General features: G+C 40.6%; 12 protein-coding genes, 1 long non-coding RNA gene and 3 other non-coding genes across 38 annotated transcripts; 4 read left to right on the top strand and 12 right to left on the bottom strand.

Annotated features, from left to right (window-relative positions):
- Window positions 1-118,599: 118,599 nt before the first annotated feature.
- On the top strand, window positions 118,600-188,186 carry ATP11B (ATPase phospholipid transporting 11B (putative)). Of its 6 annotated transcripts, none has more exons than XM_074912531.1 (32): window positions 118,600-118,665; window positions 133,534-133,650; window positions 134,474-134,563; window positions 137,539-137,619; window positions 141,928-142,035; window positions 142,180-142,308; window positions 142,433-142,536; window positions 143,766-143,813; window positions 146,588-146,652; window positions 147,193-147,274; window positions 148,513-148,663; window positions 151,337-151,534; window positions 151,808-151,966; window positions 152,272-152,444; window positions 152,830-152,898; window positions 153,964-154,037; window positions 154,124-154,227; window positions 154,374-154,555; window positions 155,262-155,465; window positions 155,732-155,885; window positions 158,290-158,392; window positions 160,046-160,191; window positions 161,216-161,275; window positions 161,575-161,702; window positions 162,517-162,655; window positions 164,653-164,676; window positions 166,091-166,156; window positions 166,448-166,551; window positions 167,197-167,362; window positions 178,922-179,055; window positions 185,710-185,783; window positions 187,111-188,186. In XM_074912531.1, the coding sequence occupies exons 1-31, from the start codon at window positions 118,600-118,602 to the stop codon at window positions 185,741-185,743; spliced, it is 3,462 nt and encodes a 1,153-aa protein (XP_074768632.1). In that variant the 3' UTR covers window positions 185,744-185,783; window positions 187,111-188,186. The 6 variants fall into 6 exon arrangements, with proteins under 6 accessions (XP_074768632.1, XP_074768630.1, XP_074768629.1 ...); XM_074912529.1 differs by adding an exon at window positions 171,277-171,362 and having other exon boundaries at window positions 185,710-188,186; XM_074912528.1 differs by adding an exon at window positions 171,277-171,362 and having other exon boundaries at window positions 182,733-188,186.
- Window positions 188,187-189,248: 1,062 nt separating this feature from the next.
- On the bottom strand, window positions 189,249-203,535 carry DCUN1D1 (defective in cullin neddylation 1 domain containing 1). 2 transcript variants are annotated; one of them, XM_074912191.1, is made up of 7 exons: window positions 203,525-203,535; window positions 201,114-201,330; window positions 199,670-199,838; window positions 198,941-199,071; window positions 194,340-194,422; window positions 193,998-194,094; window positions 189,249-192,462 (listed from the first exon to the last, which is right to left on the bottom strand). In XM_074912191.1, the coding sequence occupies exons 2-7, from the start codon at window positions 201,286-201,288 to the stop codon at window positions 192,383-192,385; spliced, it is 735 nt and encodes a 244-aa protein (XP_074768292.1). In that variant the 5' UTR covers window positions 201,289-201,330; window positions 203,525-203,535; the 3' UTR covers window positions 189,249-192,382. The 2 variants fall into 2 exon arrangements, with proteins under 2 accessions (XP_074768292.1, XP_074768291.1); XM_074912190.1 differs by lacking the exon at window positions 203,525-203,535 and adding an exon at window positions 201,878-201,931.
- Window positions 203,536-218,152: 14,617 nt separating this feature from the next.
- On the bottom strand, window positions 218,153-239,985 carry MCCC1 (methylcrotonyl-CoA carboxylase subunit 1). The gene is made up of 19 exons (XM_074912023.1): window positions 239,900-239,985; window positions 238,593-238,639; window positions 237,464-237,603; window positions 236,955-237,050; window positions 236,667-236,788; window positions 235,534-235,681; window positions 234,728-234,849; window positions 233,514-233,625; window positions 233,117-233,198; window positions 232,177-232,304; window positions 230,523-230,706; window positions 229,939-230,048; window positions 228,481-228,697; window positions 227,297-227,383; window positions 226,679-226,728; window positions 224,287-224,424; window positions 222,839-222,946; window positions 221,768-221,839; window positions 218,153-219,692 (listed from the first exon to the last, which is right to left on the bottom strand). Exons 1-19 carry the CDS (start codon window positions 239,956-239,958, stop codon window positions 219,573-219,575), a joined length of 2,142 nt encoding a protein of 713 aa, XP_074768124.1. The 5' UTR covers window positions 239,959-239,985; the 3' UTR covers window positions 218,153-219,572.
- Window positions 239,986-243,844: 3,859 nt separating this feature from the next.
- On the bottom strand, window positions 243,845-264,847 carry LAMP3 (lysosomal associated membrane protein 3). 2 transcript variants are annotated; one of them, XM_074912587.1, is made up of 6 exons: window positions 264,734-264,847; window positions 259,493-260,253; window positions 258,057-258,179; window positions 254,738-254,789; window positions 252,674-252,841; window positions 243,845-249,006 (listed from the first exon to the last, which is right to left on the bottom strand). In XM_074912587.1, exons 1-6 carry the CDS (start codon window positions 264,777-264,779, stop codon window positions 248,867-248,869), a joined length of 1,290 nt encoding a protein of 429 aa, XP_074768688.1. In that variant the 5' UTR covers window positions 264,780-264,847; the 3' UTR covers window positions 243,845-248,866. The 2 variants fall into 2 exon arrangements, with proteins under 2 accessions (XP_074768688.1, XP_074768690.1); XM_074912589.1 differs by lacking the exon at window positions 252,674-252,841.
- Window positions 264,848-265,581: 734 nt separating this feature from the next.
- Window positions 265,582-451,181, bottom strand: MCF2L2 (MCF.2 cell line derived transforming sequence-like 2). 14 transcript variants are annotated; one of them, XM_074912636.1, is made up of 34 exons: window positions 450,755-451,181; window positions 408,402-408,485; window positions 396,750-396,864; window positions 388,189-388,279; window positions 386,848-386,967; window positions 382,146-382,262; window positions 379,819-379,968; window positions 376,928-377,052; window positions 375,259-375,373; window positions 374,483-374,602; window positions 372,354-372,545; window positions 371,348-371,539; window positions 370,788-370,965; window positions 360,846-360,949; window positions 357,420-357,508; window positions 314,527-314,593; window positions 313,246-313,361; window positions 311,917-311,986; window positions 306,063-306,155; window positions 305,477-305,569; window positions 301,663-301,788; window positions 296,222-296,443; window positions 294,759-294,851; window positions 294,253-294,331; window positions 291,047-291,119; window positions 287,850-287,959; window positions 283,851-283,946; window positions 279,821-279,910; window positions 277,607-277,678; window positions 275,762-275,848; window positions 273,457-273,575; window positions 272,786-272,898; window positions 271,714-271,817; window positions 265,582-270,562 (listed from the first exon to the last, which is right to left on the bottom strand). In XM_074912636.1, the coding sequence occupies exons 1-34, from the start codon at window positions 450,855-450,857 to the stop codon at window positions 270,462-270,464; spliced, it is 3,819 nt and encodes a 1,272-aa protein (XP_074768737.1). In that variant the 5' UTR covers window positions 450,858-451,181; the 3' UTR covers window positions 265,582-270,461. The 14 variants fall into 14 exon arrangements, with proteins under 14 accessions (XP_074768737.1, XP_074768742.1, XP_074768734.1 ...); XM_074912641.1 differs by lacking the exon at window positions 450,755-451,181 and adding an exon at window positions 437,650-437,700; XM_074912633.1 differs by lacking the exon at window positions 450,755-451,181 and adding an exon at window positions 428,276-428,516.
- B3GNT5 (UDP-GlcNAc:betaGal beta-1,3-N-acetylglucosaminyltransferase 5) lies at window positions 335,687-353,275 on the top strand. 2 transcript variants are annotated; one of them, XM_074912649.1, is made up of 2 exons: window positions 335,687-335,751; window positions 351,720-353,275. In XM_074912649.1, exon 2 carries the CDS (start codon window positions 352,051-352,053, stop codon window positions 353,185-353,187), a length of 1,137 nt encoding a protein of 378 aa, XP_074768750.1. In that variant the 5' UTR covers window positions 335,687-335,751; window positions 351,720-352,050; the 3' UTR covers window positions 353,188-353,275. The 2 variants fall into 2 exon arrangements, with proteins under 2 accessions (XP_074768750.1, XP_074768751.1); XM_074912650.1 differs by lacking the exon at window positions 335,687-335,751 and adding an exon at window positions 337,255-337,351.
- A 7,530-nt stretch (window positions 451,182-458,711) lies between the features above and the next one.
- RFC4 (replication factor C subunit 4) lies at window positions 458,712-472,219 on the top strand. Its single transcript, XM_074912212.1, has 10 exons — window positions 458,712-459,082; window positions 459,692-459,770; window positions 464,373-464,452; window positions 465,623-465,742; window positions 466,611-466,754; window positions 467,039-467,159; window positions 467,615-467,740; window positions 469,343-469,423; window positions 471,170-471,286; window positions 472,030-472,219. Exons 1-10 carry the CDS (start codon window positions 458,949-458,951, stop codon window positions 472,123-472,125), a joined length of 1,098 nt encoding a protein of 365 aa, XP_074768313.1. The 5' UTR covers window positions 458,712-458,948; the 3' UTR covers window positions 472,126-472,219.
- A 765-nt stretch (window positions 472,220-472,984) lies between these two features.
- On the bottom strand, window positions 472,985-480,301 carry EIF4A2 (eukaryotic translation initiation factor 4A2). 2 transcript variants are annotated; one of them, XM_074911840.1, is made up of 11 exons: window positions 480,219-480,301; window positions 479,034-479,079; window positions 478,813-478,945; window positions 478,410-478,549; window positions 477,067-477,235; window positions 476,787-476,896; window positions 476,513-476,656; window positions 475,961-476,098; window positions 475,603-475,692; window positions 475,288-475,367; window positions 472,985-473,791 (listed from the first exon to the last, which is right to left on the bottom strand). In XM_074911840.1, exons 1-11 carry the CDS (start codon window positions 480,245-480,247, stop codon window positions 473,647-473,649), a joined length of 1,224 nt encoding a protein of 407 aa, XP_074767941.1. In that variant the 5' UTR covers window positions 480,248-480,301; the 3' UTR covers window positions 472,985-473,646. The 2 variants fall into 2 exon arrangements, with proteins under 2 accessions (XP_074767941.1, XP_074767942.1); XM_074911841.1 differs by having other exon boundaries at window positions 479,034-479,077; window positions 480,214-480,247.
- Window positions 475,762-475,888, bottom strand: LOC141963460 (small nucleolar RNA SNORA63). Its single transcript, XR_012634118.1, has one exon. It is a non-coding gene; the product is annotated as a small nucleolar RNA SNORA63 (small nucleolar RNA).
- LOC141963468 (small nucleolar RNA SNORA81) lies at window positions 476,279-476,459 on the bottom strand. The gene has a single exon (XR_012634126.1). It is a non-coding gene; the product is annotated as a small nucleolar RNA SNORA81 (small nucleolar RNA).
- LOC141963470 (small nucleolar RNA SNORD2) lies at window positions 478,629-478,699 on the bottom strand. Its single transcript, XR_012634128.1, has one exon. It is a non-coding gene; the product is annotated as a small nucleolar RNA SNORD2 (small nucleolar RNA).
- A 7,684-nt stretch (window positions 480,302-487,985) lies between the features above and the next one.
- LOC141963192 (uncharacterized) lies at window positions 487,986-511,763 on the top strand. The gene is made up of 3 exons (XR_012634060.1): window positions 487,986-488,093; window positions 489,023-489,163; window positions 511,682-511,763. It is a non-coding gene; the product is annotated as an uncharacterized LOC141963192 (long non-coding RNA).
- Window positions 496,884-514,939, bottom strand: KNG1 (kininogen 1). The gene is made up of 10 exons (XM_074912295.1): window positions 514,745-514,939; window positions 511,753-511,863; window positions 510,680-510,764; window positions 508,089-508,261; window positions 506,265-506,372; window positions 503,385-503,466; window positions 502,086-502,252; window positions 500,526-500,633; window positions 499,466-499,555; window positions 496,884-497,982 (listed from the first exon to the last, which is right to left on the bottom strand). Exons 1-10 carry the CDS (start codon window positions 514,937-514,939, stop codon window positions 497,275-497,277), a joined length of 1,827 nt encoding a protein of 608 aa, XP_074768396.1. The 3' UTR covers window positions 496,884-497,274.
- A 3,700-nt stretch (window positions 514,940-518,639) lies between these two features.
- On the bottom strand, window positions 518,640-529,717 carry HRG (histidine rich glycoprotein). The gene is made up of 7 exons (XM_074912493.1): window positions 529,520-529,717; window positions 525,415-525,522; window positions 524,357-524,444; window positions 523,668-523,834; window positions 521,793-521,909; window positions 520,229-520,315; window positions 518,640-519,602 (listed from the first exon to the last, which is right to left on the bottom strand). The coding sequence occupies exons 1-7, from the start codon at window positions 529,715-529,717 to the stop codon at window positions 518,640-518,642; spliced, it is 1,728 nt and encodes a 575-aa protein (XP_074768594.1).
- An 8,809-nt stretch (window positions 529,718-538,526) lies between these two features.
- On the bottom strand, window positions 538,527-548,400 carry FETUB (fetuin B). The gene is given in 9 exon segments (XM_074912672.1): window positions 538,527-538,943; window positions 539,428-539,517; window positions 540,439-540,486; window positions 540,488-540,553; window positions 541,473-541,639; window positions 542,181-542,268; window positions 543,681-543,725; window positions 543,727-543,789; window positions 548,179-548,400. Coding segments are annotated over 9 exon segments (1,206 nt in total).
- A 5,536-nt stretch (window positions 548,401-553,936) lies between these two features.
- Window positions 553,937-560,699, bottom strand: AHSG (alpha 2-HS glycoprotein). The gene is made up of 7 exons (XM_074912358.1): window positions 560,496-560,699; window positions 558,976-559,086; window positions 557,649-557,733; window positions 556,593-556,756; window positions 556,186-556,299; window positions 555,340-555,420; window positions 553,937-554,495 (listed from the first exon to the last, which is right to left on the bottom strand). Exons 1-7 carry the CDS (start codon window positions 560,697-560,699, stop codon window positions 554,217-554,219), a joined length of 1,038 nt encoding a protein of 345 aa, XP_074768459.1. The 3' UTR covers window positions 553,937-554,216.
- Between the last annotated feature and the right edge of the window lie 16,017 nt (window positions 560,700-576,716).

The raw sequence follows: 576,716 nt of genomic DNA, 5'->3' as shown, positions 1-576,716 counted from the left end.
ATTTCTAATTAAGAGTGACAGTGATTCAGCTATTTAACATACACAGTCACAGTCCATATGGACGTGTCTTCGATATCCACTAACCACAATGCTCACTTAAAATGAAGTAAAAAATAAAGTTGAATTTTGTATCAGGAGGTTTACTTTTACACTGTTCACAGGGAGGAATGAGGTAAGCCTTAGCATTCCTGCAATGTTTTTGTACTGAATGTATGGAGGTAAAGAACATTTACTTATACAAATCCCTCAGCATTCCTCAGGTCACATCTGCATCCAGGCTCATGCCAGCTAAAACGTTCAGGCACGCCTGGTGCAGCACCTTGGATTGGAGTGTTATGGAGATAAAGAGTAGCTCAAACTTTTTTTCTGGAGAACAGAAGTCAAACTCCACCCAAGCACTGGGGTGTCTTTGGAGGAGCAGCAGCACTACCGTGCATTTCAGTGCCTGGCATTGCAGTTCTGATCTAAGTTTAGACCTGCCATAATCTCAGCCTGCCACACTCTGCAGAAAATCTACGATTTTCTTCATACCTGTCTCAAATTCAACTGCTAGTGAGTTACGAAGAGAACCACAGTCCAGAGAATATAACAATCTCTCAAACTAGTCTCCTGATGAGCAATGGAAGCATCAAAAGTGAGAAATTACAGTAGTGCTCATTTTCACTAGTCCTCGTTTATCTTTTTGCTGCTTTCTCTCCCTTACACCATGAGTCATCCAACTTTTAATGCTTGGGGACACCATGTGTTATTTTGTCTCCCAGTCACTTTTGTCCCTTTCTCATGCAATGCATTCACACAAGCCCTGTGATCACAGTGGAGCCCTGGCCAAAATGGCTCAGCTTCCTTCCCAGGGTGTCAGCCAGGAAGAAAGGTTTGTTCAAGGTCTTGGCTCCCTCTCCTGGCTGGCTTTGCAGCAATTTAACATAAGATTTTAGCCCTTCAAAAATTAGTGCTTGCTTACTGCCAACACACACTTGAAACAAGAGAGAACACTCTAGTCATGAGACTCTGGTTTTAAAAGAAAAATAAATTAGAAAGTTGGAAGCTAATCTCACTAAAAGTACAGTTATTTAAAGTAAACTCATCATGGTTTTGATATAGATTATTTGAAAATGTTTTCTTCCTGCCAAGACTTCTTGAATGCCACATACATATGAGAAACGGTCTTTTTAAAAATGTGTTTGGTTTTCTGGATACCTGTGTTTTCCTTCTGATCTGCAAGCTCTAGACTTCTACTTAGTAAAGGTCCCAGTAAAAGCTGTATGTTATCCTTAAACAGTGGTAGCATTCCTCCTACCTGCTAATTGCTTTATTTGTCCTTACTGCTTCCGTCCCCTCATCAACAAAGGCTTTAGCATAAAGGGCAATGAGGTAGAACATGACAAGGAGAGTGGGAGCCAGAAGAGTGAATACTTCTGTAATTACACAGTAGCCTGGAGTAGCTCTTCTCAAATCAATTATGTAGCCTGGATTGCCCAAAACTCTGAGGACAGAGCCCTTGTTTTAATTTGCCTATGGAGCTATGTGCTCCAATAATGGGCAAAATTCTTGCCTTGTTACCAGTTCCCTTTTATTAGAATCCACATAATTCCTTCCTTATTTATTTGTATCTAATTACTTTATTAATAATACATTGTACTTAGCACAGCTCCAAACCAATCATTGCAAATTGCTTTGAAAACATTAAGAAATGAAGTTTCACCTTATCTTGTTGAGAAGGTAGTGGCATGACCATTTTTCAGTGGGGAAAACTGAGAGTATTGTAACAAAAAGTGATTAGAAAAAGCAACTGGGAAACCACCCACAAAATCCTGATAAACTTTAGTTGCAAAGCAAATTGTCAGATAAACCAAGAATTTTACCCAGAAATCAAAACATTCAGCCCAAACTCTACAGTTACTGTGCACTCCTCAGCATTATCCTTTTTAGGAGTTTATATGGGCATGAACCTGGATGGAATAGAAGCAAAGTATTGCCGGTGTCAAGAGGATTTCAGACATTTTGGAGACTGATTTTTGTTCTTGCTCAAGAGTTTAATAAATAGCATACTGCATGTAACATGGGCTGTAACAGGATTAAGGAGAATGAGCATCTTTACTATTAACTCATTTCACAACTCCGTGAAGGTCTCTTGTCTTTCAAAGCTTCTAGCTCTTGTTGTTACAGAAGTTAGTGTCAGAACTTCCCTGGCATCAGTGCCTAGGATTTGGCCCACATGGTGGTCACTGCCCTCATGTGTTTCTTATTTCTTCCTTCCCTGTGGGACACCAAACAGAAGCTGTGTCCAAATGCCTGGGAAAGTTTGGAATCAGGCAAAAATTTGCTTTTGATCCCTATTCTCGTCCTAAATGAACTACCGATATGTAATGAGCAGCCGGAGTACCAGTTGTTTTATTTAAGAAACGACTTCAGCGATGCTGTAGAGAAGGGGAGAAAATATTTTTGAAGATATGTTTAAAAGGCATTACAGCCACTGCCTGAAAAGAGAAGTTTACAGCAGGCAGAAGGGTGTCTAGTGAAGCTGTTCAGGTAACTGGTTGTTCAGTGACTGAGGTATGTATACAATAGCAGAGGTAAAGGCCTGAAGTCAAATATTGTGCAGAATTTTGGTGAACTAAAACACTGAAAAAATATTTAATATTTCACTGAAAAGCAGTTTCAAGCTTCCTAGACTTTTTAATTAACTGCAAATAAATTTAGAATGAAAACATTTTCAGACTCTTAGTTAAAAAAAATCAACTCAACACCCATTAATGAAAAGTTTGTGATCATAACGTCTATTTCTCAGTGAAAAAGGTTTATCTGGAAAAAACATGTCTGGCTCTAGCAGTAACATTATCTGCATAACCTGTAATAGAATAACTATAGCTATAGAAAGACTTTTGTTCTTTTGGCATAGCTGATCAATTAGATGCGTAGGATGGAGTTACAGAAGCTCTTACAGTTTGCAGGAGTTGCTTTGCTGCTCGTGGCTTTATGAAGAGCACAGTGCTAGAAATGATGTTACAAGGAGTGAATGCTATTTTGAAAACTGAGTTGTTCTCTATGTCGTGTAGCTAAAATCCTCAGTTGCCACTGGTTTCCCATAGGATTTTGATGCCACAGAAATGTACATGAAGAGTCAGTCCTTGCTTCAGTCTGCCTTGATGGGGGAAAATAAAGTCAACGGTGTTAATGCCTGTTTAATACAAAGGGAGCTGAGGCACAGAAGGGCAGGCTTATTTTTATTCTGGTTTTGGTTTGGGTTTTTGGTTTGGTTTTGGTGTTTTTTTTGTTTATGCCTGGCCAAATTTTCAGTAAGCTTTTTATATTAATTTCTAATCTTGGTGCTTTCACCATCACTATACCATCAGCAACTCTCATTGGCCCTAAATAACTTGTCCAAACTCTCTGAGGAGGTTGCTGGGAGAGCTGGGAACTGAACCTTTCTTATCTGTAATGACAGTCAATGCACACCTCTAGACAGGGAGTAGATATAAACCTTCATCCAAAATCCATGTCAGGTTCAAAAACACCTTTTAAAAGACAGCTGACCTACTGCAGGATTACAGTTTCAGGTGAAGTAAGCCGGAGCCAGAGCAGGTCCTTACTGAATAACCTGCTGTGTGCAAGGTGAAAGCAGCACAATTTCAAGGCTGCGTACCCTTAGAAAGTCCAATGAGCCCATGGAGAGCAACTAATCGACTGGGAATGACCCAGTACATCTTGCAAGATTTTTTTCTAGGCAAGTTGGGTGCCAGTAAAATAGTATAAAGAAGCAAAAGTGAAAAGTTTAGTAATTTATTTATGCACAGAAGTCCAGTAGCTGGAGAGCAGGAGTGTTGTGGAGTGTTACCTCCTGTGCCTGGGCTCCCAGACATCTCAAAAGGCAGCACCTTTTTTACAACTCATTAAATTTCACTAGGGAAATCCAAATGCATTATCATCCTGATATTATTTTGCCATGTTAGCCACTGCTGTAATGCCCAGACAGTCAGGAGAGCAGGGAATAATTGTCATTTGGGAGGAGACAGTATTACACCGTTAGATAGAAATCACCCCTTTAAGGATTTATAGGAAAACAATTGGTGCAGTATGGTGTCCAGCTACCTCCCCAACTACTGGTAATGCATTTGTGAAGGCACTAACACATTAACGTTTGAGCTAGGCTCCCCCTTATCTTAGAACAGCCACCAAATGGCATTCTTGCAGTATTAACTTTCTGTCACTTCCAGCTCAAGATGTGACCTAGAGTAAAAGGCTTCCTATCTCCCCATCAGCTCCCTTAACTAATCCCTCTCAATGCATGTTAATTTTGTGCCTTTGTTTTGCAGTGCACAACTGGAAAAAATGATGGACTTGTAGCAATATTTTTCCAATTAAAAGAAAACATTCATATTGTCAAAGCTAATAAAGCCATCTTACAGTTTTCAGAAACTTCAGATATCAGGGAGCACACAGCCTTACCACGCAGGTTGCAGGCAGGTGCGCTGCAGTTTTTTCTTGCCCATATATCACTACATTTGCTAAGTTAACAACGCAAAATAAAAGTTCTCTGTTTCTTTAAACACTTGGCTCTTTTTTGAAGCCATGTGCTGCATGCACACCGATATAACACCCCCCCTCATCCTTAAAAGGCCCCCTCCTGCCAAAAAGCAAGATCGATTTCTAAAACTTACAAATTGTTGTCGTCACCCAGAGCCCATACTGACAGACAGGGTCTGTGACATGATGATCAGAGGCTCAGGCAGCAGCTGGCAGTCCGGGCAGCTCTGCCTGTGCCCGGGCCACAGCTGGACAGGGCAAACTCCCCTCCCCGCTTTCCCAGACCCAGAGGCAGAAAGCAGAGATCACCTCCGCTTCACGCTGCCAGATGAAAAGAGTTACAAACTGCAGCCAAATAAACTGCCCAAAGCAGCATATTATACTTGGTGTTTATGCTGAAGGTCACTTTTTATACATCCAAAATTAAGAATAATAAATATGACTAAAGTACTGATGAGGATAATATATAAATACATTTCTGTGTGGCTGGTCTGACCTGTGGAGATGTGCATTTGGCTTTTGAACTGATATACGTGACTTTTTTGCTTTGCCAGCACAAGCATCACTCCACTTCTGTGCTCTTTCATTTCTCTTCAGTATGGGAGGCGGCAAGTAGGGTTTGATGGGGAGCGACTGTTGCAGCCCATGTTGTTCTTCCCTTATTGCATAGCTGGCTCAGGAGGACTCGAAACCCAAGGGGGAGGAAGGGGCCGTGAGCAGCCTGAACACACTGGGAAAAAGCATCTTTATCACTGGGAAAGCAGAGAAAGCCAAAAGAGCTAAGCCTCCCTTCGTCCAAATCTTTCACCTTTGAGGGCTGTTTTTTGTTGGTTTTTTTTAAGGGGAAAAGGCTGGGGGGGGGGGGGGGGGGGGGGGGGGAGCAAAAATGCTGACCTTAATTAATGGAAGGCCCACTAGACCCGAAGGAAAAGGTTTGGCTCTCAAGGCCCGGGCCTCCCCCTGAGCCTCTCCTGGGTGTAATGAGAGAGCTCAGCTTCATTACTGGCAGCTGAGGGGAAGGGTCACTGGGGCTGGATTTGCAGGGCCCTCATTGAGGGATCACTCCATGCTGAGAGGAGCTGGCCATGCTCTTGGACACCTGGTCATTAACATTGCTAATTAGCGGCCATTAATCAGGGCCCTGGGTTTTTTGTTGTGTGTCACCGGCTCAGAGGAACCAAGTGAATAAGAAGATTGTTTCATTACCTCCACAAGAGGTGGAATGAAAGCAGTTCCCATCAGCTCAAGATGAGCTGAATTAAGGGAAAGGTTAGACAACAATTTAAGATGAGCTGCCAAGGGGGAGCTGCGGGACCTGAGCTGTCCTCTGAGAGGAAAACCAGTCACCTATAATTAATGAAATCTTCCACAACCTCACTCTAATCACCGTGTGAGCTTTTCACCAAAAAACCCTATCTTTTACATCGGAAGGACCCTAATTTATCTGTTTATGAAGTTCTGATCTTGGCAAGCTTTAATTCCATGGGACTTTAGCTACATATATATATATATAAATGCAAGTGTCTATATAAGTATATATGTTTATATAAGTGTCTATATAAGTTACATAATGCAAGTGTGTCTATGCATTCAATATATTTACCTGAGTCATCAAGGATGCTTTTTACACAAACACCACTGGGAGAGGGAAAGGGGGGCACAGAAATCTGTATTAAAAAGTATCTAGATTGTATTTAAAGATATTTTTTTTTCTGAATTGTATATAAAATATTCAGCTATATATTTGTATTTTCTATGCTATGGCTATGACAGCATAGAAGAAATCTGCTGTTTTTCAGAGGCAGAATAATTGATAACAAGTTCTAGTTTGGTAGGTTAAAAATGACATGGGAAAAATGATAGTTATTGGTGTACATCGGAAAAAGTAAAGAATTTAATTAGCAACCAGATTGTTAAAATGCAGTGTTCTCCTCCCATGCTCTATTGTCTAACTTTTGTGGAACAGGTGCCTAATTTTCCTAATGGGATACATTTTAATTGACAAAGTAGTTTGATTGCTTTACACCAATTTTCAGTTTCTTCCTTACCTTTAATATAATAAACTCTTTATTTCTACAAACTCAGATGCCCTCAAGAAAGTAATTAGAAGCAGGTTTTATCTGCCTGTCTTTTTTTATAAACCACTTTTTGATTTCTAAAACCAACTAACCAAAAGCTTGATTTGTTCTGCTGATGTGTGAGAGCCAGTAACTTTTAGTCATATGCACTGAGCATTTCAATCAAGTTGTTTGCATATCTATTCATTTCGGAAAGACTCTCAAAATGGATTACAAACATTTAATTGTAAGAGGAATAAAATAATTAAGGAAGGACAAGTGGAAGTTAAAAATATGCCTAAGGATTCACAACAGTTATTGGATCATTCTCATCATGGGGCATAAATTCCTTCTTGTAGTTTCAAAGGACTTTATTCATCTAAGGCAGATTGCCTTTCGTAACAACAGAAACTAAAACCGTGTTTCTTATGTATGTGATTCTCTTTGTAGAGCTGTGAGGTTGGTTAAAAATGTCCATAAAACTAATCTTTGGAGCATTTCAGCTGGTCTGGAATTCTATAATATGATTTCTGGGACTTCATGGGAAAGTTGAAGGCTCAAGGGGAAATTACACAATGAACAGCTGAGAAAAAGTTGCATTCTGGCACAGAATCATGCAAATGGGGCACATTCTTCAGTTTTCTCATGACGGATTGTCTCTGAAACTACTGAGCCAAGTTGCTGAAATGCTAATGAAGGAGAAGCATCAATGAGCGGTGTCATCCTGGGGGCTTCTGAAGGGGACAGAGTAGGAGACAGAGGGAGGGGGCGAGGGGGAAGGAAGGAAGGAAGAAAGAGAGAATGAAAAGAAATGGAGCAGGAGAAGTTTCAAATATTGGGGCTGGCCCACTCTTAAAATTAAATGGAAGAGGAAAAAAATAGAGCTGTGATGAACTCTGATGCATAGGTCCCTCTTGGCTTATAAAAATGAATAAAAGCATTTACAAGCCAAAGAGTCTGGCTTTGGACTGATGGGAAGTGAGTGTGGGCACTGCTAATGTTGGGGGCCACCCTTCTGTTTGGAGATGGGTGTAGCTCACCCAGGCTCACTAGAGATAAGCCTGGGGGCAGCATGCCAAAGTTTGGGGGGTGGTATGCTAGCAAGGTCCTTCGGTCTGCCATTTCAGTAGAGGAATGGAGATCTATGTGGCAGCAAAAACACAAGGGCTACTGATGTGTTAGAAAGCGTTGAAGTGCCTGGGAATGGTCACATAGGAATTAGGACTTATCCGCCCAAAAAGGCGGTGGGATCAATAGCCCAGCTGAAGTGCATCTTCACCGATGTGTGCAGCATGGGCAACAAACAGGTGGAGCTGGAAGCCTTTGTGCAGCAGAAAAACTATCATATAGTTGCCATTGCAGAAATATGGTGGGATGACTCACACAACTGGAGTGCTGCAATGGATGGCTATAAACTCTTCAGAAGGGCTAGGCAACAAAGGCGAGGCGGTGGGGTAGCCCTGTATGTTAGGGAGTGTTTTGATTGTCTAGAGCCTAATGATGGTGATGATAGGGTTGAGTGTTTATGGGTAAGAATCAGGAGGAAGGTCAACAAGGCAGGTATCATGGTGGAAGTCTGTTATAAACCACCCAACCAGGATGAAAAGAAGATGAAATATTCTATAAGCAGCTGGGAGAAATCTCACAATTGCTAGCCATTGTTCTCATGGGGGACTTCAACCTACCAGATGTCTGCTGGAAATATAATACAGCAGAGAGGAGACAGTCTTGGAGGTTCCTGGCATGTGTGGAAGATCACTTTCTGACACAGCTGGTGAGTGAGCCAACTAGGGAAGGTGCCCCTCTGGATCTGTTGTCTGCAAACAGAGAAGGACTTGTGGGTGATGTAATAGTTGGAGGTCATCTTGGGCATAACGATCATGAAATGATAGAACTTTTGATTCTTGGACAAGTAAGGAGGGCGGTCAGCAGAACTGCTACCTTGGGTTTCCAGAGGGCAGACTTTGGCCTGTTTAGGAGACTGGTTGACAGGGTCCCTTGGGAGGCAGTCCTGAAGAAAAAATGAGTCCAGGAAGGCTGGACATTCTTCAGGAAGGAAATCTTAAAGGCACAGGAGCAGGCCATCCCCATGTGCTGAAAGACAAGCCGGCAGGGAAGAAGACTGGCCTGGTTGAACAGAGAGCTTTGGCTGGAATTCAGGTAAAAAAGGAGTGTTTATGACCTTTGGAAGAAGGGGCAGGCAACTCAGAAGGACTACAAGGATGTTGTGAAGTTATGCAGGGAGAAAATTAGAAGGGCCAGAGCCCAACAAGAGCTTCATCTGGCTACTGCCATAAGCCAATAAAAAATATTTTTATAAATACATTAGCAACAAAAGGAGGGCTAAGGAGAATCCTTCATTGGATACAGGGAGAAACATAGTGACAAAGGATGAGGAAAAGGCTGAGGTAGTTAATACCTTCTTGGCCTCAGTCTTTAAGAGTAAGACCAGTTTTTTTTCTGGATACCCAGCACCCTGAGCTGGAAGACAAGGACAGGGAGCAGAATGAAGCCTCCATAATCCAAGGGGAAATGGTTAGTGACCTGCTACACTGCTTAGACACAGACAAGTCTATGGGGCTGGATGGGATCCACCCAAGAGTACTGAGGGAGCTGGCGGAAGCACTCACTGAGCCACTTTCGATCATTTATGAGCAGTCCTGGCTATCCAGGGATGTCCCAGTTGACTGGAATTTAGAAAATGTGACACCCATCTACCTCCTGGAAGGAGGATTGAGGGAACTACAGGCCTGTCAGCCTGACCTCAGTGCCAGGGAGGGTTGCGGAGCAGATCATCTTGAGCGCTATCATGCGGCACATACAGGACAACCAGGTGATCAAGCCCAGTCAACATGGGTTTATGAAAACCAGGTCCTGCTTGACTAACCTGATCTCCTTCTGTGACAAGGTGACCTGCTTAGTGGGTGAGGGACAGGTTGTGGATGTTGTCTGCCTAGACTTTAGTAAAGCCTTTGACATCGTTCCCCACAGCATTCTCCTGGAGAAAGTGGCTGCACATGGATGGGCGTACTTTTGACTGGGTAAAAAACTGGCCCCAAAGAGTTGTGGTGAATGGAGTTAAGTCTAGCTGGTCACAAGTGGGATTCCCCAGGGCTCAGTATTGGGGCCAGTTCTAGTTAATATCATTATGAACAATCTGGATGAGGGGATCAAGTGCACACCAAATTGGGTGGCAGTGTTGATCTGCTCGAGGGTAGGAAGGAATTACAGAGGGATCTGGACAGGCTGGATTGATGGGCCAAGGCCAACTGTATGAAGTTCAACAAGGCCCAGTACCAGGCCCTCCACTTGGGTCACAACAACCCCATGAAATGCTACAGGCTTGGGGAAGAGCGGCTGGAAAGCTGCCCAGTGGAAAAGGAGCAGGGAATATTGGTCAACACCTGGCGGAATATGAGCTGGTAGTGTGTCCAGGTGGTCAAGAAGGCCAGTAGCATCCTGGCTTGTATCAGAAACGGCGTGGCCAGCAGGACTAGGGAAGTGATTTCCCCCCTGTACTTGGCACTGGTGAAGCCTCATCTCAAATACTGTGTTCAGCTGGGCTCCTCACTACAAGAAAGAACTGAGGTGCTAGAGTGTGTCCAGAGAAGGGCAGTGAAGCTGGTGAAGGGTCTAGAGCACAAGTCATGAGGAACAGCTGAGGGAACTGGGGTTGTTTAGCCTGGAGAGAAGGAGGAGGAGACCTTATCGTGCTCTACAGCTACCTGAAAGGAGGTTGTAGCGAGGTGGGTGTTGGTCTTTTCTTTCATATAACAAGCAATAAGACAAGAGGAAATGGCCTCAAGTTGTGTCAGGGGCGGTTTAGATTGGATATTAGGAAAAATTTCTTCACCAGAAGGGCTGTCAAGCATTGGAACAGAATGCCCAGGGAAGCGGCTGAGTCACCATCCCTGGAGGTATTCAAAAGACCGTGTAGATGTGGTGTTTAGGGACATGGTTTAGTGGTGGGATTGGCAGTGCTAGGTTAACAGTTGGACTCAATGATCTTAAAGTTCTTTTCCAACCTAAATGATTCTTTGATTCTAAAGAGAATAGGATCCCATTGCAAAAATGGGGGGGAATAGGGCTTAATAATAGGTTTTTGCTTGGCTCTAAAAGTTGTTACTATTTACAATTTTTTAAAAAGCATTTTCCTTATGACACAGACTTTGTGCCCTTCTATTTGTAAAGAAAAACAGTCACTGTACCCCCAATAGATAGCTGAGCTTTATAACCAGATACCCCAAAGCTCAGCTATGAATGCTGCTTAAAACATTTGGCTTACAAGTATTAGATCTTGAAACACATTTATATTAAAAATACCCAGCAGGCTCTGTGTCACAGACTTGCAAAATTGTTCTGTTCTCACTCAGGCTCCAGCATCAACGGCCAAAGATCTCAGCAAATTGGTACTATGCTATTTTGAACATCTGTCTGGAGGTTGCTTCCAGTTAGCATTCCTAGAGGCACTGCTGGGTGCTAGGCGCTTTAAAATATGGCCTTCAGCACTCCAGATGCAACATGTGCTATTCAAGCTTGCAGAAGGGCTGCCAAAAGCTGCCAGCCACAGAGGAACAAAATCCAGTCATCTTCCCTTTGTCCTCATTGCTGGAATAAAAGATTAGTAGGTGTCATAAGTGTGTGTGTAGACAGGGAAGGAAACCAAACTCCCAGTTTGGGTCAGCATGAGACAGAGCTGTGCAGTGGATGTGTCACGAGACCAGCAGTCTAAAGCCCTCATTTATAACCTCTGGCAAGTCCCTTCACCCATTTTTATTCCCTCTCCCACATTTTGCCTTACTGTGTCTATTTAAATTTGTTGAAATGGAGATAAATAGCTTTTCCTATGGCTTTTTATGTTGTCTACCAGGATAGGGCACCAGCTTACCCGTGGTTTTCTGATGCAGCTCTAGTACAAGCAGAGATAAAAATGGTATAGCACAAAAATCTGAAACCTGAAATCTTTCAGAACAGTTTGGGAATGGCTGTGCTGTGTTGGGCCCACAGCAGTTAGGTATGTTATGTTGTACGTAATTGTGCTTTAATGGACTTCTTTAATGGTGTTTTTTTACTGCTTTCAAACCTCAGCAATACTTAGAGCCTTAGTTTCACAAGCAGATTTTAAATGTGGTACTTGTATTTGCACATGCAAATCACTGGGTGGTGTTTGCCTGCCTACATACTGCTTTTTTTTTAAGTTTATGTTACAACTTGTATCATTATTAGAGCATCTAAGGGCTCTAGGCAGAGAGCAGGACCTGTGCAAGCACCAGTTTCTCTGATGCTACAGTAATATCAGGAGACAGCAGAGAGGCAGGCAGATGTGGGAACACCAGAGCTCTCCTGCCTGCAGTCCTGTGGGCAGCAGGTTGAGGCTGGTGTCAGTGCACCAGTGACCTAGGTATTGCCCTGTCTTTTGGGTTGTTTGGTAGGAGAGTTTGTGCAGATGGTACCCTCCCAAGTGAAAGGCACAGCCCAAAAGTATTTCTGTTTGAAATCATCATGTCTAGACCACAAGGATCAGACTTGATCTGGAGCTGGGTTGGCCATTTTATATTTCATGAGAGAATGATACAGGGAGAAGGGACCAGCTATGAAGGAGCACTTGAAACACAACCAGCATATGAGGAAATCTCTTTGGGTAACTGGACCTGACCTCCCTGGGTAGGAGTTAAAGGAGAGAAGAGAGCAACTCCTCCCTCACATAGTCTACATAGGCACACAACCCATATTGCTGCTAACCTCCAGGGAAAGGGCTGACAGCAACACAGAGGTGTACACATTGGAATACACAGCCTTTCTTATTCCCAAATTATATTGAAATGACTGTAATTAATGTGATTATAGATGTCATCCCAGCCATCCAAGATTTATGCCACCTTGGCTGAATCCAGCCTCTCCTCATGAAGCCCTGTCCTCCTATGCAGTGGTGTCCCAAAATGAGACAGGACATGCTCCTATCCCCGAGGACCTCTACACCCTCCCCACCACTGCAGACATCTCCCAGTAGTTAGTGCATCCCACCCTGCTCCCTGCCAGAGCACACTGCCTCTCACAGACCCTTGGTAGCAAGCTAGGACTGTGCCAAACTAGACATTTACTCCTCCTTCATTGCTGGCATTTCTGAAATATTTTATGCACCCCTACAGGTGATGCAGGATTTCTCACCTTCTGAAAATCCTGCTTGTGCAGTTGCTTCATTTCACTGGATTCCCAGGTCTGTGCCATAACTTCCTGATTTGTTGTGGAAGGATTGCTCTCTCAGCCCATCTGCACTGTTTAAAAGGCTGGTAAGTGCCGAGATGAAAATATGAACCCTTTTCTGTAGGGTGGTTATATAGTTGTGTAACTGCTGGAAAATATGTGTGCATTGGGGGAGGGAAGAGAAAAAAAGCTGTTCAGATTTTATTGCTTTGATTAAAATAAAAAAGAGGTTCTTCTATAAGAGCTGGAAGTTCTTTGATATTTAAGAAGGTTTTATGATGTTCCACCCAAGCAGCACTGAAACAATAAATGAATGAATTACACCAAAGTAACCAGAATGCAGGGTAGGTGATCACGGCATAAAGCAGGCCAGTATAAAAACATGAAAAGTCCATACATAAATAAACATGGATGATCAAGAGGAGCCTGAAAACGCAACTAAGGTCGCAGTTGGTCCAATGAGAAAGCACATATATTGGTAACCCAAGTTTTGATAGTATCTCATCAAATAAGTTAAATAACGTTATTTGTCTCTCAAACTAAACTTTTCCAAATTCTAGAGATGTCTGAAAGCAGGATTTTTTCTCAAAGGGTCATCTCAAATGCTATATTGTACACAGCAGCATGATTACAGTGTACAAGAATTAGGAGATCCTAAAACACACTGACAGCCCCTAATATGCCTTATTGTGCTTCAGTGCTTCAGCTCATATAGTACAGTCAGGAGGACCACCCACAGTTCATAACAGCCATAATGGAAAATTGTACGGGCTGGTCTAGCTAGGCATAATTGGATGGGCAAGAAATTGAGTTTTCCAGCTTTTAGAGCTGTTTACTTGACCTGTTTTAATTTTAGTTGAGATGGAATAATATGTTTCTCAAGGAAATATTCAGGCGTTGTCACTTTTTAGCCTAATAAATCTCATCTTTAGGAGAGTCTCTAAGACATTCACATTTCTAACAGCAAAGAATACAAACTCTTTTGACATTATAGATTAAATTCATGGTAGTTGTACAGCTAACAGCACTTACACTGAACCAACTGAACTGCTTGAAAGTTTTATAGGAACCAATATGGGATTTTTTCATCATATCATTTAACCTGCTCTCTCCCACTCTGCTAGCCTGCAATTTACTACTTCTGATGTATCCTTAATTCAAGTCCTGGTGTGCCAGTGTCACCCTGAATTATGTTTATTTTGAAAGCTTGTGGACATCCCTGGTGCTTTTGGACTGACTGCTGAGAATTGGTATTGGAGTGTGTTTACTCTGCCTCAAGTCCAGCATCTCTTTGGGCTGAAACTTGAAAAGAGGCTACCAAGACATTTTAAAAAACAAATGGATCTTAAGCCATGTGACTGTCTAGGCAACATACCAGAGGCTGCAGAGCTCAGAGTTGTTATGTTCATTCAGGCAAGTATCCATTTATGGCACAATGCAATAATAAGGAAGGTTTGCACCAGCACAGGTTTTTTTTGATGGATTATTGTCCATGGTGCCATTGGGTTCTCACAACACTCTAACACTGCAGTTGGCCTACATATTTCAGCTGAAAGTTTATGCTGTACCAATTTTGGAGTAATTGAAAAAGCCATAAAAAGGTGTGAAACTCAACATCCTGACATACGGGCCATAGCCCATGACAAGCAAGTGTCCCCAGAGTCCACCAATGCTCTGAGTGTTCCTCATTGCCAGAATGAGCTTTTCACATCCTAGATAGCATGGCACAGATTAAATCAGCCTTAGACTGTTCTCATTTACACCTCAGTCATCATTCACTTATCCAGTCCCCAAAATAGGGTATCTTTCTAGTTCTGTGTCTATCTGGCTTGAGGTTCTTTGAAGCCACTAAAATCAAGCACCATTTTCCTAGCATCACTCTTACAGTAAGGTTATTGAAGCTGTTGAGTCCTTCAAATAATTTCATTGCAATGGGCAGTGTAGCAATACTTTTATTTATCAAAACTTGGGACTGCAGCGTGAAAGAAAGATCTTGGTAACTTAAAGTTTTGCAAAAATTACACAGCTTTCATAAATCAGGAAAACAATATGTTTCAAGACAAACTGAAAACATTTCTAGAAATTGAATCAGCATCAGAATCTTCTTTCCACTCCACTCCCCTCCTCTCTGCCTAGAGCCACACTTGCCCGTTTGGATCCGAGGTGTGTTACCAGGACACTCTGTAAGAAACTTGTCTGGTCTTCCACACTGACAGGAGTTTCTCTGACTCAGTGGGAAATTGGCCTTGACTTCATGGCAACTGGATCAAGCTTTCTACAGTAAATAAAGGTTCCCATTTTCCATGCTTTTGCATAGTGTCTTTCAGCACTGCAACATCTGTGCAGGTTATTAAAAATAATAATGTCATCAAACTGACTTTTATTCCTTTATATTCTGTCATGAAAAATCAAACTGAAAAAAAGCACATCAGTTCATTAGGCCTTAATCTAAAACAAAAGTTTGGAGCCAAATGTCCATGTTCAGTCTTTTCATTCTGTAAACAGTGTCCTATTAGACAGAGATAACACATAAGGGGTACAGATGACAAACAAGACGTTCATAGGATCTGTATTCACTCTGAACAGAAGGAGAAAAGAAGTGTGTATTTACCAGTAATTAACATTTTAACTAGTGTTTGGTGAAATCCATAATGTGATTAAAAAAATAAGAATTCCTGGATTACAGGGAAGAGCAATTACCTAAACAAAAGCTACTGAGAAGTTGTCCAGAGGTATATAATAATAATAATAAAAAAGATCCCCCTCCCCAGTGGGAAATGATTACACAGTAATCCATGCCACTTAGTCAAATATCAGAAAAGGATCCCATAGACCCATAATTAGCAATGTAACAAGCAGAGCCTTGAGAAAACAAGCTGGTCCTCAAGACAATAATCTTCATTGCTAGCACCCATCCAACAGGCTTCATCTCAAGGAGTGAATGAGGCAGGCAAGATAATAAAAGGACCTACAGAGCCAGCAGGAAAGTTCCCCATGTGCTACTTTGAGTGGCCTTCAAGGGGGTAAAAGATGGAGAGGTAGGAGGGGGCAAAGCAGTTGTGCCCTCCCTGCCTGAAAACGAATGAAAAAGAAAGGAAAAGAATCCCACTTGCTTCTGCAGAAGCTGCCTAGCGACACACAACTAATTACTATGACCGGTCCCCTGTTTGCAGATCTTGTTATCAGTAAAAATAATAATAAAATGAGCCCTAGCAGTCTGGATATCTGCAATTACAGTGTGAATTGCATGAGAGGATTATATGAAGTGCTCTTGGCGTGGAGGGTGGGGGACCAAGGCGCTTCAACTTGAGAGCAGTAAGCAGCTGCTTTGGGGCTTTGCACCTGCTGCTCACCAGGCTGTTTTCACCTCTAGACGAAAACAGGCTTCTCTCTCTTCCTCTGTCTCGTTTCTTTTCACACAGCGCACAAATGTAAAAACAGAGAAGGATTTTTATTTTAAAAAAAAAAAAAAAAAAGAAAGAAAGAAAATGAAATCATCTTCTTAAAGAAGTTTCACTGAAGCAACATGAGAGGCGTCTTATGGCAGCGAAGGGGAATCTGAAGATGGAGTGCGGGGCCAAAGAAACAGGCAAGCCGGCTCCATTTTAATGCAGAGGCAGCAGACAGAGTGCGATCTGAGATTGGCAAAGTTTCAATGTAAATCCAGGGGGGCAAGGGGGATGGGGCTGGGATGAGAAGAAAGGACTCTTTTACTGTTTCATGCTTCTAAGTCCTGCCGATCAGCATAAGCTCAGCTCGACATTCTGGGAATAGCAATGAGGCACACACAACAATCAAAACACCCTAAATCTGTTTGATGATTCAGACACTTCGTGCATCTGCACCGACAAAATGGGACTTCAATTAAATAACTTGCAGATTTCCACAGAGGGGGGAAAAAGTCGGGGGAACATGAGGATTTTTAATTAGTAACTCCGAATACAAGCCGTTTTTTTAATTAGGTGTTTGCACTACCACTTTATTCTTAAAGGGAGATTTGTAAGCGCGTGGGATTGTTGTGAAAGAAGATCCTGGACAGTTTGTTCCTAACATTTTGTTGCAACCTGCATTTGCTCCTAAACAGCTTTTCTTTAGCGAATGAAACTCAGCTACAATTCCAAGCAAGTTGTTCAAATTAAGGCCGAGATTTTTTTGAAATCTTTAAGTGCATACACACATCCATAAATATGTACACACATATGTGTAGTGTCCAGGATATATTTCAAGGCCCTGCAACAGTTTTCCTGTGTTTCTATGGTTCAGATTACTCTCTGTGGCTAATCCGGGTATATGTATAACTGTACTGTAGACATTATATACATAACTGTACCATACACAGGGTTAAAAGAGAGATAGTAGAAGTTTGTTACAGAGTTGAATGAAATTCCCGTATGAGTTTATTGCACTGCAACCACCACTTTTAGAGCAAACCACTAATGACTGCAAGCTTCAGAGTCTGAAAAATGATGGGTGAAATCCCGGACCCTTTGAAGTCATTGAGTGCTTTTCATTGACTACTGGGGTCAGGATTCACGCTTAAAATCTCTCGAATGTGCTCTGGCATGGCACAGTGATGTACATGTCCCTCACACACATGCACATGAACTGTGAATCTGCAAAATCTCCCCTTGAAAAGGCATCCTCTCTGTGGCAGGCCATGATTTTGGAGCCTTAGAAAACAGATCTGATCTTTTCAGTAGACTAGCCACCTAGTGACACTAGAATGAGGACACTGTATTAATTTTTAAAATATGACCAGAGAGGAAGCTGTGGCATTAACATATTTTTGAATTGTTATCTCTAGGTTCTTGGGCAGTTTTTGTTTTGGCAAAACATTTACAATGATGTGGAAGAGATTAAAAGTTTGATTTCTTTTTTCCTCCTTCCTTTTCCTAATAGGAGTACAGCAAGGAGATCATATAAAGAGGGACCATGATCATTTATCCAAATGCAAACAAACCTAAGTATGAGGATTTACCACAGACTGACTTTCTTTTTTAAAAATTTATTTCATGTGTTAATACAAAGACTATTTAGCAAAAGTAGAATGCCAGGATTTGCATATGAATAGGTACCTAAAGATCAACGAGATCAACTCATTAGGGCCTGAACATCTAAACATACGAAAGTCAAAGAGGCCAGAGCTCAAGAGCCTGGCTGCTGAGATTCCCAGCGACTAATCCAAGAAAAGCTGATAGTTTTAAATTTATTACTATTTTTCCTGCCTTAACAAAAAAATCCTTTACCTGAAGTCAAAGCTCAGTCCAAGGAAAATAGCCTAGTGATTGTGTCTGGGACTCAATTTCTTCCTTTGCCACAGCCTTTCTCCATGGCATTGGGCAAGTCATTTAGGAGGGGATTCGTCTCACCTAGCAGTAGCTGTCTCAAAGGGAGGGATTTTAACTACCTTGTCATCTGGGCTCCCTTTGCAGCCAGAGTGAAAAAAGGCCCTTTCCAAAGGGCTGTTCATTCTTGCTGTCATATCCGTCCTAAAACAGTGTCTAAATCTCTGGCTGCAGGTGCTTATCTCATCCTCTTGCCTATGCCAGGAGTGTCTCAGAGTAGCTCAGACTGAAATGAGTATGGAGTCTGATGTGCCTCAGTTCATCATCTGTAAAATGGGATTAAGTGATTAATGCTACCCCTGTATCTCATGGGTGAGTTAGGAAATGGAATATGTTATAAACCATGAGATGTTCAGATATTAAAATAGTGGGAATGATATGGATGCCATAAAAAGATAAGGTCCTGATCCAGTATCTGTGGCAACCAAGGGAATCTCTCCTCTGGCCTTTTGTGGGTATTAGATCAATCAATCCCCAGTGACATTATCCATTCACTGCAGAGTAAGTGAAGGTATGGCCAGAATTTTTCCACCGGCAGAGAAGGGAGAGGGTATGGGAAAGCCCTGACCTTACTCTATGCTTGAATAGTAGGAAGAGGGAAAGCACAAACAGGCTTTCAAAGCTGCCTACAGGATTTGGACACATCAGCTTATTAATGTTAGCGGAAATTGGGCATCCACATCTCTGGAAATTTCAGCCTCTGCATTTACAACACAAAAAGAGCCCAACCACAGAGGAGATATTTCCCTAATCTTGGCACCACTGCAGATTTTTGTTTGAACTTCCTTGGATTAGACCTTTAGCAAACGGCACTGCTCGGATGTTACGGGAAGGACACATTTACTCCTCATCCACCCTGAGGTGTAGCAGCCCAGTGTCAGGGCAGTATATTCTCATGGCTAGATCCTGAGCCTGTCATTAAATCCGTCTTTTGACCTTGGGCAAGTCACTTAACCTCAGTTTCCTCTGACTGTAAAATGTAGATAAAATATTCCCTGCCTCACGGCAGTGTTGGAAAGATTAACAGTTAGACATTGTTCTGAGAGCCTTGAATAAGAGCTGTGAGTGCATGCAGAGTACTGTTTCTATTGGATACTGCTTTCTCTTTCTACATACAGAAGGGCTGACTTTTAAACTGGCAAGAAGCCCAGGCCCGTGACTAGTGGTGTGCCCCATTTGAATGCACAATAACTACAGTTGCATGCACAAATTGGGTATCCGTGCATGGAAACTGGACACACAGTTGTTTACAGAACAGAAGAGTTTCTCTCTCACACTTGCTTGGAAAACTCAAGGACTCCATTTATTAAGTAGAAAAAGCAATGCCACCACCCGTGCAATATCAAACAGTTTCTAGGCAGCATTTTAAACAGGTTAGTAAGGTATAGTATCATTCCCTCCAGAGACTGTAAGGTGGGTGATTTATGTTGACCTGAGTTAAAATTTCACAGTCATTTTACAAATCTTGCAGGTTGTCTTGGTTTAAATGTGCCAGACAAGATCCTTCTGGGGAAGTTGAGAAGGGAAAAGACCTGCAGGTGTTTTGTTTGCCGTGTGTAAATCAGGACTGAAATAAATGGCATAAGTGCAGTTTACTCTGAGATAAACTGAACTTGGCTGAGGATCTGGCATTCTTTATATATGCACCCATAAACAAACCCCAATCAGGACAGCATTCATGTGTGAAGCCTTGGGAGGGCTGCTTTGCCAGGTCTTGAGCTCTGCTACCCTCACTGCAGAGCCCTGGGAGGGTCGGGTGGGCCGGGAAAACGCTCTGGGCTGGGCTGCACTGGGTGGTGATGTGCCGGTGAGCTGTGGGAATCCCAGCAGCAGCGAGCTGTGATGGGAGGAAGGGAGGCTGCATGCTCCCTCTGTGCACAGTCTGATCTCCAGGCATTTTCCCAGATCATAACTCTGGAAGCAAAAAAAAAAAAAAACTCACAAATAACGTGGTGGTGAGAAGAGAAGGAGGAGAGATTGAGGACAGAGAGCTGCTGGCTAGGACAGTGTTTTCTCAGTCACACAGAATTCATTTTGCTACAAAAGCTAGACCTTTAACTAAGAATATCTCTTATACCTGTACTCTGCTTTCTGCCTGGCTGTCTTTGGAGGTAGCTAGAAGAGACGGCAGCAAGCTTTTCCAACTGCTTTCCTGTGCCGGACGGTTTCAGGGCCAACCTTGTTCCAAGAGCATCCTGCTTACAGGTGCCCTCCCACGCCCCAGGCTCGGTCTGTGCGGTCCCCCGTTAGCAGCAGGAGCCAATGTTCCTCTCACACCTCAGCGCACTAAAAGGAGATGATATTCTGGGATGGCATCAGGCCTTGTTGCCTTATTTATGGGGAAGAAACAGGCTGCATAGGTCTCTCTTCAGGGTGGGTGAGCAGCATCAGCTTAGGATGTCCCCATCACTACAGCTTATCTGCTTTAAGCAGTAATACACTAATTTACTACTGTGGTAGGAATGATTGAAATCTTTAGACATAATGGAGGAAGTTTAATAGGGTCTACTGAGAAACCCAGGTGTTTAGATCAGCTTAAAAATAATAACCTTCTCCCCTGCTGAGCACTTTCTTTTCACAAAAAGCTCAGCTTTTATTCTTAACCATAAAGACTACCTCAGACAGGAAATTATTCACGTGATTGGTCTTTACAAGTAGCGGAGGGTTTAAACTCGGGGCTGGAGAGGTCATTAGTGGACAGCCATGTGATTAACCTTTGCTTGCCCGTTTCTTTTCACACTTTGTTAACAGCTCCCATTATTGCCCTTCTGTGTCTCAAGGAAGTAGTTTATTGACAGTATTAAAAATACATAGCTACAAATTCCAAAGAGCCCATCCCTGTGTAAAACCTCCAGTAATTTCTTGCCAGATGATATACATGGGACAGAGCCCCTCAACTTCTGGTGAAAGGGAATCCAGAAATGAATTCACACATTAACACGGGATTTGAGTTAACATCTGTTTGTTTTACCTATCACAGGACCTGCTCCCCAGCCTGTCTCAGAAAGTTTTATACCACAAAAAAAGCACCAAGGTTTAGTTTAACAGTAGTGTTAGTGCTTGTCTTAACACACCACAGCTTAAGAGGAGTCACACCAGACAGCCCAGTATCTTTTTGAGTAGAGAAGGGCATCCAAAGGACTTTGAAATCTTGATCAAAATGATGCAGTCTTTCTGTGCTGTCTTGATTTGGAGACAATTCATGTGTTCCTTATTTGTTTTCAAACCAAAAGAGCAACGTTGCGTTTCTTTTCTGAACTGCACTGACTGTGGCCCTGGAGCTCGCAGTGTGCTGGACGAGGGATGGCTGGAGAGCAGCGTGTGTTACTCTGCCCTTGTCCCCGCGTGTGACATGGTCCCCTCCCTCTAACACACACAGACCCAGAGGGTCTCCTGCACAGTAGGATCCCTTCCCACAGCCAAAGAAACCAAGCCACGGAAAAAACGTCGAGGCAGAAGCGAAAAGTCATGAAAGAGGAATAGAAGTTCTGTGAATATAATGCCAAGTGGCAGCATTTTACACTCGTCTGGACTTTGCAAGTGTCTGGCATAAAATTAATAGTGGATACTGCAACAACAAAAAAATACCGCAGCAAAGTCTCAGGGGCAGGGAAAAGAGGTGCCTCTTTTACTTATTTATTTTGCATTGTTGTTGCAGGGTAAGTTCAAGAGGGAGGTGAAAGGGGGGAGGTCTTCAATAGGGGCCTTTCCAAAGCAAAAGGGTCTTTTGGACAGAAAGGAGAGTGTCAAGGCATTTTGACAGAAAGTGGCTCAATGTGTCTTTTCTAGTTAACTTCTGTGAACTGTTGGGCATTTCCGCACACAAAGGGGCACTTTCTTGGCAGCTGAGGAGAGAGGGCAGAAGTCAGAGAGGGCAAAAGAGGAAGGCAAAGGGGAATATCAGTTTATGAATGCAAAACTTACAGTAGAAATTTTTTTTTAAGTAGAACATGTACACTGAAGAAAGCCCCAGGCGGCCATAACTTCCTTGGCTGGCATTTATTTGGCAGAAAATCCAAGCCTCAGTGAATTTACCAGTGCTTCAGGAAGCATCCACCCACGACATTGCTCAGCCTGAGCTCAACCCAGCACAATGCTGAGCCCAGCCCAGCACGATGCTGAGCCCCTTCAATTCCTCTTGAAGTTGCCCAGTGTTGTGGTGCTCAGCACATTGCAGGGATGAGCCCTTAGCTCAGGATGGCTACAGTCCTAGTTTGGAACTGCAGATCTCAGTGTCTGTTGTTGGACAAGGTAAAGGCATGAAGCATGGAGATGAAAATTCAGATAAGATGTGTACATGATCCTAGAGGGAGCTCAAATACCAGCGGCTCTGGTGTCTACATCATTTGTGGTACTCAGCCTAGATTATATAATGCTGGTTCAGATATCTCTGCACTGCATTAAAAGTCAGATATATCCTAAGAATTCAGCACTCCCCCTCTCCATCTGTTACTCTGTCTAGACTTTCGGGTTTTAAGTAAAATGGGGAAATTAAAGTACTTGACAGAATTGGAAACAGAAGACATCTTTAGGGATTATGAAAGCTTCCATAAACATCAAGGAAAGCATCTTTTTTTTCTTTAATTTTACCTACATCTGACTGTTTCTTAATTTATAACCCAAACCAGCCTAGGCTTTCCTTTATGATGGCTATAGATCAGAAATGAGGCAAGATTTCAAATTTACTATGAAAGAATTAAATTAAAAACTATTCTGGGGAAAAGGTGAGATTAATCAGAAAGGTTTGTGAAGGTCTCTAGAAACAGCTGAGGTGGAGCAGTGAGGTATTAAAAAGCTGTTCAAGAGCAGCAATGACAGGAACCTCAGCAGCAGCTTCTAATTGCAGAGTACATAATTTTATTTATTCAGAGGGGGAAACTCAAAGTAAGGCCTCAAGGCAAATGTGGCTTGCAGTTTAATTAGATCCACAGACCCTTCTGACATTGGCCATTTATGTTTAAACTGGTCAAGAAGTAGTTCTGTGAGGAGTCACAACTGCAGTTTGTGTTTTGACTTTCCCCTTGGAAGGAAGAACTATGGTTTAACCAAACTTAATTAACTTACATTACTACTTAAGAGTAAAGGGGAATGGAGGTACAAAAGCCAGATAAGAACTCGTTAGGATGTTCTTACATTTGAACTCTGTATTAGGAAGATGTATTTGTTCAGCAGCATCAAAGCATTTTATCAACAACATAGCAGAGGTGTTAGTGATTCTTTAACAGTGAAGAGCCTCTAACCAGTATGTTTTAATAATTTACCTGTACCTGGTTACAACCCTCTAATTAAAGCTGTGTCAGAGCTTCTATGTATTCTCAGCATTCTGGAGTTTATCACTTGACTTTAGAAATTAGCTGCTAGCTAAAATTTGTCATACAAGGACTTACATAGAAGTATGTTTTTAAATAATAATAATAAAACCTGACTTTGACAGCTTTATAAGTTATTACAGTGTTTCAAAAAAATGAAATCTGTCAATTCAGGTTTTCTTAGGACCCCCTAGAAATGGTGCTGTCTGTTAAACAGCAGTCCCTGCCATTTGGGGATTGTTTATAAGTGTTGGGAGTGGAGCCAGGTACCTCAGCTGAGGCATGTTTCCAAAAGAAGTTATTGCAGGTGTGTTTTATTAACTCACCTCCCTGTGTATTTATTCTGCATTTTAGGTCAGAAACTTCAAGGACTGGGTCTCCCTGGTCTACTTTTGTTGTTTTATTCTGACTGCAATACAAAGGCAGGGTCATATTAGGACTAGGTCTTGTTGTGCTGTTGATTTGTTTGGGGTTGTTGTTTTATTGGGGTGTTTTTTTTACAGCATAAAAAAATGAAACTTGGCTGAACTTGAAGTTCTTGAGAGCTCTCAGCTGGAGTTGTTTTGCTGTGTGCTGCTCCTTCTTCTTCCACAGCAGAGGTGTTAAGGTAGGTTTATAGGTTGTGCTTCCTTGTTCTAGTGCTGTAGGTTAAAGTTATTCTGAATTTGACTTATCTTAGAGCAGGACTGAGAAGACATATAGCATCCTGGTTTCTGTCTGTTCTGTGCTGGGTGCAAACCATCTTCTGGCCATCAGTCAATGGCAGTGGAAAAGTAAGAATTCATTCTCTGCACTATGCTTGGAGCATACTTTTTCTATGTGGCTGAATACAGGACTCTTTGGTAGACCTAACTCTTCTGTGATAACTCCCAACTGTGCTCTTCCTGTGGGTGAGCCTATAGAGCTCACTGGGAATTGAGTGCATTTTGGGGAAGCCTTGAGCATGCTATGAAGGAATAGATTTTGTCACTAGGTGAGACAAGTGGTTTTTTTTTAGTCATACAATTGTTTCTACCCATAAGCTACTGTACTTCAAACATTGTTTACCCTACTGCCCTATGTCCTTTCCCTGTAGCTGTCATTTGCTCACTTAGTAAGGAGACATCCGTGTGTTTTTAGCAACAGAATTTGGTTGCTCACCATCCTGAGACCATAGGCTTATCCTGACTACAACACCCTGAAGGCAACAACACCTCGTGTTCTGAACCCTGAGGCTGCTCAGCGTTTCTGGCAGGTTTGGCATTTTCTTGTGTGTGTTTTCTGTATTTTCACAGTCAGAAATCAGCAGGGGTCTCAGTTACTGACAGTATTCACTTTTTGAGTATGTTTTAGTTGATTTATGTAGCCAGAGCATGTCTAAGCAGGTGTAAAAAGCTGTTCTTTTTCATCATGTTGGCTGGTGTGACTTGAAATAGTCTGAGCAAATGTACTAAGTGTACTAACTGGGGGAAGGGAAAGTCTCTTCAGACTGCCATCAGGGCACACCTTGGTGTTTTAAATACACAGAAACCTCATTTAATACCTTAGCAGTAAGCTGACAGCTGTACAAATCTGACCAGAGCAACCACACCAGATGCTTTTCTCACACAATCTTGTGACTAAACTTTCCCATTGTAAAGGTTAGCTTTGTTGCTGTTTATTGTTTTTAAGTTCTGGTTTCTGTTACATTTGATACACCTGTTGTTATTTGGAAGGGTGGCTCAGGCTGTGGGAGTTCAAGTTGGGATTTGAGCTTTGCCACAAGCTGGTGTGATAGAGGAAGTCACTTCAGCCACCTGCATCTCCCTTATTCTTGCTGCAAAAGTGGACTGACAATACTTCCTCCCTCCCCATTTAATTGAAAGCTTTTAGAAGGATGCTGGTCTTACTGCTTTGGTGAGGTGTCTTGCTTGTTTGTTTTTTTGACTGATAACTCTAGTTTTTGCTATCATGCCAACATCAAGTAATGAGCAATGAGTGAGACAACACTTCTTCCCACCCTTTATAGGGTACATCATATCAGAGTGCTGAGTATTTTTGGTGAAAGAGATAAGCCCCTACACTTCTGCATGGGGAATGGTCACAAAGGAGGGAGGAAGGACAAGAATATTGTTTTGGCAGTGTTTTACTTTGAAATCACAAGCTGTATTGTTTGCACTAACTCACTAGCAAAGGAGAGAAGAGGTGCCAGTGAAGTTTTCATATTGCAATTCTAACACAGTTTTAGTCCTTTTTTCCCCTCTGTATCCATTTCTGTCCTGGAAGTCATATTCACAAGGATATTCTGTGGCATCACTGATGTGTACATGAAATCTTCATGTGTTTCTATCTAATGAAGAATTTTAATTGCATTTTTAATATCTTCAGAAAAAACTTTTCTGTAATTGGAATGTCAAAATATCAAATCAAGCTGGGTAGGACCTCTGTATTTCATCCTGTGAGGGACATGCTTTGGGTTCAATGGGCCATCTCTTCTCCAAGCATCGCCTACACCAGTTGGCACTGTCAGATGCTTGGCTGCCTTTTCCACAGTGCTTTCTTAAGGTGCTTGGTACTCAGACTGTCAGGACAAAAGCTGATTCAGACCAGCTTGATGCTCAGGTATACTGAGAACTAAACCACGAGCAGATACCATCAGAACACATTTCACTTGTGACCTTTCACAGCCAATGAATTGGAGGGATTTTCCTTTGCTGTGGATCAAATTTAAAACTACTTCCCAGGAGTGAAAGGTCATCGTGTGGAGTCATGATATCCAGTTAAATACAGCTAAATAGAACTCGTTAGCATCACAATGAATGGAGTTATATATTACCTGGTCTGGAGGACGACTGAGTAGAGTAGAAGGAGGGGGAGAGCAAAGGAATAGATCACACATGACCCTTAATAAAGCATTGTAATAGCAGAGGAAAAGCACAAAGAGCAGAATTTGACTAAATCTGCCCTTTAAATCTGTTTCTTCTGGCCAGAAGTATGAGTGGTCAGAAAAACATAGGAAGTGTTACATAAAGGATGTATTCTCCTCTTGCCATGTTTGCATTCACAGGAGTTACAGATCCATCAAAGTGAGAATATACTATTTACTAGCTCCCGGCAGGGCTTTGATCTCCAGATAGTCTGCACTGAGGAAAAAGGAAATCCAGTGATCTCGTGTCTGAAATCAGATTCCCCAAGAGGGGCAAATTGCACCTCTAGACACTATCTGATTGGCAGAAGGACCTCATATATAAGTGGATCCATGACATCTCTTATCTTTCCAAGCCATCTCCCTTCTGGGTAGTATTCTTGCTCTCTAGACCTTTCCTAATGATTGCTATTTTAGCCTTTCTGGTTTTGGTTATGCTTCAGGAAGGTTATTTTTTTTGAGACTGAGTGTGAAGATCCACGGCTCTTTCTCCAGCATTGGCAGCAGGTGGGGGATGGGAAGTGAGTCGAGGAGGCTTTGGAGAGTGCTTTGGGATCTTTGGTGAAGAGACTGTCTGCAAATGGGGAGGATCTACACACAAAACAGCATGGTTGTCCTGTGAAGTAAATATCTCATAGTCGGTCATTTACCTGGTGATCTCCCCTACTTAGCATGGTTGGGTCTTTGTATTCTGTTTTTCTGTTTTCTTGCAGAGGGATGGGTGGATGATCAGTTGCCCCTTTGTTTATTTTAAATGAAGCACTATTTGAATTCTCCCAACAAGTGGTTTCTTTACTTATATACATATATTGTTTTGACTTTTCTGTGCAGATTTCAAGCCATGGATGAGCTGCCATTTTGCTACCATAGGTGGTATTAGCTTTCTTCTCTGGCTTGTTAAGCAGGACCCAAGCTGTGGAAAATGTTAAAGAAATAAATCAGATTTTTAGTATCTTGTGGCTACAATGCCCCATTCCCAATCTTCCCAGACTCCTACTTCAGGTCATGCTCTCCTGCTCCCTCTCAATACCAGATCCAGCCATCTGCTGCAATTAAGGAACTGGGACAAACATTGCTCTAAACAAAACCAGTTTTTCCCAAGTCAGCTGAGTGTGTCAGTAAGTTAGCAACAGTTTTACTCCCTGCTGAAACTACTGGAGATGCCATGGGTGTGATCCAACACTCAGCAGCGCCTCTGCTGGCTGTTCAGGCAATGTGGCAGCATTTGGAGCACCAGACTCAAACCATGCAGTTCCCAAGCTATAAAGTTGAGAAGTTGTGGACCCTCACCCTCTGCCATAGGAAACTTTTTATTTCTTGTCCCAGGTATGAAATACCAGTCATAACTGCAAGCAGTATGTTCTGGCAGCCAAAAGCAAGCATGTAGGGCAAATGAGAAGGAGTAATACAGAAAGGGGATCAGTAATGAAAGTTCACATTTATACATGCAAAACCAGGGATTAGTCTGGGTGAGTGTAAATTATTTTGTTAATGTACCCAAATAAACCAACACTCAGTGCTAGCAGGCCCTATGTAAGCATTTACAGTGATTCACTGAAGAGATCTTGATGGAGGATGGTCCTGGGAGAAGTCTGGAGTATTTACTTTTTTTTTTTTAGAATAAAACTTATGTTTTAATGACTTCCAATAAACCTGCCATCTATGTACTGGAAATACGTCAAAATTTCCACCCCTGCCTGAGGCAAGCTCCACTGAAGTTAGGCAGTGCTGATTTACACCAGCTGAGGTGCCTGATTTTATTTTATTTTTATTAGGGTTTTTTTGTCCTTGGTTATAAAACTTTTACTAGCTGGAGGAGATCGCATTCCATTCAGGAGCTTGCTTTATGTTCTTCAGATAGGAAATCATCACCTTGGTGCAGACAAGTTTCAGCATTTTGACATTGAGAAAAGGGGGGCAGGGGAGGGGAGCAGATTTATACTTCCTAAATTAAGTACTTCACATGGATGGGGAAATGCCTCCAGCAGAAGCAGGCAAAGGGAGCCTGTTCTATAAGGAACATCTGGAAATAGAGGCATACATATTGCTTTGCTTCATCCTTCCAGAGTGCAGGGAAATTCTGACCCAGAAGACCATAGTCTGCTCTGACTCTGAGCTCTCCCCATCATCTACATCATCCTCCTTTCCCTCAGGCTTAACCTGCTGAACATGGGCATTTCCCAGGCTAAGGCTACCTGAACGCATAACACGATACAGTCATCTGTCACCTGGGGTAACCAGCCACCTTTCTCTACCCTGTATTTTAATGAGGAAATGGTCTTCCTCCCCTGCTTTTAATGCAATGTATCTTTTGGGATTTATAGAAATCCTGTGTCCATTTTAGCCACTGCTGAGCGATTCTATCAGATGGGTTTATCATAGAACTATTCTGCACTTTTGTGGTTTCTAAGGCAACCATACTTTTTGAATGAACTGCAGAGTAAATGAAGGTATCCAAAATATGTGACAGTTCAACCTACATGATGTGCCTCTGCTATATTAAGTACATGCATGTAGCAGTTCAGCTCTTAAAACATTTAAGGCTAAATGGTATCTTGAGCTCTTGCAGAACCTAATTTCCATCAATCACAGGTCTGATTCTTGCTCATATAGGACATGGTGCTTGGAATGTCCAAGCAGGTGAGGCCTGTGGAAGACAAAGCAGAGCCTTGAGGATAACAAGCTGCTCCTTAAGTGCCTGAAACTGTGGAACTCTTTACCACATGAAGAGAAGTGATAGGACAAATCCTGAGATTTTTATCATGAGCATTGCTATAAGTGTGATTAAGGGGATGAGTGCTTCTTTCTCTGTTTTCTAAATGTTTAAACTCATCAGGAATCAAGGTACTGGAATTCTCAACTCTTCAGTCTCCTTTTTTCCATTTTTCTAAGGGTTTACTCTCTCTGCAGAAACAGGACTTCTTGTGTGTTTTAAAGACAGATGATTTTTCCAGTGCAGATCAGTTTGGAACTGCAGAAATTTTATTTATTCTGAGGATAATATCACCACGAACACAACTGGAAGTGTTACATCAGCAAGAGGATTTCCCCTGTATCTGGAAATATGTGAACATGAAATAGCAGCCTGTGAGCCTGAAGAGGGATGGCTCTTTGTGTCAAGCTGCAGCTCAAGCTCACTTCTGCAAGAGGAAAGCCTGGGCACAATTTACTTAATGTGTGGTAGGCTGGATGGTTTGGGGGATTTCTGAAATTACTCCTCTGAAACTGCTACCCATTGCACACTTCAGTCATACATACCTGGATGAATTGATTGGACCTTCTAGGAAGAGGGCAACGGAGAGTGATTGACAGCTCCCAGGATAATTTATAGGAAATGGGTTGAGTGAAATGTAGCTTTCAGTTTTCTGTCTTATTTTTTTTCCCCAGCCTCCCCTCAGCTTTGGACTATGTGTGTGGGTATTTTGACATTTCCCTCTTAGCACAAACCTGTGCATTTTCTTTTGGACCAGATAGTTAAAGGAGACTTTTTATAATGCCAGATCTACAGTGCAACAATGCAGCATAATATGTACATTCAACTATTGTGCACACCTCTTTGGCAAGGAAAACTTCTGATGCAGGCTTTCATCTTGCTTCATTTTTATGTGGTTCAGCCCTGGCGCTTCTAGATTCCTGCCCCTCCCCCCAAAAAATATTTGTTTAATAGATTTTGCATTGCTCTTGCATTTCCATTTTTAGCACATGCAGATGTGCTCGCTCTGATGGAACCTTTCATTTTGCTAAATGGGGAGAAGGATTTTTGCACACACCAACTGAGCTGCAATTAGGATTATTACAAGAAATAGATCCAAGGAAGGTTCCTGTGTAGGATAGGTCCAAGGTTCCTTGGCAACAGACATGGGGGGGGGGGGGGGGGAAAAAGAAAAACATAAAATTTAAGACATTTCCTTTATAATATTCTCTCATATGTAATCTCCTGTTGGGCCTTTTCTTCCCTGAAGCCTTCCCCACCCCTCAATTTCTCTTCCCAGGAAGGCAGGTGTGACTGTAGGTATCCCCCAAAGCCTTCTCTTCATGCCATGATAGCAGAATGGGACTCTTCAAAGATGTGCTTGAAATATGCAACCACCAGTTCTCCTCTGAGAAGTCAAACATTGTTCTGCCTTTGTTCTTGATTTCAGGTAAGCAGGAATCAAGGCTATGCCCACCAAAACTTCGGCATTTAAGCTGTCTACACTCTGCCTTTGCCACTGAGAGTTAAAACATAGAAAAGCATTTCAGTTGCCAAACCCAAGCATGTGAAACATTCACTTTCCTTAATCTGAAGAAGTGAATTCAACAGCAATTTATGAGTGTATTCTGTGACATCCTTGCAGTGTTTTCATGAAATGCCAGGTAACCCTTGCTGAATGAGCCAGCCTGTAAAGTTGCAGCAACTTCCTGATGCACTGGTATGGTGCACACAGTCACCGGGCTGAACGCAGCTTGGTGCCTTCCACTGACGGGAACTTTTAGGTATGCAAAATGCCACAGCCTTGGAAATGGATGTGTAGAGAGTGATCTGCTGAATTCTGTCAGGCAGTCATGGGAGTGAGAGTGGGCTTGGACCTCAAGTCTAGGCTAGCAAAACCTGTGTTCCAGGGAGCCTGGGAGGATTTGCCATTAGGGGATTTGCTCTGAGACATCGGTGCTGCACCTCATGCATGCTATGAAAATAATCCTTAATGAGTGGGCAGGCAAAGATCCCTTTAACTCCTAGAACTTGAGGGAAAACATTTTTAGGTGGGAGATTTATTTTGAAAGCCTCTGGTCTGTTTTTCTAAGGGAGCCGTCACCAGCTTTCCTAAAATGTTTGGACAGCCTAAGGACTGAAAGGTCTGAACAGCTTCTCTCTGCCGAGCAAACTCAAGAGATGGTATTTCTTTACGCAAGTTTAACAGTGGGTGGTAAACATGGAAAAATGTCTCTTCCCTCACATTGCAACATGATGTGTCATGTATGGCTTGTCAGGAAACAATGTCTGGCTTATGTTTGCTGCCAGGTATTACTGCAGGAAGAACACCTGACCTGGGATTTTTTTTCCAGGTAATTAGTGGGTGGGGTTATCCACACCAGTGCAAGTATTTGGGGATTAGCTGCAAATCATTCAGCAAAATTAGGAGCATCACTTAGCAGTAACTATTTTGAGTTTCTGCTATGTGCAGTACATGCTTCTGAGGCTTTTTTTGAGGTAGCCATGCAAACTATCCCAAACTTCCCCTGAACCACTGTGACTTCTCTAGAAAGGAAAGTAGATCCTCACATAGAGGGTTAGAAAAAAGAGTTAACTCAGTATCTTGTTATAAACCAGGGTAATTTCTGAATTTAAAGCTAGGGTTTCTGTTCATTGAGATAGTTGAGAGGGGGAAGAAACACAGCAGCACTGTCTTCACAGCCTATTTTCATGTTGGAACATCAATGGAATATCCACACACACCACCCATATGTGCAGGTCTAGGACTATTATAAAGAGATTTGCACCATTAAAATAATTTCCCAGACAAAATTCCCTTTAGCTTATACATGTTACTGTATTTACATATAGTTATACATACACATCTAACTAAGGACAGACTGGTGCAGTTGGGATAAAAGGAATGATAATAAAAAATTGAATATAAAATTAATAATACTAAAAAGCCTTCATTCTTCCACAGCTGAGAGTACTCAGTATTTTGCAGACCTGACTGCCTTAGCAGTCAATACAAGACTAGATGATAAAAGTTTGAGTATGATGGTGTGGTAGTCTCTTTTGACAATCTTTCTCTGCAGTGAAATAAATTATCCTACTGTTATGTGGAGCCCAAGTAAAACTGATAGCATGTGCTGGTGTCTATTTTAATGAGGTGTAGCACCTTCCCAGGAGGTGCTGGTAGCACTGTCTTCCCAGGAAACCCAGAAGGTTCTGTTGTGCTTGTGTGGAAACGTATTGCCAAAATGAATTCTGGGGGCAGAAATTGCTTGTTCCCTCTGAGAACCTCTTCATTCAACATCTGTAAAGACCACATCTCCTCTCAAACACCTCCTCAAACACCTGAATGTAGTGAGGTCCTTAGAGCTTCCCCCATAAGTCTAGTACTCTCCTGTATTATTTGTGTGGTTCCCATCTGAGCTCTTTCCAATGTTTCCAGATACACAAGCAGACCTCCAAACTAGATGTAGTTTTGCTGTCATGATCTCAGCTTAGCTCCCTACTGAGGCAGGATCGCTTCCCCACCTCTAACTTGATACCTCCCTTTTTACACACTAAGAAGACACACTTGCCCTTTTAGCTGCAGCTTTGCATTGAGAGCTCATGTGGAAGCTGTTATCTTCACTGACTTTTTCAGTCTTTCTCAGGGTCACTTTTTTCCAAGACAGAATCTTCCATCTTATAGCTGTAACCTGCCCTCTGGGTTCCCAGATGTATCACCTTGCATTTGGCTGTATTAAATGCAGCCAAACTGAATCACAATCATTTGACCAGGAGATTCGGCTCACTCTGTAATAGTAACCAATCTTGGTCATGTCTGCTGAAACTTTATCAGCAAGAATTGTATATCATCACCTAGGTTGTTGGTAAAAATCTTTAAATACTGCTGGACCATAGGGGAATACTTTCTCATTTTTTTTCCATGCTTTTCTCTAAAGATATCCTGCTAATTAGTATTTCACCATTAAATATTGCACCCATCACAAAGACAGTTTCAAGATATAGAATGTATATACTGTGTGATTCCTTTTAACTGAAGTTTTAACATTTCACTTAGTCAAAAAGTTCAAGAACCCGATGTTAACAAACTGTCTTCGTGAGCCTGCCCCATAATTCTTCTACCCTCCCCTTCCACCTCCAAAAATATTTCCCAGATAGATTCGCTAATTCCGAACCTCTGTCAAAAGTACACTAATACATACACTAGTATGAATTATGTCCTTGGCACTAATTATCTGTTATTAAAATACTGAACAAACCGTTCCATTATTTTTCTGGGATTGCTCTTGAGCTAGCCTCTGTAGAATGCCACATATAATTTAAAGTCTGGTTTCCTAAGGAAATTTTATTTAGTCAGATGTGGACATCACTCATTCCTCTCCAGTAACAATTGAAGCTATTAGCCAATTTGAACTAAATTTCCTGGCAAGACTAACATTCCAGAGATACTAATTATTAGTGAGTTTTGTAAACAGGTTCCAAAAAAAAGAGTGGAAGAAGGAGGCTCAACTTAATGCCCGCTGCTCAGCCAAGCCTACTGGATCCTGGAGGCTTCATCTAGGAGAAGACCTTGGGAAAGCTGGCTTCGTAAGTTCAGTGTCATGGCACTGATGAAAGGATATCTCGGTGGGTTCCTTCTCTCTTTGCCCCCACTGTTTTCTAATGTTAGACTAAATTTGTCATAGCACCTCTCAGCTAGTTCCTGCAGTATGGTTCAGTGTGCTGCATACAAGTCTTGTTTCAAAAATGTCTATTTTTGATAGGTACTGTGTCCCGTTCTTATTTCTAGTCCAATGCCAGCATCCTATTGAGAAAGTGGCATCTTCCTCCTGTGTTCCACACACAGAACAGACGTAGCTGCAGAGGGTTCCTGCCTTTTTCTACATATCTATTTTTTATCACTTCTCTGTCTCAGGCTAGCAGTGATCATATGTGTGACCTATAGTTTGTGTGTTCCTAATAAGCTTTTCTTAAAAGGCTTGTGTTCAGCTCTTTAGACCACAGATATTTCAGGAATTCCATTGGCTTCACTGAGTAGTTGGCTACATATTTTAGCTTACAGCTTTTATTTTACCTTATCTTGTTTCCATCTGTTGTAGACAAGCTTTATATCACTGATTATGCATCTACTTGCAGTATGTACAGCTGCAATACTGACATTAATGAGGGCTCCAAGATAGCATCTTTATTATAATAAACTGTTAATATGGGCCTGAAATGTTGCTGCTTGTTGTGCTGCTTCAGTATGAAGCAGCTGGAAGCTATGTTAATTGTCATTCTGAATATATTAATATACAAGAAAATACAAAGTTATTAATATGAAGCAATACATAGAGACTGAACCAGGCAAATGGGCCTAGAACTGCAGTCAACCAGGGCAGTAGCTTGCACAGAGTAGCAGCTCACATACGCTTGGTGAAACAAGTGTAAGAGTTTTCCATTGTGATTTGGACGAAGATTGAGGACATGAATTTTGCCTGGAATCTGCAGTTGTCTCCACCATGGCACCCTACTCCTCAAATTCTGTTTTGTTGTGATGTTCCTGAAGATCTCAGTGTCTTTTACAAAAGTCACTAAAACTGCATAGTAGTCTAAAGAATATCACAGGAAAATATTAGCCCCATTTTGCAAGAAGAGATTAAAGAAAAGTAGTAGCAGCCAAGCATCTTGACTTCCAGGCCCTTATTGTCATTGCTAGATAACTTTGGCCTCTCCAAAATGTGCTTATCTGAGTGTGGCATCCCACTGTAGATATGTCTGTGTCTGAAGGCCACAGATTCAGTACTAATAATGTGTACTGCATTATTAAAATGCTGACCTCTGATCTTAAGTTGCTATCAGGTAGAAAGCACTGAAATTGAAGGTGTCTGTGCGATGTTTGTTGTATGTTTGTTGTGTTCTCTACAACCTGGTAGTGGTGAGAGGCTATCAATAGTGTAACTCATTCAGCCACAAATTTGCAGTCCATGAATTGCAGTAGTATATGTTCCACAGAAATGCCATTTTTTTGAGGGGGACCCATCTTCCCATCTCAGCCTAACAACCACTGTCCACTTGGTGACAGTTTGGAAGAAAAATGAACGTCAGAAATCAGAGCAAGAGGAACAGAGAGGGGTAATGCTGATGATGATTTGGGAGGGGAAAGCAGCCCCTCTGTAGATTGCATTTGCTCTCACTAGCCTTGTGAATGGTGACTAAGTCGAGGTTACACAGAGATGTTAAAAAGATGAGACACAACGCAAGAGGAAGCAGTGACAGAATGAAAGGTTTGTTGAGATCAAATGAGAGAAATGAGGACTAGAACGGTCAGTCCTCCCTCTTACGCTTGCAAGTTCAGGCATTGGCTGGGCAAGGAACCACAGTTGACAAGGCAGGATCTGCTGAACGACGCAGGAATGAAGGGCCTGATTCTTCACTCTCACACCAGCTTTGTTGCATGATACCCCCAGTGTTTTCAGTGGATAAAGCTGGGAGCAAAGGTGCAGCAAGTCCTCTGAATGAACTGTGTAGGACCACTTAACCCCCACTGGGTGGGTTACAAACTTGTCATTACATTAAAGCTCCCCAAGGCCTAGGAACACTTTGGGAAGATTTTAAGAGCTCAGCATTTAACCATTTATTTAGCTGCAAAGAAAAGAAAGAGAAGGTTCTATCTTTGCAAGCATTTCCCAATAAAATGGGAACGTTCATGGGTGAGTTTCTGTTCACCTGCAAGCCCCATGAAGTTCCAAATGTCTTTCACTATCTGATGAAAGCTAGGAAAACCAGCAAAGCCATAACAGCCAAAAATATCCCAGGAAATATTTGGAAGCTGTGCAAAACTCCCACAGCAATAAGGTATGTAACCAATCCTGCAAGATCATATGAAAAGCTGCATAGTCATTATGTATAACCAGTGTGGGATTAAATCCATATCCTCCAGTAAATTCTTCTTTATACAGACCCTGGTCTAAAGTGATTATGGACAACAACTAATGCCTCTCAACAGTGTATCCACAACTTGGACTGGTAAGATTTTGAGGTTAAATGCCATACTGAATTTAATGTGACTATTCTGCTCAGCTCTGCACTCCATGTACGTATTAGCCACAGAGTTGGCCCATTAGCAGTATTCCAACCATTGCAGCAGTTAGGGAAGATGAATGTGTAAATATAAGTAATATTATCACTAAGTAACTTCACTATTAGCTGGATATTTTTTCCTGGCCCAATAATATCTATAGCCTTTCTGCCCACTAAAAATAGAGAAATAAATTCATTATTTGCTTACACTGTGCAGTACAACATGGTACAGAAACTTTAGAGGTGGTGCTAATGAAAACCAGAAGCACAAGTCAGCACAGTGATGCAACTGGACTGATTAGCCTTACCAAGAGCCTGGGCTCATTCACACAACATAATGCTGCACTGACATGGTCATATTGTTTCTGGGCTCCGAACTGGTGTCTCTGCATGCTGAGAGGAAATGGCTGTTGATGGCACTCTGAGCAAACTGGAGGACATCTAAGAAAGCACAGGTTTGCACTGTGTGGGCAGAGCCTTTGTAGCTGATTCTGTAGGGTCTTGCTCCCATTGGTCATGGCAGTTAAAGACCTCTGTGGTCATGAAAACTCCTCGTGTTCAGTGGGAAGGGAAGAGGAGGTATCTTGTAAGAAAAAGATGATCTTTCAGCAAATCTATTTTTTTGCAAATGTGCTGATGAAAGTTATTTAGTTTCATGAAAATATATAGTATAAAATATAGTGTGTATATATATGTCCACTGTGACTTCAAACAGATCTAGCAAAGGTGATCTGCTCTGCTAAAGAGGCTGTTTTTTTCATCAACATTATTTTCATTTGAAATGAAATGTTCTTAAGAGTAGATTTTGAGATTCAGTATTGATCCTGTTATCCACCATGCAGAAAGTGTATATAAACACAATCTGTACCAGAATGACATACTGTAAAAGAAGAAATTGTTTTAATTGGTTTTCATGGGGGTTTAAGTTGAAACCACACCCCTGTTGTCCAAAAACTCTGTCTGAGAACACCTCCAAAGCAACACTTAACGTGTGTGTATGTGCATTAATGAATTTCTGTTCTCAGTGAAAGAGGACTGCACGTCTCAGCACTCTGAATAAGAACAGAGCATTCAATCCCTCTCCATAGCAAATTCAGCCTTCAACAAGTTAGTTCTTCCAGGGATGGCAGTGATGCAAAACTGCTTTGCAAATGTTTTTCTGGGTTTTGTTGCTAGGTGATGACTTGGAAAACTTCGCTATTCCTGCTGAGAGGTTTAAAAAAAACAGGCCTCACATTAAAGAGTATAAAAAATAGGCCATCTTGCTCCGTAACTCCCATTTCCTAACTCCTGGAGTCTGCACCCTGTGTGCCTTCTACACTCTCACATGCCCCTCTTTCCCCCCTGCCTCGGATCTGCTTGCCAGAAATTGGAGGCCCAAAAAACCCACTTCTATTACAGTGTAAAAAAGGGAGAGAACATTAATCTTTCTATCCCAGACCAAAATAAGCAATTCTGCAACTGCGTGTTGATTTATACTGGCCTTTCCTTTCTATTTAAATTTTATGGGTTTTTAATTTTATTAATCCAAACCCAAATGAACAGATTAATTACTGATTAAATGGTTGCAATCACTTTCATATAGCAACAAGAAAGCTTTGGGGATAACCCCGCTGCATTTTATTGAATCATGTACCTGGGCTGGATGCAAAATTCCTTAACTGGTAGCGTGTTGGTAATTGATGAGGAAAAGATCTAGAGGTGACACTGTGAAATTAGGTCAATCAAAGAGTTATTCCTTGGGCTATTTCCAAACTAGGCCTGTTAGTGGGGTGGAAATAAGTTATATTTATTCAATCCATTGTTGATTTTTGTGTCTGTTGGGGCATTTTTGATAACTTGTTATCTGAGTTTCCAGAGATGTAACCTTGAATTAGTACATGACTAAACACAGTACAGTCAGAAGCAATGCTGTTCTCCTAGAAAACTATTTCTAAAATCAGGGATTAAGGTTTTGTACTATAAACTGAATATAGGAACAAACATCTTTTATATATTGTGTCTGGACTAAAATATTGATAATGGTTAAAAATTACCATGCCCAGAAGCTAAAGTCAGAAGAGTAAACATCTGTTTTCACCAGCCAGAAAATAAGGATCACTGACCTTTATAGCCTCAATTTGCAATCTGGCTCATTTGGAGCTTAATCCTGTTTCATCAGATTGGCCAAGTAAGAAGACCCCAGATCTCATCTCCAGTGAAGTTCTTGGCATTTGACAATATTCGGTCTCTTAAAATGATAGCATTTCTTGAGTGTAACTGGCACCATACAACTCCATTGAAAGACATAAAGCCAAGAATTTCAGGCCCTAATCCTGTAAATCCTTGCATTTTCTTTTAAAATCTATTCACGTGAAAAGCTCCCTTGGCCTCAGAGACACCATTTGTATTCATGACTTTACACGTGTGAGAGTTTTTGTATGATCAGGGTCTAAAACCGGGAGAACCAACAAGCCTCGGTGTCTGAGACGAGTTTCCACCACCCGGCTTTTGGCGGTTGTGGGTTTGGCTCTGCCGCAGGACTTGTTTTCTCTCGCTGTGAAGCCTCCACAGCAGACAAGTGCTAGAAGTTGCTTTAACATTTTGTTAGTTATGGTGCAACGGCAGAAGTTATATTCTCTCACGTCAGTAAGCAGTAAGTTGGATGAGAGGTGTGAAAGAGGCACTTGCTGCAGGTCTCAGAATGGGCAATACTTTCACAGGAGAAAATGGCACAGACATTGTCCTAAGAGATTGCTGGATTTCTGGCTGCTTTTTTTTTTTTTTTTAACAAACTTAAGTAAGCGAAAATGTAGTCAGTGACAGGTGAATTAGCTCCTCTCCAGCCTTCATTATACAGAGTGGATGGCAACTCTACTCTCAAAGATTCAGGGATGCATTTATTATCTAATTATGTATTCATCGCTGTGAGAAAAATTATTCATTGCAGCTTTCCTGTTCTGTGCAAAATACTCCAAGAGAAGGGAGGGAGCTGGATACCACGTAAAGAGAGGGCTTTGAGTGGTTGGTGGTGTTTAATATCTACTCACTGGTGAGCTTTACATGTGGTTTATAGATCTTTCAGCTAAGGCTAAACTTTTCCAAAAGTACCAATTCAAAATTAACTGTTTATTGTCAGAACAGCTTAGAGTGGGTTTACTCCACCTTGTGAGTCTTCTGGTCCTTGGCTGTGTGTATCTCAAGGCAACTTCTCACCAGCAGTTGAACTTTTGCTTTCCTCTTGTCACCTGTGTAGAAGCAAAATGTTGTGGATCAGTCAGTGTTTTTGTTATAGCACTGAAATATTCTTAGAAGTTTGCTCCAGTCTACTCGGTACATACTAATGCATTTTGAATGTGTTTTTAAAAATATATGTTTGTTTAACGGTCTGGAATCATTTGGGAAGGGTAATGTTAATGTTTGGGGTGCAAAAATCCAGTAGTTTAAAAGAAAGGCAAAACCAACAAACAGCTTCTTACTGAACATCGTTCAATCTCTAGTACAAGAATTTAGAGGAATCAACCACTGTGGAAGATGACTACCAAGAACACAGCAAGTGAATCTGTGTCAAGTAGGAGAGAGGGGAAAGGGGATTCTAGTCTGCTTTCAGGCATTTTAAAACAATGGTGAAAAATACAGGATAATGTAGTCAAATGACATTGCAGTTGGCAATAGTGCAATACCTAGTGAGGAGTTCACTTAAACACCAGCACTGTGAAAGATGCCATATAAAGGATTGTTAGAGATGGATCGGGGAGGACTGTCACCAGTGTCTATGAGCATCCGTCTCCAGGTCTGGTGGAGAGTTTCTGCCAGGGTGAGGTGGCACAGTGGGAGTTGCAGTGCTCAGCACCGCGGTCTCTGCTCATCTGTTTTCCTGCGGGACCAAAGGCTTACAAAGGAGTGCTGTCCGCATCCATTTGTGTGTCCCCTGCTAATGACTTTTGAACACATTTGATGATTTCATCTGAACTTGACAAGAACATAAAGGTCTCAAAGATCAGTAAGTTCCTACAGGTTTCAAGAGGTTTCCAATTAGTCTTGAGGCAGGGACCCAAACAGTAGAAAATCAATATAGGAGAAAAAAAAACCCCACATATAAATGACCAATTATGTCAAACACTTCTGCTGGAACTTCATCCTCAGACACCAAAGGCAATGATGAGAGGTAAATGTGTAGGAAATCAGGCTTCATTAGCTTCGTTAGTTTGCAGAACTGCTTGTTCCATTTTGGGTTGTTAAACAACCATAGGAGAAGTTTGGTTGCTGAAAGGGCAGTAGCATGTGGGAAGTGCGTGGGGACAGCGAATGCCGGCTCCAGCAGAACTGTTACTAGACCAGACACATTCAGATGTCTTTGCAGTGAAGTGTTCAAACCCAAATGACCTAATTGCCCTCAAATGGAGACAGTTATGGAGGAAGGTGCAATTGTCCAAATACTTGGAAATTTGGACCCTTGGAGCAAAAAAAAAGAGCCTGGATAGCTGAGATAGCAGATGAGCTAATGATTGGTTTGGATTTCAGTATGACTGGTAACTTTGTATTAAATGCCAGGAACAGTCTGTGGAAACTCCCTTTAAAGATGTGTCTTGGATCAAACAAATGATTTTTTTGAATTAGTTCGCTGTGAACAAATTGTCCAGGGACAGATAGTGGAATAACAGCTACAGGCTGCAGGAGTTTTCCAGAAAAAAAAAAAAAAAAAAAAAAAAAAAAAAGAATGACTGAAACCTGTTTAAAGATCAAGTGTTTTGCCAGGGATTTTAGCTGTGCAAGCTCATGTTGGTCTGCAGCAGAAACAGGTCCTGTCCGTTTTCCAAATTCACATTTCTGACAAGCAGCCAGTAGCAGATAGGAGCCCCATAGTAGCATGAGTGAACCAGAGAATTAAGGAAACAGCAGTACAGGTGGAGGAGACAGTGATTTGCCAAGTTTTCCATCAGAAGGATCTGCTGCAGAGCTGTACCCATAACTGGGGAGTGGCAAAGTCGTCTTGGGAGGCCTCAGCAGAGATTCCCCCACGCTCTGTGCCAGCCAGATCCAGGTGAGAAACTTCATTAGAAAGCAGCAAGCTGTGGTGGGGAGCAAGGTGAATTACTTCAAGCCATGATAGTGTGGGTGAGCAGCTGCTGGCTGCGCTCTGGGCAGCCTGGAGCAGGGGCAGAGCAGGACCCAAAACATAAATAACATCAGAGAAATCAGCCCTATAGTAAAATGCCTCTCAGTGCTACTGGACAAGGCAAGAGCACAAATATTAGACAACGTCTTGAAAGGGTGATGCCTGACTGCAGAAAAGCCTCCATTTCCTTTACAGGAATTGGATCGTTGCTGAGAAGGTGCCACTGGAAGTGGTCTCTGAGCAGTGTCACTCTCGCTCTCAGGGAGTGTTGTCACTGATACTCCTATTTGCAGTCAGGATGCACTCTGGACCTATTTTCTTTTAGTAAATAGTTTGCGCATTCAGAAAATGAGGTTTCCATCACACTGAAGGTAATCACAGGTGGAAATCAAATTTTTCAAGTAATTTTTTCAAATAGTTTCAGCAGAGGAAGGAATTGGAGTGAAATTACCGTTGCCTTTGGTGTGGGCTCTGTCACTGAGCTGGTAATTGAAGGAAGGGACCATTGACAAGGTATTTCAAGGCTTACCCTTCATCCTTTGTTTTTCTTACAGCTACTCAAACAGAATTTTATTTTTATTTCATTTCAGGACAGAAGGAGCCAAATCGATCATATCCCTCTACATAAAGCACAAGTGTCTTTTTCCTTTTTTTTTTTTATTTTTATTTTTTTTCCCCCATTCTTTCAAGAAAGGAGGAATACACTGTTTTTGTTCTGCCCTTTTCTAAGCAGGTTTTGGTTCAGCAGCCAAAACAGTTAATACTTGCCCAGCCCTAGCCAGGAGAAAACATGCCTCCATCCCGTGGCTCTCCAGACTTGTGTATGCAGAGAGGGAGCTTGCCAGGGGGCTGGAGCAAGTGTGGTGCTCCCCCCGCCCGTGGGCCCTGGCAGGCCTGAGCATGTGCATGCCAGTGGTGTGGCCCTGTGCAGACTGGTTTGTTGGGAGACTAATTGCAAACCTGCCCTAACTGAGTGAGCAAAGAAATAGTTGCTCAGGGGAATATACATGTCCAAAGGAGATGGGGGTTTCCTGTTGCCCTGAGTTGTTATATGTGCAAGCATGTCTGGGTTTGCTGCTGAAGGACTGGGTGTGTTGTCACCTAAATGGCCTCTAGACCTGCTTAGGGATTCCCAAAGGGGAGACCCTGCTATCTTCATAACATGTAGTTAGAAATGGATTGGTCACAGTGGGAAAAAATGTATGTTTAAAGGTGATCTGTGTTTAGGTGATGGGGATAAATCAAAGGATCCCAAGGGCAGCTATCAGTGGGTGGAAAAAGATGTTGATTAAAGGAAAAAGAAAATTATTTCTTGCTGTGGACATAGTGAAAGGGGTCCCTGCCATGTGACTGAGAGGAGACGGGAAATGAGAAAAAAATTGGGAGATATTTACATGGCACTAAAATTGCTTTGCTTATTCACGTGACTGGCTAGAATGTGCCGCAGATCATGGCACTGACTTCGGTTCCACGGAGGTGATGAGTAAGGACGAGGTGGAAGTTTTGCGAGGGTTTGATCTACCCACAGCTCCAAGTTCATTTTCTCACAATGCTCTGAGCCCAAACAGTTCCCACCCACCAGCTTGTACTGGCTGCTCCTTCCTGTCCCCTTCCTGACTGGCGAAACAGCCGTCTGTGGGGCCATGTTGTGAGCTGGCTGAGGCATCTGATCTTCCTGGAAAATAACCTGGCACAAATAGAAAAATTTTTTTCGGCTGCATCAGCTCTGTGATCCACTTCACAGTGTTGTGGCAACACATCCAAGGAGGGGGGTGGAGGCCAGAACAAGCAGCAGGGCGTGAGAATATTTTAGTCTGATATTGCCATCAAAGGTAGGAGCCTGCCCTTAAATGTCACTGAAATTTAGAGAAAGTGAGCACCACTTTTCTTACAGGGCCACTGGGAGAAACAGTGTAAACTTCTTTCAGAAATCACGTTAAACCAATCATGGCTCCCAACTCAAACACGCCAGCACCGAAAATGTAGTATCTACAAGGCCCACGGGAAGGGGGTGCAGTGGGTGTCTTTTGGTGGAATCTGGGATACTGTAGGTAGCGCCAAAGCAAAAGTTTTCAAATAGGCTTCAAAAAATAAGTAATTTGTCTGTTTTTCTCCCGTCTTCTGACTCATCAGGGATCACATTTTCTACCTAAACAAGAATCCTTTTTAAATGTAATCAACATGACTCCAGAAGTTAGGACTTTAAGCAAAATAGAAATGTATTGAGACTGACACTAGAAGTGTGGGAGTTGATAACTCCAACACATTTACTTGCAACTACTGTCAGGATTTTGAAATTCAGTTGAGCTAGTTTAGAAACATTTGAAGTTGGGTGGTTGTGCCTAAGCCCTAATTGCAAGCAGAAAGAAAAGCATGTTTAAAACAACAATCTACTCTTTTCTCTAGGTCCCAGAGAGCGAACGGGAGGCTTTAAAGAAGATTTTGTTGCAGAATTTCCACTCCCAGCACTGAAGGATTATAGCCCCACATTTTCTTTTTTTCTTTTTTTTCTTTCCACTGCGAGAGAAAGGCAAGTTCACTGTAAGTTGAAAAGTGAACAACCAGGCTAGGAATTTCTATGTACAAAGCAGATGGGCGCACATGGCCCTTTTTGGGATACTTGGGTAGGTCTCCTTAACCACAGCTTGTTTTGCACGGTGTATCACTCCACATGGGCCATTGTTGCCACACACCTGTCTGTAATTTTGGAGGTTCATCTACCTCCAGCAAACTATATTTAAAAACTCAGTGCTGATTAGAGGGGAAAAAAAAAGTTCAGGGGAAGGGATTTCCTAGTTCACAAATAAGAATGTGCAGTGGAGCACTCACTAAGTAAACAGAAAACATGGGCAGCTGAGAGAAATCAATTTAGCTGAACAAACAATGTTCCATGTAATGAACTACTAATTATCCTTTTATGCCATGTCAGTCTGAGTGATTACAGAGCTGTGCAGTTTAATTTGACGTTTGAGCATTGCCTTGCTCCATTAGCCTCATATAAAGCTACGACACGTTGAGAGGAATTAAAAAAAAATGGTGGTGGGTTGGGGGGGAAGTGGGCTGTATTTATCCAGAACTAAGTAAGCACCTGTAGCAGTCATGGGGAAAAGAGCTTCTTCATTTTTTCTTCTTTCGGCTTTTTAAATTCTTGATTGTGGTGAAAGGGGCAGCACTTGGGAGATGTGAAGGAGTATGTCTGATGCTCATAGAAAACTCTTTCAGTGTGTTGATTATGTCCCAGATCTTTAGATGCTGCACTGAACTATCATCAAGGGCAAGAATAAATAAATTGCGTAGATCAGACACACATACAGATCAAGGGGGAAGTGGATGGTAAACAATACAGCGTGGGAGCAAATCTCTTTTCCTGGATACTTTCTTTTTACTGGCGATTTGCACACAGTAGGTAAATCAAATCCCTAGGTGCTTGGGAAATCTTGTGGTTAATCTAGGACTGAAGGACATGTATTATAAATACTGCTTTATTATCATACTGTTTGTCCAACTACCTGTACTGATAACAGGATTAGAGGGAATTAACATATGGAGAAAGCTAAAGACAGTTTGTTGGGATATATATTGTGGCTGTTAACTCTTGGATCACCAGTGGAGTATCTGTAGTCTGATGTAGAGCTACATATTTTGGATTAGATTTTTGTTTCACAAAAGGTAAGTCAGGCCCAATAGCACCAAAGTTCTAGGGGAGATTTCCATTGGTAAAGGTGCAAATGCAGGGAGGACCATGCCCTGTGTCTAGGTAATACACCAACATGTGAAACAGCATCATGAGGGATAAATATGGCCACAGTGTCCAATGATAATATTTATGGGGTTGCATTAATTTAAGCACAGATTGAAAAGCAAATGTTTAAAAATCATTTGTTGTAACTACCTGACATTTATGATATGCACACCACAGAAATATGTGCCATGACACCCTCCAGGCTCACTCTTCTCACAGTGTGAACACAGATGAGAACGCTGAAGTTGGGATAATATTTAAAGAAATGCCTTTTCAAAATATCTGTTTAAATTTTATTTTAAATCTCAAGGAAATTAAGTAGCAACTTGAATGGAAAAACAAAGAAACTCAAAAATCCAGTTGACTATTTTGGCTCAGATGTGACTCATACAAGGCCAGATCCTTGGCAGAGGCAAGCTGATTTCAAGTAAGAATCCCTCTTTTGTCAGCTAAGGATGGGGCCTGAACATGTGCAGAGGATGCAATGGCCCCTCTCTTGCATTTGCTGTTAACACACAGCCTGCTCATTTTGGCCATCCCCTAGGCTGTCCTCAGCATCTCCATCCTGTCTCCCTTTATTTATTTGTTTATTTTAGTTCTACTGAGAAATATCACTTTGACAACCCTAGAAGTAGAAATTGTCCTGACGCTGCCTTGCCAAAAGGCTGCAGCCCCCACAATGTTCAGCATGGGCACCCGTGGCTGGAGCATGCTGGTGTCTGGACACCTGGCTGCTGCACATGCCATGGCCTTCAGCCTGCTTCTTTGGGGGTTTACATAGGATGCAGGTGATACTGGTTTTTTGTTTGGGTTTTTTTTTTGCTTTTGGTGATTATCTGGTTGGGTTGGATTGACGCTGAGTTGAATTTCAGCTCTGCTGCAAGGCATGACGGACCTGCAGGCTCTTACCCCAGGGCTGAACTGGCCCCTCTGTTTCTTCCTAATGTGCGTTAGACACATTGGGGCCTTTCTCCGCTGTGCATTTGTAACTCCCATTGACGCTAATGGGTGTGACATGTGTCTATCCAGCGGAGAATAGACCCCATTGACTACAGCAGTTCCCCGGCCTTGAGCAATGCTCGTCACTTGATTAAGCCAAACTAATGAGGCACGACCAGGGCCAATGGGAATGTGTGGGACTCAGGCATTGCAAAAGCTGGTGGAAACCTGCAGCTTTTACTGGGGGCTGGGTTTTGTTTCACCAGGCAAAGATGCAGGATGCCATGGGATGGGGTGCTTGGTAACGGGTGGTATCATGGAAATGAGCAGCATGGAGAGGGGTCACCATCGCCGGTGACAGCACCCTGAATTGCTCTCTTCTGTTGGTAATTACATGAGCGTGTCTTGTGTCCTCAGCAGGGTTTAAAACTAGGTTTCATCTTCTCTCTTGCTCGGTGTCCTTCTACACTGGATCCTGAATCTGTCCCTGTGACTCTTTCTTTGGGGCAGATGTATGGGTGGATTTTTGGCTCTTTAGCAGACAGCCCACAGGTAGCTAAGGCAGGCAGCATCCTTTTCACCACAGCATCAGTTTGGGAATTGGGAAAGGTGAGAAAGTGAGTGTTTCTTGCAGGTTGCCCACTCTGCAATAAGAAGAGCCACTGGACGCACAGCTCCTCTGCTGTGAGCTCGCCCTCCAGTGCATTGCTGGCTACTGCCTCCAAGTGCAGAGCACCCGCTGTACACAGGAGGAGCTGGAGGAGCGTGCAGGACTGGAGCCTCTTTTGTTTTGCCTGGGCCCAAATCATCCAAACTGGGCCAGATGCAAGAACACAAACTTAAGGTACGTGAGAAACAGGTTGGGAGGAAAATCAGGATTTAGGAAGAGGCTGACACCTAACAAACTGAGAGCATGGACATGTCTTCTGTGAACAGGCATATACCCCGTACAGACAGGAGATGCTGCTTGCTGAAGTGAGGCCAGGAACCCTGGCCTTCCTGCAAAACACAGCATCATCCAGTACCACTGTGTTAATGCAAGGACACAACCTAGTAGTCCAGGGCCAGACTACAAAGACAGGTAGGTCAGGTGTAGATCTTGAGAGAAAACAGCATTAAAAACCCCTAAGTTCTATTTTAAGACATGCTGTTTTGGAGAGCCTGGTTGAGAAGTTGCCTGTTCTTTCCCCTGTACTTTAGCTGCTGGTACATTCCAGGTCAGAGGAGGTTTGTATTTTTGTCATATTGCAATACTTGCCTTTATGTAAGTGCTGCTAAGAATAAAATTAGCAGTGGGAGAAAAACATCAGTTTGATGTCTAAATTTGGAAAACTTGATGAATAAATCTATTAACTTCATTGTGGGGAGAGAAAAGAATAGCAACCCTTTGTTTAAAGAAAAGCTAAAATAAATATAAAATAAGAGCTGATTGCCCCCTCTGGTTTTCTGAGGTGGGTTTTTAAATGTTCTCTTGTCCCCTTCAGAGGATAAATATTAATTGACTGTTTGATTTGCACAACTCTGGCTTGAGGAGATATGGTCAGTCAGATCTGAGAGGCTTTGTCATGATTATCAAACCCTTTCACCATTTGTGAAGGGAGAGAGCAAAGGGGGAAGGAGGGTTCGTCTGCTTGAGTAGGCATCCTCCCAGAAAGCAAGCTCCTGCCTGGTGTTCGGCACCACCGCTGTCCTCGCTGGCACACTCACAGTGGCAGACCCTGTCCCAGGACACTGATTAATCAGCAGGGAGGCTGTGATGGGAAGCAGCACAGGGCTCTCCAAGGTTTGGCAGAGACACTCCAAGCTTAAAACTGCCCCAAGCACCTCCAGTCTTCTCCCATCCCTGCATCCTAGGCTGTGCGCTCCAGTCAAACCCCATGGTGCTCAGAGTACACATGAGAGTCTTCTGGCTTTGTCCAGAGTTGTAGAGGACACTGCCACCTGCACGGCAGGTGCCGCCTTCTTCCTGACTTAAAGTTGAGCACAAGATAGTAAAGTCCCCATCACAGACTGTAGCATTTTATGGCAAGCACTATTTCACTTTGCCCAGCATCTCTGGCAGCTGTATCCACCACTTTTCTTAGCATATCTAGTACAAGTCACTTTTACCTTTATTGGTAAATTAAAGATTATTTATTAAGCAATTGAGGTTGAAAGCAAGACATTAGACATGAAAAAAAGTATTAGTCAGATACTAGGCTAGTACAGCTCTGGTCTCTCTTAAGAGGTGGATAACTTCCTAGTCATCTCATCAGTTTTTCTCTGAGGTCCCTTATTTTTATTCCAGCTGTTCAAGCTCTGTGTTCAGCATTCAAGTTCTGCAGAAATTCTGCCTTCAACCTATTCCTTCTTTCCTCTAATCCTTATTCTCCCCTCTAAATATTTTGGAATAAGAAGCTGGCATACGAATGCGAGTGTCCTGTTTAGTTCTTCCCAAGTGGCAGCCTTGGGTGCTTAATGACCGTTTCCCTCTCCTGTTTCGAACTAAATTGGCTGGGCATGGAGGAGAGGCAGTGCATAAACTAAGCAAATACTGTTTATGTTCTTCCTGTAGCTGCTCTTTGGACACCTACGGGTCATTAATTCCTTTGTTCCCAGCCAACCTGCCAGCTGGCAGCTCTCCTGCCCAGTTTGAGCCGTTCCCTTCATGTGGGCTCCTGACCCATTCCCACTGAGCTACATTACAGGACCTGTTCAGGAGGGATCAGGGCTCTTGGGATGGTACTAGCTTTCTGCTGAGACTAGAAACGATATAAGTGATACAGTCATAATACAGCTAACCAGGAGCTTTTTCTGTTTTCCCACCTTACTCTCCACATATTGGCAGTGTTAAATGAAAGAGCAGCATTATTACTTTGGTGGGGGCATTGGGCCATGCTAGCAGGTGGATGCCACTGCTGAAGAGGGGCTAAGAGCTCCACTGTGACTATAGATCCATCACACAAAAGCCCAAAGGTGTTACTGCAACCTCCAAGAAACAGCCTCTGATGATGGAAAGAAAATCAGCGTCATTGCATGACACTGCTGTTCCTGTACGTTGTGAATTTAAAAGAAGTCAGGCTGAGGAGTGGAGCATGGAAATCCCTGCTGATCAGGAGCGAGACTATTTTTCTCCTTTAAGAACATTTGCTCAGCTTTTTGATTTCCAGCGTTTCCAGTTGCCATATCAACCTGAGAAATTTGCCTGGCAATTGACAGCGTATTTTTCAACAGAAGATTTTAAAATTTATTTGCATCAGCTCCAGCATCTGATTGCTGGGATTTCAATTTATCTCATTTTATTCCCAGTATTTGCTTTCAAAGCCATGTTAGCAGATGACCAAGGATCCCCACCCTCCCTTTGACCAGGTGCATCTCAGGTTCAGCAGTCCATCTGTAGAAGTTAGGCACCAGGTCAAAATGCAGCAGACATCAGTAGCAGGGATAAAGCCTGCGTGACGCATCCTTCTTGGGTGGCAGGCTCAGAAAGGCCACAAGCTTCAACAGAAACACTCTGGCTTAAGCTAAGTGGCAATTTCATCTTTTATGTTGATCTGAAGAACAGGAGCAGGAGGCACAGTGGAGGGCAGGGAGGTTGCTCCTGGCTTTGCATTGGACGGTGTGGTTGCTTTTTTTGGAGACTGCATCTGCCCCCTTCTTCTTCCCAGCACCACTGGGGTGGGGAGGGAGCCTGCACCAATTCCCAGTGGCAGTCCAGGACCTTCGGTGTTCCCCCATCCGTCCACCCATGTCCTCTCTCCAGCCTGTCCCTGGCCGTTCATAGTCAGTGGTGTAAATGGTGACTGAATCTGCCGCAGTGCAGATGAATCTGTAGGGATTTTTCCGTGGTGAATATATTGTTTGGTTTGTGGTGGGGTTTTTTTTTAAAAAAAAAAAAAAAAAAAGAACGGAAGACAAGAAAGTCAAAAAGCCCTGAATCTTTACCTTTTTTAAGTGGAGACACTACCACAGCAGGACATAATGGCTTACTGTGGTGGTGGTGGTTTGCCTGAGAGCCTGGAGATTTATGTAATGAGAAACACAATTCCTGCAAAGAACATTGTTAAATCTTTTCAAAATTTCAGCTATAAGCCATTTTATTGCTAATAATATGGCTAGATTCTCCTTTTGAAGAATCTGGGAATGTTTGACAAGAGGGGAAAATGGAGAGGACTTGAGGCACCATAATCTGTATTTTCCATTTACCTTGCTTGAAACTCAAACAACACATGTGCCACAAATGATTTGTTTATTCCTAAGCACCCCTAAGGAGCCCAGTCTCTATTCTCAGGCATATAATGGCTATTCAAATGAAAGCTTTAATAGATTGTTGCAGATCTGATATCAATGCAGGGAGAGAAAGAGATATGCAGATATTCAAAATTAAACAAACTAGCTCCTGCCCTTTGCCGTTGGAGGTGCAGTCTCAAATCTGGATGGTGTTACCAATGCAATGAGTTTGTTAGACTCAGCTCTCTGGAGAGCTAGTTCCTTTTTCTCTTCTTTTTTTTTTTTTTTTTGTTCCCCCCCCACTTTGCCTCACAAAGCTTTCACATTGTTTGAAATATTTTCTGTCTGTAGCACTCATGAGTAAGGAGAGCCCCAGCTGGGGCTGAAATACATGATGTGTTCTGATTTGAGACTGAGGAACATTGCTGGGGGAAGCTCCTGCTGTGCTGGTTTGCTCCATGTCTTCTCAAAGCAAGGCCCTTAGCCTAAATGCATTCTCCTGGGCATTTTCTCATATTGTAGAAACTATTCTGGAAGAGTGACACAATCAAAAGCTTGCAGAGAGTAGCACTAGTCCAATTTGGGGCTACAGTCTAAACAAAATTTGGTTCTGTCCACACTGCAAGACAAATTAGGGTCTTCACTGGTTCTTAACACAGCCTCTGTTCATCTTTCTCTCCCTGTAACGTGTGTGGGAGCTGGGCCCAAAACCCACTTCAAAAATGTAAAAATAACATGTCATCCACCTAACCATTGAAACCGTGCCAGCAGCTACTGTGTGCCTTGAACAGCAGGGAAAAATAATAATTTTACATCAAAAACACCATAAAAGTTTTCAGTGTCTTCTAGGCTCTTGTAAAACTGCTATTATCTTGTCCAACCCCCAAGGCTTTTCACACAATTATCAATTATACTGTGTGGATTTCAAAAAAGGCAGTGTCTGAAACACGGGCCACGTGGTGGATCACACAAACAGCAGTGGTAGCATGGCTGTGCCTGGTCGGCAGGAGGTCTACAGGCACCTCGGCATTGCTGCAGGCTCCCAGCTCAGGGCCAGAAGGTCCCAGAGCATCCCTGTACCTCTGTTGCCCTCCTATCTTCTGTGCTCTGATCACAAGAGCTTTGCAGCTCCATCATTACTGTTGGTGAACCAAATGTTGCCAGCAATGATGAGTGGGACTCAACCTAATATACCTCCAGATATCTGCAAACATCTAGAAAACTCCTGAGCTACAGTATGAGCAATTAGAAAAGAAGATAGAGCCTAATGCTCAGCAGGGAACATGAGGAGGACCTTGCTTTGGTTGGGGTATGTGGACAGTCTTCTGGCTATAATAGGGACTGGAGTATCCTGGAAGTAGTGTGGGATGGTGGGTCTGCATCTCAGAGACTTGATACTCTGCTTCATTAATGTTAGCCAAGGCTGGACACCTGAGGCTTTGAGGGGCAGAGGATCTGATGAGGACGGATGAGGAAGAGGGCTTTAGAAAATGAACTCTCAACTTTAATATAGCTAGTCATTTATTTCAGAACCAAGGAGGGAAATGCCTAAAAGCCCAAATGATAGGAAAAAGATCTTCCCATACAAGTGTGAAGAGTATCATACAGAAAAGTTCCTCTAAACTGTGTTTTGTGGCAGTGCTTGGAGTCATAGGCAAATCCCTTATTTTGAATGTGGCTAGACAGTTTGTTTCTACCTGGAATTAAAAGAGATCTCTGAAAACCATAGCCATGTTTAAACACGAACTGGGCTGTAAGCTTCTTATGGGCTGTGGTTACCCAAAAAAATGGCTGACTCACAGTGGGAGAGGACTGGGCTGGAACATCCCCATGCAATCCTCCCCACTCTCTCTGGAGGTGCCCAGTCTGTTCCTCGAGGTCCTGGACACCCAGCGCTCCCATATACTTCCCTTGACACTTGCAGATTGTTAATATTTCTGAAAGACCGACTTAAGGGCTTCAGTTAAGAGATGTTTCTTTTGGCTTGTCAGTAGCACAAATGAGAAGAAAGAAAATGGACTTCTCTAAAGTTTTCCAAAATGCATGCCTAATTCAAACAGATCTGTCTAGTTTCTTTGCAAGTGTGAGTCCCTGATCCCAGCTAAGTCTAGCACAGACTTCCCTAATACCATCACCAACTACCACCATTTCTGCATTGAGCTAAGCAGTGTACAGAAGTGGATTTGTATAGGAATTTTCCAATTAGGCATTTTTCTAATTCAAAAATATTAATTAAAAAGTGATACATCTTTTGGGAAGCTCTTGGTTTTGGCATATCTCATTTTCAGTTTAAAACATTTTGACTTGGTCAGCATTTTAGAATGAAAAATATTCTTTTTCAAATAGAAACACATGATTCTGTAGGAAAAAATAATATTTAAGCATGAAATGATGCCAAAATGTTTCATTAAGATCCAAGCACCATCTAGGCAGTTTTTGTTTCTTTCAGATTAGCAGTTTTCAGATATTAAGATCACCATTTCTGGTCCTATTTAAGACTGGGGAGAAAATACAAAATTCTGAAATCTTTTCAAGGTTGGAAAATAGTTTCCCACCAAGCTCTCCTCAGATGAGTTTGCAGAAATTCTTCTGTTTTCACCTTCCTCCCTGGCTCTGTTACCATGCAGTTCTGTTCACGCTGTTCTCCAAGACAAAATCTGAGCCAAGCTGAGATTTGTGCTGATGGTGAGTGCCTGCCTTTCTTTTTTTTCTTTCTTTAAATAAAACAGTTTCCTAAGGCATTGGAATGGGGCTGATAAAAAGCAGCTTTTAAAATTCATTTTAGTAAATAGTTTGAAACCAGACCATAAAGTCTTATAACTGTAGGTTTGCCCTTAATTGTACCTCACTGACAGCCCATTTTCCTTCTCCTCTGCAACCAGTCTCCTTTTTCTTTAAGAGCAAAACATATTGTATTCTACTTCTGAAAGATTTGTGGGGTTTCGCATAAATTGAACAAGATCTGTAGGTAAACAGTGTCACCTAGTGGATAAATGGCATCAATTTTCCCAAACTGTGGAAGAAGTTTGGCCGTGTGGTTTTTCCATTTTGTCCTAGCAAAATATTTCGAATTGGAAAGAGCCCTGTACTGAGAAATATGATTATTTCCAAATCGCTGCAAAACCAAAGATGCATAATGCAGTGGCCAGCACTGAGCTTGAATATATTTCATGTGCATGGGCACAGATCCTGTCACATCAGCAGATGCAAAAGGGGAGAACCAATTCTCCAGCTCAGTGCCTGAATAGCAAAAGGTTAAAGCAGCACATTGTGAAATACTTATTTCTGGATGTGTAAAGGTGTACTGGGCTCCACATCATCTCCTGCACCATCAGCTGCCCCTCCCCAGGCACAGAAAACAAGAGAATGTTAGTAGGTGCCTTTGCTGTGTGATCACCTGAGGCTTCTGAGCAGTAAAAGTAAAAAAAAAAAAAAATCGTTGAGTACTTGAGGTGAGAGATTTGACAGAGAACAGCTGAATACTGGAGAAAGAGTATAAACTCCGTGGAAAAATCTCTCATCCTGAGAGGGTGGGAGGATGACTTCGGAGATGTGGTGGTAGGGATGTATGAAAAAAGCTACTTAGAGAAAAGCAGGAGATATAATGCTTGAAGAACATTCTGAGTTGGAAGTAACAGGTTGGCATTTCAGGGCATGATAGCCTCAATCAAGGGTAAAATGCTGTAAAAGGAAGGATATGCTCCTGAAAACTAGACTGAGACTGGATATCCTGGAGACCACTTGCAGTACTTCACTTTCTGCTTTCTAACTATTTTGCTGTTAGGATCCCTTGGAGTCAAGCTGAATTTGAACCAAAACACTGGAGGAAGAAATTAATATAAACAGAATTGAGCCAAGAATTATGTGGAGGTGAGTTCTCCAGGCTCCTAGAAACTCTTTGGGAAAACAGAAAAAAAATGTAAAATTCAAGCAACGAAGGTGAGAACTCAGGTAATTCAGTTTCTAAACAAAACATATATGGGCATTCCGCTGACTCTGTGTAGTGGGGGTGGAAAAGTGGAGGTTTTATGATCCCCTCTCACAACCCCTCCTTCTTCCTCCTCCTGCAAGGGCATCACTGCAGTTTGTGAGCATATCCTGGGGGTAGCGTTGGACATCGCAACTCTACTTAAAATTGCATTTGTTTTTTCTGGAAACCCCTCTAATATCCCTACTCCTTTTCTGACACCTTAATGTAACTGCTTCCCTTACAGCTCTTCTTGACGGGGTAGCAAGGGCACAGCACTGAGGGGCAGGGTTTGGAGAGGTTTCCAGTACAACCTCCTGCTCAAAACAGGGTCATCTGAGACCAGGGCAGGTGGTTCAGCACAAACCTCAGAGGGTGGAGAAAGACAGCACAACCTCTCTGGGCAACCTCTTCCAAAGCTTGTCTGTCCTTGTGGTGATACAGTTTTTTTCTTATACCTAGTCAGGACCACTCTTCTTCCAGTTTATATCTGTTGTCTCTTATCCATGTCCACCATATGCATATCTACCATGCACCCCTGGGCTGGTTCCTCTTGCTCAAATTCGTGAGTTTGCTATGTCAGTCAGCTACTCTGCCCGTAATTAAAGGAAGCCCTGCCAAGAGCTCTGTCATTGGTTACATGGTCCTGACACAAGCAAAGCCACAATTTCACTGGTTTAATTCATGACGTGTGAAACAGTGGCTGAGAGCAGAATGTGGGTGCTGCATGTTCCTCACAGAAAATTCTTCCCAGCGTGCTGGATCTAACTGGAAAATGCACTTGTGACTTGTGCAGTGGTAGAGCATGGAGGTTTCAGTCATGGTCCTGCTGTGCTCTGCAAAACCAGGCTCTGGTATGCTTCCTCTTCAGGGGTTTGACAGGAGAAAACACAGGACACAGGGGCAGGAGCACAAGCCATTGAGATCTTGGAGGCACACTGGAAAAGAATGTGAAGGACAGTGAAAGCATGGTTCCAGAGGTGACTCTTCCAAGAGGCAGCAGGTGGGAAAATGTGAAAGTGCCTGTCTGAAAGCTTGATAGTTTGCCTGCAGGATATTATCGGCTTCTCCTTAATGTAGAGCCCAGTCATAAAAAAGAGGAGGATTATGTGAGGTGGTGAGGAAGAGAAGATGAAAGGGGCTGTGACCCGCCTGACCTGCAGGCCCTGGATCATAGACCTCCAGCATGCTGGCTGTGAGAGCACTCTCAGACTGAAGGTTTAGACCCAAGTCTTACACTGACACTGACATGGATTTGGTCAAAGGGATAAGCCAGAACATTTTGAAGAATGTATGAATGAATGTTAGAATTATAGTCAAAATGATAAATAGGTAATTTTCATAGTTCAGGAAACCTGAACTCTAGTACTTAATTCCCTTCCAAATAAAAGGAAAATACTGATTGATTTTTATGGCAGGTTGTTCTGCTAAGTTTGTGTTTGGCCTCTGTTTTCTTAATTTTTGTCATGTATCAAATGGATGGTGTGTCATTCTTCTCCAAAAGGGTGGAAGTGATTATCATGAAAAGCCCAAGGAACTCTGTATACAAGCAAGCTAAAATATGCTGCAAGTCAGGACTTTTTCTCACCTGAGTATACATTCTGTTTCCAAAACAAACACTAGCATAGCTGTGTTTGCTCTGTTTGGTGCAGACCTCCTTCAAACTATTTCATTTTTCTTTTTTGTATTAGTCTTCTTTGGACCAGTTTCCACTGATCGAATCAGTGGAAGGCCCAATCTTCTACTGGTCCTCATCATGGACATCAGCTGGCACGGACTTAGTCACATCACTTTGATTACTGTGACTCAGTTTACTCCTCCATTAATGTAAGTTCTACACTGGCTTTCCACAGCACTTTTATTCTTGGGATCTCAGAGCTCTTTTCTTAGCTATCCTCTCTCAGATAGTCAAACCATTACTAAATCAGACACTTTTCATTTTTCCCTTCTCAAAGAGAGGTGATACTATTTCCTTTGCTTGTTAAAGTGTAAATGGGGAGGAATTCTGCTGAGTTCAGTTACACTATGAGATGTAAAAGCGGTGTATGAGGTCAGAATCCTCCCATGTGAGTTACAGGTGCAAAAAACAGTGATCAAAAAAGGCTAAATGGATCAAGAATCCCACTCCTGGGAACAACAGAAGGAAGAAATAAAAGTAGCACCTGAAAATGCTGCTCTCATCAAGAGAGGCCTCCTCTACTGTAAATATGTGCTAACTCCAATATTAAACAAATAGAGATTTACCTATTCTGTGGAATCCTCTTTTGCTTCTTTACAGAGACACTTGTAGTAAAGCCTGGTCTTAATTTTTAACAATAATTTTTAAAAAGTAACTCTTGTTCCACCAGGAAATCATAATTTCTTCAGCCAAGAATACCTAGTCTGAAGTTTGAGGAGGGCTGGCATATCTCCGTAATGATGTATAATGACAGCCCAGACATCTTAACATTCCCAGCCTGGATCCATCCCTGCTGTCAGCAAACCCGTTGGATGCTCTTGCTTGGCCTCCTGGCTGCACGTGCTCCAGTATCTGTGTGCTCTAATGGCACCACGCCGAGCCCAGGGTGGGCTGCCAGGTCCCCCCGGGACACAGGTACTGTGTAAAGAGGGGTTTTGCCAGGCAGCCTGCCTAAAGCAGAGAGTGCTGTTGCTTGTGTACAAAATTCCCTTCGCTCTGAGACTGCAGCACGCACAAGTGCTCCTAAGCCCCATTTGGACCCATTTAGACACATATATGCCAAATTGTGGGAGAAGAAGCTGCGTGGGCAAACACCATTGCCAAAAAGGCAAATTGCATCGCTCAGGTAGACGGGGAACCTCTGGCAGCCAGGAAAGGATATAAAAATATAATCACATTAACATCCATCCCTCAGGCTGTCTGGGCAAGCAAAGATCCAGAGCAAGCTGAGGAAATGGGCTGGTCATGAAACACTCTCGTGTGTGTGTGTATGTGTGTACATATGTATACACAAAAACGTAACCACTGGTTTGGAAACTCCATTCCTGTTCTCTTTTAATGTTAAATCAGACTTCAGAGTTAACAAAAGTATTGTCTGGAATGGTCTTTTTTATTTATAAAACAATATTTATAGACAACATATTGTGTTTCTGAGTTGCAAAGAAAAGTCAGAAAATCTTTGCTTCGCTTGCTTTTAAGCACATCCTTGCTTTAAAAGGTTAAACTCTTTCAGTTTGTTGATTTGCTGTTTTTGGTATCCATCAGCTGTTTCCAATAGTTCTGATCTGATATTCTGAGGGAAGATAAACCTTTTCTGACCAGCTCTGTCAGTGTGGTCCGTGGAGGACATCTGTTGACCCCAGCTCCAGTAACATGGTCCATGATATAGTGGGAAGGTAAAGCCACAACACAACAATATATCAGCTTTAAGAAGAAAGGGTAGAAGGAACTGTTCTGTGTATCCTCTGCCTGATTATTGAAAATGCAGCAGGTAGTGCTCTAGTAAGGGAGGCCATCTTATATCTATTTAAATGATCAGCATACAAGAAAAGTGAAGCAAGGCTTTACAAGCTGCCTGCATCCCATCCTTCAAGGTGGCCTCATCTGCTAAGTAGTCACATTCCTGAGTACTGGGGAAATTTGAGGAGTTAATCATTTCCTCTGACTCAAAAGAAAACAGCAGAGCAAAAACAAAACAAAAAACACCCAGCATGTTTCTGAAGCTCCCTGTTTAAATCTGCTTCTCAGCATGCATAGGATTATTTCACATTATAAACTGTTTCTCAGGGCGATTCAGTTTAGGGCTTTGGGTAGTGTGAGGCTTGAGGACTTCAAGAAATTTGAAGGGAAAGTCTGGAGCATATATGAAAGTCTCCACTTTCCTCAGCTTCCCTCCCAGCTGCCCATTCAGATTTTCCAGGAGTGCTACAGAACAAGCTTAAATCTCCATCACCAGTTCACATCCAGTCCCAAAGCAGGTTACGCCTTTCCATGAGAAAACATCGCGGAGCTTTGGGAACTGGTGTATTAGGTTTGCGTGGCAAGGTTTTGGTAGTGGGGGGGCTACAGGGGTGGCTTCTGTGAGAAGCTGCTAGAAGCCTCCCCTGTGTCTAACAGAACCACTGCCAGCTAGCTCCAAGACGGACCCACCGCTGGCCAAGGCCAAGCCCATCAGTGACGGTGGTAGCACCTCTCCTGTAGGATATTTAAGAAGAGAGGGGAAAAAAGCTGTGCAGCAGCAATTTCAGCTGGGAGAGAAGAATGAGAATGTGTGAGAGAAACAACTCTGCAGACCCCAAGGTCAGTGAAGGAGGGGGAGGAGGTGCTCCAGGCCCGGAGCAGAGGTTCCCCTGCAGGCCGTGGGGCAGCCCACGGTGAGGCAGCTGTGCCCCACACCCAGGGAGGCCACGGGGGAGCAGAGACCCACCTGCAGCCCAGGGAGGACCCCACACCACAGCAGGTGAGTGCCCGAAGGAGGCTGTGACCCCGTGGGAAGCCGACACTGGAGCAGGCTCCTGGCAGGGCCTGTGGCCCCGTGGAGAGAGGAGCCCACGCTGGAGCAGGTTTGCTGGCAGGACTTGGGACCCCGCAGGGGACCCACGCTGGAGAAATTCATATAGGACTGTAGCCTGTGGGAAGGACTCATGTTGGAGAATTTTGTGGAGGACTGTCTGTCATGGGAGGGACCCCATGCTGGAGCAGGGGAAGAGTGTGAGGAGTCCTCCCCCAAGAAGGAAGGAGAGGCAGAGACGTTGGGTGATGAACTGACTGCAGCCCCCATTCCCCATCCCCCTGCACCACCGGCAGGGAGGAGGTAGAGAAATTGGGAGTAAAGTTAAGCCCAGAAAGAAGGGAGAGGTGGGGGGAAGGTGTTAAGATTTAGTTTTTATTTCTCATTATCCTACTCTGATTTGATTGATAATAAATTAATTTGGGTTTTTTTCCCAAGTCAAGTCTGTTTTGCCCATGACAGTAATTGCTGAGTGATCTCTCCCTGTCCTTATCTTGACCAACGAGCCTTTTGTTATATTTTCTCTCCCCTGTCCTGCTGAGGAGGGGAGTGATAGAACAGCTTTGGTGGGCACCTGGCACCCAGTCAGGGTCAACTCACCCCACTCTGAAACAGGAGTTTCTTCAGTGGCATCTACATAATGTTAGCAGATCTCAGGTTCATTTTCACATGCAATAACCATGTGAAACCCATCACTGCTGCTGGCATTACTGGTTTAAGGTTGGCTGGGTGTAGACACTAATTTGCTCTCTTGCTCATTGGGGGTGGGCTACCAGGATGGGATATTAATCAGGAGGAGGTGGCACCACTTCTGTATTTGTGGGACTTCAGTCTCCAGTGTTTTCATTCCATCACCTTGTAGTGCTGTGGTGGAGATTCTTGTTCATTTTCTAAAGGCAATATTAAATGGGATGTTTTAAGCTGAGAATATTTTCCCAGCTCCTGGAAAGGGTTAGACACACAGCCCTGAGGTGGGCAAAGTGTGTGATTGCCATCAGACTAAGCAGCCGTTTTCAGCTTGTCTTGGATTTCTTTATGAGACAGGCAATGATTCATAAAAAGAAATGCTGAGGCCACACAGGTTGTCAAGTCTCTAGTGTAACCAGGTGTAATGACTGAGGTTTTGCAGGCAAGCTGCAGTTAAGGGAAAAAATAACAGATCATGGGTCAAATCCATCCCTGATGCATCTCCACCATCTTCAGTAAGAGTTACCCCCATGTGAATCTGGCCCCGTGTTCCTCACTCATAAAATAAAGCAAGATCCCTCCTGCAGCAGAATCAACTGGAAAAGGGAGAAGGGAAAAAATGCTTCTTTCTAACCCACATTAAAAATAATCACTTTTTGTTGCACAATGGGGCAGGGAAAACCAGTCCTACTAGACACCAGAGTACAATTTCCTCAGCATGTCATAGGGGAAAAAAAATTGGCACAACCAAGAGGTGTCTTTCATCTCTGCTCAGTTCTAAACAATATAGCTATCTATAATCTATATATAGATATATAATAGATATATTTGTGCTTCCTAGGTTATGTCACCAGTGAGAGATTTGGAGGTATTTAGGAGGAATTTTGCACAAACATAGAGTGATTTAGAAAAAAAGGATTATATTCCTTCTGTTGATTAGACCTGTTGTTTAAAAATAGTAAAATATATCTGTTTTAAATGCCTGCTAGAGTTTTCACTGCTGCGTGGTGTTTTCTGTCTCAGCTTTTTCTTTCCATTTGGCAGGTCTGTTGTGTATGTGAGCTCTACGGGAATGCAGAAAAGCCACCTGAGGGAGAAAATTGCTAATCACTAAAAATTACTAATCATTCTTTCACACTAAACAAATCCCACTGAGAGGTTTTTAGTTACACAAAGGTGGATTTTTTTTTTCTTTCCCCTTTTCCCTCTTTCCTCCAGCTAATGATACAGAAGTGCAAAATGCAGGATATCACATCCTACTATGCATTAGCTGCGGCGTTTTCATATGATAAGATCTAAGTCTGAGTCCAAAATAAAAGCACAATAGCCTGAAAATCTTCTAATGCATGCCACTAGCACTTCGCAACCAAAACGGCAGGAAAAGCAATTCAGACAGTCATAGAATAATCTTTCCGAGGTTATTTGTATTCCAGCAGCAGTGAGGTCCCCTTGCTGAGACTGTGGCCCCCATGCAGTTGCCCCCTAAAAGTTTACAGCCAAAACAGATGAGGCAGAAGGTTGGAAGCAAGATACAATTTGATCTGCAGTTCTTACAGCTAGGAAACTCAAGAGTAAGTGCTTTTCTCAAGGTCACTTGGGACCTCTCTAGTGGAAGTAGAGGCTAGACCCACTTCTGATTCCCAGAGTCCTCACCAGAGGAGCCTACTACCTCCCAAGTCCCCTCTCCCAGCATCACTCCCTTGCTTTTAGAAAGGCCTTCACATCTTGGGAATGCAGAGCCTTTCTTCTTCCCATTATACGTCCAACAAATCCATTCACACCTAAAACTGCTCATTTGTGTTCCCTATCCTCCTGTGTTGTCATGGGACAGCAGGCAGCAGCGGGTGCGTGGCAGGCGAGGAACTCGGGTGCTGGTGTGTGGCTCCTTCTGCACAAGGGCACCCTGCTCCTGCAGCCCTCAGGCTCAGCCACTATGCCACAGCCCTGCAGGTGCCATCTACCAGCACTGTAGCGTTCCTGTTTCTCACTTGAGCAGAAAGAAAATGAAGGTGACAAAATTACCTTGTTTTCAGTTTGTCATCAATAATTTTATTGTGCTGTGGTTCTGAATGCTTCACCAGTGAAGAGAGCCTGTTTAATTTATGTTGATATATTGTGGTTTGATTCTCTGGACCAAATTTAGGCCTGCTGTAAGCAAGCTGATCCCAGATATATAATACTTGGAATAGATTTTTATTTCCATCCTGTTCCCCTCTGATTTTTCCTGGTGGACACACCAGACATCATCTAAACTGAACCAAACAGAAGTGCAATATATTTTTTATCACCGCTCTAAACTAGTCTGAAATTTACCTTTTTGTGTCAGCTGTGCCTATTCAAGTTGCAAAACATGAGATCCTCTCCAGAGTATTTTTGCCACACTCATAAAGAAATAATGGAAAACCAAGAACAGTTCCTTGAGGAAGGATACCATGAGGCATGAGTGATGTCTGGCTACAGGTCTACTCCTAGTCTCTTCCCCGGACAGAACAAAGTAGGACAGTGACCTTAAAATACATCTATTTTGTAACCAGACTAGCGGCTGCTTTGCTGTGGTGATGAGCAGTGATACTAAAATGCTGTCGCTGAGCTTTCGGATTAACACCTGATGGGAAGCATCCGTAAGGAGCTGGAAACGCTCAGCCCTGTGGCTGTTCTGGGAGCGCTGCCCCATGGGGACTGTGGGAGTGGGCACTGACAATCTATGTCCCTGAAGATTGCCTTAGTTTGTGGTTTCTAAAACACTAAGTATTTTGCCTTGAAATATTTTGTCTCTACAGAAGACAGTCTGGAATTTTCTGAAGCAGAACATGGCATTACGTAAATTTAATGTTTTGACACACTGATATTTTTAAGCTTGCAGAATTCACTGAATTCCCGTCAAGTTTGTAGTTTCAATACCTCAGAAACGTCATTTGTCGGTCAGTTTTAGACTTCCTCAGAAAGATTTATTTTTTCCATTGCTCCATTTGCCAGAGGAGCCTCCACGGAGCACCCTTTTGCATGAGAGGCCAGTGATGACAATAGGCTTTCTCAAAAGTGAATATAAGGACTGTGCTGTAAAGCTGCTGCTTTGTGACCAAAATGTGCCCCTGCCAATATCAACCAGCAATAGCTACTGCCAGAGAACACAGGATTGCAATGAGGTAGGTTAGTACTAATTACAAGGTGTTTATTCAGTCTAAGTAAAACACACTGCAGTTTACTCATTAGCACCCAAAATGGCACATTTAATTGGAGCAATATATTAATACAAACAGGGGATTACAGCTAAGCAGGGTGCTTAACTGTCTACAGTTAATTTATAGTTAACTAAGGTGCTCATTTACCCTGGTAAGAGTATACATCCACACAGCAGCTTTGTGAGAGAAGGATTTCATCACTCTTTAGAGAAGTATAGGTACTGGGTCTTCTCTCATGTTACCTGACCTTATTGGCATTAATGTGTTTGCAATAGGAAAAGACACTTTTCCTTTGCCCAGGTAAGGTTAAAATGGCCTTTCTCAACTCAGCTTTTCTTCAGCTGACTATCTAATAACTAAGGCACAGTAAAAAATAGTCTATTTTCTCATGTCTTGTATTTTCTGAATCTTCCCTGTGTCCATAATCAGGGCTGATCCTCAACCAGTTTATAAGAGATTTATGATGAGATCATAGGTTGATTTCATAAAACTCACACAAAAGTCTATATGGGCACCTTTATGACTGATAAACCTTAAAATAATCAGGAAAAAGTCTCAGATCAACCCAAATAATTATCATAAACCAAGGTAAAAATGTTTTCTTAGGGATTTGTGCTGAGTGAAGTTCAGCTGTCCCTTCATCTGCTAACTTCTTGTTGTGTATTCACTACACTACCTGCAAATCAGATGGAGAACACCTTAGGCTGGTTGAGCCTTTTAATTGTTCCATTGAAAATGACTGAGGAAGATGCAGACCAATAGAAAAAGAGGATTTGGTGCTTATTAACCCACAGGTGGGGTAACTTTCTGACTGTCAGGGTGATGGAAAGTCTGTAAAAGCAGGAAAAAAGAATGCATTTTTGTCAGGAGCATGTAGGAGTAACTTTAGACAAAAAAAGAATTTAGGTAAGAGTTATTGTATAGGATGATTTAACTCACTTGCTTTGCAGTTAAAAAAAAAAAAAAGTAGTTGCTATTTGAATTCTAATCTGTTCTTTCTTTTTTTGGTAATAGATTTACTTCTCTTGGTCTGAGGCATATTTCTGGAGCAAATGCTGATTTCTAGAGAACTGTGGAACTTTGATTTGTTCTTTATCAGGTAGGAGACAATACTATTCTGATGTGATAACCCTGGCTGTCTACTAGATGCCCACTAAGCTGCTCTCTTGCTACCCATCCCCAACGTGGTAGGGGGAGAAAATGAGATGTAAAAGCTCATGGGTTGAGATAGACATGGAGTTCACTTACCAATTAGCATCACTACTAAAGCAGAAATAATTAATTTTTGGGGAAAAGGCACCTGATGCAGTGTGAATATCTGCTCCAATGTGGCCCTTCAGGGGCTGCAGGGAGACAACCTGCTTCACCATGGTTGTCTCTACAGACTGCAGGGGAATCTCTGCTCCAGTGCCTGGACCACCTCCTCCCACTTCTCCTTCACTGATACTGATGCCTGCAGGGCTATTTCTCTTGTGCTTTTTCCTCACTCCTCTTCATTGTAGCTGTTGTGCAGTGTTTGTTATCCCTTCTTAAAAGTGTTTTCACAGAGGTGCCACCAGCATCGCTGATGGGCTCAGCTTTGGCCAGTGGTGGGTTCATTTTGGAGCTGGCTGGAATGGGCTCTGGCCTCTTTTTACAGGGGCCACCCCTGCCGTCCCCCACCCACTACCAAAACCTTGCCACATAAACACAATACAACTGTCTTAATTGATATGCTTTGGTTTTGTGAAGGGGGCAGGAACTCCTGAAACCATGTACATATATGTTCTGTATTTCTGCTTGACTATGTTTATTGTGTGCTCTCTGTAAGCTCATTTTATCGGCTGCTTTTACCTATTAGGTGCTCATACTAACAGGTACTGCTGTGCAGTGAAACCTTATCACAGTGTTCTGGGCTTTTTATATCACTGGTCACTCTGCCCTAACCCTAGATGTATGTGTTGAATAACCACATTGTTCATTTATAATGTCCTTGGCTTTTCTATAGCCTTGTCCCTATGATATTACTTGTGGACACAGTGGGCTGGATTGAAGACAGTGAAGTTAAAAGTGGTGATGTATGCAGCTATGTAACTGTGAGAAGAAATGTATTGATTCCACATACTTCCTTTTCTAACCTGCTGTAAGGTGTTTCATCATGTAGGACATCATGGAGATCTTATATTTGTTACTTAACATACATTGAAAGGTCTGACTTCTCTTTCTTGCTGGCTTTCTGAATGGAAAAAGCTGTTGTTAACATGTCTTGCGTGTCAGAGATCAGGCTGTTCATGACAGCTTACGAAGCTTTGAACGTATATAGTAATAGAGAGGAATGGCAAACGGTTATATTAATGTAGCTGAAGCAAAAAACTTCACAAAAAGTGAAACTATTGACCTTGCTAGCTCTGCATTTGGGGCAAATGTTACTGCAGTGAATAGAGTAACATTAACTAGCGTTAAACAGAAGTTGTTTTGAATTTTGTTTTGCGTGTTTTGCTCTGGTATAGCTAAATGTGAATGCCTGAGAAGGGCTGGGCAAAATGCTGAAGATAGTCACAATTTTGCAAATGTCAGGAATTTTTCTGGTGAAAACTTTTACTTTTGGACAAAGAGGCCAATAATGAAATAGGAGCAAAAAATATTTCCATGAGTTCTCAATTCACTGATAAATCCTCTGTTACTCAACTTCTTTTTCTGAAATAATGCCCTTTTGAAACAACCAATCAAACAAAAAGCCTTTACTATTGCTTTTGCCTGGCATGGCATTGGTATTCCCTGAACGGAACCAGCAGGTATCTAGTATGTGATTCAGGACAGCACAGCTCTTGACCTCCCTCAGACAAAAGATCCTATGAGGTACAGTGGCTGATTCCTGGAGTATACAAAAGACACTGAAAAAACATATGGCAAGAGACATTAATAAGATTGTGTTGAGAGGTGTGTATGAGCTACAGGGAGAAGCAAAGTGTTTAGCTGCTTTCTTTTCACCCAAACCCAGTACCAAAATCAGCCTTGCAAGGCAGCGTATGGCTTATCAACGGGCTGTTTCCAGGCTCAGTGATGCTATGTGCCTACCCAGAGGCCCTTATTCCATGGAAGCAATTCCTGCACTACAGTTGATTTACATGGTCTTTCCACTGCATGCACCATCACATTTGCTTACACAGCTGCTGCTCCAGCAGGGGATAAAGAAGTTGGGGTCAGAGGCACCAACCCAGCCCTGTTGGCTGGCCAGCCGTGGGTCTGCATGGCTCGCATCACTCTGTGCAGCCCAGAAAAAGTGTTCTCTGTCTTTGCCCCAAAGGAGAGCCCATGCTCTTGAGCCTGGTGCTATTTCCCAGTCCCATGCCAAGTCTCTGGAAGCAGCCTCCCTTCACCCCGCCGGCGTGTGGCTTCCTCGGGGCACTGCAGCACGGGGAACGTTCTGGGGAAGCCCATGCCATGGCCATTAGCGCTGCGCCGGCAGCAGCCTCTGTGGATAACGAGAAGCCCTTCTGCCTCGCTGCTATTAAACTGCTGCCTTTTCACGAGAGGAATCCTGAATTCTTCCTCAAACCTAAACAAAAAAGTCAGCCTTTTATTCGTTTCATCATTATCTAGGGCTGCCACATTCAAATGATTCTCCAGCAGTCCCTTCATTTCCGAGTGCACACGTCGAGAAGGGATTGGAAGCCTTTTGATTAAGAATAAGAGGTGATGACACTACAACCAGTGCAGGGTTGTCATCATTACCGTGTACCTGCACTTCCACAGAGCTCTCGCTCTGGGTTGCCTCTGATACAAAGCTGCTGTACTCTGTGCCCTAATTGAATGGAACTATTTTATAAACACGCATTCCCTGAATCCCAGAAAAGATCCTTTTAGAGGGGAAGATATGGGGAGGGTGGTGGGGAGGTGAGGAGCTAGATGGGCTCAGTTCCTGGCAGACCAATTTTGTCTGTGAGAGAGATTTCTTTGTTCCCTGCAAAACTGCTTGTCGTCTACGAGCGGATATCGTGGGGTTTTTTTCCCCTACAAGTCAAATGAATGATCTGACCACCCACTTTTAATCCTGTGATTTTCTGCTTTTGGCCTGGATTACAAGTCACCTATGGCCACCTTTAGTGTGTAGCAGGCTGCAAGTTTACACAAGGCACCTAAGGGAAAACATCCGTTCCTCCCTGGCCCTGTTTGTTAACTGTTCATGTCTGATAATTTAACTGTCTGACTTGGTCACAGTAACGACCTTTGGGTAGCAACACAGGGAAGAAACCTGCCGTTTACCCACCAGGATGCTCTCATCTGTCTCACGAGATTGTATTCATGTGTACATCCTAAACCCACACTGCTTATCGCAGGAGCAACACTCTGCAGATGGCTTGTTAAGCAGCGTCCCTCTTTTCAAGCACTCTGTGCTTATGCTCTGGAATCTCCACTGGTGATTTACTGTTTTCCAGGTTAACTTTTAAGTGCTGATTTTGACCCATATTCCTGTCCTGGTTATTTCTCTGTTCCCGTGCAATATAACTGCAGCTGTAGTGGAAAGTAGTGCTGTGCCTAAGCCTTGAAGGATGCAGGATCTGTGCTGGGCCAGTGCCTTCTTGGAAACTGGCCCCCAGTTGCAGTTCAATAGTTAAACTAATCCTCTGCTATGTGTGTGTTTAAAGGTGAAAGGCTTTTATTGTTAAACAAGCTTTCCCTGGAGTCTACATTTTAGTAAGAATACTCTAAATCTGCTATATGAAATTATATTAATAGACAACAAAATTACAGCCAATTCCTGGTACTATTTCAATAGCTATGTATGAAATTTACTGCATAAGGGATGTTGAGTTAAAAGTGGTCAGAGGAGTTACTTTTATCTTGGCTTACATATAGCATTACATTTACACCTGAACACAGGGTGAATTATCATCCAGAGGAGTTGAGAAGGAATCTCTTTTCTCCAGGAATGGCAATTATATTTGATTAGGTACATGGGAGCTTTTTCCTCTCCTGGCCAAGGAGCTGAGGGCAGTGCTTTGAAGATACCCAGCCTCATGATCAAGGTGTAAAGCATAATGACAAATGTGAAGTTCCTGCAGGGTCAGAGTCAGCTACAATAGTTCAGGGGAGAGGGCATCGGACTGGGACTTAAGAGGCTTGACTTGACTGCCCTGTTCTTCCACTGGGCTGCAGGACAAATCACTTCCTTTCTGTGCCACAGTTTCCTTATCTGTGAAATGGCGGTAATGAGCCTTTCTTCTTTATTTCTCTTTGTAATCGCTCCAAGAGCTGCAGGTAAAACATGCTATACAAGCACTTGGTATTACTGTGTTTGATTTGTGGGATTTTTCTGTGTGATATCCTAACGCAAGGAGGTGTTTCAGATTTGCACACATAAGCTCAAGGACTGTGGTGTTTGTCGTCCTGCTGTTAACAGCTCTTCCCTGAAATCATTTGGATGTACAGGCAGTACTCTGGTTTTGTTTTTGTTAGGATATCTGCAGCCTGCAATCTTAGTGCAACAGGATTTGTTAGTCAAGCATAGCCCGTAAACAAAAGCACCCGGAGGATGTGACTTTTTAGATGCTCTCCTTTGCATAACGACCCCCCTGTCCTTTTGCCTCTGGTCTCTGCTGGTTCCCTGTTGAGAGGCCTCCATGCCTGTGGTCATCAACAGTTTGCCAACATGAGGGGGAGGAGGTAGAAAAATCCCCTTGACATGTGTAGTAACCTAAGCCTCATTCCAAATGTGTTTGCTTAAGCATTGCTGAGGGTTCCCTCCTTCCCGTCCCCATCACTTCTTCCCTCAACCTGTCTTTGTTTCAAGATAGGAGAAGGCTGCTGGAGGGGTGAGGGGTTTCTGTGGCTGGGCCTGCTGTGATCTGGGCACTCTTTGTTTGACAACTTGTTCAGAGTCCTTGCCACTGTCTCCTCTTGCTAATGAAATACATTGGGATGAGGAGTCCTAATTGTGAGGTGATACCCCACTGAGTGTCAGAGCAGGCGGGGTGTGCATGATGCTCTTTAGTTTGGGTCACTGGAAGTGATAGACGCAGGAGGATGGTAGATTAGTTCCTGCTGAAACCCGAGAAGCTGCCTGTGTTGGTGAATGTCACCCAGTGCTCGGCAAATGCATTCAGATGAAATCGCTGAAATCTTGGGTTTCAGGCCTAAGTGACCACTACAGGCACTAGCAGTTCCTGCCTGTGGAATAAACATTTGCTGAACACACTTCAGAATAATAACACTTTGTGCCGCAAGCAATTGCTCACCACCCTCCGCCTCTTCTCGCTATTGTGACAATCCTAAATGCTACCCAGACCACAACTATGTCAATCTCCCCTAGAAGTGTTTTACTAATAAATTGCTTGACTTCAATTCCCTTGACCAGAAGTCAGGGTGCAATATTTGCTTGTTGAATGTATTTGAGTTTCCTGTGCTGTTTTTTCCCGATCTGTTCCCTGGAGCTGCAGAGCAGGGCACTAATGGGAGATGCAGGATGTGCAGCCTCTCCACTAGCATAATATGCAGATAGTGCTTGGTGCTATCGGTGACCTGTAATATAAAATTACTTGTCCAAGGCTATATGTTTCCTCCCCTTCTCCACCTCTCCAGCTCATCTGCTAAACACCATTAGCATTCTGGAGTAGGTGCTGTACAATGCTGATCGTTTATCCAGTGCTGTGGGATATGAGCTCTCACTCTGACACAATGAAGTTTTTTTAGTGATAAATCAGTTTTTGGGAGGTCCAATGTACCTTTTCTTGACAGAAAGCGTCACTTGCAGAGTGAGGACTGGAGCCAAGTCTCTTGACTTCTGGCCCAGTATGTCATCTCCAATGGGATCTTGTTCTGGGGTTGGAGCTCCATGATGCTACGATGCATTTATGCAAGAGGACCGCTCGCAGCAAGTGATGAAGGGGTCTGCTCTGTAAAAATGAAACTGTACCTGTAAAACCATTATAACAAAGTGTGGACAATGGAGAATATTATGACTTCAAGATTATGAAGATTATAAAAATGGAGAAGTGCTTCTCTTGCATTTCATCAGGCCTTTCTGCAGCATTTAAATGAAATTTCTTCTCCTGTTTTCAAAATTTATAGAGCCAACCATGAAATTAGGGACATGTCAACTGGAAATAAGGAAGCATTTGACTTTGACACTAAAATTAATTAAACTGTTATTACATCGATCTCTACAGCATCTGTTCCACTTGTATGCAGAAATGCTAGTGTGCGCTATGGGGCCATTTCATACTGGTGGAATTGGATGCTGCGATCAGCCATATGCTGATAAAATTATTCTTTTGTCAGCATGTCTGCCTGGAATTGCTTCAGGAGCTGGAAATATTCAAAGCAACAATGCTCAGTGCTGAGTGCTTAAGATTGCTGATGTGAAAGGAACTTTTGGTCTAGTTCCCTACTCCACATACACTTCATACCTCACACACGGGTTGGCAAGTCTGTTCCTGTGTAAGCATCTAAAAATGGGCTTTTAGCGCACTTGGGTTTTGAGACCAAACTTTGTTTACTGAATAGGGTATCACTTGTTTGCAAAGTTCCATCCAACTCCAGTCCAGTTCTGGTAGTTCTATTGCACTTTGAGGGGATTGGGTCAGACTCCAAGTCAGAGTAGAAGAATCCTGACATAAAAACCGTGATGACTGTGTCAGGTGGAACGTATAGGTAATCAGGTTGGTTTGTTGGATGGTCCTTGGTGACCTGTGTTATGCTTGTGCAGCTTAAAGATAGATCAGTCACAGGCACCAACTTCCATCAGAATATAAAAGGTTTGGGTGGCAAACGACAGAGCTGCATTCATGCTTTGCCTTCCTCTGTGGTTTGCATCCAGAATTTGCAATGAGTCCCTATTTCACTGCGCACGAAGCATGTGGGAGTTGTCAGGTGCTAGGAGGGGAACTGGAGAGAAGAAAAATGAACCAGCCATTGCCGTGGTTTGTAGAAAAACGATAGGGGAACTGTCTCTATCCTGAGGTTACCCGCACTCTTCCCAGTGTGGTCAGTGTTGTGTATGGAGCCCTGTAGGGATTTTTTTTAAAAAATGATGATGACATGGGAGAAATCCATCCATGGGTAAAGATACCCTGATGATGACCAGAGCCTCATCTGATTATCTGGGTACTGTCTATATCTGTAATTAGTCCCTAAATATGCACCTGAAACACAGCTGTTACAAGCTTTTTTTTTTAAGGAAAATTGGCCATTTAAAAGTGGGTATTGTTTTGAAGAATTTTCTTTTTGTAGTTTCTGTTTACCATTGAAAGCAATTCTCTTCAAGCCTTGAAAAGGATGTAATTATTTGCTTTTACAATTAAAGCCATAAAAGCAGCTAGCTATTGTTGCATGCTCCTTGAAAACATGCTATTGCTTTTGATGACTGTGATATTATTAATCAGTTAATTATCATCACTGGATTAAAATTAAAATGCCCAAGTAAACACAAATGCCTTCTCTTTAAAGAATTCATCTGAACACTTCTGAATTTGCATGTGTGTTGCTGAGCACTTGTTAGGGCTGTGCTGTACCCTGTGCACAGCCGCCGTGCTCTCACACGCAGCGTGCGCAGGCACAACCTGCAGCTCGGACAGCGCGCAAGCCCCTGAAAGGTTGGTGCTTTGTAACAACTCCATCAGGTGTCACCACAAGGTATTTGTCTGTCAGCAGTGGCCAGCTAAGTGATTAGCTGACATAGCTACTCATTGTATGGGTCACTGGCAAAACAGACAGGTTCAAAAATTTAAGACATTTGTTCCAACTCCTCCCGAATGTCTTGCCTGCTTCGTTCAGCTATCAGTTCCATTGTCTTGTGCAGGCAAAATAGCACATGTTGGCACTTAGGCTGTTTAAAAATAGCCGGTCAGTCCACAGTGGACAGAAATACTGAATTTTGTTTGTCTGGAGAGGAATTTTTTTGGCCTTCCTAGGGCTGTTTGCTGCCTCTGATAGAGTGGAAAGGAAAGGCAGCCCAATCTTCCATTCTGAGCACTGCATGTGTCTGCACGTGCACCAGTGCCACCTGATAACTATATTAAGTTTCCTAACTCTGGCCTCAATTTTGTGTCCCGTTTTCACAGTCATAAGAAAACCCACATCAGCAGATGAAACTGGTTTTAAAAGACAGATAAAGCTTTTCTGTCTCCAGAAGTGCAACTATCTGAATCCACACTGAAATGAGAAATTTGCTTTCATCAAGTTACATTTCAGGCTTGTCCCTCCCATCATCTTTACTCAAGCAAGATTTGTGTGAACTATAACCAAGTAATAGTTTGGTGGTTTAAAAAAAAAAAAAATAGTGTTAATGTCCTAGCCCTGTAGATAAGTGTAAATGAGTGTTATGATTGTGAGCTATAACAGCCATAAGAACTAATACCCAAAGACAGTAATAAGAAATACCAAAGGTCTATGGTAGAGCTGATGGCTTAGGAAATGGTCAGCCCATTCTTGTTACAGCACAAGGAAAAAGCTGATCTACTTTTCTTAATTAAAGCTGCATTTGGCACTTAGTTGGGAGGGTTAAAAGTTGCTTTCCATTTAATATTTCATTTTTTTGAGAATTACCCTAATGATATGCTACATCAAAGTTTCATAAGGGCCTGGTTTCTTGAATTGCCTCCCCCGCACTCAATGCATATCATTCTCTCTTGAAGTGGTAATGGCTGGTGGTGAAAGCTAAGGGATGGGTGCAAGGTGATCCTGCTGGCCAAAAAAGTTTCATAGATGGAGGAAGCTAAAGAGCGGTGTTCATGAAATATAAAAGAGGCAAGTGTGATTGAAAGTCAGGGGATATATTTAGATAGAACAGGATCATGTCCTGTGTCTAGTTTCCATGGTGTCAAAGTCTTAACTAAATTCTCATATCATAAAAATAAAAGTAGACAGAAAGGTACTGTTTTAAATTTTGATTGTGTCAGAGGGGCAGTAGGATTTGAAGATCCTGTCAACAGACAAAACAGAGAAGTATTATTCTTTTGTAGGATTCAGCACACAAAAGATACTACTCAGTTGACCACAAATACAAATGTTGAGATACACAAACCAAAGAACATTTTGTACCATGTGTGTAAAGGACTTCACATAACTTACACTGGGCTTAAAGCACTCCAAAAAGGCCCACGTTTTCCTAATATTAAGGGTTTGACTTCAGGCTGAGAGAGCAAAGCTATTCAAATCCTGAAAGCACAATGTTCTGCTGTGTTGGTTGTCTGAAAAAGACATGCAGCATCCCACTGAGAGGTATGGTGGAGGAAAATATATCTACCACTCCTCCATCAATCCCTCTAGCCCTCAATTTAACACCCTTTTTTCACAAAAAATCTTAGCAAAAATCAGTGGCTGTATTTCAACACACCTATCTCTTTTCTTTGCACAAAAAAAGGAAAACCATGAAACCCATGAATACTTTCTTCCTTTTTTATAAAACCTGAAGAAGAGGAGAAAATTTCTCAGAGAACACATCACTGCTTACTTCCATGTGTTTGTGAGCATGGTTAAAAGCAAAGATGACCTTATTTTGATGAAGATCATGTATGCTCCACTGCAGTATTTTAGCAGTCCTCTCCTCAAGACTACTGGGACTCCTTGAAGTTACACAAGTCTATGGATGCCAGCAAGTCTGCAATAGCAAGCCATGGCTCTGCACTCGGGCTAATTACTGCTGAAGTCAAAGGGGGAGGGATTATTTCCTGCCAGAAAGTGCTTGAGCTGCAGCAGAATGAATTCTGCGTGCAGAACCATTTGCGTGAGTTTTACTGTTTTCCATCCTGAATGCTGAAATTGAGGCAGAGCAGAAATTAAGCGATTTGCCAGAGGCTGAACAGAGAGGCACAGACTACAAGGGAAAAGAGGTGGGGCTGGTGACTCCCAAGATATATTCATCAATTGGCAGATTGCTCTGTCCTACCAGCATGCATTGCTAGGAAAATTAACTACCTAAATGAGATGATTTTGAAAGGACTTTTTTTAGCATCTCCCTCAGCTGTTTTTTTGGTGGAGGAAAATATGGGATGTAAGCCAAAACTATGTCTTCCTGTAATGGTCAAATGTTATTCAAGCACCGTTACTAACAAGAGTAGGACTTGGCCCTCTATGTCCTGTGTTCTTCTCTCTGCTCTATACTACTTGATGCTGGATCAGGTGTTACTCCTCACTGTTCAGAAAACAGGAGAGGCATAGTCACATGAAAATCTCAAAACTCATTGAATGAGTTGTTAATTAGGAAGGGGTAGAGGTGAGAACCCTGTGTCTAATTCTTTTGCTGAATTCTTGCAAGAAAAAGTCCACCCTCAAGTATATTTAAATTTTTACTGCCAAGTTAAACTGTTGGACAAAAAAAAATCTTACAATGAAAATGCTGACAGGTCCTTAACTATAGTGGCAGTAGCAGTCTGCCACAATAAAGATGTTGCATGTTATCAATAATCCTCTTTTTGCCTGAATCCCTGTACTTCTAAAGAGAAAGGGCTTACTGACTGGGCAAATCTATTTATAAATTTTGTCTTGGCACAAGAGGAACATATCGACAATGCAGTGGAGATCTGGGGAGGCAGCTGCTCTGACTGCACGCAAGCAGCAAGCCGAGTGTCAAAGCAGGGCACTTAAATTTTCCCTCATTCCTCTAAAAGAGGGAGTGGAGGGAATTAGGAAGAAAAATATCTTTCCTTTGAGCAAGGCAGGGTCAGAGGAGTTACAAAAGATTGAGTAAACTGTCACACTCGGCTCACTGAAGGGCTCTGAAGGGCTTTCACGTACTACTCACCTTTGGACAGAGTCATCTGAACTGGGAACCGGGGGTGTGTATTTATACCCCACAGAGGCACACACACTACAACAGCCCGAGGTAATAAGGATAGCTCTTCCCGGAGTTTAATGATACTTTCCTTTGAATAAAACAATGGAGGAGGAAAGCTGGAAGGAAAAGAGATAAGATCTCAAGAAGGACACTCACTTTTTTCCCCCCTCTGTGTCATTCTGAAAGGATGGGGGTTTTTTGAATATGCTGTGGTAGATTTCACGTGTGCTCACTTCTAAGCAAAATCTTACAGAGAAGATGATGGATTTATTTCATCAACAGCATGAACTGGCAAAAAAAAAGTTGAAGTCCTATCATTTACCATCTTTTCACATTAGTGATATTCTAGTAGAAATTGGGCTTGTTCCTTTCAATGGTAAGAAATAGAGATGACCTGCTCCATTCCTGTACACCTGCAGCTGAGCAGTACCAAAGAACTGTCTTCTCTCCCCAGATCCTTGGCCCATTTCTAACCAGTGTGATAGAGTAAAGCCACATAGATATTTATTAAGTGACCATGTTCCTGTGAGAATCAAGGCTTTGCGAATTTTTTCTTTCTCCTTTCTGCCGTTACTTTTCACAATTCATTGTATGCACATGTACAAACACTGAGCTGCTGTGCGCGATGAGTTACCACCTTCACTCTGCCTGCAGACTTCCATTACAATTCGTCACAACCCTTTCTGTATGTAGTCTCCTTCTGGAAACACTGGGCAAGAAAAACATTTCCCTTATTGATGGGGTTGATGACATCATGTGGTAATAGAGTGTGTGTAGAACAAGAAAGGGTACATTGACATGGTGTGTAGTCTGAGTGATACAGCTCTGGTATTGGAAAGATGGGTGTTTGGGTGGAGGTGAGGATGTGTGCCCTTAGTGTTGCTTGTCGTCTTCTGGCAGCTGTGTTGCTTCACAAATCCCATGAATGCTTTACAACAAAGTACTTTATGTATTAGTATACCTTGGGCAGGATACTTATTTTAAGAGCTCACTGTTGTCCTAGCAATGTTTGATTTCAGGCTGGGGATGAATGGTTTTGAAAATCCCACTCTGAACATATATGGCTGTCCGCTATTACATGGATGTCAAAATTTCCTCTTCTTATACCCAAAGGCTAAAGTTTACTCAAAGCAGAACAGCAAGGATCACATTGCTCTCATCAAAATAGCTTACAACGTGCAACCAGTAAGTAGGTCACTTATCTGAATGGGATACTGTATAAGTAGCATGTTTGCCACAAGAGACTTATGAGCGAGTCCCCTATGGTGTATATATAATAGTCTGTCGGTCTGATTCAATTCCCACAGATGTTTAAACTAGACCTTGGTTTAAATAGAGATGGATCAAGGGGTATGCATCATGTATGAACTGTGGATGTGTCTTTTTCCACAAGGGCTTACTGAAGTAACTGGGGATGTCACAAAAGGCCAAAACTGATTGTGTAAGTTCACTTTCAGTCTTCACAAGCCATTTGAATGATCCAGACATATTCCTCCAGAAAATGCAGGGTATGCAGGGGAGGAGAATAATGCATGTGGCAGCATTAGCTCGGGACATCGATGAACTGTTCAAATCTTGCAGGTGACCTCACTCTGACCCTTTTAGCAACTATAGAGACATGAGTGTTTCTTTTACATTTCTGTCTTCATTCTTGGCTGGGTTTGGCAGAGCAGTTCAAAGTTATGGGGAAGATGATAAAGACAAAATTCCCAACTAAAGCAAAGAAATACTGAAAATCTTGCTGGAAAGCCTGTAATTTGGGCAATTGTCTGCTGACTGCTTTTGTTAATGAAGCAGATTACATCCAACAGCCTCAGCTTGGGAAAGGAGTCGTGATTCAGGGCCCAGGAGCTGTTAAGCTTCTCTTCTAGTGTGTGTGTTTCAGCAGCACTGGAGAAAATCTCTCTTCCTATGCAGTGAAATTCCATCTAGGGTAGAGCATGACCCAACATGTTTAAGTTTAAACTTTGACACGGCTTACGTGAAAGATAACCTTTGACTGCAAGGACACAGGAAAGCGCTCACCACAGGAGTCATCCAGCTGAAATCCCAGCACCGAGTTTACATCCCTCTGAGTTTTGAAGACTGTGACTATAATTAGGAGGTGCCTTTGATGGATTCCACCAACACCTCTTCTCCCAGAGGACAGAAGTCAGGCTTGTAGCTAGTGGGAGATCAACTGTGAAAGCCAAGACTCCGACTGTATTGCACTGAAAAACCATAAAGAAGGGGACAGTGTCATCATTAATTTAAAACTATTTACAGTGCTGATAACATGACACAGAGAAAGGATTGGCACTGAGAAAGGATTGTTCTGCAGAGACAAGTTAGTTCTACAGTTCTCATTACAGGAATTGCCTTGCTCTGTACTCAGTAAAGTACAACACTTTCAAATTATTTAAAAAAACCCAACCCAAACACCAGAAAAAAACCAGCCCTCTTTGCCCTTTGTATAATTTCATATGTTCAAAATCTGGTTGGTCAGTCTAGGGTAGAAGAGTTGAGCACTGAACAAGACCAGACTGCCTGGCTGTGCCCTCTCTGCAGCTATCCATTTTTCTTAAGGGACAGGAGATGCCTGTGGATTTATTCCCCTGAGTATCCAGGGTTATCTGATTTCAACCAACATGAAAAGGAAGAAAAATTATGTGCCTTATTAGATGCTCTGTATATGCCTCCCTGACTAGATCCTCACTTCTCACCTTGTCGTAGCTCTCCCTACTAGCAGCACAGGTTTTATACAGGTCTACCTTTTGCCCTTGATCTTTGTGCAAAATTTCAGTGCTGAAAAATGAGCTTAAACCAACTTTTCTGCTTAAGGTGTAAAATTAACTGTGATTTTCTTTCTCTTGCCTGTACTAAGATATCTCCCTTCAGGAAGCAACCTTTAAATATGTACAGGAACCCTGGATGCCATCACCACAAATACCGTGTACGTGGTATGTTACAGAGCAGGAACGGGTGACCAGGACCTTCATTAGATGGCAGATTTCCACATTAAAATGAACATTAGCAATTTCAGCCTCAAAAACACTTCTTCTGAAAACAGTTAAAAGGCACTGAGACCAATAAAATATTAATCATTGGCAGTTTTAAGAAGGTAAAAGCATTTCCCAAGGGGTGTCTTGTGGTGCTACAGCCTTGCCTTATGCACAGTTTCCTACCTCTCACTTCCTTCCTCATTAGGTTGGCATTGGGATAAAAGAGCAGAATGGGTCAGGAGGTCCTGTTCCAAGTAATTAGAGAGTTGCTTCTTTTATCTAAGTGTACCTTGTTAAAGTATATCAGTGTCAGCCAGGTTAATTGGAACTTTAATACATAATTGATGCTAATTTATGGCCCTTTTTGTTCCAGGATGCTCATGCAGACCCCAAAGTCAGGATACAGTTTTCTTGTTATTAATTATATACTGAAAACCAATATCCCGTTGGGAGGAGACCCACAACTTATTACAGTTGCATAGCTTTGTTGCCCCTAAAACCCTTGGTTCACTAGCGTTTCATGTTTTTTTAAAAAGCTCCTACTTAGCCTCAGCATAAAATAAATGTAAATGTTTATTTCTGCTTTCACCGGTCAACTCACTCAGCTCAACAGAAATGTTCCTCAGTTGTACTGCTCTGACAAGGGTAGCTGGCACTATTATGCCCATAAAATGCTTTTCCTCCCCAAATCGATAAAAAATCCATGAAGAGAGAAGTAAATGCTATCACTGCCTTTTAATGAATTTTAAGGGTGAAGTCAGGGCTTTTCCGGGTGGATATTACTGAGAAGGAAGCACCTAGAAAGGCAAATGAGGGCTGAGTAGTGTGCACCTTTGAGGCACGTTGCTTTCACTGTCTGAGGTCTGGGCTGCCCTGGGAAGTAGCGGCTTTCCCTGAACAGGAGTATTTAGCGTAGATGGAGAACTGAGATTCTCATGGTGACATTTCATCCGAGACACCCAGGAGCCAGCATCCCACAATGACCAGGAAGGGCAGCAGAGGCATGGGTCAGTCTGCAGTTCCCATGTGAGATAGATAGGGAGCTGCTTCAGAAAATCATGGGATGTATGGGGTGGCCAGTTCATTCATTTTCCTTATGGTCTGCACATTTTGGATTCAATGTCTATTGGTTTTCAGTGCTTCTGCAGGCAAAATGTGAGGAATACTTTTCCCTCTTGTCAGCTTAGCTGAGATTTTAGTCATATTTTTTCTTAAAATTGTTGTTCTAGCACCTAAGTATAGCAGGAGTTGCACAGATAATATGGTGTTATCAGATGCCCCTGCTTAGACACATCCAAAAATAATGCTATTTCTGGAGTTAGTGATCATCCTACAAGTACACTGGAAGTTCACCTACTCCTATGCGTTGACAGATATTTGAACTGGTTAGATCCGATACGTGTACAACTGTTTCCGCCTTTAATTTGCTGCTCGGTTCATTTTGTTCTCTGGAAACCAGATGTGGCACAACATGATAACATACCTGTAGTGGCTTATGCTGGAACATGACACAACATGTGTCAAGTTTCTTTTGAACCTTTCTGAGATCAGGTATCAGTCAAAAGAAGGTCATTTTAATTATCAATGATTAATTAATTAGATGATTGTTGGACAGATGAATCCAAAGATTATATAGCACCGCTGATCAGTGTCTGTAACACAGAAGAAAAATGAAGATTTTTTTTTAAGTTAAATGAATGGAAAGATTGCTGCTCAAAATTTCAGTTGCTTGTATGACATTTGTGTAGCATTTCAGAGGGTTGAAAGTGATGAGGTGAAGTAGCATCTCTCAGTATAACCTCATGAACAGTAGCAAATAATTAGGCATCACTCTGCATTTGAGAAATTAGCTCTTGATTTAAATATGTTCCTACCCCTCTTTGATTTTGGTTTCCAGGTATCCAAACCAAACTATTTTTATTCATGCTATTTAGGGCCAGCAGTACTTGCCCAGTTATCCCATGTGGATTCTCCTGCTGTTGCTGCCGGCCAGTTTGGCTTAGGACCTGTAGGACAGGCTGATCCTGATCGAATTGAAGGCAGCACTGATCACGGAAGGCAAGGCACAGACATTGGAATTGGGATATTTTGGCGGTAGAAAAATACCTTTGGTCAGATCTGCTGTTTTTAATGATGCCCCCTGTGTTCTGCAGCTCTGTATATGCCAGGGCACTGAGAGTGCTAATGGTCCATGCTGGCCCTGAGCAGGCCAGTGACCCCATTTCAGCCCAATAGTGTGTACACAAGCGCTCGTGCACCCAATATTGTACACAACCTGTAGCATGATGAAACTTTGATATATAAGATCAGTGCCTTTGATAGGATAGCTTTTTGGAGACCAGTTTAACCCGGGGGGAGCTAAGGAGTTATTAACTCTTTGCTTTCTTCAGTATTTCAGCTAATGCACTGTTTGCTTTTGCAGCATGTGAAATGTTAATGTTAGACAAAGGTCCACTACTGCCCCAGGTGTGGTGCAGGTCACAGTGAGAGGGAGTGTGAGGAAACCCTGGAGGTCAGTCCATGGCTCCCATTAGGAGCAGAGAAATACAGAGGTACCAGTGAGCTCCAGCTCTGCAAAGTGATGAGGAGTTTGGGCCTTTCAGTAACAAAACCGCATTTGTGAGTGCCCACTGAACAGAAATTGTGTTGGCAACTGTGGCGAAGAAGAAAGAGGGCTTGGCAAGTTGATTAGGCTTGTTGTTGCCTGGATGGCTCCATGGGCCAGTGTTTAACGCCAGTCTCCATGTGGCTATAACCACCTGAACTAGCTTCTTTGCACTCAATGCTTTTTGGGTGCCAGGCTATACAAGGTAAATCTCCTCACGGAGTTTGGGGAGCTCTAGCATCTCAAGGAGTTCTGATAACTGACATGATGTTGCACTGTACCTTGCTATATAGTTTCAAATGTGACACAGACTGGGTGCTCTTGGCAAATTAAAAGTGCAGCTCAGCATTCAGGGGTCTTTATTTAAGGGATAATATGAGCATCTAGAAGCATACTTCTGGACTGAGACAAATGCCATTAAAAATTGAAGCAATCTAAAGGCTATATGGATTGCATGAAAATCTCCCTTGGCTTTTTCTCTTCTTATTCTTTCCTGTCCGAGGATTTCACAAGCGAGGACTGAGTGGAATCGATTAACCTCACAGAAACTCCAGCAAGACTTAATATTCTCAAAGGAAGGTCACCAGGTTTCAGTTTGTGCCAGCACTCACTGTCCTGAGGTATTGAAGGCTGGGGAGCTGGAAGTGAACCTTGGTCTCCAGCAAAGGAACTAGAGAAATCTGCCAAGAGATTTGAATAGAAATTGATGTGGCAGTAATTTTTTCTTTTTTTTGGAAGTTGCTCCTGTTTTCAGGACCATGCTCACCTCAGAAAGGAGGCTGGGGAATAATGCTTCACGCAGCTGATTGTTACCGCTTTGGTGGCACAAAATAAACAGAATGGGGAAGGCAGCAAGTGCAGTAGGGCAGGGGAAATAAAGAAGCATTTCTAACCTCTCACAGCAATAGGCAGCAGGGCACATAATGAGCTCTGCCACACTAGTGTGAACTAAGGGAGTTTTTTCTTTCCCCACCTCCCTCCTGATGCTGCATCTACTTGTGCCCCGTGGAGAGCAGTCAGCCAGGGTTAGCAGCAGATAACGCTGTCTTATTAAGTGCAGGGTCTGATTTTAGGGGTTTTTTTTATTGGATTTGATTGGAGGATTTTGTTCTCCCTAAAGGGTGGCGGAGAAACCTGCAGGCCATCAACTTGGATGGAGTTGGCTGGGGTTTTTTCAAAGCTGGGTCAGAAACTGTCCCTTATCTCCACTGTAGCTGCAGCAACGCTCCAGCAGGTGAAGAACCGGTGCTGGAGTAAATAGCCCTTAAGAAAAACAAAGCCCCTGTTTTTCTGTAAATGTCTACAGTAATTAAAAACAAGTGAATCATGAGTTGTCTGGCATACCCACAGCTTTGTGTCTATACAGGCACAGGCTTGGCATAACAGACAGGCTGGTGGTGGGAATTTCCTTCCTCTCAGACATTTCTCAGCTCTTGCTGAGAGTGCCTCCTTGCCCCTACTGCTTTCTGCACCATATGTACTGCTTTGCATCAAATGAATAATGGTAATGAGAATACTACCAACTCATGAGTCTCTTTAAGACAAAGAACAGGTAAAAAATACTGCAAGGTCGCCTGTTTCTAACCAGCCCCCCAGAGAAGCCCAAGGATTTTTATTTTTACTTTTTTAGGAAGAGAATGTAGAAAACAGGGGATTTCACTTATTATTAAACAGTTGACTCCAGCAGTGACTGAACAAAACTGGCTAATCACAGCTCCCTCAGGAGGGCCAGCAAAATTGGGAAAGGCACCACTGCTCTTACCAGGAGACTAGCTCCTTCTATAGCTCCATCACCCACTAGAAACACTTAAAACAAAATGAGAAATACTCTCCTGCCTGGTCCCCAGCCCCAGGAGCAGCCCTTCCCAACTGTCACTCCACCTATGGAGGTCCTTTCTGGCTGTTATACATGTTTTGATTTTTTAACCTCAGGAACACTTAAATTATGAGGCTGTGCTTGCCACACATAGCAGATGCTGCTCCCTGGGGTTTTTAGCTGCTTGGTTTTTAAATCACGCTGCTGTTGCAAACCAATTAGGGTTGGGGGGGGGTTTTGTTGTTGTTTTCCTGACCACAAGAGTGCAGTGCATGTTTCTGCTTGAACTGTCCTGTTTACCTGTTGCAATGTATTTGCACTAAGGGACGCTGATGCTACAGGTATCCGAAGGTGCCTTGTGCTTTAGTGTGAAAGGGTAATGTGCGACTTAGCAGACACTGGCTTTGTAACTCTAAAATATTCAGGTGTTATACATCACCCCTTCAAAGCTGTTCACATTAAATCAGTAGAGATGCACTTTGTTTCAGACTCACATATTTTTGTTGTAAGCATCACTGTATGTGTTGCATAGCAGTATATTTAAAATCTTAGCTTTCAAAAAGAGATGAATGCAGTGGGGTTTATTGAGTCTATATTGACAAGCTTAGGCTATAAGTACTTGGTAACACCTACAACTGTGTTCACCTCCAAAATAAAATGTATCTTGAAGACACTGCCAGGAAATACCTAGTGAAACTCTGTATAAGCCTCCCGCTTCCTCAAGGTCCTCAGTTCCCATAAGAGTTTGTAGCTGCTGTATTGCAAACCCAAAGTTAAGGAGCAGATTTACATTTCACAAACGCAAACGCACCGTTAATTCTATGTACCTAGTTACTGCAAGAGGAAAGAAAACGGGTTTGGTGACGTTTGCTCAAATGGGAGCCAGGGCTGAGCTCTGAGCTTGGAGCTCCCTTCAGCGGACCGAGGTGTGTAGTGCACTGCACCTCGGGCTTTGGCTCCTGGTGACTTCAACTCGCAGCGGCTCAGAGAGTATGAAATGCCCTTATCCAGCCCATTTCCCTACCAGTGTAGAACTGTTAACATAAATCCCGTTTTTCGGCAGTGTTGACACAAATCTAAAAATTAAGCCTCTGTTAAAGATGGGGACAGGTGCCAGCTCTCCCAACTTCCTCCTGGTAACCAAAAGAGCAGCCTCTCCTTCACTTGCAAGAGTCTGCTGAGCAAAAAGCAGGACTCCTTTGGTGGTTCCAAGTCTGGATTTGAACACACACACCCCACCCCCCACCCCCAGCTGAGCTGGTTCTCCTGCTTGATTTGGAAAGCAAGTGCCTATTTAATGCTAAATTCATAGATTGGGATTGCTGGGACTTGAAACTGCTCTTTCCTTCCTTGGTCAAGTGAGTTACAAAAACAAATGTGCTCTGTTGCTGTATGCCTCCAGCCCAGGATAATGGAAGACCTCAAGACCCAAGTATTTATCTGTGGAGAGTAAAAGACGCCACTGGAGGAAGTGATGGGTGGAAGGGAAGGAATTGTCTCCTCTCTCCACTGGGCATGAATTACCCTGTCACTACAAGGACACACCATAGGCTCTTACATCTCAAGTGCTGAGCATGTGACTTGCTTGTTTCACCTTTCTTCCTGTTCACCACACCTCCGGCATTTGGAGCACTGTATCATGGTCTCCCTCCCCCTTCTTGACCCCATGGGCAGACTGTGCTGACTTGTCTGGAAAAGTAGGACAGGATGTAGGACAGTAATGTCAGTGATGAGTCCTTGGAAATAGGTGGGCTATCTCTGGCATGTGACCTCTGCCTACCTGAGCCCGTACTTTGGGAGTAGATGCTACTCAAGCCTCTCCTGCATGCCACAGCTGTCTATATGGTGAAGTAGGGCAGATAGCAAGTTTGTACTCCAGCCTATTCCCAGCAACTTGTCATTATCAAGTCCTTGAGTGATGATGTAGAGTCCTTTTGTTTATGCGTCTGAATATTAGTGGAAAATTGTTTCAAGCCTGATCCTTTGTAACTTACCCTGCCTCCTGAGGGCACTTAGCAGCTCCCAAGGAGTTACCTGCTGCTGCAAAGCCTTGACATACAACTTGGAAACCATGATAGAATTCTAGAATTTAAAATGCTCATTAAGAGCTATGTGAATGACCAGAGCAACCATGAATGGAAATAATGACAACAAAAACCTGACTGAGTTATGTTTCTGCAGATAAAAAGCTTGAATTTCAAAATCTTGTATTGACTTTTACAGATTATCACAAAAAAAGTCCTTCCAGGGTTTCTTTTTCCCTATATATCCCATATAAATTTTAGATTTGCATCCATTATTCATGGGAACTGTTTTATTTTTATTGGGTTTTGCTATGTGAGTGATGTCATCTTCATATAAAAGCTAATATTTGGCCTGAACTGCTGGCTGAAGAGTGTTACTTACATGTCTGTCTTGCATTTGTTTCTTTGACAAGTACGTTATTCCTATTTTTACACACCCCTTTCCAACCTCTTACCTTAAGACTAGCATGCAAAAGTACTTGCCTTGCTGAAGTTCAGATCTCCCATTAACCACTAAAATTCACCCTGCAATGTACGGCATCATAGATTTTTAAGGAAGTAATCTATACCGCTGATAATAAATATTCAAAGGGCACTGATAAGTTTCTCTTCCCTGAAAGTTTGCCTTGATAAGGAGAATGTAAATCTAGTCTCCATATCCACTCAGTAGAGATAAATGAAACCCAGTGGTTTGAGCTGATGGCAGCCTGTACCGAGTTTGGACTCATTGTCTATGTGCAAAATGTTTTATTTCAGTATCAACTGCTTCGGCTGTCTGGTCCCCAAAAGTTTTTCTTTGACATTCTTCACTGTGATGTGATGGAGAAATACTGATAATATCCAGGCATATTAGAATAAATATGTGAATTTGAACTCCCCATATTACAGAATTTGTTGTGTTTTAGAAGAAGATAAAGAATGAATGGCTTCTTTGGGAGCAGGAGCCGGTGTCTGGCTTTGGAGGAGAATCTAAGTTTCCTATGCCCCAGGAGTGGTCAGGTCTCGTGTCAGAACTCTTGTCTTCCACAACATTTCAGGGAAGACTAGTTGCATGTGGTAGCACATTCAACAAACGTGCAGAAAATCAGTAGCAAGTCTAATTGGTGACTTTGAAGGATGAGGGAGCCAGCAGGATAGAGCAGGAGATAATATCTTGACAACATTGCAACTTTCCATAAACTTGTTTTGTTTAATTCCATGGTTTTGAACATATGGTCTATCGACTCCTCACAAGCATTTAAATTACATTTCCTAGTGACACGGAGGGATACGTTATTAATGCAGGATGGTGGGAGGTGTGTTCACAAATCCGTTTATCAGATAATGGGATTAATACGCATACCTCCTGAGTGCTGCTTTAAAATACTTCTAAATCTACATATTCAGCGACTACAGCAGCCACATTACAGCACAACAAATGAAAGTGCTGGACAAGCGTTTTGAAGGCCTTCTCTCAGGGTGCTGATAATAAGGCAGCTGCCCGAAAAGGTGGTACAAGTTCTGGTGTTACTGAGTCGGTTAGAGGATGCAAGCTCCTGAACTTGATAGTGAAACAAAGGCAGAGGAGATTGCAGCTCTGTTTGAAGCAGAAAACAGCAGCACCTAAACACTGAAGGACACTGTCCTGGCTGTACCAGCATCTCCTTTACTTCTGATTTCAGCAGTAGACAGGATGGGGCCAGTCAGAGAAGGGGAAAGATACAGATGAATTACAGAGATATGCTTAGACCTAAACTTCAGTTAACTTCTGCTGTGTCCTACGTGGGTCTGGCCATGCCACAGCCTATGTCTGTTCATGTGCACTGGTGTATTATGTCTTTCTGTGGTTTCATTTCTTATCCCACCAAATTCCATATCTTTTTTTCTTTCTCCTACATTCTTTATTGTTAACTGCTTTTTTAATATGTCAGTTGTGGTTTAATGTGTTCCTTTTCTAAAAAGTCTCAGCTCTAGAAGCAGTTCTTTTGAGTTTAGAATATAATCAACCACTGCATTTTTACTGTTACAAGCATTTTACTTTTACCATAAACTAAAAGTACAGGAAAATAAATTAGAGACAAGTTCTCTATGCGAATTAGCAGAACAATGTTCTATTTCTACAGTCATGTACCTCACTTAGCATGAACTTCTGGTTTGTATGTGGCCAATTACAAAGCTTATCAAAAAATTATTTCCATAGGCAAATACAGTTTAATTCAAGCTTTATTATTTTTCCATCTCTTTAAAAAATTCCTAGAAGTGAAAAGAGTATGTTTTTCTCAGGAAAAGATCTGCAAGTTTCTCTTTATCTTTGCTGATAGAGACATGAACAAAACTCAGGGTGACAGTGCTGAACCTGTAAATCTTGTAAACACAACCTGCGGCTTTGTAGCACCAGCCTTTATGTTACTCTCTTTGCTTGTTTCATTCTTGCAAAGCAGAGATGAAGGAGCAGTTTCAATATGCAAAGAACATCCCACCATTTGTAGAATGAGCTGGTTTCTAAGAGATGCTGGTCTCTGCATCCGTAACACCCTGGCTTTGGCAGGAAAGCCCTGCTAAAAATTCCCATCACCTATACAACCTGTTGTGTCTTCTTACTCCCTGCTGCAGTTCCTACCCCAGCCCCATGGTACTGACAGTGTTGGCAGGGTAGATATGGGTGGAGGAGGCATGTCCTACCCTGACATTGCTGTTGAAACAAACACATCCAGCATACTCTAAGTTTAATGCTCTCACAGTGCATGTGTTAATGTCCACCTACTGAAAAACATGCACAAATTTAGAGATTAGCAATAACACAGCAAAGTATATTGTGAGATAGCATATGGAATTTTATGGAGGAAAAGGATTAGTAGATATTGTAAAAAGCCACTGCAGTAACAGAAGTGCTGAGATTTTAATAACCTAAGGTATTAAGTTTTTATCTCCATTTTTCTAAAGCTCTGCATCAAGGTTTTTTTGGAGCCATAGGGAGGATTTACACACACACACATCATCTATTAATGGAATCTGGATGCTGAGCAGAAACTCCAGCTATCTTGAGACAAGCCAGGCCCAAACTCAGTGGTTGTTCTTGTTGTACAAGTCCAGGGTACAGGCTGAGCCATGGCCCTATGAGGAGTCACTGTTCTGGTTTGGCTCCTAACCTTCAAATGCCAAGGTAGTGCAAGTCCAACACACACATTTCTCCCTTTGGATGAAGTAGAATATAGAAGAATAGACACTGTTTACTCTTCTTTTGATACTGCAAGGCCAAAATTGGAAAGGATCAGCCTGGCATCAGCATGGGATCCAGAAGAAAACATCTTTATTGCAAGCACTCACCTTAGCTGTGGCACTTGTAGTGTGTGACTGTGTTTCCCTTCCATAACTCTTCAGGGATCTCTACCTTTAAAAAAATTTCTGGCAATGGCACTAAAAATGTGTAACTACTAGAGTACACTGAGCTGCTGCCTGTCCTCAGGAATGCAAAGTGAGAGGAATGTGTTAGAAGGCTCTACTGTTTCATGACAGTGCTGGAGAGAACTACTCTGACTTCAGGAGTAAAAGATATGTAGCATTTTGTGAAGCTCAAGTACAATATCTACAGATTGATTTTGTATTAAATCATTGGTTTATATCCTGGTGCACGTGCATTCTGTATCCAAAGGAACCAATAAGAAAAATTTCTAGGGGAAAATCCTTGTTTGGTTGGATTTTTTAATTGAAGGTAGACTTTTTGAAGTATGACATATAATTGAAGTTCTCAGCTGAGTGTCTGGGCCCAGTGAGATAAATAACGCAGCAGTAAGTAGAGGTGGCAATAGATGAATAAACAGGGACAGGAATATTGGCCATGACTCTGCTGGGTTGGCTCTCCACATCCCTCTAGGCCAGCATAGACGGGTGCTCCTAATGCCATCTGGCAGCAGTCTCTGAGGTCTCGATGTAAGAGCTCTCTGTCGTGCCAGCTGAGCAAGGTGCTAGCTGCCATCATGACTGTGCCTATTGGAAAACCCAATCTTTTTACAGACCTTTGTACCACCCTCAGAGGAGCAGGACTGCTCAGTTCATGTTGTCCTTGCTGGGAGAGCCCTGGCTATAAAGGGATACATTCAAACAGCCAGCAGGACCCCTGTGCTGCTGGACCCTGCATGTACTGGAAGAATAAGGCCTGCAGAGACTGTGTCACTGCGTGTGAAAGGGTGGTTTAACCACCCCGTTCTGATACGGTAGCACGGAGCCAAATGAACAAAAGCTTTTCTTTAAATCCCCTTGGTCCTGCTTGTGTGGTCAGCCCATGCCAGCCAGCACATGGCTTCTGACAAGGGAGGACTGTAAACAGCAGCGAGAGCACATGAGAAGCTCAAGGTGGATATGACAGGAGCAATAGAGAGTAAAATATATGTGCGGGGAGCTTAAATCCTTAAATCCCAGTAGATAGTCGCCTTTTTCCTTTTTTTCTAGCCCCAACTCACACCTTGAGTATTGTGTTCAGTTTGTGTCCAGTTTTGGGCACCTCAATACAAGAAGGATATCGAGGTGCTGGAGCGAGGGCAGAGGAGGGCAACAAAGCTGGTGAAGGTCCTGGAGAACAAATCCTATGAGGAGAGATTGAGGAAGCTGGGACTGCTCAGTTTGAGGAAGAGAAGGCTGAGGGGAGGCCCATCACTCTCTACAGCGACCTGAGAGCACATTGTAGAGATGCTGGTGCTGGTCTCCTCTCACAGGTAATTAGTGACAGAACAAGAGGGAACAGCTTAAAACTCCAACAGTGGACGTTCAGACTGGACATTAGGAAAAACTAATTTACAGAAAGATTGGTCAGACAGTGGAACAGGCTGCCCAGGGAGGTGGTGGAGTCACCATTCCTGGGTGTGTTTAAGGGTTCAGGGTGATGGATGAGATGTTGGGGGGTATGGTGTAGGGGAGAACTCTTTAGAATAGGGCTGATAGTTGGACTCGATGATCCCAAGGGTCTTTTCCCACCTGAATGATTCTGTGATTCAGGATTCTATGAACTTGTTTTCTCAGTTATGATTATACCCTAACTCCCTCCCAAAGAGGAAAGAGAACATTTACTCCCAGGGAAGCAAGCCCATACCCAGGTTTGTTTCTTTTTGCTTGGTGCATATCGCTCCCAGCAATCCGTGTCTCCGTGTAAATCCGACCTTACACAGATTTTTTTCCCACTAGATGGTGCTTGAACATCTCCTGAGCACCCGGCCCTGCGGCTGCAGCCCAGCTGCCCGACAGCCCAGCTCCGCTCAGGGTTTGGGAAGCAGGAGCAGGCACCAGTGCAGGTTTGGCACTGGGCCTGCACCATTGGCATCGTGCTTGACATGTTTTATCATTAATAATACATGTCTTTTCATCTGTTGAAAACAGTCGCAGCAACAAAATATTGCTTAGTGGAAAGCCAGAGACCCCAAGCTAATGCCTCGTGAGAGGATTCCTGAAGTCACACACTTGTTTGCAGAGCACCATCATGTCATCTATATAATGAAGCAACTTGCATGTCTTTGAGTGTTTTTATTTTGGAAGCCTGCAGCGTAGCTGTGTGCCTGTGGGCTGTATGGTTTGGGAAAGTAACTTCTGAAATATGGCTGGACTCTGCTCTGGTACAATGCCGTTTGGTGGCAAACTGAGCCCGCAGGCCTCTAGCTGTGAGAGACGAAGGCCTGCAAGAAACTAAGAAAACAGCCTGGAAAAGCAAAAGTTAAGGCTGATCGAAGAAATGCTTCAAACACTCATTTTAAACACACTTTAAACTATGAGTCACAGAGTGCATTCTGTGGGGCTCGAAGGTGATAATGCTGCCTGAATAACACCAGATGCAGCTGGAGGAGGAAGCTTGTGAAGACAGGGCGGCCCTGCTCTGGGGCACCTGGGCAAATTTCAAGGGCCATGTGTCCAGCGAATGAACTTTGCTTCATTATCCACAAAATGCATATTAAAGTTAACACCCCTCAATATGCTAACGAAGGCTAACATGATCATGCTAATTACATCATCCCATGAAACACCTTACCCCTCCCCGTCCATGGGATACGTAGGTATGTGGGTCAACCTAGGGGACGGACCCAAGAAAAGTGGGTATAAATCAAGGGGGGGGGGAGAAAGGGGGTGGGGGGGGTGGCTGGCCAGCCCTGGAGAGAGCACTGAAGCAAAGACAAATGCCAGCGAAGAAGACGGCCGCCTCCTGGAACCCTTGCCAGAGGGATCAGCTCAGGAACCCAGACTGGTGATCTGTATTTCCCCATTCCCTCTATCTCCCTCTTTTCCTTTTTCCATTAAGAAATGCAAGGCATATTGTACTGCTCACCACAACTTGCTATATACTTAGCCAATTATCGTGTGTTCAATTAGTACATTGTGGGTAGTTAATAAATGTTTGGACTTGGAGACTTGTTTGTCCGCTCCAGTTGGGGATTTGTGAATCTGAGTCACTTGTCCCCCTCATCTGAGTGGGACGTGACATTAAATTGGCGATGATAGCGCTGGGAGAAGGAGCAATGCTTGCCAGCCAGGCTGTGGTGCGTGTTAGCTCTGAAGCTTAGTTGCAGTGTGGTTCATGTCAGTACTAAAGTTCACTGCAAATGGCTCTAGACACATGAAAACTGCTCTTCTGAGGGGATCTGTGAAGACCACTCATTGGTATTTGACTGGAGCCTGATGGGAATGAGAAGTTTAACTGCATCTCCCGAAATGAAAAAATCTGATCTTACTGTCCCCAAAGAAAAATAGAAAAACATGCCTTTCCTCGTATCTTCTGAAAACTGGCAATAAGCCTACGGTCTATTTTTCTGAGTTTTTAGTACAGTGCCCTTCTCAACTTTGGCTAATTTCAACTACTTTTATGCTGTGCATTTGGACTTCCATGAGTGAAATCTTAAAGCTCTCTGAAAGGGAAAGGAGTTTCTGTTAGAGAGGGAGGAGGGAATGACCAGCTGCAGAAGGAATTCAGTGCTCAGGGAAGTAAAGGTTAAAGTGAAGCTGCTGATTTCTCCCAGACCTGGGCCTCTCTACATCGCTGAGGGAATAATGAACCAATCTTTTAACAAGCTCACACAGGCAAAAAAATGTGACTGTTTCCTTCCTATATAGGTAAAAGCTGAGAACTTGTTTATTTAACTGAAATGGTCCTCTCCTAAGCATTGTTTCCCCCATACAGTTAGGAAAAAAATGTGTTATTAATCTGTATCTGTATTAAATCTGTAACATAACACTAAGGGAGTGCATGCTTCCTGTAATTTTCAACAATTCTGACTACAGGATTGAACACCTGCAGCAGGACTGAGCCCACCTGGCTGGTTCCTGTGAGTCCATACAGCATCTAGCTCAGCCTGAAGAGCATGAAACATCTTGTAAATCACAGTAATACCAATGGGAAGCATGCATAACTGCAGGGTGCACTGAGCAAGCACAATTCCTCAGGGAAGCATCAGATAGTACGTATTATTTCTAGGTTATTTTGTTCTAAATTGAAGCTTTATCTGCCAGACAATTTATCAGCTTAAAAATTTAAGATGCCTCTTAAGTGGAATTTTAGCGATCATCATTAAACTCTGTAGAAGAGGCGTTTTCCCTTCTCCTGAATAAGAGATTTGGAAATTTGATGTTGACATAGCAGTCGTTCTGCTTCAAGTGAGGATTTCTGCCAAAACTGCATCAGACATCCCTGAAGGCCCAGGCACGTCTGCGAGCCTGACAAGCAGCTCACCTCTGAGCTTTGGTAGCACCAGCGTAGCAACACCTGGGTGTCAGTTTTCTGACTCCACTTGCAAAGTGCTTAATTGTGATTGAGCCCGAAATGTTCAGACTATTGTGCACTGTCCTCCCCAGCGAAGGGTGCCCTGAATGGCTCCTATTACGTTAGCTCCACCAATGTACTGATTGCAGGGATAAATAATGTATGTTGGGAACTACCCAAAGTGATGGGTGAGCTTTTTAGAGCCTGCCTCTGTCACAGGCTTCAGTCACAAAAGGCATTGCCTTTTTTCTCCTCTTGTTCTCTGGTTATTTTGAAAGTGTGTTTGGTTTCCAAAGCTAATGGTGACATTGTTTGCTTGCCAGTCAGCTGATTGGCTATTGTTATTTTAAATCAGAGGGATTTAAACTAATGCTCTTTAACTGTTCTGGAAAAAATATAACTTTACAGCTGGACTCAATCAGATAATGGCAGTGAGAATTGCCACTCAGTATTGCAGGAGGGCTGCTTTTAAAATGGTCTGTGGCTGCAGTGGAAAAAAAAGGTTGACTGGCAGCTGGTAATGCAATGATCCACCTGATGTTTTGATTATGCTGTTACAGCTGGTTTGTCAAGGGCACCTGAAGTCAGCTATTGCACTGGAAAAGCAAGGGAAAAGTGAATGCTAGGAAACAAATATATCACCATTTCAGGGTCATTCCCCCAGTGTTGCTTTGCATCTTCAAGATTCATTTCTGAAGGGAAAAGTACTTGGATGATTTTGCTGGACTTGATGTTTTCCAAAGGCATCTCAGTGGGTTAGATGCCAGATCAGTAAGACTGAGGCTGGCCGTATGAGTCGAGCATCTGTAAGTCCTGTCTGAAAGTTGGGGAGACAAGTACATTTAGGACTGAAGTCAGAAAAAGTCCAAGATTTGTTCAAAGGGAGGTAAGAAGTCTATCACATACCCAGAACACATCCTCCCCACAGAGCGCAGGAACTGTCAGACAGACATCTCCGATCTGACTATTTCAAGCATTCTCTTCCTCCTGTTTTTTTCCTATTTGTATGCACAGGACGGACAGAGAAGGGTGCTTCTGTTTTCAAATTAGGCTGGAGCAAGAGAGTAGAAGAGCGTGCCCAGTGCTCCCAAACCCTTTTTATCTTCCACTTTTCTATCTGCCTGCCTGCAGTAATGTTAATACCCACAGGATTTGCACCTCTCAGCTGGAGCAGGGAAGTCCTCCAAGCATAGAGAGGAGGGGGAGGCACGCAGTTTCAGAAAATACCATAAATATAACTGCCAGGCTCAGGGGAGCACAGATCGGAGACGTTGATTTGAAGAGTTAGAAGGTGGGGAGCAATTCACCCTTAGGGATAAGGGACCAGCTAAAGGGCAACAGCAGTGCTAGGGGTGAATGTGGAAGTCAGAGTCAGTGCAAAACTCTTAGCCAAAGCCGTGTAGCAGGTTCTTGGGCACTGGGCTGTGTTTCTTCAGAGACAGCCATCTCCTCCGGCGGGGAGCGCTTTATCTCACAATCGGTGCATTAGTGTCAGCCGCCCTCACACCCTGCTCTCCCACACTCAGATGTGACTTTCTGAACCCTCTGATGCTCCTGTTTTCAAATGTATTTCCTTATTATTTTCCCCAGAGATTAATCTCTCTTGTCACTTCACTTCAGGCTATGCTCTAAGTTGTTTTTTTGTTCTGTTATTCTCTGTCAGTGCTGGTGTGTAACTGAGCTGTCACAAGAACAAATCGGCAAAATAATTGTCTCTGACAGGGTATTCACATCATGTAACTTCCTGTGTCTGGCACAGATATTTAAACTAGCCAGAAAAACTTCTCTGAATCACAGAAAGGCTTTGATTTTTGAATGTGTCCTAGGTCTGTTACCTCCCCACCTTGTCTCACCCTCAAGGTCTCACTCCTACCCCTGCAGTTTGGAGGCAGCCTTTGCATTGCCACCATGTCCAACCTGGAATATTACTTCAAGCTGTGAAACATGGAGAAGCAACCATGACAACTGTCTCAAAACAAGCCTCCACCTGCTCACTACCCATAGCTCTGCTTAGTGACTACAATTCCCACCCAGGTTAAGGATCTGATTTAGAGGTGGGGCTGGCTTAGTCCAAGACGGCTGGTGGGGTTATTGCTGCCCGCTCTGGCCCACCTGTGTTTCTTGGAAGCTGAGATGGGTTGTGGGTGAGCTCCAACCCAGCTGCAGCCTCCAGCTCAGCACTGCAAAGCCAGGCACAACTGGTAATACTGGGGAAGATGTGAGAAACTGCACTTCTCACATGGGCATCTTATCTAGGCACACAAAATTAGGCTGATTACATGCTGGCTTGTAATTTGTCTTGTTCTCCCCTCACTTTGATCCTGGAAGGAAAAAAGACTAAATTTTATGAAGTGTGTTCAAGTACTTAGCTATGCAATTAGGAAATGCAATTTGAAAGTCCCACTAATTGCCTGGCTGCACCATTAGCCACTTAAATAGTTTAAAAATCTATACCCCCAGTACCTGACCCTGTTTCACAGAGCAACTTCCTCCACTTGGGCACCCAGCCAGTACTCTGGGTGTGAAGGCAAGAGAATAACAAGGTGCAGGGGATTCTGCCTTTAAGAAAGCAGAGCTTCTCCTTCAGCCACGGGGTATCTTTCTCCTCCCATTGCATCTGCAGCCACTGCATCCTCACTCTTCCCGTTGCAGACAGGCTGACTCTAGCCATGAATGAGGGAAAAATACATGGCAGTGACACAGGGAGTATATCTGTACTGGAAGGGATGGTTAGGAAATAGAAAGCCCTGAGGTTCCTTTCACCCCCGCCTAGCGAAGATCAGTTTCAAAACTACTTCCCTGTAGGATACTCAAGATTGAGGACAACTACAATGTTCAAATATACTGCCTAAAACCACCATCAGATTACAAGAAGGGCTCCCCCACTGTGTCCCTTGTTCTTAGTCTCCTTCCCTAATCTGATGCTGACTATTTTGGAAGACTGATTCAGGCCAGCTGTTCGTATGTATGTATTTAAATACATAAATATTTTCATATGTGATTGTTTTATGGCTATCCCAAATAGATTCAAGAAAATTGTCAACCTCAGACAAGGTTTATTAAAGGTTTTAAATTAGCAATTTTGTTTACATAACATAACTTGTTAATAGTATATATTAATGAGGAGAGAATTATACTCAAGATTCATGTATGAAGACACGTAATTTCAGAGTAGCTCAAAATTTTTGGTTAATATCGTGTATACAGAGAAGTGAAGATTTGTGATGTTCTCAGGTAGACTTTAGTACTAGAAAACTGCAAGCTACTAGCTAATTATCACCGTTAATAAATGTCTGTCAGTGCAGAATACAGCTTATAAGCTTTAAAGCTTACACTAATCAAGAAGCAAGATCAACCGCTGATGTAGGTCACTTACAGCTCAGCTGATACGTAGCTGCGCCTCACTGATGTTACCGCTTAATCATTTATATTGATTAAATAAAAATTTACAGTTCTATGATCTGAAGTAGGGGAATAATTACATTTTGACTGTTAGGAAGTCAGCCACCAGTCCCTTTTGCACAAACACTCAAGCAGATGAAAGGACAGAAAACTAAATGTATTCAGTGATCCGTCACCTGAATTTTGTTGCTTATGAAAAGTACTGGAGCCTCCATGTAAAAGTCTTAATTGCTGTAATATTGTTATTTTAACCACAATTATTGATTTATATTGCTGAAGTACTTAGGGGCATGTAGTCCCTGGGCTGCAGGCTATTGAGAGGGAACCCTTCTAAGCCTCTCCTTTGTTTATGCAATGCAGAGATGGTCCAACACTTTTATGGAACAAGGACCTCGTATCTCAAGTGAGTGTCCTAACCACCATGTGATGTAAACCAGACTCTCTTTCTGTCCCAATGATTACTTTTTTCATTTGCTGAAAAACTGTTTCAGTAGGCAGGCTGCTTCTCACAGCTTCGTAGTCAGAGCTTTTTCCTAGAACAGAAGTCATGCAGATTCAGGTCTGCATTTCACTCCTGGCTCAGGCTCTTCACTTGGTTTCTAAGGATATCCCCTGTGTAGTGCTTAACATGCTTAGAAGAGAGACCTTGGATTGAGGCATGGAAAAGAGTAAGAAAGAAATTGAAGTATGTCAAGTAACTCTGCATCCTTCTGTGAGCTACTAATTCCTACTTATATTGGTTCCCAGGCAAGCAGCTGCATTATTTTAATGTATTCTTCATATTATAAAAACAGTTGCCTTAGAAGTTTACAAACTTTTGTACATGTTAGTTATCATTAAGAGTTGATATTTGTATCCTGGTTCTCCTTTCGCTTGTGCTGCTGTAACTGAGGGGTGGTTTGGTGAGAGCAGATGGAGTGGATGTAGCTCAGCACGGCACTACTGATTGTAACAGCGGTTCACAGTTCATAATAACAGTGGCTCTTCTCCAGTAAAGTTATACCAAAGGATTACATTTCAGTTCTTGATTTCACTACCATGATTGACATCTAAATGCTTAAAAATGGACGCAAGTACTCCATAGCTGTGTGGTCTAGGACTACTTATCGCAAGTACAGAAGGAGAATATAGCAGGAAGATTATAAAAGGATTGAGAGTTCATTAAAGCTTAGGAAGTCATTCACACTCTCTCCTTGGATTACTCAAACATGTATTTTAATACTCTCTCCTTTCTAGTTTAAGTAACACTGAGGTCATGAACCAAAGTATCAAAAGCAAGAAAGTTCACAGTTAATGGAGACATTGTCTTTAACTTGCCCTGAGCTGGAAAGGTGCCTTCATGACACAGCAGAGTACTCTAAGGACACAGTCGCAAAATTAACTCACGTTTCACCACTGGCAGTGTACAGCACAAGTGTAAAATAACTTAAATATCTTGGTTTCCTTTGAGAAGTAGGACTAGTGAGTAAATGTCTGAAATGGGCTGCTAGAGATAGCGACAGCTTCTGATCCTCAGTTCTTTACCTAGTGGTGCTATCCTGGATTTGCATTTATGTAGCAATTTAGCCAGGGTTAAAGAGTCACACGAAGGCTTGCTCTGCCATTCCTTGCTCTTACCAGTTATGGCTTTCCATGGAGTGCAGTGAGTACTGGGTTAGACCCCAAACTAATTAATTTTCCAATAACTTGTTCTAGAAGTTATTTTTAGTTTATCCTGACCTGGCTGCATTGTCATTTTGTTAAGAGCACTTTGATAATTCGATCAGATGTACTACTACACAGCAGAATCCATGAAGCCACATCTTGTTTAACAAGAGAAATATAACAAGAGTTATCAGGTAGGAGCTAGCGTTTCCATCTGCGGTATTCAGCTTGCGTATGAGATTCTGGGTAACGTTAAACAGTCATGTTTTATGAGTTGAAACAATCTATCGATGCAAAACTAAACACTCACCAAGGATGATAAACCTTAACTCTTGCTTTTAGCTGTATCTGGTCTAAGGGCACACCTCTGTCTTGAAGAACCCATTTTCTAAGCCTCTGCACCAGAAGGTTTGCAAAGCAGTGGCTGCCTGAAGTTCTTACCATGTGGCAAACAGCCTTTTCTTTTTCCCAGCTCCATTCTTGGAACTGGCTGCAGTTGTTTAGATAGCGTGTTTTTTATGTGGGTTTTTTTTTTTTTTTTTTTCATGGAACTTGGCCTGTTGCTGATCCCAATATGGAAAGTCACAGCACAAGTTTTAAGGTGGAAAATTTTCCCTTACTTCTTCTAACAATTTGTTTAGGCCACAATTTTCAAATAAGACTGCCTAGACGTAGCTCTCTAACATGCGTCCTTTGAATTCATCTGCAAGGATTTAAGAAGGAATTGTCCACATTCCGACAGGAGATACCACACATGTCAAGGAGGGCACAAGCCCCTAATTCAGGGGCTCCAGTTCATGCTGTGGTACCAACGTAGGTAATCTAAATTGATGATTTCTGTTGGATCAGCAGAGGGAATAACAGAGCTTGAAGTTAAGCATCTACCTGAAGTTATGCATGATACCAAATTGGCACCTTAAATCTGCACTGAGGCCTCTTAACATAAAGCTGAGTGACTTGGCAAGCTTATGTCCACATTAATAATAGATCCTGGTGACACAGCCCCTTTTAAGAAGAGCATTAAGAGCTGAAGACTCCTTAGGGGAAACAATCTGCTTTGTTTTGTTTCAGTGCAGTCAGAAGACTTGGAAAAAGCTTTCTATTTTATTCTGTGCTTTCTCTAATTATCAGAGTTTCTAAAACCAGTATGGTTCAGTCAATATTCTTTTAACTAGCTTGTTACTTTATCTGTTTAGTAATTTTAAGAGCTATCCACTTGCCTAGGGAAGTCTGTGTCGTTTTTATTTTTATTCTGAATGACTGCAGTCATCTGGCTGTTTATGTGAATGATTAGAGCCTTTAAAAGCCCTGATGGGTTTTTTTACTCCCTCGCTTCCATTACATTCCAGATTTCTGCAAATGCAGACAAATGCATTGTCACTTTGTTAAAACAAAGGCTATTATTAAACAGTGAATAAACTATACTCAACTGGACTTCTATTATAATGGCAGACTAATGAGCTGAGTAATTTGAGTGGTATAAATAAGGAATGGCCAGAAAGCAAGAGAGGCTGTAAAAGTGTCCATTGTAATAAGAGACTGAGTTTACCGAAGCGTCTCAGCAGAGTGATGATTTTATAAAAACCTTATAAGCAAAGGTCCTGGCCTTGAGCCTGCTTGTACCTCTGTACTGCCCATAACAGGAGAACCCTGTGTTAGTGGGATCTGGTTCTCTTGAGTTCCAGTAGAACCAGAGGGGAATCCAGTCTCATGGCTGATGTTGCTCATTGGTGGTGCCTTTCGACCTGAAGTGCAAAATGAGGCTGGATTTCATGTGGAAAGAACCATTTACATAAGTTACCTGGCTCAGACACGGCCCTGGCAGGGGAAGTAGCATGGGAAAGGGCCCCCCAGCTTGAAGCTGCACAGCAGGACAAAAGCACCACTTCCATAGGAGAAGGTAATACAGGAGTCCGGGGAGTGGCGAGAGGTGACTTGAAGTGGAAGGCTTGGTGGAAAGACTGTATTAAACTGCCTTGCCTCTGAGATGATGCAGTATGATGCATTCATGATACGTATGTATACATCAGTTTTACAGAGCTTGCTAATAGATTTTGGATCATCAGAGTATGGGAAATAAATGAGCATACATACTGGGAATGACACTGAGGGTGTAGTAACAGATGAGCAGGACACCTCAGGGATTATCATCTATTATTTGAAGAAATGAGTGGATCTCAATCCACAGGGCCAAGCCCTTTACAAACATATTCCCAGGCAGAGAAATGTTTCTATTACATCAGCTTTCATAACAAACATCTAGAATTGGTTTACAGCTATCTTTAAAATAGTGTCTTCCTTGCAGAATAGTGTGATACTGTGTGAGACACAGGACCAGATGAGAAAAAGGAAATCCTGCCAAGTTGTGGTATATCCAGGATTTTTATTTGTATAGGCTGAGCTGAAGACATGCTGATAAATAGTAATGCCTGGTATCCCAACATGACCTCTTCCTTAGCCAATGTTAAACATTTTTCCTAGAGTATTGGCTGCCAACAAGTAGCACAGGACACTATAACTACTTTTCACCCCTGTCTCATACTTTTCTGACGATTTTTGACTGTGCTTATTCGTGTCTGTGTTAAAATAAGATGGTGTAAATCAGAGAGTTTTAGCTTGTTCCGTTGTTCAGTTCTGTATTCAGGTTTTAAATGATTATAAGCTCATGCCTATAAAAGTGTCCTTGTTTCCATCACCTGTGTTTGGCTTCCAAGCTACATACCATCAATGAAATTAATAGAGATTGTGCGGCTTACAGATGCTTTGCAGAAATTTTTGAGGAACTGTGTTCTCCATAGTCTTTGAAACTGAGACTGCATTTGAGTCGAAGGGGTGTTCAGGGACCAGAAACAAAGAACAGACAGAGTAAAAGCAGTTTCTTGTGAGCATAATGGTTGGAAGTTTAAAGACATTTACAAATGGCTGGAAGAGTCTCCTGATTTATTTCAGGCATTGGGGTGTAAACGATCACACCCCATTTGTACAGTCTATGACATGATAAGAACAGAGATTCATCACCTCAGTCCCAAAATGCCCTTGAGCAGGCTGATGCCATTAAGATTCATATTAGCTTTTCTGTGTGACACTGACTGCCACGAACCACGCAGTGCTACTGAGAATGGTCCACACAGAGCAACCAGTGAATGTCAAAATTAGAGCCAATGTCTCTTTGGGTTTTGCTTTCCCCCAAATCTGAGTATTTAGATGCTGAATCCCACCAAGCAACGGTCTCTACTGCATGCGAGAAGTGGTCTGTCCTCCCATGGCATTTCTGAGTTGTCACAAATGACCAGACAGAGCTTGGGATCTTGCTGGGGCAAGCAAATAGACATCAATTCTTTTACAAAAATATATATGATGTGTTTGTTTTGTTTGTTTTTTCCTGATTCTTCATTGTCCTTTAAACTGAAAAAAAAAAATCTTCATGTAATTTACTTCAGATATTTGTAGCAAATATCTGAAAATGTAGCTTGAGAAATCTTGATAATGCTGATTAGTCAAGTTTATAGTACAGGAATATTTGTGATTTACAAATGCTGACCACTGTTCCCTGGGATGGTTCAGCTTGCTTTTGATTACATTTTCCAGCCATACTGAATTTTCCCTTGTAGCAGGTGCAGATGAGTACAAGAACTGAGATAGAGTAGCAGTGTGCTTCTTGGGGAAATGGCAAGCAACTGTGTAATTTACTCAGTAGTGTATTTCTACTTATAATTATTGCTAATTCAAAAAAAATCAGCGCAAATTGCATGACAGCACTGTGTAAGATGGGTGTAGAGATAAAACATGACTACAACCCTGCCTTGTAGGCTGACAAATGAAGTGTAAAACGCTATTGTTTGTTTACTGACTGCCTAAGCATGTGATGAACGATTATCTCTGCCTCAAGAGGTACCCAAGGTTTCCAGTGGTATCAATCTTCCCGTTTGTGATTCATTTGTGCAAACAGTGGAAAGCTGAGCATGTAACCGTGAAGGCAATTACCTGATTACTTCTCTGCCCCTTAAAAATGGTGTTGCTTCTCCATTCCCTTTCAAAACTCAGGGCTGCACTGGAGCGAGCCGGGGAGGGTGGGCCCCCTCCAGCCTGGCCGCAGTGGGGCAGGTCCGGAGTCCCAGTGGAGCCTGCGAACCTCTCCGCTGTGAACCGCCGCTTCCCAGGAGCGGTATTTCTCTGATGAGCTCACAGGGAGTGGGAGGAGCAGCCGGATTCACCACAGTGCGTCCAGCGCTGCTGAGCCGTGGGAGTGACCCGTCACGCTCCCTGGTGCAGGTTGAATTTATGTGCGCGTCAGGAGACTGTTGAACAGGGTTGGTTTGAGGGTGTGACATCGTTCCTCTGCTTCCTGCGCAGAGGCCTGAGGAAGCCGCAGGGGGAAGGTTGTGCCCCAGCTCGCGCCGCAGCTGCGGCAGCAAGCTGTGCCTCTGAAAAACGGAAAGTCCCAGGCCTGCTCCAGGCTCTCCACGCTGGCCCAGTCCATGGCAAACTCAGTGAGGAAGCTGGCCTGGGCAGCAAAAGATAGATAAATAAATAAGGAAGTCAGGAGTGAGCCTGATGGGTGTCTGAGTCCTCTTCCACCCACCGTGTGATTGCGGAGCGGGAGCGGGTCAGGGCAGCTCCTGCCATCGTAACCCAGCTGCAAAACCACCCCACTGCCCTCACCCCCAGGGGCTCAGCTCACAGCACCTCGACCAGGCCTTTGGGGAAGAGTCTCTCTCCCTCCCTATACCATGCAGCACCCTGAAGAGTATTTCACCTCTGAAGTGCCATGGTGCAAAGTCTCTGCAAAACCCCCTCGGCAGCGTGCGCCGCACAGGGGCTGGGCCTCAGCGGCATGAAAGCCAGGACGTGCCAGGTAGCATTTCGTTTTCCCGCATCAAGCAATTATGATCAAGCCTTGTTTTGCCTTCACAGGTGCTTCTTTCTTTCTGATTACGATCTGTAATATTGTATTCATTCTGCTTCTGGCCACCCGATTCCCCACAAAGTACTGCCTGTCTGCAGACCAAGCTCGAGGAGTAAACTGAGCTCTGGAAAATAAACAAAGCTCCCAGTGAAAACTGTGGAAAGCTTAATCCGTTTAGTGGATTATTGCAAAGGTGAAGTGGTGACTAGACAGTAGTTTGTAATGTTTACATAAATAAGATATCTGATATCTGATAGTATTAGACGCTCTAGATTTTAAAGTACATGGGACTCCTAAATCCAGTGGATATCTTAAATCAGACTCAGGGTAGAGTTTTGCCTCCAGTTTTAACAATGAAGTGATTGCACACTGCAAAAGCTTCATAAGCCAAATGCTGGGCTCCTCCTCATTTGAAGCCATTAAGTAAATAATTGGTTCTTTTTTCCTGTTAAGGTCTAACAATACCCAGTTTCATCAAAAAGTAGGGTCTGCATATGGGACATAGTGAGTGAAACCGCTTGGCCTGTGGAATGATGACGTCAGACCAGAAAAGGTCTGACCAGCCTGTGGATCTACACTATCATTAACTACTAAAATAACTGCTTTGAAATTAATTTAGCAATTCTCCAGCAGTTCTTGAAGAGAGTGTTAAACAGTGAACTGTGAAAATGTAATGAAAACAACGCTATGACAAGACACAAATCTCTAATCTCCGAACTCACCAGGCCGTTGAGGTCCCCAAGGAGAAAACAAACAGATAATAACGTTACTACAATCTGCAAAATGATCAGTTGCTTCTTCGTGTGTGGGCAGTACCTCAGAAAGGCACCTCTGTGTGGCAGATATGCTCACCAGGGCAAATAAAACATGAATTATTTAAAAATGTATTCTGTATGGTCTATGTCAAGTGTTGTTAATTTTTGTCAGAACCAGAGAAATTAAATTTCACCTGCTATTTGAATAAAATGGAAAGCCATAAGCAAACAGGTGACAATAAAATAATAGAATATTTTGAAGCCAGGTCATGACATTTATAGGAACATCTTGCCTTTCCTTTAATCACAGCATTGGAAGGATGGGGACTAGCTGTCCCTCAGTAAACACACTGTTGGTGTGGCCAGCTCACAGCCCTATGGACTAAACATGAACAAAAAATGCAAAAATACAAATAATTATTTGACCATACTAGCTTTCTTCTGGAACTCAGTTTGGGTGCTAACATGATGTGCACTCCATTAACTTTGGTCCTGGATGCTCCTGGTTTGCCCAGCCCTAGTTTGCATAGCTGAGTTCCTGCAGAAGCATCACTGGAGCCCAAGGATGATGGAAGAAGGTTCATTTCCATGGACATGTTACAACTGGTCTCCCAGGAGATTGACCCTCCCTATCCATACATCATTTCCTTCCCTTTCTCTCTCCAATTAAAACACTGTTGTTCTACCTTTATTAAAACTGGAAAAAATGATGAATTATCCTCCAGGAAATAAAGATCTCTTGTGGGACTTTTTTTTTTTTTTTTTTTTTAATATTACCCTTAACCTAGCAGCATCATTACATTACTACCAGAGTAGAAATGTATACAGCACAGGCTACAGCCTCAGCTATCTGATCTTATATAGTACAGTCTATTCGTGTACCAATTTGTAACACGTCCAAAGTCTTGTGAAAGCATCCCCACGTGTAGAATTACATTTGTGTCATATTTATTTAATGATAGATTTGCTAATACTGAGCCTGCTAACAGAATTGCAGACTACACTGAAATCAATCACCGTATGCAAACTGCTTCTAGCAAATAGGATAGGATATCTGCCCTGCTTACTGCTAGTCAGACAGCTGAGTATAGTTTTAACTATGCATATCTCTGTGTGTTAGTAATCTTTTTTTAACATAGCTAGTAAACTTGGCTGTTAGACTTTTTGGACACATGTTAAATGTTTTTCCATTTCTACTGTGTTTAACTAAATTGAAACTTGTGCCCTCTCTATACTTGGAACCAAACTGCTGGGAAGTCAGTGGGTGTCAGGAATCGGGGCCTCTACATAATTAGGGAGAAAATTCAGCTTCTAGCTAGAGCTCTACCTAAAGTTAGATTCTTCTCAGTCTTCGTGGGCATATCCTTGGAGATGGATTTAGAGAGGTTTGACCTTGAAAAGGCCGTATTGGGATTACCACTTTGTGGTGATGCCTTTCTGGGATGCTTGTGGCTGCAATTAAGTATCTTGGGCTCTGACCTGTTGTCAAACTGAGGTGTGTTCTGCTCGCCCTCCATATCAGATATGCCTTTGGGCACATGCCTAAAAGAGAGAAAAACAGCCCCTGGGGAGGGAAGCATGTCTGGGAATGCAAGGGCATCATTCTCATCCCATTTACATCCCTGTTGTAATTCCACCAGTTTACCTAGGCTTCTTCCTGGATGAATACCACTCCTAAACACCTCCAAAATACATCAATTAACCTTTGTCTCTATAAAATTCAACCGAGTATCATTGCTTTGGGAAACTGTTTTATTTAATTTGTGTTTTTAATACACAGTTGGAAGCTGGAAGTACTTGAGCTATAAAAGGAGCTTTGTGCACTTGATGCAGCTGACAATTTCCATCATGAAAAATATATTAATCATCAGCTGCAGGAGTATGTCTTGAATGTTTCTGATTATTGTGTCCCCCAGAAAGATGTTCTAAAAGTTGAGGTAACCAAAAGAAATGTTTTTTTTTTTTTAAGGCACTGTTATGAATTATAACATTGATGATAATTAATTAATGATTACTTATTAATTCATTAAATAATTTAATGATTCTGTATACTATCAAAGACTCACATAGGGTTAATTCTGGCCATCGATGGAGGGAGAGCCAGAATCCTGCCATGATTAATGTTAATGTATTTTCTTCATGGTTTTGGATGAAAAATAAATTGGGTATAAAACCTGACAGTTTCTTTAGCTTTAGAGGTAACTTTCATATTGGTGTTAAAGGCCCTTGCCATCATAAATCAAACAAGATGGTAGAAGGGTTCCTTTCTGTATACACTTCTTGCATTTTGGTTAAAAGACTATTTTTCAGACCTGCCAAGACAGAAAGCTTTAGCTACTCAAATATTGGAGAGCTTTTCTGTAACAGGAGATACCAAGAGAAAAACTGTTGCTCAGCTGTATGCCATCATTGTCACTATAAAGGGCACTGGCAACTGAAAAATATCTGACAAATTGACAACTTGACAGGGACACGAGATGGTGAATTAATCTACCTTGGCAGAAGGCTGTTGGTGAATATTTAAATAGGTTAATAGTCAACATTAGAACCCTGAAACCAAATACAGGCTGGCAGTAGAAGAGAACAGGTAAATTTGATATCTAAATTATACTGTTAATAGCGTGCTTCAATCTCAGAACGAAAATCAGATTCTCAAATCTGAAATAAAAGAGTTCATAATCTTTTCTTACAGATTCTTTTCTGAGCAACAGCCTTTTCTATCAAAAGAAGGTGGTTTTTTTCCCTTTAATTTATGTGTGCCTTTACACAGGCAAATCCCCAGTTCCTTATTTAGCTCAAAGATACATGCATTCAAAGAGCAAGATAGGTAAGTCCAAGAAAGACAAATCTATTAAAAATAAATAAACCCTAAGTGGATTGGTTTTGATAAATTTTGAACATGTCTATGAGTCCCTCAATTTCTCTGGTCTTTCTCCCAAAACATCATGAGAAATGCCTGCTGTTCTGACCATGTATGACAGACAGAAATAACACAACTTCATGGGGTGGCGTTCATGGTGGTTTTACAGCCAAGATTTGTATTCAGGAGGGTAGCATCCATCCCACACCAGAGCTGGAAATGTAATCAAATAAGAAGTGAAAAAGGAAGATAAGGAAGCTTAGTAATTGTGTAGATGATCTAACCAGAGCTGTAGACTGCTGTACTTTCTGGGTCAGGTGCAGTATCTTTTTTGGCAGTATGCAGAAGGGCTAACTCACCTGGCACTGCATACATTTACCTTGCAGAATACCAATAAAAATGCACAAGTTGGACAATGCACGTTGTCCATCTCACCTTCAGGTATTTTCAGATGGCATTTCTCCAACGGGCTAACACAGTTCAATAACAATTCTTTTAGCCATCTGTGTGCACTGTAATGAATTTTTTGACTAACCCAGAATCCTGTTTATCTCAAGAAAGGCTCCAGGGTAGCCTTGCAAGTTGGGTGCACTGGAAACTATCTATTTTCTAAGGATAGCTCAAATCCAGGTTAATAATAAGAGCTAGTGCTGGTCAAATCCATTTTCATTGTGAAAACGGAAGGATGGTTCTTGTGAGAATCTATTCTGGATCCAATATTAATCAGTATTTTGATTAAGCATTCAGATTAGGGAATACTGTGTTATTATATCTGCAGATGATACCGAGATGGGAAGCACTTTGAAGGCAAGAACCCAAATTCAAAATAATCTTGGTAAACTAGATAAATAGCCTGGGTGGTGCTAAAAAATCATCAATGGAAAAATAGGAATTACTTAAGAATAATAAATTGCATGAATATTAGATATATTATTAATAGATGTAATATTAGATATAAATGACTGATTTTGCCTGCAGGACAAAAAGTTTAAAATGTTATAGCAGAACATATATTGACCAGTAGTCAACAGTGTGATAGCTATGGGGTGAACAAACACCATATCTTGTTATGAGTTATACAAATGTATGCAAGATAAGTGAAATGATTTTTCCACTCTATGCAGCACAGATAAGGCCTCAGTTAAAGTACTGGCCCTGTTTGGTACTTGGCAATTTGGAAAGGAAGTGGCCAGCTGGTAAATGTCCAGATGAGAGCAACAAAAAGAACCACAGATTTTATGAGCAAAATTTGGGTAAACTGGGTGTTCTCCAGGTTAAGTAAGAAGGACTATTTTCAGATAGTACAAAGCTATTGCTCATGATTGTTCCTCATATTTGGGCCAGGATAAGAAGCAAAAAAATTACCTTCTGATGAAGATCTAGGTTAGAGGTTCAGAAAAACTTACTGCTTTGTAATTAATTTTTAAGAGCAGCTGGATGACCAGGATTGGCTGGTGCAGCAGGTCCTGCCTTGGGCAGGAGTGTGGGGCTGGAAAAGTGCTGCCCATTTTATTTTCTAGAAGACAGTTGCTTAACTCACAACTGATGTCAGTGATATTGAAGCATCAGAATATAATTCTGTGGAATGAGCAAAACTGGGGATGAAAAAAACAAAAGGAGATACAGTTATTTAAAAAATATGAAATATTACTGGTTTGCTTCCTATTGCTCGTCATCTACTAACATATGCTTGAGCACTATATGCTAAGCTGTTGCCTTATATTTTAGCATGGGATTGTAGTACCTGCCATGAAATCTGTAAGTTATCAAGTGGCTAATAAATTCATCATTCAAGAAGCTTTACTGTTAACTATAATCTCAAATTTGAAGTCTTCATATAATCAATACAAGCAATTACGTCACCATCATTGTCATTGTGATCCTATAGTCCTAGTTGTGAAAGAAGCATGATTTGTGTAGAAGTGCAATAGCCGTAATTAAACCAATTGATATAACTGAAAAAGAAGATAGACACCTGAACTCTATTTCCATTGACAAGCACTAAGTTTTTGACTGCCTATGTTCCTTTGGCCTCTGACCAGGTAATATTATATATCACATCACCAAATCTCAGTTATGCAAGGCAAAATTTAGTTCATCTGTGTGGATTCCACAGAAAGAACAATTATAAGTTTCAATTTGTAAATACATTTATAGTGATTGTGTCGGGTTTCTTCTACATATATTTTAGCAAACAGATTTATGGGCAGGCATATTAAAAAAAAAAATTGGAGAATAGGTGCAGGACTCACCAATTTATGAATGTGATTATTCTCTGCTTACGAATTATTTCTGTTTTAGCAAGCAAGAAATAGAAGGAATAATATGTCAAATGTGAAACAGCTCATTCCTTCAGTAATTCCAAAGAATAAATTTGGTAACATTTACAGAATAGAGATAAATCTCCAGTGGCCTAGCACTGTTCCCACTCAAGTCAATGAAAAGCCGCCTATTTATTTCAGCTGGATGATCTCACAGCTATTTTAGCAATTAGATTCATGTAATGAATTAATTACATAAAATTATAAGCAATTTGTAGACAAATACAAAGAAATTAAATTAACTGGATAAATTATATGCTGTGAACCACTCAGCTGTAATACTTATCTTTTACTATTGTGCATCCTTAGAAATATTCCAAATAAAAGACACAGTTCAATAAAAGGGACATTTTCTTAAAAATTAATAATAATAATTGTAATAATTTAATTGATATGTGGATTATTTTATAAAGCTTTTGGTGAATTTTATGAATCTGGTAAATCCCAAAACATCTCCTGGAAATATATCACAAAACACAATCAGTAGCGCTCACTCTCTTGTTTTTGTGAGTCCAGCATTTAAATGTGTACAGGATCCTGTCTCTCCTGGCCGTTTTTCATTGAGCCAGTGAAATAATTTATTATACCACTGCCACAAATCCTAGGGTAAAATCAGAAACAGGGTCAGGTTGCCCATAGAGAATTCAGTGCTCCAAAGCTAGAACTTATTACCAACTAGTTTGTTTATAGCTATCTTTGATATCTTCTGGCCGCTTTGAATTATGCATTGTTGACGTACCTTCAGCCAACCTCTATAGACATTAATAGAACACTGAAAACAATAGATACACAACTAAGGACAGAGTAAAAAGTGTTTAAAGAGCTCTAGATTTGTTCCGATAGGTGCTTCAACAGGGTGAGGCTTAACATTTTATAGGATTGGGCACCAGTATAGCAATAGCATCAGTAAAGTACCTTTGCTGTGATCAAACATAGAGTACAATAAGAAAACTGGCAGAAGGTTAAAAGCCAGACCTCTCATTCCTTTAGAACCATTATCAACTAAAAATTTATGCTTTCAGAAAAAGTCAGGAAATTGGGAAACAAAAATAAAAATATGCAGGGAAATAATGAAATATGGAAGATTAATAGATTTACAGCTGCAGCAGGCCTAGATGGAGAAAGTGAGACAGCAGAAAAGGGATTAGGATTAGGATTGCTTATGCACTTATATAACGTTTGTTCTAAATTTGATTACAGTACTCAGTAAAATGAGACCTCAGTATTCATCACGCACAGCAAAAAACTTCACATCAGCATCATTTACATTTGCAAAAATAATTAGGAATAATTTGTAAAGTGCTTTAATTATGTTTATCAGCCAATGTTTTGCTACACTTTGAAGACATAAAGCATTGTAGGAACTTCAGGCAGAGCAGCCATATGTTTCTTTGTCTCATATGGCTACAGTAACATCATCTGTCATGTTCACAGCTATTTTTTTTTTGTCTGCAGAGACCACAGACATCCCTCTATGGTAGATTATTGCACCCTACTTCTAGAATACTAGGCCACAAATCGATTTTTCAAATTAATTAATTAATCAAATAAATAAACACCCACTCAAATTTTGAGTATCCAGTCTCAGATTTATAAAGTTTGAGTTTAAGAACTGCTAAACATTCCTGTGATTTTATTCATTACTGTAGTTAGTTCTGAAGCTTGACTCTGAAATTATAGACAGGTTTTTGAAACTATGAACCTGTGTGACTTTTCTTGAAGTTTAGCTGGAAGTGAAATGCCGAGGTGTTGTGGTATCAGTAGTACCATGATCTGTCATTAGACTATACACATACTCTTGCTATGTGATACACAACTTGTGCTAAAAATAATCTTTTAGTTATGGTACTCCACACTAAAGGCCAGTAAAGTGCTATTGCCCAAGAGTAGGATATATAACCCCACTTTACTATGTTTACCTCAAAATAAAGAAGGTAAAAAAACCCCAGCCAAACCCCTTTTTGTGATTGCTATTCAAATATCAAATATAAAATGTCAGTGTACATCAGCATCAGTGCTAATCTAAACTACAACGTGCTGTGTCTGGGGGTGAGGAAAGCCTGACTGACATGCACAAACCAGGACAGGGCACAGCACGGGACACTGGCTCCAGGAGCAGTGGGGGATCCCCAGACTGAGAGGCCAGGCTCTATCCTACCACCCTAGCAAGGGAGCAGGGCCAGCCTGGACATGGTGGCCACATTCAGAAAGAGAACAGATCGTCAGTTTATGGTGACAGAGGTAAAATGAGGTTATGGTCCGGATCAACAGGTCCATGACTGGGCAGGGCTGGAGATTGGCACCCCATAATATTGTTGGGACAGGATGGGCAGCCCCAGGCCCATGGGCAGGATGGGGAGAGGGCCTAGGTGAGGCTGCTGAGGTCCACGAAGGTCCATTAGCACCCTCAAAGCACTGACAGGGTGAGGGAGTTGAGCAGCTGTTTGGAGACAGCTTGGCATTGCTGGTGGACACACCTACACTACAGGAGATATGCCTGGAGATACGGAGTCTGTTATTAGCACACATTAGCACTTGGTCTAGGTAGGAAGGATGGTGGTTCTTAAGAGACTGAAGATACTTATTCTGAGATGCAGATAGGTCCCACAGTAAATATCAACTGGAGATGTGATTAATTTACAATTTCTGAAGTGCCAAAAATGTTACTGTAAACACTGTATTGGAAGGAAGAAGTGTTTTTGCCAGCTTATTCTGGTTGGCAAATGCTTTTGCTAAACCCTTTTGCTGTATAAAATGCGTCTCTGTTTTAAAAAATTGCTTTTACAGCTGTACTAATGAACAGCCTCAACAGTGTTGAGTGCAAGCTAGTCATTTTGTCTTGATCTGTGAGGCCTGCTCATACCTGCTGATGTATCTGAAACCTGTGTTCATGGCCAACATTGGCAAAGCGCTTTTATTTTGTCCTTTACAGCCCAAGGTGGCTGTATCAGTTTTAGATGAGACACTGAAATTTTCTTTACCTCGCCAAGGTGTCTGTCTTGCCCCTCCAAGCTGTCTCTGCCTTGTTTGCTGAGGCATTTGTGCAACCCAGACACACTGGAGCCCTGTGCTTTGTCATGGAGATGCCTGAGGAGGGAGCAACTATTACTCTTTTTAAGACACCTGTTCAAAACAGGCACACAGTTAAGAGTCACGATCTGCCAGTTTAATCTCTCAGACTCTTGAGAAAGGGAGGAATTCACCGATACTGGGTAATATCCTGTCACTTACCACTGATGCACATTTTTAAATGTCGGGCTGAATTAAGGCACTCCTAAATTGTTTTGCCTTTATCCCTCGATGAGTTGAGAGAAGGGAAGATCCCTGAAGGGGTGCTTTTGTAATCACAGCTCACTGCTGCTGGAAGAGGTAAAATCCATAAGGACCCAAGTTGGGTTTTCAGCGTTCAAGCTGGCTACAACCCAGCCAACAGCACAGCAAGGAACACCTTGAGGAATATCTGCTTTGTAATTTGATTGCAGTATAGGGACATCTAAGCGAGCTTTATATAAACCAGCTCAAATACTAGAAAAGCTGAGCCTTGGAAACATAAATAATATATAATATAGATATACCCTTAGTTATAACAAGCTTACTTCATATCTAAATCATTGAGATTTAATAACAAAGCTTTTTCCAGCTTACATGACTGTAAAGTCTTAACCAGAAGGTGTTCTGAGAAAAACTCTTATCAAATTCAGTATGGCCTCCAAGACATGGGAAACAGAGGTTCTGCATGAGGGTGTTTGAACCTCCCACTACCCCGAGAATGTCCCATATAGTAGATGTTACACTATTTTGAAATAAGCTATTAAGCCAAGACAGAGTGTGTACATCCATGAACAGATTCCAACTCAAAAACCAAGTGCAGAGTGTGTAGGTAGGTGTCCCAAAGCAAGGTACACATGCTGGGAGGATCTGGCACCTTTCTCCTGCTACTGGCAGTGTTGTACTAAACTGCTGTTTGGTTCAAACTGGGTGCTGAAATGTATTGATGTCAGGAGGTGATCTCTCTGAAATCTTCCATTTTGCTCTGAAAACAGCTACTACTTACAAAAACAAAAGAGTGTTCAGCTTCAAACATGCACACCAAGTCTGCAGCTTCTGGGCCTGTGTGGATAAGAACTAAAGGAGATTATTTTAAGCAGTAAAGACCTGGCTATTTGTGACCGAACACTGTTGTCAGTGAAGTCAATGACAACTTTGACACTGACTTAAAGAGAAGTCTTTTTGCATGTGAAGATCAGAGTACTATTCCTGTCATTCCCATTTGTTCCCAGGTAATCTGTCATAGAGCTAACGTTGTTTTTACTGTTCAGTTAGAAATTTAGACCATAATTCAAGATTTAAGACCAATTATATAATGCCTGGACAACTGAATCTTGTGGTGAATGCTGATAGTTTAAGCATCTGCATTTAATTAGAAAAATAACCTTAAAACAGTGGGGAATGGAACTATTTTTATCAGGCACTTTGGAAAGCTAATGTTAGCAAAACTCTGTATTAAATGCTAGGCATTATTTCAAAACAGTTAAATACATCAAAGCTGAGTTTCGAACAGCTTGCACTACCCTATTCATCTAATGTGAAGTCTAAAGTAACAGTGATTTCATAGTTATGGCACATTGCCTGGAGAGTGGACTTAAGCCAGAAGCTTAAGGGATACACTCAGTATTCTTGTGCTGCTCCTTTACCATCAGACGTAGAACAGGGTCCTGACCACTACATGCTAAAGTCATATGCCATTTCTCCAAAGTGCAGGTATATTTGTCGCTATGTCCCTGCCAAATTCAAGCATGAGTTGCATTTTCTGCAAGCCTCTATTTCCATGGCTTGCAGTTGTGTTACATAAAGCTACTTTGCACTTCCTGTTCCACATTGCTGTAATGATACTATTGCACCAGACAAAACCTGGGAGCTATTTACAAGTGATTTGAACCCTGCAGTTTATGTTTTTCACTTTAAAAAGTATATATTTTAGTGGATGAAATTACTTTGATGTGTGCAGCAGAAGGGTCCGACCACATTTGTTTTCTACTGTGCAGCAAAATTCCAACAGAATGACATCTTTGCCTAATGGCTTGGCTAGTAAAACTTTGCACCTTTTAAATTGTTCAAAAGCCCATACTAGACATTTCTGGAGTTTCATCTCACCCTTGCGAGGTAAATAGTTTTCAGAAAACAAAAATTGAAGCAGAGCAGCCAAGCCAGATATTGATTAGCCAGTTAACAGTCCAGCACTTCTGAAATCAAAGGTCAACTGTATTAAGAATGAAGATTCCCATATTGGGATGGAGTGTGCCCTCATCAGGTTCACTGACGACACCGAGCTGTGTGGTGCAGTCAACACGCTGGAGGGAAGGGATCCATCCAGTGGGACCTGGACAGGCTGGAGAGGGGGGCCCGTGCGAACCTCATGGAGTTCAACAAGGCCAAGTGCAAGGCAAGGGGGGTTGGAACTAGGTGATCTTTAAGGTATCTTCCAACCCAAACCATTCTATGATGTCAGAGATCCCACTTTAAAATATTGCCCTGAAACCTCACCTGAATTTGCACAGCTGGCTTATACAGAAAAAAAAGCAACTGCTGAAGAAAAAAGTCACTTTCTGATACGAAGATTAGGTTTAACCTATTGCCTAGGCCTTCGTGATGACTTTCTTGATGGCTTTCCAGTTAAGTATGAGAACAGTGATTTCAGATGTTTGCTTAGCAAGATGAGGAATAATGCTCCCCCCCATAATGCTCTGCCCCCCAAAGCACCCCCCCACGCTCTGTCCCCCATAATACTCCACCCCCAACACTCCTCCCCCAGCGCTCTGCCCCCATAATGCTCTGCCCCCATAACGCTCCCCCATAACGCTAGGCACTTGGTTTGAACACAAAACAGAAATGATCTCTCCAAAAGGAGATGGAAGTCAAACACTGCCGTTCCTGGATGTGTAATACTAGGAGTGCTCCACACCAGACACAAATAACCAAACAGCTGAAAAGTTGCAATATCTCACTGGGCCAGCACAGGAGCAGGGTCAGCAGTAAATGTGCCTGCACTTAATGGACCTTTTTGCAGCCTCACTCAGCTTCAAGGGGAAAAAAAACAGCACCACATTTCTTCAGGAGACATACAATATTTGTTACGTCTTTATTCAGGGAACTTTTGAGGATGACTCTTCAGGTAGCTTTTCTCTTCCCCTCTCATGCTTACCCATACTGCTTATCCACCACACCAGGAGTGAGCAGCACTGTGTACAATTCCATGGGGGCCAGACACAGAGAAGCAGCACGTTAGACACACTCCATCTGTTCATGGCAACCACATTTAACCTCCCTTGTAAAAGTAAACCTTTCAGATCTCTTCTTCTAACATTTATTTATGTATCTGAAACAACAGAAAGGGAAAGATATATCTGGCGAAATAACCAAAGCTTCAGAATCACATGTGATTTAAAATTCAACTTCTCCCCAAAAGGATGCAGCAGTAATACACATAGTCTCTGCTACAGCTGATGGCAACCTCGTCCTTTAAGCTGCAGTTCAGTTCAGCCACTGTCCCTCTGCCCAGACAACAGTGCAAGCCCTTATGGAAGTGAGCATGACTGGACGGGGACAGTATCTTAGCAATCCTACAGGCAAGTTAGAGCCTTCCCACTTCAACACCCAGAAGCATCAGTGGTCAGTCTCAGCAGGTTCCAACATCTCTGCTTTCAGCTTTTTGATGAATTGGGCACACGGATCTTTCCAGGATGGCTTTATCCACTCATACACATAAATACCTAGTTTGCTCAACTATTATGTTAGCTCCTAACGCAGGTGAAGTTTCATGTACATAAGCAGCTTAAAAATATCTTTAGAAAATCTGATTCAAAGACCACTGAAGTCACTAGGAACTTTCCATTTACTTGCTTTTTGGATTGTGTCCCAAGTACTTATCAGTTCCTTCAGCCCCTGTGCTTCAGTAGAGTTGAACGCAGCTTGCTAAAGATGACACTCTGTTTTTTTTCTTATTACTGGTTAAAATTCATATTCATAGCACAGCACTTTGAATCAGAGGTTTTCCCCAGATGCTTCTGATGCTTATCCTCCTGTGTTAAAGAGAATGCTAGTTCATATAACAGAGCTGGTAGACTCTATTCAGAATCTACCATGCTGCAAAGAATGATGTTGTCAGACAGACTGATCTTTCTCCAATAGCTTTTGCAGCACTTTATAAAGATGTTAAAGATAACATGGAAGAGAAAAGGAACAGGTTTAGAGTCTTGGGATAACAAAACACAAAGCATGAGAAAAATCATAATACTGATACTTGTAATTGAAAGAGCTACTGAGAAACTATATTCTGGGCATTGGGGAAGAATGAAGGAAACAACAGTAGTATAGGCTGCTCAAAAAATAAATAGATTTTTGTGAAAAAGGATAACAGTATTTTTTTAAGGATTGTTAATTGTTTTGTTTCATTGTTGTAACTGAGATTTAATTGTGGTAACTGGAAAGAGCATCAGCCCAAGACAGCACACCTTCAGGAGTCTGAGCCCCCAACTCACAATTACATTAATCCAGGGAACTATTAAGTACAATAAAAGACTGGGAATAGCATGTATATCATGGGAACAGAGATTCACAGTAGTTATTCTAGCTCTGTGAAATAGAAATGATAATGAACAGAATTTAAAATGCATTGATATTGAGAGTCATTACTAACATTACATGAACAGCATTATGGTGCAATCTTTAAGGCCAAATTCTGCTTGCATGGTCAAGGTTTTTATGTAGACTTGTTAGGTGGCATTTTCCAAAGCAACAACAACAGAAAAAGAAAAGATCTCAGTCTCGCACCATTAAGCTCTAACTGATAACTATGGGTAGCAGATTTATGCTAATGCTAAATACTTTGCAAAATTTCAAATACTGAAGAGTAGAAAGTCACATAAAAAAGAGATAGTTAAACATACAGGGGACAAAGTACAAGATTTATTATGCAAACTACACATGTCCAAAGACAGCTCATGCAAGAGTGTAAGGGATTCTTCTAATACGAGTCGTCATCCTTCATGAAAATTGTTCTATGCTCCAACTAAACAGGAAGTACAGATTGCCCTTAATTCATCTTATTTTGGTTAAATTTCATATTCCTTGGAGTGGGCATTTTTTCTATTAGAAAGACAAAAAACAACCAAACAAGAAGCCCCAGGACAGTACCTACCATTAAATAAAACCTGCATTTCCTCACTGACGAGTAACTGCCACATTCTTCAGTGTGTACCAAGCTGCAATACCCAGGGAAGGGTTCTTGGAGCATGGTGATGGACCGTTTAATGACTGGATGCATTACGGTGTGCAACCAGGCTCTCTCATGTTCACTCCTGCAATGTTTCTCTCTCTTTGCTACACCTAAAGAATAAGTTTAAAAGGATCAAACCACCGAGTGGATAGTGTACCTGGTGGGCTCCCCCCAAGTTTCTTTTTCTTGCTTTCTACCTTTGTAAACAAGTTAAAAATGCAGCAGAGAGGAAAATTGCTAGTGACACTTCAGACCTTGCTGGCTTTCCTACAGTTCCACAACTTGTAAAAAGCCACTCTGAACGGCACAGAAAAGTAGTTATATGAATTAAAAGGGCTGGAGTAATAATTTTGACGTAACAGATGTCTAACTTGTCATTTTTAAGTGAAGTCTTCTAACAATTTCTGTATTTTCTGGATTTTTTGCACAAAGTATTGTAGCCTGCAGAAGCCTTATAATTAAAGACCTATCACAGTGAATAGCATGTACCAGAGTTGAGGATTAGGTGATCTTATTCCTGTAATAGAATTTACCTGCTAATTGTCACTGAAATGACAGCAGCCTCTGTTAATAGGAACATAGGAATTGCTGTGGTGGCTCGGATCAGCAGCCCATCTATCCATTATCCAATCTTTAGCAATGGACAGGATGATATGATTAAGAGGAAATGTAGGGCAGTCTGCTATGGAATAAACTACTATCGGGTTAAGTTTCTTCAATATTCTCATTAGTAAAAGTCAGGTTATGCCCTAACCCAGCAGCACTCATATTTCTTACGGAGTTCCTTCTACTTTGGCAAAGAAGCCCAATTTTTAAAATTTCTCTTCATAAAATTCTGTGACTCTCAAACAATCTCATAATTCAGAAGACATACAGCATAATGCCTCTTGCTGTTCTTAATTTGATTTTTTTTTTTTTTTAAATTTTGTGGCATCACTGTCAAGCTGCAATCATTTCATGATTTGGGATTCTTGTTTGTTTACACTCACAAAAGCAAGTGATCCTTCAGAAAACTTACAGGGTGACTTCTGCATTATTGTTTCCACTGCAAGAATAAGACAAAAACAAGCTCTGAAAGCAGTATGCTGCAATATCAAGTAATTATATCACAATACACTCAAGCTCTTTCAAATAATCAGTCAAACATCTGCTGCAAATTAATATTGGTCCAAACTTGTCTCTTGGGTAATTCAATGGACTTCAGTACCGTTAGGCAAGGGATGATCCGTTCCAACGCATGTACTGTCTGTGGATAATTTGCTCTGGTTTAGAGCTTCTTCCTTGCGTTGCTCTAGCTTGAAATCCTCTTGCAGTGCAGTTGCTATTTACTAGCTTGTGCTGATGCATTCACTTTTTCTGGCTTAACTCAAGAAAATTCAAAAAGCACACACCGCCAAGGAAATGAATTTATTCAATAAGCCCTGCAATGTCAACTCTTACTAATTTTGTAATGCTGGAATAAACAAAGTCAGAAATTATGCATGGCTTTCTAGCCATTAATAAAACCTTATAAATCTGTAAGGACCCATAAATTTCACTGTACCAAAACTGATATTAAGGCAACTCTTGGAAAATTCAAATTGCATTTTAACCAAACCACAAACAAAGCTAATATGTATTGACCGCAGTAACAATTCATCAATGTGCAGAAAGGAAAGAAACTGTATGGGGTTACCATGTCTTTGAGGCATTGATTAAACTCTGTAGATGCCAGCCCATCACTCTAGCAGCTATTCACTAAGTCCAGTGTTTGTCCGTCAGTGAGTTTTGTCATTGGTCTGACTGTCCTGCTCAGGTCGGCAGCTACTGCAAAAAATGAACCGTCACCACGGGATCATCAACTACTCGAGCACGCACTTGGGCTCCGGGCCCCCGGGCCCGCGCACGGCCCTTGCGAGCCAGAAGCCGCGCCTGGGCGGCGGAGAACCGAGCGGCAGCGGCGGCCCGCGCAGGACGAGGCGCTGCCCCGCGGCGCCTTCCTCCGCCCCTCCCCGCCTGCCCGCCCTCCGCCGTCACTTCCCGGGGCCGGGCCACAGCGCTGCGGGTGTCCGCGGCGGCCCTGTGATGGCGGCGGCGGGGCGCCGGCAGCCGCGGCGGCTGGGGGCGCCGGGGGGGCTGTGCCGCTCCTAACTCGGCGTCGGGCCCCTGCGCCATGGCGAGGAGCCGCGGCGGGCGGCTGGCCTGAGGCGGCGGCGACAGCGGAGGGCGCGGCACCGTCGAGGGGGGCCCCGCCGCGGGGGCCGCGACCCGCGCCGCCGGGGATGTTGCGGTGGGTCCGGCAGCAGCTGGTAGGTGCCTCCCGCCTCCGCGGGGCGGGGCGCGGCCGGGGCCTTCCCCTGCACCCCGCGCACCCCCGGCCCGGGCGGCCCCTCGCCTCGGCCCGGCCCCCCGGGGCGGCCCCGTCCCGACGCCTCTGCCCGGGCCGCTGCCGCCGCGGGGTCCCGGAGGAAGCGGGGGTGCGGGCGGGAGGGCGTCAGGGAGAGGCGTGCTTCCCCCCGCAGGGAACGCAGGGGTGTCGGGGCTGGGGAGACCTGCCGGCTTCACTGGGATCGTTGTTGTCGGTTTTTTAAATTTTATTTTTAAGACGTATTGGGTTTGGGGTGTTCAGGGCTTTTCGCGGGTTTTCTGGGTTCTTGGTTTTGGGTCTTTTCTTTTCTTGAAACCACGTTGACACAGAGGAAAGCACGTTCCCTTACCTGCGGCCCCTTTGGGAAGGGCTCCCCAAACTTCTTTTCACGGAGGCATGACGGTGCCTTTTTCTGTGGAGCAGCACTTCAGAGATTTACTGGCCTCTCTTCCTCCTTCACGTTGCGAAATCTTCTAAGGCTCTTTCAGCCGATGTGCGTCTGTCTCCTGTATTTCCCCGTACCTGAGAGTTTTGCAGCAGTTGTTTCTGCGTGCGTGTTAAGGCTTTGAAAGTAACGAGAAATGAAAGAAAAACATCCGTGAGATGCTTTTGAAAAAGGCTGCGGTTAGACGGTGCCTTCCTCTAGACAGGAGCTACTTGCTGTGCTTGTGTTAGAGCGTGCGAGGGAAATAAGGCGGCCGTGCCTGTAGTGTCTGTGGCAGGGAAGGACACTGAGTTTGACTATTTTGATCTGAAATGTTGCCCGGCTTCCTGTCCCCTCCAGCGTTATTTCTCTTGCGTTTTCTCAAAGGGAGAAATTCTAAATGATGTATTCACAAAGTTACTTTTTCCGTTCATTGGCATTACCTTGCATCAGACATGTTGTACAGGTTAGTACGAGAACTTACATTAGTTAGGTTCCTATATTTTAATGGTTAAAGCTTCTGTCTCACTAATAATTTGTTACATCACTTTTAAAAAAAAAAAAATTTTTTTTTCCGTTTTTTTCTTCCCCTACCTCCTTTCCCATGGCCCGTAGATTTACCCATACCTGTGTCTGAATCACAGAGCTCGTGGTGATGGTCTCTATCAGCTTGACAATAACTCCCTGATTTGGGCTGACCCCAAGAGTTCTTGACCTGGAAATGAATCGCTCTGAGCTCTGACGGCACTCTTGTGTTACACTCATACATGTGCTTTTTAGAATAAATCCTATTTGTCACAACGTAGCTATCAGTTATTTTTCCCTTTGAAGGTGGCTTGAGGTTTGTGTGTGTGGTTTTTAAAGCAGCATTATGTTGTCTTCTGTAGAGTTTAGATTAGACTGTATCAGTGCTAGGAATTCATGTATCAAACATGATTGCTTTTCCCCCAGTGAGTACACTGACTAGCTTTCCGGAAATATGTTTGCTCTTAATAGAAAGTAAAAGCTTAGTGTAACAAGGTGAGCAATAAACCTAGCACTTACAGGTTTTTGTTCTTCTAAAAGAAACTGATGGGAAAATAAAACTTGCACTAGTTTTGACAGAGAAAGACTAGTTTAGTAGAAGAAAGGGATAATAAAAAGTCAAGATGCTTGGACAGATGTTTATATATGGCACTCAGGAAAAAAATTTTTGCAAGGATACATGTTTTATGTTTTCTTCAAGCCTCACTGTTTGATGTTACTGGCTTGTTTGTTTCACAGCTCATAAAGATGAAAAATGGGCTAAGATAGGTATCACACTGCATGTTTCTTCCAAGAGACACTCTGACAGTTCACTCCTGTGTGTAATTGTTGGTTTAACAGAGATCCCACCGTGTTTGCTGCTTCCTGTGTCGATGATGTTTAGGTTCTGAAAGAATGTCAGAGGGCCAAGAACCTGAGGAAGGACGCTGAGAAAATAATCAGAGTGAATAGCAGAGTGAGTGGGGTAGCAGAAATATTTGAATCAAAGGATGATGAAATCTGTGTCTGATTTATTTCTGATAGAAGAAGAGAAGAATGTGTGGGTTTGGATGCCTTTAGAGCATGTATTTGTACCTGTGCTTGATGTGACAATAGGTTTTGAAAAAAGTGTTTCTTCCATACAGGAAGGTTGGAACCAGGCAAATACGTAGGAGTGATTTAAGTGGGATGTTGTAGTAGTACAAAAGAAAAACGTTGGTGTACAGAAATGTTGGAAAGTAGGAAGGATTTGGGGAAAGGAGGAGGGACTGGTACTTTGCTGAAGGTGCTTTTAGGTAGTTATTAAGTACACCCTGTATGAAACCAATGAATGTTTTGCGACTTCTTGTTTCTTTAAGAGGACAGTATTTCATACACTAATTAATGAGATTATACTGAGTGTATATGGTCTTGAGAGCTTGTGTCCTCAAGTGTTGTAAAAGGGATAGGGAAAATGAAGCAGGTGGTCTTAGAAGTAATGAGAGGACCTGGATTGAAATTCAGATTATTTAAGTTCTTTGAGTGGTGACTTTGCTGTGCTTTAGCCTGTGAAGATGCGTGCCTTTAGAGATGCATAAAGGATGACTATGAGAACAGGAAACATGCTGAGAATGTAAGAGTTTACATAAAGACCATCTTTATTATGGTCTTACAAATCCAAACCAGTTTTGTAACTGATGAGTTATTTGTCTTTTCAGTGATTTGTTGTATAATAGAAACTGGTGACAGTAATACTGTTGCTCAGTCTTCAGTGCCTATGTAGAACTCTTACAGATCATCAGTTTGTTTTGGTATCTTGGCCTTCAGTCTGCTTTGTTTGCTCAGAAGCAGTTGACACCACCCTGCACAAACAGTTTATCCGTTTTTCTTCATCTAACGATGTCCCATACTAAATAAACTGCATAGTAAGTCATTAACAGCATGCAGCTTGCTAGTTAATATTATTGTAATATCATTCTCTAGTTAATACTTGGAGGTATTGGAGTTTAACAAAAAAAAAAAAATAGAGATAGTTGGAGTTACAATTCATTGCTTTGAGTAAAATGCCCTGATGTATTTCAAAGATAGGCTTTGAGCGGGAAAGATGCCTGAATTCTGGCTCTGTTACCTTGAGATCTCAGAAAGACAGTAGGCATGTGGATTTGCTGAGGGTTGCATAACACCACAGGCACAGCCAGCTCTGCTTGAAAAAAGCAACTGGGTAAACAACAGTTGATAGGAGGCATCGTTAATATTCAGTGATAGTACAATACATTTTATTTGCATTTCCAAATACGATGGGTTAGACTACAGAGCTAATCTGTGTACAGCAGAGCGCTCCTGTGGCTCTCCTGGTCAAGTTTGTGCAGTACTGACACAAAACAAGAGTAGAAAGTGGCATTTGTAATGCTCAGTGATTTTGTGTACCACTTCTGGTTTGATAGATTTATGACAGTGTTTGGACTGTGCTGATGTCCCAGTGGTGTACATGGAGCGTAGGAGCTGTTGCAGTGGTATTAACAGAAAGTAACGACTACTTCTGATGTCTGGCAAGGACTTCTCCAAAAATTGTGATAGAATACCCTCGTATGTATGACCTTAGCTGCATAATTTTGAACTGTTAGTCCTGTCAAGTGAAGAAGGGTCTCTGGATTTCCCTTCTAGTTGCTGTTATGTGGAGTTTGAGCCTTTTGATCTGCTATCTAGCAGTGCAGTTATGTACAAAGAATACTGTGTGGAGAAAACGTAAGAGCTGCCTGCCTGGTTCCTCTTATACGTGACAGTTCAAGAGAAGGAGAATTATTGTTGTATTTGGTATTTTCCTACAATCTAAGAACCCAGATGCACTGTGCATTGACAGCTTTTATACTATGCAGACCAAAGTATTAAGACCAATGCAACGTTGATATTTAACTGGAAGTCAGAAAATGTATAGATTAATTCCTTGGAATCGGTGTCTTTTAACTGGAAAACCTTGTTACCAGACTATTTTATTTTGTGGTTATAGGAAGGTTCAGATTAGGTGGGACATCAGGAGTTTATCTAGTCCTAAAGTTCTGCATAGGAAGGTGATCACAGGGAATGTTTTTGACTGTCTTGTGTTCGTTGTCCCTGTTGCACACCACACCTCCCCAGGATGAACACATGTTCTTGTTCATCTTTTGGATATGTTCTAATGAAAAGTTTCTTCTACTGATAAGGGAAATGTCCTTGAATAGATTAGCACTAAAGGGCTGTATGTTTGGGATGTTCCTCCCTTTCCTTCCAGGTGTTGGTATCTGCTGAGATGTTCTGAGAAGGGCAGATGTCATTCTGTGATAACTTGTGGTTATTTGTATTCTAAACAAGGTGGACAACATTGTCACTGATGTGTGTGTAGTATTTTCACGTAATCGTTTCATAGAATTGAACCAATGTAGTTACATCTTTCCTCCCCGCCCCCAAATTCCCTCTATATTTTTTGAATACTGAAACTGCTTTGAACTAATCCATTGACTGAGAGCTTCTGAAATCATGTTGCTGTTCTAAAGCACAGTTTCCCCCTTCTTTTCTTACTTGTCATTGAAGCCTGTTCCCCGTTTGGTTAAAATTAAGTGGGTGTTATTGTATACTAGAAAAATAAATGTGTATTTGCTTAAAAGAGTTCCTCTGTTTCAGACTGCCTGGCTAATACCTTCTGTATTGTCACTGAAGGATCAGTGAGATGCATGTTGGAGCAGCCCAAAGGTTGCACTGCTTTGGTTAGAGTAGCTTCAGAACTGGGGGTTAATGACTCCCCTCCTGTAACTTCACACAGGAGAAAATGTGGCCCAGTTTTTTGCTAGAGATATTCTGTGATCTGCTGGACTAGTCCTCCCATTGTGTTTGGGTCTTTTTAACCTTATTTTCTTTTTATATTCTGCGACTGCTGAAGGCTAATATATTTGCAGCACAGTGTGTTCCAGAGTGTGCAGAACCTGGCCCTGTCTTCAGCCAGCTGTCTGTTCCAAACGGAGACATCCGTTGTGCCCTGTGTGTAATTTTAAAATCTTATCTCATAAAAATTAGCTCTAAATTTAAAAATTGCCTGCCAGAACTTAATCAAACCAGTCTTGACACTGTTTCTTTCAAACACCATTTTAAAAATGGGAAAATCAGGCTTGTCTAATATGCTGTCTTTCTGTGAGACTTGGATTTTTGACCTGTATCTTGTCCCACCTTTTTTTTTTTTTTTAATTTCCCCTAGCCATGAGCATTTTAAGCAGCAAATTTTTATTGTGCCAGACTTCCACTTGTCACACAATAATATGACCATTTCATTGACAGTATGATATTCCTGCACTAATAGGGTCCTGCTCCCTTAATAGCTACTGTCTATTTGTCTTTTATATGACTGAGGAAGAAAAGTGTTATTTTGTTGACAAAGAGCTTTTTGTGTTCAGTAGATGGCATCTGGGGGTATGGTCAGGGTGATGCCTCTTTGTTTATTGCTAAGAGATTGCCTCTGAGCTCTCATCAGAAGGTAAAATTAATAATCTACGGCGAGTAAAACTGTGATGAATTCAGTAACATTCAACATGTGTTTTGGATATCATTGGTATTAATTTTTCTAGTTTTGGATGGGTTGGCTGAATTCATTCAAACTTTTGTTTGCTTTCTTCTGGAGTGGAGAGATAGAATTTGCAAGAGAAAAATATAATAATGTGTTTAAATTTATTTAAAAGCATCATAACTTGTGCCTTTCACTAGTGCTCTGCCATCTCTTTATTGTGCTGTGGTGTCCTCAGTAGTTATAACTGTTTTTGTAACTATTTTGCAGGGAAAAAGGTATCTACAGCATTCCACTAAAAAAATCCTTTAATTTCTAGCACGAAATCTGTTTGTAAGCCAGCAGATCAGAACTGCAGCAAAACAGATCTGACAAAGCGCCTCTGTAAACGCAAGGTCATATCTTCCAGCAAAACCCAGGTGACATATTTGCAGCTAGACTTTTTTTATACAAACCTCTTTTCAACTACTGTTGAAAAAACCCCACTTGGCAATAGTACAGACCATGGTAGAAAAGACAGAAAGTAGGACCAGCAGCTACATGATTTAAAAAACAAAACTCTGCAATTCCTTGGTCTCCCACATACTGTGACTTAGGAGGATTTTTTTCTTGTTTAGTTTGAGTGAAAAGGAGAATTTTGCTGTAATGGGAAGGAGAGATAATAATGTGTAAGAAAGCAAACTGTTTGTTTTCATCCTGAAATATTTTACCAGGGAAAGAAGTTTTATATGGTTTATACCAAAAAGTATATTTTGTTATATGTTGTTATATTTTGTTAGTCTTTCACTATCCTCTTTGCACATTTTTGTTCTAGTTTTATGGGTGGCTGTGCTAATTTTTGCAGATATTTACATACATGTCTGGAAAAAGAATTGCAGCAACTTAGAAAGGAAGCTTAAGATTTAGTAATCTTTAAGGATAAACTAGTTTGTAGATATGTCTGAAAGCAGGACATTAAACTGATGCTTAGGTCATAAATCATGTTTGAAATGGATTTAAAACAAAGTGATATTTGATGAATGTGGTAGACTCAAAACTGTAATGTTAAGTTTTCCAGAGCAGGCTTTATCAAAGCATGTTAAAAGGAAGAGCTAGAGCTAAATTATCTTCCTGTGAGATTTGTTGAGCAACAACTGTCAGAGCAATTGTCAGTATAATTTTGGCACACATTTTGAAAAAGCCTTAAGATTTATTTTCTAGGGGTGGTTTCGGGGGAAGAGCTTGTGAAAAATTTTTCATATTAGAAGGAAAATGTGAATTAGACTTGCACTGCAGGAACTGATTGGCACAAGTAGCTGTTGCATCCTAGAAACAATCTACATATTGAAAATGGTGGTTTTCAATATTCATATGGGATAATAGTCATAGTCATAGAAGAGACCCAGAACAGGAGCCCTCATGCTTGTGTGAAACAGTTTTATAAATAACTCTTCAGAGCAGTGGGTAAACAGCATTTCATTTTCAGACAATAGTGCACATAATATGCAAGCAGGTGAAGGAGTATGTGATTCTTCTCTATTTGTCCTGTCATGGACTTGACAAGTGTAGTTTTTGTATATGGTGAAATGCTAACTACAAAATGGGAACTGCTTTCTAATTTTAAGTGAAAACAAAAGTTCATAACCTGTCACAGATTTGAATGTCTTTATTTTATATTGGAAATCAGATAAAAATATTTTTGCTATAAAGTAAATGAAAGTAATCCAGGGACTGTGCAGAAAGGATACAATTAGAATTTTGGTTTTTTGAGATACTACGGTTATTCAAGGTATATGAAAGATTTGTGTGTTGAATGTTTCATTTACTGTATTGGTCCTGTATTTCTTAGTGTGACTTTCTTTAGTAACTGCTATTCCCATGTGATTGATTGTTGCAGAATTGTAGCACTTTCCATGTTCAAAGTACTTTTATCTATTTTGATCAGCATTCTTAAAAATGGCTGTTCATTTTTGAGATCTCAAATCTTATTTTATAAAATATGATGCCCTATAGTGTCTTCTGATGGGTGTCTAAAGTCACCCATCAGCTTTGAAAATCTTGCCTACTCTCCATTTGTACGTGTCCCAGAGGGAGATAATATTGCAGAAAACTGCTGGAGACCACAGAGGAAAACTGTTAGTTCTGAAATTAAAACCGTGTAGTTGGAACTTCAGAGGCGTCTTCATTCCTACTTCAGAGCAATAGGCTGCTTTGGGAATCACAGCAAATGACCAGAGATTTTTGGACCACAGATACTGTCAAGCCTCTATTTCTCTTAGACCTCTTGAACTTCATCTTAATGCATTTGTTTAGGGAAAAAAGTTAGCACTGAATGGCTTTACACAGTAGTTTGGGAGCCACTAGCCATGTCTTTGAGACTGAGACTTGCTTCTTAGAATCTGAATGTTAACTAAATTTCTTTCTCTGTTAGCATTGAATACAAATTTATTGTAATGTCTGTTTTCTGTCAAAAAGCACCTGAGCAAAAGTATCACTGGATCTGTTCATTACTGATAATTTTCATAGTCTGTGTGTCTGAGTATGAAAGGGAGCATCCTAAAATAAAGCAACAAATGAGGAATATATTATAGTCATTTGGTTAATTAAATGCATTGACTGCAAGAGGATAAGTATTCTAATAATCCTTTAGAAAAAATGTGAAGCTTGGAATTTTGTTGAAGACAGTCACAAAAGAGTAGCTGTTATAGTGTATAGGGTTGTTTTATCATATGAAGTCCAAAATGAATTATGCTTTGTAAATACTATGATTTGAATTGTAGGGAAGGATAAGAAAGCTGGTTCCTTAATTCATGCAAAGTCAGATTTTAAAATTAAACAGTGTACCTAAATCTCTGTTAAAATTCTTTGTTACTAGGGGAAACTGGACATGTCATAAGTCTTTGAGAGTGTGGTGTTAGAAAGCCTACCTTGCCTGCTTGGTTCACTTTTTCTTTCTGTTTTTATTGATGTTACAAGACCGGTATGTTTGGCATCAGTCACCTGAGTAGAGAAACTGGCACAGGGAAGTACGTTAGCAATGAATGAGGGCAGTTTAGCTTGCTTGTTTTTGCAGATAAATAAAGGCAAGATAGATGGGGTTTTAAATTTTAAGTAGGGAATTTTCCAAGTTATTTTTGTGGGCATTTTGACAAAATAAGGTAAAATAAGAACAACTTGAACTGTACTGTAACCAGGACTGTGTTCCAAGCACCAGTATGACTTTTCTAACTTTGTGAAAGGAAGGAATATTGCTTTGTGGTTTCTCAGGCCTTGTTTCCTAGAGTGTTTGTAGTTTGGTTAGGACTTATAGGAGGTTACAGTATGATTTGTTTTCAGATATTTTAAACAACTGCAGGTATGATAAGTGGGAAGAGGAAGTTGCATGAATAGTGCATGACTTTTAATACTGTTCTATTTCTTTACTGCATTTATATTTAAATCAGGAGGAACAAATTGCATGGCACTATGTAAACCTCAGGGTGCTTCAGCTGATTCACTACTTTAGTTGTTAGAGCAGGGTTTAAAATTGCTGTGAGAGGCTGTTTCTTCCTTCATGCTAACCTTTGATATGACAAATTCAGTTTGACTACTGCCCAGTTACATGACTAAAAGAATTATTGCCTGACTGTTTTGAGTACAAATTCACACAGACTTCTGAAAATGTGCATGAATAGATCCTCTTATCTGACAAAGGGAAAAGTATTCCATGTATATTCAGAAAAAAAATCCAAAGCAAAAAAATCCATTTCCTCGAAACACCTTTAATCAAAATATATCTTGGCAGCAGTGTAGTAGCAGGCTTTGACTCTATATGCCAGGAAATATGGTGTTCTGTTTCTGTGGCCTCAGTCACCTCCCTAGGAAAAAGGCTTCCTGAGGCAGAGTTTTCTTCTGTTTATTAGTTTTATTACCAAGTATGTGGTGTCTGAAGGCTTTTGGGGGAACTACTGCTTTCCTTAGCAGTGTTCAGTGCGGTTTTTGAAAGGAGGAAGAGGCTCTAATTGAGACTTCCTTATTTCAAACCCCTTTCACTAAAAACTGGTCACATAGCAGAAGTTCGTTTAGCAAATACAATTTAGCTTCCCCCCCGTAAAAACTGTGAATGATAAATAAGAAACGCTGGGACATCATATTAAAGTATACTAGCTTTATTCAGATCATAATAAAATATTGCTTGCCAAATTATTTGTAATTATCGATGTGTGTATTGCAAGGCTTGAAACAGCAGTTGATTTGCTGTGTGCTGGTCTCATGTTGCTAATCCTAGCTGAAAGATCTGCAGATTTCTGCTGTCTCACTTAACAGTGCCATAGAGTACACGGGGAGGGTGTACGTGCCATAAGTTAACAGTGACATTGAAAAAGTAAGAGTCTGCAGTAGATAGGGTATATTATATCAACAAGTTGACTGAGGAAGCATTTCTTTTCTTTGTTTATGCTTGCAGGGTGTTGGGAGGGCAGTCTCATCAATTGCAGAGTTACTTTTCATAGTGCTGCTTCTCGTTTGCTTACTCTGTTTCTCCAGTTGTGTACTTTGTTGTTCATGCTAATACTGCTTCCTAAGCATCAATATAAAACTCTTCTTCCACAGTGAAACCTTTTGTTACATCACCAGGCTATTGGCATGACCAGGCAATTGTTCTAGGGAACTGAGAGTTTAAAAAAACATAAAAAACAACTGGGGAAGATGGTGGGGCTTCGGTTGGATCAGTTTTCCACTCCACTTTATCATATTGCTACATGGGCAGTTCTCCTGGAACAATGGTGGAGATAGAGACAAAATGTAGAACAGGATTGTTTGAAGGAGTGGCTGTTGAAGCCCATTTCTTTCATGAAAGAAATAGCATAAAATCGCAGTTAAAAATTTCTCCTCAGTTCCCCAGGATATGTTTTCTGTGCTGTTTTAAAGGACCCTAATTATTACATAGAGGATGTCTTTGTGTAACTTTTCGAACACTAACAAAGGTAAAGGTGGGGACTGGGAGAATGAAGAACTGCCCATTGTAGGAGAAGATCAAGTTTGAGACCATCTAAGGAACTTGAAGGTGCACAAGTCTATGGGAACTGATGAGATGCATCCGTGAGTCCTGAGGGAACTGGTAGATGAAGCGGCTAAGCCGCAGTCTGGTGAAGTTTTCACTGACTGGAAAAAGGGAAACACAACCCCCATTTTTAAAAAGGGAAATAAAGGAGACTGGGGGAACTACAGGCCAGTCACTCACCTCTGTGCCTGGTAAGATCATAGAGTGGATCCTCCTGGAAAATATGCTAGGTCACATGGAAAATGAGGAGGTGATTGGTGACAGCCAGCATGGCTTCACTGAGGGCAAATCATGCCTGACAGATTTGGTGAACTTCTACAACAGGGTTACAGTGCTGGTGGACAAGGGGAAGGCAACTGACGTCATCTACCTGGACTTGTGCAAAGCTTTTGTCACTGTCCCGCACAACGTCCTTGTCTCTAAATTGGAGAGACATGGGTTTGATGGATGGGTCAGAGCTATGGACATTGGCTTGATGTCAAATTGGAGAGCAGTGATGAGTGGCGTTCCTCAGGAGTCAGTGCTGGGACCAGTGCTGTTCAACATCTTTGGGAATATGGACAGTGGGATCGAGTGCACCCTCAGCAAGTTTGCTGATGACACCGAGCTGTGTAGTGCAGTTGATATGTTGGAGGGAAGAGATCCATCCACCTGGACAGGCTGGAGAGGGGGGCCTGTGCAAACCTCGTGGAGTTCACCAAGGCCAAGTGCAAGGTCCTGCACATGGGTCAGGGCAATCCCAAGCACAGATCCAGGCTGGGTGAGGAGTGGATTGAGAGCAGCCCAGCGGGGAAGGACTTGAGGGTGTTAGTGGGTGGAAAACTGACTGTGAGCCAGCAATGTGTGCTCACAGCCCAGAAAGCCAACTATGTCCTGGGCTGCATCAGCAGAAGTGTGGCCAACAGAGTGAGGGAGGGGATTCTCCCCCTCTATTCTGCTCTCCTGAGACCCCCCCTGCAGTGCTGTGTCCAGCTCTGGGGGCACCAACATCAGAAGGACATGGACCTGCTCAAGTGAGTCCAGAGGAGGCCACAAAGATGGTCGAGGGCCTGGAGCACCTCCCTTACGAGGACAGGCTGAGAGAGTTGGGGTTGTTCAGCCTGGAGAAGGCTCCACAGAGACCTTCTAGCAGCCTTCCAGTACTTAAAGGGGCTACAGGAAAGCTGGGGAGGGACTCTTTATCAGGGGGTGTAGGGATAGAACAAGGGGTAACCGTTTTAAATTGAAAGAGGGTAGATTTAGAATAGACATACGGAAGCAATTCTTCCCTGTGAGGGTGGTGAGGCCCTGGCACAGGTTGCCCAGAGCAGCTGTGGCTGCCCCCTCCCTGGAAGGGTTCAAGGCCAGGTTGGACAGGGCTTGGAGTAACCTGGGCTAGTGGAAGGTGTCTGCCCATGGCAGGGGGATTGGAACCCAACCCAACCCATTCTATGATCTGTGCACTAGGGTAGAAATTACTTCACTAGATAACTGCAGGAAAACTAAGTTTTGTTAGAAGACATTGGTGACAACTGAATATTTTTGCAAGATTTGAAATTTAATTTAGGGATTCTCTGCTCATACTGTTTAGCCGTAGAAATCCTTTGACAAAGTCATGTTACCCTAGTTTTGCAGCTGAGTTTGATAATGACGTTAGAAGGAGAAAGAACTGTCTAATAATTGAAATTAGGAAACAGTGCTTTCTGCACTTCTTTGTTGGCTTGCATATAGATACTATGCAAAATCCCTTTGCTTGGCAGAAATTTGGACTACAGATTTGTGTCAGGAGCAGGATTTGTGACCAGCCCCGTAGTTATAGAAAAGTTAAAGACATTTAAGTTCTTGAACAATTAAGTTCAGAGTCTGTGCAGAATTTTCCTTGGAGAGATGTGTAATTAAAATTTCTCTGGAAGATCTTCTTGGTTGTGGTCTCACCAGTTTATTATGTGATGACAGGGTTGCTGGGTAATTTCAAATGACCTTTCGTAGTTAGATATGAAACTTAGGAAATCTGGGTTCTGTTCCCAGCTCAGAGACTTATTTTCTGCTGTGACTCAAGTCACTAAGGTTGTCAAGGATGTGTCCTTTTTCCAACCAGAGCTCTGACAAGAGGTTCTTCAGCCTGCCTTACTTGTGGATTGCCATCTCCATAGATCTGCTTACTGCACAGCTTCTGCACGTGGTAAATTTCAACAAGATTGTTAAATGTGTATAGACTGCAATTTTAAGCTGTTTTAGCTGCACAACAGCACCTGTCATATGGCCTGAGATTCTGATTTGGAAAATAGATTCTTTGCTTTCAGACTTGAGTCTGCTTCAGCAGAGGTATTCTCCTCTAGTAGAAGTGCTAGTGCAGTTAGGCTTGAGTTGTATGGAGGTCTTTACTTTCCATAATAAAAATGTCATTAAACTCATGAACTTTCAGGTGCTCAGATAGTGGCCTGAAAAGGGCATATAAATAGTTTGGAAAAAATGCAGTGATACCCTAGTCTCTCTGAAATTTTTCATTTATCTTTTAATAACTTTCAGTGAGTGGCATGGAGATTAGCATTTATCACCATCAGAAGACTGCCAGTTGCTTTCTTTGCTTTTTCTGTTTTTTCCCTGCTTTACATCTGTTTGGTTTAGAGTGGAATTTTTTCAGGCTGTAGAATATGACTTTCCAACGTGAGGATGTCTGGCATTTTGTGATTGCCAGACATTTTCTGAGCTAGAAAAGAGCTGTGTACCTAGTCTTACTAATTAAGCACATTTTTTTTTTCTTGCTTGCAAAACACTTTTTATTGTGGCATCTTCTGTATTGATGTAGAAATAATGTGTCACTAATGTCAGATACCCAAAATGCTTCTGCTACAAACATTGTTCTTATTTTAAATTTTGTGTCAGCATTTAACAGGTACATTTTTTCATCTTACTTTCATGCTTCTATTTCTTAAAGTTGTTAACAGTTCCTTTCTTTTTGCTTTTGGCATCCTATATATTTTTTTTTGCCGTCCTTTCCCCTATCTACATTTTGTCTCTTTGCTCCATTCTTATCTTTCAACAAGCTTTCACACTGGCACATGTGACTAGAACGGCCTTCCACTGCTTGTTATCTAAAGCTTATTCTCCTTCAAATCTCTTTGAAAAATCCCCCTTCATTTCTTTCTCCCTTCTTTATTCTGGACCTCCTTCTTTCTGAATCAGAATGTTTCCGTAGTAATGATGCCAAATACAAAAATGCATACGTTTGAGAGGTTTTTTTTTTTTATGTGAACATACATAATGTCCTGTATTACAGATATTCATGGATTAAAGAAAACTCTTGGTTGGTAATACCAACCATTTTTTATGTAGCTCATTGTGCTCACTCTTCACCATCCTCTGTAGTTAGCTGGTACAGAGGTATCTTTTCTTGGAGTTCTGTGGAATGTTAATTTTTATTTGATGCAAATGAAGTTCTGAGCTTGGTTTCACAAGTGGAGCAACACAACTGCAAAGGTAGTTTCCTCACCTCCCGTAGTGAAGTTGGTAATGCCCTTTCTAGCTTTTTCATTGGTTGTCCTTTCACTTGGCATCAGAGAACAAGGAGACTGTTTATACAGTGCAAAATCAGTTCTAAGATTAAGAATGTGTGGAGCTTGGGCTGAAATTTACCACTTCTTGGGCAATCATTGATTCCCTGTTGACCAACTTAACGGTTCCAAATTTAATTTCACTACTTTGTTCCGTGTCTTAAAGCTCTTTTGGTTTTTATTTTAGTAATTTTCTTGTCCTGTTACGTGAATTATTACTGTTTTACTATTGTGCGTGTTGTTGTTTGCCATCACCTGCTTCTCCAGGTTAGAATATTAAAGCTAGAAAGGGTTCTGGTGAGTCACATAGCCCCAGGAAAGGCTCAAAGATAGACTTGAATGACCTAGATATAAGCCCTTGTGTTACAGAGACATTGTAACCTTCCCATGTGATTTATTTTGGTTTTTAATTATGCCTTCTCATAAGAAAGGAATTTTTGTTTGTTTTTCCAATATTCAAACACAGTTTTCCTAGCTGCAATTTAAGCTTACTTTTGTTCTGCTTTGCCCTTCAGATTACCCCTTTTCTTGGTGGAATAGTCTATATATTGGAAGATGTCCTAGTCTATCCCAAGTTTCCTCTAGGCTAAATGACTCTAATTTGTTTAATCTTTGCTTTTTAGATTGTTGAGCCTTGTGCTGTATGTCATATTTTCAGGATCTCTTGTGGCTCATGTTCCACTGGATTCTGTCCAGTTGGTTCACAGTGCTTCAGCTGTGGCTCCCACTTCTCCTCCAGCCTCCTTAGTACTGAAGGCCTTTTTCTCAATGGGATGGCATTTACTGACTTATACTCAATCTGTGATGAGCCTTTTGATCTTTTTATACAAAACTCCTATATGGGCTTTTACTCACTTCTTGTAGATGCAGTTAACTGTGTCTAAGGGCTGTATCTTTTAGTCTTCCATGCATCTGGTTGGTCAAGATGCTTTTGAATTTTTTCTTGTAATTCGGTGTTCTTGCAGTCATGAGGTGGCGAGGTGGTGTCATCTGCGAATTTAACAGCTGTACTCCCTTCCCCTCACAGAGGTAATTGATGAAAATACTGACCATTAGACCTGCAACAGGGCTTTGGTTCCAAGGGACCTCACTCGGATCTTCTCTTTTGGGAGGAAACTGTTGATAAGTATTTCTGAGTATACTTTTTTTTGAATGAGTTTGCTTTCAGTGTTGCTACAGCTCATGTGTAAATTGGTGGTAATGCCAGGAAATTGTGTTTGAGGTTAGACAAAATGTTAGTTCTTAGAGACAGAACTTGTTTGGAAAAATGCTGTTGTCCAGTCAGATGCATATGCTTTCGTTTTTGAGCTGGTGAGAATCTTTTCAAAATCCAGTTATCACAGCATATTATTGTGACTTGGTTTGACCTTCTACTTTTCTCATAATCTATTTTATTAGTCATCGTGAGCGTTGCTGTGAGGTTTTGTAAATTAGATATGTTTTCATCTCAATTTATTTCTTCGAGTTTGCTTGATACTAAGTATTCTCTTGTCCTTTTTGAGATTTAGGATTTTTTCTTTCGTTTTCCAGGTTGAGTAGAGAACCTCATAATTGGGATTTCCCCCTCCACCCCTCATTTTTGAAAATTCTTTGAACACAACAGACTTTAATTTGCACATTAATTTTGTTTCCCATTCAAAAGCCACTATTCTGAAACAGCTGCTTGATATCCAGATATCACTTTTCAGCACAGAGGTAACAATTTTACAAAACTACAGTTAATAAAATAGTTGTTCTTGATGATTTTTTTTTTTTAATTTTGTGTTTTAGGGTTTTGACCCACCGCATCAAAGCGATACAAGAACTATTTATATAGCAAATCGTTTTCCCCAGCATGGCCATTACGTTCCTCAGAAATTTGCAGATAACAGAATCATATCATCCAAGGTAAGGAATCAGTTTGTCATGGGAAAACCACTTGATACATTACTGAAGTTGTGTAGCGAATGTGCATGTGTGTATTATGTCTAATGGTGCATATAGGATATTCAAAACAAAACAAGTCCTCACATTTTTTGGTGAAAAAGTTAGGTTGTTTCCCATATAGTTTTCTTGCTTCTCTCATCTCTATTTGCTCAGAACCTGACTAAGTACAGAACAATTAAGCCTGTTGGTCAGAATTTCTAAAGAAAAGCAGGTTTTAAACAAGCGTTGCCCATGTCTGGATGTGATGCACAGAACCACTTAAAGGGAAGAATGAAGCTTGTTGTGAGGGTTTATAAAATAGCCAAGTTGTAAGCTAGTACTCTGCATAAAATAAATCAGCAGTGGACTGCAATTGCAGATTCCCTCCTACTGTGACCTTGGATTGGAATCAATAGAACTGATGGTGGGGATGTGTCTTGCTGCTCTAGCGTAGGAGAGAAAGTTACAGCTGCAAGAATTAATTTCTTTGCTACCCAGGATACAAGCAGCCAAATGACTCCAGCTGCTCCTAGCCCAGTTGGTAGGAGAACATTTAAAACTTTGACTGTAAAAACAATGCAGTTGCCACCACTGCTTCCCTGCTAGCTGTACTTAAAAACTACTAAAATTGGATACAGCAGTTCTGTGTGGGAATAGGGCAAGACCAGAAGAAGATTTGGGGAATGAAGATGGAAAATGAAAAGATTTAGGTTAAGAGAGTTTAACAGGAGCAGAACTGAATTTTACTGAAAAATTGTTCAGTATGTCATAATGGTTCTTCTCTCTTTTCCTTTTTTCCCTTCAGTATACAGTGTGGAATTTTGTTCCAAAAAACTTGTTTGAGCAGTTCAGAAGAGTAGCCAACTTTTATTTTCTGATTATATTTTTGGTTCAGGTAAGTTGAATAATACTGAGGACATTGCCATTTGTGTTGTAAATTCTGCCACTGATTTTTTTCTATTAATTTAACTTCACATATTCTGTAAATAAAAACAATGCATTTCAGGTTTCCCTGGGAAAAGAACATAACTTTTAATTATGTTCAGATTTAAGTACTGTCCCTGACATTCATGAAGATAAAACCTAATATATTTAAGTGTGCAGCTTCAGAGTCCATTGCGGACTCAGTTACCTGCCTCAAAATTCAATTTTAAATCTCTTAAGTTAGTAATAAATTTCCAGATACGGTTTTTAATTTTTGTGTACATTGGTGGTGTTTGAATAAACCAGTTGCTTGAGCGATTTTAGACATTTCTTGGACATTAGTGTGGAGAAATGTAGATACTCAAGTTCACTTGTGTCAAATTGGGCAGTATACTTGCTCTTCAGCTGAGCATATATCAGTGTATATTCTCATTGTAGCTGGAGTCTTGCTTTTGTAATCAATACACTATTTTCACACAATTCTAAGATCTTCAAATTCAGTTTGTTCAGATAAAGTGAACACATAAAAATTTACAGCTAGGATTGAAAGTTTGTCAGTTTTGAAGACATCAGTGCTGTTCTAGATGAAGGATAAGTGGAAGAAAGATTGTAAGGAAAGATAATAACTTTTGAGAGACCAGTTAATATCTAAAACAGAGACAAGATTTTGGGGTACACAAACTTTTATTTAATTATAAAATAGAATGCTTTGAACATGCACAGCCCTCCACAGTCATTAACCAACATTCACAGCATGCATTTGAAAAAGATGGTGCCTCGTGACAAAAAATGGGAATAGTGGAGAGTTCATAAGGTTTGTTTATGATTGATTGTGCAAGATATCAGTAGCAGGGCCAATTCTGCGGTTTGAATCCGTTGTCTCCTGTGTCCCTTGCACTTGTTCGTTCACATTTAGAAAGAATTAACTTTCTAATAGGCTGAAAATTCCAGTGTTGGGAGTTAAGTCATACAGTTCTACCTTAGTCTAACAGAATGCGGTGCCCATCTCATCTTCCTAGTTAAGAATATTGACTTTGTCATTCCTCTTACAATGTTTCATCCTGTTTAGCATATTGTAGCATGAGGAAGATGGGGGCATGCTAGAGATGGAACAGAAGTGTTACTGAAAGTAACCACAGTGTTGCATTTTTAAAGCTTTTGTTTCTTTTTTAATGCAAATTTACCTCTTTAGTTCAATTTTGAGTCACATTCCTTTCAAACTGTTAGGCTTCAGTAATTCACATCTAAATGTGATGTCCATGAACAAATATGGATCTAAAGGCAGAGCGTGATCCTGTTCTCTCAGTTCGTGACTCAAGTGGATGTCCTAATTTGTATGGGAAATGTCTTGTTTCTGTGTCTTTATTCCTGGAAACTGAAGAGAAGAAAAGCTGCAGTCATTTTTGTTCATTTGCTAGAATGTAATTCTGTTTTTATTCAAATCCCATTTGGGAGTTCATTAATATCTAGTATTTACTGTCTTTTTATAAGGCAAAGGTGCCTTTAAAAGTTGATCACCATGGTATCTTCTCTGTCACATGAATCTCATGTGACCAGGATGCAGTGTCTGTCATTACCACCATATTCCACTGGGGATGACAGAGCTGGGGCAAGTTCTCATTGTGTGACTTAAACGTGCAGCACAATCCAGTCCATATTGTTCACCAGCCATATGCATGCCAAAAACATGGTGACAGACTGCATTTTGGTCACATGGGGCTCCACACCAGTTGTGTGATGGATGCGTGTCCAGCTGTCTAGCAGGCAAAGGGCCGTGGTGTTCCAGTGGAAGAGGCAAAAGAAGCAGGTTGCCATGACAATTCCACCAGCATAAAACTTGCTCCATTTTCACATATGACTCTCTTGAGAACGGAGAGAGTGTAGATGGCAGAAATGTCATGGCTTGCCCTAACTGGCCAAAAATCAGATGCTTTTGGCATGGGTTTTCTTGGATAACATAGTTCCAGACTAAAATTTCAGTGCTACAATTGAAGAACAGACAATATTGCAGGCTAGATCTGATTTTTGTGGTGTTCTATACATTGTGTTTGGGGGGAGGGGGGTGGTAAAAAAAACCCACAAAGCTCATGCATGTGTTGTAAAGTGGCATAATCTGTTTTCTCTATGAGGTTCTTGGCTCTTTAACAGAGTAAACTTCATGTATGATTTTTTTTTTTTTCTTCTTTAATGGTTTCCTAAAGCAATGCCATAAGTCTCAGGTAAAGTGGATCAAATCAACATCTGTGGTTTTGAATAGTTCTTGTGTGTATTTTCTTTACAGCACTTGACCATGTTGGTTTTTTTCCTGCAGCAGAGGAGAACCACTAACATGCCCCCCACACACAGAATTTTAGTGTATACACTGCACTTTTGGCATGCCAGAAATAATAGCACAAATTGTAAAACCTGCATGTTGACTTGGGGAAATCAGAAAGGAGCAGTCTAAGAATGAATGTCTTCTAATATCTAAACTGTTGGAAATTAAATTTTTGTACTTAATTTCCACTTCTGAAGTGGATGTTCTTATATTCTACATTGCTTTTAAGCAGTAGATTGTATAGAGTATTGAACAGCTTTACAAAATGCATATTTCTTCCTTTGTAATATACTTTTGAATTAATCTTTGCAGGATGAAAACATATCTTCCTTTTGCTAAGGACTCTTGAAATTGGCATATGTATTACAAATATGATTAAGTCTGTTCTGTGCCCTAGGATGTTTGTTTACATTATTATTGACATGTATTATTTAGGTGTCAGGAACTGAGTTTTGCTTCAGAAGTATAGCAGAAAGTGCAATAAAAATAATCACAGGTTATAATGCGTTTGGAAAATAATTGTCATCTTGCTTCATTGGGGTTTTGGATTTTTTTGTTTGTTTGGTTTTTTTAAGGTACAATCGTAAAAATAAAATTTGGCCTAATTTTCATATTTTCTTCTCTTTTAGCTCATGATAGATACCCCTACTAGTCCTATTACCAGTGGATTGCCATTATTCTTCGTCATAACTGTGACAGCCATAAAACAGGTAAAGGGGAAAAAAATGTTGTAACATCAAGTCTTTCTAAGGTAAAGTTACTTACAGTCTGACCAAGATAATGTTTAGATACAAAAAAAAAAAAAAAAAAAAAAAGTTATTTTAAAATAAGGATTTTGTATTAGTGTTTCCTGTTAGATGCTTGAATTTGAGCATTTTGGTTAGTTGTCAAGCTCTCAGTGACTCACTGCGGTACCCTTAAATGGACAGCGAATGACTGTCAGACAGCATTTTTGTCTAAATGTTACCTGTCACTTGTTATAAGACCTTTTCTGAAAGCTCCTCACTTATTCCTTTGGCACACCTTGCTGCATATTAAAACCAATCCTCCAACACGACACACTGAGAAAGGAGTTGAGGTAGATGAAGCAGTGGTGCAATCCATGTTTGTCAGTGGTTAGAAGCAGTATGTTTCATGCCACAAAATACATATAAACTGTAATCCTGTACCCGGTAGAAGGCCCAGTTTAGAAAGCTTCTTGGTTTGTTTTCCTTTTCTTTGGTTGAATAAAACGTTTTGGAGTACTTTATAGCATTTAAAATAAGAAAAATCTTGTAAGTATGAGTTTAATAGAAATCTTGTTCAAGCACCGTGCTACATCTTACTAAGACCTAGAGCCACTGGAAGAAGAATGTTTGAAAAAGAAAAAATAAAAAATCTTCCGTTATCTTTAAACCCTTAAAGCAAGAGAAGAAAAAAACCAAGAACATAAATAAAGAGGTGATGTGGATGGAAACTATAATCTCTTCTGCAGGGAAGTAATTTTCAGGAACTATCCCCTTCAAAGGGTTTGACAGTGCTGTCTGGGGAAGAGATGCAGTCATAGCAACTGAAAAGTAAGCAGGAGACATACGGAGCTACAACTGGAATTTCAATTTGCCTTCTGTGCCAGTAAGACCCAAAGCCACCCTGAAATAGGGCAAAAGTAAAAATAGCTCGAGCTTTCAAGCAGATAGAATGGTGTTTGGGGCACAGGGAATCTTAATACTGGAGTAATATTTGAACTAATATTTTTATCTTGTTGCTGTGGAATGTGTGTATATAGAGTGCCCTAATCCTATTCAATTGCAGTTGTTATCACCCTCAAAAAAAATCACCCGTTCAAGAGTTATAGTCATAAGTAGGCAATGGAAAATATCCTTTAAAGATGTGTGAACTGAAAGAGGTTGTACATCTTAGTAATAAATACTAGATTTTTTTTTCCACAAAGAAGTTGGACTTTTATAAGTCTAAAATTGTCCAAAATAATCTATTAACACCTTGTTTCCAGATGTTCAGTCTTTTATTGGGAAATACAAGTATCTTACCATCAATTGCAAAGGATAGATTCTGGCATTCCTTCTAGAACTTTCAAATCGTTCATGACTTGCTAAGCATGAAGAGTTCTTCTGACTGTCTCAGTATCTCTGCAAGGACTATTGGAACCATCTAAACTGATCTAAAGGACTCTCATGTTTATCCTACCTGCTGCAAAGTAGGCAAATAGTAGTCACAGTCTTGGAAAGACAATTCAGTGTGCTATTTCCAACAGGCTGCCCTCAGACAAGGAAGAAAGATAAATCTTCTGTTGAAATGCAGAGGGGAAAATAGCCAGTATGGTCTCAAAACCAGCTTCCATTTTTTCTCAAACCAGCATTGGAAGAGGAAGCAGATTTTAGGGGGAAAAAAACCCTTTTGAAAGCTCAGGGGCACTGGTTTTAAACAAAGTTTATTAGGATAAATGTTAAACTATAACTTAGTAGTCTCTCAAAAGATGAAGGGGAAAAATAGAAGCATTAACCATATACAGGTTTGAGAAGCTTAGTGGGTGGAAAAACACCCCTGTTTCCAGAAGGCCAGTTAACAAGGCACCTCTACCAAACCTAAAAATTCAGCTTTATTTTCATCTCCTTCAAGGAGATAGAACTTTTTCTTCTTAGAAGTGTAATTGCACCTAGGTCAGAAGAAGGACATGCAAGACTGCAAAGTGATGCAACTCATGCTGTGTCATTTTGTCTGTCTTGTTAGCCAGAGCACTTTTATCCTTATGCCTGTGAAGATGCGAATGCAGTCTTCAGAGGACTCCAGAATTAGAAAATAAATAAAAATAAAACAAACCAAAAAAATCCAACAAAACAAAATACAACAAAATAAAGGTATTTCCTAAGGAACTTCAGAGAACTGAGTCAATTTCAGTAAGTTCATAGGTATTTAGCAAACAAGCTGATTGAATGCAGATGTTTACATGACTGTAAATTAGAAACAACTACTTTGCAGGTTTTGATTAAATATAAACCTGAACTGAGAATGAAAACTCTGGTAATATAATATGTAGGCCTGTTTTAATTTTGTCATTTTCTCAAGTGCATTGATGCAGTTATTTAAGCAGGACCGAAGAATGTAATTTGAGGGATTTAAATCTTTAGGTTGTTTTCGTGCAATTAAGCAGCATTCCCAGTGTTCCTATTGCATCTTTCTTTTCAACAGTATTTTTGCAGTATTTGCAAGTGAGGATAAGGAACTGTCTCAAAAATGCTGCAGTAGGTAAATTTTGGGGGAATTTAACCTGAACACTGTAGGTTGGCTCTTAAGAATTCCCTGGTGTGAGGTGTCACCCTTGAGTTGTAGGCAATAGGTGTCAGATGGAGAAAGCGCTGAAATCTGTACTTTCTAAAGAAGGTAAATTTCAGTTCTTTGCCAAATGTCCATATTGCTCAGCTGTTCAGGTTTATGAGACAAATGCCCCAAGGTTACTGGACGTTAGTTATATCCTTGTTTTCTTCTGTCAGTCACCTTTAACAAGGAGCTGTAGGTACTGACTCTTGCTTTTTCATACTGCTTAGGAAGGACTCTTTAAGAGTCTTACTTAGGGGTTTTAGGGTTCCGATTTCCCTTGTATCTCTCTGTATGGCTGCTATTACTAGACACTTCCTAATTATTTCTTTTATAAGCAGTTGGCATATAAAGCTTCCCTCTATTTCCTTTTTCTGTTTCCTTTTTTCTATTTCCGGTAGCACAGTTCTGCTGTCCTTACTCATTTCTGCTAGTAACAGGGGAGGTGCATGAAGGTAGAACTGCAAAACTATACTTGTAACACGGCTAAATTCGTCATACAACTTTCCTCCAAACTCCAGTCGACCGCAGAATTCTCCAAACTGCACCTGCATTAGTACTGTTTGTATAATGACATTCATACATAATGTTCATAGTGTTCTAGGATGTGTTGGGATATGCCTGCTGTTTCAGAAGGCCCCCTTCCTTTGTCTGCAAATTTCCAAGGAAGTGGTTTTAATTCTTTCACATTTGTTATACCTACAGAAGACCATTTTAGGAAATGTCTCTATTATTGTGTATCAGCTGTAGGAGTCTTGCCAGGATGCAAAAGGCAGTTGAGCTTCCTGTGTAGACTAATCCATTTCTTGTGCTTGTTTGTGGGCTTTCCAAACAGTACCTAGACTTAGGGATCAGAGAGATCATGCTACTGACAATCATGCTATTGGATTAAATAAGCAATGTATTAATAGCTTGCTAAAATAGGAGGAGAATAATATACCTGGATTCATACTCATAAATGTTTGTACGTGTGTGTGCGTGGGTGTGTTTATGGGATAAAGGGTGCTTAAAGAGGCACCAAATATCCAATAAAGGAAAACTGCTTAATGTATCCATGCAAAACTCAGTTGCTGTGAACTGTTGCATTAGGATTCAGAAAGAACTAAAACCTTCTCAGTGATCTCTACTATACAGAGGTGATGTGTGACAGCATATTGTACAAAATCAAGAACTCTTAAGATTTCATGCATATGCTGTGGCAGTAACTATAAGAAGTGCTGTACGGTATGACACGAGGAAGTAATTTCAGTCTGTTACTTCTCTCAAAAAAAAAAAAAAACAAAAAACCCCCCCCCCCAAAAAAAACAAACCCCAAAACAAACAACACTCCCCCCCCCCCCCCAAATGAAAACCACCCATAAGAGAGATTGTTCCCAGGTTTGTGGTATGTTAATCTGTATAGATAAAAGATTTAATGGGTTCCTGTTCATCTCATGTTCAGAAAATGTCACTGCCTGTTTGTTTTAACAAAATATGGGACTGTTGAGTTTCCTCACCACTTTTGCTACTTTATTTGCCTTTACTTATTTGTGTACAGTGAAAATTAAGAGGTTTACCAGGTGCTTGAGTAACATCTGTAGTAGAAACTCAAGAGAAATTAGTAAATGTATTCAGACTATGCAGGAAGTAATTTGAAGTACGTTTGCTTAGAAGATATTTGTTGTGCTTTATAGGTTAAAAATTAAATTTTTATGTGTTTTCTACAGGGTTATGAAGACTGGCTACGACATAAAGCAGACAATGAAGTAAATGGTGCTCCGGTTTATGTTGTTCGAAGTGGTGGCCTTGTAAAAACTAGATCTAAAAACATTCGGGTATGTGCCTAAGGACAAATTGAAAATTGTGTTTATTGCATAGCTAAAGCTCTTGTTTCATCATGATTCAGTAACAATGCTGAAATGAATTATTATCTTTTAAAACTCTATTTGTACACTTCTCATTTGTGTTCACTTTATTAGGTGGGGGACATTGTCAGAGTAGCCAAAGATGAGACTTTTCCTGTTGATCTGGTGCTTCTGTCATCTGATCGAGTCGACGGTTCATGCCATGTTACTACTGCAAGTTTGGATGGAGAGACCAATCTTAAGGTCTGGGTTACTGATGTGAAATAGAATGGAGTTCATTCACGATACCATTTTTATTTCAGCCCATTGGGATGCCCTCTCTGCCCAGTAGTCCTATATCATTAACTTCATGGACACTGTTTTACAGACACATGTTGCAGTTCCAGAAACAGCCGTGCTACAGTCCGTTGCCAACCTGGACAAACTTGTAGCTGTTATAGAATGTCAGCAGCCAGAAGCAGATCTATACAGGTATCATGTCATTAGTAAATATTTTGAGATTAAATAAAAATGAGGTGTTTAATATTAGGAATGTTATGGATCTTGCTGGGATTAAAATAGCTTCAAACATCTGTTTAAATTTTAATAGTGCAAGTGTTTATGCGTATGTAATTGCTGAAAGTTGCAAGTGACAAGTTTTGTATTTTAATCGTGACACTTACATTTCTGTTCTAACCTGTAAACTTGTTAGCAGATTTTAAAAAATTAAATGACCTGTGATTCTGAACAGGTTGGAGAAAGAGTTGTATAAGGTTCTGTCAGGAGATTGGAGTACTATATAGTATATATATTTTAAATGGAGTTAGCTCAAACCATAGCAAATTGTTGTAAGCTTATGTTAATTCTAAGGGTACATGTTGGTCACGTTTATTTTGCTTCTGTTCAGGAGGAGATTCAAACTCCGTTTAGCAGCAAAAGTTTAGTATAAAAGCAGTTGTATCTTAGTGTGCTTCATTTCAGTTTTTAACATTGGCAAGCAGTGCCCTATACTCTAACAAACAGCTTCATAGGTAACAAAAATTCTGTCCCCATCCAAGTTTCTCTTGAATTGTATAATGGAAAATGGTAGCTGTCAAGTAGTAGTTTTCAAAATCCAACTATATCACAGCAGCTATTACTAAGTAACCTTTGGATTTTTGAGAAATATTAAATTCTTAAAAACTAAGATACTTAATTTGAACAGCTGTTCAAATATTTGATCTTTAGTTCAGTTTGTAGAGAACATCAAGTTAAGGTACAATTCCTATAGAGGTTTATGTCCCTATTAGTAGCTAGGGTCATGTTAAATATGCAAGCGTCAGATTTTAAAAGCAGTTTAATAAAGCAAAAGGCTTTATTAAATGGAAAATTACTATTCCTGATGGATAATATGCTAACATATTTGTTAAGGAATTATTTCTTACTGAAACATGAAATCACAGTCTGTTTTAACTGAACAAGAAATACGATCCTTTGTGGGTTTATTAATGAAACCTAATAATAGGCTTTCTCAGATGACTGTTCTTTGGAAGGATAAATGTTTCTGTTAAACATCTCTTGTAAAATGATTGCCTGTGTTGCCATATTGTTTTAGTTTGTTAATGAAAGTTGATTCTTTTGTACTTGTGAAACATTAATGGCTTTTTTGGTAATTATAGAGGAGTTTTTTAAATTTTTCAGTCTTTATGTAGATATTTCTAACATGTGGCTATCTTTTATAGATTTGTTGGAAGAATAACTATAAGTCAACAAACTGAAGAAATTGTACGGTAAGTAAAATTTTATAAGATCCGTGTTCAGAACTCATGAATATGGTTAAAATCATGACCGGCACAAAAAAGAGTTACTGTTGAATGTACAGAAGGAAGAGGTATTTTTACCGAAAATATCAATTGTAGCTGCATACTTCAGATGGAGATGAGAAAAAAATTAGTGAAAGAAAGTTCATTGCTACCCATTTTTTCAGAATTAATAGGACAGTTCTGGAAAGCTTGACTGTTCTGACAGGGGTATTTTTTAGGCACTGGTAATCAGCTGGTACTTTGTTGCTATTTGTATTTTAAAACATTTCTTGATCTTAAACATCTTCCAGTGGCATATTATGTAGACTACAATAGATCCCATCATCTGTTTATCAGAGGTGCTAAGCAGGTGTATTTGCAGTTGGAATTCCTAGCAATTATTTGTCTGTTTTAATAAAGCCTTTGCCTACATATTTGTAGCTTTTAGTGTATATTTCAAACTGCTGTACTACCTGGACTGTAAAGTTAAGTGCTTACATCTGTAATAGTCAACATGTAATGGCGTGCACATAAAGCTCTGGGCACATAACCACGTGCTCACAATGTTTCCCTGTGCAGTTGTAGCAAGTAACGTACACCTAAACACATGTGAAAATACAAAAGTAAAGATGTGAAGCCACTTACAGACCTACACATTACTTCCTCAAAAGGTTTCTAATTGAGGTGGGTTGGCCCCAGCTAGCAGGCAAGCATCCACACAGCTGCTTGTTCACTTCCCCCCACCACAACAGTACAGGAGAGAAAATAGGAAGAACAGGAGTGAGAAAAAAGGTCATTATTTGAAATAGACAGTGAAATCATTCACAAGAAATGGCCAGGTTTTCAGGAATATTTAGCATAGCATGCAAGTTATTTAATTGGTTTGTCTTGAAAGTTGTTGATAATCTAGCTTTCAAAATGTGAAGTGCTGTGTTATGATGTATAAATGTGTCACAGAAACAAGTAAATCTGTTATGATTTTTTCACTCCTCTAATGCTCAAGATGCCATCCTTCACACATTTCTTTTAGTGGAATTTCTACCTAAATCAATCCGAAGAACTTAAAAGACTCAATCTAAGAGCCTCCTCTGAGGCTGGCAAACATCTGCCAGTTGTAGATAGGAATAAGATGGAGTTCAGAGTGAATCGATGATTTGTCGATGGTTTTGCAAGTAGTACAGGAATGTAGAAGGCAGATCACCTGGCTCTTAAGTCTAATGCCATAGTGATGCACCCCCCTTGCCCCCTGCCCCCCAGCTGTTTTCTAAGGTTGCTTTAATGTACTACTTCACTTAGAGCTTTTCCAAATTCATTACTGCCAAGCTTGACTGGTTCAGCTTTGGGATAATCTCATCAAAATAATCTAGTTGACAACATATAACAGAGCCAGTTTAAAAGGAGTGTGAAAAACAGTGGCAAGTTCTGGCTGCCGGTGGAGTTGTATTTTCTGACTGTCAAAGATAAGCTTGTCTAGTCTGTGTTGCACTGATTGAGGTTATGTATTTTGGGTTTCTCAGACTGGTTTTACGAACTGCAAAAACCACCTGAATCCAGAAATATATATTAGGTTTCTTATATGTAAAGGTTAAATGCTTGGGCATTTAGTCCCTTCTAGTTCCATTTTTCAGTTAAAGTTTGAGTCTAGCCTAAAATAATAACATATGTATGTGAAATTTAAAGAACCTGTCATTGTGTGTATAATTGGTGTGCACAGTATTTGTGATGGTAACTGTCACATTTGCAGTAACATTTAAGTTAAAAGCTTAACTGTAGGAGGTGGGGTTTGAGTTTGGGGTGATTTTTTTTTTTTTTGAGTAACTCCACGATATGCTTTCAAAGGAACTTCAAATGGCAGAACTTTGTTTCTATAGTATTGATCATGGTGGTACAGCTAATGGAAAAGACAAACCCAAGGGCTTGTATGCCTGTAGCATTTAGTATATGATCTTCAGTTCCTTTGCTTATACCCAGTATGTCAACCTGGCCACTGCAGTTGTTCAGTTTGCTTTCATTGAAACACTGCCAAAATAGTGAATGCACCTTTCTTCTTTTCCAAACCTTCAGACAGTTTCTAAGAATGATACAGCTATTGACCCTAACCTTATATCAGCCTTGATTCCAACTGGACCTTTATTTTCACAGCACTGTTTATGGTTAACTTCACCTATGAAATTAATGTATTATTGTGGTGTGATAGATGTGAGGAAAAAAAAATTATAAAATTCTAGTCTTGTGTTAGGAAGCAGAACTTGCACTATTGTGGTGACATGTCCATGTAGTTGTCTGTCTTTGTTTCTCTGGTATGATTAGCTTTTGAACTTGTGAGATCATTTCAGTTTGACAGAGGGGTAGGAGTAAGATAGGGAAAATAATCAAACTTAAAATAGCCCTCTTGTTGCACTATGAGCTCTACAAGTTTTTTTGCCTGCTAGCTTCTCAAGTAACGTGCAGGTCTTTCTGAAGCAGCCATTTGGTATATTTAGCTCAATCACTAATTATGGGATATTGAACAGTGTTGGGAGACTGTGGCAGTGACCAGGGGAGACATGAAAGGCAACTGAGAGCTCTGGAGATGTGTGGGTGAGGCATGGTACAAGGGGTAAGAGGATCAAAGATGGACCTAAATGAAGGTGGAGTTGGAGTTGTTGTGGTGGGAATTCATAGGGGATACAGGACAACTTTGATAGGAAACTGGATTTCATTAGTCCTGTAGAATACAGAACAGCTAACTTTTAAATGCTGATGTGTCTATTTCTTTTTAGACCTCTTGGACCTGAAAGTCTCTTACTTCGAGGAGCAAGATTAAAAAACACTAAAGAAATATTTGGTTTGTAGACATCTAAATATTTAAAGAGTATTATTTTCTTAAAACATGTTGATGAACTGTGGTTTAATTCTACTTGCACTGAAGAAATTGTAATAATCTTGTTGACTGTTACCTGAGGGGATATGATTATAGATGAAAGTAATGATAATCTCTAAGGGTATAAAGTTCCAGCTCCTCTCTGAAAATATTTGAAGTGGTTTGACAGAGGAATAGCTTAACTTCAATGAATAAATGACTGTTGTTACTGTTACCCATTGTTTAAGACTTTCTCCAGAGGTTTATCATTCTGATTTCCGTAAAATACGTACTGAAGAGCAGTACAGTCATAATAATGAACAGTGTTTTAGCTGGTGTTAAATTACCTCAGTAATACTGTTTTAATGTAGCAGAATATTGTAAATACAAAATGCTGTCTCACCATTGTACTGAGGTAAACACAGAACTAATATCACCTGTGTCTTAAAATCAAAAATGCTGCAAATAGTGTATATGCAGAAAATAAAGTATATCTCTTTCTCCCACCCTCCCCTTCCTTCCCAGGTGTTGCAGTGTATACAGGTATGGAGACAAAGATGGCATTAAATTACAAGAGTAAATCTCAGAAACGGTCAGCAGTAGAAAAGTATGTTTATTTTCTAATATCTTTCTTATTTGTAGAGTTTTAACTTAGTTTTTCCTTGGTAACTTTAAGACCCTGATGATCTTGTCATTGGGTTGTAGACAAGGGAAGAGAGTGTAATTCCTTTGCCTTCAGTAGGAAGCTATAAAGACAAAATTCTGGGTTTTTTGGTGTTTCATTCTTTTTCATCCTTTATTTATTCTTTCAGTGGTGTACAAAGCTGAAATACCCGATCTTAAAAAGGACTAAAGCAGAAAAAGTTAGTTTGGGAGGTTTGTTTTTTGAGATGTGGAGATCATTTAATGATAGGTGAAATGCTGCTTGAACCAGATGGTCAGAGATAATTTTCACAACAGTTCCAGCCTCTGCTGTTCTCTGCATCTTCTACTGAAAAGCTGCATCACACCTTTAAAGAGGACAGATTGAAATGAAGACTTAATGGCTTACAAGTCTTATCCTGAATTGTAGTATTTGATAGAATGGACAAGAGCTTTGTTTCACACAGTCTAAAGGAAATAGCCTATCCAGATATGCTTTGCAGTGAATCTTGCTTCTAGCACAAGTCACGGGCTCGGTTTTAAAAATCTTTGCTCATAGTTACAGGATAGATGCTGCTATAATAGAGACTTGTATATAGAACCTCATGAATTATTTTTTAATGGAAAAGAAGTTCTGATGTGTTGCTTTTATTCTAGTTACTAAAAATCTGAGGTAGCCTCCCAGCATTCTTTTGCAAACATAGGATTGATTATTCTTCTATAGCCAGATGCAAGTAGAACTGTAGAGTGCACAAGAAAAGTTCAGCTGTATCCTGGTATATTGTGGCCTGAGTTAAATCAGATGCACATGGTAGTGCTCTTCTAACTTAAGGAAAAGGTGCAGTCTTGGATTTCCACTGTGGTTGCTTGTACTGCCTTCACAGCCTTGCTAGATACTCAGGGAAGAAGAGAAGGGTAAGTCAGCCCCCAAAATCTTCGACAAGTGTGACACAAGCCAGCTGTTGGGTATTCTTGCACCTTAATCTAGTCTTCATATTGCTATATGTAGAGTATATCTTAGTCAGATGTAGGATTTCTTTTCACTTCTGTTTCTTGCTTGTCACATAGAAACTTCATATCCATATCAAACATGGGATACATTGAAAAAAAATTTGTCCGCTAAGTTTTTGATCAGTTCATGTAATCACAGTGTATCAACAGACTACATAAAATAAACTGAAATTGCTTTTTTTGCCTCTGTAGGTCCATGAATTCCTTTTTGATTATTTATCTAATAATCCTCCTATTTGAAGCCATTCTGAGCACTATTTTAAAGTATGCGTGGCAAGCTGAAGAAAAATGGGATGAGCCTTGGTATAATGAAAAGACAGAGCATGAAAGAAACAGCAGTAAGGTAATGTAGTTCTATGCAGTTGTGTGTATGAGGAACCCATAACCACTGGATACTGAATGTGATATTTCTTATGTCTCTACTCTTGAATATAGGTGTAACTACCACATGATCCACTTGCAAGTCTGTGTGCTGTTGTCTCAGTATTTTTGAGAGAGTTAGTCCTATGTAGCCTCACCCTTGTGTAGAAATATCTTACCCGTTACTGGTTGGACTTTTTTCTTCCTTTATGAAGAGACTAAGCTGTTTGAAAATTTTGGGGTTTGTTAGAACATGTCCCTCATGTTTTGTGTTCTTATTATAGTTATTGTTGGTTTGGGTGTCTTTTGTCATTCCTTAAATGAAAAGAGGAGGAAGATGGCTGTTCTTGTGCACGTTCCATTGCAGTGATTTCACAGCTCAGGCCCTTTGGATATTCTGTGATGTTTAAAATTGTTCACACAATTTTGTAAGGCTGTAATTTTGCTCAAGCTCCTGCTTGCCTTCTCAATTTTCTCTAGAGATTGGAGGTATATTTCAAAGTGTTCCTTAAGTCTTCAGTTCCAAGTAGTCTCTTTTTTTTAATCATTCTCTGTTTTTCTGTGTTCTAATTTTTGATTTCTCTACGAGTCTGCCTTCTTCCAAAGCAGTTCAGGAATGGCTGGAGCTGATTTCTAAGGTGTAGGGGGGATTTTCAAAGCACAGAAGAATTGGAAATCCAGTTGCCACCTGTGATGTGGTGTCAAATGTTTAACAGCCACAGCCCCCCACACCCTCCCCATCTCCCAGAGGCTTGAGACTTGAATGTGCTCACCAGGTGCCGTGTGTGCAAGAAGTTCCAAATCCTGAATCAGGAGAGTTCTGTTCTGCTTCACAAATAGAGTGAAATTTCCACTCAGTACATAGTGGTTCAGGAAGGAAAAAAGTAATTTCAGTATGTCTTTGATTCAAGGAGAGTTAAGAGTTTACTGGCACTTCCGTAGAACATGCAGCTTTCTCAGAACCTTGTCATGCAAAGTGTTTTTGTGGTTTAACTGGAAAAATATCTCCATGCTGTGTTCTGTTTAAAATTACTAATTCAGGTTGTCACTACAGTTACCAAAAACTTCAATGTATTCTAAAATATTCTTACCTAAAAGTGTCACTGTTGAAAAGTACTAAATTTAGTAAAGTTCTCAAATTGTTTAATGACTTTTATTTTTAGTACCTGCACCCACTTAATGCGCTTTCAACTGCTTGAAGTGGTCAGTCAAGTAAATTCTTGGCTCCTCTTAATTTGAAGTAGTTGCTATGTAACTTAGACTAGCCTGTGGAGCCTTTTCTGTTCTGAATAGAATTGGAATAAGTATTTACTCAATCTTTCCATTCCTTTACCTTTGCCTTCAGGAGCATACAGAGCCTTCTGTGTTTCTGCATGTGACTCTCCTTCTATCATGTCTTTGTTTTTCTCTTTCCTTTGTTTACTTGCACAATCTGCTTTGCATTTCTTGATATGCTGACGTCCTTATTTGGAGTTCATCTATCCTGTGTTCTGCAGATTGTTATTTAATAGACAGACTTGAAGAAACTCTCTAACCTTAGTAATTGTCACGTCTTCTCAGTGTATCTTCTCTTCCATGAATTACTGCTCTCAGTCTTTATCTGTCTTTTCTTGTTTAGTTTGGAAGATGTCTTAAGGCACAGAACTTCCTGAGTTTTTGTTAGACACCTTAATTATTGGTACTAACTTCTAAGTAATTATAGCAACACTCCCTAATTAGAAAGAACAGACATTGTTTAGCTTTGTAAACTGTTGACTACTTTTATGCTCCCTTTCTTCAAAAGGTTCTCTTATACCAATAGTGTTGAAAGAGATGTCCCAGTTTTTCTCATCTCTAATCTCCCTTGCTCAATAATCAGGTGTTGGTAAGAGTCTTCCCAAAGTGCAATTTAGGTAGTGAGTTTGTTGTACAAAGGAAGAAGAAACTTCAAAGGGACTGTAATGTTGCATTTCGGAATTTGTTAAAATTGTCATACCTAATAAAGAGAAATTTCTATCCTATTACCTAGCTGTTTACCTGAAATGTATGTGTCGAACAGTGATTTTGAAGAGGCATAAAAGAAGTCTGTGCCATTGAAATCCACGTAGTCTCTTTCTTGTCATGTAGTGTGGATCACCCATGTCACTTGGGAATGCCAGTAGACTGAAACCCTCTTGTCGCTCTGCTGTCCTAAACCAATACAGAATACTTGCAGATTCCTCTGACAACATGGAATACCAGTTGTTTGCCTTCACCATTTATGGTTCCTTAAAAAAGCTTGTAAATGGTGCTGGTTGATGGCATGGGGAACACGTTAGTTTTTCTAGACCTAACTCTTTCAAGAGACCTGTTTGAAAATAGAATCACCATGACAGTTAATTGGCAGCCCTCCTGACAAATTCGGCAGAAAGGACAAAAATTAATGAACTTGAGAACTGAAAAACCCAGTCGTAGCTTAAGGCAGTCTTTTTGCATCTGTCTGAAGGCGCATTACTGGGACAACCTGGAAGTACCTGCATTGTCACTTTGCACGTTGCCTGTCTCATGTGTATGTGAGACTTGGTCTCCTCCGGCTCTGTCAATTTGTCATTTTTCATGCATATTGAAACATAACTAAGTAACCATGTTTCGCCTGTTCACTACAGTAATCTTTACATTTTCTCTTTTTCTCTTGTAGATTCTGAGATTTATTTCAGATTTTCTTGCTTTTCTGGTACTTTACAATTTTATAATACCTATTTCACTTTACGTGACTGTTGAGATGCAGAAATTTCTTGGATCTTTTTTTATTGGCTGGGATCTTGACCTCTATCACAAAGAAACAAACCAGAGAGCACAAGTAAATACTTCAGATCTCAATGAAGAATTGGGACAGGTAGAGTAAAAAATACATGGTTTCTTTTTTTTTATGTTCTACTTTTGACTTTTTTAATATTAAAATTCATTACTGTGGACTTTTTATTGGTTGAACTTTGCTTTCTGATTAATTTAAAAATAAGATATAAATATCTGATAGCAGAAACTAACATTTTTACATGATCAAAAAAAGGTGTACAGAGAAGAGTGTGAGTGGAGATTATTTTGTTTTTTTCTTCTTCTAACAAATACATGTAACTCCAAGGCTCTTTTTTGTTTTATTTTACAAAAGGTAGAGTATGTGTTTACAGACAAAACTGGTACATTAACTGAAAATGAGATGCAGTTTCGGGAGTGCTCCATTAATGGTGTAAAGTACCAAGAAGTCAATGGTAAATTAACTCCAGAGGGGTTTTCTGAAGATTCTCCAGATGGAAATAGGCACAGTTTGGTAAGACTTCCCCCCTATTAGGCATCCTAGATAGAAAATGTTTTATTTCAGAGAAATTAACATGAGTGATTTTTAAAAAAAATTACAGTTCCTGAATCGTTTGAAGCTATTAAGTGTTACTGAACAAATAAGATTTATTAAACATGTTGAGATATGATTATTTAATGTGTAATACTTTTTAAATATTTTAAAGTAAAAACATATACTTTTGTGTATTACAAAGTAATAACATATATTTTTATGAAGTATGTTCAAAACTTGGTTGATATGGAAATGTTACAGATGAAGTTTTTTCTTTCTTACAGATGAAAGAGGAAGAACTCTTCTTGAAAGCAGTTTGTCTTTGTCATACAGTGCAGATCAATGCAGATCAAACAGATGGTGCTGATGGTCCCTGGCATGCCAGTGGAGTAACATCCCCATTGGAGTATTATGCTTCCTCACCAGATGAGAAAGCTTTAGTTGAAGCTGCAAGCCGGTGAGCTGTGCTGCAAAAACTATCTCATGTAAAAATTGCCTACTAGGGCAGGCAATTCACAGTGAAGGCAACCTTAAAAATAGCTCAGACAGATTGTAAAGCCAAGGGCCTGGCACTATCAGTTTACTATGAACATATAAAATACACAAAACCCTTGATATATTATGAAGTGATGATTTAAAATATTTATGGTAATCCTTGAGAAATTAGAGTGGACAGAGTATGTTGCTATTAAAATATTGTAGAAAGTGGGCATTCTTCATTTTCTTTAGAAAGAGATCAGAGCCTCTTGTGTCCCGTCGTCCTGTGTTCCCCCCTGTCCCCCCCAATCAAGAGGCATTATGTCTGAAGTGATGATTAGACATATATTTTCTTTTCCTTTTAGGGTTGGAGTAGTATTTACTGGAACTAGTGGGGACAGTATGGAAGTAAAAAGTCTCGGAAAACCAGAAAGGTATTTGGTTTTAGTCCTTGTTTCTTTTGAAGGACAGAACAGTAGTGATCTTCTCTTAATCCTCTGTGTTCATAAGAAAACCTTGCCTTTCCACAGCGTGCTCTTTTTAATGCTTTTCCCTTGATGTCTTCAAGAAAGCTTGCATCTTCCTTACCAATCAAAACTGAGATGCAAGAATTTTGTGTCAGTCACTCTGTATCTGTATACAGATAATACCTATAGGTGTGTATTAATATGGTTTGTATCTTTGCCCGTTTCTCAAAGGTTGAGACTGTAGTAGAGTTGGAAAACTGGATTGCTTATTCAGCTCTTACAGGTTGTGCTTTCAGCTCTAGAAGTTCCCAGAATCATTGTGCTTTCAGATCTAGAAGTTCCCAGAATCATTGTGCTTTCAGATCTAGAAGTTCCCAGAATCATTGTGCTTTCAGATCTAGAAGTTCCCAGAATCAGTCTCATGTATGCATAATCTAATTATATATTTTAAACTTGTCCCAAAATGAGTAGAAATATTATTGATAACTGTATATCTGTGGTATGTCATAACACCTTTTATCGATTAGATCTGTGTCAGTTAGTTGGTAGTACTTTAAACCTCTGTCTAAAATTAATTTTCTAAACTAGTAGTAATATAAAAAATAGTCCAGTTATCAGGGAACTTACTCTCTTTTTTGACTGTGTAGATTGTTTACAAGTGTTAGAAACAAAAAGTAGTTTTCAAATTAACACCTGAAATAATGGTAGAAGGATAAAGGAATAGGTAAGAGCTGATTGTAGTCTCCATATGTAAAACTAGTGTTCAGAAAACTATTCCTGTCGGTAGAAGAACCTTTTATTCTTACAGGATGGAACTAAGTATATGTAAAGTGGTGAAAAAGTAATCAATTGCACAAACACTGATAAGAGTGGTTATTGCTTAACAGTGGTAGCATTACTTTTAAAGTTTCTATATAAAAATGACACTTTGAGGAAAGCTCTGTGGGTTAAGAGTGTATTTATAAGTAATTTTCTTTGGAAATTTATTTCTAAAAATTTTTTTCCCCCTTTCTATCAAAACACAAAATACAGGTATAAATTGCTTCATGTTTTGGAGTTTGATTCAAATCGCAGACGAATGAGTGTCATTGTAGAGAGCCCCTCAGGTAAGTGATCAGAAGTTGCACAAGCTGCAGTTGAGAACTTCTTAAATCATATGTATTCTTAATTTCTGTTCTATTTTACTTTTTAGGGGAAAAGCTTTTATTCACAAAGGGAGCAGAATCTTCCATTCTTCCACGTAGTAAGAGTGGAGAAATAGACAAAACAAGGATACATGTGGATGAATTTGCTTTGGTAAGCATATATGCTTGCCCAGCTGATTGGAAGAAAATTCTTCCAGTAGAAATTCTGTGACTTGAAAGTGAGCGAATTGCAGGTGACACCTTCTTGTTAGATCAGAATCTTGTCTACTCTGAATGTAGTCTTTTATTTTCTCACAGAAAGGACTAAGAACTTTGTGCGTAGCCTACAGAAGATTCACACCTGAGGAGTATCAAGAAATTGGCAAACGCCTTCATGAGGCCAGGACTGCCTTACAACAGCGGGAAGAAAGATTAGCAGATGTATTCAACTTCATAGAAAGGGATCTGGAATTACTTGGGGCTACAGGAGTAGAAGACAAGTATGCAATGGAATTTCTGCTAACTACACCCAAAAACATAGCAAGTTTAGGATTTATAACTGAAATACGATGTATGCCATGAAAAACTCTTCTCTCACAACCAGAAGTTCTGTGCCATTTTTGTTTAGTATGTTTACCACTCTTTGGATTGAGGAGCATTCAAAACACATGTTGTACCACATGATTGTGGCTTAATAGTGATGACGTACAGTGTGCTTCATCAGGGGAGATTTAATGTATGTGAAACAGAATAATTGCAGTAAATATTGACGGTAATGGCTAATTCCTTGGGAAGGCTTCTATACATAACTACTCCACAAAGCATTCTGCTTGTATAGTGTGTATTCTGTAAATCAGGGGATGTATTGTACGCTGAAGTGTACAGATGGAGCACTTAGAAGCTTTTCAAGCACCACACTAGATAGTCGTTGTTGTGGACTGTTTTAAAGCTTCTGAAATGCAGCAGCAATGCCTAATTTAAATCGATATGCTTATTACAAATTTTTGATGACTTAATAGGATTGAAGTTCAGTGTTTTGTTTAGAGGTCTTTGTTTTATTGCTGGTAACAGAATGTCATGTGCCAGATTTATAATTCTCTGGAAATACATGCAGTCTTAAATCATGATTAGTAACATGGCGTTACAGTGTGAGCTCTTTTTTTGTAAAGTGTTTGACTGGTTATTTAAGATTTTTCTTGTTTCTAGACTGCAGGAGAAAGTCCAAGAAACTATAGAAGCACTCAGGTTGGCTGGTATCAAAGTGTGGGTACTCACGGGAGATAAGCACGAAACGGCTGTTAGCGTCAGTTTGTCCTGTGGACACTTTCATAGAACCATGAACATCCTTGAGCTTGTGCAACACAAGTCAGACAGTACATGTGCAGAACAACTGAGGCAGCTAGCCAAGAGGTAAAATACTGGAGATGTCATTATCTCAGTGATGATCTTAGCTTGGTTTTCTTTTATTTTCAAATTTTATAACAATCTCTTTGATGTATGTGCCAAACACATGAAGTTGCCTTTTTAAAAACATGTATTTATTAATATAGTAACAGACATGAAGAAGCAGTCTAACAGGCTAACTAGTTTATTGTATGGGCAACCACATAGTTCATAGCAAAATTTAAATTTTTTCATCACACCGATACAAAGACAACATTTTTGTCCCTGAATAGAATAAAGGAAGACCATGTTATCCAGCATGGACTCGTTGTGGATGGGACCAGCCTCTCTCTTGCACTCAGGGAACATGAAAAACTGTTCATGGAGGTTTGCAAAAACTGTTCTGCAGTGTTGTGCTGTCGCATGGCTCCCCTTCAGAAAGCAAAGGTAAGTGAGAATGTAATCAGGGTTCTTTTGTATTTTTATCATGCTTTGAGGAGGCAGGGATTTCTGGAACTGTTTGCTTTGTTTGCTTGACAAATAAATATACAATAAATATACAATATTTAATTGTATACCTCTTTTGGAGTATTTTTTAATTATACTTTCAGCTTATCTATATACTTTAAAGGCTTTTTGCATCTATTTCCAGTAATAGTAAACCTTTGAAAGGACACTGCCCACTCTTATTTTTATACTTTGTCAAAAAGAGAAGGAAAAAAGACCTCTTTTTTTGCCTTAAAGCACTAGGAAACCCTTACGTGAGGTACTAGATGTGCAAAAGAGGGCAGGCTGGTTTATTATAGCGTGAGTGACCTGTTTTGATGTCATTCTTCCTGCTTGCAACATTTAGCCAGACTTCTAATGCCGTCTTTAGAATGGCTTCATTATAAAATTGTTCAGCTGTATATAAAACTTGGTATAATATTAGTTTTGATAAAATGTTAAGAGGAAGTTGTTTGTAACTACTATGAGAGTAGTACAATTTGTTGAATGTGTCCACTTTACTCTTTAAGATGTAAATACCCTATGTTGTGTCCTTGTTCTTATTTTGTCGTTTAACTTTATTTATAATGCGTTTTGTACTGCCAGATTTGACATATAGCAGACAATAATGCTTTTCTTAATTCTTACCCTGTTGAGCAGATAATCTCCATTATTTCCTGTGTTTTGTCATGAAGTACAGTAAAACCTAATTTTGATGGCAGTGACTTTTTAATTTTAAATGCTAAAGTATATAAATCACTGAGACAAATGCCATACACCACGGGAGGGAAGGGTGGGGAAGGAAGTGTACGGCAGTTTAGTCTAGCCTTGCATTTGATTTTCTGCTGTAGGCATCCTTTTTGTGAGGTTTATTCCAAGGTTAAGCTGGAACTCTGTTTAATATTTCCTGAATCTTTTCCCTTAATTTTAGTGCTTGTTAATATATGGCTAATGGTCTCACTACTTATTTTTGTATATTTTATGGCTTGGAAACCTTTTAAAAGATCTTTCATGTGAGCTATTCAGAGCTGCTGCTGATTGCTGCTGTTAAAATTTGCCAGAGGATTTGTCTGGACCTTTTAGTGCAGATGTTTGTCTAAATTACCAACCACAGTCTTCGGTATCTCATGAGGACTGATCTGAGGGACACACTGCAGCCTTGCTACCTCTTTAAGGCTCCTTACTAGGATATAATGTGAAATGTATCTGAAATAATTACCCCTTAGGAATGGGGAACCTTTAAACTTGACTATTAATACCTGCATTAGGGAAGGTATTCCCACAATCAGGTGGACTTCTCTGAACTGTGGATTTCATCACTGTTGTATTCTTTGGGTGAAGTGAGTTACTACTCCTATAAGTCAATGCACTGACACTGCCAACTGGAACTCAGTCGTTGGAATACAGTTGTTTGTGTCTACTTACCTCATGTAGTTGTTGCTCTGTTGGTATTCCTACTTTGGGTGTTCTGAAACTTCAGGGGAAAATGCAGTATTTTTTTCATAGATAAATATGTTTTGTTTTTAGAAAGCCTTCTGGATCTGCATTCACACCTTTACCTCTGCAGTCCTTTTACCTCTGCAGTCCATTTCCAACTGAATTAGTGAAGCTTCTAAGTTTAGTTAAGGCTCTATGAATTACTAAATCTCCTTCACCAAAAGCCTCATCTAACTCCTCTCTATTTAGAATATTGTTGGCACTTACCTTAAAGATCTGTTTAGTTTCTGTGAAGAATATCGCTGCTGGTCTTTTGAATATTTTAGAGCCTTGTATGTAAACAATTCTTTTCCTCTTTTCAGTCATGTCGTCTTCTGTGACTTTCCCAGCTGAGAATACCCATTGGTGATAATAAAGTTGCTTTAAAAAGAAACTATTTACCTCAGTAACAGCATGTATTGATCTTTGAGCTAATAACATTGTTTTTTTCAGATTCCTCTTTTATACTGATTAGTTCTGTTAGTTGAAAATGTGAAGAATCTGGGCACGTTTAGTAAGGGGCATTAAATCTGGATTACTTCCTCAGTAAATTTTCAGTTCTAACTTTTACTTCACTATTCTGTATGATTAAAGTACCAAATTTAGAGTTGTAGAAGACCATCTAAATAAGAACAGCAAAAGAAGCTCAAGGCAGACATAACATTTAAATAAGGCTTGTGCCCCAAAGTGAGCAGCTTTTCTAAAGGAGCTATGAATTTGCTCATGTGATAGGCCAAAGATGTTTTTTACCCAAGAAGCCACATACATAAAACATATAAATTATATTTACAGGTAGATAACTAAGAAAGATACTTGGGAATTAGTAGCATGGTTTGTAAGTAGACTGTCTCTCTAATCTGAAAAATTTCTGCCCTTCTTTTTGTTCCAGGTAGTGCGACTGTTAAAAACATCTCCAGAGAAACCTATAACATTAGCAATTGGTGATGGTGCTAATGATGTGAGCATGATACAAGAAGCACATGTTGGCATAGGTAACTTTCTTTTGTCAGAGGAAATAAAGACAAATAAAATGCAAATTTTAGTAGAGGAATTGATCATGAACAGTGTTCATAAACAGCTAAGCTTCTAATGGTTTTGCACCTGTGAATGACAGGGTGTTAATCTGAGTCATCTGTTGTAGCAGAGTTTTAGTGAAATTTAACATTTAAGGCTGTCTGCTTTTAGAAGTCTTAGGTTTATTGTGTAGTCTACCAATAATTAGAGGTCCTGCTTAATGATGCCTTAAGAACAGCGAAGATTTTCTGTAAGTAGAATCTCAGCAGTACTCTGCTTTATATATTGGAAGTGGCTATCTCTGACTTCACACATTGTCAGGTTCTGAGTTCCTGTGTAAACTTGACCTTTAAACCTTTCTTTGCACTAAACAGCCCCTGTTTGCACCGAGTCTGAGTCACTGTTGAAATGCCATCTGTGTCTAGTTTGTCTTTGAGGAGAAGGCTTTCATTGTATCTCTTGAGAGGCTGTTACTGATTTTCAGCTAAGCTTGGTATTTCTCTCTGTTTATATTGTTTTCTGTTATCTAGCCAGGACCTTCTTTAAACTTTTTTCTTGCTGTGTTTTATAACCGAGTACAAAACAAAATGTACATATAACTGAATTGGTACCCATCGTGTAATGGTTTTGTATTTCCTTTACTGACTTTGGATGGTGTTTATTAGAATAGGGAATCTTGAAGGTTCTTCTGTAAGGTATTGGTACATCAACATATTCTATCTGTCATACTTTGTGATTAAAAAGGTGTATGTAATGTTTATCACCTAAATCATGTGTCCATGATTTTTAAAGACCATGGGAGTAGCCTGCTTGAGGAGGTTACAGGCCAATAGCAAATGATGCTTTATTCTACATCTAGTTTGTCAACTAACTGAAGCTTATTAAAAATAAAATTATCCAAGTTTTTATTGTAATCTGTGACATATTAGATATTACATGTACACTGGTCAGAGCTAGCAAGTCTTTGCCATTTGAGGGTGACAGGACCTTCAGACTATTTTTTTTCAAAAGCAACCAGCACTTTTTAGGTGTTGTGTTATCAGGAATTCTGGGCCACTTTTCTTCTGTAAAAGAGCATTTTGTGTTCTGTGTGTATGCTTATCCTCATCTGAACAATAGTTTTTAGAAATGATTTTGTGTTCAGCTGTGACAAGCGTTGTCAGCCCATCAGATTAAGTAAACTGATATCGTAAGAACTACATTTCTTTAATTGTGCTGTTGAGTATAGGTCATATATTATTTCCAGAAAGTAGTGTAAGAAAAAACCTCTCTGAAGTAAAGCACACTAAGTAAATTGATGATGGATTGATAATGATTTGCTTGGTTTGGGAATCTTGGTTTTCTATGAGTGTTGTTATTCCTAGGTCTTGCCATAAATCTTAACTATAGTTTACGGAAATAGTGGGGTGTTGGTTGGTTGGTTTTTAATTAAACCAGTATCAAATGAGCTCTTTCCCTTAGTTGTGTCAGGAATAATGCCTTCTTTTGGAATTGAAAGTTGCTGAAGTCGTTATAACATTGAAGAGCAGGTAAACAGAGCTGTAGCTTCAGGTGTATGTTGTTTGGTTTTTTTAAACTTTAATTTTCATAACGTTTAATCTGTTTTCTGTTTTGTTTCCCAAATATTACAGGAATCATGGGCAAGGAAGGAAGGCAAGCTGTAAGAAACAGTGACTATGCAATAGCACGGTTTAAATTCCTCTCCAAGTTGCTTTTTGTTCACGGGCACTTTTACTATATTAGAATAGCAACCCTTGTACAGTACTTTTTTTATAAGGTAAGTCTTCAAAGAGTGCTAGTGAAGTTCACAGAAAAATGTGTAACTGTTTCTCAGCAAGAAATTTATTCCAGGTCTAAGATTTTTGTTGGGAACAGGTTAAATATATGTTCAAACATGTTTTCTGGGCTTTTTTATATATTTTACAACCAAATGCAGTAGTTCTAACTATGCAGTTGTTGAGCACTTCAATCTGGAAACAGGTTTTAAATACCACAATAAGTTTGCCTAGGCTGACAGGCAGACATGTTTGCTCTGTGAAAGCAGTATTAGTAGCTTGAAATTAAATGCATTCTTTAGCAAGATGTAAAAGTACAACCTGTTTTGTTTATTGATTTAATACAAACCAAATCCATTCATCTTCGTTAAAAGGGAAAAAGAGCACAGGAAGTAGTTGAGGGAGGGAAGGGCCCACAGAATGTGTGTTGGGGAGAGAGCGTGCTTTTTTGCCAGTAGGCTGACCTTTGAAAAAACTTGACAGTCCCAGCCCTGACTGAAGAAATTCTGAGGTGAAAACTGCAAGGGAAGTAAGCACCAGGGACTGAGTTATCTTTGGATACCTATCAGGGAGCTGTGGGCATGGAGCAGCCACTTCTTATTTTCTATTGTCTACTTCTGTTTAGAGGTACCAGCATAGTGTTAGGATTTGGTTTCTGTTTTGTCTACTCCCATGCGAAAAGCTCACATGAGCAGGGCACAGGCTTCTTTGAATGAAATGTGGAAACTGTTGCAAAGAAATTTTTAAAAGGAAACTTCTTCTCCTTTAATACTACTTGTACTCCCATAATGAGATGTGTTCATTAAGCACATACATGAGTTTATATTTTTCAGGGTCGTTGTCCCAAAGGACAAACAAAATATGCTCTCAAGCAAAGCATATTACTTCACTTTGTCAAGTAAAATGCTGAAATGCTTCATGCTCTCTCTGTGTATTTTTACCAGTGTGTAAGTGTTAGCACTTTTCTTTTAGGGTTGTGAGGCATGTATTGAGGATTAACTATTACTTCCACTTTTCTTTTTTCAGAATGTGTGCTTTATTACACCACAATTTTTATATCAGTTCTTCTGTTTGTTTTCACAACAAGTAAGTATTGGGTGCCTTACATCTTGATAAATGTGTGTGAAACACTCAAGGTAAATAACTAAAAAAATTGGAAATAACTACACAGGAGCAGCACAGATTTTCCACTTAAGAAATATTCAGCTTCATTTTCTGTATTTGATAGTTTGATGTTACTAGATGGTTATGTGAGTATAGCTTTTTCTAACTAGGAAATTCACATAATCAATGATTTGTTGCTGCTATTAGTGTGCTAATAAATTTTAACATAAACAACTCTTTTTCCTTACAAGACTCAAAATAATTTTTGTTTCCATTTTCAGACGCTCTATGACAGTGTATACCTGACTTTGTACAATATTTGTTTCACTTCCTTGCCTGTCCTCATATACAGTCTTTTTGAACAGCATGTGCATCCGCATGTATTACAAAGTAAACCTGTGCTCTATCGGTATGTATATCTTACGTATATTGTCACGGTAGCACGTAATTTAGAACAACAGTGGCATCTGCAGAAGTGTGAACTTGCTATTATGTATTCCGACGGTATTTTGATCTGTAGTTTATCCAGTTTTTAGTAACTATCTTGATGAGGAAGAACTGCAGCCCCATAGTTTCCATCCTAAATGAGTGAGTATTTTCAGAGAAGCGTCATTTTGTCTGTCATGTTAAGACTGGAAGAGAATTGAGCTCTTGGTCAGCTTACATGATTGGCAGCCTTCTCCATTACACACAAATCAAAACCTGGGACACTGTGATTAGGGGAATTGCCACCAAAAAATGCTTTACTAAAAGGGGAGGTGATATTCTGTAGAATTGGATGTCCTCCCAGTGGTAGCATGTTGCACTGCATACTGTTTTTTGGAGGGGAAAAAGTATGTATTTATGTAAAAAAGAGACGTCTCTTAGATGTTTCTCTTTTCCTAAAGGTCTTTTAAGCAGAACAAGGGGCAAGTATCAGGAGATCTGATGTTTTCTTCCTCTTGCAATTCCACTTCCAGGGACAAGAATTCTAGTTTGCGCTATTCTGAATTTGCTCTTTGCCATTGGTGATCCTTGTGTAAAGCAGAGGCAAATCATGAGAGCTCAGAGTTCTTTTTTTGCCCATGTTTTATGTATTTTTTTCATATGTCAGCATTCGTTAAATGTATCTTGGTACAGCTGAAAGTTACATATATTCAAAGCAGTAGCAGTCATGCAATGTGAATAGCTGATGGATTATATAAAGACAACCTGAAATCCAAAATTTGTTTTTATTTTTGCAGAGACATCAGTAAAAATGCCCATCTGGGATTTAAACCGTTTCTTTACTGGACCATCTTGGGCTTCTTTCATGCATTTGTTTTTTTTTATGGCTCGTATCTTCTAATGGGAGAAGACACTTCTCTGCTGGGAAATGGCCAGGTACAGTATCATAAGAATTATTCTACCACTTTATTTTTGGTGATATTTTTTAGGGTTTTTTTAAAAGTCCTCTTGTGTCAGAAAAATCTAAGCTATTTTTATGAACAACGCAATTACCGAATATACTTTGCCAATATTTATTTGTGCTCTTGAGTAATAATTCTTACCGTGGAAAACGTAAGATGTGTTGTCAGAAAGTGTATGTCCATGAAGAACATATCGTTCAAGATAGTAAATGTATTATGGTTGTCTTCAACTTCTTTTAAATTTTGTATACTGTTTTTGTCAAAATCATGTTATAACTTCAGTAAATGAGAATTCATTCAAAACTGATTTTGAGTTGGACTTAATTGCAATGTCAAACATTGGCTTCTCTTTAGCATCTCTTATAAAATTAGTTTTAAATCTGAAAGTTGCCAAAAGTCTTAAAGCGTCTCCTGAAAATGTATTATTTTAATTACTCGGGATTTTTAAAAATTTAGTGGTGCAAGCTGCTTCTAAATTATACTTTTCATTCCATGATCTTTTTAAGACAATAACTTAATGAATAATCAAATACTAATTTGACACTTTTTATTTTAAAGATGTTAAAGTTCACAGGAAAATCATACACAAAAAACTCTAAAGCTTGGATGAAACCATTACAAGTCTGTTTCCTCATTTTCCCCAGTTCTGAGTTAGTTAACACAACTTAGAGCGATTAGATACTGATTTTTCTGTCATAAAACACTCTCGTGGGTAGCAATGCAGAAATACATTTGCTTCTCTCATTATGCCATTCTTATCCCTGACATGAAGTGCTTGCTGATTCTTCTGTTGTGTTTGGTAGAGTTGCAAGTTAGGGCACAAGGTATGAAAATACCATCATGCTATATTCACAGTGGTCACCTGGTGATAGGGAGTGGACATGAGCTCAGGAAGTTTAGCCAGAAAAAGGGTTTCCATATAATGATGTACAGACAATGGCCAGAATTGTCTTGAGTGACTAAAATCAGAGAGCGTTTGAACTGGTGGTCAGCATCCCTGCAGAGAAAGGAGCAATAAAGGGGGAGTGGTGCAGCTGGCTGGAATATCTATTTCATTGTGGGGTGTTTGGTAAAAATACAGCTATTTTAACATTCTTTAGACTAAATTGTCTCTTGCAACTGAGGTATGAGTGTGTCCTCTCTTGTCATTTGTTACAAGCTGTGTGACTTTGAAATTCCTGTGAACTGGTAAAGGACCTTCAGTACTCTTCTAATGAAGTAATTTTACACTATGAATCTGTGTTTCTGTGCATCTCTCTTAGGTGTCAAAGCACCTCACTTCAGAATTGATTAGTAAACGTCCAAAAGGCAGGAACAGACTTTTTTCATTGAATTTAATAACAAACGTTAGTTTGGGGAACAAATTATATTCTGTTAGGTCTAGACTGGTGTGTTTAATGTAGACTTTATGGAGAAGGTTCTTTTAATGGTTTCTTGTATAAATTGACATTAGGGTTTTTTAAATATACTTGGTGAATGAGTATATTGGAAATAAAGCTTTCAAATGCCCTTTGGCTTCTCATGTTTTCTGTGATGTGACTTTAAAAAAAAAAAGTATTAGATTTTAGAGCTAGCTTCTACCTCTCTGTGCTAAAAGATGGTTGTTGAAACTGGTAGAACTGTGTGTGGCAGTAAAATATCTGTGGTGCATAAAGTGTGTTGCAGATTTAATGTGTGCCTGAAAAGGCCAAAGTTAAGGGCAAGAGAAGCTAATGTACTGCTGAAGGGATGTCTTGTAAGAAGCCCTCAAGAAGTGATCCCTCTTGTGAATGTGTGATACAGGGTAGTGTTAGTGCAAAGCCTCACATCTTCATTCCAAGCTCTCAGTTTGGAGCAAAGCAGAATAGAAGAGATGGTAAATAATTTGTTAATGCTGGTGATATATTAGGCTTACCTCAACACATTGTGCAACAACTTGATCTTTTAGTTCTTTTTTTCTCCCCCCCTTTTTCATGCTGTGCATGTCGTCAGATATTGAAACCTAACAGGCAAATGGTAAGAGTTTAGAATAGGAGAAGATACAAAATATTGTATCTGTTACTTCACAAGATTAAAGGATGCAGCATCTACAGTGTAAATGTGTTCAAAAATAAAATGGTGGCAAGAACCTGTTCGTGTTTTGCATTCTAACTCTGTGACCATTGAGAGCAGTGTGAGCAAAGACACTTTCTTTCACAGGTCACTCAGGAGCAGTGGTCTAATTTTACTTAAAGATTGTTATTGCAGCAGTTAACAGCAAGCATGCTGCTTGTTAAACATTACTCTAAATATGAAAAGTAAATCGAAGGCTTCAGAAGGCGCATTAACAAAGATATTTAAAATTATCAGTGAATCTAGACTTATGGCTGCCTCAATGAGAAAAGCAGTTGTGAGTTCTATCATTAGGCTGTTGGGATTTTTTTTGTCAGAGCTCTGTAACAAGGAATACAACTGTGTGAATCCCAGTTCTGTGCCTCTGTGCTGTACTAACAAATCAACTCTAGGATGACTTTGCCTGTCTGCATGTGGTACCTTTCTCCTTGCTTGCTTAGTTTGCTACCAGTAAATAGGAAGTTTAGGGTCTGGTCGTTGTTCAGTATGTCAGTGGCAAAAGTAGCTATGAAACAGCAACATCTTCAGTTTCAGCACCCAGACTGCTTACAAGAGCAGAGCAGTTGGACCTGTTGTAGAATTGCAGCGTGTGTCTGAGTAGCATGTGTGTTAGATTACAAACTCACCATCCCTGCTTGGTTGTCAGAGCTGAGATTTTATTGTTGTACAACTTGTTCAGAGTTTTGATAATTTAATTTACACGGGCAAGAGAATCCAAAAGCAACAGATAGAGCGTTCTAGAATTGAAGTCTAATTCTATGTTTATTAGCCTTGAAACAAAGTGTCTTTTCCATAGAATTTTCTTTGAAAAATACAATGGCACCATTATTTTTGAATTGTGAAATTGTGCTTGGGGTAAAAGTGAACTTTCAGGTGATGCTGCACGTTGAAAATACATCTGGAAATGTTTAAACTCCAAGTGTTTTGCACTTATGTTAAAGTGAATACCTTCCACCCAATGTTTGCTTTCTACTGGATGCTTATATTTAATTGATCAAATTGATATCTTCATTTTGCTATCATTTCATGTTACTGTTTTGGACTTCCTTCATATTTCCTGTATCCTTCGTGGTGATTTGTTTTGAACTAAGAAGAAAGATGGCTTGTGGGTTATTAATTGTGCTCCTATCATAATCTGTATTTTTTTCTAGTAGTCTGTGTTGTATCCTTGCTTTTTCATGATGATTAGTGGTCACAAGCTTATGTCTACAGACTTGTTTTATTAGTGTAGCTGATTTGAGAAGAATCTAAGTTACCGTGAATACTTGTGATTTTTTATTTTTTTTCTTCCATGATTTTTGCCTTGCTGTTTTCTTAGATGTTTGGAAACTGGACATTTGGTACTTTGGTCTTCACCGTTATGGTTATAACTGTTACGATGAAGGTATGTGACTATACTAATTCCTCTCTGTTTGGACATATAGGCAAATATGTAATAGAGCAGTAATTTAAAATTGATTCAAAAGTTACACAGAAGTAATTGATTCTTGAGGATACCAGATAAGTGATTTTTTTATGTTTGGCTTCAGTGGTGGTTAAAATTTTTCTTTGTAGGTTTTGCATGCTATAACAATATTTAGTGTTTGAGCTGGAAGTTCATAAACATGTTCAGACTGGTATTTTATAATTTTCTGTGAAGTAGGGGAAAAAGGAAATTCATTTATCTTTGTTTTAGATGGCACTAGAAACTCACTTCTGGACATGGATAAACCATTTTGTTACTTGGGGATCCATTGTATTTTATTTCATATTCTCCTTGTTTTACGGGGGAATTATCTGGTGAGTGATTCTTTTTTTTTTTTTCCCTCCCCTCTCCTTTCTACAGCACAGATGATAGATGAAGCTATGAAAAAACAGTGAAGTGTTATGTTCTACCATCTTGCTCTGAATTTTGTGACAGGTGTCAGAAAACAAATTTTTAAACCTAGAGTAGCCACTTGCTTTTAGTGTTTCTTTTAGAAATTTGAGCCATGCTGCTAAGCTGTCCTGTGCTCAAGGACAGGCATTAATTGTGTCTGACAGCCTGTGACTATAAAGGAATTTTTGGTTTTTGAAAAGTAGATAGGTGCCCAAAGGTGCTGTGTAATAGGTAAATGTTTGTAACAAATTAAAATGCTGGGGCTTCCAGCAGTGATGTATTTTTGCTTGTATTTTGGGATCTTAGAGGGATAGGATGGTGTTTGCTTTCCTGCAACACAGTCAGAACGTTTCCCTCCAATGTTTGGTACCCTTCTTCCCGAGAGTTTCTTTGCAGGTCAGGTCCAACAGATTGCTAGACTTCTTCTTGAATACCATGCAGTTGTGACTCTGCATCCTGAGAGACATACTACTTGATGTAAAATAAGATACACTTGATCCTGCCTGTGCTGTACTTTTGTTTCTAGAAATTCCTTTTAGTAATTGCCCCTTCTTTCAACTTTTCAGGCCATTTTTACATACCCAGGACATGTACTTTGTATTTGTTCAGCTGTTGTCAAGTGGTTCCGCTTGGTTTGCCATAATCCTCATAGTAGTTGCTTGTTTGTTTATTGATGTTGTGAAGAAAGTGCTGTACAGACATCTACAACCAACAAGTACCGAAAAAGCTCAGGTAATGTTATGTTTTGTATCCAACTCGATCAATAGTTAAAACAACATGTTTATTAAAATCTGTCTTGTAAACTAATTACTTTCCTGTGATACTTAATTATCTTCTTATATAGTTGTCATGTTTAACATATAAAAGTGTTCTCATTTCAAAAGACAATTGTTAATTTAAAATTAGAAAATGAGGACACCATTTTACAAGGAAATAACATTTATATTTAAGTAACCTGTATTAACAATAGTACAATTACTTATAAAGGGGTCGGTGTTTTGCATCTCAGCTTGCAGCTGTATTGAGAGGATTATACTATACATTTTTGTACTGCTTTAAAGATGGTAGCTTATTCTCATTTTTGTCTAGGTATTAGAAGCTCTTTCTTCAACTGTAATTGGCACTGAATGGTTCTTAAAATGTGATGAAAACAGTAATTAAAAAAATTACCTTAGTAGGACTTGTTTTAATTAGTATTTCTTAAATCTTGATCATATCATATGCCACGTATTTGATTATGTCATTAAAGATAATTGCCTGTGTGGCATTTTCATGAATTCATAGAAGAGGTCTAAAGATATGCTGTGATAATTGAATCTCCCTTTTGCCTGACACAGGCTACAAAAACTCCGTGGAATTGTTCTGTTGAAATTAGTCTGTCTTTTAAGTAAATATCTCTTCTATGTTTGAGCGTGTTCTTTTTAGTGACAGTTATGGAGAAGTCATCCTCACCCATTGTTCTGAGAGTTACTGTCTCTGGTTTCAGTTTGCAGCATTTTATCTTTCTATACTTCTGCTAAACTGAAAAGCCTTCTGTTAACAGTTCTTTGTTTTATTCATGGTTAGGTTTGCGATCAAGTTGATTTTCTCACTGATAAATAGATTGGACTTGCATCTTTTGTCAAAAAAGTTATTTTCCAGTCTTTGAATCATTCTTGTGTTTCTCCTGTAATCTTCATCATTCCTCAACCCCATCATGAATTTTGGATTTCCCCCATGGACACAGTATTCCAGCACAGCATACATCAGTGCAAATACAGAAATCGTGAATCCCGCAGCTGTATTCAGTTTACAAAATAACATACATCAGTAACCCGTTATCTTCTGCATCATTTTCTCATTGGCAAGCGATTATGTTGGTTTTTTCCAGGTCATTGATGTCAAATAGCATAGGGCCAAAAAAACATGAAAGTGAATGAAGAATCCAGTTGACAAAGATATCCCATATACAATTATGTTCTGAAACCTGTTATCAGTTTTTAGTGCATTTGTGTGCCATATTAATGTTGTGGCATCCTAGTTGCTTAATGCAAATTACACTGAGCTATGTGCCATACAGAATTCTTAACTGCATTATATCAATAGTTACCTTTAGCATCTAACCTTGTAATTATTTCGATGTAAGTGCATGCTGACTGACTTAAATTACCCTTCTAATTTGTGTGTTAAAAAAAGTCCATGTGAGACATTATCTTAATTTCCCTGGGATCAACATCATGCTGACAAACCTATTGTTAGCCCAAATATCCCGTCAGTCCCCTTTCAAAACTGGAATATCAGCTGCTTTTTCCAGTCTTGGAATTTAGTAGCTAAAAGCCAAAGTAAATAATCACTAGCTTTCAAAAACTCTTCAGCTAGACCTGATAAGACTCTTGATTGCATGTTATTGGACTTTTTGGAATAAGGAGTCTTGATTTAGGAAAAATTCTAGAGGTAATGATACTTACTGTTCTTTTTTCCTTCAAAAACTAGTGGCAATATTTATTGAACGCTTCCCTTTCCTTCCTTCACATCAGCTGTTTTTGTCTGGCAGTGTATTAGTATGGTTGTTGAGGTTTCTCATGTTCCTGAAGTGCTTTTATTAAAAAACAAAAAGTTCCTAGCTTTATCCATATACTTCTTGTTGCATTCTTTTGATTTCTTTATCACTTCTCAGGAATTTCTGGGCTCAGTTTGCTTCCATTACAGTTGTGTCATCAAGGTCACAGTCGGATTTCTTATTTTGAAGAAGGTATCTTGATGAATGTCTTAACACCTTTCCTGTGGCTATAGCTTGATTCATAGCCATGGGAATTTTGCTTTGTGCATCTCTATTAGTCTTTTTTTTTAATCTTCTTTCTCCTTATTCCCATTCTGCTTTGCCATTTGACAGCATCAGCATTAGAGTCTATGTTTACCAGAATACTGTCTTTTTTTTGGAAAAAACTTAATTCCTGATATTGCAAAGCCAAGGTATGTAAAATCTGATTTGACCAGGAATGCTTCAGCCATCATTCAGTGATTTCTCTTTGTGTGTCTGATAGTGAAATCATAGTTAAAAACATATTTTCGAAAAGGCACCTGTTTGTTCCTTTCTTGAGGTGTAATTTCTTGAGATTTTCCCACTCTTACTTTTAATGGGACAATCAGCCGCACTGAATTTCATCAGCTGTCCTTGTGAAGGAGATGTAAGTGCAGATGAACAGATGACCACCTTAGCACATTTATTGTCAAGAAGTGACAGAATGCTTCATTCATTATTACACCTCATTAGATTTGTTTAAAATTTCTAGTAAATCTTTTTCTTTCTGTTTCAAAGCAGAGGAAAGGACTCTTGACTTTCAGACAGAATGAATTTGGAGAATGTCTTTATCCTAAACGCTAAGGAATATTCTGTAGAAGTCATCGAAAGAATGAATATGGAACTTTGTATATTGCCCTCCCAAATGCATTCTTCATAGTGTAGGTGTACCCTCTCCATAACTGAATATTTTTAATTATTAATTTTTAATTGTAGGACTGAATTAGTATATTTGCTTATTGGGGGAAATAGTCACTGTAAACTAAACTTTTTAAATTCTTACCTGGACAAGATAAATTATTACTTGAACTAATCACTGATTTCTAAATCACAGCTGTTTAAATGTATTTGTTTCTGTCTGCTATCATTTAAATTCTAAAATATTCCCAGGAACAGTGAGCAAAACACAGGTTTCTTAACAGAAAATGCTTGCCCGTATTGTTTTAATTTTTCAGAAACTAAGAGAACAATAGTTGTGCAAGTTACCCAACTTAGTGCTCTAGAATTCACTTTATCTGCAGGCATCTCTCTTACTCTACTTAGTATATAAGGAATTTTATTTCACATCTTTTATTTAGTATAAGGTCATAGCATTAATAGTCAATCTTTCTCTCAGTTAGATGTTACATGTAGCTAAGTTATTCATGAGAGTGCAAAGAAATTTAACTGGTATGAGAGAGGAACACTTCAGAAATTCTGGTAAAGACAAACTTTTAAATGTAAATACTATTCTGTCACAACAACTTAAAAAAAAAATCTGTGCCATTTTGGGAAGCCAGTATGTTAAAAATTTGGCAGGTAAGCATGAGTTGACTTGTATAGAGGGATGAATTTGGTTAACTTTACCTTCCTTAATGTACTTAAGGTGCACCTGTGTAATTTTTTTTTTTTTTTTCCCTGTGTTCCAAGTTTTCTTGCTGGCCTTACATCCATCTTACTGTAGGTCTGTTGCCCTGAAGTAGCTTCTGGGTAATAGCTGACTATAGGTCTGTTACAGACTCTTATAGGAGGAAGTGGACAGCAAGGTAAATCCGAATGAAAATACAGATCTTCGGGTAAATATAAATCACAGCTCTATTGAATGGAGAAAGTAATACTGTATAAAGATGTCTGGTAAAGTATAGATGTAAAAGTGTATAGGCCTTTTTTCTCAGTATGAAAGCTAAGGTATACTTACGAATGGTGCTACCAAACAATAACTGGCTGTGATGATCCCAGGAGCTGTCCTCAAGGTACTAGGCTTGTGTTCTGTATATGATGTGTATTCCACTTAAATAACAATGTCTTGTCCTGTGTCTTTCTCTTAGAAAATTACTGCTGCTACTTACTGACATGTATGTTCCATCCCTTCTCTGTCCAATTGTAGATGTACTCCAACAGAGTTGCTTTAAGTGACGAGTTCATCGCACTGCAGCCATTGTCCAGGGCAAGGAATCAGCTGAGCAAAATTAGGTAGAGTAGGAGGGACAGTTCCTCATCAACTCTTATGCATGCTGAAGGTGAACTAACCAGTGCTGAGAGAGATGGGAAAAGGCATGAATATTAGTGGGTCGAGAGGGCGATATCTGTAGTGCAGATAAATTCAGTTTGGTTATTTCTTGGCTTTGCTCTGTGTTTTTGAGCCAAATGCTTCTCCTAAGTAGCATGTGTTGGACGTGCTTTTTTTAGGAAAAAACATCCCTAGCATGATGCTCAATTTTCAGAATACAGATCTAGTTCTTCCTGCATCCATTTTAAAATAATCACAGTTCCTAGCATGGTTATAATGCTTTTAATTTCTTTATGATGAAAATTAACAGTGCTTTTTGCATGTTGAATAATTTCAGCTTCATAAGGCCGTGACAGGAAGGTCCATGTATTTCAGGCAGCAATTTCTTGTGAGTTGTTTGCCCATTTAATTTGCTTTCAGTTGTGTTTTGAAAGAGCAGAAAATGTTTTGAGTGCGTACATACACTTGTGCAGCTAAGGCTTTTTTGTATTTGTTTTGTGCATCTATAAAGTGAGTGTTGTTTGTTTTCAATGTATATAGATACATATTCCTAAAGGCATTTGGCTACAAAGTCCTAGAAAATTGCTCAAAAAAGATCAAAGCATACGTGTGTCTACGCAGGGTTCTGAAACCCTTCAAATGCACTGAGTTCAGTACATTAAATGCTATCAAATGCTGATTCTATTTTAAGACTAAAACATTCATGTATATCAATAATTACTCAACCTGTTTGTTTTATCCCACCCTTACCTACTTCTATATTTTATAGCAAGAATTAATACAAAAAAATGGTTCTTTTAAAATATATTTTTTAAGGTGACCGTATTGTTTAAAAATGTGTAGATAGGTGCTAGGAGAATCAACCAACCTACATTTGTGGGACTTAATCGCTGTTTGGTTAACTGAGGGAAAGTAGGAAACAGAAAGCTGACCTTGTAAACAGTTAGAGAATTTTTAGTGGTGAATTGAAATAGATGATAAAAGTCCTTTGATGGGGTGTGGGAAGAAACGCTCTGTATTTCCTCAGAGTGCTACACCTTTGCAAGGCAAAATTTGAAATGACTATTGTGTTTAGCTGTTAGTTGTCTCACTGTGAGACATACCACCTTAGATTTCCAAACACCTCAGGGGAGGCAGTGGTGAGATGGTTTGGTTTTGTTGTTTTTTAAATTCAGTACTTACTAACTTTTAAAACAGGCAAACTGCAATATAGGTCTCTGAATTTTAGTAAACTTAGCAACATATTGGGGAGATTCCTCTGCAAAACTTGTTCAAGTTAGCTTTTAAAATTCTTGGTTTATCAGTGTCATGTAAATAAGTTACCTTTTTAATACTTTGGATAAATATATTTCCAGTAAATGTGTTTTCTCACTGAAGTATTAAAGTGAATTACATGTTGCATCATATCTACACGAAAGGTTTTAGAACAAAATACTCTGTTAAACCTTTCCAAAACTAAGCATATTTTAAGGGTTATGCAACTGGATGGTGAAAGAAGAATAAAGCTGTCTAGAAATACAGCACTGTATTTATTAAAATACTAAAAGCAGGAGAATGCGTGCTAACTTGAGGGGATTTACTTCATATTGCACTTAGGGAAGGAGTGGAAAAAAAGGGGAAATTTGTTTTGTTCGTGAGTGACAAGTGATTATGCAAATCCAATTGTCTTGTATGTCAGAATTTTTACACTTGCATACCTAGTGGTAAGGTACCAGAAACACAAGCATCGAGTGCCTTACGCTGTGCAGTTGAAGTTGTAAACTGCAACAAGAAAGAAAAAAGGATTCAGGTTTCTCTAGGTCTTCATTTATAGTCTTTGGATGAAGTTCAGAAGCTCTCCTGTGGATCCTTATCTAAAACAGTAAAAAGGAAAATGAGTTAATAGATGGAAACTAGTCACTTCACTATACTAAATAAAAACTAATCTGGAGCGAAGACCATGGGTTAGTTTCTGTGGTGCCCAGGGCAGCTGTTTCCAAAAGCACTAGAGCAGAGAAAGCAAGTAAAACTGTAGGGACAGGAAACGAAACAGCTGCTTTGGTGAATGTAAGCAGCTAATTCTGTCACACCTCATTTGTACATGCCCACCCAGTGATCGCATCCTTTGTGACTGCAGAATGCATGCAGATTGATGAACAGACTCTCGCAGTTTTTCGTTGTTTGTTAAATATGTATTAAAAATCTCAAAAGGAGTATAGCACCAGGTTAAACTTGAGTTTCGCCTTGTTGTGCAAGTGTGCTTACTGTTCTGTTGATATACAAAAGGAGAATACCTTTATGAATGCAAATTAAAATACAAGTATGATGTTATGATCGATTTTTATGTCTATAGGTTTAGTGTGCAAAAAATGTCCAAGTTACCTTTGAGGGAGGTCTTTTAAGTGTCCATGTGATTTCTGTAAGTCAGAAATGCAGTCTTGTGAATGCCTGTGAAACTCTTACCTCTGAACTTTACTGTCACTTCTGTAACTTGGGGTGAAGAGGCAATCAGGCAGCACAGGTCAGGTGCAGGCCTAACTGGAGATGGGCTGAGTTCTTCTTTCCTCTGTAGCTGTCTCTCCTGTTCTTGGAACATGTGAAATGTTTATCTTAGGGTACTAACAGGGGCCCGTTGTATCTCATTTAAGTTTTTTCTTTGTAAACAGTTTTGTGTGTGTATGTATATATACATGTCTTTGTGCTTTATAAGAACTGTCAGAAATCTTAAGCCACATGTGAGAAGTGTTGCTCGGACAGATGTTTTAATTCTAATAACTGATCGGATTAACTATGTTTATACAATTTTTACCTTTGGAGAGGATGTTACGATTGTATGTAGTACTAGGGAAATGCAAAACACAAAAAAGGTTTTTATTTACAGGGAAGGCTCTCGGTGCATATTGTTATATCTGGGACTCTCAAACTGTACCATTTGCCTTAGCACAGCCAACATCCCATTCTTACCCCATCTACAGGCCCATGAGTCTATTGTTGCCCTCTGCTCCCTTCATCTCTGTGCAGGTCTGCTTTCTTTAGCTGTCTCCAGAACTCCAGGCTCCTGGTCTTGGCTTTACAGCCTTCATTACCTGTCTGTATTTTTCCCTCTAGTTACTATTTGATAGGATTCCCCTCCGAATAGCTTTCATATCTGATCCAGCCCAGCTGTTGGGGACAGGTTTCTGTTGCTTTTACAGCATATGTTTTCTGTAAGGAATGTATAATTTCCAAGAAGAGTATTCAAGTGCAAACTTGCATTCGCACTAGTGAAGTGTACCAGAACATCTTAATATGCTAAACTTTGGATAAGGGTAATCTCGTCTTTTACAGGTTTGTATACTGTGTTAGCAGAGTGGTGTTGATATGTTAGCTAATCCGTAGAATTTATTGCAGGAAGAGGGAATAAATAAGAGAAGAACAGACTATTTACTATTTATCTTAAGTCATAAAAGTGTACATATTTATTTACCTGAAGATACTCTTGTCTAATGACTTTGAAATAATGAAATAATTTGGCACTTGTAGGTTTGAGTCAAAGAGTTGAAGAGTAGAAAAGCTAGAAAAATGTTGAAAACATAAGTGCCAGTGAAGTTGTTAGATGTCAACATTCTGTCAACATTCATTTAAAAAAAAAAAAAAAGAAATCTAAATGTTTGGGATTTTGGTATACAGTATATTAGGGGGTAAGGTGAGCTTTACAGGAGGGAGCACGTTTTAACTTAGTTGTGGAACAGTAATAACCATCTCGTATATATTTTCTGAAATGTCCGTGTGGCATCAGACACGTTGGCAGCTAGGACCTGGGCTCATGAAGATATGCTGCAGGGCTCTTCACTTGACGTACAGGACTAAACACGTTTCCTGTTGAACAAAGTCACAACTGTGTATTTCAGTGTGATTAAATGTTTAGTCGAAATGTCTGTCTTGTGGTGTATAAAATACCCTGTAGTAAGACAAACAAACTGAAATCGTCCCTTTCGTTAGAAGGGGGGGAAACAAATAAAACTCAAAAATCTGAAACCAACATCTGAAAATTTGAAGTAGATTTCAAATCTGTTGGGTTTTCCCCTTTTGTAGTCTGTGGTGCACAGAAAGATGGAAAACTTCTGATACTTTTGCACTGATAAGCTGTGTTTGATCCACCGACTAACTTGAAAAAAATTGCCTTTTTACCTTGTAAATATGCCTTGTTCTCTCAGGAACAGATCTGTAAAATGAAAATTCGTATAAAAATGGTAACAGTTAAAGCAATGCAAGCATGGTGCTTTATAAGATTTGTTGCTTTTCTGTCCTTCTAGATGGAAGAAGATAAGGGTTCAGTCAGCTCAGCATGTGACTTTGCTGAAAGCAGGCACAGAGGGGAGGACAATAGGCAACTGCTAGATCCATCTAGCCTACCCGACAGTTCTTACGTTCACTAGGTAGTACTCCCACTCTACCTAATGTGTGTGTATATACATATATATTTATATATATCATATATAGACAGTCATGGCACCATCTCCAAAATACTCATGTTTTTGGTATCTACGAGAAAATTTGCATCATGGTGTGTGGGTTTGATTTTTTTCTTTATCAAGCTGAATCATTCTTCTGCACTTCAGTTGCTTTTTGATTTATTACATGAAATGGGCCATTATCATATAAAGTATTATGTTTATTGTGATACTGGATCTTGCCTTATGAAAATCCTTTATTTGCAGACCAAATAGGAATAATAACAAATATTTCTCTATACTTACTGATTATTTTTATTTTTTTTAAAAAGCATTGTCTCTCCTGCCTTTTGTTCCTGAGGGTTTGGTTTAGATCATCAGAGACCATTATGCTCTACTGCCTTACCATGCCAGGTTTTACTTTGATAAAAAAACTATGATCATAATTGTCTGCCACTGAGAGAAAAGTAAGAAAAGGGACTCTTTAGCATAATATAAGCATTTTCCTTCCAGGTAGTAGATACAATATAAAAATCCACATTCAACAGGCAGTGATACACAATATATCTGCACATAAAATTGAATTTATTTTTATGTTGTCCTTAATGGTTTCCCAGGGTTACTCTACACTTAATTGTGAGTTTGATAAAACATAAGTGTTGTTTCCAGGCTTATGTAAGGTCACATTTTCTGTTTTTTAAAAGAGGGTAGTATTAACTTTTCCATAAATTGTGGTTCAAGCATGATCCTAGCTTTTTGTGAGTATCTAACTTAAGAACAAAGGAGATTCTCATGAAGGAAGAGACACCAGCTCTCCAAAATCCAGAGCTGAGAGTTCACCCCTTGGGAGCTTGCTTAGGTTGCTCTTGCTTCCTCTTTCTGCCACCTAGGACTCAGGCTAGCTCTCAGGTCAGCAGATTCTAGGGGAAAAAAATGTCTGGTCCATCTGATACTACATACAACCACTGTAATATGACCTTTCACAATAACTTCAAAGGTATTACTTGGTCTGCTTCAAGGTAATGGATGGACTAAATATTCTTTTTGATATCCTAAATGTAGGAATGTTGAGAGTTTTTGTATTGCTGTGAACGCAACCGTGAAGATCACTGCATGTGCAGCAGGGAGTTTGCTTTCTGACCTCCTAATAGGAATTCCTATTTCTGTTCTGTAGTTTCTGTTCTTATACACTGTGAGCGCAGAGTGAAGTGACTCTGAAGGTCATATGTGCTAGTATGGCAATGCTGCAGGTTGTGCTGTTCCTAGTTATGGCATCTTCTGGGACAGTACAATCATGACTTGATGTCGTCATCAAATAAGGGCGTTCAGGCTCCGAAGCTCTGTTAAGGCTTGTTTTGGTTTGGTTTAATCAGAAACCCCTTTTAGACCTGTCGGTTGCAGTGCTTCTGCTCCTGCCTCTCAGATATTTACAGAAGTTCATTGTCATAGTAAACGTTCATTTTGCGTCCAGAAGAGCTCCCAAATGAGTGCGAGTTAATCAGAAGTGTGTGTGCTGCCTGCACTCATTCATGGCCTCCGAGTGTAGCAACCAAATCAAGGGTTTCTGTTTGTCAGGCTTTGCTAACTGGCAATCCTGCAAGCATCATGTGAGGCAGTGTGATGGGAAGATCTGGAGGCACCATGGGGAATGCAGACCAGAGCTGAGGGAAGCAGCGGACATAGGAAATGATGCATGGAAACACCAGTTCAGGGATTTTTCTCTTGTATTTCCAAATGCCTCTTGTTTCTGTTAGCTATCTCTTCTTTGTAGTATAGGAATTGTTCTGTTAGGAAGCTGTAATCTGTGTGCTTGCCTGTTTCAGGGCGATTAGAAAGGAACATGTCCAATCACAGTAAAGTGTTCCCACAGGAAATAGGTTCTTTGCTTTCCTTGCAGGGTTGGGCAAGTGTGGGTGGCGTGAAAGAAACTGGGATTGGAAACCAAAGTTTTTGGACAAATGTCAGCCACCTTTGGTCACATGGTGAAAAACTGGGGGGAGCTCGTAAGTGAGCCGTGTTCTGTCATAGATTATGATGCCTCCTCCCAGATGTCTTCATTCATGGTGTCTGAGAGTGAGGTGAAGATAATGGATGCTTAAATTTATCCAGTGTGTTTGGCATTTGTCTGACAGGATGCTCTCATGGAGAGTTTCAGATTAAAGTAAAACATGAAATTAAATTAAAACTCCACATTTCTAGTTCCTTTTGGAAAAGATACTGAAGTCAGTTTTGCTTATTCTCTCTCCAGCAGTACTAGATTTCAGTTAGATTATAGTTATGCTGCAGTTAACTAGTGTGCAATAATAATAGAGGAGCACACTGATAGATGGCACTTGACTTAAACACATCCATCTCTGTATTACTGCTTTCATTTTGTTTGGGTCTTTTTCCTGTCTATAGAGAATGAACAATAGAAAGTCTGTTATGCTAATGTGGAATTATTCTTCATGCTGACATGAACATGACTGAACCTTTCTAACATCAGCCTTGTTTGCATTTAGGTAAAAGACAGTCACAAAATCAGGAATGTGCTTTTGTTCCTTACCGAGCCAAGGGTATCTATGGTAGTGATATAATTTAAATTACTATAGGAAGTTGCATTCTGCACTTCTTAAGGAAAAATTACTACTTACGATCAGGTTGCTGCATTGTTTTCTGCAGCCCTGATTTGAAGCTTCCTCTTGATAGATTTCCCTTAAAAAAGGGCAGACCTGCAGCTTGTATAAATTGTTGTACCTGCGCTGAGGGTAATCAAGGCATCACAGCTTAAACTGCATGACACTGCTCCAAACATTCATTATAGCTGTAATGCAGAGAATTTCTAACCAGTGTATTTCCAAGATTAAGCAGAGATGGTGCTAAACGATTTCCATATGCTCACCAAGGCTGCATTCAAACCTTGGGAGAAGATCAAATATTTTTTTTTTTTAGTAAAGGAAATGGTAATGTTAGCCATCATTGTAGTTCTCCTGTAAAATTGAAAAATATTCAACACTCTAACTTTAAGAAAACCTGCTTTTCCTAAGTGTTTTCTGGTAACATCTTCATTGCTAGAATCTGTAAGTACTGATTTTTTTTTTTAATTTTTTTTTTTTTTTTTCTCCTTCCAGCTTACTGAGGCAGGTTCAGGTATCAACTGCTTGGACTCCATGTGCTGCTTCTCAGATGGGGAAACAGCATGCACATCTGTTAGAAGAATGCTGGAACGACTAATGGGCAGATGTAGTCCAACCCGGGTCAACAGGTGTGGCATTTCTCTCAATAGCCTTTGCTGCAGACGATTCTCCTATAAACTGGAACCTGATGAGCCTGCAGCAATAGATGTCTAGCAAACCAGCTGCAGGTTTTGCTTATTTAAGTAGGAAATACAACTCTTTATTGTACTTTTTCATCCTAAAAGAATAGTTTCTTGTTTCTTTTTGAGTGCTTTCTTTTGGGATGGGGAGGGGGAAAAACAGTTTTCAAAAGATCTCTGTTAAAACGTTTAGTTCGGCTTACTGCAAGTTCTTGTGTTGTATCTGTCGTAATCTCTCTTAATTTGTACATTCTTCTCTTTAGAAAATCAAGCCTTGCGCTGATTTTGTTCTCTTTTTTTAATATTTTTTTTTCATTCACAAATCAGGAGTTGTTTGTAAAGTCAAAAGACTTTTCCCTTTGGTTCTTGATGTACAACCTCCAAATATTTGCCTTGGAGCTTGCGTTACTCCTGAAGATATACAAAAGGCTCACACTCCCCCCCTTAAATATAACCTCATTGTTAGAAGGAGAGTATTTAAATCTTTCAGCCATTGATTGATATGAAGATGAAATATTTTTGTAGTATAACTTTTATAATCTATTTCTAAAATCAGAGTAATTGACAGAACAGAGCCTTCAGGTTCTAAGAATTTTAAACTTTTTTTTTTTTTTTTTTTTTTTGTTCTGGAAGGTATATTGTCAAATTCATGTGTGCCATTCCAAAGTATGTGCTAAATGAATCTTGCTTCCTTCACCAACCCCATGTGGAACAAACCTCAATGGGTTAAAAGCACGTTAGAGTGATCAAATACATCTAAGGAGCAGTACTGCTCTTGCAATCAGCATAACTGTGAGAAAAGCTCTTATTAAATCTGCTAATGTGCCACCTCCCCTTTTCCAAATAAAGAGGGATAGCTAACAAACATGGAAATATTTGGGGGTAGAAATAAAAATAGTCCTTTGTACATCGTAATCTCTCAGTCCCTGAATGATATCATGGTCCTTCACTGGTCAAAAGGTAAACCTGAAAAAGTTGCACTTCACACATTTTCAAGGAAACTTATTTTCTATTTGAACAACTTTCTCCTTTGGTTAAAGGTTGTGATATCATTCACTGAGTATAAAATCTTGTGTGGGTAATTTTCACTGACAAGCTTTGTCAGTTCTGATTCTGCCTTTAGGTATTGACATGGTGTGTAGTACATCTGATTTGAACTCTTGTGTTGAACAACACAGTGTCTCTGGTTTCAGTTTCTCTCTTCTGGCTTGCTTATGAAATTTATTCAACATTTCTACAAATCTAGGGTATGATTATGCAAAATGTTTCATTCCATATGAAAAATGAACTGTTATGATTTAATACATTTTTTAATTCAAACTCTTGCTGTATAGAAAGTGGGCATGATGTATAAAATAAACAATTTAATAGAATTTTTAATCTACAAGGTGAGCATTTAATTGGTCTAAAAATCAACATTTTTGTAGCAGTCGCTCTACATTTTTTTGTATTGTTTTCCACTTCTGTGTAAAACTGTGCTTTTCAAATGAGGAACTACTCATGTTACTTTTTTCATTTATTAATATCAAATTAGGGCAGATTTTTAGTTAACATTTGCCTTAGTAATATATGTAGTCTTACAAGGTAGGTATTCTGTGTTTATTTTCTGCAGTGTGTTTACATTTTTACAATTTCCTCTTGTTTTCCACTCAATTTTTCTTTCTTTAAAAACTTACAAATATTTATTGAAGATAATTCATATTTGACAGAATATTAAACACTTTTTTAAGGCTGCTTTTTCTTATGTTTCTTGTCTGCTTACTTCATGTAATTTTCTGACAAAGTTCCATCTAGCTGAATAAGCCTAGAATTGTTAGAACACAGAAGTTAGTATTATGTTTAATGAATATGCAAAACTGTCGGTGCTACACTAAGAGCTTGAAGTTCTGTAGTTTTTACTTCTGCCTCTGTTTGAAATTACTCTGAACCATCTTCTAATTTTACTTAGATTTATGTACAGTACAACTAGAAAAGACTTGGTTTTTTAAATTTCAGTCTTACTTGCTCTCTTAATGACTTCAGGTCCTTCCACTCAGTACTGACACTTGAACACTAGTCTAAAAGTCAAGGTACTAAGATTATTTTTTTTGCTTACACATTCCTGGTAATATGTGAAAGTATTTGTTTATTTTTAATGTACTAGTTGCTTAAATCACTTGAGGCAGTTACAGGTTGTGAAAGGTTAAGAAATCTCTTTGATGATTTAAAAAATGCTTTTGAAATTGTTTACCCTTCGTTCATGAGCTTGGTCTGCTTTGATTTTTACCTAAAGCTGGTATCCTCAGAAGATTGTGCAGTCCCAGGCAGGATGGTCTTTTGAGCACTTGTGCTTTATAAAACAGCTGCTTATTCAACCAGGAGGTAGCTGCAAATTACTTTTGTCAAATGAAGTGATGCTGATAAATATATTGTCTGTGAGAGTGCTGTAGAATGAAGAGCACTATTTTAATTAACGTTGCTGTAGGTAGCTTGTGTTGTATTCTGCGCTCCTGATATTCTGTCAAATATGATAACTGAAATCAAACGTGGTATCAAATACTGATAGAAACTTTGAATCAAAGTTGTACAAATGCTTGGAGTAGTGGGCCACAGGAATATAGTCTCTTGTACTTAATTTACTGCTTGTTAAATGTATTTGAGAAGTATTTTCTATATAGCTTCATTTACCAGTTAGCATATAAATGTGTGGTGTGGTATGATAAAATGCATTTTTGTCTGTCTGTTCCATCAAATTGTCTGTCAACTTGTCAGTCACTCAAATACTAAGAATGCTGGGTCACATACACTTCCTGTACAGTAGGATTCATTACTGAATTGTTCAGAACTCCCATTAGTGGTACTTGTGTCAAGGCACCGCATGTAAAAGTTCTAAAGAAACAGCAGATTTCTGACAGAGGCAAATTTGAAGGATAAGTTTGTCACATTTTGATTTCCTGCCTTCCAACCTCTATTTTTAGCTTTTCACATACAGTAATTCTTTCTAAGCAGCAATTTGTCCTTAAGAGAAGGACGTTGCAAGATCCCATCTGAATCAAAAGCTGTGATGTGTCAGGTAGTTTTTCCTGATGCCTTAAAATTCAACCGTAAAGAATGCAATAGATTCATGGCTGTAGATGAGTTTTGCCTACCCACAACTTTAGGCAGCGTGGATGTTTGACATTAGAACACCGGTTTACTGGGTTACCACAGGTAGCTGCACATACCACAAGGCTTTCCTAGAATGACCTCAGGCTGTATCAGATCCTAGCAGGCACAGCGCCTCAACCTACACATGAAACATTCAGATTTTCCTTGAGGCACAGTACTAACATTTTAGCTGTAAAACTGGCATATAAACCTCTGGTCATTTTTGTTGATAGTGATGAAAATATCTGTCGCTGTGAGTAAACTTTGCCAGAAAGGTAAACATAGAGTTATTAATTACATAGTTGGCATGATTAATTGCAGTCTGTTTTCAAAGGTTTGAATGTATTGCAGGTGCCTACATGAAATTAATAGATCGATCTTTTTAAGAGTTACATTTGCCAAATCTCGTAACACTTTTATCTCAGTTTCATAGACTTTTCTCCTCACCTTTAGATTCTAAGTTCCCAGTCAGCCAAATTTTTCTTTTATTGTTACTTTAGATCATGGAGTTCATCGGATCCCTTCTATGCCAACGACAGAAGCATCTTGACTCTCTCCACAATGGACTCACCCACTTGTTAACAGGGACATTTGTAAATGCCTTGTGGAAGCCATGTGGTGCTCACACACCTGTAGTAGGTTCTGAAGTGAGTTCATCCCTGCCCTAGAAAAGACTAGCATGACTTCTAAATGCAAACTGTGGCTTGTCTTGTGGCCTAGCATAAGTCATCTGGACAGTAATCACTTCCAGTATTTTTTTTCTAATTATATCCACAAATTGCTAAAAAAAAATTTTCTTTTGTAAGGGAATGTTTTTACCTCTGACCATCTAATCTTTTTTGTTACCATGTGAGCAGTTGGGAATCCTGCATTCGATACTTGAGATGTCATTGTAGCACAGTGACAAAATCTTTCTCCTCCCAAATTCGAATGATCCAACAGAACTGAATTTGCACACAGAACTTTTAAAAAGATGCATTTTTCATAATGACCCTTCACTTTGAACATACACATTAATTTTGAGCTGTCTCTTACAGATGCTGTCTTAGCAGTCTGCAAATCAATTTTGTTATTTCCATGGACGGTTACTGTATTCTGTAAGCAATCACTTTAGTAATTTTTGAGAATTAAATACAATTCAAATATTTATGCTGGTGTATGAATGGCAAAATATTAGTCATTGCTTTGGAAAACACTGTTAACTTTGACAAATCGATAATCTGCAATAATAAGGGCTATAACAATTATTGTTCCCTTAAGGTATAATCGAGAAGCCAGTCATCTTTTATTATGCTCTGTGTGTTTTGTTAACAGTTCTTGATCCTGACATGGAAAAATATGTAAGAATTGGTGGATTGTGCTGAAGTATCACTAGCATAAATTTTTTGAATTACTAATCCTTTTAAAGTTGGGGAGTTTTTGCATGTTTTATTCTTTTTCATGTATTTATATTTGGTCATGTTGTACTTTGAAGATACAGTTAATGCTTAATTATCTTCATATGTCTGAAGGATCTGAGACATTGATGGCAATGTTTTGATACCTGAGTATGCCAATAAAAACAAATTGCACAGATGGAGCTTTGAATGGTACATCTTGCAGGTACATCTGTTCTCCCAGTATAAACGTGTCTGCATGTTTGGGGCTGACATTTGCCTGCGCGTTCAGCCGGGATGACTAAACCTATTGGTTGCCTTTAGATGTAGGAGATGAATTGGAGGTGCTGTCATAGAGATTGCCTTGGGTACGGCAGTTTTTATGACTGGAGAGTGGTAAAAATGCTGCTGCTTCTGACCCATGTTTGGATATCCAATTTTATGTCAGTCACTGACACTGAAGTCCCATCAGTAACTGGAAGAATCTTCCTGCCAGACAGTAAAAGCTGAATATTAAAATTATCTCTGGGTAGAATAAACTTCAAATCAATCAGACTGTAAATAACACCTACAAGAATTTCTGTAATAAAGATGTGGTTAAGTGTAGGATTTGGACAAAACCAGGATTAGCAGCTTTCACCCTGCCTGCACAAGTTTCCACTGTTGACTTAAGTGCTGTCTCCCAAGCAAATTCTGTGGCAAATACTTTGTATTTCATAATCAAGGCAGACACATCTTAACCACCCCGGTATGACATCTCAGTGGGGCCTAGGCTGCTGCCAGAGGAGTGTCTCCCTCTTGTTACAGTTATCCCAAATTCTCCCAAGTTCAGTGAGCTGCAGGAGAGGAAATGTTCAAGAGGTCTGACTTTCCTCGTATCAAATGCTTCAGATGTTTCTTACCGCTAAACAACTCTGCTCTTCATTATTCTTGTTCATGACTTCAAGTGCTATTCTTTCTCCTCATGGAACTTTATTTTTGCATTAATGACTGGAAGCTTCACTCTAAAGTGAAAGCTGCAGATACTGCTGTATTTTCAAGATCTCATTATTCAAGGTAATGTTTGTGTAGTAAAGAAACTGTCATTGCAACCTTGTTTTGAAACTCATAGTGACTTGAACATGTAGTACATGAGGTTTCTATCCCACTGGTATAGATGAAGACAAGTTCCCAAATTGGTTAAGAAGCTCTAAAAATTAATTATGGAACAGAAGAAACAATCAAAATATAGCAAATTTCCCTTCAAATAAGTGTTTAATTTGGTGTTCATAGTTCATGTCTGTATCATGCCTTCAGATGTGTAAGTGCAGTGAAGCTTAAGCTTGAAAATGTCAGTTGTACGCTAGATCCCCACAGTGAGTGTCCAGATGATGAAGAATCGCTGAAAATTGAGTCTTGCTTACTCCGTGTAATAGGTATTAACATGGGACATGTCTGACTGCATATAGTTTGAAACCCAATTCCTATGTGGAGATTCAGTAAGCTGATTGTCATGTCCCCAGTCCCCAAGAAACCTTTTCTCCAGATAGGCAGTAGCAACAAAATACATTTGGATTTCATGTACACCTGTAACTCTTTATATATCATACATATATAATTAAATCTGTTTTTAAAATAATTGCTTTCTTCTTAGTAGCTTCTCATTCTAGAAGTCTTCATACTGCCATGGGTACCTAGGAAATAAATAATTTTTTAAAAATTCTCTAATCAGATATCTGCTGTTTAGTATCGTTTGTCTAAATCACAGTGTTTCAGTTTTCAGAAGTATTTGTCTGTCCATGTCAACCATAGCATTCTAATCATCCAGTCAGTTTGTGTGACCGTGTAACCTCATTAGTCTGCGTGGTTAGTGTATCGTGTATTGGAATAGAAACTGGGTATAGTAGAAGGCAGAGGCTTTGATATACAACCCCGCTCCAAGCATTTAGATTGGCTCAGCTCTGTACATAAATGTATTTTGGCTTTTACCACACAAATATGTTAATTTTATTTGCACAAAGCAGCACAGTCCTATATTGAAGAATAATTTACGTTCATTATGTGTTTCTTTAAAACCTTCCATCTCCCCTTCTCCCTTTCCCCTTACTTTCCCTTTTCCCAGTGTTTGTAAGGTTACCGAAGAAACATGCATTTAAACAATTCAGGAAGAACTTAAGAATCCATCTGTCTGCCAAGGTATATTTTTCTATTTGCAGTAAATCTAAATCAGTAACTTCTCATTTAGTAAGAACATAGAATTGGTTTGCATAAGACCAGATTTTTTGGTCTGACAAATATTTTGGATGGAAAAAGTGACTGTTTTTGTACTGATGTCACAAATCTTTTAAAATTGCTTCTATTCAAGGAAGAAAGATTTTTGTGTATTTCTTTGGCTGCTGAAGTGTATGAAACCATTCACTGTGCTTTGGGTACAGTGTAGAATTCTTCATGAAGAAGACTGAACAAAATACGTCTAATTCAGTGTAACGCTGGCATTCATCTCTCCGGGTTAGAGTATGAATGGCTGAGGGAGGGTTTGCTATAGAGAGGAAACGTTTTAGAATTACCTCTGAAATCCATAGCATGTGGTAAAGAGCCTATAGTAGTTAAAAGCAAGAGTGGTGTATAGTCACTTCACTATGCAGTGTCTCTGAAGAAGCACCTTCTCCATAGCCACCTTGAGAACAGGACTGAGTTCTCAGCAGATTTTAGTTCTTGTTCTGTGAAAATAGGGTTTTGCTTCTGTTACTTAGGAAAACATAGTTGCCAAACTTACACTTTTTGAAGGGTACTGTGGAAAAGATTAAGTGGGAAGATGTTCTGAATTGCTTCACAAACTGAAATGTAAATATTCTGCTTAAAATATTCTGTATATTTTTTAAGCTTATGGGGAGGGAGGGGGAACAAAATGCAAAGGAAGGAATGCTGAAAACTTTGGCTTTACATTTTCAGAATGATTTCTTGTTTTCTAGTGAAAAGGTTGATTTGAGACGAGATTATGCAACTTAGAATGCATATTAGGCAACTATAATTTCTTACTGGAAACCTTTGGTAATACTTTCAAACATGGTTTTTTATGACAGTATAACTTCTATATTGGGGAAAAAAATATCTCATTTTCTAGTGTTAGAAATGCCTCAAAGCTGTAGTCTACATTATTTTTTAATAGCTTTATCTGATACTTCTGTACTTCTAAATATTAGTGATTTTGGTGAAATTCAGTGTTCAATCATACTGTGCTTCTGAACCATTTATTTTGAGAGTCTTGTTTCCTTGGTGTACAATACCTGGGACCTCTCACACCATCGTCACTGCACTCGCCACTGCCATGTGACACAGACAGCATTGTTTTAAAGGGGTTATTCCTAGAGCTGGGCGAACTGTTCCTTATGGACTAATTTTAGCCTTTTTTCTGTTCCTAAATGATTTCCCATGAAGACTTCTTTGCAGATCTGTTTCCTTTCTGTGAATGTTTGATTGTTGGTTGTTTTGTATGTTCTTTGCTTCTGTTGTTTGCTTCCAGTGGCATGATTTGTCTGGTTTCTGCTCTCTATGGGAATGACTCAATTTATAACAGGAGGAGGAAAGATTGGATGCTCATGGCTGCATCAACTCTTGCCGTCAATCATCTTAGAAGCATTCGCACGGGTATTTGCAAGGCTTCTGCTTTCCATAGATCTTTCCCTTCAGCTAAATACTGCTCGTAGAGGCTTCAGAAAAATAACGCAGTAGAGAGACCGTGTGTGCTGCCTGAGCTTCTGTGGCTTTTGTTAAAAGGAATGTTCTCACCACATTGAAGTATTCGCCTTGCTCTAGCTGTCGCCATGCTATGATGTTGTATTACAATAAGTACATACAATTGTCATCACTGTAGATACGACTTTTTTTGTTGTTTCCAGTTTGTATAAATGCATAGACATGAATAAAACTTGAGGGGCCATGGGCTGAAGACCTCTATCTGTAACAAGAAGTGGAAAGCAATGAAATACACTGTTATGACACCAAGTGTGATCTGTGTGTGCACCTAAAGGGCCTGTGGGGTAATTTTTCATGAGCCATTTATAAGGAAATTATTTCTGTCATCAGCAGGTTCTCAACCTTTTGGCAATGAGATGGAATGATAACCCACAGGACAATAGTTTAGAAAGGGGAAAATGGTTAAAAATGAGACTCATGTTCAGGTATAAATAAGATATCATAGCTACAGCAAAGAATATATTTTTACAATTCCTAGTTCGGGTCCTATGAGAGCTTGTAGGTCCTGTGCACGTAAAAATAAATCAACTAGACTCCTGTTTCTTCACTAAATCACTAAAGTGTGATCGAGTTCTGCCACTTTTTTGAAGAAAAAAATTTTGACTGATAGTATCTCTGTAAGAAATACCTTTCTTAAGATGTTAATTTTAGGCAATTAAGGGGCATTGACAACTGGAAACTAGCAATAATAGTATAAAGAATTTTGGACCTCTGACACTGTGGCTGCCTCATGTTCTTTTTGGTTCTTTGACAGCGAGTCTGCTTGCTCATTGTACAGCTTGGTCAGTAGAAGTTGTTTTAAAAATGGTTGATGAAAATTATATTTATTAAATAAAACTTTCACTTCTAGCCGAGTCATTGTCTTAATTATGTAAGTGCGAGAGAAAAACATGCAAGAGTACAGTAGGGGTCGATGCTCCATAGGCCCAGGGTCATTATCAGCACCTTTGCAGCAGGCACCCCCCCCAGTACCTCTGCACATGTGCATGGCCACTGCCACAGGGACTCAGAAGCACTGACAGGAGCAGGGCAGCACCTATGGCCTCACCTTGCTGCCTTCTCTGGCTGGAGAGGAGTCCACCAGGAAGGGGGAAAAACAAGTAAGAGAACACCCATAACAACTTTAATCACACACACCTGTACCTGTATGCGTGGGGTCCCTGCAGCAGCTGAGCTCAGTCACTCAGCCCAGTAGCTCCAGCTCACCCTGGAGCCTAGCATGAGGTTTGCTTAGTGGGGAATTCCAGCGTGAGCATCGTTCCCAGGACTTCCAACAGCAGATGTAACTGAGCAGTCCCGTGGCCTCTCCTCAGACGTTCACAGCTCCATCATCTCTCAGAGCCTTCCTGGGCAGCTTCCTGCTCCTCTGATTTACAGGGTTATTCTGACTCCTGGCCACTGCCCTTCATACGCTTCAAGGCTTGAAATTTGGGCTTCTGAAGACATAGAATCGAGTTGTAATTTAATGTAAAACATTCAAATTACAGTTGGCAACTTCTATTAAATTGAGAACTTGAAGACAAGTTAGTGGAAGAACTTCCAGAAGCAAGGTGTTGAATTTTGTACCCGCTTAAATGTCCAGACTTGGGTTTCAGTTGCAGGCGGCTGTTTCAGCTGTCAGGAGCAAAACTCTTGAGTGTTCACTCATGCAGATACTTCTACAGGCAACTAAGTCTTACAAAGCTAAGGCCTATTTCTGATCAGTAAGGGCATATTTCATCAAGCTTATAATGGTTTGGTCTACTCACTGAGAGCTCAGAGCACTGGGCATCATGGGTTTAAAAACCAAAACCAGGCAGCGTACCCTACTCAAATAAAATCTACAGAGACTTGTGGCAACATTATTTAAATAAAGTGTGAATGACAAAAGTTTATTAAATGCATTCTTAAAAAATTATAGCTTTCTTAAATAAGGATTTCTCAGTACGAATTTCATTGTAAAACAGTTCTGAAGCAAGTCATAAGTTACTTATTAACAGGTTGATTTAAAAAAAAAAAGTCATGTCTTCAACCATAGTTAAACAAATGCACTGTGTGTGGTGGCTTCCTTCACCTGCGTCACTGCAGCCCAGCTGGAAAGGATCAGCTCCATTTTGTACTTGTAAACATTCAGAACAAGCAGTAGGCAAGGTGTTAGAGCAGTTCTTAGATTTACTCCGCCCCCCCGCCCCCCAAAAAAAGACTTGCCGATAAAGTGTATTTTATGCAGAAGACAAGTTTTTTCCCGGCTTAAAAGGACATTCTAGAAATAACTCTTACAAATAATACACTCAAACAATGCATGAGAAGACTTAGTCATGGCAATTTCACTGGAGCTTTATTGCCTCTGTTGGTAATGAGAGGGATTGTAAGAAGTTACATTTGAACTTACAGAGATATGTAAATGATGGGGTTTTTTTTTTTACTAAATATAATCTTGAGATTAAGTGTTTTATATCAGGGCACTTCTAATTTTGTACATATTTAATGTATAAAAACAGGTTACAAACTTGATGTTCGCTCTTTTTTTTTCCCTTGACATTTGGCAAAATGAAATTGATCTGTTTAAGGGGAGATCATCAAATTGAAGACATAAGCACTTACGAATTAAAGCAATCCAAGTAAGCAACTGTCTGCATTCTTTAAAAAAAAAAAAAAAGAAAAAAACCCACACAAATATATAAAGGAAAAAACCCACATGGCCACATCTGAGCGCATTTCAATACAAAATATTCCCTGTAACCAGGCATTTTGTCCTTAGAACAACACCCTGTTAAATCAATGTTTCTTTCAACTTCAGTCACTCATTTTTGAAAAAAATTTAAGATGCCATCATAGCACAAATAACCCTTTTCTGCAACATAATTAGTCTAAGTTTTATGTATTTCTTTATAATTACACAGTAATTATAAGCGTGTAGTACCAAACTGATGACAACACTATTTTGTTGAAAAGATCTTGCATTCAAAAGGAATATTCTTTAAAACACCACGGCATTACGCCACTACCCAATCTCAGACTTGTTTGAGGGACAAGTCTGTACTGGGATAAAAAGCAAGTCAGTTCTCCTCTCCAAACACAGCATACTTGAACTAATCAATCCAAAACTGTACCAAAACCCTCAAGACAGAAAACAGCACGCATAGATACTTCGTAGAGCTTTTTTTCCATCCCCACCCCACCCCATAATTTCAAATCCCCATTTATATTTACACAAAATTGAGAAAGGAAATACTGAAAGCAGCAAAACACACATTTTTTTGGCATAGCCAATTCCAGTAGCTGGAGGAAGTTTGCAAATGTTTCTGTGGAACTGTATTCTTGGAATAAATGCATAACTGGATTTTCTTAAAAGGGCACTGCTATAAGGGGAGCTAGCCTTATCATCAACTTCAGGGAGTACAAATAAAAATGCTTTAGCAGTTTAATGGTCAATTTTTTCCTAAAATACTTTTAGCATCTGCCTAAAAGTATTCTGCTGTTTAGTGCAAGTACCAATTGCTCATGTCAAAAATAATTCTGCCCTTGTCATGGGACTATTTAGAGCATGGATTTTAACCTCTATCCTTACTTGTAACTATAGTCTTTCTTTTCACCTGGAGCTTGGTATTTTCCAGCTGGTTTTACACAGTCTTTACCAAATTTCTTCACAAGTAACTAAGTGAGGAGTAAAAGACCGTGTTTAGCACAAAAGCAGCTCAAAAGCTCTTGTAATATTAAAAATAAAGAACTGCATCTGATAAAAACCTGTTTTGAACAAAGTTAATTTGATTTAGTTAAATGCAGTAAGACGATAAGAAGTAGTGATGATCAACACAATAATTTAAACAAACAAAGCCAGTGTAGTATTTTATATCTGGTCTGTGCTTGTTTGGGAAAGCTTTACTCTTAATTTCTATATTTGGCAACCACAGTGATATGTCAATTTAAGAAAAACTCAACAAAATAATTAAAAAATGGGTGTCATCCACAATGTACCTCTATGTTATAAAGATTTAACTTACTTCTGAAGGTAATGTTTTCAAAACCTAGATTCACATCAAACTCACCAGCTTCTTGTACAACAGGGCCATTTGTTTCATCATACCTCAACCATAAAAATTACATGTCTCGATTTAAAATACTGTATTGTGTAGCAAACATTTAAGACACAAATTCAGTATATTCAAGTTTGAGATTTCCACAGAAATGAAAAACCTTTCTTTGACAGACAGATAAGCATTTCAAAACTGTAATGAAATCTGATTTCTTACGTAATAACCTAGAGAATATTAGATTCTATCATGACTCACACAGCTTATCTCAATGACGCTCACTGAAGGCTGACTATAACATTAAACACGGGTGCTTTAAGTGCACAGTAGTTGTGTCGTACTTCAACTGCTCTCACAGTCAGCTGATGTACAATCAAACCATTCAGATAGGCACCTAGATACCCCAGTATCAACAACCTTGGGTTTTCTTACTTATTTCTGTAATTGTTTTTACCAGATACTCAAACTCACTTAGACGATACCTGTACTTTTCCAGAAAAGAAAAAAAAATATCGGACCCAGTACACTTAAATATATCACTCTCACAGGAAGTGCTATCAATACAGTCTTTGCAACTAGCCCCAAGTGTATATTTAAGGATTCTGTTAAAAATTGTTTTGATGTTGATTGGTATAATTCAGATGCCATACAACAGTTGTCTGATGATGACCAGCATTGTGCTTTATGTGAAACCAGAAACCTCAAAATAATTATAAAGCTTCTAGGACTTATGGGAGATGAAACTAGGGTGGTCCACCAAAAAAAATAAAAAATATCCATGATGAAATCCACAATGTTGGAATTTTAACGGGCAAGAGTGGTCCAGACTAGAAGAAAAGCCCAAACCACCAGTAGAAGAATGAAATATGATATGGTCCAAGATGTATCCTTAAAGGTTTGTCTCAACCCTCAGCCATATTGTGAGGATTGATCTTCAGTTCAGTCCAGCCAGCAGAAATTGACTGTGCAATTTTCCATTTCAGGTATTTGTACAGACTATGTACACTCTAGAAGGGTCCTTTAGTGCTACACTGTCGTACTTTTTGTCCCAGCAATTTGAGGGCGTGCAAATTCCACAAAGTCATCAATAAGAACTGGCCATGCCCCTAAAAGGAAAAGAAAAAAAAAAAAAAAAGGACCATAACGTAAGAATTCAGTTATTCAGTTCAACAAGGCATTATTTTTAAAGCTTCAGATCTGAGTAAGTTATTTATTTTCCAGTCTTTAATTAGGCATACTTTCAAGCAAAAAATTGTAATTTGATTTTCCTGCTTGAAATTTAAGAGCTGGTTAAAGATTTCTACATCATTTAAACCCAGTTGATACATATCCCTTTCAAGGGTCATACTTCCTTCATCTTCCTGACAAAAAAAAAAAAAAAAAAAAAAAAAAAAAAGCCAACAAAAATTCTAGCTTAAAACTGTCCCGTTTCTGGCACTAGAACTTGATCTCCAGGATGGCAATAGCTGCTTAAAAAACATTTTGAACATTGGATGAAGCAGTCTAAGCTGTAAGCAGCAGCATATCTTAACATACTACAGCATTTACTGCTCACAATTTGATTTTTCCAGGTGAATGCAGTGCTCATCTGTTAGAATCAGCATATTTAGTCATACCTGAAAACAGAAAAATGCACTCTGATAACCAGCAATATAGTATGAATAGAAGCTGGTATTACACTTTATGTACTCTTCCATATTCCTTATCAAGAGGTAGTTAAAATGCATATCAATATTTTACATATTATGAGCAGCCATATCCAAAGAGGTCCCCAGTCATGTGCACGATGCTCATGTGAAAGTTAAAAATATCTGTGGGCTGTTGGGTTTCTTTCCCCCCCACTTAAAAATTTTTTATTCCATATCATTAAAACATGTTTTCTGCCCTTAATCTTTCTAAACTACCTTGATTTATTGTGGGCAGCGGCCCATTTGCTCAATGATAAAGGAATGATAACTGTCCATAATTATTTAATAAAGTTGTAGAAGTTTGCTCCCCTCTGCTCTGGAAGTATCAGAAGTTTACAGTTTCCTCCACTCACTCAACTGATCTGCTGCCAATGATTGAAGCTGTTCTTGGCTACAGATGGACTGGAAGAGGAAAGATCAATACAAAAGTTTACAAGAAACACGCTTGGTAGGGTATAACTTATCGTTAGCAATCCTTGTAAGCTGCCAGCTTTGCTTTCATATCACTACATGTCCAATCTTCACATAAAGCAAAGCAACCAAACTCAAAAAAATATTCTCAGCTAAGAAATGCAATAACCAAAAAGCCCTACGAAGAAATGCACAGGCCGCGGAACTGGTCAGTTAGTTGAAAATGCCAAGAACTGTGCTGACAGAAAATCTGTGGTTTTATATGGACAGGTTTCAGGGTTTGTCTCAAAAAGGAAGAATTAGTATTTGAGCTCGGATAGAAGGAAAAAAGAAAATGGATTTAAGAAAGTTTCAGCATATTTTTTAAACCTGCCATAAGAAATAGATGATAATATGCACTGAAGTAGCTATAACTGAACTCTAGATCACCGGTGATATTTTAACTATGCTGCCCTTCGACAGCTGTGCCAAAGCAGGTACACAGTAGTAAGTGTAACATAAAACACCGCTAGAAGTTAATGAAAGAAAATGGAAATGTTTACCTTCCTCATCATAGTTAGACATATCATCTGCTATCATTGTACTAAAGTCTAGAAGAAGGTTCCAGGTATCCTTAGGAATTGATCTTTTATGATGTTCCTGTTTGAAGGGGTGGAAAATTTATGTTTAAAAATATAAATTAACACACCCTTATACACATTCATTTTTACAGTCTTGGACACATCCATATCCCCAAAAAAATATTTCTCTTGTACACACCATGAAGTGCAGTATCTGGGGTTGGGGCCAAAATAGTCTATTTCATCTACTCAATAATTTAAACATATTTATCTTACAAGTTTTGAAAATAGTGCAGTCCCGTTTATGTAAAGATTTAAACTTACCAACAAAAATTTGTTCCACAAGTCTAGAAATTTAAATCTTCCATTAAGTACTAAATTCCAGTAGGCAATGGCCATTTCTAAATCTGTAACATTAAAATACATTACTTTTAGAGATAGAAATTTCAAACATACAATCTCCACAGGTATCTTAACACTAAGATGAACTATATATGCATAAAGGTGAAAAGATTAATCTAATACAAAAATACACGTGGATCCTTTACAAAAAAAGCAACCATAAAGTGTTACACAAAAATTTTACAGATTTTGATACTATCACTTGAATATAGAACTGAAAATTGCTAATATTAGTATCTAAAATATCCAACCACACAAGGATATTTCATGCCTTTTCCTACCTAACAATACTTTAGTTAAAATTCAGTGAAATATTTTTTGTCTTAGAAATGCTTTCGACTTGAAAATCTGCAGCATTTTGTAGTAAGATCTGCTTTAATTTTAATATATAAAATACAATTTACGTAAAACTAGAATTTTATTATCTCATTTTTAGGGCAACCTTGTTAGAGGTGCTGGCATTGTAACACAGTTTTTGTCAAGTGTTCATTTCTGCCATCAGGCTTCCTTTTGGGGAAAAAAAAAAAATCTTTTAAGTACAGTATAAGCAGATGGTTGATAGCCAGTTTGTTAGTTGCTGGTCTTTTTTTTGGTTGGGTTGGGTTTGGGGGGAGAGGGTTTGTCGGTTTGGGGTGTTTTGTTGTTGTTTTCGGGTTTTTTTCCAAACACTCCTGTTAAGGTCTCGCTTGTTCTGAAACTGTTTCTCAGGAGGACTCAGGAACAAGAACCTCCTTACTGCCTGTCGGGCAACTGCGTGCTGCTGTCAGCAGTGGGTGCTGTTACAGCGTAGCAGTTAGAAAAAGAGACTGGTTAGTCTAACGTGTAAGGAATAAAAACCAAACCTCACCTCCCTGGTATTTGCCGAAGGCTAAACTGACATGCATTTACTGTTTATTAGTGGCATACAGTAACATGTTAGCTGATAAGAGAAAGTTACATATCCGAGTTATAAATCTCTACCTGAGGTGATGTCTATCACCAGGAATTAACAAGGACCTCTGTAACAAAATGCTACTGACCTTGATCTTACTGAATTCAGTATCTGTCACCAAGTACATACAGTAACCCCAAAAGGCTACCTAGTTAAGTGACCTCTTTCTTAACAAAAGTTCTTATGTATTTTGCAGTCTAGCAAATTTCTTCTGTAAACAATCCTCTTGCAAGAACAGAGAGATGAGGCAACAAGATCAACTGCACCTCGGGGAAAAAAAAAAGAAAAAACCCAAGAAAACCATTCCCTTCCCCCCAGATGCCCAAACTATTTAAAACAACAGGGAGGTACAGATGCCCAAACTATTTAAAACAACAGGGAGGTAGATCTTAAGAAGTGAAATCAATAGTAAACAAAACAAAGCATGAAGTCTGCATCGCTGAAGGGAAAACGGGAGGTGATGGGGGGAGTTTCTGAATTGTTTAGTGTCTTTAACATTAAAAGTTCTTCTCAAACAGCATATTCACATTATGCTGCTTCCTGACCAAAGTAAAGAATAAAATTTGTGGAGGGTTTTCCAGCAGCTGAAAAGGGGTGTGATTTCAGACAAAAGCATAAATTTGACTTTGGAGAAGCAGAGACAAATTAAACAGAAGTCACAAATCCTCAGTAAACAAGCCATATGTGAAAATAACAACTTATTAAGGAGTATAAAGGCTAGGTATCTCTCTTTAACAGAAGATTCAGATACAAAAATATGCACTTCAGCTTTCAACTAAAACTACTGTCTTTCTAAAAATGAAGAGATACAAACTTCAGATTAAGCTGACCAATTCCTCAAGGAAAGTGATGAGAAAATTAAATTTTATTCACTTGTGATGCATTAATAGCAGGCATACAAAAATGCAAGGACATCAAATCACAGCATAGTTACAGTGGTTTATAAACAAACACTATAAAATGCGCATTTCAACATGCTTATACAATTTTGAGATTATTCTTGTGGGTAAGCAAATGCCTTTGAAAAAACAGATCTCAGGATGCTGCAACCTCAAACTCATTATATGAGTCCAAACACGTAAAGCACAAAGACATAATGCCTTAGGACAAACTACATGTTTTAAAAGAAATTTCACGAAATCACAAAATTAGAAAGCAAAAATGTAATTTTAGGTTTTCATAAGAAAGTGAAAAAATGCTCAGGAAAGTCCTCGTGGATCAAATGTGAGAGTCTCAAAATATATGATTCCAGTTTTATCCAGCGAGATGCAAGAGAAGCAAACAATGTTTGAGACAAACATCAGCTAAAAGGTATTCTCAAATGGTATGCAAATATCGCAAGAACTTTCAAGACATCCACATTACTTACATGGTAGTAAGGAATTATGCTGAGGAAATGCATTTCCAGAACTGTACCTGAGCTACTACACAAGGTTTGGAAGATTAGAGACCAATATACATTAAAATCAATTTGCAAGTTCCTACAAGCAGTTATTTAGACACTCCAAAATTAATTGCCTAACTAGGAGCACTTACTTTTCAGTACTGTACTTCTCCCAATATTCTTTTGCTTCAGGGTTTCCAGAATTATTCTGCCCCACTGTAAATTCATGCCTAGAACTGTGTGTTTATTGGCACCAAAAGGGCTAGTTAGCATCCACATTTTAAGCTCAGTTCTACAGCACTTCCAGACCCAGACTTAAAAAACCCAAACACACACAAAAAAGCCCACCTTATACTATGTATATGCTACATGGATCTGAGAAAATTATACTTGTCTTGGTCACTGTTAGAGCTTAACCTGCATAAAGAAGCTTTAAGATGAGTGCGAAATAAAGCGAAGTACTTAGTTTTGCAAATGACTGAGTTTTCCTGGTAAATAATTTTTACTGAAGTCTGTTTCATCTGGGATACTCAAAAGATTGATTTCTATATGGGACTAGGGAAAAAAACAAAAATTAAGAAAAATAATTTAATTCTTCCTTATACCTCAGAAATATGGAGAAGAAAATGAGAGGTAAGTACTACATCTGACAGTTCTGTTATTCTGAAGCTTTGAGAAAATTAATTAAAATGATCATGTAATTATGATATAATTGTAATTATTATATCATTGTAATTTGTCATTTCACTTTTACCACGTTATAGGGATTCTGCAAAACAATCCTTGTTGCGTAAAGCTGTTTAAAGACTAAAAACAACATACAAATGTTACAATGGCAACCATAAAAAAAACCCCACACCCAAAACCCTGCAACCATTGACATTGCAGAACTGATTCCACAGACACTCTCCATAACCTAACTTCTGTCTTCTCACAATTGAGTTACTGCCCACATTATTCTTGTTGTAGCAGCCTAAAAAAATTAATATGACTACAAGAAATAAGAATCAGTCCATTCATTAATTTGAAGGATTGAGGTCTAACTACATGCATGCACAAGTATTTTCAAACAGTTCAGCGGTGCTCCTTTAGCTTCTTCAAAGACAATGAAACTCACAATCCAATTGAAAACAAAAAACAGGATACAGAACGATGTTAATGATACAGAGTTGAAATAAAGACACGGAGCTCTTGCTTACTTATTTTTCATTATTCATTTTAAAGCCAGAAGTTGGTCCACATATAAAAGACAATACAATCAAAGCAGAATGCTCATCTTTTCATAGCACGTGAATACAAAGCTGGTCAGTGGCAGTCAGTTTAAAGCACTGAGAAAAATAAATTCATAAGCTGCCAAGAAGAATCTACTGGCAAATCAGTATTTTACTTCTCAAAAATAAGACAGTTAACAGTCATGAAATACTGGTTATGGCTAATATCTCAACTATACTGTAGATAAATGTGCACTCTAGCTGGTTAACACTGCTGCTTGAAAGAAATTTTTGTTCCCTCATTTTTGAATAGACAAGTTCTACAGTTTGTTCATTTAGTTCCATCAGAGCTGTGGTGTTCTGTCATTATTTTTAATAAGTGATTCTTCCACTTCACCTGTTACACTAATCAAAAGCACAATCAGCAGAAGAGCTCTGAAATAATAAAAAAACCATTCAGTGAGCTGAGGGGAGAAGAAGGTTGTAGATAGGCACCTATTACCAATGGCACAATAACAACAGGCATCAAGCCCAGGATATAGAAATCTATTTGTACTATTCCAGTTCTATTTTGCCAAGACACTTGCAAGCATTTTCAGTGTTACAAGAGACTGTACAAGTGTACTTGAGAGTTTTACAGCTTAAATGCATCCTAAAAAGGAAAATTCAATTAATCTGTTCAGTGCTGCAAATTCTAAGTGATACAATTATGACTTTAATGTAAGGCCATAATCCATCGTGCTTACTGAGAACTGCACACACTCTTAGTGAAAGAATAAACCTCTGTCATAAAACTCTGTAGTCTATATTAATGATGCAGATATTTCTATCAATTTGAACACCTTAAATTGACACCTGTCTTCCACAAGAGATATGTATTTTATCCTAAGGATGATTATCTTTCACACTCATTGGATCACAATACAACTTTCACTTACTGCTTTAATCAGCCATTTCCCATATTTACAAATAAATGTTTATAATTAAGAATACATACCTAAACCTTTCTGTCCTGGATTCTTTGCAAAGTTGAAAGTAAACTGATAAAAATCCTTAAATCTTCCTGGCTCTTTTAATTCTTGTTCCATTTTAGGAATCTGGGCCTTGAGTTTTTCTATGCTGTCACATCTGCATTTTAAAAAGCATGTTTGTTTATATATTATTCATTTTGCCATAAAATAGAGGACTTATAACAAATTTATAAGCTTTTTGTGGGATACAATACAATTATCAAAACAAAATTCAGGAAGCCTTATTTAGTCTGCACCCATGCAGCAATTTCACTTCTTTGTTGTTATTTCTTCACATTGCTGTTTGCACATACTAGCTGATACATCAGATTCTATAACCCACAAGATTCTTCTAAAAATGTGATAAAGATTACTACATTCCCATAAGCAGAGAGAACCCAGGTATGCTAGACTGCAGACTGATATCCTTGCTTTACCTATCTGAGAAGCTCTATGGCAACTAACTGAAACACTCACGCAACCAAGGCAAGTAGCACTCACAGCTGCCTCCCTTTTCTTGGTCACTAATCATCTAGCACACTGACAGCAGATGCGTTTTTACAGAGGCAGACAAGTGATGCTAGACCTCGAAAAGTCTCTTTAGTCTGAAAGTACAATGTGACTGTGAATTCCCCCAAACAGGGCTGTTTCACCATACATTCCAGCTTCTAATACCGAATTACACGGTCAGTGTCCAATACTTACTGCACACTTACCCTAGCTCAGTCATTCCATCCATGAATTCCAGCTTTGAAAATTCACACTGCGTTGCAGCTCGGAATTTCCATGCAATGATGAGTACAGTGATGCTGGCTGGGTCAAGAGCTAGATCATCACAAAACTGCTGTATACCATCTATACCAATTTTATTTTCATCTTGAGGATCTTTGGGATATAAAAGTTAAGTACATCAAGAAAAACAGATTTTGGAAAAAGCCAATTTGTTTAACAGCTGAACTTAGGATAAGCAAACACTTGCAAGAAGTCATTTTTGGGATCAGCCCTTCCAAGTGAACATTTTAAAGACAAAATTAAATTAGTATTTTCAATGGTTAAGCTTTAACAATTGAGGCAGTTACTACAATAAAGCCTCCTGTACAATGAAGCTTGTGCTATTTCCACTGAGAGACAAAAGCACCACAAACATTTGTTTCTGCCTAATAATATGCATGATACTCTGACTCATTCCATACAGAGAACAGTGGTCCTTTCCCACCAGCACACTTAATTATTAGCATCTTTGGTAACATTGCCAATCTGTGTACCATTATAAGAAATTCTGCAGTGTCCGTGTGCAAGCTGTACTGATACAGTAATAAAATCTGCCCATAAACTACTAAGTCGACATTAGTTTTATGCATTTTCTGGCATCACCAGCATGCATGAGACTGAACGCGGTAACCTCCAGGAGAAAAGTTATGCTGCCCCATTACCGGGTATTCCAAGTCAGCCAGGCACACTCCTCTTTCCACCAAGGAATCAACATCTGGTCTGGAAGTGAGATGCTCACATTTCAAGTGCACTAATAAAGATCTACTAATGCAAGCCAACAAAGACTTCAGGAAAATGGTATTTGGATTATGCACGCATATGAAAACTGACAGAAAATGTAGCACTCATTTGTAGACTTTTTTGAAGTGCTAAAACACGGAATTTGTTCTACTGTATTGAATCCACTTTACTATTTGTGGCAGGATATCATCAGTTGAACACTGGCTATATAACAAAGAGACTTTGTTTCTTCTTCCACTCTGTAACTATCTGATAATAAGCACAAGATGAATAAAAATTAAGGTAGAATCCATCCTTAGTATGCAACCTTTCACTCTGTCAGGATGGAGTCCTGAGTGATGTGCTTTCCCCAATAGAATCACCTAAAAATCCATGTTAACCATTACAGTTACCCAATGTACATGCAATTCCAGTCCCAGACCCTAATCTTGTATAAAGGTACATATATTTAGAGCACATAAAGTAACTGCATGTAATCCTTGTGAAGTGGAAGCCTACGTATATTCCCCTTCTAACTTGTATTATTAATAATACAAAAAATTAGTCATTTAATATTTCCAAGCATAAGAGCACAGCTGCAATAATACACTGTAATGAAAAATACATACATACAGCTAGGAAATAAACCTTAAAATTCAGTGTACTCACCTTTGTATCTGTTATATAGTTGTTCTAACTTCTTTCTGTCCAATGATCCTTTAACACTCTCTCGTATATAAAGTTCAGGATTTTGGAAAAAGTTGTCTGTTGCAACATCTAACTTCCAGTCATTTTGAGACAGACAACTCACTGCTGTCTTTTCACTAGATTGCGTGAAGACCATAAATTGACGCACTTTATCCTTCTGTGATGATTTCAACTTGTTCTAGTAAAAACAGACAATACTCTAATTAGAAATGTTTTACCGGACAAAAAGAAAAACTGAACCAAACAAAACATCAGTAATGTTAATTTTTTTTTAAATCAGTACCTTTTATAATTTTTCCAAGCAGTCAGACTTCCTCTAACTGATAGGGCAATTAGACACTCAAACCACTTATTTCCTTTTTTTTTTTTTTTTTTTTTAAAATTTAAATTTACCTTCATTCTAGGTACTTTATATTTTAACAAAACTGAATTAAATCATCACAAAAATAATTCTGGCAATCACAGAAATAAAAAATGGGTATTTTTACTGCATATTTGTAGAGAGTGCTGAAGGGCATAGCAAATTCATACACAGCTGTAAACTGGGATGCCTTTCTATTTAAAGCAATTTTTGGTTTTTAAAAATAAAAAAACCATTCTCCTCTTCATAGAAGAATGCTACACATACTAAAAAAAGGCAATTGAGATACCTAAATAAATGGCTATCAAAATATTTGATAAATTGCCTCAACAGATGCAGCAGAACAGGCTGTTTAATCGCTTACCATCGAGGCTGGCATTCATTTAGTCCCAGCTGACCCAACTAACAGACACACCAGCTAGTGCAGGACGAGGAGTGAGACCACGCTGCCAGGAACAGGATCTCCTGATGTGCCTCTTGATAGCAGCAAGGCACTAGGCTAGGTCATCCCCTTCAGGGAGCTACACCAAAACAGCTTAAAAGACTTCTTTTTTAAAAAGGAGATATTTCACTTTGAAGGTGCTCAACTCCACCTACATAATTTGCAAAACACTCCTGTGAGGAGGCATTGTCTCCATTTCACAGGTGCAGCAACTGAAGCTAAAAAAAAGGGTAAGTAATTTTGCCGGGGGCAGGCGGCAGAGCAGTAGCCAAGGTGAGAGCTCTGGAATTTCAGGCCTCCTGCCCAGACCAAGAGACATCCCTCTGCTCTAGCACAAAACTGAACGGAGAACTTGCTGCCAGTAATTTATCAGTATAGAGGGAGGGATTCCCAAGGATATTTTTTGATAAGGGAAAGCACACTCTATCTCGAGGGTATTAGTTACGCAAAATTAACTACTGATCAGGAGAAAGCAATCATACAGCTCTTGCACTAGATACAAATTCAGTACTAAAGTTCACTCAATATATTCAAAGCAAAAAGACTCCTAACATTACAGCTTGGTAAATAAAAGTTCTGACTTCTAAGTCAGGATTAGATTTCTTACATGGCATGAATATTTAATTTATAGTTTCTATTGCATTGTAACCAAAACTTGTATATTCTGTTCATTATTGCAAATTCCAAATGCATGGCTCCTTCTCAGGGAGTAGGAAAAAAGGCCAAAAAATCTCTAGACGTGATAAACTATCCCCAGCCAAAGAACAAACGGTTTAGGAGCAGTATGAGCTCACGCTCTTCATTCCAAAGCATAATTAGTGTCCAGTCACATTATCATTAGAAAAAAGAATTAATGCTTCAGAACACAAATTCATCTGCCCTAAAAGTCAAAATCACTTTTCTGCTGCTTGAGGACAGTGAACATGAACACTATTATTTGTAAGAGTAGTTAAGTTACCAGCTTCGGAGTCACACCTTTAAAAAAAAATACAAGAGCATCACACTTGACTTAAACTGATACCCACATAATATACTAAACAGGTCGATACCCCTTAATTTAAGAATCCTTAAAAAAAAAAAAAAATCCTCCCCAAACCAAAACAACCCCATATCTACAACACTTAGCTGAATTCAGAATTTTAGCACACACTGCAGACTTTAACACAGTGATATTAGTTAGGCTATAATACTTTTAAAGGTGCAATGTGTTGCTGCTTTATTTCAGTCTTACTAATTTTCTCACGTTTCTGAAACTCAGATTTTCAGAAGTTTTTCCAGGTAAAGGTCAAGCCCTCAGAGCAGGTCCTGCAAAGACCCACTGCTGACAATTTGTGCACGCTTTTGAGTTTCACAACAGACATTCATCACTTTACAATATTGAGCTCAAACTTCCACAAAAATCACTTCTGCTGACAAAGCCATGTGGAATGACTTCCTGAGAGGACTAATGGATTTTTAGATGCAGTTTTAAAAAATACATTGTAAACTCAAATATATTAAAACAAACCACTGAATGAAATCTCAGATGAAGACAAAACAATCTCAAGGCTAATTTTCTATATCAATTACCAGCTTCTTCAAATCAGTTCCACACTGCCAGACTGCTGCATCGCCAGACTCAGCTGCACTACAGGGCAGTCGCGCTTATGACCGTAGCTTTTCTTTTCCCTTTTTTTTGACAAAGCTGGTGCCTTTAATCACTAGGTTTTCTGTTTGTTTGTTTGTTTTAACATGTAAACATAAGTATGCATATCCCTTTTAATACCGAGTATTCCATAAAACCTCAAGAGGCTTTGTTCTGCCCTACTCCTGCAAATGTAACCTCTAAAAGCAACGACATACAATAAAAAGTCAAGGAACAGGTTTAAAAGGGCTTCGCTGTGGATGCCCAAGACCACAAAAGGCAGGGTGTTTTGCTCATTGTCACATAAAAGGAGAAAGCAATTTATTAGATAAAAAAATTGCAGCTTAAATCACTTTTTCTGATAAAATTTAAATCCTATATATGTACATGAGATCCTCCTGTGTTTGGGGCTCCCTAAGTGATAGCAGCAATATAAAACCTTTTTCAAAAGAACACTGAGTTTGCCAAAAGTCAAGCAGCTAATGACACTAATCAGTACAGCATTCAGTAATCTATTAAGATGCAATAAATCACACTGTTCAGCCATAATCTTCTTCCGCAATAACTATATTTTTACTGGTCAAATATAAGATTATTTTTAATGAAGAACTGCTAAAGACCTTTCTTTATATCCGATGAATGTTTCCACAGAAGCTTGCCAACATGGATGAGACACTCCACATCTTAAGTGACTGGACAACTCTTTGAAGGCCTACTACAGGACAGCAAGAGATGAAATTACTGCTGAGTTTTATTATCCTATTATAGCTCTTCTTTCATCACATTAAAAACCCACACTTCAAGCAGGAACAAGTTCCAAGCCTTCTGCACTTTTAAGGGCTATTTCTAGAAACTGAGCTCTAACAGTCTATTATTTTTGAAGTGTGTAATACAGAAGCCAGAGCAACCTATAACCTTTAGTCCTGTAGTCATCAGGCAACAAATACCTTACACTGCAATTGTATGTACTGTAATGCAATGTAATCCATTTAAAATAGCTCAGCTTTAACACTAGTTAAAAAGGAAGATAGAATTTTATTTAACAGATTATCTGTCTTGCTAAAATATACAAGTGAAAAACAGATGCAACAAACTTTCTAGTAAGTCTTTCCACTTGGGGTAAGGGGAAGAGGAAAAATTCAGATTGGCAAGTCTCTGAACAAGTTTGTGTGGTATCAAAGCTATCTTTCACAATGAGGATGTCATAAGAGACAGAAAATGAACTTACTTTTAAAACACAGAATAACTTCTCCAAATGAAAAGCTACTTATGTAGATTCATAAAACTACAATAATGACATCATTCTAATGAATGCCTAATAATGCTATAACATTGATTTTAAGATGAAAATTTGCCCCTCCCCATGAAGTACCAAATTTGATAATTCTAATTCAGTAGCCCATTCTTGATCAGACACTTCAGTGAAAGATTAAAAATAAATACTTGGGCTTTTTTTCCACAAGTATTTTTTTTTCTGGACTCAGACTGAAACTCCCCCCAGTCTAGGAGGAAAAAAAAAAAAGCTAGAACCGATCTGCCAACTCTGACTACATGTTTCCTCATCTTCTACACTCAATTTTCAGTCACCTCAGAAGCAAAGATCAGCTCTGCACGCTGGTCATCCACGTTTTCTGGATAGCTAAGAGCTGTATGAGGGCTCCACTCTCCTGGATAATGTCCATGGGAAACAGTAACAACCTTCGTCCCACACTGCCTGGACTGGAGAACTGAGGATTCCTACCAAAACCGTGTTCTTGGACTTTGCTCAAAGGTTTATACGCGGCCGCCAGCTAGACAAGCAGTGCACGATCAGCTTGAAGTATCACTGTCCAAAATTCCTTACAGCCCCCAAAGAAGGCATTCACGTAGTTACTCCTGAATGAGTAAACTGCTTTTCACTGTTCCCTTCCCAGCCACTGCTTACAGACGATCCGATTCCTGCTAACGAAAGGAATTTGAACGATGTGACATCTGTGCTTTTGTTTCAGTGAGGACTCAAAGAAAAGCCTGTTAAGTTCTCCTGCACGTGACAGGTAAAAAAGCCTTTTCTAAAACAGTATCAACCTCCACAATGTCTAGGCTTTTACACTATCTGCACTTAAACTCTAGCAAGAGACCTGGCTGCGGGAAGCATCCTTGCACTTTCAACAGACCCTTAGTGACATCAGTTCAAGCCCAGCATAACTTCAGCCCGCAAACAGAAGAGAGGGCTTGTGCATGGAGTAACCTTACAGACCATGACTGCCAGTTTTGTTGCATCTTCATGTGATACTAACGGTCTAGAGAATATTGCTCTCTTACAACGTCTGAATCATTCCACATTGGGCTGCATCCATTAAAGGAACGTAGAAGGCACCTGCAAATAATCTGGTTTACTGCTTGTATTCAACAAATAAATGGCTAAATCTTAAAAGGCAAAATCATGAATATTTTTCTGTGTTTGTTAAGAAAATAAAAGTTAATCAGAACAAAAGTCCGTGAATATACCGAATTACATTTTAATCAACCAACTGTGATGGCATGCATGTATACTACCAAAAAAACCCCATCAAATCCAAGTTGAAGTCAAGAACAATTAAAGAAAATAGCCATAGTTTCTGTATAATGTAAACAAACATGCCCTTCAACTACATTTTATTTTCTACAGCAGTTTCTCAAAAAGAGAGCACACAAAGTAAGATTATCAGGACATTTTTAAGCTTCTTCTTCAAACTGGTGTGAAATCCGTTTGTCTGCAGTGAAACAGAACAAAACTTAAAAATTTACAAGGTTTGCCGAGATACAAAATCCAAGGAAAAAAATCAGAAGCAACATAAAGTAGCTTTTTTACACCCTCTGATGTTCTTTTAGTGCATACAATCATTTTAGTACTTGCATATGGGCAGAAAGTCTTTCATAGAAGATATATATAGCTACCCAGAACAGAGTAGTTGTAAGAGTGTTTTAAGATAACTCACATTAACCTGAGAGGTGAAGCAAACACCAAATATCAGGGCTTTTTCAATTAAAAAAGGACAAAAGATCTGTCAGTTGTTTAGCATTCTTTATCTGATCTGGGGCATAAGCTGTATTCAGCCATTAGAAGCTGCATTCAGGCCTTATATTTGCATTGGCATCATAAAACATGAGTAAAATATCAAGAAATACATAATAAATTTCACACCTTGTTCTCAGAGTAGTTAATATTCCTGAATAATTTTTTCACGGCCCTAGTTAAAAGTGATTTTACAGTATAAGTTTAAAGGGTTCTCTGGTAAGCTGGAAGAGGAAACAAGATCATGCACCATATTGTCTAGCACTCCGACTACTCCATCCTAACCATAATGCCAAGAACCTACAAGTTTTACCATGGGAGAAACAAAACAAAAAATTAATATCAACAAACTGCTACAGACATGAATATGCACCATACAAAACAGCCTTGCAGAATAGCTTGTTGAGTGAAACACTACATAACAATGTCATGAAGTACAGTAACATTACAAGAGACACCGTCAGACATGAAATTCTTGCAATACTAAATTTTTACAACTTCCTGTCACCTGAGGTTTGCAGTACGAAATTATGTATATATCAGCATAAAAATATTTTTCAGAGAACACAAACTGAACAATATAATAGACAGTGTAAATAGAGATAAGGTTAGTATCTGGCTCTGATAAAAATATGGAGACTCACACACTTGCCTTGATTATCACACATAGTCCTAAATTCATGAAATCGTTCAGAATAGTATAGGTAGTAGCTCTTCTCAGAGAAGATGGTTTGGAATAAAATGGACCAGTGTGCTACTTTGTCTTGATCTGCAGGCACATTACTTGTCCTCATGATGAGATGAAGCAATAACATACTAACAGATAAGGTGAAGCAGACCACTTCTACAGATGCGGCTCTGCTCAAATGAAAATGTGGGTAAGACAGGCAGATTGCTATCAGAAATCCAAGGATTGTTGCCAGGCTGCTGTACTTAAGCACTGGACACAAAACACTTTTCAAGTAATCTAAATAGCCAGAGCAAGCCTAACAGGCTGCTGTAATGGTTCCCCCTTCCAGATACCGGACAAAGATACTGGACAAAGACAGTTCGAAGCCAGGAAGCCGTTGTCCTGAAAGCAGGGGCTGTATGAACACTGGGGAGCCTAAATTAGAGCCAGAAGTGCTCTAACTGGAGGTGCTGCATGGGCGAGTAGGAGCCAGGCCACAGCTGCATCTGCTGTGCTGGACAAGAAACCCAGCCCCAGGAACCTGCCACTGCCACTGGAAGGACTAGCCAGAGCAGCAGTGCATAGAGGGAGAAAAATAGGATGTGGAATCCAACATTTCTGGATGGAGATCTTCAGATCTCTGCGAAAAAGTTTGCCTACTCCTTCGCCTAACTACATAGAGGATTTTGACATACCACAAATATAGGTAAAGAATCCTATACCTGGGCACTCGAAACAATTCACAGCTGTATTTACTACTTTATAAAAGCTGCAGCCTGTCATTTAGTCCCACTTCAGTGTCTATGTCATCCTTTCACCTGAGTGTTGGAGTCAAGAGGCACAACCTGGAAAACAGCTGTTTGCACAGGGGCTAACAAGGACGCTCGGGGCCACGACCAGAGTATTCAGATAGCCCCTCCAATCTGATCAACACCAACCTATCAGTATAGTATTGATCCACTGCATATATCTGCTAGTTCTTCGGTTAAGCATTTCCAAGAAGATTAAGCAGATAGGATTCTGCTGTTTCTCACAAAAAGCTATTCTCAGAACAACATGCCTCACTATTTCTGTTACGCTGTCACTTACTACAGTATTGTTCAGTTTAAATTTCTAACCACCTAGCCAGCCAGTAATATATGTATGCACAAGACATCAACCGTGTATATATTTGCATACCTATGCTGAATATACTGTAAGACAGCTCTAGGTGAGTTTTATGGAAAAAAGTCTTGTCTTTTGACTGACTGAGATGGTCCCAGAACTGCAGAAATAAAGACACCTCTACAGTCTGAACTTTACCCACACTTTAGTTTTAAGCTCCCATAAAAAACTCAAGTGAAGATCTACACAAAACTATTCAATTAAAAGTTATACTAGTAACATAGTGACAAGTTTATTAGAGCTCCATATACTACACCACTAATTTAAATGCTGGCCAACCAAATTTTTATGCCATCATAACTCATCAGCTAAAGGTGACATTTTAATTTTTTAAATATGATTTTAACACTGCTTGCCAGAATAATATTAACTGCAGGTATAAGATACCTTTCTATCAGTAAGTGTACACCAGTAGATCTCAGACTCCCTCCTACACCCTTCCTAAGACAATACAGCTGCTAAAGAAAAGTACTACTTTAAACTGTGCAGGTGTAGCTAAAGTTGTACAACTCTTGTATAGAGAGAAGGCCTAGAAGCATGACTATAAACATGTTCCCTCGGGTGTGGAAGACACTGTGCAAGAGACCAATAAGGACTCCCCCCTATTTAAAGCTAGGGAATGTCTTTTTCTTTTGTTTAGGTGAACAAAAATAGCAAAATAGTGTTCCAAACACTGCGGTTTCCCTCTAGCAGAGGGAAGGGAGAAAGCGAGTCGATTTGAGTCCACAGCAAATTCTCAGCTATAAGGAAAAAAATCTTACGGAGAAAATGCAAGATGGGTAAGCCCTCCTTTACAGCACTTACATGAATAGGAGCCTCACCAAAACCGCAAAACAATTATCCAGAAATTCTCCAACAAAATCCCAGTTCAAGAAGGATCAACATGTGCAAGTTTCCCAGGGAACTGACAGTGCTTAATGGGCCCTGAGCCCCATGAAATCCTGAGGAAAAACTCCAAGTATCCCCTGGTTTCTGGCAGCCCCCTGCACTGGCTCCGGTCACCGCTGCTCAGCACCCCACACCGGGCACGGACCGGGCTGCCCACAGGACACCTCTATTGCTCCTGGCCCGTACAAAGGTGCCTGAACCCTCTATACAAAGTGCAAGCGAGAACCTCCTCGCCGTGAGGAGGCCTGGCAGAGCCCCGCCGGCCGAAGGCCTCCGCGGGATCCCGGCGCCCCCCCAGCAGGCCCCGACGCTCGCCCCTGCCCAGGAGCAGCCTCCCGCCCGCCAGCCCCGCAGCCAGCGGCCCCGGCCCGCCGCACCGCCCTCCCGGTCCCACATGCCCTCCGCACCCTGCTTGGTAGGGAGGCCGAGGAGCCCACGGCCCCAGGTCATCCCGCCCCGGCTGCGGGGCCCCCGCGACCGGCCCTCGAGCCGCTCCCGTCGAGCCGCTCCCGGACACCCCAGCCCGCCACGACTAGGCCCCAGCTGCCCCTGCGGCGCCGCCGCGGCGGGCCGGCCCCGAGGCGCCGGGCCGGGCCGAGGGGCGACCCGGGAGGACGCTCACCATGTTGAGGGCTGTGCAGGCCTCTTCCCTCCCGGCTCAGGCGGAGACTGAGGGCGGCGGCGGCAACGGCTTCCTCCGGCGGCGGCAGCTCCCGGCTCCTCTCGGGCCCTTCCGCCGCCTCCCGCTCATGCGCAGTGCGGCGCATCCCCCGCGCCGGGAGCCGGCGCTGCGCGGCCGCGGCGCAGCGGGCGGGAGCCTTCAGCGGGGGGCGGCCCGGCAGCCTCCCCTGCCTGCGGGGGGCGGCTCCGGCCCCGGCCGGGTTCCTCCGGGAGCGGCGGTGACCGGCTGGCGTCCTCCCTCCCTCCCTCCCTCAGCGCGGCGGTTGAGGCTGCGGCGCGAATGGCGGTGGGTCGTCGCACCGGGGGAGGGGGTCGTCCCGAGGAAGGGAGGGGAAAGGCTTCGCGCTCGTCTGGGTGTTATGGCGGGGTCGGGAGCGGGGGTGAGCCCCCGGCGGGGTTGGGGGAGGAGAGGCCGCGGAGCGGAGCGGGGGGGCTGTTGTGGTGGCGTCGGGTCGGTGGGGTCCCGCCGGCCTCCGAGGGGCGCGGGCCGCCCGGCCGTCCCGCCCGGCTCCTTCAAGCACCCCCCGGCTCCTTACCCTGGGATGTGCGGTCACTCGGCGGCCGCTCTTCTGTCGGGAAAGCTCCTTATGCTCTTACTTCTTAAAAATCAAAAATGGAAACGTTTTGCGAGGGCTCGGTGCGAGCGCGTGGGGTGTGACTGCCCGTCCCTGCCGCGCCGTGCTCGCAGAGGCGTTTCGGTTCTTTGTGGCGAGCAGGCAGGTGCACAGCCCCGACGCGTGAACTTAGAAAGAGGTGAGGTGGAAAAAACCTGTTCAGGATGGATTCGCAAAGGAGGCAGAAGACACTTGCTGAGCAGCCACGGAGACCTGGGGAAGGCGAAGTCTCAGGGCAGAACCTTTAGAGGCGTTTTCTTAGGGGACCACCTCCACGTTTGTAAGATTTTCCTGCTCGAGGTTGTGATCCTCTCTGGGGAGCGGTTGCTTCCAAGTGGCTGTCGACAGATGCAGCCTTTTCTGCAATAACATCGATGTACCAGCAAAAGAGTTTGTAAGGGTTAAATCACGGTTTGTACCAGTATCCCAGACAGTTGTTTTTTCCCAGGAAAGCTTACTCTGCCTACTGCAGACTTCTGGCAGCTGAGGACGTTTGGGGAAGCAGAATATTTGCTGATAAAACTCACAGTGGTGGCAAACTGCTAGCTGTGAAGGACAAAAGTTCAAGATCTGATTCTTGTTCTCTCATCTCCTGCTGATCTGGGAGCTATCAAAGTAAGCTTCTGTATTACTATTACATGACCGGCATGATTGCACACACCACAGAGAAAGTAAGACTTCAGAAAGCCATTCATCATGATGGATGTCCAGGTTTTATATATATATATGTGTTTTTATAGATAAGGGTCTGAATTGCTTCTCACTTCACTGAAAGTCGGAGCTAAGCTTAGACAGAGTGTGAAGAGTTAAAGTAGCATTTGGAGAGGAGAATCAGGACTGTCCTGTGAAGTGTCCCAATTGTGCTGGTGTCCTGAAACAGTAAATGTAGTTGTCTTGATAATAAATGTATGAAAGTATGTGTGAATTCAGCCATCCTGAGAGACACTAGTTTCCTGGATACCTTGAATCCTACTGAAAAGCGTGGTTTTGAAATCGAGATTGGCTGCAAACTGGCCAGTGTAAACAGCTGTGAACAGCGTGAACCAGGCTAGGGGAGACAAAGCCAAACCTGAAAATCTGTTTCATCAGATTAACTAATTGCCATCACTATAATGTGCTGTGATGGCCCTCCCGCAATCTGAAGATACAATTTAGACCTCCTTGAGAATTATTGCTACATGTAGCAATAATCTGAAAGATGGACTGTGATTGCATTGGATTCCTCAGGACAGAGACAGGATTTTTAAATGGCTTGTTTTTCCATAATGTCTGTGAATCTTGATGCTTTTCTGTAGTGTAGGGTGTGTTGCTGGGTTTTCTGAGTGTGTGTTTGGGGACACATTGTATTTGTGTTTAGTTTTACCTATTCTTTTAACAAGTTGTATGTGAGATTCTTTTAATGTTGAAAAAGTATTTATCTTTTTCATTTTGCTTATATTGTCCACTGAATGAAATACGAAACATAAATTAGTTTTAATTTTTTCTTGTTTAGGTCCTAATTAAAAAGGTACTGAAATGAACATGGTCCTTTGCTTTATTTTCAAATGAGTTTAATCTAAAACTCATAATAAATTAAGGCCTGATGTTACAAATATTTAAGAGCACAAAGAACCTCACATGTAAGAGTGTTCATAAGCTCTAATAAGGTGCTACTTAAATCAGTAGACTCACAGGTGTTATCTAGAAGACCTGATTTTATACATGCAAATTATGTTTACTTTAAAAACATTCCTTGAAAAATTAACCATTGCTACAACTTGCAGTTCAATCCATTATTTTCATCTTCTGCCTGGGTTACAAATTAGCAATTTTTAAATTAGCTGCAGATCTGGTAGAAGTTGTTCTCAGTACTTAAATGTTTAGAAAACGTGCCTGCTGTACCATCTTTTTTTTTCCTGGAAGTTTTGGACTCTGCTTCCAACTTTGACTGACTTGATCCCTCTAACTTACTAAATGCTTCTACATTACAAACTCCCATTGTATGAGGCATGGAAAATCATACTTTAGTGCTTTGTAGGGGCTTCTTAGCAGGGCAGATAAAAATGGATGATTCAATGAAATATAAAAAAATAAGTGAAATGCAGATTAATGCTGTTTGGATGCACATGCTACTGTTCCGTGGTTTTTTCAGTTTGAGTGAAATTGTCTGTGAGAAAAGGAGTGACTTTCTACTGCCATTGAAGTTGTAAGTCTGGTGTTACTGATTTTAGTGGGAGCTACAGTATGCACTTCTGTCTTTGATTTCCAGAGTCCTTCCATAGGTATGTCTGAATTGCCAAATCTAATGTAAGTCACCCTCCCCAGAGCTCCTGGCTACCACAGCCAGGCTATCTGGTGCCTCAGCCTGAGCCTGTTTGATTAGACTGTCCGAGTTATCTTCTCTGTAGGTGGCACGCTGCAGTAGGCGTTTCCTGCCCAGCACACGCGTCGGGCCAGTCAGATTGCCCCAGTTCCACGCGTGCCCGCAGGCCTGCTGGCTGGCTGTGCAGCTGCAGATGGAGATCTGCACTTTAGTGACGCGTGTGCTGTCTGAATCTCACCCTTGCCATTTCTGAGCGAAAATAGATGCTTTGTAAAGCAAGAGGCACCATGAGCCTGCCAAAACCCATGTTTGTACATATTCAGAGTAAGTTCTCTAAACTGGGCTTGTTACATGTTAAATTCTGTAGAACTCTGTCCAGGATGGCACACCATGTCAGAGCAGTGATAAACAGCTCTGCTATTTGTAAACATGATGCATCCATTCAGCGATACAGACTAGAAGGAAATATTATTCATTGTGCAATTTGCATGCAGTATAATCACTGTGACCACAGTAACATGATGACTTGTTTAATTTATGGTAAGTCTGACACGCTTGCCTTGTTTTGTTGTGAGATCCAGTTATGGTTTATCATCTCATGTGAACCCTAGGAGAACCAGTCAGTGATTTATTTTAAAAATCCACGTGTGTCAAGTGGATAGTTCTGATTATAACATTGATCTGTTTTACAGTGACTTGAGCTCTCCTCTTTGAACAGATGATAGAGAAGCAAGTCTCACATGAAGTCAATGCCGAATCCATTCAGTGTAATCCCCTTGGTGAGAACTTCCACTTAGGGCACTTTCTGAGGAAGGGGCCCAAAGCTTTATGAAAGATAACAAGAACATGGAACAGCTTGTCCTAGAAATGTCTTTTTAACCTCCACATCTCTTTGTCAGCTACTTTATTCTCTAGAAAGTGAAACCACCCATTCATCTTACACTGACAGAGTAGCCATAAAGTGGTTGCCACTATGGCCCTTTGCCTGCCAACGCTGACAACATATAACTAAGAGAACAAAGTCCCATGAACTATCCTGCACAAGGAGATTCAGCACCACTCTGAAGGCATGAAGTTCCTTAGCATCCACAGGTATGGACCCAAGGGTCTGCTCCTATCCCACTGTTCAGCTGATACAGCTGGAATGTCTATATCAGCCCATAATAATTTTTTCTGCATTGAAAGAAACACAGAGGAAGTAAACAGTCTGAGTCCTCCTGTAGGTGTCCAAACAATTTAACCTGTAAACTGGCACATTGCCAGTAGCTGAAGATTGTTGTTAATAGGTCGCAGGGAAGGGTGTTCACCTTCTATTATGTTTTTAATCCTTCCTGCATTACACAAGAGGTTAACAAGTTACTACACCCAGTCCAAGACACTGTTAGGAGCTGGTTTACACGTGATAGTATCTCTGGGAGGGAGCAGGACAGGTTTATGTGTCAAAGAAAGAAAAGTCAGATAAGTGAGCATAAAGTCTGAAAATTTCTCATGTACCTAACTATACCCTGGCAGGCCTGAATAAACTGAGACCTTCCAGGACCCTTAATGGGCATACTGTAAGACTTACATATTTTTTTGGAACTCATGACAAGTACTGAGATACATATACTAAAATAAAGGCATTTTAAGTACCATGAATTAAGAAATGAGAGGGCAATAAGAATTGCAATAGATAGCTGATTTTTATGTGGTATGAACATTTCCTTAGTTCAGAACTTCTGTAAACAAGGTATGATCTTTGCAAACCCAATGATTTGAACTTTTGCAAGCTGTAAACCAGACAGTGCCATCACAGCTATGACTTCATGATTAAAACCTACACCTCTGAACTGCAAGCAGCTTCCCATTCTCACTGTAAAGAATTACAGGTGGTTTCAAGAATCTAGGAGACTGAGACACTATTATTTCCATATCACAGTGATTTTCTGTGTGTGCATTAATTGTTCAACTTAATAAAAATAAACCATCCCAATTCAGAGCACGTATTTTGCTTTTAATACACGCAACAGCAATTGAAGTTACATGTATGGGAGGCAGAGCCTTTTGCTTTGAGGTAAGCAGTCTGCAAGAGTAACAGAGACATACAAAGCAAGGGAAATAAGATGACTCTTACCTCCTGCCATACATGTCACACACATTTAGCCTTTTCCACTCCTCACACTGTCATAACAGCAAACTGGTTTTCAGGAACATGTCTGTCTACGCAACCCAGATAATACTGACTTGCTGATATCTAAGTGACAAATTGTAACCTTCATGCCAATGACGAGTACAATAGGGCAAACTTCAAGGAAAAACATGCATTATCCACATCCGTATATAAAAGTTCTGGTTTTAAATTGATTTATTCTAGTTCATCTTTTATCTCATTTTACAACTCTAGAGCAGGAGCTGTGTCTTGTTTCTGGGATGCTTAGCAGAGAACACTGAACATACTTGGGGTCTTTGGCTGCAATTATTGTACCAGCATTTATCACTATTTCAATGTGTGCCAGTGCACACTGATGAGTGACCAGAACAGTACAGCCCCAAGTAAGAGAGGCAAGAGAAGGATGCAGCTCTCAGCAGCAGTCTTTTACATCAGGCACTCTGGAACTTTGCTGCCTCTAGTACATTAACATTTCCTGCTTTCCCTACTTTTTAAGTGAGTAGATTAGCTGCCACTCACAGACATCAATTACCATTTCAAGAGAAGCTTTTTGGCACCAGAACTGTTTATATGGAAAACAGATTAAAGCTAAACTCCAGCTACCATTGTCATTTCAAACACCCAGTAGGACTCTAGACATGCATTTTACTTGCTTATTAGTGTTAGAATAAAAAATATGGGATATTCAACCAGAACATGCATGTTTATTTTAACACGGATTCATTGTATAATCAACAGGTTTTAAGCTAACATCACATGTCTCAAAATATATTGCATTGTTTTTAGAACCCAGGCTCTCATCTTTCAAGAAATACAATCAGTCCACATAAAAATAAATGCCAAGATTTCAATTATGAATTTCTGCAATACTGATTTTTTATTATGACATCCAGTAGTGTATATTACTTTCCAAATGGAATTCTTATGCAGAAGGCTATGCTCCAGTATCATAAAGATATTAAGTGATATTTACATATGAAGCATTCATGTGTAAAAGTCTATCATTTTGAACATAACTGTACAAGCAGTTAAATTATCTGTTGAGAACATATTTGTGTAAAAGCTGTAAGTTTAGACCTTTATCCACTGCTGTTGACTGTTCAGTAAACACATTCTACACAGCATTGTTGAGCTTTTTACAAATAGAACAGATAGAATGCAGTCAAAATAATTCCTGATTAGACCAAACAGAATAATCAACAGAAATAAATGTAACTGTGTACTGGTTGATACACCCTCTTTAAAATAGGTACCTGTTGTTTTAATAATTAGTGTGCTCAGATCAACTTTTTTTTTTCCCCACCACTGCCTTTTAAAAGTCCTGCCAAAACACTTGAGTGTTCATTTTTTAATCACCATGAAGAGAGAAGTTAGGATTTTCTGGTAACTAGGCAGTACAACCATTACAAGCAAGGATTCAACACACATTGGAAACTTTATTTTTACAATTCACTGGTATAGATATTTACTGTATAAAAGGTAAAAAAAAAAGTAGTAATGGTTTACCTACATCTGAAATTAGTTTTCCCAGCAAGCATGGAAAATAATTATTTATAAATCACTGTATCTATGAAGTTTGCAGTGTTTCTATTACCATCAACCTCTTTAAATAGGAGGAAATACAGGCAAGTATCTACTAAGTGACTTGCCTGAAGTTGCAGTGAGTCAGTGGCTGAGTCCTGCTCTCCTGCTTTCTCCTCCTTGTGTCCTAATCCCTGATTCAGCATGAATTCAGGCTCTGCTCCACACCACAGATCTTCGCTGGGTATAAGCTACAGTAACCGACAGCAACTGGAGTGCAAAAGAGGCGGAGATCCCCACAGGTGGGTAACTAAGGTTCACGAAGGGCTCTCATTTTGGAATGGTAACATTCACACCACCAAGTAGGAAGTTACACACCTGACATAACAAAATGACCCATATAAGCTGGGAGTGTTAGTCTCTGCTCCTGTCTCACAGAAGCCATAGTCTGAAACACTGACCCCCTCGTTCTTTCCTGTGGACTATCAACTGTGGCTGAATTGCATCTCCTATGACCCAGTGCCCCTCTCCTCTGCCAGAAAAGTACCTCATTACAATCAGAATCAGCTCAGATTTATTGTTTCTGTAATATCTATGCCTCTCGTATCAGAGCTACAGTACTATTTTAAAAAGGTACATTGATAACAGATAACTGGAAGAAATTATCCTTTTAGCTCAAATACTGAAGTACTTACTGCATTTTCAACAATTACCAATTTTTTTCTTTCTTACTAAGTGTTCTACAGACAACAGTTTAGTTACAGCTATGTTACTATCATATGGCTCTTACCAATTCACGCTTATAACAGGGATTTGTAATAAACAGAAAATTTCTGAATATTTTGTAAATTAAAATTCTGGGTTACAGGAACAACCTACCTTTAATAATTCTTTACACATCTCTAAGTTCAATTAAATCACACTGCAGCAACACATTTCACGTGTGAAAATTCTGACACTGACTTCTGCAAGAGATTTTATTCTGAAATAAACAAAAACTTCATTATTTGAAAAATCAATCTCAGTGGAAATCCACAGAGAAAAAAACCTAACAGCTAATTTTCAGAGGTGAGGGGAAATTAAAACTGGTAAAATTGTTTGTCTCCATTCCAAAGAGAAGACATTTTGTCAGCTTCCAAGGAACATCATCTTGTTTCACTGACTGGATGAAGCAAGCAGCACAGACTTTGTGGACACAGAACCTCATGCTGCGAGTTTTAATGTTTTGCTACAGATTGAGTGTAACAAAGTAAGTCTAGAAACACAGCAATGTCACATAAAAAGAAAAAAATAAAAGCCAAGCTGAAGTGTCTCTTTGTGTCTTGAGTTCATGTTTCTATATGTAGATTCAATTTTTAGATAAAAGTCGTGAAACTTACCTGCAGTGAAACCCATTACAACTGTCTGAATTACAGTCTCCTAAATGTGATCTGCAGATTGTGGTCTGTCAAATATCAGATGAAGATACACAAACAGCTGCTTAAAACCCTCTAATGCATAAACATAAGCAACCAAGAAAAGAACAGAACAAGGAAAAATGAAAACAAACATTCAAAGTTAAACTTAATTTTTATTTGACAGTAAATAAAAATCACTGTGGCAATATTATACAAGATGATCACTGGAGTGTGATTTTTGGTTAGGTGGCCATTGGATTACAGGGAAAATTGAAAAGTATTACTGTATGCTCTTAACGTACAGACCATCCGGAGCCATTCCTTTTTTACAGTTTCTGTCTGCATTGCAGGCAAGGCTGCGCAGTTACAGAATCAGATCAGAGAATTCCCCACAATGTTGTATATTGATTTGGAAACAATATTTCAGCTAAGTGTAAGGATCCATTTGCACAGATGTAGCTGCAGTATCTGTGTTTGTTCCGTTCTGCAGTATAAATGATACTATTGTCTTAAATTAGTATATCAAAAGTTCATATGACAAGCAGAACTTCACATTAACTAAAAGGTGAAAAGATTTTGCAAGCTTGCAATAATTAAAATGTATTCTTTTTCTTTTCCTGTTTCTCTGGTGTGCTTTTTAAACAAGTTAAAATAAATTTATAGCAATTTATGCTGCTTCTGAGAAATATTTTCTTTGCATATCAAAAAAAAAAAATCATTTTTCCCTTCTGCAACACTACAGATACAAAATAAAAAATCTATTATTCTTAGAAATATTTCATGTTGTTATAAAGATTTTGGTATACTTCATTCCAGCCAATAACATACTAGAACATGAACAATATGGGAAAAGTAATGAGAATTTTGATGTCTGTACTTTATCACACTTTCTAAGTATTAAATAAGTGTATCATCTTTCAATGCCACTGCTTCATGTTTAAAAATCAAATTATATTTTTGGAAAGCAGTTATGTTCCAACTTTGATTAGTGCAGCAAATGCTAATATATCACTAGTCATTGAGGTAAATGGGAAAAAAAGGTGCACCAAAAAATGACTGAGAGGGCCCTCGGGCTAACGAACAACCCTGAATTCCCCATTCGGGCAAAACCTGAAGCCACTAATGGGAACTGTGCTAGAGAAATGAATTCACAAAACAATTGGCACCTTTCAGATTTCCTTCAAATCAGTGCTCTTACATCTCAAGGAAAAAAGGCAGCTGTAAATGAAAAAGTAGGCAGAACCACCCTAAGCTGTCTGTAACTTACTGTCCTTACTAACTTCTCCCATCCTTTAAGAGTTCCACTTCTTCTTCCAGTCTAATGCTTTTTCACAAGCAAACATAACCACTGAACAACAATCACATAGGTCCACGAATTACATATACAATTACAGTATAGCGAGATCCAAATTTCAGTGAAGTCAGCATAATTTACAGTTCAACTATGCAGGAAGTGCAGAGGAAACCTATTCCCCAAACTATTATACAAAAAATTTGCTGAAAATATGAAGAAGTCTTCTCCTGAGAGAAAAATCAACAAAGTAGAAAAGTTAAAATGCACCTTCCTTGAATTTTATTTTGACTCAGCCTCTTCATCCATGAATTCAACTAGTGGAGCGTGTCTGTTGGCCTGGGCACCTTCTTGGAAATTAACCTTTTTTATCACTCCTGCCTTTGGAGCCCTTATGGTATGCTGCATAGAAACAGATCAATAGTGAACAAGCAGAATACTACTTTTTTCACCTCTCTCTCTCCAGCAAATGCTAATATTACTCTTTGGTGCAATTAGAACAGGACACACTTAATTACCTCCTCTGACACATGTATATTTATTTTAAACCTTCTTTAAAAACGTTACACTAGTCCTTTCTAAAGTTTTATTTTCTCATCAGTATTTATTTTTATAGGTATACAGGGGACAAAAATGCTTTATAATGTTGTATCGTGAAGTATGAACAGCTGAATGTTATTTTACTTCACTATTACTTTTTGTTATTTTAATAAATACCAGGCAGAAATAATACAGTTTTAGTCCAAAAAGTTAATCATATAGCAAATTTGTTCCCTTAAGAGGAATCTGCAGATTTACTAGAGATATTTTTGTTTGCTAGCCAGGATATTTGGCAAAATCCAGATGAAATACAAATACAGTTACTAGTGACAGTAAAGAAATAGCATGTTTACATACCAGTCCCCCAAGCTGGTCTACTTGTTATTGTATCAGGTTAGTTTTCCACTGAAGTTTTGTAGTTTTCTACATAGGGTTAGTCTAATATCAAAACATTCAATATCAGATATTGAATCCCCACAACTAAGCAAGGACTTAAGTAATAATTTACTTTTTAAATTTTACATTTTATATTTCAATACCACTGGGAAAAAAAAAAATAACTCAGATAATGTCAGTCTGAGATATCAGCTAGAGGCACAAATATTTAGCATCAAATTGCAAATAATTTGGGGTATAATTATTTTTTAGTACACAGTAGTTGTATTTCATGTAATTCTAGTGTAATTTATAAAGGGGCATGATAAGGGAAAGGCAAATTTTCTCAAATGTTAATTCTGCTATCACAAACTGAAGTTTAAAATAAACTAGTAACCAAACCAATTCAGGCTACAAAAACTATAGCTCAAGTAATCTGAACCATGGTCAAGCAACATGACAAGATTTAATGACCAAAATGCTAGTCCACTGAATGCCACCTGGACAATTACAAAGAAACTTTAGTGTACTCTTGGTAAAGATTTATGTAAATAATAATAAAAATATTATCATAAAAAAAAGGTCCTGGGCATATTTACAAAGCCACCATTAGCTAAATTTCTGCATGAAGTAACTGCAGACATTATATATGCTTTTATCACAAACACTGAGCAAGAGATAGACAGTTTTCTCCTACAAAAATGAAAGGAGGGGAGGGGAGAGAAGGTCTGAGAAAGCTAACCAAAGGAATGTTAAAACATCTGCAGAATACCATGGATTACATAATCGTTTGTTAATAACATAACAACAAGTAAAATCCTCTAAAATCTAGTCAGACACAACACTTGTTTTATGGCATATGAAGTGATATTGACATCTGTGACCTACACTCTGCACCATACTTCAATAATGCAACCAATAATTATTAAATTCTGACTAGATTTTTATTTTCCAAGTTGTTCTGGTTTTGGCTGGGATAGAGTTAATTTTCTTTCTAGTACCTGGTACTGTGCTGTGTTTTGGATTTAGTGTGAGATTAATGTTAATAACACACTGATGTTTTAGCTGTTGATAAGTAGCGCTTATCCCAAGTTAAGGATTTTTCGTTTCCCATGCCCTGCCAGCGAGCAGGTGCACAAGGAGCTGGGAGGGAGCATGGCCAGGAGAGCTGACCCCAACTAGCCAAAGGGATTTTTCACACCATAGAACGTCACGCCCAGTATATAAACTGGAGGGGGGTTGGCTTGGGGGGCATCGCTGCTCTGGCATCGCTCAGCAGGTGGTAACTGCATTGTATGTCACTTGTCTTTTCCTGGGTTTTCTTTCTCTTTTTTATTATATTCCTTTCCATTACAAGTATTATATTTTATTATTGTTATTATTACATTTCAGTTTAGTTATTAAACTGTTCTTAACCCACAAGTTTTACACTTGTTCCTTTCAATTCTACTCCCCATCCCACTGGGAAGGGGGAGGAGTGAGGGAGAAGCTGTTTGGTGCTTAATTGCTGGCTGGGGTTAAACCACAACATCAGTAATTAAAACCTTTTATATGTCACTTACCTCCATTTTCATAGCTATCATAACCATTAGAGGGTCTCCAATCTGAACCTGATCCCCTGCTTTCACAAATACCTACAATTCAAGAAAAAATCATGTATGTCTGTACCATTAAAAATCATCAGCTGGATCTTGGCTAGCACAATTCACTGAGCAGCTGTGGTTTTGCAAAACAGCCTCATATCATCTTTACTACTGTTGAATTGGGTATCTGAGTTCTCCTCATAATACTCAAGAGAAGTCTGAGGCTATAGGAGGAGGTTCAGTAACAGTAGCAAGATGACCAGGAAGCTTTTCATACATCAAAGAAGAAATACCAGAAGAGACAATGTATATTCTACCCTTTCTGGGCTTAAGAGCTGCTATTCTGAGAGAGAATGCCAAACATCTTCCTGGAGCCAGTCCCAAAAGCTGTTTTTGAAACAAAATCCTGAAAGAAGATTGCAGGGGCCACCCCGTTTTTCTACAATAACTCTGATTTAGGGTGTTCAGTAAGAGATCCACACTCAACGTACTCCACCTTCTGAGAGGGTTCATGCCTTTTTATTTCTAGCAGAATCTTTTAACTAGTAACTCTCCTGGAAATCTCTCTTCTGTTGAAACTATCACTGTACAGAGAAATACCCAAAACTTGTTGAACTAAAGAAAAAAACCCAAACCAATAAAACCAGAAACAGAGAAACACACAGCTTAACAAAAAAGGCATTTCTGAATATTTCTTTTTTGCCATCTAGCATCCCACTCTTTAGGTTAGATGAAATGGATCAAGCAGCCTTCAGGAAACTTCAACTTAGAAAGTAATAAACATGAAGAAAAAGTTATTTAAGCACTAAGATTAGTTAAATATTCAAATCTTCTAGAGTGCTAGAAAAAGTTGACTAGAAGCCTGACAAACTCTTGGGTGGCTGCTGAAAATTCAGTAAACAGGGCTTTTTCCTGTTGGGAGATGTCACACAGCACTGACATCTCTGGCCCTGGTTCTTTCCTGGCAGCACAGAAGCAAGCACCATTTCTGGAAGAGTGAACTTGGATATATATTGGAGAACTTATTTCCTGCCATATTATTATAATTACCTTTTCAACTGTGCCTGTCATGGGCGCTACAGCACCACTTTGTATTCCCACGGAACTTACTGAAGATAAGTACTTGGGTACAGGAAGGCCAATCTGAGCTCTACCTTCCTACAGAAAGAAAATCAAAGACATGAGTTCACAGCATAAAATGATACCACTAATACATGTGCTGACATACAAGGAAACAGATCCAGCTTTAGGCAAACCAGTCAGCTGTTTAGGGTGCAGACTACTGGGGTCAGGGCAGCAAAAGGGCTGTTGGCATGCTTATTACTTTGCCAATGTCCAAGTCCTTAAAAGCCATGCCTGCTGTGGCTAAGGATCAGGAAGGAAGGAACTACCCCTGTGAAAAAGAGGCTTCACAGGGACCTTTGTACTAAACCCGCACCTTTCCCGTTCACGCAGCAATAGCAGAAAATGTTTTAGAAAATGCATAAAAGCTGTTTGCACAATGGGTAGGCAGGTTGCTGCAACAAGATATACAGACAGACATTGTCAATATGAGTGTTTTGCAATTTACAATTAAATGGATTCAGTGCTAAGTTTAGTAAAAAACTCTCACCATTATTCAAAATCCCCTAATTCCTCTCAGACTTGCTACCTAGAGTTTCCCAAAGACTTGTTCTCCCCCACATCCCACCCATACCCTGAAACTCCTTCAGGGAGTGATTTCTTCTAGATCCCTCACCCAATACTCCACTCTGATACCACAGAAATACTGAGCTTGGCCCTTCTAGCAGAAGTTATTTTCTCCTCATCATTGGAACAGCGAAGTTTTCACTGCATTCTGCTGGAAGTCGTAAGGGACTCAGAGCTAGAGGTTAATTATGGAAACTAGTACGTAATAATGTACTTGAGATCACATTTTTATTCAGTTACTTTAAGGCTCTGTAATCTTTTTAATTGCAAATAAAAAAAATTACTAGCCTAACAATGCAAATTAGGGCACCTCTTCTTTCAAATGCCATTATTCATGCAATGCCATGGTAACTCATAATTCCAATTTTTTAATATTAGCTGAAGTTACCCCTCCTCAGACTAATACATATTTTTTTCTTATAATTTTTAAAATGTAACAAATAGAAAATACCAGTTACAAGCATTTTCAAATATTTGTCAGTTTGAAGTAATTGCTACTGTTCTGTGACAAACTTAGATATTTGACCATTTAATATTTTGTGTTCCCCCTCCCAAACCATCATTTGCAACTCTGATTCACCTAACTGTATTTTATCTTTTTTGAAAATAATGAATCTTCTCACTCACTGGCCATAAGCAACTAACTTCTAATTATAGCTATAAATCCAACAAGTATCAAAACATTATGGGCCAATGTAAGAACTTGAAATTATGATTTTCTTTCACATTCTCTTGCAATTTATATTGTTCATTTACATGGATAAAACTCTGAAATTTTATACTTGTGATAATAAAAAAAGGAACTTTACCGGAAAGAAGAGATAAATGGTGTTGTCCAAAATGACCAATTTGGACTTACATACTGTTCCATTTACTGAAGACCTCAAGTAAACTGAATCACCTTCATTGAAGATCTCTCCAGAAATATGGAATGTTTTATCTTGAATCTGAAAGTTAAATGCTTTTATAAGGACAAAGGCTAACCCTTCATGAACAATAAACCAAAAGTTAGTATTTGTAGTATACACTCATAACCTGTGATTCTTCATAGATAATTCTGGAATTTAATAAAAATAATTTAAAAATTCTTAAATCTTATGTATCCTTTATTTTTCAGTTAACACACTGTATTCTGTATCCAGTGCAATCAGTTCAGAAGACTAGCTAATATGCTCTGCCAGGACAATTTTTATCATAAACTGTGCAACAGCACTCAGCAAAATATGAAGGTATATTATTTTTCAAGAAAAAATCAGAATATTCAGTTTAATGATGCTACTGGAATCCAGTATTTTTAATTTGTCCTGGTTTCTTGACTTTCTTCAAACTGAAAAATCCATACTATTCAGCTGACATCGTAAGATTCCACAATGCTTTCCAAAACACAGGTAACTTCCTCAGTCTTGGAAGCTTTTAATATAAAATCTACAATATATTCAGTAAACCTACAAAGGAGTAGAGGAGAGTGTTAATAGAGACAGTGTCAATTAGACAACAAAACTGCAAAAGAAAAACCAAACAGAAAGTTTATTTATTTGCAGGTAACCCTTTCCTCTAAATCAATGGAAAGTGCACCTCTGCCACCAGCTTCAGAATACAAAGACAGCAAGTTTATGAACATAACTGCACTACATTTAACTGATATTTTAGTTCTAAATCTAACATCACTGAAGAAAGAATCAGAGACTCACTGGTTTTTCAGGATGTTATGAGTAGAGACAAAATTCAGTCTTCATTTATCTAGTCGCATACTATTTTTCCACTGAATGAAGACCTTATAACATGCATTGAAAGGATTATGTTGATCTGATACTGATCCCTGAGAAAAAAAATCGTTTGCTTGATCAGTATCCTGAGCGGGAGCACAAATCAGGGCAGCACTGTGAGTGCCTGCCAGTTCCATGGCCCAGCAGTCTGCTCTAGCTGATTGGCCTCAGGACAGGTTCTGTAGCACTCCAGAGGCACTGTCTTCCTCACCTTCAGCTCCCAATTCTGTTTCTCCATCTCTTTATCTCCAGCTTCTCTCCATTTTCATCTCAAACTCCATTCTTCCTTCTTCCCTGGGAAGAGGGCTTCCTACTTCCCCCAGTTTCACTTCCCCTCCCCTAAAGGCCCCACTCTATGTTCCTTCCAGCTTCTTTTCATTTATTGCTCACATTGCTTATATGAGATAAGCCTGAAGTGTAAAAGTTCTCCTGCATTACATATGTAATCAATACACTCAAAATAACCTGGGTATTAGTTGAGGGATGTGGGTTATCTCAGTATTTGTATCAGGAGAAATAAGGGCTTGAGTTACACAACATGTGGTTATACACATGAATGCACAACAATTTTCTCACTATTCTTCTCATATGCTCATCTCCATACAGTCTAACAGTTCATAAGTACTGACTTATTCTCATAACTTACGAATATTGAAAACAAGAAGCTGAACTACAGAGAGACTGCATTCTTGAGCATGCAATCATTCTGGGTGCCAGATTTGAGAGGAAACCCATTAGAATCCAGGTGATGCAAGGAGATTCAACACTCAGCAAAACACAACCCCCATAAACCACACAACTGGACACTATCAGACACGTGCACACAAAAATATCTATGTTTAAAGCATCTTGAGTTGTATCTTACAGGTGCTCTATAACATACACAAAAAGCCAATTTCATGCGGCATCATTCAATTATTTAGTCAGAAGATTTACTAATCTCATCGTTCCTCATCTCATTTGGTAATCACTTTCCAATTTCCATCTTCAAAATAAAAAGTGTTATCTTACAGATAATGCTTTAGAAAGCTTTTATTTATCCCACAAGAGATCCATCTCATGCATAGAATAAAGCAGGGGTCCTGTGGAAAAAGAGTCTTTTTAAACGCAGATTTAAATCTAACTTCCAATGTTTTAGAAAGACAAATTTAAGAGGAAAATAAAGAGTAAGATCTTTAAGCACTGGAAAAATAAATGCTTTTCTTAGCTTTATTTTCAGAAGCATATTAGTAGCTCTTCCATGCCAATCCAGCATCTAACAAAGATAACTTCAGGCCAAAATAATATTCTACAACAACAGCTGCAAGCAAACCAAAAATAGAATCCTGTATCAGAAATAACCAAGCAACTTTAGTAACAGTTAATACCAAGTGAAGTCTACAAGAAATTATTCTTCTTCTATCTAGTGCAATATCTGAAAAAAATGGATTTGTACCTGCATGCTGTATGACCCATCTTGATTGTAAGTTACAGCTACATCCACAACTGTTCAATAAAACAAAATATGTGTGAGTAGATTTAATTATAGGATCTAGAAAATAATGGCATATAAACAATATTTAGTCTATCTTTCTTGATAAAAAGAGACTAACAATACTAAGAACAACTATTTTCAGATTAGTTTAGTACGCACTGCAGATTGTATAGAATACTGAATTCTAGACAATTTTTTTTTTTCAAAAATGAACACCTGAAGTTATGCTCTGAAATCTGTATTAAGGTATCTGAACAGAAAAAGTTTTTGATGGGAAAAAGTGCTAAGCACTTTCACATCAAAATAAATTACAAAAAAGTCAATGGCAGTCAGCTCTTTTAAAAATTTCAACCTTTTTCATTTAAATTGTGAACATTAGAACCATCATTTGAATTTGGTTTACATCTCCTCAAGATCTAACAGCGTGGATTAAACATACAATTCTGTGAATTTCCAGCTTGAATTGCATAAAATTCATATTGCTTCTATTTGCTGTTTCTCAGCCTGAATTTTCAAGCACCAGTTGAAATAATTTTATCCATCAAGTATCTCCCTCCACACACTTTTCTATTAACTTACTGTTTTCCCCATCCAGTAGAGACAGTTTTCTAGTATAACATATATTTATTCTTCTACCAGTGCTGGATGCAAATGGTGAGAATTTATCTAAAACACAAAACATACTGATACGTTACTTTCATTTTATTTTGGCAGAACACAATACCTAGAATTTACACCATAAAATCACTGTTACAATCTTTATTACAACCATTGTATATTTATACTGCACATAAAAGACTAGAGAACTACCATAATAGCTAGTGATAATCCCTCACTCAGGCTTCAACACTGAATAAACTGATGTTGTGTAACCTGCAGAAAACATGACACTAGCAACAGCACTTCCTAAGAAGCATATTGACTGTTCTCCATGAACACATCCTTGAACAGGACAAGCATGGGAATTCAACTGAAACATAGCAGATTCAGATTAAATGTTAGGTGAAGGTTCCAACTCTAAGAGTAGTCAAACATGGCAGAAAATTGCCTGTGACAATTGAGGAGTTTTCTGTTACTTTGTGGTTTTGAGAATGGATCAGATACACAGCTATCATATATTGCCTGACTAGTTCTTGAAACAAGGGAATAGTGTTATGGGAATCTTTCCAATCCTGCTCTCCCATGTTTCCAGGATATTTAAAGTGGAGGAGGAAAGAAAATTAACGAGGTGTTGACAGTATGTATTAGATTTATTTGAAAGTTTTGTTAACAGCCATCACATGCCACATTGGTATAGCCATTAACAGTGTCAGAACTCCAGAACGTTCAGATCCTGGAGTCCTGTTCATTCCATTAAACCCTACTGCCTCTCCCACCCCTAGCAGAGTCAATTTTATCTCTGAAGACCATGGGCCAACTGTAGGAATAATAGTGACAGATACCCACTGATTATTCTTGTAAAGAGCAAAGAGTACACGGTGACACTGATTATGAACCCCAAGGTCTTTCAGATAGTGCCTATCTGAAATGCTGTGGGAAGCAGTCTGTACATTACAGTGGTGATATATTCAATATCTGTCCCTTAACAAAAGTTATAGTCTGCTCTGTGTGTAAATATCTGACAGATGATAGAATGCAGAACCTTGAGCAGGCACAAAGGCAAAAGGGAAGGACACAAATTAAATAGTTGCACATGAGTTTACAGCACTGTCTCATCCAGTCACAAGTAAAATAAAACAAAACAAAAGAATAATGATCCTTACCATCTGACTGATCTCTAAAAGCATCTGTTAGCATTTTCTCTTTCAGTATGAGTCCTAGAGCTGCCTGACACATAACTTCATGTGGGGTTGCCTTTCTGGTTGGAAATAGTTCATCGTAGTGTTGAGGAATGAAATTAGTGTGCACATTTCCAGCCTCAAACTGTGAGTGTCCTGACAGGCTCAGTAAGAAATCAATATTAGTGCTTAATCCTACAATCTGAAAAAAAAAAAAAAAAGCAGCATATTGCAAAATTGAAATGAAGTTATGAATAAATATCCAGCTGTATGCTCAACATGCATAGATGATAGATGAATTTTTCTTCAGATGGCACCATCAATAAAATGTAATTAATTCAACTGGTCAGTTTTATTACCAATGAAACCATTGCTTTTAAAAAGAAAAAAAAAAAAAAAAAGAAGAGTAGCTTTCTCAAAAGCATTCTGTTCTCAAAATACTACCTTTGTCCACTGTGAAGTCAAAGCAAGTTTCCCAGCAATAGAAATGGGAGGTGATTTAGGAAAAAAACCCACTGTTTTGGAAAATCATGCTCTGAGTAATTAAAAGAACATTCCTATTATGAAAAATGTCTCTTATTAAAAATTAGTTACAACAGTTTCAGATATTACATATTTGATCTTTTAATAGTAACAAATGGGAACAGTGACTTTTACAAATTTACTAGATACTATCAATTTCCTGTACTGCAAAATACCTAAGCAAACAACATGAAAATAGAAATAAAAATCAGTGAAACTGGCAACTATATTGTGCTGTCACCATTAATTGGCAGAACTACTAAGGAAATTCTGAAAAAAAAACCCAGGGGTTCTTTTTTCTCTTTTTATCTCTTTCACTGGCAGTAATCTTCACTTTTAGCTAAAACAATAGTGGGCCAAAAATTTTCAGTACCTCAATCACGTTTACGTTGCTGATTTAAAAGTGTAAATTAACTCTGCACAAATAATATTCAGTCTCAGTTCAAATCATACCTTCTGAATACTGCTTTTGAAAATGATATAATAACTGTAGTTTTTATAGAGGAAAAAAGGACTAATTCTTAAAAAGAACTGATACAGAAAAAATTCTCCATATTTCTTTACTACATGTATAGAGTCTAAAATTTTTTTATAAATTAGAAACTACAAGCAAACATCCAACTGAAAATGCTGTTTAGCCTTACTTTTCTACAAAGTCCCAGCTGCATCATCCAACTGAAAATACTGGAAATTTAAGAAAAATCTAGGTGTGAAACTGGACTTCTATGAAAACAGTTTGCAGATTAGAAAACAAACACAGCTTCTGCAAGCAAATAATGAATCTGAAATGGTAGTGGCAACAGGCTCCATCTTAGAAACCATTTTTTGTTTTACTGTAGTATTTTATCCAGATTTTGTTAGCTCAAGATGTTCACAAAGTTAGCTCAAGATCTGAAATCATACTGGGTTCCTTCTACTTACATTATAGTGATGCAAACTGTATCGCAACTTTCTCAGTGCTGCTTGGCGATCCTCAGCCCAAACAACCAGCTTTGCAATCATTGGATCATAATGAACAGAAACCTCATCACCTAAAATACATTTTAAAAATGATGTAACACTAAATCAAGTATTTCTGAAATTGGTAATGTATACTACTGGACACCATACAGCATTAAACTCTGATAACTGATGGCCACATTTCTCTACGTCCTTAAGGAACATCAATGACATGACGTGGCATTTCAATTCCAAGGACAACTTCAGTACAGACTTTTGTAGAGGTAACATTACTCGAATTGAGTTTTCTCTGTTGCAATCAGAATGCAGGATTGATAAATTGAGATTAAAATAATCAGCATGATCCCATGGACAATAATTTGGTAAATAAAATATTCTGTGATGGACCAAAAGTACATGGACAATCACAAGGAAGAATAAATCTGTAGAGATTTGTCTTTATAACAACATTCTGTCAGACAAACTTATTTAAGCCAAAGAGGGAAATGCTTACAAAGAAAAGATTTTGATGTTAAACATTTCTGATTACACCACTTCAGTTTTACCTTGTCTAACTCCAGTTTCTATCCTGATGAAATTATCAGGTGGTGGGGTGGATAAGTGCAACAATGGCCCAGCCCCTGGCATAAAGTTATTATTAGGGTCCTCAGCATATATTCTAGCTTCAAATGCATGGCCCCGGAGCAGAATCTCTTCCTGCATTAGGGGAATCTTCTCTCCTGCTGCAACCTGTAAACAATATTTATTTTCTTTAATGCAGGATCAATATTCTGGAATGCCAATGTATTAAATATTAAATATCTTTCTTCTAAAACAACAAGAAAGCACATTTAAAAAAGCACAAGGAGAAAAAAGCAGTAGGTCATAAAAGGCTAATTCTGAAGTACTCCTTCCTTTTCTCTGGAAGTCAACGGCATATGATGTTGATTCTTCTGTATACTGTGGGACCTGTACATTGAAGGGAATGTTTCTCTAAGGGAATTTCTAACAATTTAAGAACCTTTAATGGGGAAGGAAACATTGTTTTATTCCTCAAAGGAATTCACATTACAAATACAGGAATACCAAACACCAGCAACACACCAGTTTGAGACCAAAAAACCAGGATTTTCAAGGACAAAATAGTAACAAGAAGTTAAGCACAGGGAAGACCCTTTACCAGGAAACTACACAATTTCCATCTACATGGGAAAATACAAGTTCCTATTAAAAAATAGTGTCAGGGGTTTTCCATTGTCCACCTTCTGCCTCCAAACTGGGGATTCCAGCAGAGACAACAGAATATTACTTAGTCTTCAAAGAACGAGTAGTACTGTATAGATTCACAAAAATAATCTCCAAAAACTGACAGACTTTTTTATCTATTGACTCATTAAGCTGCATGCCAAGACCACTGAACCCTTCCACCTTATCTCTTTCTCTTTCTTCCAATATTGTTTGATCCCTACTCTAACTCAGCACTCAATGCTCAATTTCCATTCCCAGATCAGGAAGCCGAAAATTCTTCTTTTGCATCAGCATTTTTCATTTTAGTTTTCTTTCTGGTTACACTAAACATGCCCCCGTCCTATCTACTTAAGATCAAGGTGTGCTACTGTCTTCACTTTTGGATTTATCTAACCAGAACTGTTTTTCATTTGCAGTTCTCTAAGGTCCAAAACTTCCTGTTATCATTCAGACATGTGAGTAATCTCTCTGCAAATTGGGTGTGTGAGGAAATAGCCTGTTTCCAGTCCACGCAACTATACATTTATTTTAGAATGTGACTATACTGGTATAACACCAGACCCATGTTTTTGTGAAGAGTTTTCCTCCTACGGCCTGATCCAAGAATGATTTTTGGGACAGAGATATATTTGAACTAGAGTTTTGAAAAATTTTCAGTATTGCAAGCGAAAGATCAGGACCCTACTCCTCCCACTCTCCACATTCCCTATAACCTCTCTAAAAATACTTTAAGAAATCATTTTTCTCTACACAACTGGAAGATGACTTTGCTGGAATTCATAGTACCTACACAATGCCCTACAATCAAATACAGTAATACAAGATGTTCCTTTGGAGCAAAGGAAACTCTACCCTATTAGCTGAATAGGAGATGAGGATCTGAAAACCTATCTGGTGTCTCATAGGCAATATCAGAGAGCACTAAGTCACCAGACAAGAGGAACTCTACACGTAAAATCAATTAACACTTACCCTAAGCTGCCATTCCACCAAGTCTGTTCCAGTGATCATCTCTGTAACTGGGTGCTCTACTTGCAGTCTGGTATTCATCTCCATGAAGTAAAAATTATGTTGGGAGTCCATAATAAATTCCACTGTTCCTGAAATATTCAATAAAAGGGCACTTCACCAAAATAAGACTTTTTCAGAATGGACACCCAAGACACTTAATTCATTTATGCCAGGACAACACGATTATTTCTAAATCAGATAGAGTGAATTTCATTAAATTCTATACACATGATCTTACAGGGTCACACAATTGAGGTCTGAGAACAGAGGGCTGTTGCCTTGCATATTACGTATCCTGTGCTATTTAGTAGCCATTCTCCTCTACAGTAAGAGCTGCATTTCATTAGAGCTGTAAAAAGTGCATCAAGACTTATTAAATACTGTGTATATGTACAGGGGGTGTAATTAATTTTTAAAATAAGTACCCAAAAGATAGCAGTGAGAGAAGAAAGTCACAAATCATTTTAGTAGGTTATTTTTAACCTGTAAAATACTGTGGACTTTACACAGTCAATTGTGTTTTTCTTTTAAAGGCTTTACTGTTTGAATATAAAGTATTATTCCTTGTATGCTGAAAGAAAAAGTTTTTCCCTTGCTCTACTCAAACTTACTAACATTCATAATGCTCACTTTCCAACACCAAACTAGTTGATTGAATTATCTGCTCTGAAATTTTTTCCTTCTATTCTCCAGTTGCCACTGGTCTTGAACTCAGGCCAGGTATGCTAATTTAAATATGTAATTACATCAGAATTAGCTATGTGATCACTTGCTTAAACCTCAAAAAAGTTGGAGGATGTGTGTCATACTCTAAAACAATCAGATGCCATTTGCCTTGAGGCTTAAATTCTTACTAAGTTAAAAGCATACCTGTGGAGCAGCCATACCTCCACAGACTTACCTGCTCCCACATAATTCACTGCTTTAGCTGCTTTGACAGCAGCTTCTCCAAGTCTCTTTCGAACTTCAGGATTAATTCCTGGCTATAAATAATAATAATCCAAAAGATTAGAAATTATTATAAATTTTGGTGATATTAAGCCTACTATGCATTTTGTGGTATTTAGCAACTGTAGTGAAACCCTCATCAATGTTCTACTTGAAATCTACATGTTTCCCTGAGAATCATTTTCCTAGAGAAAAACATTTTTTCAATTAGAACTTTTTCTGCAGCAAAATTAAAACAGGTACTGAGAATTACAAATAAATTACTACCCCTAAATAAATTTGATGGGGGTTAGCAATTACTTAAAAATATGTCAGTTCATAAAAAATACTGTAATAATTTTCTTGCTCACCCCTGGTGCCTCTTCAATGATCTTCTGATGTCTCCTTTGCACACTGCAGTCTCTTTCAAACAAATAAACTGCATTGCCATGCTGGTCACCAAATACTTGGACTTCAACATGCCTGTTCCATAATAATAAACGTTTCAACGTATTTCAATAAAGCTCCAATCCTGTGACTGACTTCACCCAGACAGACTCTGAACTTGTACACAGTGCTGTACACTTCAGTAAGATTTCTTGTCTGCCTCAAATAGCCAAAAATGTAGAAATGAGGCTGCTATTATACAAAATTTCAACTGGTAAATGCCAGCTACTGCAGTGAAACCTCAGAGGTCGTAGGATAAAAAAGATATGTATCTAAAGGCTGCTATCTCTTTATTAGTTATTTTATTACAATAAAAGTAAAACCACCTCATTATTTGATAATGATGATTTCCCTCATAATTTACTGTGTATCAATTCACAAAAGGCAGCAGCCCTGGCTCAGCAATAACACTGTTTATTTCAACATGCCATATCAGAGGACAACTATTAGGTGGCAGAACTTTGTTCTACATATAAAACTAATAAAAATCTGTCACCTTTCTGATAATCCTCTGATGCTGGCAAAAGAAATTCCCGAGGAATTTAATGAGATTTCTCTCATGTCCATCTGACAGCAGAAGCAGGCCCTCAGTTTCTTTAGAATAAATGCTTTCTTTATAGTGATGCTTCAAGAAAAACAGATGTAAAATACAAGAGTATCAAATAGGTCTCTGAGAAGTTCTTTATAAAAAATAAATTAGCTCAGTTTCACAGGTCAGGCATGAGCTAAAGACTATCACTTCTGTTTTAAATATCAAAATAGAGAAAGATTAAATAACTAGTTTAGGACACCTGAGGGCAGCAGAAACACCATGACATCTTCACTCAGGTCTATGGTTTAAGTATTATAAAGTGACTTTTTTTTCTAGATGAATTGAGTTTAGAAATCTCACTTAAGGAGGAATATCAATGTCATTAAGTGTCACTGCCATGTCTCCCAAACAGCAGTATTTTAATTCTTATCATTCAAAACAAAGTCACTACAAGAAATTCAATACATTATAGATAGTTTTGACTAAATTGACACCTCCCATAGTGCAAATAAAATGAGAGACCAATTTTCATCCCACTACTAAAACAGTTCTGTTTAACAGTAGAATAAACATTGCAGTGTTTACATTAAAGCATCTATTTCTCACCTTGGATTATCTACAAATTTCTCAATCAGCATTGCATCATCATTGAAAGACTTCTTTGCTTCTCTCCTAGCTGATTCTAGTTGGTCCAAAAACTCCTTTTCTGAGTGAGCAATTCTCATGCCCTGAAACACAGAAAAAAAGCATATCTAAATGTCTAAAAATATGGTACACAATAAAAATCCTTTCTGGACACAGACAGCAAGAAATGAGCTTACCAATAACACTTTTCCCTTCTTCCTTAAAGTTTAGCAAAATTGTGTTATCAACTTTATTAAGATAATTCTACTAAGTCCCACTGAAAGTGCCATAAAAAGTGTAAAAAATAGATATTATCATTCCACTCATATGGATGAGTACAAAATCTAATCTTAAGTATCACAGAAATTTTCCCAAGGTTGGCAGAGAAAACCTGATTTAATTAGAAAACAAATATAGCTATTTTGGAAATAATTAGAATTCTCTATCATGTCATTTTTATAGAAATTTATTTCAGAGTAAAATTAGTGTTAGACATGGAATTCACTATACATCAGAAAGTGTCTGGACACCAAATACTTAAATGGTATTTCTAATCACTTCTAATGCAACCCTTGAAACTGTTAGCAAAACAAATCACACAATCTAATCACAAAGTAACAATTCATGGTCCTCTAATTTCACACAAACAAATCCACAGGACAATTAATAATAAATTTTAACAAAAAGTAGTTTTCCAGTTTGTTTTCAGATTTCTTTCAGAATATTCAGTTACAGATACCAAGATATGACAACTTTACACCATGTCACGAACAGATTAGCTCATTTACCTTTCCTCCACCTCCACGAACAGCTTTAATCATTACTGGATATCCTATTCTCTTGGCATGTTCCTTTAGACACTCATCTGATTGATCTTCGCCATGATAACCTTCAACAACAGGAACGCCAGCAGCAGACATTATAGCTTTGGAAGTGCTTTGACAGAATAGTTTTATGTTTAGAATGATAATAATATTTTTTTCCTACTTTAAGCTCCAAACCTGTACATGTTCCCAATGTCAATTCTCCTCACAAAAGTAGTTCCACTGACCTCAACAGGACTACTTACATAAGTAGGTGACATATGACTGGATTGTAATTAATCAAATGCTTCAAACAGAGATGTTTTTTCTTCAATCCCTCCACATAAAAGCAGTAGTTAGTTTCAGGCTTACTGTTCTTTCCTATCTTTTGACCCACATTATAGAGGCCAAAACCTAACATTTTCAAATTACAACACTGTATCCTGCCAGAACTATATTTGAAGCTGTACAAAGGCGAAACTCTTTTCATGATACAAGCTGGATTCTCACCACACATAAAGCACTCATGCATAACAACTATAACTTCAAATATGCATGCAAAACTAGTTAAATTACAGACATAATTTACTCTCACATTAGGGAGTGATAACAAATTAATTCTCTGAAATTACACAGTTCATGTGTTAGTAATAACCTTATTTCCATAGTCTTGATTTATACTTCATACCCTGGAAACATTTCTTTGATCTAAGTATAACTAAGATTAAGATCCTCTATGATAAACAGAACTTATCATCCCCATTTACATGAACCACAATAACCCCTGATGATACAGGGTTTCTTCTGACCAATATACAAGACACCCAGTCTGAATGTTGAACACTTAACTATATAACACTGTAAGGCCCCAATTCTGGAAAACTAGAATCAGTTAGGTATTTAATTACCAAAACCCCAACTGAACAATCTTGATTGTTTCTGTATCTATAGGAATCCCACACCTATAAAACTAGAGCTTATTCCTTTGAAGAAAGCCATAAAAATAAAAGGCAATGAAAACTGACAAAACAATTATGGAGCAATTGGTCATTTGTTAACAAAATTAGCTTTGCCAAACTGTAAACTGCATAACCAAGTAACAAATCAGAAAGAGATACCTCTTAATACCCATATCTCTGATAGCAGATGAAGGTGGACCTATGAAGATGATTCCCTCTTGCTTGCACAACTCCGCAAACTCTGTGTTTTCTGAGAGGAAACCATAACCTGGATGAATAGCCTAAAATAGAACAATGTTACCAGCCTATTTTCATATCAGTTTAGCTTAGAAAACCCTGAAACTTCAGTAGAGTGCTAAGGAAACACAAGATGGAAACACCATGGGTAAAAATAAGGAACTAAAGAGCATGGAAGTAACAGAAGAGTTAAGGTCATGATCTCCTTACCTGTGCTGCTGAGACCTTGGCCACCTGCATTATTTTCTCCATGGCCAAGTAACTCTGCTGTGAGGGTGCTGGACCAATGCAATATGCTTCATCTGCCTGTTACAGAAAAAATACATACCACACAGGTGGTTTATTACATAATAAAAAGCAAATTTAACCGGATTTCTGAGCTAATTATCAGAATCCTAGCATGCAACAGTTTAAATCACTGCCTCTCTTCATGGAGACACTCAACTGGGTGAAACAAATTCTGACTTTGTTCCCCATTCTCTAAACCCCCAGTGGCTACTCTGGACTAGAGCGCCAAACTTTAAGGCACTTGCTGTAAAGTTGTCAGGTGCTGAGACAGACTTAGCAAACTTTTCACCAATTCAAGGAAAACTTGGAAGTAACTCTGGAGAGGTGAAAACCAACTGCATTAGCACAAGTAACTACTTTCACAGTGAATTATTAATGAGAAATACCATTGCGAATGAACGTTAATCACAAAATTAATAAATATACTTCACCATTGCGACATGCATGGAATTTCTGTCTGCTTCACTATAAACTGCTACAGACTTCACACCCATTCTCTTTGCTGTTCGCATCACTCTGCATGCAATTTCTCCTCGGTTTGCGATAAGGATCTTCCCTATGTTGTGACCACCTGTTAAAAGGGATGAAGAACAGTAAGCCATTATTAAAACAAATATATCCTTAGAAGCATTCCTGGAAATAAAGCAATTTTAAAATACAGATTTCTTTTTCATCATTTATAGTGTTTATGCATTTCTTCCAATAATGAAAAAACATACTTCATCCAAAAATATTTCCATGATAGTCTTGGATTCTTTCCTTAGAGTCCTTATGCAGAAGTATGCTTAATTTAAATCTTTTCTATTTTTAGAATCCAAGAAACATATTCAAACCCTAAAACAACACTTAAACATAAATGTTGCTGCTTGTATTTTTACTGTGTACTTTCTGGACCAAAACAAAACACTTGTCATGCCCCCCCATTAAAAGTGATTCACATTTCTTTGAAGAGCACTATCCCTCACTGATACACAGTCACAAAGAAATAACAAGGTATGAATTTATTTTTTTTTTTAACAGTCACATAGAATCTTCTATTAAGCCTCACGACAGCAGTTAAAACATGATAGAAATAAGGCCAGCACAGCCAGAGACCTCACAGACAGAACTAAATAGCTGAAAACTAATAAAATGAAAATATATCTCCAAATTCTAAACAATATCTTTTTAGAAAATCTGACATGGTCAGTTTAAATCATCTTGCTTAATATTATTTACTTTCCTTCATATATTGTTTAAATACTATTATGCCTAAAAAACAATTCTCAGAGTTTGCAACATTTGTATCAGAAAAGGACTCTGGGGAAAACATCACAAAGGTATATAGTTTTCATGGAGTATACCTAAATATGATATATAAAATTATTCAAAATATTGTTTACACATTAAAGATTATTTGTTAGATAAACTACAGACTACTGTTTCCAGAAACTATACAAATATCGAATAATTATTTAAAAAGCCCTACAGTTTTTCAGCAACTAATGGTCTAAAACTAATTGTAAAACTATCCACATTACACAAGCAATTAAACCTAGTAGCTAAAGCTAAATTTCATACCTATCGTTGAAGCCCATTTCACAAATCTTTGTACTTGGTTCCATTGCCTGTACAATTATAAACATAGAAGCGTTACAAAGGTATATGGAAAAATGGCAACTGAGCTACTTTTATTTTCAGGTGAGAGGAGGACAGCACTAACACAGCTCTGAAGATTTTGATCCAACTATTTATACAGAAGACATTCAAGTACAACAAGGAAGGTTGTACAAACTTCACCAGATCTCTCCTTAAGTGTGTTCCACAACAGAAATTATCCACATATTTTTAGCAGCATTCAAATTAAAACAGTTACTATTTTTTTTAAAAAAACCAACCAAACCCACTCTTTTAATGGACAGAACAGCCAGCGTCTGGCATTTATTAGAGAGAAGGCAACTCGAAGTATTTGGGAAAGAAGACATGAACCACCACAAAACAGAAAGGCTTGTTTGTACAAGGAAAAGGTGCAAGAGAAAAGAATGTGAAAGATAGCAAGAGCTATGAAGAATTTCAGAAACGAAAACTTCAAACAACTAATATTTTTAAAAGCAGAAAGCAGAGGCTAAGTGGCTGGAAGAATTAAACTCTTGGAACGGTTTCAATTAACATATAACTCAACTTTGGAATCTTGGATCAAGTCCAGCAATTCTTAAACAGTCTCAGACAAAAAGACTCAAGACACCCTTGACACAACACAACCAAAAGCTCGGTTTCAACAACGAGAGGGGAAATAAGTGCATTTCCTAAACTTCTAGTAAACAGCTGTCACGGTCACCAATTCCTTCTGCACAGGATGGCAGAGAGCGGAGGGGTGGCCACAGCGGGCAGTCAGCGATGGTTCTCAGACTCCGAGCACCAAGGGCACTTTCACGGAAACTGTTACCAGCTGCTAAAACTATGCCTGACACTCTGCGTGGGGTTTTTTGCTCTTTCTTTCCACAGAGGAGCCCAAAATACCTGTACCCCCCACCCCCCCCACGCGTCGCCCGCGGCACCGAGCAGCGGCCCAGCTCCCTTGCTGCATCCGAGGTGCAGAGCCCCTTCCCCAGCCAGCCAGCCACCCCTCCCTCCCTCCCTCCCTCGAGCAGGCTCCAGGCTCGGCTTTGCGAAGCCTCCCCCCGCGCCAGGCCCGCCCGCCCGCCAGCCGCCGGCGGCTCCCTCCCGGGCGCGGTCCCTGCCGCAGCCCCGGCCAGCCCCCGGTTAACGGCCCCACGGCGCGTCCCGCCCCAGCGGGGAGAGGGGAAGGAGGCGAGGGCGGCGCCGGCCACCCCCCGGGCAAAGCGAGGGGACGCAGAGGCAGCGCCCGCCGCCCGCCGCGCACTCACTGCCGCCGCAGCGCCCAGAGGCAGCGGCGGCCCCGCCCGGCCGCCAGCACCAGCGCCATGTTGGCGCGCGCGGGGGCCGGCGGGACGGCGGGTGTGCGCGGCGGGGCGGGCCGAGGCGGGGGAGAGCGCTCGGGGGCGGGCGGCTGTGCGCTCCCCCCGGGGGAGCCGCGAGAGGCGGGGAGAGGGCTCTCCAGTGGCGGCAGCGGCCGGATGGCACGGAGGAGCTGGGCAGGAAACGGCAGATCAAGTAAAATTCACATGAACGTGGAGTGATGCGTGCTCCTGACTACATTTGTGGAAGCGTGGCCTCGGAGCTGACCGTGTTCCTTCGGGAATGACGTCTGGGATGGAAATAGAGCAGCAACACGGAACGTGAGGGCAGTGGGGAAGAGCGCGGGGATCCCCAGATACCCCAACATCCCTGTGCCCGGGTAGCACATCCCACCCTCTCGAGAATAGAAAATGGGCACCACCCGGACCGTTCCCTTCGGCATCGCGGGTTTGCTGGTCGCCCTGGTGCCTGGCCCTGCTAAACCCCGGCTGAGGGCACAGGGCCCGGGGAGCTGGGCTTTGGGTCAGGCCTCATCTGCCCGCTTTCATTTTTCCGAGTCGAGCTGGATCGTTATGAGCAAGAAAAGCGGCAAAAAAAAAAAAAAAAAAAAAGGGGGGGAGTGAATCCCCAAGGTCACGTCGTTGGCTTCAGTCACACTGATTTGCTGAACCTAGGTTCAAGTAAACTGTGATACCGATAGACTACAGTAAAGCCTTTCCAAGGTCGTATTTCACATGACCATGTTTTTAATATTAATTCTACAGAGAAATTAAAAAAAAAAAACAAAACCAAAAAACAGTAGCACTTAGTCAAAAAAAGTATTTCTAGTTGCTGTTTATATGTTTCACGGAAGGAATACACCACAAGCTATCAATTGTAATTGTGGTAGTATTTAACATGTCTTACATGTTCTCCATACTCTGAAGCATTAACACAGTTTCTTACCTAAGGAGCATTATTGGTACGCAGGCAATATCTACTTGTTCCACTGATGCTTTTTTTAACTTGGCCTGATGACCTCTCACACCAGGGGCTGTGTGGTTGTGGTAGATTGGACACCAGGTCCCTTGAACCTGACTGCAAGAGGCAGTGGGCTCAGCACTTTCTCTAAAGATAAGATTTAGACACTAAACTATTAAGTGAAGCTACAACTTTTCCATAATTCATTCACTTTGTTCCTCAACATAACATGCTGACAGCATTAATCCTTCTGTCTTTTGAAATCCAGATTTTTTTTAAACTTTCTGCATGCTTAATTTTTCTCTGAACACAAGATGGCAGTATTTTATGTAGTTTACCATTGAACATTGCAAAGAGCTGCAGATATTTTACAATAGATAAATCAGAGGTAGTGGAGGAGCTTAAGCTTTGAACAGTAGAACTAATGGAACTTGCAAACTTGTTTATATTCCAAATCTGCTCTTGATGAAGGGATCCTGCAAGCATGGCTTTTAGGGCCTGCAAAGTCAAGCGGGATCACCAGATTGTATATGCAGATGTTTGAAAGTGCAACATAATAAAACTGAAATGCAGAAAATAATAATTTTCTCACTGACACCGGTAATACACTTAATGTGCATGTACTTGAAGGCATGGTGATGAACCTAGTTATATACTGGATAGGTTGGACTGGCAACATTTTAAATTTTATTGTGGAAGCTTGGCATATTTTGAAAGCCACTTTACATTAATGAGTACTTTCCTCATTGTTTTTTCCATTAAATTGTAAACATCATAATTTGTTTGAAATATGAATCTGTTTTCCCTGAGGAGATGAAAGGTTAAACATTGGCTGGACTCATGAATCACATTCTTCAGAAATCTCTGGGGTATAGGAAAGCCCCAGCAAGGCTGAGGTTCAAAACCAAGATCTGTGTCTCTAATCTGCACAGATTTTCTGACTCAGATTGAACACTTCCATTTTTCTCAACTGCCATTTATTTTGTTTCTGCATTCTGCACCAGGGAAATGCAACCTACTCCTTTTTAAAATTCAGAAGAAAGAGTTAAGTAAGAAACTGAGCCAATTAAATTATAATTTAATAAAATACTTGCAATCTACCAACTTCATAGGCAATAGGGCTGGCAGAAAAAGGGAAATGCAGGTTTTGTTACATTTTGTGGCTAGCTGAGAAAGCCCAGACACTGATGAAAGCCCATGAGTGTGAGTGTTGCTGTGACTGATACGCCTCAGACATGCATACCCCCGCATTACTGGCATGCAGTGGCCACAGTCATAGATGTGAGAAAGAAAGTGTAGTCTCCCAGTGTCACTTTATTAGTGAGGGTTAACTTCATAGAAATCTTTCTCTCCTCACTCTTGTTATTTTTCTTCAAATTGATGCTTTAAAAAAATGCTTCTTTTTTCTTCTAGACACTCTGATGCAAAAATGTTTCCCTGGTGGATTTGAAACCTTTGTGTTTCTGGGACAGTCCATGGTGTGACTTACACATGGAAAGGTTTTTTGCCTTAAAAGGAAAAATGGTGGACTATTCCTCCATCTGCCATTGAACTTTTTAAAGAAAGAGAGAATTTGAGACATCCAGCAGCCTTCGAGGGTCCACTTCAGACCACCCCCCACCCCAAGGCAATGAACATGCAGAAGGCCCCATCTAAATTCTAATTCATCAGCTGAAATGTATATCCCAAGTGTGCATTTACTGGACAAGCTTCTAAAACTAACATAAACAAGCCAGGAGCCTTGTCTACTAAATAGGTGTATCACTTAGGTGAGTGTGGCACCAAATCTAATAATGTACCAAGCCAAGCAAGTGCAAAAGAGCAGAGCAAACTGACCCTGCTCTCCTGGCAGCCCCGCTTTTCTGCTGAAAGGCAAATTGAGGGGCTTGTAATGTTTTCACCTTGTCACCTGTAGCCCTTAAATTATCTATCATGTAGGGATGTGCACTGACACAAGAAATGGTATAGCAAGTGAAGCGTAATTCTGGTATTTTATCCCTGAGGGAAGTTACTTTCTCTCTGCTGCCCTCTATCAGGGCAATTCTCTATCAGGTAAAATTCCTGAATCAGCTGCTGGCACCAGAGAGGTTTTTCAACCGCATCTTTACCGTGTCTCTGCTTTCCTGCAATCCACCTAACAAACTCCGCTTCTGTAGCCATGAAGAGCATGACATGTGAGACTCGTTCAGCCATTTGAGACCCTTATCTCGCTCATCACAGAGAAGGTAATGTCCGGTTCCCCCATCTGTGTGCCCACCCCTCTCTCCTGACCAGCCCAGCTCTGTCATGCAACATCCCAACAACGGCCTTAGAGGCAAATCCAGGAGCCTGCACCCAAAACAGGGTCTGGCTGCAGTTATTAGCCAAACTAGATCTAGGCAGATTTGGTTTCAAGTTTCTCTGGAAAACCTTTAAAGATGAAGCTGCAGAATTTTTGAGTGATCCCTTTTATTAAGAAGTTTTACCTTATGCAGTTGTCCCACAATTATATTTTAAGCTGGCTGTTGATGTCACAAAAGCAAAACCACAGCAAAGTCACAGAGAATTGTAGAGTGGTTTGGGCTGCAAAGGACCTTTAAAGATCATCTAGGGCAGCCCCCATCCTTTGGGAAATTCCTTTGACCAACATAGAAGCTACTGAATTCTCAAGTTTATGTGTGGTGTTTTCCAAGTTATTTATTTCCTCTAGTTTCTATACCTGCACACTGAAAGGATGCCTTCTCCTCAAAAGACTTGTATCATAATTCCTAAGATTATTATCCGTGAAAGCAGTTTAAACATGAAGTATCAAGCATCTATCACATCTACTGTGAGTTATAGTCTGTGTTTATTGGACCAATACGAAACAAAAAGAGATCTAGTCATATAAAGAAACATACATAGTGAATTCAGACACTCTGGAAGTTGTGTGGAGATTAACAGAAAAATCACATAATATTTTCAATACCTTTTTTTTGTTTTAATGCCGATGAAGCAAAGACAGAAATGTCAGATAAGCTGCCTAAGAAGAAATAATCATCAAAGTTACAGTTAGGATATAAGCATATCTGTGTCTGTGGCTTACGCCCGGAGCCCATAGGACCCTGCCTGTTTGATAGATGTACTTGCATTTTAAACAGTTTAGGTAAAACAGCACTCGAGAGAGAAAATAATAGCACAGCAATGCACATTTTAATGACTAAATACAACCTTTATTATAGAAACACTAATAACAGAAAAATAAAGAGCATATCTTCTCATAGCAAATTAATTTTTAGCAAAAATATATTGTAGCAAGCTAGAAGTGATCAACCAAATCATCTTCATACACTCAAAATGCTAATCTACATCTCCCTTCCTCTTTCAACCAGAATTAACAGCTGTTTATTAATTTGAACTTTGTCAACCAGAGAGCAAAAAGGACTGAAAGAAATTAAATCTTGCTGGCGATTTGGCTAAGTATGACATCATCATGCACATGGGATGCCTGTGTCTGCCTGGAGTGTGCAAGGGCCCATAGTGAATGGTCTGGGGTGAGAGCTGCAGCAGTGTCAGGGAGCTACAGGGATGTGCTCACCTCCTAATTTCTGAGTGGCCGCACTCTATCCTGACCAGCACATGCTTGCAGGCAAGTTAAGCATAGCTTCCCTGATGGGATGCATCATGTCACCATGATCAATAGCTTCTGGCTCAGGGGTGGGTTGATCCGAGTCTGGAACTGGGGAAAAGGGTGAGCTGGGGGCTCAACATCACTGGTCACTCGGACCCAGCTGCAACCTTGCCCCTCCACAGCAGACGCCGCTCTTCTCTCCACTCTCTGCGTACGTGGGCTCATGCTGACCATATAAAGATTTTTAGCATGCAGAATTTTAGGGCAGGTTGGTTGGTAAACCCCTGTCCCAAGCACTGAGCAAGTTGCTGAACACAGGTCTGACTATGGCAAAGAGCAGCCCTGGAAGGGAAGCAATCTGCCAGGCTTAGAAAATACTGTTTTCATTTGATATCCATATTGACAGGAAGCAAAAAACTGTGCACTGCTGTGCGTGGTATAACTGTTATGGCCCACCTAGTGTACAACTAGTTTATCATAAGAGCTGCTTCTTTGTATTGTGCTCTTTTGGTGACTTTTTGCTCAAAATGTTTCCTCAGGCAACATGTTCAAAAAAGAAAGTCAGGCAACCAAGAGCAGTTACACCTATGGAGTCTTCCCGCTGGGAGGAGGACCTGAAAGCAACTCCATCAGATAAAAAAGTGCCAGTCAAATATCTACATAAATTCTGGCAGAAAATATATACAGGCTTCAGCTTTAAAAGTTACACATGGCAACTCAGGGAGCAGCTGGGCTGTCTAATTCTAATTCAGCGATAAATTCAGAAAGACAACACTCCCTGCTATGCTGCCATGCTGACACCAATCCCTGCTCCAGGCTGTTTGTGTGTTTTGTGGCCAGGGGAGGAGGTGACAGCCCGAAGGCTGGGCTGCAGGTGGGAGGAAGGTTGTGCTTTGGGGCTGGGATCTCCTGATGCAGTAAGGAATTCTCCAATGGATCCTTTACTGCTGTAAAGCACTAACTTCATTGGATTAATTTTGCTGCATGTTGGCAACATTTCACAAGAGCATCCAATTGGTTCATCGGTTTATACCACATGCACTTCACCTGTGCCATTTAGAGCAAGCCCAGAGTATTATTCATCTAGAAAGGGCAGTATGCAACTTCATAAAAATAACAAACAAATAATAGCAATAAAAAGCATAAGAACAAATTGGGTAAACCCGCATCCAAACGTTGTTCAATACCAACAGTTTGATTCACTGTAGAAAGAATAAAGTGTGGGCAAAAAAACATTAACCTTGCATCATTGGTAAAAATGCCAGAGGGTGTCACAAGATCAAACACAGAATTATCAGTCATTAAGAACAGTTTTCTCTCCTCATTATTATATCAGACGTTAAAGGACTGAATATTAACATAAAGAGATTTTTCAGAACATAACAAAAAAATGCTATATCCATACCAGTAGGAGTAACAAACTATACAGATCATGCAACCCAACAATCCAAACAACATGTGAAATAGGACTTAGTTTTCAATGGGAAAGATGTCTTATTGATCAGTAATCAGAACATCTTAGGGACACATCATGTGTGGTGCTGAGCTTTTTAGGCAGTGTATGTTGTTAAAATGTCCACATGTAATGGTTTGGGACAGTAACACCACTACTGCATACACAGGCTCATTTTCAAATGGAAGCTCTTCCATATATTTACCTTTCCTGTTGGGCATCTCATCAATTTTCTTGTGTTAAAAAATTTAATGTTTTAATCGAGTATAAAAATCTGCTTTCTAAACAACAGATTGATAATATTAACTAACCCTGAGAACTAGAGGGATTTTACAAAGCCAAGGGCCTGGTCAATGCCACTGAGTTCTGACTTGGGGGGGGAAGGAAGAAGGGCAAAAATAAGCTAGCTAAAGTTCATTAAGCAATACTAACTGTGCTGCAACCTTTCACAAAGCAATAATTGAAATACTCGGATTGCAGTCTGAGTATTCAACTGAATCTGTATCAAAGGTTTGAAACTTTTGTATTCTGTTATTTGTGCCACTTTACCTCACAACCATTTTCAACTGCCTCCCTTGCTCGCAGCTGGTTCTGACTTCTGTCTTATGTTTCTCAAGTGCAGAAGTGCTTCAAGCCCGTCTTTACCTTATTTACTCGGTCATCCAGACTTAATGGGAACATTTCTGGAGACTGTTAATGACTTGAACAGCTACATATTATGTTGATTATGGAACAGTATGACCATGCTTCCTGCTTGACACAGGCCAGCATCTTCTAGTAATTAGTGGAACAAAAGGATTTATTTTCTTTCTTAATTTAAATAAGTAAACTTTCAATGGTTAAATACTGCTAAAATATCAAAACTATTTTAAAAATGCTTAAGGGAAATTGAACTCACAAGATATTATCATCAGTTTTACCTGGTGAAAATTACCTAGTGAGGTTCCATCACCACTAATAATTGCTCAGGATCTGGGCCATAATTAACAGAAATTAAATTAGCTCCCAGAATTTCTATTTTGTTTAGATCCAGATTAAACTAACAAGGAATTTTTGCAGATTACTTCAGTCTTTCTTTTGTTTAATGGATGCTATTCCACAGTCCTTTTCCAGACAAAACTTTTATTGGCAAAATGTAAGCCATTACCCTCACTCCTAAGGGGGAACTGTGCTCTCATTTAATATTATTTTCTCTTTTGTAAATGTTTTTATACATAAATTCTCATCATTTTGATGTCATTTACTGCAGTGAACAGATTGTGTGGTGTGTGGGGGCGTGTGTGCACATTTGTGCATATGTTTAGCTTTGCAAATCTTTTGTGACGAGATTTTCCTTGTTACAGTAAAGAACATGAACTGAACTTAATCTCAAAAGCAGTTACTACTTTCATGCCTTCATCATTGGCTTAGAGGAAGCAGACTACAGAGTATATGAATTAGTGTGCTTTAAAGCAACTCCAAATTATTTCCATATGAAAATCCAGCTGCTCAGCTGGGAGCACACCGGATAGCATTCACTTTTGGGCAGAGAGTTTGTCCAAGGCCTGTGCAAGCTTTTATTTCCCATAGAAGCCTCGACCACACAGTGTCAGTGGATCTCCATTTGCTCATGGACCTTGTGCAGGTCTGCCACAATTGTGGCCACTTAATCCCAGGCATGTGCAGTGAGCGTGGTATCTTCCCGGATTAAGAGAGGTCGCAGTGCTGCCATCTCAGTAGAAGGGCAGTTACTGAGTTCAGCGGCAGTTGCTGTAACAGGTTCATGTCTGAATAGGAAGTGGGTGATTCATGAGCTCTCACAAGATCGTGAAATATTAAGCTCCTTGAATTTATCAATCTAATTCACCCCAGTGCCCATCTATTGCTCTGGCAACCTTAGCACCGGCCCGTGTGTCAGAGTGCTTTCAGAATCCTCATGTTAGCTTTCTCCATGTTGTGTTACAAACATGTGGCAAAGGGATGCTGTGCCTTGAGCACCGGTTGCCAAGTGGGGTGGCTTGGCCTGGTGTGGCAGATGGATGGAGTTACCGCCTCCTAACGCCTGCCCAGTTCTGCACAGACATCTCAGCTGCCTGTCAATCAGCTCCTGAACTGTGCAGTTTGCAGCGTAACACTTCAGGATAAATTTACCAGTGTCAGATTGCTCTAATGTGCTGTGCTTTATGAGGCTGCAGTTCAAGAATTCTTGGCAAGAGGTTCAGACATCTTTGCAGCAGGGCTGAGACAAGAAATGACAAGTTATAATTTTGGCACAGTGGTCAGACAGACCGTGTATGACCTCAGCTGGGTAATCTCTTACTTGCATACACAATCACTGGAAACTAGAAAATTTTCTAAAAATACTGTCTGCCAAGTAAGAGTCACATTACCACTGCGTCTTTGCAAAGGGCTTAGTAGGAAAAACCCAAGAACTTACGCAGTGTAACCCTGTTACAGCACTGGTGAGAACTTGCTTGTCACCCTTACACTTGCCCTGAGACTTCAGCGTACACTGAGTTCCTGCGAGGCTTTCACTGAGCTCTGATTTAACAGCGTTGTCTGTAGCTGTGGACCTCTGTTTTATTCACTTGAAGGTCATTTAATAAATCTAAATGCTATCTTTACCAAACCTGATAGATTTTTCCGTGGAATATCAATACTGCTTGCTTTAAGCTGTCTTCAGGCATTTGATTTAGGTGGTCTGAATTGCTTCTCACTTTGGGCCTCCGGACTCCATCTAAACTAGATGCCAAGAATAGCCTAAAGTAGATGGTGTGAGTTCTCTCCTTCCAGACTTAAAGAAATCACTTCCAGAAATATTCATTAGATTTAAACATATACTGTCATCCCACAGTACAGTGAGATTACCAGGTAGAAGCTAAAACTCCCGTGACTTCTCTACTTGCTACACACATTTGAAAGTATAAGGGCACCTCAGATACGTTGGTATCCTTGATGCGATTTTCTTCTGGAAATCAGGAAAATGGCAAACACAATGACAAACAATCCCAGGATACTCAGGCCCACTGCGATGGGAGCTGCTTTGCTGTTTTTATCCGCAAAACATTCTTCTTCTGAAATAAAAAGATCAGAGATGTGTTATAGCAGAACACTGCCTCCTAGACTATACATGTATATTCCAGAAAAGTTAGCAAATACAAGCCAGAAGTCTCAAAACCATTTTTTTTTTTTTCCTCCTTTTTCCTGAGCTATACTTACCACATTTTTACCTGTGGTGAACCTTATCTCAGGGAAACAATATTTGTCCCTTTCAAAATAGCTACATGCTTCACTGGAGAATGACTCTGCTCTTTCATGTCTGCAGTTTTACCATCAAGATCAGTACATACACAGGAGGAGACTTTCTTACTGATAGCAGATGTGGAGCATCACACTATGAAGTGCAAGTCTAAAAATAAAGAGCATGGACAAAAACTACTCCTATGTGGCATCTAATTGCTTCTGCCCAGTAAAAACAATGAGGCCAGAGAAGGGACCCCATAGTCCAGCACACCATTAGCACAGCAAGAATCCTAGTTAAGTCAGTGTTTCCTAAGAAAAATCAAATTCTAATTGTGCTCTGTGTTTACATCAGAATATTTGTGGATAATTGTGACTAACTCAGAACATCAAGAGATTAGGAAGGCAGAAGCCTTGGACTTAGTCCAGGGGGATGCTTTAGCAGTACCACTATAATTTTATTGTACATATGATGATACCAGAAAAGGTTTTGACACAAATAATCTCTTTTAAGAACCATCTAAAGATTCTTTCACTCCAATATACCTCTTAGCTACAGAGGGGGCAAATCCTGACTTCTTCAGACAGTCCCTACCCAAATGAATATTCAAGTCATCTTTTGATTAAATGGAAGCTCAGTTCTTAAAAATAAACTTCCAAACTGGGGTAAAGCAGTGGCTTTCCTGTGGAGAGACTGCACTATCTGGGTCACTGACATAAATGGAATATTTACCCAAGTAACAATGGCAGGATCAGTCTCAAATTCACAATACAAGTGTGAAGTGAACTGAGAGTGAAGGCAAGGTCTGGGAATGATCACTAATGTGTTATTCCGGAACTGGATCAGACCTACATCTTCCATCTGATCTATAGGAATGGTCCTTCCTTGGGCTCCAGGGAAAAAAAGGCCTCCAGCATGATGCTCTGAGTGGCACCTGAGTAGCAAACTATCCTCTAAGTAGGGTAGTTTGATCAACTAAACCCCACAGTATATCCCAGCCCCGCAGTGCATCCAGGTTATACCCAGGTTATGAGGGACATCCAACACCCTCTGCCCCTTTCACTCCCTGTGACTGTTCCAAGGCAGATTTCAACCACACTCTGAGACAAAAGCCTCTGTTGTTATTGTCTAATTCTGATGACTGTGCTGGCCCAGATTGTAGCTTACCTTGGGCTTTTGCCCAGTGGGAATCTTTACGCCAATGGCGGGCAGTTAGCCCAGGGAGCATGTGGAGTACATGACATCATGTCACAGCTCCAGAGCCTCCACATGGCTCTCCCCAAAACCTGATCCTCTTCTCCTCTGATCCAGATGGTGATTTCATGTGATGCCACAAAGCCAAATGCATCAGCATTCTACTAGATGCTGCCTTTTAAAAGCTTTGGTTAATGTAACCTGCTGTTAAGGAAGTGAGCTGGAAAGTATTTGCATTTGAGTATTGCAAAAGCCAGAGATGTTTGAATTGGCCGTTTTGATTTGATGAAACCTTGGGCTATGAACTCTAGGGAACTGATTCTGAAATACTGAAGTGCAGTTCAGAAGACACTTTTACAGCTTTCTGGCCTCAAACAGGCCAAGATACTAAAGTAACATTGCTGCAGTCTGTATAAAATTGTAAGGAACTTGAAACCAATAATCATTAGTGTTTTCTTTTTCTTCCCCTTTTAAAGATAAGCAAATCAGGAGCAGCAGAAGTGAAACTACCAGTCTTGAAACACTTGAGGGGAGGAGACTGGTGATGTGTATAGAGTCATTCCTTCACTGGGGATTTTGTCTTTCAAAATCTGCATATACAGCAGAGGTACATAGCAGTTTCATAATTATTTCATGGCCACTGGGGAAATATTTCAGAGGTAGTGGCTGCTTTCTCAGCCCTTTGATTAAGAGCAAAAGTAATTTAATTTTGTATTTGGTATTGCTTAGCAGAATTAGTCTGACCTTTGAGGGGGTGGGGGAGAGAGAGAGAGAGTGTGTTTCTAAGCTCTGTCTCTGCTAGAGGTGAGGCTATACCAAAAGCCATAACGGAACTGACTCGTTGTACAAATTTGAATGGAAATGTGTGGACCAGATGGGATCCCATGAGTTGTTCCAGCTCAATGTTACCCCATGAAAAAAATCTTCATGAGAATGAAAGCATAGATTGGATTCTCAGTGTGGCTTTTACAAACTTAAGGTATGCAAAAAAAAAGTCCATGTCTTAAAAAAGACACAAATGTTGTTTCTGATTATATTCCTTTTAAAATAATAAAGGCAGCCAAAATGGTGAACTAACAAAAGAAGAATTATTCAAAGAGAGCCAAACTGAGTTAAAAGACAGATCTAAAGTAAAAAGAAGAATACAGGGGCTGTATTTTGTAAGCATGCGGAAAGTCAAATGTCAGAAGAAGGGAATGTTTTCTTAAGTGCATCTGAAGCTGAAGAGCTGATAAGCCTATCTGCCCACTTGAGTTCCTCTATGTAAACACCCTGAGAGGAAATCACAGAAATGTGAAGCACAATTTGAAAGAGACCACAGGGTCCCATCTAAATCCATTTCTCTGCTTTTTGTAGTATCTTTCATGCACCTCATAAGATGTAAGGCGATAGACCATGAGAGTGTCCATACTGTGGGACACAGGAGTTTCCTGATGCACCCAGCAGTCCTGGACCTCACCGACTGGCCAGGTCCTGGCTGCATTGCTGGATAAGAAACAAGGATGACAGCATCTAATTTTCCTGGGGAAGGAACCCCAGATGAGGGTGTAGGGAAGTTGTGATGTGCCCAAATACATTCTCCCAATGTGGGTAATCCAGAGACCAGGGGAGTCATACTGGTCTGTCTCTGTCTTTTACCAAGCTAATGGTTGCCTCTTTGTAGCTGTACTCAAGAAAAGACAAATTGCAGAGATGAGCATCACATTTAGTTCTGAAACTGGGAGCATGACAATCGTGCTCCTTCTCAAGAGCACATTTCATCACATCTAGACACACCTGCTCTGAAAGTATCAGCCTGCATGCGCAAGTGCTCCTTATCAGTGGGAAGTTTTGCTGCTGCAGCTGTGGGACATCATGAGCGTCAAAAGCCTTTCAAAATATCTAAAATATGACTATATCGGAAACAGTGACCTTGAACTGAACTGTACATATTAGGGGCTTGGGCAATGCAATGGTGATGAATACACCTCCACTTACTCTGGGAGAAAATGGGTGAAGAGTAAAATTGTGGTGTTGAACATTTTTAATGAGAAGATGAAAAAGAAGGTACTGAATGCAGGAGGGAAAGATACTTTTCCATCTTCCACAGGTATTAGCACTGTGTTGAAAATGGCTCAGAAAGCGGTGAGAATACAGCAGCGGGCAGGTTACACTATTTGGGAGCAATTAGAAAGCTGTGACTGTCCTGTAGGTGTAACAGGATCACTGCATGTGTATGGTTATAACCTAGCAGATTATATCTGTCAGACTACCAGAGTGCTGACATGTAGATCTGGGAAAGGTGGAAAGCGTATCCTTCTACTTACCTTTACCAAACTGGTTACCAACAATATCAAACGCCTGCAGCTGCATATTAACAAAGAGTAGCTGAAAGTTCTTCTCCAAGTGGAAAGTTTGCTTGCTGGCACACTTAAAGGAATTCCCCAGCTTTGTTGTAAACAGCTTCTCATGTATGGCAGCATAGTAAAGCATACCTGGACGCCATAAAGAGAGACAAATGAGAATCCACGCTAACTCTGTTGGAACCAACATTTTTCTGAGATAAAATGGAGGATCCCTGATGCTTTAGCAGAGCAGCAGCCACAGATGTGACTAAAACATGGACATTTTCCTCATAATCTATCAATTACATTTCTTCCATGTTTTAATGAGAGCTGAGCTGGGCAACTCAGCTCATCTTGGGTCTGAAAAAGTGTCTAAAATTTCAGATGCTTCTTCAAACAAAACCTGAGTTTGAAAGAGGTGGTTAGGACTCTCGCAGGAGCAGACAACTATCTTGGGTCTTCAGCATGGCTGTTACCAGACAAAACAGAGATACCATCTCTAGCATGGGAATTTGACCTATCCAGTGTCTATTGCTTCAGGTATTAAATATGTTTTTAAGCATATTTCAGTGTCACAGTACTTTATGGATAATATGGCTCTAGTTCAAAGCACAGAAAGATCTTGTAACGTTTATGCATATCCTCCTTGGAAAGCAGATATATAAGTTTAAGACAACATCATTCACGTTGCCAGTTCAGCATCACTGTATCTCAACCACATCTGCTAGCATAATAGTATGCAGCATACTCCTGGTCCTCTTTGGTCATAATCAGTACACCAATGTGTACTGATACAGTTCATTCAGGAAGTTTTATCTTAGAAAAGGTACAGGCTTGCTCATTGCAAAAATACTGCTGGTGGACTGTGAAATGGCAAGGATGACTGTGAATCTAGCAGAGACACAAACAGCCAGGGATAGCCAGGTCTCTTGCCAGCATCACTGTGGAGGACTCAAAGTATATTTGAGGATTTAAAAATTTATGATTAAGCTCATTAGTTTGTATTTGCTGCAGTTTGCACTTAGCAATGCACAGGAAAACTCCGGTCATTTAGACTAAGAACATCCCTAGGACACTGTCTTCTGGATCGGCTTTTCTTTTACTTTAATTGCTGTAGATCAGAATAGGCTCCACTTGAGTTAATAAAAGTGCTCATCAGTGAGAAGAAAAATAGGCACTGGGCTTCCAAAAAGCTCAGTGCTATTAGGACACGCCTAGTCGAGCTCCTGATTTGTTTTTCTTCATTCAGGGACAAAAGTCAATCCAAATATGATGAGTAACAAATGGAGAAGTGACATAATACAGTTGTTAAACTGTCACAGATTTGATATATTGGGAAGAATTTGTGCAAAATTAATGTCAGAGAAAATCTGGAGCGATGACTCAGAATTTTTCTCTCTGACCTAGATGATGTTCTCTTAGCATTTCTTGGGACATAGGATCTGGGACAGTTCCTGACTGTTCAAATGGGGAGAATCAGGGCTATATAACAAAAAGAAATTCCTATCGCCTGAGAAGAGCACAGACAAGGTCTAGGATTTCAGGATGGTTTGAAGAACCTCAGCCTGAGTCCAGTTCTTATTTTTGCCAACCCAAAATGTCAGATATGCCACCTCTCCATACCGGTGCATTTGAAATCTGTATATAGCTCTGCATTTCTGTGATCCAGATGCCATATTCATTTAGTTTGCTTATTAGATTGGAAAGACACATGCAACTGAACCAGAGTCAAAGCATTTTTGTGTGTTTGCAGATAAAAACTTTGAGGGCTCTTTTGCATCTTAAATTTAGGTTTGAAGTAATCTCTATTCTGAGAGAGGTGGGGCAGGGAAAGATTTTGAGGACAAAAGGAAAACTGAACAATTATGATGAAACTGTAGCCTGGTCCCTTCTCTTCCATTCTCATACCATAAGAATCAGGTGAATGACATGTTGAAAGCCTGATAAAACACAAAATTTGCAAAATCCAGTGTTTTAAAGACATGCTAGCCTATCCCATACCCAGAAGAGTTTGATATGAAATTAAGACAGTGTAAAGTCACTGACCTTCAGACTGTAATCTGGTCTCGATTTTACTGACATAGTATGTTGGAGCTTGCTGCAAAAGAAGATAATTCTTTATTTGCAATACATCCTCATATTTGTGAAAAAAACCCACAGTTCACCACAGCAAAATGATTACAAAGAATTTCCCAAAGAAACACATTTTAAAACATGACCTTCAAGACCCAAGAACCAACTTGCTTGGATGTATCGCTTTTTCTTTTCCAAATCACTCCATCTAATAGCTGAGAAGCTGGCGTAATGCAGCAGTCTCGGCTACATCATGAATCTTGCTCAGTTCAGTGAAACTGGACCATGCAGGTGTCATTTTACAGACACTGCTCAAGCTACAGCGTGAGACTTGTGGTAACCAAAAGTAGGAGGGAATTAAGCAAACAGTGCACAAATTAAGATGCATGTGATAAGGCCATTTTATTGTTATTCACCTGTTCTGCTTTCACCGAGAGTCCCTACCGTGCTCTCCCGAGTAAGCCTGCCCTGAACGAGCCCAAGCTGACCTGCAGCCTGATTGCCTGCAGGACCTAAGCGCACACCTTTAGAAGCATCCATGACTCTCAGTGCTGCAGTGCACTTTATGCATAGATGCCCTTCGTGTGAGCACAGCGGCAGTAGAAAGCAGCAGTGCCTCTATGCTGATCGTTGTTTTGAACTGGGAGAAGCCAGCAGCAGGCTGAGCTCTGGGAGCTCCTCTCAGGGTAGCACCACTCATTTCCTAGTTTGTCTGCCAACAGCAGTCACTACAAATGAGGAAACAGCAGCCTGGATGTGTAGGGGAGAAATAACTGCTCTTTCCACCCTGCTGACACTGTTGGTTCTGGCTGGCTTTTTTTCATATGCCTACACACTGCTGACATGGAAAGCACCTCGTACAACAAGAGAGCAACACTTCCAGCAAAGTGTCCTGTCTGTATGTGCCCTGAAACCCTGGTGCAACCTGAACGCTGTCTTCCCCTGGACTGTCACAAAGTGAGAGCCAGCCCAAGGAGCTTTTCCCTGGTAGCAGTGTTGCAGTATGAGTCTTTATGTAGCGGCCCTACTATTCATTTTACTTCCAGCTGTGAGCACACTGGGACTGGTGAGTGTAGCTGGTGGATAAATGGCAGCAGACATGAATGTCTCCTGTGTGGCCAGATTGAACATTATGCAGTTTAAAAGCTGGTAAGATGGATTGGGAAAGTTTAAGAAAGAAATAAACCAGAGAAGAGGTTCTCAGCATTATTCCCACTTAAAGACATAAACAGGTCAAATATTATCAATTTTTGGCAGCAGCACTCTGTTCTGTTTGGCCACAGTTAATAACTTTGCTTGGGGAAAACATCTGCTCCTACTTCACGTCTTGTGGGTTGGTTACAGAACTTCCTTTTTTCAAGTTCTTTGCAAAAGGCAGCTGGCAGTGGTGAGTACTGAGCCAGCCACTCACCTGCCGCTACCCCGCACCAGCACCGCAGCCCCAGGGCCTGATCCATCTCCTCTTTCACCAATGAAAATCAGCGGTGCCACTGCTGGAGCACTCCTGGTTCAAAGCGGTTAGAGAGGGTGTGGGGGCCAAACACATAAAAAACAGCAGCAGAATGATTTCTTATTAACTTGAATTTCAAAGAAGCCTAAGCCGAGCCCTGCTTTTCTCTTCAGGCTTATCTTTAAGAGAAGGGTGGATTGTCTAATGCTGTGCCAATAACCACCTTTTTCAGGGCAAGACAGGTCAAGTACCTCTTAAAGGTTCACATCACTCTCCTTAGCACTGCCACAAGCTGGGGCTTTCATGGGTGCTTGAATCACCAGCCTTTTTCTAAGGATCCTTGTAACACAGAAAATGCTCCCTCTGTTGCAGGAAGCATACATTTACAAGCAAACACTCGAGGTCTGAACTGATCCTTTGTTTTAAAACAGCTCCTTTATTTTTTACCTCATTTTTCCTCTGTAGCTTTTAGAAAACTTTCTGCCATAAACTAAAATCAAGATGATTATTAATTGAAATCTTTTCTCTGCTCAAGCAGTATTGAATCAGGTGTGGTATAATTTGCTGTTGCCATCTTGGACTTTCTATGGAAGTGACTGATTAGCCATTTGTACTTTTCTTAATTGTCACTAATTTGAGCTTGAGACCAGGTTGTAAGATTGATATTTGGCTCAGTTAACTGAAGGACACAGAGCAGCGATGGGCAGATGCAGCTCTGAGCTGCTATGGAGCTCCAGGACATGGCCTCAATGCACATTACACTCAAGAGTTTGATGGGATCCAACCTGATCCATATTCCTCGCTGTCCATTAATGACTTTCTACACAGTATTGTCTTTAGCCCTGCTAGCATCACCATCCAGCCCTCACTGGCTTTCAGATAAACAGTACTGCATGCTGCCTCCCAAAATGTGTAAACCATGTAGATGTCTCTGAAGCAAGAGGATGGCTGCATGCAGCAATTTTCTGCTGTGGTTGTAATAGCAGCAACGCTCTGGGTAGCTTATGTTAAAGCCCCGTCCACATATGATGCAGTCCCAGTGGGGAATGTTAGTATCAATAGACACAATGTAGAAAAGAAAGCTCATTTTCCCACTATGTAAGCAGGGCTGCTCTCTTGCCCAAGTTTCTGTGTACTTGTTAAGTCTCCATGGTGTGGTGCATTTTAAGGGCACTTACCTACAATTTTGTTGTCGTAGCTCACTTGTTTGGAATTTTCCACTCAAAAATCAGATGAAATTAGGCCCCTTCAGCTGCAGATGGACTGTAGCTCCAGGGCACTTACAACTGCCCAGGCTGCCCTTTGGATTTAACCACCACAGCTGGCTTTTGGCTGGGCAGTTGTCATACTTGGCATTTATGGAAGGCAAATAATTGACCTCACCTCCATTCAGGTGGTCCCTGAGACACCATTTCGTAAGAGGAACTTGGCAGTGAGTCAGAGCTTCTGGCACACACACCTTGTTCCTGCACAGGGCCTCCAGTCCCAAACCCATTCCCTCTGTCCCAGTGCAAACAGCAGACCCAGCCTTCCCACCCACTAGATTTTTACCTATGTAAAAATGAGTCTCAGATTTTGCTTGAGGCTATTTCTAGACTTTGTGTTGCTAGATGGGAGCCTTTAACAGGTGGCCTTCAAAGGTCTTTTCCAACCTGAATTAATCCATGGTTCTATGATTCTAGACTCTTGGGAAGGACAGGAGTCATCGTGCCTTATACACAGGTGGAAAACTAGCATAGAGATGGATGAAATGCCTTTTCCCACAGCACAGCCGGGTCAAAGGCAGGCTAAATTCCAGCTCCCCAGTCCTAAACATTCCTCCCCTCTAAATGAAACAATTACCTTTACAAAGGTGAAGTTTATAAACCCTCCACTGAAAGTTATGTTCAGCTCGGACTGCTCCATCCCACAGCTTCCAGACGTCTGTGTGGCATTGGGGTTGACAGCCATGTATTCCATCCGCTTCTGTGGAGAGAAGAGACATTGCAGGGCTGCTGAAGAGGAGGGGGGGAGCTTAATAAGAAACACACAGAGATATATAGCTGCTTTTTTTTAAGCCCAGACAGGCTCTGTGTGGCTGAATGAACAGGCCAGTGGTGGTGGCAGCTTAATTGTTGTCTGCCGGGGCCGTTTCCCACTCATAAACCAACACTAGTGCTTCTCTGACACGTCCCCGAGCTGCTCCACTGCATTAAGCTGGCAGAAAATAATAGTTTTCTGCTCATTTGGTGAACTGATATGATTCAGAGCAGGGTCAGATGAGCACCAGTGGTAATTTAAAAAGAGAGAGCCGTGGGAACTTGTGCCTGAAGGCAGAAGAAAGATCAAGACAGAAGCAGGCAGGAGTTAGATTGGCTTCGACATATGTTGCTCCTTGTATCACCCCGGCCTCCTCACTATGTCCTGCACAGTTCATCTCAAGCATCTGCCAACCCACGTTTTAGTCTGAAAGGAGAGCTCTGCAGCCCTGAATAGAGTTTGGCTCCTTCCGTCTTACCTCAAACACACCTTACTTTTGTAATAAACATCTCAGTGTGATCTGGTGAGGTTGGGAATCATGATCCCTTCCTGGCTTTTGCCAGGAGGAGGGATGAAAACTACTTTTACCAACATGAGATACTCACCCCATGTTAGAAATATTCAGACCCCATCAAGAATATTTAGATTTGTAATGGGGATGGCTCAATGCATATGAACTCCAGAGCCTGAGGATGTAACCACACATACTGTATTCATGGAGGCTACAAAACAGTAAGTCTGAGGCACATAATCACCATTTTGGGTTTTATGACATCTTTTGCTGAATCATTCACAGTGGATCACTGCTAGGAGAGGGTACCAGCTCCCCAGGCCCTCCACTCTGATCCAGTCTGGCAATTCCTGTGATCCTAAAATCTCCATGTGTCATCATCAAGACAACCCACCTCTGAAGCCAAGTCTGAATTGACAGTTTCTTGCCTTCATTGCAACTCGCATTGTCAAGCCATTCTGGGAAACACAAATAATGCTGAAGGCTGATTTACCCCCCCCCAGTATTGCTACCACATGTACATCACTGAAATAAGAAAGCACCCATATATCCCACTGACATCATCACGCAAGCCAAAGTAGAGCAGCTGAGATGCTGTGGCACAGAAAAAGCCTTAGACTGGTAGCAAACCACTTGTTTTTATCATACAAGCTAACTTCTGAAAACTGCTTTGAAAGAAGTAGAATAAATTCCAGCTAATGAAGACACAGTCACTACAAAACTCAGCCTTGTAGTGCTTCCACCTCACCGTCTGTGTATTTTGAGCCATCAGCTGCAAACCCATGACCGCTTTGACGCAGGTCCTGTTCCCAGTGGAAACGGTGTATGTGCCGGTGGGGATGAGGGAAGGCTGTGGTGTGAGAGTGGGTCTCTCTGTCCTCGTAGTAGGTGGGATGGTTGTTTGAGTCCCTGGATGAATGGTTGTTGTGTTGGTCGCGACTGTGGCTGTTGGGCTTGTATGGGCTGTTGTTTGATTTCCTGACCCTGTGGTGGGCTTTACAGTTCGCGTGGTGGTGGCTGTAGTGGTCAGATGTGTAGCTGGCGTTGTATGATCTACGGTTGTGTTTGTGGCTGCCATTATCACCTCTGTGCTCACATGCGTTCTGGCTTGCCTGGCTGAGGACGTTGGTTGTATGGTTGTGTTCTTCACTGCAGGTGTAACCGTTTCCATTGCCTGGGTTGTAGTTGTGTTGTCTGCTGATGTTGTGGATACCACTGGGGGAGATTTCTGGCTGGTCACTTGTATGGTGGTTGTTCCTGCCTGGGCTGTTGTGTGATGGCCTGGAGCTGTTGTTACCTGGTGCTGGTCTGTTGTCTGCACAGTTGTTCTATGGCTTAAGGGTGTTGTTTTAAGAGAGTCTGTGCTGTTAAAATGAACTGTGGTGCCTTGATGGGGTGAAGAATGGTAAAGGGAAAGTGGCTGAGCAGAAGTAGCTGTATGGTGGAAGGATGTGGTTTCTGGAGACAGTTCAACCCTGAGGGCCACTTCAGCAAAGCAGGAGGAAAATGCTGCAAGGAAACAAGTACGTCAGCAGTCTAGAAACATTTACACTTAACATTTCTGTTGATACCCACAATGTAACTGCACTGATTTTGTTATCAAATGGGTGATATGATTTTATTCTTCATTTGGCTTCAGTCATGAGGAGACAGTGAAAGCTGAAAGACATGCTGTAGGACTATCCATAACTTTCCACCACTCCCCCAATCTTCACACCTCTGAATATACCCATCACAGTGGAAGCACATTGGCTCCCAGCTTCCCACACGCTGCTTTTACACTGCTGAAAAAGCCAGAGGATGTCAGAGGTGTGAGTAGACCTTTCACAAACCCCAGGCAGCAAAAGAATTCCTCTGCCGGCAGTAGTACAGCAAAATTTGCTAGAAGCAAATTATCAAGGTCTAAGGAATATGAAGTGGGTGCAACAGGTGACAGGGTGGCTGGTTACTTACCAACAAAGCATGGGGAAAGGGAACATTTTTCGTGTGTGTGAAGGAAGTGAGGCAGCTTAATGGTCTTATGGTGATTCACAGTAGTCTGGGAAACAGGGAAATTCCAGATACTTATATATGGTTTTATTGTAGCTACGCCAGCTTGAACCCTGAAGTTCTTCCTCCTGGGAGGTACCCAAGGGGATGCTCCAAAGAAGGAGAGACCAGCCCTCTTAGTGAGGGGCTTTCAGCAATGAGAAACAAGTTTCAGGGTATAGCATCCAGGGCCATTTTGGACCACATCTGAAAATAGTCACAGCACCAAAATTACACTTCTATAACATTTACAGAAACCTGTCCTTTGAACTGAAAAGACAATAACTGGCTCCTAAATAGCAAAGTGAAGAAAATGTGGTAAAAGTACACTGTAGAATAGATGAAGGTCACAACTTTTCTGCTTGAGTCTTTGCGAATATGCAACAAGACTCTGTAAAGACAAGGTCAAGGTAAAAGAAATCATAAATTGCTGATAGATACGAATTCCTTGATGTGCATGAAGCTTCAGGTATAATTAAATGCTTTACTGCCTAAATTAGGTGGAGAACAGAGATTAATTCTCCAGTTTGGAGACAGAAGGGACCCAAAGTCCAAGATAGTTCATATTTCTAGCAGTACAGCTCCACAGAGGATGCCACATCATGTTGTCTGAGAAGTCTGTTGTATGCTGGTTCTTCCAAAGAAATTCCTTATGAACCGTGTCAAAGGTTTGTGGCAGGCAGGTTGCTGAGATTTGGATTTAGGATCGATTAAAGCCAGAGGCACATTCAGAGTGGACTTGGCTGACATGTCACAAGCTCTTCTTCCTTTTATTCATTTATTTTCACTCAATGTGAACAGAGATCTGCAATAATAGTTGAATTCATAAAATCCCACCATTTTACGATACATATAAACTAAAAATAATAAACCTACTGGGTTTTGAATCAAATTAAGGATCAAAACCAAAGAAATGAGAACAGATGTATAGATCTGAAACCACACCACAATTTTCCCTTAAAAATGGCTATGCTAGAGAAGAGCAGAAGTGTAGATGTATACTCTATATTCCTAAAATTGCCTCAGGTTTCATCTCTGTGCAGTACAGACTGCCAGTGTAGCTGTTATTATCAAATAAGTGCAACAGTTGAAAAGCCACACAAATGACTGGACAGATCCCTCAGACTGTGAGTTTTATTGGAAGGAACCTAAAGATGCCATAATTAATATGATACTTTAGTTAATTTTCTCACTTGCCCCTAGACTTTACCACACAGGCTGGCAGAGCTGAAAAGCAGGTAACAACTCCTTCTCTGTGTGCCAGTGAAAAATCAGAGCAGTTGCCACATACCAGCTATAGGCAGCTGCACCTAAGTGTATTGGCATGGTAAAAACAGAAAAGAAGAAGTCGCAATTTTCACTCTCCTTTCCCCTGTAAGACTGCAAAACAACCCACATTTAAATTTACACAAGTCTTAAATAGTCAGTACTTCTTAGTTTTTATTTAACAGACTAGTTCCAATTACTGATCATCTTACAGTCATGGAGAGAAACATCATTTCACTGACACAGCTTTTCATGACATGACACTTCACCCATAGCTTTTAAATGAAACTTCCTTTTCTCCAAAAGGTCATTTCAACCTAACTATTTTTCATTACAGAAGCATTCAGCTTGACCGGGTCACTGAGGGGTAAAGTCAGAAATGTTTCTGGGGTGGCCTATGGCTCATGCTCACCAGGTGACCTCCCTGACCTCTCCTCTAGCCTCCCACAGCTCTCCCAAGCATTTTGGAGCTTCTGTCAGGGCACGGCCACGCTGCTAAACCTGTTGGCTTGGGTCATCTTCTCAAAAGGCATTTGCACACACGAGCTCCTAGGGATGAGTAAGGATTGCTCTCTGGTTGCACCTAGTGGTCCTGGCTCTTCTAGGGAGGCTGCTGGAGGTAGCTCAGTAGCTCTGCTGCGTGAAGGGGCAGGTGGGCCCATGGGCAGCCTGACCTACCCTCCAAGGAGGGCCTGGAAGGCTTCCCCACGGCTCCCTCCGCATTGCAGCTCCGCCGCGCAGGGAGCCTGGTGCAGCTCAGCCAAGGAGCCCAGGGGGGGCCACCGCAGCCCTTGTCACAGCTCTGCCCGCAAAAGGGGCCACAGAACAGCAAGGAATTGCAGCTCTGCATTCCCCTGATAGTCTCCTTTTTTTTTTTTTTTAAATTTTTCCCATGAAACCAGCTCAAAACTTCATATAACCAATGCTTTGCTTGAGGAATGTGTGTTCCCTGCAGTGTATCCTCCTGGAGCAAGCAGCTGCACTCCCCTCATCTCACCTCAGCTTCAAAGGTGTGTGTTACAAATACCAAGGGCTGCGTTTCTGCCCAGTAAACCTCCATGCACACAACATTACAGAACAAAACTCTCAGAAAAGGATCAGAACAGCTCTCAGAAATTCGCTGTTCCCAGTCTGGGCCTGAAGGCCCCATTTCCATGCTTTGGTGACAAGTTTCAGTCAATGCCAGCAAAGGAATGTCACCACTCTGCTCCCAGGCGTTACAGTGGGAAGTGGAGTGCTCAGTGCCATGATCTGGTTGTGACATTCCCCAGCCTCCTGTCCTGCAATAGGGTGGGTGAAAAAACCTCTTGCTGAGCATTTTTTCCTCTTCTTGTCTAACCACACACTCATGCTGCTCAGCCACCCAGCAGGTTTGTTCTGCTTTTTATGCTGCCCAGAAGGAACGCTCATGTTTATCTGGCTGATTTTGTGTGGACACAAAAACCTGACCCAGCTCCTACAGTCACTGAAAACACTCTCGCCAGCTCCTGCTCCTTCGGTTTGAGATCTTGAGGAACTAGAAAAGTACCAAGATTTCCTGAGAAGTTTCAGTACTGTCATAGTTTCCCTCCAACACAGGAGCAGTTTCTTTATCTCATTATGTTTAATTCCCTGTCTGCACAGAAAGACTTGACTTAATGACATTAATAAAACATCACAACAAATTATTACAGGAATGATCAAAAATGGATAAGGAGCTGAGAAAACAAGTTCTTTCTGGTCAAAAAGATGCTTGCTGACCACTGAGTTATTAGTGTTACTTATAATAATAATATATATTAAAAAGTGTTACTTATTTCAGTCTGATCTTGCTCTCCTTTTGTGTATACATTTTGGGGCTACTTCAGCAGACTGGCTGCGAAGCAGGTGTGGGAAAGCAGAGCAGATACCGCAGGAGCTGCGTGTGGTCAGCTCCCTGGGTCGTTTCCCTGCTCACTGTGCTGGGAGGAGGACGGGGGTTGTTATCAGTGTGATCCCTGATCCGATGGCAAAACACAGAAATCCAGCCCCCCATCAGCGAGCTCAAACCTTCAGCCATTACACAGACTAAATCACGCTCCGTCCTCCTTCACCCAGCAGATGTTGAACTGCTGCGGGTCTTGAGGGATGATTTAACGTGCTGGGACACATCCTTGACCAGGCTAGCTCCACAGATTGTCACAGAGCAGCATTAAGGATTGAACGGTGACTCTGATGCAGTTTGTCATTGAGACAAGCCCCAACCTGCCTTCTCCGAGCTCCCTGCCTCACTCTTGCTTTCCTGATCATGCTCTGCATCTTGCAATGCAGACAAATGACTTGAGCAATGAATGCTTCCTTACTTCTTCTTCTGCTTTTCCCACTCAGGACTTTGTCAGTTCTAGTGGTCTGGAAATTATTTTTAATTAAGAAAGGCAAACTCCAAAAAGTCTGTTTCTAATGCTGTTTTGAGCTGACTCCATCACACAGAGTTTATGTCACCACAGAGCACAAGGGAAAATACACAGGAAAACAACAGACTAAGCCTATACCACCCGCAATTAAAGGAATTTACAGTTATTTCTTAGCAGTAGAACTTTACTAAAAGCACCCTTTGTGCTAGCAACAAAACTATTTAAACTTTTTGACCTGTTAGGTGCTGTCCTGACTGCAAGGAAACAAAACTAGCATAGTCTATCTCATTTTTCTGATAGAAATGATGGTGAATATTACTCACCGCAGGCGAAGGTGAGCAGGATGAACTGGCGTGTGCTCCTCCCCATGGCCAGCACAGCTGCAGGTTTGAGAGATGTTGCTTCTCACCGTGGAGCGGGTGGAAAGGAAATCAAGGTTTTCTGGGGACTGAAAAGTTTCACTTTATGCAGGGAGTGCTCAGTCACATGGCTAGAAAGGAGGTGGAGAGAGAGCAGGAGACTGATGTTTCTCCTCTGTACAGTACCAGAGGAGGAAATAAATGATAGTTAGGAAATAAAGTGAAAACAGAAAGGACTGCTGGGCTAACTGGGGAGAGGAGAGGCTCTCACTCTGCAGCTGAGACCAGGGCCTCTGCTAGGCCATGTAAAGCTTCAGGCATCTCCCCCCAGTTTTGATAAGCTGGGCAGACTGCAGCTGTACCCTAGTGGAGGGTTACAACCCCCAGTACTTTCCCTGTGTTCTTTAGAAAAGTACTTTCTTTAGGGCCAAACTTTCTTTTGTGTTAAGGCACAGAAGGGAGAGGTGTGACCTTGAGTCATCTCCACAGAGCACCTGCTAAAACTGAGACAGGGCTGAGCAAAGCCCCACGCGGGCTCTGGTCCCAGCTGGGACTGTTACCAGCCTTTGGGGCTGGTTCAGTCCTGCTCCAGGGACTGAGCTTGTTGAAGGTGGATCAGCTGGGGCAGCTCACCGTTAGCGTGGCATCCAAACACAAACCCCACCCCTGGGACCTGGTGTGGTCCTAATTCTTCATTTTCTCATACCAATATTGCACTGCAGTAACATTCTAAGGCAAATTACTTGAAAACTCAACTGAGGTGTAGTTTGCCCCCAGAAATCTGGCTACCAGCTGGTATTAGTTCCAATTTATTTTGCTCTCTCTATTTGCATTGTGTTTCTACATTCTCATTTTTACCTGCTTGCCCTTCCACATGATCCACAACATGCATTTGGGTCAATTAGTGCTCCCTAATAAACCACTGGTAGCCAAAGGTATGCATATATCTTGGGGGTTAACTATAATCAAGTTATCCTACAACTTCCTCGCCTTATGGCTGCAGCATTAACATATGCAACTCTGAACTGTCCATGTGAATATTTGCACTCCCCAAAAAGTCCCAGAGATTCAGGAACATGACTAAGGTAGATGGGTAAAGATAAAAAAAACACTCTCTGGCTTTTCTGACACATGTGCTGGACAAATAAAGTTATGTTGGACAGATATGTGCATTTTTTTTAGCTGTGCTGATGTGTCTTTACTGATCCCCGTTTATTTTGAATAGAAAGAAAGCTCACTTGACTTGTTACTTCATATAGAGACATCAACCACAATGGTTTGTACTAGTTATAATTTTTATAAATTTCAAACGAAGTGTGGTTCTACACAGGTCAGAATGGCCTAATTACAGAAAGTTCATTTGCACACTTTTCTCTTGTAATAAATTCATACATTCTGTCTTGACTGGAAAAAAAGGACAGATAATTCTGTCCTCTTTCCCTGTCTGATTATCTCTCATCAGTCACAATATACAAATACATCATTATCAACACCATGGAAAATATGTAAGAAAAACAAACTGTACCAATTCTCAGCTGGGGAGAAGAAATCTTAGCAGCTATTTCAGCTCCAGCTGCAAGAAGAAATACACAATTTGGCTTTTTTTTTTCTTATTATTCTTATATAATTCTAATCATACATATATTTGAAGTCAGGCTTTGAGTATTTTTTGGAAAGTAAGCACATGGCCTTTCTCACACACAATCCTGTTTGAAATCTCAGAGTCTAAGAAAATTACAAATTATAAAATGGCTTTTCATCACATACACAACCAGAATATAAGACACACACACACACACAGAGAGCTTCGTTGTCACTGGCAAGAAAAGCCAGTGTTCAGACATGGTTTGGCCGCAGCCATTTCAAGACAACAACCATTGGTCTGATTCTCCACCTGGGGGTTAGAGTGTGAGAGGGGAGGATCAGGCCTGATTACAATTTAGCCTGCTTTACTAAAAGCAAGATGTGAGTATCATGACAACTGCCCATCTAACTGTTTGTCATTCCCACCAGTAAGGAAGGATTCTGTTGCCCAGCTACACCCCACTGAGCAGAGGGCAGAGATTTGAGGATAGGAAGTTTCTGCAAGTTTCACAGAAGATGCCAGCAGAGCAGTGGAAGGAGATCCAAGAGAAAACCTCAGCCTGGAGGGCAGGTCTCACTAATCCAGACCCAGAGAGAACAGCCAGGCATCTGGCACAGACTCACTGGTCAAGCGCCACGGCCACAATGCTCAACCAGAGTGCTGCTACAGCCTAGATCCACCTCGGACCTTGTCTCTTCTACAGATGAAACTTAGTAGCAACCATCACTTTTAAATGACTTTCTGGTCACTATATCATCTCCAAACAACACTGAAATGAAATCCATATTTGAAAACTATGATTTTTAGGTCCACTACCTGAAAATGATTGTGTCAATGACCTACACAGAGAATAAGTATACCTTAACATAGATATTAGCCTTCCTGGATATTACCAAATCATATTCTAGACTGTACATGGAGAGTCATTCCCTTAATTATCACCTTGCTTGACAGAAACACACTAATTAAAAGACTATCTATTCTAGTATTAAAAAAAAGTCATCAAACCCCAGTTTGTCTCATCAGCAAAGCCAGAAGGTTACTTCTTGTTGGCTGCTCTCAGACTTGTCCCATCTGTGACTGAACTCTTCATTCTTTAAGAACGAAACCCAGCAGCGTGGCACTGTCTCACTGACATTTGCACCGCAGGCATGGACCAGGCAAAGTGCCCAGTTACTCCCCAGCAGCAGCTCCAGTGGTTGCAGAAGGGTCTGAGTTTGGAACGTGGAGTCAGAAACAGGCAGGTGCCTTTGGCTCTATGGCACTGCGGGAAGATTAAAGACACAATTAATGGTTGTGGGCTGCCTGCTCAGGTTCAGCAGTGTCCAAGGATAGCTGTGATACAATCAGCTCCCAAAGACCACTGAGACCAGGGTGCTGTGCCACTGCTGCACACAGCCACGGGGCAGTGAGTCACTTGTCATCCTCAGGACATTCACGGTGCAGGAGTGATTCCAATCTTGCTCCAACAGGGTAAAACATGAGATTTGAGAAAATGAAACAAAAATCATTTTCAAAAGCAATGTAGGGAGGATAATTGTTATAATCCAGCCCATACCTTTGCAGTTGTCATGATAAGATGGTGAGTTGGGAGAGAGGAGACACTTCTGCAGCAATTCTCTTCCCTGCTCCAGCTCTAGGCTATCCCACTGACACTCAGGGAGGTCACAGCAGGGTTGAATGCTTTGCTGTCCCCTGGAGGGTCCCCGAGTGTTGCACACATGCTAAAATTTAGCATCAGAATTTGACACGTAGGAAATCCAATAGCTCTCATTTTACAGGAAGATACTGAGGCACCAGGGGATACAGGACTAGCACACTGTCACCCTGCATACAGCAGAGGTAGGAAATGGACTGACAATACCCGATTTTCCATCTTCAGTTCAAAGATATCCCATTGGCAGTTCACCATTAGAATGAGATTCCTCCAAAGAAACTCCAAAGTGCAGGTTTGCATCTTTCCATCTGTCAGCAATGCCACAAATCCTAGTTTTGGCAGTTTCATATACTCAGGATATCCCTACCACATCTCTCTTACACACACACACAAGCTTACTATATTTATTAATGTGCAATCAAAGCTCCCTACCCTTTTCCTCTCCTATGCTTAGGGCAGGGGTAGACAGAAGCTCTGTTAAGAGGTTGTGCAAAAATTACTGAAAGTAATACAGAAACCAAAATGAACTCGTTTTAGGGGGAGAATAAAATAAGTGCACTACAAGAAAACATCACTGCATATTTCCTTAGGGGACTGAAAGGAATCAATTCTTCCCTCAAGATGTGCACAACTACAGTAGACTACCAGGATTCATATTCCTGAGAGTCTACATGTCATTTTTAAGATAAATGACCAGCAAAAAACAGAAAAGCTCTATGCCTGTACAACAAAATTAGCTTCCAAAAAGGTACAGAACTCTCAGGTCTTTTAGTCATGAATGGAAACATCAGAAATCACAGAGTTTAGATACTGAGGGTTAAAAGAACCATGGGAATTAACCACCACAGCGCAACTCATAATTAACAAATAAGCCTTCGCAGGAAAACAAAATCTGAATAAGCCTTCAACTCCTCTAAGGCTTGTTCTTGAATGGGATTATCTACCTGCTTCATAGCTATCCTGACTCACACATTAAGATATCTGCAATGCCAGCCTCCACTGAGACACAAAGAGAAACATTTAGGTCCCTGCAAAGACGATAGCAGAAATGATAAGGACTCCTACTATCTTGCTTGGAGGCTCAATGACTAAAGAGCAGAGTTTGGTTTTGTTTCATCTACATTTTTAGTGCTTTCGTCCCCTTTTTTATTTACATAGAGCACCACTAGTCACGGGGTTAAACAAAAAAATCCCTAATAGTGAGAGCCAATCACTCTTGAGCTTCTAGAGACATTTTTACCAGGCTGATCTTTGCCTGTTTGCAACCCTTAGTCCATACTTACCTCTTCTAAAGTATTAGCAGCTTTTGTGGGACCTAAGACCCAATTACCATCAAAATGCCTTAACAGCTGCTCTAAATGAGCTAATGGCTTGTATAGGAATAATAACATCTGTAATCACTTTATATTATACATTACATCCTTACGTGGCAGAGATTTGGTACAGTCCTTTAATCACATGTCCTGGAAAGAAGTATTTAACAACAACAGTTTATCCACTCACTGGAGCATCTAATGCTCACTGCCTATTTGCAATGCTTCAGTATATTCCAAATGGGGGTGTGAAATGTATCTACTCCATAGCCCAGCACACAAAGAAAGCATGCAGTCTACTCAAACATATGACATTAAATGGCATTCAATTGAATTCTCGGCACCAAACGCAAAGGATTGTGATCCAGCAACCACAGACTGCAGAGGGAGCAGAGGAATGACTTATAGTGTAAAAAGAGTTCAAAATGTTCTTTGTCACAGTAGCTGTCACACGTCTTTGCTTCCCTGCTAAGCCCTGCACCTCCACCTCATAGCCAGGAGTTGCCATCTGGTCGTTCCAACGGGATGCTGTACGCAGCAGTTCACTGTGCCATTGCAAAAGCAGTCACATCACTGCTGCACGAAGCCTCTTTGATGGTCCAAGTCAGAAGTTTCCTTTCCACAGCCACCCTAAAATGGGATGGTTTTGATGTTGACCATCAGCAAAAAGGGCACATTTGTGATGTATCAGCTGGAATTAAGGAGGATGGGGAAGGCACAGCCAGAGGAAGCAAATGGAAAAACCTCCAGGTGACCCCATGGTAGAGCAAGAACTCGTAACCATGCATGTGTCCCTCTGCAGTAACTCGGTGTTCAAGCAAAGTTGCCAAAAGGTGCGTGCATAGTAACTCTTCAGCTCCGCTGTCGACCTAATTTAGGCCACATCTTCTGGAACAGTTTGATAATCAATGCAAGAAGCATTTTTCTCCTCAAATACTGAAGGTGGGGTTTGATGCTTTCTGGATGTTTAATGCTCCCTTCAAGTTTGTTTTTCGCAGCTTGCCAGGTGGACAGCACAGTTCTCATGTGTTCACGCTGATAAAAGTTTTAGTGAATTATGAACCTCAGAGCTTGTGAGAAAGGCAACTTTGATCCAGTGTCCACCCAAAATAAACAGAGGAAGGCTGGTCCTGCTGTTCAGCTTCCAGCCCTCTGTTCTGCTGGGAAGCTTTTGGCCACCTCGGTCTCCTTGGTGTCTGACTCTACTGAGGCCGTACTACAGGAATCGTTGTATGTGTCTGAAAAGGAGGACATGGGCATGGTCACTACAACATGTCTAAAGGATTTCCCATCTACAGTCTTGAGGTTCATTGTTAAAAGCCTGAAATAAAATAAAAAATAGATAATCATAATTCTACTGCTCTCCTAATTCCTTCACTAAAGGCAAGGGAGGCTTTTCTGACATGTAACTAACTGTAATATGTCTGGCATTATTCTTCTTTTGAAGTATTAGACATGCCAAAGAAATGCGAGCCATAGATAGGCACCAAGGGTGAAGACAGAACTGACCTTCTGTGGAGGTGAAGGAGCAGCAATTACCAAACTCACTTTAAACCACAGCAAAGAATCTTGGTTAACTTTCAGAAAGGTTTTTCTCCACTTTAACAAACTGACCAAAAAAAAAAAAAAAATCAAAAGAAACCAGTAACTCAGAATAAAATGCTGGTAGCTCTCTATCACAGGTCCCCAGGGAATGGCTGTGCCAGACTTCTGCTTTCTTCTGTTACCAGAAGGAAAGCAGGATACGTTTTGGTAAATAATATTTAAGGATGGGCAAAAATTAATCTAAAATTGTAAACCTTTGATCTGCAGAGTTGCTGAGATTCAGCTTTTCCAGTGTGACCTGTTTGGGTGTTAGGTCAGAACCAAAGCTGAAAAAAGGATGAGGATGACTTTTAGTGCTGATTTGGCTGAAATCTTGCCAGAGCAGCCCTTCCTCCAGCCTTTGGAGACAGCAGTGAAATATGATGAAAGCAGTAATGCCTCATGAGATTTTAATGTTTTAAAACCTAGACCAGAATCACTGATGCTGATCTAAATTGAAATGCTACCCATGTCAGGATGAAAGCTATCCTGCAGTTACAACACACCCCGTGACATGACACAGCTGTAAAGTAGCCAGCGTGGGTATTGGTAGCCACAGGAGTCTGGTGGGAGATTCAAGTTCTGTCCAGGAAGGGGAAAACAATTAAATCATGCCAAGGTAAGCTGCTGTACCTAACTAGCTGACACCCGCAGCACCAAATTTCAGGCTAGCTTAGCTATGTCACCAGGGCCTGCGGCACAGACTCAGGCCGAGTACTGTAATACAGAAAGTGCACTGTTAATCACATCCTTTTTTTGGTATGAAAAAAAAGAATAAATGCCAGTAACACATTTTCTCTATTACCTGCATTGCTATTCTTAATTATGTTGTTACTGTCTCCCTCTGCTGGCTGCAGTATACTGGAAGGGACCCAGTCGCTTTTCTCAGAGACCAGTTTCTTCACTAACCTGAAATTCAGAGAACAGTCAGTGAATTTCCCTACACTCCCTTTCCCTAGGTTCTGTTTCTTAAAGGAGCATGTTGGGCAGCTATTTCCTAAACTAAGGAAGAAGGCAGAGGACCCAGGGCAGTCCTAGAGGTGACTAAGTTTCGGCAGTCTCAGGTGGTGACCCAGTATCCCAGAGCAAGCTCATTTGCAAGCAGACTGTGTGACACAGAAGCAGTGGCCTTGGCCTGTGTTTGAAACCCTGGGCCAAATTCAGAGCTGAAGAAAATGAATCTTACATATCATCCAACCCCCTTGCTGTGAATACCATCCAGGGTAGATAGGTTTAGTTCACTTCCCACCTACTTCACCCTCTGGGACTTGCTCTCATTTCAGCTGCATGTCAGTTCTGAGTGAAGGGTCTGACTGCATGGGCACTTCAAGGAGATCAGATCTTCTTCCTCCAAATTGCTCACAGAAGGAGAATTTAAGTGTCCAAACAGGTCTGTACCTAACACTCACTTGTCAGCAACAGAGAATAAATACACCAAAATGTATGGGATCTCAAGGGGGGTCAGATTCATTCCACTTTGTCAGCCTCATCTTTGGGGCTAAAAATGCTCTCTGGTTCACTGCTGCAGGTCGGTGGAAGGCATGGGGATTTTACAGATGTATCCTATGGGAGGGTACTGCCTTTGACAGCTGTCCTGATGGCTAGAAGGTATTAAAAGCCCAAATATTCCCCTCCATTTCCTTTATGCAGACTTCTGTTCTCTTAAGGCTCATGCCACAAGCATTTGGGATGAAAGCCAACCAGGTGGAATTAACCTGCTGCTTGTATATTCATGCCCCTTTCACATTGTCATCAGTGGGGTGAGTGGATTTGGATTGCTTTTGAAGAGGCTTTGACATTCTTCTGAATATTTTCCATCTTTTCCAGGAGGTTATGGCTGTTTTACCTATCAAATTCTGTCTCTCTGCTGTACTTACCACTGACCGTTCTCGCCTTCCTGCACAAACTGCACTAAGTCTCCATCCTCAAGCATAAGAGAATCCGGGAAACAGCTGTCAAAACTGCCTTCTACCCGAAAAAGATTGGTCCCCTAGAATGAATGAAACAATGCACCAGAAATAGTCACTGTGGATGAAAGAAAACTGCAAGAGAGCTAGTTTAGTTAAATACTGAATTAGGCATTTCAAGCTGGTAGAGATTTCTTCTGTAGGGAAATGTGTCACTTTTTATTCCTTGTATCATGCTCAGATTAAATATTATTCAAATTTAGGACAGAACTCTGCTACACAATCTTTAGAATTAACTGGCCAGACATCATTCTGATACAGAAATTGGGTTTGTGGCACCAGGTTGTTATCTGGAAAAGTCTGAAATTAGTTTTTTAAAGGCTCAGAGTTTTCCCTCACTTTCACAACAGGTAAAGCTACAGCTTACAAGTAAGAATGACTTTTTATAGTCCTGATCCTGATCAACAGAATGGTCTTGTAATAATCTCCCAACACCCCAGATCAAATTCCCATCTCCTATATTCCCATGCATCCATGAATTTAAGGCTTGTACAAACCCAAACTTTGCAGGTTAAACCATGATCTTTAGAGAAGAGGAGGTTGCACCAGGAAAGGGCAGTGTAATTTGAAAAAGGAATTACATTGTTAGGGTTGGTCTCCTCCTCCAAGTCAGAAGAGTTGGAGAGTTCATCTGTGCTGGAGGGGATGGCTTCAAAATCTTCAAATGTGTCTAAAGATGGCATTTGCCTGCTGGGCCAACCTTTTCAAATGAGATAAACCAGAAAGAGTTAGCTGTCAGTTATTAACCTCTTTCAGACTCAGTCTTTTAAAAATCAGTGTCACAGGTTCACTTCCCACTATTCCACTTACTGAATTGCTTTTACCTTTTTACAGCTTGTTCCCTGATTTTGCTATAAAAATTATGTTGCAGCCATTATTCTGTCTCTAAAATCCTGTACCACTTGCTGTCATCTGTAGGAGGGCAGATTGTGTGGCCACAGTGTCCATGCCCATCAATACCTCGAACGTTTAGCATTGCTAAATCTCTTCAGTTCAGGAAGTACAAAAAGCAATGACCAGGAGTATTTCTGTGGAGTAAGTGCTGTAGCAAATGATAACTTTTGCTGACGTAATTTTCAGAAGGCCATGCTCACTCAGTTTCCAGCTACCTCCACATGTTTATCTACAAATTAAACTCCAAAGCCACTGAATTTTATTGACTTCTTACCTTCATCTCCCCCCCAGGTGATATTACCACCTGAGCAACTTAAACGACTATGCCCTGGAGCAGGCTGGAAGTGCAGGGTTAAGGACAGTGTAAACAAGGCACAAGGACAACCAGACCTTGGTGTTAGCAGTCTTATTACATGATTTGCACCCAAAACCACCCCAGCCCAGTAGGAGGAACTTAATGAGAAATTTGCAGCCCAAGCACAACAGCCAGTCTCTTTACCTATAAAGGCATGCCCAGAAAATGTGTCCTGAGGGAAATTCAGGAGGAGCCTTATAAAACCTGCCTGCCTGAGGCTCCCATGATGGAAGAGTAATTCAGCCTCTTCTGTACAGATGGCAGTCATGATCTACACTTTCCTTCACACTAGATGCCTGTCCGTTTTCTGACGGGGATGGCTACAGTCCAGCTAGGAGGAAACAGACCTTGTGTCTACCAAGGGATTCTGCAGCCCAGACACATACGAGCCAAATGGAGTCAGTCAAATCACCATGTGCCTTCCTACTTAATGTACCTGATGGGCATTAGCAGAATCACTGTGACTTGGGCTGAGCAGATGATGAATCAAGTTCTCTACAGCCTGTGGGCCATCGCTCTCAGCAAGGCAAAGCACTGCTCTGACAAGGCACAGAGACAGCTGCTCATGCAGTGGGATTATGCATAACAGCACTCACAACCCACAGCAAAACCTGGCCTGGAACAATACAAAACCCAGGAGAGGCAGTAAAGAGAAAAGCAATCTGATCTGGGAGAAACAGGTTTATTAACTGATTTAATTAGTGCCTCCCCACGCACATCCTCCTGCTACAGGCACTGATTGGTGCAGTATGTGGTCATGTAGCTCTGCAGCCCCTTCTCCTCCCTCCTGTTACACAAGGCCTGTGACCGCCCCGACTGCTACAATTTGGCTACAAGAGAGACAGGGACCTCCTGGCACCAGAGCAGCATCCCCAGTTAGAACCCTACAGGTATGGTGAGCTCATCCATACTTTTCAAGGTGTAAACCAGTCTCTGAGGCTGTGTTCATGTGCTGGGTTGTGAGTGTCCCTGCCAAGATCTATACCAGCAGAGTTCTGAGATGGAAGAGACAATTTCAATTACAGACCATGCAGCATACAGAACTGGACCCCATATTCTGTATCACACAGCAAAATATTAGCAACTGTCTAAATCTACAAGAATACATCGATACTAATTAGCTTTAAACTGCTACAGCAATTTTAGTTCGAAATCATAGGCTGGGCTACAAACGCCAAAAGAAAAAGATATCCCTCTCCCCCTTAGACAAAGTTTTGGTAATCTTTTGCCACTGTCATTTGTAGAAAGCATCCAAGGCAGAAACCTAACCAGGAACAATTCCTTAGAAATACATGCATCAGTCTTCCTCTTCCATACCAATTGCCATTCTAGTTTCAGAGACTAAGCCTAAGTTTTACATACTGAATTCAAGCTTTAAAATAACACAGATCAAATTCTGAGCTCTCTGACATCAGTTAAAAGCTGTGCTTTTAATTTCAGCTGTGCTTGACCTACAGAAAAGCAGAATCTGGGACATTGTTTCTATACCTGCTATTGACCAAAGCTTGTTCTTTCATTGCTTTCATGAACATACTGTTCATTAAAAGAGGAACTCTTTAAGCTGAAGAGAGGAAATATTACCATAAATTTATATTACACTCTCAAATTGAGATGATAATTGTTTTAATTTTGTTTACCTGTCTGTGAAGCAGATCTAGGTACGGGCCTCGTGGTGGAACCGGTATTACATTTAGTCTGGGCCAATATGGTGTTCTCAAAAGCATCTGTGACGGGAAGTACAAATTGTGTCTTCAAGGTGAAATAGTGACCAGACAACTAGTACAAAGTGAATTCCTGCATCACCTCTGCAACTGGTAGTCTCTTTAACAAACACATGGACTGGGGTCCAACAGTTATAAAAGAGGAGACACGTGACCAGCACAAATGAGTGAAATGACAGCAGCATTCCACAGAAAAACTGTAAGAACAGCCAAACGACTCAAACAGAAATATTGATGTTAATTAAGGAAAACAATTGCTGGGTGAACAGTGCAGTGTTCTATTTCACTACAGCTTCCTTACATGTTTTTAATATCATTTCCTTGCAGCATTTCAAATCATTCTGTAGGTGATGGTATATGGTTTTGATGCCCATCCATACAGCAATGCAAGGGGATCAGGGAGGCTCTTCTTTCCAGCCAGAAATGAATTATTCTCAAGAGTTTCACTCTTGAGAAATGCAATGCAATTTTGTGCAGGAAGTTTTTATCTAAGTACATCAAATCCTTTGCATTATTAACTCTGCCAGAGCCCTGGCAATAACAGCAATGTCTTCAGGTAAAGGGATGATAACGTTCATTGTTCCCTACTTAAAGAAACTCAGTCTGGTGAGGGATGTTGTGCAGTAGGACCATGTTTTTAACCAGCGAGGATCAACTCAGCTGTGTCCTACAGACAGTACTTGTACCTCAAAATACACCCTACCTCTGCAGCCACATGGCATCCTGAGATCAGCAGTATATGTCAATGAGGAAAGTGAGGTTTAAACTCCACAGTTTGAGAAACTCTGGTGCTGGGTGCCAGGATGATTCCCAATGTAGTGCCAGGGATCACTGGCAAAAGGAAATATTCTGCAAACAGCAAAACTGCTATTTCCTCTACTCTCTCTGAACTGTTTCTTTCAGCCTCTCTGTTCCAGTCTCATCTTCTGCTGGGAGTGACATATGAGATAACTCTGATATGTCACTGATTTCATCCCTGACCTGGCCACCTGCCCTTTCTACCAAAGCTTTGTGCAGAGCAACACAATCCTAAGAAAGGACTCCGCAGCCTACATCTCTCTCCTCCCCGTCCTGCAGCAGGGGTACCTGACTGCTTGTGCCCCACAAGGCAGCATGCTCTGGAAAATGCTCGCGTAAAGGAGAAAGCTGACAATGGAAGATGATGATCTTCTAGTGGCTAGGGACTAACTTCCCAGTTTAACTCTTTGGTACTGTTTATTAAACAGTAATTGACGAATATGCTGCAACAAATAGGTGGAAATTCTGCTTGGCTGAAATGAAACACTGCACCGTAAATGGATATTGATGCACAGCCTAGCCTCTTTTGTAGTCTTCATGCACATGGCTCCTGCTCCACTTATTAGGTATAAACACTAACAAGGGAAGAGGGATGCAAGCAGCCAGACTGCAGGTGAAGGTGAGAAGCAGTCCCTTGGCTCCCTGCTGCTGCACTCTGCGGTGTGAGGCAGAAGCCAGGCAGAAAATCCAGATCCAGACGGCAGTCTGGAACATTACTTCCCAAAACAGGCAGAGATTTGGGGTTTTAATTCAGGCCCATCCCTAGGTGAAAGTTGGTAAATATGAGTGCAGGGGACAGACAAGAGGGTGACAAGCTGTGTTTATCACAGTTAGACAGATAAACTGACATCAAACCCCTAATGGACTCCAGTGTTGTCTGCCAGCAGTGATGAGATATGAATTCAGTAAATAATATCAAGAGATTGCCAAAAAGGTTTTCATGCAGGATGGAAATACTCATACCTTCAAACCCCAGGGGAGTTGGGTCACTCTTTATTTCATGTCTCTTGACTTTAACTGCAGGAACAAGGGGACCTGTGTGAAGTTTGCAGAGTCACAAGGCTGTAAACATTGTTAAAGGAGAAACTTGCTTTCCCATTACCCGGAAACACTACCTGCCTAATACTTTCCATTTCACCCAGGAAAAAGACCAGCCCCTAAATTCTAGGTGGTGAAGATAAACACTTCTGTGATGTAGATAGGAAACAGACCCTTTTTGCAGAAGACATTAAGACACAGTAAATATATCTGCTTCCATTTAGGTTTCACAGAAGTTGTCTCTCATTCTGGTCCAGGAGATGGCATAACACAGGCAGGCTCACAATCTCCACTTTCTACCCACGAGGCTGGCAGAGAAGAGCCCACAAAAGCCACCACTTATGCCCACTGAAGTGGAGGGCATCCATCACAGGTCCACATACAATGTTTCTCCTGTGTCCTGACTCCACGTGTGAAGGACTGGTGATGTGACAGAGCTGAACTGTTAGCAGTGAGGATCAGCACACAGCAGTACGCAGTAGCCTCCAACGTGATGATCCAAACACCCTGGCTAGACCTGCATTTGACTGATGCTGAGACAAGACTCAGGCTTCAGTTCTTTTCTCATATGAAATATTTTCTAAAAGCAGATGCTATAAATAAAACACTTAATTGAAAAGCACTGATTTTGTTTTCTAGCTTTTAAAATCATTACAAAAGTAGTTTTCTCAGCATCCCAAGAAATTGCCAACAATCTTGTGGCAGACAGGATCCCAGGTCAGGATTTTTTGATATGAAACTGTAACAAAGTTTGAATTTCATTGTAATTCACACATGCTCTCTTTGAAAAACAACACTAAAGACCAGCCCTTGTTGTGCATCCTCTTGGTACATATGTGCTTCTTCCTGTTCCCCAGCTTTGGAAATAAATCCTAGGAAGTAATTCAATCTTCCCATAACTTAATAACTGATTATGTGTTTCTGAAGTTGTTGCCAAGGACAAAAAGCTATAAGAACTTCTCCTGTCCTATGCCCATCATTTCCATGTGGTAATGTTTTAATGTTACTGCCTAAAAACACTGGAAAAAAACACCCGTAGGTAGCGGTACTACCACATCCTTCCTCTGCCAGTGAACCCCACCACGCTCTCATTTCATGACAGCTCATGGCACAGTCAAGAATATGGTTCATATCCTTCACAACTATTTAGAATGTACTAAATACTGTGCAACCTTCTTCCTGGCAAATCGATAGGAAAGATTTTAATACAAATGAATTCAGCTGGGTTTCCTTCTATTTTGGTTTATGAATTGCCCTGCAAATCTTAAACTTGCCAATCAGCTCCTCCATTCCAGGAACTGCCAAAAGACAGTCTATTCAGAATTTGGTGTGAGACCATATGTTCTGTTCTGAAAAGTAACTCTGACATCTAGGCATAGGTGCCTACAATCCTACTGACTTTCAACACAGCCAGCTTGCCCAAACGCATGGGCTGCTTTTGAGTTTAAATGTAGGCACTAGTGCAGTAACTTCAAGTAAATTTTGAAAAGTGCCTTTTCTCAAAATAATTACAGCTCAGAAATAAAACTTTCATCAGTTCCCACACAAACTGCATACAGTTCAGTACATTCTGGGCACCTAGCTCCTTTACACATCTGAAAATTTCCTTGCAGACATAATTTCTAATCATAACAGTGATTATGCTAACTATGCCTAAAACTGGCATCTACTGCTACTCATTTTTGGCTTGATTTCAGGCTTTCTTACCATCTGATGTCTGCTACACAAGAAGAAGATGCTTTCCTTCTTGAGAGCAAAAATCCTGAACAGCTTTAAGGAAATGGAGAAATAATTTCTACTGAATTTCAGTTAATCCAAAATTGGGAGAAATTGGAAACCTAACCACACATCAGCCAAAAATTAATCCAGTTTCCATGGAAACCAGAACCACTCTTTGAATCCTACCATAGAGCAACTGAGAAGAGTCACTATACATACTAGCAGCACATCTTGATATACATTCAGAATGCCTTAGCCTGTCTGCCTACAGGTGTTATACTGGTCCTGACTCTTCTGCTGGAACCTCCTGCATTTATAAAAATTGAGCCTGATGTACTCACTCTGTGAACAGCATTTGGCAGTAAATGTATCGGTCAGCAGGAAGGGAGAAGGGTAGCTAAGCAAGCGGCATGACAGTACCTTTGGTCACAGCAGAAGCATTAACTGTGGTGCTGATGGAGGAGGCTAGGGAAAAGCGACGGGTAACTTCTCTTTCCTTAGATTCTGGATCTGGGAGAACAGACAGATGCAATGCAGGGCAGGATTAGAGGTTAATAAGCACTGAGGGTAAAAGATGTCCAAAGCAAAGCAGCAGCTGGAAAAGGGTAAATGAAAGGTAGGTTGCTCCTCTAAAACAGCCAGGAAAAATATCCTGAACAAACTGAAAAGCACAGAAGAGAGTTTATATGAATTCAAAGCAATTTTCAAAGCAATTCCAATTGCACCAATTTTGATATTTCAGAAAGGAGACTTATGCTAATTAATATTTTAGCAACCAATTAGTGTCTAAGTAGAGCTACAAAACACAGAGAGATGAGCATGATGGTTAGAGTGGAGTGTGTGTCTACAGATGAGACTTAGATTATTTTAGACACTGAACTGCTTGTTCTGTGATGACTGACCTGAAATACACTGGAAAACAAACATGAATGGTTTGGAGTTCACATTTATCATTTCTAGAAATTAACAGTGCAGAATGCCTGAAAATGTTCTCTGAGCCTCCATCCTTACTGGTCCGAATCAGCTCAGAGAAAGTGAAGGCAAAAGAGCTTTTTTTTGTTTACTCCAAATCGGATCCTACCTTGTCTTAAAGTCCACTCAGGAGTGAAGACACAACTTCTCCACATTTCACTATGAGATGTGAGTAGCATTTTTTACTCAAATTACTTCATAAACAGATCAGAGGTATAAATGGACTGTCAGCTAGCTTCAGAGCACATGATGTTTTGAAACACACTGAGGTCATTACGCAGCTCTTAAGAGATTGTCTCTACGCATCTACAAGCACATCAGTACACTTCTTGCACCTACCGACTACAGCAGCTCCATTTGGGAGAAAAAGCTGCTTGCTTACAAATATTTCAGGATTAACTATTTAGTCTCTTCTGCTGAAAACACTCTAAGCACATGTGCTGCATTACTCAAGTGAGTGTTTCCACTGCACTGAGGCATGAGTGAAGCTATTCATACGCTTTATATCTCAGCTTCAGTAAGATACCTGAATACTTAACTCTACCAGGACACAACCTCAGCTGAAAATAGAAGTGGCTTTAAATATTCTGTTGAAGGTTTTCAGACTTGTCAAAAACTATTTGTGATTTTCATGTTTTGATTTTTTAAAATATCAAAGAAATATTTATGTAAAAATTAAAGTCGTTTCCATTTTCATTGAAAAATTTTCTGGGATAGGTGAAAAGTTATTTCCCTTTGTAGCACATGCTTGTATGCTTTGCTGAATCTTAGACCAGATGTTCCTAGATGGTGCCTGTGATTCAGAGGGATTCTTCTATTCCAATTGTCTCCTTTCTCTTATCATGTCCTACTTTTCTCTCTCTTTTTCTTTCTTTTTTTTTGTTCCCCCCCCCCCCCCCCCCCCCAGTCAACTGGCATGCAGCACTGGAGTAAAATATGTTTCAGCTGATTTTATATTTCAGGCTTAAATACCCTGTGCACAATTATATTACTGTAAAGACTTCCTTGCCAGGGATCTTAAATGTTCAGTCACACAACTTTTCTCTTTTTTTTCCATATTTCTGCCTAGTAAATGTCACATTCCCTATATGTTTCCAGTGGAGCAGAAATTAGGGTGACTGGTTGAACTGCAATTCCTATAATGTTTTATTATGCCAAAACATCAGGAAACCATATTAGCTCCTTAAAATCTCAGTGCAATTTTAACTGCAGATTGGCTACTGTAAAAAGACTGTAAATTTTGTACTTGCTAATGCACTTCCTTATCAATTTACTCATAAAAGCACATATATTCAAGTACATCCTTATTCACACCTCCTGAAAATGCTGAAGAAAAATGAGAGGTTAAACTCTGCTCTCAGTGATAATTACAGTGGAATGACTCCACATTTAGGCTGCTGTAACTGCTCTTACGGAAACACAAAGAAAATTTCACTTTATAATTATGGTGTTGGGCTACATTTGCACCACATCATGCAGCTCTTAGAGACCCTGTGACAACCCCAAGGAATATGAGCTTGGGTCTGCAAACCAGGACAGCTAATGCTGACCCAAGGGTGGGGGAGCTGCAGAGTGCTACAAGTGTGGGCTTTCACACACCTTGGTGCCAGTTCTGGTACGGCTGCCTTGGGGGTCTCTGCACTAATGGAGTGCTGGATGGTAAAGTTTCTCCTCCAGACACAGCATTTCTTTGGCCAAAACACCAAGGTGCTTATATACAATGTTTTCTACACCATCATATCCAGCCTGGGCAGACAATTCAGCAGTGCTTTGAGCATCCATGCTCCACTGCCAGATGATATCCATCAGGCAATCTTGTTTTCCCCCTAATGAGCCTTGTAATTTTACTGTTTAAACCTTCCCTTTTACATGTTTTGGACATGAACAGACACAGTGGGTCTGAACCAAAGTATACTCAGCTCAGTATGCCATCTCCTGCCACTGCCAGTAACAAATCCTTAGACAAAGGGGTCAAGAGCAGGACAAGCGTAATTATTGCAGTAACCTCCCTGTTACCTTCTTACAGCTTCTGATCCGCCTTAACAGCCAGTCCATACAGTGGTAACACAGCTTTGCATTGTCACTGCCTGCAGAAATGACCACTCTGCAAATCATCCATCCAATTTGTCAACCGGTTTCCTCTAGGCCAGGACCAGATTAGTAACTGAACAACACAACAAAGTGAAAGGGGACATTGTGTAATGGAGGTGTTTCACAGGAATCTCAAGTAACCAGACCCAGCAAGTCTTTGAGCTGAGAGTGCCTACAGTTTAGGGGGTATGAACTCTTCTGAATTGTGCTTTGCTGTCTGGAACACTGAATGCAAGACATTTCACATGACAAGAAAAACTCAGATAAAAGAGCAAAAGAGACCCAAACCAAAATTGCAGATCCAAACTTGCCTGAATGACAGCATTATCCTGAATTTCTGAAATCTGTATTTTGCAACTGATCTCCCTAAAGCATAGGATCTGAAAACCACTCCTTTTTTTTGTATTCACAACACTGAACTCATTTGTCCATCCTGCATCTTACTACCAAGTGCAGCCTTAACCTTGCAGCCAGAATCTTATGGCTGTACTGACTCTTGGTGTATTCTCATCTACTTTGTAACACTGTAGTTTAATGTTTCTGTATTTCTCTTTTTATGCTTTCCTCTTGCTTCTTCCTCCTTTGATGCTCACCCTCTCCACTGCACACTAACCTTTTTCTCACAGAAGAAATATAATTTATCAGAACAGGAGAAAAGCCAGATAATAACAATAAAAAGAGTAATTACATTATCTTTTCAGAAAGTTCCTGCAAATAGTAATTCAATTTAATTTCTATTCATATTTCTTTCTTTCCTCTAAAGTCTCTTCCTTGTACACACATCACAGGAACATGCAATGCTCTCTACTCATGGATATTAAGCATCTTCTAAACATTTATGCACAAAGACTCAGAACACACCATTTTAATGTGTCATATAACGTAATCAAGTAGAAATGAAAATAAACCCCAGATCTTCTGAATTCCGGTTCCTTAGTGTAACGGCTAAGCTACAGCTGAACAACATTTGAAAAAGCAGAGAGGTCCAACCAATGAACAATTTAACACATGAAAACCTCATGTAGCATAACACAGAGATGATGCTTTTCCCTTCAGGCCAGCAAATTGCTGAAAGAAGTTGCTGGTTTAAAACAAGTTCACACTTTAGCCCTTGAGAGAAACTAGAAATAAATGTTATTTGCACTGTACACCAGTAAAAGACACAACCAGTCAGCTCAAAGGTTGCCTGCCAACACTGCTACGGGAGCAATTTCTGGTAACAGCGTCTGAGAAGAGGAGCCACATTTGTGCATCAGACAAGCATTTTGGTGAGACGCAGCAGCACTTTAGGAAATAGTGATGGATGACACTATGGGATGGAGAGAACCATTGTGGGAGTGCAGGAGACACATGGCCAGCAACCAAATGCTGCATGGGGTGATTTTACCTTTGGGTGGAGCTCTGCGGTTGGAAAGACCTTGCAATGTGAATCGCTTTCTAGCAAGCGCTGTGCGCTCAAGGTTAAGGCTGGTGGAAGCATCAACTAGGAGAGAGAGGGAGAGGGAAGAGAAATAAGGAAGGAAGGGTCAGCTGTTCAGCTTATGGGAAAGGAAAGGTTAGCACTGGATGACAACTAAAAATAAATAAATAAATTTTGATTCAGTTCAAGCCTGAGCAAGAGCTAATCAATCAGAAAGGTGACATGAGGTCAGGGTGGTTAAACCAGCTGAGCCAAACAGAGCCCCTGGGTTGAGTTTGGTTCACTGAGTTTTAATGGAGAACTACAACAACAAAACAAAACCAAAGAAAAACAGGCGAAGGGATGTAGCTCTCATCAAAGGAAAATACAGTTTAGCAGCAGGCTCATTAAAAAGGATCTAACACCTTTTACTATGAAACCGTATTGTGGTTGGAACAGCAAGGTTGTAGAGAGAAGGGAAGCAGCCTTGCAGTGCAGGACATGTACAGACAGCAAGTGTTGCGAGCAGTCCCACTTCTGCTATCCAGTATTAGCACAGAAGGGTCTGCCACCATCAGCCCCATGGCTGATACACTCTCAGCCTTACCTGCTGAAGTCTTTCTAACAGCCTCCAAAACTGGCATATAGTCATGCATTTGATCTCATGATTTGCTGGGATGTAAGGAGTGCCATGCCAGCAAAGCTTACGTGCCAGGCTCCTACATGAACAAGCCAGCCATGCTGCCTGACAGCTGCCTTTATAGAGATGTCACAGATGGATCTAGGTCCTGAGACTCTGGGTTTGAAAGATACTGAGTTACTTGCAATCCAAGAAACAGGCGGACCTAGATCAAACCCCCAGATCCATGCATTCCTGCCAAATTCTGCATCTGTCCCTTTCTTTGTGTGGGCAGGTAACAAAGGAGGAGAAAAGCCATGTGTTGGCTGCCTGGTTCTTTGCTTTAGGATTTAACCAATAGCTTTTTTCTTCTCTTTTTTTCCTACACTGCCAAGTGAAAATCATTAGAGGGACAAACGAAGACCAGAAGTACAAAGGGAACATGTAGAGACAGTGAATCCACACCGACAGACAAGCAACAGACAGACAAGCTGTGCTTCCAAAGGAAAGCGCATCACATCACTTCCTGATCTGCAGCCAAGATAATCCAGGATCCGAGATGCCTGCACACATAGGTGGGTGAGAGATGAACAGATTTTAACAATACAGAAGTATTACATCCGTGTAGTTCAGCTCCTTCTACCTGGTGGCCTGCTGCCAGCTCTAGGCCAGGCAGGTGCCTCTGGTGGGAACTGCTACCGAGCGGCAGTTTCAGATGTGGGGCTGCCCACAGGCGCACTGGGAAGCGTTTGGCTTTCAGACGGCCTGTGCTGGCCTGAGAGCCATTCCCTGCCATGGCTGCTCCCACTGCGAGGCAATCTTTGTAAAGATATTGTAGCTTATAAAGAATCCAGAAACAGGTATATAAAATATATTTACTTCCTGTTTGCACAAAGCAAGAAAACGCGTACTATCTCATTAACACAGAGTCATGTGGCAAGTACAACAGTGCATGTGTGTATGGGGTGGGTTTATATGTTAGTTCTTCAGCTATGCAATTATATCATTTCACTGAGGGACCCCTTAGGATTTCACAAGTCCCCACAGCTTCTCAGCACCAGTCAGTCATTAGACATTGGTCTCTAAAGACGTCTTGTCTCCACCTGAGTTATTTCAAACCTTTTCCTTCATTCTGTAGATATACCAAATAATCTCGGAAAGCATTTCCAAGCATAATAAGCACTAGGTCCTGATGGGCAACATAAGCCTGCAAAGTGTACTTGTGGCCAAAACCACATCCTGGCCTGCATTAGGCAGAGCCTTGCCAGCAGGGCCAGGGAGGTGATGCTTCCCCTCTACTCAGCACAAGTGAGGCACGCCCGGAGTGCTGGGTCCTGTCCTGCGCTCCCCGCCATGACAGACATGGACACACTCGAGTGAATCCAGTGAAAGGCCATGAAGACGATCAAGGTATTGCATTAGCTGACACGAGGAGAGACTGAGAGAGCTGGGACTGTTCAGCCTGGAGAAGAAAAGGCTCAGGGGGATCTTGTCAAGTAAAGAAGATGGAGGCAGACGCCTCTCAGTGGAGCCCAGTGACAGGATGAGAAAAGCAACGGGCACAAATTGAAATACAGAAAATTCCATTTAAAAATACGAAAAATCTTCTTTACTGTGAAGGTGGTTAAAGCCTGGGACAGTGTCCCCAAGATAGTTGTGGAGAAGCCAGCTGGACACAGCCCTTTGGAGCTTGCTCCCTCTGACCCCACTGTGAGCAGCACAGTCAGACGAGGTGGTCTCCAGAGATTCCTGCAGGACTCAGCTCCCATACAGCTTCAAGGTGGTGAAGCTACCAGTCAGGTCCACACAAAACACTGCTTTTTATGTAGATAACTCAATTACAGGTGCTTATCCGTAAAAATAATGAGACTGAAATAGTTTCCCAATAGTGCCCTCCCCCTCTCTACTATAGAAAGAAAACAATATTTTAAAATACTCTGTAATTGCATAGATAGTGGGAGTATTACAGTCAGTAGGTGGCACAGAAGAGGCAGTTTTGGCAGAGCACCAGCCCCACGCTGGTGTGCAGTGCAGACCATGCCCTCCCAGCACCATTCCACGCACCCTGGAAGCAGGACCTCACTGTACAGTTTTAAGACAAGTTCAGCCCCTTCAGGGTCCCAGCCAGAGGTGCCTCACAGGGACACAAGGTTCGGTGAGACATCTAGAGCTGGACAGTTCTTCCGCCGTCTCTCTGGGTGGGTTTGGCAGCCCAGGGTGCACAGGCACACCCGGAGCCCCCCCGCCAAGGGCCTGGGCGCTCAGCTCCGCAGGGCTGCCCCATACCAGAGGATGGGGAGGCCCCGGGCTGGGCTGGCAGGAGTGGCAGCAAGCGATCCCAGTCCCCACCCTCTTGGGTAAGCTGGATCAGGGCAAAAACATTAATAATTTTCCTGGAAATTTTTTAAAAAGGGGGCTTATGAATTTCGAATTCAAGACTGCTTTTCAAATTTTTTTAATTTAAAAAATAAAGCTCATATTTTTTAAAATGAAATTTTTACTGAAACAGGTTTTTAACATTGGATTTTTTAATGATGAATCCATAACTTTCTCCCCAGAATGAAAACTTACTACAGTGAAAAAATCTTTTGGTGACTAACCTATTTTTCAACGAAAAAAATATTCCAATTTTTTTTTTTTTTTACCATCTCCACTTATAAAAGGACCTGCTGTCCCGCTGTTACCTTAAACCTCATTTGGACATTAATCTCTCAAGACCTTGCAATTTTCTTTTTTATATTACTAGAACAGTCTTTGCTCTGACATTTCAAATGCTACCTAAAAGAGAAGCTCCTGTTGAAAGATTTTCTGTTCCTGTTACTGCCAGATGAGATCCAGTTTCATTTTAGCATTCATTTTAATCTATATTGTATAGAACATACCTATTGTGTTTATGCCCTCAAATAACGGAGGGACTTTCTGTGACCACATGTGCATTTATTCACTATACACTAGAGGGGGACCTATACACAGAGAAGGCAAAAAAAATCTCTGACATAAAAGCAAGGAAATTAATTAGCAAAGTCCACAGACAATCTTAAAATTAAATATGGCTAGAAGCCAATTTAGCCAGGATATAGAAGGTTAAAATATGCATACTACTCCCCTCACAATTCTATTTTTAAATAACAGAAGTTGCATAAAGAGCGCTGTAATGCATCAAAACTCAGACTTAAAAAATCCTGAACTGGTAACACTTTCTGGCCTTCAGGAAGTTTCATGGTACAGTCATTCAGCTTTGTAGCACTGGTTTTTTGATGTTGGGTTTAAACAACATTTAAAATATCCTCATCAAACTCCAGAAATGAGTGTGCAGAAATAAAAATATTACCCTTTGGAAGCAAAAAGGTCTGTCTCAGAATTCCTACCTCTCTTTTGTCTGGCGCTGGGACTGGAATTCCTGTTTTTATTGTTAGATGTTTCCACGTTTGATGTCTCAGATTTGTTTTCATATATACTTGATGACTTCCTGCTATACCTTTGGACAAAAGAAATACAAAAATAGTTACATTCCTGCTTAATACCTAATGGAGCACTGAGCACTAAACATTCTTTTTCACCGTCAGATATGGAAGCCTAAGGAATAAAGGGCAGGTTTTAAAATTCTGTGTGCTATGAAAGTCTGCATCTGTGCAGACATGTATGGTGGAAAAAGCTATTCTAGCCCCTGTCTCCTTTCCACACCACACAGTAAAGGATGTGCTAAGTGAGAGTTGGGAAGGGAAAAATGGAGGAACAAGGTGGTTGTCTGCACAAGCTCTTTTTGCAAGTCCAACAGATTTGGAAGGAAGGAGTGGAAAACTAGGTTAGAAAAGAGGACCCCAGTTTTCCAAGAGAGAAGTGGGTACTGGATGGTCACACAGGAGGTCATACCATGTGTAGAGGAACATATGGATTCCACTGGCTCCAGAATCTCCCAACTTCTGTTTCTTTTGCTCTTTGAAAACATGAATCCAAGTGGGATATCCCTGTCTACAGATGGACCATAGAAGAGAGGACCCATCTTGCCAGATTCGCACAGGTATCAGCCCTGTCATCTGTAGTAGGAAGGAAGCCCTTGCCCCAGGTTTGTAGGGCATTGGAGCTGCAAGGTTATCTCATGGTTCTTATATTCATTATTTTGCAAATGTCTGGCAGCTTAGTTTGGGTGTTTGACTGTTACCTTTGGCAGACTGCTCCACACATTTCATTGTATCTGCACACTTGAAATACTCTTTTCCAAAATGCTTGTTATTAACATGCATCAGCAATTACATTGCTGTTTACAATTAACATGAACTGTTATACTTGACATTCATAGGGTTTGTCTTGCTGTAAGGGAAGGTCCAAGATATCATGAAAAACTTAAAAGCATTTGGAATACTAAAGATCTGTGAATACCTTTTATAACTACAAGGCAGCCTGGGACTCACTGCTTTGTATTTGAACCTCTGACCTGTTTCTGATGGAACCTTAACAGAGGTCTCTGTTACCTCCTGTACTAAATCAAAACGTGATTTTGCAGCCTGATGTCAGGTACAAAATGGGGCTCAAAATAAATATTGGAACAAATCCAAAGTACACTCACATTTCCTTAGTCTTTTTTCTCTGTTCCTTCCCCTCAAGACTGAGATAACTGTGAAACATGCAGCTGACAGTTAAAAGATTTACAGCTGTGAGAAAGACACCAAGAAAATGCACAAGCTTCTCTGAAACAGCATCTGCAGTAAAACTCCAAGTGTATATCTATGTGCACATGGGATATTTTTACATGGGTGTATGGCTGAATCCGTCATTTCCAATAAAGCAGATAGTTAAGCAGTTAGAACGATAGTCTATTTAAGTTTCATATGTTTAAATAGATTAGAGAACAATACAAAGGGATCATTTCATTATCACTGAAATGCAGCAGCCTTCTTTTGAGAGAGATTCAGCAGCAATAGATACCACAGGGCATCTCATTTTAGGATTAAACAGTGAAACTTTGGGAAAGAATTTACAGAGAATTTAAATAGATTGAACAGGATTTAGGGACCTTCAATAACCAACTGTATTAAGGGCACTGGATCTCAGTGTCCCTTTGCCAACACCTCAGCTCCAATCCCAAATCAGCCCAGCCCTGCCTTATCTCATGGAATTGCAGCCCCAAGTGCTGTGGCGGCGTGTAAACAAGTAAAGGGATAGTCTTTGTCATTGAACAGATATGGCTCAAGGAGGGGAGAGTGTCCTACCAACAGATTTCCCCAGTGTCACAGTACAGGTTTGACAATTCCCAATAAACAGTAGGAGTCACTGTTACACATGGGCAACCCAGGTGAGGGTGTCTATTGGTTAGATAAAATCTCAGTAATTAACTACCCTCCAACCACTAGCAGAGCACTGATGATGCTGGTTGCTCTTTAGCTAATCCTGTCTACCACTGGCCTGCTTATAGCGCCTTGCACAACTGGGGCTGCTTTAGTCATGGCAGTCGTAAACACAGGCTATGCCTGTGTGGGTGGCTATCTCAACGCCTAGTTTCTTCCTTCCTCTCCGTGCCTCCACCCAGCATCCAAAAACAGGCTGCAGAAGGGGCTCCAGTCTGAGGAATTCTGGATCCACTATTTCATATCAGCTAGCGCAAAGCCACCTTGTGCTGCCATTCCCCTGTCCTTGCCTCTCTCTGAGACACATGTTACAGAGGATCAAGGCAGCCTCTGCTTACAATAGCCAATAGGACACTGTTCCACTCATGAAAGCCCAAAGCATTGTTCTTTTATGAAGACTTACCATATTCTTCCTGTACCTACAATAACCCAGCATTTGGAGCAGAAGCATCTGAGCTCTCCTTCTCTGATCACATGGCCTTTCTTCCTGGAGTTAATTAATTTTCTGTTGACATATTTTGTCTATAATTTCTGCTCTGAATATTCTCACTTTAAGAGCCTTATAAGAGGGACATACATCTGGATTGATTTGAAACATTTTTGTGATTGCATTTCATATATTACTGGAATACTTTTCTCCTATCTAAGGTTTTGCTGAAAGATTTTCACCCTTAAACCTTTTCAGCTTAAACCTTAAACAATGCAAATGTAACCAAGCCTAGAGAAAATATGGTACAGGACAAACAGCACTGCATCAGTTCTGCTTAAAATTTCTTGCATCAAGTTGTACAACTCTCAAAGGCTGGCTGTGTTACATGGGATTTCTTGGTTTGGTTGATCCTGCTAAAATTTTACAGGGATATCCCATGCCAACTTACATTAAGCTTGCCCAGCAATTGGGTCATTACAAAAATTTGATGACAGCTCCATTCAACATCCTGGAAATGTTCCAACACATTTTGTCTAAACTTGAGTTAATCCAGAGCATATGGTTCTTTCGCAAAAGTAAATGATCATCTTTGAAATGAATTCTGCATTGTGATTTTAGTTTCCCCGTGAGCAAAACGTTTAGCTACATGTCTTCAAAAAGTTTGAAGACAATTGAGTAAGTTCATACCCAGGAAGCTTAAACACAGAAAATGAAGAATTTATGTACTGCAAAACCACAAAGGCAAGACAAAACATGGCGTTATAGCATGATATGCTATAACTGCAGTTACCTGCTCGCATTGGAGGAATCCATGGGTGCATGGTATACACTCTCGGTGATTCTTTGGTGCAGTTGGCTTGCTTCTGTTAAAGAAAAAGTAAAAAGAAATTGCTCCAAATTGTATAAATTGCTTTGTTTGCATAGAAGGTGAGAAAGAGGGAGAGAGAAGTAGGAGAGGAGAGATTTTGACTGCTGCTGCTGCAAGAAGAGAAAGGCATTGTGGTGATCTTAAATGAGAGCTGAAAACTTAGCTCACCCAAACATCTCTTCTACCCATATTTTTTCAGTGAAGAAGAAACTTCTTCCCCTACTACCTTTTCTTTCCTTTGTACCTGTTCCTAGCTCACTGCACAATATGGATCTAGAGAATGGACATATTGGCATTTTTTCCAGAATACAAGTTTTGTGGCTCACAGCTTTTTCTGGATTTAGCAATACACATCCATCGGTCCTACACATCCATACGCAGCCATCTAGTAGAGTATATCCCCATCCCTCTGAAGAATGCTTTTGCTCAACATCCTGGACAAACAGCAAAAAGAAAATGTCACTTGTTCGCTCCTTTTGCACAGCTGCATTTGTACCTATGTCCAGTAACTGCTGAGTGGAAAAACATGATAAGACAGACGCTGACAACCTGGTTTTCAGGACCAGGAGAGTCAAGACACTGAGAAGTGAGGAAGCAATGGAAGTTGCTGCTGAGATCCTAGGGCTATTTCACTCTGGAAGAAGATGAAGCTCCTGTCAATGAAAGGAGAACAAAGGGACAGGGACAGCACTGAAAGATTAAACTTAAGGCCTTTTGTGGGTGGGAATGTTGGAAGAAAGGAGCACTCTGCATGAGCAGTCAGAAGTAGCTCCATTCCTGGTTTTGGCAACTGATTCACAGGCTGGCACAAATCCCTTAAGGCGCATCTGTAATTCCTTTGCCTTCAAGAGACAATTATGCTCTTTGGGATCAATGGATCAAGGTGTTACCCAAAGCCTTGTTGGTATTCCGTGCTCACTGCTGTATACAATTGGGGGTATATATACACTAAGTGTTTGGATGCTAACGACCTATATGTTAAACTATTTATCACATACCTTTGGCCACCTTCTTTGCCCTTTACTCACTCAGTCATCTCAGCTGGTTTCTTCCAACATTCCAACCCCCTCTGCAATTCCTAACAACAGTCATTAGAAACAGCCCAGACAAACAAATGTATCCCTCTTCCTTCTCTCATTACAGTGCACAGTTGGGGAAATATCCAGGCTTGGTTTAAGCATGAATTAAGGCCTCTTCTTTGATTAGTCATTGGAAACAGAAACAACTATTTAAAACCACAGGACAAAGCATTTTCCTCCTGCCATCAGTACCTGTAATAAGGGCTTTAGTTCATGTGATCAGTTGGGAAAAGGCAATAGGAAGAGTTGCAATAGACTGTAAGATACAATTTTTACCCTCTGACTGCTGTTCTGCTGGATTCACTTTGCTCATAGACTAGGATGAAAATCATCCTTGTATGTTCTCAAGACCAGAATGGAGGAAGTCTTGAGTTCGACCAGTAACTGACTCTGCTTTGACAAGATGTTGGACTATGATGTCCCAAGGTCCCTTGAAACCTAAAATACTCTAGGATCCTATGATCTTAAGACAAAACTACAAAGAAAATCAAAATAGAAATGTTTTCAAAAACTTTCAGTCTTGATTCCTACAAATTTTTCTCTGGAAAATGCATAGTAACTCTAGCATATAGGTCTTGTATGCTATGAAGATTTCACAAATACTCATCTGTGTGATATACAAGCTTCATTTTCTTTGCCTAGAAACACACATGGAGGATTAGCACTCTAACCTATTAAAGACATACATTTTCTCCATAAGCTACTCTTCTGTGGTAGCTTAAGTAAAGCCAGCTTTTACATTTCAGAAGTAAATATTACAAACCATAGGGTCCCTAGATCAAGTCCTGACACTGCACTGATAAAAATCTTGAGTTCTTTCCTCAGCAGTTCCTGAACTGACCACAGTGAAATTCAGAATAGAAAGGAAAAAGGATGAAGACAAGAATAGTAGTAACAAAAGACCTGAGTAATAAGCACTGTAAGTAAGTATATTGTTATGGGTTGGATTAAATTGCTGAGACTAATGTGCATAGTCGTTTCCCTCCACTTAAGGAGGTTGTAAGAACTCATTGTCTTTGTGAAACAGACAATTGAAATAAAGGTGACATCTAAAGCTGAAGCTCAGGAACATGTTTCCATCTAGGACAAAGTCTGCTTAGGAATCTGAAGGATGTGGGTGGAGAGGCTTTGCTGGCATTGCTTTAAAGAGAGGTGTGTGTATGAGAGAAGCAGAAAATGACAGGTCAAGGTGAGAAGCAATGCCAGGGTCCAGCAAAAGTCTATATTGGATGGAGCTATGGTTTGTTTTTTTTTTCCTGAGAGAGCCTGAAAAATGGCTTTTAGAACTCTGTACATTATTTTTCATAAATAGAACAGTATCTCAGATAGCTTTCATCAGTATGTTCTCTTACTGTCTGGAATAACCTGACTGAATTTTGTCTGTCTTGGGTTCAATATCTTACATGAAAAAAGTGTTATTATTTTAGGTACTTATGAGGCTTCAATCATTCATGTGTTGGGCATGTCACAAATCATCTTCATAGTGACATCTCTGTGAGAGAGGAAAATGTCATTAATCGTGTTTTACAAGGAGGTCACCAAGATAAAAAGATGGGATAACTGACTGACATTTAAAACCTAGGGTGGGTGACTAGATTTAAAATAAAAACACACAAAAAAAACCAACAAAGCAAAACAAACAATAGGACAGAGAGAAACAGTTGCTGTGTCAGGTCATGTATGTGGAAGGAGATCTTTTGTGTCAGGTCTAGTGACATTACACAGAGTGAACACTGAACCCCATCTCCTCACATGCTGATATAAATGGATGTTTCCATGGTCGTGGCTTGAGAGGGAGAACTCCTTGGGCTAACTGTGAATGGAATAATTATTCATACCATTTCAAAAGTTCTAAGAAATTTTCTTTGATCAGGACAATGGTTTAAATCCCAGCAATGCTGCAGCCACCTAGCTCATCCTCGCATAGATCTGTTCTTACTGATCTCACTGGTGGTACTGGACAGGACTGTAACTCATCCCAGCTCCAAGCTGTCACACACAGCTACAGAAAGCAAGCAACATTACCAGATCTCACTTTGTGTCCCCTACCTCTACACGCTTCCAGTTGTCCTGTCAGGACTTTGCGAATCTCTGAAATCCAGGTGTTTTTCAGCTCAACAGAAGATGCCTGAGAACACAAGAGGAAAAAGCAAAGCAGATCTAGTCAAAGTATGCTGCCCATCACTTGGCTGCCCTGACCTACATTTGCTCTCAATTTTCCCAAGGAATGGAGCACTGTGGCCAGCTTTGCTCAAAGAGGATGCTCTTCAAGATGGAAAAGTTACCATCAGTCTAAGGTCCTGTCCTTGCTTTTCTGTCCAGCATTCCAAGTAATTTTCCACTACTTTGTTTCCACTTTTACCCCAAATCATAACCATTTTCACAATGATATATTAGTAATTTCAGTGTCAATACAACAATGAAGCTTCCAATGGCTGTTGTTTCTTGAGTGTACAGGACAGTGAAAGTCATGAAACTGAAAACTTTCTCAAAAACAAGTCAATTGAAAGGAATTATAGTCCTTGGGGGAAAAAAAAAAAAAAGATTGTTTTTACCTGAATGATGTAGACCTCTTCTCTGCCATTATACCAGATCTCAAATTTCTTGTTATCCCCTTTTACATTTTCTGTAATGCCCACAGTGCTCATCTGTTTCAAAATAGAAAAGAAGATGTAATCTGGAAAATGTCAATAGTTTTTAAACTCTTTATCCTCTGAGAACTATTTTAAAAGGCTGCATTTAGTTCTGTACCTTAGGGTGTCATTAAAAGTAAAATTTGGAACATGTTATTTCTCAACATCCAATTTATCATTCATCTTTTTGACTGTTATAGGAAAAAATTTTTTTTAAAATTTAAGTGCTCAAAAGTAACACAAGCTAATGGCTGATCATGAGTTTATCCTCTTTGCTTTTTTTTTCCTGAATTGTGGGTCAGTTTTCAACACTATCCTGGCTCTTGTCCACCTATACAAATTTTCACTTTGAGGAAGATGGTATTTTCAACTTGCCATCATTGACCTTTTGAGGTGAGAGAGGAAGAGGGATGGAACAGGGCTTTGTGAGATTTAATGACTCATCTGCAAATCCAGACAACACAAAAAGTTTGATAGAGTTTCAGGAAAACTAAAAAAATTGGTGAGCAAGGAGCCAAGTGCCTAACTAGGCAAGACAAACAAGGAACTGAGGAAAAAATAATTCTAGATTTCTTAAATGATTGATTCTTAACCACAATTTTGAGGTCCAACTGCTGCTATACTTACAAGCTTCCCATCTTTTTCCTGTATTTGTTCATCCCCCTTGTTCTGATTTGCCTCAGCATTAGATTTGAAGATTTAAACAGCTTTGATTATGTCATCATTCCTGCTATCTCCACAGAAAGAAATTTAAAACATTCATATGAATTGGTTTGCTCCTTGAACCAGGTTCTATTACAGTTCCTGTCTGGTTACTCTGTAATAAATTGGCAGCATGATGACCCATGTTAGTTGTCTGAAATCACAAGTGTCACACCAATGTGCTTAAAGGAAAAATTTGGCCTACCTATGAATGTCATCTTAACAGAAAATGTCCTGACTCATATCTGGAAATGTCACTCTTGCAAATAAAAGGACGCTTCTGCTTCACTGTGATTCATCTGTAGCTACGGTTGTCACAGAATATATCTGCTCAACTGGTGTCAATAGTAAAACCCGCAATATGACTGAACTTGGAGGATGCTTATAGGCAGAACAATGAGAGATCTGGGTCCATTCAGTCTTGCTTCTCTTTATGGGACACTGGGCAAAAACACACAAGGTGCCCATTTGTATTGAGTTGCAAAACCAAGGCTCACATCTGGAGTTGCAGGACATGTGGCTGGGTCTGTTTCTAGATCAAAATCAGTAGGAGCTTTCATTTACTCAGGAGTGCAAGATAGTCCCAGGTGCATGTACTTTCTTCAAGTCTCCACATGGAAACATTCCCGTGTTGTGAGAACACCAGGTTTATTTCTCTCCCCCACCATTACCACATTTATTACCTTTAATGAATTTTTAAAGCTGTATGAAGCTGTCTTCTCATGGCCATCTGTGTTCTCCTCCCGTTTCTTGCAGAAAAGCAGCATCTTTGTATAGAGGAAGAGGTGTCTCTGCATTGGTTTGAATCTAGCCAAGTCCTTCACTTTGTTGTGTCCCTTCTTGTGGTCAGTCCACACATTGAAGGAACCTTGCATCAACAGTTTGCCAAGCTCACTGACATCCCCCTAGCAAGCAAGGAAAAGAGAGAGCCTACATCACATTCAGACTAGGGTAATCTCAGGCACCGTTCTTTCCCCTAGTGGTGTTTAAACTTTCAGGCAGAGGCATGTGCCTCAGTATCTCTTCTGTTGGAGAGTGACCACTGGAATCCCATCTGCACATGTCTCCTTGCTAAACCTGTGTGGTTTCTTCATATAACCATTAACCCATTGTTTTCCATGTCCATAATTCTCACTTTGTCTCCCCATCCACAGTTAGTGTGTAAGGTGTGTCTCGGGACCTCTTTGGATCTGACACACTGGCTCTCCCCCTTGATAGCTTCAGGGGAAGCATCTTCTGACAAGAACTGAGTTTCAAGACTCCTGACTCCAAGGCAGTATGAAAGCCCAGTGCAGTCCAGATATCCAAGCAAAGGCCTCGGCTCTGAAAGATCTGGGTTCAGTTCTGCTCTGCTACCAGCTTCTTCTATCCCTGTGCAAAACCCTGAAAGATGCTTAGATGTCTGAAGACACAGATTGGTGTCTAAAGGTATGTAGGTGTGTAATTCCCTCCCATTGCAAAATAGTCCTTAAAAGATTTGTCAGTAGTTTCTCAGCTCACCATCTGCAAACTTGCAGTGCTGCAAAGCCTTGGGCAAAGAGGGAGTAAGTGCACCAAGGAGCCATAAAAGTACCTGAGGGAGAATGAAACTAAGCAAAAACCAGACTTTACTAACTTAAAGCCCTTGTCTGAAGACCGTTGATGGGTAAATACTTCAACTGATATAAGTATTTGGCTCAGATGCCACCAGCACAAGTATTTATATCACAGTTCAGTACTAAAGAGTGTAGCAATGTGTGGATAGAAAACATGGCAACATCTATATGGTAATGGGTTTCAACAAATAATGATAAACATAATTATCCCAGCAGCAAGTTTTTCTTTGAGTGGTTTGAGGGAATAAGCTCAGTGCATTATTAAAGTACTTATTTTCAGCATTTGTAGTTCTGTTGATTATAAGGTGAAGATGATGTCTCCAAGTGGGAATGTCTCATACCTTAAACTACAGATTGCAAACTGTTGTCCCTCTCACTCCCCATCCTCTACCCTCAATACAACTGCAGAATCAGGGTTTGATTAGGTACCTTTTCACTCCATATCAGGGTATTATTAGACTCTCCAGAGCATTCAAAAAACCTCAGTAATTTCTATAACAGTCTCTCATCTCTAATATATAGAGTTAGATTTTTTATTTGTGCACATAGGACTGTGTGTGTTTGTATTTTTATGTGCATGTGGGTATAAACTGCAAGCCTGTGGAAAGCATATTGATGAGATGTACAGCTAAATAAAACAAACATATTTTCTACATAGTTCTGACAATGGTGAGAGGCTCCTGTCACTCCAGGCACTGAGATCCAGAAGCTCAGTTCAACTTTTGTGATAGGTCCATCTCTTCAATCTTGGATCTAGGATTGGGATTATAGCAAGAAACAGGAGGCTACCACTGCAGAGAGAAAGAGAATGGACAGGGATGGCAGTCTGCAGCAGTCTCACAAAAGATTCTGGATATTCATCCACAAACCCTGGACTCTTTTCAGTGTGGGCAGCAAAGAGAGAGGAGGACACTCTGGTAACTTGTGCTAGTGGACAGCAATATTTTGTCCTAAAGCAAGTTTATTTAAAAGGGAGGATTTGATCGCTATCCCACATATAATTATTCCCTGTTAGAACAATACACTGTATCTCATGTTTATGGAAGCTGAGAGATACATATGAATAGCTTAAGTGCTGCTTAACTCATGGACAAACTACCCAGGCCAGGTTGTATACAAATGGTAGGATGATAGTAGGAAACGTCTCTAAAGCTTCTGCTCTCCAAGGTTTACTTTTTTTGTGCCTTTGCCCAAAAATAAAAACAAAACAAAACCAACTCCAAACTTACATGTTAGCAATTTCTAACACAAGAGTTCAGCTCCTCAAATCTGCTTGCACACAGGTCCAAGAAGCAGCATATCCTGTGCAATTAGGAGTGTTCACCAGCTGCCACAAAACCTGCTTTTCTGCTGGCATAATACCCTTCTCTGAAAGGTGTCCTAGGCAAATATTTCTATCATACCTGTGTGGGAAAGACTCCACAAGATGAACTATGGGAGGTGTTTATTTGGCATCACAGCTGAGCACCTGGGACAGGTGGAACAGGGAGAAGAAATTATTGGCTTTATCTTCTTTCACCCCATTTAATAATCATGTAACAGACCATCTCAGGAATACTGTAAGCATCAGGCTACACAGCAGCCATGTTCCACTTTGTCATATCTTTTGGTTCAGCTAACAAAGCAGAGACAAGAATCTAGTCCTTGGAGCTATATCTGGCATTTCATGGAAGGCTGACAAATTCAAAAGTAGAAGCTGAAAAGGAGCAGGAATGGTCCATTGAGTTCCCCAAGTACAAAACTACTCTGAGATTTGAAAGTAAGGAATAGGCAAAAGAATGATCTCAACATTTATATGGATAGGAATCTGGACAGATCTCCTCTGTTCAGGATAATATGTTACCTCTCTTGGAGAAGCTCTTTCTGCTCATCCCTTACAGAAGTGTTTAAAAACAAACTTTTGTAAAATTTCTGTAACTACATACATTTAAACTGGGAAACAGAAAGCAAGCTAACTTTCTCTTCAGGGGTGAATCAGAAACAATGGAAACTGGGGATGTAAAAGACATGCTGTATCCATGAGCTTCCCATGCCCATATTAACCAGTTCAAGTCTGCAATAGTAATATCCAGGCTTTAAAGAGTCTTTCTAAAATAAATCTCTGAGACACTCAGAATTAGTCATAACCAGAATGGTTTAGAGAAGCTTTCACAAGCCTTTGCTCCTAAAACCAAGGAGGCTGTAAAAGACTCACTACTGAAACCAAATGGACTGGAACCGAAAAAAAAAAAAAAACATGCAGGAAAAGCCTTATCTTTCCTGCAAATACAAATGAAGACCTGATTATTTCAAATGAGAAACTGTTGAACAAGGCAACATGTTCAGCAATGTACAAGTTAACAGTTTGTGCACCAGTCGCTGGAAACCCCAAGGGGAGCCAGCAGGCTGTCATAGTAACCAGTAATTCAAAAAGTCACATCAAACAAAACCACCCTGAGTACTGAGAACAGTGGCACCACGACAAAGACACCTGTCTCCAGAAAGTCCATAAAAGAAAGTGTGGAGAAACCTGAATAAAGCAGAGGTGTCTGGATGTTCATTTATACTGCTGCAGGAAAAAGTTTTCACAAAACAAAAGTGCTAGAAGGGAAAGTTTGTCTACTGTGATGGAAAAGTGAACACAAGTTTTGCTGCTGGCTTTAAGTGAAACAAAAGAGCTTCCCAAGAGTAGAAAAACTAAAAGGAAAACTGACTACTAAAGTGAACCAGGTTTGGTTTCATTCTCAAGAAATACAAAAAGGAATAAACCATACAGAGTTAAAATTATTTTACCATTGAGTTTTAGAGGTCTCAGTGGTTTTAGCAGTATTTGGACAAATCATCATCTGTAGGGAGTCACTTTAAGCTATTGGCTTGTCTCTCTATACTTAAATAAAATGTATAGCTGACAATACTTTTAACATCCAATTACACCAGTATAAAATATATCATTTTAAGACTAGTGTTTTCCTTTGTGTTACTGAAGTTAAGATTTGTTCAGTGAAGATTCAAAAATATACAGCATTTCTGCTCCAGCAGGAGAGATATTACTAAATAATTCTTTAAGAACTTTCAGTGGTTGAAACAGATGCTGAATTTCACCTTCTATGTTTGAGAAATTAAAAAACATGAACTATTCCTGTTCAGCCAACAAATCAGAAAATAGTAGGCTTCTCCTACCTTGAGAAAACTTGGAAAAACTGAAAATTAGATGGAAATCATATCAGAAAGATACTGCTAATCTAAACTAAGCAGGAAAACTTCATGCTAGATTCTTAGTCTAAAGCCAGATCTTGGTGCAAAGACATAGAGCACAAGACCCCACTGATGAATTCATGATGGGCGTAGCTCATAGCTGTGCAGGCCAGGGTAAAGTATATGCTTTACTTAAGTTTGACAGGTTTGACAAGTTATGCTCAGGACCTGTGGCATTTCTCTGATCCACAGGCACTACAGCTCATCTGTGTGTTTACTACTAGAACAAAGTGGCCACTGCTTCACATTCAACCCAGTACAGCTACTGCGGGGTAACAACTCATATTCTCATTTCAGATGCAATGCACAATCCACAGGAGCACCTCCAACTGTGTACAGCAGTGATCTATGACATACAGCCAAGCAAGCAGTTAAATTCATTTATAAAATAATGCTGACAGAGGGCATGGCTTCCTCAGCTACCAGATGTAGATGTGCTTGCACAGAAAACTATAGAAATTAAAACTCCTGAAGCCACTCCATCCTACAAAACACAGAATAACTCTTCCCACCCAGACACAGTCAATATAGACCCCAGCACTCTCTTTGGAAGTCACATTCTGCATAAAATACTGTTTTTCTGGTGTCCAGACTAAACCCTGTTACTCTGATCTAATAATTATTTGAACGCAGCTTCTCAGTATATTGTTTTTTCTTGACACTTTTATCCTGCAACTATTTCAAAATGGGCAACCACATGACCCTCAGGCCTCATTTCACCAGGGTGTTTCTCCTTTATGTGTCAATCACTTCCACTTCTCACTTAAGGGCTCATTTTATGTAGGCAACACTAGCTCTTGAAAGTCATATGACTTCAATGGAGTTTCAGCAGAGATACATACATTTGTGGCCTTTGATTTGCACTGTGGTTGTTATTTCATGTTTCAGATAGTGAGTTTACCAGTCTCTGGGATGGATTCTATTACCCACTTCAAATGGAAGCCAAATTTTCCTCCCCAAGTGCCAAAGATTTGGAAACACTTGAGTTGCATAGTGCAAATTTCTTAAGTTGTGTCTGTCACACTTGCTGCCTCTCGCCTGCAAAATGAGCTTTGGGTGTGATTACTCAGAAGGACCGCATTTGTCCCACTTCCCCCCCACATTCACACTCCCACCTCCACGTGACAGGTAGGCTGACGTGTATTTTTAGTCACCACAACATGCTACTGAGTAGCATCCTTCAAGAACACAGCACAGGCTCCTGCAAAGCATAGCAGCTATGGGCACAGCATGATCAGTGATGAGAGGAACATTGGCTGGGTCAAGACCAGAGTAAGAGCAACAGCAAATAATACCTCATATCCTGTGATTGCTATCTGGTGCATGGAGTCATTTACTGATTTGATGATATCCAGCACTGTGGCCAGGGCTTCTTCTAATTCAGCGGTACCCTCTGAGTTCTTGCTGCACTTCAGCATTTCCTGATTAAAAAAAAAAAAAAAAAAGATACGGAAACAACTTGAAAATGTCTTATACCAGAAGCCACTATAAGACAATCCTCCCTGAAATTTGCACTGCATAGACAAAGTAGCAAAACTATAGGAAAAAAAAAAAAGAAACAAACCAAACCAACCAACCAAGATGTTCACCAGGAATGTTACTGAGGATGTAAATTTTGACCTTTTGGATATTTTCAAGTTTTATGGGTTCATTTAAGATGAGACAGGACCATTCTGACATATTTACAATGAACTTTTTGCATGTCACAGAATTATATCCAGGGTTTTTTTACTCCACATCTGCTAGAAAAGAAACTCAATCTTAATATAACGATTTCAGGTGTTAGAAAAATCACCATTTCCGTTTGCTATTTGTTCCACAAGGTACTTATTACCACTGTTAAAAATAAAAATTATTTTCTAGTCTGAATTTAGCAGGTTTGATGTTCTCATGTTTTAGCAAGCTCTGGTCAGATAAAGAAATTTTGCATGGGAAGAAGTCACTTCCTGTGTAAATGCTTGTAGACTTATGGTCAAATCATCTCACAAATGTCTCTTCCTTAAACTAAATGAGACTTCTTTAATCTATAAAACAGTTTTTTCAGCTGTTAATTTTTTGGGCATTGAAAGAGACCAGATTACTATAAATCTTCCTCACCTCTTATTCTCTACCTCTCCACTACAATCTACAGATCTACATCTGTAAATTTGAAAACTTTTTTTGAGAGATAGTAATTTTGAAGACCATTGCTGACACCTAACAAAAATTCATCAAACCTTATATTCTGCTTGAAATAAGGGAAGTTATTCCATCCTCCAATCTTTGCACAAGGGAAAAAAGAAAAAGTTCTGGACAAGTTAAGAAGCATGTGCCCAAAGCAAATAAACAAACAAAACCTTTTGAGGGCTCAGTTTCTGTAATCACATTCAGAGATCCTGTTTAGAGTTGAAAATATTTAGGGCCTACTACTTACGTAGCCCAGTACAGTTCCTTACAAGGATGAGTTTTCTTATTTCTATATATGTCTTTTGCTTGAAAAGTTCTAGTTAATAGCTCAGGACTTAATTCTCTTCTTGTAACCAATGATTATAATCTATACAAATCCTGAAAGACACTAAAATCTTCATTTTAAATTAAATTAACTGCCTTGCCTCTTGCTCTTCTGCCTACAGAGTAGCCCTGAACCTGATTCACATGCAGATTGTTTTTCCTCACTGTATTGTATATAAAGCAGTTACTGCCAATGAGTATACACCTGAGATCAGAATCAGACTCTGTATCTCTGCTAAAAGGATCTAGGGAAGAAAATCTTAACAGATACAAGCCCACGTATGGTTGGTACAGTCTTGAGAAGACAGGAATCTCAAAGCAGCTGGAAGATCCCAAGACTACACCATAGAATTTGAAACCAAAGCCAATCAGGATTCCTACCATTAAACAGAAAAAGATGACTGTAACTAGAAGTAGTAAGATAACTGATCACGTATAGTGACTTGTGATAAATGATGCAGATTCCAAGCACCAAAAATCAGCTGAAAGAATGTTTATTGGTTGCTAATTAGACAATATTTCCAGTGACAGAATTCATAATCAAATAACCATTTTTTTTCATCATTATTGACTTGTTCCTGCCTTATATATTGACCAGTAGAATTAAGGAAGCATTTGTCTGGATGCAATTTTCATTTCAGAAATGCAAGCTGTGAAGAAACTAAGAGATAACTTCTTATAATAATAGCACCTCACTAAGAACTGTACTGTAAGTGAGTTTAATTTTGTTTCTTCATGCTGACTACAATATCAACAGAAACTATGCTCCAGAAATATACCTAGGAATGAATCGAGACTCTACTAACTTTACTATTCTTTATTGTAGTAAGAATTAGACCCCTTCAGCAGGGGTGGCCATTGACATAGTTTTCATTCAGGTATATAATTTTGAGCCAAATTTTGAGTTTGTAAATCATTTAATACAAACGCTGAGGCACTTGTGTTCCCGTAAAACAGGGCTGCAAAGAGGTAGTTCTTGCAAACCCTAAACAGCAACAGTCTCTCCCCAAGTGCCTGGGTGACCAGGTCTTAGAAGATAAAAGCAAGATGCATTCCTATAGTACCTATTACACAATTTCTAGGATGAGGATGGATTCCTGCTCTCTGTGTAGTGGTCATGGTGCTTTATAATATTAGCTAAAATGATTGAAACCAGAGGGTTGCAATAATTGTGATCCATAATTTAAAACGAATCTGCCCATCATTCAAGGCACACAGCTTCTTAGGCACATGTTTGTTACCAATTTTTCACTGACTCCCCTTTTCCTACACTTTAAATGCTCCTACTGCCAGGGAAAGAGTGCACCATCTTCACAGGTCTCATAATCCCTGACAAAGGAAATGTCGTGCCAATGTGTTGTTGCTGAGTACAAAACTGGTCTGACCAGCTTCAACCCCAATGGCTGCAACCTGTTTTGCCTGAGAATTTTACTCCTTGATCTAATCTTGGTTTTATTTACAGTCATATTTCAAATTAAAAGTAGAATCTGGTTTATCCTTGCTCTTCTGAAGACCTTGACATTTTCTCCCTTGTCACAGAATAGTTTCAAGAAATAGAGCCAAATTTACTTCTGGATTATGTTGATGTAAATCTACTGGAATCAGTGAAGTTGCATCCTTGTTAATATCCCCCTTCAAAATTTGGATGCTACAGTTTTGTGTAAAGTCCATAAACAGGTCACAGAAATACTGCACAAGTGAATGGCCAGCCAGATCCTCATGGTTTAAACTGGAACAATTTGACCAGTGCCATGGTAGCTATCAGCAAATAAAGTTACAGCCTAAAATCTTAATTGCAAATTTCATGCTAAATTTCATGACAGTACACAACACGACATTATGTCCAGAAGCTTGAGAACGGCATGTAATTCACCTTCATGACTTTCCCATAAGGAAAGTCAGTAAATATTGTTTTTAAGAACTGAGGAGATGAAGACAGAAATTTAAGCCACTGTCTTAAAAAAATGCCATTGTTTTAAGAGCATATATTTCCTGTTTCCCAGTTCAGACCGAAATTTCAAGCACGGACCAATCACAGTTCCAACCAAATCAAGAGGGAAGTTCACGTATTCATCCCATGAAAGAGTTACAACTTGTTGTTAGCTGGGTCTTTAAAACGGAAGCACCAAAGGGGAGTGGCTCGTTCTGAAAGGTTTGAGTCACAACCACGGGAAAACATCAGGTTCAGAGAGCTGAAAGGGTTTTGTTAAACAGGGACAGATGTCAGAGACAGGATTTAAAGCATCAGTTCCTGTTTTCAAACCCTAATACCACATACTGATCCAACAAAGCCAAATTCAATATCTGTTTAAAGGTAAATAAAAAATAAATAAGACAATGAAGTACTTACTATATAAAATATATTACTTTATATATGTAACAGTATATATAGTTAATATACTGCTACAGCTTAGTATACAAGTATGTACTTATTCTGAAAGAGAAGTCCTTTCTTTGACAGTTTGTTACCATTTTACAACTTAGCATTACAAAGTACTTGCTGAAGAACCAAGAGAGGATTTATTTCCAGGTAATCCTCAACAAATAATGTTGATATGTAATTCTGTAAGTAAAACAAGCTATATATTGGAATTCTTTGCATTGTCACGGAGAACTTACCTTTAACAGCAACTGGTACTTTGTGATTCTCTGGACTGGCTTTAAGAGATAAGCATCTAGTGAGAGTTTATGATCCAGTTTACGTTGACATTCCTGTAAGAGACAAAGGAAAGAAAAATACAATTGTTTCTTGAAACACAGGGAAGACATCAATGTAATTTTCATTTGTTAATCTTAAGATTGTATGTCTGTGAACTAATTGAGAGTGAAATTTGTTCCATCTGCACAGGAGTTTCTAGGTTGCTTATAGTGAAAATATAACTAAACAAGAGCTAACGTTTAGGTTCAACTTAGTGTTGAAATCTGGCATGCCCTGCTGATGAGATCGCAATCACCTGGGGTTTGCATGGAAGCCAGTACTTCTTTGCTTTGGGTATAGCCTGAAGAGTCAGGCTCCTGTCCAGGAAATCTACCTGCTACTCTACCTAGGAGTGGTAGGCAGTCTCCAGTGGAGAGCACCTGCCATCAGCATAAGAAGCATGCAGAAAAGTCTGTATATTGCTCTAGGTTTTCTAAAGAAAGAAGAAATACAGAAGAAAAACGAGCTTTGATGGCCTAGCACTGCTAGTCTGCAATGGAATTCCACCTGAAAAAAGATGCTGTCTCCACACTGTCTCCAGAGAGCTTCAGACCTTGGCTTGTTCTGACAGTACTTTTCATATATTTGGAGGTCCTCTTTCTGCAAGAAAAAGAGAGTTTAAGTAAGGTAAGAAAAAAAGAATTCACAGAGAATCTGCCTTGAGTCACACTTTTTCTTACCTTTCATCCAAACACATGAAGTAAGTAATACACAGGGATAGCTCTGTATATATAAAAAAATAGGAAGCCACTAAACTTGCTTTTTACTCCTGTAAAGTTATATACACCTGAAAATGAGATTTTTTTTCCTCACTTTTTGCACAGAGCAAGGAGACTGCAGACTGGAAGACACATCATTTAATTTCAAAACAGTTATCTTCCAGGGAGGAGAATACGTGGTTTGAAAACATTAGAAATGTAAACTTTGTTAACAGTGTCAGCACAGACTGATAACTGCTACAATGCTCACCACTTACCTAAGGTCTGCATGTTCAAAACACTGCAAAATTAGCATTTGGTCTCAATAGTACAAGGATGAATTAAAAAGCATCAAGTTTTTCTTGATGATGTCTCAGGCCTGGCAAGGGGAAGTATTTAAACTCTGTTTATCCCAATTAGAAGTGGGTGGATTCACTTGACCTTTATTTACCTTTGACTACGCTCCAGGTGCTCTCACTGAAGTCTATGGCAAAAATCTCACTGACTTCAGTGAAAAGAAAAGCAATCTCTATAAAAGCCCAGAGGGGTGTATTTTGAGCTCCCTAGGCTCTGTGGGTGGATACAGACAGACATTTATCTGCCAGGTTCTCAGCTCACTAACTGTGCGCTGCGTTGGCACAGAAGCCCTACAGCCACGCGACCATGGAGCAGTGCCATCCAGGCTCCTGAGCAGGGCTGGCCGTGTCTGACCAGCTGGGAGCTTCCCATCTCTGTCTGCACCTATCCTGGTGGATGTGACTTCAGTGAATCAAAGACAGTGCCAAAAATAAATCTTGGGAACTCCTGGCTCTTGCCTCTGTGCTTTCAGCACAGTAAGCAGTGCCTATACACTCTTGGTGCAGGAAAGCATTTTCTTTTGTATAGAATTACTAGAAGAAATCAGTATTGTTGCTATCTTCCTCTATAGAGACCTATACTAGTGTCACCCTGGAGAATCAGGTGTGAAAGCAGAACTATGCTGTGTAACACCTTACTGCCTGAAGGGTTACACAATACTGAAAGCTCCATTGCAACTCAATAGAGTATTAATGGTGCTGTTTCAAAACAAGCACAGTGTTTTCTTCACACAAATAGAATTGTTTGTACATGTTGCCTTGGGAAGTTAGCAGGAGGTATATAATAAAGTGTAACCAAACTTTACAATTTGTTCCTGGCCCACAGAACCCTAATTGGACTGTGCAAGAAGAGCAGAGACAGCAACAGTCAAGAGCACTATTAGGGGTAAGAGAAAAGTACCAACCTAAATTTAACAAAAGGTACAATAATCAACAATTTACCAGTAATTTGTCACAGTGCATCTACTACTGCCTAAATCTGTGACACCTGCTTAGGCAGGTACATTTTTAAATACAACTTTAAGTTTTGTAATAGTGTAAAGAATAGGAAATTCCTGGTGAAGTTACCACGATCAGGCTCTAAAATGCCAAGAAATAATTAATTGTCTAATTACTCAAATCCCAGTCTTAAATGTTCCACACATCTCTATTTTCCTATCTAGAAGTTCTGACTTCTTGCTGGTACTTTTACACCATGTTCATCCCTCCTGTAATGCTTTTCCTTTCCACGGTGGTTTGCATGGCAAGGTTTTGGTAGTGGGGGGGCTACAGGGGTGGCTTCTGGGAGAAACTGCTAGAAGCCTCCCCTGTGTCTAACAGAACCACTGCCAGCCGGCTCCACGTTGGACCCACTGCTGGCCAAGGCCATCGGTGATGGTGGTAGTGCCTCTCCTATATTTGAGAGGGGAGGGAAAAAAAAACCTGTGCAGCAGCAATTGCAGCTGGGAGAGAAGAATGAGAATGTGTGAGAGAAACAACTCTGCAGACCCCAAGGTCAGTGAAGGAGGGGGAGGAGGTGCTCCAGGCCTGGAGCAGAGGTTCCCCTGCAGGCCGTGGGGCAGCCCACGGTGAGGCAGCTGTGCCCCGCACCCAGGGAGGCCACGGGGGAGCAGAGACCCACCTGCAGCCCAGGGAGGACCCCACACCACAGCAGGTGGGTGCCCGAAGGAGGCTGTGACCCCGTGGGAAGCCGACACTGGAGCAGGCTCCTGGCAGGGCCTGTGGCCCCGTGGAGAGAGGAGCCCACGCTGGAGCAGAACGTGAAGCGCTGCAGACCGTGTAAGGGACCCCAGGCTGGAGCAGGGGAAGGGTGTGAGGGTCCTCCTTCTGAGGAGGAAAGAGTGGCAGAAATAATGTGTGATGAACTGACCACAAACCCCATTCCCCATCCCCCTGCACCAATGGGGAGGAGGAGGTAGAGAATCAGGAGTAAAGTTAAGCCCAAGGAGAACGGAGGGGTGGGAGAAAGGTGTTTTTAAGATTTAGTGTTTATTTCTCATTATCCTACTCTGGTTTGGTTGGTAATAAATTAAGTTAATTTCTGCAGGTTGAGCCTGTTTTGCCCATGATGGTAATTGCTGAGTGATCTCTCCCTGTCCTTATCTTGACCCATGAGCCTTTCATTACCTTTTCTCTCCCCTGTCCAGCTGAGGAGGGCAGGGATAGAGCAGCGGTGGGCACCTGTCATCCAGACAGGGTCAACCCACCACACCCATATATCCACAGTTCTTTGTTCACTGCTGATTTATGAATAAATTTTGCTTCAGATTAGAATTTAGCCCTTTGAATTCAACTCACAGGTTTCTGGTCAACTGCTACAGTCTTTTCAAAGATAGCTTCCTTTTCTAAATGTTTTTTTCTCCCTGAATGACCAAGTGCCCCAACTGCTCGCTCCTATTAAATTATTCTTTTTTTCCAAGGTTAGCAATATGAGTAAGTAAACACTGGTAATCCACAGTGAGTCACTCCTGTCAGGCACCTCACCTGGCACATACTGGTAAGCAGTCTGACACACCTTTTGTTTCTCCCTGGGCATTCTTACCTTGGTTTGGTAAGCTATCCTTCCCAGCCACACATTTAGCAGATCAGCCCGGAGTGTCCTGCGTGTTGCTGATAAAGCACTAGAAGACCCATCCTGCAAGACCCATTCAGTACAGACCTTGCTACACAGAGCTTTAAGCAAGGTCAGGCATCTTGGTGATAGTAAAATAGCTGCTATGTGGGCAAAGTTGAGCTGGCTTACTTGTAATTTAGTTCATATGAAGATCATGCCCTGACAAGGCCAGGCAAAGTGGGAGGGAGGACAAGAGGGGCATTACTGTCTCATCTTCCAACTGATTCTGATACTGTGTTCCAGGAGAGAAGCCAGAGAAGACAAATAGGCTGGGATGCCACAGACTGTTTCTGCCATCACCTGAGAAAAAGGGGTTACATCCACGCTCACCAGGTGACACTGGTGGAGGTGGGAGAGTGTGTGGGGACACGGCAGCGGGATGACTGGCAGGGGATGGAGGAGGCACCAGGGTGTCTCACTGCAGCTCTCAGGACACTTTCAAGCAGCTTTGGAATCAGGGCTGAAAAGTCCCAGTGTGATCAGACAGGGCAATATTCTTCAAGTACGAATCTAAAATTCAGCCTGTTTCTAATCACAGGCCCACCACAATGTTGTGGCAGGACGGTTACACCCATAAAAGAAGGAGAAAGAGAAAAGCGAATCTGCAACAATGTGAGTTTCCTCCAGAATTCGGCATCACCTTGAACAGCAGCCGTTTCGGTTCCCCTCACACCAAAGCAGGCACAGTCATAACTCACAGGGCAAGCCAGAAGCCTCTGCTCAGCAGGAAGATGCAAAAAGCTGCCAAATCATGGGGAACGCAAACACACAACCAGGCTTTTGTTTGTGCCTCCTAAAGGCTGTCCAACAGAAACAACAAATTTCTGGACTTCATGTGGCTTCTTCTAAAAACAGAACATAAGGGTAAGTTCTTGAATCAAAGGTGCTACTGTGTGAGCAGAGACATCTCAAGAGAGAGGCTTTTACTTTCTTAGCGCGAAATTTGAAATAGGGAGAAAGCAAATGCATGATTTAACCTCTTATTCACAATAGATTTACTGTTGTTTGACTAGGCCATAGAAACTGATAAGGAAGTGTGACAGAGGGACTGATTTTCTTTCACTTCACACCTGAACCATAGCTTTAGTGCTGCTGATTTCATATTGGTAGAATAGTGAGGAGAATTGGGCTCAACAGTTGTTTTTACAGAAAGACATAAGCTACAACATTTAAACATGGAATTTGAACTTTCTGAAGACTTACAGGATCAATTCTGTATCAAGAATTTATCTTTATCTCCAAATCCAGGGATATTTGCAACATATAGACTATTTGTTCCTTCTTGGATTTCAAAGATCTGCATTCTTCAAAGACTGTTTATCCCGTTTTGCATAATGGTTTCACCACATTTTCCTGCTCAGCATTTGAATCTTAGGATAACAACATATTCCTTAGTAGTGTCATTTACTCAAGCTCTAAATGCTTCACCATTAAACAGAAAATATTTCAGTAGACTCATAATCACATTTACACTCATATGATGCTCTTCTGCCTGACCTGTTTGTAAATTGGGGGCATACCCTTTGGAAGTATCACATGTTCATAATTATCATTGAAACCTTAGAGATGTGGCAGGGGTCAACACCTCTGACAACTGTATGTTTCATCCAAATCTGTCTGTATTTCATACAACACCCTGTTAAAAAAAAAGGTTCACCATATATCCTGGAAAAGCAGCAAATGCTAGATGTACACAGTAGAAGCAGGAGGTACCTTTGACTATGGTGAAGAGGATGGATTTTCCTATTTCTCATGCCTCTTCCTTTCCCATCCAAAACACAGAGTCTTATTCAAGCAGTGTTTATAGACTATGAAAACTGTAACAACCCACCAAACCAGGTTTTTTCTTATTAGTAGGGCCTCTGAATGAGTGCTATACAAACAAGCACCTTTTGTTATGTTACAGGAAACAGAGCTAATTCATGCTAACGGGAGGGGGTGGTGGGGGAGGGACAGACTGGGAGCTTTTGGAGGAGAGAGTTGTGGAACTTAGGCACTGAAAGTCACAGGAAGCAAAGACACGTGCATCTGACCAAAGCCACCACTGCCTGTTGGCTTTGGGCTTTCTCATGAACTAAGTTCACTCTACTTTTAAACAAATACCACTTCATACAAGTGGGGAGAAACCCACTGGTTTGCTGAATGATGTGAACAAGTAAAGGAATCAACCTCACAGAGCTTTATGGAGCTGGTGGGGTTTGACCATGCAAGGAAGGTGGTAGACTCTGCTGGACCAGTTCTAGGGGAGTAAGTCTCCGGAATGGTGCAGAGAAAAGAGAGAGAAGATAAGGCAGGAACAGGATGTACTGTCTGCACTCAGAGCAATCTGCTGTGATACTGTTCTCTGCTTATTTACAGTAGGGTGGTGTCTGGGATACATCAGACTGCTGGTATAGATTGGTCTGATATGAAAAGCATGTTAAACATTTGAATCACTGGAGGTTTTTTGTTAACCAGGTCTTAAAATACATAGGTAAAACACTAGTAATAGATCCCTTCCTATCAGTAAACCAGATAAAAGTTCAGATTTCAGAATACACACTTGTTAACTGCGGCTTGATTTGGGAATATCTGCTTATGAGGGTTTCTCTCATTCACAAAAGCAATCAGAGTGAAAGGATAGAAGTAAATCTCCAAGTACTGTACAATAAGACCATAGATATTCATATAGACCTGCAAAAGGATTTACTTACTCTTTTCAAAAAGCATCGGGCAAGAAGGTCGGGGTTTTCAATGCAATTTTCTATCTCCTTAAGGAAAATCCTGAGAGGGAGAAAGGAAAGCAAACAGTAATGTAACATCCCAGTCACACGGTGTGTTAGCTTCTGTGTAAATCCAGCTTAGAGCCTATGTGTTTGTAGTAAGAGGATTCAATGGGGAGGTAACAGTTCTGACACACAAAGAAATATATATTTTAGGAAACTGTGATGTGGTTCACAGCTGATTGCCTGATTCATCAATATTATCATGTTTTCATCTGCTCACAAGCATCTCATACATCTGGTTCCTCTGGCTGTTGAGATTTGTTTCAAATATATAGCCCAAACACCTGCTTCCCATTTGGTTATGAGGATTTTTCAGAACAGCTAGAAAAGACAGAAAAGCTCTGTCAGATGCAGTTGCTTAATCAGCAAGCAGTGAAAATATGGGATGTAGTCCAAAGGCTTCTGCAGTGGCAGTCAACGCACTAAGCCTTTAGGGAAAGAAAGACCAGGCTTACAAAAGGAGGGGAATGTCGTTCAAATGAAAGACACATTCTTTCAAAATAATATGTAAATTGGAAAATAATTTTTCTACTATGTATCAACTACTCTAGCATAATATTTAAACTCGCAAAAGAGGGATTTTTATTTTGTTTAAATGTTTTTTATATCTAATGGGCAATTACTATCCAAAAGAATTCCTAAATTCTCACTTTGGCTACAGACAGTTTTACTTAATCAAGACTAGGAAAAGGAGGAAATTTACAGAAGTAGCCCTAAGCTTTGCTTTGTGAAAGAGGATCAAAAAGAGGTTAATCTCGTGCATAATTGGTATTCTGTAGTTATGGACACTAGAACACCTTATCCACAGTGTGGACAAGGCTTCTGGAAAGGTTTATGATCATGTGAAGGATAAAATTCCTTCAGAAAAGTGCTATCAAATATATCATGTCTTCTGATGTGATAACAGAAATATAGAACAAATAAGCTGAACACTAAGAACACTTCCTCTCAGAGGAGTTTTGCCAGAGAAGGAACATCAGGATTTAGTCCTGTGACAACTACCAGTGTACCAAGAGAAGTGGTAAAATACTTGCCATGAGGGACATTCGAAATGGGTAACAACAGGGGAAATCACTCGTAATGCACAAAAGAGTATAATTTTTCACAAAAAATGATTAAACATGATCTGAGATAGGACACACAAAGTGAGGATGACTCTTCCTGCCTGTGTATGTGTGTGACAAACCACCCCACATAAAGGGAGTAGAAATTCCAGTAGCACCCGAGAGTGTGGGACAACCGCCAGTTCCCACGTGCCTGTTGTGGAATTCGTAGATTTCTGGGAGGTTCCCAAACAGAATTTCCTTCTTGTTCTGGAGTGCAGATGGAATCAGGTGTACTAAATTGGGATTGTCCATTTCTGAAGCATACCCCTGCAGAGAAGAGTGGAAAATAAAACCAGCCTGTTTTTACCAAGGAACAAGTACTGTGTCTGACACACTGAAAAGCCCCAGTCTATGTGCTTTTTGTTCTCAGCCAAGCATACAAAGCCTTCTCCCTTGCCTGCTTTTTTTCTCATGCTTCTAATTTTCCCCAGAGCTTTTACCCCAATAGCTGTGAAAACACATTTTTAACCACAAATGGACAGACTACTGGATTAACAAAAAAAATATGAAATGATTCAAAAAGATGATTCAAAAGCCATTTTGGTCATGTAGGGATGGAAACTGCTAAGTTTGATAGACACATATCTTTCTGCTACATTGCTTCACTGGAAAAGGATTTGTTGGCTTTATTTGTTGAACTGTGGTATTTGGCTTGATTGTTTGATTGTTCTTGTAGAAACTGGATTGTGTTTCTTCAATAAAAATTTTGAGAGAACATTCTGAGTGCAGATTTTAAACTCAAGAGTAATAGATCAATTATCAGAGCTGTCAGCGCCCACAGATCAAATCCAATAAAGACGCAACCATATGGTTGTAAAAGAAACTACCCAGTCCTTCAAGTTCCACCCAAATAAAAGCATGACCGAGCTCTACTCAGCCTCCATCATCCCACAGACTAGAGACCTCAGATTCCACACACACAAAGTATGCTGGTATCCTATGAGTTTCAAAAGCTCAAGAGTTATATTCACAATGTAAGCTGCTCTTTTCCATGTTCAGACACTACATGGGACAATAAACAAGAGGGGGAAGAGGGCCTTCTTTTTTTCCCAATCATTTTCCAAACTTATATTCACAGAAATTTAGGGTCTGGCCCCATGGAAATCAAGGGTGCTGTTTCTGAAGCCAACTGATGATATTTTGAAAAGGCACATTATTAACTATTTATCAGACCATAATTTTGAGAACCATGCAACTTTTATCATTCCGTGGACTGGGGTCAGAAAAGGTGCCTCTTCCTTTAAGCCCTGAGAAAAGTTGTTCAAAACATGCTTTTCATTTTCCATCTCCAAGGCTGAGCTATCTTGCTAACAGAGCCTGTGTACTCTAAACACAAGGTGGGAGGTGAGAGTGCTCAACCCATGAAAGATGTGCACCCGCAGTGATTACTTAGAGGTTAAGCACCAGAAGTCATTACAGAAGAATTTCTTACCTCTATTATACTTTGAAGTTCTTCTACGTAAACCCGTTCTGTTTCTATCAGCTCATTGATTATGTGGCTAAAAAGAAGAAAGATGGAAAGTTATGGTGTTTACCAACAGTTCAACAAAGCACACATGAAAGAAAAAATGGTTTTCCTTGTAAATTCTTTTTTATGCCTCTGACTATACAAAAAAACCCCCTTCCTGTGAAATCTCTGACGGACATTTCTCCATACATCAATATTGTGCCTTGTTGATAAGGTTAGAAGTCCTAAACATCCCTTGGACTATAATTTTTTCAGCTCATTTTAAACTCCATCTTGGTTGCTTCTGTTATTTTTATACCTACAAATCCGAAGAAAAAGATTAAAAATGCCCAAGAAAGCAAACAATAAAGGTTTCCTTCTCTAATCATAACTAACAATACTCAATAAAAGGGGATTATATTTCCCAAGACTGTTAAATTTCTGGTTTGCTTTCTTTTATTAAAAAAAAAATAAAAAACAGAATTGGTCATTAGGCTTCCTTTCTTTAATACCTTGTGAAAACAGGCAGCAGGATGATATCAGAAGTCTGAAAACATGAAAGTAAATTAGAGCAAAATATTTATACTATATTTTGGACTTTTCTACTATTAGTTCAATGCTTCTAAGTAACTTGGAGACATATATCTTGAAGATGCCTGATTTATTTCACAAAAATATGGATGTAACCGATTCACTTTTGGACAAATAACTAATTAGATTTTAAAATAGAATTGCATTAAATCCCTCAATTTTTTTTTATGCATCAGTTGTCCCATATTCTCAAGAAAATGTTCTCTTTAATAGTCTTATGAACAAAACTTTCAGGATAGCTTTTCCAGAGGTTTAAGCAGTTTGTCCAAGTAGAAGAGGACCAATGCCTAGTATTCCTTTCCTGGTTCATGCTTCCTAACAATCTGTAACCCACAGCTACATGAAGCAAAAACGCATCACCAGGAGGACATTAGGGAGTAACGTCTAGAGGAACTGCAGTACATAAAGTGCATATACTTACAGTCATAAGCAGCACACAACCTGAGGCTAGTAAAGTGTAGGCAACTATTGGCATCAATACCAGCACAAACATTTGTCTCCCTGTACCTACATTAGGGTAAAGATGATATCACTGATGGCTAGAAGGAATAAAAATATCTTATGCTTGGAGACCCCTCTACCTCAGGAGCTGTCTGCAACCTTACACATAAAATCAGTACCATTAATCCCAGGTTTGCCCCTGGAAATGTACTTGCTCAGCTTGCTACTAGCCAGCCAAAGACATCATGGTGTATCTGGAGGGTAACTTCTAGAGTAAATGCTACAGGAACTATGGGTTTTGGCAAAAATACAGATTTCTGACATTTTGGTAAAAAGCTCTCCAAGAGACTGGAGGACATAGCAATCTGCTCCTCTGCTGTCTAGTACCAGAAGTTTGAAGCATCTCAGGGCTGCTTTCCAGAGGAAAATATAAAGACAGGAAAGTGACTTCTACCACTCCTGCTGGGAAGCTCACTCTGACTGTATCTGGTTACCTGGTTTTTATAAATCAAGCAACAGTCATGTAATCAGCTAGACCCCATCAGCCCTTTGTATCATGAACAACCTTTACACTGTTGCATCCACTGTAAGAGGATTTTGTCATCCTCAGCAGTTTTTAGGATGTCCTTTTTGAGATTAATAAATCAATCCCACTTCTGATAAAGACTTCTTCAAGTGGTATAGTCAGGCATTTGGAAGAAAAATACTCACATTTCAGGCAGTCTGAAATGCAAAAGCAATGAACGAAACCTTACTTACTAGGTTACTAAAATAGATTAATTGATTTTCTTCACATTTACCTAGTTTTTTTCTAGGCAATACAGTTTTGCAGGCTAGGTGGGGACCACTTACTCTGGTCTCATAGATGATTACTGCTTTATAGACCTCTACTTGATAAACATTATAAATACTGAGAAAACTAGACCTTACCTTCAACTGACCCATAATGTTTCAATTTTTGTTATAAAATAACTAGGATTTCATAGGTATCTTGCCTTAACACTTTAAGTAAAGACAAAATTGCAGAGTGTCTACCACAAGGTAGGGAAATGGGTCAGGGCTGTACCCTTGCACATTCCAGGAGTACTGACTCCAGTTAGTTAACCTCCACATTGACCTCAAATTGAGATATTTATGCACAGGAAAGCCTCATGTAGCAACAGGGAAAAAATGGTATCACCCTTCATGACTAAGCAATACTGTTGAACAAACACGGGTGCAAAAGGTTCTGCAGTACTATGCATGATCTCATAAAGCCAGGCTGTATTGGACTCTAACCCATGTAAGAGCTCTGCCCATCTTTCTCTGAATTTGCACACCTTTGAACTAGAAAATATGTTTGGGGTATGCTCAGAGTACTAGATTACCCCTCATGAGATAGATATGTCACTTCAGTGAATGCACAGTCAATGTTCTAAGGGGCCATTTGTCAAAAAAACTATTTTACAAACATTACCACTTGCTTTTACTGACTGGAACAAATAGAACTTTTATGGTTACATATGCCTTTCCTTTTTAACAGCTATGAAGTTACTGCACAGACCAGATGCAAAGGGAGACAAGCAGATTGCTACTGTTCTAGCATCACTACCACTTGGCAGCGCTGAAAAGAAGTCATGAGGACAATGCACAACTTGTTTCTGGTGTCACAAACTTAGGTTGGCTATCAAACTGAGCTAACATCCCTCAGCAAGCTCAAGCCACCAATGGTTATCAAACTACAACACAAACTCCAGTGGCAGAAACTTGTTGAATCAGACAGATGTTTGGTTGTCACTATCTACTTCAAACTAAGTAGTTCAAATTACATTTGTCATTCTGGCTATCAGCTTCAGCAGAGAAAACTGGAGATGGAGTTGTCCAGGTAGGCAGCTAATAGTAGGTACAATAAAACAGACACATGAGAGTATAATTTCCTATGCAAACTTCATATTTGCATTGGCACAACAGTAGGGCCATAGAAACTGTGCATATATCCTACCTGTGTACACGCAGCTATGGTCTTTGCAATGACACACAGAAATATTTTAACTTTTAGTACTCTTCAGAGCCAAAGGATACTTATATTCTTGGCTCCCTTGGTAGACATAAGAACTACTGCTCCACACTTATTTCATGAATTGGAGAACTGGTTTGACGCTGTTTGAAAAGGTTGTTACATCAGTTAATAAATTTTGAAAGGTCATCTTTAATTTCAGCTCTACCCTAAATTTATTTTTAAAATGTGTTTATTATTTCTGTTCTCCAGATCCAGAAGGCTTAAAATTTCATGTTGCAGCAATTAGAACTTCATGAGGTTTCTTTAATGCTCATGATTCACATTTCTAAAGATCCATTGCATTGTTTAAAAAAAAAGGTAACAAGGCAGGTGTGACAAAGTCATCAGAGAAACTTAATATTTTTAAGTTTTAATTTAATCTTTAAATACATCTTACTGTTGAAAGATGCTTATTTACCTGCAAACAAGACATAGATCTTCCAGATGTTATTTAGTCTGTTACCTAATGGATTACATCAGGACTGACTCTAAAGCAAACCCAACACTTAGCTGACAATTATACCCGAAAAGCAAATTATTAGTCCATAGGTTTCCTAGTAACTGTCATAAACAAACACCAGTGTGATGCCTGTCAAAAGCACAACTCAGAGTAATGCAGTAAGTAGAACAGAGGTCTTTAGGATATTTTACTATCCAGCTCTCTATGAAAGATGAAGCACAAATGAATTATTTTAAACTTTTCTGAATCCTAGTCGAACATAGAGTACCAGCTCTTGAATCCCCATTGTAAGAAATCTGGAGGTTTTTTAATTGATTTACTAACCCTAATTTTGATTGGAAACACTGTCCATTTAGGGCATTAAAAAAAAAAAAAAATCACATATGAGAAATGTTTTACTAGAGGAGGTTCTGTGGGACTCCTAAAATACAGCCACTGTAGTTATGGGGTTATCGTAAAATCAAACACAGTTCTGTAAGATGATTTAGTTTTATTATTTAATCTAATTGTATATGCTGATTTATAGTAAAAGAAAATGCTTTACCTTTCTCAGTGTGATGAAAAACTTGTCTAACTAACCCTTTCACTCCCTGTAAAGGTGGTGTTAGCCATTTTATCATATTGGTTTCAATGACAGTGAAACAGAGACAAAATCATGGTGGTAATCCTTCAACTCATGGTTAGAGTTCAAGAGCTTCACGTGTCTAAACCATGAGTCTGTACATGAAATGTCATCATTTTCCAATACTTCTCCACAGTGAGATAGAAGGATTTGCTGCCTAAATAAGACTTTCACTGCTCAGTTTTTTTGGTGGTTTTTTTGGTCATAGTTTTTTTGTTTTTAACTGAGTCTTCTTCCAACCACAAATTGTGTCCACATGAAAAAAGAAGAATTTGACCAAACATCCAGCATTCTGTCAGACTCGGCACACATGCTTTACAGCTGTTTCTACACTTGCCTCTTAGTGCCCATGGCCAAGTACATCTCTGGGATTTCCTACTTGGAACACAGGAGCTGTATGCTTCAGCCTCCCACTGTCCCCAGAGCAGAACACCCCTCACGCTTCTCCAAAGTGCTGGTGGGTGAAAATTCTATTCCCAAGGCTTCCACTGGTTGAAGATGTTGCATGACATAATCCATCCATCTATCCATCTATCTACCTGTGCCCATCCCACAGTCTCCATATCTTATATATATGGTTACAACACTATTCTTCTGAAAGTGTTATTCTGTATTTCTCTCTCTAACAGGGTCGGTGCTACAGCAGCCACCAGGAACACTCAGTACAAAGCCATGAGAAAAGTGCTCCCAGAGTAACTGACCTAAATTGCTCTCCAAATAATAACCACAGCAGCAAAATCTCAAACACTAAAGGTTGTTGCACATGAATCGCTCTCTCGTCAAGCTGTTAACAATACAAAGCTGTGCACTTGGTCAAGGGCCTTCCGCAGACCTTAGAATTGCCCTGACAAAGATGCAATTTAAGAACAGTAAATTAAAGAGCTACTAAGTGTGTCTTGCTGCTATGGGGGAAAGCATTGAGAGAGTATAAAGGAAATACTTTCACACCAACTGTGTGAGCATGTTAGGTTGGTAAATGATGAAGCAGAATGCTCACTATATGGCACAAGGGATTTAATGGCATTTGAGATAGTCTAATGGCCTAGAAAACTAGTAGTGACATCATCTGATGCCATGAGGGGTGAAATGTTCATCCCATCCAGGATGCCATGGGGCAGTGAGGGTAGCATGCACCTGCTGCGAGTATCATGTTTAAGGAAAATATGATGCAGCAATTGATAGGACTATTGTCACAGGCAGTTCTTCCAATTCCCTTTTTTCCTTGTAGGGTCTCAACAAGCATGACTAGGTTAGTAGTAATTTCTGGCGATCAGCTACATCGTAAGTCCTCTTTACATTGTCCATCATTTGAACAAAGCTAATATTGCAAAAGAAAACATACACTGTTTCTAAAAAGAAAGGACACTGGACTGTAGATAAGGAATTAAGACAAATGCAGTTAATCCATTGTCTGTCTAACTGCTAAGAAGAAAGGACAGGCACCACAGTCCACCCTAATGTTTATGTCAATAGTATCACAAATTAGACAAAAAGTGAAACAGTGAAGGAATGAAAAAGCGTATCAGAAAAATGAAGAATACAAGCTAATCAACGGCAGACCAGAGATACAGGCCCTTACTATATTTAGAGTTTTAAACACAGCTCACAGTTCATTCAGTCTCTCTCTTTTTTTCTGTGCCCATGTCTAAACTACACAGCAAAGTTTAATGCAGATTTCTACCAGCTTTCGAGGGCTTTTCTCCAGCCTCCAGTGCTGCCACACTGCTCACTAGCCCAAATAAGCAGACTGCTCCCTTGGAGGCAGCAGCAGATGCAGCAGTGATGTATCTGCCACCCCACCTGCTTTTGTATTTGCTTCTCCCTTCAGAGAAACATGAAAACAGGAGCTGGAGCTGGGAGGGACAGCTTGAAATCTTGCCCTTGGTGCCAAGGGACTGCTCATGGTTTGGCCAGTAAGTATGAGAAATTGTGTCCCATAAACAGGCTCGTTGCAGTTCTCTGTGTCTGAGAGGATTTACAGGTAATTTCAGAAGAGAAGCAGCTTGCAGCCTCGACTTTGAACTCAGCATTGTGAATACAGGAGTGACCCAAACACTCCACTTGGTGACTGGAAAGTGAGAAAAAAACAGGTCCAATTGGGATGTGTGAAGTAAAGGGGGGAAATCTTCTGCATTCCATTGTTCCTTCATTTCAGACATTTTACAAGAATATGAGGTTTGGATGGCAGTAGTCCAAAGACAACAAAACTCTGAGTTGACGGAAGTTTATGGGCAACTCTCACAAGGATAGCTCCTCACGAGGATCGTTCCCAAGTAGTTGGTCATCTCAGCATGGATAGTGAAGGATCAGGCATCTGACCTAAAGGTCTCTGGTTTCCATGGAGTCTGAGAAATCCCTAAGGTACAATTTGTAGGCATACTTGTTGCCAGTAAACCTTCATTCCACTGGAGTATACTTACTCCTTCCACAAAGACACAAAGAGATTCACCAAATTAGAAGAGTTCCAAAGGTGAAATATTCTGGTCCCATTAATACCTGACCCACTAGCTTTTCTGGTGTGGAAATAATGTCATGAAACACTGCTCAGGAGAGCAAGGCCAACTTTCCATCTGTGGAGGGAGTCTACTATGTGTCCTAGCAGAGAGGGCTCAGCCAGCACTAACCTGGCAAAGCACTCTAAATGGCAGGGCCTTTGCCTTTGGTGCTACCATAACTTGGCAGAATCAGGATGTGGCTGTGGCAGGGAGAGATCACATACGAGCCTACTGATGTGATGTTGTCAGATGTTCCTCCAGCAAAGGAAACTTCTTATTATGGGAAACAGTTAAAATGCATGAACTAGTTCACATTTCTTTGAATTATTGGTCTGGGTTTCTAATTAAACATCATGGCCTTGGTTACACAAAGACCACATTTCCCACAGATATGATTTCACATCAGTTTCCTCTGGGCAGATTATTCTTGCTTTGGCACCATGACATCCCGTGGCCCTGCAGTACTACTAAGATCTCCCACATTGAGCCAGTTTCCACCTGAAATGACTCCTAGCTTTGAGAGGCACTGCAGTGCCACCACAATAAGGATGATAAGAAAGGAGAAAGTAATAGGAAAACTCTTTCTACTTTGTCATTAGTGCTCTCTCTGACATCTGGCAAGTTAGTCATGCTATGCTGAAATTACAAAAACAAACAAACAAAAAAAAGAGTATAAAGGATTCTCTGCAACAGGAGTGAGAATGTAGGAGCTGCAAAGCACAGCAAAGCATCGGGAAGAGACTTGTTTTTAGCCAAGGTCGTAAGTGAAACCTTGAAACTGAAGTAAATGCTGGTGTTAATTAGCACCCTTCACTTGTACTGGTGCATTTCTCTGTCACTGCCTGTGCTGACATTTAGACCAAATGTAGCTATTTATATTGCTTTGGACTGTGCAAATAGCAACTAGCAGTGTTGTTAACCAAGTACAAACTAATGCTGTGCTGCATGAACATGTTGCAACAAAACTTATGAGTCAATAATACGAGATGGCTGCTTCTGGCAACTGAGAGCGCACTACTAGGAAGGTCCTCACCACAGTGACCATAAACAAGACATGTACCAGGCCATCATATATTAATAACTCTTCCTCCTTTCTTCTTCCTTAATAACAGAAGAAAAAGGAAACATAACTGAATAGCTGGCCAACTTCCCCAGGTGTGTCAGGTGATTATGCAGGTCTGTATCACAATAATTCTGGTACGAGCAGTGCCAGATGGTTTCTCTGTTGTGATATGTGCTACCTTAAAAATCTATATCAAGTAAAACAAAACACTAAGCAGAAATAATATTCAGAGACTACCACAAGTTATTAATATCTCCTCTGGCTAAATCTCAATGGCTTTCTGGTCATACAGTTACTACTTGTGCATCCTGCTCAGATGGCAACACAAAACTAATTCAGGATTTTTGTTTCCATAGCTGTGCTTCTCTTCTAACAAACTCACTGGCTCACTTCCATCAAAAGATCTTGTTTCCATGCCAGGATTTGCTATCACAGGTGCCTGTCTTGATAAGGAGTCTTTTCCCCAAAGAAGAATTAGAGCCATCAGATAGAATTAAACCAGTGAGCTTTTCTGAAAAAAAAAACCAACAAACCAACACCCATAAAACATAACTGGTGCTCCAAAATTATTATGCTGCACACATCCTGTCTGCATGACTGTTGTGGAGCCAGCAAAAGTGGCACTTGTGCATGGGTACTCCATATCTATCTTGCAAAAACACAGAGTCTGGAAGATAAAAAGTTAATATTTTCAACAGCTGAAACAGTAGAATACCAGTGTGCAAGAGCAAAATACTCCGTGGAATTTATTAAATTAATAAAAATAAAATAAACATCACATATATATATATCTACTTAAGATAGAGACCTACTTAAATTGAAAATACTGGCTCTTTTAATACGTGAGGCTTCTAAAACAAGAGAAAGGACTGAACAGAACTGTGTGCAGTGCAATGGACACATACACTTAGAATTAACATCAATGTTGGACATAAGAGAAGTAAGAGTGAAAAATCTACTGGTTTGCAAAATTGAGCACAGTGGTAAAGCCCTTATTGCCCCAGCACCATGGTTAGTCTTAAGTGTTGTCAGATTTCTGTTTCTGAATGTAAATAAAATATAATGAAATTATATTTTTTGCAATGGTATCTCCTTTGTAGGTTGTAGATAGTGAAAATCTCACTGTCCCAGTGGAAATATAATCAGCAATAAATAGCACATCCAGTTTTGAATTAGAAATTGCTACAAGAAATTCTACAACTGGTTCAATCTTAAAATCTCAAAATTATCTCTGTGCTATGGAATCAAAAGAAATGACAGCACGTCACCTGCTGCGTAGAGGAAACTTCCATTCCACTTACATAATTGCTTTTAAGAGGAATTTTTTTTCATTTCTCACAGTGCTAAAAGTGCCTTTTCCAGTTGAAAAGTATTTTCAACTGAAATGATTGTGCAACAGCTCAAGTGAAATTTAAGTAATGAGTCAGTCACTGTACTTTACATCCTAAAGTGGAATAAAAGATCATTCTGGACGTAAGAACATTAGTTTGAATGGAACTTTATATTTGTTAGTTGATACAGAAAACCCTTCTGATTTCTCTGACACATATTCCTCTTTTATTTTTCTCCAAATGAAAGAGCAATGCTTTTAAAGAACAGTGATTGTTCTTAAAGCCCATTTCATGGCTGCAGATGAACCCCAGCTAACTAACTTTAAGAAGCATAAGGAATTTAGGTAGTACATTCCATCTCATCTGAAAATTAGTGCCCCTACTGAAGAGATTGTAATTGGCTGCCTAGGTGATCCTACTCTGCTACAATGCCAAATGGATTTGTTCATTATTATGGAAGTTCTTTTGAGCACAAGGACTGTATCTTTATTAGAAATATATTTCTGTGACTGAAGTCACCATTTATAGTATTTTGCTTCTTCTGAAATGATCTGATCTCTTCACATATAAGGAATTGTCCCACATTCATTGTTCCCAAAACAAATTAACTTGGGGAAATATTTTTATATATCTTAATTAGTTGACCTACATTATAGGAACCAGAACAGAGTTGTTAATGGAGAGGCAAATTAATTAAATCACCTACAGAAAGGAATAATATGAATAGAGGACTAAAAGTCAAATGAGTTGTTTCTCATCTCAGCCGTGCATCTACATTGAAATGACGCAGCTCTCTACACAGACCTGAGCTAGCTTTAAACCATGTGGGTGCTGCAGACTGGTCCTTACTGTAGGTCAAAATTAGGTGCCAATTAGCAGGGTAAATATTTGTCAGCTACCCCTATTTGTGAACCCCCTATTTGTGAACCATCAGGCCCACCTTGTGAATTCAGTCCTTTAACCCTGCAGCTGCACCATTTCTATTTGATGATAAAGTTATATTCAGGCTGGTGATATCTCAGCATTGAGTAATCAATTAGCTAAAAGCAGGTGAATAATTTATAGATCAAATTTGCCACTAATGTAACTGATAAGTGGTATTAGTACTAGGCCATATTTTAGTAGATTGCAATAGGTTGCTAGCAGATCGTTATCCGTACAAGCTACTTGACACACATATGCTTGTAAAATATCTGCATGTAACTGTGACATTGCAGGTTAACCAGTTGCTCCTATACCATGGAGACTTCCATGTAATTTCTTAGCATTGTTTGCTTGCTTGAGGTTATGAGTATTTACATATAGGCCACAGAATTAAATTAATGCCTCACATTTCAGTATTCTTCCTTAGAAATACTATCCAATCAAAAGGAAACCTAATTTTTAGGGCCAGGCAGATCTAGTACAGCTGGATCTTTCATTTACTACAGCAAAGTATATTGCATAAAGGACATAAAATGAAGACAGGGAAAAAGAAATAATTCTTCACTATACTTGCCTAAGAATGGATTTAATCTGCTAAACTGAAATCATTATGGACACTCAAGTTTACCAGCCAGCAAAGGAAGCTCACTGCTTTTTAAAATACAAAAACATAAAAATATAAATATATACATATAAGTATCAAAATTAAATAAAGGTTACTAATATATTCATGTTGAGATTTACCCTTTTACTTGTTTCTAACCAGTAAGGACTAGAACATACAGTCACAGATTATAACCAAAAGATAAGACCTCTAAAATAAAGCACTCTAGATTTTGCATGTCCTATCATTGTGGAAAATTCCCAGGGTTCCTGTGTCCTGGAAGCCATTTCTTTCCTAGATGCTTTTTTTCTTAAAAGTTGAAAATAGACCAGGTAAAAGATCTCTAGATATGTAACAGTTTCTCACTTTTGCAACAGTTTTTTTCTAGGCTCAACTTGACTTTTAAGACAGAAACCACTTTCAGTTTACATGCAGTGTACTTTTTCCATTCGCTTGTAGACACGATACAATAATATCCAAATACCAGTTGACCTCATTGAGCAAGAAATCTGATAAAGGCTGACAGTGCTGTGGATTTTCCCACACAGAATGGTAAAGCATGGCATTTGAAAAAGAGCTTTTTTAATAAAAGCAAAAGTTACAGTGGTAAAAACTGAAAATTTTTGGACAAGACCAAAAAAAATAAACCCAAAAAGTACGTTAAAGGAAGCTTAATGGGGACTATTTATACTGAGAATTCATGTTGACTACTAGAGCTCGGGCTCTAAGTAAACCCCAAACATGCCCACAGCCTCTCTCCAAAATTCTGTGTACTCTCAGGTGGGTATCCTTGCTGAGCTGGTATGACAAAGGATTTAGGCAGATGTGACTCTGCTAGGTACAGATTCCTACACCACCCTAATCTCTTACTCCAGAGCACCTCCGTTAGGTGGTACAACTAGCATCTCTCACGCCTGTGGTACTCACTCATCCTCATCCTGGCCCTGCAAGGACCTTTTGTGCTGGGCAGAGCCATTCTGGATTGGGACACAAAATTATGGTTTACTTCATGCAAATGGCAACACAAATACTATCCTGAAGGGCCCACTGCTGGAGGTAGAGAAAAGCTACAGTGGTTTTGATTCTCACAGCAGACCTGCCTTTGATAGCTTTATTCTGCGAGACTTTGGAAGGCCATTTGGGTAGAATGAGGAATTAGTTTTATTATTAAAATTAATAAGAACTGACTTTACAGCCAGCCCTGAGTTTATATTGGAGAGCGCAGACCAGGGAAGTGCATGTTGCACTTGGAAGAGAGGGATTAGATTTGATGAAGAAGCCTAGAGCCTATGAACAGGCTGCCCAGGGCGGTGGTGGAGTCACCATCCCGGGAGGAGTTCAAAAAACGTGCAGATGTGGCACTTAGGGACATGGTTTAGTGGTGGGATTGGCAGTGCTAGGTTAACAGTTGGACTCAATGAACTTAAAGGTCCTTTCCAACCTAAATGATTCTATGATTTCAGTCTGAGATACGACCTTAAGGAGACTCCAACCTGCAAAATCTGCTTCTCCCTGTAATAGGACACAGCATTGTCCCAGACTTAAAATCTACGGTACTTCTGCCCGAGCTTTGGTAGATCTTTGGATATACGCTGCTTTTAAACATCCTCAAGAATCACTATTCTGTGGGACTTGGGGTAAATCAACCAGGTATTAGTCACATGAAAATGGGAACAGAACAGGGAAAGAAAATCCTCACAAGCTAAAATGGAGTTTATGGGAGCAGCTGGAACACATATTCTGCTTTAGTTAATCTCTTCTTGGCACGTTTACATCAGTAAGTTGTGAACTGCCATGGCTGAGGAGCAAACACATCCTTTTTTTGTGTGTCATGCTTTCTCCTCAGCAGTAATCTGGGTCAGAGGTAAGAGCACACCATGCCAGGCAGAGCTATTAGAGAGGCTGGAGCTCTTGGTGTGCTCTACTCACACAGTAAGTCTGGCCTGAGCATACAAGTGGGGCACCCAGCACAGACAAACAGAACCTATGCATTTTTACCAAGAATAACACACTCACTGCCACGTTATTTAGCTCTAATTCAGGTCAGATGACATAAAGGCAATATTGTCCATACTAGTATGTCCAACATGACTATTAACTAGGGAACAGCATTTGAAGACAAGTTTGCAATAACTAGAAATGCAAATAAAGCATCAGTGCCTTCAAACTAGAGGCTACAAAGACCAACAGTGTATTGAATAATCTGGATACGCACAGGAACTTTGCAGAGGATCTGCCTGACAGACAAGTGATACTATATAGAACAGAATTCCTGTTAAGACCCGTGTGAGGAAAGAATGGATGAAAAAACCTAAGTGAATTTTCAGAAGTAAACACAGCATTCTAAACATGAATATGTCACAAATTTTCCAAGCCTGGCTGTTATATTCCTGGTTAGTGAGCAGCTTGTTAAATGCAGGAAATAAAGTCAGTTGGTGATTTACTGAACAGTGCAGATGATAAATCACTGCTCCATTGCATCAGTAGCTACAAAGGACTGAACGATCTCCCATCTGCTATGTCCTGTCTGCTACTGTCCTGCAAACCACACAATTATTTAGATCAGCGCACCCTCGGTGCAAGCCACTGACATTCTGATGGGGCAACAGGACACGCTCTTTGTGCTGCTGTAAATGAGAGGATGTGAGGTGCTCAGCACTCCCTTAACTGACCTACAGAGCAGTTTCAAACCAAATTGTATTGGAACTGGTGCGAACGTGTATAGGGAAGACAGGTATACTTTGGGAGCTGTGTCTGAAGTATTTTACACCCTGAGAGGTGTGATTGCTCCTAGTTTGTTTCAGTGGTTTCTTAGCCTGGAGACTGTCACTGTGAAGCCCTTTAAAAAGAAAGTGGCACCATCTGAACTGAGGTGTTATAAAACCATACCAGTGCCTCTCCTTCTCTTTCCCCGTCCATCAGCTTGGCAGTGATAAGAGAGCTGAGTAACATCCTCTGCTCCTTGGCTTCTGCCTACATGACCTGAGATTTCTAGGTGTCCTTCACACAAATACAGAAAGGCCAAGGACTGTTGTCAACCTGCTATGTCAGAGCAAAGTGAGGTTTTTATGGAGAGGTGATAGAGCTACACTTAGGGGAGAAACAAACAGAAGCCTTCAGGGCCCACACGTGCTTCTTCAGACTAGATATATCCAGTTCTAGGCCAACACAAAGCAGCCTTTATTTGCATATGCTCTATAAACCGTGTGATGGATCAGGGAGTGGGAGAGAACAGGACTTTATTACTAAAGTCCTGGATAAGCATAGCAAGTAGCCATCCAATAGATGATACGGATTGCCCCCCCATTGACTAGGTGCTTCCTGAAGTTTCCAGTGCTTTTCAAGTGGAGCACACATATTCCTGTGACACAGGACAAGACAGAAGATACCTCTGATCCTAATGTCCCCATGTGCCTAAAACAAACCAACCATCCAGGATGTGCATGTGGCCAGCTGCATTCCAGGAGCCTGTCCAGAGCCAGCAGGCAGCAGAACAACTGCACAGAAAAAAAATTTGAGGAATTCCTGGAATTTCTGAACAGTATTAAAATAACCTTAGTATCCAATAGCAAGCAGGTATGAGAGATAATAGCAGAAGTGGCTGCTTACCCCTCTTTGATACTTGATTAAGTGCAAATTTTGTAAGAAAGAATGTCAATGTTGAAAGTGTTTATTTCAGCTTTCTCTACCTCCCAGATTCTTTGGAAGCAAGGACACAAGGACTTCAGGAAGCCTCCAGAACATTCAATAAACCACTGTAATCTAACAATGAGATTTTTTTTTTCTCCCGTTCATAATAATTTTCTCAGTTCCCAGAACTATTTGGATCCATAGTAGGAATATGTCTCCTCTTGCTATTCTACACACATTTCTATCAGCAGCAAGATCTTCCGACATGGCAGCATATATTTCACTTCACTTCAAAGATCTTCCCAACCCTTTAGGCTGTAATTATTGTTGTAAGTGCTGGAGCCAATCTGCCCAACAGGGAAACTTCTCTGAAAACAAAGATTTTGTAAAGGTTGAAAGAGATGATGGCAGACAAGAAATGGCTAGTGGCTTCTTGAAAATTCTCCTTCTGACTGCTCTTTCATTAAGTCTGGTGAAAGAAAACAGTCCTCTGTGCCTAACAATAAAGTTAAGAACACAGTTTCTCTTTTAAAATGTAGGCTCCAAGTTCCTCCCCTCTAGCAGCTGAAAGTTTTGATGAGTCTGGAAATCAGACTGGAAATACATGCTGTTGGGGTTCTACTGTAACACATAGGTCTCAACCACTCACCAAAGCCACCTTATCTCAATTTGTAAGAGAAGGCTCTGTTATGTTATATTATATTATAATGTGACATTTGTTACATCTTGCATTTACACACTGTAGGGAAATCTTTGAAATGGATCTTATATAAAAGGGGAAACTCACTTCCCCTTTTGCGGTTGTTCAGTCTGGAAAAGCAAAGGGTCCAGGGAGACCTTATTACAGCCTTTCAAAATACAAAGGGGGCTTATAAGAAAGAGACATTTACCAGGGCCTGTAGTGACAGGACAAGGGGCAATGGTCTTAAACTGAAAGAGGGTAGATTTAGATAGGACACGAGGAATAAATTTTTTATGATGAGGGTCCTGAGACACTGTAACAGCTTGCCCAGAGAAGTTGTGGATGCCCCACCACTGGAAGGGTTCAAAGTCAGCTTGGACAGCAACCTGATCTACTGAAAGATTTCCCAACCCATGGTGGAAGGGTTGGACTAGATGGTCTTTGGGTCCATTCCAACGCAAACTATTCAGTGATTCTACGATTTATCTCTGCCTTCTGTAAAGGCTCTGCATCTTTGGCCAAGAGCAAATAAAATCAGGGATCTTAGTCCCTCCCTCCTGCCATATGCAGCTCTGGTGATTACAACCAGCACTTGGACAGCAAAGCTTTTAGTTGCAGTCCCTGAGCTACTAGTATTTTTGACACCAGTCCATACCTAAATTTAGCAATTCCCAGAACTAATGTCAGTGCAACTTTGCTATTGCTGATTTAGAATAGGGCTCTGGCACAATATTCTCATTCTGAAAATAGCTTCTAATTCTTCACCCAGGGCAGAAGCGCTATCCTGTTCTACCCACACAACCTGATGATTCAGTGATGTACTTAGTTATTCTGCCTGATTTACGAAGCTCCCCAGTCCTTGTTAGATCAATAACACTGAGGGTAGGCCCGACCCAGATCTTAATATCTTAATATACACTGAACTTAAAGTACTCTTAAATTTGAATCATATCCAAATCTGCTTTTGGAACCTGGATTTAGGGGTACAGGCACCTTCAGGCATAGACCTGCAAGTTGCATACTCCAGGATGTGACTGCAAAGTGACAGCTCGCTGCTGGTGTGCAGAAGTAGTGATGCCAGGTGCTCTACAGATGTCCTCAGCATGTAAAGCAAGCTTAATGTGCATGTTCAGAGGACAAACAATGAGTTTGGACTGTGTACATGATTGGAGGCTGTTTTACATGTATACAGAAGTGCTCCGCGCACATGTGATAGGTAGGGCCATCCCATATTCTTAAACTTGACTCGCTTTTATTTAAGTCACATGATACCTCTGACTCTAAACCCTAGAGATGGTCATTCATTAAGTTAATTCTATCTGAATATAAGCTCTAGGAGAGTTTACAGTCTCATGAGAAGTTAATTTAGAAAGCAGAGATTATGCCACTTACATGACATCCCACATCTGAGCACCAAACCAGAAATGCCTTGCAGTTTTCCAGCTTATTATTCAGCAGTAATAGACATGAATGAAGATCAGACACAAGTAACATTACTGCAACTCCTGCCACTGCCACTGCACACCTACAGCTTCAAGATACATGTTGCTGTGCTCATAAGTGATCACTGTCAAGGCCACATTGATGACCCACTGATATCACCAACACCATGTGCAAGATCTGGAGGCATCTCATGAAAAGTGTTAAGCTGTGGTCAGAAAGTCCAGCAACATGTCATACTTTTGTGTTTTCAGTGGGAAGCACTAACATTGACTAACAAGGTCTCCCAGCCCTTGTTGCAAGACGGACTAGAAAAATGATGGGTGAATCTGATCCAATACCAAACAACCAGAAAATATTCTGATTTACAGGAAATTCCATTTCATATCTGCTGGGGATCAATATAAACTCGTTGGATGCATTTTTTTGATCAGTTTATCCACTCCACAACTGTGAAGGAATAAATATGCACCTTTGCATGCTCCCAGCCACTCCAACCTGCCCCCTCCCTTGCATTTGACAGCAACTGTACACCAGCATGGACACTCAGATAAACCAGTGAGCAAGATGAGTTGTCCCAACTCAAAACTAACTTCACAAAAAGAAAAGAAGTCATACTAGCTGCACAGTTGCAGCTGCACAAGGAACACAAATGGACTACATCTGGTGGGCATGCGGAAAGAGAAAGACAGGAGAGCAGCAGCAGCCCTGAATGAGCTTAGTCTGATTGTGAAACTATAATCAGAATAGACCTATGAATCAGATTTCCTTTCATAAAATGATACCAAATCAGCTCCCCATAATAACAGTTGGAAACAAATTGCAAAATATCACACTATTCTAGTTAATGTGTATAAGATACTAAGGAGTGCAGTAATAAGGACCCCATGAACTTCGGTCAGTTTGCTACAGTAACATCTATACAAGCTGCCTACAGCCACTTGTGTAAATGAACTAGAAAGGGTCGCCCTCCTTGTGATTTTATCAAAAATGCCCAACCATCTAATACTTACAGTCTAAGTTCAGAGTCATGTGATTATGAAAGACCATTGGATTTCTCATACGGAAACATCTCATGGATACACAGAAAGATTTGAAAATGCAAGCCAAAAGGCTCTCACTTAGAATATGATGTAACAAGAGTTACAAAGGCCACCTGATTGTAAAGGCAATGAGAGTCCAGAATTATGATTTTGGAATGGAGGGTGCCGGTTTGGCTTATCAAACAGAACTGCGCTTCTGGATTTAAAATTCCTCTTTACATCAATCAAATACCTCCTCTCCTGAATCTTAAACTCAGGCTCTGTATACTGGGTTGCACTGGATGCAACAGCTGGGCACACAACTGCTGTTTGATCATGCAGGTCATCCTGTTGGAATGGATCTATGTGATGAAGAAGGCAGCAGCTGGGCCAGAGGCACTCCACAACCCCTCTGAGAGCACTGTGTGACTTTGTCAGGGCTCCACGTAGATGAAAAGGCTCAGAACCATTAAATGACAGATCTCTGATCCCAACCTCCTTATAAAAATACTTAACTGGTAAGCAGGCTTCTGTATTACGTTTTCTTTTCTAGAAACAAATGACTCCTACCATTCTGTCCCACTGGGCAAGAATAGCTAAATGACATTGCTCACACCAAGAGCAGGAAACACAAATAGCAGAGCAGCCTAACACAAACCTGCAGGACTTGCAATTCACTCTACAAAATTGTAACATCTAGGTATTGTATTTCTCCCCTGTTGAATCTTCCCAACTCATTATCTAAGCTGAAATAGGGCCTGAAGTCTCCAGCCAGAGGTGAGGCCAACTGTGCCAGATGGCTGTATGCATACAAGGGAGCAGCCTGTCTAAAATCCCATTGCTGCAAGCATACGACTGTACCCTCCTGCATCACTTCTCAAGTATCAGCCCTTACACCAATATACTCTGCTCTCTGAACACCTCTGGAGACCTGTGTGTGCTGTAGCTGAGCATGACAGAGTGTGATTCACACGCTGGGTAGGCGTTTCCCAGAGAAAAAGATGTCGAAAGGGCTTTTTAGAATAGCGTGTTTGAATAGCGCTGTTTCCTTTTCTGTTGGTTTAGATATGCAGCCTGCTATGCATGCTGTCAGGGCTGGGGCCAAAGTGAACAAGATATGGCTGGGATGGGGTGTTAAAGATTTAATTTATAAACAAATAAGGGTAATGTTCTAAAAGAACATTAACAACATTACTGGCGCAAGAGAAGACGTGAAGCTTTATTTCTAAATAAGTTTTTACCTCAACAGAGGATATGACGCTAACAGGATTTTGGATTTTTTTTTAAAAAAAAAAGGACAGAAAGAGAGAGAAGACAATAAGTCCATTTTTTTTTATTACTGCAAAATAAAATCCCTGAAGTGATACAAATAGAAACTCTCCCATTGTAATTTCAGGTCAGAAGCAGGATGAAGCCTGCTTGCTTCACTGACAGAGATGCTTCTTTTAAATTGGGGAAAAATTAGATCAACCAAGATGGGGAATTAGTGAGCATAAATGAAAGGCTGTTCATCCTTTGAGCGGATGTCACTTTTCAGGAGAAAAGTGGACCCAACTGTAAGACAAACTGAGTCACACTTAACCAAGTCTATTTGTCGTGTTGATTAGAAGCAGTCACTTTTGTTCAATAATTTAAAGACTTCTGACTTTGCTTTCTATGGACCTAGTTCTTGGAATTTTGTAATTATGTCTGAATCATGTTTCCTCATACACATACCTTAAATTTTAAAGATATGTCCTGATTTGGCAAATGTGACTCCTTGAAGCTGTATTTTCTGGAAACTGTATTATCAAGACACAGATAACATAGAAATGTTTTAATTTTTAAATGCCTTTGGAGCATTTTACTTTGGAAGGCTCCAAGTTGAGATTTTTTCATGCTTGTGTTTGGCAAGTTGGCCTCCTACACATTAAAAATACTAAGTTAAAATTGCATGCTTATAGTCGTATTTGGTTGAAGCATAAATGAATCATGGCTAGGTTTTTATTTTTTTACAGTTAGTTGTGGAAGGAAGAATCCAGCTGCTATTTTTTTTTTTTTCTTACTTGGTTTACCAATATCAACTGAAAACGAAAACAGGAAAAACTGGTATCACCTGCCAAGAAATCGGTGCTCTAAAGTTTTTTTAAATATCTATCCTTGAGAATTTCACATTCTGAAAGGGACCATTTTATCACTGATAAAATGCTTGAATGGGATGGCACCTAAAAGAATGAAGAATAAACTTAGAAAAAAAACCATTCATGAACTGGGGAAGGAATCAGCAATTGCTGTGTTGGTGATAAAAATGAATGATGCTTTGTTTATAAGGTTATTTCTACTGTTATTTAAACATTGCTTAGATAACATGCCAAATTTGCACATGATCTACAAGCTTTTCCTGCTAGGATGAACTGCCAATCATAAAGAATTATATTTTGTCTTACTGAAGAATCAAACAGACGAAGAGAAATCTGGGAAGGCTGCTGTAAAGTGTTTAGTCATACTAACACATACAACAGGAGAAAGAAGAGATCAAGCGAAGGAATCCTTAGGCCTTGAAGTTTCCCTAAACAAAACCAGTATTACAAAGCAACACATCCTTCCGTGGGATTTTAACTGCTCAGGTTTTACCCTTGCTCTACTCTTGCTGGGTGCCCTTGACAACAGTATTCCTATCTCTGATTTTCTCTCTTGTGTGTGAAAAGAAAACAAGTCCTCACCTCACAAAGATGTTGTCAGATTTATGGTTGTTAAAGTGACAAACAGACACTAATTGTCATGACATTCAACAGTTACGTTTCTATGAAGTCAGTGATGAGGTCAGGAATGATTCAGATCAATCACACACATGTGAAAGAATGGAAGATACACAACGGGCTTGTGTTTGATACTTATGTTCAGTGAGAAATCTCAGATTTCCAATAAACCATAGAGGCACAGCGTTACAGTGGCTTTTCAACTTCATTTGAACGAGCTTTTTTTTTTTTTTTTTAAACCTCGTTTTTATCTTTACAAAAGTATTGCAAAAGTGTATTTAATGAAGGGCATGTTTATAGTGCTTACCTTGGTTTGTTTTTTAAATACTTCCACCTCAGTGTACTGACCACGGAGATTGACTTACTGATGTACTTCAACGAATCTGGCATTCCCCTCAAGATGATGCAAAAAAGTCACCAAGGTTTGTGGGGAGGGCGGAAGAGAAAAACCCCCTAAAACCCACTCTTCCTTCCGTCTCTGAAGATTTCCAACAAGAAAGGGAAATAAACGTTTCATTGTGACCTACAAACTAACTAGCCACAATATGTTATTTAGCACCTCGGAGACGTAGAGCAGCAATTAGCTGAAGTTTTATCGTGTCTCCTAAAATATTTTAAAGATATAAGTAACTTTGAACTTCTAAGAAACATTAGTTTTAGCACTTTGAGTGTCACTGCAAGACACTGTTTCCCCACACAGCAGCCTCACCCTCACCACCTCCTCGGCAGAGAGGAAGAGGAAAAAAAAAATATCGCACCCATCTGGTACACCGGGAGTATGGATAATCCCAAAGGCACCCAGTGCCGCAGGCGGGCAGGGTGTCTATAAACAGTGGGACATCTGAGAAGAGCAGCGGGAATCCACGGCCAAGCCCGGAGCGCCTCTAAGGTTCGGCGGGGGGGGAGGGGAGGAGGGAGAGCAGGAGGAGGAGGAGGAGGAGGAGGAGGAGAAGGAGGAGGAGGAGGAGGAAGAGGAAGAGGAGCCCATTGGCTCCCGGGACCGAGGGATCCTATATGCTGCTGGTGAATGAGGCGGCCCCGAGTGCGGGCTGGGTGCCGGCTGCGGCGGGGCGAGTCCTCTTCCCGCGGAGGGAGCGGAGCAGAGAGCGGTCCCTGCCCACGGCTCTCGGTGAGGTACGGGGATCCGCGGGGCTCCTCCCGTCCCCCCGCTCGCGAAGTTTGTTCGCTTGCAAAGAGTAGTCGGGTCGTTCGTTCCTCACGTGTGAAGCGAGTAGCTGGGTAATTAAAATTAGCGAAAACATCTTGTTTTCCTAAACGCTTTTTTTTCCTCTGTCTGACTTCGGGGATCGCTGGTTTATGCAGGGGAGGAGGGTGTCTCACTTATCCGCCTTTCTGGAATTGCGGTTCCATGCTTTGGACAAACAAGTTTTCCATCTGCTTTGTTTAAAAGGTTTTTGCTACAGACCGTATCCACGAACTCCGTACGCGATCGCCTCGCTCCTCTCTTAAAGAAGGGTTTTGTCGGGGTTTGGGATTTCAAACTTCTGTGATAAACAAAACCCAAACCTCACCGCCGTTTTAAGGTCTCTTGTGTAGCCGCCTAGCAGATTCCCCCTCAGACTCTGATTATTGCCTGGCAGTCGGTTATATTCTTTAAAAAAAGAAGAAAAAAACTCAGAATTTTTTGGTGTTTTTTTCAGGTCTTTCTCATCCCCCGAGCCGTGGAGGTACAACTCGCAGCTACTCAAGCACTGCGATGAAATAACCCATTCAAAGCAGTGCTGGGTCCTCCCGCCCCTTGTTCCGGCAGCCCCTCCCGGGTTCCTATTTCTCCATATTTTTGGGGTTGCTTTTTTTTTTACTTCTACAGGAAAAGCGCGGGGGTTTTGTGGTGTGGTTTTCTTTTCTTTGTTCTTGTTATTTTTGGGGGTTTTTTCCTCAACTGTTCCCACCCAAGAAACTGGCAAATCCGGCTGGGACTTTCTCTGCTCAGCCCTTGGTTGCAACACGGGAGCCGCCGGCGGGCGCGCTGGGGCAGCCCCCCCGCCCCGGCCCGACGAGCGGCGGGAGCCCCTCTCCCCCCTCCCTCTCCCCCCTCTCTCTCCCCCCTCTCCCCGGTGGCTCAGGCAGGGCGGCTGCCGGCCGCTCGGCGGGAGAAGCACTCGCCCAAACTCTGAGGACGCCAGAGGAAAAAAGTCGGCTGGAGAAAACGCGTTGGGCGAAAGGGGGAGATACCGAACGTTTTCAAAAAGCGCCTTTGCGCTAAGCACAGCTGAAAAAAAAAAAAAAAGCAAGCTTTTTTGGGGGGGGGGTTGGGTTTTCTGGGGGTTGGTTTTGGGTTTTTTTTGGTTTCTTGGGCAGGCTGCCGACGTTGAAGCTGTGTAGGCTGGAGGCGGCGGCCGGGCGTGCCCGGCGGGAGGTGTGCGAGGGGAAGGGCCGCGCCGGCTCCCTCCTTTGTTCCCCCGAAGGGGCGCCCCAGCCGCATGGCCGAAAGCTGTTTCGCTCTCCCCTCCGTCTCTGCCCCTTCCCCGCCTCCCAGGCTGCTCGCGGGGCTCCGCGGATGCCCCCGGGGGGTGGGGGCGAAGCCATCCATGGCTTTGGCGCTGAATTTGGGGCTTGGCGGGGGTGCCGGCAGGCCGCTCCGCAGCCGCTGGGTGAGGCGCGGCGGCAACAACAATCGGCGGAAACACGCCGGAGGCGGCGGGGGGCACCGCCACCCCGCACGGCTGCGCGCTTCCGAGAATTATCGATCCTCCTGGGCTTTAGAGGTTCTGGGAAAGGGCTTGGGATGCTCTGGGGGCGGGGGTGGCTGCCCGGGGCTGCGGCGGGCACGGGGCGAGCGGCCTGGGCCGCCCTCGGTGTCGGGGCGCGGGGAACACCCGAGCTGCTCGGGAGGAGCAGCGCTGTCAACGCTTGGAGCGAGATCGGGGAGTAGCTAGAGATGGGAGACTGGCTTTACTCCAGTGTAAGCAACTAAATGAAGTGCAAGGCAGTGATTAGAAAAAGCCTGTAATTCTGTCCTGGCTACGCAAAGCAGTGGGGAGCTCGGTACGTGCTGCCCCATCTGCTGCAGCGAGTGCCGAGGCTTGTGCCCGAGGAGCTCCCGGCAGCAGGGCTGAAACTACTACTGCAGCTGGTGGAATCTGTTTTGTATGATGCTGTCCTCACTTCTCCCCGGTTCTTGCATTTCTCCTAGCAGTTCGAAAGGGAAAAAGATGGGGTTGGCAAAGCCATTATTTTAAAAAAGGGAAAATAGTTGTAATCTAAGTGAGGATAAATGCCTACCCCCCCTACCCCCTTGTAGAGCAGGGCAGGAGACACTAAATCACTGTTGATAGCAACAGCCATGGAATATTCTAGCAGTATTCCAGAAGGCTGGATCATCGCATAGAGCTGGGTGGTCCTTTGGTATTATGAATATTACTGTTTGTTCTGCACAGAACTAATTTCATAGAAGCCCACTGTCTCTTACATACAGAAATGTAGTGCCTCAGGGAAAACGCAGACTTTTTCATTCGTAAGGTTTTGGGGGTTGGGGTGTCTGTGTTCTGCTTAGAAACGTAATCTGCTTACTAATTCTCTTCCTTGAGTGAATCAAAACTGTACCACTTCTGCTTTCTCTAAGATCCTAAATTATTAAGAAGCAAACTGGTTGCTCATGCTGCCCAGAGCAGTAGTTGGGACAGTCTTTCTGACATCTGGCCAAACTGGAGTAGTGAGTACTGAAGCTAGGAATGGTAATTCACCTACAGATTAGGGAGAAGCATGTGGAAAACCCTGCGAGTCATCGTTTATCTTCTGAAATGCCAGTGGCTCATGTGTTTGGTGTTACTCTGTACCTGTTAAGGCATCTAGGATGTACTTAGTGTTGCCTCATCTCCCATGGTTATCAGTCTGTGCCTGAAGAATTGTCTGGGTAATTCTTGAACTTGAACGTGTCACTTACTAAAAGTACAGAAGTACTGAGGGGGTTTTTTGTTGTTTGGAAAACTGAGTGTGGTTTTGCTGTTACAGCAGTAGGTCTGCTGGGCCGTGGAAGTGGTAGAAAGTGGTGGAAGGAACGAGGCAGTGATGGATTAGCATTGCACTACTAGCTCTTCCTTCCATATGGCTTGCGGAGTTTAGTAAAGTACCTTCCTCACCTTCCTGGGATATGCGCATCTTGAGTAAGGCTGTCTGAATATTCAGCAGACCTCAGTAATAACTAATATTTAAATGCCAGTGGAAAGCAGCATATGATCCACCTAGTGACAGCAGGATTTTTCACTGATACCAGAGACATTGAATATTTGGAATTTTTGCAACATTTGGGAAATTGTGGTCCAGATCCTGAACTGAGGCTTTCGAAGACTAAAATAATAGTCATGGACACTTGAGAGGTGGTATCCCCTCTTTTATGAGTTTTGTGACTAGGACATTTGTTCTTGGCAGCAGAGTGGGGAATGCTGTAGAAGGATTTTTGAAAGACAACCCTTGACTTAAATTCTGTGGTCAGTGAGGAAAGCACCACAACATATGGAAACAGGATGATGAAACAACCCCTTCAGTTTGGAATTGCAACTTTTTAGAATGAACCTGGACCAGTCCTGAAGTTTACCTGTTGTTTGGGTGGCTGCATAGTCTGATCTTCAGCTTAGATGGAACTGCATCTTGGAGATGCTGCTGCTACATGCCCAAATAACTCAGAAACTATCGGATCCCAAGAGTACTTAAACAACCTGTGGACAAATTACCTCAAAAGAAGGGAATGTTGTAAGCAAAAGCAACTTAGTTTGAAGGACTGTTGAAGAGGGATCTGTGTCTACACACTGCTAAGACCATAGACTGTAGGAGTTTGTGCTTTGTAGCGCAGAGCAAGTTTGCTTGCTGAAAACCAGTTTCCTGAGGTCAAGATTGATTCTCTGGTGCCATCTCCAGATTGTAGTAGTCTTAAACTTGAATAAAAAGTGATCACTCAGAACTCTCAGGAATGCTGCCATGCTCTGAAGGTACACTGACACCTTTCAGGTGCAGTAACTTAACCTCACCAACTGAGGTGCAACGACTTTGAAATACAGAACTCCTTTTGTCAGCGTGGCTTATGTTGTTGGAGGTGCTTTGGGGCATACTGGTGAAGGAAGGGATTTTAGCTAGTCCTCTGTGTTTAGAGCTGAGGCAACTTGCTTCACATTTAAGTTACTGTTGGCCCAGTAAGTTACTTTCTGCTCACATTTATTTTCCTGCTTCATCCTGCAACTTTTTCTTCCAGTTTCATGCCTGCTAAGACCTCAAGAGGCTTGTGCCAATTGAATTAAACTGGCCTTTTGTTTTAGGCAGGAAATTTATAGTTTCTCTTGTTCTTTAAACTGCTACTTATCATACATCACCCCAGCCCCCCCCCCCCCTTAGTTGTGTGTTTCCATGGAATACGAAACAGGATGGATAGATTTTCTTCTACTTGACTTGGTTAACTAAAATAAGATTAGTCTTTCACTTCACACTGTATACTGGGGTTGTAATCATGTGTTCTATTGTTAAGACTAGATGAAGTGGATGAAGTGTTTTTGTGACTCTTCCTTGTAACTTTCCAGTAAAATATTTATTGGCTACATTTTTAGTAGGAAACCCTTATAGTGGCTAATAGGGGTGGCAAATATATTTATGACTGACTCTTTTCTGAGATTCTGGCCGCTTTGTGCAAAAGACCTGCGTAAAGACCTGTGGTAATTACAAGTACTGACTTTCTATTGCATTGTTCTCAAGGCTCAACCTTCTAGAATGATCAAGATTCTTTAATGGATGTCTTTGTTTTTCCTTCTGCCTTAAGTCATCCCTGTCTGCTCCCACCATTGTAGCTTCCTTCTAGAGTCTGCAGACTGGTGTTTTGTGGTCTGTCTCCCAGTGAATTCCATTTGTAGTGTCTACTTAACTGTTTCACTAAACTGTCCTCACAGCAGTTCTTAATCTGGTGCTGCATGTATGCTGATGCTGTATGTAGTCCAGTTACGTTCTTGGCCTTATATTAGTCTTGCATAAAAGTGTGTGTGTATATTTATACACACATATATACAACAGTTAGATATTTTATATATTAATATATTATTTTTCACTGGCTCTTCATGTTGTTAAATTGTGTGGCCTACTATCTATTTCCCCTAAGCAGAGACAAATACTTCTGGCAAATGCACAAGTTCATTTAATTTACAAAGACTGTAGCCTTAGAGAAATCTCACTGCTGATTAAAAATGTTGGGAGTGTTTTGCAGTTCCTCTGTTTGACTTTTATTGGAACTAGGCCTAAGGAATTTCAGTCCTCTGTTCTGTGGCTTCTTATGGCCAGTGACTTGTTGGCAGCTGTCAGTGAGGGTACGTCAACTGTGGTAAGCTAGAAACTGCAGGATGCTGTGCTTAAGTTGTTACAGTTTACTGTATTGTCATGTTTTTCATAAGTGTATGTGGGGGATGTTGGTCCTTTTTGCTTTTCTGCCATGAGCCTTTGCTGTTACTGCTCCCCATATTTCATAACAACAAAAAGCAGATGAGTGTCTCCTGTTCAATCCTCCGCCTTCTTGCGCTGCAGAAAAGGCTGTATAAGAGGCCAAAATTCTCCTTGGTTCCCACAGATGTAGGAGAGGATTAATAGCATTCATCCCACCCAGTTTGCAGACAGGCTTAAACAAAGCCTTGCACTGCTATTATTATGGCCAATCTGCAGCTCCTTTGTGTATGTTGAGATGGTTCTCCATCCACTTTATCAGAAAATCTGAGATGTTTGTGTCTTTCTGGTTTGCTTGAAACAAACATGGAGACCCCCAACATGTATGTAGGAGCCTTCTGTATTGAATTTTTTTTTTAAATTTACAAAGAACCAACATCTTTGATGTGAAATATTTGACTGTATTTAACTGTTGAAAATGTGAAAATGACATTAAAGCCTTGAAACTTAACGTAGTCATATAAAGTAATTAAAATAAAACTTAGCTTAATACTTCACTGTTGAACTAAAGGAAAAGGTTAGCTAGCCATATGAGTCCAGATCTCATGGAAGAGCTAGAACTAAAACAACGGTGACTATTGTTAGGAGCTGTTGCAAATGCAGAAAACATTCTTCTCTGGTGGCCAACTCTTCCAGCTTGCTTAGCTTTAGCAAAACTTTCTTTGCTGTTTCTTTAACCCTCTCTTCAAACTGATAATAACCCCAAGAATGGGTATCTTTTGATATATTGGAGAGCATGAACCTAACAGGTTTGGATGGTGTCTGTTTGACAGGAGTTTTTTACTCAGACTACATGTACCTCTTAACACAATGCTTCTACCATCTTTATTCAGTTTCAACTTTAAAACTATTTAGGGCTTTCTTATGACAGTGAAGACTGAATGCTTTCAGAATTGCAGTCTGGAAGCAAGGATTTAGGAGAAATGGACAGTGATTCATTTGCTATTTCTAGATAATGATTTGCCTAAATCTAGGGTGACTAACTGAATTCGAGGTGCTGTTTATGTAACTTTAAATTAATTAAAGTTCTTTAACTTCTGTTGGTGTATCTTGCATGACTAATACTTCATGCTTCTACAGAAAATACATATATGTAGAGTATATATATAGACTTCACTTTTTGCTGTATTTGCATGCGTTGAAACAGTTTTAGCAAATTAGTGCTGAACTACCCCAAATGGGAATTGATCTCTTAAGAAAATAACTCAAGTACAGATGCTAAACAGGAAGTGAATACATGGTCAGATAGGTTGCTTGCTTGATTCAAATAGATTAATTTGCCATTAATAAAAGACATCCCACTAGATGAGATTATCCAAAAAGCAGACAGGGTCATTAATAAGTCTCCTTCTCTTCCCTGAGCCTGAGTAGTATATAACATTTCTCTTTCTGCTTAAGAGTTGCTGGCAGCTATGCACAGCAGTGAACAGGAGAGGGTGAGAATGAACAAGGCATGACTTTTCTTAAGGGCCAAGGGAACAGTGTGCAATGACTATCTGTTCTTAAGTGCTTGTAAATCTGTGGGTGTTAGGAAAGAGAAAGTGGCTGAAGCAATATTTGCTGTTGGTGATCTCAAGAGGAGGGCTTTGAAGTGTTGTGGCAATGGCAGCTCTCCTACATTTGTGGGGGTGATGAGCCATTAGGGGGTCATCTTAAAGAGGTTCTCTTCCTCACGATTTTTTCACTCATCAGAACGCTCATCTTTTAAATCTAATTACATATTCAGATGCTTTCTTAGATATTGATACAAGTATTGTTTTTCTCCGTAAAACTGCTTCTTTTCTAGGCTGATCCTATACTTGCTTTGAGACAAATTACTAGGAGACTTCTGTGTAGGTGTGCTTTGCTTGAGGTGATCTCTGCATGGTGGATTCAGTCTAGTGTTAGACCTTGTGCTTGCAGGGTGTGTGTATGTGTTGGGGAAAGCACAGCCTTGAAACTGAAGACCTGGATACTTCCCCAGCAACAGAGAAAATTAGTCTGTACTGTCTAGTATCCCTATGCATAGGATTTGGACCCAATTTGCTCCTTAATTTATACAATGTGTATAAAGAACTGAAAGCCAGGCTGTGTTCCTGACGACATGACTTAGGTCACTGAAGTTGGAAGAGTTTTTAACAAAAGTGACATTGGTTCTTGCTGACCCAGGTGTTGTTAGGATGGGAACCAGCACTAGTGTTCTTCAGCTCTTGAACTCTTGTGTATGTGGTTTGCTGGCAGACAAACCTGCAGACTTGTCTCCCAGGGCTCTACTTGTAGGTTTGGGAACATAAACTAGTGGAGGAAAAGATCTGATGTGTAAAGGAGTGATCCAGGAATTCTGTCATTCTCAATTATGTATAGATTATAAATGGTGTCTGGATGGTAAGTCAGCATGATGTTGGCTAAGGTTAATAAGCTATGTTTAAGAGAGAGAGGCAAGTTTATGCAGCTGAGCTGATTGGGGAAGTTTAGATGGGATGATACTCTGCTATGTGGACTCATGAATTCACATCTCTGATCTGTGCTAACTTAAATCTGAAAAGGAAAGAATGAGTCTAATAGAACACTAAAAGACTCCACCAGTTCCTGTACCCTGTAGGTTAACTAGTATTTGACTTGACTTTTAAATCTCAACATGTTTGGTCTAACTGAAAGAAAATAATGCTTTGGCACAAAACCCCCTGCATACTAATCTACATATTGAACTTTTCATTTGTCTGTCTTCCTGCCTTAGTGCCCACATGCTATTGATGTGTAACATCCAAGTTTTTACTATAAACTCTTTCTGAAATATGGAAGATCCATCTGGAGTTTGATGCAGAATTGGTATTATAGGCTAGAGTGTGGTCTGAGGAAGAGGGATAAACTGGAGAGCAGGTTAGAGAATATTTACTCTGGAATGAAAAACTTCAAACATGGAACTAGGATAGCAAAGTCTAGCCTGGTTTAGAAATGGCCATGGTACAACTGTGTTAGCCATCTGTTTGAGTCCTTCATATGCTTTTGAACTCATTGTATTTTTTATTTTTTTTTAAAGTATTCTTACCAGGCAAAAGAAAGTTTCAAAGTGAGGTCCATAGGAAGGCAGCTTAAACTAAGTCTTCTTGCAATTAGTTGTCAGTCTTAAATTTTACTTCCTCTTTTAGTTTGACAGCTAGCATGGAAAAAGTCTGCTTCAGATACCTGAAGATCAGGCTGTACAGCTACAGCACATGGACTAGAACAGAAATCACTTTAGGTTTGTGGGGGAAATAGATAGGAAATAACATCTAGATCTAGCTGCAAATATTTGAATCAGTTTACTTAAAACAGGCAGCAGAAAGAATTACTGATGAGGTGGGGCTGTGATGTTGCAGTTCTTTAACATGCTATGATACAGGGATTCATCCTTAATGTACGGAACAAGGGAATTTGCATTCTCTTGTCTTCCAGTGTTGAGCTTTGGACTGGATCCTTCACTGCTTGATATTTCACAGCTGCTTTCTCTAGTATGGGAAAACCAGTTTTCTTCAACCTTCAGCTCAAAGCTTGCCATGTGTAATGGGATGTCCTTCTTGCAAGGTTGCCTGAAATGTCTTTTTTGTAAAGAGGTGAATACGCTAATGTGGGTTGGAAAGCAGTGGCAAGCTAGCCCTTTTTGTAATGCCTTTTGTGGTCCTCGCCCACTTTTGCAGGCAAGGTGGATTTATAATCCTCTCCTTACTGAGAGTAAGTGATATATAGTCACTAGAAAATTCTTTACACCACTCATACAGAAGGTTCCAAATACAAACAGCAATGTCTTTAAATATGAACTTACATAAATGCAGATTGCTCTTCGGTGTAGTATTAGAGCTCACCACTGTCATCTGCCAAAACAGATGTGATGGGCTGTACAGTAGGTACCATTATGGCCTCTGTAGCTGGGTCTTAGAGCTCTGACTTGCCTTACTGGAAGTACTTCATTTTCTGAGAAGTGTGACAAAATTAGGTCATGTGGCCTCAATCATGTCACTGCCGGACTGAAACTTCAGAATATTATCCTTATTCTTACTACAAAGAACTGGCTCTTTTCACTCAGTCTGCACAAAGCAAATAATTTCTTGTTGGTGCTTGTGTGTTTTGTGCAAAATCCCTTGAACAAAATGACTCATTTTGGAGGCTTTCATTCTGGAAAACACAGTCCTCCTTTATAGCTTGTATGGGGAGAGTCTGCAGCAGATATGGCAGGTTAAAGCAACTGAAAGTTGCAGTCTGAATATAGACTTGAAATATACGGTCCTGCTCCTGTCCTGCTATCTGCACAGTAGCTGTTTCAGGGAACTGATCCTGATGAAGGCAACTTAAGAAGGCAAGTTTGTCCATTCTGGCAGATGTCTCCATTTAGATTTGCTTGTAGCAGCTGGGAAGCTTGCTGCTCATCTTAAGGGAAACAAGAAATCACACTCTTCCTTTCTACCGGGGCAAGTTCAAAACCTCTGTAGAAGGTAAATCTCTACTGGCAGTTAGCTGTTTCCTGGCAGTATTAAGCATTTACAACCTGTTTCTGCTTTCAGCCCTGAAGGAGTTGAAATGCTTTACTCAGTTGCCATCTAATGCTTTGCCATCCTTTGAATTTCTCTGCCAACGAACACTTCAGAGATTGCCCCAGCACTTGTAAGTGTTACACATCAATGAGAAGCAGGAAGTGGTAACAGCTTTCAATGTCTCATTTTTCTGCATGCTGCTGTAGATAGTTCTGATACAAAGCTCCCCTGGAGGAAGTACTGTACTTTTGCCCATTTTTTTTAATGAGGGGATTGCTCTTGATTGAGCAACTTCAGAATCATTTAAGGAGTTCATATTTTGGAACGTGATGGATGTTCACCTTCTCAGATTGAACAGACACTTGATTTTCAGAAGTCCTCAAGCCGTGCACCAAAAGCATCTAAGAATGCTGATTCTACCATCCCAGGAAACTATACCCTGACTGCAATTTGCAAGCAAATTAAAGAATTTACAGGCAATGCCTGCATATGAGATTGCAGAAGATGGGTTAAACGTTCTTGAAACAAAATATTCAAAGCTACTGTCAGTCATCCCTGCATTAGTATTCCTTACTGATGTAACTTCCATGACCTCACTCTAAACTTTTCATAAACCTTTATAGCACAAGACTGTTTCTTTTTGTTAATCCCACTGTCATTGTGACCATATTTTCCTACAGGATACCTGTTCAACTTCCATTTCTCACCAGTTTTGTATGGAACAAGGTATAACAGTGGAAGCTTTGACATTACTTGAAATTATTTTCTTTGCAGGCTGTGTGCATGTGCTTTCTTTCCATCTCAGTGCTCACAAACTATGTAGGAAGGAAGGTTTAGCTAAGTACCTTACTGCATCTTTTTTTCATAAAATGACTTCTGTCACTGTGGCAGTAACTCGCTCAGTGTTTCTGTTCAGTTTTCTTTTGTGATACAGCTCATATATAAGAGGAACTTGAACATTAGTTTCAAAGCAACTTCTTAATGCGTAACAAGTTCTTCAAACACTGATGAGGGAAGGAGGAGGCCATAGGCCAGAGCAGAGATAATAAGATAGCATGACTTGTGAAGAGATGTCAGCAACAGAAAAATAGTAAGAGGAACCTGGGCTACATAATCTTGTAGATAAATCTGTAAGCAGCAATGTCCATTTAGGCTGTGCTCCCATTAAGCTAGGGACATGCCTTCTTGCCCTTTAATTAGTCAGAAGGGAAAATCTTGATAAACATGTAACTTTGTTTTGATGGCTTATTTGATGTGTGAACTCGACTAGATTTCCTTTGGTCTTTTGGTATAAGCAGTACATAAATCAGTATTGCTGGAGATGGAAGAGTTCAATTTCATAGGAGTTACAACTGTTTAAATTGCTTAGAAACCGTATGTTGTAAAAAGTTTTAAATTCTGCTTAACAAACAAAACTCTCAGATGTGCCAAAATGGATTCTTTGAACCCTGTAGCTTCTTTCTAAACAGATTTTTGAAAGCTTCAAGGAAATCCAAGCCACTCTTTTCAGGATGGTCTCACTGCTACACTAGGCTTCACAAATCTGAATTTAAATCCAGGCAGTGGTATTCTTAGTCTCTGCAGCTTTAACTGCAGCTTGTCTGCTTTTGTCACCTCTGTGGTTGGGCACATTCACTTATTGCTCTAGAAGTGGTGTGGCAGTTTAGGTCTATAACATCTGAAGTCTTCCAGCAGGAATGGAGCATCTCTGCAATGTGCCTTCTAACCTGGACATCCCACTCCACTATCAAACAAGCTGATATGGAGAAGCTCATGTGACAGGACTATCCTGAGTTTAGACCAAAAGCCAACCCTAGGGCTTCAAGTTTTCTGTAGTAACATAGAGCCTGGTAAGTAGCCTTAGAACTGAAAAGACCGAAATCTTTAAAAACAATATTACATCTGGTTCTACAAAAGCAACCCTTGAGTCCTGCTGTGAACTTAGGTTAGGCTCTAGATAAAGCTTGACTACTTTCTGATACTTTATTCTTCAGGGTTTCAGCAGGTGGTTTTTGAAGGCAAGAGGTTGGGAGGAGATGAACTGGGCTTGTTGAGCCAACTACATAAGCTCCAGAGCTGTTGCAATATGTGGAAGGTCTGTGTAGTGAGGATGAGAGGGCAGAGTGAAAGGCTGTCCTCAGACGGCAGCAGTAAGCTTTTGATTGAGCTCAACCATTTCATGGAACTGCAACCTTAAACTAAGTGGCTCTTTGGCAGAGCCAAGGACAAGATGTGGACTTAAGTTTGGGCAGCTCTTCAGATGACTTCTGTTTGAAACTAGGTAATGTTTGAGGTGTTCTTTCTTGTAGATTTCTGAACTTTTTCAAAGAGTTGTTGATGTGAAAGGGAGAGTTGCTGCAAGCTGATAGTAAAAAAATGGTTCTATTTAAAATGGTGTTTCCTGGAATATCCGGTGTGGCCTAGAAAAGCCACTTGTGGTCTAAACATCTTCTGTCCTAGGCAGAAGGTGCAAAAAATAACTATATGTTACGATTTTGGTTTTTGTCCTAAAATATGTTATGCAGGGATGTGGTATACTGAATGTATTACAGATTAATTGAAGCCCAGTGTATTGTAATACATGACAAAATTTGTAGCTGGGAGTTGTGAGGTTTTCTCTCAGGGCAGTCTTAGTTGGTCTCTCTTGGGTTTAGGTTTTTATCAGGGTGGTGGTAGTTGGAAAAAAATCTCCATGTTGGAGTGTCTTTTGTGTGAATGTCGTCTCTTCATGGCTCCTCCTTTGAGGGTCTGTCTCTGGTGTTTCATGTCTGAGGCGTCTGTGTTTCTTCAGACAGCACTTGTCTGTCTCTTGACAGTGGACTTTCCAAAACTGTTCTATCCTGAAATTAACTTCATACTGACTTTTTTCAAATTGACGTTCTGTGAACATTTAATGTAGCTCCCCAGGGATCTGCTGTTCCACAGTGGTCACTCTACAAACTATTGAGTTTGCATAACAAACTATGCTAGTTCTACTTCCATTCCATAATATATACTGAATGGAAAACACAGAATTGTAAACAGTTGCTATGTTCTGATGACAGTCATGCATGTTGTAACACTGAAAGCTTAAATAACAAGCCCCTTTAGAAAGGGTAGGATTGCTACAGGGTGAAAAAAGCTTGCAGTACTTGCAACTGAGGGAAGACCACATGAAGCTGTGAATCTTCAATCTACCAAAAAGGCAGCTAGCTACAGGCACTGTGGGTGCTTGGATCTCCCAGTCTCTCTCAAGTCTCAGAGTAGATCTAAAAGCTTCCAAGAAAATGTACACCAAGAGGCAAAACACCTGATGTTCAGAAAAATGGCTGTCAAGCATGGTTTTATCTCTGTTCTGCAATGTTTCCTCTGGCTAGGGAGAACATACTGGTGTGTTTTGGGTTTTTTAATGAGAATCAGTTGTCAGTGTATATAGCTCCTGTGGTGACCCAACCTGTTCTGTTAAGGGGAGTAAGCCCAAAGGATGGGTGTTGTAAATGGGCTATAGGAAGTTCTGACAATGAAAGAGACTCCACTTGTGCGTTGTCACCTTCAATGGGAATCTCCAGGCTTTTGGAGGGAGATGGGGGGAAAGGTATAGGCCTCCTTAAATTTCACCAGTATTGCTCACCTGTAACTGCATTTTGAAGTTTTACCTGAGAGGTATGTTTCTGAGGATTCTGAACAGTGTTGGTCTGCTGAAGGCTGATCTGATTCCTGTGACCCTAGATCAAGGAAATGACAGACCAGACTGTTCCAGCCTTTAGTCAACTGATTTTTATGGCTTGTTTCTTCTTCAAGGAGCAGCTTAAGCTTTCTTTTCAGCATCCCTGACTTCCAGGAGGGGAGTGCTAGGGAGCAGAAAACTTAGTCTGTGCACGTCTTGTCCCCTGCTATCTGCTCCATAATTAAAGCTGTTTCCATGATGTGATGGATTTTTGGATTTTTTTTTTTTTTTTTCTGGGGGCTTTTATTCTTCCCTAGTGGCAGTAATTGTCATGTAGGTTAGTTTCACTGCTAGTCTTCAGTGACTTCTGTCACTTTGTGGTGTTGACTATTGTCTCATTTTACCAGGTGACATGGGCAGTTGCAGACTTTTGCCAAAACATGTTATCTAAGTGTAATCTAAAAAGAATTGTATTTGGTGACTAGGATTCTTGTGTTTACCAAGGCAAACTTTGCTTCAAATGGTTAAATAGATTGTCTTGTGCTCCCTTTACTTTCAGAAGAGTCATTCAGCTGCTTTTAAGCTATTATGATGGCAGGAGGCAACCTTTTTGGGTTTTTTAGACTTTGTGAACTTAGCTGGGGGAGATGCTGCTGCAGCATTTGTCAAACTGGTCAGCTTCATGCAGAGTACAGATATTTTGGAAAAAAGCACAAATAGGTATCTAGGTCAGAGGGGAAAACCAGAATTTATCTTCATTCTCTGGAAGTAGTGGGTATCTTCAGACCCACTCCGCCAAAAGGAGCTATCTGATGTCTGGATTTCTGTAACACTCCAGCTTGTCTGCATCTCTGTGCTTCATCTGAAACAAGAGTAAGCTTTGCAGTAGCGTTCTATTGTAAAGTTGCTGAGTTTATAACTCTGAGGTGCATTGTTTAACTTCATGTTTCCAAAATAAAAAGGGTTTAAACTGATACTATAAAAAATGCTGACTGACTTCTATTCACCAAACTGCCCATACAGCTTTTCTGTTATGCACTACAATCTGCAAGCCTCAACTGCACCGATGGGCTGTTTCCAGTTTGAGCAGCCAGTCCCCTTCCTGTGGTAGATAACTACACCATGACATTGCTCCAGGTTTTCTTATCTCTCTATAGTCTGTTTCATTCTTATCATGCTACCTAGTTGCAGGACCTAAAATGGGTAGAAAACTCTCAAAACATTTGTGTTGCATGTAACTTCTAACGTAATAGTGATTGTGCTCTCTTTCTTCAGGGGTGTGTTTCTGTGCGACAAGCTTGTGGGGTGCCATTCCTTACGGTGCTGGTCCTACACTTCTTGGTTGACACTGTAGTCTCAGGTTTTTACAGGATGAACAAGTAGCTGCTACTTCAGGCTGTTCTTGTTTGTTAGATAGCAGAGACAACTCTGGCTATGAGAACTGAATTTTACAAACTGCAGGGTGAGGAGGCTGGACTCGTGTGTTTTTTGTGTGCTTTGGATTCTTCACTAAACCCCAGTTGGTAGTAGAGATGGTAGCACCGCGGTGTTAGCTGTCTGGTCTTAGTAGCTGTGTCTGACAGGGGTGTCTCACTGACTGTGCTTCTTGCTGGTAACCCGCCTCTTAACCGCAGCTCGGGTTCCAAACAATTTCGATCTGCACCATCGCCAAAAACCAGAGGCCCTAAGCTCGTACGTGGGACGTTCGATAATGAGAACCACTGCCGCTGGACTGGCGGCACTTTTTGGCCAGTCTCAGGCTGCCTGTGGAAGTCAAACGCCTGCTTCCTCTCGGCAGTCCTGCCCGGGGGGTCGAGGGAGTGCGCTGGGGCCCGGCCGGGCCGAGGGGGAGGAGTGCCAGGGCCCAGGGGATGACATGGAGGCGGCGGCGGCCCCGTGCGGAGCTGGGGGACCGCGCTGCGGCGCGGCCGGCCCTGCGTCGCTTGCACCCCCGCGGCCCTCAGCCCGGCGGCAGCCTTGCCCGCCGGCCTCCCCCTCGGCCCGGGCGCTCCTGGTGGAGGGGCGGTGGCAGCGCGGGGACCTGCGGTGGCCGGGGGGCTCTGGCCGTTGTGGCCCGGCGCTCCCACATCCGGGCGCGGGCTCAGCCTGGGCCTGCTCGTCAATAGGCCGCAGAGACAACGTGTAAACTCGGCCACTTGTAGGGTGTGGCTTCCCTCCTATCTTAGAGAATTTAAACAGCGTGTTGTAAGCGTCGGTTAACGACAGTGGGTTTTTCTAAAAGAGTTTCTTGTGTCTGAATTGAAGCCTCTGTGTCTGGTTCCCCTTCTTCACTTGCCTCCCTCGAGCTTGCTCAGGGCCACTGACAACCTCTGACTTGCTGCCAGGTGGTTTTTGGGTTGTTTTTTTTCTTTTTTTTGGGGGGGTGGTGGTGGTGTGTGTGATGTAGGTGGATGCTAATGGGGAGTATCTGAGCAGTCAGCTCATTTCCGTGACCAAACCTACAACCAGACATGTTAATAACAGCTCACTAAAACTTCTCTCCTCTCTCCCCCCCCTTACAACTGGTAGGTATTCATCTTCGTGAAGGAAACACACGCGAGAAGATCTGATTGAGAGCTGTGGCGTTCGCTTCAAGATGTCCCAGAAGGAAAATAATCATCTGAAAATCTCACCTTTCAAAACTGTCTGCATTCTTTCAAACAAAGGAAAACGTTTTTTGAGAAAGATGACTTGTGAAATCTGTGAACAAAGCTGAGTGAAAGGATACTGAATGGAAGACAGCATGCCTTACAACGGACACTTGTCTTGAAGGGGTGACACTGTGCTCTTAAACTAAAACACAGGCACTGTAAAAACACTGATCCTGAACAAGAGTAAGGATTATAGAAACTGCATCAGAATGTTTGTTAGTTCCAGAAGAGTCAGAAAATGCCATTTTTTGCAGATATTTGCCACTTGCTTCATACTGTGTCTCATGATTTTTTGGGGACCATTTGATAATCACATTGTGAGCCATATGAAATCTTATTCATACAGATACCTCATAAATAGCTATCATTTTGTGAATGACAGCCTGTCTGTCAACAGGGATAACTTGGACAGAGTATCAAGCTACCAGTACTTGATCAACCACAGAGAGAAATGTCAGCAGCAGGATGTCCTTCTTCTGTTGTTTGTGAAAACTTCTCCTGAAAACCGTCATCGAAGGGATGCAATTAGACAAACTTGGGGTAATGAGAAATATGTTCGTTCTCAACTTGATGCCAACATTAAAACTCTTTTTGCTTTAGGACGACCAACAGATCATCTGCAGCAACAACAGATGCAAAAAGAACTTCAGCTGGAAGACCAGAAATACAATGATTTGATTCAGCAAGACTTCTCGGATACTTTTCACAATCTTACTCTTAAATTGCTTTTGCAGTTTAGCTGGGTGAATGCCTACTGTCCTCATGCCAGGTTCATTATGTCTGCAGATGATGATATATTTATCCATATGCCAAATCTTGTTGCTTATCTCCAAAGTCTAGCACAAATGGGTGTTCAAGATCTCTGGATTGGTCGTGTCCATCGTGGATCCCCTCCCGTTAGAGACAAGAGTAGCAAATACTATGTTCCATATGAAATGTACCAGTGGCCCTCTTACCCTGACTACACAGCAGGAGCTGCATATGTAATATCAAATGATGTAGCAGCAAAAGTATATGAAGCCTCACTGACTCTCAATACAAGTCTTTATATAGATGACGTTTTCATGGGTCTTTGTGCCAATAAAATGGGAATTGTACCACAATATCATGTATTCTTTTCTGGGGAAGGAAAAGCTCCATATCATCCCTGCATTTATAACAAAATGATGACATCTCATGGACATGTAGATGATCTTCACCAGCTCTGGAAACAGGCTACAGATCCCAAAGTTAAAAAGTTTTCTTCAGGGATTTGGGGTAGAATATACTGCAGATTAGTCAATATTGTGCTTCTCTGTAAACTATACTATGAAGACACATACCCTTGTTCAGCTGCATTTTCTTAATACTTGAATATCTGCGTTGAAGATCCACTGAGCCAAAACAGAGCAACAACTTTTTAGCTGTTTATTCAAAAATATATGTAAACATGGAAAGAGGTAAAACTTAAATGTGAATAGCTGGGGAGGGGAGGGTGTGGGGTGGGGCAGGAGAGATGGTCCCAAATTCTGTTCAGAAACTTATTGGAATAGCTCTCCTATTGTACTGCAACTTTTTACATTGTAGCCTGGTTTTTTTACACTCTTCAAGGGGTGCAAGTCTGGATTAAATGAACAATAATGGACTTGACTTCTAGACTTTGAAATGCTTGGTGAAAATGTCTGTTCATTTGAACTTGTCAGCAAGTCTTAAGGTTTTTTTAAAAAAAGCTATGTGAACTATGGCACATGATGATAAAAAAATCTGCTATATCAAAATGGAGTAGACCTTTCAAAATACAAGGAAAATACAACTTTTGACTTCATGAATGAGACTATTGCAGTAGTTTAAGGCAATGTGAATTGATTACATATATTCACCATTTCTCAGTGCTTCATAGATAGTAAGTCTGGACCTGCACAATTGACACAGTGCTAGAAGTGAAGACCTGCTACAATCTTTTTCTCAAAGCTCCCTAAATCTTTGAAACAGGGAGACTGTTTGAGTGCCCTCTGACTTGGTTGTTTTAAATAAACTAGGTCCTTTTAGATCAGGACTGAACCTGAAGGGATAAAAATCAGATATTACTCATGTAACGGGTTTTGCTAATCTTTCTCTGCCTTCTGAAAACTGAAGCAGTATATATAAACTGTCCAGTCTTTAATAAGCAAATAAGCTAAATGAGTTTTAACAATGCTTCTGCTTTCCAGTATTCATGGTTCTAAAGGTTAAAAGCAAGCAAAAGTCCCTGAGAAGGTTACTTATAGCTAATTTGAAGCTGTTAAGAGTTTTAAAAGCAAAATTTCATGCTTCTACTAACAGAGAGGGTATTTTCTGCACAAAGTTTGACTTCACAGTGAAGGGATAGGGTGATGTTGATCCACAGAAAGTCAGTACACAAATGAAAATCACTATATCTCTTCTGAAGTCTTAAGCACAAGATTGTCTTTAAAATTTCAAGGTAGTTTGTGTCCACAAAGCCCTGTATCTTGAATATATTTCAATATTAATACCACCTGCAGGAAGAACAGAACACCTGTGCATTGTAAATCAGGATAAAAGTGATGTTCAAACTCCAGCCATTACGAGTTGTGGTGCCATATAAATATCATAGAGAACCAAAGTTCTAGTATGTCTGCAGTCTTTTCTTGTATAGCTCACTAATGGTGTTTTCACAGACTCTCAGGACATATATTTTAGTTGCTAATTGCCAAACCTGTGGTAGCTCTTCTGGAGTGGACACAGAGCCCACACAAGGTATGGTCAGATATTGCTTGTGAACTGATTTGATGCTGGATTAAGTTCCAATGTGGACAGTGTCAGAAAAATACTTCTGAAAGCTTAAATAGGCCAGATTTATCAGCAGAGCAGTAATAATGCTCACAAATTATTGAGAATCTGTTGAAAGTGGGCTAATTGCAGGAGCAATACTACTTGTTTTCTGCCTAAGACTAGCCTTTTTCTTCTGTCTGAAGCATCTCACTGTGTGGAGCAGTGAGGTACTTGGTCTGCATCATCTGACTTTACTGTAGAACAGCTATACAGGACTTGACAGTTTTAAGCTGCAAGTAGTAAACTTTGTTTAAATAATTGCTACAGCTCTTGGAGCTGTGCTGCACGTTTTAATCATTTGAAAGGCTAATGGTGTATGTTAGCATAGACAGAATCCAGGAGTGAGCTTGCTGACTGTTCTCTAAGCTGCCATTTCAGATGGATGGTAGGTAGCTACTGGAATTAAGTGAAATACATAACTTTCTATAATTGGTTTTCCAGAAGGAAAAATAAAGAAGAATCCTAACTGGACCCAAATGTTGGGTATATAGAGAGTCCACAAATAAATAATTTATCAGTGTTGGAATGATTGAAGAATGTAACAGCTATACTTTAGAAAGAACAAATCCAGTTCCTGTTCTTGCCTAAACAGATTGATTACAGTACTGAGGATGTGTGTGGGGTTTTTTTTTAAAAAAAAAAACAAACAAAACAACCAAACACAAGACAATCCTAGATCTATATAACCCGTTGGCTTGCAGGGACATAAATGCACATATAGAGAAAGTAGTATTCTGTACTGAAGGAAAGCTGCTTTATCAGGTCTCTGACCTGTTGTGAGCCATTTAAACCAACAAGCTGCACAGCAAAACTGCGCTACTAGAAAAAGCCACGGTGTTCACTGTAGGGAAAGAGGGTCTTTGTATGCAGTATGCAACCAGAATGTACTATTAAGACTACAATTTTTACCAGCTTAACTATGTTGGGATTTATTGTTTTCACTTATACAAGCCAAGGTAAATTTAGTTTTAAGTATCTTAAACTTCTATAGGGTAATGACCTAGCTAACATCTAAAACACTGCTTAAATGTAATTTGCCATTATTTGAAAGTCACTTTTGGCCACTGAAATACTTTGTTTTACAGCTGGTTTGAGTTTTGTTTGGATTGTTTCTTAATCTTAAAAGGGCCTTGATGTTTGTAGTATGCATTTTCTTTTGCTGCAGTGAAAATAAGTTGCTTGTTAAATAAAAAGGAAAGCATGAAGGCACTCCTTTCAAAAATGGAGACGCTAGAAAACATATTATTTTCTGGTTCTAAACACAGACTTAAGATTTGTACACCTTTATCTGGAACCTTTTTTAACAATAGTCTCGGTGCTCCAATGCAGGGCTGTCAGGTTTTACTTTTACAAATAAAACTGTTGCTAGCCTGAATGGTCACTCCTCATTGAGTTTGACATTGTTGCACAGCATATTTAATGCTAAAATTGTTTTTACCTGTTTGTTTGGTTTGCATCAGTTTCCCTTTGATATTACTAATTTTTATACAAGTGTTCAATATTTATTCTTAAACTTTGCTCTGTACCACAAAAAGACAATTGTTTTGTAAAATTTGTTTTGAATAAACAGACTTATTTCTTTTAAAAAAACCCAAAACAACACTGCAAAGGTAATACCTTTTGTTGCTTTCTTTGTAACGGACAGGCTCATCTCATGCTTTTAAATGCTATTCAGAGTTCCCACTGAGGAGAGGTCTTCAAATTTCCTCTCCCCCCTTCTGCCTTGAACCAAACATTTTGTAGAACAAAAGGCTAAATTGGTGTTACCAAGAAATACCAAGCTTCTAGGTCTAAAGTGGCGTAAAACTACCAAATATTAGAAGTTTAGCGTGTTAATATTAACTCCAATTTACGTTCCCTTTAGGCAATCATTCCTCAAGAGATGTATATCTATCTAAAGAAGTTCTATTTCAGATCACACTTTGCAACTTGAAAACTAGCTGATGGAGAGCAGTCATAGTATTTTCATAGGGTATAATTAAATCCAAATAGTAATAAGTTGCATTTTTGTATGTCTCCAATTTCTCTAGCATAATATCAAGCTAGTGTGTTTAGAATGTACTCTTTTGCATCTAGTTACTTCAGTGTATACCTCTGAGATAAAGGCGTAACGTAAGTATAAATTATCTAAATCATACTGAAGAGGAGAACAAAGGAAATTAACTCAGTGAGGATTGTGGGGCTTGGCTTGTTTCAGGGTAGATTTTGTTGTGGTTTTTTTGTTTTGTTTTTCTTATTTTAATTGCTCCCTTTGGTCTAGAAACAGTGCAGTTCAACTAAATTAAACTGGGTTTGCTTGGTACTTTTGTTAAACTAAATGACTCAATTTAGTGTTTTAGAGTACCTCATTGATCTCTTTCTAAAGACTTTGTAGAAAGGGAGAAAAGATTATTGCTTGCATATAAAAAACCAGAAGCTTCTCAGAGGCATATAGTCAAATACAAATATCCTGAACACAATGAGATGACCTTTAATACTGCTTTCTTGTAAATACATGCAAGGCCTGTTGTAATCACTTACTTTCTTATGTCATGTAATTAGTGCTAAGAAAAAAAATTGGAAAAAAAAGTAACTGCAAGCTCCCAAACAAAAAGATACATCCTGCTTGTTTTTCCAGCTGATAGTGTGTATAAATGCATGGCTACGAGCATTTCAGTGACTTGATTATATCTGGTTATTTATTAATCTCGGCAAACTTCAGTGAAGTGGTAGAGAATGTACTATAAATGCAGTTATTTGCATTCTAAGAACAAAAAAATGGCCTTACCTCCTCCTTGTTGACAAGTTCTCATCACTTTCACTCATCACCAGGACTCTGCTAGATCCTCCTTGACTAGCTTCATGCATCACTTCAATCTGAATAAAAAGGACCCATTAAAAGTGAAAATATTTAATTGCTGATGCTCTTATTTAGAGAATTTTAACTCTTTAATAAAAATTGGATCCTCCCTAGACTAGTAAATCACTGGGCAAGTTAAAATAATTGAATTCTATATATGCAGGTTGTAAATCAGGAAAGTATTTGCTCCATATTGGCATGGGAGGCATTCTTGACTCCAGGCAAAGTCTTCATGATCTTTTACCATTGAAGGTGAATTATCTCCTTATGTAAATAATTACAGGCATAACAGTTTGTTCCCTAGACTCCAAAATACAATTTTTTGTTTGTTTCCAGTCTGAAGCCAACCCAAAAACTTAACATTTTCATTGTTCTTTGTACAGTGCCATATGGAGAAGTCTAGGGAATCTATCTCATGCCCCTGAGAAGTGTCCTTGCACTAGTAGCAGTATATACGAGACAGCGCATACCCTCAATTCCTGAGAACAGTATATATGTGCAAGGGCTGTCCCCAGGTTGAAATGGACTGGGGCTTTTTATAATATTTTGATAACATTAACCTACTTCCTTGTCCAGTCTTGCAGAGTTGGATCACTTTAAGTGTGCTCCAGGCAAGTTTTAAGCAGGCTTTTACTCCTTTTTGCCTGCAGCCTTGAAAGTATCAAGCACTATTTGGGTTTACTCAAAGGCAATCTCTTCAAATTCGGTGGAACAACTCAGCTGCTGAGTCTGCAGTTAATCCAGTCAATATCTAAACTCTGGTAGAGTCTTTTAAATTCTTGACAACTTTAGTTCTTAAGGGCTGATTCTGAGGAAAAAGCAGTAGCCTGTTCTATATGCTATATAGCTAAATTATTTAGCTGGTTGGTGATGATGGTGGACTCCATTAATATTAAAACTATCCTCACTTGAACTATTATCAGAACAAATAAAATACAAATAAACTTTATAGCAACAATGGGAAGGAAGGAGAGGGAGAGACAACTTGCACTGTAGTCTTCAAAGCAGATTTAAAAATGAATGAATGGATTATAAAGCCTGAACCACATTGTTGCATATACCTATGTGGGAGGAATGCAACTGATTACCTGCACTGCTGATGAGAATAATTCCAAAGTGACTTTCTGTGAAATTAGACAAAGGTGAGACCAGCTCTATGTTCCTTCTGATAACTAGATTTTATTCTGTGTTTATTGCTGAAGTTATAGGCTGTTTTGGCCATTTCAGAAAACGGACTGAATTTAAATTTTGTTTTTCAGCTTTAGGGAAATAAAGGTCAAATGAATGAGCAAGTCAGGGGTATGGATAGCAGAAGAGTTGGGTTGAAGTAGTTTGCATTATACGAAAAGTTAAATAATAGAGTTGTGTCAGGTAGACACGATGCATTTTTTGTGCCTCAGGGTAACACTATTCCTCCTCTTCTCCCCCCTAACTATTCCCATCTCCTCCAGAAAAAAAAAAAAAACCACAATGAAACAAACTAAACCCCAAAACAACTAGTTCTGATCTGTGTGGAATTTATGTACTAACAGGATTTAGGCCAAAGTAGCACATCATGTGTGGCTGTTAATGGTGTAAGAAGTGCTAATGTAAGAGTTTCATTCTGTGAATTAATCATTAAAAATCAGAAAGCCCAAAATGCTTCTTTTAAAAATACTTTCATTAATAATGGACTAAACTGGAAAAGACCCAGAGAACTTTAATCATAAAATCTGATCTGTGTTATTGGCTATGTTCTCATAGAGCTCACCTTTAAAATAACGAACTATGAAAAAGTTAACAATCGCAACTCCAGGGGCTCGTGTGTCATCTCCTTTCCCTGGTAAATAACCTAATATAGGTTGGGGTATTTCTTTCCCCCAGAGATGTACTGAGAAAGCTTATTCTCTTCTTCCTTTTCTGCCCCAAAGTGCTGAACAGTGTGAAATAGGCTACTTGCTGTTTTCATCACACTTCCATGAGGCAGCCAAATCAAGATAATACCTCTCCCACATTACCCAACTTCTTTTGCTATTTTTTTCTGAATATTAGTTGTATTATTTCCTTCAACACAGTCAGAGCCCTCTCATTTTTTTCTTTCTCAAAACATAAATTGTGGGGTTTTTTTACCATTCTAATAATATGCTAAAGAGCTAATATTATGAATATTAATTCAGGGAACATGCAAGAAAATTATGGCAAAGGGATGTTATTATTTTAAAGGTTGTGGGCAAATGGCACTGTATCTTTTGATTTTTCTTATTTTTGATAGAATTGTAACTAAAGGGGGTGCTGACAAAGTTATGAAACATTTGTGCATAGACCATTCAGAATACAGCTTAAGTGGTGGTACTCCTGTCTTTTCACAGGGATATTTTACATGGTCTAAACCCAAACATTTTAAAGCCAAATGAGGCATTACTTGAATTTGACAGGGAGAAAAAACATCATCTGGGCTCTGAAAGCAGCTATTTCAGCTAGCCTGGGCAAATTAAAAGTTTCAGGATGTAGCTGCACTTCATCTGAGCTACAGGAATTGCAGATGAATGAAGTTTCTGGATCCTTCTGTTTCCAGTCTTAAAATACTGAAGGAAGGCCAAACGCCTGTCTTGAGAGCTTGTTATCCCAGTCAGTTTCTACAGCTGAAACAAAAGACTTTGTGGTAAGGGCTGGGTTTTTAAAATGCTGGCAGGCTTGGGAATAGGGAAGAAAGGATAAGGGTGGCTAAAGAACCCTAAACAGAATCTTGCTGCAGAAACAATAATGCAACAAATCTCATCATAGAGATGCAAAAGCAAAATACATTTCTCTGAACATTACTTGCCCATGCAGTGACAGGTAACAGTGGAATTTTTCTTTTTTTTTTTTATGGTTGGTTGGTTTATTTTTAAGTATTAAATGTCTAGTCTTTCTTCCTTTACATAGAAACTACTCTTAGAAAATATTTAAATGAGAAAAAAACCATATAACTTTGTAAAATCGTGAACATAACACAACTTCAGAGGAGCTGGAGTAAGATTCTAGTTTTAGAAACAAAAGAGTTCATATGCTGTAAGGAAGGATAGGTGTTTTGGATGCACTTTAATGTATTATTGTTGGACATTCCCTCCACATTTCCCCTTTTGACCTTTGAAAATTATTTCTACTTTAGCATAACTTGGTTTTCCATGCATATGAACATAAATCTTTCTTAACACTGTCATCTGAGTAACTTTGAAACTGCAACATGAAGTGTAAAAAAAAAAAAATAAAATCACTCAGCAGAAAGTTAACTTAAAAAATTTAACATTTACAATATATATATGTGAACCCTTATTTATATTGTCTTGAGTTCTCTCACAGTATGGGATGGCCCCCAAACACAGATACTCCTACCTTAATTCCACCTTTAGTCTTCTTAATGTTTTTCTTTTTTGATAACTCTACTTCAGAAATGGACTTCGGAGGACAGGAAATTTCTGTGGACCTCCTGTTGGTAGCTGAAGGAGTCAAAAAGAATATCACGTTAGGAAATGTGTGCTAAAAGTTGAAATTGTACTTCCTAATAACAATAATGAGCAAAGTTCCTGTCACATCAGTGGTGAGATGTGGCTTAGAGAACTGAATTGTGGCTAGAGCGGTGAAGGACCGGCTGGCACAGGGGATGGGCCATGTGTTTGGTGCTGCACTGTGTCTTGAATTGGCACTTATGGCTCCATGCTGTAAGTAATTTGGTTTGGCTTCTTCCCTGGCAAACATCTTCAGGGTAGCAGAGGTAAGTGTTAGCCAGCTGTATCAACAGTTGGGTAATTTTCATGTGCATAGGTTTTCAGCTCAGGTGGTGTTACATGTGTGGGTTCTGAAAGAAAGGAAATTTTGGTTCTGGTAATAGTTTGTTAATATCAGACTATAAGGTTTCATCACCATGTATGTAATGACATACATTTCAATTATTTCAGGATATGCTCTGTTGTATCAGGTTTGTTGGGCATTGCAGGCTCTGTAAACCACAGCTGACCGTGAGCTCTTCGATGCTACTAGAACATCATTCTTAGCAACTTAACCACTTATCCTGAGACTGCTGTCGAAACAAAAGATTTAGAATGAACTTAGGGAGTCATACATTTGACTTGAGTATAAATCATCTCATTGTTGCAGCTTAGATCTTTGTTTTAAATTCATAATAAGTTCACAGTGTATGTTATGTAAGTACGAGACAAACAGTGCTCTCCTTTTTCTTAGTTGCTGAATTGATACAGGCAACCATGCATGTCATGGTAAAAACAACTATGAATACTAGATAAAATGATGAAAGAATTTGGGTCAGGCAACAGAGAACAGAACTTTTATAATTCTGAGATTAGGTCCTTTTTGGTTTTATTCAGGAAAACTTTCTAATTGAGCAAGAACTTTTCCAAAAATAAAAGGCGGTGTTTTTAAGTTTCAAATGTTCTGTTTAAAGTGGTTTCACCAAGTTTCATGTTTTGATGTGTTGAGACTCTTGGTTGTCAGTAATAACTTTTTCTTCTTCTCTGGGAGAAGCTGAGTGATGTAATAAAAAAGGTGCAGACATCTTTGAATGGGGAGGATATTGACAGATTTTCCAATGCCCTTGTCCTTAAATTCTTTTGATGTAGAAAAAAAAAAAAAAGGCATAAAAACACCCCAAATTATATGCTGTTAAAAAAAGTGTATCAGTTTCATAGACAGTAATAACATAAGCTGACACTTCTACCCTGTGTCTTTTCAACTACCTTATCATACAGCTGGGAAGATAATTAATTAAAGCAGCTGCTCTCCAACTCTTTCCTAAATCTTCCTGGTTTTATTCCGTGCTGAATGACACAAGGACTTGGCAATGTCCATTTCATGCCTATTATTTTCTCACAATAACTCCATATTAGAAAGTTTCTTCAATGGAACAGCAAAGTCTGGCAACCACCAGCAGCTATAATCAACGGGTAGAAGATTCTTGTGGTTCCCAGGACTGAGCTGAAATACAAATGTCAAGACCATTTGGTTCTTCCATCACACTCTTTTAGAATATACAGCAGGGGATTTGTTTTGGTTTTGGGTACTACTTTCAACAGATGCCTTTTTCCCATCTCCAAGAAAGCTCTCCATAGTAATTGTTCTCTCACCCCTGAAGTGGTGTACTGACATTTTGAAACCAAGGGGGGAAAAAAAGGCAAGACGCAGCAAATACAAGCTATTTGTCCTTATTTAAGTCAAAGTTATTCATACCTTTCTGATCTACAGAGGCGATGATATCTACCATTGGCAAAACTAGAATACCAACCTTCATCACCTATTTTACGAATTTTCAAACAGGTTCTTTTATGTTTTTCCCCATGAATCCCTGAGTAAAGAGCTTGCAAACATCAACGAATTCACTCTTGTCCATTGTAATACATCCTGAAGATTCTGTTTAGCTTTAAATTCTCATCTACCACCATCTTGACATGATGGCAGCTGTAATCACACCGAACAATATTCTTTCCTGCAGTTACTCCCAGCTATATACTATTTATAACTTGAAAAATCAGCATTAAGAAAAATAAGATTTGATTACAAAAATTCTGATTCAATGAAAGGAAACCAAGACATTGTTTCATACTCTTCCCCACACACTTACCAGGCACTCCTAAGTACCTTAGATATGCTGCCAGTGTCCAGTTATGCTATCTAAATCTGAGTTCAATCCATTAGATTGCTCTACAAAGCTAATCCCCAAGTTTTATATCTACTGGATATGTTATTAAAAGGAATGGAAGCAAAGCATGTAACTTCAGGTAACATGAGAACTTTTACTTCGAACGGCATAGTCAGCAATACCAAGTTGTTTGACCTATCCATTAATTAGAAAACTTTCTGGCTTGAAGGTATGGTTGATACTGGTATGAAATCCTGGTTGAAATCAGTCAGCAGAAAACTAAACCACTTATGACTTTGATGTCTGGATCACAGCTTACAGACAGCTCCAGGTGATCCAGGAAAGAGAGCACTGGATAGTTTAAGTGAAAGGTGACACATTCACAAAAAGCCCAAGTGCAGATGCTCCTTCGTCTAGCAGCTAATTGCTCAGGTCAGTTTACTAGCTTAGTCTCGGCTTCATCTGTATGACCTGTCTCAGAAAGAAGGAGGCAGATACAAGATAAGAAAGCAGTCAAATCTAGCTGCTTATATTTTAGGGGTGAATTTGTTTCAGATTGACACAGCAAACTTTCCCCTTCCAATCTGACCCAGAAATGAATTGAAAACAGGAAGCAATCTGTTTTCGGTTATGTTCCAGAGTATTTTTGAATTATTGACTGGCCCATGTTCAGAGACTGCTGCATGTCACACTACATTGAAGTAGTTTCTGGAGCAATTTGGAAAGAAACAGCCCAAATACCTGCCAATTATTATTGCACTAATTACTGTGGAACTGGAAATATTTTATAAGGGGAACTCCCATATAAAATTCAGTACAGTCGGCTGTTTCAAGGTCATTACTGTACCACTGAGGAAGCTGAAACTAGCAGTGTTCAACTGCCTACTGAAAGAACAAAGGCACAGGAACAAAGGAAAATGATACCTATCCATAAACATTCTAAGGTCTCAATGCTTTCAAGGTTGGTTTCATCCTATTGTTTCACAGTGCTCCCCTGGATAACGAGTAATGAAGATTTCATTTTGAACTCATTAATATTTTAAATTGCTTGATGCTCCTTTTAAAGCAAGTATTGTTAAAGGGCATTCTATGCAGAGGTAAACATTTTATTGCAAGAATATTTACAGTAGAGCAGGGTTTGGGTCTATCACTTGCATTCACCTGGAGCACCACTGTGCTTTTTCTATGGGGCTTTAGTACTGCTTAGTTTTTTATGATAAATATGGAGTTGCTGTTTTATTACCTAGCCTACAGCAAATGGCAATGTGGGCTGTACTGTCCCTAAAGCCGCCAGGAAAGGACACAGATTCGTGTGCTCAGTGTTGTTTTGCAGTCTCTCCACCACTTCAGGACTGAAATAAATTCAGTGAGGACAACTTGCTCTGCTGCTTGTGAGGAAAGGCTGTGGTTTCACCCATTTCCCCATCCTGCTCCTGTGTGGCAGGGTACAAGTACCATCTGTCAGGCATTCATCTCTCATGGGGTGGGGGTGATGATCACATCACAGAATGAGGCACAACCACAACTGTGTGCAGCTTCCAGGTGCTCAGAGACAGGTGGATTAGTCCACTTGGGTAACTGGCCTCAAGTTTGCTCCTGCTAGAGTAAATGTAACTCATTAGCTAGCAAGAGACACAGACTCTAGTCGAGGGTTAAGACACACACCCAGCACTTGTAAGACATTCAAAGCCCCCCTCAAATAACTACCACGCCTTACCTTCGGGTCTTGTGTGAATTTCCCAACCACATCCTTCCCTACCTGTTTTCTGTGGAAGAGTCTGTGTGCTCACTAATCACCCACAGCAGAATCAAAGTCCTTTGGCAAGAACAGGCATGGAAACTAGTCTGCTAAACTGTTTATTGGGGCTTGCAACTCATGCTGTCCCACAGGAACATGAATTTGAAGATAATTAATTACTTAGTATTTGTTTTAAATGCTGGTGATGACAAAACAGCATGCTTAGGCAGCTAAAGAAACAGCTAAGCATCTAAGGTTTATCATTTCATGGCTTAATACCGAAAGTATTTTCCATTCTTAGGCAATATAATCTATACTACTTTGCTCTAGCAAAATTGCCATCAAGCCCCCTGAAAATCTGCCTGTATACAAAGCATAAAGCAAGACCCTTGTACATGGAATATTATTCTACAGACACACTGCTTGGTTTCCTCAGACTTGCCCAAGTGTGACAGCAGCCCTACTGCCACAAAATTGAAAGCATCTTTTCCTTTTCTCTACTTCGTTTATAGAAATATCTTGAACTATAGAAACTGGTGGTTTCCCAAAACCATTAATGAAAATCATATGCATCATCTTTTCTGAGTCAGCTAATCTCTCTGCAGCCTCACTTCTCCTGCACACATCCCCAGACTTTTGCAAGACATTCTTCTTTTATCCTCTATCCAGATGTTACTAGTTAGTGAGTGTTATGCATTAGTGACTGTGACTGGAATGGATCCAATGAGCAGTTGTACACTTTTAACTGAGATGGAACCAGTTTTAGTATTTAAAGAACTGAAAAGGCTCCAGCTGTGTTCCCCCATATGAATTTCATGTTCCAAGTTGGCCTTCTAAGATGCTTGTAGGGCAAGTCATGGATTTTGTATGTGCAATGTGCTGTTAAACATGTTATTTGCTTAACGAGCTCACAGAAATTTTGATATTTCTGCGCCTGTATTTCACATTTATGTTGCACACCAAGAAATCCCTAGGTGAACATCTTATAGCATTTAGAAGACAGGAGATGCCAGAAGCAAAGCTACATTTGCAACCCTATTTTGCCCCTTTGCTGCTGAGGCATCTTGGTCCACCCCCCTCTTAGAGTCCTTGCCTCATTGAGTGCATGGAATCAAACCCACTTAATTCTTGAGCAGCTATTCATTATTCTGATTTATCTGTATTTCTCAGTGGGGGCCCAGAGCCTTACTATCCATATGCTATTTCAATCCCTGCTCTGAAAAGAATTGTGTTTTGGCTAATGGTCGTTTTTACAATTCAAGTGCTTCATAAATATTTACTGAGCTGTTTTCACAACTCTTCTCAGAGGTAACAGGCTGTTATCAACCACACTGAGATCTCTGAGTTCCATAGATAAAGATCAAAAGAGAATACACTACTTTGGGAGACCAACTTGACATTTTTAGAACTGAATTTTCAGGTTACCAAGTATTATATGCCATTTCACACATTCAGTAGCACATGCCCTGCCCAGTAGTTCTGATTTCAGTCTTCCACCGCTCTTTCAGTGTAGATGTCTTCATGTAGTTGCACAAGTTATTAAAAACAAACCTCCCAAATTGCACTAAATTGAATTACATTAACACCCGTATGGGTTTTTAACAGGGTTGAAACCTTTACACCTACAGCACCAGATTCTCTTTCCAATGTCAGCAGGAGTAAGCAGCAGTAAGTAGTCACAGTTTCAGGGGTGACTCCAGAACAGTTGAAGCCCAACTGGTAGAGTTCTCCCTTTCCTCCCAACTTCTGGCCACACACTTCTGTCTCCTCTTTTGGCAGCGTTGCTGTTCATGGGACTGGATAATGATGAGCTGAACTAGCCAAAACAAAACAAAAAAACCCTCCACAGTGACAGTTCCCTCCTTTGTTCCCACTAGTTATGGGACCAGAAGTACTGAGGGAAAGCAGAGTCACCAACTGCTGTGCAGGGCAAAGAGAAGAGGAGAAGGGGACACTGTGGCAGTCCTGCATTAAGAAGGGCTTAAGCTGCTGCAAGATCACACTGCAAGGAAACAAGCAGTGCGGGGGTAAGGAACATATTTTGTCTCAGGGTTCCACAGATTTTTGCTGACAACAAAGGAAATGAGACTATAGGAGCCAAACTGTAGCAAGTTCATACATAATGAACGTGTATGTACTGAGATTTTTTTTTTCTCCCAAGTGTTTATAATTCTGCCAAATCTGGACACTTTAGGAAGGGACGAAACTCTTTTGTATTGTCCTGTTGAAGCTCTTGCCATGAAGGTAACTAGAGCAAGACAGTTTTCCTAGCCTTGTTCACTGAGATGGCCAAATCATTTTTAACTGAAATTTTCCAAGAAAGTGTCAGGCTAAAGAAGATAGCCTTCGGGAATGTTTCATTTCAAAGAGCCAGAGTTTGGGAGAATTACAAGCAAATTAAAATAGAGAAATGCTAACTACAGTCATCTCTAATAGTTTATACTATCCTTTACAGTTCTGTGGCTTTATACTATCCTTTACAGTTCTGTGGCATAGCCCTGTGTGCCTGACAGCATATAGGCAATGCTAGCCCACACAGTTTGACTTTGTGGACCTATCCCGGTTCAGTTAAGGAGTTTTGTACAGAAACACAGACCACAAATATGTAGTCAAATCACCAAAAATTATGCCCTCAGAAGTGAACTAGAGCAAAGGAATTTCCCCATTAAGTGCCACTACTTTCCTCCCAACACATACAGGGACAAGTTTAGCCATTAGCAGTATTCAAGCAGCTTCCATTGGGAGTAAACAGTTCTCCTTGAAATAGTGTTATATATACACTACTTAAATATTTTCAATGCATTTATTATAAAAGGGACAGCAGAGGGTTTTCTGCCTTTTCTGAGTTGATCTGTGAATTATATTTAAACAGATTTCCACAGCTAAAATGTGCACCAAGTCCAGCTGGCATAGACTTTTGAGCATCATAATTCCAGTACTAGTTTTTCAATGCTGAACAGGCCTGTCCCTGAAAAATTTACAGGTTCGGTTGTGAAACTAAAAGTTTCAAGCAAAAATGGTATGAATTTAAAATTTTGTTTCAGAATTTCCAGACCCTCAGAAAAGCATTGGGTGAGGTAGAGTTTACAGTGCAGCTCTGAGCTGCCTTTCTGGCACTTCACTAAGCTAAAACCTTGCCTAGGGTCACCAGAGACCATAAGGACATAGACATAAGGAACTGTCACAGGTGTTTCCCTGATAGAAATCCCTTTCTCTCATACATGGTGTCAGCTCTCTGCCTGTACACACCTATGTGTATGTCCATGTAAAATGAAGAGTCTCACAGGTAACATTCATGCCTGAGCCTTCACATCTGTTAAGATTTTTACATTAGCACCCTGAATTGGATTGAATTTTCCCTACCACTCCTTGTTAGGGAAATGAATAGTCAGCAAATAAAACCAAAATGTATTCTGGAACAAACGTAACTTTTTTCCTTTCACAGACAACTATTGCAATGCTGCCATGGTATTGTTACATCTGCTATCGGGGAACAAAAGCCTTTCTTTCTGGTCTTCTGTTTACCACATTTTATTGCCTTTGTCTGCCTTTGTATTTTACACAGACTAGGAATGTGTTTTTTCCCTGTTTCCATATTCTATTTTGCAAGCTTTCAGAAATATTCAGGTGTGTCCTGGGTGACAAATAACAATGAGTTACAATATCTGTTTCAAGAAGGTGCTCTTTTAGACTCTCTCATTTTTCCAAGACGGTGCTCAGTAAATTCTCCCCAAAGATAAATGCTGATACTGCCAGATCCTGTGAAGTAGAAGAAAGGGCAGAGGAAAGTCCAAAAGAGGGTAGCTTCAAGATGAGCAGAATTTCAGAGTCTCATTTTCAAGGCTTGGATTAGGACTCAGTATCCCTCTCTCTAGTCTCAGCCACATTTCAGACTCAGACTGTGAAAGCCCTTGGTGAATCACTCAGTTTATCTGTGCTTTGGTTTTCTTTCGGGAAAAAAAAGAGGTTAAAATACTTAACAGTACTTGCCAAGTGCTTTGGCATTCTGAGGGAAAAGGCACAGGGGAAATTCAAAGTATAACTCTTTGTAGTGGACAGTATGATAATACCCAAAGTATGCTATTACACAGTATATGTAAATACAGATGTACTGTTCAGGGCAGTTACAAGAACTGTTTTTCAGCCCCAGAATAAGCTGTAGATAGTCAGGGACTTCTGTTTGTTTGTACAGAGGTACTTTAGGTCAATCATTTTCAGGCATACAGAATCAGAATAAGATGCTACAGTCTGCTTCTTAACCTCTGAACAGGACTGGGTTGTGCTTTGCATCTCCTCACAGAATAACTAGAGTAACATTTTAAAATAAATTTCATCTACCTATTAATTTGCAACAGCACATCAGAGGTGTGACCCTTATCACACAGCTAACCTGTATTGCGTTGCATAACATGGAACTGCAGTACAAGAGTCAGAGCAAGGGAGCATCTCATGATTTTCTGTGAAGAAGCTGACAGTATTGAATTGGCTGTATGAACAAGAATCAAAACTTAAAGCATTGTCATGATGATGACTAATAGGGACTAACTAGCTCTGTCCCGCTGACCCCATAACCTCATTTTTCCACAACTTCCTTTGCTTCAGCACTAGTGGCCGTGCAATGAACAATCTGATCAACTTTGAAGTTAGTGCTGCTTTGAGCAGCTGATGGGGATATGTGATGTCCAGAGCTCCCTGCAATTTTGTAACTCATGCAATGGAAAACTAGCTACTACATTTTTGCAGTCAGTTCATTGAATTGTCAAGGTAGATCACAATTCATACAGCTATTTGACTGCCAGCAACAGTGCAAGAGGAGAATACATTGGCTAGAGGATGTGTGGGGAGCAGAGCAGAATCTCTTCAAAGGCATTGTGGTCTCAGCTTGCCTTAAGCCAATAGTGAAGCTGAAACTTGAGGTTGCAACTGTATTGTTAAGAGCATAGCTAGCATGATTTGGGGGAAAAAAAGTAGAGATGTCAAACCAACATGGTAACTGGAAGATGATGATCTTCCTTGTAAGAAAGGATAAGTGTTGGGGAGCAGTGGAGAACAACAGGGACATTTGTGTGACCTCATAATAGTATGCCTAGAAAGCAAAACAGTCAGGCTGCTGGCCATCCTAATCTTCCTGCTGAGAAAGCAAAGTTTACTGTATGTGCTTCATGCAAATTAGATTTTCTCAAGGCTTTTTGCTAAAGCTTCCCCTTTTAAAATACCCTAAGGTTCCATTTTTAAATTTCTGATAAGCATCTCTGCTGTAAAGGGACAACCCCTTCCTGCCACCAAGTACAGGGTAGCGGTCTCCAAGATGTGCTGTTTACAATTAGCTTCACCCATGTTCTTTCATCAGAAAATAGCTGTCTTGGTTAAAGGCACATGCTAACCTCAGATCGGGACCTTTCAGTAAATTCCAAACAAAAGTAATGTTCAACTTTCATAGTAGAGAACAACAATAGAAAGTGAATATACAGTTATGTGGAGGGAAAAAACAAAAATTGCACAAATGAGTCAGTGTCGCTAATGAACACTTAGCCTTTGCAAGGATCTGACTGAAACTTGAGGAATTGAGACCTTTTAAATTCGAACACTCATATTACAGTATATGCAATGTGAAAGAGGTTCTCATTCTTACTTTGCACACTTGCAGTAATTAGCCTGGTCTGGGTGTTCAAGAATCATGTAAGACAAATCAAGAATATGTAAGACATACTGAGAAACACTACAGTAATGTACTCTGTAGATTAGACCTAGGAAGGGAAGCCCAAATTCTTTAGATTCACCCTTGTTTGTATGTTTGCAGTGACAGATAATGCATGTTCATTTTTAACACCTGGGCCTACAAGGCTGACACTGAACAATGCAAGTCTTCATTCTGATAACAAAAATTAAACATGACCATGTGGGCGAAACATAGGTGTGTATCTGAAAGCAGCTGTTCTTGGCCTACCTACTCCTGCTGGTCTGGTAATCTTTGGTGATGCTCTCTTTGGGGAAGATTCAGGATGTGGGGCAACAGGTTGTACTGGCCGGGTCTGTTTGGCTGCCAGCTTCTTCAGACTTACTTGTCTCTTGTCAAACATTTCTTGTACATCTTCTAGTTTTTGTAGAATTCTTTGGGCATTGGCCTAAGGAAAAAAAAGTCAAACAACAGATGGTTGTCAGTGCTGGACTGAGCAAGTTAAGAAAGGACTTCTGTAACCCAGACTCAGACTAGAGCTGAAGATCATAGTGTGCTGCAGTTAATGCAACCCAGCCCATGCACTCACCAAGTAAGAGATGGAGACTCATGCAGTCTTTCTAACACTCCTCTGAAGAAGATCACGTATGTGTTCCATGACTACGCATCTGAGTAAAACTGCCCCAAGTGCTCGCCTCTGTGCCCTTTTGGTGTAAGGCAAGAGGCATATTTGGGCAGATTCAAATATATAGCCCAGTACACTCTCACGTACAAGGCAATTTGTAATTTTGAAATTCTAAGTGACTCCACGCACATTTAAGGGTTTTTACCTTTATTTCAGAGGTGAGGATCATGTCAAACTGATTGTAGAACTCCTTCGGGTTAGAGAGCTGGTGTTCCTTAGCAGTTACCAGGAACTTCTCAATTTCAACAAGTGCAGTTTCAGCTCCCTCTTGTGACTGGCACTTGTCCACAGCTTGGGAAGCTAAGAGGTAGATTCCAGCTTCACACCATTGGCTTGCCTTTAAAGAAAAATGGGGCAAGAAGGACTCCATCATCACTGACAGTCCGTGTTGTGAAATGTTGCTTTTGCTCCATGAAATATGGATTTGCCTTAACATGTCACTAAAGGGAACGAATGTTACTTTGCAGCACCCAACAGTTCCTGGCCTCAAGTCACTCTACCTAGATATATAGCACAATAGCAAGTTCAGCTCTCATGGGCTAGATGGTCCAGCAACATGTACAATAGTAATACTCCAAGCAAAGAGGAAAAGTGCTACTGTGGTTGCTGCAAACAAAATCTGTGCGCTGTACTACCTCATTTTGGTTGTTCAGTCACACAATAATCTAGAAACCAAAACAAATATTTGAACCATATCAAAATGCTCCAAAACCTCTTAGGCCTATAAAACTCAGTTAAAAATACGCAGGTTTTTACAGTAAAATTTTGGTAATTCCTGTTTCAGATGAGTCTGGAATAGCATGCAGACATTCTCAAAGCATTTAGCTTCCTATTATAGCTAGATCAGAGGAACTGAAAACAACTGAGCAAGCAGTAAACTGTTCATTTTTAAGCACTGGAATACATTTGGTTTTCATTTCAAATTTAGGCCTAGGTCAATTTTTTCTTAGTTTTATTTCCTACTTTTCATCATTTTAAGACCATAATTACAGGAAGCTACTGCTCCAATTTTTATAGTAACAGTTTCTGAATGAAATGGAGACAAAAAAAGAATAAATACTTCTTCTCTTCATCCAAATTGCCTGAGCTTACAAAACCATTAATTTTCAGTAGAACATTACCAGGGCTGTTATCTGAGAAGGTCAACTCACCTTATCTAACTGCTTATGCAGCTCAAGAGACTTTCCCAAAATATCATACTTTTTCTTGGTCTCATTAGTAAAGTCATCACAAATACGCCTAAGTTCAACACACTTTGGTCTAATGGAGTCAACTGCATAATGGTTGTTTTGGATGAGCTGTTCTCCATGGAGAGCTAGAGACTGGGCCTTCTCCAAAGGTTCCTGTAAAATTAATGAGAAAAAAAATCCAAAATTAGATCTTAAAATAACATGCATAATAAAGTCAATTCATCTCTGTAATCCCTGCTGTAGCCTGGAGGTGAAGGTTTGGGATATTAATTTAGCTGATATATCTTACTTTATATTTACATTGAAGACCAACTTTGTTGTCAGTGAGTATATTGAAACACAAGGGGTTCCATCTGAACATCAGGAAACAATTTTTTACTGTGTGGGTGTTTTGCCAATTATCAGGCCTAGCATAAAGGACACAGCCAGCATAAAGATGAACCAATAACCAAATTGTATTTGATACAGAAGGGTCAGTACATGGGTGACCGCTGGGGGTACAAACAAGTCAGTCAGATTATACATAATCGACATCAATCCCACTGACCCCAACAACGACACCGCATGACCAACAATGGGGGGAATAAATGGTGAAATGCAGTCTCCTATAGAAGGGACGGGAGACAACCGAGTCAACAAGCCAAATACATAAAACCAAGGAAGCCACACGCTGAATCTCTACACAGCCTGTGTTTACAAAAGCCAGACCTGACTGAAGCCCAGTCCCAGGGAGGCGGGAGGTCCTTCCCCAACAGGGAACTCTGCACAGGGCACCCACCTCACACACAGACACTGCCCCTCCTGCAAGGGGTCCCAGCTTTTATCCCCCAGTGGGACACCTGACCTTGGGTTACTTAATGCAGACACCCGGGGCTCATTTACCCAATGGCTCTATCTGCAAGGCCACAGCACCCTGGAGGGAAGCCTAAAGGCAAACTCACCCCCCCTTTGGGAAGGGCTGTGGGAATCACCCATATGTCAACCTTAACTTGGGGCTTGGGGCTGAAACCCCAGCATTTCAGTGGGTGACCAAGTACTGGAACAGGTTGCCCAGAGATGTTGTGGAGTCTCCCTCCTTGAAGACAGAAAAAGCTGTTTAGACAACCTGCCCTCCTGGGCAACCCACTCTAGGTGGCCCTGCTTGAGCAGGGATGTTGAACAAGACAACCTTCAGAGGTGTCTTCCATGCTTAATCATTCTGTGGTAACTGATTCTGTGAGCATATGCCACCTTCTTCCTCACATACTGAGGACGTTCGCAAGTCATTTTTTTCCCCTGCAAAGTTCCCAATAATCAAAAAACCCCTGTATTTTTTTCACTCACTAATTGCCAGGTTTATAATGCATTAGTTTATTTTTGATTCCAAGATATATTGTGGAAAATTCTTGGGATCCTACTGACTGAGTACAATTCATAAGCTTAGTCACAATGGGAAGAAGTTAGAGGTGGCTAACAGGAACAGGGCACACCTTATGTGTGATGTGGACAATGGAAGGAAAATGCATGCTACCATAACTTTTATTCTTTTAGGCTTCTGCAGAAGAACTTTGCAAATATCACAGTATTTCTAAATCTTAATCCTATTCTTAAAGATGATCATCAGCTCTTCCATTTTTTTATGTTCATTCTCCTCTGATTCAATTTACTTGATTGTTCAATGCTTTCTAATAATACTAAATGTGATGTATATCACAGCTGACCAGCTGATGGAATTACCAAGTCCAAATGTCTGGAAAAGAAAGATGTTTATTGGAGGGCATGGGCGTTTCTCAAACTGCTATGAGTTTGAATAGAATGGCCTTAAAAGTTATCTGGCCAAAGTAACCTATTAAGTATTCTGAGTTTTTCAGGTTCCAACGATGGACCTAACCTTTTCTGGTTTGAAATACAGATTTTTGAACTGGATTCTAGCTTTCCAAGTAATGAACCAGAACTACTGGGTTTGAACAGCCCTGGCACCTGGAAATTAGGAGCTGAGTTTTGCAATTTAAAATGACTCATGAGAAAAGAGTAAGTATGATGTAAGGACAGTGACAGGGAAGGGTCTAGATCATGTTTATAGCAGCTAGAATACTACACTGAGTGCAAACCTGTCCTTTCTCTTCCAGTTGTTTCTGTTCCCTTAGGAGGTGCTCCACTCGAGTCACGCTGTCTCCAATGTCAGCAAAACCTGCTTGTGCTTCCATGAGATTATCCAATGTCAATTTTACCTAATAAACAACAACGAACATAAAACAGCAACAACAAAAGAAAAAACCCCAAAACCCCATCACAAGATACTCATAAAATTATAATAAACTATGGCTTCTAAACATTCACCTACATCTTTTAGAAGAATCTGCATCTCCAGTTTAGTCTTTCAGCTCGTTCCGAAATGGAAAAGCCAAGGAATAAGGCAACAATCAACCATTCTTCAAAGAGTTGCCCTGCTTCTCACTATTTAGACCCACACGGTTGTGAAGATCTGTAACTCCAGAGCCTATATTAATCCAGAATCTGTGTTACTTCAGCCTCTGGGCTGACAGCTGGGCTTTCTGAACTGTTTTCCATTGACTCTGGTGGGATTGGAAACTCACCATCACAGAAGAAGTGATAATTAATAACATCACATGTAGATACAAAATGATTTATCAAGAAGTTGGTGTTTCACATTTTGGCCTAGCAGGCTGGCATTTGCCTCACTGTGCCTTATTCAAAAGTCATAAGATATCCGATAGCTGTCAAGAATTTAATTTTTGAATAAATATTTCCTATTTCATAATGAAGGGCTTCCCTCCCAGCCTCCTTTTTGGATTGCCAGTATATTCTGAGTAAAGTTTGACTTTATTTACCAGAGAAAGCTAGACAGATTGGACAAATGAAATACCTCTCTAAAATCATGTTCAAAGTGTCGAAGCTGCAGGCATTGTTCTAGTTTTAAGTGATGCTTGGTCCAAAATTGATCAAAAGCCTTTTCTGTTTCATCCAACTGAGCCAACAACCTGTTAAGAAATTAGAATGAAAAGAACTTACTTATTACCAATAGTTAATTTCTTTTAAGTTACAGTAATTGATGCCAGAAAGCAGAGTAGGGAAATGGTAGCAAGCCTATGTAAGAAGCTCCATGTCAACTTTCCCTTAAGCAAAAGAGAATAACATTTGCAGTGGGCCAGGCAGGAGTGTGACTGATGAGTGACAACTACATGGATCCACATGTAGTCCTGACTCCTGACCTGCAACAAGAACACAGAGCTGTTCAATGCGCTGACAGCCAAAGGCAGCTGTCTCTCCCTAGCTTCCACCCAGTTCTTCAAAGATAATTAATCCCAGGCTAATGCAGTTTGAATATGATGCAATTATTGTTTTAAGGAATGCTTAAAGCAGAACTCTACAACTTGTTCCTTTTCTTCACCCATCAGAAATAGGTAGGGGCTGAATAATTTTTCCCAGTTCATTAAAAACAATAGATTAGGAGCTCATAGTGCCTCCCATGGACATTGTTTCACGTTGTGTAAATGATGAAACATTTATTTGCAAAGAAATTAGTATCAAGGTGTCATACAACTTGAGTAAAATGTCTGACACCAGACTAGTGAGTCATCCTCAGAGTCTCTCAATGATCTATTAATTGTATTACAAAGTAGAACACCCTGAACTAAAAAAAAGGAAAAGAAAAGAAAGTCTTCTCTGAATATCCTATATTTCAATAGATGGGCACTCTTTGGTCAGGCAGAGGACCAGGTCTGATGTTCTACAAGCCCATTGAGTGCTGGAATCATCAAGTTACTGGGGCAAACACCAATAGCTCCCTCCTATAGCTCTCAAAAACAAAGTTCTGTTTTCAATCTATCCCTGAAAAACGTGTTTTTAATCAAAGCTAGTTGCTGAATTCAAGATGAATTCGCAAATTCCTTTGGGATGACTGTTTAAAGGATTTTAAAGTATTCAGTGAAAAATATCAGCTCAGCTTTACTTTTGGCAGCTTTGTTCCCAGTGAATGCAGGCACACTGAAACACTAGCATGGCATTTCTCTTTCCACTGCATCACATGGCACAGCAGAAACTTCTACATGGTGACTAAAAGCTTTATGGTAATAACTAGCATTGTAGGAAGGAATAGGGATTTCTCTCTCTCTCTGCAGCTGTGAAGGGGTATGTTTCAGAGTGTCATCTTCATCTGTTCCTCCCCCAGTGTTTCCACAGACATGCACAAGCACATACCTTCTCATCTCACATGGATTCAGATGCCACTTTCTAACCAAGCATAAAAGTTTGGAGAACACATATGTAATGGGGAAAGTAAGTACTACATTAAATCTTCAGCCGGGTAGTTAGTGGTCTAACCAAAAATTACCAAGAAATTCAGGACTTGTTTGAACTTGCCTTGACAGTTTAATCAAGTAACTTCCTCAAATCTACTCCCTTCTCCGAGTTACTTGTCCAGTAAATCCTGACTAGCTGAACCAGGGGGAATTGATAACCTGCACATTTAAATAATTTAAATTACACTTGCATTTCTTAGGAATAAATTAGCAAGGTAGTCTAGCTTCACTGACCTTTCTACTGTTGCCACATTTTCCAGTTCATCTGGACTGAGTTTGCTGTTGGCACTTCGGGTGACTGGCTCCCTAATGCATGTCAGTAGGGTGGCCCCCTGCTTCACAGCTAGTTTCAGTTCATCCTGAGGGAAAAAAAAAAGAAGCCAAACAAATTGTATGCACTTATTCTAACAATGCTCACATCTCGTAGATGGACAACGATAGAAAGAATTGATAGAATTAAATCTGATAGAATCAGTTCTGGCCAGGGACATCAAGGGCGACAAAAAAGGCTTCCACAGGTACATCAGTGATAAAAGAAAGATAAGGGAAATGCGGGCCCTCTCTGGAAGGAAAAGGGAGACATGATCACCCAAGATATTGAAAAGGCTGAGGTACTCAACAACTTTTTTTGCCTCAGTCTTCACCAGCAAGGGCTCCAGCCATACTGTCCAAGACACAGAAGATAAAGGCGGGGACTGGGAGAATGAAGAACTGCCCATTGTAGGAACCTGAAGGTGCACAAATCCATGGAACCTGATGAGATGCATCCACAGGTCCCAAGGGAACTGGTGCATGAAGAGACTAAGCCACTATCCATCATATTTGAGAAGTTGTGGCAGTCTGGTGAAGTTCTCACTGACTGAAAAAGGGGAAACACAATGCCCGTTTTTAAAAAGGGAAATAAAGGAGACCCTGGGAACTACAGGCCAGTCAGTCTCACCTCTGTGCCTGGTAAGATCATGGAGCGGAATATGCTAGGTCACATGGAAAATGAGGAGGTGATTGGTGACAGCGCATGGCTTCACTGAGGGCAAATCATGCCTGACAGATTTGCTGGCCTTCTACAACAGGGTTACAGTGCTGGTGGACAAGGGGAAGGCAACTGATGTCATTTACCTGGACTTGTGCAAAGCTTTTGTCACTGTCCCGCACAACGCCCTTGTCTCTAAATTGGAGAGACATGGGTTTGATGGATGGGTCAGAGCTATGGACATCGGCTTGATGTCAAAGTGGAGAGCAGTGATGAGTGGCGTTCCTCAGGGGTCAGTGCTGGGACCAGTGCTGTTCAACATCTTTGGGAATATGGACAGTGGGATCGAGTGCACCCTCAGCAAGTTTGCTGATGACACCGAGCTGTGTGGTGCAGTCGACACGCTGGAGGGAAGGGATCCATCCAGAGGGACCTGGACAGGCTGGAGAGGGGGGCCTGTGCAAACTTCGTGGAGTTCAACAAGGCCAAGTGCAAGGTCCTGCACATGGGTCAGGGCAATCCCAAGCACAGATCCAGGCTGGGCGAGGAGTGGATTGAGAGCAGCCCAGTGGGGAAGGACTTGAAGGTGTCGGTGGATGGAAAACTGACTATGAGCCAGCAATGTGCGCTCACAGCCCAGAAAGCCAACTATGTCCTGGGCTGCATCAAGAGCAGTGTGGCCAGGAGGGCGAGGGAGGGGATTGTCCCCCTCTGCTATGCTCTCATGACACCCCACTGGCAGTACTGCAGTACCTGGCCCCCAACATAAGAAGGACACAGACCTGCTTGAGCGGGTCCAGAGGAGGCCAGAAGGATGATCAGGGGGCTGGATCTGAGAGAGTTGGGGTTGTTCAGCCTGGAGAAGAGAAGGCTCCACAGAGACCTTCTAGCAGCCTTCCAGTACTTAAAGGGGCTACAGGAAAGCTGGGGAGGGACTCTTTATCAGGGGGTGTAGGGATAGGATGAGGGGTAAGTTTTAAACTGAAAGAGGGGAGATTTAGATTAGGCATAAGGAAGAAATTCTTCACTGTGAGGGTGGTGAGGCCCTGAACCAGGTTGCCCCCTCCCTGGAAGGGTTCAAGGCCAGGTTGAACAGGGCTTGGAGCAACCGGGGCTAGTGGAAGGTGTCCCTGCCCATGGCAGGGGGGTTGGAACGGGGTGATCTTGAAGGTCCCTTCCAACCCAAACCATTTGATGATTCAATGAACGTAGTAATGCTGAAAGGAGGATTCTTTCATAGGTATTAAATACTTGGAAAAAACCATAAATGCTTACCAAAGACAATATGTTTATCTAGAAATGCAGAAACTAAATCTATTCTCTTTGAATAGTAGATATATTTCTGAGAAAAGGAATAGTATATAATTTCTGAGCAGATTGCATTTCTGGCCAGGCAATTTACAGAATATGTTATTCTACTACAAAATGAATGTGTGCCACAGATCGTTCTGTGAGCTGAGAGACTGTGCTGAGACACTGCACTTCTTAATGGCATTTCCTTAAACAACATCGTGACATGCTAAACCACAGTACATCAGCTATCAAGGAGTCACCCACAGAAGAAGGCATCTTCCCAGCATGAAGGATGAGCAATGAAAAGGACAATGAAGCTCAAACATTAACATGCCAGCTGAGGAGTCCCCACATCATTGCACACTTGCATAAAATTTGTTTTTGTGCTTATATAGCTTAAGTAGTATTTTTCCTCTTGTGTTTAACCTAAGGTGTTTGTTGACAGCAGTAACGTTTTCTTCTGAGCCTTGATGTGCAAAGTGCAACATGCCCCAACTTTTTTTTTAAAAAAACCAAAATGACAGTCATCATCTAGTTAGATCATTCTGTCTATTCCAGGATTATCCTCACAGATGTTCTCCTCCATTTGCTCCGGTGTAAGTTCATCCTTTCTGATGAACCCATGCTATTCCAGATGTGATCCCATCACACCCTCTCATACAGAAGAAGTGACATTTCCCTGTCCTATCATTGCTGAAGCTGTAAAAAACCTTTTTCATAGTGGAATCAAATTGACCTCCTAAACCCAGGTTTCTCTCCTCTTCAGTACTTTCCAGACAATGGACTCCCAAGTCATGGCAGAAAATTGTTAAATCAGAAATCATATATTACACTGATGGAGCTGTCATGAGACAACATTCACCTTCAGCTTGCTATGGTGGTCAGTGTGTGCGGAGAGGAGCTCCTCTGTGCACTGCACATCGTTGGGAAGTTCAGTCTCTGCTAGGTCTGTTCCAAAGGTCTGTAGCATCTGTGCTGTTGTTTTTACTGTCATTGCAAAGTTTTCAATAGCCTGGAAAAGCAAGAGCATAAAGTCACAGACTGGTTGTTTACCCTTAGCCTTTTAACAATGCTTAGTCCTTCAGGCACACTGCACTGCAAGTATTACATGCCTGTAAAGCTGGCCGTGTTGTGCTTTGTTTGGGTGGATATGCTTAAAGTTACAAATTAAGTTCTGTGTCACAAATGATCTTTTGACAGGCCTACAAGTATTGTCATCTCCATGAACTAGCTGGGCAACTCCCAGAACTTAACAGACATAATGAAACCACAGAGGACATCAGCTTCAAAGCCAGGACTGGAACTTCAGATCCTCTGCCCATGCTTGCTGTATTTAAAATTTTAATTAAGGCTTTATTTAAGTTGAGGAGACTGCAAAGCCTTTTTACATTTATGTTTATACAGTCATTGTTCATTCAGCAGCAATCTGTCTTCCTCCTGACTTCTCAAAATGTGCATCTCTATCCTGCCTATCTGTACTAGATGCATTCCAGTCACTCTCTCCCATCTGTTAGTTACACAAATACAGGAACTAACTGCAAATAGCGTTAAAATGCATAAATTTATTGGAGCATTGCTATTTCTTTATCACTTGGGTGCTCCAGCACAAAACTTGTTAGAAATCTGTGGTTTCACTGAAGAAGGGAAGCGAGGAAGGCTTAAGAACAATGCTGCCTTTTCAGAGTAGAATATATTGTTCAGACTTGTGAGATGTGATTAAAAACTTTATATCTAGTAGCAAGTAAATGCATGGGATGTTTTTTCATGATCATGCCCCAATTTCTTTAGAGACTGTGTTGTCCTGTATACCTCTATTTTTTACACTTTTTGGTCTAACGCACCCAACAGTTTGAGTCAGTCAACAGCACTAGGGATGCTCTTGCACCCGGTCAAACACTACATAGTTGTTGTGAGTTGCATTCCCTTCTCCAGCAATGATGGGAATTCCTCCTCATTTGCAACCATGACAGTTAAAATTATACCGTGTGCTCAGTGCAAAATAAACTAGGGGTTGATCATCATTCAAAAGGTGCAGGGAGAAATTACAGTCCACATACGCAATCTGAAACACACCCCAGATGAGGCAATGCTAGCAGGAGTTCATAGCCTTCTTCCCTTTTTACCATAAATTCATGCCTGCTTTCAACCTAAGTAGTACAGACCCACATATGCTCTGGCTTAGTGCTTAGCAGCTGTAGCCTGCTGTTCTCAGCACCGAAGCTACTGGATTAAAGTTGGATGAAATGTCACACTTCTGACTGCAATACAGATAGAGCCATTCATAACCAAAGGCCTTTTATTAAAAGCCAAAAATGTACTCTGTGGGCAAGAAAGCTTGCAGGCTCCTAGCCATTCAAGTCAAGAAAGCAGAAACAAAGAACAACACTGTGAGATTGTTGTGTCACTACCATTTATCAACAGTTTAAAGCTGTTTCAGAAAAAAGCACTGGTGGGACAAGACAAGAGAACATTAAGCAGCAAAGGGGATGAAGACTGTAGCTCAGCAAGACTGAAAGTCAGGTTGTTTCAAGTTGCCATGGAGGCTGACACTTCCCTCTTATCCAGCAGAGATTCCTTGGCTGTCACCTTTTCTGGGCACCATAATCGTTTATATTGAAGCAGCCACTAAAATGCATTAATCAGCCCAAAAAGAAACAAAAAATCAAACCTGTAACAAGTGTCCTTAGAAGCAACAGAAAAAGTCCCAGCTGGAGTGCATGTTTACATGGCACAGAAATAAAAACAAAGGAAAATAAAATCAAGTGTCTTGAGTATTTTTTTTCTCTTAAAAACATGGAGATAATTAATCACTAAAGCGAGAATTTTGACCTCTGATCCAGTAAAGTGCCAACGTGTATGTTCAGCTTCAACCATGAGCTGAAGGTCTATGAATCTCATCAATTATTCAAAAGCTAAGAATGTGCCAAAGGGTCTTGCTGAGTAAAAATCCTATGACACTGTTAGGTTCTAGTCCAGGTCAAGAGGGAGATACAAATTACTAGTTCTGTTACGAACTTTTGGGGAATTTACCTTTCTCTATTTGAGTTATGGCTTTCCTCTTTCCATGAGTCCCTAGCACAATCCATAGGCTGAAATGCAACGGAAACGTTACTACTTGATGGTTGCTCTATGTTTGTCATCTGGACAATTCTGGGTGTAGACATGTGGAAGAACACCACCAATACTCACAGTTCGGTGATGTATCCACTGACTGTGGCCATACTCCAGGGTTCCTCCCAGCTCCCGGGTCAGCTGACTTTTGTCAATATAGCCATGCAGATCAGAGACAGAATTTAACATGATGATCTGAAATAAATCCAAACACAATGGACTGAGAGAAATAACAAGCCCTTCCAATCATTGTTCCTAGTATCTGGGTTTGCCTGAAACATATATGACCAAACTGCCGTTCCACCATAGGCAGTGAGTTCTCATTATGTATTTGTTCATGCAATGGCCACAGTTTATTTCCAAAAGATTTTGCCTTCTCAACATGTACATTCTTGAACTAACCATAATTTGACATCATCTTGCTCCCTGCTAGGCTGCATGTGCATCAAGAGCAAAAATATGGTATTTTAAATGTTCACACAAACTTCCATCAAATAATTTATGTATTTTTTTAGATAACTTATTTAATGAGAAATGGAGAAGGGGGCAGGATAAGCAGCTCCCTCAACACCAACCACTTGATCCAGGAAAGTGCTGAAATGAGATCACTGAGAATAAGATTTTCCTTTCAGTTGTATCATTTTTATGGCATTGTATGTCCACTGAGTTTGCCGGCATTATTTCATTTTAAACCATGATGAAAGAGAAAGGTGAGAGAAACCTAAATTCATTTTCTTACTTTACCACTAGATGTACTTAATGAAAGCAAAAGCAGAGTTGCATTCAGCTTCAGGTAAATGGTATTACCTTTTGGTGATCACTGTAAATCTGGCAACACAAGTGGCTACACAAATAGCATACATGTATTTAATTATGCCTTGTTGTTCTAACAGCAAGGAAATACTCCATGATTTCAGCAACAGAAAGAAAGAGATGTTGAGCACAAATGACTGAAATATTAAGCCTTAGATTTTAATATATGTCAAATGTATTCTTTCACTCTGCTGTTTAAAGAAAGGATAACTGGCTATGCCTGCTAGCAGGCTCCAGGGGAGCACGGTAAGTACGCTTGTAAGCACTGTGGACAATTTGATGAGCACAGATGTGTGGAGGCAAGAGGATGTATACTCTAGGCTGATAGTGCTCTAAGAAAAGCCTTGAGAATTAATCTGAAAAGGTTTTTAGCTGATCTTTGTTACAGAATCATTCTAGAATAATTCAGGTTGTCAGGAACCTCAGGTCTGTAGTCCAACTTCTTTCTCAAAGCTGGGTCAGCTGTGAGATCAAACCAGGTTGCTCAGGGCTTTATCCACACAGGTCTTAAAAACCTCCAGAGACTAAGACTGTACAACCTCTTTGGGCAGTCTGGTCCACTGCCTGATTATCTCTTTGGTGGAAAAGTGTTTCCTTATATCAAGTCAGAAGTGCCCTTATTTCACTTTATGTCAGTTATCTCTTGTCCTACTGACAGTGCACCCTGTTGCCTCTTCAAGATCCTTGATAAAGATGTTAAACAGGGCAGGTCCCAGCAAACATCACTACACCGCTCTACTTGTCACCCACCTCCAGGCAGAGTATGACCCATTAACCATTACCCTCTGAGCCCAATCACACAACTAGTTTTTTATCCATCTAGTTGTCCACGCATCCAGACTTTAACATCCTAACTTGGATACAAGAACACTTTGGGAGATGCATCTGGGTCTCATGGACCTGTATGGGTTGAACATTCTCAAGTAGTCCCTGACTCAATTCTTTTTCATTTCCAGCAGCTCATCTTCTCCTTGAACCCTGCTCCTAACCACAGGGGCCAGGAGACTGGTGAAGAAACTGAGGCAAAGAAAACACAGAATACCTCAGCCAAAGCTAAAGGGCAAACTATTTCCTGGATATGTTACCAAATGTTGTTTCGTTATGATCAAAGCCAGAAAACTCAAAAAACTACAGACTAGTCTCAGAGATGTTGACAAGTTGGAAATCTTTTGATACTCCAAACTTGACTGAAACTACAGAGGAACACTGTCATGCACTTTTCTTTTAGGAAGATGTTTGCTTTAACCTGATATGCTCAGCATGAGTCACAAAGCAAATCTATTAATATTGCCAGCTATGGTGCTACCCAACAGAGCACAAGTCTTCACCCTGCAGGCGTCTCTGCAGGAGAAAGCCTAGGAGCAATCCAAGATCCATCTAAGAAACCAGTCTTACAGAACATTAGCATCTCCCATACTTCTAGCTCAACTGAAGACAGCCACATTCACTAAGCTGGAGAAGACAAGAGAGTAGCAGGTTAGAAGAGGAGGGTCTGCATAAGCAGGTCAACATGGAACACAGAGCTGCTGTGGGGTTTCTTCATGATGGGTTAGGCCATCTGAAAGAAGTCACAGTCTACAAAGGTCAAAGAAGTACCTACTATAGGCAGATTACTCAGCCTATTGTGTACACTTTGAAGATGCCCTTTTTTGCCAGATTTTCTCTCAGATGAACCCTGGTGTATCTCCTATATTTCTATATTTTGCTCATGGGTAATGATATTTAATCAAATCACTATTGCAATAGAGATTAACCTCAGGAAGTTTAATTAACCACATTTGTTTGTCAATAAGATATAAATCCTGCATTTCCTTATTGTGTCTGGTTTATTATTTCAGCCTTTATTTCCTGCTCCTGTTTGATCTTCTGGCTTCTGCTCAATCCAGTGTTCATTTAACCCAGCAAATCTATTTTATTGAACACTTTTGCAGTCTGATAGCTCAGATAAACTCTTTAAAAAATGTTTTCTTAACAAATGCAAACCATATTCTTGAAGCCCCTTTTGAATGCTCATATCCTGGCCCTAACTCACATATCATCGTGATAGGAAACGCAACCCATCTACGGCCCAGTTATGACATTAATAGTACCAAATGCACAACATGAAAAAACAGCCTGCAAACAATTTAAGATAATGGTAGTATTAAAGATAGGTACTAATACCCAATTCCTTGAGTAACTGTATCACCCATGGGACAAGAACTCTCTGGCCCTGTTCTCATGCTTGGCATGTAGGATCCTATTTTCAAAGGGGACAAATAGAAGTTCTCTCAGTAACTTACCTGTTCTGAAAGTGGGGTACACAGGGGAATGCACAGACGGTCTTTTTAGGATGGGCTGCAAACATAGGTGAAAGACCCCTCCAGAGAGCATGGCAGGCCTCAGGAATGTAGGACACCTTTAGCACAACCCTAAGCAACTTGTAATAACATCACGCACATGTGGACAGCCTGCATATAAATCTGACAGGCTGTCTACAGATATCTAGGTAGGAGGCAGGCAGATCTAGCAGCAAGCATATCATGCTCTTAGTTTTTGTAAGACTGCTCGCTAAGACATACCCAATATGGCTCAAAATCTGAATGTCTAAGACAACACCAAACTAAACTCATATCTTGATTTTCCTGTCCGTAAGAAAGATAAGTTACTATTTAATACTTAATGTGGTGTTTGACCCCTGTCTAGAATTAACCCCCCCTTCCAATTTTGATAGTTTCAAGTTGGATTTGAAATGCAACACTGTTGTCAAATAAATTGCTTAAAGTATAGAAGATGCTGAATTGTTAGAAAATGCTAGTCCTTGATGAAGTTGTCCCTATTCTGGGCTGCAGTCACTGGTACAAGATTGCCATGGTAACAGATTGTGGCTTATTAAATACAAGAACATTCATTTTTTAAGGTACTATAAAATGGATTTTGTTTTATAATCAAGCATACATCTTTTACATCAATTTTGCATTTTAATTACCAAAAAGCCACCTTTGCCAAACTACAGTCAACATTGCAATTTAATCCACAATAACCAAATGAATATTCATGGTTCTTTTTCTGTGTGCATTGTAATAAATGGGCTACTGTCTCTTACTTCAGAAGAAGCATAAAGTGTCTTAAGCACCTGAACTTCAAACTTAGGTATTGACAGAGCTAGGATTTGTTGGAGGAGAGCCATGGGTCTTTTGCAAAACAATATAAAGCCACAAGCAAAATCCAAAACAATTATATGAAATCAGTAATGTCACTGTGGAACACAGTATGAGTCTAGTCCAGGATGAAATACCATCAATAATCATAATTCAGGTTTATTTATAAAACACTTTGAAACCACATGCAAACATGCTGCTAGGAAGAACTCCCGGAAGAGCTCTCATAGAATAATATAAAATTTAAACTGTTTCAGGATTGATAACCTGCTTCAAATCACATTCTCATCAACCTACAGCATATGACAGGAGCATATAAAAAGAGGTAAAAAACAAATTTTCTAATCTTGAGGGCATGGGGATCATAAAAGGCATTAAGAATAGGCAATGCTATACAAGCACTCAACAGAGGCACTGTCAGTAGTCCCATGATTAATTCATAAAATAGTGCAGAATTCAACCCTAGCCTTCCACTGCTCTGTAGTCCTAAATACTTATGTTTGTCATTGGACTGAGAAGATCTACCTCTGTGTACATCAGGTGAACGGCTCCACTAAGTTAAGATGTCAATACTTAAAAATCAAGTCACATTTTATAACTAGACTGACCTTCCACATGGGAACGTGTCCATTAAATACTGTGAAGCATCCACTGGTAATTAACTCTTTGGCACTACTATTATATACACCATACAGACCCAGATAAAAACCCGCAGTTGCCACTTGCAATCAAATTTCAGTTACTGGGTTATGGGAAATTGCTGATACCTAAGAACTACAGAGATGAAGGTAAAGAAAACACATGGACCAAAAAAAATGCATGCTTACCGGTACCTTCATTTTAAAGTCATCGCGATAGAGTTTAATGCCAATGTCAGCGATTGTCCTTTGGATAAAGCGTGAGGGTCGCAGGACAAACACCAGCTGCAGGTTTCCTGGAAATGCTCCCTGCAAGAAATATAGAACTATTAGAAAGCACAATTCTGCCTTACAGGAAGGCCAAGGGAATTTTCAGCCAAGTGTTTCCTAAAGAGGGCAAAGCAAGTAGGGCTTACGGAACCTTGCTTAGTCCAGCTGCTAGTATCAGCCGGTCCATTCAGCACATGCTCATTGTCAGTCTTCAAAGCCAATAGAAAGACTGGTCCATGGATTTTACTGTCCAGCCATACATTGTTTTCTGATATGGATTTAGCACAGAGCTCTGAAGTGGTGCACTGGTGCCTCCTTCCCCAATACCTGAACCACACCAATCCCCCTTTGCACTACCACACCGCAGGTTTTCCCATTTTTCTAGGCTGCAGCCACTAGAGGGCAAAACTGGCCACCCACGTTGGACTTGAAAGAAGCTGGTGGCACAGATGAATTCCCTAGGCTGACCTACCTTCCCACTCTGGAAAGGGTTTTTAATCTTTTTAACCTCACAGATTTTTCCCCCACACAGGCACTCAACACATTCATCAGACATGGCCCTGTCTGCAACACCCAGCCTACACCTCTCACGCACTCCTGAGCTCATCAAGCATAAAAAAGAAAAATTTCTACAAGAAAGCAGCTAAAAAGAACTGAGAATGAAAAGCATTTCTGTCTAAATTCCTTGAAAGAGTTCAAAGTCACCTTGGTCATCCCTCCATCCTAAACCTCTGTGCATAAGCTCTCAATCCTCACACAGCACACATGTTCCTGATAACATGTATAAAACCAGGTGGTTTTGTTAAGACTGAAAATCAGTGCTTAGCTCTGACTTTTGCAAATGAGATAGAATAAGCTATTAAGAGTTTCTGACACAGATCACTTGCTACCACGCAAACACAAGTCCCTTGGGATCTGTTTCTTTCATAAGCAGGCCACGTCATCACTCCTCAGCGCGCACAAGGGTACCTCTGTTATACTCTTCTAGGAACCAACTTCAAATTATTAGAATTTATACTTCAGTCAACACAGCAAATAAGGAATTTGTCCTAATTCAGCAGTAAACAAGGCTGTGTAATTTGTTACTGCAGCCTCCTCCCTCTCTTATTTAACACGCATGAGCTTCAGGGCAGGGAGAATCTGCATCCACAGTCAGAAAATGGGAGCAAAAAATGAGCACACAAGACTGTATCCTGTGCTGAAGGTTCACAGTAGATAATTTTAATTTATAGAAAATAAATAACAAAAGCAATCACTTACTGCTATCCGTGTCAGGGATGCCTTGACTGCACTCCATTTGTCCCGTCGTCTGTCTATGATGATGATAAATCCGATGCTGGCAGCCTCCAGACTGCAAAATAGATTAAATAAGTATGCTGGGTTACATGGAGATACTCCCGTTCCAAGAAAGTGTACTGCAGCAAAACACAGCCTCCGTCAGATCCCCCTCTAAGCCCATTATGAAAATGCAACGTACAGTGGAAAGAATGAATATTTGGCAGAAATTCACATGAAAATGAAAGCCGGCAAATTTTCTCTTCCCAGCGTAAGGCTAGCAGCTTACACAAAACATGAATATTTTATCTGCTAAATCTCTCAGCTGCTATGCTACTCTGCTGCTAAATCTAGGTGATATGAATAGTTCAGGATCACGAATCACACTGCTGTATTGAAGACATAAACTTCAGATCTTGTTTTCTTTGCAAGATAATTCAAGTTATTAGACACCCCACTTCATTCTCCAGGTATGCTGACATCTGACAGGGGCACTTAGCTCCAGGGAGTCAGTATCCCACTACTGTCACCACCTTGCCTGTGTACACTATGCCCCAGGAATCCTAGTAGGCAAAGCGGGAATTGAAGAGTTATATCTTGCCAACACAAACTGGTTCTAGAGTTACAAGTCATTCAGAAGTATCCTTTTAACATGTTGCCTAGAATAACAGTTACTGTTCCTTCTCAGTACTTTTCAAGGAGGGTCTAGAAGGCATTGATTTGATGCTCCGTCCCATCTATGTAGATCTCATAAATATCCCATCCTCTTTCTCTCTCCCAGAAATCTCACTTTGATGTGCAGGGCTTCAATGGGACTGCTCTACTCTCTGCCTTTCAAGAGTGCTTGGAGTTGGAGAGGAGTCCTTGGAAGCTGGAAGCTAATAAACACACACCGAGGAAAAATCTCCAGAAACTTAATTCTAGCAGGACGGCTCAGTCATCTCAGAACAAACCAGAGGCAGGAAGAAAGTGTATAAATGTCATAATCAAAGGACATATGGCAATCAAACATCTAATCACAGATTAAGATAAAAATAAACTGTATAAAACATTTCCTTGATTCCTTTTTCACTGTCCATACAAGAAGCAACCCAGCAACACCATTTTCATGGGTTGTTTTGTGCAAACTTGTGTCAATAATCCACCAAAGAGCACCAATGTTAGCAACTCTGAGCTTCTGCTGCAGCTCTGCAGGATCGAGAACAACAATCTGAAAGCCAAAGTGTCATGCAAATCTGTGATGCCATGCAAGTGTTCCTAATAGTTCACACTGGTAATAGGAAAACTCACTGAATTTCCCACTTCAATATTTTTTACAGCATTCCTCTGGCAATTACAAAATTCAGTGGCAATAGATGATCTTTCCTCTTAAATAGTACAATATGCAGCTGTTTATGCAGAGGACAGAACATGTGTTTGCAGCAGTGCCTCTCAAGCGCAGGGAAGATAATTCATCAATTTCTCTTCTTATACGTATATACAAATACATGTATATCCTTCAATAGCCCAACAAATGTTTCACGGAAAAAAAAATGACCAGCATGGTATCTATGTGTTTGCTCTAGATGTTAGGGAAAAAAGTTTCAAAGGCAACACAGAAATTCTGTGTATTGCAGATTGTTACAGAAAGGGTGTGAGAAACTAAACACATAAATCTCAGCCTGGAGGCTTCCTAAACTACCCAAAAATCTGCATTGGTTTTACCAAACTGCTTCTGCTGATTGGGACCAAAAATTGCTTTGGAAGTCTGGTAGACATGAAAGGCCTGGGGCAAACCAGACCACCAGGTAGTATCTCTGAGGACAGGGTGTCTGTCCTGCATTAATGGAGCCACATAGGATGAGGTCAGGTTTTTTCTCTCTGCCTTCATAACCAATGTTGCTGCATTATAGGTGGGGTGCCAGGAATTCTGGTTACATCTCAAATGGAGAAGGTCGGGATAAACTTGCTGATGGTTTGGGAAATCAAAATGAGCACAAAGCTACGTGTCATTTTCCTCCTTTGCTTGACACATGTCAAAAAGTTATTTTTGTTCAGTAATTTGCCAAGAAACATTTAGGTCACTACAGAAAGAAAAAAGCTGCTAGAAACTGTAGGGTACAGATGCATTTAGGAGTCACAATGGAAAGGAAATAAAGGGTGGTTTTTTGCTTTTCTGTTCCCATTTAATACCCCCAGCACAACACCTTGCTCCAGGCAAAAGGCTGAGGTGGTGTGAACCCCTACTCCTCAGCGTCAGAGCTGCACCCACCCTGTGCATGTTGGTCTGCCAATCCCTGTGCCAACAACAGCCCCAGTTACTCCATTTATTGCAGGTGAACCTGGAAGCTACAAGCCCCCAGCCCTCCAGCTGATACAACCACCACCCCAAAAGTCAAAAAAGCCATTGAGAAGCTGTCAGACAGAAACACACTAAAAACCAGACTGATGTGGGTTGCACCCAGTTCCCTGGCCTAGGGAACAGGAGACCATCTGGTCAACACTGACTGCTGTCTGACCATCCAGTCCACAGGAAACTGGCTTGTTAAAGACAGGATCATATTCATTAATATGTGAAAACTCTCCTACGCAGTACCTCCCAGTTTAGACTAACCCAGAATAAAGTTTTTAAACATTTGATACTGATAATACTAACAGTTGTCACAATCCAGTGCTCTCAAAAACAGTCCCAGCACCCTCGCTGGCCTCTTGTTAAAGCACAGACTTGGGCATGCGCTGGCCCCATACAGGTGGAGGTTAGCTCTTCTATTCACAGTTCTTCAAATGACCAGAGAAATGAGTAATCACAAGATGAAGGTCCCACTTAGGTTTCTTTGCTCTTGAAGGGAACAGGATTTGATCCAAATATCTGGTTAACCAGAACGAATACGAAAAATGCTTGTTGTGACTAGTTATTCCAAGAGAACAATGTCACAATTAAATGTCCATCCTGCTTACAGTGTGTTACTGAAACTGGTTCATTCTTTAGAACAAAGTTATTAGTAAAATAGTGAGATATGAAGGGGGAATTAAGTCAATGCGATTCTCCTTTCAACAGTTACATGTGTGGATGACCTTGGAGGGCTGTCTCTTTAATATGCTTTATATATTTTTGACAGCCATGTTAGTTTTTGAGAACCATGTTAAAGCAGCAGAAAAATGACAATGTAAAGGGACAATTTGAATCAAATGGATCACCAAAATATGGACTCTACACCAAAGAAACAGAGAATATATATTGGAATCATCATCTAATGATGTTTTCAGCTCAGACTCACACAACCAGTCTGTAGCTGCTGAAGCTCTCTCACACAATAATTGGACACGTAGAACCAGGTTCAAATCTGATGTAGTTCCATTGAAATCGGTAATTTATAACAAAATGACCAACAAAGTAGGTGTGTTAGCTGAAGTTAACAAAATGGTGATGTTGGTCTAAAGAAATACATCATTCAACTAATATCAGGTTAATAAAAATGAGAAAAATCTGTTTTTCACAAAATTTATGATGTAGCTAAACCACAAGTAACTATATCCATAAGCACCATGTTCATACGTGCTGACTGCACACAGAAATCACCTTGTTTTGCCCATCTACCTGGTCTGAGTGATTAAAGGCTTTCTAATATGAGTGTATACGGAGGATTGGAGGCCCAAAAGAATTCAGAATCAGACCCTTATAATCACATCTTGGTGAGCAAACTGCAATGCAAATAACTGACAAGACGGCAGCTGCCAAAAGCAACAAGTACAACTGTGATTCAAACAAACACAAAAGTATTTGTTCCAAGTAAAACTTGCTTCTATGCCTCAGAACTAACTCTTAAGTCCCATTTTAAAAGTCCCTCAAACATATAGACCACCAGTCACTTAAAAAGGGACCTTTGCTGTTTTTTTCAAGTACGTGTCCATGATCGAGCAGTCCATATTTTCAGATGTTCTTCTGCATGAGGATTTGTAACAGCACAAAAGCATCCAGGCATCAGATGCAACAAGAAAAATTAATTTCATAGATAACAGGAACAAAAACTTATAAAATACAGATAGAGACATGAAAATGCAAGAGAGAAGTAACAAAGGAATTTTCTTATAAAATTAGTCTTGGCAAGAGCTGTCACGGGGGTGGGGAGAGCTGGGGATAGCGAATATATGGGAATAGGAACATTGCTTATCAGTTTGTACTGCAAATCACAGTGTTGCAGGACAGTTAGAGACAGACTGAGGAAATGAAAGATGAAATAGATACTTACATAATGGCTTGGGTTTAAATATGGGAAAAGAGCAAAGGAGAGCAAAATACCACTGAATGTGCAGCCTAGCTATGGTGGGGCACTACTCATAGCTCTCTTTCCCTCCAAGACCAAGTGTAGTAACTTCAGCTGGCTGGCAAAGACAAAACCTGCCAACCAGTCATGCCTGGTACATGGGGCTGTGGGGGAAGGCACAGGCTAGAACACTTTATTACACAAAGAGTGCAGGTACAGTCCTAGCTGCGGAGGAGTATGAAGAACAAGCCAAGGCATGAGATCTGAGAAAGGTTTGTCAGGGTAAAATGATAATCAGGCCATTAATCAAACAATTCAGGTACCTATTGCAGTGTATATCAATTACAACATTGAACTTACCATGCAGTCTGAGAAGAAATGTGTAAAAAAATGGAGAAGAGACTTAAAAATTACATGATATGAAGGAGGAAAAGAGTGGGGAGAGAATCTGAGAAAACCACATGTTGCTAAAAAGCAAAGTAGCTGAACAGAGCATGGAAGAAAATGTGGGAGACTGTCTACATCACTGAAAATCGGGCAGACTATGCAAAGACAAGCAGCAAAGAAACCATACAGAGATACACCTCTGTAAATCTTGGCTGCCATAGGTTGATAGATGCAGCATGACAAGGGTCTAGACAAAAGAGGTACCTTTGGACACAGAAAACTCAAAATGGGCCTGTAAGCCTGATATAAACCTAGACCACAGACTTCTGCAATGTTATTCCCCGCTTTTCACCTTGATGTTCAGGATAGTATCAATTGTCTTCACTGAGATAAGCCAGTATTATTTGTATGTTTGGTGTTTTTTTTACTAGATAAGGCTAATTTAAGCCCTAAATTTAGCCAGGGAACAAGAGACAGTGTCAGCAAGCGATCTTATTTCAGTCAGTATGCTGAAAGGAAAGGCCATACCAAGGTCTGAATGTCATTTGGCATTAAGGGATGCATGCAGGCACAGAGCTGTGGGAAGAAGCCTAGCCAAGATGGCAGCATCGGCACAAGTGAATGTACAGCTGAGAAACCCCACTCATGTGGGTAGCCAGAGGAAGGGAGTTTAAAAACAAACACATACTCTATCAATGTTTTCTCAGTGTCAGTACTGTAGTATCTCTACCCTAATTGTGGAGATGCATTGAGGTTTCTCCAGTTCTCTGTAATGAAGGATTTGAAGACAATCCTGCACAGCAGATAAACATAAAGCTTACCTCCAAATTAAATTCTGGCATATTTGGCTAGACCCACAGATGTCTGGCAGAGAGGGTTCCTTTCCCTGAATGAAGTGTGTGCAAACAGCAGAGCTGTTCCATCCTCAGCTCTGAATTCAGGTAGCCCTTGAACACTGATTTAAGGAGGCCAGCAGATGTCGAATTTCCCAGCCTCCTCTGGAAGAAGGGCACCTGTTTATCAAAGTAGTTGATCCATGTCAGTTGAAAGAGAACGGAATTCTGGCCATGGAATGTAGCAAGTAAAAAAGGGCTTTCTGGAACTATCTATTGTAAGTGTGCATGCATAGAGGTATGCATGTGCACACACCATGTTACTTAATGTTGGTGGATGTGTATGTTTGTAGATCCCTTCGGTGGAGCACGCTCATGAACAGATGTTGAACTGGAGGGAAAAGTATCAGATTAGAAAAGTCTCACTGAGCCAATCTTCCATCCTGGAGAACAGTTAATGTTTCAAAGCCCAGAAGTGTAAGGTTTACTTACAGCCCACCCCAAAATACTGTGGTATGCCACAGCTGATAAAGCAAATCTGCTCAGCAACATTAAAGACAAGTGCATCTGAATAACATTTGTTGTCTATCTTCATCTTTTCAATGTTTTGTGACATGGGCATATAAGATCCATCATTCCAGGGGGACTAAGAAAGCTACAAACTCACTGAATGATGTCATCTGCCATCACAGATCTTATCTCCACAACTAGCACACACCTTATTCTATAGGATATGCAGGAATAGACACTACTGAAGACAGATATTCTCTCTACATTTGCCTGAAAAATGATGCTGACTTCTCTGGTTCAGTGAGTTATGAAGAATTATTTTCTATGATAAACAGGGTGAACTGCTTTTCAAACTATACTTCATCTTACCTGATTCATGGCCATACCCTTTGTAACTCCACAAGAGTTAGAGATTCTCTTCTCTTAGTCATTTTGATACCAGCACATCTTTCTTGAGAATAAAATAAAAGGTGAACTACTAGCAGTGAAACATGTACAGGAACACTGCCATAATACACACAGCAGTGTGTAGTACCGTAGTGCTGATGAAAGTAACAAATGCAGTCCTTTCACTGCTTGCTGAGATCTATGACAGAGACACTCTCTGTGCATGGACCAGCCAACTGCAGATTAACAAGGCTCTGCTGCACCCTATCAGGTCCACTATTTAGGCAACATTAAGATTGAACTTCATTTAATTATGTCATAAATCACACAACCAAACCTCGCTGCTCAGGTTCTTCCTCTTCTAAATTAATACCTTTGTCCCTCACCATCTACATAAAAGGTGGCAAGTTTCAAATAGCGACTCAAGAAATATGGTCAATCTTTCTAAAAGCACTGCAACAAAGACTAGCAAACTCCTGGGAAAACTCACATCCATACAGTGTGATCTGTGACTGAACCTAAGAGTCAAACTAATGTGTTGGTATGCAGAAAATGTAGGTTCAAACCCCAGCCTGTCACTGACCTTGAACAGGTCATTCAAATCAAACTGAATGGTCACTTACTCAACCCAAGTTTTGGAGAGCCTGTCTGTAGTGTAAAATATTACTTACACATACCTCATCATCTGTAAAATTAGCCTATTGCAGGTCTCCTGCCTTACAAAGTTTTGAAACTTAATTCATCGTTCTTTACACATTGTTCTGGGATTCCTCAGGGAAAACACAAAACTGATAAAGCGAATCAAAGCAAAGGTCCATCTAGGCCAGTACCCTGCTTCCAGTGTTGGTAGGTAATGGATACTGGGTCAAAAGCAGAAGTGAGAAGGACAATCTTTCTCTCGGTATATTCTCCCAAGTTCCAGCATTAAGGAATATATGGATTTCTTCGGTGTTTGCGTCTGAGCCATTGTGTTCAGCTGCCATTCATTGACAAAGCTATCCTTCATAAATTTGGCTAATTTCTTTTGAACCCATCTGTATTTTTGGCTTTCACGCAGACCGAAGAAGCATAAAGCATTTCCTTCTGTTTTGTTGAAAATGTAACGTGCTAATTCCCCAACATGTGACAACATTACCGGGAATCACCACCAGCATACCAAATACAAAGAACTGGAAAACTAGGTTTGTGTTTTTCTCGGCTACTGTTGCTGTTTTATTAACCCTGAAGCTGGTCATCCTCCCAGTCCTGAAGCTAATGAAGAAATAGGTAAGACAGAGTTTCTCCTGGCAGAATAAAAGCCCTACAGAGCAGAGTGAAACAATGAAACTGTTAAGTTCACAGCTTGTGGTTTCTCTCAGCTTGCTTTGGCAACTCAGTATGGGGAATACATGTAGGTGGAGCTGGAAAACTTCTTACTCAAACTTGAAGGAGGCACGTTTTCCCCTCATCCTCCTCTAAGCACCTTTATACACCAGACCACAGGAAATAATAAATCCCTGCTGTGCTTCTAGCTAGCACAAACAGCCATGGTCCAGAGACAGGATCAGGGGACTGAAAAAAATATTAAGCTCTCTTTTTGGATAAACAAAAAGTAATTCAGCAGCCATGCCTCAGCGCATTTCCTCAGAGCAGTGGACGTGAGTTTGTTTCACTATCCTTGCACAGCTGCAGGCAAACAGCAAGGAAAACATCCTAGCTGAGGAACAATCTCCCAGTAAACGAAGCATCAGAAAGCACAAGGTGCTTGCCAGAATCCTGTCAACAGGGCACCTAGCTTGCTCCCTTAGAAAAGAGAAAGCTTGCACAGAAAGATGTACTCGGAGAACAATCAGTAAGGGGACCTATGTACATGTGGCTCTTTCCAGATGCAACCCTTCCCTTATTATGTCCAGTACCCCCGAGAGTTATCACAAATGGTTTCTATTAGCTCCCTTTTGATCTGCTATCTTTACTGCTGCTCTTCAGGTCTATACCCCCTCCCACCCAGTTCAAGCCCTGAACAGAAAACCTGTCCTGTGTTTAATTATGTAAGTGCTTCCCAGGGCCTCCTGCACACAGGAAAGTTTCATACTGATTGGATGGATGCAGAGTCACTGGTACATCCTGGTAGCACCACTAAAAGCAGTGAGCCACTAAGGAAGCAAAGCTCTCTAGGAAATCAACAGACATTTATGCTTAGCCTCACCTGGGAATGCTGGTTAGATATGTGACCACGTTCAGAAAATCTTCATCAGGTATGTCACTGAATCCTGCAAATTCTGGGAATGTTATAATGGGTGCCCCATCCTTCCCTCTTCCTCCTGCAAAAGAGAGGTTGTAAATCTTAGAGGGTGATTTTGTGCCTGTGGACAGACTGGTCAGCACTCAAGCAGGAAACATTGGCATATCCCTCATTGAAAAGCATCCAGATGCAGTATATGTGATCAGCTTCCATATGATATTATAACTTACTGTAGTTTCATTACCTCCGTTTACTCCAGACTGTTTATTCTAGTCTCTGTTGTTTATTCTCAGCTTTTTCAGGAACCTTGTGCATAATTCTGATTAAACACTTTCTTCAGTTGTTTCCCGTTTTCAAATAATTTCTTGTGATAATATGACAATATTTCCCTATGTATAGTTACAGCACTCTCTGATTCCTTCTAGACACTAAAGGAAATGAAGTAATAGAGCATACAAACTTTGAATACACACATATAACCCATGACACAGGCCTAGGACCAATCCAGTGTAGGTCTTTCCTTAACAAAACAACCACTCAAAGTGCATGGAGTATTTGATCAATTAGTTTTGCTCTTGTCTTGTTTATTTGTATCAAACCTTCATTAAATAGGACAGGAAGATCATAAGCAGCAAGATCAAGAAGAGTCCCTATCTGAGGGACTCCCTGATGCAAACAGCAGTGTTGAAACTCCGGTAGAGCTCCGGGAAGCGTGGAGCTGAGTCCCTTATAGCCGAGAAGTCAGTTCTCCTGACCGAATGCTCAGCTCTAGGAGATGTTATAGTGCACAGCACAAACCCTGTTGACTTGCAGAACCAGTCCTAAATTGGTTCTGTTTACTGGGTTAATGTGGCAGGGGTTTTGGTAGTGGGGGAGTAGACTATGGTGGTGGGCCCCTGTAAGAAGCTTCTTGAAGCTCCCCCAGCTCCAAGTGGGACTTGCCTCTGGCCAAGGCCAAGACAATTAATGATAGTGGCTGAGCCTCTGTGATAACCTATTTAAGAAGGTGAACCTGGGAGGAGGAGTTGGAGTTGCGAGGACACCTATGCAAACACGAGGAGGAGGAAGGAGGTGTGCCGGAGCAGAGACTCCCCTGCAGCCCATGGTGAGAGGCCAGGCTGTGCCCTACACCCATGCAGCTTGGGGAGGACCCCATGCCAGAGCAGGTGCCTGCACCCAAAGGCAGGCAGGGCTGTGGGAAGAAGCCCCCACTGTTGTAGTTTGGCACTGGGAGGACTACAACATATGAGAAGGACCCATGCCAGAGCAGCTAAGGAAACACCGTGGCCTGTGGGAAGGACTCATGTCGGAAAAAGTTCATGGAGGTCTGTCTCTGGTAAGAGGGACACCACACTGGAGCAAGGGCAGAAGTGAAGGAGTTCTCCCACCCTCCCTGAGGAGGAAGAAGCAGTGGGACTGACCACAACCCCTATCCCTTGCCCACTGTGCCACTGGGGGGGAGGAGGTAGAAAAATCAGGAACAAAGCTGAGCCCAGGAAGAAGGAAGGGATGGGGGAAGGTGTTTTTAAGATGTGGCAATGCTTCTCACTGTCCCACTCTGTCTATTTAATGGTGGTGTTGCTAGTGTTTGAATTAAATTGAAGTTCTTTTTCTTCCCGTAACAAATTTGTCTTTTGCCCATGACCATCATGGGTGAGTCATCCCTCCCTGCCTTCATCTCGATTCCCAGGACTTTTGCTTTATTTTCTCCTTCCCGTTCCTGAGGGGGAAGGGATGAGTAAGCAGCTGCATGGTCAAACCATGACATTCTGCTAATAAACCTGGACATCACTCGATCCACACGGAAGTTAACAGTTTTCTCACCAACTTGGACTCAGAGCCAAGAGCAGACTAATGATGCAATAGGACATAAAGGAATATGATGAAACAAAGCTTTTGTCACAGGTACCTTATTGCTTAGTGCTGCTCAGATAGGGCATTAAGGACATGCTTTTCCCTGAGTCTTTCTCCTTTCTCTGCACTCTCTATGTAAGCCTATTTTTTGCATCAGGCTGAGGAATTATCTACCAACTCAATACTGGGCCTAGTCCTGCAGCACACACAGTTTTTATAGTCATTTATCACTTGCAGAAGATTCTTGTTCAAGGAATAGCCATGCCCTGGGTTTCCCCTTAGTGAAGGGGAAGCTGTGAGAGGGAGACAGAAAATTACCTTCCTTGAGGAAAATATTCAATAAATGATCCCATTAGGAGTATGGGAGGAAACAAAGACAAGGCACAGGAACCAAAAGGAGAAGAGTTCTTCCTCAAAAGTATCCTCTAAATTCCCATAACTAGACCCTGTTTCCAGGCTGTTCCTACAGACCATTGCCTTTCCCTGCTGATAACCACAGCTGATGCCACAAACTGGTTGCTCCTGCTCCTGTTTTGGTGGTCACTGCAAAGAGGTGCTCCAGCAATTCCCAGCTATTTCTGTGTAGAGTGCTCAGTGCCTTGCTAGTCCTGATCCTGCCTCTGCCCAGCCCTCCCAAACTCAGTTGGATTACTGAAGGTCTCTTTCGTGCTGCCCAGCCATGGAGAGCTGGGACACTGAGGAACGCAGTGTTTGCATAAAGTAGAAGTCAGAGCTCTAGAAAACAGAAATTTTGAACAAGGAAACCCTTTTCCTTCTTGACATCTGGTGACATGGTGGATTTGTCAATATACTATCTTTAGCCCCTCTTTTCCTTTCTGAAGGTTGATTATTGCTTTAGTTACATCTGAAAATGACTCCGTTGTGTTAGATCATCCACTAAACTCACCCTGCTAGGGAACAAACAGGCCTCCAGAGATTCAAAAGGCTTTCAGCCAAAATGCAAAGAGGGACTACTACCATTCACACTGCACTGAGTTGTATTTCAAATGCGGAACAGAGCCACAGCCTCCACACTGACCTCCACATTGGCCTCGGGATAAGGCCAAATGCTGATGCACGGCAGCTTGATCTCTAGCTGCACTATCTGCAGTCAGCATGACAGAGCATATGCTGTCATGCCAATTTAGTCAGACTTTCCCCAGACTATTTGCTGCACTCTAGAGACCAGAAATTCCAACCAGCAGATACCCAGTTAGGATGCTTTGTTACAGATTCTTAGTGACATCTTCTGGACACAAACAGTAACAGACAGGAAAATGAGACAGTGAGCTTGTCTGCTCGCTCTTTTTGCAGAGTTCAATCCATGTCAAGCTATTTCATAGATGGTATCTTGTACACATTCACATGGCTCCTGGGCACCACGCTTTCCTAATCATGTATTTCAGATATGTGAAGATACTCTAAATGGGGGAGATATAATATCCTGGAATATTTTAGTTTAAAGCATAAATACTTGCCCCTGGAGGATAAGATAAAAATTCCCCTGGATCCCCTCCTTTCAACACCTGATAGTTTACCTGCAGTTATACTGAAGATTTGTTTAAACTACAAGTTTCACATGGCTCTTCTAATGCTCCTGCTGACTAGGGTCTCTGTGTCCTTTTAATCTTCTCTTTCTCTTGCATTCATACTCATACATGTGCTCTTCTTCCTCAGGCCTCTTTTCCCCAAACTAGACAAGGCAGCCTGATGATGCACTGCATGTCTGTGGGTGTGTATTTTTGTCACAGGATCTTCTCCTATAAAAAGCCATCCAAGGAATGAGTGTAAGCAGACTGAACACTGACTTCTTCCCTTCACTGTTGGCAACAAATCTAGAAGGACACTTAGCACAAGCCTCAGACTAAGCATTCAACTAAGAGCCAGGAGCTCTTTGCCTCTGACTAGGCCACGCACCCTTAACAGCTCTTGGGTTCCATCTCCCTCTCCAAGGTGAAGGTAGCACCTCCTGTCACAACCAAAACAGAAGGAAGCTCAGAAGGTTCTTGAATACAGCTGTACTTCAGACAGGGAAATAAACAAGGAAACCCTCAGTTCCTGCCATACCATGAAATTAGTGTGAAGTCTGAGGGAATTTTGTGATCAGAAATTGTTAAGTACTATGACAAGGAGAGAGCAGGAATGTCTGAAGTGTTGGGTGACACATAATAACACAAATATGTTAAGAATGGGTTGTTCCTGCCCATATCTCAACCTTGAGCAGTAGTTGAGATACAAGGGAAAACAATCCATATCCATTCATCCATATATCTAGCAAGGTAACAAGAGCTGATGTTAAGGGATATAATGGAAGCTCTTTACATACTAAGGGTGTCTGGAAAACTCTCTTCTGGATGAGAGAGCAGTTCCATACATCTAAATGTTAATGCCATTTTTTTTCCTGACACTAAACCAAGATTTGCTGCAGTATGCAAATTTCTGCAGAATGTGAATTGTCAAGCTGCAGCCCTTTTTTTCTGGGCCATCAACCTTGCTTTCTAGGGAGTTGCACTGGACTTCTTTCAGTTCTTGAAATACTTTAACTGGGTATTCAATATCTTGGAAGGGGTGAGAGCACAAACTAAAAACCAACAGGGACAGCCTTCAGTCATTTCCACAGGCATACGGACTAAGCGCATGGAATTTGGCCCCAAGGACTCTCTGTATACGATCCTTACACTTTCTGGGACTGCAGATAACCCTCACGCTCCTGGATACCACTTGTGATAAGAGTCTAACTGCTGAACAGAATATTTTACAATCTATCATTAGTAAAATAGACAGGGACAGAACAAGCTCCAGCAGATCCATGGAAGGCCAAAAGAAAAAAAATGTCCTCACAAAAAAAAAAAAAAAAAAAAAAAAAGAACATTTTAAGCAGAAAATAAGGGCAGAAGGAGAGACAGAAAGTAAGTGGTGAACAGAGTGAGGCACATGAACAGAGCACAGAGCTGGGAGGGTTACATTACAGCTACCTGAGGCACATCTGCTCTATTCAGCAGCATGGATACAGCAAGGTAAGGGGGCGCAAGGACTGCCGTAACGTGAGTTATGAGCAATAACTTGATAGTCAGAAGGAGAAACAAAGATACACTGAACAATAGGTATCAGGATCATGGCCATGCCTGGCAGCTGGCTTCATGCAATGCACAGGCCTCTGCCTCGCTGACTTGCAGCTCCTGCAGGCACCATTAGATGCCACTCTGCAGCACTCCTCAAGGAACCCAGCCACCTCCAACAGCTTCTGGCAGGTCCAAATCCTGGTGCCACACCAGGGAAAGAGGCATTGGCCGTTGCAAGCAGCAGCCACAAGAGCTGGAGGTTCAGCTGGCAGGAGGAGAGGTTCAGGGCTATCCTCTGACTGAACGAACACGATGCTCACTCCTGACCCTGCCTTAGGGGAGCCAGGCCATCCCACTGGTAGTCTCCCATGGGTCACTACTCCTCAGTCAGACCCAGGCTACTCTGTCACAACTAGCCCCAGAGTTTTGCCTGCAGAGGAACCTCAACCAGATTTCGTATACTATCTCCTGAAACAGACCTGAGCTCCTCTCCCAGATAGCAGCCACGAACACAACACCTGCTGCCACCCTGATTCAGCCATCAGTCTCCTTCAGGAGGTCCATCTCCTTTCTGCTCTCTGTCTCTGCAGACAGCAATCTGCCTTGCATGCAACCCAAACTCATTGTGTCAAAGGTATGGACCAATTACTGCTTGGGGAAGGGCATTCTGGTTAAAAATTTTGATGTATGATCAGAGGTAAATTATCAGCAAGGAGTTAAATGATTTGCATCCAGGGTCACACACACTGGAGCATCAACTCAACAACTTGGAGCACAAATGAGGGAGACAACATCAGGAGTTGGAGGAGCAGAAGGCTGGACTGCCTCGAAAAAGGCAAGACTTAAGAGGAAAAGATTACAGTCAGCTTGACCTTCTGCCTGGTTTGCTACTCAGAATGACAGCATCCTTTTCGTCCTCTCCTGGGCACTTTCCTTATTTTCCACCTTAGCTTCTTGCTCAACTTTTCCTCTTCTCTTTTGGCCTAAGGGCAAAGGGACAGGAATAACCTGGGTGACAGGACAGAAGTACAGAGTGAATATGGAAGGGAAAGAAGGGTAAGAGAGACGGCGTACAAGCTGCATCAGGGTGGTACAAGGCATGGTAATGGGGCTGTCACTCACTCTTATGTGTGCCAATTCCCCACATCCCAGGACACAAAGCAGCATTCATAGTTGCTCCTATTAGATAGACTTTCCAGCTGCCAGTGCAGCCTGGCTGGCTGTTGCAGTGAAGATGGGGCCAGAATTCAGCTGTGGAAGCAAAAACAGCTGAAGTATTTGGTGGAAGAATATGCATGGGGGAGAACGGGATATGGCAGCAGAGAAAATTTAATTTTGCTTTGCAGTGTAAAGGGTGTGACTGACAAATGAGGTGTAAGCACTGAATTCTGAGAGCTCCAACAGCTGAAGCCGCATGTTGGTATGACTGATGTAAAAGCTGCAAGCAATCACAACTTCAGGCCAAGTTCCTGGACATGATGGGCATCCTAGGAAATCTCCCACTCCCCAGTTCTAGTCCACCTATGCCTTCTGTCCAGAGACCAAAAATATCCATCATTTAGACAATCAGGGGGTACACTGCAGTCCTATTCCATAGCCAGCAGCTCTTCTTGTAACACCAATAGCAAGATTTGTAAAGTAACATCTAACTAGCACTTAGCAAATACGCTGAATCCCTTGGAAAAAAAAAAAAAAGAAAACCAAACAACCAAAAACCAACAAAGAGTCTGTGGGGAGAAGTTCCAAAAGTTTGTCTGCAAGTTTATAGCGCACACCTCCACAGCCTGCCACAGACACCAACTCATCAGTTAGTATTGGAAAGTTTTCTTTCAAATTTTGCTGACACGTGCAAGCTAACTGCTTGGGTCTGCCCACATGCAGAGAGCTCCCTTAGTCATAGCAGATCCTAGCACAGTTCATCTCCTGGGTCAGACAGCTGAAGAGTTTGGCGATATCTTGGCTGAAATTTCACTGCCTTGGTCAGGTTTTGCTTTTTCCATGCTGTTGTTTTGGTTTTCCATGTTGACTAAGGGTTGTGAATGCTGAATTTCTCATGAAAGTTAAATCATGCTTCCAGGGTCTAGATTTTTACACAAACTCCATCTTTCTGCAAAGTCAGGCCAGGTTTTCCAAAAGGCTCAGTTTAAACAGGAAGCAGATGGCCAAATACCCTCCAGGCTTTGGAAATTAAATAAACTGGCTTCAGAGTCAGTTACCATTTTCAGATAGTCTCCCATCCACTGAAGTCCATTGACTTAACAGGAACAGAACACAAAGAAAATTAATCTCTGCTAATACACTTTGTGACAGTTTGTCTAATAATTTGTGATTTAGTAACAGGATCCATTATTGCTGCAGTTGGCAGATTGGGCTCTTTGAGAGGGTCATTACAGATAAGAACAGGTTGTGAAGCTGCAGATAAAAAGGGAGGGCATAGTATTTCCAAGAGGAGATTGGTATAGCTGGTTATTAGTCTGTCAGCAGGACAAAGACAGGATTTAACCAGTGGTTCTTCATTCTTCAGTAAAAACGGGCGTGTGTTAGAAGAGCCAGGTTTTCAGTACTACCCAACTTTGTGATCTACTTCCCTTAACAGCTACAGGAAACACACAAACATAGCTGTGCACCCCTGTGTTGTCACAGCTGTAGTCCCATAATTGGGACTTCAATTTTCAGGGAAAGGAAAGAGGCTGTAGTGGTTTTAAAACTAGAATTTAACCACAAAACCCAGTACTCTCACCAAATCTCACAAGCTAAGCAGGGCTAGATCAGCTCACGGAAAAAGAGATGACCAAAGTAGAACTATGTGATTAAGAACATTGTCACATTACACCACAGCCTTTTCCATGACCACAGCAGACCAGGGAAGGCTTTGGAGAGTTTCCCTGTACTTGTCATGGGCAGTACAGTCTTGGTTAGCCTGGGAGCTAGAGGCCCAGGACAAACTGGAGGCTGTTAGTATCCAATACATTCATTATAACTAGACCCTGACACCATCAAACACCAAACTCATTAGGCTTGTTACATAATTCCTACCATCTTCTCAGAGACTGCGAGACAGTCAGAACCTCTTCTAAGAAGTCTGTACACAGCAATAGTAAAGTGTTTCTAATAAGTCAAATCCAGAGAAAACAAAGAGCCTTTGACTTCAGTCGTTCTACTTTTTCTTTTCTGCTTTACTGCAAGGGAATATTATGGTTTCACTCTATCTGCCTCAGCCATCAGGTGTTAATAAGCTGATATTAACCAAATAAATACTCATTTATAACAAACTCTGCAACAGTCAACCAGTTGCTTTTATTATCAATGGAGAAATGGATTTGGGGTCCACAGGACTGAACAGGAGAGCTCAACAAAGCTAGAGGCTGTGCAGTAGCACAAACCACACTCACTGCTAACATCCTCCGAGCTTGCATGTGCATGCATGGAAGAGGTGGCTAGCTGCCCTCTGGAGCCTGCAGCCTGCAGAATGAAAGAAATAACCCCACTCGTATAAATCAGCGTATACCATTTTAATGCAGTTGTTCAGAAAAACATACTATATACCCAGAACACTCTACAAGTAAGTTGCAAGTGTCTTTTACTGCCCATGGTGTTGGGACCAAAGAGCAGAGGGTTTTTTTCAGACAGTGGCTACTGAGCTGGAAGTATCATCATGGAAATCCAGGAAATAGGCTGAGTATCAGGAGATTTTCAGTCTCCATGTAGGCAAGCACTGAAGCACCAAAATATTTGTGGTTGCTTGTGCCTAATGAAAAGCAGCATGCTTTAAGAATAAGCTGTGGAGCCGCCTGGGAAAAAAAATAAAATAATCAAAATCAAATGAGGTCATTTATGTGCAAATTACTTTAATAAGTAAAATAAGGCAGGAGCGTGCCCAGATCTGTTTTCATTGGATGAAGAAAACATCCTTTTGCTAGAGGAAAAAGAAAGTTACACTTATTTAGAGAAATGCATTTTTGAAAAGTATAGTAATTTCTGGCTTGTCCATAAACCTCAGTTTGCAGGAGGCAATAAAGGGGCAGTAAGGAATATTTCTGTTGTTATGTTTTATCTGTGACCTACCAGTGGTCACCAACAGAATAAGATACTGGGCAAAAGGGACCTTCAAGTAAATGATTTGATGTTCATGGTTTTGTTCACAGGCTGCCACAGGGATTTCAGACTGGAGGCACCCAGGTTTCCAAATTTCGCTGTAAACTTCAGACTGAAATCAACATAGAAACTATGAACTATACTGCCCTGTTTCTTACTAGGATATTATTTCTGGACTATATCAAGGAGATTTTAGATAAGCCTGAAAAATTCTTCAAATGGGATTTGCTATTTACATAGAGAGGAGCATGAAATACACCTTTTCACTCAGTTTTGGTATGAGTTATTAGTACTTGTATGCTGATGAACCAGTTATTTGCCAATCCCTAACAAAAGAGCCCCTCAGCCCTGCCTTCTATGAAGAGTTATTTCCAAAGTCTTTCAGCACCTTAGGTTTAAGTAGACGTCTTTAAACATCTTTCTCATTGCTTCTAAGAATAAAAGAATTAGATCAAATGTGAAGAGTTGAATTTTCTGAAATAGCAGGTGAGAATACAGGCACTGCTGAAATGATGAGTCCATAAAGAAATCTGAAAAGCTTTTTTACCCTTGACATTTCTGTGCCATGTTTAATGTTCTGGCTGGAACTGGAAATAGGTTTTTCTTCCTGTTTAGTAAACCACTTTCCACAAGTTACTCTTTACACGCCATAGATAGCTTTTATTAATGGTCTCAAATGTTGCAAGGTAATGGGGCTTAAGAAAAGCAGTCGTCCATTTTACTGGATAGGCATTGCACATGAGGCACTGAATTCTCAACATGTATGATGTTCTTTTTACACTCATATAAGTGTTTACAGGCATTCATGTATCAGTTAAATCAAAAGCCTTGAAAACAATACTGGTTTCAGCAGCTCTTACATGCCTGGTGAGCAGAAAAAGCAAGCAGAGCATTCTAGAGAGACCGGCTGGTGTTTGCTTGCTTAGAAAAAGCAGACAAAAACCCCAGTTGTGATCTGACTGAAGTTATCATCAAGACCCAAAAGGAGTTGAACAGTGATCAGACTCCCCATTCCCTTCCTTGTGTTGAGAATATTTTAAAGTCAGTTTAGCACTGATAAAAGTGATCTGAGTAGCATTCCTGAAGCAGTTCTTTAAGTGAGGATTGGTTTCAAACCTGACAACAGTCCCCAGATTAAGAGACTGTCAACTCCCAACCGTCAGTCATTATTTTTTCAGTTAAGCAGCTGCTAGCACCTTAAGGAAAAGGGGTACCTAGTGCTTCTGAGACCTTGTTGTGGCATTTGTGCATTGAAATCTCTGGCACTCAGGTGTGGAACACTTAACAATAATACCAAGTTACTCCCCATTCTTTCCAGTTTGCATGGCAAGACTTACAGTAAGCACATAGTATGCAGACAAATGTCTGGACAGCCAAAGGAGAATACCACAACATTACCCCACAAAAATTGTCTTAGGATGCACTGAGCACAACAGTAGGATGCAAAAGGTTTGAACAATTTTATGCTGTTGCTGACACTGTTCTGCATGGATGTTTGTGTTTATTAGGAATTCTAGGAAGATGTGACCCTGAGATGCTTTACTGCAGATGAGAATGCAGCTGGTTTCACCTCTGCTCAGTCAATACCCTCTGCGGAATGCAAAACAGTTAGATTGAGCTTAAGAAACTGCCACAAGATGCTACCTAGAAACCTTCAAAATCAAGTTTTGAGCCCCATAAGGAATTCTGAGTAACTTATTTGGATTTCATTTGGCAGCTTGGAGTGTACTTAAAAATGTGAAGATTCACAAGGACTGGGCCTGCTGAGCTGACCATTTGCAGAGCTGGGTCTGTGTACTCTCTGCACTGTGTACCCTGGGTTCCTCTCCACCAAGCAGAGGGACAGGCTGTCCAAGAGGACTTTATTAGGATTTTGTGCAAATTCATGATACTTCACTATGTGTCTATGGGGAAGAAGGAAAGCAAATTCCTAATTTCCTTATTTGCAGAACAAGCGGAAACAGAGACAAAAGGAGTTGCCAGAGGCCACAGGGTCGACAGCAGAGGCCATTTTAGGACCCAGATAAGGATTTCTCTTCTACAGTATCCAAACTATGTGTATTAAATAATTTGGCAAATATTTCCATGTCAGCTATTTATTTGGGTAGGAACTGCATCACTTGTGTGATTGCAAACTTCAGGCAAACAAAGAAGTATGTAATAATCAAATCTTTAAAAGATTAGAACCTTACGCTTTAGAAATTAATCATTTCCAAAACAAAGGCAAATGAGGAAGAGGAGGAAGGTCATGAATAGCTCCCTGATAAAGAAAAATCTTTTCCCACAGACAAGATGCTTGGACATTGTGCAAAGATATGTACAGAACGATTTGTTTAAATTCTTACCCTCTAAATTTGTCTCCCCCACACCCCCACCCCATTGTGGAGAACATGGAAAATGAACTTGCCTTAAGAAAAACAAGCATAGCAAGTTGGCAGTTATCGGTTCCATACACTGCAAATGTCTGATTGTAACAGTATTTTTCATCAGCAATATAAAACCACTATTGCAGCTGCTGTACAGAGCTGAAGGGTGACAGTCAGCATGACAGATTCCAATACGTTTCCAAGAGAACCACAGACTGTGATTACCATCAAATTCTTACCTGACAAGATAGCAAACTGCCTGTGGAGCTGCTCTATTATATCCACTGCAACCAGCGGCCGTATCTCCTGCTGCATGATTTCATCTGCAAATGAAAACAGGAATCTCCAATGAGTTAATAAAACCTTAATGACAATTTTTCCATCCTTTAAAAACCCAGCAAAACAAAGATGACACTCAAAGGAAAAGAGCCTGGCTTGGTTCAGATGTTATATGACTATCAATCACGGAGAAGTTAATGATACTTACAGAGTCTCATTTTCAGCCTACTTTATCTATCGTCTTGTGATGACAGAGCAAGCTTTTCATAAACAAGCTCCAGTAGATTTGCCAGAGCTAGTCACAGGTTTGCTCAAGCTGACAGCCTGTTCCTTACTACTTCATGTTCCACATTAAGCCACTGCATTTGGCCTCCCACATAAAGCAGCTTTTCAATGTTTGAAACAGAAAAGTCCATTTTAGATAGAGTGCCATGCTCCACACTGAACTCCCTGGTCTCTGCCTGAGGACTTTGTGCAGCCAACCAATCCAGAACAGTTTCCTTTGCTGTTGCTTTTTCCGCTACAAGCAAATACATAGTAAAAGGAGGAAATAAGGGGCTGTGAGGCTTTCTTCTCATGAAAACAAAGCCTGTTCTTCTGAAGTAAACACTGAAAAGTTGAAAAATAATCTGGCAAGCAGCTGGGGAAAAACCACCACAATTTGTGTGTGTGATCACACACACAATTTAGTGACCAGCAATTATAATCTCACATAGAGCTAATTTGATCTCTTTCTGTAACAAGTACCCCCATTTGTTCTCCCAAATCTTCACCCTGGTCTTGACCAGCAACATTTACTGGGAAATATCTGCCTGCTCACTGGCAGGATCAAGGTTTATGTTACAATACACCTATTGTTACTAGGCCTTTAGCCACTGTACAGCTACAGAATAACCACCAGTCCTTGGCCTTGTACAGCTCACCTCTAACTGTCAGAAAACAGGTGATAGGAAGGAAGCTGATAGAAGCTCCAGATAGAAGAGCAAAGGCAGGCAGTTGCCCTATTTAAGCATCAAGATCTTTGTTGATGCCAATATAATGCAGGTACTGAAATACTTCTGTGCACCTGGTTTTAAACAAACTGTCCAGAAAGAGAGGGACGTCAGAGAGGTTAGAAATTAGCTTCTTTCTCCTGCATCCTAGCCTGCTGCCCAAAATAACATCTCTGTCTTGCTTTCAGACATCTACTCTCATCCTTTCCAGAACTAGGAATTCTTAGGTTTTATTGCCCTCTTCTAGACAGACAGTGACACACAATATGGAAAGAAGTTGAACAGATTTTGGCTGATGCACTAAATAAGGCAATAATTCCAAGCAATTGGAAAAAAAAATCTCAAGGGTGTTGGTTCTGCAAATACTCCCTTTGGACTAAGAAAGGGAAAAGTCAAAATAGAACGAGTGATATTTTTGATGTGGAGCCTTTATTTCTATCCTGTTTATGCAACCCACTATCAGCTTTCCTGATTCTTAACATTGCAGGTGACTAAGAGCAAACTAATGAGTCACAGCTAGAAAGCTTGGTTTCAGTGATGTTCATAGAACTCACTGTAATTTCAATCTACTGCTATGGTCATGTATTTACACTGTTGCACAGAGATAGCAGAGCTAAGGCTTAGCTTTGGACATAGACTAGTTTATTTTCACCGTGAGCAGAGATATACTACTCCACACAACACGTCAGAAGGTAGATACAGCCTTTGTAACTAAACTGCTACATATCTTCTCTCCACCCCAAAGCACCAGAACTGCAACAATGAAAACTGCATTCCAAACAGCTTCACAATAGCATCTTACACACAGATTCTTGATTTAACCTCCAGAGATGACCCCATCAAAACCAAGAGAATTTGCCTTTGCTTGGGATGGCAAGAAACTTTACAAAACCCTGTTGCTCTTGGCTGATTGACATAGCTTGTAAAATAAGAGATCCCAGTCATTCTGCCAGGTACAAATACATTTGACACCAGCTCAGTGTTTGCTTTTCTCTCTAGACTTCACAGAGCAGGAATTAAGAGTGGGATCTGACTCATTTCTGCCTTGACATCAAGCAACTTAGTCTTATGCTCTACTTCTTAACAGCCACAGTGCAGTGGTTGTCTGGACCACCCCATCACACCCTCTCTTTTCCCCAGCCTTGATCACTACAGCAGAACGGCTAAAAGCAATGCATGTCTACATGTAGAAGTGCCCTGTGCCACACAGCATGCCGCTGGTGGATGATCTTCCAGCCTATAGCTGGCACTGTTGTGAAATCTGCTTGGGGAAAACAGACTCCTCAACATGATCCTCATGACTACGTTTCACAAGGTTTCTATAACAGACACACCAAAGGGATCAAAGCCTGCCCAAGGCCAGAACAGGGCTAGTGTCTTCCACTCAAGAAACATATGCTCTTTGTGCTATATTTGTTCTGCGGGTGCTGAGAGTCATTCTCCAGCACTGGAACAGCCACTAGGACTTTTTCATCAGCAGGTCACTCACTTGCAATTGATTTTAAAGCAGGACAATAGCCTGCACGTTTGTAGACAGAGAAACAAAAAGGCTAAAGCAGTAACATTGTTTTGAGTCTGTCTGTAGACACCCTAGACCTGAATAACTCAATGTTATGGCCTGTGGGAATCCACTGAAATGGATAGTAAAGCTAAACTCAGCACATCATATTCAGCAAGTAATGTTCAGTTTCTCAAAGCAAAGCCCACTGAACAGCTACGGACAGAGAACGGGTTTCCATTCTACGCCTTTATAAAAATAACTAGCAATCCTATTTGCTGGGCTTTGCTTTTGATGCAGTACATGGTCACTTAGAGACTGAAGGACTGAACAGCCTCCTGACCTCTCCACAGGCATCCTACTGACCCCAGGTGACATTATTCAAGGCAGCTGAGTATCAAGCTGCTGCAGTAATCTCATCCCTCCTCCCACAGCTTTTTCTTGCTCTATATCAAACATCCATAAATCCTTAATCCTTAGACATCAGGATTTCCAGAGTCTGTTTTATCCCCTTCTGACAACATTTCTGTGCATAGGAAGAACATACGAACTGGCACAGCATCACCTATCCAGTGCATCTCTCTCAGACAAAGCAGGGAATTCAGAGGACCCACAAAGTAGTTCATAGCTTGAGCCTGCTGTGTTTACCTCTTCCCCCAGCCCACTGAAAATTACTTTTATGCCAATTCGTTATCTATATGATGGCAGCAGAGAGATCCCAGACAACAGCCACGTGATACTCCAGGTTTTGAGGAAACTGAAAGAGGCAGGTATACATTCCCACAGTAAACAAAATAACAGTAACCCATCAAGTTTTTCCTTTTTTACTCTGCAGTTTTTCTCATGCATGTCCAGAATGGGTTCTGTGGAGGAAGGCAAAACAAAATAATTTTGAATACACGAGGTTATTTATTAGAAAGCAGAGAACACCATAAGCCTGATTCCTCTGTTAGCCTCTTGAGAGCAGAATGTTGACAGCCCTGTTTAGAGTCATATAAATACTACACCCAAGGACCAGCAACAAAAAGGTCTTGTAATCTATGAATACAATTCTTAACAGGTACTGACATGTGTCTCCAGATCATTGGTCAAAGACTTCTAGCATCCTTCAGACAGTCTACTTGAAGTGTTTCTGAATCACTGTAATAGTTACAGATAGGCCATTTTCAAACCACAGGTTGGCAGCAAGATGGAGGCAGAAGAGAGAAAAATGGATTTTTAGAGGTGACTATAGCTGAATCAAAAAATAGACAAAAAACCCCTTGACCTGGAAGGGGGGGTGGGGGGGGTGGAATTTAAAAAAATCAAAATAATAGTTAAAACAGAGCTTGGACTCTTTGAACTGAGAAACCTTGGAGCATCCACTGAAGAAAATACTGTTGATTTCAACATCCGGAAGCAGCAAAGATATTGTGACAACTGTGCAGTCCCACAGGCAGACAGTTACACTCAGGTTTGGGTGACCAGGACTGAGCTTATGCCAAACAGCTGCAAAATGGAGCAAAGGTTTCTACAATGGATGAGACAGGCACAAGAAGGCTCGACAGAAATGGAAGTAGAAAATGTGCCACCATCTCGAGCCTCTCAAACTTCTTCATCCCTCCGGGGTAACAACCCTGCCAGTACAATAGCTTGCTTTTGATGTTTGTCACTATGAAGGCATCATTAATATCAACCAGTCTTGAGCAAAACAGAATTACCCCCCCTTCATATAGCTGCTTTATTAGTTTGCTCTAAAAATAGCTTTGTTTCTGGTTTTAAATATCCTTTTTCTACCAAAAGAATTTTGTGGTGTAAGAAGAAGATGAAGTAATAGAAACAAGAACTTAGTTCTCATCAAATCTCCTGCCTGGGCAAGACAAGCCGCATGGGATTTGCTGTAAAATCCACACTCAGCAGGAGACATCCCAATGATGAGAAAGGGGGTACAAAACACATTTGGTGATATGAATCACTCTTTCAAGTGAGTATAGCTCACACACTGACATTCCAGCAAAATAAACTGTAGCAGAAGAAACTATCAGGAGACTGAAAAAATCTGAGGAAACAAGGGAAGGTGCCTCATAAACCCAAACAGCAAATCAGATCATGTGGCTACAAAATGTCAGTAGCTGTAGCCAACAGCACACAAAGTCACATTTGCCCTCTTTCATCTTCCTCTAGAACAGTGCTTTAAGGTAGTTACTCTCCAATATTGATGAATTTGTAACACCATCACAACACAGAGCTTGCAGTAGAAGTCCCAGACCTTGGAAACATGATTACCCGGGGTTGCTAAAGGAAGACTTTAATCTCTGGCTAAAAGAAAAGCTTGTGGAAAAAAAAAAATTAAAAAATCTTAAAAGCAAACCAAAAGACACATTTTGCTTAGTATCAGCGAGCATTAGTCCCTTCATATCTTCCCCTAACTTCATCCCAGGAGGCTCTGTAGTGTTCTTGGTCCGTGTACTGCAGCCACAAGCCTGCAGGAGTGGTGTGCACCCTCTTGGGCAGGAGCAATGTGCCATTTTCCCGGGGGTCAGATACCACCGCTGAGAAACCCCTGCTTTGGGCTGGCATGAGCTGATATTGAGCATAACAGCTACAGGTTCATAGAGTGCTTCAGAAAAACTTGTCGATAATAGGCATGTTTTAATTTACTACACAGGAACCCAAAAGTTAATGGGAAGGTTTTAGGAAGCTGACAAGCCACAGGAGTTTGACAACTGTCTTGCTTCATTGCACCTTGCCAATATCTGCAGAAGAGATTGGACACCCCAGGTCACTTCGGAGCAGGCCTATCCTCTGACAAAAAGTCTGTATAGCCATGCAACTAAAGATCATCTCAAAACAAACACCAGCCAAGTGGCTGGGACATTGTTATCTTGGCATCCTTGACTCAGGCTTTTCCTAGCTTCTGTGTGATTATACTTGTGGTCTTAAAAAAAAAAAAAAAAAAAAATTAAAGTTGAAGAGGCTGTTACACATAGCTTCTCAAATTTAAAAAAGAAAAATCTTAATTGATCAAACAGTACTATATGAAACAATACCAATGCCCGACATTCCTCACCGAAGTTGAATCTTTACAGGTACCATGCAGCTCTTCATTACTTGACCTAATTGAATTTGCCAGGACAATTAAAATGCGAATAGGATGTGATACTAGAGGAAAAAAAATGAAACAAGTCAGTTCATACACTCTTGGTTCTCCTCTTAAACTGCTACAAATTCAATTCCTGGCAGAGACCACTTTCACTGCAGAATAATTAGGCCTCACAGTTTTGCTTCCCAAGGTTTTCTACCAAGAGGGAGAAAAAGAAAAGCAATTACTATAGCCATCTGTCTGACACAGCTTCTCCTCCCTCCCAGATCTCAGGGAGGCTAGTTGCGATTGTGCTATCTAATCTCTAAGGGGAAAGCCATTCAGTTATGCTTCATAATTCCTCACTCAGAAATGAAACATGCTTGGGCTTCTCCACACACACTTGCCTATTTTATTTCTCACCACAGCTGTATGTATTCCTGCAGCAGGTCTGGAGCACAGCCCACAGACTGCCACCTTCAGAGCTATGCCAACGGCAGCTGATTACAAGCAACAATGAAAATAACCTTGTACCTTCCTCTCTTCTCTGAGCAGAGAGAAACCAGTTTACATGTTAATGGCAACCAATGATTTCCAACAGTGTTGGAAAGATGACCTGCTGGAGTGAAAATTGGACTGCACCGAGCAGATTGACACACAGCAGTGCCTGTTGCTCCATGAAAGACAACCAAAGGCAACCAGCCATAACAGGACACTGAGGTTTCTTTGTTTTTTTGTGACTGAATGCTACAACTGCCTGGCCTTCTGTCGACTAAAGGAGGGGGTTGCTTCAATCCCCCATCTAAAGTCACTAAATCTTGGAATAATGGGTTATAAATTTCCAGAGCAAAGTTCATCTTCCTTAATGACAGCCTAATATGTGACTCACAGGGAAGGAAGACAGATGGAAATGAAATAAAATCTTTGTTAAAAATCATAGAGTATGCCCGCCTACTTCCACTCTGTGCAAGCTCAAAGATGATCCTTACTGAATTCAAATCGAAATTGTGGATTTGTGGAAAAGTAAGATTGCTGATGTGATGGAATAGAGCCAGATAGGTTTAAACATAAGGCCAGAAATTTAATTTTAAGAGAATGAAAGAGAACCTAATTTTATGTGTTCTTATTCTTCTTAAAAAGTACAATTTTTAATGGTACTTTTAAAAGTACCACCAAAACACACTAAGGAGACAAATTTGCATGTCTTTGGTGATATGGTTTAAGTAGGCTAAAAGATTGGAAAATATTCTGTCCCACCAGAATTCCCAATGCAAACCCTTAAGCAAAATATTTCCCTTCCTGAAGGCCAAAAAGAACTTCAAAGTTACTATATCAGAAAAAGATTCTTTTGGTTTGGGTTTCTTTTTTAAAAAATTCTATTTATTTTTCCTTCTCACCATTTGTGCCCTTTATTTACTTTTTGGAAAGGTTGTTTATTCTTTCAGCCCAGAGAAACAGCAAGATCAGTTACTGGTACAAACTGGCTGTGCTACAGATTGTTTGCTTTAAAGAACTAAAAATCCAGCTATAAACAGAAAGGAAATCCCATCCTTTCTCTTATTCTTCTGCACATTCCCACCATCTCTTTTTTTTTTTTCCTAACCGATGTTAAGTCAACTGAAAACTAAGCCAGGAAAAAAAGTTTACTGTAAATAAAGTGAAGCAATCTTTTTCTTAGTGGATTGCTTCTTATCTGTGTTACTTCTCTGCAAAGGAGCTTGAAGGGTGCAAGTGCTAGTAAGGCATGGGATGGGAAATGGCAAGGCCAGGATTACCTCTCCCAGCAGAGAATCACATTTAGATCAGCTTAAAGCAAAAGCCAAAATGCACCACAGGTAGGTGACTGGCATCATCTTTTCTCTCAGATCATTTGCTAACCAAGCACAACAGCAAAACCTACAAGTGTATTTGTTTAAATGCAATTTCTGTTCTCATTAAAACTAAGTTTCATAGCAAAGTTCACTAACTAATTTCCAAAGATAGAAGCATCCTCTAAAATCTTTAAGTAAATCTGGTTCATGTTTGGAGATATCCCTTAAAGTTTTTTAGGGTTTTTTGTTGTTTTGGTTTTTTAGCTGTAACAGCAAACCCAACTTTGTGTACGCTAATGTAGTAGAAAGCTGGACAAACACGGTTAGGAGCAAGACCAGCTGTCTCGAGGGATGCACTGCTGATATGCTCTGATCCCTTGAGAAGGGGACTGATCTAGGCCATGGTTTGGATGAATCTGCCTTGCAAGCTTTCCCAAACAATGTCCATGAAAGAGAAAAAGGTTAGAAATGCACACCTTTCTCTGAAGAGCTCTAAAACCTGGAACCTTCAGTGTCTACCAGGGCAGAAGCTGAACTAGTGCCTGATGTGATCTTCTATTGCACAGTTGATCTGAAGTTTTCTCTTTTCATTATGCTAAGTCACGATCAGTATTTCCAAAGCATTCCGTGCAGCCTAGTGAAGGACATACAGCTTTAGCTGAGCTTTGCTATGCGGGCACGTTAAACATTTCTTCTGATTTTAAGTCTTTCAGCAAAGATTGGTCAAATTACTTTGGATGACTGTATTTTTCAGTTCATCTTGTTGACTAAATCTGATTTTCACTTTTACCATAAAATTACAGGAGTGGAGAGGTCACAGACTGAAAAGACCTGTGTAGTGGTTGTGTTTTCCCATGCTCCAGGGGTGGTTACAGACTTGGTTAAACAAGTTGTTTTTACAGGCAGGCATAGTACACATTAGGAGTCTACTGTGGATGACTTGGAAGGAGGTGAAAGGAGAGCTGTTTATATCCAAGAACTGAAATCATGTCCTTCCAACTGGAAATCTCCTCACTTTCAGTTTCTTGAGCAGGTATGTTGGGACACTGCAGTAGCTGGAAAAATCTTACCACTCTAAAGATGCAAACCCATTAACATACACCCGGGCTTGAAGTTTACTGAATGAAAGATCCAAAAGAGGCTCAAAGCAGTCTCTAGTGGCAATCTCCAAAGGAGACAGTTGAATGCTGTCCAAGTAAGAAGGTGAGGCCAGGCAGGCATCAAGGCAGCAGGGACACTGGACAGAATTATAATTCCCAGTTATATGCAGGTCAACATTGCCACTACATAAAAGGGAAATTTCTAGCTTGCCCTCAAGACCACACCAACCATTAGCAAACTGCAAGGACTTTTCAAGGACTTGCTTGCAGTGAATTTCAAGTCCCAAAGAGTCCAGCATGCTCCTTCTTTGCATTGAAAGTGCAAGTGAACTATACACTGCATGAGGAAAGGCTGAGAGAATTGGGTTTGTCCAGCCTTGAGAAAAGAAGGCTTAGGGGAGACCTTATCATCATGGTCCCATGTTTAAAGGGTGGTTAAATCTTTAAAGAAGATGGAGATTTCCTTTTTACAAGGAGTCCCATGGAAAACATGAGGGGTAATGGGCACAAGTTACTCCTGGGAACATTCTGATTGGACACAAGAGGAAAATTTTTCACAACAGAGCAATCAGGCACTGGAATAATCCCCCCAGGGAAGCAGATTCCCCAACATTGGACACTTTTAAGACTCAGCTGGACAGGGTGCTGGGCCACCTTGTCTAGACCGTGCTTTTGCCAAGAAAGGTTGGGCCAGATGATCCTTGTGGTCCCTTCCAACCTGGTATTCTATGAACCACAGTTATTTTGGATCCAAACCTGAACTTCCCCCCAGGTTTTAGATCCAGGCTTTCAGGTGGTTGCTAATTCAGCAGACCCCTCAGGCATGGGCATAAGGCAAAGTTAAGCCCATGTGCAGCTGCACTGAAACTAAAGAAAGTGTACATATGCTTGGAGTCCTGTTTTGTTAAACATTTAAATATGTATTAATCTAAAATGGTAGCAGGTGACCAGGAAGTTCAGATACAGAATCAAAATCAGAGCCTGGGGAACCCCAAGACTCAGAAGTAGTGGAGTTGATAGTTCTCAATCAGGCCTATCTATAGTTTAAAAATCAGTTATTCACTTCTGTGTCAAATTGGTGAGCAGGCTGTCACCAACCCAGGCAGGATAGGTTCCTGCTACTATTCTATGCAGTGCTGCTACTGCTAACGTGCACCCTCTAGGGTTTATTTCAGCTTTCTAAACCAACTTCATAAGATTTTGGTATAGACTTCCTTGGGTGAAGAAACAAATTTTGCCACTTCTTCCATTTAACCATTTCTTGAAAAATAGTCTTTGGATGTTCTTTTTTGGCTGGGCTTTTTTTGTTTGTTTTTAAATAAAATGTTTTAAAATTGATTGGCAAGTCAAAAATCTTTCTCCTACATAACTAAACTGGAAAGAAAGTTAAAGCAAGCCAGTATTTTGATTTACTGTTGGTATGTTTTTCAAAAATACATTGGTGTGTACAAATTTATAGTCACGCTTCAAGGATTTTGCCAACTACTTATTGTCAGAACGCACCATACATTTATGTATCTAAAAATCATTGATTAATAATCACCATAAAAGCTAAATTGTACAAACTATTATAAAATTGTTATAGTATATACTCTCACTGTTCAGTTTAGGTGATTCTATATCCCATCCTGTTTTGAAGACACTTATAATATTTCTGCAAAATCATAAGAGATAGATAAGGAATGATTAACAGATCTTCACTATACATTATAAACTATCCATGCCAGCAAAGACCTAAAGAAACACACCATTCCACATCATTTAATCAGCAAAATTTTTTTTTTTTTTTGAGACAGACATTGCTTGATTTCACAGAGCACACACTGGAATATTATAGGGGATGTTATATCCTGCTCTGAGGAGCTCCCCTAATAAAAGGCATTAAAGGCCCAGGTCTAATCTCAGCATCAGCCTCAAGAAATTAATCCAGATTTACAGAAGCATGGCACAGCACCTTGCCTAGCCCCTCACTAGTAAATATTTCTTGATGGTTTCCAGTTTTACCAGAGAAAAGTTAATTCGTTTTCTTCCTAAAACCTGTTACAACAATTGTTAGAACACAAATTCCTGCTCAAAGAACAGAACACAACAAAAGGTTTCATATTTGCACACTGTCACATTAAAATCCATCACGAGTAACAAAAAGCGCATGTGGCAAACTGCAAAGCTAAAATATATTCACTACAACACTTGGACACTAAGCTAACCAAGAGATACAGCAGACTATGGCAGACTTCATTTCTTCCTTCCCAGAACCCGCCAGCAGACAGTTTCACAGCTGAAACAGTATCTTAGAAAAATTCCAGCCACCGGCTCTGCTCTGAACTACTGCATCCAGAAAAGTAATTTCAGAGTCTATTTACATAATTTTTGAGGGACCGCTTGGCTCAGGACCTGAAGGACTATTTTCTTGCTCACTCCTGAACGGAGGCCAGTCAGCTCAAAAATATTTCCCTGCTTACTGCCATTGAAGACGACCAGTGAGCCATAGCAGCCATCCCTGCTGCCAGCAGCACTCTGACATATAGCTTGGTAACCCGACAAATACTGCTCACAGCCGACCTCTCTGCCCGAGGGGACCCAGCCACCCCGCCAGCAGCCTTCTCCACACCGTCACCACCATCTCAGTCCAGATGCCCATTAGAAAAAGCAACAGAAACACACTGCAAAGAGTGATGCCTCTGCTTTAGACCCCCCCACACTCACAAGGATGTGCCCTCCCTTGTGTCGCAGGCTGGCTTCTCTGCAGTCCCGCTGTGGTAATGAGTTCACACGAGGCAGAAGGGAGGGATGGAAGCGGTCCTGAATCTAACCAACCATGCACCAAAGAGCTGACACTCTCCTGGAGGAGCCTGCACAAATTGCTTAGTAACTGCTTCAACCAAACCACAGCAGAGACCTCTGACACACACCACACCCAGGCTTTAACCCTCCCCAAGGTACAGCTGGCTGCTTCCCTCCCGGGCAGCTCTCCACGCAGATCCTTAGACATTTAGGAAGCGTTCACAGCTTAGCACAAATAAATGTATGTCCCAACAAGAGACAAAAGAGATTCACTTGCTCAGACTAAAGCATGGAAAGGGCTCTCATTAAAATAACTCTAAATAGTAGAGTGTTCAGGGCCAAGGGAAACCAACAGTGCTGCTGCGAGTAGCTGTCCTGGAGTACTATCCCAAAGGCACACCCACACACCAAAGCATAGTGCTGTTATTTAAAGACAAAGGACAAGACTGCAGGAGACCTCTCAAGTTGGTTGGAAACATGATGACAGTTCTTGAACCGGGGAGTAACCAGTTGCACATGCCCAGTACAACAAATACTTCAGGACCCAAGTTTGCACTGTGCGTGACAGATGTACATACATGCTTTCACGTTGGTGTGCCAATGGTAACACGGCATCTGTCGCTGTCTGAAGCAATACTGGGTCATCACTTCAGCATTAGGTTTATTGGTAAAATTGTCCTTTACTACCACAAACCCCAGCAGCTCAGCAACTTTAGACAGAAGTCACTCTTTAGCTAGGGTACAGCAGCTGTCCCCTAGGATGCATGATGTAGTAGTGACGTCTTGTTTCTTCTGCGTGTCCTGCCATCAGTCAGGCTCAAAAAAGACAAGTGTCATTCATTTTACAGATAGGGAAATTGAGGCATGGGGAGAGGAATCCAAGTCACAAGCAAACCCCAGTTTCAGTTTCCCCCCTCTATAAAATGAGGAGCAGACTGAAGTTGTCTATACAGACTGGCTACTGGAGTGGACCTGCCTTAAGGATAACACATCCAGTGTTACCATCCTTCCCCCATCAGCCGACCAACACAAATTATCACAATGCTTATAGTATAGCGTGAGAAAACTAACAAGATTTTATATGTGGTTACAGATAAATGCCAAATCAACACAGAGCATCACTTTGATGCTTACTGAGCTTAAGACACCTGTAGTGTTACAGACAGACACTACTAGGTGGACAGAGGTAGACTAGCAAAGTGGCAAGATGCGTAGTATGCTTTTACATTGCACTTTCTTTCCCCAGCCTCTCCTAAACTGCATGCTAAACGCATGAATTTACTGTAGCGAGTGTGTAATGCTGCCTATACTGATACAAATATCCACACATAATCAATTTACAATCAGAATCTGTATCCCATTCCAGACATGTTTTACTCTCAGGAGGGGAGGCTATGGCTGGAAGATTAGGCTCCAGCTCTGCTTGCGCACAGAGAACAGACACGAGCCCAGTTACACGCTGAGACCCCACTCATCTCTGGTGGGAGCCCCCCAACAGGCAGCAGTGCCAGTGCAGAGCAGAGTTCCCAGGGCAAGGTCTGGTGTAGTGCAGTGCCCTCTCCCGGGCAGCACTCCTAAGCGCCCCCCTCCCCGAGACATCCTCTCTAGAAGCAGAGGTGGGAGAAGCTCCAAAGCATTATGGACAAGTGTCACATCGATGTAAGTGGCAGATAAATGTGCCAGATGATTGCACTTTAAAAATCATTTTAACTCTGTGTGTAGAGATGCTGCAGAAGTAGCTGATCCAGCTGTGGAGTTAGAAGACTAAATGCTACTCTGCAAGTGAATGTAAATGACTAACATGCTGGATTCCTGAGATAAGGAGAAGAATGAACTCCCCATAGAAAAGGCACCAAGAAATTCCTCTTAGTGCACCGCATGCTCAAAGGAAAGCTCATCAGGCAGCACTTTCAGTTTCATGAAGTAGATTTACAAATGTCCAACTTTTTTTCATTTGCATAACTGTATCCTGGGCTGCATTAGGAGAAGTGTGGCCAGCAGGTCAAGGGAGGTGACTGTCCCCCTCTGCTCTGCTCTCACCGGCAGTACTGCAGTACCTGGGCCCCAGCATAAGAAGGACACAGACCTGCTCGAGTGGGTCCAGAGAAGGCCACAAAGATGATCAGGGGGCTGGAGCACCCCCCTGTGAGGACAGGCTGAGAGAGTTGGTGTTGTTCAGCCTGGAGAAGAGAAGGCTCCACAGAGACCTTCTAGCAGCCTTCCAGTACTCAAAGGGGCTACAGGAAAGCTGGGGAGGGACTCTATCAGGGGGTGTAGGGATAGGACGAGGGGTAACAGTTTTAAAAAAAGAAAGAAAGGGGGTAGATTTAGATTAGACATAAGGAAGAAATTCCTTACTGTGAGGATGGTGAGACACTGGCACAGGTTGCCCAGAGCAGCTGTGGCTGCCCCCTCCCTGGAAGGGTTCAAGGCCAGGTTGGACGGGGCTTTGGGCAACCTGGGCTAGTGGAAGGTGTCCCTGCCCATGGCAGGGGGAGTGGGACTGGGTGATCTTTAATGTCCCTTCCAACCCAAACCATTCGATGATACGATAATGATAATTAGTAAAGGTAATTTCTATGTGTATCTGTAAAATGTCTTTGCCAAGCTTTAAAAGTTTAGTTGTGCCTCTCAGTAGAACAATATTTTGTACTACCCAAATATTTTCCCACTAGCATACAGCATATGGAATACAGTAATACTGATGTTTCAGGTTTTGTTACTGGTAAGCATTGTAGTACATACGGAAGTTTACTTGAAGAAAAAAGTCATTCAAGGACCTGATTCTCAGTTCCTGCCCCAGTTTCATTGAAATAACTTGTACCATCTGAGCATCTGACCCCCCACGTTCACGTGTTCACACCTGTGGGCATGAGTCTCCAAAATCATGACAAGGAACGGCTCACACCCAAGTACCTCTAACTCGGAGATCATTTTCCCAGATTCTTTCACTGCAGGACCACAGGGGACCAACTAGGTTCATTGTGTTTGACTTGTTGAACACACAAGAAGTTCACAGAAATTGGATTAAACCAGTATTTCAGAAAGCTGTTTAATCTTATGTTAAAGACTCCAGGCAACTGCAAATCCACTGCTTCCCCTAGAGCTGGCCTAACACAGAGAAATTGGCTTGTGTTTCAAAGCTCTCCCTTTAATTTCCAGCCCATTGATTCTTATTGTGGCTTTATAGTTGCCCCCCATTTCGTCCTTTCTCTGGCAGATCTCCCTTCTTGAGTCTAGTCACTCAGAAGTCTGTAGAGTCACAGGAAAATGGAACAGAGTATCCCATTCCTCTACTTCTTCCCATCTCACCTCAGCTTTTCCCAATACTAGCAGAGGATGACCTTACTAATTAACAGTATCCCAATTTCATATTCAGATCTTCAGTCATGTGTAGACCCTTGCTTCTTAGAGGCCCCCACAGCAGCATACTGTATCAAGGTGGTGACTCAAGAGTTTAGACAAATAGCCTGACCTCAGCAATCTCCAACTTAATGACTCACAGGAACAGGTTCTGAATATGAATGTAGTGCTGCCTCTGTGCAGAACAAAGTTGCTGAGACATCCTGGCTTCGAAAAAGGTGAAAAAGGAAACGTTTGGTCAATAATTCTTCTTGTCTGTTGCAAAAGCCTGGAGGACTTTTTTTTTTTTTTTTTTTTTCCCCTTGAGAAATGGAATGAACTAACAGGATCAGAAACACGTTCAACAAGACACCCGGCATAGTCTCAATATTTGTATACAGAAGCTGGACTGCTACAATCAAGCTTTATTTATCATTCTTTGATACTTGAGCACCGGTATTTCTACCAGATAACATCCAGGTGGTGAAAAAGGAGAGTCCATGACTTTGAAACTTCATTGGACAGGTTTATCCACAGCAAGATTCAGATAATAAGGAATCAGCAGAGTCTGTACACAAAATCAACATATTAGCAGAGTAGAATTGGGTCTTTAAGTGGGTCTGGAAGCAGCAGAAGTGGCTCAAATTGGAGAATAAGCTCTGTGGTGATAACCAGGGTGAGAGCTCTGCACAGGTGCTCTCCAACCTCCCAGTACATTCAGCACTATTTTCCTCTGAAATCTTCTCCCTAGACAGTTTACAGTACAACTTAGGCAATATGAAAAAAAGCAAACTGAGCTATTATCTTATGGTAATAAGTCCCACAAGTTAACAAAACATTACCAACTGCAGCAATCTGTCTACCCATGTTTGATGCTTTTCCATTTCACAAAGATGTTTCTTGTTCTAGTATCGTGGGAGGAAGGGAAAAACATAAATACCCAGAAGGCCTCTGCTATAACTTGCCCTATGAGAATTTGTTCTCTTGATCTTCTCAGCACTACTTATCACTCAAAACGGAAATCAAGCTATGCCTTCGCTATTTACATCACCATTCTCTGGACTTTTCTGATTAGGTAAACAGGGTTTATTATTGCTCAACAGCAGCAGAGCAGGCTGCATATCAGTGGGAACAGGTGAAAAGTGACAGAAATATCTAAGATAAGGATCTTTTCTCAGAAGAACCTTTATGAAAAATAGAATATTTTATTTTAGCTATTTTCTTTGCAGTGAGAACCAAATGAGAAAAGTTATCCCAGGTAGCATTTTACATTAAGGAGGAGAATAGATACTGAATGCAAATAAAACAAGAAAAATTCTGAGCAATGAACAAGGAGACACTGTGACTGAGTCTCAAGGGGGTTAGAAATACTTTCCACTTACACTGCAGATTTCAGTCCTCACATGAAATAGTGACTTTCCCCAGTAATGAGCACCTTTGTGGGAAGGTCAGCCATGTGGGAAAGGAAAGCATTTCTCATTTATTTCACTATTGAAGGTGGAAAAGCTACAAAAAGTCCAAGAAATTTCAGCCTGAACTCATTCAGATGGGATTTGCTTCTAGAGATAGCACTATAAAAGCAGTTTTCTGCTTTTAACAGCTTTTAAATCCTTAACTGCTCTAAAAACATTTCCACCAATACTTCAGTCTCTTTTTCTCCCTGGAGAGATAGAACTGAAGAACTGCGTTTCATTTCCAGCAGTAAGAGAGATGCAGCAGTAGGACCAAAACCAAGCATCCATGAATGCTGGACAGACAGAACTGCGGCATTCCTCTGTCCTACAGAAGGACAAATTCAGAAATACTGTGTTAGCACAAGAGAGCAATCCCCATCTTACAGGCAAGGAGGATCTTGCCTGGTTTTGCAGCAACAGCAAAATCCTGAATAGCCTCAGTAATGAACTGCATACTTCTTAGTGTCTGCAGATTCATTACCCTGTCTTATGCAGCCACCAGCCTTCAGCACAGATGAAAAACACACATCTATTCACTTAGAAATATATAATCTGCATGCAGCCTCAAGCTCCACAGCAAGCAGAAACATAGTCTAATCAACCAGTTATGTCCCAGTAGATGTGTGATCCCACTGGAGGACTTAAGCATCACAAGGCAGGCTGATTAAGATCATGTGGGGACTGAGGGGGCCATTTCGACAGGAGGTGTTCTCAAGCATAAAAGATGTTAACCAGCAGCCGAGTGACATGAATAGTCACGTCAGTGCTGAAAAGGCACATGAGCCACTGTCCAAGAATGATGTATTTCGTGACAAGAGACTATGCTTTGCTTTCAGCTTTAGTATCTCCTTAGTGAGGAACTGAGAGCACTACAAGGAGGATCAACTCTGGACTGGAGTCCCTGCCACATTTCCTGCCTGGCTTTCTGGGGGCTCCTTCCCCTCGGTTGTCATTTATAGCACCTTGAAGCTGCAGCTCCCAGAGAGTCTCAAAGTCACATACTAGTACTCAAAATAGCACGATTTGTACATCAGACCCCAGAGGGGACTTCAGCACCCATAGGGCAGCTTATACAACAAGGTCCCTTCTCTGCCTGTTGCAGGGAGCCAGGGCTGTGGAGCTCTGAGCAGCCATCATGGCCATAGGGAAACCACCCTTCAACTGCCTCCTCACAGCAGCACTTTCCTTTTGTAAGCGTTCGCTGTTTTCATCTCTTTACATGAACAGAAGACTACAACCAGACTTTTAAGCACTCATCAAAACAAATCACATCGATTCAAAGGAAGCCTTGAACTTGCATGATCCAGGAACTGGATTAGCTTGGCAGAGCACTGCTGGCTCTGGGGTACTGCTGATCAAAGGCGGGTTATGTGCAGCCACTGCGGGCCCGACTGCAACCAAGTGGCCTCTACTTCTCCTATAGTGCCTGTGTGCCTTCCACCTCTTCTCATTATGATATTTAGTACAAGACAGAAAATTGTCACAGATGATTCACAGGACTCCACAGATGTGGTCTGTATGTGAAAAATGCTTCATACTTTGGAGGGCCTGAAGGACTGATTAAGCACTAGGCAATTAGTCCTCAACAACACTCCAGCTGGACTGTTATATTGCAGAAGGGTAACCCTAAGTGAGAGTCAAGTCATAACATGCCACAGAGATCCAAGATGCTGCACTGGCACTCTGTTCATACAGAGCCAGCCTGAGAAAAAGGCACACATCCACCCCTAGAGTTTGTCAACCAGTCTTTGCTAGTAGCAAAGGACTAGCAAGACAGGGCAGGCAGAGCCCAGGTTCTCTGGTACAGATCACCTTTCTTCCTCTGTGTTTATACAGCACCTACAGCAAAGGGAAACTGGCCTAATCTTCAGAGGATAGTCATAGCTACATCATCAGGATCCACTATTTAGGGAGGCAGGTAATTCCCACTGCTTCTGCTTCACAGATAGGAAAAGTAAGGCCAAAACAAGACAAGAGATGAGTCCCAGGTCAGCCAATTCAGAGCAGGAGAGAAGAACCCAGGCAGTGCTGTCATGAACTCCTGTGCCACCTTGTCAGCTCCTTAGCCCCCTTCTACAGTGGTCACTGCATGCAGAGTTTTCACTGGTGTATTCTCACAGCTCACAGAGCTCTAATACATGCACCTGAAGGCACCTTGTCCCTAGCAATAACCTAACTTCTGTCCCTCCTGTGGTCTCTTTGGTCAGATTTAAAACAAAAGCAGCAAAGATGGTTTCTGCCTCACAAAACGGCAACAGGCTCTGACCAGTTGACACACTATCTGTTCTCTAGCAGAAAATGATTTTGCAAGGGATTTCCACCCATAATACCATGCCAGGTCATCTCTCAACATGAGAGGCAGGGAAGGTGTTTCCCTGGGAACAGTAACCATGGCAAAGCTCTTACCACTGTCTTCCCCTCTCTACCTACAGGAAGAATAGCAGATGCCTGAGCTCTGCCTCCAGCAGGCCCACGGGCCCCTGGAGCCCTAAGCAACCTGGAAGCACCTGATCAAAGATTCAGGAAGGAATTTAAATTAATTCTGTTCTGTCTTTTACTGAGATACCAGACATTTCTGTCATGCTACACTGAACTCAGAGCGCCTCATTACAAAGAGTGCAACTGGAAACATCAGTGTTACCGAAAGGTCAGCCAAATACAACAACGCATAGGTAGGCACTGAGCCCAAAAATCAGCACAGATAGATGGCCAACAGGAGCAGAGGTACAATGGACTGACTTTGCAGTTTTCAAACCCTGGCATTGTGCATTAGAGCCCTATTAAAGAAAGCATCTGCAAACCCCAATTTGTAAGCAGTAGCTGCCAGCAGATGACCTGCTTCTGGTCCACCTTTTTTTTTTTTTTCTCTGCAGAATATTCTCAATTTACTAGATTGAATGCAACTGTCTCTACTGAAGAGCGAATTAAATCATAAAAACTAATTCCACATGAAAGTACAATCATATTGCATATTTTGGGTGATCTTTTTGTCACATACTAGAAAACATGTTATAAATTTCTGGATCTGAGGTTTGCTAAGTATTTATTCAAGTTAACAGAGCAAATGAAACCAAAGAGCTCCTTGATTAATCTTTCTCTCAGATGACACATAGAGAAAAAGTATTCTATGATTCAGCAATCTTGATCTGTGACTAAACAGTCAACAGCCTAGATTTCAACTACCATCACTCCACTTCAGAGTTAACATGCAACTAGCACAAATTTCCAGGACACCAGCATCTTGTACTAGCAACCCACTCAGAGGGGATTACTGCCCTGTAGCCAGGCTGACTCAAACACAAAAAGCTTGATAGCCCAAGTTTGTTATCAGTACAGTGAAACCAGAATCTTTTCAGTGAGAAAGATATTGACCTTCTACATAGTAATTTAGGAGCACAAGGTGACAGGGTCAACTAGGTCATGGTACCCATCTGCCTCATCTCCTTACATAAATTTCAAAAAAAGTACTTTACATGCGCAGCAAATACCTGTCCCAGACACCTACAGAATCATCAGTGTCTAATACCCGACTGAAATAAACAGTTACTCAGAATGAGTCTGGCATTCATATTAACCTCCTCTAAGACAAATCATTGCAAATATCCCAGAAATACACAGCCAAGTCAAACGATGCACTCATACCTGAGTTAATAGCCAAATCCAGCCATTCGTCTTTATTTACTACTCCTCAGAGAAAGGATTAGAAAAATAACCTTTTTGCAAATCTCCTAGGAATGCAATGCAGCTACCACTAAGAGAAGATGATATTTCTTTTAAAGATGCTGCACATACCTTTCTTTGCCATGCGCTCCAGTCTAATGCATCCTCCTATAAAATCATGATAAGATTTCATTTCTCCTTCTGTTATCCGGACAGCAGTGAAAGGTGGATTCCTGGGCACCTGTTGTCCACATTTCTGACACCGAGAAGCCATTGCCACAGCTCAGGAGACTCTTGTCAGGAATCTGGTCTCTCAGTTTGCTGGAATCCAGCCTGATTCTCAGCCGTCAGTCCAGGCTGGTGACTTTATCCCACTTAGTTCATTCAAGGTCACCCTCGCCAGCAGGATGTTCGCCATTGCAATTGGCTAAGACTTTTATAGGCTTACTGACTGTGTTTGTTTCTCTCTCCTCGCTTTCAATATCAGTTTACTTTATTCTCTCATTCAGAATAAAAGCTGTGAACCTCAGCACAGCCCATGCCCTGAATGGTTTCCTTATCATTAATTTAAAGCTATCTTATAAGCAACAATGAAGAGAGAAGATCCCAGAAGCACGTTGCAAGATCACAGAATGTCTCTTAAAGAACATGCCAGATATGTTCACAAAGAATTTTTCTTTAAGAAAAGGGCTTTCTTCATGATTTTTGGTCTCTTTCAGGCTTATGATTTTATGATTCTTCATCACTTGAGAATGGATTTTTTTAATTCTGCATTTCAGCCTGGACGGTGCAAGGAGACTGCTCTGCAGAGCTGCTCAACCAATTACTCATATGTCTGGCAGTGGTACTGGGAAGCTGCAACTGTACAGAAAAGCCCTCTGCTGCTGTGCACGGTCCCTGATCATAAGATCTGATAATCTAAATGAACAGAATAGCAAATGGAGGACAAAAGAGAAATATTGCTGGCAGACATGCTCTGCCAGCTGTGCAACCCCCGACCCAATTTTTTTTAAAAAAGAAGTTGGATCCATCAGTCTGACACCCAAATGAGAGATCTGAAACATACATTTAGAAATCCCTCTTTGAAGGTGCTGGACCTCTTAACAACTGTTATACGAATCACTGATCAGAGAGCCTTGTGAAGAAACTTGTACTTGGAGAACTGAGTGCAGAGAGCACTCAATTCTGATGCAGTAAAATAAAAAGGAGACTCCCTTAGGGTTGGGGGGCACTGTACAGGAGCTGCATGAAGAGGCACAAGGCCAGCACTAGTGACAGTGCAAAGCATACAACAAGAACCTAATGAATCAGGGCTGAGCTGCAACCCAGAGATCAACTAAAGGGACCTGAGTACAGAACAAGTTTCCTCCAAGGATCTTATATACAGACCAGGAGAGCCTTTGCCTTCCTCCACCTCAAGCACTAGCACCCGTTCACACTGCACATCATTGCATCCTGTGTCCAGCTCATGGCCCGCTCAGGTCACAGCTAATCCCTTGACATGGAGCGGAAAAGGAGAAGCCTAATTAATACAAATCAGAGAATGAACTAGAGGAGACAAAGTTGCTCAGGAGAAAAAAAAAAAACAAACCTCACATGATGCCATTACTAAAATGGTAGATAACTAGATGGGCAGTCATGAATGCCTGTAAACTGAAGCTTACAGAAGTCACCTCAGCCCTACTTCTTCCCCATTCCTCAAACTTCCGCAGCTTCTCCCCTGCCAGATCCATGGCTCCCCAGCCACACAATGAGCTGTTAAAGCTTCCTAACCCAGCACATACATACTGACCGTGCAGTAAACCAGCTACTAGACCTGGGAGGCAGCGAGTCTCAGGATCTCTCCTTTTGATGAAAGGAAGCTGTAAAGGGGGTCTCCACTCTTAAAGTAAAAGACTCATGCTCCCTTCCCCCCCAACTTTGCTGCATGGCATGAAGGTGGTCACTCTCCTGTTCTTTGCCTTTGCCAAAATCCTGCCTGCAAAGTGAGGACAATGATGTACCGAATTGTTGGGTGACCCGATTCATTAGAATTTGTAGAATATTTATTAGTGTCCACAGAGAAATCCCCAGGGGATTGCAGTATTTTGCAGATAAGGAAAACAATAGCACAGAAGGTAGAATTAATTTGTAAAAAACTGTCATCGTGAGATAAGAAAACTAGAAACATAACCCAGCAGTTTTATTTTAAAGCCTTTCTTCCATCCTATTTTCTTTCATTACAGGGGCTCAAGGTGTCCTTCCATACACAGGCAAACGTGATGTACCGTGGAAAATAAGCTTTTCTGACAATATGCTCCCTGAGTATGTCTGACATACACAGAACAATTGCATTTCAACCTTGCCCTTTTTTAGGCATACAATGGGGGAGAATCCAGCATTTGTGACAATACACTTCTGTCTGCCATCCTCCCTTGCATTTGCTGTTCCCACCGGTATCCACGTGGCTTAGCAACAGGAAGAGCTGTGAAAGAGCACAGAAAGAAACAGAAAGAACACTCTTTCAAGGGGGAGACTGGATGCTGGAAGGGGGATCTGCCATAGGTGTGAGCTTCTGAAACACAGGTAGCCACAGCACACACCAGGAAAACTATCTAAAATCAACTAAATGTCAGTCTTTCCCTAGGAAATATTACAATGCTAAATACATGTCTCTGATGCCTGGGGTACCACTGCCATCACCCAGCTCCAGACAAAAAATAAGCTGACTGTAGCTGCTACACATTTAGCAATGGGGCACTTAAGGTTTACCTCAGGGACTGAGCACTGTCCTGCAAGGACAGATGGACAAAAGAATCTGTTTATTTTCCTGTGAATTTTATTCCATTCATATTTCACAAGCAGCTGGGCTACCTTCTCCTGACATGTATAAGAAACCAAAATATCAAAATAAAACCATGTATCAAAAAACATGGGAGCACAAAATGACCTGCAGTTTCCTACCACACAAATTACCTCTTCTGTACTGCACTGGATGTATCTGCGCAGGAGCTGCTGCAAGGGCTGGCTTGCAGGAATGCTGTTATGTAACATGTTACCAAACATGCATTCAGCATGGATAATTGATTCTTCACATTTTTCTTCCATTAACTAAAAGGTATCAGTCTGATTGAAAACAAATGACTGTTCTTTGCATGCAGAAGAGTATAGAGGAGAACAGGCACAGAAAATGGCAAGCATGTTTCTGTGGGTCTTCTCTGTAAATAACACTGAATGGAAGGGAGTTTCTTCCCTGCTGCTCCAGACAACCATAGCAAAATGTTTGGAAAAGCTAAGGAAGAGGACGTTTTCTGCTTATTAATTTGCCAGCATTACCTAGCAACATCATCTTGGTTGGTCTGTCAATGAATAAGCATGTAAATAAATGTAAGAAAGTGTCATCAGGAATGAAAAAAACCCACCCAGATATCCTCAGATGTCATTAACCAAAACAGCCCGATGAACTGCACTAGTTCCTAGTTCCATTAGAAATAACAGCTCACCTTGGAATTGGAGCTTGCTGTCATTACTGTATGGCCAAAGGATTACCATAAATTTAAAGTCATTGCAATTAAATCAGTTTAAGCCCTATATCTCTTTTTGTGAAATAATATGCTTCTGCCCCAAAAAGCAGCGCTCCAATGGTTGGTAACACTGTTAAGCATGAAACATGCAACAAACACTTTGGATCTCAATGATGCTGGGCACAATGGATGTAATTTCTTGTGACGAGTCAAGAATTGAGTTTGGGAACAGATTTATGTGCCCAAGGAAGGAGGGAGAGAAGTTTGCTTCTGCTGCAGGTGTAAATGAAGCAGCTAAAAAATACTGTAAAACACTCTGTTTGCAATTTACCCAACATGGTCATTAAAACAATTAAGGGGAAACAGACATCCCTTTTCCAATAGAGCCTTGTAAGAACCACCAAGAATTTTTGGTAGATGAGATTCAAAAATTGCCTCTCCTATCCACCAATAATTTAAAAACATCTGACAAACCAACAGTGAGATCAGCAAGAGATATCTTACTTATTCATGAAAACCAGCAGCTCCCCCCACATATGTATAGTACTCTACAGGGCTGAGAAATATGTAATCTAAATCCAATGCTGCTATAAGATTGATATACATAGAAGCTAAGAAAAAAAAAAAAAAATCTATTTCATTCCTGAAACCCCAGCTTCACATTTTCCTATATTTTTACATGATGTTTTATATGAAGTTTGAACTGTTTTTTGATAGCTATGCTGAAACACACCATTCTTTTCACATATACCTCCATGACCTTCTTTCTGCCTTCCTCACCATCCAGATCATGAATCTGATAAGCCACAAGGCATTATAGCAGCTTGACTTGAAGGTTTATTTTCAGAACACACTTAGTTCTGTTAAAGGTAACATCCATTCTACTGTTTAGCTAGGAAACTGAAACTGGTCTTTTCTATTAACATCCATTTATTTTCTTCCAACTAATAAAAAGAAGACCAAGATTCCCTCCCCCTCCTTTTTTAATGAAGTGCTACATCCCAGGCACTGTTTTAAGCCCCAAAGAGTTAAAGGAATGAGCAGAGGAAGAAATATCTCTGCTCTTGAAATTACTTTTAGTATACAACATCGTTGCACTTACAGCATGCAGTTACTGCACTAGAAGGCACTAATTCCAGTGCCATATGGTTTCAGAATCTCATTACACTGATCTGCTTAAAGTGATTTCCTAACTGATGATCAAAACATTTTTGGTCACCTTCAGCAGTGGGAAACAAGAATTCTGCCACCGTTGGTGCACATTTACTCCTACGCAAGCTGCCAAAAGCAGGAGTATTAGCAAAGATCAGAAGACAAGCTAGCCAAAGAACTTTTGTTGCCATCTCAAAGCTGTGTAGACATCTGGAGCTAATCAAGGACTGTTACCATCATTATTAAAAAAAAAAAAAACAACAAACAAACACAAACCAACAAACACATGCCATCACTGCTGGATTAGAGAAGCTGCCCAGGAGATCAGGAGATGAGTGGAATCTTCACAGGCCAAGCAGTGGGCAGGACTTACTGCTGCACCTGCAGGGTTTATTTTATCTATCTCTCTTGACCTCTGCAACTAAGTGCACATCAGCAAGAACAGAAACATCTGCATTTCTGTCCTGCTAGGCATCTGCTTGGCAAGATAAACAGATTCCCAAAATTACCCAAATTACCAAAGTTACTAGCACAGAGGCAAAGAGCAGCTAGACCCAAGGTTTAGGCTTGGATTTAAAGTTATTCCAGTCTTGATCATGAAAATGCCTAAGGACTTAAGTGAAGAGTCTTTCTGTGCAATACATGCCCAAAATATACCTCTTGTCTTAAAGTCAGGGGAATAAAATGAAAGACAAGTACTTCCAGTACTTAAGTACAAGGCCTTCCAGTACCTAAAGGGGGCCTGCAGGAAAGCTGGGGAGGGACTCTTTACCAGGGAGCATAGGGATAGGATGAGGGGTAACGGTTTTAAACTGAGAGTAGATTTAGATTACATAAAAGAAATTCTTCCCTGTGAGGGTGGTGGGGCCCTGGCACAGGTTGCCCAGAGCAGCTGTGGCTGCCCCCTCCCTGGAAGGGTTCCAGGCCAGGTTGGATGGGGCTTGGAGCAACGTGGGCTAGTGGAAGGTGTCCCTGCCTGTGGCAAGGGGTTTGGGACTGGATGATCTTTAATGTCCCTTCCAACCCAAACCATTCTACGATTCTATGAAATGCAAAAAGAACAGATGAGAGAGATACTGGGTAACCCAGAGAAGGTTGTGATCCATAAAACTGAGCATGTCAGGCCACCATTCTCCCACACTCCTAAGCACCATGATCACCTTAGTACCAACGCAGCATGCACTGTGAGAGGTGAATACACAGGCAGAGTCTTTGTGCCATTGCCCTCCACCAGCAGCATGAGTGCCGGAAGAGAAAGTTTCTGGACATTAAGAAGGGAACATGTTTTCTATCTCTCTGTACCTTTGCATGGAGTCACCTCCAGTGTGATGGTAACCCTGATTCTTGCTAGCATCCAGAGCAGTGCACTGTTCCTGTTTCTCTCCCCCTTCACTTCTTCCTCCCTACAATCAACCACTGGAGCACTCATAGAGCAGAAGAGCTGCTGGATCCATGCAGCCGAGACCACCAGGACAGCTTCTCCCTGAGGAGCAGCTGTGCACGTTCCCTGACAGAAGCATTTTTCAATGTTGTTGCAATTCATAACTTAAAGCAGATAAAGGAGAACCAGAAAGACACAGGGATAAAAATAGCATCGGTAAGAATCACAAGGACTGCTGATACTCAAAGGCTTTTGGACACATGCCAAATGTTAGCCGAACAGGAGGAAACAGCTTCTCACGTTACCGAGTACAGTAGAGGCATTTCCAATGTTTCACTGCCATCTCTCAAACACTCAACATCAGTTACTACGTAGGGTGGGGGTACTGGGCTTTAGGGACTATTGATTTTTTTGTGTTTGCATGTCTGTGCACTGAGGTTCACTCAGTTACTCTGTGCAGCCCACAAGGAAAAAGGAGCTCCTATCTAGACTTACCACCAAGGAAACAAAACACCAAGGCTTTGACTGATTGGGCTCTCTCAGCTGGCAGATACACATCAAACACACTCCTTTCACATGCCCTAGGGCAAGGCTTTCATTCTTCTAGGGAAATGAGGATGAAATCAGTCAAAGAGGAGTTATTCCCTCTGCTCTGGCCACTGTGAAGTACGCATTTTTTCCGAGGACAGGGCTGCTGCCAGAAACCAGCGGTCTGTCCTGAAGAGCCTGTCCACACGGTATTTCCTCAATGCTGGGCACCTGCCAGTGAGAAGCTGCAGCACTGTCCTCTGTGTGCACTCACAAGTGCAATCACATGGGGCAGCTGGACACTTGCACTCACCTACACCCAAGTAGGAATTTGTCCTGCTCAATGCCTGGTGCTGCAGAGCTGTTCCTTCCTCACACCCACCCACAGCCTGAACTCCTAAGCTGTACCCAGTTTATTCTCCCCAGCTTTGCCTCTAAGCCATCAGCTCTAATGGATTTAAGGCTCTAGAAAGGTACAATCTACAGGGCGATTTCGCAAGTTACACCAAAGCCTGGTGTGTAGCAGAAAAAATAAAGGGATGTATAAACTGCCAGCATGTGCATCAGTGTACATCATGTGTACACTTCATTTACCTCTCCCCACCCAGAGCACCGCCTCATGCACCAGGGCACAGCATGGACAAGACACTGCCTCACCAAACACAACCACTATCCCAGCCCTCTTCCTCTCCTCCCCAGCCAGCACAATTACTAGTCTTTATCACCCTACTCTGTCTTGATTCTGTAATGTCCAATAGTAGGGTAAATTAATGATTTGCTCTCTCACAATCTATTTTCACAAGATGTACAGGAAACCAAGAATTTCAATCCTTTGTCAAAACCAAGCAAGAGCTGCTAAAATTACATGGAAAAGGGCCAGCTGGGATAGAGAGACAAAGCATGAGCATAAAAGCCTCATTTCCTTTCACAGCAAGACTAAAATTATCCAGGGACCATATATACTAATAACAGGCAAGCAAGTTCACACAGTAAAAGAGATGTTTGCAAGTCAGCTTCAGATGCAGAAACAGTATAGAGCTGCATCTGAGATAACTTGTCCTACAAGAGGCAGCGCAAGGGTTTCTCTGCAACATTACATGAATGCACAAAGACCTTCCCTGTCAACTCAAGAGTTCCGCTACCAGGACATGCAGCGTTCATATGTTGGGATGGGCTAAACACTGTCTGCAAAAGGCTTGACCTTCCGCCAACATGAAACAAGAACAGTGCTTTGACTTCAACAGCATTATGGACTTCAATTGCCTAAAGCTGAGTGGTGCAGCATACTGATGAGATAAGAAATTGCTCTTTAGTCTGCCAGGAAACCCCACTACAAATGCTTTCTGCTGACCAGTACAGATTAACTCAATAAAATGTATCTAAATCCCACATCCGTTTATGGACCTTAGTCCCAATAGGCATAAGTCCACTTCGTGGAATCTAGTATTAAATAATGGTTTGCACTTCTCCAGTGATTCTCAACTGAGCACTTTAGCACCAGAGAGAGATTGTTACTCCCATGAAATAGACAATTTGCCATTTAATTGCCAATATAAAAGGATGGAGTTTTAGTATTTTTGTTTTGTTTTATTTGAGCATGTATCTGAGAACCATTTGACAAAGGCTGGGGTGAGGGAGGCGAGCAGGAATAATTTCACCCAAAAGAACCAAAATTTGGGGAGGAATGTGTTAAAAGCAGATATCCATACATCTCCCACTGGTTTGAGAGCCCTTCAAATGGGTTTATACTGAGGGGAATCTTTAAATATAAGGATGTTCTGCTTAAAGAAGCAACAACAAAATAGCGTGAAAGCAGCTCAAAGCAGCAGGTTCACAGTTAGGCCTATTCTGTTGTCAAGAATGAAACCATGTCAGACTTAACCTAAGAGACTGTTGACATGACCTCAGGGTGGGCAGGGGCACAGGGATCAAGTGGCATTCCATCCTCCTAATTGCTCCCAAATGTAGGTCCATCTACATTGGGCTTTTGATCCTCTGAGGTACCAAAGACCCATGCTTACACTGGTACCACCTGAAGTTAGAGGCATTGAGTCCTGTTTCAAAGATCTATAGCAACACTGATGTAGGTCAGCATGATCTCTCCTGGACCTCTGCAACTACAAATATCTGCCAGCACCATCTCAGTAGCAGAGCACCCTTTTCAGCCAGCTGTACTTAGAGCATGGCTCCGAAGATACTAACAGAGGCATGCTGCAGATGGGCAAAGGAGGTCAAACCATGCATTATCAGTGCATACACACCATTAAAAGTAGATTTGAATAGGTAACACATCTGATGAAGTCTGTATTGATTTAAGAGGGATTCCGGCTCCCAGTGCATCTGCTGCTACACCAATACAGACAGTTGGTAAAGATCTCTCTTACTGTGAAGACTTTTGTGCCATCTGACCCCACACCCCAGCAGAGAGCAATACCCTAAGCAGACTTCAAGCACTACCCTGCTCACCTGCTTCTAGATAGCACTGAAAGGCAGCTGTAGCACCCAGGAAAATATATTAGAGCCAGCCTCAATCCAGCCTATGACTCTAATTAATTCTTAAGTGATATAAAGACATTAAGAGTAAACAGCCTCTTATCTTCCTTCTCAAATGCTGCTTCCTCATAAGATGCTGTAACATCAGACCAGTCTCTACTTTTGCTTCCACCTCCTGTAGCCCTGAAGGCTCCAAGAGCTCTAGGTTAACAACTAACTCCACAAAATTACTATCTATAGTCACCCTGACTGAAAGAGAATCTAAATGTTTAATGTGCTGATTAATAAACCACAATTGTTGCTTGCCTCCCTGGGCTCTGGAATATCCACAGGATCTCTTAGAAGCAATTATTTCTTTCTTAAGTCTCTGAGCCATGGGATCTGATAACATTAGACTCAGATCAGACTTTTGGCCTGTCTACACAACACATGAATTTCCAGCCACCCACCTGGCCTCCAGGTCTCCCATGCAGCCTTCCAGCATCCTGTTCAGCCTTCCAGCATCCTGACAGCCTTCAGTCCTCCCAAACACTCTTGCAGCTTCCCACACAGCATACAAGCTTCAGTCCTCAGATAAGGCTTCAAGTCACCTGTGCAGCTTTCCAGCTTCACCTCCCATGCACCATACAGCCTTCCAACCTTTCTTCTATACCCCAAAATCTACCTTCTTGTTTCATTTCTTTCAGGTGATGTCTCTTTCACAGCTCCTTTAGAACAAGCCCTGTAGCCATTCTCCAAGCCACTATTAGTAAAAACACCTGCTCTTAAATGCTACCTGCTTTTCAGGTGGGGAAATAATAGTTTCACCCCCTCTTTAACTCTTTCTTTGCTGCTCCTTTGTAACATAAATTCACATAATTGTACACAGTATTTTTCTGTCTGTCTCTTGTTTTAAATATACTTGCTTCAAGAATAGCAATCAAATGTGGAAAAAAAAAATAAAGCAATTATAAGAACCCACCAGTGAACTTTAAAATCTTAATACAAAAAATGCATAAGGAAAAAAAAAATTCAGCTGGGAAGTGAATCCCAAGGTATTTATACAATTTGTCTAAGATCAATTGCAAGTACTGCAGTAAAGTTGGAAGATAAATGGAGACATACCAAGAAATACCCCTTTCTTGGTTGTAGCCTTAAACACAGCACACAGAGTGTTTCTCAGGTTTATGTTATATCATTTGTAGATATCCCCATCTTTTCAACACTGTATTTTAAAATAGTCTTGCTCATTAAAGTTTTGAAGTGTTGTTTGTGTCAAGCTAATTACTGCTACATCAAAAACGTTCAGAGGCAGCAGGTCTGATAGTGAAGGCTGCTAAACTGAAACTGCTAAGAACGAGCTAATTGGTTGAAATTAAAACAAAACACTAACGAGTTTTAAAATCAGGCTCAATGACTGATTCCAAATACCTGCACTGACGAATGTATTTTAGAGCATGTGGGCTGTACTAGGAAAATATTTGGCATTTGGCAGCAGCATGTAAGGGTCCAGAGTGCACTGATCAGCCTTATCTGCCAGAGAATTCTCACTTAGGGCTCCCACCAATGCTCCAGCCACTCCTTTAAGAGGGACCCCAGTCCCTCCCTTCCTTATGCTGTGGGTAATGCTGTTTTCAACTGCTTTCTCTGCTGTTCTTGACCTGCAGTTCAGGTTTATCAGATTAATTCAGACCCAATATGTCATTTGAATCTGTCACCATCTTTACTCAGGTATTGTGGGACTGCTCTCTGGGGGTGAGGATGATCATACTAATGCCAGCCTTATTTTCCTGTAAGGTATATTCCTAGCCTTTGTGTTTCCTGGCAGATGTTTAAGACTTTAATTGAACACTACAAAAATTAATAAAGTTATCAAAATCACAACAGGTTCTTACATTTGCTGAAAGAGAAGCTGCTATAAGATTTGGCTCTTATATTTTCTAGTGATTAAAGTGAAGGGATGTGCTTAGTCCTAAATAGGAAAATTGCTTTTATGTAAAACTTAGACCGTGCTTCCTAAAGAGATCAAGCTGAAAATTCAGATGAAAAGCTTAGAGAACTGGTGTACTCCAATTTTCAAAGGCTCAGCACCCACTTCACAGGCCACTTACCTCTGGAGACCACGCCTTTCTTTGAACTGGTGCTTGTCCGGGTGTTTTGCACTGTGATGCTACTCTAGAGTGAACATGGAAACGACCTTGCGCCCGCAGGGTTTGTGCAGACACGGCTACACCCTCCCGTGCCCTCTAGTGGCTCCTCGGCAGAAGAGGCAGCGGCAGGACCAACAGACGAACTCCAGGGTACCAAACCCTCCAGTGCCAATGAAATCTCTTGGAAAAGGGGTTTGAGGGAGTGAGGCTCCTCTGCCCAACTTGTTTACACCCTGACTTTCAGCTAATCTGAGAAAGGAAGATAAAATGGTTTGACCCCATCCTTGAGGGACTTTGACAGTAGAAATTAAAGTGCAAAGTGGCACCGGCGTGTCCTCTCCCCTGTGGCAGACAAGACTGCCCCAGCACAGCTGCCTTCCTGACACCACCAGACCCCCCCTGCCCTTCCCCAGGTAGCAGCCCTGCTCTGGTACCCTGCTGGACCGAGGAGGGTGCAAGGGATGACTGCTTGGGCTTCGTCTCTCCCCATGGCTGGGCTGGGGAAAGCTTGCCCGGTGGTGGCACTCAGCTCTAAAGGGAAGAGTGGGACAGGCAGAGCATGGCCTGTACTGAGCTGCTATCACAGATACTGAGGTGGAACGGGCACAGAACATCACTGACAAACTCTGCTTCTGTCCAAACTGTACTGTTCCTCAAAGTGTGCTTGGCTGCTAGCTCTCTTTTCCCGTTCAAGATACGATGTGCAAGGCTCTGCTGTATAGTCAGAGTGTCATTTAACATGATTCAAAATGACAACTGCACATTGCTGAGACTGCATTCTCCCCTAGCTGAAAACAAAGCCAGAAAGTAGGATTTTTACGACCTACCTACAAAAATAGAAGCAAAAAGTTTACCTCAAACTGAACTATGACTTCAAAATCCATTGTGAAGCCTCTACAGGCTTCCCCAGTGTAGGAGAGGAAAATATACCAGCTACTGATGAGAATGCAAATATCTGAGACAGATGAAATGGTGACAGTAGCTTTGAATCTCTTTTTTTTTAAAAATAGGAATTTTGTTTTCACAAAATAAGCTGATCACCCTAATAAGGATTAATCAGACTTTCCCAGCAACCTTCCTGCACCAACTATTAGCATGTAATTGCTGGGAGCCTTCTGATTAGTTATGCATGTGATTACAGCTCAGGGTCACACTAAGGCCATAGCTATTTCTGTTTGTAATAACCTTTTCTCTGAATATTGCAAGATCAATAGTATGGTTCCTATGTATGTCATCAGCCTTGGCTTTTATGCTGCAAACACCAATATTGATCACTTCAGAAATTAAGCCTTGGCTTCAGAGAATCTGAACTTTGAACCAAAATGTAATGGGTAACAGTGAACATCAGACTCAAAAGGAGTAAATATTTACAGTCATCCTTTGTTATTTGAAGGAATATTGATTGATAACAAGAGACAAATTTTCCTGATAGTAATTCTAGCCAAAGCATTTCTATTAGAATATGAACTCCATACCACAAAAAAACATTTGAAGTGTTAAAGTTGTAACATATATAATTAATAGGCAACATGACCAAACTTCACACATCCAAATAATCTCATTTCTACTTATTGTTACTAGAGCTGCATGTGTTTGCTGCAGTTCTTCCCCTAGTACCTGTCTGTCAGCACTTGCACATCCTTGGAAAGTCCCAATGAAACCATAGATACTGCAATAACAATAACTGGAGATGCCAGTAACTGTAGGCTAATCCTCTGCCTATGTATAATTAAAATAGGGCTGCTACCTTAAAAGAATTTAAAGACAACAATCACTCTCCTGAAATACTGAAAGATACACCCTTTGGTTTTAGATTTTCTTCACATTCCAGTATCTTGAAATGGTTCTGCAGTGTTACCTGGGAGTAACTCCTATTAAATCTCTGGAGCTCAGGGCATGTATTGAATGAGGGGAGTCAGATCTTGTCAGCAGCTGTTGCCAGGCAGACCAAAATGCTGTACATTAGCATTGTTTGGCTTGTATTTATGTCTTGAAACTGCAGATAACTGCTCTTGTATCCAGGGCCGGCTGTAGACAATTCATTGCCCAAGGGAAACTGGAAATCACACAGCTCAGAGTCATGCAGAGAAAGCAATAGCTGAATGGTTTGCAGCCCCTCATATCTCGTTGCCCTAGGCAACAGCCTGCACTGCGGAAGTGGCAGCTCCAGCCTCTCATATGAAGTCTGTAACATATGGTGTTAATATATGGATTGATACTATGAAAGCCCTACTGTAGTACCATTGGGGTACTCACATATTAGGTGATACGGGTGGGTGCGTAAACAGTCTCAAGAGAAGAGCTGCTGTTTTCCAACCAAGATCTTTGAGACACAGATGAAGTAACAGGAAGCCCAGAGATTACAGCCTGCATTCATGGATGTGGGGCATCTGACACAAGATCCTCTCAGCTTGGCTTTCCTTGAGCTCTTACAGGAACTGACCCAAGATCTCCAACTGAACTCAGGGCAATTCTCACAGTGGGTCATAAGTCTCAGGTCCCAAGGCAGTGCCTGCGCTGTTCTGCCTCTTAAACCTGTTTGCAGCAAGGGCTACAGCTGGGTCGGCTACAGCTGAGTACACTCAGACAAAAATATCTGGCCCTGCAGAGTACTGAGTACTAGCAGTTCCCCATTTATTCACACAGAAATAAAGAGCTCTTTGCACCTTTCTGGATCAGAGTCACTCTGTTGTAATATTGATGAGAGATCATTTCCCATCACCTCTTTGCAATGTTTCAAAGGATTTTGGCTTCTGCAGCAATTTAACCTTTACTCCCATACTTGAGTAATCTAGGTCAGGAATCAGTAACTTTTAAATTCAAAAGCTGCGCTAACATCCCCAAAAGGACCTTTGTATCTCTGTCTAAGCTTCCAGGGAGTCAGCTTTGCATTCACTGTAATAGTCCTGCACTTAGTGCAATGGAGTCCTCAGAGAACTTCATCTCTGTTGCATTCATGGAGCTCTGGAATCAGGGAAGCTCTGCCAACGTGAGGGAGGACTGGGTTGGCTGCCTTGAGGTGCCAAACAAGCCCCTCTGGCCTCAAATCAGGAGGGCACTATATGGTAGTACCTTATACCAGAGCCAAACCATGGGCACAATCCATCTTTGAGGCAGGCAGGGTAATTGAAATCAGTGGCAGTACATCTCTACGAAGGCATGAAGAATCAGTGCTTTGGCTGTGTGTGCTTAGCTCTTGACTGCCTAAAGGATTCAGGACTCCAATTTCATGACAGTAGTGATTTTGGAACAATGCATTTTCAAGAACACTCCAAATACAGTGCACAGCAGGTGCAAAGCTGTGTTTGAGCTATTGTGTGCATGTTGTTCTGGTAAACAAAATGGACAATCATTTCATGACCGCATGGATTTTTGACCCTGGTAGCCTGTCTTTCCTTTGGCCATATTGTCTGGGATATTGTTCTGTACTGTCAGGTCCCTCCAATGGTCAGAAAAGATGGAGACAGAACACAGCAGCTTTGAAGATTAAATCCTAGGGTCCACTGCAATTTGGGATTGTCTGTCAGTTCAGTGCTTCATTCCCTACTACACTGCAAATAAGAGTCTAAGAGAAAACAGAATAAGGCACTATTCATTAATGCTGAATTATTTGCAGGCCTCTGCTGAAAAGGCATCAGCCTTCCGTTAATGCCCCACTGTAAATGACGAGAAGTGAGTGCATATAAATGTGATGTATTTCACCCTTGAATAAATACTGTTGCTTTAGACTTATACCAGCCTGAGTTCACATGCTGGACATGGCTCTCTTCCAGTACATGAGGTCAATCATTCCTCGGAGGCAGTTATGTCTTCAGACTCACAGATGTTATCTATGTTGTGCTTGCATGACAGTGGAGCTTGAAGGTACTGTGATCTCAACCCAATTGTCTCCTACACATCTGCCCCTATGTCGAAGTGGAGCCTGCTGTCCTTTCCTTTGCTAAACTCAATCTTTTCTCTACAGTGTTTCTGCTCTCAGAGCAGTATGTCCCTCTGTGCCATGATTTACAGATAAGGTATTTACAAGTCATGTTTTTTCCATCTATGCATGTAAAGAGTTGGCTGTTTCTTCACCCTGTCTTCCTCCTGTTCCTCTGTTGTAATTCTGGCCATGTCTGGTACACTGGTTAGTGTGAGTCACCAAATCTGACTGACTAATAATGATCCATGTGCCATGTTATCCCTTTCACATCATTCTCCAGTGTTTTCTCATGTGTGTAGGAACAGGCAGCTTTGTAGAGAACTCAGATTTCTTCCAGTCACTGACCACCTGGGGAAATCCAGATGTTACTGTGCCAAACTCTAAAGTGAGGTACAAGAAACTCACTCAGTGGGCTACAACATATCAGCATTAACACAAAATGTTTATGGTTTGCCTTCTCCCAAATGCCTGAACACAAGCCCAGCACTGAAAAACAGGAGAAAATACACAAATGTGGCTAGTGTCATGTACCAGACACCATGCTGTCAGAATGGTTTTAGCAGTCATCCAAGCCTCATGCAGAAAGATTCATCCTAGACTGAATGCTGAGTCGTTCCTTGGGGGCTAAGAGAGGCCTCAAGCACGGTGCAGAAGAAGGGAGAAAGGAGCAAGGAAATGACTTAGCTTATTCTCTACTCATTGAGATGGTCTGGTGCTGCAGGTACCTTCCCAAGTGCTGAACCTGTTTCCCACAGGGAGACATCCTCTCAGGGGATCTCTTGGATTCAGGCACCATATGGAAGGCGAGAAAAAGAATTAAATAAAAGATGAGGCAAGAGGTGGAAAAAGGCCCTTGCATTTAACAAGCTGCCAGGAACTGTGATAGATGTCAGCTCAGTTTAATTTTCAGTGAGGCCACCTGAGCTTCCCTCTGCCACAGAGATGGGAGCAGACAGAGGATCTTCTCTATCTCCTTTTGGCCCTATTTGCTTTTTAATCCTGAGACTTAGCAGTGCAGAATGGTCACAACTGCCTACCCTGTTAGCAAGTGATGACTTCTGTCAGCACCAGCAGCTTTCATTGTGCCTGATCCAGAGACCTCACACAGGAGAAAACCTCCTATACTTGCTTTCCCCCGGAGAGACCCCCCACCTCCTCCATCCAGGTTGCCCTGGGCTTGCTCTGGAGTGTTGAAGATGAGAGGGGGAAGTGTCACAGTCTGAGAGTCTGAGTACCTCATTGAATGATGCTGCAAGAAATAATTTTTCCCCTGCTTTTGACCTAAGATGCCTTTTTTTTTTTTTTAAATTATTATTTCATAACCAACCTTTCCCCCTGAAAAAAAACCCACCCATACACCAAAACCAAAAAACAAATCAAACGAAACCCAACACCACATAGTGTTTGCAAATGCCTGCTCTGGAAATTGGAATTTCCCATTTTCTGCTTTATTAAAACTGTCATATAGGGCTAACACTGTCTGAAATACAGTCCTGAGACAGAGGTGTGATCAGGAAAGCCATGAGAAGACATGACCCAGACAGCAGCACTTGCTTGCAACTGAAACATGCATCTTGGAATAATTGTTTGAGTCCCAGCTACTTTCCAGGCACCAACAGACAAGCTACAGAGCTCAGCAGAGCTTTGTAAGGATGCACAGGACCCAGTGCCCTCATGCATAGCTGTGGAAGAGCCCATGGGCACCACCAGTACTAACAGCAAAACTTGGATCCTGCCACCTGACTTTCCTTTAATAATTTTCTCATGTTAAACACTCCTCCATGCATTCACTCCAAGAAACAAACACCTACCAGCCATTACTGAGGTAGGCTAGTAAATAAAGGAAAACTGCTGTAGCATTTGATTTAATGGCAGCAATGTGGAAGTTTTTGAAACAGTGACCTACAGATTGACAGACTGGATCACACCTCAGTTCCATCCAGCCTAGTACCCTGTCTCCAACAGTTGCCATCACAAAATGCGTAAGCAGAAAGTGTGAAAACCCTGCAGCAAGCAGATGGTGGATGGTAGCTACTCCTATTCCCTTTTTTCCCCAACAAGCTGGTCTCTTACTGGCTTGAGAATGGAAGCGCAGAGTTTAACAGCCAGTTGTGGGGAGGATATCTATAAAGGAAAAAACAGCGAGGGCTCTAAGCAGCCTTTCAGTTCTGTGGAGCTCTGCATGGCTCTGCTCATTGCATGCTGCTGTAAGAGAAATGATTAACAGTAACACACCTGGATACTGTAGGGTTTTTCTAACTTTCTCTTGAATACTGTTAAGGATGGTAGAGTCAGAGTCACATCCCATATGAAAAAGTATTAGCTGAAGTAAAAGACAGAATGTAAAAGAGGAATACCTCTGAGCTGACCTTTCCTGAAACAAAAGCAGCCTTAATGCAGACTACTGTTTCTACTGGTTGTAGGATGCTCTTTAGTCACCTCTGTCTCCCTAAACATGAGTCCAAACAATCACATATTTTGCCTTGAGACAAAGAGTAACTCCAGATCCCCAGCTTACAACAATTTCTTACGGTCTTTATTTCTGATCATGCCTCAATAAACCAAGCTAGAATGGGGTCTTGCTACTTGTAATAGTCTACATTTTGTAGAGTGCGTTAGGCACATCTGCATATTTTTCATGGATTTCTATGAAAGCTTGATTTCCACTTTTTATAGGCACAAACTTTGCAGCATTAGCAAAACACTTTTAAATAGTTCCTTATTAAACACTTCCCAGTTGAAACAGCTGCACAGAATAAGCCATATAGAATGGGGTAAAATTAATAAACACAACCTAGGAACAAAAATGTAAACAAGTAGCTTTTTTTTAAGCAACAAAACCAAAATTCACAAATTGTTATTACCTCTCCCCCGTTCCACTGTCCCATGTGGATTCTATGGTGTCTAATAGAATGAGCTTATTGGCCTTTTCTTCACTAATTGCATCTTTCTCTTCTCTTCAGTGACTATTTTCATATTTTGCATGAACTTAATATTTTAGACCTATGTTACTTCACCAAATTTGGCAAAAATTGGCCAACACTTCAAAAGCTTTATTGGGGTATAGAGAGAAAGATGCAGAGAACACAATCACAAAAGGTCAATTTTTTAATAGAAGTAGGTTAATGGGAAAAGGAACTCCAAACTACCACTTCCCATTAGCATGAGAGCCCCAGCAAATTTAGCAAACACATTTCTGCAGTTTTCTATTGTCCTGTTTCATTGGGAAAGCAGTGATAGATGCATCTTACTTTTGGGTAAGGAAATCTGGTGTACTGTGGTTGATAGAAAAGACTGGTTGCCCCTAGCTTCTCACCAAAAAACTGAAAGTAGGACAGAGCTGTAGAATCAGTGGTTCGAAAAGAGCTCCAGAAATGCATGAATGCTCTAAAACAAAGGGAAGAATTTTCTGTTGCAGACAGGGGAATTTTCATTGCCTTGATTTAAGCCTTTGCATAGAAGTAGCAGAAGGCCTATTTGATACGGTATCTTGAAAGCTAATTTCTTTTAAAAAAATCTATTTTGAGTGTCCTTGCTGTACACAGACACAGATCAGAAACATTACAATCATCTATCCAGCTGTGACATATTAGATTATTTGTGGCTTTGCAGCATAAAACAGATTCTGTGACTTGTGATGCTAAGCCATCGGCCTCGGATAATAGCCAGCTCGGGTTATTCCATTCTGCTGACCTAAATTCCTCTCAAACAGTGAAGTGGACACAGTATCATCCTTCACTTCCTGTCCCAAATTGTGGCACAGCTTCTCTTCACAAGCACAGATATTCTCCTCAGAGCTGGTGGTTAAGCCAAGAGTGGTAGGAATGGACCCACCATGGTTAACAGTGATTGTGTAAATTCTGAGATCTCCATCCTAAACCAAGTTCTGCCACCGACTTTCCTTTTGATCCCCACCAAGTTGCTCAAATTCTTTTTTCTATTCAATAAATGGGAGATCGCATGTGTAAAACCAGATGAAACTGGACATGAACGTATGGGGTTTTTTTCTTGTATTTATCATTTGTGCAATGTGCTGTTTTCTGCAATTTGACATCAGTGCCTCCCCTACCAGGGACACTGACGAACAGCTCACCTGGATCCAGTTGTCATTTGAAGATGTAAGGAGCTATTACAACTTAATTGGGAGTCTCTAAGAAAACCCTGCCTCTAATGTGTTGCGGAATTCTTTGCTGGTAAAGAGAGGAGTCAGGCTCTGCTGTTTCCTTTTGAGACAGCTGACATTGGTTCTGGGAGCTCCATCTTATTATAAAAACATTTTAAGAATAAAAAAATCTGTGGAAAATGGGGCACTGGGTGGAGGTGCTTGTGTGCGTAACTGCCCAGAACATTGCCCACACATAGCAAAGCTGGCATCAGACTTCTGGGAATCAAGTGTGGGTGGGTAGTGAGTGTACAAAAGCATATTCTGGTGGGCTTCACAAGCTGGAAGAGCTGTACCATTCCCACATGCAAACAGTCCTGCTGTCAGCACCAGGCACGTCATTCAGCAAAGCTTCTTCCCTCCCCATCATAGAAGAGCTGCCACCTACCAAAAGGACACGTTTTTTTCAAGAGATGAGTGTTTCCCCAACACCTCCCAGCAATCAATGAAAGTAGGTTAAATTAAAAAAAGAATCTTGACGCAGTTTTGGTAACAAGATTGGGTAACATTTTGTGCTAAATCTTGGATAGCAAGCAGAAAGCCTGCTAGTATTCACAAACACTACTCCTGTCCTAAACACCTGTGGTGGCCCCATTACCTCACCCACACCAGGGCAACCAGGAATAATCTCAGAGAGGCTGTGGGAGCACAGTGCTATTTCAGAGATCTAATTTGGTCCTCTATTGTTTGACACTGTGCAAAGATGTGCTGTAGGGCAGGGTGCATGAAAAGTACCAACTTAAGAGAGCTACTGTGGAGTAGGTAAATAACTTCAATGCTTTGATTTTTAACCTGGGTGAAGCAGGTAGCTATGTATGAAGTCTGTAGCAGGATAAGAGGCTTTTTTTACAAGCACGCGAACAGTCTAACACAACACGAGTCAGCTAATGAGGGATCAAAGCTTCTGTCCAGAATAAGTTGAGCTCCAGGCAATTAGCTATGTTTGTGACACTCTTATTGACACAATAAACTGGTGTGTCATCTACTTCACACAGACCAAAATGATCCCATAAAGTTTTTATTGCAAATATAAAGGTCTTGCTTTTTAATGCTACCATAAAATTCTTGTTTGGCTTTTTGCAAATACTGTGAATAAAGTTTCTTCCCTCCTGCTATTGGGTGATCTGAGAGCTGTGCTGCCAATCAAGAGTTGGCTGCATTCTAGACAGGTAAAATGCCATCAATCCAATCAGTAATATGAGGATGACAGATGCTGTAAAAATAGGAAACATTGTAAAATATGTTCATGGTGAGGGATCCTCTCAGTTTGCTGAGAGCCCTTTCACTTGTTTGAGCTGTAAAGATTCTCACTGAACTTTCAAGAGACCCCTGCAGCTGCCCAAGAATTCCCGTTTCAACAAGTTACTGCTGATTCAGCTAGCGCAACTCATGTTACAAGGTGTGATTCATAAACATGGTGCATCATCAGTGGCCTTGGAAGACATGTTCTTCCTTTGGCCACTAACAAATTTTTTTAACATTACTTGCTTCCATTTTTGTACAGCTGCTTTTTCTAGTTACATGACCTGATAAAAAATGAGCACTGCCTACAAAAAGGCAGGCAGACTCCACGAGTACGGGCTGATTTCTAGGTCTTGAATGGCTGAGAAAATGGTGGGACTATCCTTCCCTGTTGGAAGCCGGTGAACCAGGTTCTTGCCTCAATGTGAAATGGAAAAAAAGCAAGATCTGTGAGCTTAATCCCTCTCCCTGTGACTGACCTGCTGGTTGACTTCCAGGAAACCAATGAGACTCTTTAGCCTCAGCCACATGACCCAGGAACCTCTCTATTTTTCAGCGAACAGAGGAAGGGTTCATTAACATCTTTCTAGTATCCAAAATTATTTCCTACATTGCTAAATGCTAACATAATTCTATGCTACCTCTAACAAATCCCTCCCAACATCAAGGAGGGTCTTCAATGTGGGTGACAGGGACCTGTATTTAGTCTAACAGGAAAACCAGGAGATGCTCAAATCTCTTTGGCTCCACTGAAATAGTCCTCCTAAAAAAAAAAAAAAAAAAAAAAAAAAAAAAAAAAAAGTGTCTCATACTGAATCCCAAATCTTCATAATAAAAATGTGAATTCATGTGACTTTGTGTCAGTCTGAATTTGTACTATTGCAAAGCAACTCATGTTGGCATCACTGGGTCAAAGAGGCTGACGCTGCAGGCTCTCCTGGCAATCATACTTTCTCTCCCATACCAAGCCCCTGATGAGGTTACCAGGAGCACCAAGACTGACCCCTGGAGAAAAGCTTGAAGAGATGAGACCTGGTCTTAAGCATTTTTTTCAGTTTAAAACTGCTTTTGTCCTATTTCTTTAGGCAAGCTACCAATTGCATTTGCATTCTTAAACTTAGTTCAGCTGTTACATCTAATATCAAACCCAAAAAGAATTTTGGTCTAAAATATTAATTTTATATTCTTCAAAAGCCACATTTTGGTCACACTCCATTTCATATACAGACTGGGCAAAGTCAATGGCAAAGGCATTTCAGGAACCTATACATCTTTGGCATTCACAACACACAATCCATTACAAACACTAACAGCTATAAAATTTGCTCCCATGCAATGCACCTAAAAACATTCTCTTTACATGATGCAACACAGACACAATCTGCTTTAACTCAATTGTATGTAAAAAAAAAGGGTCCCAAAAGCTTTTCTCAGTTGATATTTTAATTGTCAGCAGCTCCTACTGTCTTGCTAGTTTCAGGTTATTTGGTTCCCTGTAGTTTGGCCACCAGTGCCAGCGAGTGGGTAGCCAGCTTAGACTTACAAGGATGCCAGTGCATAGTACAAGGCCTTACCTGTGTTCACTAGCATTTGAAGCTTAGCAAACAGTGAAATCAAGCCTGACATGGAGAAGAGCTTTTAGAATCCTGTCCTAGCACCTTCAAGAACCCTTGAAACAGCAGTAGGAATAAAAAAAGACTCTGATAATGTGCTACTATTCCAGTACGACAAGAAAATGCAAAGCACACCAGCAATGCTGTTGCTCCAGCATTCTTCCACCATCCTTTTTCTATACCATCTCCCTGCAAGGACCGTGCTTGGGTATTTTACACAGATCACTTCACAGGTAGGACACTCTGCTCTTATTGTTTCTGCTTTTCAAAGAACTGCATGCTTGAGAAACAAACCAAACCATCAATAAAAAGCTGTCTAATTGCCCAAAGCCATGAGTTTGCAATCTGCTGATGGCTCCTCTTTCACACACAGGTGTGATAGTCACACAAAGGCTTCCTGCCTATACAGAACATCAGCACCTCCGGGGGGACTAGGGCCCCCCAATTTACACAAATGTATTGAGAAGAAAAATAAAGGTGTCTTACCCACATGGGTGATAACCGTAGTCAGTCGCTGGGTGAGCTCCTGATGTGACATCTCTTCTTCTTTTAACCAAAAAAGCATTTCACACAGGGAACTGCACAGCATCCAAAAAAAGATGCACCCAGAGTGGGAGGCTGCACACTCACTGCCTCGCTTGCACACAAAGCGAGGACCACTCCCACGGCACGGCCCTTCCAGCTCTCACATCTTCTGCCGGCTGCTCACCTCTTCCAATTCGCTGCCGTCCGTGCATGGACCTAGAAATGCTCCTTCCAAAAGAGGATTTTACCCCCCTTGACAACAGGAAGGGAGCAGGAGAGGGGAAATTAAAAAGGAAAAACAAGCAGGCGAGTTGATTGCTTATGGCTTTTTTTCTCCCTTCTCCCGCGGATGAGGCAAAGGATAAAGAGACAAACCAGCAGGCAGATACCTTCCTCCAGGGAGACTTTTGGATGGTGATGCTGTGAGTCAGGGAAAAATCCTGGAGGTAGGAATGGCATCGGGAGGAGTGGAGCTGGCAGGAGAGCTCTAACAGCAGCAGCTGCTGTGCGACGCTCTCTTCACCAGCGTGCCTGGGAGCCGCGATCCACCCGCCCGCAGCCGCCGATGCTCCCCCTTGGCCCCTGGGGCCCTGATGCCTTGCAGCTGTCCCCAGGTGGAACCCTGCAATGTCCCCAGGGAGCCTCCTCCCACCCCCTCTAAAAGCCCTTGCCTGGCAAATGGGGCTGCCGCATACACGGAGGGGGTCAGTGGGGGTTTTAGGGGTGTTGTGGTCAGAGGCTTTGCTGCCCTCCTGCACGGACAGGATCCCCGAGATCCTGGTGTGTCTAAGCCCACAGGACCCTCCCCAGCTGCACACGTACAGGAAGGGTGAATTCATTACCCCTGGGTGCTGGGCAGGGCTCACCTGCCTGACGGCCACAGAGCTCAGCTGTGCCGGTGGGCAGGCGGGCACTGGTGGACAGCGGTGGGCCAGAGCAGGTCTGTGGGGGCAGCCGCGGGGTGCCAGGGACACAGCTGAGCCGTGCACGGGTCCGTGGCTGCCGTGGGGCAACTGGCTGCCGAGCCACGGGAGAGCTTCATCCCGGCTACAGACCCCAGCTGGGATCTCAGAAGAGGAAAAGTGAGGCAGGCAAGAAAGTGAGAAGGGGCAGGGCATGCCAGACTCGTGTGCCTCCATTCTCTCTTTGCACCTCCTCCTTTAAAGCTTACCTGAAGCTCCACACAAGATACTTCTGGAAACAGGGAAAATTTATTACACATATAAAGATGAAGAAATAAAATAGACAAGGGTCCAGCTGCCTCCAAGATCTGCTCTATTCCTGCAGAATGGATTCAGCTCTAATACCAGATTTCCCTACCCATCCATAGGATTTTGCTTGGGTCCACCCTTCCAGATGTGCCAAAGAACATGATAACATGTATACACAAAGCTGGAGCTGTGGACTCACTGGATCTTAAAACACAATTAGTGCATCGGTCCTGGTGTTGCAAAAGGTTTTATCTACCTCTGTGATGGGAAAATCCCATAATCAGCTGACTGACCTACAAACCAGTCTGAGTATCTGTGCTGTCATCCTCATTTCGGGATGATTGACCAACTGTGCTGAAAGGTTTCTTGCATACATCTGTTGAGTCAGTTTAACAGCAAGTCTGCCTGAAAACAAGTGAGGAGGATGACTTCAGAGCCACCCACCTGCTAACATTTTGGGATTAAAGCAAAAGCCACATTTTTCTAAGATCCTCTTTTTACTGCCCATCTGGGCAGTAAAGTTCAAACTCCAAAGACCTTGACTAATGTTAAAAGGGTTCCCTCAACTAGGGAAAATATGACATTATCAGGGAAAAAAACCCATATGGGAAGCAGACTGACACCCAGACATAATCCTTGGAGGGGTCTGAAAGATCTGGGATGTTTTATTTTGCTCTTGGAAGGTCACAGATTACAGGTAGGAACGCGGGACTGGAAAAGTCATCATGTTTCCAAACACTTAACAGATTTTTTTTTCTTTTCCTCTGCAGGCAGAGACACTGTATAATCCCATTCATAAATGAAGTTATCTCCACTGAGAAGCAGTGTAGATGGTTTGCTCTCACTACTCCTACAGCAAGGCTGTTCAAGAACATCAAGGATAGCTAAGAGCCTTTGTTTTACTTTAGCTAAATTCATTCTCAGTTATTTTAAGACCATATGCTCCTGAATAACAACATTGTTATTCAGCACCAGTAACTGTAGAAACGTGTATATTTGCTATTTTAAGACCCTGTTTCTCTTATTATTTGTTCTTGCTATGGTAATCTGCATTCCAGTTTTTCACTGTACCTTCAATAATTTTTGAACCTGTTGGTCAATTGCAGTCCATCTCAGGAGACAGAAATTAGTTCTTACAGGTTCATTGAAGATTAGAAGGTGCACAAAGCCTAAAAGGGGAAAGGATGTAGTAGGGACTGAATAATTATGTTTTATGACTGCTCCCTGCCCATCTTATATGGTGGGATGGGTTACATAGGATTCAGTCAGAGTTGAGGGTGCTGTCCTATGATGTGAGTTATAAGGAACAAAAGGGGGAAATTGGGGTTATTTTGGTGGGAGGGTTTGGGCTGCAGGATGCAGCCATGGGATAGGAAACTCCACTAGTTTTACTATTCATGGGATAATTTCTTTACACTGCCAAGATTCAGTGGTGCCTGCATTAAAAAAAGGCTGCTGTTCGTAGTGTGTGTTGCCATTACAAATTCCAAAATGGAAGAACCACAGGGACTTAACCAAGTCAGAAATACTACAAAAGCACTGGTGATCCACAGTTCAAGACCCAAGTTGAGAGGGGGGAAACAGGAACCTGGACTATAGAGATCTCCTGGAGACAGAGAGAAATTAAAGCCCTGTGTTGGCCACTCGAGGAATGGCTTAAAAATGCTGAAGCAAATTAGTCCATCACTGTGATAGTAACAATTTCCAGTGCTGCAAATATTTGTGAAATTGAGCCAGCGCTTTTACAAATACAGACTTTCCCTCTGAAAGATAAAAGCCCTTGCTGATATATATGTATTAGAGGTACAGAGGATGATGATTTACATTTCAGGCATGAGTCAAGGTCTCACCAGAAAGCAGGGCCAGGGGCTGTACAAACACCACAATTCAACTATTAAAACAATGGCCAACAGGCAAAAGAATTTGATTTCTCCATAGAGTGACAGCCTGACAAATTGCCAGCCATTTATTAGATCCTGAATCAAACAGCTGAGGCCCAAGCTTTTTAAGCAATTTTAATAAACAGTGAATTGCACATTGCAAACAAAAAAGGTTTACACGTTCCTATGGCCTGGCCAGATGGGAGAGGAAACTCTCACAGCAAAAAATATAAATAGATCAATCTAATCTTTCCTCTTTTCATTTTATGTAGCAGTATATCTCTTTCTTGTGTCACTAAAAACCATTCAGCCAACTGAGACTGAAGGGCTATTAAAGATCAAAATGAGATCCATTCATGAAACTAGCCTATCATCTTCACTGTATTGATTATCCCCATTTCCCCAGTCCTACATAACCTTTATAGGCTAATGCATCACTTAGTTTCTCAGGAAAATCTCCTTCCAGAACAAGATCACAAACTTCTGGTGTACAGAGTGCATCTGAAGACACTTTCACACCAGAAAAAAGTCAGGCTGATGAAATAACAGAAAAGTTTAGAATCCCTTTCCCAATTTTCTTCTTTTGCAAACAAGCTACTTCTGTATCACACCTCTTCCTCCTTTAACTTTTGTCTATAGACTGTCTGATCTCCATATCAAAGGCTGGGGCTTTATTACTCACTGGCAAGAACTGTAACACTGTTGGCACAATCACGAGAGGTTATGACACTGTCACCACTTCTGACTGGTTACGGCAGTACTTTAGATCTGCAGCACATTTCCATTAGCAGAAGAAACTGGTAAATGAGTCAGATACTTCTTTGATGCATACCTACAAAGAAGGCACACAGAGAGATGTTTCCCTTCTGTAACATCAGTCACATAGTAAAGGAAAATACCACCCCATATTTCAAGTTTTCTTACTTTTGTTCTTTTTGGAACACTTCATTCAACTGTGCTCTTGCTTAGCTTTTAAGAGGGTCATGGTGCTAGTGCTCCTCTGGCTGTTCTTGGCTTTCCATTGTCCTCTCAGTCAGCTCCTGTGACAAATCTGGGCTTCTCTGCCTAAACTTGCATGTACACATTTTCTCCCACACACAGCTCCCCCAGCAATGCCTAGGTCTCTGCCTTCAAGCTTAGCCTCTTGCCTAAACTTCGCAAAGCCTGACCTGCTTTGCCTCAGATGCCGTTTCAGCTACTTTACTTGAAAAGGAGCACAGCTGTTTCTAACATCCATTCTGAAGGAAAAGAGGTTGCTGAAGACACTAGTTTTAGCAAAGTGCTCTGCTCCTCTCCATTTCTTCCTTCCCCATCATAAACCTTTTTGTCACTATCATTTACATCCATCGTTCACTGTCTGTGCTCCAGAACAGCTGTCCTGACACAGACTGGGACAGTAGCCCATCTGTGAGTAGGACCATTAATATACCCTTAGGAAAGAAGGTATGAAACAGCCTTAAAGAGAGAGTTCTCCAGTATTCCACTTTCAGATTGCAACAATCTGTAGTTCATGGCCTTTCTGATCTTGAGTTTGTATTTGCCTGATCATACTTAATACTCCATTTCTTCATTAATCTGTCTCATCATTTTTTGAATCTATGTGTAATTTATGACAGCTATAAAGTTTGGTAGCAAGCAGATTTGCAATTTAAATACGCACTGTGTGAAAAAAAAAAGACTTCTTCTGGTTTTAAATATGAAGCCTGATAGTTCCATTTCAGGCCTCTGGTTCCCGCATCTTCAGAAGGAAGGGATAATTCCTTATCCACAATATCCATCTTAGCCCTGAGTTTCCATACAGTGATCATATCCCGCAGTCACTCTTTCCTGAGCTGAGATGAATGCTGTCCTAGTTACTATTTCTTCCTAAAAAAATAAGCCAATTCATACCTTTCAACATTCTTGCCATCTTGCTTAGAACCTTCTCTTGTTTACGCAGCTTGGACAGTGAAAACTGCCAGTTTCAGTCTGCTCTGTGTTGCTTACATAATTCTCACAGAACTCTTCCAATGCTGAAAGCTATTAGATAAATATTTGCTGTTAACCTTTTAAGAAGATCCATATATACCTATTTCTATTGCATTAATTTATTTCAGCACTTTCTATCATTTTTAAAACATAGCCTTAATTTTGGACAAAGCTGTTGGACAGTGATCCTGTAATTTTTAGGGTCAGCTTCCTTTCTAAACTCTATGTAGTTTATTCTAAGGAAGCCACTACTCCACTTTCAGTGTCATAAAAAACCCCGAGGTCATCTCCCAGGAAACATTAATGTCAACTGGCTGAAGATTTAAATTGATGGAGGCATGGGCAGGTCTCCAGGGCAGCAGGCAGAGTAACTTACAAAGACAGACATCCTCTGCCAAACAATTCTTCTGCCCTGCTACTGTCCCTAACCCCTGACACATCTGTTTTTCACCATATGAGCTCTTGAACCCTCAATCCATTGTATACCTGCAAAAGCTGGCATAAGAAGATTGAGAAGGAAGGAGACCAGGGTTCCCATTTAAGTCAGCTCAAGCTGCTATAAGTGTCCTGCCACCAACAGATGCAGTCTTCACCTCCCACATGCTCCCATTTCTACCCCCTGTCTGCTGTAGTAGTTGTGCAATGTCTGGGATCTTTTCACTGATCTGTGGGATCTGTTTTTACTAGTTGTGAAACCAGACCTGGGGTACCTGGAAGATACTAGGGTTCACATGTGACTGGAGGACCTGGCTATGACAAGAATGAAGAAATTTTGCCTTTCATCAATATCAGTAATGAAGCATCTGCCACTGGGGTATTATGATTTTCAAATACCAACACATCAGGGCTTGTATAGCTTTATAAATTGAAATCAATAATCTTAAATAGTCTTACATAAGAACAAATCCAGCATGCAACAAATGATTAGCATTTTCATGCTAAACTCACCTTTCTATGCATTAGACTAGTAGTTTCTATGGGCCACATTTGAGAAGCACTGATGAGGCTAGTGAAAAACAATCTCTGCCATGGGAAACACTGGAGTCAGGCAAATGAGAGGACGTCATAACTGCTGCGTTTGATCTGTTGGACCCTAAGACAGTGAATGAATGCCATGCAATAGAATAGAGCAAGCATAGTTTTCAGTCCTTGTGGAGTGGGCGGGAGAGAAAAACAGGGAGCAAGAGAGAGGAGCTTGCATTTCATTATCCCTTCCTGGAATTTTTAAGGTTTGTTAAGGTAATAAAACAAAAATTTGTATTATGGAGTTAACAATGTAGCAGACAGCAAGTTCCATTGCTGAACTGAAGATGAGGCTCATACATAGTTCATAATATGCTCAAATGACAGTTACATTTGAAATGGCCCCATTAAGGACAGTGGATCCAATAGAGACCACCAAATAGAATGAAGCTTTAAAAATACAATGAAGCTTTATACAGTTTCAGAAAGCTAAACAGTTCTAGCTCCTTATATGTCTTACCATTTCCACGTTCCCATGACTTGGAAGTACCAAATATAATCATAGTGGGGGAAAAAAATAGCATTGCATTTTCATTTAGAGCAAGACAACTTCAGTAATTATATGTGTTGGCATTTCTTGCTGTTAAGGCTACAATCTGGATTTCATACTTCAATAGCAGAATGTCAGATGAGAGGAAACAGCTTATTTAAAATTGCCCAGACAAGGATTACAGGCTTGTCTCACTGATAGAATGATGTATTTTCAGCCTAAATTCTTTTCTGCATCTCCTTTTCCAGAGACTGCTCATCTGTTGCCATAGAGACCATTTCCAGTCTCCTCTTTTCCCTTGCACAGGTTCTATTCTGGGTGATGGCTACCGCAGCTGCCCAGGCCGCTCCGGCTGTGCCTTGCACCCAGGAGCAGCCGAAGGGGAATAGTAAAGCTGAACATCTGCAACCACACAACATGCAGCTGCTGGTATCAGAATTGCTTTTAGTTTTTATCCACAACGCTGGTACATAATTGGGAGGATAAACTACAGCTACCCAGTACACGAAAATGTGGGTGTGTATCACGACTGCCAAATCTACAAGGATGCTTTTTTGTCATTTAAAGGGAACTGTCACATCAATCACACCCCTCATTTTTTTCTTGGCTTTACTGTAATGGAGAATATTATAAGTAATGGGAAAACAAGAAGGATTCACTTTGCTTCACTAGTAGCTTTTGCACCAATAACCCCCGTGCCTGTACACCTGGGGGAGCTGCTCGCATGGCTACAGCAAGGGCCGGAGGTTTGAGCTGCGATGACCATACAACGGCAGATCGCCAGGGGCAGCTGGAGCAAGACAGGCCTGGGACAGAGTCCGGCTTTCGCGGGTTCCAGTTCCAGAGACCCCCAGGCCGCACCTCAGCCGCCAGCAGGGCAGGGCAGGGCAGGGCAGGGCAGGGCAGGGCAGGGCAGGGCGGGGCGGGGCGGGCCGGGGCCGGGGCCGGGGCCGGGGCCGGGGCCGGGGCCGGGGCCGGGGCCGCAGCGGCTCCCACCTCCTGACAGTAGCAGCCCCTCCTCCGCTTGCTTTCGGCACTGCTTTTCTACAGCGCTTTTTTTTTTTTTTTTCCCTTCTTGCAGGGGAAGGGGCATTTGGGAGAGGTGGCGAGGAGGGGGGCCCGGCACCCCCGCCCTGAGGGGAGGCGCTGCCGCGGCGCCCGGAGGTAGCCCCGCCCCCCGGCCGGAGGGAACCTCCCCCCCGAGCGCGCGCATCTCCCCGCCCCCTCGCAGCCGGAGCATGCGCAGAGCTGCCGCGGGCGCCGCGCGGCCCTGGGCTCACGGCGGTACGTCAGCGCCCGCCTCGCGGCGGGGCCGGGCTCTGCGATTGGCTCCGGGCAGGCGGAAGCGGCCCCGCCCCCGGCCGGCCGCGGGTTGGCGGGAAGGGCTGGCGGGGCCTGGGCCGCTTGGGCCTGTGTGCTGCGGCTGTGTGCGGGTCGGGCTCGGCCTGACGGCGGGGCGGCTGTGAGCTGAAGGTGGCGGGCGGGTCGGGCCTGGCACGGCCTGGCCTAGCCTAGTGTCGCCCAGCCCAGCCCAGCCCAGCCTAGCCCAGCCTAGCCTAGTGTCGCCCAGCCCAACCGGAGCCATGCAGGCCTTTCTCAAAGGCCCGTCTTCCATCAGCACCAAGCCCCTCGCTGCCAAGGAGAGGGGCGCGGCCGGCGCAGCGGGGAGCAGCGGGGAGGGCAAGAGGCTCAAACCCATCCCTTGGGTTGAGAAATAGTAAGGGCTTTTCTAGGGCAGTGGGGTTGCTGGTCGGGGTGGTCGTGGTCTGGTCGTGGCAGGGGCTTCGGCTCTGGAGGGGGTGTGGAGCACAGGAAAGGCGTTGCAGCTCTAAGTGTCCCCACCTGGGAGAATAGCTTTAACTTTTCCTGTCATGGGGCAAAGCCAGCACTGTGAACTACTGTAAAAGCCCTTTGTTGGTGTTACTGAATAGAAAATGTGTCCGTTGCCTCTCTCAAGCAGTGCAGTCTCATTGCTGTGGCTTGGTGCAGAGGTGCATTAAATGCTTCGGTTTTGGGAAGCCTTTATCAGCTCACAAAGTGGTAAAATACTGTAGCCTGCAGTACAGTACTTCTAAAAACAGCTCAGGCAGGTGTTGACAGTATAAATAGATGAACAGCTTCCTGGGAGATTAGGTCACTTACTTCAGTAATACAGAGCAGAGGCATTAGACAGATTTCCTGTTATGATTTTGACCTCAACTACAAAATTCGCTGTAATTCTTCAGTACCTGATGTAATCAGAAAGGGAAGAGTTGTTTTTCTCAATTTCAGTTTTCTTTGGAAAATTTGCTGGCTAATAAATTGCATTTAATGTTTTTTTATCTAGTCGCCCAAAAAATGTGGATGAGGTCGCCTTCCAGGATGAAGTCGTTGCGGTGCTGAAAAAGTCCTTGGAAGGTGCTGATGTGAGTGTAATGATAACATTCACCCAATCATTATGTTTAGGCAGAAACTTTAGCCAGCGGCAATGAAAACCTCTCTTTTCTAAATTAATAATGATCCTTTTTACTGTGGTATTTTACAAGCAAGCTAAGTGGCTTCCTCATAGTATGTTGTGAGATATGTGTAAAACTTGTGATGTTTCCAGCCCTCTAAACATTGTGAAGTTGGCAGCTCTGTGATGCAGTTTGGAATTTTTCTGGAAAAGCTCAACTGGTAAACTACTTGTTAATAGTTTCAAATCTGGAAAGGCATTTGTTGTCTCTACTATTCAGCTAGTACTTTTGACATTTGTGTTTAAGAGGAGAGGGGAAATTTTTCTTTATTATAAAAGTCTGGATTGCCAATCATTCCTAAACAGGTCTGGTTATCTATCAGTGCTTCTGTGAAAGTGCTAAACATTAAAACAAATATGCTGTTTGCTAATGAGGGAAGTTTAAGTGCCAGGTCTGCTACTTAGTGATCCACAAACTTTTTTGGTTAAAGTTTCCAGGTAAGTCTCTTTGGCTTTAAAAAGCGAAGTATGACAGTTGCACTAACCTCACTGCAGCACTGACATCTGTGATCTCAGAATATAAAGAGGATGAGCAGAGCGTTTTCAGTTGCTTTTGTTTACACTTGCTTTGCTTTTGGATAAAAATTTAGTAAATACTCGATATGAATGATGGTTATTTCCTCCAAACCACTTGATGGGGAGCTGGAGGGACTGCAGGGAGAAACGGAGTAGGTAGCCAAGAGATGGTTGTGCTTTTTTGCAATTCTGGACAATTCCTTCCTTTGTACATGCTGAGAATTTTTTTTTTTTTTTTTTTTTGCTCCATGCTTTACCTAAAAGGTAAACTTTACCTGTGCTTCAAAAGCTGTTTTTGTTTTCATGGACTGTTTATGCCAGCTGAAGTGGTTGGTAAGGATATTCTGAAAATGATATTTATGATATGGCTGTCTGCTCACCAAGAGCTAAAAGAAGCAATTTGGACCTTCAGAGTTTTATGCAAGAAGCCTTTCACTCGTAGTGTGCTCTGATGTGCAATATGCATAGGTAATCTTTGGTGTTTGAAAATTATATCTTAAGACAATTTTCTCTGCAGTTCTGGTTTTGACTAATATGTGTCTATTTCTCTCTGAAAAGATCTGAACTTGCAAAAGCAGATGTACCTTATTTGAGCACAGGGAGCCAAAATGAAGCTGGTATGACAGAACTGTGAAAGACGTGTATACTTTCTTTCTTTAGGTCATGTCTCCAGATTCAGTTTACTTTGAGAATGCTGTTGTAATGTGACCTTGTCATGTAATGTTGTACCCATAGAAATCTGGGTTTCAACAGCAGTGCTGCTATATTACAGTATTTGTACAGTTGAGGTAATCAGTAAGGAACAATTAACAGTTAAGGAGAAATGAGGTTCTGCCACCTATTCTGTCTGGACATATCAGTTGTGTAACATCGCTTAGGTGATGGGTTGTGAACTTCTATTTTGAGCAACAGCTATTTAAAACCTTACAGCTTCTGGGTCAGCAATGTTTCTTGAATTATGAGCCTAGTACACTTGCGTTGACTTCTTGCCTCCTGAGTTGAAAAGACAGGTTATAACTTCTGCTTATGGTTACAGGGTTTTTATTTTGTCACAGCTACCCCAGCTCAGCAAGGCATTTGAGAACAAAATCATTCAAGTACTTTAAAATATTTAACGCTTTTAAAACTTGGACACTTTTGTTAGTTCTTGAAAGGACTCATTCTGTCAAAAAGGCAAAAGTGTAATTTAAACTCTGAGATGGCTGGTACTTATTTCAGAAGTTCTTACTGAATTTGGAGATCTGATGAGATCAAAGAAACAGCTGTGACAATGCTGTAGGTTTGTGTAATGTGCTTTATTTAAACATTAGTGTTGAAAATGGGGAGCCAGTCATTTGTTGATTGGCCTGTATTTGTGGGCCTTGTTCTGGGACCTGCTAAACAGAGCAGGACTTTTAAGTCCTGATATATCTCCATCTGTCTTGTTATAAACTGGCAAGACCAGAGTCCAAGTGGTTTTGAACTGGAGAAGTTGATTTCTTTCTCCCAGGACTGTCGATTTCTTGTTGCTGTTTTCAAAGAAACTAACAAATGTCATGGTATTCTTTAGTTTTCATTTACTTGATGATATTTTAATGACTGAAAAGAGAGTTAGGCATAGGATTTCGTTGCAATTTACATTTTCACTTGTACTGGAACTTCTAGAAGAGGAGTTGGGGTTTGCACTATATGCAGTAACTTTCCCATAAGCAGGGTGATGCCTGCAGGTATCCTACTTACCCCTGGCAACCATGGAAAAATGGATAACCAGATCAGGTTGCAGTCTGTTTAAAAATACTGCCACAGTTACATAAAGGATTAGGCTGTGCTTCGTGAAAAAGTAGTGCAAATACTGGTGACAAATTCAGTGAGATACAAGCATAAATGAGGTTGAAGCAGAAACAGTAGTAAAGTGTGGACTTAATGGAATTAGGAAACAGTTTCTTATTAAAACTTTTTACCAGCTAATGATTACTTTAAGAACTAGTAGAGTGTGAATTAGCACAGAGGCATGAAATTATGAATCTCCATGAAAATGTCTGTCCTTGCAGTGTGCTAACCTAACATGGTTGTTGGTGAATTTTCAGCTGTCAATTCAGTAAACATTTCCTCTCCCTGGAACTTTCCTAAAAGATACAGTGGGATAATAATGTTGTGGTATCTAATTAAACTGGAAAAAACATTTGTTAGTACTGGATGCTGTTAGTAGTTAGGGAAACAAGCAACAAATGATTGGCAGAAAGAGCAGGCAAAACTTGAAATGGATTTATTTACTATAAATTGATTGAAGATTGAAATTATTCTAACTGTAGTTTTACAGTACATACACAGTTGCATCTGATTTCTGTGCCTTATCTTAGTTGTTAAAATGGGATGCTTGTTACCAAACTGGTCTGTCTCTTTCATTTTCTGATTAGGGATTATGTACTCCTGCATTTTTCTCTGCTCTTTGGATGTCTTTGGTTTTGCTGTTCCCATTCTGTCTGCATTGGTTGCTATATTCCACATAAGATTCTCTAATCTAATTTTAGTTGACTCTTTTTAAAAATAGAACATTTATTAAGGGCTGGAAATCAAATGAGACTGAGAGGTTTGTCTTTTTGCTATTGATTGTAGGAGACACTTGGATTCTTGTTTTAAGAATGTAGAACTGGAACATCCCCTACTATGAGGCAGCAATTTTAAAGTGCAGCCTGATAATTTATAAGAGGGATTATTTGAAATAGTAGTATAGAAAGCTATCACTTCTATGCTAATTAGAAAGCTTCTTGATTTCAGCCAAAACTTAGTCATGGCTAACTTACACAAATTTGGTTCATGCCAACTTTGTTCTTTGTCTCTGTGTTGCTCTGATATATTTATGGAGATCAGCCATGTTCCCTTTCAGCTTTTGTTGTGCTGAGCTAACTAAATCAAACTCTTTTATTAAAAATCACTTCTCATAAGATAGGCTCTTCACTCCTTAAACAACCTGTCCCAGTTTGGAATCATTGTCCTTAACTAAGGATGACCTGAACTGTGTGTAGCTTTCCAGATGAAGTCTTATTAGCCCTCTGTTAGTATTAATAATTTTTCAACCATATTGAAAATGCATATCCTAGGACCACTGTGTTAGGCTTACACTGTTCCTCTGACTGACAGACAAAACAAATTCAGCTTTTATTTTATTCCATCTCATGAATTCCAGACATCTGGCAGATATTTAGTTACATTCACAAATTGTGAGATTTTATGCTTTGTGCTGCTAAATGTCTTCCTATAATTATTACTGCAGTCTTTGCTGAGCTGCTTTGATCTTCCTGTGTCAGCATATTTTTTAATGCATTCCTATTTTTCATGCTGAGGTTTTTAATTAATGTGAAAGATCAGTTAACCTAATCTCTTTAAGAAATGCCACTGGTCTCCTCCTTTGAAAAATTCTTGCATGGATGTGGAGATTTGCCAGCGCTATGCATTCCTGTCAGTTGTTGCAAGCATCTCTGTGATTAGCATTAGGCTGTGTCTGCATTACACTCACTGCAGTGTAGCACAGGCGTTCACAAGCTACTTTGTACTTACTGCAGTGGAGTTAATGGCGGCAAAGAATTCTCAGTGTGGCTTGAAAAGACAGAGATGAGAAAGTAAGGGATGATTAACCTGTGACAGATTTTTGTCACAGCTGCACTGCTAGCGTTATCCAGACTGAGGACCATCCTTGGATAAGTTTGCATGTCACTGCAGTCATAACAGTAAGTTCTGTAGGCTTTAGTGATCTCAGACATGACCTGGAGGGAATATATAAAAATAAAATATAAAATTAAGTATCAATTTTGATAGAACATGTGATGGTACCACCATGTAACAGCCTGTTCATGCTGTATAATAAACAGCAACTGTTGTCCTCCTTTAGAGCACTATATGCAATGACCTAGAAGTGGAAGACTTGGTATTAGTTTCTGTTTTATTAGGTGCTCAGATTTTCAGTAGCTTTTCCTGTTTATGGTTTGTCTTTCTTAAAAATGGTGCCTTGCTGTTTCAGCTTCCCAATCTGTTGTTCTATGGCCCACCTGGAACTGGAAAGACTTCCACTATTTTAGCAGCTGCTAGAGAACTCTATGGGTAAGCTGAAATCAAGTTGCTTTGGTGTAATTGACTGTCACATGTCTCCTAATCATGTGATGGAGTGCCTCTTGTCATTGCCTCCTCTTATGTAGCTTCTAGGCCTTTTTCAGGAATATCTTTACATTCTAATTCAGCTCTAACTTGAGACTTATTTCTCATTTGCCCAGTCACAAGTCAGTGATTTCTGTTACCAATATAGACTTATAACACTTGAGACTGGCAGCCATGTAACCCTATGTAGCAAAGAGTATGAAAAGAAATAGTTTGGATATGCCTTACTGAACTGTAAAGAAATTCCAATTTTAATGGTTTATTCGGTAAGTCATTAGCTACACATAGATCTCAAAGTACTTCATAAAATGTCTGAATTGTAATCTTTCTGTTATGCCCACTGAAGTGTGTCTGGAAGTAACATTGGGAGTCAGACTAAAATTTAGCAAGTGTACATTCGTCAACTCACTTGTGACACTAGGGAGTCTTTGAGTATTTTGAGGTTTTTAATTCAGTGACCCATAAGCAAAAACGGATAAGAAGGTGGTTTGATGTTAGAATGAAATCTTATGTTGACTTTAGTACCTCCCCCCCTGCTCCCTGTCATCATCTTTAATTTTTGGCTCATGTTTTTTGGAGAGAACCACTTCTAGTCTAATAGTAGGAAGACAAATCCACATTGTGTGTCCATTTGAATTCCCAAAACTTTAAAAAATGAGTACACTGGCTTTCTTCAGAGGTATTGCAGCTAAATACTGCCTGTATTATACCCTCTAGATATTTCTTGCTGGTAGTATTGCAATGGCAGAGCACTGCAGCAACTGGATCTGGGCATTTTGCTTTTTCTTCCACAATGCTCACAGCGTATAAGTAGAAGGGTGTATAATATAGTGCTCTGAACTTATGAAGCCAACTTCCTACTATTTTTTTCCTGAATAACTGATGTAATTTTACACTTCATTGTTTTCTGCAGTCTGGAGGCAATTGTAAAAATAGCTAATGGAAATTCATACCAAATTCATTTAATGATCTCAACTTAACTGTCTCTTAAAGTATGTTATTTAGTAATGCTGGCAAAAATAATACCTGGCATTCAAAAAGGCCAGAATGGTTGTTGATGTATTCTATAATGTATCATTACAAGATTTAGCAGCTGTTATAATAAAAATTTTGCAGGCCTGAATTATTCCGGCAAAGAGTCCTGGAGTTAAATGCTTCTGATGAGCGCGGAATACAAGTGATTCGGGAAAAAGTGAAGGCTTTTGCACAGCTGACTGCATCTGGAAGCCGCTCAGAGTAAGTGGGGGATCAAACCCCTCTTGCTTAGGACAAAACACGTGGTTGTTTTTGTTACATTTATAATTCTAATATAAATAATGGGTCAGCACTGCCCAGAAGTTTGCAACACTCATAGTGCTTTCGCTAAGCTTTGATGTCATGTAATTTCATGTTAAGAGTTTGAACACCTGGGAGGAGCTTTTACCAAGTGCTGTTACAGTTAGGGAGAGGCAGAGGGGGAAAACTCCAGATCAGGACTTCTGGATTTGGTGATACACTGTTGCATTTGCAGGTGTTGTCTGGCTACCATAGAAAAGCTGCTTTAGGTAAATTGGTGGAAGCTGCTCCTCTAGTACCTTTAATCTGCAGCATCTTGTACAAGATGGGCTCTAGTTTATAAGATGCTAACAAGATTCTGGTGTTAGGTGGTGAGGAGCCTTGTGCAGGTGAAGCTGTATGTGTGGAAAAAGCAGATTGTGGAAAGTAGCAGGAAGAAAGTGCATGCCAGGGCTATCTGGCAAGAAATGGTCTTGTGTACTGAAATTAATCAATTATAGTGTTCTTTAAAGTTCAGGGAATCAGGAATCCTGTAAAAGGAAGAGCTGCGTTAGTGGTTAAAAGAAGAAACTTAAAGCAAGAGTATGTATTTTAGAGGACTTTTGCAGTATTCAAGTGTTGGTCTTTCTATGGGAACTCAGTCTCCCCTTTTATAACAAATATGAGTCCTTTATCTAAAAATAATAAAAAAGATTGAACCTCTGAATATGTTCTATTTATCAGGTATAAATACTTAAGTAAAATATGACTTGCTATTTGCAGTGACTTTTTTTTTTTACTTGGTCTATACACTGCATGTTTCCTGGTTAATAGATTTCTTACTTTTCAGTGGCAAAATTTGTCCTCCTTTTAAAATTGTAATCCTGGATGAAGCAGACTCAATGACTTCAGCAGCCCAGGCAGCTCTGAGACGCACAATGGAAAAAGAATCTAAAACAACGCGTTTCTGCCTTATTTGTAACTACATCAGCAGGTATGTGTGGAATTTGTTGCTTAATTGGACTTGTTGCCCTTCTTGTTCTGTAGTCTCCCCCCAGCCCCTGCTTTGAGAGATTGACATGTAGGTTTCATAGTTTTCAATTAATAGAGAGGTAGCTGTGCAAATACAAGACTGAAGACAATGTTTAGCTTTCAACTTTTATTCTTTACAGTGTTGCAGTTGTAAGCTTATGTTGCCCTTTTCTGCCTTGATAGTTTTGTCTCTGTGAACTTGACCCATGCATTCATTTACCAAACATTGTCCTTCCTTTCTTTCAGAATAATTGAACCTTTAACATCTCGATGCTCCAAATTCCGCTTCAAGCCTTTGTCAGACAAAATCCAACAGCAGAGGCTGTTGGACGTTTCTGAGAAGGAACATGTGCAAATCAGTAGTGAGGTAACTTCATGGTTGCCATGTAATTTTATTGCTTAATCCAGTGCATAATTGCATTGCAGTGAAAGGGGCTAAGTCAGCATACTTTTCCAGACTGCTCAGTTGTATTAAATACAGTATATAAACTCGTTTAGGTATTATTTTGCTTCCACTGATGGAATGAATTTTAAGAGTCTTCCTAAAACCAGAGAAACATCCACCAGAGAAAAATGAAGCAAAATTGTAGGGCTTTTTGTTCTGTGCTGAGTATATTTGCATTAAACCATGCTTCATTCCGAAATTGCCAGCATGCATTTATGTTTATAAAGAGGTTGGTTTATAACTTAACTATTGTGCCTGTCGGTGACGATTTGCTTTAGGCACTACTTGATGTTTTAAAATCAACATGCTGAGAAAGAGTACTGGATTTTAATTAACAGTGAACATGTAACTTGGCATTTTCTGACATTATTTTTCAGGCAGTTTCATACCTTGTTAAAGTGTCAGAAGGGGACTTAAGAAAAGCAATTACTTTTCTTCAAAGTGCCACTCGCCTAATGGGTGGAAAAGAGATCACGGAGAAGATAGTCACTGAAATTGCTGGGGTAAGCTATGCTTTACAGTTTCTCCTGTAATTAGTTTGTGTAGTAAGTCTACTTGCTACCTGTATCTGCCTTTGCTCAAAGTTTAATTAAAAAATTGGTTTATACCCATTAGTGTTGCAGTATAGTACTGATACATTATCCACCAGAATTTTAAAAACTGGTTCTGTACACTTTATATATAGCAAGTTTCTATCAACTTATTCTGTAAGTCAAGAAAAACTGCAGAATAGTCTTATAATTCAAACTGAAGTTGAACTTTTCTCCCCATGAATACAAAATGTATTGCCTTTTGTGGGACAGACTAGAGCATCTTTTTGGCGCGCGCGCGTGTGTGTTATAAGTATGTGGTGTCTATAAATACAATCATTGCAAAATATGGTTTGGAAACACCACAGGGCAATGATTTTCAGTAGCAGCTCATTTTCAGCCTCACATTCACAGTGATGATGTCTCTTCAAGGATGTGTATAGACCTTGCTTTTTTAGCAAAACAGCAGTTTTGGAATGACATAGAAAATACTGACAGGGACAGGAGAAACCTGGGAGGAAATGCATTTGGTAAAACTTGTGTGAAGGTGTAGCAACAAAATACCCCCTAAAGCACAAAATGTGAGATCAGGAATTGAGGAGCTGAAAAATAAATGTGCTTTATTGATGGACACGCTTCCCCTGAAGGTGTTACCATCATAGCTGATTGTAAGGGTTGTGAGGTTTTCACTTTGATGAAACCAGAGGTAATTGTCACTTGTGCATGCTTTACAGAACAGTTTTAAACAATCTTCTCGGTGAACTTGTTTGGTTTTGTGTATCTAGCTGTAGAAAAGAGCTGGATTTCGCTTACAGGTATCTGTAAATCGTAATTTGTGAGAAACCTGGCAGTAGTTGACTGTGATGATAGGAAAGAGAAGTGTGGAATTACATTACTGAATGATGCTTGTTTAAACCTGAGGAACCCAACTTTACATCTTCATTAAAGTCTTCATGTTCTTGGTTATACATAACTTCTGTGACCCTAGAGTGACCTTACTACAAAAGATTTGTAAAGAAACTTTGAAACCAAATTGTCCAGACACTCAACTGACAGGAAAGACAATGAGTAGAAGGGAGAATGTGGGCAGTGCTTCCCTGCTCAGAGCTAAATAATTGCATCTGTCAACGTTTTTCCTTCTCGTTTACTGTCTGATCTTGTTGCATTGGGCTTTTTTTGTATGTTCCCAGTGCATCACTGGAGAGAAGACTGATTTGCAGTTTTGCTTAGGTGTACAATGGTACAGAAAGCATTGTCTGATCTAATTGTTGACGTAGATCTTCTGCTTAGTGTCCTGAATAAGTGATTTTTGTGTTGGATTTATGAAGGTGACTTTGACTATTCACTACCATTATACAGTTTTTATTTTAATATAACCAATATAGGACAAATATTACAACCTAGCACTCACTCATAAAATTTAGCTAGTCTTACATGCTTGAAAGTGGTTGGGTGTGTAGAGGAATTAAATGCTAAAATGGCCTCCTTCATAAACAGTTTGTATCTGTTTGTAAGCATCAACTTCAATTTTAAATTTACAAAGTTGAAATTATGGAATGTAACTTCTTTTTACAGGTCATCCCTAAAGAAACAACTGATGAACTGCTGTCTGTCTGCCGGAGTGGTTCATTTGAGAAACTGGAAGCACTGGCAAAGGTAGAGTCCTGCTAGTGCTTTAGCCTGGATATTTTTCTAGGTCACGGCCCTGTGAATCCTTTGCGGGGCTGCAGCTGAAGAACATTTGTCCCCAGGTCAGTTAGGATGCACATTTCAGGAGGCATGTCTTTACCAGTTAGTATTCTGATCTTTACCTCCTGAGAAAGAGCTGGAAACAGGATTCCCTACCAGTGTGACTCTGGTTTTCCCTTGAGCTAAACTGATCACATGTGGAGCTGTTAGGCTGAATTAGGCAGACTAGGAGTTCCTAGTGAGACACTTGGCTCAGGCCTTTAGAACTCTCTCTTCAGTGGACTCGACTAGTCTCTGGACTTGTCACCTTCTTTATTACACGGAACCTGTGTTAGATGAGAAGTGTCTGAGTAAAGCTGTAGTAAGTCTTCTGTTTTACAATATTTCATGTTAATCTTACAGTACAGTAGTGATTAATTTGTCTTAAAATAGATCTTGCAGGGCACAAGTTACTGGATTTCTAGAGCTGGATTTATGTTCTTTAATACACAAAAGGTTTTTCCTCTCTTTTTGAAGAATTCCTGATCTCATGGGTTTAAAGGAGGCTCAGGCAGTCTTGAACTGGACTTTAAATCAAGGATTGGTCCCTGACAGAGGGGAGCATGCCATAATACCATTCTCCCTTCCAGTGAAGTGTTCTATGCCTGTATGAAAAAAAAAACAAACCAGTATTGGTCAGTCTCCTGCTTTTTACTTGGCTGAGCCTCATCAGATAGTTTTGGCAGGATCTCTGGTTTTGAGTCTGGATTTATTCTCATGTAAACTTGCAGCAGATCTCAGAATTGTTGTACAAGGACTTGTGCAGATGTTACTGCCTTAGACTTTCACATTTACTTGTCATGATGTCTGAAAGATGATTGATCTTAAGAGGTGATGATACACATTTTCTAAATCCTTGCACCTGGTATAGTCTTTCATCAAACCATGATCTAATCTAATGTAGTAGTCTGGAACTGTTCTCCAGTTTCTCAAGTAGGTACTTCATGGTGGGGGTTTGTTTCAAATATGCTCAATATGCAGTTGACACAATTTGAGTACATACTTCTGTAAAGCATGGGTGTTTATTTTGCTGTACAGAAAAATAAGGTTGCACCATCTCTTTTTCTGTTTCCATAAACTTCTCTCTGCCTAAATGGCTTCATGGACTACTGTTCTTGGTAATTGCTGTTTTTATAACTTGACACTACTGATTAAAAAAAAAAAAGCTATCTTTAGTTGCCATGGTTTTTATTTTATTGAAAAAGTTTTGGCCTTAGATCTCTATATGCCTGAGGCTAGCAACTAGCAGATGAAGAAAATAAAGTAGGTGGCACTTTAAAATGTGAGAGCTGTGAAGCTGCCACATGATGCTGTGGATGCTAAGCTTTCCTAATTTTAGAAGATTGGTTAGGTTTAGTGAAGGTTGTTAAATGCTTAAAATGTCTCCAGCTCACAAAATCCCTGAGATGTAAATTGTCAGAAGCTGGAAGAATATTTGGGCAAAATTATTGCTATATGCCTGCCGTGCTCTTGCCGCCTTTCCTTAGGCGCTCACTTTGGGTCACTGTTGGGCAGGATGCTGGACTGTATCAAACTGCTGACCTGTCCTCTAAACTTTAGAAGTTTTGGAATACATTTCATTAGTCTTTTCAGGTGGAATTTTTCAGATTGGTTTTCCAGTTTGTGGTGTTTCTGCTGCTGAATTATTTCCATTTTCCTCTCTCCCTGACACAGAATCTCATAAATGAAGGCTATGCTGTCGCTCAGCTTGTAAACCAGCTGCATGATACTATTGTTGAGAGCGAAGATTACAGTGACAAGCAGAAATCTGTCATAGTCGAGAAACTTGCGGTAAGTCTGTAGCTTCAGTTAAAAAAATCTAACACATTGATGTCCAGTGATTAATTTTTGTTTATGCACTCTCTCCCAAGAAGTACATACATGATTTAATTTCTAGTTCTGAATGTTTCTTGGTAGAACCTAATTTTTTTGTCCTGAGAAATTGTATGAGAAGGAATTGAAATCCAGTAAGATAAGTGAATTACTAGTCATATACTGTTCTAATGGGACTCAAGCAAGAGGTTTGTTCGTTTGGGGTTGGCTTTTTATTTAATGTAAAGTGGGAGGGAAAATTAAGGTGAGATTAAGTCAGTACTTAAAAAATTAGGAGCTACAAAATTCAAGGTTTTGTTCTGGTGTGTAAAATAATGCCTTTTCAGAAAAAAAAGGTAATTAACCTGCTAAATTTTGGCCAAGAACAAAAGATAGCTGTGGTGGAGGTTTTGCTGAATTCACTGGAGAAAGGTGTGTGTGTTGATGACCTGTGGAGTGATGCTCCTAGCAGTTCATTACAGAGCAAATGTGCATCCCTGCTTGTGTATCAACTGCCAGGTCTTGGCCTCTCAAGAAGATGGAGGCTGGAGAAGTGATTTTTCCTGGTTTGGTATGATGGGTTATCTGGTGTGTGATGGCTGGAGAAATTTGTTGCAAACCTTTAGCAACTTCATCTTGGTGTTCTCCACTGTAAGCTGAGGGAGGGCTGGTCTGAGCACCACCATTTTAAGAGGGTTTTACCTTCTCTTTTCTGTTTGCAGGAAGTAGACAAATGCTTGGCAGATGGTGCTGATGAATACTTGCAGCTGGTGAGTCTCTGTGCCCTTGTGATGCAGCAGCTCACCCATAACACTTAACTCCAGAGTAGAGCAGCTTTTTGTTTGGCAGAGGCTCTGAGCAGGGACCTGTTGACTTTTGTACTGTTTTTTGCAATAAAAGGACTGCTCAGCAGTTGGGAAGTTCCTGTTGGAGTATTTAATTCATTTTTTTTACGCTAGGTTAAGGAGATCACTGGCTGCTGAGGGGCCAGCAGTGCTCATGCTTTGCAGCTTTTTGTTGTAGACTTATACATGAAAAGGTAAATATATCAAAAATGTGTATACCTACACATTATCAACTGAAAGCAGAGAAAGGAAAGCCCACATTGCTTAGTATTGAAGTATTGACTTGGCAAAACCATTGCATGAGGCTTCAGGCTGAGCCCAGCTCCTGAGGGTACACAGCTACCTCCATTGTGTTGGGCCCTTTACCATTAAATACTGCAAAAATCACCAAGTGTATTGCAAAACTTATTTCACCTAAGCTTTGTAAGAAAAAATGTGGGGTGAAGGGCAAGTCATCTTCTGATAGAAGTTGTTTATAGAGTATCCTATTCTAGTCTTTGAAGGTGTTACCTGTATAAAAAAACACAGCCTGAGGGGGCTGAGATGCTACTTTGTATGCTGTTTGACACTCCCAGGACTGCCCTGCCATCCTGAACGCAGTCAACAAGGGCCTTGGGGAGGTAGTGAATATGAACAATGCAGGCAAGGGGGCTTTTTAATCAAGGCTGTCATTATTAAGCTGTTTTCTACTCTGATGAAAGAGAATTGGACACATGTCTATCACCCCTGAGGGGATAGCCTCCCTCACTTCAAACTCAGCTGAGGAGGCCTCACCCTCCCACTGAGCAAGACACCCCCTTTCTAACCAAGAAGCAAATATTTACAATTTAAGTGAATATAGAAGTATTTTATTGAACATTCAAACTTCATTAAGACATGTGCAATATGGCAAATTTTACTGGGTTTAACCCTAACTAAGACAATAGTATGATTGCTTGCTTGCTGGGGCTTAGCAACAGGGTCCAGATCACACTTACCACTAATTAAATACTTTATTGAATAAATACATATGAAACAAAAATGCATTTTAATGCTCTTATAAAAGTTTAGAGATTTTGAAAGGCCTTTCCAATTCAATCTGAAGTGTTACATACATACAATAAAGGAAGGTAGGCTAGTTTAACATAATTGGCTGACTTTATACAGCACTTATATCTTTTAGTCCATAAGTAAATTATTAAATGATAAAGAACATCTAATACAACCACTTCTATGGAACTAGGAAATAAATTTCTAATAAAGAAAAAATTTACAGACCCCATGACTTTCCACCCAACCCCAACAGTCTAACCCTAAAGTGGATAAAGCCAATGGCTTCCCCCACAAGAGCTCACGACAAAAAGTCGCTTCGCTTATCAAAAATCTGTATTTCTGATCCGTTATGAGCATTGAGACAAGATTCAATGTATCCCCAAAGAAAGAAGCACAATGCACGTTGTGAATCGCCTATTCAGCAACAGCGAGCACTGCATTCAAACCACCTCATCCCAGGGATTAAATGAGATCAGCCACATTCATCGGCATCTCCTCCACTGTAGTATTGTAGAAAGTCTCAATGTCTCGCAGGATCCTCTTGTCCTCTTCAGTGACAAAATTTATAGCCACACCTTTTCTGCCAAAACGACCACCCCGGCCAATTCTGCACAAAGAGAGAACACATTTACATGCAGGTTAACAACACTAATCTGCTTTGTTTGCAAGATCCATTTATTAACTGCTGCTCTTTTATCTGTCACTGGCCAGTTTATGCTGTATTTACAGGACCAGCTGCTACCAAAGTCATGTCTGGTCAGGAAAAACTAGCAGTTAGTGCCAACAGTACAGAAGAAATGTCCATCCTATGGAAAGTAGCAGAGCAGAAAAGGTTACGCTTTGGGCTGCAAAGTAAAATCTGTATTTAATGGTTGGTACTGGGGTATGAAGTCCCAGCTTGGCCTCCCTCCCTCTGTTCAGCCAACACACCCGCACCACATGCATCCAATGCCAGGCACGGGACATAAAAGAAAAGCTCTTGTTCAAAAATCAGACTGTTCCCAAGTTAATCCAATTATATCCAGTAACGTGGAACAGCAAACTCAACTTGAGAATTTTAATTCAACATAACTGTTTCCAGTGGGAAAACTTGGATTTTTCTTTCTAAAAAAACCAAACTAAGCTCAACATTTTTGTGTAAGCCCAAGTCAGTCACTAACACATCACAGTACTTGTTACACCCACCATCGGTTCTACCTCCCTGCAGACTGCACAGTAAAGCACCTAGTCAGCAAGAGCTAAATACACAAAAATGGCTCACAAAAACTTAGTGAATAATCATGACAAAAGAAATATATAAATACCGACTCGCTTTATTCAAACTGTGCCGCTTACGAATCCACGTCCTAAATTACGTCAACGCCGTTTCTGAGCACCATCTTGTGTCATCAACTGCTGCTATCGACTCCTGTATTTTTTTACATCAAGTAACAAAGCACAGTTTACTTAATTTAGGGACAGTCACTAGAAGCAGTTAACTAAGCCTAGGGAAACAAAACTCAAATTGCTACCAGAAGACACACAAAGAATCCCACTGTAAGAGGAGCCACCAAAAGCAAACAAGGCACAAAAAGCACCAATAGCTGGGCCTCTGCAAGCAAAGGCAGCCCTGTACAACTCATCTGCTACAAGTATTAAAGTCTAGTCACTGAGCAGCAGCAACAGCTGCCGACTAGCCAGGACCTACAATATCAAGGTGCTATACCAGTAAGGGCTTTTCATCATCATACTCCACAGCCTACACAGCAATAATTGAGTTCACTAGCTGGCAATTTCCATTTCCCCAGATCTCAGCAAATGATCAGCCATCACTGAAACCATCACACATCTAAGTTTTCCCACTGCTTTGTTTTGTTGTCTGAAAGTTCTGCTCCTCCCTCATTTGAGCACCACAGCTGTGCATGTCAGGGCTTTCTTTAAAGCAGACTACACAACTGGTTTTATTTCCTGCTAGCTTTTTGGCAGGTATTGTATGAATGGATGCATAACACCTCCTGCTACTGGTAAGGACTAAAAGGAAAGAGAGGTGAGGTTCTGTGCTGACTTCTGTAGAGGAGGTGACATTCCGTGTAGCACACCAACTAGAGGATAGAGCCAACTAACCTGTGAATGTAGTTTTCACGATTGGTCGGCAGGTCATAATTTATAACCAGTGACACTTGCTGCACATCAATGCCACGAGCCTGAAAAGCAACACAGAGTCTTCAGGTGCAAGTCACAGGCTTCAGGTTAAGTTATTTACCTTGTGTTTTTTGTCGACTACATGGTTAGTGATGAACTACAACTGTGTAGTCCATAGTGGAACGCAGTCTTTACTCTTCCAAGAAGCTTCAAATAGTTCAGGCTACAAGAACCTTCACTCAGTTATGAAGCTTTTGGCAGATTTAAACAGAGTTGTGTTCGGTGTAAGATACTCACCAGCAAGTCAGTGGTGATCAGGACACGGCTTGATCCCGATCTAAACTCTCTCATGATAACATCCCGTTCCTTCTGGTCCATGTCACCATGCTATGGAGTTAAGAAGTGGCAATTACTACAACTGCAGTACTCCAGATGGGAATATTCTTTAAAAAAGTCATGTATGAAACCCAGCGTCCCTACCTGCCGTGGGAACAAAGCAGGTAGGGATAGAAGGAAGCATTTTTCTTTAAGCAGGGGGAACGATAATACAGCACCACACAGCTATATTATAACTTTCCTGCTTTTCACTCCAATATAGCTCATCATCATTTGTTTTTCAGTATGTACGTGGCATTTCAGAAGTATTGATTCTTACCAGAGCTGAGACTGTGAAGTCCCTGGCATGCATTTTCTCTGTAAGCCAGTCTACTTTTCTCCTTGTATTCAGGAAAATAACAGCCTGTGTAATAGTCAGTGTCTCATACAGATCACAGAGAGTATCCAGCTTCCACTCCTGAAGAGAAGGAAGTAAACGAGGAAATGCATCATGCCACTGACAGTTCAGTAAGTAACAAGAATCCCAAACGAGGAATAAAACTTGAAAGCAACAACCGATGAAGTGTGCTGTCATGTGCAGTTACATTCAGTATGACCCAAAAGGTTGGAACAAGACCCTAAGCAGAGTTTCTGCAGCAACTGTTGCACCAAATCTTAAGACACAGGACACTGGACATTAAGAAAGAGGTCCACCCTAGTCATTTTTGATCCAGTGCATCTTTTTTCTTCTTCTTGAGTATACTCTACTAGCATTATTACAGAAACCAAAGCTGAGCCTTGGTTTCCGTAATTTTAGCACAGTGCTTTTACAAGAAGGTAAGAGAACTTTAACCTAACTCTTCCAGCCAGAGCAAGTACAACAGATACCAACCTCTCTCTCAACGTTAATGTAGAACTGCTTGATACCCTCCAGAGTCAGTTCTTCCTTCTTCACCAAAATACGTATGGGATCTCTCATGAACTTTTTGGTCACTTCCAACACATCCATTGGCATGGTAGCTGACAGCAACACAACCTAGAATGCATTACTCCGTATTAGCATGTACCTAGGGCACCAAGTTTGATTTCAACAATTCAGCAGTTCTCAGCTACACTGTAACCAAAGCTGCACCCGTGAATTTAACCATGTACAAGTTTTTTTTTACCTGGATGTTTGTGCTTAATTTTTGAAAGATCTCATAAATTTGATCCTTAAATCCACGGCTCAACATTTCATCAGCTTCATCCAAAACAAACATTTTGATCCATTTAGGTGCTATAAAAAAAAAGTAGTATCTCATTAACTTTCAGAAATCAACAAAATACTTTAATTATTGTCACCCTCCTTTAGGACTACGTTTTCCAGTACAGCCCTCTACAATGACAACAAATGCATGAAATTTATATTGGTAATTTATTAAAGAGCAAAATTAAACTCATACTTACAAAGATAGCGTCTGTTTAACATGTCAAACACACGCCCTGGAGTTCCAACCACAATGTGTGGAGCCTCAGCCTGAAGTTTTTGCATTTCATTGCGAACATTTGTGCCACCAATGCAAGCATGGCATGTTGCTCCCATGTAGTCTCCAAGGGCCAGAATTACCTTTTGAATCTAAAATAAAACCGGTCAATTAGTAGTAGTTCCTGATACATTAAAGATTAAGCCCTGTTATCATTGCTGTTTATGGATTTTGAAAGCTAAGACAGCACACAAGGACTATGCAGCTCTTATGGTTAGAAAACACAGTTGCTAATGATTTTGCCCAACTGCTTCTTATTGTTCACTAGAAAGCTTAACTCAGAAGGGCACTGAAGTTCCATTTTTGCCCTTACTAGTCAAACTAAAGAAGCGACTATCATGCATTTGGTATTGAGTTAAAAGCAGGGCCTCCAGAACTCACGTTTCCAACTGTTAATGCCTGCATTCTAAGCACTTGCATGAAGTTCACATAAGTGTACAAGTGCACTGCTGTATGCCAGGCTTTGAAACAAATTTCACCTCACCAATATCTTCAGAGGAGAACAAAGGCTAAGCCTTCTGATCAGAGGTTCTTGTTTCACTGATCTATCTGCCTTTAAAATTTCCTTCCTGTCTGATTTAGTATGTTTAGAAAGAATCTTCACTAGCACTGGCATCTCAGTATATATTCTAGTTGAAAAAGACAATAAATTGTATATAATCTATTTTCTACTCTATTTTGAATTTGTTCAAGATTTCATCTTCAGAACCTGCATTACTGACATACATTCATCCCCAAAATTAAGTATCCTGTAAGCATTTGTTGAAACACTTCCACTTAGTACAACAGAGTACCAAGTCTTGAAGGTGTAGTAGACATGCAACAACATTCAGTCAGGAAAACATCACAAAAATACAGAAACAATGAAATGACCACATGCGCACTGCAGTTTTCATGTTGCACAACTGCACGCAAGTTCAAATATCTTCCAAAAAGTTTTGTTTCCACTCAGAACACTGTGCTTTAATAACATATCTTGTATTTTGTTTTTCTGCTGAAGATGCTTCCTCAGAACTAGACGCAGCATAGCCACTGGCTCCTGCATCCCTGCCCCGCACACCCTCCACATGCATCAACTCAACTTTGAGAGCAGGCAGAGAACTTGTGGGACAGAAGCCAGTTTATATCCCCCATTACTCAACACAAAACGGGTTCTGAATGGATATTAGTTACAGCCCCTTAAGATGTCTGTTTATTGTCTAACAGTTGTGAAACCTGAAACCTATGCAACACACAAGCAGCTTTTTTTAACTACACTATCAATACCTGTTGAGCCAGTTCTCTGGTAGGGGCCAATACTAGCGCTTGGGTCTCCTTGAGATCAATCTCCAACTGCTGCAGGATGGAAATAGCAAATGTGGCTGTCTTGCCAGTACCTGACTGAGCTTGAGCAATCACATCATACCCTAAAAAAAGTAGGATACACATTTACTGCTCCCACACAGGTCATTCATGTTTTTAGTTTTATTTTATTCCCTTTGAAATAAGTGATCAGATATTAAGAGTTCTCTCCATTTCAGGTCAGTCCCGAAAGATGGTGTACCATCATATCACTTGCTCAATAAATATTAAAATATGTATCATCACACGCTAATAAAATAGTGTACACATTTTACAACACTTTCCTAATTCTCCGATGTTGATATCAACAAATGAATCACCTGCATACCTTTGATGCATGGAATAATAGCTCTCTGCTGAATAGCCGAAGGCTTCTCAAAACCATAAGCATAAATGCCCCTTAGAAGGGATTCTTTTAAATTCATATCATCAAAATTGTCAACAATCTCATTCCAATTGCTCTGTAATAGAGGAAAAAACAGAAAATATTAAATCCAACATTTATGTCGATCAGTAGTTAAGTTCTCTAGTCAATTCGGACAGGCTTACCTCAATGACACCATCAGGGTCCATTCCCTCTGGGCCGCCATGGTCTCTGTCACCAAATACAACAAGCTGTTAATACAGGAGCAACTCACACGGGCTGCCAAAAGCCGTATCTGGAACCCGTGACAGATCATTCTAGCAGGTGCTTTGATATTTTGCCAGTGGAGGGACTCCTACACTCTCCTCCAGCTCGGCTGCCGCTAACCCAACGTGACAGAAGATCATCCAAGCCTCCACGGCACAGCGAGGCTCGCCGTGAAGAAAACGCCCTCCCAGAAAAACACGGCTTAATCACGGGTAGAGCTTTGTCTATTAAAAAAATACGCCTTGCCGACGAGCCAAGGCCCGCATGTGGCCCCGCACAGCGCCCCCCTCCCGGAAGGCACCGCTGTAAGGCGGGGCTCGGCGCGGCGGGCCCGCCGCTGCGGGGAGGGAGCACAGGGCCGGGGCCGCCGCTGCGCACTCCAGGCTCGCTCAGCCGCAGCGCCTGGCGTGAAGCGGAGCGGGGGGGCGGCGGGGGAGGCGGCCGCCCGGCTCCGCTGCGGTTCTTCCCCCCCGCCCTCCGCCCCGCAGCTCTCGCGAGAGCTCCACCCCTGGAATTGCGCAACCCGGGCGCTGCGCGCAGGCGGAGGCAAGCGCCGGGCGGGCGCCCAGGGGGCGGCGCCCCGCTCCCCCCCACCCCGAGAATGGTCTCGCCCTCAACCGGGCCCGCAAACCCGGGGCGAACCAACGGCGGAAGCCGGGCGGGGGTGGGGGGAACGACACGGGACCCGAGTGCGGCGGGAGAAAATCATTTTAAGGAAAAAAATCCCCGACAAGGCACCCAAGCGTTTTAAAAACATCTAGCTAAGTGGGTAGCGTTAAATTTAAAATAGCCGTTTTTTCAGGGGTGGCGTTACTAAGAAAATTAACAAGGGAAAGGCAAACCCCGAGAAACGTTAAATAAACCTTCACTGAACCGCGAGTGAAGGCAGACGCGGGACCGAAACGTCGAGAGCCGGGAGGGGCCGGGGCAGCAGGCGCTGCCTCACCGCAGCGCCGAGCCGAGCCGCCCTCACTGCGCCACCCCGAGCACGCAGGCACCCCCCCACACCCCCAGCGCCTTCCCTTCGCCCCAGCCGCCTCCGCCCAGCCCATCGAGCCTCCGGACGAGGGAAGGGCCCGGGGCCTCCTCACGCCGCGCCATACCTGCTATAATCCGCGGAGCCGCCTGACATGTTCCGATCACCAGCTCTGTCCTCAACTGAAAAGGCAAAGCCTCCGCGGCGGTCGCTTTATATATCCGCCCGCTGCCGGACTCGTTCCACTCTGCTCTGCGCATGGATATACAGCTCGTGCCACAGCGAAAAAAGCACGAATCCCCCCCGGAGTCAGCCCCTCTCCCAAGAGATTCCCCTCACCCACTGCCTGAGAGGCTCTGGAGGGGGTGTCTGAGCCACCCGGGTCCAGGAGGACAGGGGAACGTGGAACTACTTTTTTCCCCTCAGGGTGCGGAAGGATATTGCACCATTGTCGGTGTAGCGGCGCCTCGCTCTTTCCTCCACCTCTCCCCCCCCGCTCGCTCCCGCACACGGGGTTTCCCGCTCTGGCCCCTGCTGCAGCGCGGGGGGGGGGGGGGGGGGGCAGCGTGGCGCGGGGGGGGGGTCCCGGCCTAGGGCCTGGCCTGGGCTTGGCCTGGCGGGCCGGGGCGTGGGGCAGGCAGCCGGGCTGAGGGGCGCTGAGCCGGCCCTGCGGCAGCAGCTGGGGGCGCAGCGCGGCTCCCTGTCGTGGCTGCGTTTCCCCGCCATGTCGGTTATTTTTAAAGCCCCGGTGCCTGGAGTGAGGGGATGGCGGAAGGGCGGCTTCCCCGGGCGGGGGCAGACGGCTCCCGGGCCGCGGGGCTCGCCCGCTCCGTCCCGCGGACGGAAACGGCTCCCGCCTTCTCCCTGCCAGGCAAAACACCCCGGAGTTGTCCCTCCTGGTGAGGGGCAGGAAGGGGCGAAATCGGGGCTGGTTAGCGAGGGGCAGCGCTGGGTGACGGGGAGCGGCGGGGCCGGGAGGTGAGGGGGAGGACGATGGCGGCCGAGGGCTCCCCCGCGCCCGGCCCGCACGGGCACGGGCTGCGTTCGTGTGGGAGCCCGCAGGGCGCTGCGCGGGCCCGGGTTTGAGGCAGCAGCTTGCCGAATCCTTCACATTTGTCGCGGGGTCTTAGAGGTGGATGATTTCTGAAGGGGAGGAAGGCGCCTTTGGAGAGCCCTGGGAGGAGATGGGCAGGGTGGTCCTCAGGGCGCTGCTGGCAAGGCGGTGCTGTGGTATGCTGCTGTTCGCAGCCTAGCGATGTCCGTAAAAAAATCTGTCAAGGCTGATTAAAGGTTAGTGCAGTCCAAGCTAAAGCAGTAAGGAAAATGTTATGGTGCAAACCGATTCAAAGAAATGATCAGTGATCATGCCCATTGCTTTCATACTGTTGCAGAAAAAAATATCGATCATTTTACTGATCTTCTTAGGTTTTACAATAATCTCTTCATCAGTATTTCTTACGTAGGTAAATAATACAAATTATAAGCAATAATTTGTGCGAACTTTAATGGGTTTATGTGTATCACTTCTCAAACTTGTTTCCATGGTGATAATATATGAACAAATGGAGGCACCGCTTGAAAAACACGAGCCTTCACTTGTCTGGAATATTGTAAATTGTCTAGAACTGTCTAGAATATCCTTAAAGGGATTTTCCGAAAGGCTAAATGTACATTAATTCTTCCTGTGGTAGCATATACTGGGGCAATATTATCTGTAGAAATGATGTAACACTTAGAAATATCCCAGCTAAATTATGTAAATGCAGCCCCTCTGTCAACCCACCCTAATGCTCTCAAGTTTTGTCCACCCATGCTGGGTAGAAAATATTGAGGATGCTTCTTATATTTGCAATTTTGACGGTGCCACAGTAATAACCAGAGGCCTTTTTAAATGAATGATAGCAGTTTGTGTGGACCCATAAACCTCTGGTTGTAAAAGAAATGGGATGGTCTGAAGAAAGAACATAAACACAGGTTTGGGCTGGCACAGTTGGATTTCCCATTAAAAATGGCTTTAGGTCTAGATGGAAGAAATAATACTATGGAATAATGGTTTTATTAAGGATCTGGAATGTTTATTAAGAAAGCTGTAGAATGTGTATACTTTTTAAGTAATGCAGTTAAGTCTTAGTATATTTGCAAACCTAAGTGGAAAAGATGTCTTGATATGTGGGAATTTCAGGAAGGTAGGACATTATTTTCCACAGACTTTAAATGTCTTTTTAAAAAAACATTTGTCATCTCAGAAGCAAGTATTTAGTTTATCTTTTCCTGTAAAGAAAATAGTGTTGTTTCAGATTACCTGTGTATTCAAACCACTTTGAAAGTTCAGTTTTGACAAAAGTAGTTTTTAACTAAAAAGGCTTTTCTTAGGAGAAACTGTTCCCCTTGCTCTTAGTTGCTGCAAGTCTTGTTTTATTCCACTTCACCAAATTTCATCCTGTTCAAAAAAAACCCCAAAAACTCAGAAAAAAATTTTTTTTGACTGTTAATTTCAATCAAAGGACAATTTTAAAACCTGATACTGTTATTTAATATCTGCAGTAACAGCATCTGAGTGTCCCTTGATCAGATGCCAAGATTTCTTTATGCAGACATTAGGCAACTATGGAGCCAAACAGTGCTACCTGCCCCCCCAGAGCTCCTGGCCTTTACAGCTTGAAATGTCCCTGTTTCTGAGGATTTTGTTCATCTGTGATTTACCTGATGCTTGAATATAAAGAAAAGTCTGTGAGCGCATTGGTATCTCCTGTCACGTGGTTGTGGCAGAGTTTGGCAGAGTTTTACACATCTGAATAGTTGGCCGTGTTATTTGCTCTGGTTCATCGTTATTTTAATCCGCTGCTATAGAATCAGATAGTCCCCAGTCAGGTGGCCTCTGGTCAGATGCTATCTGCCTTAAGTGTTGTATGACTGGAACTATGAATTTAAGAAACAAATCATCAGTTCCCATGGTAAAACGATTCATATGGATGTTCCCCATCAAGGCATATGAGGAAAGGAATCCAGTGGTTCCTCCAGTGAAAATCATTGACTTGTTTCACCAAATGAAAACAGGAAACACATTTTGTTTCATTAACTTAAGATAAGCAAAGGGTTGGAAACGCTGAATCAGCCCCCTCTTTTTGTGAAACAAGATAGCAGAAATCCAGGATTGTTGTCTTAGCAGTGACACAAACTGTACTAGAGGAAAAAATTTTGACATTTTGTGCTCTTTAAAACTTGTGTACCTGAATACAGCGCTTGAGAATTTTCTCTTTGGTTATGGTAGGGCAAAAAGACATTTCATTTGTGATCTCATACCTAATTTGTGTATTTGTAGACTGGTGGTAACCTTGCTCTGTCTGGGATTATTTGTGTTCTGAACATGAAACATTGTAGTGAGAGGTATTGAAAGGTCAGATTTTGTCACTGACAGAAATCTTGTATCAACACTGGGATTTGTTATGGCCCCTTGGCTTTAAATCTTATTAAGCTTTCTAGTGCAATCTCAACTGAAAATTTGCTCCTTGAGGACCAGATTCATATTATCATCAGGCAGAAGAGATACCAAATAATGTGTCTGTGCTACCAAAGGTGGGATCCATGGCCACATTTGCATATGCACGTAATATACTTCCGTAGATGTCTTCCCAACAGACAATCCTAGTGAATCATGAGCTCTTTAGTGAGAGTGAACATAATTATACGTTTATTAACGGGGGGTAACAGATGGACTAGCTGGTTTAGCAGCTGGGTTTCCAGTCATTATTCATGCAGATTGAAGTAAAGAATGATGTATCTAAAGAAAGCAGTAGGATCTGACACCTCCTGAAACTGAGCTCTAGTTGAGCAATCTCTGCTCATCGATATTCTGGCAAAGGCAATGTCACAGTTTGCATTAGGAAATTTCAGAAATCTCATACCATGATTTGAATTCACCATAAAACTGTCATGTACTTCACGGGAAACCTGGAAGATCCTGAGTTCCTCTCCTGCATTTGCAAGTCTGATGCTAGGGTACGTACTGTATATTATTTGATTACCACAACTAGCAGGGCCAAGAAAGTAGTTGTAAACAGACAGAGTTTATTCACAGTAGGTCACGTTAAGGATCAAAATTATTTGTTAGGGTGTTGTTAGCAAGAAGTAATGTTTTTCGATTCATCATTCCCAAAGGATCCTGCCTAAACAAAAGCGTGCTTCCTCAGATGTAGGAGTGGATAGGAAGGATCCTGGAAGATCTCCAGGGCGGAGAGAAAGTCCAAATTCCAGGAGTCCCATGCTTGTTATTTAGTCATAGGGTTTCATTAACGCTAACTTACGCTTGTCTTTCCACTGAAATTATAATCTAAACAAACTAAATAATAAGAATTTATAAGATGTAGTGTTTTTAATGCACTGAGAAAGCTTGCATTGTATTGTTTAGTATCTCAGTGAAATCCACATTATGATGGCTTTAGGCTGCTAGGCTTGCTTTGTCATTCTTTTTTAAAGTTATTTTCCAGCTTTGACAGATATTTCTACTCTTTGTAACTGTAATCAAGCTTCTGCTGTGAAATCTCAATGTCCTTGCCGAGTGAATTGAAAGTATGTCCGGACACTGAGTTTTCTTTCCCAGCGTCTCCCTGAATAGTTGTGCACTAGGCCAATAAGGAACATTTTTCAAAAATGCTTAAAATGATTTAGGAGCCAAGCACTATAGAAAGCCAGGGGGATTTAAACTGCTTTAGTTAATTTAATTGTCCCCCATGCTCAGTCTATTCAAGATATCCAGACTTGTGCAGAGGATACAGGGTGGGTAGGACCTTTAGCTGACCAGCTGACTCACTTGTCTGAAATGTATGCATGGTGGTTTGTGGCTTGTGCTCCCTAACTGCTTTGAGCACAAGTCTCCAAGGAGTGTTCCTGCTTCAGTTTTGCGTAGTTTTGTTTCTTAGCCTAAATTCTCTCATTCCCAGTAAGATTTTTTTTTTTTTCACTGAAGATATTAATTTGTTAAACTGTTTAAGACTAATTGTTGTTTTTTAAAGAAACAGAAAAGTTGTGTGAATTCCATCTTTCAGGTTGCCCATCCGTTAATTAATCACCTCTTAGAATTTGGAGCTTAAATTCAGACTTGTAGTGACCTTAGTGCCTTCAGAGGTCTGACATTATCTGTTACATGTTTATTATTCTGGAATAACGAAGCTCTTTATGATTTTTAAAGAAATATGGTTTCTCTTTTATACAGTGGGAAAGTTCTTGTAACCTGCTGCTGAAAGGAAGTGGCAGAAATGTTCTGGGGCCTCAGAGGAACCTGGGATTCTCGGCCCTGTCTCAGAGGGTCAAAAATCTAAAGAACTAAGGGAAAGTACATACTTCTTATTTTTATAATAGATACATATAGTTTCATCCAGTGGTCTTTGAACTTGTGAAAAATGTCCCATATTTCAGTTAGCATTACATTGGGCTTCTAATAAAAAGCTAGTGTTAATTTTAGAAGATGGGTATTTAATTTCTTAGAAGAAGTATGTAAATTACTGTTATTTTTTTAAATTAGTATAAAGTACAAAAACAATCATATGGGATCACTTGTGGTGGTCTTGTGATTTTAATAAGTATTCTGGTAATAAAAAGAATGTTGGCATAACAAAATCCCAACCCAAATACTTGAAGCAGAAATATACTTTTCTGTAATTTTCTTAGTCATTCAGTCCTCTGCATGCTATAAAATTTGATAGTCATAGATTTAGGCCTTGAATTCTCTCCTTGATTGAGCAATGATATTCTTTCTTGCAGTTTTTACGGCTTATAGTCAGGTCCAGGACATGGAGTCAGCTTAATTCTGTTCTCTGTTGTGTTAAAGATTCCCAGTGTAAGCACAGTTATGTAATTTTAGCACTAAAATTTATTAGAGACTTGCAGTTGGCTTGTATTGGAATGAGAGCTCTTTCTGCACTTTATCTCTTCTGTAAAGTGGGGGTGATAGTAGTTGCCTCAGAGGTTATGTGTGGGCAAATGCTTGAAAAATGTGGAGATCAGTAATAGTAGGAGGCTTAGAAATCTTTGATCGAAGTTACATACATAGTTTCACATCTACCCATGCATAGGGTAGAGTTTGTTCTTTCTATTACAAAAGTAAAGAAAGCTAGGGAGATTAAGCAGGTGGCAGCTGCTGATAACATCCTGACAGAGCACTGTGGGTACATTTATTTTTTAAGTCAGTTGAAACACTTCTGCGCTACCATGAAATAGTGCATGTCTGTGAGACAGTCTGCAAAGAACATTTTTTCCAGTTCTGAGAGAAAGGTAAATATGATCCTATGCATTCTCTTGAAGAAAAGATTTTTCCTTCTGATACTGGTTAACCATCTATGTAAGTTATTTATTCTCATGGTTATTCAGTTTGGAATCCACTGATGATGCTTGAGGTTTATAATTGCTGAGTGGAATTCAGTTGTTTAATTTTTGGAACAGACACTATAGGCAGACCTATAGTCTCTCTTTAATTTTGAGTTCCTTTCCTCATTGACAAAACAGTTGAGGGTTATGTACTTTACTAGGAGGAACTAATACGTGTGAATCAAGGTCAAGATGAAAACGCCAAAAAGGCCTGGCAGGTCTTTGATTTTACAGCGGTATATACGCAGAACCACAGTTTGTGGTAAAAAAAAAATAAAATCTCTAATGTATGTTGTAGATATACTTACCTTGATAGATGCTCTGTGTCCTGACTGATGGAACCAAGTCATACGAGACTGTCCTTCCCTGTCCAAATTGCACTTTTAGACACCCGACCAAACACACTGCATTTCAGAATGTATGTACAGTGCTGTGAGTTATGAGGGCCCATCTCAGATTAGTGACCAAAAAATGCCTCTGTTTTATCCACTGATACAGCATGGCACAGAAAGCTTTGGTGTGAGCATCTTGTAGGCCCTTACTGTCAGAATATTTAAAACGTTTACGTCCCTAAACAGCTAGCGTAAGATACCACAGAAATGACTCGATTGTTCAACAGAAGCATTTTCTGTCCATATCCAGCTTTGTGTGTTAACTGAAGTATCTTCCTCCTTTTCTAGCAGAGCATTTTAACCTCCAAACCAGTATTTTGCAGTTTATAGAGCTTGTTACAACATGTAAATGTTAACAATAAAGATAAATACTTTCTCATTAATAAAATGAGCTATGTAGTCAAAATTATTGCCTCGGGGTAAATCTTAATTTCTATAAACTGAAAGTTTTCTACTAAGCTTTACTTTATGTAAGAAAATTGAAACTATTCATTTCTGCATGTAGCTGTAGCTCAGATTCTTTGAGTTTTGTTTCTGTCACTGATACTGGCTTAATATGAAATTATAGATGAGTAATTTCAGATTTGTGCCCTTGTTTCACCTGCCTGTGAAATGGAAATTTAATCTCCTGTCTTTCAAGGATCTCTTAGATTGTAGACTGTTCAAGTCTGGGACTGATTGTTTGATGTGCTGTGCTTCAGCCGACAAAGCAGTCAGTTCTGGGTGGGAAACTGAGGTTCTACCTGCATAAAAGTTGGAAAAATTAATGAAGATAAACATTGTGACTTGTTTAATCATTTTGTTTGTTTGTTTTAATCCTGAGATTTTTTTTGGATGAAAAATATAAATATTATAAGGCTTTTCTCTTTGCAGTGTTACACATGGATGCTGTTGTCAGGATGTGTCCGTGAAGCTGAAGCTGCCAAGTTGGCTGCTAAGAAGCTGTCTTGTAACTGTTCTGCTCTATTGTTTGGGGTTTCTTTTTAGTGTTAGGAAGCCTCTGTAGGCCAGTCTTTAGTCCCAATTGTTTGTGCTTTAACCCATCCCAGAATGCTGTTATATATTATTTTGTATGCTAGTTGAATACTGCTAGAGGAGACAAAAATGAACGTGTAAGGTGCAGGATAGCAGGGAATTCATTCTTCTCCTCTCAGGTTGCACCCAGGAACAGCTGCCCATGTTTTCCTGGGGTCCACTGACACAAGCAAGCATGGACATCCACTGATGCAAGCACAGACAGGATGCAGGTGATCATATTATTTTAGCCAGGAGTAACTGTAGATTTACTTGTGCTAATACAAGGCATGCACCTTAACATGCTGTGTCACAGCAATTGGCAGTGGCCAGAAACCTTTGTTCTTTACACAGAAGGAGACAGAAATGAGAGTTCATGCTGAATTACAGAAATATATTGATTCATTTATTTCATGCATGTGTTGAAAGTGATTAGAATATAATTTACTGTCAATTTTTTGAAATAAATATATAAAGAAAAATATGTGTGCCAATTCAAAGTAGGTACTTTAAGAGCCTCTGGTAATAATTATGTCTGAGTGTTAAGGAATTGTTTATTTGCTATCAGAGTCAACATTTATTTGTAGCTCATTCTGATTAATTCAAAAGTAGCAAAGTCAGGAAAACCCTAATTTCTAAGCAGGCAGATACTATAGTTCTCAGTAACCACCCAGTTACTGGTATTTTTTCTCTGCTTGCTCTTTTGTCCTCTGTAGCTTGTGTTATCGTTTCTAAATATATTCTGATATACGCTTTTCCATGGGTTATGAGACTACAAGATCTTATATGATATTATTCCTTTTATCTCAGCAGGAATTTAACAAACTGCTTCTTTCATTTATGTGTTAATAACAACTAAAGACTCAGTAGAGTTTCAGGACTTCATTTGGATGTGATATTTTGTGTATCTGAAGCTCAGTTTGGTTTTTTTTCACATTTCTGTTAAACAAAAGCTGAGTTATCACAAAGATGTTTTTACAGTTTGTTACTCAAAAGGAGTTCTCTGATATCTTTTACTGTTATTCATTTGCATTGCTAACATTCAGTTCTTCTGGGAATGCAACTTTGTACCCCTGGCAGCACACTTTTTTTTTGCTGAAATCACATTGGAATTGTGTTTGTTAATTTACATCACATCAGAATTATCCTTGCTAATTTACAGGGCAAACGAACTGTGTATCTTTATGCTGAAGGAAAGCGAGGAAAGTGAGAACCGTAAAGGACTGCTGCCTCAGAGCTGCTGTTGCCATAGAGCTGCTAACGAGGAAAAAAACTGCAGCATGGATTTCTTCTGCTGTTGAAGGTAAGATGAGGGCACAGCAAAGACTGTAGGAGGGGGAGGGGAGGCAGAGGGAGGGAGAAGAGGAAGAAAGTCTGAGTCCTTGCTGTCTAAAAAAGGAAATTCAGTTTCAGTGTTCATGAGCAGAACTGCTGGTGCAGAAGAACAAAGCTATCTCAGTTGTTTAGGGTAGCAAGAGTGATGAGCAAGCAAGCGCACTCCCATGCTTTCAGGAGGATATACTGCAAAGAAGGGAGGGAGAAGAAGAGTGACTATGGTTTAGAAAATACTCACTGCTGCCTCAAGATAGCTGCCTTTTGATACTACTTTGGCATTAATATTGTTCCCCTGGGTACAGACAGCTGTGAAAAAACTCAATAGGTAGATAAGCAAGAAGAAAAAGTGGCGGTAAAAAAATTTAGCATAATTTTGAGCTGATGAATTCTGTCTGTATGTATTAAAATGTGTCAGTTGTTATTGTGCAGTGCTGTGAAACCTTTCAAAGTGCAAGTGAAATTATTTTTTCTGGTAAGATTGTTATGATAACTTGATCTGTTATCAAACATTTATCAATGATCTTTCATCTTCTTTTATCTAATAGATGTCTTTTTGAGTGAAAATGTATAATAAATAACTGAAAAGTAAATCTTAGATACTCAAGAATACTGACTGCAGAACTGACGATATGCTTTCTGTGGAATCTTTTTAATGATCATTGAAAAATTACCTGCAAAACACTCATCCAAAAGCTGTGGCTGCTGGTGGTTCTACATTTGTCTAGCATGTTATATATTGCAGCTTTTTACTATCCTTCACCTGCTCCTTCTCTCAGTCTTTTGGCCCTTTTTGAGATGAACCTGCGTGCCCTGCACAGCAAACCCAGCACAAACTGCGATGTTTGCACAGTGGGGCCTTGATGAGAATGAAACAACCTTTAGAGGCAGTAATAACACTATTTTAGCTATGTTGATAATAGTATGCTGCTATTGCTTAACCAGCTGATTGCTGTAGTATTGAGCGTGCTTGGATAGAACAGCCCTTCCTTACAATTTGTTGTTTTGCACTTTATCACCATTTATCAGATAGTGTTTGGTGATTTCTCCTGGAGTCTGAAGATTAGGTCAGAGTGAATTTCTCCTATACCAGCCAGTTACCTTGATTGAGAATCACCAATTCAGGCTGTAAATAAATAAAAATAGATTAGATTAGGGATTCAGAATTTTTTTAGCATTAGTCTCTCGCTGTGAAATTGATATTCTTTGTGATTATAGCATTTAGCTCATACATGCCGTTTCCCAGTCATGAGTGGCACTGGGCGAGGTATATTGATCATGAATGCATCAATTGCCATTTCAAAGGTATGTCATGAGGAACTCGATGTGTAATTGTGTTTTTACTAGTCACACAAATTTTGTCAGACTCATTAGCTGCAGACAGTTTTTCTGCAGTCTTCAGAACCATTCTTTTTATTTACTGCAGTCTCCAATGCAGTCAGTGGTTGATGACATCCTGTTAAGATTTGTGTGGGTCCCTTGAGCCAGTGCACATGAAGATCAAGTCTTAATCCAGTGCACATGAAGATCAAGTGATCCATGATTGAGGCAACCCCTGGCAATACAAGTGATTGTGATTTAGTTCAGTGTCAGCAATGTCATCTTCTGCTCTGAACAGTTGTTAATATTTTGCTGAATTGAATAATTGTGTTAGGACTGAGTTCCACAGAGCATTAGGTGCTGCATTTTAGAAGTTCACTCAGTTTGTGGATCGAAACAGTTTGGGTTCTGCAGGGATCTGAAATAATTATTTAGACAAGTATGACTGTATAAAAAACACCTCTGTGTAGAGTAACTGTTCAAGAAGGAATGGATGGTCCCTATGCAGACTAAAATTTAGTTGCTTTAAATAAATATTTAGTGGAAGGTTAATGTTGTGGTCTTAGATCAATTTAACGTAGTTCTTCGCTGACAAAAACAGGTAGCCAGAAGCACAGTGTTGCTAATTGACAGGTTATTCTCACAAGTTTGCAAATAGTATGTATATTCATTGGTTCTAATTGATAGTGGCTAACATGTACAGTGAAAAAGAGAAGAGGTACAGTAGTACTAATACAGACATGTCTTGGCTGTTTAACTATGCCCAGTGTGTGACATGGAGTGCAGATGCATTATAACCTTCATATCCATGCTATTCCTATGCTAGACTGTCAGCTACAACCAACAGATCTATCAACTAGTGAAAGCTTCAAAGGTGTCTTGGTTGTCTTACAGTAGAAAAGTAACTTAATCTGCAGTTAAACAAAGCAGAGGAGTTGTCTGTAAATCTACTAACCTTTCCATACATTTATATGTAAATCTGAAGAAAGAGGCGATCTTGCAGTTTATGCTTGTTTTTCCCACTTCTTCCCTCTGACTTGTATTGTGGGAGTGGTCAAGAAAATAAAGTATGGCAAAGTATTGCCCAGAACACTCTAATTCCTGTATTTGGGCCAGGAAAGAAGCTACTGAGCCGCTAGTGCTGTTGTGGTTAAGGCCAGGACCTGCATCAACTCCCAAAATGTAAGAGCTATTTTGAGGGTTAATGCTGCCCATAATTACCTTTTTCTGCTTGCAAGGTGTTGCACTGCTCAGTGTCTATCTCAGCCTGTTCCAAATAGTATCAATTTTCTACACCATGGGCTTTGGCTGAGTGCTCCAAGGCCTGATTTTGGAAATGCTGAGTACCCACAATGCTATTTAAAGTTAATGGGAGCACAGGCTTCTCAGCAGAATTTAAAATCGGGCCTCTGTGCTCAAAGAAGAGATTTTAGTTTAGCAGTCACAATACTGCTTAAACGATCAGTCTGAATTCTAGATACATTCTAGAACTGATTTTTTTGGTTTGTTTTTTATTTTTTTTTACAAAACATATTGACAATACTTGATTGATTCCTGGAAAGTTGAGGTATGTCCTGTTATACCTCTTGGGTTTTTTAAAAATTTTGTGAGCATTACTATTCTTTTAGTTAATGTAGAGTTAGGACAACAGCTGGCACATATGAATGAATTCAGTTATAATAGATTTGCTTCTCTGATGCTTTATGGCATTAATCTTTTTTCTATTGGGTTGAATGGCAAGGAACTAACTTCTGCTGACATGTTTAAAGGTTAGAATAAGAAATAAAACAATGTTCCTTTATTGTTTAAATTTCTTTGTGTCTGGTGGATTTCTCAAGGTACTGAACTATAGTGTTTTGAGCATGTAGTTCGAAGTCTTTCTTTAAACATGCTATAGCTACCCCTGCTCTGTTGATGAGCATGATGTTCCCCCCTTGATATCAGTAATCCGCCATTCTTGTCTACCCCAACTCTTTGTGTTTTTTTATAGTAATCTAAGTTTCAGTTAAAAACATGACCTCCCTGGATAAAAGGTGCATCCTTATTAATTTTCTGCCTTAATCAGTTTTGTTTGTTCTCTCCCTTGTTTTTTGCTCGTATGATTATTTTTGTTGTTTCAAGCCAAGAGGTCTGTTAGGGCTCCTCTAATAAGTACATCCCATGGAAGATGGAGAGTCATCCACTGCATTCATGCAGGGACTTCTCATACAAGATATTTTGGGTTCAGGCTCTTCAGTTTTAAAACAAATATACTTCTTTGGGATGACTCTGGATTCTGTGGCAAATTCTAATTCTCTGTGACTCACTTTGAACTGAAACAGCAAGGTAAATAGTTTGCTGCGTGAAGACAGTAGTTTAATGCCTGATCTTCAACACACAGATCAGCACTGTCAGTGCTGAAGAGAAAAGAATCACTATCAGGTTTATAATCCCTGTTACTCCATACTGATAGGAGTTACTCCTTTGGAGCTTGTGTTTGGGTTTTCACTGAGCAGCAGATTGAAACCAGTTCAGGAACAGCAGTAATGTTAGTATTCATTGTAGCAAGATGCCTTACCCAATTAGGAAAACCTTTACTCTTTTTTCCTTAAAGCAGCTTTCCTCTTACTTTAGAACATGGTAAAAACATTATGTTATTAATTACATTTTACTAAATGAACATCACTTAAAGCTTAATTAAAACTGTGAAAGCTGAGTTATACTAATGTAGTGTTGTAAACACAGCAGAATTAGGAGTTGTGAGTAGCTGGTCACAGAATTGAAAATACCTATTCCCTTTGTTTTTTTAAGAATATCTGAGGAATTTGTATATTAGATTTCATACAGCTTTGTCTATACAACAATGGCTGTGCAGTGTTGTAATTTCTAATTCTGTAGCCACTTAACACCCATTCTATCCTCAGAGCTGGTACTCCTAAACTGGGAGCAGTTATCTTGCTGGATGAGAAACCTGAGAAAACAAGGAAAGAAATGGGTTCTTATGTCTTATCAAATGCCAGTGTTCGTTGTTAATTCTCCCCATTGTCTATTGTCAGGTGCCTGTACATGTCCTATAACTAGTTAGGAGAGCTATGTGAATTTAGCATTAGAGGATAATTGGAATTGTCAAGTGTGAGTAAAAAGTTGTGTCGGAATCATAGCAAAAATTCAATAGGCTATCCATAGTAAAGCTGAGGAATTTTTCATACATCAGTTAAAATACATATTTTGTCTTACTGCCACAGATGGAATGAACGAGAGTATGTTAAATCCAGACATCTGCAGAATGGCCATCAGGTGGCTCTGGATCTCAGCAGTATCATGAACAGAGGTTTAATTCAGACATATTTTTATACTCCAGACTCCTTGTTCCGATTATCTGTATCAGTAAGAATGCAATTTTTCTGGTGCAGGACTAGCTATTATTTTTTATGTCAATGAAATTACACTTAGAGCATATTTATACACCTTGCTCGTAATAAGTAACTTGGCAAATTTTTATGCTCTTTTGATAGAGCTTAATATTTAAAACAGATTGCACAGATGTGCTGTTTTTATCTACAGTATTACTAACCCAGAAGAAACACTGAGCGTTAAACCTACTAAACCTTTCCTGGCAATCACAAAACCCGAATTTGGAGATCATAAAACCTGTGGCAAAAAATCTGCCACCTGCTGACCAAGGAGGAAAGTACTTGTTAAGCTCTGCGGTGCACTGGATAGAGATCTCCAGCGTGATTCCAGCCATAGGAGAAACTGATAGTTTTGCAGAGCTCGTCAGCAGCAGATCTGAAAAGCCCTGGTCAGTAGTTTTCTGACAGCATATTTTTCTGTTAGAAAGTGCTGTTTTGTTATAATTAAAACTTTCTGTGGGAACACGTCAACGAGAAATTTAAATGTTCCATTCTAAAAATATCAGAACATTCTGTTTCAAAATTTTTAGACTGGAACACTTTGATTTTTATTCCAGAATGATTTTTTTTTTAAAAAGTAATTAGTTTTGCACATTATAAAAACAAGAAGTCAAAATTGAAATGGTCATCTTTATATTAAACATTAATGAAACCTCACATCATCACTGTAGCATGTGGTAACTTCAGTGCAGTCAAGGACCTAGGAGTCTTGGCTTTTAGTACCCTGCTCTGACCACTCAGTCTGTCTCTCTACTTATGGTCATGCGCTGTAGGGAGAATACGTAAAGAGTGTGACTATCTTCTCATTTGGATGAGGGAGATTGGATATGGAAAGAAAACTTGGTTTTTCTCATCTTTGCATCTTTATTTCTTTTATTGTAATTTTTGCATGAATTACTTAAATTGCTACAATAATTTAAAGAAAAACTGTTTTGAACTTATACTCCTTTTAGTAATACAGCATACACAAAGAGTTCCCAGTTATAGCCAAAATCATACCAGTCAATATTCAGAAAAAACAAAAGCAAACAACTAAAGATAACTCTCAAGGCTTTCCTTTGCCTAGCTTTTAAGTTTAGTACTTGTCATGAGCTAAAAAGATAAATTTTTCATTTTATCCTTCCAGGAAAGGAATAAAAACCAAAACAAACCAGGATTTGATTAATGATAGATTCAGGAGTTATTATTTTTATATCTTTCCTTAAAATGGGACTCCAGCTAAGTTGTATGACTTCTTAAAGATTGGTAAGTTTGTTTTCAGAAAGAAAGGAAATACAGTGGTTCTGACTGTATATCACCACTTATGACAAATAACTTATCCATCTATGCATCTATCTAATATATGCCTATATGCCAGCCAATTACACTGTGTTAAAAAAAAATAAAATGTTTAGATGCACATAACCAGGCTGAATTTATACTCACAGGGACACTTTCTAATTTTCAACTTCCTGATTTTTAAAATATCATTTTAATGTGGCTTTTAATGCAATTAGAAAAATGAAGAAAAAGAAATTGCACGTGCAAAATCAGTGATTCTTGCTCAACATGGACTATCGGAAGGGTTGAGTTCTTTTTCTCACAGTGTAGTTATCTACCATGTGAGCTGGGGAGGTAACTGAACACAGACAGTTGTTTACCTCTGTAGGAACCAGGCACTGGAGAGGGGAAGTGTGCCTACGCTGTCAGGGGATGTTTAGATTCAGAAAGTATGAGTTCAGTTCTGTGATGTGTAAGTGACTGTCCTGTTACAATTGGAGAGACCCTCCTCTGCAGGTCTTTTGCTTTTCATTTTTGCTCCTACCTCCCCTCTACAGTTCCTGTCCTCTTTGCTTCTTCACCATGCTACCTTCACCCACTTCCCCATCCCATTCTTTCTGTTTCCATTTTTGCCACTAAGTTGCTGTTTTCTTTTGTTCTTTTTACCCTGTCCATATCATTCCACCCTACCTCTGCTCTTTCCACTTCTGTGTCTTCTGACCTTTCTTGTAACTATCTTCTCTTTCAGGATCCTCCTGAACCTTTTGTGCCAATACCTCCTTATCCTGTTGATCCATCTGTTTCACATCCTCTGAGTAGTCTTCATCTATCTAGTTCTTCCTCACCAGTGAGGTGATGGCAATAGAAGCATAGTACGCAAAAGAAGGACGCGTTCCTAGCTGTTGAGTGTAGAGTCTTGATGCTACAGCAATCCTAGTAGTTGGGATGAAAAATTTCAGAGAATATCCTTTCTGTCTCTGTAGCTATGTTGGAGGATACTTATACTGTGGTTTCAAGCTATGCGGTCTTTTTCAACAGTCAGTGAAGTGTTACTGTTTGTAGCACCTTACCCTTTCAGTAACCTTTTATGGGACCAGGTAGTGGTTCGAACTGGTGAACCAATCTGGCATTAAAGTATTTATTTATTGCTTGGTGTTTTTTCAGCTGAATAAGTTATTGGATCCATTCAGAGGGAAAGTATATTCAGTTTGCCAGAAATACTTGGTGCTTTTTAGCTAACGTATCCCACCAAAAACTCAACTTTTGGAAGATACCCAGAATAGAAAATTCAGTCCAGTTTCTAAAGTATGCACAACCTAATAATGGAATAAGGCAAACAAATTTTAGGTAACTCAAGTGTTTGCAATTTTGTCATCTGATCTGTAATATTTGTGCACCTCTGCCACATGAAAATCTGTCAATCATACTGCCTCTACTACGTAGTTAACATAAATACCCATAGGGAATAACAAAGCTGCTTTGTTTAGGATTCTTTCAGCTGTCTCTGTTATCTTACTCAGCAGAACAACCTGCTGTGATAGACTGGTGGTAATATTAATTTGTTTAAAGAAATTGACAGGTAAAACATATTCCTTTATTTTATTTTGTTCATTAAAAGATTCACTCCAGTAGATTAGAGAAATATTATTTCAGACATCTAAGAAAGACATCCTTGCTCTCTATTGGCTTGCTTTTGTCTTACCCATATTTGGTTGAGATTCTTCATGTAATCTGTGACATTCTTTGTGCCATTGCTTTAAACATATTCAGTGAGATATGATGCAGTGATTCACTTTGTGCTTATAGCAACTTGAGGCAAATAAGATACAATTTTAACTTCTGCAGCAGAAGGCTATTGACTTGCCTGGTCCCTTTACTAGATGGGTTCTGAATCGTTGGTGCCGTTGCCTGATTTACATCTTTGCAAATATATGCAAATACAGACTATCGCCATATGGTCTTAGGTCCCCAGAAGTGCTGATGACCTACTTGAATATCTTAGTTAACAGAATAGGAGCTTGTGCCTCTTCACTTTTTATACATTTCAAAAGGCAGTATTTATCTTATTTTTCTGTGTATAATTTCTGAAAAGGATCCTACAATGTTTGAATTATAGTAAAGCATCTAAGAGATCAAGGTCTTTGTTTTGGGGAGGTGTTGAATTTTCTGTTGCTGGATTGATGTCTTCTGTGGCAGAAGGCAAGAGATCCTCATTTCTGAATTCTCTGGTAAAGCTGGAAGGAGCTGGAAGGTCCATAATTTGTTTCCATGGTTTTCCAGGACATCTGGGGAGAGGAGATTCTGGGCGATCTGACAACCCATTAAATAAAGAAGTGTCAGGAAGAATTAGTGATTCTGCAGGTATACTGGTTTCCTTTCTTGCAACCCCAGGATTAACTAGCTCTGGTGCTGTTTCAGCACTGGATGATGGAAGGGTTTCATTTTGATTAAAACCCCTTTCATTGGACTCCTCAGAAGATTTGGGGGTTGGATGTTTATGTTTACCTTGTTTACTGTGTTTTTTATGCCCACACCCATGGCTAGTCCTGTGCCCACAACCAATTTCATGACTATGCCTTTTGTCAGGCTCACGATCCTTTTTATATTCATGCCTGTGTTTATGCCCATGTTTATGCCTGTATTTAAGCTCAGGTTCACCTTCACCTTCTGGTTCCTGTCCACCACCTTCTCTCATTTCTTTCTCAGGTTTTTGCCTTTCTTCTTCATTTATATTGGAGCATGAAATTTCTTTTGGCTCCTCTTGTATAGCAAAGCTTCGGAAAGGTGTGAATCCAGGAGGCCTTCTTAGAAGTATGCTCTAAAAAACATTGCAATAATAGTCGTATTTGTTACATGAACAAGAACAATAGCTTCAGATTTGGGAAATTTAGAAGTTGGCTTGTTGCAGTACATGAGTCATATAGCAAAAATATGTTCTCAGATTTTTAAAGTAAACGAAATAATTATCTTTTCTATCTATGGTAGGCATGGAAACATAAACATTGCCTCAGATAACTCCAGAGTATTTTAGCAGTTATATGTTAAAAGAACAATTCATATATCACTGAAATTCTGCCAGTTTGACATGAGAATGATACTATGGAGAGGAAAACGTGTACTGGTTTTAATTTATGAACAATACAGTTGATTTCTAGGACTAAATGTCCCTGCACTTGTTAGAGTATAACACTCTGATGTGTAGAACCAGTTTATACTAAAGGTTAACACATCTCTTGGTAGTCTCAATACCAGAATATACAAAAGATCTGGTTTGTTTTGTTATATGAAATGCAACTACTCAATTTTTTGTTTCTAGATTTGAAATACGCATTTCATAAGATTGCTTAGAAATAACACACATAGGTTAAAGCTGATAATATGAAGCATTCAGTTATTGAGTAAACTCCATTTCCCCATTGCTGTTTAGCTGGAAGACAAAGACCGAACGCATGGTGTACAATCCCTATCCAACATGGATTTCGTTTCTGTCCACTAAAGTGTCTGATCACTATCTAACTGCAAATCAGAATTGTTTGGGGTGGAGCTAAATTTGAAAGTTGGTGTGGATACAGTATTGTAGTGAAAACAAAGAGGAGAGACATTTATTAGTTAATACATAGTGAATGAACAACTAGTTATGCAGGTGCTGAGCACTGTGAAGTTATTGATTATAAATGCAGGTTAATCAATCTCACTATTAAAAAACCTGCAATCACCAGAACTAAAAAAAATTCTGATAATAAAAAAGATTTATGTTGCATTCTGAGATTTTCAAACTGACCCATGTTCAGGGGTAGTTAGTTGTGGAGCTGGGTAGGAAGGAAACTGAAGGATCTTTCTACAGAGACAACTCGTGGCAGGACATCTGTTCCTCTACAGATATGAAAAGATTCGCAGATGCTTTTGAAATCCATGGGGTATAGTTATTGTGTTGCCAAATATATTTCTGTCTCGATTTTTAAACCCAGTATGAATAGTAATTTAAAGGAGCTGATGAGCCTTGATACTTCAGAGCTGAACTGATAATGTAAAAAAGTAGTCAATAGGCAGCGTGTGCTCTCTGTCCTGTTACTCTTGCATTTCTGTCATCCCTGTGTTGGCCAGTCTCACCTTGTGGTGAAACCAACTTCGATGTAACAAGTTGCTGAGGTCAGAGGGGCATTACTGAGGTTGTTAAAAGAACTATGAGTTCCTTTATTTTTGGTACAAAATATGGGATAATTTGGAATGGATAAAGAATTTAATGACTGCCTTTGTTCTGTACTCTACTTATGATGATGGGCAATGAAGAGGAATCATACCAGTGATCGTTCTTTAGAGCAGTTAACCTGGGGAGAGATTTTATCCTCCCCTGCGATCACGTGAATTTGTGCTTCACATGGCAATGGTACCTGTCGACAAAACAAAAATCAACACATTAAGGACACAAAACATTAGACACAAAGTAAGAGAGTCGTGCATGAAAAAAGAAAAAAAAAATCTAATCAATACTTTTAAATACAAATATACTTGGAATTCTACCCAAATATCTATGAAATCCATCTTAGTGATGAAGACTTCTGTATTGGGACACATCTCTGCTTAGATTTTGAGGTTATAGTATGCCTGTGTGAACACTTCAGTCTGACTTTGGATTGGAGATGGAGTCTTGAAAAATTGTATTTTTCATCTCCTGCACTTTTAGAGCACTAACTGTTTAATCTTCGTGATATTCCTAAGAAATACTGTTTGTCAATGGTGTTTCTCCTACTAAAAATTGGCAAATTGAGATAGAGAGGCTTTTTTTTTTTTCCTATTTAGTGCCTGCTGATTTTAAAATCTCACAGGTAAGCACTATTCATATGGTGGGAAAAGAGAGGAGAAATAAAACCTTTCTTTCCCAACCAACTCCCTTGCCAATGGTTCTGGCCCCATCAGCATTACTTTCCAGTGGCTGGAACACATTTTCCTAGTATCAGCATCATGCGCTCCAGAAACATCACTCCTTTGCATGCCAATAACACTCCAATCCCATGTTTTCCTTAGCTGCAAATCCACAGAATAAGGAGTACATCAGCTATTTCATTTTGCAGCAGCCTCCTCCCCCTGTTTCTTTGATTCATTATTATCAAAAGAAAGTTCCTTTTGCTTTGCAGTGAACACTGATCCTGCAGTTGGAGTGACTCACTTTAAGATTCATGTTTTACTGCCATTGTCACTGTCTTGGGTTATGAACAGAGAAAAGTGTCCTTGTTAAAACAAAAATTTTCTGAAAGAGGTAACACAACTCAGGATATGATTTCACTTAAGTGTTCACAATTTCTGGTGCAAATTAATTTGTCTGTTAGGAACGTAACAGTTGGCAACATCATTGTGACTTACACTGTCTGGCATGGTTTCACAGTCTTCATGAAGTTTTTCAAACTCTTTCTTTGAACAGTTTGTCTTCTGGACTGCAAATATTAAATGGTATTTTTGTCCTGCAACCGCCTGAAAAATTAGCAAAAAGGCTTTCCATGATGAAGGCATTTTACTGAAAAGGGTTCACAGAAAAGATGTTTTTCTACAAGCTTGAACCACTTATATTCTACAAGTCCTGACCACTGGGACAACATATGTTAAGAACAATATTAAAATATTTGGCAGCAAACTTCTCTGCTTCTAATCAATGTACTTATTTACTCCAGTTCCCATTTGCAAAAATTCCAGCATTGAAATTGAAGGAAACAGAAAGGTCAGAATAATATCAGGGCCACAGTTTTGGCTTTGCTTTATTGGATGCCTGTAGTAATTTCATTAATAACAAATGAAATCATTAGAGACACCACTGTAGAGAGCCAAATATGATGTAAGAAAACTGGAATGTGAGTAAAATGAAGTGTGTGATGAACAGGCTCAGTTAAAAGTGAACATATTTGCCAAATGCATTAAGGAGAGAAACTGCCTGGGTTCAGGAATGTGCCTGGTACGAGTTCTCTTAGTATGTTTTACAGAGCCCAAGATAATATATCCTGCTTCAGAGACAGCATGCAAAACATGAAATTCTGTCTATTTTGTCTATTCTTAAAATGTATACCTGCTAATATCAGTCATGATATGAAAAGTGAGAAAGAAGAAAAAAGTTTGAAAGAAGAAAAAAGGTTTAAATGAAGAAAAAACACAGATATTATTAGTAAGATAATATGAACTATTCAGAAAAACTCCAGTGTGCTTTTAGTGCCTTCTCCAGTGGTACTCCTCATTTTCAGGAGTTGTTGGCAAAGTATTTTTTGAACTACTCCACTGCCTTATTTTCAATTCTGTCCTAAACCTCTGTTTTGATATGTTGGGACAGTAAACAGGGCAAATGCTGACCAATGTTATCCTCTTGATTCCTTGTTCATCTTTACTCAATTGTATTTATCTGTATATCTTAAGTCATGCATAGATGTTCTCTTGTGAATCTAGCTGGAGTATTATTAGCAGCAGAATCAGTATATAAATTAACATATCTAAGGGAAATTCGGAAGCCCCATTTCTTGGAGCTTATATCTACTGTATGGTAGACAGTTGCTTAAAATAACATAGAGTATTGAGGTGGTGGATCAAGTGGGTAGTTTCTACTTTTCTACCTTAAAAGTTTGTTAGACTGGTAAACTGTGGGGTAGATATACAGAAATCAGATACCTTAAGTCAACTTTTTCTCCATGCTTTTAAAATCATGTTGTTTTAAGGAAAATAATTTAAAAAAAAATCAAGAGATGGGAGATTTTTAAATAACTTCTGAATGCAAAACAATATGGATAAAATTTTGCAAGAAAAATTGCATGGATGTTTTAGTTACCACATGTATCAACACTTATAGAAAAACATTATTTCAAATTAAATACAAACTAAGCTAACATTCAGCTTAGATCAATAACACTGCCATGTCTGTTCCTCGTTTCTGTGGTATATCCCAACCTGAACCGTCGCTGCTTCTATTTCTCCACCTTTATAGTAGAATTCATCATTGCTGTCGGAATTATACTTTTCCATAGAAACTTTCAGTAGTTCCTTCAGTTCTGGACTGTCTTTTGGGATAGTCTTTGGGCAACCACCATAAATGCCAGGAATTACTGGTTCTTCAACTGAAAGAAACGAACAGATTTCAGATATAAGGAGCAAAAGGTTCAATGTAGATAAAGGCTGGGAAAAACAATTAGTTATAAACCCCTGCCTTCTGGAACACTTTGTATTTGGATCTATCAAATGAAACCAAAATATCTTTGAGTTTTACATGAACAGCATTATCATGTCTTGATTATTTAAAAGAGCACTGCATCAGCACTTAGTGTTGCATTGGACACTTAAGTTTTCCCATAGAAACAAAAACTGTGTACCAATTGCGGGTAACTAGCAAATAAAGAGGGGGAACATCTACACCTATGGAAGGACACGAATCAGGTGAAACAAGAAATGCATGTTATTGGCAATGAATGAGTATGTTGAAGAATATCATTATAACTTCTTGAAGAAAACCAAGTTTGAATGGGTGAGAATGCAGCACATGCTACATGGAGTAGTACTGTACTCCCTGTTCTGAAGCTCTGTAGCTGCAGTAAACTGTGCCAAATGGCTGGAGGAAAAAGTAACAATAAGGATAATTGATTCAGGAGTTTGACTGTAATGAACTTATAAATTCCAAGTAATTTATTTAGTGGGGGGGAAAGAAGCCTCTAACATATCAAATGTAAATATAACCATGCAATATGAAATAAACAGTGATAGTATCAATAGGTGAATTATCAATTTTGGACAAAATCTTAAAGTCTTCAGCTCCTTTGCCTTTCAAAAGAGTACACTGGAGCCCTTTGGAAAGTTAGAAGTTACTTATTTAAACAACGTGATATTAACTTGGTTGTCATTGTGGTGGAAAATAATTAATTTTTGTAGGATTGTTATACTCTTTGAGTTTGTATCTTTTAATCTCCAAATGCGAGTCAGCAACTAGCTCCATGTCCTAGAAACAGGGTAGTATACAAATGATAAAATGTAACTTTTGGCTGCATATGAAATACTTGTAGGAAGTGAAAAAAATCTGTGGTAATATTTCATTAAGAGGCCGTGCTTTTCTGGTCACAGAAGAATTACTTTCTCCTGTTACTATCATCCATTTTCATCCCTTGCATTTTAATGTTGTCTTTTTCTTCTTTTTTTTTTTACAATTGTAAAACCCAGAAAATTGCAGAACTTTTAAAATTGATAGTGCCTGTGACATACCTGGAAACTTGCATTGGCTTGCAGTATCTATGATCTGTGCCTGAAGATTTTTATATGCTTTGGCATCACATTTACCTACACGCTGGAATAAAAAAAAATCCAAAAGAGCTCCTCATTATTTAGAAATAATGAACAAGTTCACATCCTAATACCTGCCTGCTAACAGAATAAGTCAAGCATACTACTACTAATTCCTTCCTTCCTTTAATATATGGGGAGCAAGAAGCCTGCAGAGCAAGAAGACAGTCTGCAGAGCCAACAAATGATCAATGTTCGAAAGGACTGCTCTGAGAAAATAAAACCATAAAAGAGAAGCTAAACGAACTATTTGTATGTATTCATTACAGAAGGAAAGGGGGAGGATTTCAAGCCAGAGTCCTATTTTATGGAGGACTCACTGAAATTTCTGTCTCAAATGGTAAAGATGAAAAAGAAGATTATGCAATTAACAAATCAAATATTATGGAGTTTCTTGCATTTACTCAGGTGTTCTAAAGGTACTGTAGTAGATGACTAGCTTAAAATTGCTTTGATATCTTAGGGCTGGAAGAAAGCAGATGCTGATCCTGTTCTGTTTTATAAAGGTTATAGACCTACAAAACTGATGTCTGTACCATTCAAGTGATTAGAAATGGTAATAAGGAAAGAACTAGGGGGTATGAATACATCAAGGAGAGAACTGGGTTTTGTTGTAAACAGAAGTCATATTTTGCAGATTTGTCAGAGTTCTTCAAAAGCATCAGCAAAAGTGAGTAAAGAGACCTGTTGATAAAGTATACGTACATTTTCAAAATGGTTTCAGTGAAGTCCCTTATTAAGGACTCTAAAGGAAACTAATCAACTGTAGAAGACGATGACTGTAACAATTCAAGATCTTAGGGCTATGACAGATACTTATAAAATGTCATCCATAAAAAAAATCTGTTTAGTAGTTGTTTAGAAAAAGTAATTTAAGAAAAAAAAAAAGTCAAGGCTTATTATCCAGGTTAGGGAGAATGACATTATGCCCCACTATAGCTCTGTGGTTCACATGCGTGTTGAATACAGGGTGCAATTCTAGTCTTCCTATTTCAGAATGAGTAGTACAGAGCTGAATAAAGGTATGAAACAACTAATTTGTTCATTCCAAGGTATAGCATACTTTTGGAATATCATATTTACTAATGCCTGTCAATGATTTATTAGCAAGGCTGCTTAATGGTTTGGAGGATAAGTAATAAAGATCCAATCCCACAAACCCTGAATGATCAAAGCAGTATGTGAATGAGCTTAAGGTTTAAGAGCAAGCCTAGGTAATAGAGAGACTTGCTCCAGCCAGTCTGATTCTCACTCTCCTATTATATACCACAGTGTTGTCATTCTTTCCTTTTTTGATCAATGCTTCTGAAACATTCTTGAGATATCCAAGGAGTAGTTTTTGAACAGGAGAAGCTGTTGAATGTCACACTCAACAGTATACTTCCACAACAGCTGAAACAGGCACGAGTCAGGACTCCTGTGGTTCCTCCTCTCCTGTTTACCACCACTGTTCATTATGACTCTGTGTTCCTGCCCTCTACCTTGTATTTACAGAAGCATTTATCTGACCCCCTGATGAGCTGGTTCAGGGAGCTTGGTTGAGAGGGCAACCCTGCTGTGGATGGAGTGATGCACTTCACTCATAGGAGAGAGCAGCAGTATGTTTACTGATATAAACCAAAGTTTGATAGTAAATGCGACAGTGGTTTAACAAGACTCAATGGCAAGGTATGCTTGATTTTTACTGCATAGGGGACAGGGTCAGACAAAACTGTCAGGGACACCCTTCCATTGAATCATGAGGTTCAGAATAGATACCCTTGCTTTCTGAACTCCTTTTCAGAGAGGAGTCTGGGTGTGGCTGGATCCAATCCTAGTCCCAAACTTGGTCAACGGTTTATGTCTAAAGGATTATGTGTGCACACTCAATCTTTTACATCCCTTAGCTAAGATTTCAAAGTTACAGCATACTTATTCCCAATTCACTTACCAAGTATCTGATGTGATAATGATTCTCTCCAGCTCGAGGAGTAACCTTAAGAAGTGTCCCTACTCAAGGGGAGATCCTGGTGTGCAGCCCGCTGCCGTGCAGGAGAGCACCATCAGCCCTGGGGCTACCCACTATTTATAGAGTAAGGTGATTGACTTACAGTCATATTTGCATACCAGACATATTTTGGTTGCCACATGCTCAACTAGCCCTCAGCTGTTGAGCAAGATTTATAGCCCTTATCTATTGCATCATGTCTCCCTAGAGTCCAGCTTAAACCAGGTGCAGCCATCATGACCACCACTGGTGGCTGTTGCTTTAAGAAGAAGGGGGTGGAGGGGAGTAGACAGCCACAAACCCTCTATTTTTAACATTTAATTCTGTTACAGGTCAGAGAAGTTGAGAATGTACCTGGGTTTGCATCACTGTTTAGCTAGAGTATGTATGTTTGTTAATAAACTTCTTTCAAAGCTCTCTTATTTGGACTGTGGTAGAGGTTAAGTACTAGTTCAGCTACTTACTTTTCTTAGAAAATATGTCTTAAGATGGAAAAATGGAGATAATTTTGATTATTTCTTTTTGGGTTGTACCTGAATAACTTGAATATATGGATAGAAACTTCTCAAGGGATTTATTATTTGTGTGAGACTGTTTAGATTCCGTAATCTGTAAACATTTCCATGGTTATCTTAGTCACTGATTCAGGAGAAGACATCGATGTTCTAATTGCATAAATAGACAGTCATCTATAAGCCTAGATTTAAACTTCATTCAAAGTGAAATAAGACTATAAATATTTTCTTGAGTCAGATCTCAGTGAATATTTGTTAATATGATATTTTCTTGGTAAAGATATTTTGAAGATTACTTACACCTCTTGAAGTGGGTTTGCACTCTGGAGTTAAATCTTGAAATTGGTCTTTGGAGCAATTAGTCTCCTCAATTTCATATTTAATTATGTAATTCCATCCAGCTACCACCTGGAACAGATGTTTAGGAGATACATTATGTAAAACAATACAAAGTTGGAAGTTAAACTATTAAATGTGATTAGAAAGAAAGCAAAACTATTATAGTGCCTTCCATCCATCAAATCACTTTGCAGTCACTTAGCCATAGAGTATTCATGGACAGCAAAAAAAGTCTTGTGATACAAAAAGTAAACTAAAAGTCATGCATATATTACAAGTGCACTTTGTATTTGAATTCCACTTCTGGCAAGCCTGCAGTCTCATAATACTTGGTTTCTTCTTGCACTTTCCTCTAAAGTATCTGTTACTTATTACTCCCAGTGGCAGGAAGCTGGTCTAGATAGATGACTACACTAATACAGCTTGGCAAGTCCTATGTTCCTGAGCGTGGGACATAGTAAAACAGTATCTGAATAATGTAACTTTATACTGCTGGCATAATTTGTTATTGAGGCTCCTGTATTTATCATCTACCTATAATTGTGTCTGTCTTGGGCTTTACCTTCCTCGCCTGCTCTTTTCTCCAGATTTGTGACCCTTTTTTTTCCACTTTCTCTTCAGGAAGCAGTTCAGTTTTCCTCACTGTGGCTATTGCTTCTCAGCCATGAAATCTCTGCATGGCACAGTGTTGGGTCAGGTAGCATTGGATTAAAAAGGGGAAATAAAAATCAAATATAGGAACTTTTCATCCCGGATCAATTAAAATGGAGGGCTCTGACTAGTCTTTGTTGGCCAGAAGTGACATGATGGTTCTCTTTCCAGCTGCTGGATTGCAGTCTGTCTGTGACATTTTGTCATGTGGCTTAAACATTGTGTAAGCTTGTCTTTTGATTAAGATGATCGTTGCCATCAGTAAATAGAAAAAGGACAGTGTGAATTAAATCATGGGTCAGATTGACGTGATACCACAAGATGCTTTTTGGCTAAGTAAGTACACACACATTCAAAGAAAATTGTATTTATATTTAGTGTGGGGTTATAAACTAGTTAAAAACCAAATAAGAATCTTTACTTTCTAGCAGCATCACACCAATTCATAGGAGAGCCTTTCACAGGGGAATAATTGTTCCATAGAATACCATATGACATAGAATTTCTGTGACCTGAGCTGTCATTTCTTGCAAAGCAGGTATTCCTGTGTGCAGAAATCTTTCAGCAGGTGGCATGCTGGCTTTTTGTTTTTAATAACCATTTTTCCTATATGGGGTTTACCCATCCTATAGTGTACAACAGCTGCTGACATATGGGTCCTATTGCATTGCAAAAACATAGCTGCCTGCTGCTGTTTGAGAGGCTGTAGATATACGAGACATCTGTGCAGGCTGGCAGTTTTGGCACGGAACCTAGGAGAGATCTGCTCCTGCTGGAGCTTCGGGGAGAGGCCAAGTGGAATACCCAAGTGCATCTGAGATGACACAAGATGCCTGTGTCAGCACTGAAGGCAAACAAACTGGTGCTAAACGCTGGTTAGATGCAACTGCAGATAAAGAAAAATATGGTTGCTATCAATTTGTAAAGTTGACAGCTCTGAAAATCCAGTACGTAACCGTTTATGATTCCTTATAAATCAAGAGATTTACAGGGTCTACATAGTAGATGTATTTCATATGCTTTTATTATGAAATATAAACCACCTTAAAATCAGAAATGTGTACATAAAACAACTAAGGTACCTGGTTTGTTTTTTTTTTTTTTGTAAAATTTAGAGAAAAATCATACACAAACCTGTCTTTGAGCTTCTTTTATTTCCACAAGCTTAAAAAGGGCGGGTTCAGCACTGTGCCTGTTAAACTTTTCAATGGCTTCTTTCAGAATTTCTGACACTTCTGAACTGTCAGTTGATATAGGATGAAAACATCCAAGACATGCAGCCTCAGCAAGTGGTATCTTCAGTGCAGCTGGAAAAGAAAGAAACAAACAAAAATATAGGACTTCGTGTAAAACAGCCTCAGGTTTTAATTTTTCCTATCTGGGAATGAGAGAAAAGGTTCAATGAGCAAGAACCTTTCCTGCTTTTAATTGAAGTGATCAGCAAACCCCACATTTAAGTTTCAAGGCCTGCAAAGATATTCATTGTATTTAGAAACATGCTTTGGTTTGTGGTTGTAAGGGGGCATCTGTGGTATGAGGATTCAGGGTTTCAGCGGCAAGCTTCATTCAGAGGAACAAGTGAGTTCAGGAGTCAATCTCTGAAAAACCTTGCATGTAGTTTTGACACCATTAAAGAAAGGTCACCTCTCATACAGTCAGGGAAGAACCAGCTATAACTAAGGAGATGTTCTTCAGATTCTTCAAAGCTTACCCACTGCGTGCAGCTGCTTACTGTCCTCACCATGGATAGGATGGGGACTTTGGCAGGATGTTTTGGCTCACCCATGTGAACTGCTCTGACTCTGAGCTCCTTAGGTACTGTAGTTGAACTATTCTGTTGCTGTGTTGTTTGAACTCCCCCTGCTAGTCACGATGGCTGCCAGTTACCACTCGGTGTTACCTTCAGGCTTAACCAACTGGATTGGCTGTGGATGGACAAGCTTGACAGTGATGCTCAAACTTCTGTTTCCTACTACTAATCCTATTAACTCTCTTTCCCTTCTAGTAATCATGGATTGGATTTTCATAAATTAATTTTATAGTTCAGTACATAAATTAATTTCATGATTCAGCGAGCTTGAGAATGAATGTAGGACAATATGTGGTCTCTGTGGAATTGAAGTAAAATTTGTGTGCCTGATCCTCAGCTGGCATAAATTGGCTTTAATGAAGTTATGCCAGCTTGCACCAGCCAGAAAACCAGTCCAGGGTCAGTATGATTAAACTGTTCCACCAAGAAGGCTGAGCAGTGTGGTACCTAACGTGTTGGGCAAATCCCTCACCAGTTCGGGTCTCTTGTTTCTGTTTGAATCCTCTGGATTTGCTTTGGCTCCTCTATACATTTTTAATATCTCAGTATAAGCAATACTATTTAGTCTTAGCTCTCCAAGGGATACGTGAACAAAGTCTGGACCTTTATTTCTAGCATCACTTATTTTGACTCAGTAATGACAAATATATACATGTTACAAAAAAACGTGACTGTGCTTTCAGGGAGTAATCATGAAGGAGATAATAAAACAACAGTACACCCAGTTCTAAACCAACTGTGGTCTCAGCATTTTTGTAAGTGCTGAACAAATGTGTGTTTTTTTTTCAGAGCTGCTATAACTTGTTAAGAAGAGATGAGCTACTTAGGCTGAATAGATGATTCATTTAATTTATGTATGTTTCTTTAGGTTTCTAAGCAAAGATTCAAATGCAGATTTCCCGTGCATTCTCTGTGGGATTCACACATCTTTTACTGGCAACTAGATGTCACCATTGCCCTACAAATGTGTCTAAAGTAAACGGTGTTTATTCAGTAGCAGAACATGGAGTTTGTGTGTACTGCAGTTCCTAGGAGGACACTGGCTGTAGGTACAGCCATTGAAGCTTTAAACACAATAACTAAGAACAAAAAACAAAGATACGCTGCCAAACATCTCAGAAATCATGTTAAATGCTTCTGTAGTTATTATGCATTTAGCTTCCCGCTACCAGTTGAATGGATATTTTAAAACTAGCTTGGGTATGTTGTACATGAACACTAGACATAGGCATATAGAGATCTCAGTTACAAAACTTTAAAACAATGTGATTTCTTTCTAATAAAGGAAATTACTATGTAGGCAAGAAATACAGTTTATTGCTTATTGCTAAGGTCTAAAAGATATCACAGTCTCTCTCACATAATTACATCACTGCTAGATTTTTATTTTGTAATTGAAACTTTTTTTTTGTTCTTTAGCTGGGAGTAAATATTCGTTTTCGTAAACTTTAGCAAATAATTTAGTCATTTTTAATTTGGAGAGAATTTAAGTACAATTTTGTTATAAAAAGTGTTTTCCTAGTAATTTCTGGCACAATTTCATACTTGTATAAGTAAGGACAGAAAATTAAAGTGTGACAAGTTACATCTAGTCTCTAAGTTAGTCATATGCTTATGGTCTTAAGCGAATTCATTTTAACTTGGTATAATTCCAGTGTTTGAGGAAACTTAGTACACATGCATGTGCGGGTTTTCATTACCCTAGATAGAAACTGCCAGTGCTTCACTGACTTAGCCTGTATGTGTATAACAGCAAAGTGAAATTTTATCTTTAACATGTAGTTGCTTCTGGAAGATTATTTAAATTGTCTGAATAGAATGATAAGGAACTCCCACCTTCAAAATCACCTGACAGTCTCGGTATTATATTTTTCCCATTCATACTTGTCGAGTGCTGCCCCAAACAGTTACATACCTGGAAAAATTTTGCAATCTTGCGAAACATTACTTGTTTTTTCATCATTGTTCAAGTGAACTCGAGCTGTGCATTCTCCTGTTTTCTGCAAAAACACATGACAGCATTTGTCTTAAATTTGCTGAAGAAAAATACAGTGCTATATATTCTTCTAGGTATTGAACAAAGTTGACAGTTGCAAATTGAGTTTGGGGTACAAGTTCATATGTACATTTGTAGTAATGTCCAATCTGCTGTTTTGTTACTGGAAAAGGAACTGATTTGTTGATTGTGAGGAGAGCAGGGAATGAACTGAGCAGATAATTTGAAAGATTGCTTTGTATCATGATTGATGTGTATTAACTAACTGTTTACAATCAGAATAATGAAAATAAACATACCCTTGTAAATAGTCTGTATAAATTGTGTATTTACCTACCTTCCTCTCCGCTAGTACAAGATATGCAGCAATGACCATGGCATTTCATTTGAATCATTTATTCAGATGATATTATCACCATCATCCCTTTCTTTGCACTGTGTACTGTGTGAAATAAGAGTGACTTCCACTGAAATGTGCAGCGTTCCTGAACGCTATATGTGTGTGTGCCCCAATCGTACCTTCTCTAGGTGCTCTCTAGTAGCATGAGCCAGATATGCTTTGCACTGCTAAAAGCCCTCTGGTAATTTTTCCTGCCATAGTGGCTTCCATGTCAGTATCTTCGTTGGTGCAGATCTGAAGTCAATTAGGTTATGCAGGTTTCCATTATACATAATTAATAGAAAGTTTTACAGCCCTCACACTCCCACAGTGCATGTATCTTCCGTTGAATTTATTGTGAACCTTCATCTTGAAGAGCTGAAATGTTCCCTTCTGCACATATTCAGGTTTATAATGGTAAACTCATGATTATAATGGTTAACTTTAGAGTTGCAAACATTTCTGTATGTACTTTAGGTCCTATAAGCTCTCAAAAGCAACACAGCTAAAAGAGTTTAATTCTCTACTGTATTTTTCCCCAGGCAACTGCAGTCCTGGTCACGATGCTGATGCTGCTGTACAGAGAGACCTTCTAAAGAGGACAGATACTTACAGCCTCTGCAGGTACTTTGTAATCACAGTCTTGCCAGAGTTTGTTTTCCTCAGTGGCACAAGTGGTTTCTAGTATTCGATATTTCACATAGAATTGTGTGTTAGGACCTGCCTGGATAAAAACAATATACATTTCATCATTTGCATAGTAATAAATCAAGTGAATAGATAAGAGCTTCAGAAGGTAAATACTATTCATTGGTTACCTTATATTTTATAGTATGGTTTCGGATTAGCTGCTGGTCTCCCTGCAAGGTCTCCCAAATCTTCTTAGTTCAATAATTAACTTACCTAATTATACTGCTGAGCCCTTACCTACAATTACAATATGTTGATACAATAGATACGGTATGCTCAACTACCTTCATTTTAACTTGTTGTACCAAGGGTTTTAAAACCAGAAAGAAATGGTTAGGTTTTATACTCATATTCAAATGTACTCCAGATAAGCAAATTTGGGTTGCTGCTTGGATAGTTAGCATAATTACCAGCTTGGACTGTGCCCCTGTCTGACTCCCTCGCTCTCACTCTTGGCCTCCTCCCAAATCTGTCTACTTTCCTTCTGTACAACCCTACAGGCAGCCCAGAAACAGCAGCCAGCAGCCCTCAGGCAGCCTGGCAGTGCCCGAACTGCCTTTACTCTAGGGTAGCAGGGTACTTAAGCTGCCCGGCCTACTCAGGGGAAAGGGGCGAGGAGGGCATATGCTCTGGAGCCAGGCTTTGGCAGTGCCTGCAGTTTTCCTGTAGGCATTAAAGGCTGAGCTGCTCACGAGGGTAGCCTCAGGAATCCTGTAAGATGAAATACAAAGTATTAAGCAAAGTTTGGCCTGGCCAGTGGAAGTTTTTTCTGACATCGGTAAATCAGTAGGGGGCATTTTCTCCTTACCATAAACTGAATAGTGAGCCTGTGCCGACAGGTAACGTTAGCACACTGCAAGGTCTAGGGCTTATCCTTTAGAGGAGATATAAAGCCAGAAGTTACTAATCTTTTACAGCCACTAAAAATGTTCTGCCAATGTGGCTTTTCAAATGCAAACACAGGCAGTTGCTGTACTTTGACACTGGTTATCCTCAAATAATACTGCTGGAAGAATTAAGTGATAAATTCTTGCTTTAGTGGTACCAAGAAAGTGAAGCCGAGCTGATGCGGATGGAATATACTGGATTTACACTGGTGTGGACACAGAGTTATGTTCTGTTTTCTCTCAATTCTTGTTGTGTATTGCTACAACTACAAAGAGGTGTAGAGGTACCTGGTATAATGGTTGAAGGTTGTAAAACAGGATGAAAGGTTTCTAAAACTACAATGGACTTAATCCTCAGCAGGTGTAAATTGACATTTATGGAGCTGCATCAGATTATACTGTCTGGGATGTGGTTTTAAAAAGAGCTAAATTCTGTTCTCTGTTACAGGATTCTAATCTGCAATAAATCAGCTCAGTGAGTAAAGAAAATATGTGAGAAAAGATATTGTTTCTGTACATTATTTGTTGTTGGTTTATTTCATTATTATTATGAACAGCTATGCCTTTAACTGGGTCATGTTCAGTCTTTCACCAGTCAGCTTTTATGTTTTATTACCTTATCAATAATGAATGTACATGAATATGTAATAACCAGCTATTTAATTAATGCATTCAACATTGCAAGACTAGCAAGGAGTAAAATCTATACTCTTTTCAGAAGAAGAATATTGAATATGAGGAAACCTCTATTGTAGATTCCTTTTCTCTGTTTTTTATTTAACATCATAGTCAGATCAATGATTCAAAGTGATAATTGATCTCCACTTCAGATCTTTTAAAGAAAAGGAAAGATGGATAGCTAGAGAAGGAAAGATGAATAATAATTGCAACAAATATGTGTTCTTAAGAGTAGAACATTGCTTAAGATAAAATACTGAAACTTATATCTGTCCTTTGGGAACATCAGTAAAAGGAAGGTGGTGTTACAGCTCTGATATAAAGATGTTTGCATTTGGCTGTTGTTAAGGATGTGTGTAGTTCAGTGAAGATGGTGGGACTATTCACTTGTTTAATATTAATTATATAGAGGGTTTGCCAGATTTTAGTCTTTGTCATTAAGTGCTAAAATCTCCACAGTTTGAAAACAGGAAAACCAGAGGGTAGGTGCCAGAAGATGTGGGTAGTTTACTGTAAGGCATTTAACAATTCATGTCCCCTTTCTATCTAGGTAAGTGTCTTGTGATTTTGGAGTGCAAAATATTCTCTCTGACACTGGGTTTCTTGTGTTTTACATGTGAAAATCCAATCCAGTAGAAAAAAATGCTAATGTTGTTTTAGGGTAAAGTAATGCTTGTCATTATTATGGTAATATCATCTTTGTATGCCTCTCAGAGGTAAATACTCTTTTGTTAGATTAACTGTACAGAAGGACTCCAGACAAAGGATCATGTTTCATTCTTTTTTTCTTCTGTAATTTTAGCTGTCACCCTATTCGAATAAAATACCACCTAGTGCTTTTAGATAGATCTGTGACTCAGGACTAATGTCAATCAAATATATTCACAAACAATTTGTTCACAGTATTGCCAAATTTTATCAGGTCATTCTTTTTTGTGTGTTACACCAGCTCTTCCCAAGTCAAGAGGTTTTTTAGTAAGTGCATTTTTGCCATTCATCTGTAAACCTTACTGATGATGGAAAGAGGTAGAATTCCCAACAGAGAAAAGAGAAAACAGAGTGGACTAGTAAGACAAATTGTATTAGCGATAGAAATTTTCTATTCTTTAGTCCTTGCATTAATAAGCAATTCACCAGCATGCATAGTCCCATTGATGAGAACATAATATACATCCCTGCTTGTCATGGTAACAAGTGTCTTACTGTGCAAGTCATTTCTTCGATTTTTTAAAACCTTTCTGGAAGACACTTTGCTGTCATGCTTGCTCTCTTACGAGCGCAATAGAGATAATCAGATTCAGAGTGCATAAACAATTCTAACTTTTCTGGTTTTTTGCAAAGTCTACTTACAGTTCTCTTGGCTTCCATCACCATGTATAGAGCAAACTGATTACCAGTTGCTTGGTCTCCATTGTATTTCTTCAGTGCTGTATCGACAGCTTTAAAGACATCAGGGTCATCACAGTCCGAAAACTCAAATGAAAGAGGGGTGGCTGTGCTAGAGAAAAAACTACAGCACAGTGCTAATAGAATGAAAGGTTTCATAATTGGACAAAAAAGGCCTCCTGAATTAGAAGGCTCTTTAAAAACCAAATGGAAAAGGAATGCCTGACAGGGTTTTAGTCACCTCTACTGTTTTTCAGGAGCAATAGCTAAGTAAACAAAACAAGTGGGCTGCTGGGGTTGGTTAGTTCTCATCATACCCTGTTTATACTGCAAATAAACTTCTGAGTTTATCTAGATAAACTTTGTGTGGTCACCAGAATGACTCTAAGGTTATTCACCTGCCATCAAGATAACAAGCTAAATGGCTGCAGCTGGGGACAGGTTTAGAATAAACAGGATGGCCCCTGAGCAAAAAAGAAAACAGAATGTTTGTAGCTTTCTGGCTTCTTTTCTTAACAGCTAAACTGCTGCTGAGAATGAATTTTAGAAGGCTTATATAAAACACCCAAAAAGGTCACAGTGGCAGTGGAGCTTTGGTTCTGGACAACCCTGTAAATTTTATAGATCTGTTTAGTGTTCAGACTGCAGTAGATCTGAGAAGTCAGATCATGTTTGAAAAAAAGTCTCTGAACAGGTGCATATCATTGAATGTCATGTAACTCTCCAATAACTTCATAAGCCTTGTGCTTAATGCTACTATAGGATGTATCCATCTTTGTTGCCATGTGTAGACTGCTTTTGGACCATGGATTAGTCAGTCTTCAAAATGTTTTATTATCATTGCAGATAAGGAAAGTGACACCCAAAAACAAGGGATTAAGTATTGTTGCCTGTGTCTGGTAGAGCCAGAATTAGAGCTGGCTGAGAACATCTGGTGCTTGTCTCCAGTGCTGAGCATCAAAGAGCTTTGGGATTGCCTCAGCTCCAGTGTTCTAGCTATGTCTTTCTGTATTGGGTTTGTATCGAAAAGTTTTGGTATCAAGGGGACTATTGGGGTTGCTTCTATGGGAAGTTGCTAGAACCTTCCCTAGTGTCTGATAGAGCCAATGCGAGCTGGCTCCAAGATGGACCCGCTGCTGGCCAAGGCCGAGCGCATCAGCGACTGTGGTAGCGTCTCTGTGATAACATATCTAAGAAGAGAGAAAAAAAAACTGTGCAAGGACAACTGCAGCTGGAGAGAGGAATGAAAATATGCAAGAGAAACAACTCTGCAGACCCCAAGGTCAGTGAAGGAGGGGGAGGAGGTGCTCCAGGCCCGGAGCAGAGGTTCCCCTGCAGGCCGTGGGGCAGCCCACGGTGAGGCAGCTGTGCCCCACACCCAGGGAGGCCACGGGGGAGCAGAGACCCACCTGCAGCCCAGGGAGGACCCCACACCACAGCAGGTGGGTGCCCGAAGGAGGCTGTGACCCCGTGGGAAGCCGACACTGGAGCAGGCTCCTGGCAGGGCCTGTGGCCCCGTGGAGAGAGGAGCCCACGCTGGAGCAGGTTTGCTGGCAGGACTTGGGACCCCACAGGGGACCCACGCTGGAGCAGCCTGTTCCTGAAGGACTGCACCCCATGGAAGGAACCCACATTGGAACAATTCATGAAGGACTGTCTTCCGTGGGAAGGGCCCCGCACTGGAGCAGGGGAAGAGTGTGAGCAGTCCTCTCCTGTGGAGGAAGGAGCAGCAGAAACAAGGTGTCATCAGCTGACCACGACCCCTGTTCCCTGTCTCCCTGTGCTGCTTTGGGGGAGGATGTAAAGAAATTGGGAGTAAAGTTAAGCCTGGGAAGAAGGGAGGGGTGGAAGGAAGATATTTTTAAGCTTTGGTTTTATTTCTCATTATCCTACTCTGATTTGATTGGTAATAAATTAAGCTAATTTCCACAGGTTGAGCCTGTTTTGCCCATGTTTCCAATCGCTGAGTGTTCCCTGTCCTTATCTTGACCCATGAACCTTTTGTTATATTTTCACTCCACTGCCCATCTTAAGAGGGGAGTAATTGAGCAGCTTTGGTGGGCATCTGGCATCCAGCCATGGTCAAGCAACACTTGCTGCAAGTTTTAGTTAAAGAAAATGCACTTTAAAGACTTTGTGGATAAACTATGCTAGAAATAAGGTTGTTCATACATGATAATGCACTTTTAAAAATTAGTCGACCTTGACACAGTTACATAAAATGCTGTCCCCATTGTGTTTCTTTTTCTTCAGTGTAGCCCTCACACTGTATTTACTTTATGCCATGAAAAAGCTACTTTGAGGACCAAATTACTGTTTTTTTGAGATTAATCCCATGTTCTTGCTTATGACATAACTGTTCTGAACTAACTCATTGAGGTCCCAGATCTGTCTGAATGGACTTCACCCTGATGGGGGCTGGAGTATAAAAAGACACGCGTTCTTTCTTCCTGCTCTTCCCAACTCAGTTTCCCAAAACTAGTATGGTATGCAAAGAGCCTGGTATGCAAAGAGCCAGTTAACAGAAAAGAGTGCTTGGCATCCAAAGTGGCCAGTACACTGAGTTACAAACACACACCATATTTATTTGATTCTGAACACAGAAACACACACTCTATACATAACTATTTCTTAGTATTTTATCACAGTATCATCTGTTGGCTAGTTTTAGTCCTTGCTTTCATTTAAAGTCACAGTATCTACCTATTAACGTATTCATGCTCAAAGGGTGAGGAGCTTCATGAAGAAGTGGGTAACTCTAAGCTATAGAGGTGCGGGTTTCATATTATAATGAGCTAAGTTCACCTAAAGGACAGAAAAATACGTTCTTTCTACAGCATGGTTTCAGATCACCATTCAGTTGGTCATAAATCTTTACAATAGTTCTATCCTAGAACTAAGCAGCCATAAAATTGTTTATAGCAATAGTGATCCTGGTTACAAAACAAAACTTACATTCTGAGCTGCAGATCTTATGAGAAATGTTGTTTTTTTTTCTTTTGCTAAATTTTTGTTCTTCTATCCTCTTACAATACAGGGAGGAAGGTTCAGCAATAAAGAAAACATTTACATGAAAGAGTTATTACATGCATCTGCTTTTCTCCTCCCCTGAGAGCAACTATGAACTATTTGAAAAGGGCTGTCCTTGAATGCAGTATTTCTGGTATATCACCACCAGCAACTTGTAGCAATGGAAGTAACCTGTGCAGGCCACTCTGCAGTGTTACACTACAAGTCATTAACTATTCTCAGACCTTTTCTAGATAATGGTGGTAACCCAACCACCATTAGTCAATTTATGCTAGAGTATGCCTCATGGATGTTTACTGTGCAGCTACACATACATTGTTAACAAAAAAGACAAAATTTTGGTAACTGTTAAAAAAAAAAGCTTACATATTTTTATTTTCTTTGAATCTTTATAAAGTATGAATGTAGTGGCATGGATCATTTTTTATGGAAGGTGGTCAAATTTCCTCTAGGTCAGATTTCCTCAGAGAAGTACATAACAATTATGAATGATGAGAAAATGAAAGATTTTCGATGGTAGTTATTAGGGAATTTTCCTTTTTATTAGAACTAAAGGAGCATTGTTTGCTAGCAAGATTTGTACCCATTCATATTATCTGAGGGACTTAGAATTTTGAGCCTTTCAGTTACAGTGGAGTCTGAGCTGGAATCAAGAGATAGGTTGGAATACTTGTCTTAATAATTATTTTCAGTGCTTTTCCTCCCTAGAAATTGTATGCATTTTCCCCTTCTCCACATGCTGTTTTTATTCATTATACAACTGTTACTAGCCCTGCAACTCTCAAGCCAGGAACATCATTCTCTGAGGTCATGCAGGAGAATTTATCTGTTATGGTCTATGTGGAAATAAAGGCAAAATTTTTGGAAGAACAAGTTTGGGATTTCCTGGGCATGATTCTGATTGTGTAGGGTGATCTGGAAATCCTGGAGCTTCTGGCATCTCCTTTAGACTGGAGCCAGTTGAGGGAATACCTTCACCAGTGCTGGAGGAGTGAGGATTGCTTTGGGATAACTCAGGAAAGTTCGCAGTAGGAGGTGTGAGAGAATCCTGCTGATTTAGAACTGGAATGCGATAGACAGCTCCTGTTATTTGGAATGGAAAGTACTTTCCCGATATGCTTGTCTTGTTGCAGTGATGTCTGTAATAGGGATGATGGTGATGAGGAGGGTGTTCTGGATGAGGAAGGCGATGTGGTCCATGAGTAGGAGGAGAATGTGATCCATGATGGGGAGGATGATGGTGGTGATGTCGTCCATGAGGAGGGGGAGAATGCCAATGTGGTCTATGAGGACGAGGATGATGGTGGTGGTGTGGTCCATGAGGAGGGGGAGGACAATGTGGTCCATGATGGGGACCAAGAGGAGGATTAGGTGGTTCATCATGGGGAGGAGGAGAAGAGAGATTGTGTAATTCCTCTTGGGAAGGAGGAAGATGATGTGGTTCATCATGGGGAGGAGGAGCAGAAGGGGCATGTTGTGGTTCCTCTTGGGGAGGAGGATGTGGTGCATCATAGGGAGGAGGAAGGTGGTGATGTGGTCCACCATGGGGAGAAGGTGGAGGACAATGGTGTGGAAGGTGAAGGTGTTGATGTGGTTCACTGTGGAGGGGTGGAGGAGGAGGTTCTTGGTTGAAATTATGGTTATGCTCAGGTTCTTCAGGTCTGGATTGAGAAGAAGGTGGACATCCATGCTTGTGACGATGTCTGTGACGATGTCTGTGATCAAAATAATGGGGGTGCCTGTGTGGCTGTCCCAGAGTTGAATGTCTGCATCTTTGCCCATAGCCATGATGCTGTTTATAAAAACACCAGGGGAGAAAATATTATGTGAGGTGTTGATAGGACAGAAGAAAGAAAGAGAGGTAGGAGTTAATAGGTTTACATTTACAGTTCCAGTGATATATAAAGCAAAAATTGTGTTTTTTTCAAGATAGAAGACAAGGAGTAGATGATAAAATGCCAAATTACTGTAAATTATCTGGGAGTACTACACTATAACAGAATGAAATTATATAACCAACTAAACAAAATTTGTGATGGATCAAAACAAAACCCACACTGGAGTAGCTATTGCAATATAAAATGAAATAGCAAATACGAGAAAGATCATCCCTTCTCCTCTTGTTTTCTAAAATTTCTTTGAACTTGTTTGCCCATCTCTACTCACTTTAGCTAAGGAGTATGATTGAACTGAGAGAAGACGCCCTTGGAGAGAGCAGTAGGGACAGCTCCATTCTAACTCATCCTCCAGCTGACCTGGGGGTCAAAAGCCAGTCTGTCCTAACATGCTGCATCACACCCAGGCAATGACAAAGGGACATAAACAAATGTTGCATTCATCTGTCAGACTGGACTAAGTGAGGTTGCTGTAGCCTGCATGAGCATACAGCCAGAGACATTTCAGTAAGTGGGTACCTACCCAGGGATGGTAGATCTCACAGCTTATATCTGTGCCATCAGGTTCATCTGCATCACTGATAATTCTTGCCTTGCAGAATCCCATGTGCTAAGCAAAAGAAAAGGAAAAAAAAAAACCCAACAATGCACATCTGGGTTCTTGTGATGGAGTTAATAGAAGCTACTGAAAGTTCAACATTTTAAAAGTTAGGCTAGTTCCTTTGATGCCTATGTATGTTTACATAGCTTAGATCCTGAGCTTTCTGACCAGTGGTACTTGCCAGTGATTAATACTGATTAATATATATGCCATTTTTGAGTGGTTTTGACTGTGAAGACCACTTTGCCACATGCTTCTAAAGGGCTACTACTCTCCATCTTACTTCTCTTTTGATACCTGAAAGAAATTGGTCTGCTACTGATGTCTCCAAAATTAGTACTCTGTGGGTGACTGATTTTTATTCCTTTTTTTCTGTGTTTGTCAAAGATCTTTTCAGATTTGGCTGTTCTAAAATTTTGCTCAAAGTCCTCAAAAACAGGCACTGTGTAGCTATGCTGTTTCAGAAAAAGCTCAAGGTAGAGTTTTCTTCCATATTTAGTTTTTGAAAAGTAATTTTTTTGTAATCTTTCAGCATTACTTCCCTTGGCATCCTGTCTGCTGTGACTTTCACCTGCTGTCCAGTTGTGTGTGCAATCACTCATGTGAAAGAGCACAGAACTCAGGTAAGAGGTTCTGTGTATGCTCTCTGTAGTGGACGCTTTATCTTGATGTGTGTTTGGGCCATTAATAGCCTATATGATCAGTGATTACAAATGTTAATAGTATTTCACACACACACACCAGTGGTGGCAGCATTGAGAACAGAATTCAGAATCTCTAGCTATCTGGCTTGTGCTTCATGCTAGTGAACTTCTGGCTCCCCTACCAGATCATTCACAACCTTTTCCAGAGTCCTGGAGTATAAAGAGCCAGAGAAGAAAATGGATGTAGATTTAAAAAAAAGTTCTACATGTTCTATTTTTTCCATATTTTTATTTAATTCCTTCAATTTCATTTCTGGGTAATAATTTATTCTGAAATTACGATCTTGCCTAGTTGTTTTTTTGGTGTAGACTGTTATTGCAATGGGAAGGTGGGGTGAGGAAAGTACTTTGATAGTAATCTGCAGACAGGCCTGAATTATTCCACTCTCCATTCCCTTTCAGCAGAAGAAAAAAAAGTAACCCTGGGCTCACTGGGATGACATAATACATGTATTTTTTTCAAGGTCTATGACTCATGTTAGTGTAAATGTTTTTAGAAAAATAACCTGAATGATTTAATAGGGAATGGCCACAATTTGAATGTGAAAGCCAGATCCAAACTGAAAAGCTCAGCTCTAGGTCTGCAATATGCCAGACTCCAGTTACATTTAGATTTGAGAGTTCAGGCTGCCTCCTCAGCTGTAAAATTAAGATCTGGGCTTGGACATGCTGGATTTTTAATTTTGAGTTTGGGTGCATGCTTATAAGAAACACTTGGAAATATTGTGGGAAGATTCTCCTGGTGCCATGATTCTCAGTTTTCATTCTAAGACTTTACTTACAGCGTGCCAGTCGTCCAGAAAATCACATTCCAATCCCTCATATGCTTGTTGTGCAGATTTGGAACAGTTGGTCTCTTTTATAGAGAATTCTAAAATGTGACCTTCACGGGAGGCAGTCTGAAACCAAGAGGTAAAATAAGAAGTGGTAACTAGGTGTATTTAAAGACAAAAGTAATTTTGAAAGCAACCATACTTCCTATTGTTGTCAAAATCCTGTCTACCTTATGCTTTCATTAACTGTACTGTTCAAATCTACGTGTATTCAGTAAGAAAAATAGATTAGATAATTTATACCTTACTTACCTCACATCTTTATGAGTTCCAAGAATGGTTGCTTTATTTCTTTGTCTAATATGTGTACGCTATAAAACCTGTTACTTTTACAGCCTGTGTTTTTAGGAGGTAGCATCCTTAGAGTCTTCTCCTTAAATTGAACTGCTGGTCCTGTGAAAATACAGAGATCTACTGGATGGCAACCATGCCTTTCCAGTGCCAGGAGTGCGTAGTGCTACAGTGCTGATGTTCATTTGGTATGAAATTCTGGCAGCTATGGTGAGATTGTTGCTTTCTCTGTTGTCAGTGGCATTGTTCGTAAAGGCGGCATTACTCCATAAGAACATGGGAGAAGGCCTTTGTGATCCTATTAAAATCCATAAAGAGGTGTTTCATTTTAATTTCCAACTGTAATAGTAGTTTACTTCAAGTCTGTGTTGAAGGTGTCCATAGCATGGGTGTGCACAGAAGTTTCACTGGTTTAGCTAAATTGGTTAAAAGTAGATGCACATACTTTATGGTATGGTTTTTTTAATCATAATTCATGGTTTCTAAGTGTTACGCAGTCTGTTGAAATCCAGTGGTACAATCTAAATTGACACTGTAGCTGAAAATGGTAAAGATAAAGCATTTAGGGAGAAATCTGTGAATCCAGGCAATCTGAAAACATCCACTTGCTATTTGGGACTAGGAATACATGCTGCGTGGGACTACAGTGTAGAACACTCTGAAGTTTCTGAGCAATATTAAAAGCTGCAGGGAGGTGGGGTTGGCATGCTATAATTTAGGTGGTTTCCAAGATCAGCATGTATTATGGTAGAGACCATGGGTCCTCGTTACAGAGGTGTCCTGAACTCACACACGTGTTGGCAGGATGATCCTGTGCTGTTTAAGTGAAGGCCTCCAGTATCTACTAACAAGAAATTGTGGTGATGTGAGAGTTATGCTTCAAATCACCCAAAGGATAAATCTTCATGGTCACATCATTCAAAGATGGAGAAGTCATTTACCAGAGTCAGTAGTTCTTCAAGAGGTACAGCACAGATACAAATTTACGTCCTGACTGTCAGAGCTTTGAGTACTACTTTGCTCTGCAGCAGAAAGTGAAAATGATGCTGTGTTCTGTTTTGTGTTGTACCCATGTGCTAAATTCTAAGAGTAAAAAATTATCTGACTTCAGTTGGCAGAATGTATGACTGTGATAATACCGTGTACATGGCTGTACATCTTGAAGAACTCAGGTTCTTAATAAATAAACACTTGGTAAATAAAATTAAATAAACACTTGTATGTTATTATATGATAGGTAAACAGGAATTAAAAAAAATTATGCGCACAAAGAAGGCTCTGACATTTTGGATGTCATCACACTGCCATAGATTTTAGCAAATGAGAAATTCTTTTGCTTTCACGTGCCTAAATTAAAGTTGATAGCAAGTCTTTGCAGAAGTAGGACTTTCAGTTTTATAGCAGATGATTTACACTGGGAGGTGACAAGCAATAGTTCTGATCCTAGAAGGGTTTGAATTCTGGTCCCATGGTTTTGAAGCTGCTCAAAAATTTTGTTGTTTATAAGTAATTCTAGGACAAAATGTGACTTACCATCTTTAAAGTCTTTTCAACTTTGTTCACGCTGAAGTAGTTTGTGTAGTTACTCTCGCTGTTGAATTTCTTCAGGGCCTTTGCAGCAATAGTTTTATGTTGCTCAATGACTTCTAAGACTTCAACTTTCACAGGACAATCTTTGCACTCCAATAAATCAGGAGGAACTGTGAAAACAGAGAATTTACTAATATTGCAATGAGTATTAATACTCTTGGTAGTGTGCATGCACCTTTAATTTGAATTTATAATGAGAAACTCAAATGCAAGCATTTGCTTGGAAGTGAAATACCTATCCCTCACTTCACAAATACAGGTTTGTCCTGTAACATGAAAAAAACCCAAATGTATGAAAATGAATATTCTTATAAATCCTTTAGCTCCACCTTAGAATCTTACCACCCCAAATGAGCATTCTTTCCAAGTTTGCTTTTTTTCTGATATTCATTATCATGTTTTGGTGGACTGGAATGGTGATATCATCTGACATTAATAAAGGCTGTTTTAGAAGAGTAGGGTAACCTTAATTCTATTACTCATTCTTAACATTCCATTCGAATTATCTAGAATATGAATTGCAAGCAGATGAATGAATCTGTTACGGTTTCCATATACTAGTGCACAGACTTGTAATTTGGTACTAGGGATGGTCTGAGGTATGCATTGGCTTACAACACTGGTTATTTTACCTGGACTTAATGTACAGTTAAATCCATATAGTTGTTGTTTCTTCAGCATCTGGCTTGTATATGTGATAATCTTACATTGCCCAAAGTCCTGAGAAGAAAAAAGAATATGTGATTATGATGTTATTTTCACTGCATTTCATTGAACGTAGGTGATCATAGAAATTATGCCTCCTTTTAATGTACAGTACCTCTAAGAATAACAGATGTGGTCATTAATGGAATGTTTGATCTGGTACCACTCAAAATTTGTGTGCAGATAAAATGGGATCTCCCTCTACAAGAGCCTTTATTTTAATTCTCTGTTTGCACAACTGAGTAGACAATGGAAAATTAAACCAGTCTTCTCAGTCGTTCCAATACTTATTTACAGTAAGATAATACTAGCTAGCAGGGGAAGTTAGGATGCCAGGGATACTCAAGGTTAGGTAAGTCTTTATCAGAAAGTGGATGGACCTTTTCTTCCATTCTTTTTCCCCATCTTAATAAAAAGAGTAAATGCCTTCTCTTCTCTCCTCATGGCCTTCCTGCTTTGTCCTGTGTGGTAGTATTTAAATAAAGTTTTGGACTGGTAGTTCTCATCCCAGACTGCATCACTGGACTGCAACAATAAAGGACAAGTATTGCTACATATCATATGTGTACTGACACTACCAATATTTCATATTGTCTTGCCACAAATGCTATAACAGAAAACTGACAAAATATGACAGTGGTATTTCTGGCTAATATACTAGGAACATGCTTTAAAAAATAATTTCTAGTGCCCTTTAGTTGTCAGCACATTATTCTTAAAATATCAGTACTGCTTCCAGCAGTGGAATGTGGAGTATAGCTCCTTCAAGACAGCTTGTTAAATAAAGCTGCACTTATCTGAGCAGTCAACTCTTTTCCAAACCTTCATCTTAACAACTCTAGAATTCAATACATTTTATTTTCTAGTGAGCCATATTAAAGCTTAGTCTTTGAGATTTTGTGACACAGAATTTTCTGGGCAGTTCAGATGAAGATGAAGTTAATGCATTATTGACATATGACTCTGTGTGGTTGTCATTACTTGCCATGGCATAGGTGTCACCGTATTCACAAGACTCCCAGTGTCTTCTGGACAATACAGAGCATTCAGTTTGTAGCACATCCAAAGTTAAGTAGAGGACTGATGAATTTCCCTGGAAGAGAAGTGCAGGTAAAAAAGAGTTTGCATACTGTCTGGTCTGAAATAAACTTATTTTGAAGTAGATACATTTTTCATATAGCTTCCTCAGTTCCCTATTAAGGTTTTTCTGAACTGACTAGTATTTAGGCTGCAAGGGACTTTTGGATGTCATCTTGTCCAGCCGCTTGCTCAAGGCAAAGCTGACTTCAAAGTTAGATTCAGATGAGTTCTGTATATCACCAAGAGAGATGTTCCACAGCCTCTCTGGGCTGTTCCAGTACTTAACCACTCTCCATGATTTTTTTGGCCTTATATTCTCTTCCTGCAACTTACAACTGTTGCCTCTTACCCTTTTGTTGGAAACCTGTGAGAAGAGTCTGTTGTAAACCTGGTATCCATCATGTAGGGAAATTACCAGAATTAAAAAGTTGCCATTCTGTCTTTCTGATTATCACATAGAACATGTTGGTCTATTAGGAAATCAGTTGTCTAGGCAGCCAAGTATATAGCTATATCCATTTCAGATAACCTTAGTGACCAGATATACTTTCAGAACTTTGCTTCCTGCTCAGTTTATTCAGGGAGTGGTGCAACAAAACTGTAATAATCCCTACAAAGTTAGGAGCCTTAGCTCTGAAATTCTTCTAATGTGTTCTGTCTCCTGAGCAAACAGGATGGAGAATCAGAATTTGAATTTGGCTGTCAGTGTAATAGGATGTGGTGTTAAGAATTATCTGTGGTTCATAGAAAAGTTTTATATTTTTCCTCAGGAAAATTAATCTTAATTCGCATTTGGAATGGATTATTTAAATTTCATGCAACCCTTGTATGGACATTCAGAATGAACACAGACGTATTTTATTAGATAAAATGATGCAAAGCCCTTCACTGTGAGTAAGTGTCCTCGGGTTTTATCAGATTTCATCCATTCAGATTCCTTTTTCAGAGTGTTTCTGTATAGATGAGACCTTGAGAAAGTATTACTGCAGTCCAGTGTAGTATTTTTTTATTAAGAGTCTACGAGTGGCATGTTAAACACTAGTTTTGCAGTATGTGTATGTCTTAGTATTGTCTCTATTTTTAAAATAGAGGCTAGGTGATTTACACAAAGATATATGTCATTCAATGACAGAAGCAGGAAAATAATGTAGTTGTCCTGGACACTCATCCTTGCCCACTAGTCACATGTATATTCTTTGCTTAGGGGAAGTTAGTATTTCTATTTTATTTTATAAATGCCAATAATTTCAAGCTTCTAGTCAACATATTAGTAAAATGCAGACAAAGATGAGAAGACGAACAGTAAAAAAACCCCAATTTTTTTCTGAATTGTATTTATGGAATTGCACTGAATGGAAAGGTATGATAGTCTTTTGTAAAATGTGCTATTCACTAGGAGCCCTCTAAAACGTAAATGACTAAATATATTCACTTTGTCATCCAAACTTGTGAAACGCTAAAGAAGCCAATTCATCATGGGCAAATGTTTATTTTCTTCAGCAGGATGCATTTGGATTCAATAAAGCCTAGAGCAGAGCTTGGCTGAAATTGTCTACATCCAAATATGCAGTAGAATAGCATCTGTTCATCTGATGGATAGCTCTTGGGATCAAGAATAATATTCTTATATGGTGCCTTTTTGGTTATTTAAAAAGCATCTTGGGTGCCAGAGTTCTGCACTGCACAAGCTCAGAACTATTTCAGTGTGAATACTTGAGTATCTTATGGTTTTAGAAGTCCCAGGTAAACCCAGCAGAGATCTGAGTGCTAGGAACTGCTCTGCTTAAGTTTCTAAGGGGGTTGATGTGATAGACTTGATGCACAATATTGCATGGAGATAATAAAAATAATGTTCTGCTCTTTTTTTATATATTATTTTTTTAATGTCATCTTGGCGGTGGAGCCAACATAACTTCTTGCACAATAGTGTACATGATCAGTATGCAGGAGACCACAACTGGTGGCTTTGGGTCTGAGAAGGTACAGAGACCTTACAAAGAGAATTCTTTAGCACTAAGATAGGTAGAAGGGTCTTTTCTGTTCATATAGACTCTGTGTGATAGTTGAAGTTATGGCCCTGGACTACAAAAAGAGCAAAATTCATTAGGGGTACAAAGCAAAACATAAGCACAGTACTGTTGTGGTTTAAACCTGGCCAAACACCATGCAGCCGCTCACTCACCCTCTCCCACCCCTGGGATGGGGTAGAGAAATGAAGGGGTAAGGGAAACTCATAGGATGAGATAAAACCAGTTTAATAATTGAAATAAAACAAAACAATTGCAATAATAGAAAGTACAAATGGGTAATGCACAATGTGATTGCTCACCACTTGCTGACTGATACCCACCCTGTTCCTGGCTAGCGATCCCAAAGAACCAAGATCCTGAAACCACAATCCTGGAAGCGAGCGAGAGAACCCCCTCCTTCCTGGCCGACCCTCCTTTATACACTGAGCATGACGCTGTGTGACATGGAATATTCCCTTGGCTAATTTGGGCCTGGTGCTCTGGCTGTGCTCCCTCCTAGCTTCTTGTACACCTGCACATGGGTAGGACATGGAGAGTTGGGGAGACCTTGATGTCTCAGCAGCAACTGAAAACATCAGTGTATTTATCAACACTCTTCTCATACCAAATCCCATACTGGATCCAAAACACAACACTATTCTAGCTACTAAGAAGAAAAATCAACTCTATTCCAGCCAAAACCAGTATAGGTAGCCTAGTGATTATAACATTTATCAGGAAGTATGAATCCTCAGCTCTGGTGCCTATTCCAAGTTATGGTTCTATAGTTCATATAGTCAATAATTGGTTAAAATGCCAAAATACTGAGATTTTTCTTTTTAGAAATGACTGTGTCTTTTTCTCAATCATTCAGTGAATTTTGCAGCTGTTCAGTGGCTCCATTTGACAGGGCTGGCACACACATAGCTGCATGGGAGCAGCATTCTTCAAGGACAGGAGACTTGATTGTTTAAATCTCTTAATGCTGAAGAAGACTGATTCCTTCCTAGATGGGCTCTTTAACTACCTGGCTATTGCATAAAACCCAGTAGTATCACTTGCCACATCCTTGTCGTTGAAAAGCAAAATAATCCATGAGGGTTTTTGAAAGTATAGCTGAAGTTCTGTAGGCATATGAGCTTTGGGTCACTTTTGGAGCAATTTTCCTGTCCTAACAGGCAGTCTAAGCAGCTCCATCAAAAACTAGCCTGTTTTTCAGATGCCATACTGAGATGTGTAATACACTTCTTAAACAGTGCATGTGTGCCTAGATTCTAGTTTCACAGACAAGCAGCGAAAAGGTAGTCAATGCATTAGTAAATCTACATGTCCTTGGTCTCTTTTATCTACTAGTTTTAAAAAAAGTTCTATTCTATTGGTTTTTCTGCTATTGATTTGCTTTGGCATTTAGGCGGTCATAGAGAAAGGCTTATTTCTCTCTAGGAAACAAAAATAGAAGTAGGAAGGAAATAGGAAATGACTGATATGGACTCTCTATCCAGCCCTTCCCCTGTTTTGCAGAATGACATTTTCATCTCCTTTGACTTCCTCTGCCTTTTTTTCTTCTCTCCACTTATCCAGCTATCTTCCAGAATTAAGATGATAACAAAATACTGATCTTGCAGGATATATGGATCTAATTAATGTTAGATAGTCGCAGATTAAAGAAACCCTCCAAATACAAGTTTTCAACATAACATCTGAGACCTGACAACAGACAGGACAGATGAATTTCTGGTGTTGTATAAAGCTGTTCAGAGCACCTCTTACGCCAACATCCTGTCGGCCAAGAGAATAGAGGGCATTCAGCATCATTTGAAATCAAGCTTATGTGCAATAAATCATGCAGAAATGAATACTGAGATAGTGTAAATCAGAGCTGATTCATTGAATTACATCAACATTGCTATGTTAAAAGCAATAATCATAAGCTTTTAATGATCTGCCTCATTATTTTAAAATCACAGTCTTATGTAAATCAGCCTTTAAATTGATACTTACTATATGTAGTTCATGTGCATCAGCAACACGGAATAAACCAAAAACATAGCCATCTCTGCGATGTCTATTGACCAAATCCAGGGCCACTCCTGCATCTGTTTCAACAGTTTTACAGTCTGCAGTTGTAATGCTTGTTTTGTTTTGGGCATTAGAACACTGCAGTAGTGTTAGAAAAAAACCTAAAGCTAGTAGCAGCATTTTGTTTGTGGTGTGGCCACTTCTGCCCATGCTCTGATAAAGCCAGTAGTCTGCTTTTAAATCAGAGTAGCCCTCTGAATTTATTAATGAATGCTAAAAGGGCATGGTTTTATATAAATTTAAGTGTTGTGTCACAGGGCCATTACCTTGACCCTGGATTAACATTTGCAAACAGCAAGTAAATGATTATATAGTGATTGAGCAGATTTTGAGGAAAGTAGGCCTTATAATACATTCTGGACTATCCATTGGCGGGACTATGTTTGTGATTCTTTAAGCATTGTGCAATAGTGTTTTAATATGAAAAATACTCAGCTTCCAACAGTGTGCTGCTGAACCTGGCATTAAGAAGGTCCAGTTTATGTGTCCAGGTATTATGCAATCTTAGTTTGCTGTTTAATGTAAAAACAGTTGAGCTGAAAATATGCTGGAATATTTGTGGTCAAATGCTGGCTACATCCATATCCCTGTTTTTACAGATCTTTACCTTGCAGAGAACTAGTGAAAGGGAAACAAGGAGGTCACTTAGGTTTGGAAAAGGGATGTAGCTCAAGGTGCACTTGCAGGCTGGTAGTCTATAGCTTCTATGTGAGTACCTCCTACTTGTCCAACTCAAGAAAATTTAGAGCAGACTTCTATCAGCTTTATATCATTTCAGACTGGTACTCAGAATGGGACTCACTGTCTTAATACCAGTGTAACCTAGGTATGGCATGAGGTGTTGTAAAGCAGCCTCAGCAGTTTTGTGTGCTCTTTGGCTGTAGTAGCCTTCATAGACTTCTTTAGAGAATTGCTGGTAATTTTTTGGTATTTATTAAAATAATTCAATATGTACGAAGATTCATACCTTTCACAGGATATGCTGATACCCTCTGCTAAGCAGAAAGGAGAAGATGTTATCATATTAAAAATCTTTTATTCAGGATAGTTTAAGACATCCTTAAAAGGCAGTAATCGCTTGTCAGGGAGTGGCTGAAGTTTGAATACAAAATTCAAACTCTGAATAAAAAAATACAGAAATTCAATGTGAGTCCAAAATGACAAGGTCAGATTCAAATGAGAAATTTTCCAAATCCTGGTTGGTATGAAGCATTGGATCAGCTTCTCATAGAAAAACATGCTAGCTGTATAATTGACTTGGGTTTACGTGTGAAGTTTTTTTCTGACTTATTTTTGTGAGAAACTTTGGGAAATATAATGGGGTAGTCATCTTTAACCCTTACCTCATTTCATTAATCCTTATTAAAAAAAATTCCAACTTTTAGCATGTCTAAGAAATCATATTTTAAAATGCATTGAGCTGAAGCAGTGGCTTTCCTTTATAGTTAGTTCAGGACACAACAGTTCTCTGGTAGTAGGTAAGCTAAATGGAGAATCTTACAATATTAGAACCAGGGGCACACAAAACTAGTGTGAATCAGTTTAAGATGGATAAAACCAGTCCCTGCACAATGGGTAGTGAACTTCTGGAACTTGTTGCTGCGGAAGGATGTGGAGGCAGACAGCTGGGTCAGAAATGGCTTAGAAAAGTTAATGGGCAGCAGGTCCTTAAGTGGCTAGTGGAAGGACTAAGCAGATAAGTGCTCTTTAAAATCCTTAGTACAATGATTCTGTGTACTGGAAAAATACAAGGGGAATGATTTGCAGAGAGAGGGAGGGTCATATGTTTCTCCTAACCACAACTGTCTTTTGCCACTGTGAGAAGTGAATGCTGGACTGGATGAACCACTGTTCTGATGCAGTAGGGCATTTCTTTTGTTTATGTTTTTGTAATGTATCATTATAATAATTCAGAATTTCTTCTGGAAGACTGAAAAAAAAGCAGTGAAATAAATGTTGTGTAAATAATCAAAGACATTTGAAATACATCTCATCGATTAAAAATAATATTCACATCATTGCTGTGTTCCAAATTGGATCCCTATTCATTACTTACAATACTGTTTAATTTTTCAAATGGGCAGTCATATTGAAGAAAGGCATCAGATTAGGTAATTTATAACATAATTCCCTTAGTCGTCTATTGTTTGCAGATTGTTTGGGTTTTTTTCTCCTTTTGTTCTGTGCTGTTCATTGTGACACCAATCATTTTCTTGACAGTGGCTTATGTATTTTTTATGTATGAAATAGAAACAGTATGAATAAACAGCAGAAAATGTACAATTCCCGCAAAATTGACTGCAGAAGTAAAAGTAAGATTGTGTTCCCACTGTAGAGAGTTTTGTCCTTGATTTCTTTGGAAAAGAAAGATTGGAATCTATTCTTAAAGTACAGCATGGACAAGCACTCCAGGCACAGTCAGAGCATTTAATTAAATATTGGTTGTACTTGAGTCAGTATAATGTATTTTTATAATTTCTCATCCAGTTTGATTTTTTTTTAATACTTATTTTGGTTTTATATTTATTGCTTGTAAGTTTTGTGCCTTGTTTTAGTGAAGCTACTTCTATAAAGAGATTGCTGACAGGAATAGGAATATTTATCCAAACATGGCATTTCTCTTGACTAGCTTATCAAAAGCTTGTTTATCTCTCTGGCTTTTACGAGGGTGTGCTGGGTTTGCGTGGTGGGTTTTTGGTACTGGGGGAGGTGGCTACAGCTGTGTCCCCCTGTGAGAAGCTTCTCAAAGCTCCCCTGGCTCCAAGCCCGACTCACCTCTGGCCAAGGCTGAGCCAATTAACGACAGTGGCTGTGCCTCTGTGATAATGTATTTAAGAAGGGGAATCTGAGAGGAGGTGGAGGACTTCTGAGGAGGAGTTAGGAGAGGGACACCTATGAAAATACTCAGGTCAGTGGAAGGAAGGAGGAGGAAGGGGGGAGGTGTGCTGGAGCAGAGACCTGCCCTGTATCCTATGGTGGGATGGTAGGGCCACCCCTCCTGCCACCCATGGAGGTTCACAGTGGAGCAGAGATCCATCTGTGGCCTGTGGAGGACTCCACACCAGAGCAGGTGGCTGCACTGGGCCGGGACTCTGAGGGGAGAAGCAGCCCCTGCTGTTGTAGTTTAGCACTGGGAGGCTCGTAGCACATGGGGGTGACCTGAGAAGAATGCATCTCGTGGGGAGGACTCACCGTGGAGAGAGTTTGTGAAGGACCATCCCCTGTGAGAGGGACACCACATGGAACAGGGGAGGAAAGAGCAGCACACTGACCAAAAACTCCCTGTTGCCTGTCCCGTGTACCATTGAGGGGAGGAGGTAGAGATATCAGGAACAAAACTGAGCCTGGGGAGAAGCAGAGAAGGGGGCAGATGTTTTTAAGATGTGGTAATGATTCTCACTGTCCCATTCTGTCTGTTAAGTCATGTTGTTAGGGTTTTGAATTAAAGTGATGTTCTTTTTTTACTTCCCCTAACTAGTCTGTCTTCTGCCCATGACCATAATGGTTGTGTCACCCCTCCCTATCCTTATTTAGATTCCACAGCCTTTTGATTCATTTTCTCCTTCCCAGTGCTAGGGTTGGAAGGGGTGAGTGAACGGCTGTGTGCTGCTCAGTTGCCCTCTGGACACAAACCATGACACAAAGCTTGGCTTGCAACAGTGAGAGGGGATCCACATTCAAACTTTAAGGAGTTGGTAATAAACATCCATCCTAAACCTCTCTCCAGAAATCTGGGAGGACACACCAAAAAGAGACTTGTCTTCCCCACTTGAAAAACAGTGTGTCAAATGCTTAATAAATAGAGCTTTATTCTAGGGGAAAAGAAAGAGAGCTGACAAATAAAGGAGATAATAGGCAATAACCAATTACTCCATTCCTAAATTGTAGCCATAACTATTTACAGATATCTCTGATTTCTTGGGAGGACAACTGCTACACTAGCTGACTGTTCTCTACCTTCTGCAGTAGTGCTTCACTCACAGGCTGGGGTTATCAAAATCGCACAGCTCAGTCAATTATGCAAGTAGCAAGACCCTTATCTGTTTTGTAGCTTGTGCTGCTCTGCAGCTGCTGTTTGTGCTCCTAAGCAAGAGAACAGCTAACAAAGACATATATGGCTCCAATTGCTTATAGATGAATTCTTGGCTAACTTTTCTTTACTTTTTTTTTCATTCTGTGATGCCTCATAGCTTCAGACCAGGGTGGCCTGATTTTACACCTCAAAACAAAAAAAAGTTTTGCAATTTTTGGGGTAGCTCTGCATTTAACAGAAATGCCCCCATCTGTGATGGGAAAGTATATAAATGCATCATGTCTTCATTCATGTCTCATCTTTATCTGCTGGATGTAAACAGGGTGCCCCCTGATGCAAGGGCAATATTAGACAAATTTACGTTGCTTATGGTTTTCAGCTTCTTCTCCCTGCCTGCAGCCTATTTTTCTTTACCAGTCATCAGTTTTTTAACAAACTTTTAGAAGCTTCATCACCTTGTCTATCAAATTTCATTCAAACAGACCTTAAGTTCAAAAGCTGTTTGGAGGAGACCAACTGTCAAGTGAGCACGCTGACAATGTATTTACAGAAGTCTTGTTGCTTAGGAGGCCTCAAGAACTAATACAGGGAATAAAAAGGGTGTCAGTATTCCTTTTCTTGTCCTCAGAGTCTTTGGCTGCAAATTGCTTTCTAGAAATAAACACCCTCATTGCAAGTCGTTGACCTTAAGGATATGTTAGAAGACTGACCTGTTTGCTGAGGGGCTTGAGAAGCTGGGGAAAAAGGAGGGTTAAGAATTTACTGTTAAGAATGGGGTCTTAATGCTCTAACATATATAATCTCAGAGATGCAGAAGAAAATGTTTAACCCTGAAGTGTGTACAATGGGCAGGTTCTGAAGACAGACAATTAGCATTTATAATTAACTTTATTAAAACCTTGATTTTTTTAAACTCACCTTGAGAATTTTGATGTCTGGGCCTTGCTTTTTTAAATCTTTTTGATTGGCCAAGGATGAGTGTAGGAGAAGGGTAAAAATCTAAACAAGTGCATAGCCAGTGTATGCATAAATAAGTCAGCAAATCTTATTCTGTACCCTCTGAATGTTACTGCCCCTTTTTTTTTGCATTCATGATGCCTCACCTATATTCCAAGATAAAGGCTTGATAATATCTGGTAAAAATGTCAACAGTCCTGGAGGTCACTGACCACTGGTTATCTGTGCCTGAATAAAAATCATTGTCTATGTGAAACAGGAATGTTTGTTAAAATAAACATCAGATTTTAGCTGGACATTGCCCAGGTAGCAAGTTGATAATGGATGATATAATATCATAAAATAAATAAGCATTGAAAAACTGAAATTAAATTGAAAAGTGAATTGGGAGTTGTCTGCCAAAATCCATTCACTTCTCATCTCCAGTGGCTGGCTGGAGGGCTTCTGTTCTCTACTGGACAAGGAGAAGCAGCTCTTAACAGTTCAGAGTCCTGGGAGGAGACAAGAGCATTTGGGGTGTGACTGAAGGTACATAGGGTGTGTTACTGCCAGCTGTTTTGCTAGTTTGGCTAGAAGGTGAGAGATCAGGCCAGAGATGGAGAGGTTTGGCACTATCTGGGCATGTGGTTTAGAGGATTTGCTGCAGTCCTGTGTGATCATGCGGTCACATAAAGTGCATGTGTGCAGACCAGATGCATTGCCTCCTGTGCCCTTATCTGTCCGGGGGGGCATGTTGGAGGGAGAAAGCCGCAGTGCTGGCCCACTCACAGACTGGCGTGAATCTGCTCAATCAGCAGCAGGATTTGAAGTAGTGATGACTAAACGTTATCAGCTGTTAATCATATCAATGCCATCTGGGAGTGTAGCAGTGTCCAGGTACGCCCTGAGGACAGAGGAAACTGAGAAACTATACATCTTCAGTCTTCTACTTGTAGTTCAAGAAATGAGTCTTGCACATTAGAACCGGGCCTCAATTATGGTAAACACTGGTGGTGGCCTAGGTGACGCTGAAAGCTGGGTACAGGAATTCCTGTGCTGGAGTGGCCACAGCAAATAAAGGAAATGCCCATGAATCTGCACTGACCACTGATGCTTGCTGGTCTGCACTGTAGATAGTTACCGCTCAGATAAACACCCCTTCTGGTATTTATTTTTGAATCATAGAAGTCTTTGAACCCAAATCTCAGATCCAAGCTAGAGAAAGTATTGATGTAATTTGTGAGCCTTGCCTGTGGAACAGGCTAAACAGTATTCAAACTCAAGACTCAAAACTGTGGATCCAGACTTTTCAGATGTTCTCTTTAATTCCCCCTGTTTATGTTCACACCAACTCCATTTATCTTCACTTGCTGCTGTTCCTGCTCAATTTACTATTATAAGCATCTGTAGTCAAGAAAGAGAACTAAGTGAGACAGGGTATTCTTGGCTGTGGCCAGCAGTTAATGAAGATGATTTCTTCACCAGTACTCCTTTTGGGGAAGAATCCAGTTACATATGTTGATATAAATCTCAGTAGTGTCATTAAACTGATGGAGCCACAGTGAGATTAGAATCAACATGCAAACAGTTAATAAAATAAATCACTTTATTAAATAGCAGAAGTGAGAAGTATGGGGATTAACTGAAGAGAGGGGCAAAAAAAAGCATTTTGAAAATCACTGAAGTGTGACAGTCTGTTGCCCCAGTGCTCTTGTCACTAAAGCCAGCCCTGCTCTGTCTGAGGACATGGAGTGACACCTGTGCAGGGAGGCAGAACACACTGGTTGTGTTAGGGAAACCTGAGCTGGCAAAGGTGAAACTTCCCAAGGGAAAAACAAGATGCTGTAATTTGATGACTTGATAAAAAGGAGAATGCTGACAAAGCCTAGAGCTCATACTGCGATAAAAATTGGATAGAATTTGAACTTTATGATTTTTGGCAAACTACCTGATTTTGAATTGTTTTCTACAATGAAATGAATGAAATCAAAATATGTTGAAATTTCTCGTGATGTGGAATTGAAATTTTTGGCTCTGTTCATGTGTTTCACATAGCACTTTCTGGCTTATTTTAATCTTTGAAGCAATTAAATTACTCCTTTATATAAAATTTATGTTTTTAAGTTTTGCAAACTGAAAAAACAAGCATATTTGTTGTGAACATAACTCCATACAGTATTTCAATATTATTTTGTCTCCACTCAAAATAATACTTTTATTTATATTTTATTTATAATAATAAAAGAATACATTTTAATCAAATTTCATAATGCCAGAATATTTTAACAAAACCATAATTTTTTGTTGAAAGACTCTTTGAATGGAAAAATTATCCAGCGTCTCTAGGGATCATTCAACAGCATAAAAGCTTCAGAAACAATATTTTATTGATGGGGTTTTTTTGAACAAATGATTTTACAGATCTGGTGGCAACTGGAGAAAGGGTCTGTAGTGTCATATGAACCCCATAATTATTGCAAATATCAGTGTAATCCTGGCCACAAATGCCATTTCTTTCCCATGTTCACTCTTCTTCTTCTTTTATTTATATTTGTTATTGTCAGTACAGTTGCTATGTCTGGCTTTAGTGAAATTGATTTTTCTTAGCTACAGGCTGTAGAGTGTCCCTGTGGTTTTTATTATAAAGCAGTTAATATGACCTATCTCAAGGAAGAATTAGGCTGATTTTGTAAATCATCATTTTTCCTGCACAGCAGGGTCAGTAAAACATAAGAATCTGAATAGCGTGGGCTTGATTCTCCACCAGCCAGAATTATGTGCAGAGTTTCCACACATGCATAGCCTTTTCCGCTTTCTTTAAGTGAGGGTATAAAGCATTAGGAAAGAAATAATCTTTCTTGAGATCTTCCAGGGGAAATAAAAAAATAGGCTAAGCTCATCACATTTTAATTAAGAAGTTAACCCATAAAATAATAAAAGCCCACTAGCTTTTAATGCTAAGCAGCGTGGAAGTCCTCTTCCCTGTTGATACACCATTACACCGGGTGTGACTCAGGGCGCTCAGAGCACCCCTCCTCCTTGGATGCCAGGGCTCAGGGCCAGCGCAGTGACAGCACGGGCTGGGGCTGTTCCCCTTCCCTCGGTGGCCTTGGGGACAGGCTCCCAGGGAGCGCTGTGGGGAGGCCACAGCCAGGGCCAAGCCCACGCCGCTTCCCACAGGAGCTGCCCTAAGCTGAGGCTGTAGCATTGTGGCCTTGCCTGAGCTACAGCTCCTGCTGCTTCGCAGCTGTGGCCGTGCCTGGCCGTGGACCCTGCTGATCCAGACCAGATTCGGACCTGCAGCCTGTCTTCCTGGCCTGACCTCAGACCTGCCTCATCACCGTGGACTTGCTTGGAGATCCCTGGGCTGTGTCTGACTCTGGTTACCATAATCAGACCATATACCGTCCCTGACTTGCTAGCTCATGTTCCTGGCTTCACCTCAGGCCTGCCTCATCGCCCATGAACTCATGGGGTGATCTGGCCTCTTCCTGTAACCCGGCTGCCATCCCCGGGGCTGCCCTGCTCGCCTCGCTCAGGTACCACGGCACAGACCCTGCCCTGCCAGCCTGCTGATCACGCTTGGCTCCCTCTCACATCCCCTGGGCAGCAGCCAGCCTGCACGGTGCCCTGACAGACTTTTGCTACCGAGGGTACTTTTTTCTGATGCCTTTGGGCTGTCTCAGCCCTCCAAGTACTTTTACCCTCCTCAGTTACCTTTCCTGTATGCTCTTATTGATGGGAGGAATTTTAGAATTAAAATCCAAATTATTTTGTTGGAAAATGCTCCAGTTAAATTTCTTTTTCTAATCTATTCATGTGCTTTCTTAAAACTGAGAGCTCCAAAGATGAAATTGTAATAAGCATTTTGTTTATTTAAAGATATTACACAAATTGAAAGACCAGGTTGCCGTTGTGGCTGTTATTTTGTTGCAGGTAGTTGAGGTGACTGGATGCTGGCTACACTTTGGTAGGCTTTTTAGGTAGCAAAGGCTGAAGGATAGAATTTATCACCTTCGCTTCCCCTGGGCATGATTCTGATAGAGAAAGTTCTTCAGGAAAAGGGAGAATAACCAGTCCAGCAACTGGTTTGGTCAAGTCTTGTTTGTCTACTGAGTCTACTCCATCAAAACTGGGTGCAGATCCTGCAGTCTCAGGTGGGACTGGTTTTCGATCTTTATGTTCATTTTAACTTTCTGTTAGGTTTTGGAAAGAGATGTCCTCATTTGAAGGGGGTAGAATTTTAATGGAGCCCACTGTTTTTTCTAGATGTGGGGAGAAAGGATCAGTTTCTGAAGGGAAAGTTTGTTGACAATTCTGGCTGGATTTTCCAGATGTCTGGATAGCTTGCAGTTTCCTCTCTTCAGTGGCAGGATCCTAAATAACAGACAGTAAGCATTACCTATATTGAAACTATTCCAAATTCTTTCAGATATGAAGAAGGTCACCTTTCACACTAAGGATCTGCTGCAATTCCAGCTGCAAAGACTAGCTGCAGAATAGAAGCTCAAAGGATAGACAGATGTAACTACTTCTTATGCCAGTGGAGATTGGTGCATGAAAGTTGAGTAACTACACAGTTATTGCTCTTTGTATTCCTTTGTTATTTACAATTTCTTTATAGAATATTCTGAGCACATTCTGTATGATTGACTCTATACTTATTCTATTGCCTTTTTATCCACCTAGCAACACTGTTTTATCACTAGAGAGATTTCTTCCTGATTTGGCGTTATCACTTTCTTGAAGCCCGTATCTTTGTGAATAAGAAGAGTTAAAAATGGCTGGGCTTTCAAGAGTTCAATTCTTGTTTTGTAAAGGACTATTACTCTTGCAATATTAAGATTAGATTAACAAATACCTGCAGACTGTAGATTTCACAGGATATTGTGACAAATCGTTTGTGTTCCAAGTGACTGTTTACTACAGAGCTTTTGCAGAAATCTATCTGCTGGAAGAAGAAAATGCAAGCATTTTTTTTCACATTGTAGCACTGATACTTAGCTCCTATCTTGTCAAATAAGTGATTATGAAAGGCTGAATAGTTATAGCTTCTACACGTATTTGTAGGGATAAGCAGCTTGGGCAAACTTTTATTTTGGGATTGACAAGCTTACAAAGACAGGCAGTATTTTGAAAAAAAGGCTTTATGTTTGCGAAGGAGGGTTAGGTAACATGATAGTAAAACTAAGCTGGCTACTTAAGGCCCAGCTATAACATCACACTTAAACTCTGCTGCAGCAGAATATATCCATGCAGGCAAGTTTGTAATAGAACATAATACCATTTTTCAGGCAAAACCAATTTCATACCATACTAGTGAAAGAAACTGTGAAAAAATGTTGTTTGTAATAGTTGTGTTTTTACTGGGCTGTAGGTGACATGGCTTGGAGCTTGGTTCAGATGAGGCTTGAAATCTTACCTCTTGGCAGCATGCCCATTTAGTCTTTCAGTTTCTCTTATAATTTTTTCTGGAGTTCCTAAATGTTTTCCTTAGCTGATCTGATTGTGGTATGAATATACGCTTTATGCATTGTTTGTGATTTATTGTCTATGTCTGTTTACTCGGAAGAAATCCTTAAGAATGATTCAGTTTTGTAAGGCAACGGCTACCCCGCCTTTTTCTGGATGGTGTTTTTTTCTGTTTTCTTTATTCATGGTCTTCTAGGTAAGAACTCAGAACTTTTACTGAAATGTATTCTCTATTCTAAAGCAGTTTGTACAGATGAAAGACAGTATAGAGCTATAACCCATAAAAAGACACCTGTGGGCTTTGATCCTTGTCTGCTAAGAACCAAAGGGATAGGCTAAGTATTCACTAAGGAATTATAGTATATGAAAAATAAGTGTTTATACAAGGAAAAGTACTTACAGCTAGTTCTGATGGAAGTGGCTTGCACTTGGAGATGTCAGCAATTTGTGTCAGTTTTGGAGCATGATGTCTGCTGAGTTAAAAACTCTACAAAATATGCAGGACCAATGACCCACTGTTAATGAGAGACCAGTGGCAATTAGACCTCGTGCCATGTGTCAGGAAGAAGGAAGAATCCTACAGACCTTGAAAGAGATGTAACACTTCTGCTTACTGTGGAAGAGCAGGTTATGCTTGGGACATTACTGTTAGTTGTATTACAGGAGAATGATTTGTTGCTTTATTGCCTGGTTGCTTTTTACTTATATATGCACAATTTTAGTAACTCCTGGATTAGCTGTAGCTGAAATGAGTTTGGGTTTTGTAATAAGTTAGCATCCACATAGAACTACATATCCAAAGACCCTCTTCAGTGCCTTGTGGATAATATCTGGCTGCTTTAATGAACAGGATTACTTTTTCTATTTCTGAAATGCAAATACCTCAAGGGTTGGAAAATGGGAGCGATAAAATACTGTATTGTAATATCTAATAGTTTGAGACAAAGAGTGAAAACCACCTTGTTATCTATACATAATGAATTTTAGGTAGACTGGATATTACTGTGGTAAACAAATGGAATCTACCCAGGATATAATTAACTCTGAAAATTAGTTTTCAGCCATGTTTAAACTCATTCGGTGAGTTATAGGTATGTGTTGGAAGAGATGACTGTGCTTTATTAAATACTTTCTACTAGGGAGTCACTAATTCATGGTGGTGGCAGAAGACAGAGCTCGCAGTGAAGCTTTCTTAAACTTTGCAAAACTGTGTCTTGAGTTTTACATAAAGCCCTTCTTTTTGCAATAAATGGAGTCAAAGTCTTGGATCAATGCAGATGCTTATTTCCTGGGAGAATTCTGCATAGAAGTATTCTCTGTACTAAACAGATACAAATTGTAAACAATCTGTAAGACATAACAAATCATATAAAGTAAAACAAGTGGATGCATACTCCTTGAGGGCTAAAGCAAGTCAGATGAGCTTTGGCTTACCTGCATTGAAGTTCTTGTGACATTGAAGACAGAAAAAGAATGAATTTGTTCACTCTCTTCATTGAACTTGGCAAGGCTTCGAACAGCAGCCTTCAAATATTTGGGCTCAGTTGGACAGTCATCACCTGGGCAGTCAGGACATACTGTCCAAATACATCTGTGTGGAACTTTTTATTCAAACAAAACAATGTCATTAGAGAAAGCATAACCATCAGAGCATGTTGATAGTGTAGGTCACTGTAAATGCATCTATGCCCCAACTGTATCCACTTGTCCTCCAGTCCCCCAGAATAACAATACGTGGCTTGATTCACTTAATGATTTTGAATCTTTATGAATTTACAGACCCATAAAAATGTTAGAGTGGAGGCAAAGACACTGCAGAAAAAAGCTTAGCCTACTGACAGTGGCCTTGCTGTTTTCACTTGCCTTTCAGAAACCCATAAAAACGCTTTTTGGACCGGAAGGGTAAGAGCCGATGTAGAGGCTATGCTGGGTTTACCAGAGATGAAAACAATTATTACTGCACTGCTTTGAGCTGCAGCACCGCACTGGCCTTATGATCACTGACTTGAGAAAATTAGGGCAGCTGAAAGCTAATGAAGATGCTGTGGTGCCATAATTACAATTAAAATTTAAAGTAATGCTATATGGTAAAGAGTGTTTTTCCAGTCTCATTTAAAGTAAGTGTGTTAAATAAAGACATACCTGGTTGTAAAATGCACTCGTAAGTATTTAGGTGAGCAATATTTCTTGCCTGATTAATGTAGATAATTGCTTTGCATTGACCCTAAACCTAAACAATATAAACATTTAGAAACAATTAATATTGCACGCTTTGCACTGATCATCTAGTACCTAGTGAGTGGGTGGTTAATTTTCCCCTTGCAATCATGAAATTCTTTGCAAGAAAAAAAAGTTGTGTTAATAATCAAATGACAATGAAGCACATTTCTAAGCATCTCCTTTAAAGGTCAGATCTTCCCCAGTGTAATTCTGAGCTACACAGGTGCAGTGCTTGACTGCAGGGTGGCCTACACAAGGCCACTCTTCTGGCAGCTAAGGAGTGCTCAAGTGTCACAGAGTGCTTTCCCTGGCCAGGCTTCCCACACTAGAACCCAGAGAGCTTAAACCTGGAGATCAGCTCAGTGTCTGGATCCAGTCGCTGATCTTCCACCTTACTCCTCCCTGTGTCCATAGTAAGGAACAGGAGTGGTAGGAAAGATCCTAAACCAGTTTAGTGGCACAGTAAGATCACCCTTGCACACAAAGAAACTCTTACTTTATGGCAGAAAAAAATACTGGCCTATTACTATCCATTATGTTTTTATCCATATGCCTTTATGTTTAAAAGTTCAATGTATATTCTCTGAGTGCTTCTTAAAGATTGCCAGCTTTATGATCAATGCTTCTAGCACACACATTTCTTCATTTCACAGAAGCCATTGTTCACAGAATAAACCTTATTTCACAGAAGCCATATTGACCAGATATTCTTTGCACCCTTTTCCTGCTGAAAGCACTGTAAGCAGAAGTGAGCAGAATTTTTTTTTTTTTTTACAGTTTTTCATTTAAAAATGAAAACTGACCTAAGAAGCAGCCCAGGACAATTTAATAATAACTTCTTTTCTTTTCATGTGAAACTTCTTTCTTATCATTCTTCATTTTACAAGATTTTTTTTTCACTTGTTCAGAATCGTTTTGGTCACCTGTAGCAACAGTCTTAGATCACTTTCTGTCTTTGCAGCTTCTCTTGCTGAGCTTTCTTTTTTTCTCCTCTTTCAGTACAATTTTTGCAAAGTTGTCAGAATAAAAGTGGAATTAAACTAAACCAAAAATCGCATGTTATATAAAAGTGAGTTTCTTTTATTCCCTTCTTGACAGACTGTCTTTAAAATAAACTCTTACAGGGTTGCTATAAAAAGTAAACCTTTTATCCTAAATAGTGTCCTAGCATGGCTATTTAGTTATGTCTGCTTATTAGTTTTGGTTAAAAATGTTCTTTTAATTTTCATTTTAAAAAATAAATCTTGCCAGTCTATAAACTGACTAGAAAGTACAGAGGAAAACTGTGGGCCTTAAAAAATGGGGTTTAATTTATTCTAACCTCTTCAGCCTACTGAACGCATGTGTAGGGATTTTGCTGTGATCAGTAGTACCTGAGTAACTCATTATATCTAAGATTAAATAAGAAAATAAAATTCTTACAACTGTATGAGCAAATCTGACTCTACAGTTCTTCCACAGCTTTTTTGCTGAGTACATGGCATTCAGTATCTACTACATCCAAGATGAGATAGAAAACAGAACCAGTGATCTGCAAATAAAAAAAGAAAGGCTCATACCCCAGTTTTATATAGAACAAAGTAGGGACACATAAAAGGGAGAGATGGAGAAACACAAAACACATGGGTGGGACACACAGATACTGTGAAAAATGAACACCCTATGGGACAAATTCTCGATGGTGGCAAAGTGTGTGAGATTTGGGCCCTGTTAGAACAGGCTTGGTCATGCATCTAGCCAGCTTTAATTAAAGAACAGCCTTTTAGAGTCAGTTTTATCCTCCTGGTTCTGGCATGAACCAGAACCTGATAATAAGGACTAAACATGGTGATGTTTTCGCTGTCAACTGCATTTTATGATTAGATTTGAAAGGTAGGTTATTTTGGCATAGACAATAAATACCACAAATAATTAGAAACTGCTAACATGGAACATTCCCAGTAGGCATTAGAAACAGAAATATTTTATTTCTTAAGAGTAGTGTCTTCTTCAAACATGGATGCTTTGCACTTGCTGTAGAGAGGCAATGACTGTGTTGATGCAGACAACTTAAATATTCTCTCAGATATCAGAAAGTGCTATGAGAGACCTTGCCTATCTACATGAATGTCTCTGACTCAAACTTTGAGTCTAGTGCTTGAGTTCTGAGCCTGTGCTTAAATCCAGAAACTTTTATTCAGCTGACTGTAGCACAGGAGCACAAAGAGTTAGGGCTCAACTTTTGGGCAAACATATTTCCATGAGAGAGGGACAGGGAAAGACTAAAACTACAGCTCCATATAGCTAGTGATTACATCATGTAGTACAGAAAGATGAGCTGCTGCATGGTGCAGCTCCTTGTTCTCCTTCCACTGTAGATACAGGTAAGCACCTTTCCAGGATATTTATCAAGGATACAGCTTAATAGGATTGTATTTTATTTTCTGTAGTGGAAAGCTGAGAAGAGATCTGCTGTCATTTATACATCCTAATGAATTTAGATGTGAGTGTTAACTGTATGTTTAGGCTGAGGTTATGTCTTTGCTGAACAGGGAGAAAAAGACAAAACTGCATGAGAGCAGTATTCATTCATTCCTAGTTGATTTCACTGGTATATGGAGAAAATGCTTTATGGGGCAAGAGTCTTGTAGGAGTCTGGGACCAGTATCTGTACAGTTTTGGCTTCAGTTTAGATTTCTGTTTAACAGCAACTAAAGACCAGTCAATAGGGCATCTGAAGGCTGGAGTACTCCTGGCTTATTTTTTTTATACTACTTGGAAATAGTACTTTTATACTACTAAGAAATATCTGTTCTTGAGTTCTGAGGAGACTGAGTGATGCAAACTATTCTGGTCACACAGTATAGAGATCTCGAGAAAGAGGCTGGGTTAGTGATTCTATGTGAGCTCTACCATATACACTTGTAAATGTAATATTAAACCCTTTAAATATAAAAGAGCAAAATAAATAGAAAATAAATAGAAAGAATGAGTAAATTGTTTTGTTACCTTTGTCTCTAAGTTATATTCTTACATATGCAATGTATCATGGTTTATACCATTTTTTATATTTTCATATCCTCTTTTTTCCCTACGTGTTCAAAGAAGTAATCTGGTAATGCCTTGTGCTGAGCTCTCAAGGTTTATCTACACTAATCCTGAGGTTTAATTATAAGTGTAATTTTGAAGGCTGTGAAAAGATCAAAAGCTATTTTGACAAAGAGTGAAGCTGAGGTGCAGCAGTGTGGCAGTATCCCCCCACCTGGCTGCATAGATCCTTCTGTGGAAGGAACTAATAGTAATTATCTGTTTATGTACCAGGTACCTAAATACCATGATGACAGGTCTCCTTAATATGGTAGGTAATACAGGTTACATCAGTAAACAGAAACTAGGACTGACCAAAGAGTAATTGCCATTTCATGAAACTGTGTTTTTTGAGTAGGGCAGCATGTGGTACAACCTTGTAACTTCAAATATATCTAACTTGCATGAAGAAGTAATAGCCAAGAAAAATGTGTATCTTTAAAGTGTTCCAAAGTTGGGACTGGTGACTTGAGCTTTCAAGTTGGTTGTTTGGGTATTCTGGAGGCAAAAGCACACACATATCTCATTAAAGAAATGTTCTTATAGTCAAATGTGTTTGATGGTAGATGGGTTTACTCAGCTGAATCATGAAGTCTGATTGTAAAGCTTGATGATCTTGGAAATACTAAATGCAACCAGGGTGGACCCAACTGTATTTCCTGTTGCCTGTAGCTCTAATGTGTAATATCAGGTCTCATACATGGATGAGGTTATTATAAAATCTACACATCTTTTTGTCTACCTGCTTCTGCATGTAACATTCTCCGCTGGGGAAAGGATAATTTGGGGTTTATTCAGAGCTCAGCAGATCTCTGAAGGTTTCATCATCGTTATTTTAATTTTCATTAAAAGATCGTTATGAAAAGGCCTTTTTGACATCTGCTTAGTATTGAATAAAAACTTTTTTCTGCATTGTCAAAAAGATCCCTTCCTCAGTGCTGCTGATGCTAGGATTGATGCTGCAATGCAGGCTGGGGAGCCTGGGGGACAGAAGAGATGCAGCAGCAGCACAGCATTGCCTTTGTAGCAGGGTGACCTGTGCAAGGGAAAGAAATGAAATATTTTGGTATGTTTTGTAATTTTGGTTAAGTGCCTGTCAGTGAAGTTAATCACAAGCATCTTGTATGAGAGAAAGGCTCTGTCCTACTTGCATGTAAGTTAATAGCAGATGGCTCATTAGTTTCAATTAGAGCAAAACTGAACCACAGGTTGCTTAAGGGCAGGTTTGAATTTGAAGTAACTTTGAAAATGTTTTTATCCTGAGTATTGGCTAAAAAAAAGAGAGGAAGGACCACTGACTGATACAAAAAAACAAAAAAAAAAAAAAAAAACAAAAAAAAACACCCAACCAACTCTTGATTTTTTTGAGGTGAATAGAAGGTTGCATAGGATTGTTACTGTCCATGAACATCCCTGATGTAGCTGACTGCTCCTTACGTACTCAGTCCCAGCAGCAGCAAAAATGTGACAAAGGACTTAGGTTGTCTAGTTTGTTGTTACAGTGTCTTAAAACACCTTATTAACAGGATAAGCGTATTAGATGCAAAATATAAGAATAAAAGTAAATTAAACCCCCAAATGACAAATGCCCTAAGGCAATAAGTTAAGTCTCTAGGGAATTAAGTGACAGATCAAATCACAAACAAGGACCAAATTTCTTCTGTGTTGAGATATACCTGGCACAGGTGAAGGGGGAAGCAGGGAGATGAATGAAGTGGTTTTCAGCATGTCTGCACCCACCATGCTGCACTCTAGGGTGGTCACAGGCGTCCTCTAATTACTGTCAGTAGGAAATAGCCTCAGGATGGGGGGCTAAGTACCTAACTCCATGACTAGTGATGTGGCTTCTGGGCCAGCTCAGAGTCATCCTATGTGGAAAAAATTCTCAAGGGACCTGATCCAGTTGCTTAGTGGGCACATTCTGTCACCTGAGCAAAGCAATATAGAGAACATAGTGCAAAACACAGCACAGTCTGCATCTTTAGTTGTGAGATCTCAGATTGCTGGAGACCAGAGCGTGACTGCAGAAACTATGTCCTTGTGAGAGCAGCAGGAAGTAGTGTCATATCCTTGCCAGTTCAGATCTTTAAACATCTAGCAATAAGCCTGATTTTTTGTAAGGGTTTGGAAATTAGCCTTTCAGGTAAGATTATGGGAAGTGGGCAAGCATGGCAGGGAATGTTAGTGGCATGCTTCCACAGTGCCGTGTGTGCTGTGGGCCTTGTGCACTCATTTCAAGTTGTTCCTGGCCAGTGCCAGTAAATTCAGCTATTGTAACACAAAATAATAATAAATGAAGCACACAGAGAGAAATAAGATACTTGAGGATATGAGAGTTATATTCCATAGGTATTTCCAGTATAATTTTTGCACTTGAACTGGTTTCAGATTTCTGCTGGAGAATGAGTCATCATTTAGAGGTCTGTGAAGGAATTCCCTGGTCCCAAGCTGGATGTGTTTACACCTGTTAGTGCTTACACCTTTTGTGCAAAATGCACCATGACTTAATAGCCTTTGCACTCCAACTGCTCAAGGCAGTGGGAGGAAGGTGTAAAATGAAATTAAATCAGAGTAGTGGTGTTTCATACCAAATTTGAATTGATGCCTGGAGCTATTCCAGGGGCAGGCAGCAGAGAATCGTGACTGAGATTTGCTCTCTAATTGCTCACAGTGGTGATGAAACTGTTTCTAGTCATCTGTGCATAAAGTTGACATGGCCTCTGGAGTCCTATGATTGTAACTTTACATTTGTCTTTTGAAATATTTCTTAGGTCAAATAGATATTGCTAAGAAACAGTGACAGACACAGGGCTCTTCGTGGGAGAAATAGATACAGAACAAGCAGGTAGCTTACCTGAGGATGTTTTCAGACACTGAAAATTCAGCAGAGACTAAGTATGTAGTCCTCTTTTTGGTCAGCACTACTCTGGCAAAGAGCCAGATCTGCAGCCTCTTCTACTGCAGTGTCATCACAGGCGAGGGGAAGCAGTGCAGTTGGTGCTTTTCTAGCAGGAGGAGAGGCACCACCGAAGTAAAGCGCCTGTATGCCAAAGAGCATTGGAACAAGTAAAACCATCCTGCGTAGAAAACCAGTGCAGCAGATGAGAAGGGTAAGTCAGTAAGGAAGGACTGACCTGTGTGAGATAGCAGGCTTTTGTAATGAAGCTGCGTCTCTTTATAAACTTGTGTCCCCTTTCTATTACTTATTGACCATCACCTTTAAATCCACAGCTGCAACAGCAAACACTAAGTCAATGATTACAAGTTTTTACAAAAGTGTTGTCACTCCCTCTGAGACCAGAGAGCACTTTCTCCTTCTGTCTTTACATCTCCAATTCAGACTTCACTTGGGCAGATCATGTAACTTTGACCTCATCGCAAAGGACAAGAATATATGCACAAAGCTGCTTTTTTAAGAAACCAGAATTGCTTAAATAAACCTGCATGCAGCACAGGTCTGGCTCCAGCCCTTTTCTGTCAGTGGTCCAGTTCTCCCAGATGAGACAATGAGAAAGGTCTCAGTAGTTTTAATGGGAACTGGATAAGGGCCACAAGGTCAACTAATTTTACACTTTGTGTTTGTTAAATGCTAACTTTAAGCAAATATACCGACTCTCTGTTATACACAGTCAGTTTGGTTGGGATAGGAAGCTTAGTTTGGATTAATTCTTTGAGTATTTCTACTCAGTTGAATACCTACAGATAAATGTTAACCCTTAACCCAGGCAAAGCCAGCAAAATACAATCCATGTCCAGACAAGAAGCTTGTGGATAAATGGCCTGCTCAAGGCATTAAATACTCTTAGATAACATAATAACAAGGGAATGTAAAGAATTAATGGTTTCATCAGTGTGTCTGCTTTTAAGTAGAAATTTCCATTGTGTTTATTTGGGACTTAACATTCACTGTAATTGAATATAGTGGCATAGATGTGGTAAGTTTTGTTCTCACCCCAAAGACTTCACTTCTGTTGGTGGGATGGTGCAAAATAAGCTGTTGTAAGATACTGGAAGAAACAGTCAATAAGTGAACCAAGGCTATTAAAATAGTCTTAGAGTACTGAAGGCTCCATTTCAGGATTTGTTCCCTCTCGATGCCTTGACTCCAGCCCACTCATCTTTTGTTGCCTAAAACTCTCAATTTATTTACACCTATCAGGTATTTGACCCCCTGGCTCTGACTTCCCTGAGCCCTGAACATTTCTTATTTCATCCCATCTTCCCCCAACCTCTGTCTTTGTTCTCACTGCCATATTGTGTGAAGTACTCCATGAACTTGCCATCATTGCATGTTGCTTCTGACGCCAAAGAGCAAGTCTTGTTTCCTTTTATCGCCTCCCATCTTAACTTTTTGTCTGCACCTGGTTTCAGGCCCTGCCTGGCAATGCCTAGCTTTATATTCCTGTGGGTTTAGAGGCAGGTACAGTTGCACGGGAACTCCACTGCTAATTGTAACATGCTGCTGCATTTTTATTGCCTGAGAACCAAACTTACTGATGAAATACGAACCATCTGAAATTATATACTGAGAGAGGAGGGGAGGGGAGAGGAAGGTGGCCGGTAAGAAAGTTACAGACCTGGGGCTGATTACACTTGTCTTGGTGCCAAAGGTCTGAAGGGGAGAATATAGCAAAAAGAACTTTTTAAAGAAGAGAGAGCATGTAACATAAACTGGAGGGTGAACTGCCTTTGTTTGATTTCTTGTAGCCAGTGCCTTCCTCCTTGTGTCACCTCTTGCTCTTTTTTTCCCTGTAAATTATTCTTTTTGTACTCTGAATCAAGGAAAATGTACATCCAGTTATTTCTTTGCCAGTTCACATCACCTTGCATAGCTTTCCTGATTTAGTCCAGACTTCTCTGTGAACTGCAGCTACTTATCCCCTAATTGTCTCTTGGCTGGATGATTTAGGACCTTAGTTTTCTATCTTGTTTGGTGTTACTGTTTCTCTTATATTATATGGTCAGAATTGGCTCAAGGAAAAGAGTCCCACCTGCTTAATCTTTAGCTCTTTGGCTTCTTTAGCCACTGCCACAGCTTAACCCAATTTAGATTGCAGGAAGCCCCAGGAGAATCATAAGCTTGTGGCTATAGGCCCGAGGAACAAAGAAAATTGGTCCAGTAATGTCACTATTTTAATTATTTTAGCACTACTCAGTGCTTTGCTTTCATTCCTTTTCAGCAATAATAAATAATACAATCCTGATGTGACTGGAGACTGTGACTCCGGGGGGGAGCCGTTCACTGACTCAGCTGCTCCCCCCCTAATATCACAGAGCACACATTAAGCTGTGCGGGTTTATTTGTACCTTTGACTTATCCCTTCACTGCTGAATTTGGACGTTGATTTGCCAGTTAAGAGACTGCACTGTGGTCACTATTGATTCTCAAGTGATTTGCCGAGTACAGATGAAAAAGGGTCATGAAGAATTCTGCCTGGAGAAACTTCAGTTTGAAATGACAGTGGTGTGCCTTGTGGCTAACCTGTCAGGAGCTCCATGTTGAAGACAGGGTGGAATAGCTGTACAAATACCTGGTATCTTGAACATCTGAGAAGTGACAACCACCATTACTTGGGGAGGATCCCAGTGAAAGTAATTGGTTTTCTACTAAGGGGCAATTCTGCAGTATTTCACCTTGAAGCATACCAGAAACTGGCCATCATTTACTGTCATGGGATTCTCTATGATCACAGCTGTCTGCTGAATGACACCAAGTACCTTTAGGTTTGAGGGTTGCCCCTGTATTGAGTGAGGAAGAAGTGCAAGTGAAGGACACTCTATTTAATACTACTGTAAAGTTTGGGGGGTTTAAAATTTTATCTCATTTTTTTAATGGTGGCATAAAGAATCCTAGGTCTTTAGCCCAGCAATTCTCAAAGCATGTTCCTCTGGAAGACAGCAGAACCTGCCCCAGGGAATGTCCATACAAAGCTGGCGGGATTATACATACAGCCAGGAAGACCTCCAACAGCACTGGGGCTGAAACTCTTCTAAAAAGACGTTGGTTGGTGGCAGAGGTGGAAAACTCGGGTAGCAGACAGAAGAGGCACATGGCTGCTAGGCTGAGCCACCTCATGTGTTGCCAGCTGCTTTGCAAAGTCAGGGTGAGAGATAATGTATGGACTGTATCCTGGAGGGAAGAGATACAAGGGATGAATGTTGAGAAACACTGCTGTAGCCATAGTACAGGAACAGCAGAAGCAGCAATGCAGACTCGCTCATATTGTTCCTTGTGCCTGGGGATGCTTCCCCTGTGGCTAAAGGATAATAACTCATTTTCTTTATCCTTACAGTACATGGCATTTCTATGGAGATGGGTGCCAGTTAGTACTGGCTGTGTTGGTGCCTCTTATAATGGGGAATTGTTATATCCCTGACTCTGTTCTTTGTACTCTTCCTCTCTCTGGAGAGAAAAAAATTTCTCTGTTGAAGTAGTTGACCTCAAAACATGGACACAGCTGGGAAATCTGAGCATGTCCAGCCAAAGCAGCACATGAAGTACATATGCTTTAGCAAAACAGGGTTTGAAAAAGCTGAAAAACAATGTCAGCCAGTGATGCAGACCTGACAAAACTATTCATACTGCATTTCAGGGAAGGAGGCATTTGTATTTTATGCATTGCCATTTTGTCGCTCTAATTGGCCAGAGAATCTTTTACTAAATACTGAATCTGGGGGGAGACAAAGTGACTGCTTCAAAGCAGTTGTAGAAAATATATTCTTAAGAGGCCAAAATGTGTCCTTAAGAGGGCAAGTGGTAAGGAGAAAGAAGATGAGGTGCAGCTACAAACTGGAACACACAGAGCAATTCTGTCTTCTTTTTTTTTTTTTTTTCCCTCCTTGTTTTAGGAACCAATGCAGTAGTTATGCCAGGTGTAGGAGAACATCTGTGAAGTCTGGAGGCTGTAGATGTTCTTCTACATATCCTTGATTTGTGTGGTTGGAAAAGGCAACAAGAAAATGCAGCATTTCTGGAGTTCAGAGATGCCCATGGGCAGGGATCCCTTCTATAGATACACTGTTTTTGCCATCAGATAGAGTATTTTCTAAGCCTGGTAAACAGTCTCTTCTATAACTTAGTGCCCACTTCATTATGTACAAGACAATTTGTATGGTTTAGTTAAGATAATTCCTCATTTTAAAAATACAAAATCTAGCAAAATTAATTGCTGCAGGCAAGTTAAAAACTCAGTCTTATGTATCTGTTGTTATAGAAATGCAATCAGAATAGCAGCCGTTTCATTAAATCCTTTACTGTGTCTCGTGCAGTAAGGATGGGAGGACCACCTACCTTACCACTTCAAGAAATTTCTGCAGCCTAGTACTAGCACTTTTTGACTGAATGGCTGCATGCAGGACATACTGGAGTCACTGCTTTACAGAGAAGCAAAAAGCCACTGAGCAATTGACTGGTAGTAGCTTGTACAATCGCCTGCAACACCTTTCCTGCAAGAACTCAGCCTAGTTTTGAAACATGAGAGCTGCTGCCTTCAGGTAGAGAGCATGTCGGCAGTATGTTGCCATCACATTAGACTATGGTTTATAGACTCTGGGCTGATTTCTCTTTTTATTTCCCTTCCACACACCCAGTTGAAGCAAGTGCCTGTGGCTTTTCCCTTCCCCAGTGACACAGCAGAGCAGAACCTTTCTGTATAGCAACCTGTTGCACTGTCACCAAGAAAAAATGTTAGTTGTGTTGCTTACTGAGTACTGGAAGGTTGTAACTAAGAGAACAGGGTAGGTTATTTGAAACAGTTCAGAAATTACAAGTGTTCTGCAGCTTTTGCTGCCTGCATGATAATTATCTTATAGCAAGTGCTGTTCCTGGTTAAAGATTCATGGCTGTCTTTGAGACTGCTCCCCCGGGCCTGCAGAATTTCAGTCTGGCTGGCAGTAAAGATCCTTCTGGCCCCTGTCCCTTATTACTTCTCTACCTAGAATAGATTTTGCCTCTAACATGTGTCAGAAATTCGGGGAAGATTTGACTGCTAGGAAAATAGTAAATTGCCATCACCGTCTCTGTCCTATTATATGAGACACATGTCTGTAGTATATTTTTATTTCCTTGAATTGGTATTCCCTCATATGCACGCAGGCCATACAGTACCCTGTGATCATATTGCACCTGTGTATCTGCTGGAACATGGAGAATAGACATGTGTTTGGCTTTCAGCCTGTGCAGCAACGAACGTGTTCTGGTTCTTTGTTCTTTTCATAGACACGGATGCTCTTATGCCATGTCCAAAAGTATCAAGATACTTCTGGTGGATATTAAAAGTAGGTACATGCTAGGAAACGCTACAGGTGGAAGGGAAAAAGACATTTTTTCCTGCCACTTCTTCAGTGTTATTGGTGTGTGATCAAAAGAAAGGACTGACCTGATTTTCCGCAGTGCTCAGCACCCACACATCCCACTGAAGCTGATGAGAAGTGCAGGAGCTTGCTGTTTTTGAAATCAAGCCCAGAATATGACTCATAATGCTGTGAAGGAGATACTTGACAATGAAGTGAAAATATATACAGATAGAAGGTACTAAAGCATTTATGTTGAACATTTTATTGTGAAGTGACCTTTCGGGTGGTGTTTCTATCACAAAGCTACAACTGTTGTATAGGTCTTACAACAGTTTCACTGAAACAATATTTTCTGTATTTTAACTAGAGCATCCCTGTATGTAGAGAAAACAGCTGCTATATGTTGTAAACACCTATATTTTGAAGCAGGCCTTTGCAAGATCCTGGCCACAGCTCTGCTCTTTGGAGGGTAAAACTCATTTGGGCTCACAGTGAAGCATTATCACCTATTTGCACTTGATCTTGTGGTCTGTATGTTGATTCTGCTGCTACACACTGATCCTTTAGTTAGCTGTATTGCCATGTCTGTAACACAGCCTATATTTTGAAATGGCGAATCCTTCCGGGGCATGGAGGAGGAGGCGGCACAAAGCCAACTGGGCGAGGTACTTTGTCATGCTGAGCAACCTCTGCAACTGCTCTCTTTGCTACAGATTTTGCTGAGAGCATGGAAGTAGGAAATTCTGCAGAGCTGGATTCAGACGCAACAGGGTTATTGTGGGAAAGCCTGAGATTATGGTTTATGAAGCCTTGTCCAACACTGGGCACCAGTCCTGCTGATGTATCTTGACCAGGATGAGAATAGGTAACTCCAGGCTGGAAAAGAAAAACAGTTTGCGTTTTTGTTCAGTGATTTGGGGCTTATAGTATACAGGTCATTGATATCTTACTAGGTACCCTGCTCCTAACTACATATAGGCCTCCAACCCAGGTACAAAATGTTCCTGACCATCACAGAAGTTTGATTTGCATTTGAACACATACACAGGAGCCCAGGAACACATTTTTAATATCCAGTGGGTCATTATCACCAAATTCTATGGGAACTTTCAGGGCCACCTATGCACCTGGTGAAACATTCAAGACCAGCCATCTTTTTCTTTCTTTCATATACCTCCTAGACAGCTAGCTTTGGTCTGTAGGATGTATTCAATCACCACCTAGCCCTTCTCAAACCAAATGGAGTCTAAAATACCTGGAGAGCACTCAGGTCCAGTGCATATATGTTTCCCTTCTCTTGGTATAGCAGTGCAAGTCAGACTCCCTGAATTCAGTCATGTCTAAGGACTACTAGCAAAAAAACCTGGCTGATTTCATCTCCCACAGTGGCTCAGTTATGGTTTACATCTACCTGCCCCATCACTCTAGCTGAGCAGAGTTGGGTCCCTTTGCTCTACCAGACATGTGAAGCTCCCGGGTGGTCAGGAGGACAAACTCTGTCAAGCATGGATGGCAGAGGTGACATAATTCCTGGCACAGAAATCCACAGGGTAAGCAGGAGCTACTTTACCTTGGTTTTTAAGATACAAAGTTAAACTCAAGTCATCACAGATAGCTAATGCAGTCTACAGCGAAAGAGGTAAACTAAGGGTGATTGCTTCTAAACAGTACTAGTGGGTTAGAATACTCTGGAAAGGAAGGGAATATCTGGAGTTGGTACCTGATGTCCATAGAGCTGGCAGTCCACCTTGAGGTCCTGTAAGGGGCGTATTACCATTGTTGCTGTGCAGAAACCAAAATTCTGTCAAAGCAGAACATAGCCAAGAGAAAAAGTTAATTTCAGTACATTGAGAAATATCTACATCTCTTCATGTTTTATCCGAGGAGTAAAGTGCTTGCTTTTTAGTCTTGGACTCAAAAGCCAAGCTGTTTAAATGCATAACCAGCAAATAAGTGAAATTACTGTGTTCTTCTAGAGTAAGATCCTTTGTATATCTGGGTATGAGGGAGGGAAAGAATATATAGGAATCTAGGTGAAATGTTCCCACCCATTATAACTGCCTAGGACTCAATTTCATCAGAAACAAAAGAAGAATTTTAGCATGATAAAGTATACAGTATAATTCACAACAGCCTATCTATCAGAATAAAGCACACTGGCAGCATTTAAATTGTAGGAAGATAAAAGCCTGCCCTTTTGTTATGTGTTTGTGTATTGTCCAGTACAAAGAGCCTGATTTTCACAGGTGCTGATGTTAAAAAGAGTAAACAATGATATATATTCTGTTGATTAAAAGTGTTTTGTGTCATGGACACTTTGGTCCTCAAGCCTTTTTGAAATACATTGAAATATGTCAGGATTGAGTCCAAATACCTCAGAGAGAAGAGAAAGGCGTTAATACAGCTTTAGGAATTATATATTGAAAAGTGTATCATGATGGCATACATCTCTTGTACTTCCGTCCTCACAAAGGTCTGTTCCTTCACAAGTGTGAGTGCATCACAGCATGCTGCTTTTTCTACCTCTATGCTGGTGAGATCAGGGCTGATGTGCTGGCATACTTACTGACTGATCGTCAGGCAGCAGTTGACAAGCTTCCACATTATCTTTAGCTTCTTCTGCTGAGCAGTTCGTGGCAGCCACAGCAAACTCAACAGAGACAGTATGTGTTGGGTGATACTGATAAAACAGGAAAATTGTTTAACTGACTTTGCACTGTGAAGCTGCAGAGCTGCTGAGAAAAGATAAAAGGTAAATGTTGTGGCTTCTAGTTCTGCATTTCCCACTGAAGTGAAAGGGAATCCTGTGGCTAAAATGACACAAAATGCTTGGGAAATTAAGCGCAATTCAGTGGGGCAAGTTAGAGCAAGCTAAATCTGTTTGCAGACAAAACTAGCTAGCACTGCACAATTACCAGAGAAGAAATATTCTGTGTAGATGGAAGGCTAGACATTCATTGTTCTAGCAGTTACCTGTGTTCTGGCTCTTCCGATCTCAAGGAGTCTGAGGTAAGCATCAGTGGTTTTGCTGTTGTGGTCATTGAGTGCAGCTGTAACGGTTGCTAATACGTCAGTGTTATTCAGACTTTCCAGCAGGGGACAGTCAGGGCAGAGTCGGTGAACATCTTCACTTGAGTCTGCAGGAGGAACCAAACAGATTATATTACAATCAGATCGTAGGTTGTTTTGAAAGGTATTATAGACCTATTCAGTCCCACAAAACACTGTGTCATGGTCTGTCCCAAGTTATGGCAGAAGGAATTTTTGCAGTGCAGACTACAGATGGCAGTATTTCACACCACTTTTGACATTCACGTCTTTCTGCAAGAGAAAGTGCTGTGGACTTCCATAGGGCATTTTGAATGTTCTTACTTAGGTTTTAATCGGTTCTCTTTCTGGCAAACTATCGATGACACCAATGAAAAGACGCCTCAGCTCACACAAGGAATGGTGAAAAATTAAAATATTTTTATTTATTGAAATTGTGTTTGTGTGTGTTGTTTCATTCATTCACCAGTTTTGAAAGTAGTACTGAAGACATCTTATACAGAGCAAAGAGATCTCATACAGAGCATGCAGAATAGAGATTCTGCTTTCCCATGGCAATATTGAAAATGCTGTGTTTAGTAAATAAGGTGCATCTGGTAAATGGACTCTAAAGATCAACAAGCTCTAGTAGATTCAGACCAATAAGGAATCAAGTTCTTGAGGCCAAACTCCTGAGTGAAAAGCCTCAGTACCAGAAATCTCTAGGTCAAATCTGGGATTTGCTCCCCAGATACTCTTATAGTATCTTAATTGTCATAGTGACGAGAAGCAAAGAGAGAGGACTGGGTTTGTAGGTGAATGAAATCAGAAAATGGGAAGAAATTACTTTCAAAACAGCTGGGTTTAGAAAATCCATTAACTGTCATCCTTTACACCATATTTATACACAGCATTTTAGAATCAGAAAAGCTAGTGAACTGTAACCACTGCTATAATAATACTCCAGCCTCTAGGTTCAAACCTAAAGAACAAAGTCTTTACCTGCATGTGAGTGGCATTTACTAGCAAGTACAGATAGCTTTCCATCCAGCTTCTGCAACTTGACATCACAGTCACCCTCAACTGCCTAGAGAGAGAAAAATCAAAGGGTTACATCGTTCAAATAAAGAGGAATTTCTGAAAAGGGCAACTATTTCTAAACTCAAAAGAACAGATCCTGGCTGAGTGTTCCTGGCAAAATCAGTCTGATTGCAAAGGCGCTGCTAGGCGTGTCCTGGTGTCTGTGATTTTGTAAAAGGCAGACTAGAGCTGCAAAATTTGGATCCAAATCTGGATCTCAAAAGTATCAGAAGTGCCAGAGTAGATTATGGACATTTGGTTCAGGTTCCGCTCTCATAAAGAGCAAAGAATATGAATACTTATGAATTAAGACCTTCTGCAGAGCTGTTTGGTAATATTCTTACTAATCTCAGCTGGTCAGTGGCCATGGTAACAGCAGAGTGTGCTGCCTTGTGTGAGCTGGTTCACATGCAACATGATCCAGCAGGGGAGGAGATGTCAAAGGCAGAGCTGGAGTCACTGGGAAGAGGGAACAGTTAGAGTTACCTCCCCCAAGATGGAAAATGGGAGCTGAGCCCTGGTGAATACAGGGGTGGATCATGATTCAAATTCAGTCATGAGCTCTGTGAATTGGGCCCCATTCTAGAAACAGCAGGCTTAAATTGTCAACTACTCATTCTGCTTTCTACTTAGAAACCAGAGCTGCCTGTGCTCAGACAACACTTCCACTGCTTTGGTTAGGAAAAGCTTTTCACAGTTGGATCGCACTTGCATATGACCAAAATATTTGAGGCCAGTAAATTCCAGCCGAGCATTACTTTGAAGACAGAGCCCTCTCTGAAGGGAACAGCTCTTATGCAGTCTTGACTAGGACTAGGTGACTAGACTTGATGGAATTTCACTAGGCAACACCCCACATGTAGCCCAGGGAAAGCTGTGTTTGCACACATTCACAACCTGCCCTGTCTACAGTTTGCAGCAAGGCCATGACATCTGGGCTGACCATGGAGGACTGAATCTGGAGCCCCTAAACAAGGCGCCGTGGCATTCATGAACTGTATGTGGGATGTTGTGCTGACAGAGACCTGTGCTCTTCACATAACAGGACATGAAAGAAATCCAGGAGCGAAATCCTTCATGACATGAAGGCAATGAAATCAAAAAGGAAGTTACAAGTGATTGGGTAGTTATAGACTGTTCCAGTGATGTCACATTTCCTTAGAAATCTAATTGATGATAGCCTGGCCTCTAGCATCAACATACTGAATATTCACCTTTGGACAGAGCTAGTAGTGGTTTAGGTACTCACATGTTCTGTAAAGCTCCTTACTGTGCAGTTTGCAAGAGGTGTAGGGCTGAGAATGTGGCACTTGGTCTCCAATAAGTCAAGTTCAAGAAATATTATGTCATTATTCAGCCCCTGGAAGAAAACAAAAAAAACCTAAACAACAGAAATTGTAATAATTACTTCATAAAACATCATCAGATTTCTTCCCTGGGGCTGCACCGCACTGTTGATGACTGTCATTGGATAGCTCCAGGTATACACTAGAGTAACTGAATATGTCCTTACTATGTAACTTCGTAAAAAACAGGACCCAGTTTTTCAGCTGGAATAAGTCAAAATAGTCACATCGATTTTTTCCAGCTAAGGAACTGGCCCATAAATTTTGAAAAGTCCAGCCTGTATGTAGTGGGTCAGTTCTCTTAAGTTAACCTGATTTTATTTTGTTGTGTAGTTTTAAAAAATCAATAGCTGTCTTTGTTGATGAAAAAACTTTGTGTTTCTGTAACCAGATACCAAATAAGCACTGGTGCACATTGGCCTGTCCCCTTTAGTCCATTGGAATTACACTGAATTGCACGAGCTAAGTTCCAGCCTCAATACTCATGTTGTTTATGGACTGCAGGATATTTTATGGTTGTTCTTGAACCTTTGCAACTATAACCTAAGGTGTGAATGAAAGGGCAGAAGTGAGGTTCCCTAGCTCTGACTCTGAGGTCTGAGTCATGGGTGATTCCATTTAAACCAATGAAGTTATTTTAGTGTAAAAGTATTAAATATGAGCAAAGCAGTGTCACCAGTGTTTTTGTGTAGGTAACTGTGGGCACACTTCTAATCTCATTAATGTCTGTTTTAGTCTCTTGTAAATGACTTTGCTATCCTCTCTCTCATAACAAGTAGAAAACAGCCAAGGAGTTTAATTCTTGTTAATATTTGGGATCATTTTCAGTGTTTTGAGAGAATCAAAGGTTCTGAATGGGTGCATACATTGTATTCATGACTATTTCTACAGCCTTTCTAGATGCCTACAATGATGCCAGTAGATCTTAGTGAAAATGAGACTACAAGCTGCAGTTAATTCAATTCAACTTCCTTGTCAGCTCAATGGGATATTAGGTAAAATTAATGCCTACTACAAAATCACTAATAGCATGGAGTTATGATAGATATGCATTTAGCCAATAAATAATTACCTGCATCATGAAGATTATCCTCACAGTTTTTCTCCAAATTAGCTACTGGGCTCATGAATTAGCACTTTGAATGATCTGCCTTAGCAAGCATGCTGCATTTGTAAACTGAGCCCTTTCCAGCATCGTACAAAAATATCTGAACATTTCTCTCTCACCCTCTGTTCTTCAATTTGAGAGATACATTCCAGTGACCTGGATTCTCAGCTGCTACCAGGTGGCATTGCCCCATTTAAATCAACAGAGCCATGCTGATTTACCCCATGTGAGGATACAGCCCTTGGCAGGGCTTGTTGGTCATTTCCAAGCATCTCCAGGTTAACATAATGCTCTGCCTGCAAGCTCCTCACTTACCTGGGGTAGCACGCGGATATTCTCAATTCTGTTTAAGGCAAACTTGTATCCGTGATGACTGTGGCCATTAATATAACTCACGGCTACTTCAGCTGCTGCTTCGGATTCTGGGTCATCACAGCCCAAGGGAGCAGGGGGAGCTGCTGGTACAGCTTTGTGAACTGGAAGCTGAACAAGCAATATTAAAGCTACTAGTGCCTTCATGGCACCTGAAGAAAACCAATCCCTTTCAGAAATAAAGATCTAAGAATACTGTTCAGATGGTAGCTAGGTAGCTAGAACTGGGCTCTCATTTATATAGTACATACCACAGACTTTGCATGAGCGCATGTCTGATATTTGTCCCCGTACGAAAAGGCATTGCAAACAACAGAAGAGAAAAGTAAATGTTAGGACATCAAACTGGCTGATTAATATTGGCCAAAGTAAATTTTATCAGGTAGGATATTGCAAAGTCTGCTAAAGCAGCTAAAGAAGAAAGCGTCAGCAAAAAAGAAACACAATTTTTAGATGCTCTTTTACCAACCAAATACAGTACATGCAAGAGGAATGTGATCCTCCTGTTAAATCTGTAGAGATGCTAACATTAATTAAGCTTTCTTGTAAACAGGACACATTCTGTTAGGGCCCAAATCTCACCAGACACCAGTCTAAATTGTGAGATCAGTGGCAGGATAAATTAGAAAATGGAATTTGAAACAGTGCTAAGGATCACATTCAACAGTAAATGTAATTGTATTGCTACTGAATTCATTTGGAATAGGAAATGAGACATAGTTTTAAATCTTTTGCATCAGCTCATTTTTTCTCTGAATAATCTGAATACTTCCAGTAGTTTCTGGAATTTTACTTGGGAAAGCAGGCGTCTTGTATAAATTTTTCTGGAATATGTTGTACAGATTTGAAGGAATTGGCAGAAGATCCTAAAGGGCACATAAGTGTTATAAGTAGAATGCAGATGAAAATTAGCTGCTTAAATGCTCAGGAGTGCTGGACCCCAGCTTATATTTATATTCACAGTGTATGTGATTACGAAACAGTGACTGGATAACAAAAATGTTCTATGGAGCAGAATATAGTTTCTATGATGTGTTCAGCATTAAAAATCTTTAATTTAAGCCGAGATGACTTTAGCTAGATAGATTTTAGCTAGATAGGCTCTGGCTCAACCAGTAGAAAAGTTTTTCCTGCAGGAATTTTAGAGTAGGTTTCTATGATCCATTTTATGGTGGTGATCAGGTTGCAGAATAGTAAAGTTCCCTTTTGACTTTAAAATATCTGGATTTCTGTTGTCATTTTCAAGGACTTCAAGAATTAGCTGCAGACTTGAGATGAATAGGGGGACTTCAGCATATTTAGAAGTTTTCACTTTAGGTAAGTATTTCTCAGCTTGCACAATAGTGTGAGTGAGGCTAAAAGGTTTGTGGAAATAGCAGTCTTGAGTCATGCCTCTCTAGAATCTGTAAATACAGAAAACAGCATAAATAGAAATGGTTCAGTTGGACAGATTAAGTGATGAAGCAGGAGAATGGGAAGAGACAAAAAAAGATGGAATTATTTCTTTCAGCTGTGTGGGATGAGGTGAATTTTATATAGTAGGATTTGCTTATTGAAGAGATTCCTGGGGAAAAGAAAGGCTCCTCCTCTCGCAGTAAAAAATTGTTCTGAGCATGATTTGTTTCTTCCTCTTGCTTGAAGCGGGTGTTGTTTGGCATTTGTTCTGTTGTGTGAATGATCATTTACATTCTTGACTTTGGTCTGGAACACTTAAAGGATGAAGGTTTGGTGTCCCAAAAACACACTTGGAGTATTCCTTGTGGGTTATCTTTTGAATCATAGCAAATTTATTTAGAAAGATTGTATTTTACTCTTTGCTTTTAACTCACAGTTCTGTTTCTAATCTGTGAATCTTGTAATTCCCTTTTTCCTTTTCTGGTATGAAACATTGAGGTAAACTTCCAACAGGTTCAGATTGAAATTGGTTTTCACCCAAGTGACATGTAATTACCCTAGCAAAGAACTTAGACCATTATTTATAAATTTAGTGCAGTCATTACTGTTTCTTAGGTTACATCTTCTCAACTTCAGAGTTGCAGATACTGTAGGATGTATAATATTTCTGCAGTCAAGCTGTAGGTATTCCTAAATATAATATATAAACCAGTTCAATCAACTTTGGGTTCCATTTTCAAAGAACAACTTAAAACCTCAAATAGCAAACAGGATTTATTATCTTCTTTCTTCCATCTCCTTTGTCACTCACATTCTATATTCCATTTACGAAGCAGGAAAAAAACAAAATACTTGGAGTCTGCTGTACCTATTCTTAGTTTCTTTATAGGCTTACTTAAGACCTTCCCCTCTTCGTGACTGTATGAACTTTCTTTGCTGGCATACAGAGGATCAGAAGATTCTCACATGATTATTAATGTTTAGTGCAATGCAGAATGTTTGCAGCTAACCACTTTTTTGGGTGACTTGTGATATGTGTGAGGAAATTCATATTTGTTTTTTATGTTTGGGAATGGAGTTTGAAAGTGCAGTCAGGTAGTTTGTCTACAGGTAATATGAGTAAGGAGCCTTTCTTGGATACAGACTGGCACACTTTTTTGTCTAACTTTTCCCTTCTGAAAGTGAGATTGTTTATGGAAGTTCCCTGCAGGCATGTTCCCATCATGACTGGCCCTTTTTCGCACCCTCACTCAAGAGGCAATAATTGCAGAAATGGATGGAATTCAGTGCAGATCTATTCTCTCTCTTTCATGTCTGGGACATAGTAAAAAGTTGTCCTTTAGTAGTGACTGCAAATAGTTCTTACAGCACAAGAAAGTGAGCTGAATTCCCAGGACTCCTGAACAGAAGGTCACATTTCAACTCCACTGATGTGAACAAGTCTTTCATAGAATCACAGAAGCACAGAATGGTTGACATAGAAAGGGACATCTGGAAGTCATCGTGTTCAACCCCACTGCACAAGCAGGGCCACCTAGAGACAGTTGCCCAGAACCATGTCCAGATGGCTTTTGAATATCTCCAAAGAGGGAGACTCCACAACCTCTCTGGGCAACCTGTGCCCATGCTTGGTCACCCTCACAGTAAAAAAGTGTTTCCTGATGTTAAGACAGAACCTCTTATTTCAGTTTGTGCTCATTCCCTCTGGTCCTGTCACTGGGTACTACTGAAAAGAGCCTGGCTCGATCCTCTTTGCACTCTCTCTTCAGGTATTTATATACATTAAGATCCCACCCAAGTCTTCTCTATGCTAAGTAGTCCCAGCTCTCCTCAGCCTTTCCTCATAGGAGAGATGCTCCAGTACCTTAATCATCTTTGTGGCACTTTGCTGCACTGTCTCAAGTATGTCCATGTCTCTCCTGTACTGAAGAGCCCAGAACTGGGCACAGCACTCCAGGTGTGGCCTCACCAGTGCTGAATAAATGATCATTTCCCTAAAGCTGCTGGCAATACTTTGCCTAGTGCAGCCTAGATACCATTAGCCCTCTTTGCATCAAGGGCACATTGTTGGCTCATATCCAACTTGGGCCTTGCCAGGATCCCTAGGTCCTTTTCTGACAAGCTGCTTTCCAGGTAGGTGAGCCCCAGCATATATTTGGGCATGGGATTGTTCTTCCCCAGGTGCAGGGTTTCAGACTGCTTGTTAAACTTCATAAGGTCTCTGTCAGCCCATTTCTCCAGCTGGTCATGGTCCCTCTGGATGGCAGCATGACCCTCTGACATTATCAGCCACTCCTCCTCCCAGTTTTGTATCATCTACAAACTTCCCAAGGATACACTTTGCCTCATCATCCAGATCATTAATGAAGATGTTAAACAGGACTGGGCCCCACTGTTGACCCCTGGGGTATATGGCTGGTTACTGGCCTCCAGCTAGACTTTGTGCACTGATCACCAGCCTCCAGGCTCAGCCATTCAGCCAGTTTTCAATCCACCTCAAAACATTCCAATCCACCTTTCACATCAGGAGTGTTAGACTTTGGCCCCAGTGAATTCGGTTGCCTGAGAGACTTGACAAGGCTTCACTGTGATGGAAGTAGAACAAGCTGAGTTTACTGCCCTTGTTATATAAAATATAGTATTGATTCTATGCTCAAGAATTGAGGCTCCACTGAATCTCAGTTCTTAATAATTCATATAAACCACAGTGGAAAGGTGAGTTGATGGTTTTCTTTCTTGCTTTCTCTTTTTTTTTTTAGTTGGATGCTTAGAACAACTAGTGATGATTGGAAACTTGCAGCCCCTGTTCAACCTCATCTGGAAAAAAAGCAAAAGGAATGCTTCCGCAAGATGTCAGGTTGACACCGTCCCAAGTTTAAGATTCAAACAAATTAAACAAGCAAACAAACAAATAACATATTTTTAAAGCTTCAGATCGAAGTTAAACAATTCTGGGGCTCTCTTTTCAGATTAAAGCGTCATTTTTTGGTAAAGCAGACAACTGGTCCAATTCTCTGCACCACATCAAAAGATGCATTTCTGAGCAGTCAGGCATTGTACAGTACTGCAAAATTTAATCACCTCTCGCTTTACACTTGATTAAGTACATTACTTTTGGATCATAGAGTTCACAAGGTATTGGAACATCAGGGCTGTCTTCTATATAGCCATCACCTACACAGAAACCTGCACACTAAGGCAAGAAAATGTCTGCAGGGAAAATGTAAGATAGTTCAAGTGACCAGTCTTGTCAAGGCAGCATATTGCTTCTTTAAATGACAGAATAATCAGCATTTAAAAAGAAAGTGTACGAAAATCCATAGAAGTCTGAGAAAAACCCCAAGACAAATTAGACTAATTGATTTGCATAGTCTTTTTACCCCTTTCCACTACATGGGCAAATCTTCAGCAGATGTAAGTTAGCTTCACTACAGTCCAAGTCCCCCAGTGTCCCTATAACCAGAATTTTCAGGCTGCAGAAAAACCTGTGAAGTCTGAACTGTTTTACCAGACTATAATAGTGAAACATTATATGTTAATTAATTTGTTTTTTTAAATATGAGTCTTTAAGAGAAGGAAGGCTGATCATGTGCCACAGTAGATACAAATAAAATGTCCAGAATGGCATCTAATTTGTGAGTCTCTAGTTTGGGTGCCCAGCTAGAGATTCCTTTTCACTCAACTTTGCTGGTATCAGTCTGTTAATCTCTATTTTATTTTAACTGTAAAATGGAAATAACTATTTTTCATTCTACTTCTGTGATCTGAAATAACTCACTGAATTTTGTAAAAAGTTTCAGTACCACTGAGTAGAAAGATCTATTCAAAACATTAGAGGAGTCTAAGAGTCAGGCAAAGCAGATGCCAGTCAGTAAAAGTTTAGAGATTCCTGGACTTACTGGAGATGTAGCAGGATTGAGAGGATTGAAATTTGGGCTCCCAGATTTAGTATTGATTATTTCAGAGAAATTTTATTTGCTGGAGTTTCTTTTCAAAAACAATACTGCTTTTTTTTTTTTTTTCCTTTTTTTTTTTTTTTTAAGAGCACGAAAAGTTATCAAGAATTCTGAATTTTTTACTGAATAGAAATTCTAATTTTTGACCAGCTCTCCCAGACAAAGCCAACCAAATCTATTTCTGTTCTGTTCTCTCTTTTTCTATTTTGCTCTTCTATTGTCTATGCCACTGAAATACTTGAGTGCCTTCCAGAAGTACATCAAGTGATATAACTAGCATTTGTTACATGAAAGTCTATTCTCCTTCTCTTCCCAGTGGGAAGATTATATAAGATGTTTTGTCTTAGTGAAGTTTTTGATTGATTTAAATTTTCCTCCCCATTTCTGCATTTTCTCTGCTATGTGTTTTGAAGTTGCAGTCAATAACAAGAGCAGTTTTCTGAGTTGAGGGTTTTCAAGCCTTACTTACCCCGTGTTACGCTTCCTGGTATGAAAGACACCCCCCTCCCCCCTTCCTAAATTTTTATACTTTTTTATCCTTTTATCAAGGTCAAAGTTATTTATGTTGCCATGCAACTCTTAACAGTGGGATATTTTTGCTTCAGCCCTGCAGGGATGTCATGGTTCTCTCAGTATCATGCCTGTGCAATTTGATGGGTGTGGGAAAGCTGTGTTGGAGATGGATAGGTGGCAACTGTGAAATCAGAGATTAGCAGCTACTGAAGTTTTTCTTTTGGCTTTATGTCCTTATGCTATAGTTTGGCCTTCCTGCTTATATGGATGCTCCCCATGATCATTGCTTCATATCAGAACCTAGAACAAATAAAGCAAGATACCTGGGAAGAGACTGCAGAGCTGAACAGCAGGGTCAAGCAGTGGATCAGACAGCAGAAACAGAGTATTTTGCACTGAGTAAACAGACACCCTGCAGTCAAACTGACCTCTCCTTGTCTCAGTGAACAGCATGTCAAACTGACCTCCCCTTGTCTCAGCGAACAGCATGTCAACCTAAGTGAATTTAAACTCCACTCACTATGAAAACCAACAACTGTCCTGGCATTACCAGGGTATCCACAGACACATGGCTCCAGTATAAAAAGGCAAACTGAAACATGCCATATTAATTCCTTCTACTTACAGGAGTGTTTGAAGATGTAAATGCACAATTGGTCTGGATGCTGTCATGTCCTATGATGCTGTTAGTCTCTTTGATGGAGAACTCCACATGATAACTCCACATGTTATCTTCCCTTGCTGAGTTAAATCCTGAAATTTAGTAGCAAGTGTTAGGGAAACCTGCTGTGCTCTCTGGATTCCCACATGCTCAGCTGCAACGACATATTTTTGATGTGAGAAACAAAGTTCACTCTTGGCACTGTAAGTGCGTTTTCCACCGAGTTTGGTAGAAAAAGCTGCACATTCGTTCTTATGCTGTGGCAGTCTAGGAACATGAAATTGTTACCTACTTATACTGGGCTACTGTTTTGAAAACAGTGCATGTGTTTCTATGTGGAGGCCCATTGGCAGGAGTGACAGGAGGGTCCATGCTGTTACAGGCAGGACTAAGGAATAGCAGGTGGGAGGATGGCAAACTGATATGCTTTCTCACCTTGGAGCACTCCTTCAGGGGCATGACAAAATCAATCAATATCCCAGTGAGATTTACATAATTCTGACAAGCAAGAGGGTTTTTAAAAAATTAATTTATTTTTAGTAAGGCAGATGATCAAGAAAGTTTTTGTACTGCTACATATCCCTAAATCATTCATTTATTCAACTCTTTCTGCTGATTTCCAGCCACATGGTTAAATGACTGGAGCTAGGATAGGAAACATGAGTGGGACATTTTAATTTAATAGCATGGAGGCAATATATTAACATTTGCAATAGAAGAAGTGGGTCTTTCCAAGTTAGTGCAATTTGAAAGACATTATATAGATGTTCCTGCTTAAGGATCTGAAGTTTTGCATGTTAGACATAAAGTATAGATGAATTCTATGACAACAAAGTAGTCAGTTACAGCTTTCCTTGCTTAATTTCCACAACATCAGATTCACAGCAGACAGGGACTCCAGGCTGTCAAGAGCAATAAACATGAGGCACTCTGAACAGACACAGGTGCCCCGGTGACCTTCTTAGTGTCTAAAAGAAAGGGAGATGTGAATGTAAGCATCATGGCCTGATTAAAAACAACACCCAGTGTCACATTTATAGGAAGAGGTGCACATCAAGACCTTTTCCTGATAATGTTTTTGAATTTGTTAAGTTTTGTAATGCCAAAGGAAAGAAAGCTGTATCTTTGTTTACATTCAGCCCAGAAATTCTGAACCTAACAGTGGTGTTAAATTCTGCCAGTTAGAAAGTGTACATGTAACTGGTTAGTGCAGAATACTGCTTTTGTACTCATACATTTATGAATAAAACAGGTAAAGATCACTCGCAGAACTGCTTTGGTATGGCTACAAGATTTTGTATGGGCATCTCAGCCTTTGCCTCTGGCATATCCCCTCTGCTGTTCTGTTGAGCAACTCTGGTATCAGTGGGTTTTGAATTTTTCCATTAATTATTTCTATTCTTCTTTGCTGGTGGCAGCATCCTTTCCCTGACACCCAGGTCTGTCTCTTGAAGGGGATCTTGGGTCTTTTTGGGTTGTCTTGTTTAAGACAATCAGTCTGGGTCTACATCATGATCTTCTTCCTGCCAAATATATCTGAAATCCCTACTTATCTGTCACTGTAGCTCGAAATGTTCATATATGCTGATTTCCATATGGTGACCTCTTCTACAGCACAACCACCAATCCTACTCCCTATGCTAGTCTGCCAAGTATGTCATCATTTCTCCAAGTGGTTCCTCATTCACGAGAACATCAAGCTCAACTTTCTCCTCTCATCTGCAAGGCCCTGGCCAAGACCAGACCTTCTTGTTCAACTGTTCCCTGGATCTCACCTCATCCCCTCTGCCATCAGGGTCTCTTTGAGCCATTCAGCCACATCACTGGCAGATGTCTCTTTCACTCTCTTCAGAAAGAATCCCATTTCTGAGCTTGTCCTTGAGGCTATCGCTTCTCTGAATTCTCAGAGGGCCTGAAGAGCTGCCCCTTGTCACATTATCTATGGTAATATGTTACGTGACTTTTAAACCTGTGTTTATTATACAGAGGGCTGCACTTAACACTGAAAAGTTCTTATGACTCCACAAGACAAAATGTTTGAAAACCACTTGAAATGGTGAGTTTGCTTGCTGCATTTCTGTTTTGTCAGGTATTTGCCTAACCTGCCTTTAACAACACACATGGCAATGCCACTCTAGGGATAGCCTTACCTTCTTTCCTTAACAAGAGCAATCTGATATGAAACATTCCTTTGAAAATGGATGTCTTAGCTGGCCTCTTCCTAACTCTTGCCTGCATGTCGGTATATGTAAGGAGAGAGGAAATCATCCTGTAGTCCACACACAAGTCTCAAAAATGAGAGGAGGAAATAGCTGGAGGAAAGCCTTTCACTGACAAAATGGAACACATAACATTTACTTGCTATAGAAGAGGAAATGAGGTCTAGTTCATACATTTTGAAATTTTGAAAAACAACAGAAAAGTGGTTAATACTGGTGTGAAACATTGCTATTTATCTTGCTGTACAACTCACCTGGAACTCAGCTGCAGTTGCAAGTATGCATTAACACTGGAATGTAAAGCTTGTCTAGGATTATGGTGTGCAAACTCCCAGGTACTTTCTGAAAGGAAACAGATCTTTTGTTAACTTTGCACCGATAAGAATATAGTAGATGCCATTTGCCTTAAGTTTCATGGCAAATGATTTGCTTCATTGTATGAAGCTTCCGTTATGCTGTTGTATAATGATGTTAGTTAAGGATTTGGTTTTTGAGAGAGCTGCTGGGTGTTGGGTAGAAATCTTGCAATCTGAAATCCCACTCAGTAGGCATTTACAGAGGAAGTAATTTTCTGAGTGCAGCTGAAGTACTGCTAAAAGATTCTTGTGTAATGTTTGTGTGTATCATAGGAACAGGTAGCGATGGAGCACTAGAAGGGGGTTTCTTTGCTTGAGATTCCCAACTGTTGTCAGTGTTCATCTTTTTCTTGGCTTTTGATATAGGCCTGTAAATTCTTGAGAGGCAGGTACTTGGGGCAGGCTCATGGAAATGCCAGTACAGATGGACAGATGCACTGCATGTGCTTTGGAGAGCTAAAGCACCGTTGCAAAGAACTGCTAGAGATTATTTGTACACAGAGAACCAAAAAATGCGTATTCCCTGCTCTGTAATCAAAAGCCGTTCTTGGCTGGGGGAGATCCCTACAACAACATTCTTGCCTCCCCTCGAGAGAAGGAAGCCAATGATTATTCTGTTACCCTTCATTATCATTCAGTGTGGTATAAACTGGCCAGGACTTGAACTCTCAAGTGCCCAGGAGGGCCAGTACATGAATATACCTTGTGTCAGCAGAGGCCATTTCAAATAATACAGATGATGACAGATTGATGTTGGTAGCTCATTAGGCAAAGCACTGACCGAGACATCAAATTCCTTTCAGCAAGAATATGGCTGGACTGTTTGCTGTTGTGCATTAATAGAGAGACGCATTTTTCTTCTTTGATTTCTCTTGCTTCCTGCTTCCCATGTTTGCATCAGATAGTGCTGGCTATCAAATCTGTCATCATGTTTGACTTTCCTAATGTGAACAGCTGTGAGTCAAGGTGTAAAGCTAAACCCAATCTGTAGATATAGTATATAGAGTACATTTCAACAAAAGACCTGTGTTCACAAGCCTCCTGTGGCATACAGATTTTAATATAACACTTGGCTTCGAGCTCGTCCAGATCCAATAGTACAATCTTCCCATCCATGCCTGAAAACATAGAGAACAGATTTCTGAAACAGTGTAAGGTGTATTTAGATTGCTGTCTCCTTCATATTCTAACTCCTGCTCTTGTGGATTATGCTTTCACACTTTTGGGCATGCCTTAACCCATGTGATTAAGCTGCTAGCCTGTTGGTCAGATCTGGCCTTCTGCCTCTTCCTGAAGAAGATGGGGAGCAGTTTTCCAAGCAGCAAATACTGCCACAGGTCTCTACCTACCTGTTACAGTCCAACAGAGGAAGCCAGGTGACTTCTGCTGCCATCACCTTCCTCCCCAGTGATCTGTCTGGGAAGGAGGGCAGAGTGTACTGGGCAACCTGCTGCAGAGAAGAGAGGGAGGTCCAAGATTTAATGGGGGAAGGAATCCCCAGCCCATACTTGGTCCTTGTGCCCAGCAAGGATAAAATACTGTGTAGTCTGGGGGCTAAATAAGGGCAAAAACATCTGAGACTAGTTGGCCACTGTGACTACCCAAGAAGAAGGGCTAGTGCTGATGTCAGAAGAGTTCACAGCTGCTGAGAGGAACCACAGAGATGAGATGGACACACAAAGGAAGAAATCAAAGCAAGGAGACGAGGAGGGGAGTATTCAGCAACTGAAAAGATCCCAGAGTGAGGATGGGTGCTAAAATAACTGGGACTCTGATGGCTGCCTGCTGCATTAGCCCCTGTGCATACCAGGTGGTTGATCCAGCCTCATTGTGCAGCATCATCTCTGGAGGTTCTTTGCAGCCATGCAGTTCTGTTGCTTTGTGATCCAGTACATAATCTTACAATACACTGAGTACTTTATCCTCACAGCCAATGTTATACTCAGTGCTTTTCATATCCAAAACGGTTTTACAGACTATCTGGATAATCATCCCTTGGAGGTAGGAAGAGGCAAACATTGCATTTATACAAAATACAATCTTGGAATAAACATCACTGTCATTCTAGTATGGTAAATCACAAATGGACCCAATTGCTATGGTACAAAAATGATCTTTTAAAGTGAATATGTATTTTTCCCTGTTCACTGTAGTTTGCTCTGCTGTTAGGTCCTTGTCTTTCAGCTGTCGTTGAAGGTATACATATAGACTAAATTGCAAGTCTGATGATGAACTACTTTAAATAGAACTGGCTTTAAATAAAGTCAATGAGAAATGACAATATGGGGCAGGAGTAGCCTGTCAGACGTTTCCCACATCTGTGTTGTACTAGACATCTTAAATTAAAAGATTAGTGTTAACATTATGTCTAAAGTTACTAGTCTGATGATTCACATACCTTTTATTGATTTTGTTTGAATTGAGTTTGTAATTGTTGGTTTGGTCTTAATTTATATAACCACTGGCCAAATGCACTGTTTTCTTAGTAATTGTTGCATTACAGAGAGCTAGATGCAATGACAGTAACTGTGCCTGGCAGTCTACCATCTGGGTACATGCTAATAAAATAATCATCTGCATAATTTTGGAAGTCATTGCAGATACTGGGGGAAAAATGAATTGAGTTTGATCTGAAAATTGCAGGCAGCCCAGTAGAATAATAATGATACAAATAATTTCCCCTAAAATCCTGGGATGGTCTCTGGTGGGATTTGTTTTACATGCATCATGAAGCTGCCTATGTTAACTTTGCTTTGATATCAAAGGTAAATAGAGGGTGAATGATTAAATCATTTCTATTCAGTTTTGCTGAAAGTAAAATTTAAGTCAGTATGAAATGAACAATTTCTGCTCTGTATTATGACAGTAATGAGGGAGGAAAACCCTTTTTTATTGCATCGCCAAATAATAAACTATAAGGGCCTGCAGATCTTGGTCACAACTGGGTCCCATTGTTAGGATAAATATGTGTTTGTAAGGAAAAGACAGTTTGCTCTTCAAGGAATATATGCTCTTTGGCTTCTTCTGCATTCTGAAATCAACTGTTACTTACCCCAAAGCTGCCCCCAAATAATTCCAGAAAAAGTAATAATGCCTTAAGAAGTATGTATCTGTGAGAAGATATGTGTGGCTCTAACACATTAACATCATACTTTATTCAGGTGTAACTTCCACTCTTCCAGTCCAAAGGCCCTTTCTGCAGCTGGAGCTGAACAAAAAACATCTTATTTTGGGGCAGGAGTGCCCACACATTAGGTTATTTCTGAAATAGCTGTTTCCATATTCAGTTCCCACTCTGTCTCCATTCAGTTTACCTTTACCAGTAACACCGGAGAGGGTGCAACAGTGCCTGTGGAAAACATTGGAGCAGTAAGCCAGACTGGTTGGTATCTTGGGTAGAGCAGAGAGGAGGACAGGACATCTTCTGATATTTATGATCTTGGACACCACAATTGAACTTCCTAGCAAGTGAAGTCTGTGAAAAGAATTGGGGAGGGAACAATAGGAAAGCCCATTAAATTCCACTGAAACTAATCAGATTGGAAGAGCCAGCATGGAAGTTTTGTAGATATTTTAAGAAACATTTCTCTCTTACTGTCTAGGTTTGTAGCCTGTCCTCTCAAACTAGGGACAATGTGGGATAGTTAATGCTAAAGATTGTACTCAGTCTTTTGTGTGCTAGGTGATAGTTAAATGGAGAGCTTGAGCTGAGAAACCAGTTTAGCCAAGTTTGAATGGACTACAGAATGGAAAATTACCAAGAGCAAAAGAAATATCAAGACAGTATTAAACAGACTTGCAGAATACTATAGAAGGCTTGTGGTAGGAGAGGGGTGGATGAACAGTCGTTCCTAGAGCAGAAGTTCAAGTTTGCTGTGTAACAAACGTCAAATAAATTGGACCTAAAATAAAAGCAGAAAGGTGTCCATGTTCCTGAATAGAAGTTATAAGGGCAGAAGAACCTGAGCCTACAAACTAAAAATTCTTCAGAGTAGCTAGGAACTAGAGGAGGCACTGTGTATGGGGTTAAATACACTTTACCTGCAGCCAAACTCCCTAAATGCTTTTAATTTTTGGTGTTCAGAAAACTGTGGAAAACCTGCCCCAATGACATGTCAGGGAGAGGCATATTCTGGATGGAGGGGAGGCAGGTACCTTCAGAGAGATGGTGAACACGCTGGGAGAAAATTAAGAAGAAGGTGCTAGTAACAGGTATGGAGCACTGGACTCAGGGACTGCCACTGCCAACTGTTTTGCGGCCACTGTTCTGTGCCTGCAGACCGAATGCCAGGATCCATGCCTAACGCTTCCCTACTGCAGCAAACTCGGGGCAAACTGGCAGATGTCCATCAGAGGTACTCAACCACATCTGTGAAGCTGTGACAGGTCGGGGAAACGGCACAGGCGTGGAGAATGGAGCAGGCTCAATTCCCATGTCTGCCCTAAGGCATGGGTTGACGTTACCAGTCGGCTGATGTGGCCGCTAGCTGCTGCAGAAAGGGGAGGTGCCATCCCCTCTTCCTAGCCACAGGCTCTCACCCTTCTCTGGCATTCCTCCGTTGTTCATCTGACCATGCAGTGAGGTGATGCCGGGAGCTATGCCAGCAGAAAATGAATCATTCATTATGGTAAGGTTAGCTCTTTGGCAGATTAACTCCATGAGTTGGGTTAACAGAGATCCAATGAGTGGATGTGCTGGCACAAGGGAAACAACGGCGGCCAGCGGTGAACCTGGATAATCTAACCAGTCGAGTCACTGAATCGTAAAAATTCGTTTGGAAAGGATCTCCGGAGATCATTTGGGCAAACCGCTGACACAAAGCAGGACTATCACTGGCGTTACAATGGTGGTTGGAAGCACCGGCTGTTTCAGCTTCAGTTTCTTTGCATGTGAAATAGGGGTAACCCCACATTGGGGAAGGTTAATAACTGTTTGGTGATGCATCTGGAGATCTGTAGGTGACAAGTACTGCCTTAGCATGAAGGATTTGCAAAACCACGCAATGCTGCTGGGAGCCAAGGATAGGAATTGTGTTTTTCCTGGCCTTTGTATAAGGTTTGTGATATGGACCAATGTTTTAGGTGCAAGGCTAAATTTGTTCAAATATTATGACTTCTAAGCACAGCCTATGGAAAAAATACAACCATATGTCACTGGAGAGGGGATGATATACAGCCCTAAATATTCATCTGTTGCTTAGTAGGTTTAAAACCAGTGATTGCCTGGAAGCTATTCCTGATGTGATGATGGCTGTCGTATTTGTCTGCCTAAATGCAATGATGTCAGAAAAGAGAGACATTCTTTTCTCCTTTATAGTAGCTGTTTCGGACTGGATCAGTTATAACCAGTTCCTTTAAAAAAAAATATTTACTTTTCATCAGAAGTTTACATAACATGTTCTCCAAAGGAACAAATCCTGTGTTTCAGCATAGTTTGAAACATGGGAGATGGAAAAGAAGTTAATGAACAACACTTAAGTCAACATCAAAGCGCTTGCTTTCTCTAGTAAATACCCAGACCATCATGCTATGATGCAATAAGGAGAAGTTCATGGTCAGCCTCTTTCAGCTTGCTCTTTACTACAATTTTGAGACCTCATGCAAAAATCCTGCACTGGTCTTGAAAGACTGAACTGCAGTCAGGGAGTATAAATGCATATATACACCTTAGGGTGAGCCTGATCTGATTAGAGATCTGAGGAAAAAATACATTTAAAATAAATGAAAATGAGAGGAGAAAGCCTTAGAATCTTCTCTAGAGAAAGGAAAGGCCTGGTGACAGGTACTGTGGGGTTCTTAGAAAAAAGGACTGCTAGGCTGGCAAGACAACAGAAAGGGGTGGAGGAAGCAAGAAATACCAGAAGGTTAGTGACCTCAGCCTACGGCAGGGGTCTTGCCAGTGAGTCCTGTGCTGGGGAAGAAACAGAGGTTGGTTTCCTATCTGGGGATGAGGATCTCCCCAAAACAAGCCCACATGATTTGGGTTCAGAACTGGCGACTGCTGGCTGGTGTGAGCACATTTCAGTAGCTGAGCAGACCTGAGGCTGAGTTCACTGGAGGACTGAATCTTGAAAAGAACTAGATCTTCGTAGACATGCACAAGGAGTTTGTGATCAATACAAGGGACAATCCCAGCCCATTTAAGCCTGATGAGAATGGTACATAAATGTTTTTCTGCATCTTTTCATTATACCACAGTCTGTAGCCTTGCTCTGACTGCAACAGGAAATAGCAGCAAACTGTTTGTATTCCCCTTCCCTAAAGAATATAAAAGCCTTTGCCAGAGGTGGAAGAAAGAAAATGTCACAGCGAAATCTGAAGAGCTCTGTGAACTTTCATGGAGGGAAGTGGGCACTGGGGACAAGGCCCACTTCCCTCCGTGTCCTAGAACTCTGTCAGACTGGGCATGTGAAATTGTTTATCCCAGGCATATCTAAGAAATGAGCAAATGGGAAATCAGGCTTGTGATTGAAGAACAGCAAATAAAAAATTTCCTATATTTACAAGTAGTAACAACAGGGTTGCTAGACTTGTAACAGTAGCATGTAGAACTTATGAATAGACTTTGGAGGAAAGAATAGTATGAGAGGGAGGATAGGAAGGAGAGAGAGGAAAATGGAATAAAATGTAACAAGCTTTTATCAATGTTGGGTCATGTCACACTATTATTTTTAAGCTAATCAGTTTTCATACCCAGGGAAAATGTGGCAGATCTCCTAGGCTTTAGTAAGTATCTGAAAGCTGCCATATGGGGAATTACTAAAGATGTTACTTACATGTTACAATTCTGCTGGCTAAAGGGGAGAAAAAAATATATACTATAAATAGGAAAAGTATCAGCTTGGAGGAAAGCTGATAGTGACGTTTCCCGGATATCTTGGGTTAGTCTTAGAACTGTTCCTGCTTTAATATATTCATTAATGTCCTCAGCACACAGGTTGGGACACATTTATGCAAGCTGCTTGTAGCATTTAGAGGTCACCGTTAGTAAAGGAGGATCAGGATGTGCTACACAAAGGGCCTGGTGACCTTGAGAAGTGGAGTAACAGAAATGAAATGAAACT

This window comes from Athene noctua, chromosome 8 (genome assembly GCF_965140245.1).
Source record: "Athene noctua chromosome 8, bAthNoc1.hap1.1, whole genome shotgun sequence".
Classification (NCBI taxonomy): Eukaryota; Metazoa; Chordata; class Aves; order Strigiformes; family Strigidae; genus Athene; species Athene noctua.
Note: the sequence above shows the minus strand (reverse complement) of the source record. Positions and strands in the feature narration are given on the sequence as shown.

Bases quoted from the DNA above. Each gene is read 5' to 3' on its own strand.
- ATP11B (XM_074912527.1), top strand. From the start codon at position 118,600: ATGATGTATTCACAAAGTTACTTTTTCCGTTCATTGGCATTACCTTGC. The intron at 148,664-151,336 runs GTAATGTAGTTC...TTTCTCTTGTAG, and splicing joins ATGAAAGAAACAGCAGTAAG to ATTCTGAGATTTATTTCAGA. The intron at 162,656-164,652 runs GTACAGTATCAT...GCATGTCGTCAG, and splicing joins CTCTGCTGGGAAATGGCCAG to ATATTGAAACCTAACAGGCA.
- DCUN1D1 (XM_074912190.1), bottom strand. The intron at 194,095-194,339 runs GTAAGTTTAAAT...CCCTTCAAACAG, and splicing joins TGTGGAACAAATTTTTGTTG to GAACATCATAAAAGATCAAT. The intron at 192,463-193,997 runs GTAAACATTTCC...TTTTCCTTTTAG, and splicing joins GTCTAACTATGATGAGGAAG to GGGCATGGCCAGTTCTTATT.
- MCCC1 (XM_074912023.1), bottom strand. From the start codon at position 239,958: ATGGCGCTGGTGCTGGCGGCCGGGCGGGGCCGCCGCTGCCTCTGGGCG. The intron at 233,626-234,727 runs GTGAGAAATAGA...ATTATGGAACAG, and splicing joins AAATTTGTAGATAATCCAAG to GCATGTTGAAGTCCAAGTAT. The intron at 230,049-230,522 runs GTAAAACTGAAG...AATGTATTTTAG, and splicing joins AGAAACTGGAGTTAGACAAG to GTGATGAGGTTTCTGTTCAT.
- LAMP3 (XM_074912587.1), bottom strand. From the start codon at position 264,779: ATGGGGAGGAGCACACGCCAGTTCATCCTGCTCACCTTCGCCTGCG. The intron at 260,254-264,733 runs GTGAGTAATATT...GTTTCCTTGCAG, and splicing joins CCTGCTCACCTTCGCCTGCG to CATTTTCCTCCTGCTTTGCT. The intron at 252,842-254,737 runs GTCAGTGACTTT...TATGGCGTCCAG, and splicing joins GACCAGATTACAGTCTGAAG to GTATGCTTTACTATGCTGCC.
- B3GNT5 (XM_074912649.1), top strand. From the start codon at position 352,051: ATGTTTGTTAGTTCCAGAAGAGTCAGAAAATGCCATTTTTTGCAGATA.
- MCF2L2 (XM_074912633.1), bottom strand. From the start codon at position 428,417: ATGGCTTCTCGGTGTCAGAAATGTGGACAACAGGTGCCCAGGAATCCA. The intron at 313,362-314,526 runs GTAAGAAATTCT...TCTTCTCTGCAG, and splicing joins AACTTCAAAGTATAATAGAG to GGGTATGCTTCAGAAATGGA. The intron at 311,987-313,245 runs GCACGTGGGAAC...TCTCCCTCTCAG, and splicing joins ATCTACGAATTCCACAACAG to GATTTTCCTTAAGGAGATAG.
- RFC4 (XM_074912212.1), top strand. From the start codon at position 458,949: ATGCAGGCCTTTCTCAAAGGCCCGTCTTCCATCAGCACCAAGCCCCTC. The intron at 467,741-469,342 runs GTAAGCTATGCT...TTCTTTTTACAG, and splicing joins TAGTCACTGAAATTGCTGGG to GTCATCCCTAAAGAAACAAC. The intron at 469,424-471,169 runs GTAGAGTCCTGC...TCCCTGACACAG, and splicing joins AACTGGAAGCACTGGCAAAG to AATCTCATAAATGAAGGCTA.
- EIF4A2 (XM_074911841.1), bottom strand. From the start codon at position 480,247: ATGTCAGGCGGCTCCGCGGATTATAGCAGGTATG. The intron at 476,897-477,066 runs GTAAGTATGAGT...TTTTTTTTATAG, and splicing joins GTTAAACAGACGCTATCTTT to CACCTAAATGGATCAAAATG. The intron at 476,657-476,786 runs GTAAAAAAAAAC...AATGCATTCTAG, and splicing joins AATTAAGCACAAACATCCAG to GTTGTGTTGCTGTCAGCTAC.
- KNG1 (XM_074912295.1), bottom strand. From the start codon at position 514,939: ATGAAACCTTTCATTCTATTAGCACTGTGCTGTAGTTTTTTCTCTAGC. The intron at 511,864-514,744 runs GTAAGTAGACTT...GTTTTTATCCAG, and splicing joins TGATGGAAGCCAAGAGAACT to GCAGGTCCTAACACACAATT. The intron at 502,253-503,384 runs GTATGTCACAGG...CGTTTCTTTCAG, and splicing joins AAGCCAATGCAAGTTTCCAG to TTGAAGAACCAGTAATTCCT.
- HRG (XM_074912493.1), bottom strand. From the start codon at position 529,717: ATGCTGCTACTAGCTTTAGGTTTTTTTCTAACACTACTGCAGTGTTCT. The intron at 525,523-529,519 runs GTAAGTATCAAT...CTTCTCTTCCAG, and splicing joins ATGCACATGAACTACATATA to GGAAATTCATCAGTCCTCTA. The intron at 523,835-524,356 runs GTAAAATAACCA...CTGTTTTCACAG, and splicing joins TAACTGTACATTAAGTCCAG to TTCCTCCTGATTTATTGGAG.
- AHSG (XM_074912358.1), bottom strand. From the start codon at position 560,699: ATGAAGGCACTAGTAGCTTTAATATTGCTTGTTCAGCTTCCAGTTCAC. The intron at 559,087-560,495 runs GTAAGTGAGGAG...GTTTTCTTCCAG, and splicing joins ATATCCGCGTGCTACCCCAG to GGGCTGAATAATGACATAAT. The intron at 556,757-557,648 runs GTAAAGACTTTG...TTCCTCCTGCAG, and splicing joins TAAATGCCACTCACATGCAG to ACTCAAGTGAAGATGTTCAC.